The sequence below is a fragment of the Myotis daubentonii genome, chromosome 14 (assembly GCF_963259705.1).
Source record: "Myotis daubentonii chromosome 14, mMyoDau2.1, whole genome shotgun sequence".
Taxonomy (NCBI): Eukaryota; Metazoa; Chordata; class Mammalia; order Chiroptera; family Vespertilionidae; genus Myotis; species Myotis daubentonii.
Window position 1 is genome coordinate 46,273,223 of NC_081853.1, and position 558,157 is coordinate 46,831,379.

General features: G+C 42.5%; 3 protein-coding genes, 1 long non-coding RNA gene, 1 other non-coding gene and 4 pseudogenes across 6 annotated transcripts; 6 read left to right on the forward strand and 3 right to left on the reverse strand.

The window, feature by feature from the left end:
- The first annotated feature begins 21,463 nt into the window (after nucleotides 1-21,463).
- LOC132215164 (ATP synthase subunit gamma, mitochondrial-like) lies at nucleotides 21,464-22,106 on the forward strand (annotated as a pseudogene).
- A 49,021-nt stretch (nucleotides 22,107-71,127) lies between these two features.
- On the forward strand, nucleotides 71,128-71,583 carry LOC132215165 (small ribosomal subunit protein uS19-like; annotated as a pseudogene).
- A 31,263-nt stretch (nucleotides 71,584-102,846) lies between these two features.
- LOC132215166 (large ribosomal subunit protein eL38-like) lies at nucleotides 102,847-103,078 on the reverse strand (annotated as a pseudogene).
- A 23,848-nt stretch (nucleotides 103,079-126,926) lies between these two features.
- Nucleotides 126,927-209,765, forward strand: STT3B (STT3 oligosaccharyltransferase complex catalytic subunit B). Its single transcript, XM_059664142.1, has 16 exons — nucleotides 126,927-127,665; nucleotides 164,040-164,148; nucleotides 167,811-168,098; nucleotides 175,187-175,252; nucleotides 177,761-177,860; nucleotides 187,542-187,640; nucleotides 189,867-190,013; nucleotides 191,605-191,653; nucleotides 192,952-193,106; nucleotides 195,252-195,463; nucleotides 197,017-197,204; nucleotides 198,081-198,252; nucleotides 199,131-199,304; nucleotides 202,093-202,206; nucleotides 204,076-204,288; nucleotides 208,141-209,765. Exons 1-16 carry the CDS (start codon nucleotides 127,352-127,354, stop codon nucleotides 208,219-208,221), a joined length of 2,481 nt encoding a protein of 826 aa, XP_059520125.1. The 5' UTR covers nucleotides 126,927-127,351; the 3' UTR covers nucleotides 208,222-209,765.
- LOC132215635 (uncharacterized) lies at nucleotides 144,224-197,020 on the reverse strand. Its single transcript, XR_009448568.1, has 2 exons — nucleotides 196,034-197,020; nucleotides 144,224-144,320 (listed from the first exon to the last, which is right to left on the reverse strand). It is a non-coding gene; the product is annotated as an uncharacterized LOC132215635 (long non-coding RNA).
- Nucleotides 196,026-196,189, forward strand: LOC132215989 (U1 spliceosomal RNA). The gene has a single exon (XR_009448675.1). It is a non-coding gene; the product is annotated as a U1 spliceosomal RNA (small nuclear RNA).
- Nucleotides 209,766-218,665: 8,900 nt separating the features above from the next.
- OSBPL10 (oxysterol binding protein like 10) lies at nucleotides 218,666-436,784 on the reverse strand. 2 transcript variants are annotated; one of them, XM_059664143.1, is made up of 12 exons: nucleotides 436,130-436,783; nucleotides 361,818-361,993; nucleotides 358,861-358,940; nucleotides 327,065-327,256; nucleotides 278,039-278,249; nucleotides 270,092-270,240; nucleotides 238,603-238,752; nucleotides 232,173-232,650; nucleotides 227,703-227,889; nucleotides 226,050-226,232; nucleotides 222,280-222,433; nucleotides 218,666-219,939 (listed from the first exon to the last, which is right to left on the reverse strand). In XM_059664143.1, the coding sequence occupies exons 1-12, from the start codon at nucleotides 436,408-436,410 to the stop codon at nucleotides 219,895-219,897; spliced, it is 2,286 nt and encodes a 761-aa protein (XP_059520126.1). In that variant the 5' UTR covers nucleotides 436,411-436,783; the 3' UTR covers nucleotides 218,666-219,894. The 2 variants fall into 2 exon arrangements, with proteins under 2 accessions (XP_059520126.1, XP_059520127.1); XM_059664144.1 differs by lacking the exon at nucleotides 327,065-327,256 and having other exon boundaries at nucleotides 436,130-436,784.
- A 23,568-nt stretch (nucleotides 436,785-460,352) lies between these two features.
- On the forward strand, nucleotides 460,353-462,706 carry LOC132215453 (prothymosin alpha-like; annotated as a pseudogene).
- Nucleotides 462,707-489,665: 26,959 nt separating this feature from the next.
- GPD1L (glycerol-3-phosphate dehydrogenase 1 like) lies at nucleotides 489,666-529,120 on the forward strand. Its single transcript, XM_059664146.1, has 8 exons — nucleotides 489,666-489,825; nucleotides 501,130-501,307; nucleotides 505,336-505,476; nucleotides 506,821-506,959; nucleotides 512,958-513,070; nucleotides 520,548-520,781; nucleotides 521,304-521,410; nucleotides 526,290-529,120. Exons 1-8 carry the CDS (start codon nucleotides 489,779-489,781, stop codon nucleotides 526,384-526,386), a joined length of 1,056 nt encoding a protein of 351 aa, XP_059520129.1. The 5' UTR covers nucleotides 489,666-489,778; the 3' UTR covers nucleotides 526,387-529,120.
- Nucleotides 529,121-558,157: the final 29,037 nt, after the last annotated feature.

The window sequence follows — 558,157 nt, forward strand, 5'->3', positions numbered from 1 at the left end:
TTATACGGTTCTGATACACATTATTAAGAAACAACATTATTTTTCTTTCTCTTGGCAAGCAAATATTAGTAAAAAAAAAAAAAAAAAGGCTTTCAAAAATCCAGTTGGAAAAGTTCCTCTTTGTTTCATCTTGGCTTCCTTGGACCACCTGGAAGTTTCTTCTGCTCTTGGGAGGAAAGAGTTACATGACCCTGAGGCTTTAGGAAAGAGTTAAATCTCACAGTCAGAGTTGCCTGCAGGATTCTAAAGTTTCCCCTAACCATTCTTGAGGAGGACTTGTTAGCTTTGCTGACTGGAGTGACCTATGCCTATGGCTTTTCAAAAAAGCAAAAGCTTGGAAGTGGTCCCAGCTATCACCAGTTCCTTTTTCATGAATCCTTCTCAACAGCATCAAGCTGTGTCATTAATGTCTGATCCGGATAGGTCACCCAGAAGAAAGAAATTATATTCTTCTCTAGACAGACACCTTGACATGATTCAAAGGTTTTACGTTTCTGAAATAATGAGGGAAACCAAACCACAAAAGCTTCATCAATCTGGTTTGAAGAAGAAAGGGGACCCATGACCAAGCTGAGAATAACATACCTTAATGATTCCTTTTAAGGACTTAAGATTTTCTTTGGCTTAACAGCCACCTGTGTGAAATGAAGACTGAGTTTATCTTTTTACATATTATTATTTAGTGGTTATCATCTTTATGAGGGCTATACTGGGTTAGCAATGAATGGCAATGGAGTTTTATGGACAAGTAAACTGTTATTACATCTTAGGAACAAGGCACAGTGGGAATATCCACAGGAACACAGAGCAGATGAAGGAAAGACCTGAACTATATACCAGTGCAAGGCAGGTACTGGGGGAGGTGCTCTGAGTTCAAGGATAAGCCCCAGATCTAGATGGAGATGGTAAGTACGTGAAGGGGAATTGGAATGCAGTAGGACCCCAAGCAGACACCCAGTCTTCTATACTAGTCAACATGGAAAATGGATGGAAATGCTGGGTCTCAAGGGAACACATTTCATCCAAGTCTCATCCCTGACGGTCTCAGATCCTAGGACTGGCTGTCAACAATTTATCTTAAAGGAAGCTATGACTGAAACACTAGACTGTACAGTTCTTGAAAGAAGAGTGCTTCTGAAATTCTCTAGTTTTTCAATGACTTTTCATTATACTAAAGAATGTTTGCATGAATAGACAAATCTAGGTAAATGTCTTCATTTTAAACAACCAGATGGAAGCACAGAAGCTACTGGAATATTTCCTTATTGGCTTATCTCTAAACCTATATATGGGATCTTCAGTGTATTTGATTCTGACTTATGGGAAAGACCAAGGGAATTGATCTGATTCTGGGTCTAGTCTTAGTGCTCTATTCAGTATGATCCCATCAAACAAAAACAATCTTTCTGTGGATTCAGGGGCTTCTTTTACTCTTATTATAATACGGTATGATTTTCCTTTAATGTTTTCAGAATTGCTGATAGGGATTTACAGAAGAAAAAAGCAGAGGGAATTCTAAAACCATGGGGAAGATGCCAAACCAACAAGATAATTACTGGGCAGGAGGCGGAGGCAGGGGGATATTAGAATGAACATAGAAAGAAAAGATTCAAGAGTCTGATTTATTTATTTTTTTAATCTTTATTATTGAAAGTATTACATATGTCCCCTTTTTTCCACCTCTGACCCCTTCTAGCCTGCCCTTAACCCACTCCCCAGGCTTTCACCACCCTGTTGTCTGTGTCCATGGGTTATGCATATATGCATACAAGTTATTTGGTTGATCTCTTCCCACCCACCCACCCTCCCCACCTTCCCTCTGAGATTCGACAATCTGTTCCATGCTTCTGTGTCTCTGGATCCATTTTGTTCATCATTTTACTTTATTCATTAGATTCTGCCTATGAATGAGATCATGTGATACTGTCTTTCTCTGACTGGCTTATTTCACTTAGCATAATAGTTTTTCATCTCCATTACAAAAGAAATCTGGCCCTTCTGCCAATCACTTCTGTCTGCCCTTCCTACTAAAGCCACACACAAGTCATCTGACCAAAAATAGCTACAGCCAGAGCTATCTGACTATAACTTCAAAAGGTCTGGTGGTAATCATTTGCTAGTTCCTGCTCTTGATTTTTCTCCACTTTTTTACTTACCTCTGAGTCAGCTCGGCTACATGCCGTTTGCTGAAAAGCCCTCTAACTTCCTGCCTAATTGTCTGTGCCAGTGCAGTGTGATTGCCCCTACCTGATAAGACCTTTTCGCCATCTTCACCTTTTAAAACTTTTGCTGTTCCTGAAAGCTTGCCTCCAACACACCCTACACTTCTGGGATGCCTTTCAGGTGCATGTAGACCTTCCCTTGAACCACAGTGGGCCTTTCCCTTAGGGTCTGATCTTTAAAAACTGCATAGTCTTCAGTAGCTACTAGGAAGTACTTAACCTAAGACTCAACTTTATCTGTGCAATAGGAGTGCCACCTGCATTCCCTCTCTCACAAAATTACGCTGAAATGAGTGATACTTGTGGAAACTATGCAAACCATAAGGTGCTTTGCAATTAAGATGAGTACTATTATAGGAACCCCTGTTTCTCATAACCATGGCCAAATAAAGACTTTTAAATATCCTAAATTCTGAAAAAAATTATAATGTTCTCCCAATGTAAAAAAAAAAACACTATAAAAATATCAGTAATAGTTAAGTATAATAAAAGTTGTGTGAATAAAGTTAAAGCATGACTATTTCACTGCTTGATCTTTCTGAAAAATAAAATTCTGGTTTTTTCATTGCCTTTTTCATTTGTTTTAGATCTTGGCTTTGCTGCTTTGCTAAGGCTAACGATCATTGGATGCTGCATTTTACCCGCTACTAGACTAGGGGTTCCTGGAAGCCTCTGTCATAGCTTGTACATAGCCAGTTCTCAATAAATATTTGCTAAATTAAATTTCTCCTCTTGCCACTGCAGAAATTTGTCTTCTACGTTAGTAGGAAAGCTCCACAAATAGCAAGAAGCATCAATGGCTCTTAGCAGTCAAACCTCAATCACTCAACGGGAAAATTATTAAAAGCAAAATATATGTATAATTCAGAACTTGAAACAATGGGAGATATTTTTTAAAAAGTATATGAGAGGGTGGAGGAGAGGGGAGATAGAAAAAGACAGAGTCGGGGAAGTAGTAATTGAAACCTACCTGGGGGAGGGATGGAGGGTATAAAGAAACTCTTAAGCAAATAGTTGAAAATATCAAGTTACAAAGAAACAAAGCTAAAATTCAAGTTGAATGGACCTTCAATGCTATTTCACCCATCCTCTACCCACATTTAAGCAGAGAGTGAGCATGCAATGTTGAACATTTTCCCTGATGACACGTCACAGGGAACATTTTTCAGGGCTGATCACACTTCTGTCTATGCTGATGTCGGTTCCTAGAAAGAAGGCCCCCTTATGACTCAGCACTTTTTGCAATTACATTCTGTTCTAGAAGTCTAAGGCAGTTTGCCTTCCGTGGGGACCTACATGAATATTCTCAGTGCCCTCGTTTCTCTCTCATTTCTTTCTCTCGCTTTCATTCCATTTCCTTTTGCCTCTGGTCCTCTGCCATCAGCATTTTATCTGCCCAACATGGTCCTTTTTATCATTTTTTCTCTCTCCGCTGTCCAAGCTTTTAGCAAAATGCATTCTCCCGGGGAAGTTACATACTCCAGAGCTCACACTCAGCAGTTACGAGCTTCCCAGAATTCCTGTGAAAAAGCGTACTAAATGCATTTGTTTTGAAAAAACTAAGATTAAATGAAAATCAACTTCCAACCAAACATTAGATTAGAAAAAAGTTTGTTACCCGTACTATAGCTTTTCATTTACGGATGCTTATTGACTTTTTATTAGGGACAGAATTTAGTGAGTGCAGTGGTTATAGAATTATAGAATGGCCTTTGCCATCAGAAAAGGTTCTGCTGTTTACAAGCTGTGGGCCTTGGTTTAGCTCCTTTACCTCCTTCCATTTTAGTTGCCTCTTCTGTAAAATGGGAATAACTGACATGACACAGTGAAACCACTTATCCTGGCGCCTTGCCATTTTCAACTCCCCTCTCCCCTCCTGGTGTTTTAATTCACTTCCCAAATAAACTCCTTGTACTTGAATTCTTGCCTCAAGATCTGCTTCTGGTGTGCAGGCATTAACGAGTCACCTTGGAGTGACATTCTTTGTGCTAGACAGCAGTTACTAGAATGTTCTTCCCTAGTTACCTAGTGTGAGCAAGTAGACATTGAGGGGGTCCAGCTCCAGGTCAAAATCCTATGTGTGATCTTTCAGGCCTGACCACAGGCAATGACAAAGGCTTTCCCTGGCAGGCCTTGAGGGGTAGGTGGTGGGTGGACCATTCTTCGGGCTTGCTGCAGGGCTCAGTTATATTCGTACCAGCATTTCTCACCCAGGCACCTCCACGTGGAAACCTTCTTATTGGGGAGCCCTCAACCATGGCCCTTCTCAGGCACCTCTGCCATGATCACCACATCGGGTGGGCAATGAAGACACTTTTTTGCCTCGATGTTTGATATTTTTCGACTCCTAACCCTTCCCTCTCTTCTCCACCTACCCTTCAGTCCGCTGGTCCATAAAGCAGCAGAAGCCTTTTGTTCAGTATTCTCCCAGTAGTGAGATAATCCCCAAATCTGTGCTAATTCATCCAACTCGCCGGTGACACTGTTCCCAAAAAAATGAAACAAGGGAGATCTGGTGCTTTCTTTCTGCTTAGCCTCTTACTTCTATGGTCACAGTAAGTGATTAAAGGCTAGACCGCTGCTTTCACTTTGGCTTATTTTAATTGATCACCTCAACACTGAGAAGCTCAGCTCTTTCTAGCTCAACTCTTCACAGAGATCATCAACCTGCAAAAGGGCTGTACTGGAGCTTTTTGTGGCCTGACCAATGCAGGCTTCTTTTTATTCAGAACTGGTGCCAGAGATTAATTTGCATGAGCTCTAGGTCTTCTGGAAAGACAAATAAACAGACCCTACTTACTGATTCTAGGGATTTGAAGTTAAGGAAGACTGTCAGGATAGGTTTGGGTCAGGGTGGTCCTGGCCACCAGTACCCCAAAGGAGAACTCAACAGGAGAGCCAGAGGAATCTATAGTCTGGGCTGGTGATCCAAATACAAACAAACAGAAGTAAGAAGGGTCTTGGGAGATGGCTGAATCTGGAATAGCGCAGGGCCAACACTATAGGTCCTTCAGGGTCCAGCCAGTCAGTATGGTGGCCTGCTTTGGAGAGCAATGGCTGAGCATGCACAAACTAGGAAATCTAGAACCCTGAGCCTAAGGAAACGTTAGCTCTGCCACTGGGCAGTTTTACCGAGTATGGGCACCATCCCAGCAACAGGCATGGTATATGTGCATCACATTGTGCAGAAATAAACAACTGAAATGAAGGTGCTGTTGGGCTAACACAACTTTCCAGGTCTGTGGGTGTGTGCATAAGAGCAGGCATGTGCCTATGAATGTGTGTATCTGAGTCTTCTGTCCGTTTTCATAACCAATCCCTGAGTGGCAGAGCAAGCTCGATGATGCCAAAGGCAGTGCCCTCTCCAGTCTGTACACTGTTTCCAGGAAAGGCAACATCTGTCGCTGAGTCTTAGGGGATAGCTAGATTTAACCCAATTAACTACAAGGTCAAAGATTCTAGCCTTTTTTATTTATTATATTATTTATTTATTCTCTTAGCACGAAAGTAGTATATCTTCATCAAATAGATTCGATGAAAACAAGAAAAATAAAAGTCACTGATAATCTTACTATGTACAGATAACCACTATTATTCATTTTTGTGAAATTGTTTTCAGTATTGTCTTTTTTATAAAATTAGGATCAGAGAATACATATCTATCCATATATGTGGTATTATAATCTACTATACTGGTCAGAATTCAAACAGGAGCAGAAGATATCCTTATATTAAGATAAATTAAGGAGAGTTTAATAAAGGGCTCTTTGCACAGGTCTGGACAAAGGTTCAGGAAACCAGGGGGAGGAAACTACAGGGCCCCCAGGCTAATAAGAACAACAAGGTGTCATAACCGAGGCTGAAAGCGGTTGGGTGGGGTAAGATTATCAGAACCCACAACAGAGAAGGCTGACAGGAGAGAGGCCCCTGACAGAACCTGAGATTCTCACTCCAGAAACAGAGCCATCCTGTGGCAATCACATTGGGAGACAGAAATCAAGTCCCCAACTCCCCTCTTCTCCTTCCCTTCAATCTCTTGCTATGCACCCCAGTGACTGCACCCAAAGGAACCAGTGGTATAGACCAGAGATTGGCAAACATTTTCTGCAAAGAGTCAGATAACGAAGAGTTTAGGCTTTGTGAGCCATATGGTCTCTGTCACAAATACGCCTACAGGTGTAGCCTAAAAATAGCTGCAGACAATATTTAAACAAATGGAGGTTACCAGACTTAGCTTGCCGGTCATAGTGTGGCAACCCCTGGTGTAGACCATATGGGTTAGCTTCCCAGGCCACAGAGCAAGGTAGAAAACATGGAGAACAGATCCATAGGGGTGAAGGAAAGATATCTAGAAACTTGCTTTATTGGTTTTAACATATTGTAAACACTTTAGCATGTTCAGATCTTTTTTTGTTAACCTTGTGGTATGATAACTTTATTGGAAACAGGGGCAAAGTAGGCAAATACAGCTCAGCAAATGTAGAAGTGAGAAATTATTATATATGTAATTAGGGACTTACTTTATTGATCCTGTTCTTTTCATTTGTTTTACTTACTTTTTGTAACTCACGATGTTAGAAAAAGGTTAAGGGGACTTATATATCCAACATGGATTGGAATTAAATTAGAAATACATGAATCAACTTGTAGGAAACTACCTTGTAGATATAATTATTTATGTGCACAGGACTTTATATATTCAATGAGCCAAATTAAACTAAAAATGAATGAACTTGTAAGAATTTAACATATAGATATAAGCGAATTTATCATATAGACCTATACAGAGGACATATTTTCAGCATTGTTCTTAATAGCAAAAAAAAAAAATGATCAAAATCAATTGGGAGATGGTTAAATAAGTTAAGGCATCTCTCTTTTCTCTCTCACTTCCTCCCTCTCTAAACCAATTTAAAAAAAGAAAATGCAGGTCTGGTTTATAGATGGTCTATACGATATTGTGCCACAAGCCAAAAGAAAATATTACTGATTCACTCTGAAATGTCTTTAAAATAATGAGGAATCATTCCCTGGGCAAAACTTTAAGTAGTACCTCTGATTATCCGTTTTACCTGGACAGAGAGTGATGGAGAAAGTAAAGATCAATGAAGTCCAAGTTGAATAAATTCAAAGAGATCCACATCAAATACATCATAATCAAACTGTCAAAAGACAAAGATAGGAGCAAAAGAGAAACATATTACATCCAGTGGCACCAGTCCCTAAGAACCAGCCAGTTAGCTGAGGCAGGCTGGTTTCACTGGACTATTTCCATCTTCATGGTGGCATCAATGTGTCCATTGTAATAGACATTTATTGTGGGTTTGCCTACTTTGCTCTCAATGTTTATGCCAGCAACACCATCATCCATGTTTTACAGAATACCTTACTCATCATTATAGTGTTCACACACAACTTTAGTTCTCAGCTAGGAATTTATTTTATGGAAAAAATACCACAATAATAATGTCACGCACTTAGAATTTACTGATCTTCACATCTTCCACATTACACAGAAGCAACTAGCATAAAAGAATGCTGAAATAGCCCAATGAAGATTCAAGTACGGCACCAATTGGGAGATAACACACTCTAAAGTTGAATACTGTGACAGATGGAATATTGTGTGTGCAATATATAAAGATGACATACAAAAATCCCTAACAACACACACACACACAAATTTCTTTTGATATTTCTTATCAACTTATAACAGTCTGCAGACCAGCATTTGCAAATCATGGTGTTACCAGGTTTCCTGAGCCCATAAAAATAATTTTAAGTGACTTCAAAGAACCACAACTATTCCTGAAAAAAAAAATGAGACAAGTATTTCTCCTTTAGATTTTTATAAAAGGGAAGCTAATGCGATCAACATCTTCAGCCACATTCTTAGTAGAAATATAGCAATGAGCTTCTTCGATATGTACATTTTGCTGACCCTCAGTATAAATAGGTCATTACTTTCTACCTTACCTGGTATGCATTTTTATGCCAATTTGTCTATACATTCGTTACTTCTTTTTAGTATATATATCTTGGTTTCTTGATTAAACTATAAGCTCATACTGGACAAAGGGTGTTTCTAATATCTATTTCCACCCTTTCCCTGGCCCCACAATACCTTACACAGTATTCTACTTTTATCAAGCAGAACTTGACACATTATATTAATCGACTTCTCTTTATGGCAAAATGGTTACCAGGATAAGAGCAATGACAAAATAAATGATAAATGGCAACTGGGTTACATTTAAGACAATATTGAATGAATGAATGAATATATTTGAAATCATTAGAGCAAAGCTTTCCAAACAAGGATATCACTGTTGGATGAGTATGAAATGCTTTGTTTTTTGTCTTAGAGCAGAGCAATGGTCTAAGGGGGAAAGAGAACTATCATTTATAGAGCAGTCATAATGTTCCAAAAAGTGTGGGTGCTCTATATATGTTATCTCATTTAATTCTCATGCCCTTCCTGGTTTGGCTCAGTGGATAGAGCATAAGCCCACGGACTGAAGGGTTCGATTCCGATCAAGGGCACATATCTTGGTTGCAGGCTCTCCGGCCCTGATCGGGGTGCATGCAGGAGGCAACCAATCAATGTGTCTCACCATCCCAGCAACAGGCATGGTATATATGCATCACATTGTGCATTCTCTTTCCCTGCCCCCCTCCACTCTCTCTAAAAATCAATGGGAAAATATCCTCAGTGAGGATTAACAACCACCACCACAACAAAAAATAATAATAATTCTCACAACAACCCTGTGAGGTCGATGATAGTTCTGTCATTATAAAAATAACAGTCCCAGAGAATTTCAGTATTAATTTAAAAGCACAGAAATAAGTCCATGGCAAAACTAGTGTTAGAATCTAGGTCTGCATGTCACTCCACTACATTAAGCATGAATCTCCTCAAAATAAATAAGATATCAAGAAATATGTTAAACTAATTAAAATATGCTAAATTTTGAATATTCCTGGAGCTCCTCTCTTTCTTCTGCTTTTGTGAGTTTCAGGCCATTAATATCGCCTTCTGCGGCATCTGCTTTCTGCACGGGTGTGATGGCCCTCCAGTGTTCCACATCCCCTGTTCCCCTCAATAGCCTCAGCTGAAATGTCAGCAGTTTTACCTGCTTCTTAAAGAGACTGCTAGCCTTCCCCATTGAGAGGATGAAACTGCTTGCTTGGCTTGGTCCTTTCGTTCTGTTCGCTTTCATATTGTTTTTCTGGCCCAGACATTTGTCTTTTGAAAGTACTCCTCTAGAGTTTGCTTTCTGGGGTCCCCCAGAGTACCCTATACTGAGTCAAGGAGTAAACAACTTTCCAAAACGCACAATTTTCAAACAGATCTGTCTATCTTCACTTTCCTGAGCTGTTCAATCCCACTCAGGAGGCATGACCTCATCAGATCACTAGCCAACTCAGGACTGACCTCGTTTAGTTTTCTGTTGCTGGCTCCCTTGGAGTAGGTCTTATTTCCTCTGGGCCTTCCCTCGAGAGGATCCTAATTCCATACATTTTTTGGCAGGTTCCCTCGAGACACAGGCAATTCCTGCTTCCCCATCTATGGTGACTGTACCACCTGCCAATTCATGACTCAATGCCTTGAGAATTTTATCCTGGTTTCTTAGGCTTCCTACTCTGTCCAAATATTATGCATGGGGCTGTCTCAGTCCTTGAAGGGGACATACCCAATTGTCCTGATTAGGGAATTTAGCTGCAGTTTATAGAGCTATCCCTCAATCATATCCTACACCCAGGAACTCTGGGAGGATTATGCATATCTCTTCCTTGAGATCAGTTACCTTTTCTGATCTTAGAGCAGTTTTATTAAGGAGCAGATAGATGGATCTGCATCTCCCTTCTACTCTTAGATGTGTCTAACCTGGTCTCTGAGATCTCATTTCCCATTTCATATCTGCCTAGATTATGCACTAAGATCTCAATCATGATGTTAAAGAAACTTCTCCCTTTTCCACCTTAGCCAGTTGTCTTCCTTTTTCCCCTTTTATTCTCCTGCTTGCTCCTATTTTGATAGTAAAACCAATGACTGATTTAAATAATTTCCTTCATTTCTTGAGCAAATTTGATCCCTAAAAACAATGTGTTATGGACATAGACCTTGTGATTGTCTTCTTTTCTTTGGATATACAATAATGTAGTCATTTCTCTTCTTGAACCAAAAATAAAGATGTCCCGTTCCTATTCAGTAAGTCCCCCATTCAAGTTTATGGTATCTTGGGTTCTGCTTTGAGGGATCCCCAACCTAAGACACCTACCAGCAAATTCCCAATTTTCAGAGTAGCCTTTCCTGAAAGGAGAAGCAAATGTGCCAATACCAACACCACAATCTGGACTCTTAAGCCATTCTTCGCGCTGTAAGATCTCCCGCAGTCCCACTTCAATGCCTCTGTCTTCCTGCATGTTATTGCTGTATATCAATTCAAAGCTTCAGTGAGACCCATGGTCTGGTAGCGCTAACAGAAACCTCGGAGGCAGAAATTGATTAATTTCTCACTCCATCAAAGCTTAAGTCACTAGGGATCTCATAACATGGCTAAGGGATTCTGAGATAAGGATCCGTTCTGTGAGCAAATGTAGTAAGAAAATACTTATTTGCCTAATGTACAAGAAAAGCCATCTCTTTTGTCCCCAAATTCTGCCTGTGCAGAACTGAATTACCAAAGAATATGGAAAACTCCAGATTACTCCAGGAAGTGTGAATTTGGAGAGAATTCAGTGCAAACCTTCAGATCTCAATGCTTTAAAAGAGGCCAAGTTTCTGTTATAAATAAATGTCCCACCAGGAGTTGGTAATTGGCCTTGGCCACATGTCTTAGTTCGTTGGAGCATCGTCCTGTACACCAAAAGTTTGTGGGTTCGATTCCCAATCAGGGCACATACCTAGGTTGTGGGTTCGATCTCTGGCAGGGGTGAATATGGAAGGCAATGGATCAATGTTTCTCTCTTTCCTTCCCTCTCTCTCTCTAAAATCAATAAAAACATATGCTCAGGTGAGTATTTTTTTAAAAAAGAGTCAGTATTTGTAGAAAAAATAAAACCTTGGTTAGCAGTATGTGACAAATAGCCCATTTCTTCAAGTGTGCATGACAAGGGTCATTTAATATAAATTAGACATAGATATTAGTGTAAATATTAATGATCAAAACATCAGAAACTACCTGACAGAAAACAGGAAAATAAGGAAGCCAGATAGTACAGGAAAGGTTATGAATAAAATTAAACAAGATACAAAATAATACCTGTATTTTAGCTCATCCAAATAAGAACTAGAAAAAGCAGTCTGTGGAATTTACCAGGGCTGGAGACCCCGGAAGAGAAATTAGAAAAGAAAAAAAATTCAAGTGCAGGAACCTGAAAGAAGAGTGGAACAGTCCTTAGAAATGAGGGTATGGACTGAGAGGATACCACCAAATAGGTTGATTACATCAACACCCATGAAACAGGTAATTAAATGCTAAACTCTGTGAGGCTGACTGAATATAAGAGTCCAAGAAAGTGTGTGATCAATGTCATCCGAAATATTCAAGAAAATTTATTTTTGTTGTTGTTCTTGTGTCTTATAGCATGTGACCTGGAATTATTAGTGGAATTTAGGTAGGACAAGGGGAGAAAGAAAGACATTCTATGTGGCACAATGACGTTGGCAAGAAGGAAATGAGCAGGGCCCATAGAGGAGATAGTGAGACCTGGCTGTAAAGGGTCATGATGAGCAAGTACCTAACATGACTCCTGACAATTTTTGATAAATGCAGTACCACCTCCTCCTTGAAGTCTCGTGGCATTAAAGTATAGATTTTAAGAAGGTAGGATCTTTGATTTCTGGAGCGTAAGTCCTCCGGTGTTGTTCTTAATTTGCCTTTGGCATTGTATTCGTTTTCTATGGCTGCCATAACAATTCACCACTCAAATTGATTCTCACAGTTCTGTAGACCAGAGGTCTGGATGAGCTCAGCTAGTTCCTCTGGTCTGGGTCTCACAAGGCCAAAACCAAGACATCAGCCAGCTTGGAATTTCATTTGGAGCCTCTTAGGGAGAATCTGCTTTCAAGCTTATTCAGGTGGTGGGCTGAATTCAGGTCTTTATAGCCATGAGACTGAGGTCTCTGTGTCCTTGTGGCTGTCGGCTGGGAGCCTCTGTCTGTTCTTGAAAGCTACGTGTCACATTTCCCCTTCCACCTTCAACCAGCAATGGCATGTTGAATCTTTATGGTACTTCAAATCCTCTAATTTCCTTGCTGCCTCTCTTCTGCTTTCAGCCAAAGAAAGTTATCTGCTTTCCAGGGCTCATATGATTTGAATGGGCCCATTCAGATAAACCAGGACAACCTCCTTATTTAAAATCCATGGCCTTAATTACATCTACAAAGTCCTTTTACCATATCACGCAACATAGTCACAGGTTCTGTCATGCCCAGATTTCAAGATCCCCAAAAGACCACCACCAGGGAGCCAGCCGAGTCCAGTGCAAAAGCAAAGAGTCTTTATTCAAACCCGGGTTTGGCTCCCTGACCCTCCTTACTGACGCATCAGCAAGTGGCAGAGAGAGAGCCAGCTTTGTGGGGAGAGGGATTTTATAGTAAGGGGAGGAGAGAGGACTGTGGGCCCTGCCAATTGGCCAGGCGTAAGTTGGTGTCTTGTTACACAGGATGTGGTCATATCTATGGCGCGTACTTCCCTTGATTATCATTGGTTAGTTTAAAGAAATCCTAGGTGTGGCTAGCAGAGGCTTGGGCTTCTTCCGGGAAGAAGCTCTTTGCTGAGCACATGGCTCTGCCCAAAAATGGAGGATTCAGGGTAAGATGGAGGGCGTAGCCCTTGCCCTTTCAGTTCCAGAGATTAGGTGTGGACATCTTTGGGGCTCAATCTGCTTACTGCAGCTCTCCTAAATCTCTTACATTTCCATACAATTTTCACAAAAAGTTTCTAATGCAATTGTTTTTTACATACAAAGAGCTGTAGATCAAGCATGGGCACTTAAATAAAATATTTGTCAAATTAGTTAATGAATGCATTGCACTTTGTCTAGACTCTTTTTATGGCCCTTGATATTTGGTGTCTTGCAGCTATTTGTATACAAATCTTGGCTCCTTTTATGAATGACTGTGAGCATTGTGGGTAGGAATGTATCAAACCCACACTCTACACCAGTTTCTAGCATCATGTTTGACACACTGCAGAGCCTATTATCCATATTTGCCATAAATTAGAGACATGGAATATTTACCACTCATCATGAAATATACTCTCTAATTCCCTGTCCCTTGTTCTTATTGAAAGTTCAATTCACAAGATATTAATAGAGGATTCCAGGAAACAAATGTGGTCCATGTATTCTTCTAGTGTCTGGAGCCTAGATTCCAGACCAAGCATGTCAAACTCGCGGCCCACAGACCACATGCCTCATTTAAACACATGTGACCTGCCTGTCGCAAGTTTGACATGCTTGGTCCAGACCCTCTAAATTATGTCATTGAATTAAGTCAGAAAGCTGTATGCCTAGTCTACAAGCTTTGTACTCCTTAGAAAACTTATTTTTCTGAATTACATTTGCCATTAGCTCATTGACCTATATTTTAAAACATAATGGAAAACAGTGCTGTAACATTCAGTTTGTGCTAATGAGATAATATTAAGAACAGAGTTCTCTACTAGTACATCATAAGGTACCTTTTCAATGAAAATCAGGAAAAATTCTCTCCATCCCCAGAACTCTGAATAACTATTCATTTCTTCAGCAACTATAACGTAAGTATCTGATTAAATTTCCCACTTTGCCTTAGCTACTAGAAAGAACACTTTTAGTGGCCAAACTTCTAGCAAGCAATATAAGATGATGTGTATTTTGGGCTTAAATATTAAGCTTACCCTTAAAAGGCAAAGTAGAAAGAGAAAAACAACTCCACTGGGTGCAAACTCCAGAGGGCAGATGCTATGTTTGTTTTATTCATGCCAAATAATGCACAATACAGGATGCAATAATAAAGAGAGGGACCCTAGAGGGAGGAAGGAAAAAAGACTACAGTGTCTGTAAAATCAATCAATCAATTCATTAATTGAGAAATTTAATGTGATTTTTGACTAAAGTTGACTTCTACTGTATGCTATTGATTCTGTTAAAAGACATTGAGACAGCCTGGCTGGTGTGGCTCAGTGCTTGAGTGTCCACCTATGAACCAAGAGGTCACGGGTTCAATTCCCAGTTGGGGCACCCGCCCGGGTTACTTGCAGGCTCAATCCCCAGTAGGGGGCATGTAAGAGGCAGCCAGTCAGTGACTCTCTCTCATCATTAATATTTCTATCCCTTTCTCCCTCTCCCTTCCTCTCTCTGAAATCAATAAAAACATATTTTTTTTAAAAAGAAAATAAATTGGAACATCCATTAGCAGAGTAAGGTAGAAATTTTCATACTGATGTGGAAAAAGACAACACTGTGAATATAAATATGTACTATATAATCACCATTTTGTTTTTGAGAAAAAAAAGTCTGTGTGCATATTTGCATATTTTTCCCTAAAGACATAGTCATAGGTGCAGAGAGAAAACAAGGTGCTCTGAGTACTGTTCTACATTCCACACTTGGGACATCTTCTCACAAGAGTGACTATGAGAAGGAACTTTTACCATTTGCAACAGCATGGATGGAACTAGAGAACATTATACTAAGCAAAATAAGCCAGTCAGAGAAAGATAAGTATCACATGATCTCACTCATATGTGGGATATAATGATCAACATAATTTGATGGTGGGGGGGGGTGTAGAGAGCAACCAAAGGAGTTGTATGCATGCATATTAGCATACCAATGGACACAGACACTGGGGCGGTGGGGGCTTGCCCAGGGTGGGAATGGCTGGGGGGGGGGGAGGGTCAATTGGGGGAAAAGGAGACATGTAAAACTTTAGACAATAAAATAAATAAATAAATAAAGCGACTATGGTACAATGAAATCTGGCATAAAATTGATTTTTTTCTATGTTGCTAGTGGCAGCTTATGTTGGTAAACATATGGGTTGTCAGTTTAGCATTGCTTATCGGAAGCCATAAAGATGTTCATAACCTTTGATCAATTATTCCACACATGGCCTGTTATCTTAAGGAAATTGCTCCAATGAAGAACAAAGGTCCAGGCCCAAAGATATTCATCATTATAACAATCCAAACCAAGTGGGAGTAAAATATTGAAATATCTTCTTTTTTCTTAACTTTTCTGTCAGTTGGATGATATTTGAAGCAGATCCTAGAGCTTGTTAATCACTTTAAAGTATTAAAAATAAATAGTCTTATTTGGGTTATTAAAATGTTTAATAAAATCTAAATCAAAACTTTAACCTCATTTAACTAAAACTCTTGATCTTATCTGAGCTTAGAAACCTGTAATGAAGACTGAGAAGCAGCAGAGAGCTGGGGATAAGGAGATAGCTTTTCCTATATTTTGTTTTACTTTCTTCCCTACTTCCCTGCTCAGCACGGGGCCGGGAGAAGAGAGGAGAGGTAAAGCCGGTGAAAAGTCTTACTTGACCAATGTAAATGTGGGGTCAGAGCCCTCTGTGTGTTACAGATACCTGAATACTAGTAGCCCTTTCTCCTTAGTCCCTTTTGTGGAGGAAACGCCTCACTTGGGGGCCTCCCTACTCTGTTCCAGTTAAGCACAGACTCTTAGTTTTCGGTAGACCTCTTGGCAGGATCTTTTATTTTTTTTTTTTTTTAATTGCTTAAAGTATTACAAAGGGTATTACATATGTATCCATTTTATCCCCCCGCCCTAGACAGTCCCCTAGCCTCCCCTATCACCCAGTGTCTTATGTCCATTGGTTATGCTTATATGCATGCATACAAGTCCTTTAGTTGATCTCTTACCCCCCTACCTCCTGCCCCCCAACCCTCCCCGGCCTTCCCGCTGCAGCTCGACAATCTGTTTGAGGCAGCTCTGCCTCTGTATCTATTATTGTTCAAAAGTTTATAATGGTCTCTATTGTCCACGAATGAGTGAGATCATGTGGTATTTTTCCTTTATTGACTGGCTTATTTCACTTAGCATAATTGGCAGGATCTTTTAAATTCAACGCAAGGCCAGTTACCTTCCGAGGACCAACACTGTCCCACCCACAGCTGAAAGCACTCTTAATGCTCTGACTTCAAAGGAAGGTATAACTAGCCTCTCACCTTTATCTATTTCTGGGTGTGAACCAGACACCAGCCTCTGTGTTCTCCAACACAAGACACGCCTGCAGGAGTTCTACCGTGGACCCCCTCACATCACTTGAGTTGGGGGGCGGGGGATGAGCAAAACCAAAGCACTCTTTCAGTTCTCCCCAAAGAGAATCTCACTAGTAATATCCCCTAATTCCTCTGCCTTCCAATACATATAGAATAGGGGTGGGCCATAGGCTAGGTAGGGAGAGTTAGTTTTTTGGATCTCCCTTTAGGAAGGACCATGTGGGTGATCAGGCAACCCCTCTGTAGATGCATGGACACTTAACAACACTCTTTTACCCCAGCTGCAGCTCTGAAAAAGGCATTCTGTGACACCACTCTATTCGCTTATTTACTACTTGTTAAAAACCAATAAAATTTATTTCAGTAAACTTCAAAACTACTTTCACCATTTTCTCAATACTGTAATAGAAAACCTAGTTCTTTGCAGAAAAAAATCAGCCTTCCAAGTTTTAAATGTGTGTAGTTGCTCACGCAAAATGCCTCTGATGGCTTATGTTATGGTAGACTGGTTAGTCAAATCAAAATACAAATCTTCTACGACGTAGAGAGTATAATAGAATGGAAATAATTCATTCATAAGATTCTAATTTATAAACCAAATTCACTACTTTTAAAATACTACCCTAAGAATTATAATTCTATCAATCTTTAATTTGAACAAATGTACACTTAGACAACAGCTGTTACACTAAAAAAAAAATTCAAAATGTCTTTAGAAGAGTGACAGGAACATTATTAACATGATTGCCCTAGTTCAGCCCTTCAGAAGGAGGCTCTCCGAAGGCTGGCTCAGCCCTAGGAAATACACACTTTGGCTATAGCTTTTTTTTTAAAAATATATTTTATTGATTTTTTACAGAGAGGAAGGGAGACAGACAGAGAGTTAGAAACATCGATGAGAGAGAAACATCAATCAGCTGCCTCCTGCACATCTCCTACTGGGGATATGCCCGCAACCCAGGCACATGCCCCCGACCGGAACCGAACCCGGGACCCCTCAGTCCGCAGGCCGACGCTCCATCCACTGAGCCAAACCGGTTTCGGCTGGCTATAGCTCTTGAACAAGAATCACATAGAAACCCCCTTGGTGGGCAGATGTTACTCGGCACTAATGGAGATTGAAGGGCCAGGAAAATCCCCTGTGAGAAGTAATATCAAGAATTCGTACAGGTTTCCTGGAGAAGATGACAGATGAGGTTCTCCTCTTGTAACATACCCTATGGATCCATTCCCAGCATGCAACCTTCAACTGGATGAGGTGGACAAGAATAAAAAGCCTACACCAACCTCACTTTCAAGTAGTAGAGATGGATCAGGAGGACCTAAATTACCAAAAGCATCTTCAGGATGAGTCCCACCAGATCCCATTTTTTTAAAGATATGGACCAATTTCTCCTTCTAAAGAAGGCCCATTAAAACTTGTAAATCTTGCCCTGGCCAGGTTTGCTCAGTGGATAGAGCATCGGCCTGCAGACTGAAAGGTCCCGGGTTTGATTCCAGTCAAGGGCATGTACCTTGGTTATGGGCACATCCCCAGTAGGAGGTGTACAGGAGGCGGCTGATCGATGTTTCTCTCTCATCGATGTTTCTAACTCTCTATCCCTCTCCCTTCCTCTCTGTATGAAAATCAATAAAATACATTTTTAAAAAAAAAACTTATAAATCTTGCTAGTGTAGAAAAGATAGCCAGTGTCTGAAGCAGAAATGAAAACTGTGTCTTGTGCTTGTTAAGGAAGAGGTGGACCAGGATGTAGATGGCCTGGTAGACACTATGTTTTCCTGGACACTAGGTCCTAGGGAGATGACATCTGGTGATGCAGGGAAACACTGAACCCTGAATCTCTGAACCATCTAGCTGGACATACCTCCTGCCTTGATGCACTGATCCAGAAGATTCCCTGGTTCTCATGGGCCTTAAATCATTGAGTCCTTGAGGATCCTTTTCTAAAATCTCAAAGTTTATACATCTGTGGTTAATTTTGGCCTTCCACATGAATTTACTATAATCAAGAGCAATAAGCTGGCTTGTCAGAGGACAAGTAAGTTCTTCCATTTCTTCTCCTAGAGCTTTGGCTTGATTTTTGGTTTGTCTGGTTTCGTATGTGTGTTTTGTCTTGGTAACCAGCTCTTCATGGCCTGGCTCATGTTTTTATCTGCTTTGAAATTCGGCTAAATTATTCTTCTTCCTCTGCAGGAAAATTTCCTGGGAGATTTCTTATTCTTGTCTTGACACAGTTTGGTCTTTAAGTATAGGCTAAAGCTTTGGAACCCCACTTAATCTTTGCATTTTCTGATTCCAACAATGCATTTTTGTTTTCTTGTTTGTTTATTTGTAGAATTGTGCTGTCTAACCTGTTAGTGATTGTTTTTTTCTCCTCCAACTACTTAAATATATATTTGGTTACTTTCTTCTGCAAGGGTTTAGAAGGAAACATTTAGTTTGATGGCATCAATCAGTCTTCTCAAAGCTCATACTGACTGGTCATCTAGGTGGTGTACAATTTTATTAAAAGTTGACCTTTGATCTCTATATCATTCTTGAACAACAAAATGGAAAGTACACATAAAACACTTCTGCTTCATTCGGAGGTATATGCTTATCTAACGTGAAAGCTTGTGTACAATTTGTTAAGTTACAAGCAGAACTAGCTACTTTTTCCATTGAACACTATATTCACTTGAAATAAAAATTAATAAACTGTACAGACTTAGGTATTTAGTTGACAATTTTTTGAAAATAAAAAAGTACGCCTGTCATTTCAAGGAAAAATAACTGACAGCATATATTTTGCCAATTCAAGGTGTCAAGTGAATATTGGAATTTGAGAAAAATTGTATCTATCACCATGAGCTTGACAGCTTCCCAATATTTAAAACCTTTTCTGATTAAATCAATGGTCTTATTAACAGACATGATATTTTTATATTTAATAATGAAATATGTCAACATTTGGAAGGCGTGAATAAGTCAGTAAACCAAAAATTTTCAAGTGACCATATATGATATTACAAAATCATGCATAGGTAAAAGATCTATATAAAGTGCAAGATAGATCAATGAATTTTAATGTAACAGAGTATGACAATTTCATTGATATGATGTCAGATTCCACATTGCAACTACCCTTTAATAAACAATTGTCAAGTTTTAGTATAGTAACAAAGAATACCCACATGTATCTAAAAAGGCTGTTAACATATTTCTCCCTTTTCCAACTACATCTTTGCACAAAACAGAATTTTCTTCATATATCTGAATTATAGCATTATACTGCAACATATTGAATGCAGCAGATATAAGAATCCAGCTATTTTCTATTAAGTTAGATCTTTTAAAAATTTACAAATCTATAAAATAATGTCAGTCTTCTCACTAATTTATAGGGGGGAGTTGGAGAAATTTGGCAATTTTTCATTAACATTTGTTATTTATTTTTAATGATAGGAGTTTATAATGAGTAGTTGTATTATTATAACAAATGCAATAATGAATAAATACTATTCTTAACATTTCTCCATTTTAATTTCTGATACAGTAAATATCAATAGATATAACCTACATAAACAACGGCCATTTGGGGTCCTCAATAATTTTTATGACAGGACCCTGTCACCAAAACTGAGAACTGTTGCTTTAGAATTTTCAACCATTTTTTTTATTTTAACTGTGCTTTTCACTCTATACTTCATTGTCTTATGAAAGTAGTTTTGTGCTTTCCTGAAAATGGGCATGTTCATCCACACCTTTGATGTCATCATTGGTTGTTTCTCATTCTTCTAGTACCACTTGGGATTGAATGGCTTCTGATCCATCTGTTAGTCACTAAGCATCCTTGTGATGCTCATCCTGGACATTTAGATTTCTCTTTCCTCCATCCTTTTACTGACAAGTCTATCTTAACCTCGAGAAGAAACCATTAAAGCTTTTTTATTATTTGCCTCCAGGCCCAGCATTTCTGATCCTTTGGTCTCAAGATTGAATTCCTTCAAAAAGGACTCCATTGCTTCATAATCTCTCTTAATATACCCAAACTCAAAAAATTTTGCTTTTTAAAAATCTGGGGCAGAGTAAGTTATGCCAAGCTCTTTCTCCCAACATTTAAAAGCCTAGGTCACCATCTCCCAGGTAGCAGGTGCATCACCAAGAGCTGGACCAGGACTCACACCTCCAAGTGGAGCCCTCAGCCCACCCAGCATCTCCAGGAGCCATCACCAGGCCCTCTGTGGCACCAGTGGTTACTAGAACAGCCTCAGATTGTCAGGGCCCTACTGACCTCAAGAGACTACAGGGCACTACAGAATGCTCCACTGAGAACATAAGCCAACATGCGCAGTGAGGCCTGTCTGACCGACCTTCAGCAGGGCCAGGACCTCCAAGTTTTCTCAGGTAGGCGTCGTTGAGGGTTTTGGGCCTGGGCTGTGCAACTAGATCCAAATTTGAAATATGGCAACTTTGAAAGACATTCCCGGGTGACTGAAGTCAATTAAAACCATCCTGAAAATTAGCAAGTCTATGAAAATGGCAGCGGCAGCAAAATATGCCCGAGCTGAAAGGGAGCTGCAATCAGCTCGAATGTGTGGAACTGGATCTTCGGCTTTGTATGAACAGGCTTGTGATAAGGTGCCTGCAAACAAGAAGAAAAATTGGTGCCTGCCAATTTTACACACCTCCTTATCAGTGTGTCCTCAGATAGAGTGCTTTGCAGTGCTACCCATTTCTTGGTTGCTAAACAGATGAAAAGTGAGCTCAGAAGGTATGGCTCAGTGATTGAGCATCAACCCATGAACCAAAAGGTCACTGGTTCAGTTCCTCGTGAGGGCACTTGCCCTGGTTGAGGGCTCTATCCCCAGTAGGGGGCATGTGGGAGGCAATCAATAGATGTTTCTCTCATTGATGTTTCTATCTTTCTCCCTTCCTCTCTCTCTAAAAAAATCAATAAAATAAAATAAAATGAAAAAGGGAGGTGGGTATGCTCACAGCAGCTGGGAAAGTTAAGATGGTTGGAATCGGTGATAAAATTAGGGTTATATTTCATAAGACTCATTCTGACCAGTTTCTGGTCACCTTCAAAGAAGTGGGAAGAAAACCCCCTACTTTTGGAGATGTGTCAGTCATTGCCCTGGAATTACTAAATTCTGGATATGAACTTGATGAAGGATCTATTATCTTTAATCGATTCAGGTCTGTCATCTCCTACAAGACAAAAGAAAAGCCCATCTTTTCTCTTCTCTTAATACCATTGTAAGTGCTGAGTGCACGAGTACCTATGACGACATTGATGCTGACATGCTGGAGAATTACCAGAAATACATCTGGCCAATATCACCTACTATTCTCTGAAGGACTACACCACTAGTGAGCAAAATGCCAGCATGACGGCCATGGACAACGCAAGCAAGAATGCTTCTAAGGTGATCGACAAATTGACTTTGACCTTCAACCGCATAGGCCAAGCTGTCAGCACAAAGGAGTTGATTGAAATCATCTCCAGTGCTGCAGCTCTGGATTAATGAAAATCAAGTTTCATCCTCAGACAAAGAGGTAAAGGAGGAAAACTCAGCCAGCTGATTTTGTTTTTACCTTGCTGCTGTGCTGGTCAGAAGAAATTATTGGCCCGTTGTTTAAATTACTGAAGACAGCAAGGTATTTATAAATTATATTACAATAAACAATCTACACTAAGAATAAAAAAATATAAGCCAGTGCCTGGCAACCAGAACAGACCAGCAGTGGGAGGGAGATAAGGAAGGGAAGGGAAGAATATGACAGAACAGAGTTTTCCCACATTTTCTACATCATGGCACACCGATAAATCTGGTCACTGGGGGAAATGGTAGCCTCTTCATGGCTGAGGGACAGACTCCTCCTGGCAGCTGGGAGGGCTGAGTGTCTACATCTTCCCACACGTTATTCCTCCTGGGATTGCTGAGCAACAGGAAGCTCTGCTGTACTAGTAAAGGGCTCTCCTGCTCATGTCATGAACCAACACTCCTACACCTTTCTCATAGTCCTGGAGGCATGATCCTGCCTGCAGAAGTGCCAGAGCTTTTGGTCAGTATGAGAATGTCCACATGTGTATGTGTGAGTTGGGAATAAAAAAGGCCGTACAAGTATTTTCTTTAGCTATCAACAGTAAAAGAATGTTCAACTACCTTATTAATAATTTAGAAAACTTGCAGTCTAATTGCATTTAGCCTTCTCCTAATCTTTGTGCTCTTGTCATCATATAAGTTGCTTCTACATGTTGCCCCACAACACATTTTATTGCTGTTTTAAAGAGCAAATAATCTTTTAAAGGACATGTGTGTGTGTAGATATGTATATTATATACATTATTTCTGGTGACAAATCTGCCATTTTTCTGTAAGTAATGTATCTTTTTCTTCAGGCTAATTTTACAAAATCCTTTTATTGCTGCTGTTCAGAAGTTGACTATGTTTGCCTATGATTTACTTTGAATTTATTCAGCTTGAGGTTCATTGAGATTCTTGGAGCTGTGGGTTGTTATATTTTATCAATTTGGGGAAATCCAAGGTCATTATCTCTTCAAATATTTCTTCCATTCCATTATCACTCTCCCCTCTTTCTAAGACTTCTACAATACTTATATTAGATCACTGAATATTCTCCCAAAGGTCTCAGCTGTTATTTTTGGTTTCCTATTCTTATTTTCCCTTTGTTTTCAGCTTGTATAATCTCTATTAACCTGTCTCCATATTCACTGATCCTTTCCTGCCTTTAAATCTAGCAATTCAACTATTAAAATCAATTCTGATAGATATTTTCAGTTCTAGGATTTCCATTCGATTCCTTTTAACATTTTCCTTTTACTTTTTGGCTAAGATTCTAGACTTGTCCACTAGATTCTTAAGCTTTTCCACTAGATTCTTTAACAGATTTATAATAGCTATTTATAAGTTCCTGACTGCTAATTCCAACCTCTGTGTCATAGGTGGGTCAATTCCTTAGACTGTTTTTCCTCTGGCTTATATGTCATATTTTCCTACTTTGTCTCATGGTTTATTTTTATTACTGTATGCAAAAGAACAGTAGAGACAGAAGTCAATAATATTTACCCTTGAAAAGAGCATGCCCATTCCTCCGTCAGGCTGCCAGTGCATGGTGGTGGGAGAGGGGCACAGGAGTGAGTCAATTTAATTTATGCTTGAGCTGAATTGGAGCCTCATTGGCAGCTCATTTAGTGAGATTTTGCTCAAATGCTTTGAGGGAAGGATCCGGGCTTTGCCTGCATCATGTCTTAGAATGTGAACATCAGGGACACTCCAGAGACCTCTCTTTGCTTTTCACCTCTCCGTTCGGCTGCCTATTTGGGGGGGGGGGGGGGTTACTGAAGAGTTCTATTTGCTCTGACACCAATTTTTTCATGTTGTTTTTAAAAACTGGAAATTATTTAAATGCCCACCAAGAAGAATGGCTATGTAAGTTATGGGGAAACCAATGCTGTACTATACTTGTACGCACTGATTTATAAAATCATCCTGAGGAAGAGGTGAATGCTTAACCTATAATATTACATTTTTAAAAAAAAAAACACAAAATCTTAAGGTATAGCTAATAAAAATTATGCAAAAAACACTAAATTTATATATGGACATGTACTAGAAAGAAGCCCCTAAAAATGAAACGTTTGAACCATGGATGTGGCAAAATTGTGAGCGGCTTTGTCTTAATTTTTTGTTGTGCTTCCCATTAATAATTCCAATCAGATTGAGTATGTAGCAAAGAATAAAATTCAGACAGATGTGAAATAACAATTCCTTAGGCTGCGAAAGATAGCCCAGAGCAGGAAGGGGCAGGCCAGCAGCCTCTTCTCCCCCAAGGCCCAAACAAAAAGAAACTTGTTTAAAATACAGCAAGAGGACTGGTGAGGAGCGGGAAGAAAGAGCCTTTGGACTGTCAAGGTTGTAAAATGAAGACTAAAATGAGAGAGCTAGAAAAGGGACTAAACTTAGAGAAACTCACACGTGGCGCAGTCCAGTCCTACCCATCGTTTCTTCGTTAACTGACAGTGATGTGGTCCGACATCTCAGAGTAAACCATTCTCGTTGCTATCACTATTATTATAGACTGGAATTCGTTACTAAGAAAAGCTGTGAAATTTTTCCCCCAGAGGCCATTTAGAATCAGATGTAGACAACCACCTGTCTAAAATAATTCCCATTCCATCCTGCCTAGAGGCAGGGGATTGAACTAAATGACCCCTGAAGGTCCTTCTAAACCCTATGACTTTGGATTCCTGTGCTGATAATACTGAGAAAGCCTCATTATCCAACTTCTTCCTAATCCTTGACTGTGTACTCTCTGCTTAAATATTTTTTCAGATTGGAAAGGGAAACTTCCTGCAAGCAGTCCTTCGCTTCTCCCCGTGACACTAGGCTGAAACTTCAGTCTTGCAAGTATCACTGGGGAACATTTCTTAGTGGCAGTTGATTATTTTTTCTTGTACTGCCAGATGTCACTGTGCCTGGAGAATTCACTTAGCCCGGAAGGGGCAAAAGCTGCCAAGGGCAGAAACAACATGCTAGGGGTGCTGGGGATTAGGGGGCAGGGGAGGGGGTGTGTTGGAAGGGCAGAATTTATGAAAAGTCAGCAGATACAAAGCATTTTTTAATTAAAAATAAAAAACCTAGCCCTGGCCAGTGTGTGCAATGGTTAGAGCATCGGCCCATGGAACAAAGGGTCAGGGGTTGGATTCCCAGGTGGGAGCCCATATCTGGGTTGTAGGTTTAATCCTCAGCCCTGACACACTTACTTGCCGGAGGCAACCAATCAATATGTCTCTCTCACATCAATGTTTCCCTCTCTCCCCCCCACCCCTTCCTTGCTTCTACTCTCTCTTTAAGAAAAAAAAAAGTCTAGTAAGCTGTAGTTGTATGTGCATGTGTTTAAATTGCTTTAGGATACACAAAAATTCACCGAACCAAAGCTATTATTCGAGCACAGCAACCAAAAATGTTAATGATGCCCCCACGAAACGCTTCATGAGAGATCACCCCCAGCTGCCAGAAAGGAGGGGGACGTGTCAGGAAAGGATGGTGGGGGAGATGTGTACACATCCACTCAGAATGGAAAGTTAGTGGCCTAAAAAGGAACCAGACGAACTTGTATTTTGCCCCTGAGTTTCTGAGCTCTCTAATTTGTCAGTGATCACTTCTGGGGCTGCTCTGTGAGGACTGCCTCTTGCCCTCCTTTGGAATGTGAGCTTCAGCCAGAGAAGAGATGAGGGCAGGAATTATTGAAAGCCCTGTTTCGGATCAGCATTAACAATTCATGGAACTCATTTCTGGTTCCACCTCAGGCATTGGGAAGGACACCTGCGTGCAGCAAGGGCTTGTTCAAAGTGTCTCCTAATCTGCTTTGAAATGCACAGCGGATGGGGGCCAACTCCAGGTCAACACCCTGTCCTCCTTTAGTGAGCCGCACCGCTCTTCCCCGTAGAGGAAGTGAAAAACCAAGACTGACTGCTCACCCATCCAAGGCCTAGGGCAGCCCCTGAAGGGTGTTTTGAAGTGCAAACTTCCAGAGCTGAGGGTTTGGAAACTTTGTTTTCTATTCAGGGCCAGTGGCTCACAAAAGGGGGGGGGGGGACGGGACCGGGGGGGGGGGGGGGGGGGGCGGGGGGGGGGGAATGATCACCAAAAGTAATTTAGGTCGAGATTCATCAGAGGTTAAACTCACACCACTTAAATGTTCAGAATAGGGAATTTTAAACATTCATTAGGTATAGCCAATTTGGGAGAATGTATTTCAATTTCAGATGAGGGGCAGGTAAAGAGGCCTTTTAGTCCACCAGACGTCATGCATGTGAAGCCTGCATTCTACAGTCTGCCCATTCCTGTTCAATACCATTCTTCTGGCTTCTTCGATGCCAAACTCTCCTGGTTTCCTCCTCCCTCCCATCATCCCACTCCTCAGGGTCATTAGCCAGATCTTCCTCCTCAACTCATATTCGAATGTTGCCTCTAAAAGCTTGGTCCCAGGCCAGCATTTTTTCTCTCTGATGTGCTTTCTACCTCAACAATCTCACCCACACCCTCATTCCTCACCATCTCTACTCAGATGGCCACACATTTGATCTCCATCCAGACCTTTCTTCAAAGCCACAGGCCCATCAGTACAGCTACCAGTGGACAGAGCCCCTCGGATGTCTCACAGGCACCTCCAACTCAGTGTGTCCCTAACTGACCTCCATCCCTTCTTCCAATGTCCTTTCTCAGCGAATGTAGATCTATTTGCTCAATTTCAAAAGTAGAAACACTGGGAATCAGTCTGGAAACCTCCCCTCTGCCTCATCCCACAGCTACTCCATCTCCAAATTCTAAGTATCTCTCTTTCTCTTTCCTTCCACCGACCAGCCTGCCAGCATCTCTATGTCTTATTGACCAGTGTCTGCATCCATTCTGCCCCCTCCAGTTCATTCTGTACACATCAGCCAGGGGGATCTTCCTACAGGGCAAAGCAATGCATTCTAATGCTTTTAGAGTAAAGATCGACAACCTTATCGTGGCCCATAAAGCTGTGAAGTTGTGTCTTTGCACAATTCTACAGCCTCACCTCTACTTACCTTCCCATCTCCCACGCCCCCTCCCAGTTCCACTTTGCAAACCACACAGGGCTTTCATCTCCTCAAGCTCACCCTGCTCTTCTCCACATCAGCACCTTCAAAAGCGTGGGGTTTTTTCTGCCTGTACCTGCTTCCCCCATGAATCTGCCTAGCCAGTTTCTTTACATCCTTGCAGTCTCAGCAGAATTACCACTTCCTCAGAGAAATCTTCTGCAAGTCCAAACCTCCTCTCGTCCAGTTTCATAGTTCCCATAACTTTTTATTTTTGTAGAATTTATCATGCTTGCTGATTACTCTACTACTTAGTTGTTTTCTAACTTTTGCATTGGTGTTTCTCCAGTGCCTGTACCATACCACTGTGTCCTGCACATTGGATATACTCGATGAAGGTATATGAATGGATGAATGAATGAATAATAGAATAGAGATATAATCACACACAAAAAGATTAAGACTATCTGTAGCTAAGTTACAATCTGTGTATTTCTATTTCTGTGAATTCAGTCACATACTCTCAGTTACTCATATTGGAATTAGTGATTAATTTCAATCTCCATGGCTTTTTCACATAACTGATGTCAAGCCAGGTATGCCTCTGTGCTCAGGGAATTTGTGTTTCATCTATATGTAAGGATATTATCTTTGAGAAAAAATATAATTTTTGAAACTAAATTCTGTCATCCAAGATATTAACTGTCCTCAACAGGTGTCATTAAAAAATACTATCATCATGACTGGTTCGTCTTTTTTCAAGTTGTTAATAAATGATCTCCTTATGTTCATACCACAAAACCCTCTTTCTTAGTGTGACAGGCACAACTGGTCAACTTATCCAATAGCCATTTCTCCCAACTTGCTTATTCCTTGCTCTCTCTTTACAGAGGCTGTGAAAAACCAGAAACCCAATTTGTCAGCTTCCCTTGTGGCTAGTAGTGGCTAGTGAGCCACAAAGTGACATCTACAAAGAGGAAAGAATGCGGGGAGATATTTTGCTCCCATCTTAAAAGAAAAAGCAAGGTCAACATAAGATGTGCTCTCTTAACACTGATTAGAACATTGCTTCAACCTTTGAATGTGATGGTGATGCCTGGACCCACAGTAGCCAAATTGTGACCAAGAGGTGACAAGCATGAACACAGAGTTGATATGACGCATATTTAAGTTTGAGAAGCACCACACTGTAAAATATAGCATTTCATGGATCCACAGTGAGCATTTATACAATCCTACAATAGGACATGGTACATGGATAGTTCTTGTGCTCGTGTGAGCAATAAACTATTCAGTTAAGGAAATGTTCTGATCATAAAATGGTTTCCAAGTAAAATATATTTTTTAATATCAAGGAGTCTTTAATTACTCTTTTTAAAAGATCCTATTAGATTTGTCTTTAACCTTTTCAAAAGCAGTGAATTTGAAATCGAGAGAAGATTAACTCCTTCCTTACCATATCATTATCAGAAAGGCATGGTCCAGCTCAGCTCTCTTTCCGAGGCAGTCAGCATTATGAACATCACATCCAAGGGGGACATCTAACCTCAAAGGAAGAAGTGCAATAACTGGTTCACTAGATGGGGGAGGTAGGGTGTCTCTGGGGCATCTTTCCATATAAAACTTCCTTTTCTGGCTAATAGATGGAAATAATTGCTTATTTGTACCATTTTTCCTTTCTCTTACAGCAGCGGTTCTCAACCTGTGGGTCGAGACCCCTTTGGCGGTTGAAAAACCCTTTCACAGGGGTCGCCTAAGACTATACTGCATATCAGATATTTACATTACGATTCATAACAGTAGCAACATTACAGTTATGAAGTAGCAACGAAAATAATTTTATGGTTGGGTCACAACAGCCGTGGGCAAACTACGGCCCACGGGCCGGATCCGGCCCGTTTGAAATGAATAAAACTAAAAAACAAAAAAGACCGTACCATTTTATGTAATGATGTTTACTTTGAATTTATATTAGTTCACACAAACACTCCATCCATGCTTTTGTTCCGGCCCTCCGGTCCAGTTTAAGAACCCATTGTGGCCCTCGAGTCAAAAAGTTTGCCCACCCCTGGGTCACAACATGAGGAACTGTATTTAAAGGGCCAGAAGGTTGAGAACCACTGTCTTACAGTCTTATTACTTATAAGAGGTCATTGTCACTATAATCATTTACAGCAGTTTCTCTCAATTTTTCATTTGCATGAATCACACCTGGGAATCTTGATAAAACACAGATACTGATTCAATGGGTGAGAGTCTGCATTTCTTTTTTTTTTCTTCAATATATTTTTATTGATTTCAGAGAGGAAGGTAGAGGGATAGAAAGATAGAAACATCAGTGATGAGAGAGAATCATTGATCGGCTGCCTCCTTCATGCCCCACACTGGGGATTGAGCCTGCAACCTGAGCATATGCCCTGATCGGGAATTGAACCGTGACCTCCTGGTTCATAGGTTGACACTCAACCACTGAACTACACCAGCCAGACAAAATTCTGCATTTCTAACAAGCTCTCAGGTGAGGCTGATTCTACTAGTCTACAGATCGCTATTTGAGTAGCAAGGATTTGTAGAATAACAGGACAAAGAATACAGGAATTGTTTCAGAAGAACTCCTACATTTAGCTAATGAAGTCGCCACCCAGGGGGACAGTTCAAACTAAGCATTCAGGTTAAAAAAGAAAAGATGCCTATTTACTGGGAGCAGTGGATAAAGTGAGGAAAAAAAGAAAGGGGCACAGGATGTCCATCCCCCATTACTGCTCTACCCTTGTGTCCAGGACAGGACATCCTCTCAATCTAACTGCTCTCCCTGGGAATCTTTATGGTTGATGACAGGCATTTCCTCATGTGTGCATTCATTTAATAAATATTTACTGAGCAATGATTATATGCCAAGGGGGTCAACTCGAGTCTCAAAGCATCATCTGAACAAGCAGAAGGTCACCATCATGGTCCCACACTTTGGCTAGGTGTTAGCGTCTTACAGTGTTCCCTTCCATCCCTTCTGTCCATCAGAGCTCTGGCTCACTTCCAGGGCATTACCCTGGAGGTAGGATCTTACTTCTCATTGGTTTGTTTAACAGTTTTGAGATACAGGGGCTCATTTATATTAGCCTCACATGCTTAGTCCCGCAGGAGACGATGTTCTCCAGTTGGGGAGATATTTTGTCACAGACATCTGCCTCCTCTATTTACTTACAGAGCTAGTGTTCAGCATTTCATCTCTCAACTCAAAATCACTCTATTAACCAGGTATCAGTGACAGGAAAACTATCTTTGATTTACTATACCCTCTAAGCCCAAACATTCTCAATCTCGTAAGTGAAAGATTAAATGTGCATCTTCCTTTATTATACCTCAAGGCAAAATAAACTTTTGGAAAATCCACATGCATAAGCTGACCGTGGCTCTTCTTTCTATAGCCCCCACAAAAGAACATTAAGAAAATGTTAGGAACACTTCTATTCAAGAGAAGTCAAGAGACCATCAAGGCCCTGGGTAAACTGAACATAATTTTCCAAGTCACAAATCAAGGATATGCCTGGGGCCCTGGCCTGGTGACTCAGTTGGTGTACACCAAAAAGGTTACAGGTTCAATTCCCAGTCAGGGCACATACCCAGGCTGCAGGTTAGATCCCCTGTAGGAGCGCATATGGGAGGCAATCGATGAACGTTTCTCTCTCTCATCTATCTCTCTCTTTCTGTCTCTGGCTCTCTCTGGCTCTCTCTGCCTGTATCTCTATCTAAAAAAAAACAATAAAAACAAATCTTCTGGTGAGGATTTTTTTTAAAAGAAAAATTTAAAACACTTATGGGGACAAAGGAATAGAAAATTTAAGAATAGGCTTGTCTTAAAATGTCTCAAGCATATATTCATCTTGGCTCTGGTAGCAAAAGTGTTCTAGCAGTGACACAGAAAGGGGAAAAAAGACAAAGGGACAGAAAAAAAAACAGATATGATATGCTTCATAACTATATCATTTGAGATAAGCTAGATCAGCTTTCTCAATCTATTTTGCATTATCACCTTCCCCAGAAGTCTTTTTAGATAGTTGGTTCTTAATCCCCCATGAAACTTTAATGCCACAGACTTATGTGAGTTCTTGCCAGAATTAACCAACAGAGACACTTCCCCTTTCCCACCACCCTGTCCAATGTCCAGTCCATTCATCCCCCACTGCATACACTGTCACCACAAACACCACATCCCCTCTTCTCTAACTACCTCTTCAGCTCCCCAACTGGAGATCAAAACCAGCAAAAGGAAGTCAGAAGGGTAAGGTGCTGTCTCCTAGAGAAACCTTTTAGATTGCAAATTAGTTCAACTGCCAGTACCTTTGGGGAACCCAGGTGAACTAGTTACAAATATTAACACATAAACCAGGGTCCTCTTCTAGATGAAACAAAGTAAGTGCTTAATACATACCTTATTGATAAGGAAATGCATGGTTGGATAGATGAGTAAACAAAAAGAAGCATGTGTAACCCATTTTCCAAAGTCCTCAATAACCCGTTTTCACCTTTATTGTTGTTTTCCTTATCTGGATGAGGACCAGTGGCGCTTGCCTTCCTCTTGTATCATGTTCCAGTCTTAGCTTAACAACAAGCTCTGTTTCCTTGTGGTCCCATCATTGCCTGGACAACGGGTTTGGAGTACCTGTGTTTATTACTCCACTTCCTCTTTCCTTCCTCTCTTAATTGCAGGCAAAGTCTTGTCACTTGGCCCCTTCTCTGGATTGTCCTGTACCCTGTTTGACCTGTAACTACGTAGGTTTCATGCTAACCCTCCCCAAATTCTTCAGATGAAAGGACCTTGTGACATAAACACATTGACTGTGAAACAATGACATTGAAAAACAGAAAGTACCTGGATATGGCCATAACATGCCAGAAACATGTGCACACAGAATTGTACAGATTCAGCCAGGAATTGGTATGGGTTTGCTGGTTTCTCATTTGAAAATACACTAACGAAGCAGGTGTTTGGTGGTAGATACTATTCACCTTTCCACATAGAGTTACGTGATGGGGCACTCCCGATGCAAGTGTCACAAATGCTCTTGAAAACTATAAACTATGAACAAGAAAAATCAACCAGTGGTTCATATGTAGGCAGTTCAAGTGTCCCAGTGGAAGCTTGTCACTTTCTAACCAAAATATCTACTTGAAAATAAGAAAATGTCATTGAACCCCTCTAGGGACAGGATCAAGGGCTAGGGTGAAGATGTGGGAATGGGAGCTAGTTCTACAAAGGGATGGAGTGAATGAAAAGTACCTTTGGGGGTAGGAGAGAAAGATGTTCCCTTTGTTCCCAGGAAAGTTTTAGTCAGAAATTCTAGAACCAAGCTTCAGAAAGGGCAACATGGACTTACTTTGGACACAAATCAGATATCATGAATGCACCCAATGTCCACCTCGGTTGTCTATATCCTGGACCATGTTATTCCTTGCTATGTGCTTCAGATAGATATAGCATAGATTTCTATTCCCACCTCTATTAAATCAATATTCTATTTTTTAAAAAAAACATTTTTATTTATTTCAGAGAGGAAGGTTGATAAATAGAAACATCAATGATTGAGAGAGAATCATCCACTGCCTATCGAGCCTGCAACACCCGGCACGTGCCCTGACCGGGAATCAAACCATGACCTCCAGGTTCATAGGTCAACACTCAACCACTGACCCACACAGGCCAGGCTAAACTTATATTCTTGACAAACAACATAATGGGGAGGAGAAAGTGCAAAAGACATAGAATGAAGAAGAGCTTACTTTGCCTTTTCAGTGGAGGCAGCATATCCACTGCTCTTCACCTATTCACTGAGCATGATGTGAGACAGGCACTAACCTCGGCACTAGGGCTATGACTGTGGACAACACAGTCATGATCCCTCTTCTCATGGGGGTAACATTCTAATGGAGAAATAGAGGCAATGAGCAAGGAAGTGAACAGATGAATGAAGCAACTTCATGTGGTAATAAATGCTGGAAAGAAAATATGACAGAATAAGGTAATTTTTGTTTTAATTAAATGAGCTTTGGAGGTTACTTTAGATAGAGTGGTCAGGTGAGATTTTTCTAGGGTAGTGTCATTTGAAGTGAGACCTAAATAATGAGAAAGTGAATAATAAGTATAGATACCCTGGAGCCGTAAAAACCTTAGGGCATTCAAGGAACAGAAGGCTATGTGCATGGGAAAGGGAAGAGTGTTATGACAGCGGATTAAGTTGGAACAGTAAGTTGACTCTAGATCATGTGGGCCCTTAAGACCAAGGTTAAAAGTTTGAATTTCTGAATATATGTATAGTGTGGTTGTCCCAAGTCAGACTGAGGAGAGCCAACCAGGAAAAGTGGGTTCCAGTATCCTGAGTGCAGTCCTCCGGAAAAAGAGCTGCAGTTGGTAACTATTGGAAGCAAAAGCACACTGAAGCACACACACATGCACACACATACACACATACACACACACCAATAAAATCAGATCCTAGAGGACTGGACAGAATACCTATATTACCCATTACACAGACTAACTGAAATACCTAGTTTCAAAATAAATACTCCCTATGTGATCTCAGTGTTATCTATAGAATGTACACAAGTACTGACCTTATGAAGTTATTCCAAAGATTTAAATCGTGACAATGCACTTAAAATTCTAACACAATGCCTAGCATATAAAAGGCACTCAATAAAATTTTTTCACTTAGGCATTCCAAAATTGCTGCACTAATCTGATGGAATATTTTCCCACTTACTGCCTTCTCCATACTCTTATGAGATCATGAAAGCTTCACCAATTTCTATAAGTATAATAGCTTTATAATAAGGTCAGTTGGCAAGCTAGAGGATTATCCTCAGAACTTTCAAAGAGAAATATAACTGCATTCCCACCTAATTACACATCAAGGCATTCTTAAGAATCTCTCTTCCCTCTGGGGAGGACTAGGAAGTTTCTTAATAACAACCAAGGAATGTCATTAGCTATCATAAATAGATTTAGCAATCACAGATGTCCAAAAGACTTCAATCAACTTTTTTATATTCAGATCCATTATGGGTGATAATAGCCTTGTGGCGGCTTCATGGATTCTTGGATTTATTTCACTGCTTGACAATTGTACTTCAAATGCTATCCTACTTCCTAATAATGAAGGCATAGGTTCACTTCAGCAGAGTTTTATTTGAACTTGATTGCAGTACCCAATGTCAAAGAATCTCTATTTAGCACTCAATGCAACTTTGAACATTTAATCGTGCTCACATGTCTTTCATCATCCCACTTCCCAGAACCTACATTTTGAGCCATTTCTAAGTTGGCCTATTTCTTTCTATCCATTACAATGAGCTTACAACAAGCAAAGGATGACCTGAAATATTAGAATTATTAGTCAAACTCAATAATATAGAGAGAGCAAGATAACAGCTCAGAGTCTGGTTGAAAAGGAAAGTAATATATCCCACTCCTTAAAATCAACACAATCTATTTAGATGGAAATTAAGGGGTCTGGCCTGATAGATTGCTTGTGAAAAGTAGTTGTCTCAAACTTCAAATAAAGATGGATTATCCTCCTAGGTCTTCTCCCCTTCCTTGCCACACCCCCCTGAAATTCCAGTAAAGAAATAAAAGATTGTGTTAACCCAAAAGGACAAATAGAGTGGAAGAAGGGAATGCAAAGGGATGGAACTACAGATGGGACTGAAAACAGAGCAATTATAAACCACATAATGAACTGCAAGAAGTTCCTCTTTCTTCTTCTACTGGTCCCAGAAATGACCATAGCCAGGTAACTTATTATTCTTTCATTCCACTTCAGGCTGAAAGCTGAACTATATAGAGATAAAAATGTTTTGAGACATATGAAGTTCCCCAATAAAAAATACCCCCTCGTGACCTCATTGCCACCAGTGGGAAGGCTTCCTCCCCGCAAAGCACAGCTTCCAGACTCCTTCCTAATGCTTTACTCTCAATTATATATGGAAAGCCAAAGATCATAGCATGAAAGACACCAAAAAAAGAAAGAAAAGTAGAATCTAAAGTCAATAGAGACAACAAATAGAGAAATATCTATAGCACATATCTTAGAAAGCTAAGAGAAGATATTTCCATTTATGAGATCACAATAAGATGCTAGCAAAAAGTATCAATCAAAGCACAATAAAGAGCTATCATTTTAAATTTAACTGAAATTTAAAATATGATGGAAAAAGCTAGAGGATAAACTTAAGAAACTTACCTAGAAAGTAGGAAATAGAACTTACCCAGAAAGTAGAACAATTTTCCAGGCATGGTGAATGGGAAGGATAATAAAACAAAATTAGATAATCATTCCAAGAAGCCCAATATCTGATTAATATGAATTCCAGAAAGAAATAACAGGGGAAAGGAATGGGTAAAATTATCACAGTATAGGAAAGTAGCCCATAACTGAAGACATGAGTCTCTAGTTCTCTAAGTGCCAAATACAATGGATAATAATGAGACTCACCCGCAAACATGTCATGATGAAAAGTCAGAACATCTGGAATAAATGAAGACTAATTTTCTCAGAGAGAGAAAATAATGTCACATACAAATATGGGGAAAAAGAATGGCAATAGTAGATACCTCCCAATTCCAAGAGTCATCATTCTTAATCTAAAATTCTATGTTAAGTTAATCAAGTACAAGGAGGAAATAGACATTTGCAAACATGAAAATGTTGAAATAAACAACCCCCCACATGCATCTTTTTGATGGGAGGCTACTAAATTATATGCTTCAATAAAAGAAAGAGGGGGCTGTGGGCTCTAGAAAGATCAACAGAAGGAAAATGTGAAGGGATTTCACAAGCAGATGGTGACAGGAAGATTCACGATGATAGCAGTTGAAGGTCTAGAGGTGAACCATTTCAGATGGAATAGGAAGACAGAAGTCTGTAGAGAGATCTCCAGAGTGAAAAGGAAAAAAAATGGAACAGAGATTATTTGATGTGTTTGATCATTTGGAAAAAAAAATAGAGAGAAGTATATGCAGTGGTACTGCACTCCTAGAGGCAGAAAGTAGGTTGAATGGGAGAAGGGAGTCAAAAGGTATAAACTTCTAGTTGTAAAATGAGTAAGTCATGGGTGTAAAATATGCAGCATTGTGACCATAGCTAATAATCATGTAATGCATATTTGAAAGTTGCTTGGAGAGTAAATGTTAAAAGTTCTCATCACAAGAAAAAAAAATGTGTGGCTATGTATAGTGACGGATGTTAACTAGACTTATTCTAGTTATGAGAATTTTGAGAATTTTGCAAATTAGTTTCAAGTTATGTTGTACACTTTAAACTAATATGTCATATGTCAATTATACCTTAATAAAAAAATTAATTCAAAAAACAGAGGCGCCCTAACCGGTTTGGCTCGGTGGATAGCGCGTCAGCCTGCGGACTGAAAGGTTCCAGGTTTGATTCCAGTCAAGGGCATGTACCTTGGTTGTGGGCACATCCCCAGTAGGAGGTGTGCAGGAGGCGGCTGATCGATGTTTCTCTCTCATCGATGTTTCTAACTCTCTATCCCTTTCCCTTCCTCTCTGTAAAAAATCAATAAAATATATATTTTTTTAAAAAAAGCAAAACAAAAAAAAAACAGAGGCAACTGTTATCTCCAAGAAAAACAAAAAAAAAAAGTGTATAAAATGCATCCACAATGTACTACATTTTGAACAGTGAATTACATTTGTAAATTGAAATTATGTAAACACCAACTGTTGTTTGAACCAAAATCTGCAATCAATTGGGCAGAGAGGAGAAGTGAAAAGAGAATTGTGGAGAGGCATATAAGACAGTGAAATTCTCAACAGCCTAGCAAGAAATAAAAAAATAATGTTAACAGATAGCAACATAAGAATATCATTTGACATGTTGAAGTATATATCAGAAATAATTTATACAAGTGATTGAAAGTGGTCAATTCTAGGGATTAGAGGTAGAAAATAAAAAAGGGTTTTTAAAAAGAGCCTTTTTTGTAATAAGTGTTTTAGCATGACTTGAATTATTTTTATACCTTTAAAACTTTCATAGAATGTTCTTTTATCTATGAGGAAGGAATAAGAAAGATTACTGTCTTCTGTGATCCACTCTCTATCAACAAATGCTCACAGGTACAAAATCGTTCTTGTTGAGATGGTGCCCAGTTCAAGAGTCTCCAAGGAAACCATTATCCACTCAAACAGACTTTTAAAGATTAAACCAGTTTGAAACTAAAAAGCAAAAACATAGTTTCCTAGAAAACAGATTCAAATCAAATAAATATCAAGTTCATTTTGTGTTCAAGTCAATACACACACACACACACACACATACACACCATTCTTTAATCAAACCTCCCCAAAATATAGGTTCTTATTTGTCATATTTCACTTATAATCACTTTGATTAAATGACTAGCATTGCACTCCAATTGTTGGTCTTTCTTTCTTTTAAAGTAGGACTGTTAGGTAAAATACAGATCCTCAGTTAAATTTGAATTTTAGATAAACAACAAAATTTTTCAGAATATGCATTTTCCAAATATGGCATGGGACATACTTATTAAAATTATTCATTGTTTATCTGAAATTCAAATTTAACTGGACATGCTGTGTTTTTATTTGCTTAATCTGAATCATTGCAAGGGTTACCTCTGCCGAACTTATCTCAAATCTGCTTCTGCGTCAGTCTAAAATGCAGCTGCTATTCTTCATCACACACTCCCTTCTCCACCATTCTAAGCTCCATCCTGAGCCATCACTGTTTGTGCCTGGTCATTCCAGGGCCTCCAAGGCTCTTGTTAGTCCTGAATAGCTCTGCCTTGCTGGCCTCGGCCAAGAGGTGATGCACAGCTAGTGACATTTCCCTTTGCTGCCTGCCTCTGGACACCTGTCAACACCGCTAATATAGAGTCTGTGCCTTTGTGAAAGAGTTGGCAACATGTAACACCAAATACTAAATATGACTTAAAGTAAAATAGAAAGAAGAAAAAAAAAAACAGAAAAGCCTTCACTTGGAACCTTCTCATGGAAATCTTTACTTCCTAGCTCATTCCCTTCTCCTGTGGTCCACTACCATCCTCTCCATTAGTCCTTCCGAATGACTCCCCTTGCCCCTTTGAGGACAGTCCAATTCCCACCCACAGGGGTGGGGCTCAGCCTTCCCCCAGCAGAGGAATTTATCAGGATTAAGGATCCCCCGCAGTGACAAAAATGCTTTATATCTTGACTATAGTGGTGATTACATGAGTGCGCACATTTGTCAAGATTCATGAATTGTACACATAGAATGCTTGCATTTAATGATATATTAATGAAACCTCTGTGAAATGGATTTTTGAAAAATATCCCCTAGCAGTACTTTTACTAAACCACGGGTTAATCATTCTGGAATCTAAAATAACACTACAGGGATTTCCGTCGCACAGCCCAGGATTTGGCTTTCTGCATTGGATTTCCTCATGTTCTGGCCACCAGTGTGGAGCAGAGTAAGTTGGCTTTTGTTTCTTGGGTGGTCTAGCTTCTCATGGGTATTTTTTAATTAAACACACACACACCATAGAGTTAGTACAATATAGTCCACCTAAATATATTATAGAAAGCAGAAGTATTTAATAATCAACTCTTTATTTGTTCTTATTGTTGTTAATCCTCACCTGAGGATATTTTTCCATTGATTTTTAGAGACAGTGGAAGGGAAGAGGAGAGACAGAGAGAGAGATAAACATCCATGTAAGAGAGACACATACCCTTGACCAGAATCAAACCCAGGACCCTTTAGTCCACAGGCTGATGCTCTACCCACTGAGCCAAATTGTCTAGAGCAATAATCAACTCTTTATGTGACCTAGAGACATCTTGGTAGAACAATTCAAATCAAGACAAAAGCATTAGCCTCTCTATTCAAATGCATTTTCCTGCGAGGCAATATTAAAAATGGAATTATTAAACAGGAATATCCTTTGAACTGTTACAGGTGGGGTAGTGGGGCGGAGCTGGGAGATGTTTAATGTTGTTTTACAGGAATCGTCTTGGCTTCCAGGATTTTGCTACTCAACAAAGGGAAAATTCCATTTTCAGCTCCAACCCTGATCAGGAAATCATTCTTCAAAAAAAAAGAGGGGAACATCTGAAAAACTCCTCACTGCGCCAAAGTCCAGAAAACACAAACAGGACCGGGAGGCTGGAAGCCCAAGCTCCACCCAGAGAAAAGCCATTTCTGGGGAAGGGACGGTTTAGGGCCAGGCATTTTGCAGACAATGTGCAAGGAAAGCAAACCTCTTAAGCCAAGAGTGGGTACTTAGAGTAAACCTTTGAAAAGCATGTAAGCAGACTCTAACAGCTTTCTATAAACCTTAATGAATAAATGCCTTGATCTTAAAGAGAGAGGAGGAAGAAAGAAGAAATCAAATAATCCAATACCGAACGAAGACAGAGCAAAGGGTCCCAGCAAGCAGAGTACCAAAGGGAACAAAGAGAAGAGGATTGCGATCAGCATCGGAATACTGAGTAATGTTGACAACTACCCTGAGCACTCACTGTGTGCCAGGACTATTCCTAAGTGATGGATATGCATTTAACCCTCAAACATTAAACCCTAGTACCATAATTAGTCCCACTTTGCACATGATGAAACTGAGGCATTGCAACCTCAATCAATTTGCACAAATCACACTGCAGGTGAGTAACAGAGTCCAGACTGGAATCCATCACCATCTGTTTGCAAATTCTTAACCCTTAACCACTATGCTCTAGTTTATGGGGCCCCACCCTATAACAAAGAAAGAATTTCCGGAGGAGGAGGCCCAGAAATCAGGATTTTAAAAAGATTCCCCAGGTGGTTCTAATGTGCAGCCAAGGTTGAGAACCACTGCTCTAGCCCTCTGCTACTCAAAGTGTGTTTCATGGACCAAGAACAACAGCATGAGTATCACTCTGGGGCCTGTTAAAATGGGGAGTCTCAGGTAGCACCCTCCTCCCCCAGACCTACTTAATCAGAATCTGCATTTTAACAAGACCACCATATTAAAGTTTCAAAAGCACTGCTGTAGCCCCTTTCGGGAGACAGATAATTCTCTTAGTCTTATCTGATTTATTTATCACTGGTGCCTTTGTGAGAATGCACTGGAAATGGACATCAGAATCTATTGTGTAGAACTCATAATTATTTTAAATAAAGTATGCTCTTTTTTGCAGTAAGCAAAATACATATTGCTTAGCTAGGTTCTTTCAGGTTGCAGGACTAGACACCTCCAAGTTACTTCACAGCTACGCTCTTAAAACTTTTCCTTTGAGCACCCCAACAGCTGAGCACACATACCCAGAGGTCCTGGGAGCCATAGCCTTTTATCTCTCTCTTCCTTACCTACTTTTTTTTATGTAAACAACATTGCTGAGGTGTAATTTTTATACCAGAAGATTCAAATGTTAAACTTACAATTCAATACTTTTTAAGAAATTTATTGACTTCTACAACCATCACGATAATCCAGATTTAGAACATTTTCATCACCACAATAGGATTTCTCATGCCTGTTCACAGCTAATCCCCATGCCCACCACCAGCCCTCTCTCTATGGATTTGCCTTCTCTGGACATTTTGTATAATTGGAATGATACAATATGTGGTCCTTTTCATCTGAAATTTTTCACTGAGTATAATCTTTTTAAGGTTTATCCATACTGTAGCCCATAGCAGTATTTAATTCCTTTTACTGCTGAACTGTCCATTGTATGGAGCCATAGCCCTTTTTATTGTTTGGGAATTTTGAAAAAAATATTTGAGGCTTCAATATTTATCTTTAAAATTCATTCAAGTCTTGCACATGTCTGTATTGGCCTTAATAGAGAAATATTTTAAATGATGTATACGTTTTCTCTAAATTTTTTAAAACTAAACTGTTGCTCCAGCTCAACTTAGACTCCATCTGTATAAGATGTACAACTTTGGATGACAGGAGTTCGTTGTAGGGAAGAACATCTTCAAGAGAGGCCATGTAAGTCTGTAATCACATCAGCCTTTAGTCAGTCCCAAACTAATCCTTCTGTAATTCCCTTCAGTCCCAAGATAACAATGTCCACTGGTATAAAGAGAGCAGAATGAAAGGGGCCGTCATGGTGATTGCAATCAAGATTTTGAGAACCAGAACATTAAAAATATAGTGGCATCACTCTTTAAAAAAAATATATTGCTTTAATAAAGGACTCTTCCTATTACACAGAACAGATGGTTACTCTCCACCCTAATATCCCAAAAGCTTATTTTTAAAGGGAAGCACTGACTTGTACGTTCTAAATTTGTTGTTGTTTTTATTTTGTCAAATCTTAGAACAGCCCCATGATACTATTCATTAATTGCACAGATGATCAACTTGTTCCCTAGCTGAGGTTCTATTAAAAGTACCATCATGTCATCCAGTGTGAAGAACTTGTTTCTAAGACCACTTTCCAATAAAAGAAACCAGCGCTTCTTGGAGATATAGTTCATTTTGAGACTAGGTCAAGAAATATAGAAGATGATCCTGAAGCATCTTGTAGTACCAGAAAGTAAGAAAGTGCTCCAAAAAGTAATAATAATGAGGACACGGCAAAGGGACACAAGAGCCAACCTAAAGGAGCTCCCAATGGCCAAAGCTGAAAGAATTTAAAAAACAAAATAATGCAACATTGAATTAAAATCCAAAGTGTAAAAAAAAAATCCATGAGACCATACTGATATAAATTATTGAATCAAAAAACAAATGGGGGGTAAAAGGCAATCTTCTATACAGAAGAATTCCAAATATTTTGTGGATATACTCTTCTCTTCAGAAAGTAGAACTAGTCCTAGCCGGTTTGGCTCCATGGATAGACCATTGGCCTGCGGACTAAAGGGTCCTGGGTTCAATTCCAGCCAATGCCATGTACCTCGATTACAGGCTCATTCCCAGCACAGCCCTGGTCAGGCAGGGCTCATGCAGGAGGCAACCAATCAATGTATTTCTCTCATGTCGATATTTCTCTCTGTCTTTCCCTCTCTCTTCCACTCTCTCTAAAAATCAATGGAAACATATGCTCAGGTGAGGATTTTTTTTTTTTTTAAAGAACTTAATTCCCCACTTGTTGAGCATGGCTGCATTTACTGGCTTGCTGCACATGAGTACAGCAGGTAAAAGGAGAAAAAAGTTACTTCACAAAGGAGAAACCTGGTGAGCACTGCCTTGGCCACGTGGTCAAGGTTGACATCGTCAATGATAAGTCATCTTGACTGACAATATGTACCCTTTAAATAATATTATGAGAAGGGCAGTTTATCTCTGTGGTCTTCCTTCCCCCCAAATAATATAACCCCAGTCCAACCTGAGAAAAACACCAGTCAAACCCAGACCGAGAAGCATTTCATCTAGGATATCACACTACACTTAGTTATGTTTCCTTAGTCCCCTCCTGGCTGTGACAGTTCTCCAACATCAGACATTGCTAGTTTTGAGGAGTGCTGGTTGGGTATTTAGATTACTATGACATTGTTCTTGTATATTCCATGTCTATCTTAACCAGATCAAAACATCCTTAATATACACTGAATGATGATTTGTGAACAAATCTCTAAAAGCAGAGTAACCTACATGATGTTTTGGGGGAAAGCACAAAATTAAGAATAAAAAGAAGAGTATTCTGGCACCAGTTGTGCCTTTTAGCTGTAGAGGTATTATCTTCTTTTAACATAGCACTTCAATGAACAAAGAATAAGAAAAAAAAATTCATTATTTTACTTAAAAATATTGTCCATGACCTTTTTTTTCCCCCTGTTTTCTTTTTTCTTTTTTTTCAGGCTAAGTAAGGTATCTTTCAGATATATCTCTGAGTTTCCAAAGTGCTAGCCAGGGATTTAGCAGCAGGACACCAATTAGAACCCACAGGTGAGATCCAGCAGGAGTCGCTAACCAATGGGTTGACATCTTTACCTCTGGCGGAAGGCCTCGCCTTCTCAGACACAAAATCTGATGTTCTGAAAGGGGTGGAAAGTGTCCGACAATTCTCTTATTTCTCTTTAGACTCAACACTGTTGATTCGGTGACTTTTATCTGAGGGGCACACCAGAGTGTCAGCTTACTTTCTTAAAAATACAATCTCTAGGCTGATATTCAAATTGCCAAGCCAATGGTATCGCGGGAGACCATTATAAAATCCTTTCCGAGTTAAGTCAGCATGCCTCAAAGAGCAAAAAATTAATATACTGTCATTACACAGTTGAGAGGGAAAATTAATTTATACAGAAACCTTTTCTAAGGCGGGTTCAGACTGCCCAGATGCCACGCCAAATGGGAGCATTATCTGCCTTCCCAAAATAATACACCATATGCCCGAATCTGGCAGACACAAAGATAATTACATGACTCTGGCAGAGCCAATATGCCTGCTAATAAATGGAAAAATGAGGACAATGCAAATCAAAGTTAAGTTCAATGGCCATTCAGAATTGTGGTAAGGAAGCTACCTGCTACAATTAAACACAATGACAAGTAGAGAATGGCTCTCTTGCAGAGATTAAAAGAGCCAACGCTTCTGTGAGGAAACCCATTTATATAAAGAAATATTATCAGGGGAAAAGGAGTTGTTTGTAGGAATGCATGGTAGTTTCCTATAATTCCAAGCTGGAGGGTAAATACCTTTGTAATAATGCACTCTTACAGGAAGTTCTTAATAAAACCAAAGCACAAAATGCCCAATTCCACACAATTATCTGCAATGTTTAATTATATTGCTTTTCAGAGAGAGGAAGGGAGAGAGAGGGAGAGAGAGAGAGAGAGAGAAACATCATATCAATCAGTTGCCTCCTGCTTGCACCCCAACCAGAGATCAAACCTACAACCTGGGTAAGTGCCCTCACCCAGAATCGAACCTGCTGCCTTTTGGTGTACAGAACGACAATCCAACCAACTGAGCCACACTGGCCAGGGCTACCTGCAATTTTAAAGCAAAGAACAACTAAATGCAAAATGCATCCTAAAGGTTAATTTGCATCAGCACAAATCTACTTCTGATGTTGTGGCCCCAAATCATGCAAGACTCCACCCCTTAGTAAAAGATCATCTACTGGCATCATCATACTCTTCAGAGCTCTCTCATTTTCAGGCAAATGCTCTTTTTTATCTTAATTATTTTATCACAAAGCTACTTGGAATTCTCGTGTCTGAGCTCCTTGGCCCTGGCATGCACTAAAAAGTGCTAAGTAGCTGGAATGATCAAGCCTAACTCCACATGACTATGGATAAAAGATGTGGACACCAAAAAAAAATGGTGTTTCTTTTACCTTGAGAAATGCCCAATTTGGGAGGAGGTGGATTCCTTTTTTGCAATTTTTCTCTTGATCTTCCCCACCAATAAGCCCTCTGTCTCAGCCCCAGCAAGCCTTCCTCTCTTTAGAACAGAAGAAAGACTTGGTGATGAAAGAAACATTGGTGTGAGGGACCTAGATGGAAAGCAGCCAGCCTCTCCTACAGTGTATCAAGAACCAACCAGAATCCTTACACACCACTGGGATGAGATGTGGAGGCATGGCAAGCCCTGTGTGAGGGGCTACAGATTAAAAGCCCCTCCTGTCAATCACAGGGCAGAATCAGACATGGGGAACATGAACCCTTGAAGAAAGAGTCCCTCCTAGAATGCTGACAAATTAGGTCCCATGAGTCTCTCCTGCCAATTAAATTCCAGGAGAAAGACAGTGACAGATGTGGGGGTGCCAGTGGATTTGAGGTCTGTCAGTACAAATGCCTTCACAAGGAAGCCTGCATTGTACAGAGGAGAGCAGCAGAGGTGAAATATTTACATATTTATAAATACCTAGACATTAACAAGCTTGCCAGATCTGTTCCATACGTTCTAAAGAGTAGCCCCAGGAAAGACACGGCCCTTGATCAAGGGATGACCACAGGTGTAGGAAACCAGGCAGAGGCTGACCAGGATCTCCGTTCCAGAGGGTACCACCCACCCAGGGATAACCTTTGAAAATCACAGAAAAGGTTATAATGAGCCCGCACATTTATCTAATACAGCATCTCCTAATAAAGCATTTTCCACACTACTCCCAAGAGACGATTGGGGGAGGGGCTTTATGTTCAACTTAATTTGGGAAATGTTTTCATCTTAGAGACTCAATGTCCACTGGCTTAGCAAAGGCTCTGAAAAGTCATGCAGTAAAGAAAGCTGTTAAATGTTGCTTAACCCAACATTCCCTGACTTCTTTCATCATAATCCTTTTATTCTTAATACTTACATCTTGGGTCGTCCCAATTAGCTTTCATCACACTGTATATTATAGTAGAATTTAATTAGGAAAAAACGTATTTGCTTATTCAGTATTTTAATGTTGAATTAAACAACAGTGAACTTCTTTTTCAATAGTCTGGACTAAGACAAGTTCCTTTAAGAAAAACTGGATTGAAGTGCCAACGAGGTTCTGTTTGATGTAAATCTTTTTTTATTTATTGTTCTTGTGCCAGAGGCCAAGGTCAGACTTGCTTTTCTATAAAGACAAACATAAAAAGCACAAACACACTGAGGTCATTCTCTGACACTCTAAAACAACAGAAACACTGAGCACTGCTCAGGGGGAATATTTCTGAAAAGTGACTGATTTTGATTGATTTCTGGTCTAGCTTGTCTGCTCCCTATTGTTTGGGACAAGCTACTCTTATGAAAAGGAGCTGCTGGGTTGCTTACCCAGATTCATGTCCATTTCAAACAAGTTCTGAGTGTGAAACTGTCATAATTAATTCTCTTCTCTATTCCTCCCATCTCCATCAAGGGCTAACTTACATCTTAGCAACTCAGTGTGGCTCACCTCCTTTTACCTGACAGCTTTAGGCTACTTCTACCCTAGAACTGGCCCTAAGTCCAGACTGAAAAGCAGAGAGACTTCCAATGACCTTTCAATACTCCCCTCATTTCTCTCAGTATTAATCAGCTATTGCCATGATGATGCCACATAACAAAGCACCCCAAAACTCAGTGGCTACAACAACACACATATACTTTTCTCACTCAAGTTGTCTGGGGTGGTTCACTTTCTGCTTCTGGTTGGCCGGCTTGACTCTGAGCTATGGGTTGGGCTCAGGTCTGCTCCATGTTTCTCTTCTTTCCAGACCCCAGGCTGAAGAGGCAGCAGATATCTAGCCCTTAGGGTGCCAATAACGCAAGCATATTTAAGGTCTCTGTTCATTTATATCTGCTAACATTCTACTGGCCAAAGAAAGTCACACAGCCAAGGCCAACAGCAACAGGGGGGCCCCATATGGGAGAGCAAAGTGAATTATTTGCTGAACAATTGTTAAAAGATATCACACCTCTCTTCCCTTGCTTCTCCTTGCACTACATAGCTTGAGGTTTCCTCACCCTAGCTGCTGGTCTGACACTCGGCAACCTGGATAATTTTGACCATTTGTACACTGCCTGCTTTCTAACCTTTAAGGGGGCTTCTGGGATGCCAGCCAAATGGAGACCTAGGAGCCAAAATCAGATCAAATGGGATGAGTAAGATGGGAAAGAAGCAAGTTTTCCTCTACCCTCAAGATTCTTTTGGCTGGACTGATAATCAAATAAACATGAGACATACTATAGCAAGAGAAAATAACCTAATTTAATACATATATGTGTATGGGAACCCCACATACATGAGAGGGTCAGAGACCCCCACATGCTAGAAAGGTTCAGAGACAGAAAGGGAACATGGGTATATAAGCCATCCTGAGCTAAGGGTGAGGTAAGGTGCTTTGGGACTTCAAAGGGTCATTGCAGAGTGATTGGAAGAGCAGGTTCTCCTGGCTGGTTCCCACTTGGCCATCCATCTTACTTAAGACTGTCCCAGGCCAAAGTTGTTACTGTGACCCACTGTCTCACCACAGAGCCCAGGCACTCTGCCCCAGGACAGCAGGTTGGTGATGGCAAAAACCCAACTCCTCCTTCACCTCCAGACTGCAGGGCAGATGCAAGAGGGGGTTTTTTAGTTTCTTGTTCCAGCCTCAGATTAGCCCCCTCCCTGTAATTCAGAGACTTGCCCCAGCATCCTTCCAAGTGATTTCCCCTTTTCACCAAAAACAGAGGTTCCTAGACTTTGCTTCACATTGGAATCACCTAGAAATTGTTTAAAAGTGGCTCTCACCCCCCACTCCCCTGCTTTCTGATTTCATTGGTCTGGGGTGCAACCTGGGCACCCGAATTTTTTTTAAGCTCCTCAGGTGATTCTATTGAGCAGCAAAGTTAGGGGCCCACCAGTCTGAAAATCTAACCTAGCCAATCAAACTGTAGCGGGAGTTCATTTGAAATCTAGAGCAAGGTTTTGAATGGGCAGAAGAATACCCTGAACTGAGTTTGTGCACAGGAACTGGAGAGACCCCAATGGTTCTGCATAAGGAAATACAGGTCCAGAATCCCTTACTCTCAAATCCAAAAGAATCTGAAAGTTTTTTCAAAACTCAATGGCAACAAAACCTGACCTGACTTGAACTCACTTGGTGACAAGACTCAACTATTTAAAGTCTTTATTCATCCCACTTAGTGTGAAAAATCATGAGTTTTGCCAGGAAAATATTAATGTGTTTAATTACAGAGTGCTTTCCCAGGCCCTGCTGAAGTGGTTACATAATCCAAAGAATGTGTACCTTTCTACATTCTGAAAATTTCTGAATCCAGAAAACAAATGTATGGTGCCAGGGCTGTAGGATAAAGGAATGTGGATTTATAGAGGAATGTCTTTTATTGCTCCTTAGATAGAAAGAGCAGAGGGAAGAGAGTAAAATGAGCAAATGACCTGGCCTTTGGGTAACATATGGAAATGTCCTCCATCTGAGTGGGTTAATTAGAGAAAAGGACCACCTCTGAGTACACAGCCCTTTAGTAGGGCTCACAGTTTGAAGCAGATCACAGGCTGTATTTACCCTCACTCACCTCCCTTGCCAGATACTTTTTCGCAGTGCACACGCTACACATCACACGCCTGGCCTCGCCACCCAATTTGGATAGCAGCTGAAACCCAAAGCACCGAAATGGGCAAAGCTTTTTCTAAGTATAAGGATGTGTAATGTTCAATTTTTAGTTGTCTCTATTAATGAAATAAAAATGTCTCTGGCCCTGGCCAGTGTGTTCAGTCGTTAGAGCGTCAGCCAGTGCACCAAAGGATAGCAGGTTTGATTTGGGTCAAGGGCATGTGCCTAGGTTGTGTGTGTATTCTGCATGCTTGTGTATGTGTATTTTAAGTTTATGGTTCCATGATCTGCAGAAATGCTTTTAACACTTTTATTTGGATGTTATTGACATATAATACACTGCAAATGCTTAAAATGTACAGTTTGGTGAGATTTGTACATACAATTGAAACCATCACCACCATCAAAATAAATATGACTATTACACTAAAAGAAAGAGGAGGAGGAGGAGGAGGAGGAGGAGGAGGAGGAGGAGGAGGAGGAGGAGGAGGGGAGGAGGAGGGGAGGAGGAGGAGGAGGGGGAGGAGGAGGAGGAAGAAGAGAAATAAAAAACTGCCACTATCCCAGAAATCCCTCATGTGTCCTTTCCTGATCACAACTCCTTTTCTCCCCCCAGAAGTAGTCACTATCCTTCTTAGTCTCTCTCATTTATGGCATTCCCCCACCCACATACATACACATCAACACTCACATATATAAACATTATTTTTTATGACGTGTGGGTATAAGGAGGAGACTCAAGTGTCCTCACAGCAATGACACAGTGGCGTCCTCAGACCTACAGTCTCCTTCATGGTGTACCTCATATTTATGAAAGAAAATATCAAGACCTGCTTGTCCTACAAGCTCCCTTTTCTATCTTGGTGTCTTTTTCTATGTCTGCCTCCTCTTCGCCCTTAAAACATCTCACCAGAAGGGACAGGCTTTCTTCTATGTCATGTTCCCCTTCTTTCCAACTCCAGCCCCAAGGACAAGCCCTAATGGATATAAGTATTTCTTTCTTTACTAAAAAAGAAAAACTCTAGGGAAACTAGCTTTTGCTATACTAAAAAAGAACTAAAGGAATTTAGAAATATCCCCCTTCTCAATGCCCAATGCTTGAGCCTATCTCTTGCCAATGAAGTCAAGCATATAACCATTCCTCCTGAATCACAAGCCTCCAGGTTGGTAGTTCAAGGAGAAATTAGTCGCTTAAAATAAACATCTATTCTGCTCATGAGTCTGCAGGTCATCGGGGCAGATTCTTCTGATCTCAGCTAAGCTCCCTCATGCATCTGCAGTCCAGCTGTGGATTGGCTCATTGCTCTGCTGATCTTAGCTGGGATCTCTCTTATATGCCCCGGGTCATCTGACTATCAGCTTTTCCACAAAGACCTTGCCTGCTCCATATGTCTTCCTGACAGGTTAGCCTGGCCACATACTCATGGGGATCCCAGAAGAATAGGGGAGAAAGTAGAAATGCACAAAGTCTTTCTCTGTAGCAAATGTGCTAACAACCTACAGACGATGAACACACGGGAAACCCAGATTCAAGTGATGGGGAAATAGATGCCATCTCTTTAGTGAGAGAAACTGCAGAGTCATGGGGCCAGGGGCATGGATTCAGAAAGGATCAGAGAATTGGTACCATTAATGCAAACAACCTGACATATCTGCCAGTTCCCGTCCGCCATTGATGTAGGACAATTCCTCAGCACTGCCAAACTGCCCATACGCTGGGGTCAAGAGAGAGCCCTTCGGCAGAGAATTACAGCTACTTAGAGTAGCACAAGGCTGGCAATTACTGGAATGGTAAGCACAGAGGAAACATGAGTAGACTCAGCAGTCAATCTACAGCTTGGGGGGTGATCCATGATGGAAGTGACTCATCAGATTCTCACTCAGATATTAGTACCAGAGATAGAAAAAGAAAGACACACCAGGCTAGGTCCAAGATGGCACCAGCATAGGAGGATGCTGAACTCCCTCACTCCCATGAGCAAAATCAAATATGCATGGATGTAGGTAGCAATTACTCCTGCGAGACAACGGAGTGCTGAAAGACAGCTTCTGACAACAAACCAGAGAAAGAGACCAACAGAGAAGGTTGGGAGCCCAGGAGCCCTCTGGGAGCTGCAGGAACTCTCTGCAGTGGGTGATGCCATTGTTCACTTTTCCCTTCACTCTGATGGGGTGAGTGAGAGCTCGATGGGGGTTTCTGGCTGCCTGCAAGGTCACCATAGCACAGTCACAACTACATCGCCTGGAGCAGTGATGGTGAACTTTTTGAGCTCGGCGTGTCAGCATTTTGAAAAACCCTAACTTAACTCTGGTGCCGTGTCACATAGAGAAATTTTTTTATATTTGCAACCATAGTAAAACAAAGATTTATATCTTTGATATTTATTTTATATATTTTATATATTTATTATATATATATTTATTAAATATATTTTATATATTTAAATGCCATTTAACAAAGAAAAATCAACCAAAAAATGAGTTCGCGTGTCATAGGTTCGCCATCACTGGCCTGGAGCCTCCAAACCAAGGGAGCAGGCAGGAACAATAGGACATCAGCACAGCCACCTGACCTCCCTGACTGAGAGCCTACCCACCACCACGGGCTAGTGTGTCAGGCGCCCTAAGTGCCTGCCTGGTTCCCATGGGCTTTCCAAACCTTCCTGGCAAATAAAGTCTACACAGAGGTCTCTTCTAGGCGGTTCCACTTTCTGTACAACTAATAAGAGAGAGACTGCTTAGAGGTGCGTAGGGAGCCATGGGTGCTCTCCGGGACTATGGGAATTCTCCAGGGTTGGAGGTGCTGGTAAAAACTGTGGACCAAAAACAAAATGTGGGGGGCGGAGGTACCTATGGAACTGAACCTCACAGGGTGATCTAATCATAAATTCAGGTCATGGTGGATAGTCACACACAGGCATATAACTTCTTTAGAAAAGGCTTGTCTTTGCTTCAAGCAAGTCCTATCCATTGTTTCTGTGCATCTAAATTAGCACACCTTTGAAAGGCCTCTCTCCAGACTCCTCCTTCTAATTCAGCCTTTCAGACCCCTCAAAAGAGCACATAATCTTAACCTGTCATCCCACCCTGCCTTGCTTTCTCTCACCTCCATGCAATCTTCCTTATATCCCCTCCTTAATTTTAAATGCGTAAAAGAAACTGTGAAACTGTTATTCTTCAGAGAATTTGGGATCACGCTACTCGGCATGTCCTCAATTTGGCTCAAATAAACTGTTATAAAAATTCTTTACAGGTTTGAATGTTTTGGATGTTTTTTAATGTCACAGAACTATTGTCTACGTCTCCCTCTGCCTCCATAGGTGGAGGGAGCTCTGTCCAGATCTGTTTATTTCTCCTTGCAGTTCTGTCCTGTATAGTCTTATTTTGACACTCTGTTCTTAGGTACATATACATCAAGGATTGTTTCTTCTTCTTGGAGAACTGACCCTTTATCGTCGTGTAACACTCCTGTTTTTCCCTGATAATTTTCCTTGTTCTGAAGTCTGCTTTGTCTAAAATTAATACAGCTACTCCAACTCTCTTAAGCATTAACATGGCATACCTTTCTTTATCTCTATTTTTCATCTGTCTGGGTCTGTATATTTAAAGTGATTTCTTGTAGATAACATAGAGCTGGGTCTTGTGTTTATTTTTTAATCCACTCTGACAGTCTCTTTTAATTGGTGTCTTTAGACCATTCACATTTACCCCTAGTAAAGTGATTATTGATAGAACTGGATTAATAGCCACCATATTTGTAACTTCATTTCTTACGCATTAATTTGTTGCCTTGTTTCTTTTTTTCATTGCCTCTTTTTCTCTGCCTAATCTGGTTTTAATTGAGCATTTAAATAAATTTATGTGACATTCTCACTTCTCATAGGATATCAATTATACTTCTTTTTTAAATTGTTAGTGCTGGCCCTCAAGTTTGCAATTTACATTTACAAGTAATCCAAATCCACTTTCAAGTAACACTGTCCTGCTTCACAGGTAATGCAACCATCTTAAGATACAGCATTTTCCGTTTCTCACTCTCATCCCTGATAACACTGTTACCATTAATTTAGCTTATCTATGACTATCATTATCCAATGTATGGTTGCTATTATTATTATTTTAGACAAACTATGATCTGTTGGATCAATCAAGAATAAGAAAAGTCGGGGATTTTATTGTACTTTTATAATTTCTTCTGTAACACTCTTCCTATATGTGGAGCCAAGTTTCTTTTAATTTTTCTTACAAGGCAGGTCTACTGGCAATTAGTTTTGTCAATTTCTGTTTATCTGAAAAGTCTTTATTTCTCCTTTACTTTTCAAAAATAATTTCATTGGATACAAAAATGCAGATGGGTGGCTTTTTTTCTTTCAATACTTTCAATATTTTATTTCACTCGCTTCTTGCTTGTGTTTAAAGAGAAGTCTGATGCAATTCTTATCCTTATTTCTATGTAGGTAAGGTGGGTTTCTTCCTCTGGCTTCTTTCAAGATTTTCTCTTTGGCCCTAGCCAGATTGGCTCAGTGGATAGAGCGTTGGCCTGTGGACTGACGGGTCCCAGGTTCGATTCCAATCAAGGGCACATGCCTGGGTTGCAGGCTCGATCCTCAGTAGGAGGTGTGCAGGTGGCAGCCAATCAACGATTCTCTCTTATCATTGATGTTTCTTTCTCTCTCTCCCTCTTCCTCCCTCTCTGAAATCAATAAAAATATATTTTTTAGACAAAGATTTTCTCTTTGTCTTTAATTTTCTGCAGTGTCTCAATGATATGCTTAGGTAGACTGTCTTAGTATTCACCCTGGTTGATGTTCTCTAAGCTTCCTGAACCTGTGGTTCATGTTTGTCATTAATTTTAAAACATTCTCAATATTTATCTTGATTTTTTGTAGTCTGAAAATGATATGCCTGGGTGTAGTTTTTCTGGAATTTATCCTGCTTCTTGTTCTCTAAGCTTTGTGGATTTGTGACTTGGAGTCTGATATTAATTTGGGGGAGTTCGCAGTCATTGTTGTTTCAAATATTTCTTCTGTCCCTTTCCTTCTTTTCTTCTGGTATTCCCATTTCATATATGTTACACCTTTTATACTTGTCCCACAGTTTACGGATATTCTGTTCCTTTTTTTTTCTTCTTTTTTCTCTTTCCAGTTTGGGAAGTTTCTATTGACACATCTCCAAGCTCACTGATGTTTTTTCCTTAGCCATATCCAGTCTACTGATGAACCCACACAAGGCATTTTTCATTTCTGTTACCATGTTTTTTCATTTCTAGCATTTTGTTTTAATGCTTCCTTAGTGTTTCTGTCTCTCTGCTTACATTATCCATCTGTTCTTGGCATGTTGTCCACTTTTTTCCATTAGTGTCCTAAGCATATTTATTGCTGTTCTTTTAAATTTCTGGTGTGATAACCCCAAAATTTCTGCTATCTCTGAATCTGTCTCTGATGTTTGCTCCATATCTCCAGACTGGTTTTTTGTTGTTGTTGTTTTGTCAGGTATTTTTTGCTGGGAGCAGCTTCTTAAATTCTAGGCAACACCATCTTCCTTCTATTGTTTATCCAGCCATTCCAAGACTTTTACAACCAACTTTTTCTATTAAATCTCTCTGTTTATAATATCTAGAAAGATCCCTATTTTCCTATTAGATATTGACTAGGAAAATAGATGGAGTAGAGCCCTCATATGTGGCCCTCTGGGGTGCCATGCCTGGGCAGGCAAGAGTTCTTAATACAATTGGAGCAGGATATATTCAGAAATATGTGCCTTGGGAGCAACAAAGACATAAAGGTTGTCATGCAGTACAAATGAGAAAAGGAAACCGAAGTTTTAATCAGGAAGATGCTTATGTTCTTATTCTACTCCTTCCTGCTATTTAGCCTTCACCTGATTTACACAGCTGCTAAAATTAAATGTGAACTCTGTGCCATCTCCTTAAAAATTATTTTAAATTGTATCTTTTAGTAGGTAATGGATAAATAAACTGTGGTACATCTGTACAGTGCAGTGTTATTCAGCACCAAAAATAAATGAGCTATCTTGCCATGAAAAGACATGGAATAAACTTAAAGGCATATCACCGAGTGAAAGAAACTAATCTAAGAAGTCAATATACTATATGATTCCAACTATATTACATTTTGGATAAGGCTAAACTGTGGAGACAGGATAAAGATCAGTGGTTGCCGGGGCCTTGTGGGGAGGGAGGAATGAATAGGAAGAGAACATGATTTTTAGGGCAGTGAAATTATTCTGTATGATACTGTAATTATAGGTACATGTCATCATACATTTCTCAAAACCATAGAACATCCAACACAAAGAGTAAACCCTAATATAAACTAGTCTTTGGTAATAATGATGTGTCAATCCAGGTACATTAATTGTAACAAATGCACCACTCTGGTGGAAGATATTGGCAGTGTGTAGGCTGGCCTGTGTGGGGCAGAGGGTACATGGGAAGTCTCTGTACTTTCCACTCACTTTTGCTATAGACCTAAAACAGCTCCCTTCTGTTACCAGCTATTGTGTCAAAATCTGGCAAAGACATGTTTGAGGGGCACAGTGAGTCATGTTTGGGTGTCCAGGCAGGAAAGATATTGCACACACAGAATGCTAATTGCAGAGTGCTTATTAAGAGGACTGTTTACCATCATGTGGTAATGGATGGTCACACACCCAAGGACGAACAACAGGAGAAATCATTACTGCCCCAAGTGGAAGGAGCTGTTCCTGGAATAGTCAGTAGAGAGAGTACATAGTTTTTTTGTTTGTTTTCTTTGGTTCTGTTTCAGAGCTTTGGGGGAATTTATTGAGAGCAGCTTTCATGTACCAAAGGGATGCTGAGCTTTTCTCCATCATTAGCAGGTGTCACAGCTGGTGGTCCTTTTATTAGCACTAGTTGGTAAGCCAGACTCCAAGGACCACAATAGCCACAAGCAGAAATAAAATCGCTGCTATCATCCCACAAGATGCAGACTTTCTGTCCCCCATATCCACACACCTGGTTTCAGTGTGAAGCATCTCATCTGTATTGTCTACCAGGTTGGCAAGGTCATCAGTTATCTCTATGACTGTCTACTATCTCTACTCTTTATTCCTGGAACAGTGACAACACTCAGAACTTCAAGACATAGGTGGAGTTGGGGGAAATAGGGTCTCAATGCTCTCTCTTTTCACTCTCCAATCTCCTCCTGCTCTTGCCTCCCATTGGCTAAACCCAAGTAGACGTCAGAGGCAAGGAAATCTTGGTGATATAATCCATAAGTGTCAGCCTCCTGGGGGACAGGGCAGGTAGAGAAGGGTGGGGAGAGGATCTGGAGGGACAAACAGAAGAAACCCATCACCCAGAGCCTAGGTCACTGGCCTGAACACCAGTTGTGAGACACACAAGGAAAGTGAGGGCCAGGAACATGACACCTGCCTTCGATCTTCAAAGGGTGAGATTAAAATGAGGGAAATTTCCAAATTAGAAGAAAGGTATTTCAGTGATGCTGGGTAAATACAAATAAGACAATTGTCATCTGAACTCCATCAATTGGGCACATCCTAAAGATCATGGACATCTTCAAGCAGTAGCCACTGCTGTGGCACACCCCTTTTAGAAAGCCTGAAAACAACAGGGACATTCCTCATACACAGGCTTTTCTCTCCTCTTCTAGAATGTTCCTTGTCCTGAGATCCTAAGCCCTTGGCATTTTAATCCAGACCTACAAGTTTTCTCTTGGAGGGCATTGGACATTTTCTAATGTTATCTGAGAAAAACAAACAAGAAACAAGCATGCTTGCACACAAATAGAACATTTCATTTTGGCAAAGATACTCTGAATAGGTAGTTTAGTACCCAACTCTCCAGTTTCATCTTAGAAATAGTCAAGGTCAAAGGACGTTGGCCAGAATCAAGGAGAGACTCAGAAAGGATGCACAGCAGCCTCCTGCACTCTCGTGTCAGCTCAGGTAATGAGTCACCGACCTGTGGTTTAGGGACAGTGGAAACTCAGCAGCCCTTCCTCCAGGTGTTTTCTAAGAAACAACACACGGATGCAAATATAATCTTAATGTTCAGAGCTTTCATCCCAGAAGCCCTACTTGTAAAAAGACCAAGGTCAGACATTGCAACTGGTGGCCTCAAGTCCACTCGGCCCCCCAGAGTATATTATCCCTCACTGAACTTAGTGTTGTTTTTTTAGTTGCCAATATTTAAAGTTGGGAAATTCACAACCAAAAGCCAGCTTGCCAGCTTCTCCTAAAATTTAGGATGCTCTGAGAAACCTGAGCCCATGTTCCAATGTGGCAGCACCAGCAAGAGCTGAGAAATACCTGACTCCTTTTGCTAGGACATGTGCTCTTCACGTCAACATTGCCTTTGTCCCCTAGCAGCTGAGGTTAACCATGAGTGACTGTCATCATAATTGTGGTTTCGTTTTTTCATAGTCAAGTTAGGAGACAAATGCTTCTCACGCATGTCTCTATCAAAATGTGAAGAAATCAAAGAAAAACTAAAAGAAACACATGTTTCCAAAAAAAAGGTGGGGAGCCTGTTTTTGTGCTGACGTGATGCAGCCTGCTTCACTCATGATGTTTCTGGTATAGGCCCAAGTGGCTGTGGGATTGTGATACCTGGTGTAGGCCCCGGACTCCTTTAGACCCACATTAGCCTCTTGGTTTCTCATTTGATTTAACTTGCTTTTCAAACTCTAGACATAAATTTTTTTCATTAAAAATGCTACATGCCACCTGTAAGAATGGGGTGCCCAATTTCTTGCTTATTCATTCAGTATCCACTGAATAATGGAGCACTTATGGGCAAGATACTTTGTTAAGCACCAGAAATATAGTGATGCCCTGGCCGGTGTGGCTCAGTTGGTTGGGCATCATCTCATGCACCAAGAGGTTGCTGGTTCAATTCCTGGTCAGGGCACATACCTGGGTTGCAGGCTCCATGCCAGTATGGGGGCAGGGGGGTGGAGGGGGTAAGAAACATTATTCTCTCACATCAATGTTTCTCTCCCTCTTCTTTCCTCTCTCTCTAAGAACCAATGAAAATATTTAAAAAGAAAGGAAGGAAGAGAGAAAGAAAGAAAGAAAGAAAGAAAGAAAGAAAGAAAGAAAGAAAGAAAGAAAGAAAGAAAGAAAGAAAGAAAGAAAGAAGACAAAGACTGACATGATATTGGCCCTCATGGAGGAACCATTCTCTTGTCTAACACTTCCCCAGAAATTAATTGGAGGACATGACTATGTAGAAGCCTTGTTCTTCCGTGAGTGATTTTATAGCTTTTCCCTAAGCCTTCACAATGACCTTGAAAAGTATCCTTGCATATGGTGATAAGGGTTGCTTTCTGTGAAAAGAAATAAGGTAAAAAGGGAGAGAGGCAATAATTATTTCACTGACAAGATCCCAAAGGTTTTCACTACTGTATCAGTCAAGATAGGCTATTGTGCTGTGGTAACAAATAACCCCAACTTCAGTGACTTATTTCCTATTCATGCCACATGTCCATCACAGATCAGCCATGATGCTTCTCCAGGTCAGCTTCACCCCAGGACTCGGCTGATGGAGTAGTCTCCGTCTGTGACCTGGCCATTTTGTAGCAGGAGGAAAGAGCTATGGTGGAACCACACAGTAGCCCTCAGATCTTCTGCTCGGAAGTCTCACACCTCACTTTTATCCCCATTGCTTTAGACAAAGCAAACCTCAAAGGGGCGGAGACATATACCACCACCCCACCCCACTCACACCCCCCCAGCAGGGTGGGCACTACAGGGAGGGCCCTTCAGGGAAGGCCAATTGACATTTTGAACAGCGACACAATTTACCACAAAGGGCAATACAATCAACTTCATCTGGTCCCTAGAGACCAAAATAAAAAGAGAGTTTGGGCATAAAAATCATATCTGCAAGAAATTGATAGTCTCCAGCTAAAAAGTCAAATAAGCAAAGGAAGAAAACCGGAAAGCTCAGAATCAATTTTGTTCCCATGTCCTCGCTGCAACAGCCCCGTCACATATTTTCCTCGCAAAGCAGATGGACGTTCACACTGTGTATCACGACCTGTGTCCCAAGGTCAAGTTTCCCCTGCCTGCTCGTCATGGCAAAGTGACTGAAACAGGAAGCTTAGAAAATTGTTTTTCGGGGGCTATTAAATAACTTCCCGACTCAATTGATTGATGAATAATAACTTCTAAAATTAGCTCTGCATTTCATTACGTAGCTGAAAGGAAATTCACTCAGCTTACCTGAAATCCTGGGAAATGGAAATGATGAACAAATGTCCTTTAAGCTCCTAAAATTATCTTCCTCTCAAGTTGTCTTCCAGGCATTATGTGTAGGGGGTAGGAGGGGGACTTGTTTCCTTTTGTAGAGCCTCCCTTTCTCCCACAGCCTCCAAGAGCACCTACAAGTTTACACCATCTTAAACATCAGGAAGGTTTTTGTTCTTTCTTCACTCCCTTAGAAGGAGATAAAGACTAGCAATTGAAAACTAGAATTACTTTCCACCCATGCTAACCTTTACTTTATCTCTCCCAAAATTCACCAGTAGAAATTGTAAAACACACAGATGGGAGAAGGCAGCTATGTGTCTGGTAAAGATCTGGGGCAGGAACCAGAGGACTGTGGATACACAAATGCTTGCGGGCAGGGAAGGAATCCTCTTGTCCCCAGAGAGGGAGGCACTTAGCCCCATTTGGGGTGAGGAGGGTGGAGGAATCCTGAGGCTTTTAAAGCAATTAGCCAGATCGGCAGACTATCTGAGTCACGGTTTATTTTCACTAGTTTGTTTTCAGCCCCAAAGAGACATAAATTGAAATTCCCCAAATCATTTTACTAGAAGACCACTACACATGAATTCCATGGGAAAACATGATTAAAAATAGAGAGTCATTACGGATCTGAGGACCTTTTGTCAGGATCTGAAAGTGGGCGGCCAAATGTGCTTTCCCAAACTTAAGCTTCTTAGCCCACATTACCACTTCCTTTCCCACTAATTTCTAAACTCAGCAAGTATTTACCAAGCATCCGTAGGCTGCAAAATGACTTTAGATGAAGAATTTACTTACCCACCAGGCAATGAGGTACTTGCCTCATGCCTACCTCCGAGCAGGTGTACATACAGACAAACCAGTCAAATAAACAAGCTCCCATGCAGTCTTAGGTAAATCCCTCCCATAAGACATTTGCCCTTTCATTAGCTTAAGTTTATTACCAAGGAAACCTAGAAGAACCTGATAGAAAGCGTAAGGGTAAAGTGGAAATTTTTCTTAAAGCCATACTCTAAAGATGGCCTTATACAATGCAAAAATGGATACTTTCTAAGATGCAAATGCTACAGTCATAAAGGAAAGAATGATGGGCATAAAGTCAGTCCACACACGATGAAGAGATTAAGGGCTAGAGATGTAGACATGAACGAGATGGACACAATTCCCATCCATCATGGGGCCTAAAGTCTATGGGGAAAGATAGACAAATATTTGGATGAGCATTGTGAATGGAGAGCTACACAGAGCTGTGGAACAGAGAACAAAGACACTTAATATTGGGGAGTCAGAAAAGACTTCCTTGAGGAAGTGGCTTGGAAGTGAAACCTAAAAGATTTGTAGAATACTAATTAAAACACATGGCAGCTCATATTACTGTCCATGGAGATTCTCACTGTCATCAGCTCCCCACTTTCCCACCCAAGAAGCCCCTGAAGGCATGGTGCATCCCAATCATCAAAGCTCAGCAGCAAACCACCCACCTGACTCTATTAGGCAGATGTAGGGGAGGAAAATTTTTCCCTTCTTCCCTTAGGTTCTTTGGCTGGTCTAATAATGAAATTGACATAAGACAGATTAACAGGAGAAAAAAAAACAAATTTAATTTCGTACATATGGGAGCCCCATGAAAACATGAGACCCAAAGGCAAGTCAGGCAATGGAGGCTTATATGCCATCATGAGCTAAAAAATGGGATAGGGGCCTGGGGCTTCAAAGGAGAGGGGGGTAATTATAGAACAATAAGAAGAGCAGATGTTCGGTAATTAGAATTATTTGCCCTGCCACATAGATCGGTCATTCAGATAAGAAGTTACCTCTGCTAATAGCTGCTCTCTCTCTGTTTCTTTCAGGTCATTAAAGAAGAGATAAATTTTTCTTGAGCCCTGGCCAGGTAGCTCGGTTGATTAGGGTATCAACCCCCATATGCCAAGATTGTGGGTTTGATCCCTGGTCAGGGCACATACAAGAAGCAACCCATGAATGCATAAATAAGTGGAACAACAAATCAATCTTTCTCTCTCTCTCTTTAAAATCAAAAATTTTTTAAAAAAATTGTTTTTCTTGAGTCTGCTGGGTCTGGATTGCCTTCAGCTCAAAACAATCCATTTGCCAAATGGCATATTTTGGGGTCACATATCCTGCCCCCCTTCACAAATAATAAGACAAATGGAGAAACAAGTTGAGGACTATTTTCAGTCCAAAAAAGTATAAATGGAAAATTCCAAAGTTTACTAGATGGGTCATCACAGAAGTGAGCTAATTTGGAGTCTATAAAATAGTCACTAACTTCTGCCAAGATCACAGGTAACTAACTACACTTCCCCACAATCAAGGATACTGCTTCACTTTTTTTGAAACAGTCTTTTAAAAATAATGAGATACGAAACTGTAGCTTTATAAGTGGAACAAAAAGGAGGAACTTCTTGTCAATTGTTTGACAAGTGTATTTCAAAATTTTCCTTTAAGACTGGTAAAAAGAAAAAACTAACAGTGGGTGTTGTCAACAGTCAATACATTTAAAAATAAAATTGTACATTGCTTTTCTAAAATGTCATGATTTAGTTGGAATGGGTGTATTCAATCCCATATTTCTCAGGAATGAGCAATTACCCAGTTTCACCAGCAGTACTCCAGTTGGCAACCAGATGTATGCAGTTTGATCCAATGGACAAAGCTGGGTATGGAAAAATTCAGCAAATTAAAAGCAATGTACACACTGCATTAGTGTTAAAAATGTGTCTTCTGAAGATGTGTGGTCATAATAAATAAAAGTGTTCTTTGATATAATTCTCATTAGTAGGATGCCTGTTTCTTCTGGGGGTTATTTTAAGCACATGGAGTGTCTTCCTCATTAACCACACGAAAGAACTTGGGATGAACCCAAGAAGGCCTCAAGAAATCCTAACTCGATGACCATAGCGTACTCGCCCACAGTGTTGGTATCTCAAGGACATCTGGCCACCTTTTCCTTTTACCTATGATAGGTGCCACTTGCTCCCATTGTTCTGCCAAAGTAAATTAAACCACCCTCTCTCCGCTAACTTTGAAGGCATTCTATTGGTCAAAGTCACCTTCCTTAGCTGAGTCACCTTTCTTATTCAGCCAAGAGCAAACCCTCTCAGGAATTTTGTCTGTTGAAAGCACTTACTCAACTCCCAGAGATTCTTTTGTTGGGTATATCATGCCTGGTGCTCTGTGGTGTGTGTGTGTAAATAGGCAGAAAGACTTCAGGGGAAATGGTTTCTGGCCTTTCTTTGAAGTAAATGTAACTATAGCTTCAAGTTTGGAGATCTACAAGTCTAGAAGCGAACTCCTAGGTAATCTCCCAGGTTGTAATACATTTATTGGGTGGAACTAGAAGTCTGTGGTTCCTGTCTTACTCTTCTGGGGAAGATATCTCTTGAGAAAATTATAGCAAAGCAGTAAGATTTTTTCTTTTTGTTTTCTGTTTAAAAATAAACTGTTCAGACAGTAGCATGGTATACTCTGATGTTTTTGTCCTGAAATAACTGCATTTTACCTTATATGTAATGTGACTTGAACAATTATTATTTCTACCATCTATCTGATATAGGGATGGTAACATTTCCACTGGGGCTACTATTCCTCCAACTAGTCAATATACTTTATTGCCTCCAAATATTCATAAGGCATCTTAAAAATTGATTTCTCAAGTATAAGTCCGTTGGATCCAGTGAAACACAGTGAGTTTTCAACATGTAAGTCAGTTTTCAGCATTCTCTGGTTTTTGTTAGGTTCAGTCATTCTTCCAAAGAATATGCTAGCACATCCACTGGATGGCTTATTGCATTTCTTTCTTGACCTTCTCCCAACCAGCACCAGAAAAATAAAATCCCCAGAAAACCAGGTTTAAAATATAAATATTAGCTGACAGATTGTCAACTTTCCAAATGTCAGTAGGAGAAATAAAAGGCTGAAGACTGATTATTGGTAAAAGCAGAGACATATGAAATGACCCCAATCTATCCAAAGGACCGTCTTCTGTCTTCCTTGTCCCAGGCCTGTTTGAAATGATTCCAGCTCAGGTTCTACTTTGGATATTTACAATTCTTTTCTGTTTATGTAATGCTCTTCTTCAAATAGACTAATGGTCTCTTTCTTTTTCTCCTTTCCACGATCTCTCTCACAGTTCTCTAGAGGTTTTGGCTTCTAGGAGAAACATGACTGAACAAGTCAGAAGCTTTTTCATGGCTCTAACAAAACAAAAAATTTCCATCTTACATTTCCACACAGGAATTTTTCCTTCATGATACTTTCAAATCTTTTCAGTTCACTGTTATGTTCATAATTACCCACATTTTCTAAGTAGTTGAGATTTTCTTTTCCATAAAGATTCATAAATATCTCAAGTGTTCTTACTGTTTTGTTGATCATTTTCAGGTGGATAGTATTACACTGGACACAATGCAGCATTAAAGATTCCCCTAAGAAAACATACAAGAAATATCATTCTTTCTAATCTTTGATCATCCCAAACAAAATCTTTTGGTTTAAAATGTTCCAAATTGTTCTGATTTCCCCTCTAAACATAGGGAAGTTGTCTCCAGGAAAAAGAAATGAAGACCGGGAAGCAACAGTGGGAGTGAAATTTGCATTTTCACTTGGCTTGGTTTTCTATTGATCATGAAAAGCTTCACAGCTTGAAACAATGGGAATTAATCATTTCATAGACCGAAGTCTGGTTTGGATTGACTGGTTTCTCTGCTCTGGATTTCATGGGGCTCAAATCAAGGTGGCAGCAGGGTTTTCAGCTCATGCAGGTGGTTGGCTGAATTCAGTTCCTTGTGGTTGTAGAACTGAAGCCCCAGCTTCCCTGCTGGCTGTCAGCCAGGGGCTGGTTTTGGAGCTCCAGGGGCTGCCCACATTCCAGATGGTACGCTCTCACCATGGCTGCTCCAATCTCGCTCACACTGGAATCTCTCTGCCTTCCTCTTCTGTAATCCCTCTCCAACTCAAGAAATTCTCTGCTTGTAAGGGCTCATCTAATTAGATGGGCTACATAATGCATATCTTTTTAAAAAATATATATTTTTATTCATTTCAGAGAGGAAGGGAGAGGAAGAGAGAGATAGAAACATCAATGATGAGAGAGAATCATTGATCAGTTGCCTCCTGGAGATCGAGCCCACAACCTGGGCAGGTATGTGCCTCCTGGTTCATGGGTCAACGCTCAACCACTGAGCCACACTGGTCGGGCATAACCTCCCTATCTTATGGTTCATAACCTTAATGACCTGTGAAAGTCTTTTTTGCCATGTAACATATGCACAGGATCAAAAGATTAGGGAGAAGACATCTTTGGGAGGGGGCATTATTTGAACTATAACATCACTGCATAATTTTCTTTATATTTTGAATTTGTACCATTTGTATGTATTCTCTATTCAAAAAGTAATTAAAATCATAGAAAAGGACATATGGAACACAAAGATGACAACATTTGTGGAAGTTGTAGCTGAGTGCTTGCCAAGTGACAGGCTCTGTTCAAAGAGCTATACAGGTATCACCTAATTTAATCATCACATTATCATCTCGAATTTACAAATGAGAAAACCCACGTCCAGAGAAGTTAAATGTTTGCCCAAGGTCCTGCCAAGTCCCCAACTATGGGAAGCTCTGCTCTATTACCTCCTCCGTCTCTCCCTCTTAGAGATTTGTCCAGGGGAATAAATGATAGAGGGCAGCGACTAGATTTGTCTGGGGGAATAAATGGCGGAGGGAAGTGACTTTAAGTGCAGTATGTTTTATGAGAGCCCAGGGAAAGTTTTCTTTTTCTAATAGATCAACACCCCTGTACAAGCCATTTTCCTCCTGCCGAGCCCAGGTGGGAGAGAGCTGGAGGCCACCACCAGGACCAGTGGGCTGGGCTGGATTAGGCAGAAAAAGGCACTGGGTGCAATCTTTACAGGAGGCAGGCTACAAATCACCTTCCTGACTATCTATACCTGCTTATATATTATCCCAAAGGCTACCAAGTAGCTGCCTGGTGGCCCTCAGAGGCTCTCTGACCCCCAGAGTACCCCTCAGCTAATGGAAAGTCGCATTTTACCTGATAAGAAGAGAGTCCCATGCCTACATCAGCATGCCATAGGGAAGGGGGTGACGGGCAGAGAGAACAGAGTCACCCAACATTCCCCTCCATACATACACTTCCGGCATCCTGTCTAATGCATGTGAAATTAAGCTCTAGTTTTTCTAATTATATAAGTATTTAATGTTCATTGAAGAAAATTATAAATTATACCATGAGCAAAGAGAACAAATTAAGTTACCGTATCTCTCTACCAACACAAACCCACTGCAATATATTGGTGTATGTGCCTCCAGACATGTGTGTGTGTCATGAGGGAGAGAGAGAAAAAGAGGCCAAGAGAGAACAAATTTCATTCTTTTTTGAAAAAGTAGAATCATCACACCCTTTCATTTATCTTTATTACTAGAGGCCCGGTGCATGAAATTCGTGCACAGAGGAGGGGGGGTGGTGTCCCTCAGCCCAGCCTGCACCCTCTCCAATCTGGGACCCCTCGAGGGATGTCCGACTGCCCTCTCACAATCCAAGACTGCTGGCTCCCAACCACTCGCCTGTCTGCCTGCCTGATTGCCCCTAACCACTCCCCTGCCTGCCTGATCAATGCCTAACTGCTCCCCTGCCAGCCCGATTGCCCCTAACTGTCCTCCTCTGCCGGCCTGGTCACCCATAACTGCCCTCCACTGCCGGCCTGGTCACCCCTAACTGTCCTCCCCTGTAGGCCTGGTCGCCCTTAACTGTCCTCCCCTGCTGGCCCAGTCACCCCTAATTGTCCTCTCCTGCAGGCCTGGTCACCCCAACTGCCCTCCCCTGCAGGCCTGGTTGCCCCCAACTGCCCTCCCCTGCCAGCCCAGTCACCCCTAACTGCCCTCCCTGCTGGCCTGGTTGCCCCCAACTACCCTCCCCTGCAGGCCTGGTTCCCCCCAACTGCCCTCCTTTTCAGGCCTGGTCCCTCACTACTGCCCTCCCCTGCAAGCCTGATCGCCCACAACTGCCCTCCCCTGCTGGCCATCTGTGGCAGCCATCTTTGACCACATGGGGGCAGCCATCTTGTGTGTTGGAGTGATGGACAATTTGCATATTACCTCTTTATTATGTAGGATTTTTGTGAATATATTTTTCATATCAGTAGTCGAACTTCTACAATGATCCTCTTTTACAGCTCAAATGAAATTTTTGAAAACATTTAAAAATGAGTAACACAGCCTTGGCTGGTGTTAGTCAGTGGTTAGAGCATCAGCCTATGCACCAAAGGGTTGCAGGTTTGATTCCTGGTCAAGGGCATATACCTGGATTGCAAGTTCCATCCCCAGCCTGGTTAGGGTGCATGAGGGAGGCAACCAATCAATGTGTCTTTCTCACAGTGATGTTCTCTCTCTCTCTCTCTCTCTCTCTCTCTCTCTCTCTCTCTCTCTCACCTTCCTCCCTCTCTCTCTGACCTCCCTCCCTGTCTCCCTTCCACTCTCTCTAAAAGCAATGGGGGGGGGGGGGGCGGGGGGCGGGCAGAATATCCTCGGGTGAGGATTAACAACAGCAACAACAAAAAAGGAGTAACATATTCATTGAGGAAAAATTAGAAAATACGAATAAGCAATATAAAATTGTAATTCCACCATATGGAGACGACCACTGGTAGCATTACTACCTTCACTGTTACTGAATATACACTCTTCTGGCCCTCCAAAGTTGAACACTGTCGCCAAGATCTGCTAGACAAGATTTTGCTAGACACACATTTGCTAGACAGGCAGCCGCAAACAGAAGGGAACCTAAATCTTTGCTCACATCCTTGATTATTTCCTAAAGACTAAGTTGAGAAGTGTTAAATCAAAGTACATGTACATTTTTTAGGCCATTGATCAATATTGCTAAATGGCTTTCAGGGGGAAGTTACAAGGTATGCGGGTACTTTTTTCCAGGCCCTCTCACCAATCTTGGGTGGTATAATTTTTTTTTAAGTCTTCCAAGCATCCCACTTAAAATATTTTCAACTTTGGCACAATCCAAAGCTGTTTTGTGTCTTGCTTTGGGAATACAGATCTAATAGCTTTTCTGGCATAGTGTTTTAATTAGATCCTGGTCCACTGTGAGGGGCAGATATATTCTTATACCAGAGAAATCATGAAAGACACATACATTTACAAGGAGAAAACGATGTGATTACAAAAGAAAATATTCTGGCGGAAAAAGAAATAGGATGCCCTTTGAAATTGTTTTCAGAAGAAAATAGACTCACCTTCAGTTTGATTTCGTTTTCTTTAGCGCCCATTCCCAAGGAGTCCATTTGTAACTTTAAGGCTTTGGGGTCAAATATCAATTTAAAAACCTGAACGGGCCTGACACTCTTTTGGTGACTACCTGAGCACAAAGACAGGGAAACACAGGAACACCCCACGCTCTTCTCTCTTGCTCTGCTCCTCAAAAGACGAAGCACCTCTTCAGAAGGTTCATCTCTAAGAAGCTCTTGTCTTTTGTGGATCTGGTTTGCCAGAGCATGTAATCTGCCACATGGAGCTCAGGCCAGCAAAGGCACTGGCCCATTTCCAGCAATTATCTGACAAATTATATTTCAACCACTAAATCTCCAGTTTTAATCAACTTGCAAATTCCAATCACCCCCAGCAGTGAGCAATCACAGTTAGGTCTGACGGGAGCAGTGATTGTGTCTGCAACCCTAGAAGACCTCTCTCCATCAGCTATCCCTTGGAAATCTCTGGGGGTTTCACTGTCTCCCATTAAATTTCACTCTTTTCATATAAGAAATCTGAATGAAGAAGGAAATGACACCCAGGTACTGGAGGGCTGCTAACTTGGGGCCAACAGATCTTGTGCCCCTCCGGCTGGAGCTTGTCGAAGGGAAATAAGTACCCAGAAAACAGGCATATATTTTGTTCTTTAGCATCATCTCCTGCCTGTCTTGACCAGGTCTTTTTCTCCCAGCACTCCAGCAGTGATACTACTGTGCCAGCCATCTGAGGGTAAGTGGTTCCTTTGGGAATTTGGATTTGGTGCCAGCAACTATTTCAGGGTGACATGTACCCAGAGTTCCTAGTTTAACCCCAGCAGGTCAGCCTTTTGGGCACTGCCCAAAGCTGCCAATTCACCCAGCAAAAAAACCCAATGGCAGAGCCTTGGGTGCCCGGCAGAGGTCCAGGTTGTATATTGCAATAAGTGGAGTAGATCAGCTCTTAACATGGTATGTAAAGCTCATTCATTCTGGACATCTGCATGTTCAAAAGCACATACCAGGAATTGTTTTCCTTTGTAGATGAATCTAGGAAAGAATGCCACAGAACTTACCACTTTATATTATGAGTTAAAAATAAATAACCTATTTCTGCTTTTTTTAAAAGTGTTGAGATAGAAGGGAGAGGATAGAGGTAGCCAAAATTTGCCTTTAAAAAATGAGACCTACCTCCTAAAACTGCCAGCAGAGTTATTCCAAAACACTGTGTTGAAAATTAATTCTCTCTGTAGAAATAGTAATCAAATGCTAACCAATTTACACTTTCAAAGATAGCTAATATTATGTCCTAATTGAACACAACAAAAAAAGACCACAGGCATTTTTTCAGTTGGGTCAGAAATTAGGAAGTTAGTTGTGCCAACACTACTGTCAAGCACACCTGTCAACAATTTAGCGTCTCCCGCTTCATGCTTCTCTGAACAGCAGGAAATGTTCAGCATTGTCACAAAGCTGCTTTCCTGTGCTCTGCTACGCAAGCATCTTGCACCTGCATTATTTTTCAGGGCTTTTCCCCCCCATCTTGCAAAAAAGAAAGAAATTGCCCCTACCTGTTCCTCTATCTACAAAGATTCCTTCCATAGTTTGTTATTGTTAAATAAAGTCCTGATTCCTCTTAATCAAACTTAAGCTTTATGCCTGAGAACACATGCATGGTGTTTTTGCGTGAGTTGCATAGTCTTCAACATTGAGAAATAGTATCAGGCAACAGTTATTACTACATGCTTTGATATTGGTGAAATGCATGCCACAGGCCAGGGGAAACTGGCCCTGCCCATGCTCCCTAGTAAGCCAGAAGAGTCTCTGCCCACCAGAGTGGTCCTTATCCAATAACCAGGAATATGGAATTCTAAGGTCAAGATAACTCTGAGACAAAATTTTTAAGGGCGGGGGGGGGGGGAAGGACACATATATAATACCCTTTGTAATACTTTAAGCAATAAATAAATAAATAAATAAATAAATAAATAAATTCAGATTTCCCCAATGGGATCGGGCTAGAGATACCCATAGGGTTTTGCTTGAAATCTTACCCCTACTGAGTTTCTTCTTATTTCCATTATCTATTGCTGCTTAACACACTACCCTAAAACCAGTTATCTATTGTGTAAAAAACTACTGCAAACTTCAATTATCTATTGCTGCATAACAAACTACCCCAATGCTTAAAACAGTGATTGTGGGGTGGGGGTGGGGGAGTGTTTTTGTTTGTTTGTTTTGGTTTTTTCCCTGGCCAGTGTGAGTTAGTTGGTTGGAGCATCATCCTGTATACCAAAAGGTGGTGTGTTCAATTCCCGGTTAGGAAAACAGCAAAAACAAAACCAATGACTCTTTTATTTGCTCATCGTTTTCCTGGTCAGGAATTCAGACAAGGCCTGATAGGGATGTCTGTCCGTGATGTTTAGGGACCTCAGCTGGGATTGCTCAAGTGATTGGGGAACTGGCTGGGATGGCTTGACTGGTGTCATATGACGCTGTCCTCTGGGTTCCTCAGTTCTCCCTGTGACCTCTCCAAGTCACTAACTTGGCTTTCTTCATAGCTTGGTAATCTCAGGGTGGCTGAGTTTCTTACATGACAGCCAGCTACCCTTAAGGACAAGAAGAAGCTGCTAGAGACCCCATAAAAGATATGCTTGGCATTGTCTCAGCACCATTTCCACCATGTCTATTGTCCGAGGCAGGTTAGAAGGCCAATTCTGACAAGGGGGGGATGGATCGCATCTTGGCCAGTGGAGTGTCATGTGCAAACAGAAAGGGAAGGAATGGAAAGCAGCCACTTTGGGAGACCAGCTATCATACCCACCCCCACAACCACTTCCGTACCCCATACTCACCCCCACTCCGCCTACTCCCTCACAGGTTTCTCCTGCGAGAACTAATTGAAACCACTTGTACCTGAACACTCATTCACCATCTGCCTCAGGGGAACCTGACCTAAGACACAGGTAATCCCAATCCAAAGGTTCCAGCCTCTTCTTCCAAGGATGGTTACTACCACAGGCCAAACCCAAGTCTCCATCCTGACACTTGCAAAACCCTCAGGGAAAGCAGTGTAGCTCTAAGTCAGGGGACCTCAATTTTGCCTGCTCATCATAAATACCTAGGAACTTTAAAAAAAAAAAAAATTGTCCAGGTCTCTTACAAAACCCAGAGATTCTGAATTAATTGGATGGATGGGACCTACACGTGGGTATTTTGGGTTGTTTGCTTTTTTAATTTCCCCTAGAATTTCTAATGTGCAGCTCAGGCAGAGAACCACTGTTCTAAGTAGTTCAAGCTACGTATGTTCACACTGAGTGTGTGTGGAGAGAGGTGTCCTGTGAAGAAGAGAAAAAAAATAATAACCCTTGATCAAATCACCTCTTGCCTTGGAAACAAAAATCTTATCACTGCCATCAAATAATGTTGGTTGCTAATCTGCTTTCCAAATCCAGTTGCTCTGTGTTCCAGTCTAGGAGTGGCGTGGGCCGCTGTACATGTCTTCCAATGCTATTTATTAAGCTTCTAGGGTGATATCTGCCTATTAAATTTTCATAGTCTAAAAGATATTGCAGAGTATAAAGTATCAGCAGGCACTTTTCCTGGCTAATTCCACAATAAATAGGACAGTTCTCTTTTTTCTTTTCTTGCTGAACCTGTTGCTCCTTAAATGATACAGAGGAGACACTGTCCTTCCTGTGGTTATATTTTCTTCTTAAACTTTTACCCTTATTCCTAATTCTCAATTTGGTTACTATCATCAGTGGCTTTTATCCGAGAAAACGTTGCTTTTTTAATCAGCAAGATAGAGATCAATGCAATACAAAATATGTGCTAACACAGAACTGGATTCTGCTGTTCCACGCATGGGTGCCAAGTGTAACAATCACCTGCTAACATTGTCGGGAAGAAACTTGAACTCATCCCAGAACTTGAGCTTCCTCTTTCATGGGAAGCAGCAATCTTGAAATAATCGCACTTCAACATGGCACTTCCCCTTTTCCCCAGGAATTTTAACATCTATGAAATGAGATGGCGTATCATTGTTAAACTTTAATTGGCTTTTTTTTTCTTTCATAGTCGTACAAAAAGTAATAGTGCACCTTAAAACTGATAAAGTCTTAGTTTAGATGAAATATAGCAATCCATATTTCATGTAGCCCATTATGGACCCTTCCTGGAATGAACAGCTATCCCCAAAGCGTGGAGTGCTACTTGCAGGCATGTGTAGACGCATACAAGGTGCCCCCACAAAAATGTATACACACGCTTGGAATAATTATAAAGGCAGTGTTAATTAAACTACATTTCCTTCTCAAAGTTGAGCTATCAGCTGTTAAAGTGTGTCATCGTAAGAGGGATGCAGAAGGCTCAGAGTCAGAGAGGATGGAGGTGTAGGCCAGGGAGGAGAGAATGTGGTGCCGCCGGCCTTAATTAAGGAAGGAAGAAGGGGCTGTGAGTCACAGAACAGACAGGCTCTATTCTAGACTCGAAAAAAGGCAAACAAGCAACTTCTCCCCCTAAAGCCTCCAGAAGAAACGCAAGCCGCTGGTCTAAAATCACACCTTGAGGCCCTTTCCCAAGAACCCACGGGATGGCGGAAGTGGAGCAAAAGAAAACGCGGCCCTTCCGCAGGTTCACCTACCTCGGCGTGGATCTCGTGGATCTCGATCAACTGCTTGACATGTCAGACGAGCAGCCGATGCAGCGGTACAGTGCCTGATGGCGGCAGCAGCAGCTGAACCGGGGTCTGCAAAGGAAGCAGCACTCGCTGCTGAAGCGCCTGCGCAAAGCCAAGAAGGAGGCTCCGCCCATAGGGAAGCCCGAGGTGATTAAGACACACCTGCAGGACATGATCATCCTGCCGGAGATGATGGGCAGCATGGTGGGCGTGTACCACGGCAACACCTTCAACCAGGTGGAAATCAAGCCCAAGATGATGGGCCACTACCTGGGTGAGTTCTCCATCACCTACAAGCCAGGGGAGCACTGCAGACCTGGCATCGGAGCCACCCACTCCTCCCGCTTCATCCCTCTCAAGTAGTTAATAAAAGCACAGACTTACCTAAAATAATAACAATAATAATACCACACCTTGATTTTAGACCAATGGTACCCATCCAGAATTGCAAGATAGTGATTTGTGTGATTCTAAACCACTGATGTCATGATCACATGTTATAGCAGCAATAGAAAATTCATACAGTGGGGTTTTAAATTATCCCTCTTACTATAGAGCCAAAATTCTCAGAGCAGTGACCTATGCGAGACCCAGGGGAGCAGGCCTTGCTGGAGCCTGAGAACCAGCACACAGGTTTTCCTGTTTCCCTAAAGCAGCTGGGGTTGACCGACTGTGACCCTGATTCTTAAACAGCACATGCTGAGGTCTCTGGGCCCATTCCAGGAGATGTGCTACATTTTGCAACCAAATGAGAGGACTCACCAACTCTGCACATCTCCTCTTAAAACTTGCTTGTGTTTGAAAGCGTGCTTGCTTGCTCCTGGGATGTGGATAAGGGTCTGTGAGAGTTTACAGGAAAGCTTATTCACAAAAAAAGCTTAGTCACTTCACAAAAGTGTCCCCCCAAAAAAAGATAAAAGAAGGTGTGGCTCTTGCCCTGGCCCATGTGGCTCAGTTGGTTGGAGTGTCATCCAGTGCCCCGACAGGTGGCAGGTTTGATTCCTGGTCAGGGCACATGCTCGGGTTTTGGGTTCAGTCCCCATTTGGGGCATGTAAGGGAGGCATCTGATCAATATTTCTCTCTCCTTTCCTCTCTCTAATGTCAATAAAAAAACATATCCTCACATTAAGATTAAAAAAAAAAAACTTAAGGATAATCTGTCCTACATGCGATGGTGAAAGGGACTAACCTGTCCATGCCTGGAAGTCTCCTGTGTTCTTAGACTGTGTTCTTAGACCAGTGGTTCTCAACCTTGGCTGCACATCAGAATCACCTGGGAATCTTTTTAAAATCCTGATTTCTGGGCCTCATCCTCCGGAAATTCTGTTTCTTTGTTTTGGGGTGAGGCCACAATATTAGTAACAAAGAAACAGAATTTCCAGAGGATGAGGCCCAGAAATCAGGATTTTAAAAAGATTCCCAGGTGATTCTGATGTGCAGCCAAGGTTGAGAACCACTGTCTTAGGCTGTAGGCACTGCCTTTCGCTGTCCCATTCATTGTCCGGTCTCTTGCCCCACCCCCACCCGGGTCAATCATCCCTGAAAGGTCATCCTGTGCCAGTTCTTAAGCTTTGGGAGTCTTTGGTTGATTTTCACCATCAGGAAGAGGGTGGAAGCTTGGGGGGTGAGATGCCTGACAGCATCTGATAAGTCTCAGCCCTATACTCCCCTTCTCCAGCCCGTTCTCTCCTCCCAGGACAGAAAGCTGCAGACTACACTTCCCAGACCTGCCTTCCCCCTGGCTTCCAGTCAGGTGCTAGCGATGGAGGCCGGGCAGGCGCCGGGAAGATGAGAGAAAGGAGGTAGCCTTTTCTCTGTCACTTTGGCTGTGCTCTTGCCGAGGGGGCCACCGCAATGAAGGAGCGGCCATGGAGGCGGCAGTAGCTGTGGGCTGGTGCTGGCTTCTGGGTTTCTGCCAAGTCTGCCAACGCGGTTCTGACAACAGCACATTGTGCACTCTGAGTAACATTATTTTCTCCTCGTTCTCTCCCATCCGGAGGTGGCAGACGCTTCCGGCAGTTAATGATCTTTGAGAAATCTTACCTTTCCGATTTTTCTCCTCGACTTCTAACGCCTTTGCAACCCGCTCCCTCTTTGAACACCTACGGCAGTTTCTGTTTTCCTGACTAAGATGCAGACTGATAAAACCTGAACTTTTCGCGTTTATTAGCAGGGAGTAAGTGAAACCCTTTATCTACTTCACTATCCTGGGTTTAATGGATCTTATTTCATTGGGATTAAAGGAATCAAAGTAGGATCCTGCCCCAGAAAGGGGAGGTGGCTAGAATTTGGCAACACACGTCTAACCAGACTGGAAGCCACTGTTCCTTCTTAGATACTCATGGTCCTTCAGTTGCTTTGCGGAGGCATAGCCCCCGAGGTGAGGTTTCAAGCATTAGTGGCTTTCTATAGGAGTGCTACTAGGAGAGCCTATAAAAGAGGAGGTGCCCTAACAGGTTTGGCTTACTGGTTACAGTGTCAGCCTGCAGACTGAAGGGTCCCAGGTTCGATTCCGGTCAAGGGAATGTACCTTGGTTGCGGGGACATCCCCAGTAGGGGGTGTGCAGGAGGCAGCTGATCGATGTTTCTCTCTATCCCTCTCCTTTCCTCTCTGTAAAAAATCAATAAAACATTTTTTAAAAAAAAAAAAAAGAGAGAGAGAGAGGAGGTAAGCAGGAGCTGCAGGTAAAGTCTCAGAGGCCACTCCAGCCTGATCCCCCGGGGCGCTCTGCAGTGTAATCTATGCCTTAGGGCTTTCATAATGATTGCACCCATTAGTCATTTCCTAAGTGCTGCAGGAAGAGGCCTTAACTCCCAGCAATTTGACTGTCTCTGTAGCCTAAGAACAGGCCCCTAAGGAAGACTTGCAGGTGTGAACCTTTGGGAACAAAAATACCCTGAAGCTGGGGGAAAGCACCCAGAAAAAAAAGGTCAAAGGAGCCCGAGGGGATGTCACCAGAGCACTGACTGGGCCCCTCTGATTGTGACTCTTCTTGTATCTGACTATGAAAAGACCTCAGAGAGGGATGGGCCCTCTGCCTCCCAAATTTCCTGCTAGGTCCTCCCTTGGCCAACTCTAAGCAACAACCAGAGAGAGAAGGGGATTCTGGGAAATATAGTTCCCAGCTTAACCAAGCTAATCATAGAACAATCCAGTTATGGTATTAGGCCTGGCTCTTTCAATAAAGTGTCACAAAATCCCAGGCTTCCTTTTGCTACAAGGTCCACAGTCACTGCCAGTGAAAGGCCCAGCAGTACCAGGAAGAACTGTCAACACAACTCCTCTGTGTGGCCCTATAGTGTGTTCACTGAAATGGAAGGAGATGTTCTTCAGGTGGAGGATAGGGTTCCATGCAGCAGCCCAGCCCAGGTCCTAGCCCCAGCCCTGGAAGGGATTCGGCCAATTGTACAGCTCTCCACGTGGCAACCCAGTTCTGGTCCTCTCACCTGAGCATCCCCATCCTCAGCTTCCCGGAACCTTTCATCTCAGTTTTTATGTGCTTATTTGGGAAATCAAAACTACTGCTCACAGATGATTTTTATTTGCTTTCATGCAAATTTAGAGGCCTTGTGGTGTTGCAGCTGAAGACATGATCTCTGCAGCCAGATTTTCTGGGTTCAAGTATTGGGTCCATCACTTACTAGCTATATATCCTTAACCTAGTTACTTAACCTCTCTGCCTCAATTTCCTCATTTGTAAAATAGTAATAGTGTCACCTCCTTTCTTATAGATTTTTTGAGAGGACTAAAGAAGTTTATAGGTGTCAGTCACTTAGAATTTGTATGAATAACAAACTCATTGAACTTCAATGATGATAAGTCACCTTTATTTAATGATAATATCTTTTTCTTATCTAGTCTACTAACACATTACCCAGTAGGATTTGCTTTGAGACAAATTAGCATCATCATGTGCAAGAAAACATTAAAAGTGCACAATATTTTCAAAACATTCTTATTTCTACTTGTCACTATTTCAGAATGGCCTCCCCCAAATTGGGAAGTTTTTATCATACATAGAATATTGTCTTACAATACAATCTTTAGGGAAATTTTTCTAATAAAAAAGTGTGATTATAGAAAGGTTAAAGGCTGAATATGAGGCATTTGAAGTCTTATTCTATTAATAGCTGGCACATTTCACCAACTATTTGCATAAGGAGTGAGAGTATAGACCCATAAGGATTGTTTGCAAGTATTGGGTTTCATCTGAAAATCTCAGCCAGAATATAAATGTATCCTCTCTGAGACATATAAATAACCTAGAGTTCCTTGTGCTCAATCTCAAATAAGTACGAGGCATTCTCTAATGATCCGGTATGATGAATCATCACTGGTCAAAATTCTCCCTCTGAAACACTCAGTGCTGGTGGGATTATATACTTGGTACAACCCCTTTAGAGGACAATTTGGAAATGTCTGTCAACACTTTCGGTGCTTAAACCCAGTAGTCTGCTGTTAAGTGTTCATCCTACATAATAAAAGGGTAATGTGCAAATTGACCCTAACGGCAGAACGACCAGAATGATCGCTCAATCAGTCACTATTAGGTGCACTGACCATCTCTCTGTCCCTTTCCTTGGCCGGCAGGCTCCCATTGCCCAGTGGCGAATGGGGAACAAGGGGTGGGTGGTGGGGAATGTGGGTGGCACCAGGCCAAGGCCCCTGCCCTGCCGTTTGCCCCACACACAGAGGGTGGCCCACGGCTGGGGCAGGGCTGGTGAGAGGGCAGGAATGGCCAACCTCTCGGTTCATCCCCCCCACCGGCAGGCTCTGATTGCCTGATGTCAAACAGGGAACTGGGGGTGGGTGGCAGCGTGGAGTGTTGGGCCAGCTGCCAGCAGCAGGAGAAGATGACCCTCATCGCAGGCCAGGCCTAGGGACTGTATCCACACAAGATTTTGTGCGCTGGGCCTCTACTAGTAAACACTTAGAATTTCCTGAATGATAGAAGTCCTTTGTTTTCCATGGTGGGCTCCTGGGATCACACCTGAGTTTCTTAATGAAGTAACTCATGATGGACTCCTAGAAAGTTTTAAAATGGGGGCTGGCCAAGCCAGAAAGACCAACCTTATGATTAGAGGGTTGGGGCTCTGGCCACCTGATACCAGCCCAACCTCCTGACCTCCAGGGAAGGTATAGAGCTGGAGATTGAGTTCAATTACATGGCCAGTGATTCAATCAACCATGCCTACAGAATGTCTACACTTGAGGCTCCAATGGGCTTCCTGGTTGGTGAACACATTGGTATGCCATAAAGGTGATGTGTCCTGAAACCACAGGGAGGAGACACCGAAACTCCACATTCAGGACCCTGCCAGACCTTACATATTTGCATTTTTCATAATAAAACTGTAATAACTGTAGTGCTTTCCTGAATTCTGTGAATCATTCTAGTGAATTATCGAACCTGAAGAGGTCATGGGAATGCCTAAGTTTGTAGTGAATCAGTCAGAAGCGTGGGTAGTCTGGAACTCTTGGACTTGAGGCTGGCATCTGACATGAGGGCATCTGTGCCTTTAACTTATGGAATTTTGCACTAACTCTAGGTAGTGTCAGTATTGCTGTGTTTAACAATCAGCTCTCCAGGAGATAGAGAGAAAGTCCTAGTTTGTAATGTTTGCAGATTTCCATGATGGCGATACTCTCACTACGTCAAGTTTCAAGTTACAACATGATGTCATTGATCGTGGAGTTGAGAAGAGATGCACTTGATCTGCTCCTCATGGGCCTATGTAAGTTGACTCCAGCACACTATTGCTTACATCTTGTGACTAAGCAGTTCCATTTCTCAAAATTTATTCCACAGAGAGGCTGCCACATTTTTTTCTTTCTCAAATAAGTACAGAAATGTACATTGATGCATTGTTTATATTCAGAAAAGATGAAAAACAAGCTACAGGCCCACCAATAAGCTTAAACAAATCAGAGTGCATGAATAAAATGAAATGCTAGCCAGGCTTTAGAAAGCATGAGGCCAATCTATACTGATGTGAAATAATTTGCAAGATATATTAAGTGAAGAAAGGAAGAGGCAGAGCAGTCTGCAGTTTGCTACCATTTGGTATTACATGAAGGGGGATGTGTTTTGACTTGTGTACATGTATAGACTTTCTTGGGAAGGAATACACACAGAAAACTAGTAAGAGAGGTAGCCTCCAGGAAGGATGATTAGGAGATTTGAGTAAGAGACTCCACTTTTACATAATCCTTTTTGTATTGTTTGCATTTTTTCTAGTATCTAAGAATTAAAGCAATAGGCAATGATAGAAAGTAGGGTAATAGAAATGAATGACTGAATGAATAGATGAGTGAGCCCTCTGAACAAAGTGACTTTTGCTCTTTTATCATAATCAATGCACTTCTCACCAATTTCTGTGCACAACTCTATCCTAAAGTCTGATTCAGGAAGAAGGTGGCTGCAGGGCATTTTCTCTAACAGTGAGGTCAGATGGTGAAAGGCCTGTAGGAGCCAGGTAAGCGCCATGAATGCAGGAAGTTGTCCAGGTGAGATCATGCTGACCTGAAGGGCTCCCATCAAACATGAATGGAGAGAAGCCATGACTCATCTGCAGCAGCCACTGGCCTGCAGAAATGTGGGCCTGGCGTTGCCAGATCTTTTGATTTTCAAGAAAATTCAGAAATCCAAAATAGTATGTAAAATTTCTTCACCTGATTAAAGTAAGTAACTAATAGAAATCTTCCGACAACATAACGTGGGCAAAAACAACAATAATATAACTTTATAATTTTTTAAGAGGATGGCTGTTTTTAATCAATGAAATTCAGAAACTTACTTTAAGCTGAGCTTAGATGAGTAGCAAATATTTGGATTTGGTGTTCTAAGGAAAAGGATTTTATCATCTTCACCCAAAGTCCAAGACAATTAAATGTGATAGTATTTGTAAAGACAGTGTTTTAGTTTGTTGATGCTGCCATAACAAAATTCCACAGACTGGGTAGCTTATAAATAACAGAAATTTAATTCTTAAATTCTGAAAGTTGGGAAGTCCAAGATCATGGTCACATCCTGTGGTGAAGGCACCCCTTCCAATTCATAGCCTGATTCATGCCTTCTCTTTGTGTCCTCACACAGTGAAAGGGGCTAGGGATTTCTCCATAGCCTATTTGAAAAGGGCATTAATCCCAGTCATGAGGGCTCCACCTTCATGGGCTAAGCACTTCCCAAAGGCCCCACCTCCTAATACTACCATCTTTGGGGTTAGGATTTCAACATGTGAATTGGAAGAGGGGAGACACAAACATTCAGACTACAACAGTCAATTAAAAAAAAAAAACTAATTCTCTTGACAGTATGTGTTGATTAATAGATTTTAAATGCTATGAGAAGTCTGTCACACCCACTCAAAAGTGTGGGGCGGGAGTGTGCAAAAAAAAAAGTCAAGGTGGGAGAAAGAGATATAAAGGTGGTATCCAGGTAAACACGGGGAGGAACCCAGCGAGGGGAACCCAGCAGGGGGAAGGTGAAAGCAGAGGACTGCAGTACTGATGGACCTCAGGAGGACAGCAAAGAGGCCAAAGATGGGAAGTCCAACCATTATAAGGTAGTTTTTTTTCTTATTTATTGATCCGTCTTTCTGAATACCCTGTGTTCCCATCCTATTGATTAGAATCTTCTGAGTCCATCAGTATCCAAATTATGACTGATTTATCCCCACTGACTTAGGTTCTCCCATCACCCTGTTGCTGAATATATGCTGATTTCCTGTTGCTCTAGCTTTTTAAAAATCTCAGCAGTAAGCATGACCATGTTTCTATGCAATCTTGGACCCATAAGTATAAGCAAGTCCAAATGAAGTGAGAGTAACGGTGGTGCAGAGGGCGAGAAAATAGTGGCAGTAATAATAATGATGACAATGGCAGCATTTGTTTGGGCCAAAGGGCTGTATGAGAGACAACCAGAAATTTCACCCTATTTCTACATATAGCTTTAAGCCCAACATCTCTTAAATGTACCCTCCTCTGAGTAGGTCCATGTATAACTTCTCAGAGTCCAGCCATGATAAATTTAAATATTTCCAATCCACCATACTCAATAGAATAATATAGAAAGGAAATAAGGTAACTACAGTAGACTCCTTTGGGATAAAAGCAAATAGAACAACCAGAACAACTAGTCCTTGGCATATTCTATATCCAGCCAGAGAGGCCTGGCAGGAACTCCTGTCCTTGGCAATGAAGTAATGTCCTTGGTCAGTCAATCTGGCTGACCCTGGTTTTGCGAACAGAAAGAACTTTGCATAGCAAGGTTATATCCTGTTTCTTCTCATAAGAGCCAGCTTAGGTTACACTTGGTCCCATTGTTTCAAGACTTGACTGAAAGCTGTAAGAATGAGCCAACAGTATGACATTTTTCTACTTAAGTCAAGGCTAAAGTTCCATATTATTGTCTCCTCTCTACAGAGAAGAAACCTAAGACTCAGAAAAACTAAATAAACTAGAGGCAGAGCACAGATATGCATGAGTTTATCCTACTTCAAAATTATTCTTCTTTCACTTTATTTCGTCTTTTAAAACTTTTTTTCTATTTACAGAAATAAGTAGTACATAAGGATGGTGGAAAAATTGGAATATACAAAAATGTGCTTTGTATTTCTTTCCAGTCTCACTCTCTTTTATGATTACATGCACACAAAAACACACACAGTATTTCATCAGGATTAGTCATTATATATTCTTTCCACTTCTCTACAAAGGTACAGAATTCTCACCATGTGGCAAGAAAAACAGCCCCAAGAACTCCAGGTTTCCAAGAGTTTATTGCTTAGGCAAGAGCATCCTAAAATTACCTCAAATGGGCTTATATTTCACCATGTTAATTTTCATATAGCCCATTACAATGAATAATACAAACACTAGACTGAGATTTTTCAAAATATTTCTCTTCCATGCCTGATTTCAGAATTGGTGCTTGGGAATAACGAATATCAAGTTTAACTAAAGTAAGAACAATCCTAGCCACCAAGGAGATGATGAAGAAAACTAAATTAAGAACCGATATTCATCTATTCATTTATCATTCAACATATAATTTTGAGCACCTTTTATGTGCCACACATTGTTTTGGATACAATACTATGTCAAATAATAAATTCCTCTGCTCTCAGGGAATTTACACTCAAGGAAGGAGAAACAGACAATACACAAATAAATGGAGAAAATGTCAGGTGGTGGTAAGTACTATGGAGAAAATAAAGCAGAATTAGGGGAATGGGAAATGTTGAGGAATGAAGTGCTGCTCTTTTCTAAAGTATATTAGTCTGTCATACCATAGACAGGTTGGCTTAATCAACAGAAATTTATTTTCTCACAGTTCTGGAAGCTGAAAGTCCAGATCAAGATACCAGCCCATTCCGTTTCTAATGAGAGCCCTCTTCCTGGCTTGCATACAGCCACCTTTTCTCTGTCCTCACATGATCTTCTTGGTGTCTCTTTGTATATGGACACTAATCCTACTGGATCAGAAGCCCACTTTTATGACCTCACTTAACTGTAATCATTCTTTACTCCAAATACAGCCACAATGGGGGTTAGGGCTTCAACATATGAATTGGGGGGCCTCCTGGGGAACACACATGTGCATACATTTAGCCCACAGGATAGTCAGAAAAGGCATATTTTATAAGATGTGGTAGCTAGCTTTTAAGATGGCCTTCAGTGGCCCTCATCCTAACATTGATACCCTTCTGTAGTCTTCTCCCACAATAAGTCAGGGCTGGTCTCTGTACAGTAGCACAAAACAGACAGTAAGGTCTGTGACTTCTGAGGCTGGGTCGTAGAAGGCCCTGAAGCTTCCACTTTGCTTTCTTGGATCACTCACCCTGAGGCAAGCCAGCCATCATGTCATGAGGACACTCGAGCAGCCTTGAGAGAGGCCAATGTGGAGAGGAAGTCAGACTACCCACCAACACTAATCTGTCAGATATATGAGTGAACCACCTTGAAAGTGGAATCTCCAGCCTTCAGATGACTTTCACTCCAGCTTATTCCAACCCCATGTGGAACACTTAGCTGGAACCACTCAGCTAAGCTTGTTTCAAATTTCTGGCCTATTCAAAAGGTCAGGTAATAAATGTTTGTTGTTTTAAGCTACTACATTTTAGAGTAATGTTTTATGCAGCAAGAGATAAGTTAGTACATAAGGTAATATCAACAGATCTAAAGGAAGTAATCAAGAAAAAGCCTTTCAGCCAGAAAGAAAAACAAGTGCCAAAGACATTAAATTACAACATGTGTGGCATGTTCGAGGAGCAACCAGGAAGGCAATGTGCCAGGAAGAGAATAAGCAAGGGCAAGAAGAGTAAGAGGTTGGTCAGAGAAGAAATATGGGTCAGGTATGGAGGGTCGTATGTGTCTTCAGCCTTACCAGGGTAACACGTAGACAGACATCCGCTCAGGAGGAGCATCTCATTTGTTTAGATGACATATTCTGGTAGCTTTTGAATCACCAGCTTTTGAACCTGGGTGATCTCAACAATTCTCATGCTTTTAACTATCACTTAGATGTTTACAATTCCCATATTTATACTTCCAGTCTAGATCTTTCCCTTGAAATTCAGCATCTTATACCCAAAGGCCTAGTCAACATCTCCCCTTATCTAGTGGGTATCTCGAATTTACGGTGTCCAAAATAAGATTCCTGGTCTTCTCCAGCTTCACCCCTGCTCCCCCACACACAGTCTTTCCCATCCTGGAGAGTGAAAAACCCATTCCTTCAGGTACTTAAGCCAAAAATCTTAGCATCATCCTTTACCCTCCTCTTCCCCCCGCCCCCTCCCCCATATACCCATCCAAATTATCAGCAAAGTCTAATAACACTCCTTTTAACATGTACCCAGAATCTAACACTTCTCACCACTGTTCTCCATCTCATTCACTGTTCTCCAAGCCACTGTCATTTTTTAGTCTGGTTATGGTATAAGCCTGCTAACCAGTTTCTCTTTACCTTCTGTAGTCTATTGTCAGCTCATTAGCCACAGGGACATTTGTCAGATCATGTCATTTACCAGTATCTGCCTTAAATCCCCCGGTGTCTCTCCATCTTGCTCAACATGAAAACCAAAATCTGCATGGGATAAGACCCTTCAGGATCTTGCCCAATTATATTTCCAGCCCCATCTCCAATGACTCTTCTTTTACTCAGCTTCAACCACAATGGCCTTCCTGCTGTCCCAGAAACAAGCCAGGTACACTTCTGCCTGAGAGCCCATGCTCTATTCTTTGAGCCAAGATTCACTCCATTACCTCCTTCAGTAATGTGCTTAAATCTTACTTTGTCAGAAAAATCGTCCCTGACCACCCTGTACAAATTGCAAGCCCCCTCCAGAATCCCTTAGCTCTTCCTTGCCTTATTTTTGTGCAGAGTTCTTATCAATGTTGGACATTATATTTTTTCATTATTTATTTGTTCTATTTATTTGTTTCTGTCTGTCTCGTTCCACTAGAATATAAGCTCCTTGATAGTAAGGATTTTTGTCTGTTTTGCTCAATGCTGGATGCCCAGATTCTTTTCTTTTTTTAATATATTTTTATTGATTTCACAGAGGAAGGGAGAGGAAAAGAGGGAGAGAAACATCAATGATGAGAGAGATCGTTGATTGGCTGCCTCCTGCACACCCCACACTGGGGATCAAACTCACAACCCAGGCATGTGCCCTGACCAGGAATCGAACTGTGACCTGGTTCATAGGTCAATGCTCAACCACTGAACCACACTAGCTGGGCTGCCCAGATTCTTAGAATAGTGCTTGGCACATGGGAAAGCACCCAATAAACCCTTGTTGAATGATGAATAAGCCCCTTAGGGTGGATATAAGAGTCTCCACAACATGACCGAATGATAAAGCATGGTGGCTCACATGCTATGCAGAAGATAATGAGAACTTGAGATGCTCTAAAGAATGAGGGGGAAAAAAATAAAGGCAGGTTATAGAGAGAAGAGTCCAGCATGTCTAGGGGTACCTGGAAGGAGCCTGAGAGAAAGGTCTTCCTTTGGGGTGGGCCCAAAACATTGGGCAAATCAGAATATTTAAGGAGACTTTTAAACTAGTTTGCAGTGGGATATGAAGATGTAAACCTCAATCCTCCACCTTCTCTACAAAATGTCTGTACAATTCTTTCCTTGGTACTGCTTATGGGTGGAGGGATTCAGGTTGGGGAAATAGAAGAGGATTGATGTCTGCATCCAAGCTGGTTAAGAGTCAGCATGTTCAGATGCAGAAGTCAAAGGCCAAGAGCACAGCTGACATCTGAGCTGCACATGCAATCTTTAGCCTTGATGTCTGTTCCCTTGGCTGGCTTCTGTTCAATGGCATGGTGATTTTAACAAGGACCAGTGTTTTTAATTAGTCAGACTCTGTTCACTGTGGTTCTGGTCCAACTCATCTTAGGACAGCTGCTTGTCTACACATTCCTCAATTCATGCTTATAATTATTATCAATAACCACCACATACACACACACACACACACACACACACACACACAGCATGCCAGACAGTATAGCCTGAAAAGACGTCTGAGCTAAACAACTTAGTTTCTATTTTAATCATGTAGTCCTAAAAGCTTACTCTCCCACTTTTTTCCTAATAGGGTTAGCTTTTTAAAAGCAGGTACTAGCCCTTTAAAAATGCCTCTCCCTGGAATTCCTCTCAAGCTGTTCTTTGGGAGTGCTGCAGGCAAAGAAATTTTCTCCAGGAACAACAAAGGTGGTCATTGCAAGTGGGGAAGAGCCAGAAAATTAAAGTATGGAGATGAAAATCATGCTATTTTGTCCTGTTAATATAAAATCATATTGAGTCAGCACATACAGTGATAGTTAAACCTGTTCACACAGACAGAAAAATATTTTGCAGGCTAAATTACCATATTCACAAAAATTATATATATTTTCTTATCTACATCCTGTCTAGCTAACTTTTATCTTCCTTTTATTTTATTCCCATTATATTACATTGAGTGGTTAAAGTGTTCCATGGGCTAACTGAGCCATAATATTCCTTTTCCTCCTGGGTTTTTTTGGGAGGGTCCGTTTGTCCTGAAACCCCAGCTTGTGAGCAGCCCTTTCTCACTTCTGCTTCTCGCCCGGCTTTCCCGATCACTGAACCCTCCACTTTGAAACTGTTATCTTTTCAGTTCCCCTCTCCAGAGGTATTTCTCACTCTCTAGGTTCCCTGCAGGTAAAAGACATACAGAACCTTTTCCAAATCTCTCTGATTTGGAAACGCAATGTCATTTAATTCAAATACAAGTGATAAAAACAGCGAACAATCCCATTGTTACAAATGAGTGAACAAGAATAGGGATTAGGAATGATACCTATTAGGTAGAATTTAATAAAACTTTTTGAAACCAGATCAGAAAATCCCTGTTGGGATATATGATGAGACGTGGGAAGGGCCTTCGTGGGTGCAACACTGATTTTCTAGGTCACACTCTATTCATACCCCATGGGTAGTACCTCTAAGTCCTGTGTTTAAGAAAACAAACAAACATTTATTGATGCAGGGATGGACAAATGGGCCAAAGGAATAGGACAGATAGCTTAAAACAGACACATGCCTATAAGGACAATCGATAATAATAAAAGCCTAAAATGCTAATAAGACCAGACAGCCGAATGACCTTCCGGATGTCCTTCCAGATGAACGCGGGGCTGTGAGGGCCAAGGCAAGCCACCACACCTGCCAGGACCGAGCCCCTTGCACAAATTTTGTGCACCAGGCCTCTAGTTGATGTATAACAGAGGTGGCTCTTCACAGCAGTAGAGAAAGACAGTCATTGAATAAATGGTGCCAGTTGGTTTTCCAGGTGGGAAACTTAAAGTTGAATACCTCTCTTACAACATATAGAATACATTTAGAAAAGAATATCTTTATGACCCAAAGTCTTAAGGGGCAGAAAGATTTCTTAAGCAAAGCACAAAAAGTACAAACCTTATAGGAGGAGATTGACAGGTAAATGTACTATTAAAACCATGAGCATGTTTTCATCAAATTACACCATTAAAAAGATGAAAAGGCAAGCCACAAACTTATTGCAGATTATCTTATCTGCAATAAGATAATCAACAAAATATTAGTATCCTGGAAATACAAAGAGCCCCATGAATGGTTGAGAAAGCAAACAAACAGCCCAGTGCTTGAAGTGGACAAAATATATGAACAACTACATCACCAAATATAACCAGTAACTATGACATAGTCAACAAATGTAAAAGAGAAAATAACAAAAAGGTGTAATACCAAGTGTTTGTAAAACAACAGGAACTCTCATTCACTGCTAATGGGAGAAAACAACTTGGCATTCCTGGGAAGGTTACATTGATGTCTATAGTCTAACTCAATTTTACTCCTAGATATAAATCCCAGAGAAACTTCTAAAAATAATAATACGAAATCAGATAGCACTGTATAGTTTATGAAGCACTAATATTCATATATGTAGTCTATAATGTGAACCCATTTTTTAGTAGGCATTATTAATTCTATTTTTCGCTGAGGTTTGGTTATCCTCCCAGGGTCTCACAATTGGTGAGTGGCACTGACACCCCCTGGTGTAAATTCCTTCTTTTCCTTGTAACATCCCCAGTGTCTGCCAGGGGATCGCCCCTCCCCACTTTTATGGGGTTTAGATGAGGCTCCATCCAGACACAGTCTATCGAAGCACCTCAGTAATTGGTTCATGGATCTAGGTCTATCCCATCAGAGTGAAACTTATACCCACTGGGAAAAATTCTTGCCCTTTCACGGTGGTCAAGAGCCTGGGAGGAGACGAGACTAGAACTGCTTTAAGCTGCCATTTGGAGTCTGAGAATGAGCCAGACAAGCAGAAGGGGGAGTTGAGAGATGAAAAGAAATTGTTTTGATGACATAGTTTACAGCGCTAAGGTAACTAAGGCCAGATCTACCTCTGAATATCTAGGTTACATAAACAATAAACTTCCTTATGCGTAAGGGATTTTGAGTTGCCCTTTCTGCAACTTAAAACCCAAGGATTCTGGCTTTTAAGTAGAGCCCAATGTTCACTGCTCAATATCTAGCAACATGTGGCTGGTGGTCTCCAATCCCAACATGAAAACAGTATTTTGCTTTAACTACGACAAAAATCTCTGGATTTTTTTCCCCAAGCCTATTTATACAGAACGATATTGCTCTCTTTTATTTCTAGGAGTATGTGTCTACTTTGTATCTTATCTAATTCAAGGTCAACAACTTCATAATTGAAGTAGTTTCTTTGTCAAAAATTCTCCTTAACATCCTCAAGGACAACATTCTATAATTATAGATAAATTCATCCAAACCACCAATAGTGTTTAAAGGTGATCAGTGTAAGGGTATATATTTTAATGAAAGGGATTTAGACTATTTAGTTAAACCACATGACTGAAGCATGAGGGCACTGCCAATAAAATAACCAACAGTACAGAGTCCTAAGCAACATTCCCTCCCCACCCAGGAGAGTGGGAGATTGTCAGAACTGTCACTAGGATGTCCTTGTCTTCGGACAGAGGCTGGCAACACTCAGAGAGAGGACCCACCTTGCCAGCTGGAGTCAACAGACTAGAACTGAGGAGCTCTGGAAACCGTGCCCAAAATTGCAAGACCATGATTCCCAGGCTTAGTCTGACAAGTGTAAGTGTCCTGACGAGGACAGTGAAACAGGGTATTTGAAAGCAGGACTACCCAGGAGTTCCAGAGTGGTGATCACAAAGGTAGATCATAAAAGCCCTTCTTTCTCAGTCAGAACAAAGACCGCTGGATATCAAAGCCTGAGCGTGAGCTGTCAACACTGCTGCCAAAATCGCAAAGCATTCAAAGCTGGTCTTCAAAGCCTTCCATCGCCTGTTTGCCTTCCCCCTCAAACCTTGTCCCTCTTCCCGCAGCCCAGTTGCTCTGTCTGTGGAAAGCCCCATAACGAGGCACTCAATTCAGACATACCCTCTGGGAAAGGGCTGAACGCCCTAAAATTAAGTTTTCTCTTCCCCATTTCATTCATCAAAATGTCCCTGTCCTCATACGATCATGAGCATTGGAGCCAGGCAGTGCTAGGTTACAAGCCAAGCCATGCCACCTACAAACCAGTGAAACTGGGCAAGTTAGTTAACATTCCTCAGCATCCGTGTCCTCATCTGAAAAATGGGAATATAGATGTTAAAAGTCCTAAACAATATCAACCTCCCCAAACTTTTCAAAAGTTCACTTTATGCCACTTCACTTTTTTTTTTTTTCCGAAACACCTACATTAGTACCTATTTTCGGTAACCGAAAGAAATCTGAAAAGGATTTTCACTTTTATGAAAAGAGGCGAAAAGTGAAAATACTGTGTAGTGTCTGCTTCGCGGCAAGTTGTTAAAGAGCCAGCGTACATCCTGTGCAGCAAGTGGCCCTGTTAGGCTCCTTCTCTGGGAACGACAATCAGCCACTCAGCATCAAGCTCCACATCTTTGAACTGTGTGAGTGTCTGTGCTTTATCTCAGTTTATTTTGTGCATCGGTTAGCAAGATGGGTCCTCGGGTCATTGTTTCTTCACTTTGCACCATTTTGACTTATGAAAGATTTCATAGGCATGTTCACCTTTTGGATAGCGGGGCGGAAACCTGTAATAATATCCCCTAACTCAGTGTCATTGAGAGAATTCAGTGAGATAAAGCCTGTAACGCAGTTTACCCAATGAATGGCCCCCAGGGAAAAGCCCAATAAACATCAGTAATTATTATTATTGCCACTACTAGAAATAATAGTAATAAAGATAAGGCTAATCAATAGGATCAACCATACTGTGAAAATGTATCTATTTTTGAAAAGGAGCTTAATTGTTGGTTGACACCTTTTTGGAAGTACCCAGCCCCCATTTGCATATTGTATCCACTGGTTTTGCCTGTGGGGCTTTCTGTAGAACAGGTCGTATATCTTTTACGGAAGTAAATTTCAATATTCCTTTTTCACAGGACCCATTAACTCTGACATAAGAAACTCTTCATACACAGCGCACAAGCAATGCAAAACCATGCACCAGCCCAAAGACGCGACACTAGCAATAGCCGAGAAGACCTTTTCACTCTTTTCTTTGGTAATTTACTTTATGAATAAATTGTTTTTCTTTAAAGGTCACTTTGTTGTTTTAGAACACTTCACACCCAACACTATCCTTTCACTAAAGGGACTTGCACACAGGATAATTTAAGCAGTATTTCTAAGATTTCATCTATTACATTATAACAATTCTCCCAGAGAAAAAAAAATACTGTGACTAAATAAGGTGGTTTGCCTGAAAAGACAAGTTTGACCAAAACCCAAGACAATAAAAAACCTATTATATATATATATCACATATATATATATATATCTTCCACCAGGGTAAGACATAATAGGTAATTACAAGTAATGTTTATGGAATAATTACTATATATGAGAGGCAATTTACACTAAGGGTTGAGTCCTGACAACTATTTTATGAGATAAGTTATTATTATTCCCATTCTTAAAATAAGAATATTAATGTTTAGGGATGGTAAGTAACTGAGCCAAAGTCACACAACTAACAAGAAGATGAGTAAGGACAAATTTAATTATCTTTCTCTCTCATCTAAGCTTGTTGCTCAAACCAGCTAGACCCAAACTCTTGATCACACCTCCAAAAGGAAATTTTGGAAAATTTAAATTAGGACAGCTTTAAAGACCTGCATCAGAACAGCCAATTCCAGCAAATCTTGTAGATTCTATCTTCTTAGTGTTCTTTGGAATATCTATCCTGAACTTCCTACCTTCTAGAATGGGATCTGAGAATTTCCTAATTCTAAGGCAGATTCATCATGGGGGAAAAAAATCAGTCTGATAATGATTATCTGCCCTGAAGATACACTATTTTCTTCCATTCTTCCTACAGCCCTTTTCGGTGAGTATCACTCTTGCTTTACAAATGAAGAAATAAGGTTCTGAGAGTTCAAGTCAGAGACCAGAGACCCAGCTCACAGGGATGTTCTTTTGAACCCACAGAATGGCATTAAAATATTTGAACCAACATTTAAAAATTAGCTTACATGCTTAAAACCTGGATTTCTGTATTTTATTGAGAACTTCCAATTCCTAGAAACCCTAGTCAAATTCCCTCATGGAAATCAATGGCTAACGCTGAGGAATAGTGGCCCAGGGCACATTCTTTCCAACCTTGACTGTCCCCATCAGCCAGCATCACTCATTTCCTTTTAACATGAAACTATTAGTTCCCACCTCTCATGAGCACTGGCAGAATATTACGACCAATTGTTGACTGATCTGCAAAAGGCCCTGGCTATGAGAGATACTGCCACCATCTTCAAAAGATGCTAAAATACTAGGAGAGCCACAGAGGATACAGATACAAGGACACTGAGTGTATTCTGTAAGTCTATTAGAAATACCATTTGCCACAGGACACATTTTAAAAACTATTGCAGAATATTGTTTTCATTAGTTGTTTTGTTTTAAGTGTCTATTACGTGGGCAGACTTTGTTTTGCCACATGACTTCCCTAGGAGCAATTCTAACAAAAGACTTAGAAAGATCACACTGAATCCATTTTCCCCTTCTTTTCCATAATAGAGTCCCCGAGTATTATTTAGCTAGGCATATTATCACCCAAGAAGAAACTACATTCCCCAGCTTCCCTTGTAACTAAGCATGGCCATGTGACTTACTTTAGACCAGGGGTCCTCAAACTACAGCCCGCGGGCCACATGCAATTACAAATATTGTATTTGTTCCCGTTTTGCTTTTTTACTTCAAAATAAGATATGTGCAGTGTGCATAGGAATTTGTTCATAGTTTTTTTTAAACTATAGTCCGGCCCTCCAACGGTCTGAGGGACAGTGAACTGGCCCCCTGTTTAAAAAGTTTGAGGACCCCTGCTTTAGACCAATGGGGTGTGGACAAACATGGAGCAACTTCTGGGTGTTCTCCTAAAAGACTGACCTGCACACTTCTTTCTTGCCCCAGGCTAGACCACCAGTGTGGACGTGAGCCAGGATCAGCCACGTGGACATTCAAGGAGATTACAGAGTAAGAAGATGAAAGGCACCAGAGCCTCTGAATGTCTCTTTAGAGCAGAGCTCCCTACCAGCCTAAGATAGCTCATCTAGACTGTTTCTTGGGAGATAAACTTTTATTTACTAAAGCCACTATAGTTGTAACTGTTTTGTTACCACAGCCTTCCTCCCCGTATCACTCCCACTCCTTCCACTTTCTGTCATCCTTTGCTCTTCCTAGGATTTCAGAGGATGCGGTATCCTTCCTCCACTGCATTAAGTATAGCCTTAAATCCTAACAGTTTCTTGGGAGCAGTGTGACCTTGGGCAAGTTACTTAACTTCTCTGAACCTGATCTGCAGGATAATAGATACAATGATTTGTCAAAAGGAGATGGTACAGGTACCTCTACCTCAAACATAAAACTACCCTCCATCCTATTTTTCTCTAATGCAGGCTTGAGCCCGTTCCTCCACACTAAAATCTATCAATGGTATCTCTATTGCTTCCCGGAAAGAATATAAGTTTCAAAAAAAAAATTTTAAGATGATTGGGCTTTAGTGTCATCCCCAGACACACTCTCCAGGCAGCTAGGGATACTGTCATTGAGTTGGGAAAAGGCCCTTAGCCAACCAGGCCCGTAATTCTTATTTTAAAACGATGTACTCTGAGTGTCCTACAGCTTGGCAAGCCAGAAGGCTGTACAATGTAGGGGGTAAGACAGAGGAATCAGACAGACCTGAGTTCAGATATTGGCTCCACCACTTCCTGGTATGATCTCTGGCAAAGAACCTAACTTCCCTGTAAAATACGAGTAGGTATCATTCTATTACACACTTCAGGGTTGCTCTGATTAAATCAAGGCCAGTACACAGTGAACATTGCATCCCAGATTATATCTCCCTAGTGGCAATCTCCAAGTGACACAAATGTAGCCCGAGCCTTCTCCCACACACCTGTTCGTCCAGTGCATTCTAGGAGAGGTTAATGAGTGAACATGACTTCCTGGTTGATGAGCGGCCAAATTCCAGCATTCTTGTGCCCAATCATCAGATCCAAATCCCTCTATCCATTTGCCCCCTTGAGCCATACGCAAGTTGACTCTGGCTTTTGGAATATTCTCATGAAACCCTCAATAATAACCCCAGCTGTATCACAGTCCAGTCACGCATTAATTAAAACAATGAGGCAGCATCCAAAACTTGTAATTAGCATTTTACTGCAGTTTCTCTCAAAGAACACCGAAGAGAGAACACAGAACTGTTAGAAATTCTCTCTTGCCTCTCACTCATTTTCAATTATTCTCAACCACTGCAGCTGCTCCAAAATCTCTCAGCCTTCTCTCTAAAGCTAGACACAGGCGTGCGCGCGCACACACACACACACACTCACGTTCACACTCACACACACACACTCACACTCACACATGCACAGATCACCAGAGATATGCCAGAGCCAGCTTGCACCACCTTGAAAGAGCCGTTTGTTAAATTTACAGAAATTTTCCCAGCTGATTGTTAAACAACATCCATTATTAAAAATTAAGTAACATGAACTTACAAAAAAGCAAACTATAAACAAAAGTGATAAATATACAATACTCAGGGGGAAAAAGGAATAGACATGAATCAACATGAATGACTCTCAGAATAATTATGCTGAAGCCAGACAAAAGAAGAGTATACACTAAGTGATTCCATTTATAGAAAACTCATGTATAATTATAAGAAGCAGGTCAGTAGTTGTCTGAGGGAGAGGGTAAGAAGCGGTGGAAGAGAGAGATTACAAAGGGGCGTGTGGACATCTTGGGGAGTGTGGAAATGATATGCTCAGCATCTTGATGGTGGTGACGGTTTCACAGATGTATAGGTATGGTGAAATTTATCAAATCATTCAATTCAAGTATGTTCAATTTATTGTATGCCAATTCTACCTCAATGAAACTGTCAAATAAACACTCAAAATCCATCACTTTCTAATTATCTCACTCCTATCTATACTCTTGGGGTTTCTTACTTCTTTGTACCTGTTTACCTTGTAAATACTACATAATGGTGCTTCTTGGGATCTCTTCCCAATCCCATATCCAGCGATGTCACGTTGGTAGCTTGAAATTGACCATGGTGGGAGTGTTCACACCATGAAAGTCAGCAAACACTATAAACCAGGGCTTGGTTCTTTATTTTGTTGGTGTTCTAGATTTAAGAAAGTCAAGGAAAAAATGCTAATGATACAAATTAAACTTTAAACTATGTTGTGCTTATAGCCATTACACTGTGAATAGTATAAAGAATTTAGAAAATACTCTTTCAGTATTCAAAGTCTAATGTCTGATTTAGCAAAAAAAAGTCACTCACATCATTGATGAATGTATAAAGTTAAACATATTTTTTCTTGTTTCACTTTCTTATGTCTAGCTTGTTAACATAAATGAAAATATTAACCAGTGTTTATGTCGGAACTATGTTCATTTGTCAATTGCCATGGATGCAAGAGTTCTGCAAAAGTTAATGAAAGCATTCTGTGAGAATCAATTGTTTATATAGAATTTATAACACAGAGTATTAAATATCTTATTATCACTTATAAATTGTGTGCTACACAATAAAACACTATATAATAAAAGGCTAATATGCAAATTGACCAAACTGCGAATAACTGGTTGCTCTGATGCGCACTGACCACCAGGGGGCAGACACTCAATGCAGGAGCTGCCCCCTTAGTGGTCAGTGCACTCCCACCGGGGGAGCGCCACTCAGCCAGAAGCTGGGCACACAGTTGGCAAGCACAGCAGCAGTGGTGGGAGCCTCTCCCGCCTCCATGGCAGCGCTAAGGATATCTGACTGCCGGCTGAGTGGACATCCCCCGAAGGCTTCCAGACTACGAGAGGGCACAGGCCAGGCTGAGGATTCCTCTCCCCAACCCCCACCCCCAGTGCAGAATTTCGTGCACCAGGCCTCTCGTCTATAATAAAATTATATATGTATGTGAGCACACACACACACACATACACACCCACACAGAATTTATTTTAGTTTTGTTTTTTATCAGAGAGCCTGTCTTAAACATTTGCCAGCACTATGTCATCTTCATGTCAGTATGATGTTGTCCATGAAGTAAACATTCCATTTCCTGGTGCCCACAGCCCTTTCTTCACCTCAGTTCTTTACTATGTGGATTTATGATATAGTTTTATTCATTATGTAGATTGAATTTTTTTGTTGTTTTTGTTTCTCTGTTTTATTTTGTCTATTCATTTTTTCCAACTCCAGAAAATTAGAAAGGACGACAGGACTGACCAAATAAGCAAGAACCCTTCCTCCTTAGTGAAAGAAGATGGCAACCACTTCCATTTAATTAGCTCTCTTTTCCTGTATTTCCGCCACGGGCACATTTTTTGCCATCGTGCTTCAGAGCTGATGAGGTGCTTGCACACACCTATGCTTGCTTCCACACTCACTTCCCCATCTCCCTGTAGGCTGCCTCACCGGGGTCCCGTTGTAAAAGTCAGCAGGCATTTGCTGAAGGCGTTGCGCAAGAGAAGTAAAGGTGTTCATCGCATAACATTGACTGAACTCAGAGGTGACACCAAGATTGCCAGACCATAAAATCGTACCAACACTCTGATTATGGATGTAGAAACACTTCAGAGGCTTTGCTGCAAGGCCTGGAAAGATACAGAAAAGAAAGTACTCCTGTGTTGGGATGGTTAAAACCTGAATGAACATTTTCCTTATGTTTTTAATTCTATTGTCACTAGGATATTGTTAGCATAACTCTAGAAATCATTAGAGGGATTTATTTATGTATAGCATATCACATTAGAGAAAACGCTTTCTGGTTTTTTAAATATATTTTTATTGATTTCAGAGAGGGGGGTAAGAGAAAGAGAGAGATAGAAACATCAATAATGAGAGAGAATCATTGATCGCTGCCTCCTGCACGCCCCCCCCCTCCCCCAACTGGGGATCTAGCACACACAACCCAGGCATGTTCCCTGACTGGGAATTAAACCCTGATCTCCAGGTTCATAGGTCAACCACTGAGCCACACCAGCTGGGCAGAGAAATAGCTTTCTTATTAGCTTTGTTCCTATTCACCCGAAAGCACAAAATGTTGTACAGACTTCCTCATATTCATCCCTAGGCCACACCCCTAACTACTCCAACTCCCACTGTCTGCTGTTCTCTCCCCATACTTGCTTCCTCACCTCCCCACCCCCAATCACAGCTGCTCTCCTCCCACCAGCCAGCCAGGGCAGCTGCTTCCTGACCCCTCATGCTCTCAATGAACATTCATTCCCTCCTCCTGCCCTGGACAGAGCCAAAGACCACCACTTCCCCAGGGTTGTGGCCATGTGGCCCACTGTAACCTCCTAAACATGCTCCATGTCCCTGGAAAGGCAAGCATTGCCGTCCCTTCCCACCTCATTCAAACTGTTTGCTCCATCTGGAATGTTCTTCTTTGCCATTAACCAAGGAAACCCTACCTCTCTTTCTAAACTCTACAAAGCCATACTTCCTCAGGTAAGCCAAGCTTCCTCTGCGGCCCCAAGGGAACGATTAACCCCCATTTCTTGGACTTCTCTAGTCCCTACCTAACCCTCTATTGCCACGCTCCTCTCGTGCTGCTGTCCCCAAGCCCCCTCTGCCAGTCTGTGAGCTTCTCAAAAGATTAACGCATATTAAACTCCGTCGTCTTGATCCTGGAACAATGCCCGGCTGATTCGCAGAACAAATGAGTGTTTTGTTCTACAATTAGTAATTTACATTAATTCAAGGAAGAGTTACTATGAACTTAAAAAATGTGCCAGATACTAGGGTAAGTGCTATGGATCATATAAAACAATTAGGCCCAGTCCAAGTCCTCAAGAAGCTTACAGATGTAGGGGGAGAGGGGTGGGGAGGAAGATACAGAGCTGGGACTAGGGTGAGGCAAGCGGTAAAGCACTTGCCTGGGGCACAGAACTCATTATATTAGGCAGCTGTCTCCAGAGAAACAGACCAAGTAAGATATATGGATAGATAGGAAATTGGCTCACATTATTGTGGAGGCTGAGAGTCCCAAGATCCTTACAGACACACCCAGAATAATGTTTGCCCAAGTATCTGGGCACCCTGTGGCACAGTCAAGATGACACATAACATTAACCAACCATCTCAGTAATCAAGAGATAATATTTGAATGCAATATTTCTTATATCAGAATGAATATAAAAAGTCCATGATGATCAAAATTAAGCCAGGATCCTTTGCCTTTTGCCTCAGACTCCAGTTGGGCTCAGCACAGCGCTATAGGATATATGTGTGTTGGGATGAGAGAAGGAAGGGAAGACAACAACCACTAAAATATGACACACAGGATGGAGATCTGAACCGCCTTCCAGAGTCAGCAGGATGGTGCTCCTCACCTGCTCACCCACCCTGACCCCATCCTGCACTCCCCCCTGTTTGTCTTATCTCAGTAAATGATGCAGCCACGTGACAGGGGTCCAGCCAGAAACCAGCAAATTACCTTGCCTGTGATGTCTCTTTCCCCTCAGGTCACTGTGCAAGCTTCCTAGGCCTTCCGTCCAGTTCAGTGTCCACCTTTGCTACCGGGGCTCTTATAAATTCCAGTCTGATGATCCTAAGGGTTTACTCCTCAGAGAAGCCTGTATGACTGGGCCACGCGGTCCCATGAAGCTCTGCTGCTGCCAGACTGAACTCCACCCCTTGCAGTCTTCTGCCTCCAGGCTTAGCCCTTGCTGCTCTCCCTGCCCTCACACCCTTTCCTCTTGATGCCTGCAAAACTTCTACTCAGCCCACCGCTGAGAAGCAAAGCCAATCAATCTACTACATAGCCCCCTATAATTAGAGAGATACAAACAGGCGCTGCTTAGAAAACTTGCTCAAATCTCCTCCAACTCCCAAGACAGGATTGGAAGGCCCTTCTGTGTCCTCTCACGGAAGTCCACTTGTATACTTAACATCTGTGCTGTATTTGCCTGTTGGTCTCCCTACTGTACGCAACCGACAGTCAGGGACATTGTTGGGATCACACTTGTATCCCAGCTTCTGGCACTTTTCGTATATGTAGTAAATGCTCAATAAATATTTGTTGAATGAAGGAATCCATGCAAGCCCTGTGGCCTCTGGATTGTTAGGAAGTGCCAGTTAGCTGCAGGGAAAAGAAATGTTGGCTCCCAGCATTGTTCTGAACAGTTGGACAGGTTGTACACTTCATAGCTTTAAGAAAACATGATTCAAGCCCTAGCCGGTTTGGCTCAATGGATAGAGCATCAGCCTGCGGACTCAAGGGTCCCAGGTTCGATTCCGGTCAAGGGCATGTACCGGGGTTGTGGGCACATCCCCAGTAGGAGATGTGCAGGAGGCCGCTGATCGATGTTTCTCTCTCATCGATGTTTCTGACTCTCTATCCCTCTCCCTTCCTCTCTGTAAAAAATCAATAAAATATATTTAAAAAATAAAGAAAACATGATTCAAGTGAATGGCACCCCCAGGGACCAGGTGGAGCGACCCTTCTCCACCTCCAGATAATCTTTCCTTGAGGGAAGGAACCCTTCCTTATTCCATTCAGTTCTGCATACAGCACCTAGCACAGTACTCCAGCCCAGTAGGTCCAACTGGCTATTAAAAGAATGGATGCATATATTCAAGTGAACTTTTCATAAGGTTGTGGTAACTAAAGGATTGATCTTCTTCACATTACGGATATTTTCATCTTTACAACTATGAGGAATGGTAAAAAAAATGCTGTCCTTTCTTCCCTACAGGCATTCATTCACTTAACAAAATTTGCTGAAATAGCTACTATGTGCCAGGCACAGGCACTGCGTTGGACACTGAGGATACAGCAGTGATCAAAACAAAGACCCTGCCCTCGTGGAGCTTCCATTCTAGTGAAGAACAAACAATAAACAAATGAGCAAAATAACTGTATAATATACGTCAGATAGTGGGAAATATGAAGAAAATGAATTCCATATTAGGGGACAGAGGGAAATTGGGAGCAGGTGTAGACAAGATGGGTAGGGTAAGCCTCTATGAGGCAGTGATATTGAAACGGCCCTAAATGAATGAAGCGAGGAAGTGAGCATGCACATATCCAGGCAGGGAAATGCACACCAGGCTGCAGGCAAGGTGAGTGGAAAGGCCTGACCTTAGGAATGAGCTCCATGTGCTTGGGGAAGAACAAAGAGGCCAGAAGTGAATGGAGAGTGGCAGACAAAGAAATACCGGAAAAGTCTTGCACTCTGGTCTCCTTTTTCTAGGGTCCAAGGAGATGATAAGCCCTTCAGTTAAAAATCAGTTGTTAAGCCGCAGCAATCTTGAGGAAGAACAAAGTTGGAGGGATCACAATACTAGATATCAAGCTATACTACATAACCACTGTAATCAAAACAGCCTGGTACTGGCACAAGAACAGGCATATAGATCAATGGTACAGAACAGACAACCCAGAAACTGACCCAAACCATTACACTCAATTAATCTTTGATAAAAGAGGCAAGAGCATACAATAGAGTCAAGACAGTCTCTTCAATAAATGATGTTGGGAAAATTGGACAGCTACATGTAGAAAAATGAAACTAGACCACCAACTTACACCATACACAAGAATAAACTCAAAATGGATAAAGATTTAAATGTTAAGTCGTGAAACCATAAAAATCCTTTAAGAAAACATAGGCAGCAAAATATCAGATATCTCACGTAGCAAAATTTTTACTGATACAATGCCTGGAGCAAGATAAACATGGAAAATAAACAAATGAAACTACATCAAAATAAAAAAGCTTACGCACAGCCAAAGAAATCCGCACCAAAATGAAAAGGGAACCCACTGTATGGGAGAACGTATTTGCCAATGATACATCTGATAAGGGGTTAATATCCAAAATATATAAAGTACTCATACAAATCAACAAAAGGAAAACAAACAACCCAATCAAAAAATGGGCAGAAGACCTAAATAAACACTTCTCCAAAACGGACATACAAATGGCCAAGAGACATATGGAAAATTGCTCAGTGTCACAAATCATCAGAGATGCAAATTAAAATGATAATAAGGTACCACCTCATACCTGCCAGAATAGCTACCATCAATAAATCAACAAACAACAAGTACTGGTGAGGATGTGGAGAAAAAGGAACTCTAATACACTGCTGGTGGGAATGCAGACTGGTATAGCCACTATGAAAAACAGTGTGGCGTTTCCTCAAAAAAGTAAAAATGGAACTAGGAATATACCCTAGGAAACCTGAAACACCAATCAGAAAGAACATATGTACCCCTATGTTCATAGCAGCACTATTTACAATAGCTAAGATGTGGAAATAGCACAAGTGCCCATCAGTAGATGAGTGGATAAAAAAATAAATAAAACAGTGGTACATTTACACCATGGAATACTATGCAACTGTAAAAAAAGAAGGATCTCTTACCCTATGAGGCAGCATGGAGGAACCTAGAAAGTATTATGCTAAGTGAAATAAGCCAGTCAGAGAAAGACAAGTATCACATGATCTCACTCATATGTGGAATCTAATGAACAAAATAAACTGACAAACAAATAGATCCAGAGTCATAGAAGCATCAACAGCCTGAGAATCCTCAGAGGGAAGAGGGTTGGGGAGGGAAGAGATCTACCAAAGAATTTATATGCTTTATATTCATAAGTCATGGACACAGACAATAGTGGGGTAAAGGTCTGGGGAGGAGAAGGGAGTGGGGAGGAGGGGTGTCAATGGGGGAAAAAGGGGGGACATCTGTAATACTTAAAACAATAAAGATAAATATATAAAAAAATCAGTTGACTATTTTTCAGTCATTCCTTACCTCAAGCTAACCAGTTTAAAGCATTATTCAAGAGATACCTTTAAAAAAAAAATTTATATTCCAGGCCTATATCTTTTTGAAAACCCCAGAAAAATATTTTTAGGAAAAACAAAACAAAACAAGAAAACACACCTCTCATTTCTCCAAAGCAGTTCAAACTTTTTTTTTTTTTTTTTTTTAAGGAATGTGAGTTTGGAGGGAATTGCTTCTCCATATACCCACTCCTATCCACAACTAATTACAAATTGAAAAATGGCCATTTCCTGACCTTGCCCCAATTTGTGAGTATCTCCTCTGTGTTAGCTATTGGCAGTCTGACTGAAAAGCAAGATGGCTCGGACAAGAAGCAAACAAGAGTTTCAATATAAAAAACAAAGAAGGCTGAATTTTTATCTTTGCTTCTCTAAGCATGTGATATAACAAGACAAGGTACCATTGCTCTTCACAAGGAGAACCTGGTTCAATATTAATACTTTTCATCTTAATAGGGGTTCTATTTGTTTCTTGTTAACCAAGTCAAATTTCATCAAAGCATTTCTTCTCTTATTCTCAAAGATACTTGTGGGCAGAGTATTATATTTAAGGCTCTACTGTCTTATAGACAATATTTCTGCACAATTTTTCCAACCATAGAATACTGAGCAATCTGGTCATGTGAAATAATTTATGATGAAATGGCTTCTGCTGGAAAAAAAAAAAGAAATGGCTTCTGCTGGGAATATTTTTTATTCGTATGCACCAAGTTATAATAGTGGAAAAACCCAAGTTAATTTCATTGTTCCCTATGATATCACCACAATCCCAGAAAATGATTGCTCATTTGGTAGGTTGAAATAATAGCCACATTAAGCTTAGAGCTGCGGAAGTATCAAAGATAAAGAGTATAGTGACCTTGTAAACTGTGGTAAAAACATTGACTAGTCTGTCATAAAACCTTGACAAGAGGTGATAAAACTATAGTAAACATGACTCTCCTTTTCCTACCCTATTCCAAGAAGAAATGTGTAGTTCAGAATTTTAAAGACAGGGAAGAGAAAAAGTTCACCTGATATCGTGGCAAATCTCTTATTAAGTCATTTTCTTCTCCTCCTTCTTTTTATTGGCTCTCTGTTCTGTGGCAATATTTCTATTTACTTGGTTTTTTCATTTATAAATATATCACTTTTCTCCCCTTGCCTTACCACCTCAAAATTTGAGAAGGTATTGTTTCTTTCTCCCTTTTTTCTTCTATTTTATTATTCTCCTCAAAAATCTCTTCTCCTAAAAAAAAAAATCTTCTCTTTCCTTTTATTCCTTCTTTCACAACTGATCAGAATACAGAATTCAAGTTTACTTTAAACTAGTGATTGCATCTCTGCAATTAGTTTATGTTCCAGATTCTTCTTTGTAAAATCAGATTTTGGAGGAGGAGAAGGTAATTAAACACTTTAGGGCCAGACATTATGCAAGGTGCTTTGCAGACATAAATTCATTTAATAATTTTAACTGCCTATGGTAGATTCGATTATTGTTCAGAAATATTCACTCCCTCTCCCTCATTTTCTTGAGAAATGGATACTTCCTGCTCCAGTGATGTTGGATTTGCTCAAGTGACTTGCTTTGGCTGAAATTGGGCAGGGTCTACTCCCCCCCCCCCCACCCCCCTTGGCTTTGTTTTCAGTCATGTGACAGCTTTGGCCAATAGAGTGTTAGCAAAATGTGATACAAGCAGAGACTTGAAATACAGGGGAAAACATTCTCAGAGAGCCCTCTGATCCCAGGAGGAGGAGGAGGCTCTCAGAGAACAAAACCACTCCAACTTGGATTAGACAACGCCCAGTTGATGCCAGCACCTCACAGATGCATGACCTAAAGAAAGATTTATTGCTTTATGCCACTGAGATTTTGTGGCTTTTATCACAGAGCAATAGCTAACATTGCTATGAGGCAAATAGCATTATACCTTTTGAACCAAAAGTAAACAAAGTAAAAATCACGCCCATAGTTACACAGCTAGTATGCCGCAGAGCCAGGACTCATACCAAGTCTGTCTGATCTAAAATCCAATACTCTTTTACATGCATCACAACATGCTTCTGCTTTAAACTTTATATTCCTCTATCCATCAAATAAACGAAATCAATTTGAGTTTTACTTTCATCTATCTCTTGGTTGATTTTTGCTGAGGTCAATAGCCCTCCCTACAAAGTGTCTTCATCCCACTGCCCAGAAATTTGACTTCCTAGAATCACATTTCTCCTTCATTCTGAGAATTCTCAGTGTGGCCCACTGATGCAGGAATAACCACCTAATAACTGGTTATTCAAAAAAAAATGTCGTTTTTATATATGGAACTTGTGTTTTTAAGCTCAGAATTCATCAGATTTGAAAAGCAAGTGCTGGATACAAGTGCGTGATGGGTAATCATTCCCTCCCCTCCTCTAGCCTAGAGGGGAGCCCGCGATAAAGCGAAAGTGTTCCGAGTAGTGGGCCCTGATAACAGTTCCCAGCACTTGGCAGGAATTGGCATAAACTGCTGAGTCACGTCATTATTTGTCAGACTTGATCATGCTGAAGAGAAATACCTGAAATAGGAGAAAACAGGACAAACACAGTGCCCATTGTTTTTAAAGGCCATTCAAGAGTGGTTATTCAAGAAAGACCAGTTTAACTTCAATATCTACAAATGCACTAGAAAAAAAAAACAGCCAATTTGAAATGATGATATAGTCAATCCCATTGCCAGTTAAATGGGTACCCACTTTGCTAGCTTAACCCTCTATTGTAAGTCTCTAAATATCACTAACGGGGGCTATGGAGTTGATAGGGAATAGTGTTTGGGGTTTGTTTGTTTGTTTGTTTGTTTGTTTGTTTGTTTTGGAAATCCATCTTTGAAATACAATTTAGAGTTTCTCAACTTGGGCACTATTGACATTTTGGCCCAAATAATCCTTAGTTACAGGAGCTGCCCTAGGCACTGTAGATGTTTAGCAGTATACCCTGGCCTCCATGAACCAGATGTCAAGTCCCCAAACATTGCCAAATGCCCCATGGGGGTCCAAAAGTTGTCTCTTGTTGAGAATCACTACTTTTAATTATACTCATTTGGTGTAACGAACTATAAGGTAACCTGCTTTCTTCCAGCCTTACCAGCCTTTGTGTATGTTCTCAGTAGGCCTTGCTCACACTGATATATAGACTGTCAGGCCTCCTCAAAGCCCCAGAGTCTCACGCTGTTCCTTTTGGGAATCAGAAGGACTGTCCCAAATACATTCTTAAGGAGTCTTCAGCTTATTAACACATGGTGATTGCGATTCTTCCCTGGTGTGCCTCAGCCTTCTCCCCATGCCCTGCCCCCTCCTGGTACCTGCAACCTGGTAAGCCATTTGAGGATACCTCCCCAAGATGGTACTGCCTCCAGGAGTGGTGGAAGATATCGGCCATGATACCCTTGTGCACCTCCTGGGGTCCTCAGTGCACCAGAACCATTCTGGTCTTTCTGCAGGAGGAACTCTGTGTGCCATGCTCCCTCACCTGGGCATCAAAGAATACTATTTGTGCCTTACCTCCCCACTCCCATCACACAGAAACAGCCTGGAAAAACTTCCTCTGGGCTCAATGGTTCTCAAACCATCAGATGCACCCAGGTAAGTTCAAGCCCCCAGCAACTAGCCTAGGCTAGATGCCCGCTGGGCCCCCAGCAGACTGGAAGGGGAAAAGTTTGGATCTCCTTCCAGGTTAGGGCACAGGGAGAGTCTTAATGGAGAATTTTTAATATTTTAATACAGATCAGCGTGTCTGATTCATTTTGTCTCCTTCACGGACAAATCTGGGGGCAGGGACTGCTTCAGTTTCTCGCCCTTCTCTTTGTCTGTGATAACCAAGGTATAAAAGTATCTGCTGCATCGGACTTTAAACCTCACATCATCCTTATTTGTCTTGGTCTTGACAGACTTGGCATCCTTTCTCCTGGCTGTGAGTAGGGAGACCTTGATTTCCTCAATTTTTCAGGGCATGGTTATGAGGTGCAGAGACCTCACTGCGGGCACCTCCGATTATCCCCCTATTCTCTGTGTACAGCCCAAGAGGCAGCCAGTCGCTTGTGAGTTTAAAAGGTGAATGCTGACTGCTTTGACCTCTGGTGATTCTCTAAGCTCACCTCCACCCCCACTGCCCTCCTAACAGCAATGGCCATCTATCACATGACTCTGTTCAATGAGTACAGTATACGGTTCACCATCCTGGCAGATTTGGTGGGATCAGACTAAATCTACCCAGGAAGAAAATGTCATTTTCTACTTTCATAATAGACTTTTGAAGAAAAGTATAATATTACTATCCTTCTTTATGAAAACCTATATTGCGAAGGACGAACTGCTAAGCCAAAGCAGATCAATAAGTATGACAGCATGGTTCATCTGAATTCTAGTTTTAGCCAGTTCTATCTTCAAAATAGAGATATTCATCTCATTGCACACTGTTTTTCTACAAAGAAATACTCAAGAGTTTACATTTTAGATTATGATCCAATCCCATAATCTCTTTTTAAAATATGGCTACAAGAACTAAACGTGGCTGCAGATCTTCCAGAGTCAACCTGATTTCAAATGTTTTTCAATTGTCATCCTTGGATCCTGGCCTATGGTTCACCTCTGTGTTCAAGAATACATTCTTACTTTTCCCATTTAAAATAATGAAATATAGATTCCCCCAATCTGAAAATTTGAAGTCTCACACTTTTTCTGGAATAAATTTGATTCAGATGACCTGAACCCTTCCCAAATCTTTCCTCCCTCCCAATCCTCTAATTCCCAAAGGCGTTAATCAATTTCCATCATGTCACATTTCTAGTATTTGCCTAAGCATTATTATAATAGCTGGTTGTTCCTGCTTTTGTCCATATGAACATTTGTGTGCATCTATCTCCTTCCTAGACTGTAAACTCTCTGAAAACAGGAATCCATGTTTTTCATGGCATTTGCTTGTGTATTCATATAACTAACAAATAGGCTAGAACATGATATATGTTCAACAATCATAGGCTTTCAGTTAACAAAATAAATGTGGGTTTGCTCATAGGTAAGTACAGATGTAGATTTCTGAGCAGAACAGAGAACGTCAGGTCTATATAAGACGGCTCACCCAAGTCACTGGGGGGTAAGAGAGGCCAGGGAATTGTCAAGGGCGGGGGGAAAAAAAGGACACATATGTAATACCCTTTGTAATAATTTAAGCAATAAAACAATTTAAAAAAATAAATTAATTAATACTTAATAATTAAAAAAAAAAAAAGATGGCTCACCCAAGCAACATCAGTGGCTTTGTGATGGTGGGGGAGGAAAGGGAACCATGCTACTGCAGACGATGAGAAGGAGCCAATGACAAATGTCATCTTCATCCAATTTTTGTCTGGAGCTTTTCTTGTCCACAGCAATCACAGGAAGCTAAGTGCAACAGCTAGGAGTGAGGTCAAGGGCGAAGAGTAGACTTGGTGGAATTAGAAATTAAATGAATTCTGAAGTTAAAGAATTAGTGCTCAACTGCTACACTAAAAACGTCCTCAAGAAAAATAAGTTCCATTGATTTAAAGAACCAGAAATATGGTTCAAAAGAGAAATTTTTTCTTCCCACTCTCTATAAAAAGCTAATTGCTTGACACTGTTGTTGGTCAGTAATGTAAGATGTGATCATGGCATGCAGTTATTTTTAGGGCAAGCATTTTCTTGGGGCTTACACCAGAAAACTTGGGCCTTTAAATGGAATACTTAACAAATTAAATTAGGCAACATTTCCAGGGTACTCAAATAGACTCATTTTTTATTTTTATCCCTTAACAGGGGGGAGGCAGGGGAGAGAGAGCTTGGACCTGGGCCTTCAAACCATAGTCACTTCCTATAGCATCCACATCCAGCTGATTGAGTTCATCTTCTACCAAGCAAACAAAACTCACCCACAAAAGTTAAATTTTTCGTCATCAAAAGAGGTCTACAGTTTGCATATTTCTTGACTTATTTAAGCAATCTGGATGCTTCTTCCCCAAAGTTGTGATTTTTATTTTTGCCTTGGTTGACAAAAGATAGTACATCCTTTCTTGGCATTCTGCACCCCCAACTTAGTCACCAGAAGCAGATTGCCATGAACATGTGATCAAACTTATTTTTTTAATGATTTTTTTTACGAAGTCAATATATCAATACATGAAAGCAGGCAGCCTGGTTTAAATAGTCTAAGATAATAAGCCCTGCAAAAACCTTCTATGTAGGAAGCGAAAACTTTGCTCTTGTGCACACCTGCCACCTCTACAGGCTCAGCTGCTCCACGCAGGCTGCACAAGTCCTCCCTCCTTTGTTCACAACGCTCATTAACTGGGGGCATCACTATTTCTGAGTCTGCCCTCATCAACAGCCAGCACTTCACACTGGTGGATTGAGGTGCACAGATGATGAATTGGGGCTTTGCGACTCAATGTGTAGCCCCCACTCTGTTCTCTTTTCCTTTCACTACTATCAGCTACGTTAGTCAGTCGTAGTGTTCCAAGTTCTTCTTGATGCTGTTACCCACTTAGCTTAATTAAGTCCTTTGTTGATATAAATAAGGTTTGGGTTTAACTGAGCTCAGCAAAAGGAAACGTGTGTTTGTTAAAGTTCTTTTGTTGCAAACAAAAGAAATACAATGAGATGAGCTCAAGCTCTCCTCGGAGGGGGCTTCGTTGTGAGAAGTGCAGTCTCAAAGGCCTGGAGGACAGGAGGTAGCAAGACCTCCATGGCCTCAGGAAGACAAAGAGCCTGGGGATTACAAAAGTAGGAAGACTTGTCCAGCAAATGCATTTTCTGCGTTCTCTCTCCACAAGCCAGCTTCTACTTCTCAGGACCTGCAGGTTCAGCCAAGAGACAGACCCTCCTTTCAGTCTCAATTCCAAATGCCCAGGAGATTGGCCAGTGCAGAGGCTGATATCCAGAATAACCATGTGGCCAGAATAACTGTATACCTAACAGATAGGCTAGTACATGGTCTATGTTTAATACCATGAACATATACTGGCTGAAAAACCAGGGAATCATTCCTGGGAAAATGGGGAGTCACCATCTCATTGGCTGATCACACAGCTCCAAAAGAGTCCACCACAGAATACCATCATAAAAAAAAAAAAAAAAAAAACAACACAACAACACCCGGAACCGGTTTGGCTCAGTGGATAGAGCATCAGCCTGTGGACTGAAAGGTCCCAGGTTCGATTCCGGTCAAGGGCATGTACCTGGGTTGCAGGCACATCCCCAGTAGGATGTGCAAGAGGCAGCTGATCGATGTTTCTCTCTCATCAATGTTTCTAACTCTCTATCTCTCTCCCTTCCTCTCTGTAAAAAATCAATAAAATATATTTAAAAAAAAAAAACAACCTCCAGAATATCGAAACACTCTCTGATCCCAGAGAAGGGATCAGAGATCCCCAAATTTGGGGATTGGGGTGAAAACTGAGGAATGCTTTAAGTCAGTGTTTTGCATCACCCTGAAAGGAATGGCCTTCCCTATGCTTGTCACAGGGAAAATAATGGGGATTTTGGACAGCTTTCTAGTTCCTCTTGAAACTTATTTTAATAATGTAAATGACTTGCCATTTAGTTTGAAACATTATCATTTTCCACAGTGTCAACCAAATCCCTATTTTAATAGAAGTTCCCAAATTCATTTAAAACCTAACAGATATGACTTATGAAAGTGTGTTGTTGGATTTTTATTTCCTTCACATTTTAAAGAACTGAAGCATAATGAGTATATCTCAGTTTGTAAATGTACTAAAGATAATGTTTTTGAGATTATTTTCCTCCAGCAGTTCATTTTTTTCCTACGTCCTTTTCTCTCTAGGCAGTTAGGCAGTTCTAAGCTCATTGCCTCAGAGAAAGGATGAGTCCTGGCGGAAAGATAAAACAATGAACTTTTCTGGCTTAGGCTTCCAAAATCCTAGGCCCTGTTTTGAGGGATGAGAGGACAGATGGGAGCCCATCTTCAGCATAGACAGGAAAATTCCATGATTGAAAATAGGGGAGAAGTTGGGGGGAGGTTGTTGAATAAACTAAGGCTTCTCACAGAGTTAGAAAATTATTTTTGGCTGGGTAAAAGGGAGAAATCTAGGGGACAACTTAAATATTTGGAAAACAGAAAGCTCTCAAGATTGTGGCCTTGTACCCTTTTGACCTGGTCAGAACCCCCAGTAGGCAGCAGAACTTAAGATAGATTTGCAGGACCAGGGGAGGTTACCTGCTCTCTGTTGCCTATGTGAGTAGAACTGCTTAGAGTTGTAGCACAACCTGCAGAAGAATCTTCAGCATAACCACAGGCAGAGACTTGAGGAGAGCCATATGCATCTAGGCAGGCGGAAATTTGGTCATCTCTGGCCTTGGAGAGCCAACCATAGCACACAAGCTGCAGAATGATTCTCATGCTCCAAAACATAGTGCATTAGCAGTAAAGCAAGCCACAGAAGTGGCATCTCAGCCGTCATTTGCATGGGCTGACTTCTGAGACAGAAGAACGATGAACATTTCAGTTCCTGTCTGTGCAGAAAGGAAATGTGGACAGTACAGGCACTCTGAGACTAATAAGAACAAAAACAAAAAACAATTCAACCAACCAGTCAGTATCTTTCTTGGACTGTCTTCTTGTTGTTGCCCTTGTTGATCCTTATTATGGCTCCGTGTCTGCTGTACAGGCAATGGAGGGTGAACTGGAAATGAAAGCAGAAACAGTTTCCTATTTAGAGGATAATATGGGATGGGGAACTTTGGGGGAAAATAATTAGTTGCTGGTTCTAATGATACAACAGAGAAGCTTCTTTATACCTTCCAACTTTCCCATTTTCTAAGATCTTCCTGATACCATTTACCTCTCTGATGTAATCGAATTCTCCATCTGATGGTTCTCAGTTCTAATATTTTTCCCAAATAAAAGGTGAGAGATCAGATCTTTCATTCACTTATTCAACCAACATTGCTTAATTAATTTAGTATTTGAAGCGCACAATTCACTTTGTTTCTTTAACTATTTCCAAATTTTGTTAGTGATTATTTAACTAATCGTTTCTTTCCCCCTCCAACTTGTTATATAGAAAAATGCCAGACACAGAAAAGTTGTAAGAATATTCAAATGAACACTTAGGTTCATCTTCCTTGAGGTTCACCAATTAACTTTTATTGATTGGAATATTGCTTACATTGTATTAGTAAGTGGGGTCATAATAATGAAAGAGACAAAGCAAATGCCCCAGAGAAACCCAAGGACTAGTCCAGCAGTTCCAAATAAGAAGCAGACTGCATCCATCATCTCTGATTCCTTTGACCTGTGGTAGAGCCCAGGAAACTGAATTGATAATGAACTCAGCAGGTGACTCTGCTATGAAGCCAGGTCTGAGGCTGCTGGTCTAGCAGGAGAGAGAGAGAGAACAAAGAACGAGGAGCCATGTGTGAAGCTGAATTAAGGACATGAAAGGGTTCTGTGGAAATAGAGGATCTAGCAGGATTGGAAGGTTCAAGTGGGGCTAATTGAATTTCTCAAATGGAGCTGGATATGAGGGTCTGACAGCCGTCCTCAGCCCTGGTTCTAGAAACCTCCGTTTAACCACTCTCATAACCTCCTCCTGTGGTAAGTGGAATAATGGCTGTGTATTGGCCACTTAAATTCTCATAGCTCTTGGTAATTTCTAGACAATTCATCGAGAGACTTTCTCATTTGTAGAAAAGGGGTTAATGTTTCCCTATTCATTTCACAGGATTGTGGTATGAGTCAAAGACAAGAAAGCTTATGAACGTCCTTTGTTGTCTGGCAAGTGATTTATATACACAATAATTATTATCACCCTCAGTCAGCGGATCCATTTTCACATTCACACCATCCACATATGTCTGAGTGCTACTTCCCCCCACCTCCCGCAGCTCTGTCACAGAATGCGTTGAAAAGCACAGAGTACATGCAAGGTTTTTATTAACCTCAGTTTCTTTGGACGGAGCTGGCAACCAAGAGTCATGCAATAAACTTTTATTGACTAATTAATTGATAGGCCTTTTCCAATTACATTAATCTCCCCTAGAGATGAAATGGAGTTGTTTGACATATTTCTGGTCTTAGACCATTTCCCCCACTCAATATAGGATCTCACAGTAACAAGGAGGTATTGATTCTTTTCCAAAGAAGATATAAAATTGCCCTGAGTGACACAACCCAAGGGGAATTGCCTGAAATTTCCTTATTTCGTATGGAGGGGGCTAGAGCGCCTTGTAAACCACTGATTTGCGGACGGGATTGCCTCCATTGCTTTGTTCCCTGGTTCTTCACATCCCTCAGGGTGGATAGAATAATTAGATTTGGTCCGATTATTTTCTTGAGCTGGGCAAGCTCTTCCTGGTGACAGCTGCTGCTACTGTATCTTGCCCCACAGCGTTTCAGAGTAAACCTGTCATCAAAAACCCTGCGTGGAATCTCCAACTGGTTTACTCGACTTTCTTTGTTTCTTGTTAAGTTTCCTCAGAAGGGGGGACACACATTGGAAGCCCGCTGTGTGTAATTAAGAGATAATTGTAGTTGTCTGGGCATTTTGCGCTGCTATACCATTAGCTTATTTGCAAGTGATGCCTAAATGTGGTCCAGATGACGATTGCGAAAATGAATGAAGAATACATTTTTGAAGGATGAAAAGTGTGTTCATTTGAAAGAGCACTTTACCTTGTTTTGCTAAGATAGGCTACATTTCAGGCTGATGTTTTTAAATTAAGCTTGAAGTTTTAAAATTAAGCTGACTTGCTTTGGTTTCCAGGAGTGATCATCACATATTTTGTCCTGCTGTGAACAGCCTTGGAGATTCTATTTATACCATAACTTTCCTTCTTCGTGGATGTGTAGTACAATCTTTAGACAAGTGAATATGATTAAATGCATTCAAGGACAGTGAATAATGATTCTCAATGAATTTTGGAGCAAGCCTATTCAATTTCATTAACATTAGTTAGATGAAGAAATTGTCTGGTATTATCCTGGGTGTGATGTTTCTCTATTCTTCTATATGATGAATGCTTGTGAGTTATTTATGGGAAAGAAATTAATAAAACAATATACTGAAAACATTATTCATCTCACTGAGTAGCAGATGAATAAGTCAAAGAACAAAAGTCAAAATTTGGAAAGTTGCTTCAAGTTGAATAATGCACACGATTCCTGTTTCATTATTGTTTTCTCCATTGAATTTTCTGCCATTTATCTTTCGATTGGGCTCTTCCTAATAAGGTTTATAAAGGTCTGGAAGGGACCAAAATTTTGCCACTCTGAAGCTGCTTTCTGGGATTAACGATTTTAAGTTACTTATTAAGAAACCAACAGAATGAACCTTTGACCCTCTCCCCTTTCCTGCCCAGAAGATTCAGACAGAGAAACTGCTTCAGGATGGAGAGTTTAGGATGTTCTCTTTAGCCTAGTTTGAATTAAGTATGGTAATAGAGAGCTTCGGGCTGGGGTCTGTTAGCTGGATACCACTAGCAAGGATTTTCCTCCCTTATGTTAAGCTTCTCCTCAACCACTGGTAAATCACCCATTCTCACTTCTGAAATCTAATACCCCATTCCCCACCTTTTCTCCTTTGTCTAAAAAGTCTTGTATTTCCAATGTTGCCTTACTGTCTTGAGAACTTGCATGGATTTATCATGTCTATGTGAATTCCCCATGCACATGTATTAAACTTTGAGTTTCTCCTGTTAATCTGTTAATTTGGTTATCATCCCAGCCAGAAGAACTTAGAAGGTGGGAGGAAAAGTATTATTTTTTAGCCCCCACCCCCACCCCCCCCCATTCTCTAGCCAATTCTACATAGTAAGTCTGAGCTGTGCATGCAGCTATATACGCCCCCAGGTGCATTTGGTGAAATTGTGTTGTTGTCTGATGGAATCATGCACATTTGTTACGATCATTTCACTTAGGCTTTTTATTTTTTCTAATAGAACTTAACTGTCACTTAGGCTCTTAACGTTGGTATGTTGGCGGTGACGAAAAGGTTCAGCAACCTCAGTTCTTGAATTACGGTTAAGAAAGCATTCAGAGCCAAGACTGAAACTATCAGAGAAAGTTTATTTAGAGAGGTAGAAGGTGTGATCCATAGAAGAAATGGGCTCGGGAAAGAGGTTACAGGGGCAGAAGAAGGGCCCTTGGAGCTTAGAAGAGGGAAGAGTAAAAGTAACCTACCTGGGAAGGAAGAAATGCAGGACCCGAGAGGCTCCCCAAAAGGCTTCTGTCTTAAGGGCTTTTAAGGGCCTGGCATTTTAGGAGAGGATCTCAATAGAATATTCATCAGCTTCCCAGGTGTGTCCCTTCAGGGTCATGGTCTCCACTGATAGGCTGGCACCAGGGCAGGGGTCATTAGTCAACGCAGCTGGTTCAGCCATGTTGTTGTCTGGTTCTAGGGCTTTTCTGGGCCTGGAGCTGAAACACAACTGAGGCCTTGATGTATTTGATGCAGGTCAGAACCTCACTGCCCCGGGGGCTTAATGCTTAAGGGCTATTGGGGGGGGGGGGGAGAGGAGGGTCTAACCTGCATGACCAGCAACATGCCAGGGGAGGAAAGGTCAGGGGAGGGTCCGAACCACATGACCAACGATATGAAAGGTCAAGGGGTCTAAACTGCATGACCAATGATAGGCTGTGGGCGAAAAGGTTCTCCTGGGGGTTGAGGGTCCCTGTTTTCCCTGTTTTGCCCGTTGGTAGGTACCCGGGGCCTCCGGTCTGGTGAACTTCTATACCAGGCCCATCGTCCTTGCTCTGCTCATGTGTGTCTAACATCCCACATGCTAGTGGAGGAAGGTGAAAAATAGACAAGATACCTAGGAAGAAACTTAGTTGGCATTGAACACAATTGTATAAACTTAACAGTGCTCATCTGAGTAAGATATTGTATATTTTTCTAATTTTCAGTGATGACTGAAAGTGAGTTAGCACTTACCTTTTTTTTTTAAAAAAGGCACAGCTTTATTTGCTCTTTTGCAGTAACTGTACCCTTCACTATGATAATGGGCTACCATAAATAGCATAATCTTAGAATTGTCATTATTATCAAATATTTATCAAGTCCTTCTTCGTTGCATGCATAGGTTATAGAGATTTATAGAGTTGATTAAACAGCCAGTGTTCTCAGTAGTTTATAATCTAAAGCCCGAGATGATTCAGAAGAACATAAAAGGTACTATTTTCTTGATGCATAATATAGCACATTACTTGGCATTTCATATCTCTTGTTGTCCTTCCAGACGAGTCTCCTGTCCTAAATGGGCTCTCCCAGAAGTCAGTCCCTGAGACAAGAATTTGGGTGCAAATTGTTTATTTGGGAGGCGATTGCAGAAAACACTGAGGAAGGGAGATGAGCCTATAAAGGGCGTGTTCATCAGCATTTACTGTTGTGGGCCACAGGGCTCACTCCTGCTGGGGACCCACTGAGCACCTGCAAGGAACACATCTCAGAATTGTCCCTTCTCCCAAAGGGATGAGGAAATATGGATATTTACCCTTCAACTCCTGTCCCTACAGGATTGAGGGCTGCTATTGGGGCATTAAATCCCAGGCCCTGTAGGCATTCGCCTCACACAGGCCCAGCACAATCCCACTGACAGAGAGGAGCTGGAGGAAGCTTTTTGTCAGTATAGGAATTCTCCCCTGAAGCGGGCAGGTGACCTCTGTGGGGGCCAAGGGGAGATGACTGGGGTATTTATAACATCTGCTCCACCCCCTTTTTCCATTTGGATAAAAAGTTAGTCCTTTTCTTGGCCCAAAGCCATCATCAAAATACCTAGGATTTAAACATTTTTACCACTATTTTGAGGCACTATATACTACCCTTGTACTAAAAATTACGTAGTGTTTAATTTAGTCTTGAATAACCTATCCTGATTTTGAATAGCCTAGAAATTAGCACCCATACATGGATCGTTTTTTATCACCAGTGTGGTACACTGGTATTTTTTTTCTTGTCACTTTTTTTTTCTTATAGGACAATGTGTACCTAAGAAAAGAAATTACCCATCTTATATAAGAAGACAATTATCTCAAAAGAATCAAAGTGAAACTATGCTAACCAAAATAGTAGATACTTCGGTGTCACTAAGCGATTGCATATTGTATTTCTGAGGTTATACTCATGCCAAACAGGTTCAATCAAATTCAATTTTAAAAGACTGAGTTCAATAAAATCTATTTTTAGAGATTGTCTTCATGACAGGGAACAGCCAGTTTGAAGGTTTCTCCCAGTTTCTTAAAAGGTTGTGTGGGTGACCTAAAGATTATAACGCATATTTTAAAACGTATCTTTATTGTTGAAAGTATTACAGACGTTCCCTCTTTTCCTCAATGACCCTCTCCACCCTGCACCCAAGTCCCCACCCCCACCCCAAGCCTTTACTGCACTATTGTCTGTGTCCATGGGTTATGCATATATGCAAATTCTTTGGTTAGTGTCTTCCTCCCCACCTGCTGCATTTTAAATGGGCAGAGGCAAGTCAGGAGTGGGGGCAACACCAGCCAACAGGGGTCATCATCACGCCCTTCTGGGAACGAGGCGGAGCAAAAGTGCAGAGCGTAAATAAATACAAGCAAGCATATTTGGTGGCCTTTTCCAGGCCCTTAAACAGAAAGACTACTTTTCATTAGAGTCAGCGCATGTGAAAGAGATAGAAATGGGCAAATCAGGGACAAGGCTGTTTTACCACCTTGGGTTCCAGCAAGAAACACAGGCACCTTGAAACTGAGGAATTTGAGAATTTAAGAAATGGGTTATTTATAAAAAGCGTGGGCAGAATTCGGGAAACCACAATAGAGAGTGTAATATTCAGGGCCGAAAGGGCAGGGAGTAAGAGAAGTTGCCAGATAATCAGAGAGGGAACTGTGAGGACAGGGCCACCTGGCAGGATATGTGTCAGTGTGTCAGCACTGGTGACCCCACAAAGAGGATGCCAGGGCAAGAAATATCCCAACCTCGCCTGCCAATCCTTGACATGGAACAACCCCAACCAGAAGCCAGAGGGTAGGGACAATCTGGATGTCACCCATCGAGGTCAGCCACCAGGAGCAGAGAGGGCCTGGTAGACAGGGAATCTGAGAGCAAAGGAGACGTCCAGTGCCTTGCTAATTCATATGCAAGCTGGGAAGCTAGCCACGAGAGATCTCTCAACCCCGCTCTTTCCGAATTGTCCTGACACCGACCAGAGAGAAAGCAAGTAGAAGTTCACCATCTCATTAGGCAGTAAGGTGTCCCCTAATACCGGGTGTGAGAAACAGGATACTCAGTCACTACCATGGCACAGACTCTAAAATGTCAGGATCTCATTTACAATCCTAACGAGGACGGGTAGCTCTCCGAGTTCCATTAATCTGTGACAGACGCGGAGAGACCAGTCCCCGTAATCATAAATTAGCGGCATCCCCCCTGCATACCTGGACGTTTGTAGAATTTGACCTTGTGCTTCTGAAGCTTTAGGGGTCCCCGTGGTACGGCCAGGCATAATTGCATTAGGCTGGTAGCAACTGCGTATTATGCCCTGGGGGAAATGAATGATGTTCTGTAACATGGCGCTGCCTCCAGTTAAATACATTTTTTAAAAATGCATGTAAGTGAAGCACACCCAGAGTTCTCCCATTTCTGAAACTTGGTACTCACTCATGGCTTCCTCAGCATCCAGTTGTGGGGAGATGGGCAGTAGTTGACTCAGAAGGTTTCTCCCTCATCTTGGATGGTTTTGTGGCAACATTTCTCACAGTGGCTTAAGAAAATCTTGGATGTGTGTGCTTGGAGGCAGCAGGTATTGCTAAGCCTCAGAGAGCCGGTGAAACTTGGACTGTGAAGGCAATTTCCCTTGCTTGAGAGGAACTCTCTGTGAGATAAGAAATTGAGCACTCCTTTCTCTCCTGCCATATGGTGCTGCAGCATAATTTAAATTCAAAAAGCCAAATTTCATAGCCTGAGAATTGCAGTTGGTAACACTCCTAATCACTTTACTGATATAAGTAGGTACAGAGAAGCATAATAATTTAAGTGAAAACCATGCTTTTTGAATCTGATAGGGAAACCTCCAAACTTAATGTTTATCTTCTTTTTTAAAAAAATATATTTTTATCCATTTCAGAGAGGAAGAGAGAGGGAGAGAGAGATAAAAATGTCCATGAAGAGAGAGAATCATTGATTGGCTGCCTCCTTCACGCCCCCTTTTGGGGATCCAGCCCGCAACCCGGACATGTGCCCGGACTGCGAATCGAACCATGACCTCCTGGTTCATAGGTCGATGCTCAACCATTGAGCCACACTGGCTGGGATGTTTTTTTTACCTTCTGATTCTAAGGAAAGACCCAGAAGAAAGTTGCCAAGGGAACGGCTAGCAAATTGATACTATTAGCAAAGTTACATTTTTAAAAAGCTGTGCTGCTAACTGACTGTTTGGAACCCTTTAAAATGAGACCTTTTATGACAGGATTCTTAGAACAACAGAAAGAAATCCAGGAAGCTCTAATTCCCACAGACACTGTTAACATTAATAAAAGTCATAATTGAGAAAAAGGAGGTGGGTATGCAGCCAAGTTATTTGACAGGGGAGTCTTTACTGAATATCAAAATAATTCTAAGAAGCATTTGCTAAAGATAAATCCATATACCTAGAATAGGTAGGCCAGAGAATTCCAGCTATGAGTCGTAGTAGAGATTTATAAGCCAACATATTTTTAAATTTTTAATCAAATCTAAGAAGGCAAGTTTTAAGAACACACAGCCGTTCGCCCCTCCTTTAAGCTGAAAGGAAATAAGGAAATGGAGCGTGGAGATGCATAATTTGGCCCTTAGGAGATTTAAAGGGAAGTTCAGTTGCCATTCTGAGCAACTGTGAGAGGAATGGAGATCCTGAGAGGACAAAGAAATCATGATGACCTTACACGTTCTTTAGGAGAATCCTCCCTTCTGTACCAACAGATGTAAGGAAGGGAGGGAGGGAGGGAGGGAGGGAGGGAGGGAGGGAGGAAGGAAGGAAGGAAGGAAGGGAGGGAGGGAGGGAGGGAGGGAGGGAGGAGGGAAGGAGGGAGGGAAGGAAGGAAGGAAGGAAGGAAGGAAGGAAGGAAGGAAGGAAGGAAGGGAGGGAGGGAGGGAGGGAGGGAGGGAGGGAGGAAGGGAGGAAGGGAGGAAGGAAGGAAGGAAGGAAGGAAGGAAGGAAGGAAGGAAGGAAGGAAGGGAGGGAGGGAGGGAGGGAGGGAGGGAGGGAGGAAGGGAGGAAGGGAGGAAGGAAGGAAGGAAGGAAGGAAGGAAGGAAGGAAGGAAGGAAGGAAGGAAGGAAGGAAGGAAAGTTATTGCCTTCAGTAGAGGGGTAGTTTGGCTTCAGGTACAGCTTGATCCAGCAGTTCAAAGACATCACTGGGGCAGGATTGATTTCTTTTCATCTTGTAACACTGCTCCTAGACAGGCTCTCCTCTTGTGGAGATACAGCAGTGAAAGCTCACTGTCCTCCGATAGCTGTTTTCCCCCTACTCTTTTATATGAAACCTCTGACTCATGGCTAGGCATGTAGCTTTCTGAGATAAAGACTATATTCCCACGCCTCTGTTTCAGTTAAGCATAGGAAGTGTGTGTGACTATTCTGGCCAATGAGATACAAGTAGAAGTGTCATGAGCAATTTCCAGAAAGTGTCCTTGAAGGATCCCCCTTCACCCCTTCCTCCTCCCTACAGCCTGGAAACTCACACAGCCATCGGGGACCATCAGGTAGAGCCATGTTATCAAGGATTATGGAGCAAGAGAGACAGAAACCACCCCCTGGTGGCCTTGGGGCCACCACACAGCCCTGAATTGCTTACCTCCAGACTTCTATTCACATAAGGAAAAAAATACATTTCAATCTTGTTTAAATGATGGTAAATTTGGGTTTTCTGTCTCTTAGCAAAATCTAATATTAATGAATACATATAGCAGAATGCTTGCCACATTTCCTGGCTTATATCCTATGAGGTAAAATCCTTTAGCATACCATGCCTACCTCCTTCTCCATAGCCATAGAAAGACTTTCATTCGAGCATCTCCGTGGCTCTGATTGGATCACCGGCCAATCCCTGAACTGTGGCCTGGGGCTCTGACAGGTTTAACAGATGTGCTCACTGCTGGAGCTGAGAATGGAGTTCTCTCCATCCAAATTGCACAAACTGAGAGTCAGGGAGGTTTCCCAGAGGGGAAAGAAGAAATGTTCACCATGCTTCCCAAGCCAGATTTCCCCCCCTAATTTTATGATTCTTATCAAAGAGGTGACCATTCTTTTAGGCTCATAACATTTTAGATATAATCCATTACTTCTGGATACGGTTGCTTGTGCTCGGTGTGGTGGCCTCTTCTCCAACATCTCTCAGGAAATAAAAACAAAGAGACAGAGAGAAGAGGCATTACTGTTCGGTAGTGTAATGTTTGGGAAGAGGGCAGTAACTGTTAGAGCCACAACGGTTACAAGTTCACAAAGCAATAGAATAACTGATCAGTATTCTTCAAAAGTGTCAAGGTTATGAAGGACAAGAAGACTGTGTAAATGTCACAGATTAGAGGGGTCTTAAGGAGACATGACAACGATAGAGGACAGAGCCTGTAGCAGCCTTCAGGATTCTGGTGGTTACACCCTTGTGTCATCCCTTCTCCTTGACGTGTTTCTAATCCATGAAATATGGCAAAGGTGATGGGATGGCATTCTGCCATTGTTACATTTCACAGACTCCACAGCTGGCAGGCTCACTCAAGGGATCTTTCTTCCTACCTGTCTTCAAAGAAGTTAGTAGCCATTTGGGGAGGTCCACTGGGCAAGGCGCTGGGGGCAGCTCCGCAGCAGTAGCCAGCAAGAAGCCAGGGCCCTCAGTCCTATGTAGACGTACCTCATTTTATTGTGCTTTGCTTTATGGCACTTCACAGATGTTGAGTTTTTTCTAGATTGAAGGCAAGACTCTCGGCCAGCAAAAAGATTACCACTTGATTTATGGCGGTGGTCTGGAACCAAACCCTCAGCTTCTCTGAGGTATGCCCATAGTCTCAAGGGAATGAATTCTGCCAACACCTGAGCATGGAAGTGGATTCTTCACCATCTGGCCTCCAAATGAAACCAGCCCCACTGACACCTTGATTACAGCCTTGGGAGACCCCACGCAGAGGTTCCAGTGAGGCTGTGCCCAAATGTCTAACCTACAGAAACTATGAGATAATTAAGGTGTTGTTTCATAAGCTGCTAAGTGTGTGGCAATGTGTTACGGGGTAATAGAGAACTGTCTTAATCAGCTCGAGCAGCTATAACAAAAGACCATAAACTGGCAGTTTATCAGCAGAAATTTATCTCATGGTGCTGAGAGCTAGAAGTCCCAGACTGTGGTGCCAGCACGCTTGGGTTCTGGTTGGACCCCTCTTCTAGGTTGTAGGAGGCTAACTTCTGGTTGTTTCCTCACGTGGTGGAAAGGGAACACGCTAGCTCTTTGGTCTCTTTTATAACCACATTCATAAGGGCTCCATCCTCCTGATTGAATCACCTCCCCAAAGCCCCGCCCCCAAATACCATCACTTTGGGCTGATATTTCAACATATGAATGTGGGGAGGGACACAGACATTCAGTCCACAATACTTGATCTGTCAACTAAATGTAGCATGCTGTCCTGAAACAGAAAAAAAAGAGACATTAGTGGGCAAAATGGTGAAATCCAAATAAAGTCTGTAGTTTAGTTAATACTCGAGTACCAACATTAATTCCTTAGTTTTAATCCTTGTACTGTGATTATGAGAGATGGTAACGTCAGGGGAGCTGAGTAAAGCATATATGAGAACTCTCTGATACACAGCCAGAATCTCTAAATAAAAAATATAAAAAATAAACTTAAAAGTACACAGATCAGCCATAACACTGGTGGAAAATAAGCCTTGATTCTGATGGCTAGCAATAGTGTGAAAATAACCAACTGTTCATCAAGGTGGAAAAGAAAACGATGGACAATTTGACCCCACATTTGGTTGTCTCCCTCTTGCCCAAGCTGGCCCGTTCATGTCAACACCTGAGCAGCATTTCTCCCCTTGAAAATTTTTCATTTTTCAGTCATTTGGTATCACACAGCTGTAGTTGTTTATAGTTTTATTCTGAGTTATTATGATTATTTGAAAATAATTTTATATAAGAGATCTTTCCCCTCACTCTTCTTACTCCCTAGAAATCTTGCTTCTGTCTCTCCAAGAGTTTCTCCCATAACTATAGCACCTTCTTTCCTTTCCATAATTCTTATCTCCCTTTACCATCTCTTCCTTAGATGATTTGGCCTCATATGATTTGGACTCATATGATTTGGAATTTCTAAGGAAGGTAGAACAGAAACTACCAATGTTAGAGAAACAACAGGGCCTGGTGTGTTACTGTTTTTTATACTCTAGACAGCAACACACAAAAAACAGCCCCCACCACTTCAAAATTTTAGTTGGGCTGTGCTTAGACTCCATCCAGAATTCATCACTTCTCTCCACCCAAGTCTTTACAACAGTATCTCAGCTCAGGGTAAAATGTGCCCCAACTATTGTTCTTGATCTCAAGCAGGTTTTATAATGTTAAAGGAAGTTTATCACCAAACTTAAAATGTAGAACAGGTAGATATACAACTTGGTAAAGGAATGAATGCAGAGAGCCAGAGAGTTATTAAAAAACAGAGCTCATTTGTATAGGCTATCCTTTGGAAAAGAAATAACTCAACCTGGATCCCAAACAAAATAAAATAATAAAGGTGTCATTGACTTGATGAAAATGTCCTGTATCTGGTTGAAAGGAGCATAATGATTAACTGAATAAATTCCTTACTTTCATTTTAGTCTGTAAAATTAAAAAACCTCTTAAACTTATTGGGAGCTTTTGAGGCTAGTTCTTGCTCACCCTGAGAATTATGAATTACTGTGTAGATCTTCATATCAGTTGATATTTAAGTTAGTATCTACTATATAATCTGTACTTACATGCTCTGCCTCCAAGATGCCTAACTATCCCTCTGAAATTATAAAACCTTCTTTTGAAGTGGAGATGGAACAAGACATCCCCTGGTACTAAAGCAGAGGCACGAAACCATAATTATGTGTAGAGTATAAAATAAATCTCTTTTATTTAAGGGACACAAAGATACATAGGGAAAAGAGAGAACTAAATTAAGGCCCTTATATTCACAGAAGTTACTATTAACCGTTCATTTTTTGTTAAATAATATACATAGAAAGAGATTTGAGTTTCTTATTTCCAAATTACCTTTTTAAAGTAAATTTTAAAGTGCACTCAAAGTCTTGAGGGTTTTACTTATCTGTGACATAGTAAGATGTGGATACATGGACTTAATGAGCACTCTCGATTTAAAGAAACAGAAACTTGAATGCAAGCAGAAATAAATTTAATTTTAAAGTGAATGCTGCAGGTTTGCTGGCATGCCTGTCAAGATTTTATTCTCACAAATGTTTCGTTGGCTTCTCAGTCTTGAAATGAAAGGGAGTTGTGCATGTCCAGTAGATGCTGGCAAACAGGAGAAGCTGCCCTGGCAGGTTGGGCAAACTGCTGGTAGGTGGTTTTCAGTTCCACACCCCCTAGGAGAGGGAGGGAAGAGGCAATGGTGCTCATGAATCCTGTGCAGAGCCACTGAGAAATCACATCCCCCAAAGACTGTCTAGAAAAGAAGGACTAAAAGTTCAAGAAGTCTTGGGCTTCTTTGGAAAGTTTTCAGGCCTCAGCAGCCAAGGAGAGATTGAATATATTTCGTGTGTGTGTGCGTGTGTGTGTGTGTGTGTGTGTGTGTGTGTGAGAGAGAGAGAGAGAGAGAGAGAGAGAGAGAGAGAGAGAGAGAGAGAGAGAGAGAGATAACAGTAGGTTAAGCAAAATCTACATTTTCAGTTTAGGTTTTACTTTGAAAAAAACAAAACAACAGAATAAGGTCAAGTTTATTCAAATGATAACATGGCTCTGGGTGCCAGCACCCCACTGTTAGAAACAGGTGAGAAGCACAAACCAAATGGGTGCATCTTGGGGTGCTTACAAGGAAACTGATCTAACACAGATGTACAAAGATTTCCTGAGCAGCAGAGAGATGTTCAAGAGAGAGCAGTAAGCAGAAGCCCAAAGCAGTAGGAGTCAGAAGGAAGCAAGTATAAGGGTATTTGAGAACAAGAACAGTGAGTGAGTTAAAGGGAGGCAGTCACGTTGGGACCCAAGACAGAACAGTGGAGTCAGCATATGAAGAGGGCACAGCATCTGTAGGGAGCTGCTGAGCACATGGAAGGTGACAGGTCATGCTACTGGCCTAGCAGAGTTTTGTTAAGCTACCAGAATTGCTGTGTGTCCCAAAATAACTTCTTGTTTTCTATGAGGCCTGGCTCTGCAGCTGCAGAGATGTCTTCTGGTCTCTCATATTCCTCTGCATCTTTTCAATAACAACTACCCAGTAACCCAAATATATCTCTGCTCTTTAACAACTGAAAGACCCTAAGAAACCCACACTATCAGAAGTAAATTAACTCCTAAATTGTACATCCTTTACCATACTTTAGATGTTGAAGATAGTTTTATAATTATATATTCCTTCAGCACCTCTTAATTTTGTTTTCCTTATTTTGCTTTTTTAGAAATTTATTTTCTTCCTTTAAACATGTTTTGTTTAATTTTGGTTTTATTATCAAAATTATAATGTAGTTTTCGATTTCATAACTTCCAGCTAATGTGCTCTTCATTCTTCATTGTGGGCACTGTTACAATTCAAGTAACTAATTTAATAAACATTAAAATCTCCTCTAATTCCTTATAAATGATTGCTTTGTATGATTATGTGGAATACACTTCCTCAGCATAATATTTATTGTACCTAACTTTAAAATTAAACATTTGAGATAGCAATAATTTATAATAAAAAATGTACACACAAATACTGAAGCTCAGTATATATTAAATTCTCTTACTAGGAAAGAGAAAAGCTGTATATCAAGTTTCCTGCTTTCCTGGTACCTATAGGGTGAAATAATAGCATCTTCATCTTTTATAAACTTCACTCTGACTTTATAAGAACATAATTTAATAATTCTCTTACAAATATGATGCAGTTATTGATTCTATGATTGCTTGGGTTAATATACAAACAAAACCCCAAATGTATAGGGATAGGTCAGAGTACTTCATCAGAATCGCTGTTAATTGTAATTGAAATACATTGAAAGAAAATATTATTTGTAATTAAAAACAACAGCACCAGAAAAGAACAAAGAGCCCTGGCAGTGTGGCTCAGTTGATTGAGCATCATCCCATGCCCTGAAAGGTCCCAGGTTTGATTCCCGTCAGGGCACGTGCCCAGGTTGCAGATTAGATGCCCAGTCAGCAGTGTGTGTTAGAAGCAACTAATTGTTGTTTTTCTCTCACATCAATGTTTCTCTGTGTGTGTGTGTGTGTGTCTCTGTCTCTGCCTCCCTTTCTCTCTCTAAAATCAAATTTTTTAAAATATAAAAAAATAGTGGTTCATGAAGCTTCCCTTAAAAAAAAATAGTACAAAGAAACACACACACACATACACACACACACACACACACACACACACACACACACACACATATATAAAATTTGCTAGTAACCTATTTACTCATCTGCTCCTATAAGGCTCACAGGAAGAGATGGATAGTATAGCTACATATCAGGAAGGCACAAAACTTCATGACATTAAAGCAAAGTGAAACAACCACCTTTCTGTCAGGGGAAGCATTTACTAATAGTTACTTTATCTTTAGGAAATTTCCACTTGAAATTTTTTTTTATATCCTCACCCGAAAATATGTTTTTATTTATTTGAGAGAGAGGAACATCGGTGTGAGAAACACTGATTAGTTGCCTCTCACCCACCAAGGACAGGGAATCAAACCTGCAACCTGGGCATGTGCCCTGACCGGAATCAAACCAGAAACCTTTTCATGTACAGAATAACATTGCAACCAACTGAGCCACCAGCCAGGCCTCTACTTGAATTTCTCTTCTTTTCTGTTTAAAATATATTTTTATTGATTTTACACCAGGGATCCAACCCACAACATGGACATGTGCCCTGACCAGGAATCAAATTATGACCTTCTGGTTCATAGGTTGATGCTCAACCACTTAGCCATGCCAGCTGGGCTTTACTTGAATTTCTTAATGCACCATAAAAAAAAAAAATCCTGTCATTACTTTACAGGTACTTTCATGAAGTACATGAGCTGGAATACATAATCTAGGGGATATGCTAAATTGAACAGTAGAAGAGTTTTGTTTTTAAGAACAGATTCATATAAATTCAATATAGATGACCTTGTTTGCTGAGCATCTTGCAAATAAAACTATACATGTTAATTGTTTCCATAACATTGGACTACTCCAATCATTATAGTTAAAGATAATCAGCGATGGCAATTCTGCCTCATTGAGGATGTAAAAAGATTGCCTTAAATATAAAATCAAGTACCTCAGTCTTACTCATAAAAGAAATGCAAATTAAAACTATCAGTTTGCACCCCAGTTGTTAGGAAAAAGCAAACAGTTTCTTAACACACTCTGCTGGTGAGCCCTGGGAAATGGGCCTCTCACACATTGTGGGTTAGGAATCTGGGTGCAGTTTAGCTGAGTCCTCTGGCTCAGGGTGTCTCACTAGGCTGCGATCAAGGTGTCATGTGGGTCTACAGTCATCTCAAGGCTGGACTGTGGATGTATCTACTCCTAAGCTCACTCTTGTGGCTGTTGGCAGGCATCAGGTCCTTGCAGGCTGCTGGCCAAAGACAATAGTTTCAAGTCACGTGGGGCTTCTTTATTAGGGCTACTCACAATAATTGTTTGCTTTTCTCAGAGTGAGAGCTGTAAAAGACAGAGAAGAATGGGAGAGCAGAAAGAGAAGAGTACAGGAGATAAGAGACAGGTTTTTATTACCTATCTAGAGGCCCGATGCATGAAATTCGTGCAAGAGTAGGCCTTCCTTCCCCTGGCTGCTGGCACCAGCTTCCCTCCTGCACCCGGGCTTCCCTCACAGCCCGGGCTTTGTCCAGAAGGACGTTCAGTCTAATTAGCATATTATGCTTTTATTATTATAGATTTTGGAAGTGACATTCCATCACGTTTGCTGTATTCTATTTGTTTGAAATAAATCACTAGATTCAGCCCACACTCAAGTGGAGGGGATTCACAGGGTATGAAGACCAGAAATCATTTGACCCAGTGATCCCACTTCTAGGAATATATCCCAAGAAAACTGAAACACCAATCATAGGGATATATGCACACCTATGTTCACAGCAGCACAGTTTACAATAGCTAAGATTTGGAAACAGCCCAAGTGCTCATCAGCAGATGAATGGACTAGAAAACTGTGGTACATCTACACAATGGAATACTATGCTGCTGTAAAAAAGAAGGAATTCTTACCATTTGCAACATGGAGAGCATTATGCTAAGTAAAATAAGCCAGTCAGAGAAAGATAAATATCACATGATCTCACTCACTTATGGAATATAATGAACAACATAAACTGATAAACAAAAATAGAACCAGAGTCATAGAAGCATCAAACAGACTGTCCAACCTATGAGGGAAGGCGGGGGAGTGGGTAGGGGGGGTGAGAACAACCAAAGGACTTGTATGCATGCATCTGAGCATAACCAATAGACACAGAAGGGTGTGTGTCTGTGTGTGCGTGTGTGCATGTGCTGTGGGTTGGGGGAAGCCAGGGAGAGGTCAATGGGGGGGGGAAAAAGGAGACTTATGTAATACATTAAACAATAAAGAATTTTTTAAAAAAGACTAGGATCAAAGATCATTAGGAGCCATTTAGAAGCTGCCTACCACACCCTCTCCCTGAGATTTTCTTCCCACCTTACCTGCTAGTTTATCCAGCGGATATTTGACTGAAACAGCATTCTGAGTATTGGTTGATTTGAGGCAGGCACTTCCAAGTTTAAAGAAACAGAGAAGCATTCAATGGGCTCAGATCATGGAAGGTTGTCTTAAAATATCCAGGGAGGTAAGTCTCATAGCCCTTCTGCCATTGTTCTAGATACAGAAGTAGTCCTAGTAATATTGGCAAAAGCCAACATGTATTGCACACTTCCTTTGTGCCAGGCACTGCCCTAAGTTCTTTTCATGTACGATACATTTACTCCTTATTACAACCCTAAGAAGGTGCAACCCTCACCCACACTTTAGAGGCGAGGATACCAAGGGGCAGAGAAGTGAAGGAATGTGCCAAAGGCCATATGACTCAGAATGAGCAGAGTCAGGATTTGCTCTTTGGTGGTCAGTCTCCTGAGACTGTGCTCTACACCACCACACAACACTGCTTCTAATCAGCGTGCCCGGGATTTCCCAAGCTCATAGCTCAGTTTCTCCCTCTCTGCTTCCCTTTCCTCTGCTGGGGCTACAGGGCACGAGGCAGGTACTCTGATGGATGCTGTCAGAAGGGGATAAGGTAAGAGTTAAGCAGTTCCTCAGTTACCTAATATTTATAAACTAGAGGCCCTATGCATGAAATTCCTGCAAGGGACTTGGCGCTCAGAGACCTGGATTTAACCCTAAGGTCCTCCAACAGTCATCCTGCTGCTGGGTCTAATTAGCATATTAGCTCTTTATTGCATAGGATGCCAATTATATGCCAGACTCTGGCAGCTCCCTATTGTGGTCAAGTTACTTAGCTAATAAATGGACAATTAACTGTTAATTTACATGAAAAGTTATTTACTGAGTGTTAATTACCCTGAAAGTTCTGTGCCTCCCCTTCATGGAAGGGGCTTCCATCAGAGCAATTCTAGAGTCCCTGTACAACTCCACTTTCCTTTAACACTTATTTTGAGTTTAGTCTTCTGGGCCAAGCTTTCTTTTTGGAAAGCATAAAAATGCAACCTAGGCGTGCAAAAATTCCTGCAGAGGAATCTTAGGTTATTTACTAAAGAGAGAATTGGCTAAGAGCTGAAAAGTCCAGTTTCACTCGTTTGATATAATGTATGCAGCCGCTAACACACATTCCTGCATTTACCCGTATTTCCAGTGAACAAACTTTATTTTTGCAATTAGAAAAAAATACAAGAAGTGGGACAAAAGCGAGACGAAGTCGCACTTCTCCAGCTCCCAGAGGTCTTCCCAGAGCTAGAGGCTGTCTGCGGGCTCCCAAGAGTTTTCCGCACCCGCCAACTGGTCTTGGATGACAATCTGGTAGGCAGGACGCCGGGCACACCCCGCAGGGCGGACGGCGGCGTCATCACGGGTAGCTCACTCGCCGCATCGGCTGCGGGCGCCCCGGGCGGCCAAGCCCTGCCGGCCAAACACGCGCGGCGAGGACTAGTGTTGCGCGCCTGCGCGCTCGGTCACGTGGTGGGGGCTCCGCGCTGAGCGGGTTAAAAGTCGCGTCCACGGCGGGCCCGCGAGCTCCCGGCCCGTCCCCGGGGCGCTCTCCGCGTCCTTTAAGCCGATTTGGACGGAGGCCACTCAGCTGTGGTTGACCCTCTCCCGACCCCTCGGCTCGGGCTCCATACAACGAGCGGAGCCGCCCAGCGCCCTTCCTCGCCGAGTCCACTGGCGCGCGAAACCGCGTCTTTCAACTGACAATGAAACCTTCACCTCACAGCACGGCCGCTCCGGGCGAATGCGCGCGAGGCTGGGGGGGAGGGGGGGAGTAAACGGTTGGGCTAAGCCCCGCCCCAGCTCGCGCCCCTATTGGCAGGCTCCACGGTTCTGGGCCCGCCCCCTAACGGACCTGTCGCATTGTGACAGGTGGAAAAGCCAGTTCCTGTTGGGTAGGGGGCGGAGCCAGAGGCTGGCTGAGCTCCGCCCGGGCCCCAGGGCGCTCCTCCTCCTGCTCCTCACGCCGGGGCGGGCGGCGGGTGTAAGGAGGAATGTCATTGCTGTTACGAGCCGAGGTGCTGCCTCCGTCCGCTCCTGCTCCTTCTCTGGCGCCCTCGTCCCGTCGGCTCTCGCCGCTGCCGCAGCTGCACTGGGGACACGTATGGCTAGTGGGGCGCTAGGGCCATCCGAGTTGAGAGAGCGACGGTCGCGGCCGCTGCGGAGGCGTAGACTCTCCGCCGCCGCCTCCACCCCCCGTTTCCCGGCCTCGCGGCGCTGAGGGCGGGAGCGCGCGGAGTGCTTCCCTCCTCCTCCTTTTTATTCTTCCTCCTCCTCCTCCTCCTCCTCCTCCGGGTCCCCGCCCAGCACCCCTCGCACCGGGCGGCGGCGGCGGCGGCGGCGGCGAGGAGCGAACCCGCCGCCGGGGCACAACATGGCGGAGCCCTCGGCCCCGGAGAGCAAGCACAAGTCGTCCCTCAACTCGTCCCCGTGGAGCGGCCTCATGGCCCTGGGGAACAGCCGGCACGGCCACCACGGGCCCGGGGCCCAGTGCGCGCACAAGGCGGCGGGCGGCGTGGCGCCGCCGAAGCCGGCCCCCGCGGGGCTGTCCGGGGGGCTGTCGCAGCCGGCCGGGTGGCAGTCGCTGCTCTCCTTCACCATCCTGTTCCTGGCCTGGCTGGCCGGCTTCAGCTCGCGCCTCTTCGCCGTCATTCGCTTCGAAAGCATCATCCACGAGTTCGACCCGTGGTAAGTGCGCCGCTGCCCCTCCCCCCCGCCCGCCCGCGGCCGGTGGGGACCCCGCCGCCGCCCCCCAGCGGAGGTGGGCGCGGGTCCCCGAGTTCCGGGCGCGCCCCCTGCCCGTGGGCGAAGTTTCCCCCAGAGCAGCCCCAGGCGAGGCGTCCGGGTCCCGGAGTGGGACCTTGACCCCCCGGCGGGGTAAGGGTGACTACTCTGGGGAGCGTGCACAGAGCCCCCCGGCAGCCGGCTCGGGTCCCGGAATCCGGACGGGCCACGGCGGGAGCCGGCCGACTGGTGGCGGACGCCCTGCCTGCCCGCCCGTGGCTATCGCGTTCTTTCATTTTTTTTTGCGGGCGCGTGTTTGCGGGTTGGGATGGGATCGGCCCGGGGTTGCCCTGTTGCGGCTCGTGATGAGTCCAGATGTGCAGGATCCCTGCCTGCTCCTCGCCGTCTTAACGCTTCTACCGTTTCTCATTATGCAGGAAGAGGGGGAAAAGAGTGAGCGAGGTGTTGTCGGAAAAGAGATAATATCCCTGAAAGTGATCTGAAAGCGAGGGACTCTTATTTATTTAACATTAGATATTTTTTCCAAGAGTGGCTTTTTTTTCAAGGCCCTTGAGTGCACTCAGCACCGCACTGTTCCACAATTACCTTGGGTTGCTTTTTAGAGCAAAATCGTTCCTCTGTTATAGCCAAACTGTCACCCTCGGTATGTTGTGCACAATATCCCAAAGCGTTGCCTTCGTTCCTTTATTGGTCTCTGCAGGAAGGTTGATGGGGAGCCCCAGCGTAATACCGGAGTTGCACATGGTATCGGGGCTGACCTGCATACCCCATTAAGAGCGCCAGCTGATTGAGTCACTATACTGGTCTGTGAATTATCTCGAAGAAGGTTGCTTTAATTTTTTTTTTTCCCCCTAACTTGCCAACCTGAGTTGTTTTTTTAACCTGAGCCTAACTTAATTTTTTTCGGCCTATCAGCCTTGAGTTAATCTTACTTGCTAGACCTAACTAAACTTGAGAACATTTATCATTTGAAATGCAGAGAAAATCTTGAGAGTTACTAAATACATAGTTAATAAATGTTTTGTGGAGTAAGTTACCCATATATCAAGGTACTGTGATTGGAGTTGTGTTATGGATAGAAAAATTGATAGTACATCATGTATTGAACACCAGAGGGGCCCACTTATGGAGAACTCAATTGAGGATAACAGTTAATTACTGACATTCTGTGGTGAAACATTTTAATTCCATTTTAGAAGTTTTGTGTTTTTTCCCCTAACACTTTTTAGAAAATAACTTTTTGTTTTAAAGCTGTGGAAAGACTTTATTATATATTTATTACAGAATTAGAAGATAACATGTTACTTGGAACCACAGGAGAAAATAAATTATTGTAAAGCTTTGTGCTAGACACAGTATTCTTATTCTTCCCTTTGAAACACCAAATTAGATAAAAATGAAATTGGAACTAGAAAATGAAAACTGCTAGTATTGTACTAAACAGTGTGAAAAGAGAAAGTTCTGTTTCTTCAGATTACAACAGAAGTTCATGGCTGACCAAACATTACTGGTAACAGAAATTGTGTATTTTCAGAGTATAATTTTTACAGACTGGAAGGCCAAATACTGTTCAGTAGTAATAATGAGGCCAAAATTAAGGTTTGTAGAAAAATTCACAGCTGAATGATGAAATAATTTTGAATATTAGAAATCTGCATTAAGTTATTCAAAGATTGCTAATGAAATTGAGTATCATGAAAAGTCTTAAATGGGTTGCTTCACAGATAATGTTCTTTTTTTTAAGTATGGCAAAGAAAAGTTGTTTTCTTTTTCTGGTTTCTAGAAAATATTTGAAGATCATAACCCTTTTTAATCCACAATAAAATTTAACTTCTATTTTTCTTTGTATAAAACACATTTTAGAAACATTTTTTTTTTCAGAAACATTATTCTTTAGCTAAATGCATGACATCTGAATTCTATAATACACGAATTTAAAGGTATACACACCTTTTCAGTCTTAAAGATCTACTTAATTTAGGTGTTCTGCTTATTGATAGTTTCAGTATTTACGTTTTATATTTCTGATTAAATGTTTATAATGTTAGATAATTCTGATTACTAGTAACAGCCCTTTGTAATAAATTGTTTCTGTTTTTAAATGGGGACAGATAAACCTAATGTCTAAGTATAATTCAGGTGACTTTAATGAGAGCATTAGGCTTAAGACAAAAAGAAAACCTGTTTGCTCTCTCTTCATATCTTTTAAAGATTTCCAGTAGTTAGGCTTCTCATTCTTATATTGTTGTTTGAAAACTTTAAAGAGGCGGTTAGGTGTCGATTGCCTGTCATTCATTATAACTTTGGATTTTTAATGCAGTTGTCATTAGAAGCTACTAATAGCACCAGTACTTTGACTGATCTACTGTCTAACATCCTAGGGTTATGTATTAGCTTGGGAGTCTCTCAGATTACCATTTAACATTTAGCAATGGATATGAACCTTTAATAATATTTAAATGTTTTTCTCAGGTTCTGTATCTACAAACCAGTTTATTTTGGCCTTCCCTAATCCCTTTTTCCATGTCTCTGTTACTGGCTTCATTTCTGAAGTATTTTTAGTGAAAAGTTTACTTTCTCTGATTGTTGTTTCTATAAATTTTACTGTTCTTAAATTGTGTAAGACTCTAGTTAGCTTTTGGAGGTTACTCATTGTCACAGTTATACTTTTTTTTTTTAAATTGTCCTGGTTTTGTTTATAAATCTTACTGGTTATAAGGGATGGTATATGATGTTGAATATTATCTATTTATTGAGTTTTAAAGTACAATGCACATTTTTAGAATTTAGCAACATTTTTGGTAATGATTTTCTTGCCACTTCACTTCAGTGATTTCCTCCCTTATCAGTTGAGTTCATCAGACACAAGGAAGCAGTTTGAAAATATGTTCTCAACTTGGCCAAATATTTGGTTGACCAACTAGTTTACAAGCACCTAATTTTATCTTATTTTTATTTGGAGCAAATTGTAGTTTCTACTTACTTTTGTTGTAATTATTATACTTTTACATTATATTAACCAAGTACATTTTCCATAGCTAGTATCTTGGTCAATTAAGGTAACTTTTCCCACAGAAGCAATGTAAAATCACCCTATGTAAGGAGAGCTGCCCTTTTCCCTGCCTGCACAGGGATTATAGTGGATTCTCCCTAGAGCTGTAGAGAGAATTCTCTGAGCTTTGAGTTTGGCCACAGTTAGCTATAAAAGGACACCAGATGACTTTTTGCAGGGCAGAAAACAGTTTAGAGTTGAAACTTGGAATGCAATGCTTCATAGATACTATGGTATACATAGGTTAATTAGTACAAAACATGTTTTAAAAGGAGTGATAAACCTTTGGAACATAAGCTATTTGTAAATTGGGGGATACTTCCTGTGTTTTGAGATCCCCATGTTTTTTTTTTTCACTTTGCAGATGACAAAAAGAGGCTATTGACCTCAGTTCTGAAGAAGACAAAATGGGTAATAAAACCAGTTTTAGAACAAAATGTCCCCAAATCTTAAACAGTGTGGAATTATTAGCAACTGCAGTTCAGCTGCACTTTTTTCTACTCGAGCTCTTGAGACCATTTTGAGTTATAAGAACATTTAGGGAGGAGGTGCAAGGGAGTGCCTTGAGATGCTGGATTGGATGATGGGATTGGACCTCCTCCCATTTGGGGTAAAGTGTGGTGGCTCCTGTAGGTAGTAATCATTGGGTTTCATGAGTCATATGATAGGTTTTGGGACAGTTAGGATCTGTCAGCAAAGACTTTGGAATTTTTTCTTTCCCTTTAGGGTTTTCTTAAGGGCTAACTTGGGTAAGACTGAAAGCTCCTTACTGCCTGCCATATGTAGTTTGCATAAAGACAACTTTGTAGACCAAGCATTAAAAACTCAGAATGAAAGTTTACATTTAAGGCTCTAACCCTGTAAGTTTTGAGTGCTTTGGATTATGACAGAAAAGATAAAAGAGTTCTATAGTGAACATTCATACTCAACAGCTAGATTCTACAGTTAGTATTTTACTTTATCATCTATCTGTCCATTACTGCTTTAATAGCTTGTACTGATCGTGTACTGTTCATTATAATAAAAGAATGTTATCATTGTTCCCCAACTCCACGATAAAGAGCATCTCATTTTTGGAAGCATTTATTTTCTGTAGTACTTGAACATAATTGGCATAAATTACTCTTTCTGTATGATCCTCAATTGGATGCAGATTAGAATAAGATTCAATTATTCAGGGTTTTGGTTAGTAACTTACTTGAGAACATAAGTCAGTACATTAGCCCATGTGTGTTAAATAACTTTGCTGATTCTGGTCGATATTTTTTGTTTTTAAGCCACTTTTTTCTAAAGGTTTCTTTCTGTGTCCTCACTTTATCTACTTCTGACCATGTATAATTTCCAGGGAGTTAAGAAGTTATTTAGAAAGTGGCAATAACTGTAGAATTTGGGGGGGTGGGGGGGTGGGAGGGGGCTTGTTAGGTGAGGGTAAGGGTAAGAAGAGACTCCTATATTTTAGGTAAATATTGGTTAACTGACTGGTAGACTCGCTAGGAAACCTAACCACTATTTGGAATGTTATATCTTGGGAAAAATGCTTTCATTGTTTAAAATAAAAGACAGCTTAACATAATTTGGAATATAACCTGTATATGTTGGTGAATGCCTTTATGTTGGTTAAGTTTGTACTATTTTTAAATAAGTGAATTTCTAATGAATTGTGACTGGTACCCTAATTAAATTGACCATATCATCTGTGACCATTTTTCTTTTCTTTCTGTAGAACTTAGTGTTGTAGGATAACTTTAATATATGGTTTAAATGGTAGTAAACACTCAGTTTTTAGTGTCTTCCAACTTGATTTTAGATCTCAGAATTGAGATTAGGTAACATCTTTCATTTTTATAAACAAAAGATATTTCACTTTAGTATTCCCCACAAGGATTGAATAATACAGGTTTGCCTGTCTCCAAAATCTATGCCCCCCTCCCCTTTTTTTTCATACTCTGCTCCTAGGCCAGCTTAAATGAACGTGTTCTTCATTTAATTTGTTTTTTAATCAGCTGCCCTGATTTAAATCTTAACATATTGGCCTATCAAAATACCTGGGACACAATCTGTGCTTTAGCTGAACTCACTAGTTGGTTGATGGCTAAATTGCTTGGTTTTGATGTAGGAAAGAGAGAAGAGTTGATGATGCCTTGATGAATACAGAATTTTCAGAGATGGGAATTTTAAGAGAATAGCTGAATGAAAAGGAAATTGAATCCAAGTGGATGTTGTTTTCATTTAGATTTTCTTTCGTTGTTAGTAAGAAGTTCATATTAATGAAGTTAGAAATATTAAGCCATTCCAGCTAAGGGTTGGAAGCTAAAATTTCAGAGTAGACCCAGAATTCTATAGTCTAAGCCAGCTGTGGGCAAACTACGGCCCGCGGGCCAGATCCGGCCGGTTTGAAATGAATAAAACTATTGAAAAAAAAGACCGTACCCTTTTATGTAATGATGTTTACTTTGAATTTATATTAGTTCACACAAACACTCCATCCATGCTTTTGTTCAGGCCCTCCAGTCCAGTTTAAGAACCCATTGTGGCCCTCGAGTCAAAAAGTTTGCCCACCCCTGGCTAAGCCGTGGTCGGCAAACTGCGGCTCGTGAGCCACATGCGGCTCTTTGGCCCCTTGTCGGTGGCTCTTCCTAAGCCTTAGGAGTACCCTAATTAAGTTAATAACAATGTACCTACCTATATAGTTTCTGTTTAAAAAATTTGGCTCTCAAAAGAAATTTCAGTCGTTGTACTATTGATATTTGGTTCTGTTGACTAATGAGTTTGCCGACCACTGGTAAAGGACTTTTAGAGTACCTCCACATTGGCTTGTTTTGTTTTCTAGGCAAAGAAGCTGACTATGAGAGGGGCGAAGTACTTTTTCTAAGGTGGTACAGTTATAGCTTGGCTAGATTCTTCTTTGTTTTCTTTGCACCTATTTTTGCATTAGAGGCAGTTTTTTGAGAAGTTGTTTGAAATTTATTTCAGAAGATGAGGGGAAGTTAGTTTGTACCACAATATCGGAACTGTTGGCAATTCAAGTTTAGCTATAGAAACCGCTTTTGTGTGAAGTTTCACTTCTTTTAGAATTAGTGATTTTAAAAATTGTGTGCATCAGTTATCTGTAATTTCTATAAGTTAATAGTTTATATATTTTTTCTCAAACTTTATTTTTTTTACTTTTTTTCCTTCATTTTTATCCAAAGGGAATAAATTTTGCATGAAAACATAAAGAAATTTCATGCTTGTGTTAATAAAGTGTTAATGACTTGTTGATAATGTTTCTTTTGGGATTTCCTTTTAATTCGTGCCTTCCAGGTTTATTAGCTATTCTCAGGTAGTTAAATATTTTTCTTTACAGTACCATGTTCTTTTCTTTAGGGATATCGAGCAATTCCTCCAACCTACAAATGACTTTAAATGAATTTGTGTGGTAATTTTTTTTAATGTATTTTTATTGATTTCAGAGAGTAAGGGGGAGGGAGAAAAAGAAACATCAGTGATGAGAGAGAATCATTGATCAGCTGCCTCCTGCACACCCTCTACTGGGAACCAGACCCCCATGCCCTGACCGGGAGTTGAACAGTGATCTCCTGGTTCAGAGGTGGGCCTCATCCACTGAGCCACGCCCACTGGCTTGGTTGAATTTGGTTTTTAAACTTAAATTATTAGATCCCTCTCTTGCTCTCCACAGGTAGATAATATTGCAATATAAACTCTTTTCCATACTATTAAAAAATTAAAATGTAGTAATTTATAATTAATTTCTAAAGTTTTAATATGTGCACAGCTTAAGCTATTGTTTGTTCCTGGCCAAATGGATAGAATAGAGTTGGTGAAAAGAATTTTGACTAGGAACTCACTTTTTTTTGTTGTTGTTGCTTAAAGTATTACAAAGGGTATTACATATGTGTCCATTTTTCTCCCCGCCCTAGACAGTCCCCTAGCCTCCCCTGTCCCCCGGTGTCTTATGTCCATTGGTTATGCTTATATGCATGCATACAAGTCCTTTGGTTGATCTCTTACCCCCCCTACCTCCTGCACCCCCACCCTCCCCGGCCTTCCCGCTGCAGTTTGACAATCTGTTTGAGGCAGCTCTGCCTCTGTATCTATTATTGTTCAAAAGTTTATAATGGTCTCTATTATCCATGAATGAGTGAGATCATGTGGTATTTTTCCTTCATTGGCTTATTTCACTTAGCATAATGCTCTCCAGTTCCATCCATGCCGTTGCAAATGGTAAGAGTTCCTTCCTTTTTAGAGCAGCATAGTATTCCATCGTGTAGATGTACCACAGTTTTCTAATCCATTCATCTACTGATGGGCACTTAGGCTGTTTCCAGATCTTAGCTATGGTGAATTGTGCTGCTATGAACATAGGGGTGCATATATCCTTTCTGATTGTTGTTTCTGGTTTCTTGGGATATATTCCTAGAAGTGGGATCACAGGGTCAAATGGGAGTTCCATTTGTAGTTTTTTGAGGAAACTCCATACTGTCTTCCATAGTGGCTGCACCAGTCTGCATTCCCACCAGCAGTGCACAAGTGTTCCTTTTTCTCCACATCCTCTCCAGCACTTGTCGTTTGTTGATTTGTTGATGATAGCCAGTCTGACAGGTGTGAGATGGTACCTCATTGTTGTTTTGATTTGCATCTCTCGGATGATTAGTGACTTTGAGCATGTTTTCATATGTCTCTTGGCTTTCTGAATGTCCTCTTTTGAAAGGTGTCTATTTAGGTCCTTTGCCCATTTTTTGATTGGATTGTTTATCTTCCTTTTGTTAAGTTGTATGAGTTAGGAACTCACTTTTGACTGCCATGTTTGCTACATGCCTTTTCTTTTTAAATTGAAGTATACTCAACATATAACATTATTTAGTTTCTGGTATGACATAATGATTCAATATTTGTGTATATTTCAAAATGACTATCACAATAAGTCTAGTTAACATTCATCACCATACATAGTTACAGATTTTTCGAGTGAGAACTTTTAAGATCTACTCTTAGCACTTCATGCCTGTTCTTAAAACAGTAAATCCTGTAAAGTGCAATATACCCTATTTGAGAAGGTTTGATTACTGAAATAAACTATTATACCATATTGTATAATCCACATGAGAAACAATGAAGTACAGAATTATTGGAAGATAACACTCTTGTAGTTTTGAGATACTCTTTGAAAATGTCTTAAATGTTTACTTACATAAACAAGGGTTGTGTTCTACAAAGGTGTTCAGCTTCAGTCTTTAAATTTGTTTTCTTTCATGGTGAAATAACACATTCTGAAATATATATAAACCTAATTTACAGTGTAGTGACCAGTTATAAAATAAACATGCATGTGACCATTACCCAGATTAAGAAATAGAATATTGCCGGCGCCTCAGAATCGTTGGTGTGTGTTTTCTCATCCCCACCTCTCCTTTTATAGTAATTTCATCCTTTTTTCCTCATAGGTGGTATTAACTCTTTATTGTTGCCTATTTTAAAGCTAGATACATATACTTGGGGCTTCTTTGTCTTGCTTATTTTATTTAGCGTTTATTTAAATGTTTGTCTTCATTGATAAAAGGGTTGTTTAAAGTGTGTAGGAAATAAAGTTTAGTAATAATTTGATTAACCAGGTTTCTTGCCCACCTGAGAAGTTTTCATGCTCTTTTGCAGCAGTAAGTATCTAAAAAAGGGAAGGCATTTCATCTCTTTGCTGGAGATCAAAAATTATTTTGTGATTGAACTCTTGATCTGGAGTCAGCAGCTTTGTCTCCAGATAATCTTGACTAACTGGCCAGACAAATTCAGTCTTACAGTTGACACAGACTACAGGAAAATTGAGGGGGGGAAGGAGACATCACTGTCTTTCAAGAGACAAAAGATAATCAAATAACCAGATAAATGAAAAAATATTAGTATTTAAACTAGTATTTATATTACAGACCCTAACTGTGTTTTTTGCCAACTGTTGTTCAATTTAAAGTATAGTAAAATTTACATAAGGAAAGGAGTGGTTGTAGTTAGTTCTTGGAAGAGAGAGAAAGAAAATGGTGGAAGGGGATGTAAACTGAAGAAATTCAGGAGAACCCTAAGAATGGACTGTTTAATGTATTGATATTCTTGTAGAGGATTTTTGACCCTGGATTGTGTGTAATGTTATTTGTGTAGCTATCATGGGATGTGAATAGCTTATATTTCTGCCACATTGTTTTCTTCTTCCAATCTTCCATGGCTACCACTTTTATTTTCCCCACAAATCTTTGTTTTCATTATTGATTTAGTACTATTTTGGTCTTTAGGAAGAATAGGAAAGGTATGATAGGATCCTTTCAGAAATAGCTTTTGGGGAATACTAAGTTTTATTCAAAGAAAGGTTAAAGCAAAGGTCATGGATCTTTATATAGGAACTTGAAATCTGTTGGTTGTGCAAATTTGGCACTGTGTGTTAGCAAGTGATTAAGTATATGAAACGTGATTCCAGCTTATCAGCTTTTTAAACATTAGAAAGTAGTTCTGAAGATAAACTTGAATGCTCTCTAATGCATTTCTATTTATTGGTCAGAATGATTTTGATCAAATTCAATGTTTTTGTTTTGTTTTTTGCTGTGTATTAATATGGAACCCATGCTGCTTAAATGGGTAATAATTTAACTCTAGGACTGCCTTTCTTCAAACTTTCAATTTTGTCAGTCAGTATTCAAACTTAGAATTTAAACCAAGTATCACAAGAATGGTATACATACTTATTACCCATTCTCCCCCAAATTCCATGTAATACTAGTATATGCCAGGGAGAAATATAAATGACTTTGAATTAGGCTGTATTTGGATAATGGTTCAATTTAATGATTTAAGTTATTTTAATCCCTCTGGTATTCCTCTTATATGAATTCCCCAAGGAAGTGGATATTCTTACCTGAAATGTATTAACTGTTAGAAAACATGCCAGGCATATTTCTTTCAGAAATAGCAATCTAGTGTAGCCTAGTTGTCTTACAGTTGGGATGTATTGTTACAGGTTTTATTAATCCCAATATACTAGTAAAGCAAATTTACTTAAATTTTGTTCAGGACTGTTCACTTAACAATTACTAAATAGGCCAGAGCCATTTTGAAGAAGATAAACTTGAATGTTACTTGTTCTTTGACTAAATGAATAAGATATTATTATGGTGAAATGGGGCTTATTTCCCCCTCTAATGATAATAATAATATTTAATAACTTACTGTTCTCATTATAGGTAGACTAACAGAAGACCTTTTCTAATCTTACTAGAATATATTTATTCCTACACTGTATTGGGAACAGAGTGAATGTTTATTTTATATTAACACAAATCCTTTATCCTTAATGATGATAACCACACTTTGTTTTTGGTGGTGATGATAGGAGAGGCATTCTCTATTGTGTAATACCTTGATTAACCTTGGATTTGACAGTGATGTCAGTAAAATCATATGTGTAGTTGTTTGATCTTCATCCCTGTTTCTGGTACAGAGCTCTTAAAACTCTTAACATTTTCTGAATGGGGGGAGGGCTGTCTTTTGGAATGTTAATGAGGTGACTTTTGGAAAGCCCCTAGGTCAGGGGTCCTTAAAACTACGGCCCTGCGGGCCACATGCAAATACAAATATTGTATTTGTTCCTGTTTTGTTTTTTTACTTCAAAATAAAATATGTGCAGTGTGCATAGGAATTTGTTCATAATTTTTTTTTAAACTATAGTCCGGCCCTCCAACGGTCTGAGGGACGGTGAACTGGCCCCCTGTTTAAAAAGTTTGAGGACCCCTGCCCTAGGTAATCTAAGGATAGGGGCTGGTTGCCAGAGGAGCCCGCCTTGATGCAGTGGTTCTCAACCTTCTGGCCCTTTAAATACAGTTCCTCATGTTGTGACCCAACCATAAAATTATTTTCGTTGCTACTTCATAATTGTAATGTTGCTACTGTTATGAATCGTAATGTAAATATCTGATATGCGGGATGGTCTTAGGCGACCCCTGTGAAAGGGTCGTTTGACCGCCAAAGGGTCTCGACCCACAGGTTGAGAACCACTGTTAGAGGGTTGGAACTGTAAGCCTCACCCCCAGACCTTCTGGGAGGGGAGTGGACTGGGGGTTGAATCACCAGAGGTCAATAATTTAATCAGCCATGCCTGTGTAAGGGAGCCTCCACAAAAACCCCAAAGTTCGGAGTTCAGAGAGCTTCCAGGTTGGTGAACATGTGGAGATTTGGGGGGAGTGGTGTGCTCCGAGAGGGCACGGAATCCTTACACCCTTTCCCAGATACCTTGTCCTATGCATCTCTTCCTTCTGCCTGTTCCCGAGTTCTATGCTTTTATGATAAACGGGTGATCTAGTAAGTAAAATGTTTTTCTGAGTTCTAATAGCCATTCTAGCAAAAGAGTTGAACCCAAAGGAGTAGGGTTGTTGGAATCTACCTACTATTGGTTGGAAGCACAGGTGACAACTTGTACTTCAAATTGGCATCTGAAGTTGGTGTGGATGGGTGTTAGTATTGTAGGACTGAGCCCTTAACCTGTGGGATCTGATGTTATCTCTAGGTAGATAGTGTCAGAATTGAGTTGAATTGTAGAATACTCAGCTGGTGTCAGAGAAGTGCTTGGTGGTGTGAATCACCCCCCCCCCCCCGCCACACACACACACACACACACACACACGGATTGTTTAATAGTGAACAGAATAATCTTTTTCAATTAAGGTGTCTTTAATTTTATAGAAGGAAAGAATTGATTAAGATGATTACAGAAGTAATTTATATCATTGATTACCATCAGCAATTGGGAGATGGTTGATTGGCTGGATAATTTAGGAAGAACCTTAAAAGAGGGAGATTTTTGGTTGCATGAGTATTTCTCCAAGTACAATGAACTCTTAGGGAGTTCTGTCTCAAGTTTTAACTCACTAGTTGAAGAACACTGAATAAGAAAAGACAGACTAGTTAATATCTAAAAAACATGAATGATAAGTTTCATGTTGTTAACTTTTAAAATAGATGAAATAAGACAGATGTCAGCAATAGAAGTAAAATTTCCAAACTGAATAATCTATCTTGATGTGGAGGAAGAGTAAGAATAGATATTATCATTGTATATACAGGCATTGGAATATACTAAAGTCATGCTAATGATGAGTTTGGGTGGGGTTAGATTAATCATCCACTTGGTTTCTTGGCTCTTGACTTAACTTTATGAATATAGGTAATTAACATGGAAATTAAGTAACTCTTAAGGAAGGCACCACAGCTTTGATCTCATTTAAACTTGCTCATAAGAAATTCAAGTACGTATACTAAACAAAAATACTCATTACAGAAATAAGTTTCTTGTCTCCATTAAATTGTTTCTGCAATGGAAATATCTTTGTCCATGTCAGTTACGGGGGGGGGGGGGGGGGGGTCATTGAATATTGTAGATCTTGAGAGTTAAATAAGCCAAGACATAAAGTCTTTATCTTCTTTTACTATGGATTGAACTCTTGACAAAATGACTGGTCAGCTCTTTAATTATACTATTATTCCACATAATAACATTATTCCTGTGAGTCCTAAACCTGATATGCTATAATGATCAGTTTTAGATGTTCCGCTTAAAAATATGTGCTTTAAAAACAAAATATTTATCAATGGGCCTTTAAAAAAATCTGTTACAGTGAGCTGATGGAGTTTGTTGAATATATTGAGAATCATAACATTGCATATGTTCATAATTTTAAAATTTTAACACATTTGATTCATGGAAGTTTAATTTCAATACTAAAATTATTTCTACTCTGCCCTAGCTGGTTTGGCTCAGTGGATAGAGCGTCGGCCTGCAGACTGAAAGGTCCTGGGTTGGATTCTGGCCAAGGGCACATGCCTGGGTTGCGGGCTCGATCCCCACTAGGGGGTGGGCAGGGTGCAGCTGATCAGTTATTCTATCTCATCATTGATGTTTCTATCTAGCTCTCTCTCTTCCTCTCTAAAATCAATAAAAAATATATTTTAAAAAAATTATTTCTACTCTAGACCTTCGCTAAAGAAGACTTTTATTTTAACATGCTAACCAGCTTTTTGGCATTTGAAGGAATAAGATAATGAAAAAATGTGGCCCTAACCGGTTTGGCTCAGTGGATAGAGCGTCGGCCTGCGGACTCAAGGGTCCCAGGTTTGATTCCAGTCAAGGGCACGTGCCTTGGTTGCGGGCACATCCCCAGTTGGGGATGTGCAGGAGGCAGCTGATCGATGTTTCTCTCTCATCGATGTTTCTAACTATCCCTCTACCTTCCTCTCTGTAAAAAATCAAAATATATATCTTTTAAAAAATGTGGTTGACGAAATAAATCTAATCTTAAAATTGTGTAAAGGCCAGTCATTTTTTCAAAGTAGAAAAATGAGCTTGAGGAGCAACTAATATCTTTCTTTTTTTTTAAGCCTCATCCAAGGACATACTTAGAGAGAGGGAGGGAGAGAGAGAAACATTGATGTGAGAAAAACACCCATTGTTGCCTTTCCTATGTGCCTCACTGGGGATTGAACCTGAAACCCAGGAATGTGCCCTTACTGGGCATTGAACCTATAACCTTTTGGTGCACAGGACACCGCTCAATAAACTGAGCCACTCCAACCCCACACAACTAATACCTTTTTTAAGATATATTTTTTGAAGGTTGTTAAAATGAGTTGGTCACTTCATTAGAAAGGGAAATCTTTTCTCCTGTTTAAGATACTTTAATTTTGGTTATTATAATAGTTTACCACTTTAAAATAGTGTCTAATATAAACAGCATTTAAAATGAAAGAAAAGATTTTCCATTTACTAGTAAAGTAAAAATCATTCTGGACTTCTCAAAGTGTAGTAAATAGTTGTAACTGTTGGGTGTAAATTGCAACATAATATAAAGTTATATTAACTTCTATAAGTAAAGCTATATTGAAACTCCTACTTGTATATAAGAACATAGATACCCATATATGTAACTGAACACAATGATAAAACACCTGAGAAACCCCTACCCAACTATAGAACTAAAACATTACCAATTTCACATCTCTTTAAGCTCCTTCTCTAGCCTATCATCTTGGTTTTCTTCTTGGCACTAGGAAACCATTGTCCTGAGTTTTGTTTAACATTCCCTTTGCCATATTATAAAACAAAAATAAAAACTCATGTATCTCTAGAGAACATACTGCTAAGTTTTGCTTTGGAGCTTTAAAAAAATAGTAATATCTTCTATGTAATCTTTGACTTGCAATTATATATTTGGGAGTGTTGGAGACTTGGGCTTCCAGTTTTTAAAAATGATACTATGATGCATATATGTGCATGCTTGCTAGGGTATATACCTGGCAATTTTGTCATAATATGTTTCAATTATTTATAAAACTAAAGTATACCACTAGTGACAAAACAGTATTTTCTTCACAATTCAGTGGATTCAGTGGGAGGTTCTTCTGCTTCAAGGTGTCAGCTGTGGTGCTGGGATGATTGCAGTCATCTATAGTCAGCTGGGGCTGGAATGACTAAAATGTTAGACAGTTCAGAGTAATCTGGAATCTTGATTGGGAGCTCAGCTGGGGTTTTTGGCTCCTTGTGGATACTTGGGCTGCCTCACAGCAGGATGGCTGGGTTGTAAGAAAGAGCATTCCACAAGAGAGGAAGCTGCCAGACCAGTTATAGGCCTGGAATCATCAGGATCACTTACACTGTTTTACTGTTCAACATAGACTCAGTCCTATCTCACAGTCAAAGGAGAAGATGCATATACAGGTAGGGGCAGAATTGTTTTGGGCTAGTCTTTAAAGACCAGTAATCACAGTATGTTTATCATTTTTATTTCCTCTTTTGTGAAATACCTTTTCATTTCTTTTGTTAGTGTTTTTATTGGGTTGTTTTGGATTTTTTGAGGGAGGAGAGACTAAGTCTGGAGTAAATTTGTTGCAAATCTTAATGCATTTTGTGGTTTATTGGTCCTTACGCAGTCTTCTGAGGTAGATATTTTATTACTCTCATTTTACATGTTTTATTACCCCCATTTTACAAATGAGAGAAGCACTGTTTAGTATGTTAAGAGAATAGGCTTTGAAGTCAGACAGCCTTGGGTGATATTTTTTGGTATAAAGAATAGAATGTGTAAACATGTACAGTTATGAAATAGCATGATGCTTCCATCAGCCTACTTGTTACACCCATGACCCTCCAAAAGATTGAGACTCAGACAACTTTACAAGTAATTCTTAATTCATTTATGGTCAATTATAATGTTTGAGATAAGTGTGACTTGTTATGAGGTGACTCAGGCCAGGTGACACTTGCCCAGAGTGACAGTCTAGAACTGGTATTCAGCTTCAAGTTCTTTCTAGTCCTACCTGCCTTCCCCATTCCTCAATATTTTTTCCTCTAAATTATTCAGTTGGAACAGTCCGTCAGGATCTGCTAATCCATATCAAATACTTATGTTTTGGTAGCCAGACTAGTTTTGCTATCACTTCTCCACTTTGAGGGTATGATGAATTTCAGAAGAGAATGGAAAGGAATTGGCTGATTTTTTTCACTTGACCCTATTGCCGTACTTTATAGTGGAAATTAAGATTCTTACGAATTATAGTTAAAATAGTTTTAGAAAATTATAATAGAAGCCAGAGAGACTCACAATTAATACTCAAATGTTTGCCTTAAGTATTTTAAAAAGAATACTGTAGGCATGCAGCTGAATTGCCATAAAACTGAAAATGCCACAGAGCAATTCTGAGTTAGTTCCACAATGCAGGCCTTTCAGTAAAATGTACACTTTGCCTGAACAAATATAAAATATGCAGAAATAAACTTGTAGACTCTTCTTCTTAACCCTCAAATTTAGGAAGATCGTTCTGTGTATATAAGTATAGTTTCTGATCATTACAATTCTGTGTGTTGAAGACAGACAACATCTCAGTACATCTCTCCAGTGTAGATAGAAGCGTTGCTTCAGGCAGCATGATGTATTTTCATGTCACCACATTTCTTGGATCTAAGATTCAGAGGCAGAAATGAAAATGGTAATAGTACTTCTACTTATTGGAGGGATTCTTTGACATGTAGTAGAATACAGAGCATCTTTAGACTTTGACTAGGAATATTTTCTACCAGTGATACCAGCCATTGCATGACTGAGCTTCTCATTCATTTTTACTCTTTCCTGTCCCAGATTCTTACACATAATGCCAGTTCCACCAGGTTGAGTGTAGTATAACACCATTTGTAAAAAAGAGGGGGGAAATTAAGTTCATTTAAAATTCAGTAAATGCATTTGTGACATAATTTTCAGAATAACATATTTTTAAATAAAGTGTACCAAAAACATGTTACTGTCTTAAGTTTAATGCATGTTATTTTATAGACATACAATTACTTTCATGTAATTTAATATTTCTATCACCTTGCTTTCAACCCCTTTCAGAATTAGGGAGGAAACTGATTCACTCTCCTTTTCATTCTTGTTTTTTTGAACTTTTCTGTTTGAAAATGGGGTGATAAAAACTTGGTAAATTGGGTCACTTTTGGTTTCTCGGGAATATAAAATGAACTTCATGCCTAGAAGAGAACACAGAAGTTATTTGTTGTGGTGATTGCCAAAGCATGTTCTGCAGAACACATACCCTAGTAATTGTAGTTAAAAAAAAATAACTTTAAATTTGGAAAAAACTATATACCCCATCGTGGGGCGCGGCTACAGTGTTTTGGCCAGGCTCAAGCCTCGGACTAATGAAAGGACAGGGTCCTCTCATTGCCACTTGCGAAGTCCCAGCTGGAAGGGCAGGGCCCTCCCAGCACAGTCATAGCCAACGGCTGTGGTTGTAAGCTTGAACCTGTGGTCCAAACACGTGACCCCATGTGCCTGTGTGCTAGAGTTTAGGTAGGTGCATGTAATTGAGTGAGGTTGGAGCTCACGAGAATGCTGTAAACAACGTGATCACGCCCCTACTTTGCCTCGTGGCATCTTCTATAAAAAAAAAAAGACACGGTTGTGGGCGCCGGCGCTGTCTCCTCATCAGGGAGCAGCGTCCCACCGTCCCACTGAGACCCAGCTTTCATTCTCTTGTCAGTCTTTTCTCAGTCCTTTCACCCCCCCACTCAGGATCACCTTTGGCTGTAACACCCCATCCACTTATATTTTACGTACATTAGTATGTTAAAGGCTGGGAAATTTTTGAATACAGTGTTAATTTTTATTTCACCAAGTGTTTACCATATTTAATTTAGGAATCACTGTAGAATTTTTTTTAGTGTTCCATGCAATGCAGTTTGGGAAAGACTGATTTAGTTTCTTTATTTGGTAGATGAAAAGCCTAAGACAGCCGTGGGCAAACTACGGCCCGCCGGATCCGGCCCGTTTGAAATGAATAAAACTAAAAAAAAAAAAAAAAGACCGTAGCCTTTTATGTAATGATGTTTACTTTGAATTTATATTAGTTCACACAAACACTCCGTCCATGCTTTTGTTCCGGCCCTCGGGTCCAGTTTAAGAACCCATTGTGGCCCTCGAGTCAAAAAGTTTGCCCACCCCTGGCCTAAGACCTAATCATGCTAAGTGATTTTCTCAGAGTCATAGAGGACTGACAGCTTGGCAGGTTTGAAATCTTTTCATATTTTTTTAAAAAAATTATTGCATTGTAAACATCAAGTATATCTACATTATAATGGGAGAATATTTATTTTGATGATTAAGTTGAGTATTTTGACAGCCAGCTCTTCAGCACTTAGTAATATGTCAAATTTTAACATTGCTTTGTAGCTTATTATTGTCTCCCCTTAAGTCTTAAAACTTAAGATGTCTAGAGAAGCTTACATATGTTGATTATTTTGAGTGATTGTTTTATTTTAGTTTATCCCTTGATGTTGCTCCCCCACCCCGAATGTTGTTCATTTCTCTTTTGAGCTTATTAGTTAGCCAAGTAATTCTGGTTCTTTAATCATAGCAAATTATGAGCTATTTTTGCTATATAATTGGATATTATTACTATATACAATGCTTGTTAATTGGAGATCTTATTTCTTTAGTATCTATATATATAAAGAGCCAGAGGCTGTCACATATGAAACACTGAAATGGACGATCAAACAGGCTGAGTGGGGTGACAAGGCTGGCAGGGAGGTTAGTGAGGGACAACCAAATGACTGAGCAGCAGGCCGTGTGGGGCTACCAGGCTGGCAGAGGGGGGCAGTGAGGGGCAACCAGGCCAGTGGGGGCAGGCAGTTGGGGGCAACCAGGTCAGTGTGTGGGGGGGGGGCAGTTAGGGGCGACCAGGCTGGCGGGGGGACAGTTGGGGGCAACCAGGTCAGCAGACAGAGGTGGTTAGGGGTGATCAGGCTGGCATGGGGGCCAGTTCGGGGCGATCAGGCAGGCAGACAGGTAAGCAGTTAGGAGCCAGCAGTCCTGGATTGTGAGAGGGATGTCTGACTGCCAGTTTAGGCCCGATCCTAAACCGGCAGTCGGACATCCCCCAAGGGGTCCCGGATTAGAGAGTGTGCAGGCTGGGCTGAGATGACCCCCCCCCCCCCGCACAAATTTCGTGCACCGGGCTTCTACTATGAATATATGTCCTGACTTAAATATATGTATCATGATCTATGTACACTAATAAAAGAGAAAAATGGTAATTGGCATACGACGATACCCTTTTCATTGGCTAATCAGGGCTATATGCAAATTAACTGCCAACTATGATTGGCAGTTAACTGCCAACTAAGATGGCGGTTAATTTGCATATGTAGGCACAATGCAGGGAGGCGAAAGGGAAAGCAGGAAGAAGCCCCCCGCCACTGACAGTGATCGGAAACCCAGGGGGGAGCTAAGAGCTGGGGGGCAGGACAAAGGCGGCCCTGGGGCCGCCTTTGCCCTCCCCCCCAGCCATGATCGGAGAATCAGGCGCCTTTGCTGCCCTGGCCAGTGATAGCAGGAAGTAGGGGTGGATCCAGCGATGGGAGCTGGGCACAGTCGAAGCTGGCAGTCCCGGGAGCTAGGGGTCCCTTGCCTGGGCCTAAAGCGGAGCCCACGATCGTGGGGCCACTGCAGCTGCGGGTCCCCGCTGCCCGAGCCAGACGCCTCAGCCAGAGGCGTTAGGCCTGGGCAGGGGCGGAGTCTGCAACCGCGGGGAGCTGGAGGTCCCCTGCCCAGGCCTGACACCTCTGCCGGAGGCCTCAGGCCTGGTCAAGGGGCCGATCCGGTGATTGGTGATCGGAGGGTGATGAGGGTCAACTCCTCTGGCCGAGGCATCAGGCCTGGGCGGGGGGCTGAGCCGGGGATTGGGGGGATATGATGGTCCCCTTGCCCAGGCCTGAAGCCTGGGTCAGAGGCATCAGGCCTGGGCTGGGGGCAGAACCAGTGATGGGGGGAAATGAGGGTCCCCTGCCCAGGCCTGACACCTCTGTCAGAGGCGTCAGGCCTGGGCAAGGGGCCGATCCTGCGATTGGAGGGTGATAGGGGTCAACGCCTGAGGGCTCCCAGTATGTGAGAGGGGGCAGGCTGGGCTGAGGGACACTCCCCCCCATGCACACACACACAAATTTCGTGCACCGGGCCCCTAGTCTATATATATAAAAGGCTAAGTGACCCTCTAACCATCCAGCAGGTATGACGTGCACTGACCACCAGGGGGCAGACGCTTAACGCAGGAGCTGTTGAGTTGCAATGACTTGGCAGCGGTGGTTCTCCAGTGATACACCCAAAACCAGAGAGGAGGGGGCCCAATTCCAAGGTGCATCACCGAGAACCGCCCTCTCACAATCTCGGACCTCTCAGAGGATGTCCGAGAGCCGATTTCGGCCCAATCCCCGCAGGTCAGGCCGGGGGACCCCACCTGCTGGAGGGACCCCGCTTAATCCCCAGACAACTTTTGAGCCACAACGCCACCCCTGGTGTGACAGGCTGGGGAGGGACTGCAGGAGGTTGGCTCCAGGGTGTGTCTGGCCCCTCTCGCCTAGTCCCACCCGGCTGCTACCTTCTAATTAATTTCCTTTCAATGTGCACGAATCCATGCACTGGGGCATTAGTACTATATAATGCTTCTTAGTTGAGAACCTTATTTATATAATTATTATATAATGCCCGTAAGTTAGATTATTAATAATAAATAAATGTAAATATAACATATTTACATGTAACATTTGTTGGAGATTTTGTTTTTGTAATACATGAATGTGTGCCTGACTTAAATGTGTATTACACGTGTGTGAGCTATATACAGTGGGGCCTTGACTTACGAGTGTCCCGACTAACGAGTTTTTTGAGATACTAGCTGTCTCTCGGCCAATTTTTTGCATTGAGTTGATAGAGTAATTTGAGTTAACGAGCTCCTTAAGGAGCTCAGTCTCGGAACGAATTAAACTTGTAAGTCACGGCCCCACTGTATAGAGAAAAAATACATGCAGGTCTCTTTAGATTTCAATCTGTATTGGAGCAAATAGTTTTAACTTATCAAATACATTATTTTATATATGATCCTAGAATATTTTTTTTAAGTGGCACTAGGGCACTTACACAAATCTTATTTTGATGTAGTTTTTTAGTACTAGCTTCTCATTATTCTTTCCTTTTCCCCCCGATTAGTTTAAGTGCCCTTCATAAAACAGGAGAGGCCCTCCTTTTTCAAATGGATATTTACGGAAAATTGATGGTTGTTACTGCCAGTCAAGGCAAAAGTTAAGACATAGGACTAAAATAGGGATCTGGTTTTCAATTAATATGTATTTGGAATAAGTTTTTTTCTGTGTGTTCTTAATGAATTTAATATCATTTGACTTGTAATGCACCTTACCTTAAGTGGGAGGGTATAGAAAAGCTCAAGAGGTCTGCAGGATGTTTTCAGCTTTTGAATAATAACCCCCCCCCCCTTTTTTTTCATGTATTGCTCTGAAGTAGAGTGTAAACAAGTAGTTTATCAGTCTGATACATACAGTCTACTCTCTGCTTATGAAAGATCTTGAATCAGAATGACCCATCCATGAGTTGTAAGAGCAGGGAGCTTAACATCCAGTTGGAACTGCTTGTACATAAATGAGTAGTGGTAATTTGGTGGTGTGGCAGTGGTTAATCTATATTTGTAGGTCTTTTCAAACTTCAGAATTGACCTATGTAAAACAGTAAAATGACTTCTTACTCTGCATCATTAGTAATCCTTTGAAATTTTATTGTTTTGCAGTTACTTAAACACTGATATCAATCTCTAATCATACTAGGCTTGAATATATCCTCACATGAGTTTCTATAGTTAAAGTAATAAAATTAGCTTTGTGTTTAATATTATCTAGAGAGTGTTCGTATGTATCACGTGGCAGGATTGGATTTAGATTGTTAGTTTTAGTAGTCTTACTAAACTGTTTTTTTTCTGCCCGTTGTATTTATTTAATCAACATGTCAGCCTGGCATGTTTTTGTTTTTTATCCTGCCACTAGATGGCAGGAATAATAAAAGGTAGTTTGAAATGTCAACTTTAGTTTGTGGTCTTAGCTGCTTTGTACTTTTCTTATATCTTTGTTGTTTTCATTTTCCATTAGTGCTGAATTTTGTGCCAACTAATGGAACTTCTGTAGATCTGGCATCTTGTGTAGTCTAAGAGTACCTAGTGCCAGGGTAAAGGAAAAAAGAAGGAACAGAAGAAAATCTTCATGTAATAATTGATGTTCTAGCCCTGTGCTTTTCATTTCTATTTTTATTTTCTCTTTGTGGAATTCTATTTCTTTTCTTTGTTTCTTAGTGCTCTTATACTTAATATTGACATCCATAACTGGTAATTTCTGTTATGGCATTAGTTGCCTTCTCATTTATTAGGTGAATTAACCTGGCCAATTTTGTAAAATCTTACAACACTGTACTTTGTAAACAAACTCTGAGAGTTATAATTGACTATAAATCTTTTCACAGAATGATTTTTTAAAGAGCCTGTTTATAGCCTTTGAAGAATAGTGGACAGAAGCTGGGTAGTGTGATGTAGCTTCCATGATTATGTTCCATTACATAAGACTGTCTTACTAGTGGACTTGCACCAGTCTCCCATTGCTGGAGTTATGAAGTAAGCAGCCATCCTATATAAAAAAAGGCTAATATGTGCTCTGATCGGTTTGGCTCAGTGGATAGAGCGTCAGCCTGCAGACTGGAGGGTCCCGGATTCAATTCCTGTCAAGGGCATGTACCTTGGTTGCAGGCACATCCCCAGTGGGGAGTGTGCAGGAGGCAGCTGATCGATGTTTCTCTCTCATCGATGTTTATACCTCTCTCTTTCTTTCTCCCTTCCTCTCTGTAAAAAATCAATAAAATATATATATTTTTTAAAAAGGCTAATATGCAAATCGGCGGAACGACCAGCCACTATGAAGTGCACTGACCACCAGGGAGAAGATGCTCAATGCAAGAGCTGCCCCCTGGTGGTCAGTGCGCTCCCACAAGGGGAGTGCCACTTAGAAGCCGGGCTTACAGCTGGCAAGTGCAGCGGCAGTTGGCGGGAGCCTCTCCCGCCTCTGCAGCAGCGTTAAGGATGTCCAACTACCACGGGGAACAGGACATCCCCGAGGGCTCCCGGACTGTGAGAGGGCACAGGCCGAACTGAGGGGCCTGCCCTCCTCCCCCGTGCACAAATTTCATGCACCGGGCCTCTAGTGTTGTAGATAGAAGTCCACGTGGCAGAGAACTGCAGGCAGCCTTTATGAGGCTCCAACAAACAACCAGCATCAAGGAAATGGATTCTACTTAATTTAGCTTGAGATGCTTGGCTTTTGTGAGGTGTGTCTCATTTGGAATTTTGGTTTTCAGATGGTCTCCCTCAAGAAAGAACCAAGTTTTTATATAGCTTAACATAGATTTTCTTATTTTAATAAAGCTGCTTATCATTAGAGGTCTTTAGGAAGCAGTGTGGATGGAACTCTGAAATTAGAAAAATACATCTTTTCCATAAAGCCAATATCTTTTTTAAAAGAATGTGCTTTTTTTTTTCTTGTTTTCTCATACTGCAGTTTTTGCTACTATATTTTGAAAAAAATAAGAAAATCCTTTTTCTTTTATGTAAAATCTAGACTAATGCTAGAGGAAAAAGAAACTAATTGAAATAGTTAAGTATTAGAAGTATGTAAGGAAGAAGGTAAGCTTCCATTGATTTACTGAGGGTGGAGACACTACTTTTAGATAGTGCAATAGAATAATCTAAGTTAAATTCAAAAGGAGCTACAAATTCCCCACCCCTATGGGATTTTTGGCATTTTTTTCTTCAGAGAGAGATGGAGAATGACTTCTTAAGACAGAGAAAATATGTCTCATACAGACTTTTTCATTTATGAAAATAATTTTCTCACTTGTGAGTAACAAGATTGCTTAAAGATGTAAGGAAAATGGGATAGAGTAAAATGTTACTTTTAAAATTGATAAAACAACCATACTTGAAATTCCTGTGTTATTAGAAAAACTTAATAACGGGAAAGAGGAAGAGATGCAGAACTAATTGTTCAACTTTAAATCCATAAGTAATTTGTTCACATCAAAATATTGATAGATTATGGTGATGATTACTAATGAAGACTCTCTTGGAAGGTGTTATAGTCATGGACAGTAGGTACAACAGAAGTAAACTGTCTTGCATTCTTTTTTTCTTATCATAAGAACTGAGATTTTGCTTTCTATCAGATAAATTTTTGAATCATGTATAACATTTGTCTTATGATGTGAACTAGCTTTTTTTAAAGATCAAATTCCTTGTTCCTATAAACAATTCTAAAAGTATGAAGGAAAAATTCTGAGAAAAAATACTTCTGCATTCTTTCTTTCTTTTTTAGTTTATTTACTTTTTTAAAAAAATAAATCTTTATTGTTCAGATTATTACAGTTGTTCCTCTTTCCCCCCAATACCTCCCCTCCACCCAGTTCCCACCCCACCCTCTGCCCTTATCCCCCCACTGTCCTCATCCATAGGTGTACGATTTTTGTCCAGTCTCTTCCCACACCCCCCACACCCCTTTCCCCCCTGAGAATTGTCAGTCCACTCCCTTTCTATGCCCCTGATTCTATTATATTCACCAGTTTACTCTGTTCATCAGATTTTTTTATTCACTTGATTTTTCGATTCACTTGTTGATAGATATGTATTTGTTGTTCATAATTTTTATCTTTACCTTTTTCTTCTTCCTCTTCTTAAAGAATACCTCTCAGCATTTCATATAATACTGGTTTTGGTGGTGATGAACTCCTTTGGCTTTTTCTTATCAGTGAAGCTCTTTATCTGACCTTCAATTCTGAATGATAGCTTTGCTGGATAAAGTAATCTTGGTTGTAGGTTCTTGCTATTCATCACTTTGAATATTTCTTGCCACTCCCTTCTGGCCTGTAAAGTTTCTGTTGAGAAATCAGCTGACAATCGTATGGGCACTCCCTTGTAGGTAACTGACTTTTTTGCTCTTGCTGCTTTTAAGAGTTTCTCTTTGTCTTTTGCCCTTGGCATTTTAATTATGATGTGTCTTGGTATGGTCCTCTTTGGATTCCTTTTGTTTGGGGTTCTCTGTGCTTCCTGGACTTGTAAGTCTATTTCTTTCACCAGATAGGGGAAGTTTTCTGTCATTATTTCTTCAAATAGGTTTTCAATATCTTGCTCTCTCTCATCTTCTGGCACCCCTATAATTCGGATGTTGGTACGCTTGAAGTTGTTCCAGAGGCTCCTTACGCTGTCTTGTTATTTTAGGATTCTTTTTTCTTTTTGCTTTTCCGGTTGGGTGTTTTTTGTTTCTTTTATTTCAAATCTTTGACTTGATTCTTGGGATCCTCTTTTCTGCTGTTGGATCTCTGTATATTATTCTTTATTTCAGTCAGTGTATGCTTAATTTCTAGTTGGTCCTTTTTCATATCCTCGGGTGTCTCACTAAATTGATTGGCGGTTTCTAGAAAATTCTGAAAAACCTTAAAAGTGTGGTTTTGAACTCTATATCCAGTAGTTTGCTTTCCTCCATTTCTGTCATTTGTGATCTGTTTCTTTGTCTCCGCATTTTTTATGCTTCCCTGTGTTGATAGAGTGGCTTTCTATGCTAAGTGTCCTCTAGGGCCCAGTGGTTCAGCCTCCCTAATTACCTGGGGTGGACACTCTTCGTGCACCCCATTGTGGGCTGTGTGCAGTCTTGTTGTAGTTAAACCTTGATTGTTGTAGGTATCACTGGCAGGAATTGACCTCCAGGCCAATTGGCTGTGAGAATCAGCTGTGTCTACAGTGGGAGAACTGTGCTGAAGACACCCTTATGGGGCAAGACTTGCTTCAGTGGGGCTTTGGTGCTCAGTGAGTCTGCCCCCTGAGTGTGTCCCTTATGGATCTGAGGAGTTGTAATCTGGATGGTCCCAATCTGACCACTGGGTACACAGGCTCTTGGATCTCCAACGAGGTGCTAATTTAGCCTCTGCCTGAGGCTACCCAGCAGGAGCTATGGAGAGATCTGCAGGTTCCTCTTCCTTGTTTGGATTTTGGAGGTGCCCAGATGAGGCCCAGCTGTGAAGCAATGCAAGCTGCTGTGAGGCCTTGGGCCTTCTTTTGGATGTTCTGGGTCTTTCTGACCCAGCTGCAGTTTGTTAGGTAATTTTAGATCTCAAAGGGCCAGCCCATTTATATGCAAAAGCCTCTGTGCACAGCTTGGGTGGGGCGGGGTCTCAGGGAATCAACAGGGCGGAGCAAACAGCTATGGCTGATCCTCAGTCCTGCCCTAAGAGGTCCCGGGTCTCAATGTCCTGGTAATCGCTGCAAGCACCTCTGAGAGAAAGCCGCCCTCGAGTTCCGACCGATGCCAGACAGTCCAGTTTCTCCCCGTATGAGTCTGGGTCCCCAGAGACTCGCCCGGAACTGGAGTCAGGGTCGTCGGGAGCTTGTGCCTCCCTCCCGATTGCAAAAGACACTGGCGTCCTCCGTAGCCAGCCCCTTTCCAAGCGCGCTTGAGCCTCCGTACCTCTGCACTTTACTTCCGCACCTCCTCGTGAGTCTCAGTGTGCTTTTCTCTTTCCTTCTAGTTGTAGAATTTCCACTCAGCCAGCCTTCCTGTGGTTCTGGATGATGTCTGTTTTGTCTTTTAGTTGTATTTTTGTAGTGATTGTGTGAGGCAGCAATTTCAGGTGTTTACCTATGCCGCCATCTTGGTTTCTCTAGTTTATTTACTTTTAAAAAAAGCCTTTTTATTATTGAGTATTACAGATGTTCTTTGCCCCGCCCCTCCCTTTCCCCCCCATTGCCCCTTCCACCTAGATCCCGCCTCACCCAGGCCTTCACCACCCTATTATCTGTGTGCATGGGTAATGCACGTATGCATATAAGTTCTTTGGCTATTTCTTCCCGCCCCACCCCACCCCCTTCCTTCTAAGATTTGTAAGTCTGTTCCATGTCCACATGCCTCTGGTTCTATTTTATTCATGTTTATTTTGTTCATTAGATTCCTTGTTCATTTATTTTCATTTTTAGATTCAGTTGTTGATACATATTTATTGCCATTTTAATATATATATATATATTTTTTTCCCCCTTCTTAAGGAAGACCCTTTAAATTTCATGTAATATTGGTTTGGTAGTGATGAACTCTTTTAGCTTTTTCTTGTCTGTGAAGCTCTTTATCTGACCTTCAATTCTAAATGATAGCTTTGTTGGGTAGCATAATCTTTAAGTCCTTGCTTTTCATTACTTTGAATATTTCTTGCCACCTCATTCTGGACTGCAAAGTTTCTGTTTAGAAATTAGGTGACAGCCATATGGGTCCTCCCTTGTAGGTAACTAACTGCTTTTCTCTTGCTGCTTTTAAGATTCTCTCTTTGTCTTTAACCTTTGGCATTTTAATTATGATGTGTCTTGGTGTGGGCTTCTTTGGGTTCATCTTGTTTGGGACTCTGCGTTTTCTGGACTTGTATGTCTATTTCTTTCACCAGGTAAGGGAAGTTTTCTGTCATTATTTTTTCAAATAGGTTTTCAATTTCTTGCTCCCTCTCTTCTCCTTTGAGCACCCCCATTATATGAATGCTAATACACTTGAAGTTGTCCCAGAGGCTCCTTACACTATTTTTATTTTATTTTTATATTTTTATTGACTTCAGAGAGGGGGAGAGAGAAACATCAATGATGAAAGAGAATCATTGATTGGCTGCCTCTTGCACGCCCCCTACTGGGGATTGAGCCTGCAACCCAGGCAAATGCCCTAGACCGGAAACGAAACCAAGACCCTTCAGTCTTCATGACAACGCTCTATCCACTGAGCCAGACAGGCTAGGGCATCTTTATATTTTTGGATTCTTTTTTCTTTTTGCTATTCTGATCTGGTGTTTTTATTCTCATATTTCAAATTGCTGATTTGATTCTCGGTGTCCTCTACTCTACTGTTGATTCCCTGTAAATTATTCATTGCAGTTAGTGTATCTTTTGTTTCTGATTGGTCCTTTTTTATGTTGTTGATCTTCTCACTAAGTTTCTTGAAGTTCTAAGTTCCTTGAGCATCCTTATAACCATTGTTTTGAATTTTGTATCTGGTAGTTTGCTTGCTTCCATTTCATTTATTTTTCTGGAGATTTCTTCTGTCCTTTCATTTGTGACATGTTTCTTTGTCTCTTCATTTTGGCTGTTTCCCTGTGTTTGTTCTATGTATTAAGTAGAGGAGCTGTGTCTCCTGGAGTTGGTAGAATGGCCTTGTGTAGTAGTGTCCTGTAGGGTCCAGTGGCTAAGCCTTCCCAGTCACCTGAGATGGGCACTCACGGTGCGCCCTTGTGTGGGCTATGTTCATTGCCCTGTTGTAGTTGAGACTTGATTGCTGTTGGCATCACTGGGAGGGATTGATCCCCAGGCTCATCAGCTGTGCAGACTACCTGCTACTATAGCAGAAGAGCTGCTGTGCAGGAGACACCCCTACAGAACAGGACTTGCTTCAGTGGGGTTTTGGTGCTCACTGAGTTTGTCCCTTGAGTGTGTTGCCCTTGGATGTGGTAGGGTTATAATATGGGGTGGTCTGAAGCTGACCACTGGGTGCACTGGCTCTAGGGCCTCCTGGGAGGTACAGAGTCAGCTACTACCTGTGCCCTGCCCGGGGCTACCAGGCAGAAGCTACAAAGTGATCTGCAGGCAACTGCTACTTATGTTGGGCTTGGAGGTGCCCAGGTTGGTCATAGCATTAACGCTAACAATATACTGTTCTCTCACTTAATTTATTCTCAGACATTTTTCTGGTTTTGTGTGTGTGGTACACTGCCATATTTTTTTTTTACAGAGAATTGGGAATTAAACATAGAAAACTGTTTTCCACCTCAAAGATTTTTCTTGAAGATAGAAAAACCATAGGTTAATTTTAGGAATGTGGCATAATTTTTTTTATTTTTTATTTAGCCTTTAAGATTAAGGGTATTTTGTGGTATTTTTCTTTAGTACATAATCATGAGATTTCATTGTTGTTTTGAGTATACATTAGATAATTCAGTGTAATATAAGATGAAATAGCAAATCCAAAACCAAATGTATCAAGTGGTTAGGTCTCCAACAAGATCCATAGAAGGGAAATGCAGAGGCAGCCCTAGTGTACAAATGTGTTGGCGCTTTTTGTTTTTCTAAAGAAACAATGTAATTTAATTTTATGTTGAATAAGCCTTAACCACTTTGTAAAGTGCCATTTAAGCTGTAATGTTTTTAATACAGTATTGTACTAGTAATCTCTACTAAAACCTCAGAAGTATAACCATTTTTCCATAAATGGGATTCCATTATTTAATCTTGTCTTGCTTCTTTAGGAGGTGGCCACTTTTCCCTAAATCAAGCGTATAAACTATTCTTGGCTTTTGAAGAGTTTGTTGGGAGGAAGAAAATACAATATCTCCATTAGAACCCAAGAAGTACAACCATTTTTCCATAAATAGGGTTCCATTATTTAATCTTATCTTGCTTCTTTATGAGGTAGTCTCTTTTCCCTAAATAAAGCATATCAACTATTCTTAGCTTTTGAAGAGTTTCTTGGGAGGGAGAAGATACAAACTATGGAATTTACAAGGATTTTTTTTTAAAGGGTGGCTTCCAGAAACAAGTTTTTATAGAGAAAAGGCATTTAAAAATGTAGTGCTTGCCATAACCGGTTTGCCTCAGTGGATGGAACGTCGGCCTGCGGACTGAAAGGTCCCAGGTTCGATTCTGGTCAGGGGCATGTACCTTGGTTGTGGGCACATCCCCAGTGGGGGCTGTGCTGGAGGCAGCTGATCGATGTTTCTCTCTCATCGATGTTTCTAGCTATCTCTCTCCCTTCCCCTCTGTAAAAAATCAAAATACATTTTTTTAAAAATGTAGTGCTTTTGATTGGCCAAAGGACACTTCAGGTCTTGTTAAAATATATTTCATAAGAAAATTATTTATCTTAGTTTCTTACAAAGTTGGATCACCAAGTCCTCTTTAATTTGTAAAATGGCTATTTTTCTTCCTTTATAAATTAAAAACAAAACAAAAGATTTTACTCTTATGTCCCCAGTTTCTTCTTGCATCTTTAAACAATTAATTTGCTTTTCATGTTTATATGCCCCTTTCAGAAATGAAAACTGTCCATATGAGAATTATTTTGTCTGCCTTAATAAGTTCTTCGCACATAATTGAAACTGCAGTGTGGCTTTAGGGATTAAGTCTAGAGAATTTGGGGGAGGCACTTTTTAAAAAATATATTTTTATTGATTTCAGAGAGGGAGAGGGAGAGAGAGATAGAAACATCATTGATGAGAGAGAATCATTGATAGGCTGCCTCTTGCATGCCCCACCCCGGGGATCGAACCCGCAACCCAGGCATGTACCCTGATTGAGAATCAAACTCTAAACTCCTGGTTCATAGGTTGATGCTCAACCACTTAGCCATGCTGGCTGCGCAAGGCACTTATTTTTGAAAAATTACTATGAAAATGTCAAACCAAAAATATAGAAGACCACAATCAATCTCATATCTACCATCTGTATTTAATAATTATCATCTTTTTGCCACACTTGTTTCCATAAAATCTTTTTATTGAAGTTAAAATACTGAAAATTGCTCTGACAATATTAATAAAAGAGATAGGTAAAAATCCTCTAATGTTCTCAAACTATTTTAAGATAGCTGTTATTTTACCACTTGTGTGTTTCTCTTTTATTTTAGTTTTATTGGTGACTCCTAATCTTTAATACATCATTTCTCAGTTTACCTAGTTTTATTTGGGGAAAACTGTAATTTGTATGTACGAGAATTAGTGTGTGTGTGGAATTTTCCATAATGAAAAAAAAAAATATATATATATATATATAATTTATCTATACAATTATTTAATTCGTGTGTATATATGTAAACTACATACATACATATAGTATCATGGAAAATTTCTAGCATACACAGAAGTAGAGCTAATACTATAATGAGCTTCTGTATATACATCATTCAGCTTAAACAAGTATCAATTTATGGTTCATCTTGTTTTGTCTATAATACTCCCCCAGCTATTTATTTATTTATTTATTTATTTATTTATTTATTTATTTATTTTTAAATATATTTTATTGATTTTTTACAGAGAGGAAGGGAGAGAGATAGAGAGAAACATCGATGGGAGAGAAACATCGATCAGCTGCCTCCTGCACATCTCCTACTGGGGATGTGCCCGCAACCCAGGTACATGCCCTTGACCGGAATCGAACCTGGGACCTTTCAGTCCACAGGCCGACGCTCTATCCACTGAGCCAAACCGGTTTCGGCGACTCCCCCAGCTATTTAAATGTTTTTTAATATGTAAATTGGATATGCTAAAATTGAAGACTACTTTGTACACACAGTTGCTTTACTTTAATGAAGAAGGGAAAAGACAAAAAATTAAAGTCAGTGCTACTATTCATTACTAGTGTGCCAAAAAGGAGAATTAAGTAAACATTAATTGAGCCTCATGAATGAAGTGCCAGAAACTATATGATAAATCTCCATGGATACAAAAATCACTATTACATTGTGAGATGAACTCTAACAGAGTAGAGGTTTCAGCATGATGGGAAGGATGAAATATTAGAGAAGGCACCTTCAAGAATTCAAGTTTTAGACCACTGCATAAAGAAGGCAGAATAAAATGAATGGTAATATAGTGGGTTTCCATATAGATGGAATAATGAGCTGAGAAAAAAACAAGCCAGAATTGCTCAATGAGAAGCTAAAACTCAAGATGGAGAGATACATTCATATTTCAGTTGTTTACTGCAGTGATTTTCAACCTTTTTAATCTTGTGGCACACAAACTTAATTACAGTGGGGCCTTGACTTATGAGTTTAATTCGTTCCGTGACGGAGCTCGGAACTCAAATTACTTGTATGTCAAATCAAAAAGTGAACGAGTGAGACACATGATGCTGGGCCAGCCGTGGGCAAACTACGGCCCGCTGGCCGGATCCGGCCCGTTTGAAATGAATAAAACTAAAAAAAAAAAAAAGACCGTACCCTTTTATGTAATGATGTTTACTTTGAATTTATATTAGTTCACACAAACACTCCATCCATGCTTTTGTTCTGGCCCTCCGGTCCAGTTTAAGAACCCATTGTGGCCCTCGAGTCAAAAAGTTTGCCCACCCCTGTGCTGGGCTGATGTTGTAGCGTTCACTGTGACATTTGCTGCGCCAACTAGCAGTGGGGTATCTGAAGCTGACTCGTAACCCGAATTTTAGCTCGCTACTTAAAGCAAAAAATCAGCCGAGAGACGGCTTGTATCTCGAAAAACTTGTTAGTCAGGACACTCGTAAGTCAAGGCCCCACTGTATTAAAATTTTGCGGCACAACACACAAATACATACATACTAGAGACCTGGTGCACGAAATGTGTGCACTTAGGGGGGCCCTCAGCCCAGCCTGGGCCCTCTTGCAGTCCGGGAGCCCTCAGGGGATTTCCAACTGACGGCTTAGGCCTGCTCCCCGGGCCTACATCCTTAGCACTGCTGCGGAAGCGGGAGAGGCTCCCACCACCACCACTGCACTTGCCAGCAGTGAGCCCGGCTTCTGGCTGAGCGGCACTCCCCCTATGGGAGTGCATTGACCACCAGGGGGCAGCTCCTGCATTGAATGTCTAACCCCTGGTGGTCAGTGAGCATCATAGCAACTGGTCGTTCTGCCATTCGGTCGATTTGCATGTTAGCCTTTTATTGTATAGGATATATGTACTAGTATATATTATATATTTTGTCAACCTGACAACAGATAGGTATAATTTTGATTCATTTACATCAGACAGCTATTGTTGTGTTGGCTGTTGTCATTTTTTAATTCAAAAATCTAAAGGAAAGTGGTCAGTGTCCCTAACTAACTAGTCAGGTATTGCATGTTTAAAAAAATTTTTGTGGCACACCAGAGAAAATTGTTGGTTTATCGTAGAGAGAGAGAATAGTTGTGTGGTTAGTCCAACTGCCTTTTTTATTTGTTTCAGATTATTTTCCCCCCAGTTATAAACTTGGGGGTGGGTATCTTTGTTATTGAGATATACTTAACATATACCAATGTGATAGTTTTAGGAGCACACCAGAATGATTTGATATATGTGTATATTGCAAAATGATTACCACAATTTAGTTAACATCCATCACCACACCTTAGTTACAAATTATTTTTTCTTATGATGAGAACCTTAAGATTTCTTAGCAACTTTCAAACATACAGTGCAGTGTTGTTAACTGTAGTCACCATACTGTAAATTACACCCCAAGGACTTATTTATCATATAACTGGAATTTTGTATCTTTTGATTATCTTTACCCATTTTGCACATTGCCTACCCCCACCTCTGGCAACCACCAATCTGTTCTCTGTATGAGTTTGTTTGTTTTGTTAGATTCCACATATACAATATTTGTCATTCTCTAACTTATTTCACTTAGCATAATATCTTCAAGGTTCATCCTTGTCACAAATGACAGGATTTCCTTTTTTTTTTTTATGATGGAATAATATTCCTGTGTGTGTGTGTGTGTGTGTGTGTATACACACCACATTTTCTTTATTCATCTATCAATGGACACTTATGTTGTTTCCATGTCTTGGCTATACTGCAGTGAACATGAGGGAGCATCAATGAACACTGGGGTTCTCTTTTGTGAAAGCTTCAGGGAATCTGTGGCTGTCATGGGGGCTATTTAGGTCCTCAGTATTAAAACCTACCTAGGACCTCCCAGGAAAAAGCCACTGGGGGCTCTGATGGCACCTACCCACATGGCTGGTATTGATAGCCTCCTCTCTTCTTTGTTTCTACCTATCTCCAGATGTCTCAGCTAAGCCTGTTTCCCTAGTAATCGTTTCTGCATGGTTATTCTCCATTTTGTGCTTCATTGTGCTGCTTTAGGATCTTCAATGTATTCTTGAGCTTTCCCAGGGATATTTTCCTTCATGGAGAGCTATCTATTTCCTTTCTTCTTCTTCCTTCTTCCTCCTCCTCCTCCTCCTTCCTCCTCCTCCTTCCTCCTTCTTCCTCCTCCTCCTCCTTCCTCTTCCTCCTCCTCCCTCTTCCTCCTCCTCCTCCTCCTCCTCCTCCTCCTCCTCCTCCTCCTCCTCCTCCTCCTCCTCCTCCTTTCTTCTTCTTTCTTCTTCTTCTTCTCCTTCTTCTCCTTCTTGGTGGGATGAAAACTGGTGTCTCCTATGCCATCTTGCTGATGTCAGTTCTGAAAATACTTGATTTTCCTTTTTGAACTTTTTACTATTTAGCGTGTCTTTCTTTTTGTTTGTCTTGACAATCATTTTTGACACTCGAAAAAACATACAGCTCATTTATCACAGGTCTTTATCCTATATAATAAAAGCCTAATGTGCTAAGTGTCTAGTCGTCCATTCAACCAATCAAAGCATAATATGCTAATGATATGCTAAGGCTGCTCAACTGCTTACTATGAGGTACACTGACCACCAGGGGCAGACGCTCTGGTAGGTTAGTTTGCTGCTGGGGTCCAGCCAATCAGGACTGATTGAGACGAGCCAGACCTGCCCTGGAGCCCTCCAGTGGCCCCTCCCCGGCTGGCCAACTACCTGCGTCCCTCTCCAGCCCCGATCGTGCACCTGTGGGTGTCCCTCGGCTTGGCCTGTGCCCTCTTTGCCATTCAGGACCCCTCGGGGGATGTCAGAGAGCCAATTTTGGCCCGATCCTGCAGGCCAGGCTGAGGGACCCCACTGGTGCATGAATTCATGCACTGGGCCTCTAATCTTATCAAATAAAGGGGGAATGTGCAAATTGACCATCACCCCATAACTGTCAAGATGGCTGCGCCCACAGCAGAGCCAGGGATTCCGTAATACAAGATGGCTGCACCCACAGCAGAGGCGGAGTTCCTGTAATGAGCCTTAACGAGCAATCAGCAGGGACCTGAGGCTGCGTGGCGCTGGGCCGGGGGCAGGGGAACTGAGGCCGTACCTCCTGCCCAGCAGGGCTTGACAGGATCTCAGGCCATGTCCCCCATCCGGCAGGGCTTGACAGGGGACCTCAGGCCCCGTCCTAGCACCTGGCTGGGTGACCTGAGGCCACTATCCCCCCCGCCCCCCCATCCAGCTGGGCTTTATGGGGATGGTACCAGCTGGGTCTGGATCTAGGCCAATGGGCGTGGGGCTGGCCAGGTCTGGGTCTCGTGCGATTTTGAGGCGCACGTGGGTGGGCAGGGACTTGACTCTGGTTCCCATGGCGTGCCCCAGGCTCTTACAGGAGGAAGATTTTTATATACATTTCACTAATTTTCTTTTATCTCTGACACTTCTATTATAAAGGCAAATAGCAATATTAAAATATTTTCTCTAATTCCCTTTTAATATGCACAAATTTTGTGCACTAGTTTTGTAATAATAGTAGCAGTAGCCTTCAAGTGCTTTAAAGACATATTGTTCACTCATCATATCCCTCTTTTACAGATGAAGAAACTAGAACATAGAGAACATAAGTCATTTTGCCCAACCAAGGTCACACAGCTAGAAAAGTGTAGAACTAAAATTCAAGCCCAGGCAGTATGATTCTAACATCTGTACTCTTAACCTCTAGGTCAGGGGTCCTCAAACTTTTTAAACTGTCCTTCAGACCGTTGGAGGGCCGGACTATAGTTTAAAAAAAAACTACAAATTCCTATGCACACTACACATATCTTATTTTGAAGTAAAAAAACAGTTTTCGGTGGGCCGCATGTCGCCCGTGGGCCGTAGTTTGAGGACCCCTGCTCTAGGTTATACTTCCTTTCAGGCCACTGAAAGGAAGCTTCTTAGACCTCTGATGATATTCTTATTTCTGTTTCCTATGGTATTAGTTTTCTTCTAATAGTTGATTTTGATACTTAGCTTTTATGTTGCTCACTTTTCTCAAATGTTTGATTTTTAAGTGTGTACTTTTTTATTATTTCTTTTTATATTTGATCAAGCCAGTCTAAATTATTACATCTAATGATTGTGGGAAAGAGAGTTGTGACTTGATGCTGGGAAGGATATATCATACTAATATTGGATATGAGGATTTCCTGTTCATGTTCTTTCTGTCCAGCACTATTCTGCTTTTTGATTTACTTGTCAACATATGTAGTGCAGATACTTCATTGCTTGGCAGTGGTAGGGGAAGAGGATCCACCAGCTGCCTGGCTGGCGTTCCTAATGCCATCACTCTAAGGATTTCTAAAGGATTCTCTCTTGCCACCCATAACCTGCTTTAAATGAAACATGGTTTGCAGTTTACTTCTGCTGTGGTTATACTGTGGTTTCTTCAATTTCATTTCTTCCCATTAGTCTTATGTCTTCTATTGCTACTATACAGTACTATTATAGTTTATTCTTATGGCTTTAGTGCTGTTGTGATATATTTAGCCTGTAATTTTAGGGTTGTAAGATTGGAGGTGACTATGTCAAGTGTGCTCTGTTCACTTTGATGCTATCTTCTGCCTGTAGTTCTTAATTTTTTGAGAGCCATTGAAATCTCTTTGACCATTTGGTGAATTTTATGTACTCTCACCCTGTTTTTTAAATTCAAGTGCAGCTATGTACCTTTTGTACTGGAAGCAATGGCCAAATGTTAATTTGAGCATTAGTAGTTTTATAGACATTGAGCATAACTAGGTTGGTAGTCATTGGGGCGGGGAGTGGGGGGCACTTTGCTTTTTAGTTAAGTATATTAGAGGAATGAGCTGATTTCTTGGAAATAATTTGTTACTCAAGTTTGAGGAAAATTATTAATAAAGATATTTTTATGTAGCAATGGAATTAACTATAAAGACACTTATATTTAAAGTATAATATAGAGCTGTTTCTTTCTAACAAGCAGTTTTGTAACATTTCTTTTTTTCCTGTTTTCTCTAGGTTTAACTATAGATCAACACATCATCTTGCGTCTCATGGGTTCTATGAATTTTTAAATTGGTTTGATGAAAGAGCATGGTATCCACTAGGAAGAATAGTAGGTGGTACTGTAAGTATATTTGCAGTTATTTTTGTTCATATCATAAAATTTTATAGTTATTTGAGTAAATCATAAGTTGCTAAGATGATGAAGATTCTCGAAAGCTTTGTATAGTTAACTAATATAGTTTTACTAGAGGCCTGGTGCACAAAATTCGTGCACGAGGGGGGGGGGGGATTCCTCAGCCCGGCCTGCATCCTCTTGAAATCCAGGATCCCTGTGGATCGGGCCTAAACCAGCCATCGGACATCCCTCACGTAATCCAGGACCGCTGGCCCCTAACCGCCTCTGCCTGCCTGCCTGCCTGATAGTCCCTAACCACTCTCCTGCTTGCCTGATCGCCCCTAACCCCTCTGCCTGCCTGCCTGATTTCCCCTAACCACTTGCCCACCTGCCTGATCTCCCCTAAGTGCTTCGGCCTGCCTTATTGCCCTAAGTACTTTGCCTGACTGATCGCCCCGAACCGCTCACTAGGGGCAGCCGGCTGGGGTGAGGAGCCGTGGTAGTTCTGGTTTCTGGTTGTTGTGGTCGTTTCGCCATTTTGGTCGCTGGGCTTTTATTATATAGGATTTGGCTGATTGACCAGTGTTTAATTTTTTAAATCTCTTGATAATATCTGCTCCACCCCCCCAACACACACACACACACACACCCATTTTGGGGTTATCTCACACGACCACTATTTCTGACAAATGGTGAAGGCTATGAAGGGGTCTCTTGTTACTGTGCATCCTCAGTTCAGGTTATTTGTATGCTTTTGTTTCAAATCTGTCTTAAATTACTCTAGGTAATTGAGTATCGATCATAGTTTATGGGGAATTATTATATTTAGAAAATGATGTAAGGGAAAATATTTTTAGTATTTGGGCTGTAAGAAGAATATTGAAGCGAAAGTGAAAGACATATATGTTTAGTTTGGGTTTGGTTTTTTTTTTTAATCATTTTTTTGTCAGAAGTTTATCAATTTTATCAGATTTCTTAACCCAAAGAAACTTTGACTTTATTGATTACTAGGGGCCCGATGCATGAAATTCATGCAAGAGTAGGCCTTCCTTCCCTTCGGCTGCTGGCAGGAACCCGGGCTTCCCTCGCAGCCCCGGCTTCATCTGGAATGTCGTCTGGAAGGACGTCTTGTCTTATTGCCATGTTACACTTTTATTATTATGGATTATTATAGATTTCTATTAAATATTTGTCTTGATTATATTAATTTGTATTTATTTTCTTCCTCTCACATTTTTGTTTATTCTGACTTCCTGATAACATTTGGTCAATAATTTCCAAACTTATTTTGTTATTAATAGATTCATGTTAAAGCTATAAACTCCACACTAATCAGTGTTTTAGCTACATTGCATAAGTTTGCCTTTATACTCTTTTTAGTATTTTCATTGTCATTTATTCTACTTCATGGGTTATTTAGAATTGTATTTAACTTTTAAGTGTAAGAGGATTTACTGTTATCTTGTTTTGATTTATATTTCAAATCTATTTCATTAAGAAAAAAATCATATATTTCGTTTAGGGAAAAATTCTGTATTTTCATTCCATTAAAACTTATTGAGACTTGATTCGTGGCTTACAATTTGGCAAATTTTATAAAGGCTCCCTTTGTGTTTGGAAAGAATATATTTTCTGTGATAGCAAGATGTTGTGTTTCCAATTTGAGGCATCTTCTTATTCTGGATGTAAATAGAGATAAAGATACAAGGAGAGTAGTCATGATGGTTTCCAGGGCAAATTAGAAAGATATTGAATGGTAAGAGATATGGTAGATGGTTATTAGCTGCATTTCTTGTCACACACTTTATTATATTAGTATTTGATGCCCCTAGTTTGTTTCCTGTTGTGTTTAAATTTATATCTTAAATTTATCCTCACTGGAGGCTTGTTTTCTGAGACTCTTGGTATCCTGGTATTTGGGACTATTCCTATAATAATCTTTTTATTTTGCCTTTGCTGGAGCCCTTAGGGGTTTTACTTTTTTAAGGGTACTTTTTAAAAGATCATTTGTTAGCTTGAAGTTTCATATACCTAAAGTTGTTATAAATGTGGAACCCATATTCACACGTGATGAATGAGTTTCTTATTTCTCATGTTTCTATTTAGGCTTTGGATATACCATAAGGCAAAACGTTTCTTACTGCTTCCCTTAATGAATGAGAAGAATTTGTCTAGTTTCACCAAATAGGTCTTGGCTTTGTTCTGGGAGTAGGCCTTTTCTCTGATACCAGTATTGAGCAATAATCCCCCAACTTCTAGTCCTTAAGGTATATATTAGACCTGGAGTGTCTTTTCCCCCCATCTTCTTTTGGGCTCACATGACATTAGTACCTACTTTGAACTTTCTCTTTATTTTTTTGCATCTGGAGGGTTCCCTTTTTTAAAAGCTTAAATATGCCCCCTTTTTTGTTGTGGGGTTTTGTTGTTTGGTTAGGGGTGTTTTTTTTGTATTTTTAATCAGAATTTGGTGTGTCAGCTCAGTTTGCCAGATTATCATGAATATATTAACTTACTTTTAGAGGCATTTTCAAATTTATTTTCATGTTCATTGAATACAGCTGACAAAATCATACTCTGGAACCTTATATTTATGAAATGAAGTAAAATTTTAATTTTTAAGAATGGTGATGATGATTGCCACACTTTCCCCCCTCTTCCTTTATTCCATTCTTCTGCGCATTCAGAAGGTATTGAGTATCCATTTTGTGCCAATCATTGTTTTGGGTGTTGGGGAAAATGTTCCTGCTCTTCTGAAGCTTATATTTTTGTGAGGGTGTTTTAGTTAATAGACAATATATAAAATACGTAAAATAAGAAGTATGTGAAATAGTGATAAGTGATGGAGAAAAAGCAAGGGGGTGGGTTAAAGACCTTGGGAATTTGCTATTTTAAATAGTATTAGCTAGGAAAGGAAATTTATGACATTCTTTGTAGCTTTTGTGATAGAGAAAAGACCCTTTTAGGGTTTAGTGAAGGATAGAAATGTAAATACACATTTTAATCACTGATGAATAGCTAAAAAATTGTCCTTTTTACTTTACTTTGAATCTTCTTGATGTTTTATGTTCCATGTTTAGAGTGAGGATGAAGAGTACAGCAGCTATTTTAAGTGGTAGAAAAAATGCTCAACCTTCTAGGAGTCCCAAATATGGTCTTTGAATTCACAAAGTGATTGATTAGTCCTTCATTTCCCAGCTAGAATTGTGTACTTTTCAAATCTTGTCTTTGAAAGAAGGAAAGAATCCTGTACATTACTTCATTTTCTCTCCTTTTCTCATTCCTTTATAACGCACAAATATGGGCAAAATTAGAGCATGTTTAAAACCCTAAACCTCAGGACAAGTTAGACTATGACCCTGTTTTATAATGAAAAAATAGTGGAATTAATAAGTTACCCACAGTTTTCCATTGGAAAACATTTTTAGTGTTAATAATTATTCTATATGATCTTTTTTTATTAATTTAAATATGTATCTCTCCATATATGAGCTTTTTATTTGTATCCAGTACAAAAGTACATTTAGTTTTGAAGTATGTGAGGAAGGAAAACTGTTTTGAGATATTCTCAAACTTACTGTAAACAATATGTAATAATAAAGAACTTATGTTAGTGTTTTCAGCTACCTCATTTTATATGTCATTAAATTTTCTATTTTTTTTCTTCCTAGGTTTACCCAGGGTTGATGATAACAGCTGGCCTTATCCACTGGATTTTAAATACATTGAACATAACAGTTCATATAAGAGATGTATGTGTATTCCTTGCACCAACTTTTAGCGGCCTTACCTCTATATCTACTTTCCTGCTTACCAGAGAACTTTGGAACCAAGGAGCAGGACTTTTAGCTGCTTGTTTCATTGCTATTGTACCAGGTTACATTTCTCGGTCAGTAGCTGGATCTTTTGATAACGAAGGCATTGCTATTTTTGCACTTCAGTTCACATATTACTTATGGGTAAGTAACATGTAATTTATTGTTACCATTAATACATAGAACTTTCTGCTGAAATGCTGTAAGTTGTACACATTTGTCTTTTATCAATTACTAGAGGCCGGTGCATGAAATTCATGCACTGGGGGGGGGGGGGGGTGGGAGTGGAGTCCCTCAGCCCAGACTGCGCCCTTTCACAGTGTGGAAGTCCTTCGGGGAATGTCCAAATGGATGTTGAATTTTGTCAAATGCTTTTTCTGTACCTATTGATACAGATACATGATCTTTTTCCTTTGACCTTTTGATGTCATGAATTTCGTTAATTACTTTCAAATGTTGAACCAGATTTTTATACCTGGGATAAATCTAACTTGATCATGGTATATAATTACTATATACTAGAGGCCCGGTGCACAAATTCATGCACAGGTGGGTTCCCGAGGGGGGTGGGGGGGGGTGTGTGGGACATGATCAGCCCCTCCAGCAGGTGGTGGAACACCCTTGCTGGCCTGGGATCTGGATTCATCCCACTGACATTTGCGCTGGTTGTTGGGAGCCACCTGGTGGCTGCTTTTATATCATTTCTTTCTTGCAGAGTGTCTAGGGAGGGGAAGCAGCACAGTACCCGAGGCCTACTTCCAGGAGGCTGGTGACGCTGGTCCGTCATCTCTGGCCTGTTCTCTGGAGATTGGACCTGTAGAACTAATGAGGGAGTGAGTGGCTGCTGCCAGGCTGGTGGGCCACTGGGACAGTTTGGTCAGCTGAGCAGTGCTTCCACTGTGGGAGCGCACTGACCACCAGGGGCCAGCTCCTGCATTGAATGTCTGCCCCCTGGTGGTCAGTGCGCATCATAGCAACTGGTCGATTGGTCATTCAGTTGTAACGGTCACTTAGGCTTTTATCTACTTATATAAAAATCATGGGTGGTGGTCATCACGACCTGAACTGCCGCGACCAAGTGAAGGAAGTCAGTCTTGCAGGAGTTGTCTTGGCAACTGCTGCGCCCTCCACTGAGCTGTGTTCCGGAGCTGTTTCTGGTGAGGGCGGGGTTTGAGGCAGGAACCACTGAATCCTGGGTCATTTTGCCAAGGGCTGCGCCCTCCCCAGCTGTTTCCCGTGTGGCCGGTGGGAAGAACCCACCCTCAGAGCACCAGGAATGCCCAGCAGCAGTCAGTCCTGGATTGCTGAGGTGGAGGCCACGGCGTGGTGGAACTCTGGGTCTGGCCCAACAGGGGGCATGGCCGACCTTCAAACCAGACCCTGACAGTAGAAAGGAGGGAACCCTATTCTTCACAGAATCCGCTGTTGGATAGCTTGCTGTCAGTGGCCTGCCGGCCAGGAACCCCATTCTCCTGCACCCTGGACCCTGACAGGAGGGAGGAGGGAGCCCCTTTCCTCACAGAATCGACATGTAGCCAGTTTGCTAATTCCCTTTTTAAAGAAAATATATTTTATTGATTTTTTACAGAGAGGAAGGGAGAGGGATAGAGAGTCAGAAACATCGATGAGAGAGAAACATCGATCAGCTGCCTCCTGCACACTCCCCACTGGGGATGTGCCCACAACCAAGGTACATGCCCTTGACCAGAATTGAACCCGGGACCCTTGAGTCCGCAGGCCGATGCCCTATCCACTGAGCCAAACCGGTTACGTCAATTAATTCTCTTTAATTGGGCACGAATTTCGTGCACCGGGCTACTAGTATATATAGAAGATAGATTGTTGGATTTGATTTGCTAATATTTTGTTGAAGATTTTTTATTAACCTTTTCAAAGAACTAGCTGAGTTTCATTGATCTTTTCTATTGTGCTTTTAAATTTCTATTTCATTTATTTTGGCTCTGATCTTGATTATTTACTTCTGTTTACTTTGGGTTTTGTTTGTTGTTTTTCTAGTTTCTTTAGATGTAAAGTTAGATTGTTTATTTCGGATTTTTCTTATTTCTTGTGGTAGGCCTGTAAAACTGATCTTCCCTTTTAGAACATGCTTTTGCTGCATTCCACAATTTTGAAATGTTGTATTTTCATTTTCATTTGTCTCAAGATAATTTTTTATCTCCTCTAATTTCTTCTTTAATCCATTGGTGGTTTTGTGGCATGTTGTTTATTCTCTATGAATTTGTGTTTTTTCCATTTCCCCCCCCTGCAGTTGATTTCTGGTTTCATGCCAATGTGGTTGGAAAAGATACTTGATATGATTTCAGTCTTCTTGAATTTACTGAGGATTGTTTTGTGCCTAATTTTATCCTGGAGAATGTACTGTGTGCATTTAAAAGAATGTGCGTTCTGCTGTTTTGGGATGAAATGTTTTATAAATGTTAAGTGCATCTGGTCTAATGTAACATTTCAGGTCATTATTTCTTTAATAATTTTCTGTGTGGATGGTGTGTTTTTAAACCACTACTTAAACTCTTTTACAAAGTGTATGTTTTTAAAAGATGCACTTTTTGTCATCACATTATTTTCAAAGTACTGTTGGTGGACATTTTTTGGTAAGCCTTTTGTTATGTGTTCTTTAGAGATTCTAACCTTTTTTCCATCAGGTTTAAGAGTATAATCTTTGTAGCCAATCTGCCATGGTTTGGTTCCTTTTTGTTTAAATGCTACCACTGAGGGTGCTTAAATCACCCTAATGTGTATTTTATCAACTATAAAATGGAGTATTAGTACCTATCTGATATGATTTAAATAAGTTAATGCTTGTAAAGGTATAGAATATTGTGGGAACATGGAAAGTGATGAGCACATGTTTGTTCTATTGTTACTATTCACCAAAAACAGCTAATAGAGATAAAATAGTACTTGGAGCAGTGCTTATCATCTTGCCTCGTATAGTTTTTGGTGGTGGTGGTGGTGGTTTCTTAAAATGTTTTGTTCTGTGCCTTTATAATCAGTACTTTTCCTTCACCCATATTCCTTACAACCAGAGATTTGATTTCTGTCTCTCTATATTGTATTTTGAAGTTTCTTTTTCAGAATGCCCCATAATCAAATAGTAAGGGTTAACCCTTTGTGTCTAGCCTACTTTAGTTAGCATAATAAGTTGAGAGTCATCCATGTTATTGCATGTTTTAGTAGTCTGTTACTTTTCATTGCTGAGTAGTATTCTGTTGCATGGATGTACTATATAGAGTTATTTTGTTTTCTAGCTTTTGAAAGTTGTGTGAGTAAAGCAGCTATAATTATTTGCATGCTATTCTTCATATTGACATATATTAGTATTCTTCTTAGATGCCTAGCTGTGGGATTTCCGGTTTACATAAATACATTTTTAATTTTAAAAAAAGCTGCCAGTTTTCCAAAGTGGCTATGGCATTTTGCATCCTCTCTATCAGAGTATGTGGAGTTACATTTACTTGCTTCACCAATGAATGGGATGTTCAAAATGTATTAATTTTTAGCCATTCTAGTAAGTAACAGTATCTCATGGTTATAATATGCTTTTCCCTAATGACTGATATTGAGCATTGTTTCACGTGCTTGTTTTCCATCTGTTCAAACCTTTGGCTATGTTTCAGTTGGGTTATTTGTTTTCTTATTATTGAGTTGTAAAACTTCTTTGTATATTTTAGAAATAAGTCTTTTATCAGATGCGTGTTGTGCAAACATTTTCTCCCAGTCTGTGGCTTGTCTTTTTGTTTTTTTAATGGTATCTTTCTAAGAGCTGAAATGTTTAATTTTGATGTTCAATTCATATATATATATATATATATATATATATATATATATATATATACATACACACATATATATACTATTTTTTAAATGGATCTTGTTTTTGGTGTATTGTTAGAAGTCTGTGTATAATCCAAGATCACAAACACTTTCTCTAGAAATTGAGTATTTTTAGGTTTTACATTAAGATCTGTGATCCATTTTGAGTTGATTATGGCCTGTGGTGCAAGAATAGGGTTAGGGTTCTCTGCTTTTGGATTTGGATATCCATTGATCCAACTCCCATTGTTGAAAAGACAGTTCTTTCTCCATTGAGTTTTTTACCTTGGTAGCCTTGTTAAGATCAGTTGTCGATATACATTGGGTCTGTTTGGCAATTCTTCCCTACTGTTTTCATCTGTTATGTATCTATCCTTATGACACTACACTAGGTTGTGTTTATTAGTTTATAAAAACACTTGAAATCCGGTAGCATGAGTAATTCAACTTCGTTCCTCTTTTTCAGACTTTTTTTTTTTTTTTTTTTTTTTACTCTTCCTAGTCTTTTGCTTTATATAAATTTTTGAATTGGCTTATCAACATCTACCCAAAAAGCCAACTGGAATTTTTATTGGGAGTACATTATCTATAGATGAGTTTGGGGAGAATTGTCATCTTAATATGACAGCCTGGTGGAGGCCCATGAAAAAGAGCTTGTGAGTGCTGACTTCCCTTTTGTCTAGATCCTTAGCTATTCTAGCATTTGCATAATTGTTTGCCTTGTAACTAACTTTATGATAAGCTTAAGAAAGCTTATTGTTTAGACTTTTTTCCTAATTATGGTGAAATTGACCTTTTTAGCTTTCCACATTCAAAGCACAAGCAGAATTTAAGTCTTTTAATACTGTAAACCTGAACACGTTTGTAGATCTTCTAGAGGAATGTTTTTCCAATAGAATTTTGTGTGACAATGGAAATATTCTCTATCTACTCTGTTTAATAGAGGTCCCAGTTATCAACTTATTTTTCATGGATTATACATTTGGTGTTGTATCAAAAAATAACAAACCATCATCAGACCAAGGATACCCAGATTTTCTCCTATGTTGTTTTCTGAAAGTTTTATAGTTTTGTGCTTTACATTTAGGTCTGTGACCCACTTTGCTTTAATTTTTGTGGAATATAATGAAGTCTTTGTTCAGATTCACTTATTTGCATGTACGCGTCTAGTTGTTCTAGAACCATTTTGTTGAAAAGACTATCCTTTCTCTATTGAATTGCCTTTGCACCTTTGTCAAAGGTCAGTTGACTATTTGTGTGGGCCTTCTTGTGGGCTCTCTTTCTGTTTCATTGATCTTTGTTCTTTCACCAATACCATACTGTGTTGATGACAGTAGTCGTCTCCCGCCTTTCCCACAGGGAACATATCTTAAGACTCCCAATGGATGCTTGAAATGGTGGGTGGTAGCAAACCCTGTATTTACTATGCTTTTTACTGTGCATACATATCTATGATAAAGTTTGGTTCGTAAATTAGGCATAGTAAGAGATTAACAACAGCAGTGAGAAAATAGAAGCTATGTGAATGTGGTCTCTCAAAGATTTAATTTTTGAAAAGTCTCCAGAAATTTTCCACATATAAATTTATAACCTTTACTATCTTAACTGAACACTTACGCACTGTGGCTGTGAATTTTGTAGTTTGAGGTTAAACAGCAAAACAAAAATGAATTTCTTTTTCCTTCACAATTCCACAATATAATATTTGTTCTTACTGTAGATCTTAGCAACCTCAGCTTATGTTTTTTTCCCCTCTTTCCTTATTGAATCAAGGACTTCTACCTTTTCCCTTAATAAAAGCATTCCACAGCTTTCCTTTGGCATATAAGAATTGCCAGCATCACTACACTTGTGCTTTGAGGCCATTTTAAAGTAAAATAAGGGTTAAATGAACATGAGCACTGCAGTACAGAGACAGTTGATCTGATAACCAAGATGGCTACTAAGTGACTAATGAGCAGGTAGCATACAGTTGTGGAGACACTGGACAAAGGGATGATTCATATCTAGATAGGACGAAAGGGGACAGCACAAGATTTCATCACGATTCTGAATGACACTAAATTTAAAACTTATGGATTGTTTATTTCTGGAATTTCCCATTTTATATTGTTATACTGTGGTTGACTTAAGGTCATTGAAACCTTAGAAAGCAAAACCATGGATGGGAGGCTCTACTGATTGATTGTACCTGTTCTTTGCTTTAATGTAGTAGTATAGTAGAGGCCCATTTTAAAAGTAAAGAATTCCTTTAAATGAGCTCTCAAAAATAATGTTAAAATTGAACTTCTTATCAGGCATGGCAATGAATCTTTTAATATAGAATTGCTTGTAATGGGACTTCGTTTCTTTAGAACATTCACATGATTCATCTTAAAAAATGACCCCTTGCTCTTGGCATGAGTATTTAGAGCCTTGTGTTTCTGAAATTTTAAAATGTCGTTTTCTGCTTACAAAATATATCCAGAGACATAGAAGCATGGAATAGACTGTGGAATCTCAGAGGGAACGTGGGGGAGGATGGGTGGGATCAACCAAAGAACTTGAATGTATATAGTATGTATAACTCAAGGACACAGACAGTAGGGTGGTGAAAGCCTGGGGCAGGGAGTGGTTGCTAGAAGAGATCAATGGTGGTAAGTCACTAGGTGGAAATTGGTCAAATTTTTGAGCCTTTGTTTACTGCAAGTTATCTTCCCCATTCAGAGTAATTGAGAATTTTACTGTTATATTATTAGGCTGTTTAGAAACTATTTTGGGAATACAGTGGGGCCTTGACTTACCAGTGTCCCCACTAACGAGTTTTTTGAGATACCAGCTGTCTCTCCCCCGATTTTTTGCATTGAGTTGATAGAGTAATTTGAGTTAAGAGCTCCTTAATGAGCTCCTTAACGAGCTCGGTCTCGAAACGAATTAAACTCGTAAGTCAAGGCCCCACTGTATAATAGTTTCTTGAAGATATTGATTATAGTATCTGAAAATTTCTAGATAATGAAAAATTTTCCAAAATGATCACATCCAAATGCAAAGTTACATATTAAGGTTAAGCAAATAAACTATGGAAATGAAGATTTACTGAATACTTTTATTCTTTAGTTAAAATCTCAATTTGATATTAATAACTTTAATATAAAAATGTAACAAATGGAAACATAATTTCCTTTAAGATAATTCTTTTTTACTGAAAACTAAATAGCTAGAAATAAAATCAAAGCAATTTTTAAAATGCCTGACTGCTGCCGAGTGTTATAAATGCATATATTAAGTGGATCTGAATAACCTTAGTACATTTTAAAAATAACTTTGGCTTTTTGTAATACATGTTTACTAAACATTTTTTATTTAGCAGGAGCATTAATTAACATATTTATTACATCAGCTTTTTTGTTTGTTTTTAGGTAAAATCTGTAAAAACTGGTTCTGTTTTTTGGACAGTGTGCTGCTGCTTATCGTATTTCTATATGGTAAGATACTATATTTGAAACTACATGAGGTCTAACAAATCTTTTTAGAAGTTAGACCAGTTTCTCCTCTTCATTTTCTTTTTATCAGGGGCTAGTTCTTCACTTTGTTTCTCCTGAAATCTTTAGGATCTTAATTTTGTTTAATGTATACTCTTTCATTACTCCCATTCTCTTCCCTTACCCGTATCCCCAGGGCCCATATGTGTGGTGTGCCAGCTCAGCCAAGGGTTCGGTGAGCCTGAGAGGGGGCAGCGAAGGATGTAGAAAAGACAAAGAGAATAAGCTGGGTCTAGGTCAGAGGTTCTCAACCTGTGGGTCGTGACCCCAACCCTTTCACAGGGGTCGCATAAGACCATCGGAAAACACATATATAATTACATATTGTTTTTGTGATTAATCACTATGCTTTAATTACGTTCAATTTGTAACAATGAAAATACATCCTGCATATCAGATATTTACATTATGATTCATAACAGTAGCAAAATTACAGTTATAAAGTAGCAACAAAAATAATTTTATGTTTTGGGGTCACCACAACGTGAGGAACTGTATTAAAGGGTCACGGCATTAGGAAGGTTGAGAACCACTGGTCTAGGTGGATCTCCTGTGCCTGGCTAAGGCCACAGAGAGAGATCCGGACAGCAAGCAGAGCCTTTGTTTTATAGCCAGAGGTCAACACTGTAGTGGTCACCATAGTTACAGTGTTCTTTCGAGTTTCACTTGTTTTGACAGCACTTGCTCCATTTCCCTCAGCCCATTGGCTACACAGATAAAATCTAGGGAGCGTCATAAGGTCAAGCCCAATTATGCTAAGAGGGCTATGCCCTCTAAGCTGGGACTTGTTTGGGGCTTTGACAACAGGTCAGTTGGAGGCTTAAACGTATAACCACTCCCTACACATGTGGACTTTTGCTTTAGTGGTGAGGGTTAATACTCAACCTCTCAAATACAATATTTGCAGCAAATGAAACAAAAATCTTTCTTTTTAAATATACAACTCAACTTAAATAATGGTGACATCCTCTAGGCCAGTGGTTCTCAACCTTCTGGCCCTTTAAATACAGTTCCTCATGTTGACCCAACCATAAAATTATTTTCATTGCTACTTCATAACTGTAATGTTGCTACTGTTATGAATCATAATGTAAATATCTGATATGCAGGATGGTCTTAGGCGACCCCTGTGAAAGGGTCATTTGACCGCCAAAGGGGTCGTGACCCATAGGTTGAGAACCGCTGCTCTAGGCTAACCTGTAAACTACATATTTTTTTCAACAAATTACTTAAGATTGAGGTTCAGTATTACCTCTTCATTCTCCTGTCTTTTTCACAGCACAGCATGTTTAGTAGTTTTATGCCTGAAAATTAATGATTAAGTTAGGTACCTTTTTTGTTTTGTTTTTAAACAAATGTCATAGGATTTTTGTATCCAAATTATCTGTACCACTTTTAAAGTGGTTAAAGCCTGTGACACATTCTGTGTAATTATACTCAGTAATAGTAAACCTCTTTCAAGTTAAGACTTAAATTTTGGAAATAATCAGGAATCCTTCAGTTAGGTGCTCAGAGTAACATTCTTTTTGCTGGGGAAAAAAACAGTAGCATATGACTAAAACAATAAACTGATGTTCTTGTTTGCATTATAAACTGAAGACGGTTCCTTATAAGTGGTTCTGAAATATTGTAGACAAGAGCAGCATTGTTAAAATACGTATATGTTAACATATATCTCTCAAGACAATAAGCCATTGCTATACATGGCTTTTTCAAACTTTTAATTATTAGAGCACATCCAAAAACTTTTATCTTGATAAGACCCTGTTTTCTATTATTGAATGTACTTAAAAATTAATTCTATTGATTGAGAATAAACATTATCTTTAGAATCTTTATAAATTTACACTAGAACATACTTAGTTATTCCGATTAAATAGAATTATTCTAATTTTGTGATATAGGCTAAACATTAAAATGGTATCTTGATTTGTATAGGAAATAATTTATACCCTAGGCAGCACCTTTATTTTGAGGATTCAAAGCATATCCAGATCATTTTAGTATTCCCTTTAGTTGAGTTGTTGACTTCTGCTAACAGTCCTGTTTATATTCTCCGTAAAGTTTCTTGAATATATTTATCACGCAAAAATGGGGGAAGTAAATGGGCTTTTTTCCTTTAAATGTTTATGATCTATATATCCTGAAAGTCCTTATTTCATGACAATCCTTTTACTTTCAATTCATAAGTTCTAATGTTCTCAACATTCTCATTAAATTTAATTTGACCATTTCTCAAGTGAATGTAGGAAAGCATTTTGGATTTATAGTATTGTATTATTTAATTATTATCAATAAAAGGAGAAATAAGTTATTTGTGGTTATATAAATCCATTTTTAAGCATCTCTCAAAATTGCTAAGTATATTTGCTTACTGTATGCTTTGATTATCATGACAAAACTTACCTATTTAAAAAAAGCAAACAAATTATTTAACTTATTTACCCATAGGTCTCTGCTTGGGGTGGTTATGTGTTTATTATCAACCTTATTCCACTGCATGTATTTGTGTTATTACTGATGCAGAGATACAGCAAAAGAGTCTACATAGGTAAGTGATTTGACTTTTGAAATCTTTCTGCTTTTAAAAGGTGTTTCATATACAATATTTTCATTACACAGACTTTCTCTTAGGCCACTATTAGCAATGAGAAGGTAAAATAATTTTATATTCATTTTGCTTTTTGTATTTATAATGAGGGCTAGGCATTTTACCTAAGTGTGTTGTTACCAACTTCTTGATGAGCTTTTATAGAAATTAGTCTAGATTTAATATTTGTCAGTCATTTTTCTAAAATTGGGGGAATGAGCATTTCTGTCATGAAAATCATCCACATAAACATATTATTCAAATCCAGCTTACTCACTAGAAAAGATTGAGCATCCTCAAAGTAAACAGTTTAAACTTTTAAAAGCCCTTTCTGTGTAATATTCAGCAGACTTAGTTCATTTGGGCTGCCATAAAAAATACCACAGACTAGGTAGCTTGTAAACAACAAGAATTTACTTTTCACAATCTGGCTGGAGGGTCCAAGATTGAGGCACCAGAGGTCATGTTCTTGGGAGGGCCCTCTTCCTGGTACATAGCTTTCCTTTGCCCTCCCATGGTGAAAGGGATGTGCTAACTCTTGGAGCTTCTATCAAAAGGGCACTAAATCCCTGGAGCCTTCCTGACATAATCATCTCCCACCTTCTAATGCCATCACCTTGGGCATTAGGTTTTCAGTATAAGAATCTGGGGGTTGGGGCATAAACATTCAAACCATGGCATAACTTCATTTAGTCTACAGTTTTTAAAACGTTCTTGAATTAGATGCTTAGAGATTGATGGTGTCTCAAGTCTTAGAGTTCATTTTCTGTAATATAGACAGAAAATTCTTATGGGTTGAATTAATCAGAGAGAAGTTGTGATCAAAAACCAATATCTCAGTAAAATAATACAATTTCATTATAATAATATTTTTGGAAAACAGTAACACAAAGATATAAAAGCTCATTAGCATGATTAAAAACCATAGTAGTTTGGCAGTTCCTCAAAAACTTAATCACAGTTATCATATGATCCAGCAATTCCACTACTAGGTCCAGAATAGGCAAATCCAGAGAGAGAAAGTAGATTTAGTGGTTGCCAGGGGGTTTAGAGAGTGGAGAAATGACTGAATGGGTATGAGATGAGGACATGTTCTGGAAATAGGTAGTGGTGATAGTATACAACTTTGTGAATATATTAAAACCAATGGTATATTTTAAAAGGGTGAATTTTATTGAGTATTCATTATATCAATTATAAACAATTTTAGTATATTTATAGCCATTTCAGTGTACCTTATAACAGTTACCACTAGCATAATTAACACATTTCATACCACTCAGGAGTTTTCTCGTGTTTCGCGTGCCATCTGTTAAGAACCGCTCACGAATGTTCTTGTATTTCATGCCCATGGAAAAAGGAGCGAATCTAGATACTTATGTAAATTTTGTTTGGTCCCTCTTCATAGAGGAAAATGTTTTACACAGTACCATACGTTAAAAAAGTACTAGGAACTTTAATTGTTTAATTGTTTTTGTAAATAAAAATGTTATAATTATTGAAAAACAACACCTAAAGTGCATTATGATGATTTAAATAACGTGCAGTTTGCCCAAAAACATGTGGTCCCTGGCGTATGTCTTAGAGATTTCTATGCGGTACGCAATGTGTTAATATGTCTAGTTCTTATTATTCATCACAACTTTCCTAAGTTCTTTACATGTATTTAACTCATTAATCTTCATAAACACACTGTGTGGGTAGGCATTGTTACTATCTTCATTTTACAGACAAGGAAACAAGACACCATAATTTGCTGAAGATTTTGTAGCTAGTAGTGGAACTTAGAATTTTGTCTCCACAGCCCATAATGCTAAAAATCACTATAACTATGTGCCTAGTATATAAATAAATACCTTACAGTTGAAATACATCGACCTGTTAGGTCTCTCTGCCCTGAAAACATCATAACTAGTTATTGGGATCTAGAAAAGAGAATAGTAGATTAAACTGTACTTTTCAGCTTTTTATTAGAACTACAGAAGGAAAAAAAGTTTTTAGGTTAAATGGTTGGTTATAGGGAGGGTTAAGGTTAGGGTATGTTTAATTAAGAAATTTTGGGGTCCTGAAAATTATAGAGGGAATACAGTGGAGAGAAGATTGAGGGATAGACTTCTGTGAAATGCCAATGAATTAGGAAGAGGGGAAGAGCCAAAGGAGAAGTCAAAGGTAGCCAAATAAGGAACATTGTTAAAGAGGTCAAACGGGAAGGTCTACATAATAAAAGTTTAAAACATGATCAGTGTTCAACTCCCCTGGAGTGTTAGCACTAAGATCTAGCATGAGAATTGAGATGAAACCTTTATATGGTGAGTTAGAAAGCATGCTGTTAATTTTGCTTTGGTTGGCTCTTGAGAGTTTTTCTTCTTTTCAGAGGGAAGAGAAAATGGTTTAGGGATGTTAGATATGTGTATAAAGTTAGGTTAGTAAATGTCTCAGATAATTTCATAGTGTTCAAATTCTCTACCCCAACCTCGTTTCTTCTCTCTCTTACTCCACTCACGTAAATAAGAGTATTTTAGGTTTTTTTTAATGCTCTTCCATAGAGCTTATCTTTAAATGGGTAGAAAGTGATGGCATAGAACAGTGTTGGGCAAACTCATTAGTCAACAGAGCCAAATATCAACAGTACAACGATTGAAATTTCTTTTGAGAGCCAAATTTTTTAAACTTAAACTATATAGGTAGGTACATTGTTATTAACCTACCTATATAGTTTAAGTACTGTTGATATTTGGAGCCTCCCCCGCGGTGTGTCTCCCGTCGCCTGACCGACAGATACCCCCCGCTTCTTCTAATGCCACTTCTTCAAAATAGACTTGCCCAGCCCAAAAACCAACTTCTGCGCATGGGCCACGAAGTTTCAATCACACTGTACTGTGCACCCGCACGTGGTATTTGTGGAAGAGCCACACTGAAGGGGCCAAAGAGCCGCATGTGGCTCGCAAGCCGCGGTTTGCCGACCACTGGCATAGAACAAATGTTTCTCTTCCTTTATCCTGAATATATCAGGATTTAAGTTAAATTTAACCTAACTTGATGGTCCTGAAAAATATGGAAGCATTACCAAGTGTTTCTATATAGTTTGTTCTCTGATTTTTAACACACAACATCCTTTGTCTGTAGTTATTCCTCCTCATGAGCAGAAATGTTTAGATAAAAAAGGATTGCTAGATGGCAAACTCATAATTATATTAACCAAAAGTTTGGGTTCTAAGTATCAAATTAAGTGAAGTAAAAATGAATTATTTGGTATAATAATAGACAAACATGGTAATTGACTGTACCTTTGCTATGCCTCCCATGGGCTAATCAGCGTGATATGCAAATTAACTGCCAACAAAGATGGCAGCTAATTTGCATACTGCAGGCAGGGCGGGACAGCTCCATCCCACCTGCCCTGCCACCATCTGGGCCTGCTATCTGCGACCCGGGGAGGCGGGCATCCCGTGTGCGACCCGACCCAGGGCAGCGGGGCGGGACAGCATGGCTCCTCTGTCACCCCAGCTTCCTCATCACTGCTCCCCTGGGGGCCTAAGCCTTTAGTTGGACATCCCCCAAGGGCTCTGTGACTGCCAGAAGGATGTCTGACTGCAAGCTTAGGCCTGATCCCCCGGGGAGTGGGCCTAAGTTGACAGGTGGACATCCTCCAAGGGGTCCTGGACTGCAAATGGGCGCAGGCCGGGCTGAGGGCCCCCCCTCAAGCGCACAAATTTTTGTGCACCAGGCCTCTATTTTGATTACAGAAAAATATAGTTTCCCTTTGAGTAAGTTTTTTTGCATGTGTCTTTAGATCAGTTATTAAGCCAAGGAAAACTGTTAATTTGTTCATGTGGAAAAGGAGGAGCATGGGAGGTAATGTGAATGTGTAAGGTAGGAGTGGGAAGCCAGGGTGTAAAGAAAGTTGAGATATAAGGCGGTAAGAAGCCTATCTACTTGATGAAATTGGGGTGTGATTATAAAATTAAATTATTTTGTGAAGATATAGTTTGGACTTGTTGAGTTGGGAATAGATTTTACAAAATTATGTTACAAATAGGATTCTGATATTTTCACACAAAGGAAGAATACCCAGGCCTTATTTTGCATTTATAGAAAGACTGGTTTTACAGGTATCACATAACACTGATGGAATGTAAAATGACTTTAACCTTTCAAATTTGATAAAGGTTTATCACACTTTATGTCATAAGAATATATTATTAAAGATACGAAGTCATTTAGGATGATCACTGTGGTGTTATGTATAATTGTGAAAATAGCTTAAATGTCCAATAGGAAAATTATAATTTATAAATTACACTTAAATTGTAGTGTTGTCATATCATGAAATATTATGGTGCCATTAAATACAATCTGTTTTAGTATATAATGATACAGAAAAATGTTAACAAAAAAACATAGCAAGGATTACTAGTGATTTTCTTCACATTTTTCTCTTTCTAAATTTTCTACAATGAGCATGTATTCAGAATGAATTAGACCTTTTTCATTTATCAAAATATGAATTTTTCTTCTTATGGTTAATGTGTCTCATTAACTAAATTAGAATGATAATTTAAGAAGGAAGAAATTAGTTTCTCGTATTGATAAATGGTTTGTAAATGTTACCGAAGCAGTTTGTTTATGTTATTGTCCATGTTTTCTCTAGTGAGTTAATTTGAGTAAGGAGAGTGAAAAAATCACATTTTAGCCCAGGTGTGGTAGCTCAGTGGTTGAGCGTCTACCTATGAATTGGGAGGTCACGGCTCGATTCCCAGTCAGGATGCATGCCTGAGTTGTGGGATTGATCCCCAGTGGGGCTTGTGCAGGAGGCAGGTGATCAAATATTCTCTCTCATCATTGATGTTTCTCTCCCTCTCCTCTCCTCTGAAATCAAATAAAATATATTTTTTTTTAAATCACTTTTCATATTATACCTAAAAGATATTTTTATGGTAACATTTGCTAGGAACCATCATTGAAAGAGTAAAGTGTTAATTTTGCACAAATTAGTCTAAGATTGTATAGCTTGTGAATAAAGAAAATCCTAGTATTGAGTGAATTGGAAGTAAAGCCATAAACTTTAGGGATCATATTTATACTTGGCAGCTATAAGCAAAACATATTTAATGCTAGATTAACTTACACAACAACAAACTTTAAAAATTGCATGTAAAAATTCTAGGATATAAAAATGGGAAGTGCTAGAATTTAGTTTGTCTAATTCTACCATATTATTTTTGAGGAAATTCATGCAAATTGGTTCACTAGAGATTTTATCCCCCAAGTCTTTACCTCTTTCAGCCTCTGGAAGGAACTCTTTCTGTCTTGTCTGGCTATTCCTTCATAACTTTACCATCAACAGAGACAAACACTTAAATAGTGCTTTGTGTTATAAATAATTCTCTGACACGAGCTGGGTGTCATACCATTCAGCTCAATTCTGACACCATCTACCCATAGATATCATTAGGTGCCATGGGTTAAGAGCTCAGCCCCATAGAACTGCCTCACCTTCTGAAGCCAATCTCAAGTTCAAGTTATCACCTGGACTTCTGACAAAATGGCAATAGATTAGAAGTTCTCATAGCCCCCTCCTTGGTTTCGATTAATTTGTTAGAGTGACTCACAACTGGGAGAAATATTTTACTTATTAGGTTATTGATTTGTTGTAAAAGGATGTAATTCAGGAACAGCCAGAAGGGCTGTATTAGCCATCACAAGCTAATGCTTTGTCACAGAGAAGATACATGTTAGTTTGGGGAATATCAGGAGCTTCTTGAAAACTTAAAATTTCAAAGGAATTTGAATTAGGCCTTTCAGTGCCTTTTATCTTATAGAACAACTCAATTGTGTATTTTAAGTCAAGGGCAATGGTTTATTTATTTATTTTTTTTTCTGTATCAATCTGATCTCACCCCATACCCTTGTATTAAAAGAGTACTTTAAGAGCAAAAGATATTTTGGCTCTGTTTAGAAGATTACTATTTGTCCCAAATCAAAGAGGGGTTTTTGGGTTTTGTTTTGTTGTTGTTAAAAATAATAATAGACTGTGTATATAACTTTTTAATGGTATTTTTTTCTGGAATTCCTCTAACATTAGAAGTATGATCTTCAGTAGTGAATGCAAGTGCTTCCACAGGATGGCAGTGTGGTAACATTTTCATGATGTAATAAGTGATTTACAACATTACTGGTGTTGTACTTTTCCATAGAACTCACTACTTTGATGGAAAACTTTATTCTTCTGGTTTAAAGGGTAAGAAAAGTCCGTTAACATGGGTAGATAGAAAGTTATAATATATGGGGATAGTAGCTTGGTTAAGTTTTCTATAGAATTTGTAGGACAGATTGGGTGGGGAGTGATTACTATTGCTATGGGATGTGTTGTTGAGGTCTTCTGAAAACAGTGGCAGAAATGGTGGTGGTGTTGCTGAAAATGTGATATCGCCTTCATTCAAGTTTTTATAGGGCCGGGTTTTTTTTCACCAATCTCACATGTACTTCCTTCACTGTATGTGGTTATTTGTGTACATCTGATTTTCTCAATTAGATATCTCTTAGAGGATGGGATTGATCTTAATAGGATTTTGTCATTCTAGACTGTCTTGACCATAATGGACATAAGGTTAATATTTGAATGAATTATAGAGGCTATTTTTGAACCCACTGTTAAATGCTATTGTACAAAGCCTAGGTAAAAACATGTTTTTGTTTGCAGACATTGAATTCTTTTTCTTGAACTCATCTCCATCACTCTTAGTATTAACTTGAACCCTAGTTCATCTGCTCTATATGAAGTGTTTTCTTCCTTACTAGTAACAATAAATGTCTGCGGAGTTGCATAAAACCACTAATTGAGAATGTTACCAGGCTTATTTTTTTCTTTTTTGAATATGCCTGGAAATGAACTTGAGCAAATCCTTGAGGAAACTTCATCAGTAGTTTCTAAGCAAGTGATTGCTGAAATTTTTACACTGCCAAGTACAGTATACTTCCATTTGAAGAGAGATAATATGAACATGTTTGTGTGCCCACTATACCGTTTAGTGATTATTTCTGGAAAATGTGACTTGGAAGTAAATGAACTAGAGCAGAGGTTCTCAACCTGTGGGTCGCGACCCCTGTGGCGGTCGAACGACCCTTTCACAGGGGTTGCCTAAGACCATCCTGCATATCAGATATTTATATTACGATTCATAACAGTAGCAACACTACAGTTATGAAGTAGCAACCTAAGTAATTTTATGGTTGGGTCTCAACATGAGGAACTGTATTTAAAGTGCCAGAAGGTTGAGAACCACTGGACTAGAGGCTTTCACATTTTAAACAACAATAACAAAAAGCATTATCTTTGCATTTAAGAACAAGCCTTGGGCTGGCCTGGGCTAGGGAGAATGAGGAGCAACTGCCTAATGAATATGAGGTTTTCTTTTTGGGGTGAGGAAATGCTTTGTGACTACAAAGAGGTGGTAGTTGCACAACATTGAGGATGTACTAAATGCACTTGAATTGATCACTTTAAAATGATTATGTATTTCACCTCAACTTTTTAAAAAGTTTTTTTTATTCAACATGTGCCATTTATCATATTTAATCCAAATTTTATGACAGTTATAATATTTAGTGCTCATTTATGTTTATAAAAAAGAGAAATCAAGCCTCAGAGGTGATTGTGGTGTTTGGATATAAGTGGGCTTAAAGTATAATTAAAACACACAAATGGCATAAGGTTTTTCAAGCCTAGCTTTTCTAGTTGTGATTTTGTGTGTTCAGTATTTGTCTAGGGTTTGATTTCTCAGCTCTAGGTTTTTAAAAGGCCTGTTGATCATAGAATCGTAGGTTATTGTTAGGGGTAATCAACAGATTTTCTTGTTAAAACCCCTCATTCTATAGTGAGGAAATTGAAACTTCTGTTGTTAAGTAGTTGTTCAAGAACAAATAATGGCCTTGTGCTCATTTTTTTTTCTTCCTGATTTTGCCTCTGACTCCCTGTCAGGACATCTATAAAAGACTAATTTGTAAAACAAACATTGATATTAGAAAACTCATCAACCAAATAGGCTGAAAGTTCAAATCTTGTGACATAGAAATTCTTGGTTACTTTTATTGCATTTGTGTTCGAGTACCTCATTGAGGGTAATTCCATTCCAACATTAATATATCTGAAAAATATATTATTGGGTGGATTATTTCTACAGTCTCCTAGAAAACCAGTTCTCCATTAGCTTGAGATCATCGGAAACTTTATTCACATCCATTGGTCCTTTCTATTAAATTTACTTGAGCTTCTTATCCTTTTCCTAACACAAGTTGGGAGGCAACTTGACATTTGAATCATGAGCCCATAATTTACTTTCTATAGATGGGGATTTTTTTAAGCAGATAAACTTTAAGTAAGTTGCGTGAAGGAAAGTATGTGTTGTGTGCTGTGCTATATGTGTATAGTATACTGATACGTATGCTATAACAGTTCTCTTCCTAAATATACCCCCAGGTGTTTTTTCCTAGTAGAGTACTGTATTTGCCAACAACTAGGTATTGACTGTACTTCGTAAAATGACATAAGCTTTATAAATGGAATAAATTTCACATTAATTTAATTCAGATGGGTTTCATTTTCATTTCTAAATATTTTATTGCAGTGATTTCAAATAGTAACTTTCTCTGTAATCAACTTACCTAAAAGTGGTCTGTGAACGCCTAAATGCAAAACAAGTCTATTACACAAATTGTATCCCCTCCCAAATTTTTCTATACTTTTAGGTTGATATAAGCCAAGAATATTAAATATACTCAATGCCAAAAGCAAACAAATTTCCTTCATTAGACCCTAATTCAGTTATTAGTCTGTTGGATGGCTGGACTTTCTATGTACAAAGCCCTTTTCTTCTTTAATTACAGAAAACTTGGTGGACAGACTTTTTTTTTTCTTTTACTTTTAAGTACTATACAAAGAGTAATAGGAGACTATAGAAAAGGCCTGATCCCTGGCCAGGTGGATTTCGGTTGGTTGGAGTGTCCTCCCATAAACGAAAAGGTTGTGGGTTTGATTCCCAGTTAGGTTTGATACCTCGGTTGCAGGTTCCATCTCTGGTCAGGGTGCATACGGGAGGCAACTGATACATCTCTTTCACATCCATATTTCTCTCTCTAAAAATTAATTAAAAACATATCGTTGGATGAGGATCTTTTTTAAAAGTTGTGAAATACTTGAGCTTTTTGAGATAATGCCAACAACTATTTATACGACGATGATGATAAGTATTCACTAGGTCATGCATACTTTGGATTAATGACAATAGGAATGTTTTATGTATTAATGTAGCTTCTTGGGTTGTGTCAGTGATTATTAATGATAGATTGAAAAAAGTTTTATTCCATTTGGGGGAGAAGAAAGCAGCACCAGTTATCTCCTAACCTGTTCTAAATTATAGTTTGCAGAAATAAAGTACTTAAAACAATAATTTTTAAATGGCAGAAAGCATTTTTATGATTTATAATGTATGATTAACCATCAGTTAGAAGTCACTTCAAGATTCTGTTCTTAAGATAAGTTCAGTTAAAACTTTGCTAAAAGGAAATGAGTTATTTATCCATTTATGTTTGAAGTACTTATGATAGTGATAAATTATCTTGTTTCCCATTTTGTCTTCTTAGCATATAGCACTTTCTACATTGTGGGTTTAATATTATCCATGCAGATACCCTTTGTGGGATTCCAGCCAATCAGAACAAGTGAACACATGGCAGCTGCAGGTATGAGAAAATACTTATTTTCCTTCTTCTAAAGAATGTGTGAATGTGTGGCTAGCCAACCTTCAAGAGAATAAAGTGGTTTTTTGTTTTTCTTTGTTTTTAATTTTCATTATATTGGTTCTAAAACATCACTGTAAAATGAAAATATCATAGTTTTATTGAAACATTCTGCTATTGTGTTCCCATAAGTGTCTGTCTTCCCTTTCATTGCTGTTTTGAAAAGGCAAACATCTCTTTTTGCACAATTGGTGCTATTTGCAAGCACTAAATGATACTTGTTTTATATAAATAACTAGGGGCCCGGTGCACGAAATTCGTGCACTGGGTGTGTGTGTGGGCGGGGGGGGGGGGGGAGTGTCCTCAACCCAGCCTGCCCCCTCTCACATACTGGGAGCCCTCAGGTGTTGACCCCCATCACCCTCCAATCCCAGGATTAGCCCCTTGCCCAGGCCTGACGCCTCTGGCCTAGGCATCCGGCCCGGGCAGCGGGGACCCACAGCTGCAGCGGCCCCGTGATCGTGGGCTCCGCTTTAGGCCCAGGCAAGGGGCCCCTAGCTCCTGGGACTGCCAGCTTCGACCGTGCTCAGCTCCCATCGCTGGCTCCACCCCTACTTCCTGCTATCACTGGCCAGGGCGGAAAAGGCACCTGATTCTCCGATCATGGCTGGGGGGCAGGGCAAAGGCGGCCCCAGGGCCGCCTTTGCCCTGCCCCCCAGCTCTTAGCTCCCCCCTGGGTTTCCAATCACTGTCAGTGGCAGGGGGCTTCTTCCTGCTTTCCCTTTCGCCTCCTTGCATTGTGCCTACATATGCAAATTAACCGCCATCTTGTTGGCAGTTAACTGCCAATCTTAGTTGGCAGTTAATTTGCATATAGCCCTGATTAGCCAATGAAAAGGGTATCGTCGTACGCCAATTACCATTTTTCTCTTTTATTAGTGTAGATTAGTGTAGATATTAAGCAGTATTTGTACACTGAGTTATTATACCAGAGTTTCCATTTCAGCAAATTTAGATGGAACTTTTCATTTTTATGTTCATTACCTCTTACTAAAGTATTTCATCTGTATCTACTAACTGGAATTAATGGCTTTTATATTGATTAAAAAGTTATATAATTCTCCTCCACATAAGCAGAGTTCTTTGCCATTATTAACCTGGGTCGGTCGTCACAATTAACAAAAATGGAGGATATGTGAATAAAACTTTATCAGAGCTTCTCAATGAGAGGTACATGGTTGAAAGCCCATATGAAGGCTGTGGGTATTTATTTTACTTGTAACATTTTATAAATTCAGTATATTTAACTTTCTGAGGTGATGTTCCATAGCTTTTATCATCACATTCTCTGTGAGAATTGGGGGTGGGAGGACACAAACCCAAAAAGTTAAGAACCCACAACTTATTATTATATAGCACTTTCAAATCTGTGAAATGGTTTCACTTACATTTATAATGCGATGTTATAAAATTACCAAGTAGTAATTTGAGAAATATTCAGTGTTGCATGTACAATCGTGTATAGCAATGTCTATATAGATTCACAATCAATTGACTATGCATATGCATTATTATATTTCTTAAAATCTAAATCATTGATAGTACACATTCACTCATTCTAAAATTAACTTTAAAAAATAACCCCTATGAATAAATTTTTTAAAAGAAAAATAATGTCCCAGAAGGGTTCGGGTTCTCATGTCTTTATTTCGTTTTACACCTGGTGGTTTGTATTGTGTTGTGCACATTTTAGCAATAAATACTTTTCACTGTTACTGCTTTAATTTTATCTTAGCACTCACTCTAATATATACTAATTTAGAATTTTATACAAGTGTGTAATTAAGGTCACATACAATCACTTAGCTATAAATGATAACTATATATCATATCAGGATTTACCCGATCCAAGTAATTTCTTCCTTCAGTAAATCTTAGGAATATTTTAAATGACATTTCTATTTCCCCCCTAGAAAACATGTCACTAAAATAGGGGCAAAAGGAGGAAATTTAATGTGCTAAAATAGGCTCTAGTTGTTGAAATGGGATTTTTCTTTCTTGGTCCATGTATGGGGAGTCTGATTTTTTAAAAAATGTGTAGCAGAATTTTTGGGGTGTATTATTTGGTTGTCATTTGACAAAGAAAATGGTGGTTAGATGAAATGGCTAGTCTTTGTTATGAATGGTACAAGGTGTTCTAAGAATCTTTTATATGACCTTTTTCTTTAGGTGTCTTTGCACTGCTGCAAGCTTATGCTTTCTTGCAATATCTGAGAGACCGGTTAACAAAACAAGAGTTCCAGACCCTTTTCTTTTTGGGTGTGTCAGTAGCTGCAGGTGCTGTGTTCCTTAGTGTCATCTATTTGACTTATACAGGTAGGTGTCATCATCTGTAGGATGTGAAACTTGTCTCTAATTTATTGTAAAAAGTAATTACTTAACAAATTTTGTACATATTCCATTTATCCTAGAGGGTCAAATATTATTATGGTTGCATTCTGAATAAACAATATAAAAATAATATTCAAAGTTTCTAAAATCTGCATAGCACTACAAATTGTGATTGTTTTAGCAGCATCTTAATTTTGCTGCTTCAAGATCTGATAAGTCTACTTTCAAGCATCCTCTTGATACATGAATAGGCCCAAATTGTATAAAATTCAAAGCTTCCAATGTTAACCTACTGCATGCTTGCCCTCTTGTGTGCATATGTTCTCTGTCCTACTTTTAAGCAATCTACTAATCAGTTTCAGTCTGCTTCTGGATTCTGAGTTACTTTGTGACCCTAACTTCACTAGTCCCTAGAACAGTGATGGCGAACCTATGACACACGTGTCAGAGGTAACACGCGAACTCATTTTTTTGGTTGATTTTTCTTTGTTAAATGGCATTTAAATATATAAAATAAATATCAAAAATATAAATCTTCGTTTTACTCTAGTTGCAAGTATCAAAATATTTCTATATGTGACACTGCGCCAGAGTTAAGTTAGGGTTTTTCAAAATGCTGACACGCCGAGCTCAAAAGGTTCGCCATCACTGCCCTAGAACAAGTCAAATTCTTTCTAAAGGTATTCCACCTGTTAAATTAATGTATCAGCCTAGTTCATAAAATCATGAAGAATTAATTGACCACAGGAAAAGGCATGAATGATTAAAATCATTTTCATAATTCGTCTAAATTGGGCATATTATATTAGACTAGAGGCCCGGTGCACGAAAATTGTGCACGAAGTAGGGGAGGGAGGTCCTTCAGCTCAGCCTGCCCCCTCTCCAATCCGGGACCCCTTGGGGGATGTCCACCTGGGATCGGGCCTAAACCAGCAGTCAGACATCCTTCTCGCAATTTGGGACCGCTGGCTCCTCACCGCTCACCTGCCTGGTCACCCCTAACCACTTTGTCTGCCTGCCTCATTGCCCCCTAACTGTTCCCCTGCTGACCTGATCGCCCCTAACCTCTCTGCCTGCCTGCCTGATTGCCCCTAACTGCCCTCCCCTGCCGGCCTGGTCTCCCCTAACCGCCTCTGCCTCGGCCCCTGCCACCGTGGCTTTGTCTGGAAGATGTCTGGTGTAATTAGCATATTACCCTTTTATTAGTATAGATAATTTAGACACCACCACCCACCCTCCTTTTTAAATATTATCCAATGCTTTCTTACTATCTTAGCTTTGTTTTACTAGTCAATTTGAAGTGTATGAGAGAATTGGAAAACTTCCTACAATTTTATCTATCCACTTGTGTTTCTCTGGAAATGTAATCTCCATGGATATTTGTTTTCCTTTGATCACACTAACATTTTATCTGACTGCCAGCCCTGTGAAATATGTTGTCATCTACAAATTAAAACTGAAAAGTTTAAGTATTAGGTTAAATTAAGCCATAATAATCAGTAAATATAAAACCAATAAAACAAACAAAAACAAATTTAAAAGGCAGATTAATTGCCTCTACATTTTTCCTTTTAAGGTTACATTGCACCATGGAGTGGCAGGTTTTACTCCTTGTGGGACACTGGGTAAGTGCAGATAAGTTATTTGCCCTCATTAAAATACCATCCCCCCCCCCCCCCCCCGTTCTTCTATTGTCAGCATCACCATCAGTCTTGGGTGACATTTTAAAAGTATCTAACTTATACTAGTTTAGTAAGTGTTGATTGGAATCCCTTGTATTTTTTCTTTGTTATAATACCTACTTGGAATGCACCTTTAGTATAATATGCATGACATGTATTTTGATTCTGCATGGACAACTCCTTATTTTAGTTTGGTCAAAACATTTCAGATAACATTTGTGCAATTTTAATGATTGATTTTTATTTTTACCAATGTATTCAAAGTTTCCATCTATTAGTATTTACTTTTTAATCATTAAGGCTCATATACTGTATATGTGAAGAAAAAATTTTAATGTTTTTTAATGCCATACTAAGTTTCTTGATATTTTAATTTATTACATATACTACAGAATATTTGTGTGCTTTTAAGAGTGCTATTATAAAATGAAATAGTTTAGAAGTTAATTTTAAATTACACAACTAGTTCAATAAGATGTTTTTGTTTTCCTGAGGATGAGAAAATATCCTTTGATTATAATTTACCTGTCTTCTCTGTTTTCACTGTTCTATCTTCTTTGTTACTCCCTAAATGGCCCAATAAAAAACCTATCACAGTTTATTGAATGGGCCTTCCCATTGATGTGATACCAGAAGGTCTAATTAAAGGGCATAAGCAAATATATACTAATAACTGAAACTAACATTTGGACACATAATTGAAGAGATCAGCCAATGGACCCCAAAGAGTTTGAGGAAAATCTTCAATAATTAGATAAATTTTTGTCAGTAATATTTATTCTTACTTTCTAAACTTTAATGGACTACTTTGAAATCTCAGGGCATTTCAAGAATAATTTGTCCTGTCCTTTCTATTTCTCTCATTGCCTTGCTAAGAAAAGTATTGTAGCAATATGATATCTTATTTTTGCTAGTAATAATAAGTCTAAAAGGTAGTGAGATGTAGGAGGTGCTAAGTTATAATGCAGAATAAATTCCTGTTTGAGCAAAGATTTTTGTATTAAAAGTCAGAGCCAACACTTTTATAATATAACTAGCCTTAGATAATTCTCCTAATTTTAGGGATGACATATTAGTTTGTTTTATCAATGTGGACCAGATTTATAATACAACAGGTTATGTTGGAATATACTTATGAGTGACAAGAGATAGAAGATAGAAATTTTATCTGCAGTGAAAGAAAATTTTTCCATCAAAAAGGATTTTATTTAATATTAAGCATTAACTTTTTTGAATTCCAGGTATGCAAAAATACATATTCCAATTATTGCATCAGTGTCTGAGCATCAACCTACGACTTGGGTGTCTTTCTTCTTTGATCTACATATTCTTGTGTGTACCTTCCCAGCAGGCCTATGGTTCTGCATTAAAAATATCAACGATGAAAGAGTGTTTGGTAAGAAATTTTTAATAAATACTTAGCTTTAGAACAATTATTTTCATTATTGACATCACTTTAAAGTTTTATTCTTTGCATGACTGCATAGTCAGGATAAATTTCTTGCATAAATTTTGAGCACGAAAAACCCAGTGAATTTATTATATGTATTTTATTAACTTTTAATTTAGGACATAACATTTTCATTCAATTTACTACATTTTCTGGGAGGTTATTATAGTCTGTGGCTAAGAATTGGAAATTATAACTTTGCTTACAGTATAGTCTTGATTTAATTTTCTAAGATCTGATTAAGTAGAAAAAAGTTTGCAGGGGTGACCATCATCGAAATTTCAGTGCAAAGTACATTTTGTAATGGAATAAGAATCACCTTTAAGCAAACACCCTCTTCACTGATAGATTTGTGTAAATTTTCAACTAATAAACTGAAAAAAGCAACATACCCAAAAATAATCTGCAGTACCGGGACTTGAATTTATACAAGTATGCGTCTTGGACTATGAGTGATACTCAAGGTACTATTCCAGAATGAAGTAGGAGGAAAATAAAACACCTGCGTGAGTTCTAACCAAAGGATGACACTCATTCTTCTTGTTTATGTAGACCAATCCCTCTGGAAAAGGCCATGATAATATTGCATCATTCAAAAAAGATTTAGCTTAAACATATTGCCCACCTCATGACTCAGCAATCCTAATCCCAAGAGAAGTGAGTGTGTATGTCCAACAAAGGACATGTTTAATAATGCAACTTTATTCAGAATAACCCCTAATTAGAAACATTCCAAAGGTTATTAGCGGTAGAATAGAAAAAGAAATTCCGATGTATTCGTACAATGGAATGCAACAACACAGCTATTAATAAAAGGATAATAGCATGGGTTAACCTAAAAAGCCAATACAAAAAAGAACATTTTTATATAATTTTAAAAATAAAGTTCAAGAATAAGAAAATTAAATTAATGCTTTAAAAGTCCAAATAGTGATTACTTTTTTTTATAGGCAGGGAGCGGGGAGAGCAGTTATTGACTGGGAAGAGGTATGAGGGGATCCTTCTGAGGAAGCTCTATATTTTGATACTAGAGGCCCAGTGCACAATAATTTGTGCAGGGGGGGAAGGCATGCCTCAGCCCAGCCTGCGCCCTCTTGCGATCCAGGAGCCCTTGGGGGATGGCTGACCTATGGCTTAGGCCCATAGCCTTAGCACTGCCGTGGAGGCAGGAGAGGCTCCCCAGCCTTAAGCTCGGCTCTGGGCTTCTGGCTGAGCAGCTCTCCCCCTATGGGAGCGCACTGACTACCAGGGGCAGCTCCTGCATTGGTCGTCTGCCCCCTGTGGTCAATGCGCATCATAGTGACTGGTTGCCAACGTTTGGTCGATTTGCATATTAGCCATTTATTACATAGTATAGGTGATAATTACATAGGTATGCACATATGTAAAATTTATTGAGATATACAGTATGAACATGGTATAATTTTTTAGTGAGAAAATGAAATTTTAATTAACCTTAACTTGAGAATAGGAGCTCAAATCACTCATTGACTTTATGAATTTATATAGCCTTCAGCCTGAAATGCTAGAGCCTTCCTGATGGTTAGCACATTATGTGGAAGGCTTTGGCTTTTGGAAAATACTTTGGAATTTTTTAAAAAGTCTCTTACTAGTAACAAGTTCCTCCTTGGGCTAATAAATTATATTCTCCTCATCCTGTTTTTACTTTAGAGCAAGCTTTATGCCAGATATTGGCACTAGCTTTTCACAGACTTTATTTGATTCTATAAACTTACTCTGCCTAATAATATAATTCCTCAAATATGTTTTCATCCATCAACTATGGATTTTCTAATATGTGATGATATTGACAATGAATTTGTCTCATCTCCCATAACTATAATTACTATAATTAAATTTTAAATCATGATACACTTCTCTAAATTGTTGATATATAGTGTCTAGTTAGCATTAGCTATAATTTCTAAATATGACTATTAAATCATTTGGTTGGTATTATCAATTTAAAAACAACTCTTTTATGAGATGTCTGTTTTTAGATTTGGTTTATAATGTGGTATAAAATACTTAGTTCAGTCTCCTGCGAACATTTTCTTTTCTGAAGTGTTACAAGAGAGCTTGTCTTTCCAGTTGCTCTGTATGCCATCAGCGCTGTCTACTTTGCTGGAGTGATGGTGCGGCTGATGTTGACTTTGACTCCTGTCGTTTGTATGCTGTCTGCAATTGCCTTCTCTAATGTTTTTGAGCACTATTTGGGGGATGACATGAAAAGGGAAAACCCACCTGTGGAGGACAGCAGTGATGAGGATGACAAAAGAAACCCAGGAAATTTGTATGATAAGGTGGGGAATCTAAAGTAAGGCCTTTAAAATTTTCATGTGCTTTATTTTTCTACCACAGTAAGAACTATTAATATTAAGAAATGTGATTAAATAGGATTTAGACAAACTGACATTTCTAGTTGGTCTCTATTGTTTGCCTAAAACTTTGAATCCTGCTTGGTCTTTTAGGTAAGAATAAGAAAGTAGAATGCAACCAGAGTAGGAATTCTCATTTCATTTTGGTCAAGTTTTATCTAAAATCCCTCTATTTTTGAGAGCAAAAACGTAGTGGCCTACTAAGTTACATAACATTGAGCATTATAAACCCCATTGAAACCATGTGCACAAATGCTTATCTTTGAGGTCCATGTTCAGTGTAAACTTGAAACCTTTTTTTTTGTTTTTGTTTTGTTTTGTTTTGTTTTGTTTTGTTTTGTTTTGGTGTACTGGATGATGCTCCAGTGAACTGAGTCACCCAGCAAGGGCATGTAATTTACTTTTACTTTTAACCTGTCGGATTAAGTAAAGAACAAGGTCATATTTGGTGCAAATGTGGAAAAGACTTGTAAGAATTGGAGCACTAATACTTACCTGACAGGGGAGATACCGTGATCAAGAAGGTGGTTTTCCCAGGGCAAGGCTTATCCACTGTACTCTGGATGTGCTGACCCCTGCAATTCCCCCAAATGTGGGAGATTTGACTGCATAATTTGTGGTAATGGCGGACTGCGTTCCCACTCTCCCCTGAAAAAAATAAAAAAAGGGATTAGAGCGCTTGTCTTAGATGACATACTAAACTTCATTTGAATATTAACTAGGTTTTTAAATACCAGTAAGCAATGAAATTTTCCAGGATAAGTATTAACTTTGAAAAGCTTTCCTTACTACATAGGCCATTAGCGGTAGTAAGGAAAAGAAATTCATACAGATTTATTTTAATACAGCACATACCTACTTTTGTGTTTGTGGTTATGTTTTATTTTGTGGTTTCTTAACTAGCCTAGCAATGTAGAACTTATGACTCTGTTCAGTTTTCTGTTCTGGTTTTTTGGTGGTGGTGGTTGTAGTTTTAAAAATGTAATCTTAATTTTAATATGTCTGTTGGTTTTGGGGTTTGGAAATTGGAAGGTTGATTCTGATAACGCTGTGTTTGTCTTATACTAAAGTTCTACATAGTCTGGATTACAGTTGGACAGTTTCGTTTTCAGAATGAGGAATTTGGATTTTGTAAGAAAAGCTTGCTAGAATGAGGCCATTTGGTTATCTCCTTTGTACATACATAAAACATAAGGATACTCGGTTTGACAGCAGCTTCTTACTGGAGATACTTTGGTCTGTGACCAGCTCCTGAATTGGGTATAGTTCCAGGAAACCACTTCATTCACATTTAGTTTGAGAATCTACCTTGCTAATTTTTAGAAAATTTATCACTCGCTCAAGAATACCTGATGGTTATACATTTTTTCCCCTCAGAGGATTAAATTGACAGATTAACATTCTCCCAACTTTTCTTGAATGTCTCAATGAAACCAGTGAAATGATGAATTTGTCTAACCAGTTTTTTGTATCTTCAGGCAGGTAAAGTGAGGAAGCATGTAACTGAACAGGAAAAAACTGAAGAGGGATTAGGTCCTAATATAAAAAGCATTGTCACCATGTTGATGCTGATGCTATTGATGATGTTTGCAGTCCACTGTACCTGGGTCACAAGCAATGCCTATTCTAGTCCAAGTGTGGTCCTGGCCTCTTACAATCATGATGGGTAAGAAAATAACTTGGCTACAAAATGATTTTATACCTATGCCTTTTTTTTCTGTCTTAGTGGTTAAGAATTAAAAAATAGAATGTTTGTGAGGCTCTGCATTTGAATCTACCATGTTTTCCATACAGCCTTTCTTCTCACCCTCCCCTCCCACCACATGTGGGTAGTAATCATTGTATTTCATGCTCTTGTCCAGAATGTCTTTGCATTCATAACATGTATATTAGTTTTTCTCAAAATGTGGTCCTTGGACATACAATAAGTTCTCACTTAACATCATGGATAGGATCTGTGACTAAACAAAACAACATATAATGAAACCAACTTTACCATAGGCTAAATGAACAAGAGTTCTATTCCTATAACATTGATGAGACATAACGTAAGGATTGTTATTCAAGGACTTGCTATACAGCAACATCATTACCAGGAAGCCTGTTAGAAATGCAAATTCTTGACCCCTCGGAAAGCCTATTGAATCAGAAACCTAGAGGTGGAGCTCAGCAATCTCTGATTTAATAAGCCCTCTAGGTGGTTATGATGCAGCTGAAATTGAAGAAGAGATCATTTATATATTGCCACACCAGATTCTGCTTCATTTGGGTGCTCGTTAGACTTGCAAAATATCAGGCCCCACCCCAGAACTACTAAATCAGAATCTGTTTCTTTACAAGATACCCAGGAGATTTGCATGCATATTAAAGTTTAAAAAGCATTAGCTCTTCACTGATCTCTTCCCAACCCCCATTTTTTGAGGCTTTTAAAGACTGCCCTTAGAATGTGAGATTAATTCAATGGTTGAACCCCTCAAGATTTTAAGTTACTCTCTTCACATTTATAAGATCTCATTTAAAAGAATATTGTGATTCTTTTCAGCACCAGGAATATCTTAGATGATTTTAGAGAAGCTTACTTTTGGCTAAGGCAAAATACAGATGAACATGCCCGAGTGATGTCTTGGTGGGATTATGGCTATCAGATAGCCGGAATGGCTAATAGAACTACTTTGGTGGATAATAATACCTGGAATAACAGCCACATAGCACTGGTAAGAATTCAATAAACAATAGATCAAAGTTATAAATTTTTATCACTTAGCAATCAGGCTTTACTTGTAATTAAGAAGGATAAATGGAGGTGAATGTACTCTTTGCTTGCAGAATTCTCAAAATTTCTCTTTATACAATTCATCCCATGAAGTGGGTTCAGGTTGTGCATATTTACTTATTTAAGTATCATTCAGAATTGTAAGCTGATTTCTGGCAGATCTCATATCTTATGAGAATTAGGCAAAATCTGAAACTTTTTTTATTTTTCCAACACCAAAAATCTGAAACTTTTAAAACACTAAATTTGACTTGTATTTTCCATTTTATAAATTAAGATAGTTATTTGCAAATATGTAAAAGAAATGCACTGTGTTCAGGGAATGTTCACTCTGTTAACCAATTTACCTAAATTAAGGTAATCATCTCTCTGTTTTTTAAAGATTTTAAATCAGTAGTGGATATTAACCAAATGAGTTTTACTTGTAATAGTGTTACAGCTAATTATCAAATGTCTGGTAGACTAAGGAGAAGAATATATTTGTGCTGGCTAGATTGGTAGTCATACCTGGCTTTGAGGTAATGAGAAGTTCTATTTCTTTTAAGCTTGCCTGCTTTTATACTAAAATGTTAATTTCATGAAATAATTAGCAAAATATTAAAACATGTATTCTGATTTTGACATTTTTGCTATACCTTATAGGGAGTGAGGTGCTTCTAAATCTCAGTAAATTTGTTGAATTCATAGCAAATCATTTCTTTAAAAAGAATTCCATGTAAATCAGATTCTTGACATTCCTTCGTAAGGTAAAAATGTGCATTTATTTCTTTTTTAGCATATTATGGGGCTAAGTATACACATTCTCATTTTTTTCTGTAGGTGGGAAAAGCTATGTCTTCAAATGAAACAGCAGCCTATAAAATCATGAGGAGTCTGGATGTAGATTATGTTTTGGTTATTTTTGGAGGGGTTATTGGCTATTCTGGTGATGACATCAACAAGTTCCTCTGGATGGTTAGGATAGCTGAAGGGGAACATCCAAAAGACATTCGGGTAAGGAACGGTTAGTTCAGGTGTTTTAAGACAGCTCACAGGTCCAAGTAATTCTCTTATTTTGCTACCTGCATAGTATTTGTTTTCATTATTTTATTCCCAAGTTTAGACTCTCACTCTGAATTTACTATGAAGATACTATAAGCACTTTCCCAATTTTAAACCTTTTGAAATTTGTACTTGATATTTCTGTTCTCCAAAGCAATCTTTTGTCAAGACTTTTGCTTTGACTCCTTCACAGCCTTTGCAGTTCTGCCCTTTCTTTCCATTTCCATTGTTTCCACTCTGTTACTGACCCTTAGGATCATAAACCTGAAATAGAACAGTGACCTTGAAATTGCTATCCACCGCTTGCGTCTGTAGACGCTTGTGGCATACAAATGGTTAAATGATGAAGGCCCCTTAGATTTCCGCTCCCAGCCTAACATGACATCGGTCACGTCACTTTACAGTTTAAAAGCCTTTGATTGATTAAGGAAAAGGGCCTGAAAACCAAAGACAGACATCAGAACGAAAACCCTGCCACTGTCAGCTTGGTGCTATGAGCAAGTTATTTTTCACCTATCAGTATTACATGCTTTGAGCACTAGGTCTTGTTCTAGGTTCTGGTAGTATAATGGTGATTAAGGCAGCCTCGGATTATCACTAATGGGTATGCCAGGAATAATTCATTTGTAATGCTGTTTTGAGACTTTGTAGTAATGTAGGTGAAGCCTCAGCCTAGTGGCTGGTATGTAATAATCTCTGTAATTAGGTCATGGTATAAAATCCAAGCTCCTTAATACACTTTGCTTTGCTGGCCTCTTGTCCCTCTATCATCTTTTCCCCCCACTCTGTCAGTCTACTTCATTCAGTCAATCTTTTCAAGCTGTCTTGAAACTTGCCCTGTGGTTTCTTTCCTTGACTCATCTAACACCTGGTGTTTATACTCTTCTTTCTTCTGGGATAGCTTCCCTATCACAGATTTGTCCCCCCTCTAGAAGCTCTTCTCTAGTATAACCATGTGTACTCACCATCAAAATCACACACAGCTTGTTTTGTAGGTAGATTCTATCATATCTCTCCCACTCAGTTGTGAGCTCTAAGAAGATGGGCACCCAGCAAGTGGTTTAACCAGTTAACTGTCACGATATTTTCAATTTAAAATAAAAAGATCCGCCACTTGCGTCTGTAGACACTGATGGCGTACAAATGGTTAAATGATGAAGGCCCAAAAGATGAGATTGAGATTCACCGCTGGTCCAGAATAAAAGAACCTTTTGGGAGAGCTTATGCATGTGTGTCACGTAAAGTCCCACATTTCCTGTTTAAGTGTAAATGCTGTAACATTTCCCCCAAACTGATTAATAAATATTTCCTTGTATTACACTAATCTTGATTTAATTTTTCAGTATGTGATTTTCATTTGTATTTCCTTTAGCAGTGTTAATATTATGACATGTGATGGATCCAGATATATGCTTTGAACATTTATATAGAAATTCTAAATTTCTGTGCTTTTTATATTCAGTATTTTTTTTTAAATATATTTTATTGATTCTCTACTGAGAGGAAGGAAGAGGGACAGAGAATCAGAAACATTGATGAGAGAGAAACATCGATCAGCCGCCTCCTGCACAACCCCCACTGGGGATGTGCCTGCAACCAAGGTACATGCCCCTGACCGGAATCGAACCTGGGACCCTTCAGTCCGCAGGCCGACGCTCTATCCATTGAGCCAAACCGGTCAGGGCAATTTATTCAGTATTTTTAAAGTTTGTGAGTAGGTAATACAGTAACATGGTTCAAAAGTAAAATGTAAAGGGCTATACAGTATAACTTTACCAACCTCCACCACTCCCCCTGAAAAGAAAAAAAGCCCATGGCAATCACTTATTATTTTCTTACACTTCTTATTCAAGCAGATATAGTAGCAAAATATACACCCTGTTCTTTTTAAAAAAATTTCACTACATATCTTAGTAATTTTTCTATATTAGATTAGAATATGGAGAGCTGTTTTCATTCTTTTTTTTTTTTTACTTTGACACAGTGTATTCCATTGTGTGTGTGCATTCATGATTTATTTAACCTGTGCCTATTGACGGACATTTAGGTTGTTTCCAGTTTTTAGTCTCATAAACAGTGGTACAGTAAGTAACTTTTATACTCATTGCTTTGCCCATGTACAAGTGTCTTTGTAGGGTAAATTCCTAAGCTAGGAATTTCTATTTATAGTGCCAAATTGGCCTTTGTTAAAGGTTAATTTATAAATTTTATAGATCCCAATAAAATTACTATAGGAATTTTTTAAACACTCCCCCCAACTAAAGAACTGACTTTAGAGTTCATATGAAAAAATAAAGACCAATTAAAGAAAACTGAAAATGGGTAATTGTGGTGAGGATGGGGCATTTGGAGAGAGTGAATCTACCTGGCATTAAAACCATGGTGTTGGTACCATTCTTTTGAATTATTGAGGTTTTTATGTCATGGTTATAATCTGGTGGGATTAATTGCCTTTCCTTACTCCAACAAATAGTATTGTTCTTTTTCTGTGTTTTCTTAGATAATCTTGTTTATTTTTTATAAATGGTTTCTAGACTCAGCTTTTTAAAAACACTCAAGATAATTTTGGGCTTTTTTAAGGGATCACATTAAATTTATAAATTAATCCTCTGCTAGAATATTTATTTGATATGTAACTAAATATGGCTTTCTGAATATACCCTAAAAGCTGGTTTATGGGGAAATAGAAGGACCTGTAAATTTAACTGACATGAACTATTGATTTTTTTTTTTTTTGTAGGAAAGTGACTATTTCACCCCACAAGGAGAATTTCGTGTAGACAAAGCAGGATCCCCCACTTTATTGAATTGCCTTATGTATAAAATGTCATATTACCGATTTGGGGAAATGCAGGTTAGTTACATTAGTTTTACTGTAATCTTTTCTTAAGGGAATATTTTAAAAGTGGTCTTGTTTGCCTCTAAAAAAGGATAATGATGTTTGGTTGTGCTATAAAGAAAGAATTGCTTACCTAAAATTCCCCAACATGCACCTCCATTAAATTTAGATATCTGAAACTTAAATGTGAAAAATTAGGAAAAAATTTTAAATCAAAGATTTCCTTCCAGAATATTAACACTAAGGCTCAAATCCAACCTTTGCTTTCCTTTTGACCTCATGTTTTTTGAAGGCATTTTTCTTCCACCTTAGGAAACTGTGTTTTTTGTTTTATTCTCCCTTTCTCCCCGCCCCCTTTTCTCCTCCCTTCTCCTCTCCCACACTCTCTAAAAATCAATGGAAAAAATATCCTAGGTGAGGATTAACAACAACAAAAGTTTATCAGCAGTTTTAAGCCATGCTTCCACCATGTCTTCATTTTGATGCCTTCCCTACTCAAGAATAATATATGTTTAAGACATGAAGTATAACTTTTCTTTTGTATAGATATACATGCACAAATCCCTCATTAGAATAGATTGTTTTTGTTTTAAAGTTGAACTCACTTATGCTCTGTGTCAACATAAATACAGTCTGAGAATTTAAAATCGTCTCTCTTCCCCCAAGTTTTTCCTTTCTTAATTCCTCATAAATCTTCCCTTGGTTTGGCCTTTTTATCTTTATAGTTCCCACTTTTGGGATGTAGTATGCTTGTGCATTTATTTGACAAATAACACTGGGAAATAAAGCTACATTGAATGAGATAAGGTCATCATACAGCTTATATCCTGGTGGAAGACACAGGTAATTTTTAAAATAAAGACAAACTTTTACTGAAGAGTAAAAGATAAGGAAAACAACAGAGGAGACTTTTCTACAACCAATTTCAAGACAATATTTGGAGGTTTTATAAGTCAGTAATAATCCTATATAATAAAAGCCTAATATGCAAATTGACTGAATGGTAGAATGACCAGTCGGTGGGGGTTGGAGCCAGTGAGTGGGCAGCTCCAGGCCAGCCAAGGCGGGTGCCAGTGGACAGAGGGAGGGGACGGAAATGGGGGGGGGCAGTGGTGACCGGCAGAGGGGCAGTGGGGGGCGGGGCCAGCTGCTAGCCTACCAGCACCATTCCCCGATTGGCCTGCCAGTTGCCTCCCACAGAGGGTGGCCAGACTATGGCCTAAGCCATCAGTTGGACATCCCCAGAGGACTTCCAGACTGCAAGAGGGAGGGCATAGGCCAGCTGAGGGGACAACCCCCCCCCCCAGTGCACGAATTTTTGTGCACCAGGCCTCTAGTTGGTAATATAAAGTAAGTTTTTAAAAAAATAAGCTTATACTTTAATGACTGACTTAATTTTATGTCAAAGTGTATCTTTAAGTATAGGAAAAAAGGAAAATTCTTCCTTAAAGAGATGTGTTTGGGCTGAGACCAAAGAATAGAAAGGAGCCAGCCATGCAAAATAGCTAAATGAAGAACTTTCCAGCTGAGAGAATAGATAGTGTAAGACCCTGAAGCAGAAAAGACGTCCCTTCTGTGTGTGCTCTCTATATACCTATAAAAGGGGCTTTGATGGATTTCATTTTGCTTTTTTTTTTAAATGACTGCAGGGTTCTTATCCACTCTAAGGATTCAGTGAAATTCTAATTCTGATGTATTTAGTTTCTCCCTGATTTTTTTCCTATTTAGTTAGCAGCAATGAGAACTGTTGCAATATATTACTCTGATTATGTTCTCCTAGTTTAAAGGGAGAGAGTTTTGCACTGATGATAACATTTACTACCTTCTAACCAAATTCTGAATGCTTTCCAATATGGTTAACATCCAATATGGTCACTTTTGCAGCTGGATTTTCGTACACCCCCAGGTTTTGATCGAACACGTAATGCTGAGATTGGAAACAAGGACATTAAATTCAAACATTTGGAGGAGGCCTTTACATCAGAACACTGGCTTGTAAGGATATATAAAGTGAAAGCACCTGATAACAGGGAAACACTGGACCACAAACCTCGAGTCACCAACATTTTCCCAAAACAGAAGTATTTGTCAAAGAAGGTAGGTGTCAAGTGAAGTCATGGTTGTCTGAAAAATTGCTAATAAATTTCCATTTTCCAGGTTTATAAAGACTATCACTTACTAGTACATACTAAGTAAATACCAAGTTACCAAGGGCATTCCTTTCCAGCTGAGTACTTCAGATATCCCAGCCAGTAGCCTTTTCTGGATAGCATAGTGGTTAACAGTGAACCAAACCATTTTCCAGAGGCATTCTGGCTTTAGTTTACTAATGCCCATTAATAAGACTTAATTTGTAAAGTAAGATGTGTTTGTGACCATCACTTTCTGAACCTTTATGAAAGTTAAGAGTGCCAAACACTCAAGTAATACAGTTACGATCTATTCCTCATCTTTTGGTCAAAGTAAACATATTGCATTTTCATGTTCTGTTTTTAGTATAATATTACTTTATTAATCATTGAATAAAGAATAAGCTTAAGTTGGTTGAATCCAGAATTAAAAAAAATCATTTATCTTAAGATGATAATTATTAAATGTAATGGTCATTCTTGTTGGCAGGAATTACGATGATGAAACTATTACAGTCCTTTTGTAATAAATATTTAATAAGATACAAAGTATATTATTGGAGGTCATTATTGCTCACTTAAGCGAAAGAGATCTAATCTTTGCTACAAAAGACTACTAAAAATGAGTATTTATATAGGTTGCCCTCTGTGAGAAATGAGAAATAATAAGCAGTCATGAAATATGAAGTTAAGCTACTACCCTTATAATACTCAATATTATTAGACCATTTTCAGTGTTAAGTGTTGAAAGGTGCTTGGGTTTACATTGCTCACAAGAGTGAGCTATGCCAAAAGTATGTATGTATGTATGTATGTATGTATTTTGAATTGATTTCAGAGAGAAAAAGAGGGAGAGAGAGAGAGAAACAGTGATGAGAATCATTGATCAGCTGCCTCCCTCCTGCACACACCACACTGGGGATCGAGCCCACAACCTGGTCATGTGCCCTTGACTGCAATCAAAACTGGGACCCTTCAGTTGTCAGGCCAGTGCTCTAGCCAGTGAGCCAAACCAGCAAGGGCCATGCCAAAAATCTTTAATGTAGCCCTGGTACTATCCTTACTCTTGAGGGTTACCTTCCAAGACCCCCAGCGGATGCCTGAAACTGCATATAGTACCTACCACAAACTCTGTATAAACTATGTTTTGTTTTGTTTTCTTATACTTACACTAGAGACCTGGTGCATGAAATTTGTGCACTTGGGCAGGGGTCCCTAAGCCCAGCCTGCGCCCTCTTGCAGTTCAGGAGCCCTTGGGGGATGTCTGACAGCCTCTCCTGCCGCCACTGCCGCTGCACTCGCCAGCTGTGAGCCGGGCTTCTGGCTGAGCAGTGCGCACCGTAGCGACCAATCGTTCCAACATTCGGTTGATTTGCATGTTAGCCTTTCATTATATAGGATACCTCTTCACTTAAGAAAGTGCTTTTCAAGGTTTCTCTGGCACATCCAGATTACTAGCATCACTACTTCAGGACTATAGTTAAGTCAAATGAGGGTTATTTGAATACAAGCATTGTGATACCATGATAGTTCTGTTATCTGGGATGACTACTAAGTGACTAACAAGTGGGGAATGTATATAGCATGGAGGCACTGGACAAAGGGATAATTCATGTACCTGGTGGGACCAAGTGGATAGCACGAGATTTCATCACACAGAATAACATAAAATTTGGAATTTTCCATTTAATATTTTCAGACCAAGGATAATTGAAACCATGGGTGGGGGTGGGGGAGGTCTACTGTATTTTAAGTCATTGAAACAATTATCCTTTTATGTTTAAAATATATTTCAAATATATTCAGAATGCAGATTATTTCAATTTGTACTATAAAAGTGTGATCTGTAAATAAAAACTTTTATATGCTGTATGATATGTAAATGGAAACTTAAAATGAATACTTCTATGCCAGATACAGATTACCAAATCTAGACTGATGTATTTAAATGTCACATACAGCTGACACTCAATGTTAGTCATATCAGATTTACTTACTAGTAGTCTTTACATCAAATGATAAATCAAATGATCTGGTTTCTCACAGGCATGTGGTAAGAGAAACTGGTGAGTCACCTCAGTGCAGAAGTTAAAGCAAATGCTGCTAGTCTCAAGGCAGTTTACTCATTAATCCATTTAAGCCCAGTTAAGGTCTACTTTTTCTGAAGAACAATACCATTGAACTTGTCTGATGATAGTAAATTTTCTTAATCCTGACCTCTTTTGTCTTCTCATCATTCCCCCAAATAAAGAAGTGAATAGATAAATCAAATTTATCTCTTTTTATAGTTTGTCTTGTTTGTCCAAAATATATATTCTAGTAGCCAACACATGGACTTTGAATTTCTAGTTTCCATGGCTTTCTATACCTGTTTTGTACTAGCACTAGAGGAATGCTGGTTGGTTGGTTGGTTGGTTCTTCTCCACCCTGGTTATTACTCTAGGAGTGGGGGTGGGGGGTGTGAGTACAGCAGTCATTCTGGTAGTTTTCCTGCACTGCAAAGCTGACACGGCTGAGGCACTAGTATCAGTAGTACAGGGCTACAGAAAAGACTTTTTGGCATGGCTCACTGCCCACAGAGAAGAAAACACTTTGAGGGCTCAGCCCAGTTTTACATACTTTGCATAGACCTGGGCCATTTGCATGATCTAGCAGAAGAAGTTTGATGTTCGAAATCTGTAAGTAATGATGATAAAGAAACTAGCTCCTTGACCTGGTTTGAATTTTAAAAATTGTGCCCTTTGAAATTTTTTACTTTTTGCCTTAAGTAAGTTAAAATAGAATAACATATATTATGAACCAAGCTAGCAGCAACAAATTTTTGTAACCTTAGTAAGGATTGCATTTTGCCTTATTCTTTTCCCTGTTAGAAAAAATTATAAATTGTTTTAAACTGAACATCATAAATAAATGTACACGATATAGGATGTACCCCAGGTTTCTGAAATCTCCTCCAAGAGTTGTATTTAAATGTGAAAATTGAAAAGAAGGGTCAGTCTCTTGAGTCTTCAGCCTCTGCTAACCCAGTGCTTTGATGGTACATTAAATTGTTTCCAAAAAATACTTGCTTTTATCAATATCTCTGGATACGTCAGATTGGCAGACACTGTCTGATTTATCTTTTAGGATTCTAACATCACAAACATTTTTGCAGTAATCTCTGCCAGCATATTTGTAGTAATTTTTGTTTTTATACCAGAAAACGTGTTGAAAGTATTTTAGTGGGGTCCGAAAGTATTAAGAAAATACTATTTTTAAAAGATCTATGAAACTCAAGGAATGTTATGGGGTGTTTTTTTCCTAGGTGTTAGGTTTCTGTTTTGTTTTTCATTTTTAAATGCTATTTTTCTACCTAAATTGTAGAATGTGTCAAGTAATTTTATTTTTAATTTTTGTAGATAGGTACAAAGTTACTTAATTTGTATTTCTGACACACAGCTCATTCTTGGAGGCTAAACCAGGAGCAGCATTAACATTTTCTGATACCTTGGTTTAGTATTTCTATCATGCCTGGAAATGTAATTATTACAGCTAGGCATTTATAGTAGAGGGGGGATGTGGGGGTTCATTCGTCTGATGATGAGGAGTATGTGATATGCATTAGAGGAATGCTGTAGTACTGCTTTTCTCTTAAAGCTAGAGACCTACTCCAGTTTATCTTGGATCTTTCAGCATACTTGGCATAGACAGTGGTACTCACTGTTTAAGAGCTAAGTGCTTATTAAGAGAATTTTCCTCATGTTGCAGTAAACCGTGTGTGTGTATTTTTTTAATCTGTAGGAAACCTGCACTAACACCATGTGTTCTGTTTTCTTTTTAGACTACGAAAAGGAAGCGTGGCTACATTAAAAATAAGCTCGTTTTTAAGAAAGGCAAGAAAATATCTAAGAAGACTGTTTAAATAACTATTCTGGTTCCTAACTTGAAGCAGTTGTCCTCGTGAGAACCAGTCTTTGCCTTTAGCTCATGTCATGTTTCACAACAACAGAGGGTACAGAACCATCACAGATCCAGGTTAATGTTCAAAATTTCCTGGCAATGCCTGATTTAAAAAATAAAATTGGCTTATTGAGAACAGCTGTTTTCGACTTATAAATGTGAAGCAAGACAGAGCACTGCTGTAAATATCTAACAGCAGATTTTTTTTTTATTGGTACATATTATCCTTCAAATCTGAGAATTTGGACTAACTGCACCAAAGAACCCTCTAATTTGGTCCCTGGCACATGCATACTTATTAATGTTTTTATTCTTTTACAAGACCTGCATTTTATTTGAATTACCCAAATAGCAATATATAAATTACGAATGATAAAATGTGATACAAGCTCCTTGAACCACACTAGTAAACTAGTACAGGTCTGAGAAAGAGGTATTAGAAACGTAATTATACTTCTTTGAATTATATTTATTTTCATGTTTCTCCAGTGCAAAGAATGTTTCATCAAATGCACATTTTCTGTTGCTTACTGTTTGCTCTGAGAAGAAGCTGCTGTCTCAAAGACGAACCTCTGAGTAACTAATTGATTCAAACAGTTTTTTTTCATGTTGGCACATTATTGCTGCTGTTAGCAGTTGTTTTCACCAGGTACTTATAGAGCAGATCTTATACATTGTTCATTCAAGGGCTAAATTTATATCCTTTGGAAATCATGGCAACTGAACAGAATGTTGCTTACCAGGATGGGGTTTATGGGGTTTGTATCTCAGCACTGAGGTTAGCACTATGTTTACATGTAAAAGATTAAGGAAAAAACCCTTAAAGTGGACAAAGTTCATTATCTCTGATTTCAAAATGACAAAGGATTTGTAAACTTTGCCTGGACTTCTCTCATTTTATAACAGTTTCACTTATCACAATGATTTTGTCCTCTGCTCCATGTTGTTTTAATCCCTTAAGCATTTGATGAAACACTCTGTAATGCTATTGGAATTTTCTAACTTAAAGATGTGACAGTTGTCAAAAATGCACTAAAATATAAATGGAGATTGAACATGTTCACTTTCCACCTTATAGGCAACTTTATATAGACTTGAACATTTTCTCCAGTTGTTTAGTAAACGTGAAAGAGAAAGGGTTTTTCCTGCCACAGGATATAACTTTTTTTATACAAACAAGCATAACTTACACCACTGCTTTTGGTGGAGAAGTGCAGAATAGTATGTACCTTTTATGAAGAAAAGTGTAATTTACAATATTCAGTGAGAATGTTACTGCTGATTTTCTTTTCCAAAGTGTAGAATATTCTTTGATTTATAGAATTCATTTTTGACCCAGATGATGGTTCTTTTACAGATGGCTGAACATTTTCACAAATAAAGTGTAACTAAATCTGGATTTCTGATAACTTGTTCATTTGGGGGATTTTAATTTGTTGCTTTAAAATTCAATGCAGAGAAGTTGTTGATGGTAGGGGAAATAAAGTTAATTCAAATTTTGTGTTATGTGTGTTGTCTTTTACAAATCTGTTTTTGAAAGGAGTTAAGAGCACTGAACACACTCTTCCTTCCTTGATCACTTTACAAAGATTTTATTTAGAGAATATGTATAGAAAAGTGCTAGATTCGTTCAACTTTGACCTACCATTTTATTTTGCCTTTTTGCCTCAGAATGACAATCTCTTTATGGGTTAGTAAGGGGGGAAACACCTGAGAATTTTAACAAAAACCTTGCTTCATAAAATTGTGATATTTAATTTGTCAAGTCTTCACTATAAAATTTTCTCTTTAAGAGCAGGAATGGTCTCTCAGTTTTAGGGAACACCACTTTGGTCCAATAGATTGCCTCAATGAAACAGAATAATGTAACAGCATTTGTGATTCTGTTGTATCAGAAAAACAAAATTATAGTAGTTTAAACACATTGGAATATAGGATAATTGGCTCAGAATATTCTTTAGCTCTCTAAATTCATTTCATGTATGATCAGTAACACCAAACATTACAGAGGGATGTATTAAATATCAAGACCTCCAAGGTTTAGACTATACAATAGCTTTTGGTTTTGTTCCAATCTTGGAATTGAACAAAGCTGAGTTCTTCGTAGTATAAATTATAGGCAGTGAGGCAGTAAGTCCAAAGATAATGTGCAGTTTTGAAACTTACATTATTACCTAATTGATTTTGCGTTTGTAGTTTACTTCCTTTGAGTCACTAGGCCATGGCCAAGAGGCCAGCACCTTTTCATAGCTGAAGAGTTATAATAAGAGCATGAAATCTGTAGCTACTGTGCCTTAAAAAATTTTTAATTGTAATATATAACCAAATTTACAATCTTAACCATTTTGAAATGTATAGTTCAGTAGTATTGAGTACATTGACATTGTTGTGTGGCCAATCTCCAGAATTTTCTTGCAGTCGCTATTTCTTGAATGGTGGGTTTTGTCAGACATCTGCCTTGATGTTCATAATATTCCATTGAGATAGGTGGAGTAATGGATAAACATAGAACTTAACAGCAGAGTGCAATTGAGATGTAGGAAATTGAAACTGACAAACCAGTAAGGAAATGTTATGATGTCTACTGTTTCTTTTAAACTTTTTTTGAATTGTGAAGTGTGACAGAGAACACAAAAATGTACACACCTTTGTGTGCACAAATCAAGCAACTCTAACCACAGCCCAAGTCAGGAGAACAGAATGGTGCCAGCATGCCAGAAGCCCCTCCCAGTAGTCATGGGCTTGTCCCACTTCCCCATGCAAGGCTCAACTATCCTTGCTTTTAAGGTAATTACTTTGATTTCTGATTTTAATGCTTAATATATCTCTCTAAACATATTGTTTAATTGCACCTATGCTTTCAACAATACAAATGCAATCAAGTATTTTTTAATCTAGCTTCAGTTTTTGTGAAACTCATCCAGAATATTGCACGCAACTGTAAGTTTATTTTCACGGGTGGAAAGTATTTCCTTATATGTTGTCCACCCCCATCCCACTCTACCATTGATGTATATTTTGCATTGTTTTCAGTTTGAGGATATTACACATAATGTGCAATTGAGGTAGGTGGAGTGATGGATAAATGTAGAAATACATATTTTTACCTCTCTCTTGGATCTTCTGTGCATACATTTTGTGAGTTTTAACCTAATAAAGTAGAACTGCTAATTAGAACATGAAGGTTTTTGTTCATCACATCCTAATCAGCCCTTGTCAATCTTTAATTTTGCCTCTGTTCAGTTGAGCAGTGGTTTTTCATTGTTTTTCCTTTTCTATGTGACCAATGAGGTTGGCCTTTTGAAATCCTCTATAAGGTTTTAGTTCTAGTCCATTTTCTGTTGATTTTTTTATATTAGTACGAGTCGTTTCTTAGAATATGCCTAGGAATTCTTCGTTACTTGAATGTCTTATTCAATCTTGTGTGCCAGCAGATTCCTATCCCCCATTTAAAAGCTCTTTTCCTAAGCTGAGATGTGAAGATAGTCTCTTGTATTCTTTTCCAGATTTGTTTTTATCTTTTATACTTAGCCTAGAAATTCATTTGTTGAGTGCAGTGTGAATTTTTTGTTTAGGATTTTGTTTGGTTTGCATATGTATACCTAATCGTCCCTGCACCATTTATTGAAAAGACCATCCTTTTCCTACAGCTGTGCAGTACTCCTGCAGTAAACCAGGTATCAATATGAGTGTATTCTTGACTCTGTTGTATTCCATAGTGTGTGTTGACTTAACATAACTTGAAGATATAATTAAGATATGGAAAAGCAAGTCCCTCTCCCCTCCCCATTATGTTCTTTAAAATCTTGGTTGTTTATGGCCCTTGGTTCTAAAACTTATATGAAAAAAACAAAAGTTGTCAGTAACAAGAAAAAGAAAGCTTTTCAGGCTTTTGATTGGCATTGAAACTATCCTGGGAAAACTAGCACTTTTAAAATATTGTCTTCTATGAACATGGTATATTCTTTGATTTATAGAGGTCTAGATCATCTTTAATTTCTGTTTTATAGCTGTTAAATGGGTCATGCACACTTTCATAAGTTTTATTACAAGGTATATGCTACTTTTGATAAATACTGCCTTATAAAATTTTATTTTCCAGTTGTCAGTATATAGAAAGTTTAGTTTTATATGTTGAGGTTGTGTTCAATAATTTGTTAAACTCGTCCTAATATATTCATATTATTTTTATTAATGCCATCCTAATTGGGGAATAATTGCAGTTTAATTTCTAATGGTTATATGTTTAATTTTCTTGCCTTTGCTGCACTGGTTAGGACATCCAGTATAGTACCATGTAGAAAAGGTAACATCCTTGTTTTCTTCTCTCACATGGGAAATTTTTGGTATTTCACCTTTAAGTGTGTTTTAATGTAGATTTTTCTGTGGATATCTTTGATTAGATTGAGAACATATTTTTCACAGTTGCCAATAACTTTTTATCATGAAAAAGCTTTATCAAGTAATTTTTAAAATTTATTTAGATGATTTTGGTTTTTCTCCTATATTCTGTTAACATAATGAATTAGAGCCTTTTTGTTCACAGTATAAACTAAATTTGCATTCCTGGACTAATGATCAGTGCTTGATAGAATTTGCTGGTGTAAACCATTTGTGCCTTATTTTTCTTTGTGCAAATGTTTTTAATAATATATTCAATTATTTTAGAGACACAGATTGTTTTGGTTTTTTCTTATGTCAGTTTTGGTAAGAGTTTAAGGAATTTGACCATTCATCTAAATTTTCAAATAGATTAATGTAAAATTACTGCTAATATCACTTAATGATTATTTTAATGTCTGGATAGTTCACATTTGATGTCCTCTTCATTCCTAAAATTGGTTTTCTATTTTTCTTGCATCCGTTTTTGTTTCTTCTCATTACCTTGCTCCTCATTTTCCTTCACAGTTTTTATCAATTTTGTTAGTTTTTCTTTCAAAATACAGTTTATGGTTTCGTTGACATTTTCTATAGTATGATTTATCAATTTGTGTTCATTTCTTTTTATTTCCTTAAAGGAGAAGTGTTCTTTTTACTTAAAATGTGTTGATTTCTTCTTTCCTAATATCTGAATTGAAAGTCATACATTCACTAAAAGATTTAAGTTCCAGTCTAACAAATTTTGTTGTAAACTATCATTTAGTTAATGCCTGTTTTAATTTCATTGTACTTTCTTATTTGAACCATGAGCTCACGTTTTTTGATTTTCAAATATGGTGGTTTTCTAGTTATTCCTTTATTAATGTCTACCTTAAGTACATTGTAGTCAGACACTGATTTTAATCCTTTGAAAATGGTTAAAATTTGCTGTTATCCTCTGTGTGTCCACATCCCTGAAGCTTGTTCTGTTATTTGCTAAAAAGGATGTATTGTAATCATGTAGATTTGCCTATTCTTTCTTGAACTCTCAATTTTTTATGTTTTGAACCCATATCAGGTATATGTACATTTGAACTTTTGGGGGAAATATCAGACTTTATTTTCAGTAGTGCTTTTTGTTAAAGCCTGTTTTCTCTGATTAGTAATAGTGTTCAATTAGCATTCTTAAGATGTTTTCGTGATGTTTCTTTTGTATCCTTTTAAGGTATCCGACTTTGGATTTGTTTCATTTGGGGTTTTTTAAAAATTTTCATCCATCTCTTTAAATATTGCTTCTGCCCCATTCTCTGCTCTCCTCTAAGATCTGATTAAGCATAATTAGACCTCTGTTGGCTGTATCCCTCTCCATTCTGTATACTCTATTGACTCACTTACCCGGTATCGCTAATCCGGTATTAAACGCATCCATTGAGTTTATGTTACTGAATACATTTTTGTCTTCTCCCTCCTCAACTTTTTTTAAGGTTTATAGGAATATAAAAAATAGAGACCTATGTCAGTGGGAGACTTACCATTTCATATCTTTGGACTATATGAGAATGATTTCTAGGCCTTTTAATGTATTCATTGAAATGGGTTTTATTTTATTCCTCACCTGAGGATATGTTTATTGATTTTAGAGAGAGAAACATTGATTGGTTGCCTGTTGTATGTGCTCTGACAGGATTGAACCTGCTACCTAGGTATGTGCCCTCACTAGGAATTAACACCACAACCTTTGAGTGTAAGGGAGGACGCTCCAACCAATTGAGACACCTGGCCAGGGTGAGTTTTATTATTTTATTTAAACTATTTATTGAAAAGACATTTCTCCCATTTAATTGGTACCACTATAGAAAACAATCTGTGTTGATCTACTTCTGAAGAGTCTCTTTCATTCGTGTGTCCTCACACCAGTACCACATTGTCTTGAAGTCAGGTAATGTAGTTCCACAACTTTGTTCAGTGGCCTTTTAATATTTACCCTGGGAATACAGGCATACGTCTTAGGCAAATGAGGATGTATGGTCACCTCACAATCTGTGGTTCATTGCTGCTTGTGTTGGGCTCGGGGCCTCTTGAAGCTAACCACAGTTCCAGGCCAAGACTTGTCATTGCTTTGCCAGACTTGGGGATAGCTTGTTGTTTCAGTGCTAGTTGAGACTGGTTGTCACTTCTGCTTGGCAAGAGGTACAGGACATGCAAGGCCAGCTGTGCTTGTCTGGGGTTGGTAGACCTTGGAGAGATTTTAGGAAAGTCCACAAGCATGAACCTAAGCAGGTTGCTTATGTGGATGGAAAGGTGGCTTGGACCAGGCGCACAAGTAGGATAGGGCCTCAGGGAATTACCAGAGCGAGGTGTACAGTGTTAGCCAGGTTAATGGAGAGCAGCGATTTGGTGCCTGTGACTGCTGGTTGAATGGAGGAAGGGTTCAACAAAAGAACAGTGATACCTGCTAGCATTTCCAACCCTCAACGCTGTATCTAGCCAACTCAGTGCTTTTGTGTATGTCCTTGGTGCCAATATAGGTGCTGTCCCCAGTGCTAGTGAGCAAGCAAGCCTGTTTTCTGGCCCCTTGATTGAGACTCTAGCAGCACTCTGTCTCACTTGGATACAATTGCCGCATGTTTTCACAGCCAGATGTTATGGAGACTCCTCTTCCCAGCACTGATGCCCCAGGTTGGGGAGCCACATGTGGTGCTGGGAGCCCTCGCTCCTCAGGGATGACCTGATTCTTATTTGAGTTGGATTTTGGTTAATAAGGAAAATTATTGCAGTGATTTGATTTTTCCACTGTGCTTGTGTTATAAGGGTTCTAGAAAAAAAATCAGTGGTCTATATCAACTGAACAAATGCCCACTGAAGAAAAAGTCATTCAAAAATAATAGGAAATGTCAGGGTGTAAAGTGTATTCATTTTTGCCCCACTCCCTCCACAGTGTAGCATGGTTGGGAGAAAGCAGCCACCTATCTCCTAGTGACCTATCTCAAATAACGGAGCAGAGCACTTACTTGTAGCATTCTAATGTGTCTAGGGCTGCCTGAAGACCTGATCTCTGTTTCACTTAACTTGGCTCAGATCTCAGGCTTGGAAAAGTTGCAGAGAGACTATGGACCTGGAGATGCTTTAGCAAGAAATGGGGGTAGAGGAACAAGAGAATATCTAAGGTTCTGAGAAGTCAGAGGAAAATCTGGAAAAACCATTAACACCATTTGTTCCACTCTGGTGATTACCTGAGACCCTGACTTACTTATGTGGCCTGAGCCTTTTTCCAGAGTAAAGTTCCCAAAACACCCAGTGGCCTGCAGGAGACCACACTAGAGCACCACCAACCAACTCTACAAATGACACACCGGAAGGGTGAACTCAGCCCCATTAAAGCTCCTGCTGCATGGGGTCATCCCTTCCTTACACAACAGTTCATATGCTGTAGCCAGGGCTGGTCCTCATAGCCAGTGCACCTGAGGATCAACCCCACCCACTGACATGCCAACAGCAAACAAGAGACACCTGGCTTAGGTGATAGGTAGATTGTGCCTCATAGGACACCTTCTACATAAAGCCACTCTGCTGAGACTGGGAAAGGTAGCCGATCTACTTAATATATAAAATCAAACATGGAGTCAGCCAAAATAAAGACACAAACATGTCCCAAATGAAAAAACAGGACAAAACTCCAGAAAAAGGAACTAAATAAAAGCAGTGTGCCAGATACAGAGTTCAAAGTACGGGTTACAAGGATGCTCAATGAACTTCAGAAAAGAATAGATGAACGCACCAAGAACCTCAACAAAGAGAGAGAACCATGAAAAAGGACCTGTGGGAAATGAAGACTACAGCAGAGGATTAAATCAGCAATGCAGAAGACATGGTAGAAAACACCAAATCAGGACAGCAAAATTTTTTTAAGTGATGAGAATTTAAGGGACCTCTGGTACATCATCAAGCATACCAACATTTGTATCATAGTTGCCAAAAGAAGAAATGATGGAAAACATCCCTAACCTGGTGAAGGAAATAGACCATACAAGTCCAGGAAGCAAACAGTTCCAAGGAAAATGAACCCAACGGGGTGCACACCAAAACCCATACTAATTGAAGCACCAAAGATTAAAGGCAAAGAGAATCTCAAAAGTAGTGAGGAGAAAAAGCAATTACGTAATAGGGAGCTCCCATAAGACACTCAGCTCAATTATATTAAAGTTTTTGGGATCAAGAATTCTATACCTGTCAACATAGTCTTTAAAAGATGACCAGAAATTAAGCAATTCCCAAGTAAGTAGAAGCTGATTTCATTACCACTACATTTGCCCTGCAAGAAATGAAATCTTTCAAGTTGAAATGAAAGGCATTAGACAAACTCAAAGCCATAACATTTTTTCTTCTACAGGATTTCAAAGAAAAATAATTATGTCTGTTAATGGGTACACAATATATAAAAATATAATTTGTAATGTCAACAGAGAGGTGGAACTAGAAAACGTTTTATATGTGGTTGAGTGTTGGTATTAATTTTAAATGGGTTGTTATAACGTTAGCATGTTATATGTAATCTCTCTGTTAACCAGAAAGAAAATAACTATTTTCATGCAACACTTAATAAGGAAATGTTCTGCGAAATGCATTGGGCGATTTTATCGAGCAATCGTATAGTGTACTTACACAAACCTAGATGCTATATACACAAGCAATGGAATAGAATAGAGCGCTCAGGAAGAAATCCTTGCATAGGTGGTCTAATAATATTTGATACAGGTGTTCAATGGGGAAAGGAAAGTTTTTCTTCAAGTGGTCCTAAGAAATCAGAATAACCATGTGCAAAGTTGAACTCTTACCTAACGTAGTATAGAAAAGTTAACTTTAATGGATCAAAAACCTAAACATAAGAGCTAAAACTCTTGGAAGAAAACATAGGGGAGAAGCTCCATGAAATTAGATTTCTTGGCTATCACAACAGAAGCACAAGCTACAAAAGAAAAAATAGAGAAATTGGACTTGAACAAAATTTTGTCTATTAAAGCATACTACCAACAGTGAAAGGGCAACCCAAAGAATGGAGAAAATATTTATAAAACAATAAAAGATTGCTCTCCAGAATAAAGGACTCTTACAACTCAACACATAAAACAACCCAATTAGAAAATGAGCAAAGAAGTTAGACAATTCATCTAAAGATATACAAATGGCCAATACATACATGAGATGCTCACCATAACTAATCATTAGGGAAATGCAAATCAAAACGACAGTTAAGATAGTGCTCTACACCCATTGAGAAGATTATTATTAACAAAAAAGCAGAAAAATGTTTGGGAAAATGTAGAGAAATTCAAAGCATGTGCATTGCTGGTGGGATGCAAAATATAGTGTAGTCACTGTGGAAAACAGTATGGTGGGTCCTCAAAAAATTAAACATGGAATTTTCATAAGATACAGCACTTCCACATCTGGGTATATATTCTTAAAAAAACTGAAACAGGGACTCAGATTTACTCCAGAAGTCAGGATAGTGGTGGTGGTGGTACCTGGGGTCAAAAAGGTGGGTACATTTCACAATTTTGTAAAAGGCAATGAGCCCACCGCCAAAAAGTGAACCTTCTCTATATTGTACTTACCAAATAGTTTATACTTTGAAGTAAGGCTGGAAAATCTAAAAACACCACAGTAATTACTTTTGAGAAAAAAAATCCTCAATGAGAAGACTAAAAATTGTATTTATCCTGCTTTTCCTCTCAGAAATAAAATAGTTCCAAATGCTTTATTCTCCCAGGTATTTTAAGACTGTACACCTAAACATGCCTACATTACTACTTTGCCTGGTAGTAACTTTTCACAAAATAAAACATTCACTAGATATGAGTTAAGTGTTCTTACAAACTTGTCATGGAATATCCATAATGTTTGGTAGATTTCTCATGTTTGAAATACTGTTTTGATGTAAATATGAATGCTGTTCACATCAAATTAACAAAATTTGAGCTCATTTAGAGCCATCAATTCCAACAGAACTTTTGAATCCCTAAAAATAAAAGACACACAGATAGGTATAGTATTTAATCGAAATATATTTGTCTAATATCTACAAAGTGTGAACATTTGGTCTTAAGGAAGCAGACAAAAGGCACAAATTAGTATTACTACAGAGAAGCAGTCATGCTACTGGATTTTATAAATATTCTTCAGAGTGGTACAGTAAAAAATAAAATAAGCAGTAAGCAAAAATCAAATGTTATATTTTTCCTTCCTTTATATTCTAGTTGTGTCTTGACCTCATTTGTAAAGGCTGAGGACTGAAATTCAACTGCATCACAGTGGTTTTCTTGCTGCAGAGTTTGGGTCAAATAATAGAGGTGCACTAAAAAAAAAAAAATCCACAGGAAATTCTTTTCCCCCCAAACTAAATACAAGATTGAGGTTGTGGTTGTGCATGTTTATTATATGCATGCGTATATTTAACTTCTAAAGCCCTTTTTTCATCATAAAAGTAGTGAAGTCTCCATATGACTTGTTTTCTACTGTAAAAGCAGCAGCTTCTAAAAAAAGTATGACTAGTGCTTTGAGCAGGAGAAACTGTCAGTTTCTGGGGCAGGTAGATGGGAGGCAAATTCCAAGGTGGGCCTGGAGTTCTCCCAGTGGTGCTCCACCCTAAGAGGCTCTGGCATAAACCTGGAATAGCTTTCTGCCCACTCCCAGTCAGCAGAAAATAGCCATTTATCTTTCTGCAGTATGGACAGGTGAAATGCCATGGGGTGAGAGGTGGGAATCACAATAATTTTGAAATGACAGGAATGAGCCATTTTCTACCAGATGGATTATCAGTTGGGCCATGCCAATCCCCCCTCCCTTTTTTTTTTTTGACAGGAGTTGACTATGTGTGTGAGAATACTTTTGTAAGTGCAAAACATTTTTGGCAGAGTGAAAAATAGAAAAGGCCAATCATTGATAAAAAGGAGCCCATAATTACCCACTTAACTCTTGGTAAGTGCAGTATTTACATGTGTAATAATCAGACATGTATACAATGAATGGCATGTGTGTGAACATACAGTATGCCAAGAGCTCACAACTGTACACACTCATGCCCCAAATGGCTCTTGAATAAACTTAATCCTATAGCAGAGTTTGGAGTACATTTTTCACAGTATAGAATTTTTCAGGTACCATTTCTTGAATGATATCAAGCGGTCTCAGTGAATACCAACAGAACCTTGATACTGTACCACTTTAATTCCTACAAAAACGGGGCTCTTCCTGAAGGCTCTGCACCTCCACCCGGTCAGTGTGCCTTCCACAGGGGATTGAAGTAGACCCAGCCATCACCCTGTAAGAGAAGGGAGGAGACGTTACACAGAGACCTCTCAGCAGGCAAAGGGGAGGAACAAGAGTCCAGGCTCTGTAGGTTGGAAGCTTAGTACCATGCAAAGCACTGTTAGCATCTGTCGGGACCACCACCAGTATGTGCGTCCGCCTTGTTCCTGGCATCTCAGCTGTGCCAGGCTGGTGGTCTCACTACCCCTCCTCAGCTCTTAAAGCCCATATGATCTTCGCATGTTAGCATTTTAGGAGGAAATCCCGCAAAAAATAACAAAAGAGGGGGGGCTTTGTTGGTTTATATCAAGGAAGATTGAGAGGGAGGAGCGCTTTTAAACAGCAGGACAGGGTGGGGGTGGGTACGTGTTGGATGAACAGACAAGAGAAAAGCGGAGACCTGCATGTGAGGAATTTGCCCAAACCAGTGATTTACAGCCCATCAGCCTGGAGGGGAATGTCCAACAAAAGCTCTCACCAGCAGGATAGTCACAAATCAGCGCACATTAGAAATACCACCAACCCAACACCAGTGAGAAATGGCCAGAATCAAGATGGTGCACTCAGCCTGGTGCTAGGCTAGAAGGGCATATACTGAATAGTAACGGTTCTGGTTTTGGGGTGGTTTTTATTCTTTACATATCCTCAAGCCTTCTGTTACAAACACGGGGGCTTTTATTAAACTCAGCAGGGAACAGTATGTTTTCTTTTGTCATTTTGTTTTTGAGTGTGCATCTTTCCACAGAAGCCAGACAAGCTAGTCTGAGAGAGAACAGATTCACCTCACAGAAGGATCCTTAAAGGATTGTGTGATGGTTAATTATGTCAACTTGGCAGGCCATGCGTGGCCAGATTACACAATTTCGGGTGTCTGTGTTTTTGGATGAGATTAGCATTTGATTAGTGAGCTCAGCAAAGGAGATTGCCTTCCCCATTGTGGGTGAGCATCATCCAACCCGTTAACCTAAAAAGAAAATAAGTGGGAGAAGGAGGAATCTGCCTTGTTTTCTGCCTCCTTGAGTTGGGACATCTCATCTGCCCGGACAGGGATTTTATACTATCGGCTCCTGGTCCTCGGCCTTCAGACTTGGACTAAATTACACCATCAGCTTCCCTGGGGTCTCCAGCTTGCAAATGGCAGATCCTGGGGATTTTCAGCTTCCATAATCCATGAGCCAGTTCCTTATAATAAGTCTACATGCAGTTATGTCTCCTATTGGTTCTATTCTGTTTCTCTGGGGAACTCTGACTAACAATACAGATTCATCTCACCTGGGCAAGGTTTCCAGACAAGATTCCCACTCAGAGTCTCATACAGGCAGAGCCTCTATCAGGCCTTCTGCCTGAGCCAGAATCCAACCTTGGAGTCTTGCCGCCACAGCCACAGCCCCTGCCTCCGGGGGCACAGGGGCACTTTCTGCTCCTGACCTGGAGTCTGCCTCACGGTTACTAACTCACCCAAGGCCTTCTACCTACACAGTAATCCTTCCTTGTCGCAGGTCAGGCCTACCAGCACCTGAGCCAAAGAAAGCCCGGACGGGTTTCAGTTGGTTCTCAGTGTTTACATTTTTAAAAATTCCTTCATACCATGTGAAAACTTGTGAAGAATTGGACAGTTTGTGATCACCTGGAGGTAAGTAGCATCAACCCTCTTTAGATACAGACTCACGCCTGCCCCAGTCCTCCCAGCCTGTTTCTCGTGGATGCTGCCGGCTCCTGAGGGCCTGCCTTATACTGGCCTCTGACTCGCTCCCGTTACTCCCACTTCTGTTCGAATGCTTCCCAGTTGGTCCACAAACCATTTCAAGAGCGTAAGAGCCTCCACTGAGCACCCAGTGCCTTGCCCATTGCCCAGGGGCGGGCACTCGTAAGGATTTATTTCTGCCTTCACATGTCACTTCCCTGGGTGGCAGCAGCAGCATTCGGGCACAGGACTCAGGCCGGCCTGTCCAGCATGTCTGTCCCATTTGGCCCACAGGAGGCAGAGCTCTGAAAGCAGTTCTCAGTCATGCAGGTCCCAGCTCACCCGGTGTGGAGCGGGCAGCAGGGCGCTTCACTGCAGCTAATGATAAAGTAGCAGGGGCCTGTTTGTATGACTAGGACAGCATCCAGGTCTGCCATCCCATGCCTCGCCCTCCCTGGCAGGCCGATGGGCTTTTCTGATGGAGGCTGCCAGAGGGACAGGGTGCTCGGTTCTGCCCAGAGGACGCCTTCGCCCCAAGCTGGAGCCAAGCTACCCCACATCTTCCCAGGACCTCTCCTGCCCCATCTTTCTGTCTATCCAAACCACTGCATTAGCCAAACAAATCCATCTGCCCCTCAGGACAAGCACCCAAACAGGCGGTGGAGTTACCTCCTGGATAAAGTACTTGGGCTGCCATGGGGTGCGGAGGTTCTCTCGCTTCCGCTCCTCCATCCGCTGCTTGTCCTCCAGGCGCCGCTTCTGCTCGGTGGCGGCATCGATGTCCCCCAGCCGCAGGTAGCGGGTCACCTCCCGCCAGAGGTTCCTGGGGGTGACAGAGGAGAGGAAGTGGTCAGGCAGGGACAGCAGGCTCAAGGAGGGTCATCCTCCGTAAGGAGGGGCCAGAGCTGGGAAGAGGACATCTGGGCAGGCCATCCGTAGAGGTAGCTCTCTGCAGGTGCCTCAAAGACTGCTAGAACCAAGGATTTGAACCCAGGGCTACCCAGCTATGCTGCTGCTACAATAAAGCAGACGCTTAGATGGTGTTCACCATATTTCCTCATATTTACATATAAACTAATCATCACAGTAACCCAATGACATAGACGCTGTATTAGCATCCCCATTTTAAAGGGAAGGAAAAATAGGTTCACATAATGACTTGCCCAAGGTCAGCGAGCTGATATATATGGACAATGGCTGGTTTCCCACAAGGAAACCCGGTATTAGGAGTTAGAAGGGGGAGGGAAGGAGGAGTTGATTTTGCTGCAGGCTCTGTCATCTCACCCACATCTAAACAGGAAGTTAATTCTCTGCCCCACTCATTCATTGTAAAAGGTGGCCTAGATTGGCTCCTATCTTGTGCAGTTTTTCTCGGATTTCCCAGGACCACCCCTCATTCATACACTCTGTTCCAAGGGGCGAGGACAGGAATTGAGGGAGAGCAGGGCACCATCACCCATGCACTTCGTCACTTAGCCACATCAGGATGAGGCGGGGCTGGGTCATATCACTGTCTTTTTCATCACCCACACCCTTGACACATCTGGTGCCAGGGGAAGGGCTGGGCATAAGGACATCTGGTGGGGTGTTCTCAAGAGTAGGACCTCCCATGAAAAGCCTCGTAAGACAGTGGCCCCAAGTTTAGAAGGCAGAGACGTCCAAGGACTAGAGAGGGGTAGTAGGACAAGAACTGGCCCCAGACAAAGCTCTGGCCAGACACGGGGACCCAACCAATGGCGCTACTAGGATGGGGACAGGTGGGGAGAAGTTGGGGGCTCATCTGGGGAAGTCTCTGAACTTCAAAAGAAAGGGCAGAAAGGTGAGGAGCCTTTAGGTGGGGAGGGTGGGAGCAGGTCAGTGAGAAAAGCAGAAAGTCCAGGAAAGCCTCATGGCAAAGGCCGGCCAGTGGCTGAGGCAGGATTGTGGCTGGCATCACAGGGCCCTGGGGGCTCTGGGCAAGGGGACATCTGCTCAGACCAAACTCAGCATCCTGAACAAATGCATGGGTGTGGGCAGACAAATGCAAGTATCTTCACTCTTCCCTGATGGCTAGTGGTTCCCTCCCCTCCAAGGGGGCTTGCAGAGGCCAGCATCACTGTGAGGGCTGGGAGAACTGGTCTAACCACTGCCCCCACCCAGCCATGCAGGAAAGGCCTGGCAGACCTGCTGCGTAGTAGGCTCAGGTGTTCTGAACAGCAAGGGAACCCCTGGACCAGATACTCTACCACCTTCCAGGGCTGTTTCCTAGGGAACACAAGGTGGGCTGGACTCGGTTTCCCTGCCGTTCAGCTCCATGTTTCAGTAAAGTCTGCATACGTAAGCCAAAAAGACGTGGCACCCCTCTGTCCCACTCCCATACCAGACCCCACCCCCACTCCAGGCTGAATTCTGAGTTCCCCTGGCTAAGAGAGGCAGCAAAGGGACTTGAGGAGGAGTAGCTAAGCTACTCCATATCCCTAGAACAACACAAGGGCTGATTTCTGTTCTCAACTGCCAAACCAGCAACAACAGACACGCCATGGTAGCCACCGCAAGGTTCCTGACCCTGGAAAGGCTCCGTCCGGGGCAAGGGGGGAGCTTTCTTCCCACCCACAGTCTGTCCCTTGTCCTGTGACTAGTGCCCGGTAGGCTGAGCTGAAAAAACCAACGGGTGGGAGTTCACACCCTCCACTTGGACTCAGAGAAGGTTACACGGCCCCCAAACAGAACAGGAAAGAGCGTGCTAATCCTACAACAAAGCAGAGGTTCCAGAGGTACTGAGGCCCTGGTTGTATTAAACTTAGTTACAACGTATGGTTTGTACGCACTATTGCATCCGCCTCAATTTTACAGAATTCACACCTCCCACTGGTTACAAACTTCTGGTAAAGGCAAACCTTTCACCAAATCATCTGTTATTTCAGTTTAATCCTACCTCGTATTTCTAAAGAGCAGCATATGCTTTTAGATAAGGCAAATATTTTCTGTAAAGGGCCAGACAGTAAACATCTTGGCTTGGCAGGCCATATGGTCTCAGTCCCAACTACTTAACTGCCATTGTAGCAGGAAAGCAGCCATAACCAATAAACATGGCTATGTTCCCATAAAATTTTACAGATATTAGCTACAGGCTACATTTGGCTCCGGGCCACCATTTGCTGACCTGGTTGAAAAATCAAATGGGCGTATTCCAAGCAGAGTCTGCCCGTGTGCCTGCATACACACCACTCAAAGGGGTCGCAGCATATTCATGCCGTAGCGCAGACATGCGAACTGGTCAGATACTCTTACTTGGCCGTTTCCTCCTGCTAAACAGGCAGGTGGTTGCTTTTTCTTTTGTTTGTTTAGGTTTTTAAATAGATATATTATACTAGAGGCCTGGTGCACGAAATTTGTGCGGGGGGGGGGGGGTAGAGTGTGTGTGTGTCCCTTAGCCCAGCCTGCACCCTCTCCAATCTGGGACCCCTTGAGGGATGTCCGACTGACTGTTTAGGCCCGATCCCAGTGGGCAGTTGGACATCCCTCTCACAATCCAGGACTGCTGGCTCCCAACCGCTCACCTGCCTGCCTGCCTGATTGCCCCCTAACCACTCCACTGCCAGCCTGATCAATGCCTAACTGCTCCCCTGCTGGCCCGATTGCCCCTAACTGCCCTCCCCTGCCGGCCTGGTCACCCCTAACTGCCCTCCCCTGCTGGCCTGGTCACCCCTAACTGCCCTCCCCTGCTGGCCTGGTTACCCCTAACTGCCCTCCCCTGCTGTCTTGGTAACCCCTAACTGCCCTCCCCTGCTGGCCTGATCGCCCCCAACTGCCCTCCCCTGCTGGCCATCTTGTGGCCACATGGGGGTGGCCATCTTGTGTGTTAGAGTGATGGTCAATTTGCATATTACTGCTTTATTATATAGGATATAAATATATATTTAATTTTATGCTTGAAACTTTTTCTGAATCTAAGAACTGTCCCTTAGAATAGATTCCCAGAAATACAACACTGATTAAACTGAATGGATGATCCATGCAGCCAAACCTCACACATTCCTACTATAAGCACAGGGCATCGAACGTCAATTTCATCACGCCCTTGTCAGCACTGAATTTTTAAAAATTATGTTGCTAATCTGGTAAGAAAGAAAAAAGTGCCTCGTAGCTTCACTGCACGGTTCTTTGATTACTAGCAGCTCCCTGTGTTTAACTTTGTAATGAAGCAACAGGCCAGCTGAGTTGACAAACTCTTTGGGAACAGGCATTAAAAGTCTGCGGCAGACACTCTACACCCTCCACCCCCTACTGAAAGATTCAAAGGCTCTATTGCTCAATGACACACAGTGGGAAATCCAAATATCTCAAGTCAGAGCAGGATTCCCGGCCCGTTCCGTTCGCTGAGCTTTCCAAGGCTTCCTCTCTGTCCCCTGGGTCGAGCGCGGAGGGAAACAGCTGGAGAGAAACAGCCTGATGCCCACCTGGACTCCATGGGCCCCTGCTTCTCCAGAGGTCTGATCTTCTTAGGGCACACTGGCAACGTGGTCGTGTCCACGACTTTGGTTTCTCCGTTGTTGTAGGTGAACTCTAAGGTGCCGTTCCATTCCCCGTGGACTTTACAAACAATGGTGTTGGTTGGGTTGTGCTTCACTTCTGCCGTGACCCTGAATGAAGGAAGGAATCAAAGGAACACGCTTTGCGACATAAAAAAACAGAGACTGGAAAAGGTGGACTCACATGGGGAGATTCTTTTTTTAATGGGGTGGCATGGAGAGGAATCGTTTTTTTAGTGTTTTGCTCCAAGTCTAGCTTATAATATGGGATCTAATGTCCCTGAACACACAACGAAGGCACTGATGGAAAAACTGGTGAGAGATGAATCAAGTCTACAGATCAGTTAATAGGCTAATCTAATGAAAGCTGAGCAACACTATCCTCGTGCTTGGCCTTGCATGGATACCTTCTCCTGCTCACAGCAACCTTCCGCCGGCTCTAAAAGCACTGTGTGCAGGTCTGTGACCTCTCGCTTCACTTGCCTGGCCTGAGGGGGCTCCAGGTTCCAGCTCTGGGTGAAAGCAGATCCCAGCTCCCTCTCTACCTGGGAACTTGCTGCACAGTCAGAGGAACACGCGAGAAATGGGGAGTCCTGCTCCAGGCAGCCAAGCGTAGGAGGCCAGCTCCTCTCTTCCTAACAGCCCAACTCGGGTTGAATTTGAGCTTTCAAACCCAGGCTTGGAAGCTCTCTGCCTGAGCCTGAACACGGCCAAGGTTCCCAGGTGGCCACATCAGGAGACGTCCAGGCCATGCACAGGGGAAAGGCATTAGGGGTGTGCTGGTAAAGGTTTAGCAATGGCTGTCCAGGAGGGAAAACAACGGATCTGTTACGTTTGCCAATTTCTGTGGGGCCCCACCACCGCTGATTTCAAGCTGCCAACTTGATAGGAGGTGGAGCTGGGGAGCAGAGCACGTGGTCACCCTGCGAGCCCGGGCATCTGGGTCCAAAACGGCCACTGAGGGCGCCCACTTCCCCCGCGACAGACACTGTGACATCACACAGAACACTTTCCCCAAAAAAGGGCAGGGACGGGAGCCTGTTTGTATACGGACCTGCCTGAAGGAGGGATTTTTATAACTGGAGCAATAAAAACAACGCTGTGCTTCTGCAAGCAGCAGACCTCGCCTTCCATTTCTTAGGCTTGGGCTTCCCCAGCTCCTAAAGCAAAGATCTCACAGAGGATACGGGTTCTGGAGACCTAAAGAAGCCAATTTAACATGAAAGGGGTGCTCCTGGGCAGAGTCTGGGTTCACAGATCAAATTGCTTCAGATCAGAGAAACAGGCTGCGGCATCAGGAGGGTGAGTTTACTGTAACAAAGGGAAGTGTCTTTTTTCTCTGGTGTGTGTTTGCTAATACATCCCCAAATGATTTCACCATTAAGTTTACTTGAGAAGGGTTTAAAAAAACAAAAAAAAACCTGCCATGGGGGGGGAACAAAGCAGCACCTCTTTTGAAAAAAGATGTTAACTTTATCTTGACTTTCAATGCATCCAATGGCGGGAACCCAACTTCTGGTGGAGAAATGGACGCCTGGGCCTTGTGATAAGACAGAGACTGAGCCTCCCCGCGCCGCCTACCTGTGGACTTTCCCTCCGTAGAAAGGCTTCGTGTGGAATATCACAGTTGCCGAGTACCCGGTCTTGGCACAGTTGATGCTGACCTTTCCTCCGAGCTCCACCCAGGGGATGGTGAGGATGGAGCGGGCGTAGGCACTAGGCAGGGTGAACACGTACTCCTCCCCGTGCTCCAGGAGCCGCAGCACACCTCCGGGGAGAGAGGAGGAGACGGTCAGGCACACAGATGCGAGAGGGGCAGCTGGGGATCGGGAGGCACGGGAGAGGCCAAGCAGCTGCCTGCCAAGGGCACCGGTCTCCCCCCTCTGCCAAGGCTGGCTGCTCATCTGCAGGCATTTTTATGTCTTGTGCGCCCCACTGTGGGCCAGGCACCGAGAATACAACAGTGAATAAGGCAGACCCCTGTCTGTCCTCAAGGACAGACCAGAAAGGTGGGCACTGACCAGTCACCAAGCAAACCCCAAACTGTAACTGATGAAGGTGGGAGGGAGAGGTGCCGGGCCACGGAGGCCTCCCCTGGGAAGTGACCTGGAAGGGAGGTGTCCCCGAGGGAAGGACAGGTGAGCTGGGTAGGAGCTGAGTGGGCGAAGAGGGGGGAGGATTCCAGGCAGCGGGAAGAGCCCGTGCCAAGGCCAGGCGATGGGAAGGAGCTTGGTGAGCGTGAAGGGGCTGAGAAAAGGGCCTGAGCACAAAGGGAGATGGTATGTACAGCGTGGAGGCTGGCCAGGCCAGGAGGGGCCAGACCTTATGTTTTAAACTTCAAAAAAGCATGTTAAAGAGTTCTGCCATTATCCTGAGCGCAAGATCTTAGCTTCTCTGCGCCCCAGTGCCTCCCTGGGCTGTGGTTTAGGATGGGAAGGCGATTCTAAACCTCGGCTCTAAGCACACAGCCTGACACACCACTGGGATCCTGCGGGGGTTACGTCCTAAGCCCGCCTCCCTCTCTAAAGCAGCTCTCAATGGGCGAATTCTTAACAGTGGGCTTTCCATTTGGGAATAAAGAGGGGGATGCATGCGGGGGGCGGGGGGGGGGGGGTTGCGGGGAGTGGTGGGAGGCACCCTCCTGGCGCTCATCTTTAGAAAAACCTCTCCCAAACCAAGTGGCACTTCCCTCAAGTCCCCTGACATCAGTGAGCCCCTGAGCCAAGCTGCACGGAAGGCATTAGCGAGACCACATTCCTTGGGCTCTGTGCTGAAATCCATGAATGTGCGCTCACTTATTAGATAACCTGCATGGATGCCTGCTCAACGCGAACTCATATTTTTAGGGTTGCATTAAAAAGAATACCTGCCCCTAGCAGGAATAAAAGACCATATTAACACCAGGAGTACAGTTGGGATCACAAGGAAAGCACCTCTCTCATTAGCCTGTGAGCCGGGAGAAACTGAAAAATGCCAAAGCATCAATCTGCCCCTGTGGAGGTGAGTCTTAAATCCCACAAACGGATTTATCAATCAACACAAGGCCAGGCATTAAAACTTTAAATAATTTCATTCCCGATCTCAACCCGAGGAACCCAAATATTCTGATAGAACATGTTTCTGGAAAGCACAGAGTCACAGAGGGAAGGGAATTCTGGGGACCTGGGATGCGGCAGCGGCAGCGGCAGCGGCCACACTCAGCACCGGGCCAAGATGCCACTGCGCTTACCGGGACTGACTGCCTTTCCCACAGACTCAAGAGGTTGTGCCATTTACTCAGCGCTTGTCCTGGTGTTTTGGGGGCAGGTGGGTTGCAGGAGCAGCTGAATGGGCCTCTGCTCCCAGAAGCGGGGGGGGGGGGGGGGGGGGGGGGATGAGTAGTGGACAAAGCGCATGGGGTGACTGCACAGTGTCTCAATTAGGGGTCGCAGTGCCAGAGCTGAGGACAATGGGGGTGGGGGACAGACTCTGAGCTGCAACCTAAGCGAATCCAAGGCAGAATGAAGCTCCTTATAATGGCATTTTATTGTAGCTAAATACGCCTCAGCCTAAGGCAAGCAGTTAAGAGATAAGTCCATGTATTTGCACACAAAATTGCAAGGGGATCCATCTGATTTCTAAATTTTAAAATGAGTGGGTTGGTAAAATGGTACTTCAGACTCAGTCAGAAGATTCATGGCATGTGCTGGATCCACGCAGGGGATGAGTGAGGGAGAGAACACACCCGTCCCCCATACCCGGCCCGCAAAGGAGCTGAGCCCAGGATCCAGAACCGCTTGCTTCCGAGTATTTTGTTGCGGGGAAATAAGATCACGTGTTACAAGCTGGCACATTTAATTAACATGCGGGAAGGAGGCAACCAATCCATGTCTGTCTGTCTGTCTGTCTGTCTGTCTGTCTGTCTCTCTCTCTCTCTCCTATTCTCTCCCTCCCACTCTCTGGGGAGAAAAAAGCAATGGGAAAAATATTCTCAGTTGAGGACTAACAACAAAGAAAGGTTATCCTACTATACTAATAAAACTTAATGGCTGGATGTGTTATTCCACATGACATTATAACAGTCATTCAATCAATGAATCGATAAAGCAATCAATCAGCCACAGAAAGGGGGGCGCAGTATCTGTAGAAGGTGCAGGCCATCTCCCACTCCCATGGGCTTCGGTATAAACTGAAGGTGGGAGCTGCCTCAATGCTACTTCTCTAGCACACGAACATCTCTCCTTCACATGGTATAGTATGTGGGAATTTGGGGACACGTCATAAAATTAAACAGAATGAAATGAATCTCCCAGATCCCCAGTTCTGTTCTGAAACAAAGGGGAAGACTTAACCAGTACAGACCCTGGGGTACTGGGTGGGCCTTTGCCAACCGACGGAAACACAGAGCCCCAGAGAAGTCAGCATCGAGATTCACGCCACTCTCAACTCTTATTACAGATGCAAGTGTACAAATCAGTGCGAACATCACCCTCCCCCACGGGGCCCTGAGTGGTCTTCTTCCTGCACTGTCCTCCCTGCGTTCACCAGTAAGAGCGGCCTGAGGTGTTCGAACCCGAGCTCCCTGCTCAGAGCACTGCCGGGGCCCGGCCTGGGCCGACACATGCCGGTTGGGACCTGCCGCGTGGCCCTCACCCAAACGGTGCTGCGCCGGGGCTGCTCCCCGCCGTGGTTCCGAGGAGGAGGCCGAGCTGGGGAACGTGGCACTGGGATCCGAAGAGAGGCCAGAGATGAAAGACCCGGCCTCCGCCCTTCCCCCTCCAGAAACACCTGGAATCAGTTTCTCTTCTCAGCTCCAGGGAAACAGGCCTGCTGTGGCCCTCGAGGGACCCTAACGTCCTCCGGCCGGCCACCCCCTCCCCTGGTCATCACCAGCTGCCCACCGCCCCTTCTACATTCCTGGGCCGCCTGTGACTCCCGGACCTTCTCCAAGTCTGGTTTCTCCTTCTGGCTTGTCCTGTATCACCCCCTGTAGGTCTTGGCCTACATGTCACCTTCCTAGTGAGGCCTTCTCAGCCGCCACCCATGCTAAAGCTCTCTTGCTTTCCCCACACCACTCCCAGCTCCCCTCTCTGCTTCCTTTTTCTCCAAAGCATTTACCTTCCAACACAACGCACATAACTGTGTTTCCCTTGCAGAATAGGACAGAAGCCTCATGAGGACAGAGATGCTTTCTAAGGATTGTTTTGTTCACGCAAGTATCCACAGCTCGGAGGACCAGGTCTGACTTCTGGTAGGTGCTCAGTGAAAATGTGCGAAGTGAATGGAAGGTGTTCTTATCTCACTGGGTTTCAGAAGGGCTTTCAAGGAGCCATATACGCCCTGAACTGAAAGCCAAGTTTTGAGTTTGGGTGTTTGTTTTTTTCTTTCTGGGAAGTGAGTCTACATCCTTCAGTCTCAAAAGTATTTGAGACTCATAAGAAGGTAAAGAGCTGCTAACACAGAGGCTTGAATTTCACACGGATTATTACCGGTTTCTTCAAACAACGCATCGACTTCCTTCACAGCTATTTGTTAAATGAGAAACTCTACCCAGGAGGGGTGCGATTACACTGCATGCTGCTTGCTTCAGAACCCGCAGCTCTGAGGCCAGAGCTTTGACCGGGAATTTTTATGAGCAGATTGTGAATAGGTAGCACTGTCATCCTCATTGTCTGTGAGCCAGAACTCCGGTGAGAATGAATACAAATGTGTTTCACGGATTTGGAGCCAACTCTAATATTCATGCAAAGCTGAAAATAAAGCCTATGTAAGGCCACTACACACATGCATATAGCATGTGAAGATCCAGGGGGGCAGCCGGTTAGGCAAATAGTTACATCCCGTCTAGTCTATCACCTTGGCCCCATTGGGAAATTACCAGGATCTGGTCCCAAAATAACAAACCCCTTCCCTCTTTCCCACCCACACACTCACCCACCTACTCACTCACCCCCAATTCCAAAACAAAACAAAAACAAGGAAGTCCGCAAACAAAATCATCCATCACCTATCAGGTATGCAAACATCACTGTGGAAGAGTCAAAACTGCATCCAACGTGGGACATGGCTTACCTTCTCCTATCATAGAGACCCCCACGGACATGCCCATGAACTTGCTTTTGGTCCATACGTGAGTGTTGATACACAGTCTCTTCTCCTTGCACTCACAGTAGAAGCAGGAGATGGGTGGGTGATGGGATACCTGCTCGGCCACAAACCGTAGCTTGTAGCTTTCCGCAGGCTCCTCGGCAATCAGGTGTTCTTGGCTGGAAGGAGAGTGGGGGGCAGTCCTCTTTGGCTTGACCCTGTCCCTGGGGACCTCCCAGGAGCAGTGAAATGTCTCGCCGATGATAGGGTTGTAAGGCTTCTTGGCCAAGGCCCCCTTGCGGCCCTCGTGGAAGGCGGTGAGATAATACTCCACAAAGCAGATGACTCTCTCCTCCGGCGTGGCTCCCGCAGTGACGGCCAGCAGCAGGTCCGGGTGCGCCATGAAGTCCGCGTACATCTCCAGCAAAGATCGCTTCTCCAGAATGAAGGTGGGGAGCACCACCTGCATTTGGGAGGAGACACAGTCAGACAGGAGTCCCGGCGGTGACGTGGAAGAGCGGAAAGGAAAAACATGCAGGCTGCCACCCATCAAGCAAAGTCACAGGGGCTCAAGCCAGGGGCCAGTGTTTTTCGATTTGTACACAAATGACAAATCAGGAGAAACAGTACGGAAGAAACTGAAGTAGCTGCAGCGGTGAATCAACGCCGACCTAACTCTGATGATCTGAGTGATTTTCTTCTCGGCTCCTCTGGGCTAAAACAATGGCCCCCTGTCTCTCCACTGCCGCCACTCTGACCACACGGCCCCCTTCCACTCATTACCTGGTGTGAAGAAAACAGCTTGGAAGGGCTTTCTCATGTTCTTCCTCAATCAGGCACAGCCAGGAGGATGCCCAGTGTGTTCCCACAAACATGGACATTGGGGTTTGCTGGTGGTCAAAGGGGGTCCAGGTAGACCAGGACCCACCATCAGTGAGAGTGTCTATTTGGGGATCTCTGTTAGAAGAGGAGCCTGTAAACTCCAACAAGACACGGGCAGAGTAGGAGGGTGGAAGCCCCTGGCCTGGGGCTCTAGGAGGCAGGGCCAATACCAGGCAAAGGCCCACAGAGCTGCCACGGAGAAGAGGGGCCACTAGGGCCAGAAGAAACGAGCATAAGTTACAAGCAAGTAGGCTGGCACTCAGAGTCTTCTGGTCAATGGGCCCGCATAGGGGTACCCAGGTTTGCTATTGCCCATGCTGCAGGGAAGTAGAAATCTGAGCGGCTCCGACAGGCATGGGACAAAGAAACTCCTCGTTGTGGTCACTCAGGTGCCATATAACCCAAGTGCCTGTAACCCAGCCATTAGGTCACTTAAAGCAAATGAAGGGTGTTCCGAAACTGGGCTGGAGAGCAGGTAACTCATGACTCCTGCTGATATGCAAAGGAGAGAGAGCCTGTTTCTCATCACTCGACAGTGATGTCGAAATGACTAAGTTACTGGGTATCGCAATTCCTCCCTCGCGGCCGCATGACACAGCTCTTTTAGGCCTGGAGCATCTCACATTGCTTCTCCTCGTGTGAAATCGCAGGGTTTTGAAGCTGGAAGCCTGGCCTTGACCTCTAGGCTCCTCCGTGACATCCTCCGAGTGAGGGCAGAGGAGCCACACGAGTTCAAGTTCAAGCAAGTTGACCAAGGTCATGCATCTGGTGTACGTTCCCACCTTACAGGACCAGGCCTGTCCTTCCTTTACACAGTCCCTAACTCCCATGAGAACGTTTGCCAGGGGGCACATCCCTGATCGTGAATACCATGGCTTACAGGTCTGTAGCCCTGTCTCCACTTCAGCTCACTAAGGCCCCTTAGTATCCCATTGTATCTAGGGGTCTTAGCATCTAGATACAATGGGAGACAGATGTGCTGAGAGAAAGAGACAGACTGACAGGCATGAGATTAGCCAAGCACCGAGATTTCAGAGGAAACTGGGGGAGGCCCGGCCCACTGCAGAGATGAGGTTGGTATCGTTTTTAATGTTGTTCTATCTTTCATTTAAAAACTGTGTCAAGAGGAAAATGTTCCTGTGTTAAGCAAAAAAGCAACCAGATGTAAAATTGAACATGTAACACCATCTAAGAATCATAAAAAGACCCTGAATGCTAGCCTATCTGTCTTAGATGATAGAACTGAATGACTTTTATGCTTTTTCTGAGTATCTTTCTGCTTTGCTTTTATAATGTACTGGAAGAAGAAACATTCTTTAAAATACAACCATCAAATGAAAGGAGATTTCCTAATTTCCCTTCTGCCACAACCTGACAAAATTGAGAATCTCAAGGATCTGAGCCGGAAAAGTACATCCTGGCTCAGAATGGCCTTCAGATGCCACTGTTACCGCTGCCTGGGCCTTTCTGTGGGACAGGTCGTCACTCAGCCCATCGCCATGCTCTCCGCGTCTGCTCTTCCAGGCGGCTGGCCGTTCTCCCGGGGCCTCCCCGCACCGGTGGCTGATGGCAGAGTAAAGAAGAAAGACAAGCCCGGATGGCGTGGCTCAAAGGGTGAGCATTGACCTAGGAACCAGGAGGTCATGGTTTGATTCCTGGTCAGGGCATATGCCCGGGTTGCAGGCTTGGATCCCCAGTATGGAGCATGCAGGAAGCAGCCAATCAGTGATTCTCTCTCATCATTGATGTTTCTATCTCTCTCTCCCTCTCCCTTCCTCTCTGATCAATAAAAATATTTTTTTAAAAAAAAAGCAGAGAGTCATAATAACCCCACACATTCACTATCTCTCCTTCTCCTGCCCCCTCAGGGCCACTCAAGTTCTCCCCTAAGAATTACTCCAGACAGGCTACGCAGGTTAGGGACTCTGGCCTTCAGTAGCCTGGGAAAACCCTTCAATGAGGCTAAATCAATTAGAAAGAAAAGTCACAAATGTCCACATCACCAGACTGTCCCCAAATCATTCCACATCCTGCTCTCTCCCTTCCGGGGCCCAGGGGACCCTCTGATCAGGAGGCAAGCCAGGGAGGGAGCAGGCAGGATTACAGCGAGGTGGTCACCCCTGACACACAGAACTCCAAGTGAAGGTGGCTCTACCACCTTGACTCGTGCATGGCTACCATGAAAACAGTAGGAAGGGTCCTCACATAATTAAAAATGGAACTGCCTTATGACCCAGCGATTCCACTTCTGGAAATATATCTGAAGAAACCCAAAACACGAATTTGAAAGAATATATGCAGTCCTACGCTCATAGACGTATTACCTGTAATAGCCAAGATATGGAAGCAACTGAAGCACCCATCAATAAACGAGTGCATAAAAGAGCTGTGATGATATAGATATAGATATATAGATATATAGATATAGATATAGATATAGATATAGTTATTAGCCATAAAACATCTTACCATTTGCGACAGCATGGAATGACTTAGAGGGTATTATGCTAAGTGAAATAAGTCAGTCAGAGAAAGGCAATTACTGATAATATCAATTATATGTGAAATCTAAAGAACAGACTAAATGAACAAAGTTGAAACAGACTCATAGATACAGAGAACAGACACGTCTGCCAGAGGGGAGGTGGGGGTGGGAGACTGGGTGGAAAAGGTGAGAGGATTAAGAAGTACAGATTGGTAGCTACAAAACAGTCAGGGGGTAGAAAGTACACCATAAGGAATACAGCCAACAATATTGTAACAACTATGGTGTCATGGGTACTGGAAATATCAGGGGAACACTTTGTAAAGTGTGTGACTGCTAACCACTGTGCTGTACACCTGAAGCGAATACAAAATACTGAATGTAAACTGTAGTTGAAAAATAAATTTTTTTTAAATAGAAAGGGCATGCACAGCGACCCCTCTGGAAAAGTACAGCTGCAGCTTCCTAACTGGCCTTCACTTCCTGTCATGCCCACCCTTACTCCTCTCCATACCACAGCCAGTCTTCTGACATCTCTACAAGAGGTAAGGTTGAATCTAGCCCCCCACCTCCCTCTTGTCTCACATGATCCATCACTGCAGCCCCAGCCCTCCCTTACAAGCTCCCCTTCCCCAACACATTCAGCCGTTTCCCTGTTCTGCCCTCTCCTGCCTTGTCTAAATGACACAGCTACTCAGCTCAAGAGTAACCTCTATGAAGCTTTTCCCAGCAGCTCCTGCTGCCAAGGCTAAACCAACAACCTTCTCCTTCGTATCTTCACGGAGCCCCACACTCATCTCCATCACAGCACCCACAATGCTCTTTTTGCTCTTATTAAAGCTATAAAGAGGATTGGGGCAATCTGGGGAACTTTTACGATGGGCCATAGATGAAACAGTTTGGCAGCAATGTTAAATTTCCCAAGTGTGACAAATGTATTGTGTAAGAGAAATGTGCTATTGTTCGAGGATACTCATCACAACACACTCCGAAATGCTTCATCAAAAACACACATACACATAGATATGCACAGAGGGGGAGAGAGGGAAATGGAAGGAGGCAGTGGAGAAGGAGAGAGGAAAGAAGGGAGAAGAAATAAATGCCAAATAGCAAAATGTTAACTGGCCAATAAAGGTGATACATGGAAGATCACTGTACTATTCTTGCAACTCTATTGTAGATTAGAAAATGTACAATAAAAAAAAAGATTGGGAGGAAAAAGAAAAAAAAGGCTCTACTAGAGATGCAATATCTGAGAACTTACCCATTTTCCAAGACAACCCTCCCAAAATTACAGACTCAGGGAGTATGATCTCACAGCCTACGCCAAGCCCAACCCACCAGCTATGCTTCTGCTCTTGACAATGGCGCTGAGGCTTTGTCTGAGATGGGAAAAGCAGAATACCTGGGAAGATGGAGGGGATGGGCTGGGAGTGGGGTGACTGTTTCCCCTTTCATCCCGGTATGTTCTGATGGTGTTTGTGCAGAACACCAGACAGGTGCCTTTCAAAACCAGCACCTTGAACGCGCCGGGCAGATATCACACTTTTCATTAAAGCAGATTTCTCTCTCTCCTATGATCTGCCTTCGCAAATAAGTCACTTAATCATCCGTTTCTTGGGCGGGGGACACCGGAGATCGAGCCAGGAATTGGTGAGTCCTAATTGGGCTGTCTGCCTCCAACAGAGTGGTGAGTGATGGCCCAGCTGTACAGATGATGGCGTCCAAATGGCTAGAATCAGTGCTGCAGATTTATGGAGCCATCAATAAGGGCTGCCTTTTCTCCCATTAACATAATTAAGACAATGAACTACTATGGGGAAAGGGGGGAAAAGAGAAGATCTACACTCGGGACTCAGAGAACGGTTAATTACATTTACAGCTGCATCCATCTAGAAGTAACTTCAGGCAGGGCCCTAAGAAACTTTGACATAACCCATTGCCCACCAAGAAAGTCAAAGTGCCCCCAGAAAGAGGGACAGTCCCTTCCCATCAGGGGGAACCACAGGCCTCTGCCAAGGAAGGCCCAGAGCGGGTGCGATTTTCTCCAAGAAACATGCGTTAACTTCATAACCTTGAGAATTACCTACACAATACAGCACCCTGCCCTCAGCCTGGCAAACCTACCCAGTGCAAATAAGCAAACAGAGAGAGGCCAAGACCACCCTCCCAGATGGACCTATGTAATCCGTTAAGGAAACCAGGGGAAACACACACAAAACCCAACCTGACAAAATAAAGGGTAGGTAACTCACTGCCAGGAAGAGTTAGCTGCACCTGTACCAACCAGCGGGTTTGTTTCTCTGCACGTGGACAATGAAATTGGATCACCAACAAGGTTGCCTTTTGGGGACTAGCTAAGCTGTGAAGGCGAGTGACAGCAGCAGCAGGTCACGCCTCGGTGTGCACAATGGCCTCGCTCTGGCTCCACTGTTTTCCTCCCTCCTGGCTTCTCCCTGTGTTCACTGAGTCGTATCTATCTCCATAGGCCGTCTTTTTTAAAAAATATATTTTATTGACTTTTTACAGAGAGGAAGGGAGAAGGATAGAGAGTTAGAAACATCAATAAGAGAGAAACATCGATCAGCTGCCTCCTGCACACCCCCCACTGGGGATGTGCCCACAACCAAGGTACATGCCCTTGACCAGAATCGAACCTGGGACCCTTCAGTCCACAGGCCGACGCTCTATCCACTGAGCCAAACCGGTCAGGGCATCCATAGGCCGTCTTTAACCTTCTCTAGGACACAGCAGGAAACAAGAGTATCCTCTCCTGAAGTTTCCTTATCATCTCCTCGGCCTTTTCTGGCGCTCCCCTGCCCTGTAAGTCACAGCTCCCGCAAGGAAGCAAATGGCAAGGCGCACGCTCTGAGGATGAGCATGAATCTCCTTTCCAGTTATTCCTGGAATAGCCGGACTTGGCTGCAACTCTGAGCTCGTCCCCTCGGCTTTCCCAGTCTCCCCACAAGGAAAAGATGATGAGCCGGGAAGACTGAGAGATGGCACCCAAACCACCGGCCATGGATCCGGTGGGACACGCCGACCTACCTTGGTCAAATCCATTCCAAGTTTGAGCTGCGAGATGAGATGAAGAATTACACTGCGCTGATCCTCCATGACGCCCAGTTCTGCCTCTTCCTTATCTTCAGTGTCACTTTTTTCATCTTCGGACAAAACCAATTCAGGGCCTGAGTTCGGCTACAAAAAGATCATCAATAAAAATCACCAGCGGTTCCAGTGGAAGGGAGCAGCACAGCACTTGAACCCATATGCTTGGCAATGACCTCCGACCCGGGAAGAGTCTCTCTAAAAGCCAGTCCTATTGGCCATAGGGTGGAGGATGACCCTTTTAGGGATGCAGGCCATCCTTAGCTACTGCCCATGCCCTCTGATCTCCCCATCACCTCCTATGAGTGAGCCTTTGGCTGAAGGACTTCCCCTGACAAGAAAGATCCCTGCCCTTTAAGAAACTATAACGTTCAGGAATGAGCCCCCTTAACCTTGGCCATTCCCAAACAATATTCTCCTATTAACTTGCACAAGCCAGGACACTTTATATCTAATATAATTTTTTCTATGTTTAAGAAAAGGTCTGATACCCCAGGGATGGGCTGAAATTACCTTATTTTATGAGAAAATTTACCCTCAACTGTTTTACATCAATTAATATCACAACAGCAAGTGTGAAAAGTGAGTTGGCATTCATCTAGGGAGGGAGGCAAAAATGAAAATGTCAAGACCAACTCTGAGGCTTTCTAAGAATGCTGAGATACATGCTGGCCACCAAATCCTGCTTTCCTCATGCAAGTTTATTAATTCAATTGCTCGGTTCCATTTTTCCAAGAACATAAAAAAAAAAAAAAACACAACAACAGGCAAGTTAATAAACAAAATGTGCAAAAGGGAATGACTGAGCACAAAGTTTTCAATACCCAAGAACCAAGCACTCTGGCGACCATGTCAAGCTGTCTGCAGAATTCTGTTGAATAAAAGTAACCATTGCACACTTATCTATGTTCTTATGATACTTGTTTTCATGTAAATAAAAACACTGCATACAACATTATACAATCGTTCCTAATGAATGTAATGAATGGTCAGACACAGTGAAGTCAGCATACAGCAATGCAGGGCGCAAAGGCATTACATACAAAAGCATACAGACTTGCCCAAATGTCCATGCAAAAACGAACGATTTATAAACCTCACTGGACAGAACGATCTCATTTTATTTAATGGCACTTCCAATCCGCAAAGGTGGTCTCAGTGATCGAGGTGGTTGCAATTGTCTGGCCGAACAGACGCGTGCTGGCCCTTCCTTACCAGCACTCCAGAGGAAGCACGGTACTCCCCCTGCCCCGGGGCAGGCATTTTTAAAATTTGAAATTAAAATTTTCCGAGTCTTCTCTGAGTAAGCCCACTCCTGGGATGACAGGGGGGCAGCCTCAGTGATGCCCAGGGGGCTTTCCCCAGCCAAGAGTTGGGCTTCCTCCATCGAGTGCCTGGTTCTCTGGCCTCATCGCAATGTGTGACATCATCGGCAAGTGCCTTTGCCAGAATATACTGAGGGCTCCGGGCTCCATCCTGGTTCAGAGGAGACTAACCGGAGGGATATCTGGGGGCTCCGGGCTGCCCTGATTCCATGCTGGGAAGTCAGAGAACTCAGACACAATCCTTTCAGTGGCAAACGTGCTGCTGATGCTACTTTTTTTAAAAAATATATTTTTTGTTGATTTCAGAGAGGAAAGGGGAGGGGGAGGGGGAGGGGAGGGAGAGACATCAATGATGAGAGAGAATTATCAATCGGCTGCCTCCTGCTCGCCCCACACACAGGGGATGAGCCTGCAACCCGGGCATGTACCCTGACCGGGAATCAAACTGTGATCTCCTGGTTCATAGTCCATGCTCAACCACTGCGCTATGCCAGCCAGGCAGCTGCTACCTCTTTGTGGTGACCTGGTAGGCGGTAATTTGTACCAACAGACCTCCCCTCAACCCAGGGCAGCTGGGGGAGGAGAGGGCGCTGCCTGGGCATCTTGCTTTGGGAGGAAAGCGGACAATCACAAACAAATCAAGGCACCGTCATGCACCCAAGGGGGTGGGGGTGGCGTGCAAAGTCCTTAAACATCTCGACAACAAAGGTAGCTACATTTTGAGAGCAATTATTCCTGCTTGAAAATTAGTTGTTTTCACAAAGTACTGATTGCAAGCTAAACAAATCTATAGCTCAAGTGAGGCAGCCGTAAGGTTTCTGAAGCAAAGAATGATCCTTTCTTCTGAAAATGTGATTTCCCGTTTGCCCACAAGCCAGTACACAGAGAACTCGCCATCCTGCCCACTCCCTGCCCCACTCAGTGCTACGTGCTCACCTCCTCCTGCTGTCTGCCTGACTTGAAAATTAAACCCAGCTCGTCCCCCATTCCAGTAACCAAGGAAGCCTTTAGCAAGACCCGTGATACTAAGAACATGCATGAACGTGCACACGAGCCTCTCCAGCTCTTCCCACCACACGCAACAACACGTTTCCTCTGTGTCTGATGATGACTCTCAGAGACACTGGCTCCCGCAGAGAGGATGAAGGCTGGAACACGGGCCCCAGAAACTGGCTCACGCCAAGTGACTTGGGGCCAGAGCTCCTGGGGCCCTGAAGTCCTGCCAAGGAAGAAAGGCCGAGGGGAGCCCGACACACATCTGTGTCCTTGGCTCAGATCCTCAGCAAGCAGTGCCCTACGCGGAAACACAGACCCAGCAATCGTTCTGTCTCCCACCGCTTCTGAGAGCTTGCCCTGTCTCTTACAGGATGGTTTGCAAAAAATTCCCCTGCCCAACCTCAAGTAAACAATCGGGGGCTTAAAAAAAAAAGAAGCTGGTTTCAGTCACCACATTGTTAGTGAACATCTTAGATCAGTGGTCGCCAACCGGTGGTCCATGGACCACTGGTGGTCCGTGAGGTCTGAAAGGCTGGCGACCGCTGTCTTAGATGATACCCACAATCCCACCCTCACTGGAACTCAGTCCTTTGCAGGAAGGTGAGACCACCCTCTGTTTTGGGTCTAAATTGAGGGCATTGCGTAGGCATAGATAGAACTGTGGGACTCATTTAGAAGGGTGTCTATTGGCAACGTAAATATGTCAACACCCACAAAGCACCTGAGAGCAAGGACTGCAAGAAACGGAAGGCTTGGCCCAGCCCATGTGGCTCAGTGGTTGAGTGTCAACTTATGAACTAGGAGGTCACAGTTTGATTTCCAGTCAAGGCACATGCCTGGGTTGCAGGCTCGGTCCCCAGTAGGGGGCGTGCAGGAGGCAGCTGATCAGTGATTCTCATCATTGATGTTTCTATCCCTCTCTCCCTCTCCCCTCCTCTCTCTGAAATTAATAATAATAATAATAATAATAATAATAATAATAATGATGGAAATGGACAGTTTAGAGCCAGGCTTGGAAGGAGTTTTAAAGACAGAAAGCCTTCTTCCCTTTTGGGGTCAAGGTTTGTTGATTCTGCTACTCTGATGTGAAATCCAAAACAGCGCTAATGGGCACTGGCTCGCAGTCTGTTCTCCATAATCAGGCCCACGTTCTCACCCTCCCTCTCCCAGAGCTCTGCTTCTGTCTGGGGCCCCCCGCATGCCCACACCCTGTGGTCCCTATGGATTTCTGCTTGTCAAGTGATGACAGAACAGTGTTTCTCCATCTCAGAAGAAACTGAAAATGAGAAATGGTTTTCTAATGCTGAGAAACTTCATAAGACTTAAGAAGAATCTTTAAATACCCCATCCCCCAGAGATCTTGGCAAATGAGCCAGCTCAGCCATAAAAACGTAGCCAAACTTGAAGATAAAATGAAATTAAAATGTGTTTGAAAGAGAAGCAGGCTTTGGAATAATGAGGTTCTTAATAAAAACAAAAATTATGACTCAGTATTTCTACCACGTGAATAACTCTGGGCTACAAAAATCAAGTGACTCATCGTGCCTATTAGCAAACGTGGGTAAGGACAAGAAATGTGACGAAGAGCAAAAGGCCACGCGGCAGGCTGGGGTTTGGGGACCACTCCTTGGTAGCTTAGCATGACCTGTGCCCCTGAACAAGGGTTCTTAATCTGGGCCCTACGGACACTCCTTAAGATATCTATCACAGCCCCTGATGTGTTATATAAAAATTGTATGTCTGGGCATTTTTCTGGAGAGAAGGGATCCCTGCTGATCTTGGATTCTTCGAAGCGTGTCTGGCCCTGGGCTGACCTCTGGGCCTCTCAAGAACCAAAGGGTCTGAGATCATGTAAGAGGGAGAGGCTCTGATGGTAGGAAGCGGTCCAATCAGACAGTCTCAGCATCTGCAGATGCACCACCCCTGCCCTTAACCACAGCTCCACTTCTCATCCAGTAGGGGGCAGCACACCCATGAGACTATGGTGAGGCCCAAACCAGAAGCAAAAGTGTGACGTGTGTTCCACAATAGTCTTCTCCAAGGGGACACCAGTGTAGGGGACACACTGCTCTCATCTCTTTAACAAAAACCTGATTTTTTCAATACAAATGTAAATTCCAAGCAAGACTGGCATTCCAATCTATTCTATTCAACACACGTATGTAATTTAACTACAGTTTGGGTCCGTTCCAAGAAAAACCAGGAGACAGACATTTATCTTCAGAGTCCATTCATTTCCTTACCGCAGGCCTCACTCCACTCCCCAACCCCCCGCTCCTCAAATCTACTCCCCCTTCCTGAGCCTCACTCCTATTTTGCTTTTCTCAGACAGCGCACATCCAACCCATTCTTCTTTCTCCACAATGACCTTCTCTTCTTTCTTAACTAAAACCTGGTGCTCAGAGAAGTGGAGCCAATATAAGCAGTTTGACCTACTAATGTCCTCTTGATTTAGAAATGCCTATTAACCTAGGGTCTTCACTCCAAGGGCTGAATCCTCAGATTTGAACCATTTTGGGAGAGGCCTGTGTGGTGGCATAACCAACTTTTGAAGAAGCCCTTTTCCTGTTGAACAGGGAGCAAGTCCGTGCCAGAGCCATCACATCACAGACATACAGGTGCCAGGGGTCTACACGGATTAAGTTGGCTCCTACAGCGTGGTCTTCTGCCCAAGTCAATAAGCGTCATCAGAAAAACGAAACTCACGGAATTCAACTGATCTGTCACTATCCTGAAAGTCCACCTGAGCCAGGACAGAAAACACAGCCGGCGAGGGCAAGAACATCCAACTCTCCCCTGGCAGCGAGCGCACTGCAGCACCATCGTTTTAAAGCCTGGCATCTCTCCCCGCATACTGTTTGCTACCTTGGCCCGGAGGCATGGGGCGAACTGAGTCACACCAAAGAGCCTGGATATTGAAGGACAAAAAGCAAAAATGGTGCAGATAATGTCTTCATGGGAAAACGGGGAAACCCAGCCATGTCAAGGAGGAAATCTAGTATTCTGAGGACCACAGAAAGGTGGGGATGGAGAAGACCCAAAGCACCACCCTCGATGTATTCAAATGAGAGAAACATCATGACATACAGCAGCCCAGGCAAAGGAGTAACCAGGGAATGTGTGTCCTCCTATGTAACTTACTTCTCATCCCACAACTACACAGAACATGCAATCACATGCAGGAATGGCCACCAGGGCAAGTCTGCTTCTGTTTCCTGGGGGATAAGAGTCAATAGAAGTTGGTTTGCCAGAAAATGAAAGGTTCTAGAAAAAGAGAAATGTGAAGTTGAAACATGGATACGGGTTAGGGGGCCGGAGAGATGGGAAGAATGGGTAAGTGACAGACCAAGGAGAAGAATAAAGAAACACGGTGACTATTGGAGGAGAAGCAAGGCATCCGAGTGTCTCGGACAGGGATGGGGAACCTTGTGTCTGCCAAGGGCATTTGGGTATCTATAACATCATTCGCGGGCCATACAAAGTTATCAACTTAAAAATGAGCCTGCTATATTTGGTCACACATTTAACTAACTCGCTCCTAATGCCTTGGCAGGGCCAGACCAAATGATTTCACGGACCTTATACAGGCCACAGGGTGGATGTTCCCCACCTCTGGTCTAAGAGGGACAGGTGGCCAGGGACCAACTACTGAACCAATTTTTTTTTTTTGGGGGGGGGGGGTCTAACGAAAATGGTATTACTATCGTTGATGACATTTATGGAATCCATAAAACCAAGGATTTAGTCCCTTTTTCCTCTAGTCATTTTCTTTTTCATTTCAATATTCACAGCATATTTAAGCCAAGTATCACAATCATTCCTTGATCCTCATAGTGTATCTTCATATTAGTAATATTTTACATCCTAAGAAGTCCCCTCTCACAGCCCAAGGTCACGAACACTGGTGTAGCTGCACTTGAAGACCCAGTCCAGCTTTGTACCCAAGTCAATGACATCCGCCCAGCTTGGAGTGCAGAAAAATGGCCCGCAGTCCGGTGAATTCCACTTGGCATTTTGTCCCTCATCCCCCAGGAAGAAATGGTTATCGCATGACTATCAAGTGCAGGGCCCTCTCTCTCACGTGCTGGGGAAAACCATTTCCCCTGAGGACACACGCAGACATAATGTTTTGTTATAGGAATGGAAAAGTGGCTGCTCCTTATGACCTACTGTCCTTCCCACGTTAGCACAGGGGGGTTGTCCTCAGGAACAGTCTCTTTAGCGCCTGCCTCTAATTCCCCCAGAGGAGGGCCTCTCAGTTGACTGGATGATGCTCTCTTCTGGTCAGAAATTCTACCACAGAGCTTGTGGTCGGACACACGTCTTCGGATGGTGTGTCTAGTCCAGCAGATGCGCCCTGGCCCTGATGCAGGGCAGCTGTCACGTGTAATATCTTCTGTCTCAAACATCCTTGTATTCTGTGTGGAGCCACATCCAAAGCCGGGTGGCCAACTGTGTGCTGAAGGGCACCACCCTATTTAGGGGACTTTATCTTGGAGGTAGGTACAATGAGGTCACTGTTGGGGGAAGGGGGGACCCGACGGAGCCGTTGACGGTCTCTCATCCTTAAGAGGTTCGAGCACAGGCATGTCCACACAGCATGGTCCCAGCTGCCATTTTGGAGATGTGAGTTGGTGGCCACTGACATCACAATCCTTCGGCTGCCTCCCAGGGGCGGCGCGGCTGTCTTGCTCTAACCACACATACACACACACTTGCCACACTTGGCTCTCATAGACTGGAAGGACAGAGGCTCCTCCTGAGCCAAGGGGCCGACCTGCAGAGAGGGTGAAGTTTCAGTAAAGCACGCCCTGGAAGGCAGAAGGACAGCATCAGCCGAGGCAGTCGGGAATAATCCTACCCGTCGGGGCTCCTTTCAAAACATTCCAGGGGAGCATTCAGAGGAGGCGGCAGCTTCAGCCCTTTTCTCATTTCCACATTATCTGCTTGGAAACCCAATGAAAGCAACAAAGAGAGGAACTGGGAAGGAACAAAGACAATCTAAACAAAGGACCACAAAGTACAAGCAAGCAGCAGATGCAGTGGTGGCTTCAGACGCAGCCCAGCGAGAGTCCCGGCCACCCACATGCAGGAACCGAGAAGCCACAAGCCACACAGCTGAGTCCCTTTGGCACCGAAGTCTAGCACTGGCACACCACATCCGGCACCGAGTTACGGCCTGGCCAGGGCTGGGCGGGACTTCCTGAGAGCGAAGCTGGGCGGGGCTGAGGGGCAGGGTCGCCACAGCCCTGGGGGCCGCACTGCAGCACGGGTCACATTTCCAAACTCGCAGGAAGCTTGTTAGCACAGGGATCAAAGACAAGCTAGGAAAAGAAAGAGGCCACAAAAACAGAAGCACACGATCCCGGAGCCCTGGGAGGCATCGAAGCATAAAGCCGAGCGCCGAGCTTCGGTGCAGAGGCGGCCCTGAGTGTAAATGCTGCATGGACTACCTCCCGCCCATTGGGCCCAGGGTCCTCCTGTGAAACGGAGGCGGAGCCACCCACAGCTCAGAGGAAAGGCCTAGCAAACGCCACTGCTCTGCGGCCTCTGGCTTTTGCACTGGGTACGTGGTGGTACCCGTGGGCCTGTGGATCTAGAAGCCACTGCTAAAGCGCCCGCCACCTCCTCCTGGGCCCCTCCTTCCGGCAGCACTGGAAGCTGTATGATGCAGCCCACGCTCCTTTCCCAGGCCCCCCAGCAGTGAGGACACTCAGGGCTCTGGACCTGCAAAAGGCCATGGCCCTGACCTCCAGGTCCTGGATCTGGGGCTCCCCCAGGAGGGAACTCACAGAAGTGTCCAAGAAAGTCTCACCCACGTGCACAGCAGATCCAGGAACCACAAGAGACAAACACAAGCAGCAAGGACAGTGAATCAGAGAGGCAGGCCATCAACCGGCCCCAGAAGACCAGCTATGGTCTGGAGTGACAGGAGCAGGGGGCCTGCCACCCATGTGGCCACGTTCCCTGGAGCAGCGGTCGCCAACCGGTGGTCCGTGGACCACTGGTGGTCCGTGAGGTCCAAAAGGTTGGTGACCGCTGCTCTAGAAGGCCCGGGAAAGGTAGGGAAAGAACTCATTTAAGACCCATGCTAGCCTTCCTGGCCACTGGTAAGAGGAAAAGCAAAGGGTTAAGACATAGGGTGCGCTCCCATCAGCAGATGAATGGATTAGAAAACTGTGGTACATCTACACAATGGAATTCTATGCTGCTGTAAAAAAGAAGGAATTCTTACCATTTGCAGCAGCATGGATGGAACTGGAGAGCATTATGCTAAGTGAAATAAGCCAGTCAATGAAAGAAAAATACCACATGATCTCACTCATTTATGGATAATAAAGACCATTATAAACTGATGAACAAAAATAGATACAGAGGCAGAGCAGCATTAAACAGACTGTCAAACTACAGTAGGAAGGCCGGGGAGGGTTGGGGGGCGGAAGGGGGGGTGGTTAAGAGATCAACCGAAGGACTTGTATGCATGCATATAAGCATAACCAATGGACACAAGACACTGGGGGGTAGGAGAGGCCGGGGGAATGTCAAGGGGGGGGGGGGGGGGGAAGGAGACATATGTAATACTTTGTAATACTTTAAGCAATAAAAAAAATAAAAAGGCTAAGCTGATAAAAATAAAGACATAGGGTGCGCTGAGTGGAGAGCAGGCCCCAGGTCTGTGAGAGTTCCCATCACCCCAGCCGCCTCGGATGCCCCCAATTAGCAAAGCACCACATTCAGTATTGGAATATATGGATGGCCTAGATGGTTTGGCTCAGTGCATAGAGCATCAGCCTGTGGACTAAAACGTTGCTGGTTCAATTCCAGTCAAGGACACATACCCGGGTTGTGGGCTCAATCCCCAGTAGGGGGTGCTCAGGAGGCGGCCGGTCAATGATTCTCTTTCATCATTGATGATTTTCTCTCTCTCCCTCTCCCTTCCTCTCTGAAATCAATAAAAATACATTAAAAAAAAAAAGAAGAAGAAGAAGAATATAAGGATGTTTGAGACAGGGTTTCTGCATTCAACAACCCTGAGTTGAGTGCCCGGATCTTTCTTTCTCCCAGCCCCGGGTGGAACCGGTGAGTCCCATCTCATCATCTGAGACAGTTCAACCACAGTGGGCAGGGAAGGCACCTCCATCCTCACAAAGAACCCTAAACACTCTGTGCACGCCCAACCTGGCACCTATCGGATTGCACTGATGCGCCCACACGTCTGCTTCCCAATAGGAGCAGGAACATCAGGTCCCTTTGGGAGAGAACACTGGTGATCTGAGCTGGCTACTTGGGGCTCTGGGGAGACTGGACTTAGAAGTCACCTCCAGGGTCCAGAAGAAAGAATGCTGGGGACAGTGGTGGCCCCGGGTTTGTCAGCTTACCCGAATCAGGACTCCTTGGTGACAGGAATCCTGCCTAGTCTGGGTTTTCTAGAATCCCAATACAATTGCTGGTCTTTTCTAATGGGTGCTCAATAAAAAAAATAATAAAAATTGAGGAATGACTGATTAAAGAAAAATGGTGAAAACCAGAGAGTGCAAGGACAAAATCCAGATTTAAAGTTAAAAGGACAGCCAATCACAAAAGACCAATGTATATGATTCCATTTATATGAGACATCCCCAACAGGTAAATCTATAGGGACAGAAAGGAGGTGAGTGGTTGGTAGGGACTGGGAGGATGGGTGGAATAGGGGGTGGCAACTAAAGGTATGCGGTTCCTTTTGGGGGTGATGAAAATAGTCTAAATGGTGGTGGTGGCACGTATCTGTGAATATGCTAAAATCCATGGAATGGTACACTTTAAATGGGTTAATTATATGTCATGTGAATTACATATCAATAAAGCTGATATTTAAAAATTAAAATAAAAACTGAAAGGACACACGATGCAAAGTCAAACAAGGACAAAAGGGAGGTCATGGCCTGGGTGACCCGAGAGGCCTGCACAGAGACAGACTCTGGGCTGGGTCTCCCCACAGAGCAGCACTTAGGGCAGCAGGAGAAGGGGGGACCTCCCGACAGAAGGAGCAACGGGACGTCTGGCTGAGGCCAGACAGTATGTGGTTTGACCTTATGACTAGACGTGTTCCCTTGGGGAGCCCATCTGATGCCAGGGCTTTAAACCACTTACACTCTGATTTATGACTTCTACATTTATAGCTCAGGGTCAGCATTCTCTCTTGAAACCGGCTTTGTGTCTCCGGCCGCCTACTCGTCATCTCCCCCTGAGCTATCTGTGGCGGATGGAGGAACAGAGCTGTCCTAGTCCCTGGAACCTGCGAACATGGTGCTCTGCAGACATGAGAGTCTTTATAGACGTAATTCAGCTCAGGGCCCTGAGGTGGGGAGAGTCTCCTGGGTTACCCAGATGGAGCCGATACAATCACGTGCATCCCTGAAAGGAGAGGGGGCGCTTCCCTGGCAGTGGAAAGCGATGTAATGGAAGTATGGTCAGAGAGATGCAACATTGCTGGCTTTGAAGATGGAGGAAGGGGCCACAAGCCAGAGACAGGGGGAAGCCTCTAGAATCCAGAGAGGGCCAGGAAACAAGTTCTCCCGGAGAGCCTCCAGAAAAGAACACGGCCCTGCCAACTGACTTTAGCCCAGTGAGACTGGCATCAGACATCTGACCAGCAGAACTGTTAGAAAATGTGTTGTTTTAAACCTGTGATCATTTGCTACAAACAGCAATATAAAATTAACTTATCCTATATAATAAAAGGCTAATATGCAAATTGTCCCCTCGACCTGGAGTTCAACTAGGAGTTGGACCGGGGGAGGGGCAGCCCGCCAACCGCCCCAGCCCCTCCCCCTGGCTGGCCCCACCCATCTCCCCCTAATGGGGGTAGGGCATGCTGGCCAACCGCCCACGGTCCCTCCCCCAAGGTGGACCAGACCTAAGGGCCCCGATTGAGGTGGGCTGGCCAGACCCCACCTGTGCACGAATTTGTGCACTGGGCCTCTAGTTATCTAATAAGAATATCAAACTTCATATGTCCAAACCAGACCTTTCAATGCACACCTCCAAAATGTTATCCTCCCCATTTCAGTAAAGGACAACTTCATTTTTCTGGTCACTCAGCCAAAAACAGTGGCACCACCCCTGACTCCACTCTCTTGCTCATGCTCAACCGTACAACACATCCACCAGCAAATCCTGCAAATTACAACTAGATCTGATCGCTTCTCACAACCTCCACCACCCTGGCAGGCACAAGGCACTGTCATCACTCAACTCAGATTGCAACAGCCTCCCAATTACTCTCTCGTGGCCCCTCCTCTACTATATGTCTCCTCACAGCAGCCAGAAAGCATCTGAAGTCATAAAGCAGCTTAGGGAACTGCTATGCTCAAAACCCTCCCCACCTCATCAGAATACATTTCCAAGTCCTCCCTGTGGCCTGTGCGGCCCTATGTGATCTTGCCCCATGACACTCTCATCTTCCTTCCATCACACTCCCTTCCCTTCTCCACTCAGCCCCCACCAGCCACCTCTGGTTCCGTCATGACTACCTCAGGGCCTTTGTACCTGCTGGCATCACTCTTCTTCTTCCAGATCTGTGCATGCCTCACCCTCTCACTTCACTCAGATCTTTACTTCCTTGTCCCTGACCAGGGCCACTTCCTGGCCACCACCACCTCCCTCTGTCACTGTTCGCGCCTCCCTAGTTCTACTTCTCTTGGCACGGATCACTCTCAATGGTACCTATTGCAGACCAATTTACCGTATCTCCCCGTGGTCGAGTGTCAGCTCTCAAGAACCAAGACTGTGTTTTGTTCACTGTTAGTGTCTCCAACAAAAATAGTCCCTGACACTGACGTATTAGTTGAATGAGAAAATGAAGGAAACACTTGGCTTTCCCCTTGGGAAGTGAGAACCACTGATGTTTTCTTATGGGCTGGAGTATGTAACCCAGGCCCCATGGAGATTAAACAATGGTATGGCCATGGGCAGGGGTGATGGGGCACCGAGGACCAATCAGGAGGACTCCTACGCAATGGTCCAGTGTGAGGGAGACCGACAGGCACCGGGGAGGGGGCGGTGAAATGTTCCATGTCCCTCCTATTCCCTGATTCAGCAAATAGACACGCCGGGCTCTGTGTGAGGCACAGTCAGGAACACGGACAGCATAGGGCATGGCCTCGGACCCCCTGGAAGCTGCAACCTTGCTCTGCAGACAGTGGTTTGGTTTGGGTTCCTATTTGTGAGACCCAACAGTGAGCTATCACAGGCGCACCAGAAGCAAAGGGGAAAGAGTAAAGGTTGGTGGCAGGCAGATCAGAGCAGAAAGAAAGTACTAAAAGTGGCAGGGGGAGCCCGCCGCAAAACTGGCCAAAAAATATCTGCAGGTGGGTTTCCCTGAGGCCACCATGGGCAATGGAATACAGCCAGGAAGGCTCGCAGGGGAAGGTAGCGTTCAGCCGGGAGGAAAGCTCTCACCACCCTCCCTCCCCTCCCCTCCCCTCCCCTCCCCTCCCAGACCCACACACACTTTACAAGGGTCCCACCACCAGCCTGACTTCTCTGTTTTGCCCACATCCTTTTAGTCATCCAGGCTCAAGTCCTGAAGGTTGGCTGACACACCTCCCCAGCACCCCAACATCCAGACCCCCACCTGGTCCACACACCCCGGCCTCTCCTCGTCCCCACTATCACACTCTAGGCCTTCGGCAGGGCATTGTATAATCCCAACATTTTGTGGATGGTCTTTCTGCTCTGGACTCCTTGGGTCACACCACTGAACGTCTCTGCTCAAAAGTCTTCAATGCTGTCCCAGTTCCCAGAGGAAACTGGCCACTCACTCAGCCCAACATTCAAGGCTCTCTTCCACCTGACCACTCTCACTTCCCCTCCTGCCCCTTACCTAGCCTCGTCCAGCCTCCACGGACTACAGCACACGCATGCCCCCCTCCAGATGTGTACTGCCCAATGCAGTAGCCACTGGCCACATGGAGCTATTAAGATGAAATAAAGTTTAAAATTCAGTTTCTCAGTGGCACCTGCCACACGTTAAGCACACCACAACCACATGTGGCTAGTGGCTACCCTACTGGTCAGTGTACAAAGAAAACACTTTTATCAACGCAGCAAGTTCTATTGGACAGTACCATGCTACATCTTTAATGTCCTCCCAATTCATTGGTACGCCTTCCAACATGTGTTACTTCTTTGCAAAAAACAGCGCCAGTGCCATAATACATGTTAGGGCAGGAGCAATCCCTTCCTTCTCCCAAAACTCACATGTAAGTTTCACGGGTCCCTCACAGGTTACTGCTGTGCCTCTTAACTTCTTGGTAACATAAAGCTCAGTGAGAACAGATCACTTTGAAAATCTGAAATTCCTAATGAAGCGCCAAAGAATAATTTTACAAGCATCTTCACCCCAGAAACAAAATGATGAAGGAATGATGTATGTGGGGTGTCCAACAGTAATAAAATGATTCTGTGCCTGAAAACTTGAATTCTCCTAGCTATGATTTGCTTCCATTGTAACCACTGATGCACGTCAAGAATAGAATTCTGGCTTTCTATATCCATGGTTTAAATTTATTATTGATTTATGCTTTGTGCTGGGTGATGGATTTCTTCTGATTCTGCAGATGGCAAATGCCTTTCTTTATTCAGAAAGTAAACACAATGGAGCTCAAATTGATGGCACCATATTAGGGCTAATTTCAGACTCTACACTTGATGCCATTAATTGCTGGACTGCCTTGCTTTTCCCCACAAATGATGCACAGTCACGGGCTTAAACGCTAAGGGAGGGACAGGAAGAAAGAAGCAAAGCGATGTGGGTATGCACAGCAGCTCTGAGTCAGGCTGGCTTAAAGGGAGGTCGCAGACCTGCAGCCGCAGGTAGGGAACTTGATAGGAATGCACAGTGAAGGGCTCCAACCTGTGTATGCTTGTTTGGGGGCTTTTTTAAAAAATATATATATATGTTATATATATATATTTTATTTTACAGAGAGGAAGGGAGAGGGATAGAGAGCCAGAAACATCGATGAGAGAGAAACATCGATCAGCTACCTCCTGCACACTCCCTACTGGGGATGTGCCTGCAACTGAAGTACTTGCCCCTGACTGGAATCGAACCTGGGACCCTTCAGTCCACAGGCCGATGCTCTATCCACTGAGCCAAACAGGCTAGGCGACTTTTCTTTTTTAATTGAAGTACAGTTTCTATATGGTGCACTGTACAGACCTTATAGTCCCATGAGTTGTGACAAATGTATCCCTTTAGATCCAATTAAAATTTGTCACCATCTCAACTATTTTTTTAAATATATATTTTATTGATTTCAGAGAGGAAGGGAGAGATAGAAACATCAGTGATGAGAGAGAATCATTGATTGGCTGCCTCCTCCATGTCCCCTACTGGGGATCGATCCACAACCCAGGCATGTGCCCTTGACTGGAATCGAACCCGGGACCCTTTAGTCCGCAGGCCGACGCTCTATCCACTGAGCCAAATCAGTTAGGCCTCAACTATTTTTAAGTGTGCAGTTCAGCAGTGTGAACTATATTCACATTGTTATGCAACAGATTTCTAGAGCTTTTCACCTTGCAAAACAAACTCTGTATCACTGAACAACTCCCTGCAGAGTCTTGTGTTGTTGTTTTTTTACCAAGCCCTCCAGGTGATTCTGATGCCTGCCAGCATTTGAGAAATACTGCTCCAATGATACCAGGCTATGAGGGCTTCTAGGAAAAGCAGAGAAAAGCAGCAGGTGTAAGAGGCCTGGCACCCTGGAAAGACAGTAGCAACTGTTGTTGTTACCTAGCTGTTTTCGAGTCCCCAAAGCCAATCCTGAGTGCCCGGTGTAGCCACAGCCCTGTCTTAGATACTAGGGAGAGCCAAACACGGACAAATGGACAACTTTTCTCCAAAACGTGTGTAGTCACCACAAGTTGAATAAGAAAACTGTATTCTTGCCCTAGCCAGTTTTGCTCAGTGGTTAGAGTGTCCGCCCATGGACCGAAGGGTCTCAGGTTTGATTCCAGTCAAGAGTTACAGGCTCGGTTACAGGCTCAATCCCCAGCCTGGTTGGGGCACATGCAAGAGGCAACCCATCAATGTGTCTCTCCCACTTCAATGTTTCTCTATTTGTCTCTCCTCTCCCCCGCCCTTTCACTCTCTCTAAAAAGCAAAGGAAAAAAATACATACCTTGGGTGAGGACAAACAAAAAAAAAAAGAGAAAACTGTATTTCTCAACATTAGACCAGATTCTGGAAATTCCATTTGATGGCCCTAAAGCAGAATTGGAAAGCTATAAACTCTGAGTGGAAGAGGGTGATTGTATTTTCATCAGTGGCCGCACCGGTCATTTAATTCTGACTCTGAATTTTATCTGTCCATTTTAATCATTTATGCCTCTCGCTTGGCAATTCCCAGCGGACTCTCTGCACTGGAAATGTTGGGAGGGTACGATAACACAAAGGCAATAACCAGGGGCAATGCAAACCACAGAATACTTGTGATTTACAAGTCATTAGAAGCAAGAGGCATTTACTGTTCTTTGCAGGCAAAGGGGGACTGCATCATGAATAATGGAAAAAAGCAAAGTGCATTTAAAACTCTCCTGCAGACCGTGGTCCTCTCCAGGCCACACACAACACATTCACCGTGGCTTCCTGTGTGCCAGACCCCTGACAATACACACTCAGCGCCCCCCAGCCTCTGAAAGACTCAAATCGGGTGGATCTGGGCCATTTCGCTTCAAGAGGTGGGTTTCCGGATCATCGTCTCCTGACTCTCAAAAGTTCCAATGACTTAGACACCTCAGTAGTTCGAGAGCTAGGAATTTCAGCCCGGCCGGTGTGGCTCAGTGGTTGAGTGTTGACCTATGAATCAGGATGTCAGGATTCGGTTCCCAGTCAGGGCACATGCCTGGGTTGTGGGCTCTATCCCCAGTGGGGGGTGTGCAGGAGGCAGCCAATCAACAATTCTCTCTCATCATTGATGTTTCTATCCACCTCGCCCTTCTTTTCTGAAATCAACAATATATATATATATTTTTAAAGAGCTAGGAATTGCAGAAACAACCCAAAGCTTGAGCAATTTTTGACAAACCAAGGAAAAAGCATCTAGGAGAAAACAGGACCTGGTGTTTTTATCAGAGGGAAAAAGAAATCAACCCAAAACTAAACCACCACAGCTCTTCATTTTACGATGACAAAGCCCCAATAAGGTTCTATTAAAGCTACAATCTCCAAATCCCACTCAATAGTTTTTGGCTCCAATAATAGGCATTTCTCTGCTTTTTAATTTGCATTATGTCCATTTTTTTCTAGCCACTGTGACAGAGGATATTAAAGGAAGGTTTCCCTGTACTTTATTAAAATGTGAATTGATGCTCAGTCTTCTAAGAGGGTAATTGCAGCAATTCATATTTTTTTCATATTATCCCAACTGCCATAAAATCCGAACAAGGCTTACTCTGTCTTCGACTTTAAAAACTGTCACATTACCATACTGTGCTTCGCCCGGCTCTGAAATGCTTCATTCAGTGAAACTTCAAGGGGACATCTGCAAGGCAGCTCTAACCATGCTGGGGTAATGTGAGCACCGGGCAGTGAGCACTCTCAGTGATCGCGACGGTGGGGTTATTGTATTCGGCATAAAAAGGAGAGAGGAGATGTGAGGGTGGGAATAGACTCAGATAGGATCTATACTCTTCTAAACACGGAGCTCCTGTTTTTGTTTTTTTAGGTCACTCCGTGCACAGAATTCCCATTTTCCAGCATAACATCGCCTTGTGATGACTCTCGAAGCTCAGTTTTCTGTCACTTGCGCGAGCATTTTGACAAATGCTCTACTCTGGAACAGTAAGTCCTCATCCCATAAAACAGACCATGAAGCCCTCATGAGTTTATAAGTAACCCATGCAATGTAATACTAGGTCTGAAATTAATATTGAACTGGGTACTTTATTATGCCATCCATAATCTAGTGTCTTTAGAACTAAAAAAAACCACTTCTGTCATTTAACGTCTGACATGAAGTGCTTCATTTTTGAGAAATAAAAGTACTGGTTTTTGTTTCGGGTTGGTTTTTCTTGGTCAATCTGATCTAAAAAAACTGCATAAAACTGCCTTAAAAACCAACATCATCACACTCTGGATGGAGACCAAGGGACCAGGACAGAACCGCCATAGAGCGAGTCTCTACACATCTGCTTCAGAGCAAGAACTAAGACGAGGGACGGGGTGAGGGCAGCGGAAACAAGCGCTCCACAGAGCCAAGGCTCGTAATGAGAGGACTGTTTGATTCTCGCAAGATGATGTTTCCAGGAAGGATAAGTATATACCATTCAGCTCATATACATTCCCGTAGCTGCTGTACCTCCCTACAGAACAGCCAGCTTTGGACAAACACAGAGCAACACACGGTGGCTCGCCCCACTGGGTGGTCCTAGACAGCAACAGACAAAATCCTGGAACCTCATTTGAAACTAATGCTAAATTTTGATGAAAGGATGTAAGTGGAATCTGATTCTCAATCCCACTTAAATGAAAAGATCCTTCATGGGAGAAGATTTTGCAGTGGTAACTGTAACTATAATCGTTGTCCAGTACTTCTTCTTACCTCTAAAAGTGCAGCCAAGAAATGGACAAAATAGCGCCCCACATCATGACGAACTAATTGGCTTCATACAAAAAAATTCTTATAAAACAGTAATTTTTAAAAGTCCAAGTGAATTGGAAAATGTGCAAAGGCTATCAACAAGACATTGAAAACAGGAGAAATACAAGTGGTAATAAATATATGAAACATATTCTGACCTTCATTCACAATTTTAAAAATAGAAATTAAAATGAGATGCCATTTTTCTTCTTAAAAAAACAAAAACAAACAAAACCTGGAAAGAAAATAGGAACGCGGTAGCCATTCCTAATGGAAATAGCAGCCCCACACATTGCTGCGGGAGTATAAATTTGGCTCACTCTTGGAGGCAATTTGGCAACACTTAGCAAAATATTCAATTTCCACACCTGTCAACTGAATTCCACTTAAATTCCACTGCTAGGCGGTTTCCCTGTGTGAGATATATTTGCGTAACTGTGCAGAGTACCATTTCTAAAAGAAAACCTGGACAACCTGGTTAAATAAATTATTGGTTAAATTAGTTAAGGTACATGACTCCATGAATTATCATACATTCATAGAGGTGAATGCTTTGTAACTATTAAAAGGAATGCAAACAATCCCTGAAAACTGACATGGAAAGATATCTAAGACACACTTAAATTAAAAATTAAAAAGCCACATTCTAAATACAGTATCTATAGTGTGATTTCATTGCTGTAAAAATTTTTTTTTAAAGAATATAGATATGTTTTCTGTGCAAATAAACTCCCCAGAAGAGACACACTGGCCCCTTGTAGGCAGTAACATCAGAATGAAGAGTTGAAAGAGTGGACTTTCACGTCTGACTTCCTAAAAGCCTATGCTATACTTTTAATGCAACAATTACGTTGTTTCACAATAATTTTTAAAGTCCTTCTCCTCCCATTGCCAAGTTACTAAATCTATGAACTGTCAAAGATGACTTCATGGTTTCACATCTGGTTTAATTCTGAGGCTCTTGGGAGGCAGGGGCAGACTGGGAAAAGCAAGTGTGATGTTTCACTGTGATCAAAAAGCAAAGCCAGTTACGTTGCTCCCAATAACGCATCCAGCTGAGCTGACTGCTTTCCTCAAAGGGAGCAATTAAATGATTTCCTCTATTTTTAAGCCAGAGGTCAAACCCAGTTTTATTTCCATGGTACATCTAATACATTTGGTGACTGCCGACCTACTCACCTGCTGTGGTAGGCTGAACAATGGCCTAAAGATGTCCAAGTCCTCATTCCCAGGACGGTGATGATGTTAGGTTATGTGGCAGTGGAGAATTAAGATTGCTCATCAGCTGATCTTAAAGTAGGGAGATTATCCTAAATTATCTGGGTGTTCCCAATGTAACCACAAGAATCCTTAAAAGAGGGAGGCAGAAGAGGGAAGCCAGAAGGAGATGACTATGGAAAGCAGGGTCAAAGAGATGCAATGTTCCTGAGCCTGAAGACAGAGAAAGGGGCCAAGGAATGCAAGCCGTCTCTAGAAGCTAGAAAAGCCAAGGAAACAGATTTTCTCCGAGAGTCTCCGGAAAGGAATATAGCCCTGCCAACACCTCGACTTTAGTCCATCAAGACTTGCGTCAGACTTCTAACCTCCAGAACTGCAGGATCGTAATTGTGTGTTCTTTTAAGATGTTAAATTTGTGGCAATCTGTTACAGCAGCAATAGAAAACTAATACAGCCTACCTACACTTCCTATATTTCTTTATATAGACTTCCTCTTGTGGACAAACCTGGGGTATGCTGTGAAAATCAGCCCACTTGGGCATCCCACCTTACAGATGCCCAATGGCATGGGGCCGCACTGCCAACTCAGTTGGCTGATTTTTAGGACTTCCTGAGAGAGAACCCAGATAAGACAGCAGCAATAAAACTGCCTTGATGGTTATTTCGCGACATCTGCAGAAACCTAATTTGAGTAAGTTATTAATGAAAGTCCTTTGTAAATTATGCCCCATCATACCAAAAAATATACCTGTCATCGTTTATACCCAACTCTTTTGGAAGGCTAACAAAAAGAGAAATGAATTCATATTAGAAACCCAGAAGAGCATAAAAACAAATGATCTTCAGGATTTTTCAATATACTTCAAGCCTACCAACAGGAACAGGACAGGTAGGTCAACGAACAATTTGAATAAAGACTGACTTACTATTGAGTACTTGCTATGTGCCAGATACTGAGCTGAACACTACAAATATATGATCTAATTCTCGTAACATTTCCAACAGGAAGTTACAATGATCGTTGCCACTGATAACTCACATGTCCACATTCTCACACCAAGTGCAAGAGCTTGGGTTCAACTGCTCTGTCAGCCCCCAGAGCAGGGACTCTACAGAGACATCATGCTAATCCCCTCCCCATCAAGGGACAAGTTACTAGTAAACTGACCTCTGCTCCATACCAAAGGGCTCCAGAGAAGCGAATGCCAGCTTCATCCCATGATCCTAGAAATGCACTCATTTAATTGTACCTCCCCAAAATACCCCTGCGGCTTTGAAAAACATCTCTACTCATCTCCACAGCTCAATTATCTAAAACAAGACCTCTCGCTGACTTTTTTATTTTGTATTTTATGTTCTACCGATGGCCTCCTTCAAGGAATCTGTGTTCTGAAACGATATAAACAAAAAGCACGCTGATGTTTAGAAAGGCTTTCTGATAAGGCGCAGGGGGTGCCCGTGGTGACATCTATCCCTCACTTCTGGGCACGAGGAGCGCCTCTCGCCTGGTTAAGAACCGCTGGAGCCCACAGAGCAGTATCTAAAACAGGCGGGTGTTTAGTCATCCTGGGCATGTCTACATAAGATCCCATTCTAAATAAAGGTTTTTGCTCTAACATGTCACCACAATGGAATTTTTAAAAGGCATGTAAACATAAGCGAAGTCCCTTTCTCTTGCCTCCATTTCTTCCCTCAGTGTATAAAATCGGCATCAGTCTACTATGGGAAACCTTCACAATCCCCAAAGGAGGCATTTTCTCCCTGAATCACAGAATATATTTCTCTTTTAAGCCAGACTACCAGTTGGCTCTGCATTTTAGTACAGGAGCCACTGAAAAGAAGATATTTGAAATATGAAACACATTTTCCAAATAATGTCATTCACGGTGTAGGTCCATTTCCAGAATAACCCACAAAGATCTTCGAAACTTGTAATGCGGGTTAAATACTATCCATTCACTGTAAGGAGTTAAGATTCGATATTCTTGTAATATTAACTTTAAAATAATTACAAAATAGCCACACACAGTTCTTATTCTTCTTAAAGGAAGGAAATTCTGATGGAATCAAGTCAAATGTAAATAACAATTTGGGGCAATGTGAAGACCACTTCTATGATTTTAAGGATTGATACACTATTCTCAATGATGTTTAATTTCATTTCCAAAAAGTTATGGTTTCTCTTTCCTCCATGGAACTGTATTTCCACCATTCTTCTTACACTAATTCATGAGGAGGCCATTTGCTGTGATTATCGTACCTAATAGAGAGAGCCACATGCAACATAAGGAAAATCCAGTGTCCACTTAGCTGGCTGTGAACAATGAATGACAGAGAAAAAGATGGCAGTGATAGGGTATCACATGACACCTGACCACACTTGTCACCTCACAGAGCCCACCCACTTCACTTGGCCCTTGTTGCCCTAAATCTATCTGCAGGGGCAAGGACAGCTATGGTCCAGGAGTGAGGGGGGACAGGACGGACAGCCACATAGCTGCTGGCCAAGTATGTTAGGGTGTTAGAGAAGGGGTTGTCTGAGTCTCATGTGCAGAGGGCCTGAAAATCACTAACAGAACACGGACACTTCTGCAGTGCTCTGTCGTCCTCTGGCTCTGCTTCATCCCCACACACACAGTCTATATGCTGCCTAGTTGCTCACACCTATCATGGTTGACCAAAATTTTTTTAATTTACAATTATGATTTAGTACGTGGTAAGCCCCTGCCCTGCACAGTTCGTAATCCATCTACAACTCAATTCAAATTGCAAAAGGGATACAGGAACTCATCGATTAATTCAGGCAGAGCCCAAAGTGCTGTGTATGTGAGAAAGATTTTCCTCTTTTCTTCAGCAACATTCCTTCCCCAAGACCATAAATCTCTGAGCGTTGACTTTCCATCTTAGGAAAGTGAACGTCATCCAAGGCAGCATATAAATCACCTTGAGAATAGTTATTCATCATGAGCAAATAAAAATATAAGCCAGGCAGATGGTGAAAGGCTCATTTATACTGGGAGAATTTCATGGGAGTAGGCAGGCAAGGCGGGGAAGCGGAGGGGGTTGTAAAATCTGAGGATAGATTTATAGGATGAGAATTAACACCCAAAACAACAGAATACTAAAAAGTATCATACCACATCGCTACCATCTCTTGGACGCTTCACCTCGGGTTCAGATCTGACTTCCTCCCTTGGCGGTAACAGGGATGAGAGGAAGGCAAAGAGAAGAGGAGGAGGAGGGCCAACCCATACTAAACAGTGCAGTGTGTCAAGCCCTTTTCATTCACCAGTTTCAAAGCGCTTAATCCTTTGGGTACGGCTGCAGGAGAGAAGAGATTATAGCACTTGGTGCTGATTTTTTTCATATGGCTCCAGCTCACAAATGGCAACTCTGAGGTGGCTCCCTCCCTAACACTCTGGAGAGTGTTTATGTCACAAAGCCACACTGGCCTGGGGGGAGGGGAGAGAAGGCAGCTGGTGACCCCTCCTAAGGCTACCCCCAAAGTCTTGCTTATTCCAATGCTGAAATCCATTTAGAGCCCCGAGATACCCTACTGGCCCCTGAGAAAATATGATTTGGGACCTTCCACTATATTCCACTTCTCTTACAAAGGCAATGCCCAGCCAAGAAAAATTATCTTATTATCACCCAGGTAAAGGAAAAAAGAGGAAGAGGAAGGGAAAGGGGATGGAGGAAGAACATAAAGTGAAATGAATCCCCCAAGCAGCATAGGAAATTACACTATCACACCTTGTAGTCATGAGTGCTGGCAAAAACTAAGTTCAAGACGCCCTTAACAAATGCACATAGGGCCCTAGCTGGTTTGGCTCAGTGGATAGAGCGTCGGCCTGTGGACTGAAGAGTCCCAGGTTCGATTTCAGTCAAGGGCACATGCTTGGGTTGGGGGCTCGGTCCCCAGTGTGGGGCGTGCAGGGGGCAGCCAATCAATGATTCTCTCTCATCATTGATGTTTCTCTCTCTCTCTCTCTCTCTCTCTCCCCCTCTTCCTTCCTCTCTGAAATCAATCCTATATAATAAAAGGCTAAAATGCAAATCAACCGAACGGCGGAATGACCAGTCGCTATGATGTGCACTGACCACCAGGGGGCACTCAACCCTGGTGGTCAGTGCGCTCCCACAGGAGGAGTGCCACTCAGCCAGAAGCCAGGCTCACAGCTGGCGAGTGGCAGTGGCAGTGGCGAGAGCCTCTCCTGCCTTCGTGGCAGCGCTAAGGATGTCCAACTGTGGGGAGCAGGCCTAAGCCATCAGTCGGACATCCCCCAAGAGCTCCCGGGCTGTGAGAGGGCACAGGCCAGGCTGAGAGATGCCCCCCACCCCACAAGTGCATGAATTTCGTGCACCAGGCCTCTAGTAAAAATATATTTTAAAAAAGAAAGGAAAATGTACAATAGGCTTATGTTTGTGTGAGATGGCTATGTTTGTTGTTGATTTTTTAACAAAGAAAGGAGGGCAGAAAAGTGCTTTTTTGCAAGATAGAAAGGAGCTCTAGTCATGGAAGGCACAACAGTTACAGCCCACTAGAGTACCATAGACACATGTCTTCTAATTCCATGTCATCTCACAGATGGTCATCTAGTGCTACAGGCCTCAGTTAGGCCTGCATCACATACCACCAGGCCCTACATGGTCTTGGCACACTAACCTGGAATTATCCCTTGTCTGAAAGCCATTTCTCCTGCTGCTAATCTCAAGACATATAACATAATTACAGTAAGTCCTCTCTTAACATCCTTGATTGGTTCTGTGACTTTAACATAAAGAATATATCACAAAACCAACTGTACCACAGGCTAATTGTTATAAACAAGACTTAAATTCCTACAGCATCTCATCAACGTTCTAACAAAACAATGTTAAACACGACAACCTTATTTTGAGAACCTGCTGTTTAACTATTGTGAAATATGCATGGAGTTAATAAGCTGAGTGCTTTAGTCAGCTCGGGTTGCCATAACAAAATAACAGAGACTAGGTGGTTTAAACCCAGAGCAGAGAGAGAAGGAACTCTCTCTCTCCTATAAGGCTACTAGAGGCCCAGTGCACAACATGGTGGTGGTGGTGGGGGGGGTCCCTCAGCCCAGCCTGCACCCTCTCGCAATCCAGTACCCCTCGGACATTCCTCTTGCAATCCGGGACTGCTGGCTCCTAACCACTGGCCTGCCTGCCTGATCGCCCCTAACTGCCTCTGCCTCGGTCCCCACGGCTTCATCTGAAAGGCCGTTCAGCTGTCTGGTCTAATTAGCATATTATGCTTTTATTATTATAGATATGCATAAACCATAGACACAGACTATAGAGTGGTGAGGGCCTGAGAGGAGAGGTCCAGGTGGAGGGGGTCAATGGGGAAAAAAAAACATGCAAACAGGCGACATCTGTAATACTTTCACGAATAAACATAATTTTTTTAAATAAAGCTATGCTTCAAAGAGATAAAAAGTCTGTTCTCCAGGATTTGAGAAGGAGGTGCAACCAAACAATCTGACAACAGGGTGGATGGAGAGTAGGGTGGGCAGGGGTAATGATATCAAACTCTAACTTACTTGTAACAAATTCTAAATGTGATCAACATTTCCTGCATAGCAACCATTTGGAATTACACTCTGTGGGGTTATCACAGAATTCAATCAAGTGATTTTCAACCATTACCAGTCAGTGACCGCTATCTCACTTCTTGGTCAAACAGTTGACAACAAATAAATATGTGTCAAATATTTTGAACAAACCTTTAAGATAGAAAATTTGTGTTAATGGAGTTATCCAAAGGATCAAAACAGCATATTACCTTATTTCAAAAATCTATCACCATGCCTCATACCCTTAATCAACATTTTCCTACACATTTATGTATCATGGAGATGAAGAGAGAGATGATAATGGGTCGAGGGGATTACACTGACCAGGCTTCCACTTGCACCTCTGAGGACTTCGCAATGGCAGCTCCACATGTTACATAGGTCATGCTAAGATGACAATTCAACCAAGGACGTGAAAATTCTTCCTGGGGCAAAATTCAGCCAAATCGTATATATCTGTGTCCTTCCTTTATTCACAAAACAATTTCCCTACCTTGGGGAAGGGAGAGATTATGACATGTTTACTTGGAAACTCAACCAAACCCCATTTGTCTAATTTATATGCTGATCTAGTTGTCAGTACTTTAGAATATCTTAAGATGTCTTGCTAACCCTGCTAGATTTGGCAGGGACAGGGGGTTGAGGGTGTAGTTGTGTGTGGTCTCTTGACGGCATTGTTGCTGCTGCAATTCAGATAATTAACCAGAGAAGCTTCTAATGCAATGGTTCTCAACCTTGGCTGCACATTAGAATCACCTGGGAATCTTTTTAAAATCCTGATTTCTGGGCCTCCTCCTCTGGAAATTCTGTTTCTTTGTTATGGGGTGAGGTCACATTAGTAACAAAAAAACAGAATTTCCGGAGGAGGAGGCCCAGAAATCAGGATTTTAAAAAGATTCCCAGGTGATTCTAATGTGCAGCCAAGACTGAGAACCACTGTTCTAATGAAACCACCACCCCAGGGCGCCTAGAGCAGCGGTTCTCAACCTGTGGGTCCAGACCCCTTTGGCGGTCGAACGACCCTTACACAGGGGTCGCCTAAGATCATCCTGCATATCAGATATTTACATAACGATTCATAAGAGTAGCAACATTACAGTTATGAAGTACCAACGAAAATAATTTTATGGTTGGGTCACAACATGAGGAACTGTATTTAAAGGGCCAGAAGGTTGAGAACCACTGGGGCCCTAGAGCAGTGGTCGGCAAACTGCGGCCCCTTGAGTGTGGCTCTTCCACAAAATATCACGTGCGGGCGCGCACGTACAGTGCGATTGAAACTTTGTGGCTACACTCAAGGGGCCAAAGAGCCGCATGTGGCTCTCGAGCTGCAGTTTGCCGACCACTGCCCTAGAGCAACCTCTAGGCAAGAGCTTAAAACCCATGTGCCGCTCAGGGGCTCCAGTGGAGGGATTAACGGTACTGATTACCCGTCTCCCCTTCGGGCCAGCGGTGAGGCATCTAGGCACCAAATAATTGCCTCAAATGATTAACACCACGTTATTTTTAAATGCTCCTCTTTTTCTATTTCATCGCTGGGGGATTTGAGGCAGTTTTTAAAGTTTAACAAATGTTCTTTAACTGGTGAGTGGATAAACCAACTCTGGACTCAATGGATACTACTCAGCAATATGAAAGCATGGACTACGGATTAGCATAACAACGTGGATGCGTCTCAAAGGCGTGATGCTAAATGAAATGAGCCAGACGCAAAAGACGAGATACTGAATGGTTTCCTTTATATGGCGTCCTGGAAAAGGCAAAACTGTACAGATATAAAACATGAGCGATTTCCAAGGGCTAGGCGGAGAGGTTAACGATAAAGGAACACAAGGGAATTTGGCAAAGTGATAGAACTGTTCTAGACTTTGATTTGTTAAAAGTGGTAAAGTTGCATTTTCCAAGGGCAAATTTCCCAGTAGGGGGCGTGTACGTATTTCTATGTCTCTATCCCTCTTCCTTCTGCTCTCTAAAATCAATTTCAAAATATTTAAAAAAATAAAAGGGTGAATTTTATTATTCATGAATTACACCTCAATAAACCTGAACTTTAAGAAAAATTGAGGTTTTGTCCCTCAGATTCGTCCTCCGGAAGGCTGGGTCTACATGGCCACATGCGAGCACTGTCATTCAGGATTGTCTCCCTGTGGCCAGTCCTCTGTTTTCCTAATCCAACAGCCCAACAATCAGTTATGGTCCAGTACAGGGAACAGAAACCACTTCAGGTATTTCTATCCAAAAGGGACTTGATATGGGAATTAGGTGCTTACAGAATCACTAACAGATCTGGAGGAGGAGAAGTCCCCCTTAGACTCTTTGATTCAAGGACACACCTTTGTAGGAGCCATGAGCCAAAGGTCAGGAAGCAGCTGCCACTACAGCAGCTTCCCCTGCCAATGCAGGTGGGACCAAGATCCTAGTGAGTCTGGCCACTGCCACGGCCTCTAAACACTCACATCTCCACGACCTTGCCTGCCAGCGTCACTGGCAGAAGAACTGGGTGGGTTTTCATCTCAGGCTTCCTAACCTCACACTGATGCTCTTATGAAACCTGCCATGCATCTAGTAACCTAGCTGTAAGCAAGTTTGAGGCCTGGAGGTGTTAGGTTTCCAATCAGGAGGGTGGAATGAGGTTCCAATACTAGAAGAGACCCCATCCTCAGTGTCTCCCCAGTCACAGCCCTTCCTGTCCTGAAACAAGGCATTCTTCAACAAAGAAAGCAAACAAAAACCTTTTTTTCTGTCTAAACAAATTTCAAATGGTGTCAAAAGAGTTGAAAAATTTTCTACTAAGATTCTGACTCATTTCATTATGGAAGAATATTGCATTTTCACATGGAGTTAGCTCTAGCCCCAGGAGAATGAAATTTTAAGATCACGGCATTTGATAACAGAGCCAACCACAGTTTTAACTCATGCATTAAATACACGCTGGTCTTTGAGTTTTATTCTGCTGGGAAGTAAAAACAGACTAATCTTGAAAATGCAGTAATTTTCCAGACACCTGTAAGTTATTTTATGGTAAGCCAGACACAGAGGAGGGGAGTGCGACACTGATTTATAATTTATATGTGTGTGTGTGTGTGTGTGTGTGTGTGTGTGTGTGTGTGTATTTGGTCTTTGTTTCTCCAAAAACCAATGGAATTTCCTAAAAGATGAGAGAGATAAAGGTATCTTTTGTTATGGTCTTGAGGTAACTTTTGGAAAGCCCCTGGGTGACCTAAGGATGAAAACGACTGACTTCCAGAGAAGGGAGAAAGGCTGGAGATTGAGCTCAGACACTAACGGCCAATAACTTAATCAACCATCTTTAAGCAAAGAACAGGAGCTTCTGGGCTGGTGAACACATGGAATCCTTGGTGAGTGGTGCAAGTGGAGGGCAGGGAAGCCCCGCACCCTTCCCCCAAACCTTGCTCTATGCATCTCTTCCATCATTTCCTGAGTTATATCCTTTCTTTTTTAAAAAATATCTTTATTGATTTCAGAGAGGAAGGGAAAGGGAGAGAGAGCTAGCAACATCAATGATGAGAGAGAATCATTGATTGGCTGCCTCCTGCACACCCCCTACGAGGGATTGAGCCTGCAACATAGGCATGTGCCCTTGACCGGAATCGAACATGTGACTCTTCAGTCCGCAGGCTGGTGCTCTATCCACTGAGCCAAACCGGCTAGGGCTATCTTTCCTTAATAAACCAGTAAATGCTTCTCTGAGTTCTGTGAGCCAATCCAGCAAATTAATCAAACTGGAGGAGGGGGTCATGGGAACCTCTGATCTATAGTTGGCGGGTCAGAAGCACAGGTGACAATGAAGTTATGATTGGCATCTGAAGTATGTCTGTGGGAGGGGCAGCCTTGTAGGACTGAGCCCTTACACTTTGTGGGATCTGACACTGTCTCCAGAGAGGACACCCAGTCTGTGTCCAATGAGAATTGGATTGAGTTTATTGCTTGGTGGTACACATTCTGGTACACATACACACCAGGGAGATATCTCTTAATCTCTATTATTCCTAATGACCTACCATGACCAAAACAATAAACAAAAAAAGAGTAATTACCATAATAACCACAATCTTAGTTTCCCAGTGGTCACTCACATAGTAACTATATTCTCAATGCCAAAAGGGTTAAGGAACCTTCTCACAAAGACGTTTTAGCCTTTAGGAATTTCACTTCCTTCTTGGGTTATTTCTCCAAATTGCACAAAAGGGAGGCAACGGAAATACTTTTCTTTTTCTGACAGGAAAACTATTGGGTGGATATTACCAGCTTCTTTAACTCTTAAAAAAATATATAACAAAGCACAATCCCCTAAAATAAAAATATCGTCCAGGCAGCACGAGCTGTTTGGGTTGCGAGAATCATCTCCCAGAATTGTCACTGGAAAAAATGAGGGGAGTCTGCAAAAGAACTCTAATTCTCTTTCCTCAGAAAACCATCAAAACCCCATTCCAGCCCATCAAATCCTAATAAACAATATCTTATTTTGCTTTCACAACAGAAGTAAGGGCAAAAATGACAACCAGAAATTAATGCTTGGCCCTAACTTAAGGGGAAAATGCTCTCCCTAGTTCTTGTTCAGGGTATTTTTTTTTTTAAGTTGATGTTGGGAGCTAGTTACTTCTCGTGGACAATTAATTATATACTATCTCCTGCCAAAGGTACCGAACGGTGGGCCATAATTTTATGTAAAAAGAACAGACCTGGCCTCTCATACTTCAGGGTTAGAGGAAGAACCATCAGGGAAAAGAAAGGAAACACTAAGGAGGAGTCACAAAATAAGAAGACCCTCCAGTAGGAATACGTAAGCTTAGTAGGTTTTGCCTGAGAATGCTGCGAGAGGGAGGATCTAAAAAAGTACTGCTTGCCTGGCCCGTGTGGCTCAATGATTGAGCATCTACCTATCATCCAGGACAGTGGTCAGCAAACTCATTAGTCAACAGAGCCAAATACCAACAGTACAACGATTGAAATTTCTTTTGAGAGCCAAATTTTTTAAACTTAAAACTATATAGGTAGGTACATTGTTATTAACTTAATTAGGGTACTCCTAAGGCTTAGGAAGAGCCACACTCAAGGGGCCAAAGAGCCGAATGTGGCTCGCGAGCCGCAGTTTGCCGCCCACTGACTGACCAGGAGATCACAGTTCAATTTCTGGTCAGGGCAAATGCCCGGGTTGCGGGCTCAATCCCCAGGAGGGGGCATGAAGGAGGCAGCCAATCAATGATTCTTTCTCATCATTGAAATTTCTATCTCTCTCTCCATCTCCTTTCCTCTCTTAACAATAAAAAAATAAATACATAATAATGATTACTTAAGATCTAATAATTTACTTCTCTATAAATTTCTATCTAGAGCAAGAGTTTACATATGTTTATTATGGTGTGAATCCCCAAAGGTTCTTTTCCAAGAAAATAAAGGGAATTGTATTTTTTAAACTCTTTAGCAGCAAAGCACCCCATCCTCAAAGGCCACCCCACCCAAGTATCTCCAAATAGCAATACAACAGTAGGGCTCCTAAAAGTTACTCAGTTGCCAACTTACCTTCCAGTTTGCCTACACATCAGTAAGTGTTTTCAACCTGAAACTCATTATCCAGGTAGAGGTCCATGCCTTTCAATATCCCACAATCCCTATCCATTTCTTACCCTGCAAAGGCACCACATCGACAGCGATGAAATATCTGTAGGCAGGCTGATCCCGCCTCCGTAAGAGCTAAGCTACCAAGACACTGTCGGAATACAATCATGTGAAGCTTGGCAAACAATTTCAATTGATCACCAAGGCCATTTGATTGAAGAAACTGCCTTGGGCCTTTCAACCTTACAAAAGAGTGAGTGTTCTAGAATTTTCAGGCTAAAGCAATTTCAAATTAAAATGAAGAATAACCTTTAACACATGGTGAACGTGGGCCTCGGCCCAGGTCACGGGGTCATGTCAACAGGACACGAGCATCCAAAGAGAAAGGAAAAAAGCAAAATTTCCCCCTGATACAAAGTGAAACTGACAAAAGGAACCACGGCACCTGGCTTCCAGCTGCCACCGAGAGGCACAGGCAGTCAGGAGAGTCGTGTGGGCGGATGACTGGGTCCATGATGCCTGTCAGAGCCTCGCTGGTCGTTCAGATCTGCAGGGGCTGCTCCTCCTGACCAGGCAGGGCAGGGTCCCCCGCAGCCTGGACCTGGGCTGCAGTGCCACGCCGGGAAGGAGGCTCGGCCGCTGCCCCATGGACCCTGGCCTGGGTCTGTAGCATGCGGGAGTCGAGCATGTGAGGCAGGATCTTCAGCACGAACCACACAAAGAAGCCATTATCCGGGGGAGTGACAGAATATATTGTAACTGCTCCCATCATGTCACCAGGCATCATTTTAATGGGCGTGTGAGAAGTTCTCCCACTTGAAGTTAAAATGACTCCCGTTTCAATGAAAAGGGGAGATGCCTCATTGGTAGGCTCACTATTCACCCACGGCAGCTGCCAGACACGAGAACAGACGTGCCAGGCGTGCGTGCACAGGGCTGGTTTTTGTCTCTCCAGGCAACATTTCGCTTTATAATTTGTCTCCTCTTAAAACGGAGAGATGAGCAAGTTACAAATATAATTACTATATTTCTGAACAAGCGATAACACAGGCCACGGAGTGCTGAGAGAGGGCGGCTCGCTTACCTCTGGCTGTAAGGCTTGTTCATCTTCAGCAGTGTTGGGTACAATTGCCCAGGTTATGTTGGCACTGGCGGATGGCAAAGAGCCAAATGTCCCATTTTTCAGCTGCTCTGTGGAATGTGACTTGGGCCCGGGCCATCCCAGGATGTTTTCTGAAATAAAGACCTAGATTGATGCCGAGTATTTTCCAAATTAAACATTTACAGCTCAAGAAATATTTCTACCTGGTTGTACACAGAGACTGCCTTGAAATGGGCCCACTCCTGAATGGCCTGTGGTGGATTTAAGTGAAGCTTGTTTTGAATGAGTACCAAGCGTAGATTCAGATTGTCTATGGATAAGCTCGCTTCTGTATGACGACAGTCTCAGAATCACCACAGGCTGTTTCTCTCCCCAGCCTTGAACACAAACAATTGACATTTTACCAAAGTTATGTTTTCTTTTTTTAAAAACCTTGCCCAAGGATATGTTTATTGACTTTAGAGCGAGAGGAAAGGAATGGGGGGAGAGAGAAACATCAATGTGAGAGAGAAACATCGATCATTTGCCTCCCATGTGTGCCCCAGCCAGGGATCAAAGTCACAACTTAAGTATGTGCCCTGTCTGGGAATCAAACCCGCCACCTCTTGGTGTACAGGATGATGCTCCAACCACTGAACACCCAGCCAAGGCAGAAGCCATATTTTCTTAAAGGTGTTTCTCTTCTTTTTGTAACAACAACAAAAAAATTTTAATGTTTACAATCAAAAATCAAATTTTATCAAAATTGGGCTGCTCAAAATGTGGTGTGAATGTCCGTTGATATGATGGCCACAGCTTAGTCGTTCCAGTCTGTCAAAAAACACTTTATAAGCATCACTCTGGTAAACAGAGAGCATTTTCTAATCCTCTCCCAATCCTTGACAAAACAGGCTTTCTAACTCGAACGTCTTTTTAAGAGTCACGTGTTATTACAGAATATTTGTACATGCTTACAATTGGGGACAGGCATAACCAGAGGTGGTTTTGTTTCTGTTTGTTTGTTTTTTACCCCTTTAATAGCAATTCTGCCATTAGAATGAGAGTAGGTCTCAAACTCAGCTGGCCTACCCTCCGAAGATTCCGTTTTCAGAGTAAACGTAGGGGTAAGTGAGGAAGAAAACTGTTGGCTGAAGCGGAGACCGCCTCATGTGGACAAGAACTCAACCTTTCAGCATCGTAGATGTTCTATCCATAAAGCAATCAGATGCCTCAGCCTTTTCATTAGAGTGACTCAAAGGAAAATCTACAAATATCCCAAACTTTTAATACCAGGAGGGAGGTCCGGCTGATGAAAACACAGGAACAGAGGCCATTGCAAGGGCTACACACGTGCTGATGCCTGTATCTGAGGGTGTTCAAGATCATCCAAGCCAACATATTTTTATGCAGAAATCTTGCCTTCATGTCAAGCCTTGTATCATATAAGTCCGCTGCTTAAAAGCCTCAAGTGGCTTCGCCCTGCAACTGAAACACAATCTAAACCGCCTGCCTTGCGAGACTGCCCAGCCTCATTTCATTCCCTCTGCGTTGCTCTCTATCCTCAAGCCACGCTGATAATTGTTCCACTCCTCAGTGAGCCAAGTTCATTCTAGTCGAGAGCCTTTGTGTGTGCTGTTCCTTCTGCTCGGAGTGCCACCCCTCCAGGCCTCTGTGCGGGAGAGAGGTGTCCTGCATAAATCCAAGGGCTGCCTAAATGTCATCTGCTCAGCGAAGCCCCCTGTGACCTTTCTGGCCACAGCAGCACTTAAAGGCACTCCCTGTCACATCAGTGAGTTTACTGTTTTCAAAGCACTTAGCACCATCTGAACTCACCCTGCTCTTTTATTTAACTAGCGTTGTTCTCTCCTCCCTGGAAGGTCAGTTCCTTGAAGGCAGGGACGTATTGCCTTGGTTATGGCTGTGGCCCTAGAACAGGGGTAGGGACCGTATAAGGCCCTGGAAATCATTTGGTCTGGCCTGCGAAAGCATTAGGGGTGAGTTCCTAGAACCTACAACATGATCTAGCAAAGGGTGTGTACTTAATAAATATAGGGTGCCCCCCCCCAAATGTATACACATAGTTTGCCTAATTATAAAGGCAGGGTTTATTAAAATACATTTCATTTTCAAAACTGAGCTACCAGCTGTTAAAGTGTGCATACATTTTTTGGGACACCCTGTATGTGCAGAGTGAATGAATAACTATTAAGATTTTCAGAGGTAGTAAATTCCAAAAAAAGAAAAAAAGGTGTGTTTTACAACCTCCTGAAAGTTAAAAATAAATAAGAAATGGCAATAAGAAAGACAAAGTAGAATGGTGGTTGCAAGGGGCTGAGAATGAGGGTGAATGGAAAGTCATAATTTAATGGATATAGAGTTTCATTTTGCAAGATGGAGAGTTCTGGCGATTGCTCACACAACTATATGAATGTTTTAAACACTACTGAGCTAGGTACTTAAAAATGGCGAAGATAGAAAAATTTTTGATATGTGTGTTTTACCACAATTTTTTAAAGGCAAAAGGCAGTCCTTGATGTAATTTAAAATAGGTGAAAACTCATTAACACTAAAGTCAACTCCTGCAGGATGACCTAAGACCAGACTTGGGTGCAAGACAGAATTTGCCAAAAGAAAGGTGAAAAGATGCTTCCTAGCAGTCCTGCTGACCAACTCCTGCCCAGAATCCTGGAGTTGCATTCAGATCATCAATACGGAGGCGCCACTTTTTTAATGTTTTATTGTATTACACAAGTAGTATCCTCTAGATCAGTGGTTCTCAACCTTCCTAATGCTGCGACCCTTTAATCCAGTTCCTCATGTTGTGGTGACCCCCAACCTTAAAATTATTTTCGTTGCTGCTTCATAACTGTAATTTTGCTACTGTTACGAATTGTAATGTAAATATCTGATACGCAGGGTGTATTTTCATTGTTACAAATTGAACATAATTAAAGCATAGTGATTAATCACAAAACAATATGTAATTATATATGTGTTTTTCAATGGTCTTAGGTGACCCCTGTGAAAGGGTCGTTTGACCCCCAAAGGGGTCGCGACCTACATGTTGAGAACCGCTGCTCTAGATTAATTAGGAAAGCTTAAAAAGCATGGGGGAAAGAATGAGATCTGCTTGTCTAGGCAGACAGGAGAATGTTCCCTCCATTACCGCCACCCCTCAATTTTGTCCCTCCCTCCCCTTCATCCCACCATCATCAGAGATAATAACCAGGAGACAGCAGAGCAAGAAATAGAGGCAGTGATACCCTGCATCCTGGGACAGACAAAGGCCAGGACAGGAGGATGGAAGGTAGCAATGCATGCTGGGGAATGTAGTTTTTTTATATACTCTGTGGATTCAGAGTACCAAGGAACCAGCGAGTGAGGACAGGAGAGAAGCCCTTCTCAGACCATTACAGCTCCTCTGATAAATGAGCACTGGGTGGGGAGTCTGGATAGACCAGTGTCATATGAGGATGAAGGAGGAAAACTCTAACAGAGCGAATGGAAAGGATTGTGAAGAGTAACAGTATCCTCAGAAGGCTTCCAGGAAGTATCTCTCTCTGAAATTTCTAACAGGTGTCAGAGAAGACATCAGGAAAAGTGTATCCACAGCACAAGACAGGATGAAATTGCCTCTATGAATCAAGAACAGGAAGTAAGAAGAAAGCTGGCTGAGGTGGAAAAGGAGATGAATGCACTGTGGAATTATTACAAGGAAATGAAATTAATACAATTAAAAGGAACCCTGAAACTAGAAAAAAGTCGACTTGACGCTGTAGAAAGTCAAATAAGGTAGTTCTACTGGTGTGCAGTTGCAAAGGGCATAAAGACAGCGATCAGACCGGGGACAACAGAGACGTGCACAACAGAGATCTAAGAGACCCTGAAGGGTAGACATCAGATGGATGGAGCAGAAACAATAAGCGACGAGAGGAGTAGGGAAACGGAGCCTGAGCCAGAGAGAGAGCTGTGGGTGCTGCTGAAACAGTCCACCGCATTCCAGCCAGAGCTTGGCAATACTTTCTTAGGCTTTTAGGGACTGAAATTTCAAACACATGCAAAAGCAGACAGAGAGAACAGTTTAATGAATGCCTAGCTCATGAAGCTTGGCCACATTTAAGTAACAAAAATCAAGAGAAAAAAATTTTTCAATCATTTAGGCAGAAAAATTAGACTTGTCTTAAAGGGGAGGGAAAAAAAATCAAACTAGTCTTGAATTTTGCTATAACACTAAACACCAGAAAATGAATAGATGAAGAGAAAACTGCGAGTAAATCTACAGATTGGGGGTGGGGTGAAGGGCTTGGGGGATAATGCTTCTCCTCGGCCAAATGATCTTCCCTCTGCTAAAAAAGAGTCTACATTTCCTGAGCTCTCGCTAGCTGCCAAGAGCTTCACAATTTACATGTGTTAACTCACCTAATTCTAAGGCAACCCATAAGGCAGGTCCTACTATTATGCCCAAAAGACAGGTAAGAAGCAGAGGCACAGAGCCAGGTAAGTGGTAGAAGAGCCCAGTTAAGATCAGAGCCCAGACCCTTTAACTCCACACTTTTTGGCAGCACTGAAGAGGCTCAGAAAACATTCACCGTTCTCGTGGGTAAGACACTCCTGGAGGGCATATACCAATACATAGCGAAAAGTGGCAGAATTAGGAACTCAAGGCTGGAGAAGTCACATATAAAAGGACTAGTGGTGAGCAATGAACCCAGTTAAACAGAGCTGAGCAGGGCTGGTACTAGGCTAAAGTAAAGACACATTCCCATCAGATGTAAAATGTAAAAGGCCCCCAAGACACTCAGTAATCAGATCAATGATATTTTCACATAATATTTTTAAAATAAAAATTAATGTCCCCCCAAATAGTACAGGACTTTATCTCACTTGCCTCAACCTAATCCTCACCAAGTTGAATCCTGTTATGTAAAATTTTAATATTCTCATTCCCTCTCCCTCTCCCCCCCCCAACCCCTGTCTCAAGAATTAATAAAAGGCCACACTCCCAAGTAGCCCAGCCTTTTCCAGTTCTGATGCAGTCCTGCGTGCCTTTCTGCATAGAATCGGAGGCTTGCATCTCAGCTGGGAAGAGAGATGGCCGCTTGCCCTACATTCATTAATCATTTGCCTCCATCAAGCTGCTGAAATAGATTTAGAAATCACCAGGAGCACAAGAAAGCCACATAACATAAGCCTTGACCAAAAAGCCGGGCAGCTTTATTCATTTTAATTGCAAGCCGCTCCACAAACAGAAGTTCAATGAGGCATTTCAGCTCACTGTGTCTTAGAGACAACATCAGAGACAGGTCTAGGAGCCCCAAACGCGTAGGTGGGAGGCAGATGAATACGAACGTATTTTTGGATTTCAGCTCAGTGTGCTTGAAATGAAATGAGCATCAGGAAGCAACGTTTGCAGATCAAGGCTCCAAAGACTACGCATTTCCCAGAAGATACAATGAAATGCTACAGGAGATGAAATACTACAAGACCACAAATTAATTTTTGATTTGGAGAAGGGACAGAAGAAAAAAAAAAAACAGTGCAGGGGTCAGAAGGCAGAAAGACTTGAAGCAAGAACGAAGCGCTTGGATATTCGATATGCGGGGGACGATCTGGGCCTCCCTGCCTGCTGAATATGTAAAGGAAACCCTGGCAGAGTTGAGCTTTAATGAGATTTTGATTTCCATCAGCCCAGCCTAGCCCAGCCCGGCACGCCTTACATAGAACCATTATGTTTTTATCAGTGGGAGTCGGGCTGCTAGAGCTGCCATCCACCCCAAGAACCCTGAGGTTCCAAACAAATGTATTTTGGGATGACACCCCCAGGGTTATCATAGTCTCTTCTTCCACTAGTCTGAGATTGTGGAATTCAGTTTTAACTGCAGGCAACTATGATGTTTTGGATGCAGGGAGTTAATTCATTTTTCCCCCCTCAATGTGTGGCACAGATTTTAAAATTTTATTTATTGATTTTATTGTTTTGATTTTTTTAGAGAGGGAGAGAGGGAGGGAGAGAGGGAGAGAGGGAGGGAGGGAGGGAGGGAGGGAGGGAGGGAGGGAGGGAGGGAGGGAGGGAAACATCATATGTGAAAGAGAAACATCGATCAGCTGCCTCTCACACATGCCCCGACCGGGGATCGAAACCACAACCTGGGCATGTGTCCTGACCAGGAATCAGACCCACCACCTTTTGGTGTACGGGACGACGCTCCAACCGACTGAGCCACACGGGCCAGGGCAGTGTGGCACAGATTTAAAGGACACGTGCAGAATGCTTTAAACCTTAAGGGGCTGTGTTATATGGAACCGAATTAAAAGAGTTAAGAAAACAAACACAATAACCACTGTGATGCCATGCTCCCTGTGTTCCCCAATCTCCATCCAAGTTCCTCAACAAAAATGGCTAAAAGGAAGGGAGGCTGGACCAAGGGGGCAGGGAAGAATTGTGACACCATAGGTGGCATAATTGCTCCTTCTCTCAAACAGTTTCCATTTCAACCTGTCAGCATATCTGAAATTCCACCTTGAGCTTTGTCCCTCCAGGTCCTTAAAAACACGAAATACCCAATGAAAACCAGGGTTTAAAACAAAAGAAAAGATAGAAATGAGCTAGAAACCATCCCTGAGGAACGAAGTAAGGGATGAAGTTTAGGAAGAAGAAAAGGTTCAAGCTCACATTTCCAGTGAAAGACTCCTGGAAGGCGCCTCCTGGGCTGCAGAGGCTACAGTCACGCTACAGTGTGAGAGGGACGGTAGGGACCTGGGACGCTCCAGTCTCACTCTGAACTTGTGCCCAAGCCCCCGCCCTTCTCTCACCTCTTAGCAGGGGGACCTTGGACAAGTAATTTCATTGCATCTCATCCATAGGATGGGCATAATAATATCCACTCTGTGAAGATTTCAGAAAATATGTGGCAAAGGCCAAACACTGGTGGAATCAAACCTCAGTAAATGATAGTGGGTGCAACAGAAAGAACCCAAATGACCCATATACCATCTATTCTGGAAAACCAACATCCCTTTTAATTGTAGTAAAACGGAGAGCAAACGGGACTTGAGAGAAGTATGAAATATAGACCATTATCATAGCACAGCTTCACTTTTCATCTCTCAATTGGCCTCGTTTCCTCATTAAGGAAGTTAATCCCAGTCAACAAAGCTCAGTGAAGCTTCTGTGAGTCTCTTAATTCTAATGCTTTACTAGTATAAGTTAAAAACGGCATGACCTACCTCAAGCAAGTTTCACCTTTATCTTTGAACTTAATCTTCACCAATATATTTATATCTGCTTATTGGTTAAACCCTCCTCCAATAAGGACTGAGGCTTCTTAAGGGAGTGGATTATTATCTCTGGCTTCTAGATAAAGAACTAGAAATGCTTCTGGTATGTATTCCAGAGAAATTCTCACACAGGTCCATAAGGGGACATGCAGGAGGCTGCTCAGTGCAGCGAGGAGAGCGGGGCCGAGAGCAGGAGGCCATGTGCCTGTCCATCATCAGAGAGTGTTGGGTAAAACGTGGTGGACAGACACCATAGACATCGTTAGAAATAATGGACCAGAACACACCATAGGCCTCGTTGGAAATAATGGACCAGATGCTGCCTAATGATGGATTTTAAACACATGACACTAAGTGCAACATCACAAGTGGAATGAGATTTAGAAATGTGACACCAGCAAGTCTAAAAGGAGTTCTTGTAAACATGTTAGTTAGATGTTTCATAGGATGTTATAATTCTAATTGGTAAGAGAACAGAATATCCCATACTGGGTAGGGAAGGGGGGGGAGGGGTAAATGGAGAAACACTTGGATGAAAAGACGGATGGATGGATGGATGGATAGTGGATAAGAGATGAGTATAAAGGAGGAAGGCAATGGGGTGCGCACCCACACACACTCTCTCGATAGGACTCATTTGCAAGCACAGAACTGCCCTCTGGGAGGTCTCACCTGAGGCCACTGGCTTGTGGCTGGACTGGCCCACCTGGTGCACACTCTGCTGCAGCAAGTTGAAGCACTCCCCGAGGCAGCTGAGGGTGGCGGCGGAGGTAGCTTTCAGGAGCAGAAGATCCTGGTCCAAGGCAGTGAGGGGGCCGGAACCCGGCAGAGACTCGATGGCGTGCACAAGGTTCTTCTGCTGGCCTTCCACCTGGTTCATCATCTACAAAATGGGAAGATAGTAAAGGAGGGGAGAGTTAGCGCTTAAACTACAGGACCGGAGAAAAGTCGGAGGAAAGTGGAGAGAGAAACCATCATCACCCAGATGGCCGCTGTCAGGGTCAGCTCAGATGGTACTCAGTACATGAGTCCTTTTTTAAAAAAACATAGATTTTTATTGATTTCAGAGAGGAAGAGGGAGAAAGAGAGCGAAACATCAATGATGAGAGAAAACCATTGATTGGCTGCTTCCTGCATGCCCCACACTGGTGATCGAGCCTGCAACCTGGGCATGTGCCCTGACTGGGAATCAAATCGTGACCTCTTGGTTCATAGTTCGACGTTCCACTACTGAGCCACGACGGCTGGGCAGTACACAAGTCCTTTGACAATGTAGGCCCAGGTGAAACCTGTCTATTGAAAAGCACACATCTTCAGCTCTGATCACAAGAGCATTTTAGAACTTTAGAGCTGAAAGGGACCATTAGGGCCATCAGTCAATAATAAATCCATTACAGATAGAAGTCCCTGTGACCATCTTGGAGGTTCTTTCACTATGGAAGGCTATCTGAGAGAGTGGAAGAACTGGGCTTTGCCTAGAGCAAGGTCAATACCTTGCTTTTCCTCTAGCTCTTATTACTAACTCTTTGGCAGTCTCTTTGGAGTTCAAGAAACAGAAGTGAAATCGAGGGCTGGCGATTTGTATGAGTGAGATCGGAGGAAAGCCAGCACTGAACCGTGCCAGCCCCCAAAATGCCAAATAGGATGTGACTTTCTTAACATCACTCAAGATGCCATGAGGAAGGAACACCCAGGGATTCCAAAGCCAGCCCTATTACACGGCTGAAGCTGAGAACCCCTAAATAACCATCTTTTCTGGCCTGGCTTCAATTCCTAAGCTACTGGTCTAATTGTATCTTCAACTGACAAATCAAGGCGAAGAACTCAAGAACTAGAAAAGGACTTTACTGGTTATCTTGTGAAGTTCATCTCACTCCTCCTGTCTTACAACTTATCTCACTAAACAAGATGGTGTACAGAAATTACACATTAACAGTCATTCTGAAAAGCTAGGAGCTACACCAACCTGCCCAAGACCCAGGGCTGGTCAGCATCAGCAGCAGGGACCAACTCCTGACCCCACTCCACTGTTCTTTAAGCTTCCCCCACAAAAACCATCCTTAATCTGAGCCACACCTCCTGCTTTGTCACTGTCATCCCCACAGGATGCCGGTCACCATCCTGATGTCACCATCTGGGGAGAAGCAACCATTCTGTCTGGACCACTGGACTTGGACACAAAATGCATTCCATGCTCAGCCTTATTTTTCTATTCCCTTTTGAAAACAAAGACTTGCGGTTTTCTAGCAGTCTGTGTACTTGTCTGCTTAAAAAAAGGAAAAGTTCATCCACTGCAATCCTACTTCCCAAAATAGGTGCCATTTTCAAAGATATTTTTTAAAAAATCAATGCTGAACATATTGCTCTGACAAGGTTTGCCGCAATCTCCCCTTAATGTGGCGTCCACCCTTTGGGCAGGCATATTATTTTTTTGCAGATTACAGAGGTTACACCTAGCCATTCGGGCTCCTGAAACAGTACCTGAGGCATAACAGAGGCTCAATAAGTATTCACTTCTCCTTCAAGTCTCTGCTTTAAAGCCACCTTCTGAAGAAAGCTTCTGGAACCACATAATTTAAAATTGCACCTCCAGTCCAACCCTTGGCATGCCTATCCTCCTTATCAACTAATTTTTCTCCATAGCACTTACCCCTTCCAACCCAACTTGTAATTTCTTCCTTATGTTCATTTGTGCTAGGGTAAAAGCAGGGATTATATCTGTGCTCTTCACTAATATCTCCCAAGTTCAGTAAATATCTGTTGGATGAATGGATGCATGCGTGCATGATTCCCCAGTCTCACTCTTCTGTCACTCAAATGCAAGAGACATTTCAAAGGTGCATTTATGACACCTTTAAGTCTACAGAAGTCATTATGCTCCATTGGCATTATACAGCTAAGACTTAGCAAAGAATAATACCTCCATTATCTGCTTAGGTTTGCCAAGAAATACTACCAACTGGTTTAATTTCACTTCAAAAAAGATGAAATGTTTATGTATTCTTTGACAGCCAGCCATATGTAGAGATGCTAACAGTGAGGGAGAAGTGGACTTCAAGCTGTTTGTTGTAATCAGCATTTCTGTAAATTCCTACCATAAAATCTTGTCTTAGAAAAACAGTGTGTTGAAAGTAAAGAAGAAAATGGAATGAGGAAATGCACATATGTTCTTGACTATTATACATGATGAAATAATGCGTAAGAGGAAAAGGTAAGTAAAATTAAGCCATCACCTCTATGGGATACACATGTTTTTAATCAACGAAAAGAACTAACTTTATTCCAATGCTATTGAATAGGATAAATACTTGTTACTTCACACACATTAAATATTATGTAAACCTCAGCTAATAAAAACACAAAACTGACTTACAGAATCGTCTAGTCTACTACAACAGAGGCACATGCCCAGAGATGGAACCCACATATCTGCTCTCTGAAAAGTATACGAACAGTATTTATTGAGAGCCTATTGCCAGTGCCAGCAACAGGACTGCCCTGCTAGAGGGGGCATTTGAACCAGCAGTGGGTACATTTGACAGTTACAATGTCTGAGAACTACTGGCACTGAGAGGGCAGGGGGTCAGGAGTGCTAAATACCCCACAAGTCAGGGCACAGTCCCATACAAGAACTTTCCTGCTCAAAACGCCCAGAGTGCCTCCTGGAGTTATCCTGTGCTAGAGACATGTAAGAACCAGGCATTGGCCCAACCGGCATGGCTCAGTGGTTGAGCATCAACCTATGAACCAGGAGGTCATGGTTCGATTCCCCGGTCAGGGCACATGCCCGGGTTGTGGGCTCAATCCCCAGTGGAGGGTGGTGGTGGGGGCATGCAGGAGGCAGCTAATCAATGATTCCCTTTCATCATTGATGTTTCTATCTCTCCCTCCCTCTTCCTTTCTCTCTGATATATACACTGCATGGCCAGATTATTATAACCACCTGATGTTTGTAGGCAAATTAGCTATAATTTTGCACTGAAGTTGCTAGAGGGCCAGACCATTATAAATAGGGAAGCAGGTTGTTTACCACGACAGTAGAAGTGATTTTTTTCTGAAGATATGGGTAAACAACGCGATTTAACAGCCTTTGAACGTGGGATATAATATATATATATGCATACATATACATATATACATATATATATATACACACACATATATATACATACTATACACACACACACACACACACACACACACACACACACTGAGTTGCCAGATTATTATGACCACCCCATCAGTACCACCTTTTGTCTTCAATACTGCAGTAATTCTCCTTGGCAGTGACTCCATGAGATGTTGAAAGGTGATGCGAGGAATCTGACACCATGCCTGATGAATAGCACTGTCCAGTTCTGTGAGATTTGATGGTTGTGGAACCAGCTGCCTGATGGCTCTTTTAACTTTGTCCCACAAATGCTCAATTGGATTGAGATGTGGTGATTGTGGGAGCCACCTAAGCAAGGTAAAGTCTCCCTCATGTTCTTGAAACCACTCCTGCACAATACGAGCACCATGGCATGGCGCATTGTCTTGTTGGAAGAAGCCATCTCCATTGGCATATGCCATCAACATGATAGAATGAACTTGATCAGCAAGGATACTTAGGTATGTTGTGCTATTCAGATGTTGTTCCATATGAATTAAAGGGCCCAAATCATGCCAGGAAAACATGCCCTAAACCATAGCACTGCCCCCACCAGCTTGAGGGGTTGTACTCCTGCATGTGGGGTGCATGCTTTCATGCTGTTTCTGCCAAATTCTCACTCTGCCATCTGCATGATGCAACTGGAAATGTGATTCATCGGACCACGTGACTTTTTTCCAATGCTCGACTGTCCAATCCTTGTGTTCCTATGCGAATTAGAGACGTTTTTATCTTGGTAACTGCAGACAGCAAAGGTGTTCGAACAGGCCTTCAGCTTCCATATACCATACGATGCAGTGTACAGCTAATTTGCCTATAAACGTCAGGTGGTCATAATAATCTGGCCACTCAGAGTGTGTGTGTGTGTGTGTGTGTGTGTGTGTGTGTGTGTAAAATTTATATTTATATATTTTTTAAAAAGATCGAGGCACTTAATGGATTCCGATCTTTCTTGGTAACCTGAGCCCTGAAACTGAAACAAGCCTAGCACAAGGCTGCACACACAGCAGACTCCTCCTCGAGATTCATTTTCTCTCCTTTTTCCACATGATGCAAAATAGAACTTTAGTTTTGAATGACACAATCGATACCAATCTTCACTTTATTTTAGCCTCATCCAGCTCCAAAAGAAGAGAGATAAACCCTCAAAGGAACGTCGCATGCCCAGCCTCAGAGCTGTGCATCAGAGTTATTACTGTGCTAACGTTTCCAAGACTGGGAGGCACCAATGAAGAATCTTCATCCGCCTTTGGAAGAACACGTTTTAGCTATTTCCATATCTACATTTAATTAAGGGCACATAGGAAAAGATGGACGTGACACTGAAAAGCTGTAAGCAGCAAGAACAGCAATAGCCAATGCTTAAAGCGGCTCCATCTCCCCTTCCAGCTTCCCACAGGCCCATCAAGAGAAGAACAAAGCACAACCATTGACAAGCAGCCTTTCCTGCGGCTCCCAGGCTTCGGAAACGCTGAGTCACTTTAATTACATAAATTTCACATCCGAGCTCCCAACACCTCTTCTAAGCACATCCACATTAATCATTTGTAGTGCTGAAAAACCAACAAAGGGATGCCTAAGCTTCATTTCTTCCTGGCATTTGGCATCCACAAACAGGGACATCACCATCTTGGGATACAGGTGCACATTTCAGAGATCCACCCTCTGGGAATGTCAACTCCGAGGTTGTAAAATCATCTACTTCTAAGTCAAACTGAACTTCACAGTTAAGCAAACTTCACAGGGAGGGAAACATTCTATGGCCCATTTATCTAGCACAAACAATGGCATATGCACCAGAAAATCAAATCCAAGCAATTAATGCTAATAAAATCAGTGGTGGCAGCTTTTATTTTTATTACCTGATTTCAGTAAAGCTGAAACCGAGATGCACAGCCGCAAACCCAATGTCATCCAGCTCAACTAGCTGGGGTCTGGATACAGAGAGAACTGACAGAGACAGAAGGGGGGAGGGGCTTCGTTTGCCTTGATTGCTTCAGACTGTGCTGAGCTGCAAACCTCAGAGCAGGTTTGAGAGGCGCCTGAAAGGCCCAGTCTTGACAGGCCAGATGTCAGTGAACACCAGCTTAGTCGCTCATTCATTGGGAATCAACAGATGAGCATCAAACACCTCTGAACACAGATCCCTTGTCCTAAAGTAACCAGGACTGCTTGCCTTGGTTGGCAGAGCCTCCTGGGCTCACAGATTCCTGGTACCATCAGTAACTCAGATTCTTGCTTGGAAGTAGACTAAAGAATCTGATGCCAGCTTCAAGGTGGCCCTGGTTTGGCATTTCTCCTTAACCTGGTGTAATTCCAGAGCCCCTTTTACGTTTCTCCTCTAGTCAGAGATTATCGTTGGCTAAATTAGGCACTTTTTCATTTGGCTAAAGTCCTCAACTAAGCGTGAAAGCTATGCTTCAAGGAGCTTTAGAACCAACACACACACACAGTTTACTGTCTCCATTATTATAGATTTACTATTCCCCTACCCTCATTAGCATTATTTTAATATACCAGAAATGCTTTGATACTCATTATAGAAACCTCCTGAAATGCCCATCAACTCTATAATCGAAACCATCACGTAGTTTATAACCTATAAAATTCCTTGCCTCACTGTTTCACCAATCCTGAATTGCTCTATCTTGATCTTTACCTAATCCCTGTATTGTACACCAAACTTCAAATTCTCTAATCCTGACCTTGCCCTTCCCTCTCCGAGACACTCCCAATGCCCCACAGAGGGGTGTGCTCCCTTACAGGGATGAAGGGTCAAGTCCCTTTGTCTTACAAACAACAAAATTTGTCGAGAGCAAAAGGCAAAGGCAAAATTCTGAACTACACACACACACACACACACACACACACGCTTCAAAAAACACTTTCTGAAGATGTGGGGGTGAGTCTATTCCATTCTTAGAGACTCCTAGAAACCAAACCTATACTGATGCTCAAAATTATGAGATAATAGCATTTATAGCCAAATGAATCTGATGACCCTGTCAGGTCTGTCCTCTTTACTTTGCAGGCAGGAAATCTCAGTTCAGATGCCCTTGCTAAGGTCACACAGTTCACCACTTCAGTGTCCTCTACACTATGAGTCATGATCTGTGTGCTTCTTATATTCTGGCAGCAAAATGCTATCTCCTGCCTCAGAAAACAACTATGGTGAAGTTTCTTCCATTGTTCTTTACCCGACCCTTTCTCACCACCTGGGAACAACTTGTATTTGTTTTTTTGGATTACAAAAGGCTGGCTTATTCCATCAACCAACATCCCAACAAAATCAGACAATAAAAACAGCTATAAAGAAACGAAAATTGAGAGAACCAAGATGGCGGCATAGGTTAACGCTGGAGTTTGCTGCTTTGAACAACTACTTCAAAAGTGAAACCAAAAAACGGAAGGGACATCACCCAGAACCACAGCAACGCTGGCTGAGTGGAAGTCCTACAACTAGGAGGAAAGAGAAACGCATACGGACACTCAGAGGGGGCGCAGTGCTGAAGTCAAATTCTGAGGTGCGGAGTGCGCGGAGCAGGCTGGCGGCGGAGGACGCGGTTGTTGTTTTCAATCGGGAGGGAGTCGCAGACTCTGAGCACCAGATCCGGGCGAGTCTTTAGGGACCCAGACTCAAACGGGAGAAGGGGGACTGTCTGGCTTCGGTCAGAGCCAGTGCAGCTTTCTCTCCGAGCTTTGCAGCGGGTGCTGGGACTCAGAGAGGCAGAGCCCCTTGGGACAGGACTGAGAACCACCATAACTGCTCTCTCTGGCCCACCCTGTTGATCCTGTGCGACCCGCCCCGCCCAAGCCCTGCACAGAGGCATTTGCCGGATAGCCTCAGGCAAAGGCTAGATTAGCACCTCCCTAGAGGACAGAAGTTCTCTCACTGCTGACACAGCTGATTCTCATAGCCACTTGGCCTGGAGGTCAAACCCTCCCTGGAATTAGCTACAACAATCAAGATTTATCTATAAGACTGCGAACAAAGACCACTAGGGGGTGCACCAAGGAAGCATAACAAAATGCGGAGACAAAGAAACAGGACAAAATTGTCAATGGAAGAAATAGAGTTCAGAACCACACTTTTAAGGTCTCTCAAGAACTGTTTAGAAGCTGCCGATAAACTTAATGAGATCTACACGAAAACTAATAAGACCCTCGATCTTATATTGGGGAACCAACTAGAAATTAAGCACACACGGACTGAAATAACGAATATTATACAGACGCCCGACAGCAGACCAGAGGAGCGCAAGAATCAAGTCAATGATTTGAAATGCGAGGAAGCAAAAAACATCCAACCGGAAAAGCAAAATGAAAAAAGAATCCAAAAATGCGAGGATAGTGTAAGGAGCCTCTGGGACAGCTTCAAGCGTACCAACATCAGAATTATAGGGGTGCCAGAAGATGAGAGAGAGCAAGATATTGAAAACCTATTTGAAGAAATAATGACAGAAAACTTCCCCCACCTGGTGAAAGAAATGGACTTACAGGTCCAAGAAGCGCAGAGAACCCCAAACAAAAGGAATCCAAAGAGGACCACACCAAGACACATCATAATTAAAATGCCAAGAGCAAAAGATAAAGAGAGAATCTTAAAAACAGCAAGAGAAAGAAACTCAGTTACCTACAAGGGAATACCCATACGACTGTCAGCTGATTTCTCAACAGAAACTTTGCAGGCCAGAAGGGAGTGGCAAGAAATATTCAAAGTGATGAATACCAAGAACCTACAACCAAGATTACTTTATCCAGCAAAGCTATCATTCAGAATTGAAGGTCAGATAAAGAGCTTCACAGATAAGGAAAAGCTAAAGGAGTTCATCACCACCAAACCAGAATTATATGAAATGCTGAAAGGTATCCTTTAAGAAGAGGAAGAGGAAGAAAAAGGTAAAGATACAAATTATGAACAACAAATATGCATCTATCAACAAGTGAATCTAAGAATCAAGTGAATAAATAATCTGATGAACAGAATGAACTGGTGATTATAATAGAATCAGGGACATAGAAAGGGAATGGACTGACTATTCTTGGGGGGGAAAGGGGTGTGGGAGATGTGGGAAGAGACTGGACAAAAATCGTGCACCTATGGATGAGGACAGTGGGTGGGGAGTGAGGGCGGAGGGTGGGGCGGGAACTGGGAGGAGGGGAGTAATGGGGGGGAAAAAAGGAACAAATGTAATAATCTGAACAACAAAGATTTAATTTAAAAAAAAATAAAATAAAAAAAAAAAAAGAAACGAAAATTACCTGTAACCCCACTTTCTAAAAATAAGCACTTGTTAACCTTCTGGTATTAGTCTGACTCTTATTTATATGCACGTACACACAGGTGATATTATTTTATTTTAAAAGGCTCAGCCCTTATATATAATTTTGTCACCTATTATCATCTTGTATCACTGAGAACGCGTAGTCTCTGATGCCTGGGACTGACTTCAAAAACAATCCAGTGGGTGTGGGGAGTAAGAATGAAACAATATTGGCTTTGAGGGGGGGAGGGTGCTAAAGCTGTTGATGGCGACATGGAGGTTCAATATTATCTTCTCTAGTGTTTTTATGTTTGAAATATTTATAATAGCAATACTTTTTCAATTAGGAGAAAATACATTGTTATGAATTATGTCCCCCCACCCCCATTCTTGTGTTGATCCCAACCCCCCAGTACCTCAAATGTTTAAAGACAGGCTCTTTACAGAGGTAATCAAGTTTAAATGAGGTCATTAGATTGGGCCTTAATCCAATATGACTGGTGTCTGTATACAAATGGGAAATTCGGACACAGACACACACAGAGGGCAGAGGAGGGAAGCCACAGGGGAAGATGACCTAGAACAAGGAGAGACCTGGAACAGATCCTTCCCTCCCAGCGCTCAGAAGGAACCAATCCTGCCGATGCCTTGACCTTGGACGGCCAGCCTCCAGAACTGTGAGGCAAGACATTGGTGCTGTTTAAGACACCTGGTGTGTGGTACTTTGTTACTGCAGCCCCGGACATCTTTCTACAGCTATGAACACATCACAGATATCTTTTTACATCTATGAACACAGACCTCATTTTAATGGCTGCGTTGTACAAGAGCTTTTAGCTCCAGGCAGAGTAGACCCTGCCTTCAGAGCCAAAGCTTCTTCCAGGCCACCTTGCCATCACTTCTTCTCAGGAAATGTTTGTAAAGGCAACGCTGGGGTAGAGAATGCATTTTCAGAATTATGGAACAGAAGAAGCCCATACAAAGGTTAAAAATTATTATTCTTTTAATCCTATGTGTCAGTACTGAATGTTAACATGTTGGTAAGAAAGGACACAACAGACAAAAGGAATAATCTCTTGTTCTCGAAGAAAACACCACAGGTCAACAGAAGGATTTGAGTAGAAGGTCAGGGATCAGTAAATAATCACCTTACTCATTCATTACTCACTTAACTGCACCCCATGCCTCCCACACACGAAGACTCTAGCTGTACACAGAGAGAGGCGCACTCTACCTGGACACAAGGTTGGCATCCTAGGCACAATGCTGGTGGCCAGGGCTCTACAGCAGCTACTCTGCTTTGTTTTCATTAAAAATATCTGTCATCCCTTTCTCTTTTTTTCCTTTGTGCAAAAGTAATACTGCTCACAGGAGAAATTAATCAAATAGAAGAAAAAAAACCACATTCATTCAAAACCAGAGAAAATAAATGTTAAAATCTTGGTGTGTATATACTTCCATTTCTGTGCATATAAATGTACTCTTACTTTTTATGAAAATGGTTGCACATCATGCTTGTAACCTCTTTTATTCCATATACCATGTCAATAAATTTCAGTCTGTGAATACATTTTGACAATACTGTGTAAAATACTGCAGATCACTCCATCACATAAATGTGCCACGATTTATCGCCCAATTCCCGACCGCTGGACAGTATGATGAGTTTTAACTTTCTTCTCTGTGACAAATTACAATTCAACAAACTTTGCTGGAGCTAAATCTCATCATAAATGTGTAATGATTTTCTTAAAATAAACTCCTAGAAGAGGAATTGCTTTAACATTAATTTTAAGGCTTTTGATAAATACTGCCAACTCACCATCAAAATAATTGTACCAATTTGTAGTCCTTTAGCAGTGTGTGAGCTGTCCTCTTATCGCTCTCTAATATCATCTTTTTTTCCTACCCAATTTCATAGATAAAACAACAAAACAAAAACAAAACCAGTAATTCATTGTTTTAATTCACTGGGCATGTCCCTGTATAATGTGGGGTAAAGATAGTGATGAAGTTTCCATATCCAGCAACACCTAGTAAATAAGCCCTAGAGATCTAATGCACAGAATAATGATTATAGGCAACAATATTGTACTATAATCAGCAAGCTTGCTAATTATTCCAACCACTAAAAAGAAAAGATAATTATGCAATGTGATAGGGGTGCTAAATATAGGATTGCTACAATGGGAATCGTATGACAATATATAAACACCAGAGGCCTGATGCATGAAATTCGTGCAAGGGTAGGCCCTCGCGGCCCCGGCTGCCTCCCGGCCCCGCCCCCGCCCACTGGTTGTTCCAGAAGGTCGTTCCAGAAGGTCATCCCGCTGTCCAGTCTAATTAGCATATTAGCTCTTTATTATATAGGATATCGCATTAACAAGTTGTACACCTTAAATTTACACAATGTTCTATGTTAACTACATTCAATTTTTAAAAAGCAGTTTCCATATCTGGTAAAGAAAACATAAGCAAATAAAATGAAAGAGAGACCAGAGAGAGTGTTCCCTTCACTAGGGTGGAAGCAGCAATGTGGAAGGCCAGGTGTGGAAATGGGGGCAGGGGTCCGCAGCAACGGAAGAGAAAAAGTCCTGGAAAAAGAGAGGGGAAGTACGATTGGGAGAACCACGAGGATCCAGAAAGGTCTCAAAGAAGCCATGGTTTTTTCATAAAAGGTCCAAGGACAAGGGAACAATGGGAAACAGTCCCCAAAATCCCCCGCCCTCACAGTGCCAGAGAGAACAGTTCTACCTTGACCTCATCCAACTGTCTAGTTATTCTTTCCCCAGAACCCACCAGATAAGGGAAGGGCATTTGTCCACCTTTGCCAAGCCTGCCCAAGCCCCGCCCCTGACTTAACCCAGCATTTCAGCTTGGAAGAAACCTGCAAAGCAGCCCTTTGCTCTCCCACATTTCCCTGTCTCGTCTCACTGTCCTCATTTATCTCTGGTTTAAAAGCCATTTACAGTAACAGCCATTTACATGAATAATAGAAGCACGGCCACTTCACATCTCGGGAAGGGGAGCTCTACAGTTTACACAAGTGCTTTCACATCATCATCTCTTATCCTCCCAGCTCCGCCCTGGCCATGAGGCAGGGCTAGTTACTGATTCTCCTTTTATACAACCCTGGGGCCCAAATCATGGTCCATGAAAGTGGAGAAGTTGGGATTAAAGTCCAGTGTTCTGAATCCAAACTTCTCTGCCCCTTTTCTCAGGAGGCACACAGAACACTGCTCTACAGACGATTCAAGATCACAGCATGTACACACACACACACACACACACGGCTGGATGCTCCCCTAGATGGCCTTCCACCTAAAAAGTGGAATATTGGAAGCAAGCTGCTTACCCATTGTGCCAATTCACCCCCAAATGAATGAGAACAGGTCAGACCACAAATCCTTCCTGGGTCAAATCTCCAGAAAAGAACACGTGATTCATACACAAACACTGAATGCTAACCGGTGAGGACCTGTCCTGCAGACCGTGTGGAAGTTTTGCTCAGGTGTTTAAGTCTCTCTCAGAAGTCCGCTAATCAGAAACTGCTAGACATACATCATGTAAAAAACAAAGACTAAAGTGCTGTCTACTGATCCATTTCAGATGTCTTCTGGTTGATCTGCCATCTCTCAGCAAACAATGGCCGGCAATCAGTTTCCCTTGCAGAGTGGGACCTCACAAACCACAGATCGGAGAGGATGAAAGGCAACCATTTCCCTGAGCCTGCTTTACATCTGGTCACTCATATCCCTCAGACATGCGCAGTCTATGGCAAAGAACCCTAAGCTTCTTGGATATTTACTCTGCACTTTGGGAAATTCTTTTATTTTGCAGGGAGAATTCTTGAAGAAAACATGCCACTAGACATCTATAGTCTAACCTCAGTTTGGTAGCACACATAGGGTGAAAAAGTAGGTTGACAGTTGTTCATATGGAAAAAAATACAATAATCCTATATAATAAAAGGGTAATATGCAAATTGACCCTAACAGCGGAATGACTTCCTGGTTGCTATGACATGCACTGACCACCTAGGGCAGATGCTCAATGCAGGAGCTGATCCCTGGTGGTCAGTGCACTCCCACAGGGAGCGGGCCTGAGCCATCAGTCAGACATCCCCCAAGGGCTCCCGGGCTGCCAGAGGGATGTCTCACTGCCAGTTTAGGCCTGATCCCCCGGGGAGTGGGTCTAAGCTGCAGGTGGACATCCCCTGAGGGGTCCCGGACTGCAAGAGGGTGCAGGCCGGGCTGAGGGACACCCCCTCCCCCCTGAGTGCACAAATTTTCATGCACCAGGCCTCTAGTTAATCTATACTAATCAAAGGGTAAAATGCTAATTAGACCGGATAGACTGGACGTCTTCCAGATGTCCTTCTGGATGTCCTTCTGGACATCCTTCCAGACAAAGCCACAGTAGCTGCAAGGGCTGACAGTGGCGGCAGCAGCAGGATGATGGGGGTGGTGCCTTCCTCTGATGGGCCCAGTTACCTCCCACGGAGGGAGGCCAGATTGCAGCTTAGGTCTATTCCTTGCAGGCCGAGGGACTTCCCCCACCCCCACACCAGTGCATGAATTTTCATGCACCCGGCCTCTAGTAAATAATAATACAAGAATAAACTATGTTTCACGTACTCACAACTGTAAACCTACTTTTGCCCTGCCCTGTATTTACCTTAAACTAGGCTCTACCAGGTAAATGCTTGATGATCTCTTTTAAAATGTATTGTTTTCAGTTCAAATATCTACCCAAAGTAGCAGACAAGAACAGAAAAACATAGTTCACTTTTCCAGCTAACGTTAATCTCACTAGTGCCAATTGTTTGCAAGAAAAAAATGCATCTGCAAAGGGCATTTTAAAGGGGGGAAAAATTGGACAAGAACGTCATGACTCCAGGCGAATCCTTTACAGCGTTGGAATCTTGGCAAATGAAACTTGAGAGAGAGAAATGCATTTATCAGGAATCTGTTCCATTCATCTGAAAGTGAAAATTATGTTAAGGGATAAGCCAGCACTAATTAATATTTATTGTATCCCCACTGGGTAAATGACACTGCACTCACCGTTTTACAGACGAGAAAACACAATTCCAAAACACAAACTGCTTAAAATGTCATCCTCAAGGTGCTCGAATGTGAGACAGAACCATAATATGTAATAGACTGTGCTTTGCAAAAAGAACTAACCACCCTTCGCAGATGCCTGCATTTGAAACTGCTTTCCAGCAATGGGAATGAGCCGGCCTGAATCCACTCCCACTCCTCCACACTTCATGACTTCGGCATAGGCTTTTTTAAGAAAGTGCAAGCATGTGTATAGCCTGTGATCACTATTCATAGAACTATACACGCAAAAGGAACTCATAATTAGTTCCATACGTATCTACACCAGGACTCAACATACTGACTGAATCAATCAGTTTAATCCTCTGCCACACAGGGAACTCTTTATGGGAGGAGTCTACAGAAACTTACTCACAGAAGATGTAGGACAGATGTTAGTTGGGTGTATGGGTGGATGGATGGACTGTTCTTATATCTAACCCAATTTAGGATTCTGATATGCATGAGTTATAAGGATGCACACTATTTACAAATGCTTTCAAAAATGCACTTTGCAAGAAGGCTTGTGTGTTAACTGGAACATCAGTCAACACTTTCATCTGAAATAGCCCAATAATGAGGTACTTCCCTAAACTTAAGGCTAGTGAGGCATGAATGCCAGAGCTGCACAGCTTCCTGTCAGAGGGTTCTGCAAGTATACTAACTTCTTATAAATGTTTATGATAAACACCCAACTCCATCCACACCCAGACCACCGGACCTCTTTTTCCTTTCATTTGTAGGCCCACCGCATGATGCAAAATCTGGAGTCCACCAGAGTTAGATGCTTAAGAAGAGGCAAAGGGTCAGCCCACAGTCCTTTCCCAGCTTATTTGTTTCATGATGAGTTCCAACGTCTAGTAAACCCATTTAGATGTGTTTCCTATTTTCTTGTATCAGTTCAGGGGTCTAACACGTCCACTAACTCTGTGGAGTTTTGCTACAGCGTTAGCGAACTCTCACTCAAGAGCCCTTTGGAGTTTTCCCCATGTAGCTGTGAAGCAAACAGTCCTCGTTTTCATAAGAATGAATTCTTCTCTTCCCATGACTATCACCAAACTGCGAGGGAAAAAGGCAATGTCGAGCCCTAGCAATGACCTTGGAAAATACAGGATCTGAAACAGAATCATGTGCAATTCTCACAAACAGTGGCTTCTCTTGTCCCTGACTTCTCATGAATACCCTACCTATTTGGGAAACTTTGCACCTCTTGATTTCTTTTTCTCGTTACATCTTGCCTACAAATCCTTCCCTCTTCACCCCTCACGGCTGAAGTCCTACTAGGCTTCCAACGCCCAGCTCGGGGCAGTGCTCCTCCATGAAGCTCTCCTCATCTCCCCAGTCACAAGTAAACCAGTCCCCCATGCCCCAGGCTCTCTGAGCCTTGCCTGGAGCACTCACCTCTCTTCCTTTGAGGTCTTGAGGTCTAGGGAGCAGCTCCAAGCCCATGTTCCCTTAGCACCTGGCTAGTGCTGGGTGACACTAATTAAGGTTTTTAAAAATATATTTTTATTGATTTCAGAGAAGAAGGGAGAAGGAGAGATAGAAATATCAATGATGAGAGAGAATCATTGATCAGCTGCCTCCTGCATGCCCCCCACTGAGGATTGAGCCTGCACCCAGGCATGTACCTTGTCTGGGAATCGAACCGTGACCTCCTGGTTCATAGGTCAATGCTCAACCACTAAGCCAGTCCGGCCAGACTGACACGAATTAAGTTTTTAATGAACCACTAAATGCAACCTTCAGGCTTTGGGTCACCGCTTCAGTCTTCAGGTTTAGTCTTTCCGGGTGAAAATGCTCTGCTTTAGAAATATCGATGTCAGTAGCCTAATTTTTGGCTAATCTGGGCATATACAGAGAAAATACATTTTCTCGTTCAGTTCAGAAAATAGGTAGAAATGACTATCTCCCTTTAGACTTATCTCTGTACTGTTATTCACCATGTTTAAATAAACCATTTAGAAAATGTGAAATATTAGCTATTCTTCCAGATATTTTGTCATGCTTCCCACTGCAAAATAAATACATGCTGTAATTCTTTCCACAATTACAATATAAATACACATTTCACTCCAGGCATTCAATTGGTTTTAGCATCATGTACATTTAGTAGCAATAAAAGGTAACACTCAGTGTGAGAAAATGCTCACTGGCTCCCTTCCAAGGTTTCTAACTATTTATATGACCCTCCACCCCACCCCACCCTAAAGCATCAAAAAAAACCCCAAACAAACCAAAATTACATCTAAGAAATGTAATGCCTCTAGTTAAAAAAATTTTTTTGAACTAATACTTCAAACTGAAATATATGCTGGATTTTAATAAAGCTAAGTTTATTTCAAGGATACTTTTCTCAGGTTTCCCATTGGGTAGGCATTCTTTTCAGGGGCCCAAAGCTCTGAGAAGCCTGGTAAATCTGAAAGACAAGGTCTGCTTTTCCCCACTCCCTTGCTGACCCCTCCTGACAAAAGGGTGGGGACCTGTGCCAGCTGGAGATAAGAGAAGCCCCCTGGCCTGCTGGGTGCCAAGCCCCGGGGAGAGTAAGAAAGAAATGGGCATGGTTCCTTAATGCCTTTAAGAATGAATGGATGAAACAAACATGTACATATGAAACCATCAAAAAAACAGTATAAAATGACACTGTTAAGTTACAGAATGAGGCTGTCAGACTAAAAGGATTCTGGGAAGGGTGAGACTGATGAACACAAAGGCCCTCTAAAGGCTGGTGGTTCTCAACCTTTCCACCATTAAGGAACCCCAAGTCCTGGGCAAGGACCTCTTGTTTTCAGTAATTTGTCCACATAAGGAAACCTGAGTTCCCAGCAAACAGTCATCTAATTCCAGGCAACAGCAAAAACAAACAAACAATTGCTTGGCTTCAGTCAGATATTTTTATATGGTGCAAATAGCTCATGACCGTGTAAGAGAGAAGGTTCTGGAATCCATGAACCCTAAGATGCTTTCTCAATGGGCTTCTTAGGTCTGGGAACACCCACAAAATGGGTTCAATGGCAGGATTATGTGCCTGGAGAATTTTCCTCCTGAGAATTTGGAGGTAAATTCGCTTTCGTTAGATTCTCAAAGGGACTTGTCCCAACAATAAATCAATCAATAAACAAAATTAAAATCTGCTGGCCTAGCAGGCTAGGAGCTCCTGGCACAAATGAGAAGCCAGGGTTCGGAGAGCACTTCTGGGGGAGATGTCAGCTCTCCCATTCCATCCTGAGAGGCTACTGTTCAGGTTTAAATTGAAGAAAAAATGTCTGCTCTTCCATTCCATCTAACTCCACATACTTTAATACCCATATTACTTCTCTTCAATAATTTTTAAAAAAATTAAAGGCAACTACAATAGGCCATTATTCTTTTTTTAATTTATTGATTGATTTGAAAGAGAAAAAGGGAGAGGGAGAGAGAAAGGATCACTGAATTGTTATTTATTTATGTACTCATTGCTTGCTTCTTGTATGTGCCCTGACCTGGGATTGAACCTGCAACCTTGACATATCAGGACCAACTGTGCTACCTGGCCAGAGCCCAGGCCATAGTCCTTAGTTTATCCTGTGTGGTCAGTAATCCTTGGCAAAGAGGTCAGTCTGTGTTTACAGGAATTCATCATCTCATGCTGGTTTTATTACAAGCTATAGAAACTGTTCAGCTAAAGTACCTACAGATACTTACCTGAGCTCAACTTCATGGAAAACTAATAGTGCATAAGTAAAAAGTGGAGAGCACCTACATGTTCACACCTAGCGAATCTGCTTATTCACGGGGGAAGTACCTTCTCCCCCTCCGCGCCCCCCCCAACCCCGGCCGAATTCCAGAAGCAGCAGAGTTTGGGGTGTGAGTGTACAGGCTCAGGACCACTCACTAAGTGCAACCTGGGGCATGTTGTGTAATCTTTCTGGACCACATTGTTCTTACCTGTAAAATGGGGCTCGTAATAGTTCTTCTCACTCAGGCATGTTTGAGGAATGAATTAGTCAGTAATTGTGAACCACCCAGAAATCCTCCTAACGCACAGCAAGTGTCATGCTGCTGTTCTCATTACTGCTACTGCTGCCCTGATTATTACTCTGAGGAGCAAATGAGATTATGTGTAAATGGCTAAGAACAGCGATGGGCATGTACGAAACGCTCAGTAAATGTTAACAGTGGTGATGAACACCAGCGGAAAAGTAAACACAGATAAGGAATTTCTATCGTCTTATTTTAGCTGAACGTCATAAAACCTGCTTATTTAAGAAGCAATATATCCCACATAAAACATATTACACTTCCCTTGCAGAATCATTTGCCTTCTCTATTGTAAAAGGTAAGTGGTTACCTTATTTATTTTTGAAAATAACTTTACTAAGTCAATTGCAATCAATTCTCCTTATTTGCAGGAGTTCTGCTCCATAAAGTCACCACAAACACCAAATTAGCAAACACTGAACTCTCTCTCTTCATTTTCATCAACTGAAATGCCATTTGCATTATATAGGTTTGTTTGCCAATGCCCTGGTAAAATAATTAGTTTCATTGGCATAAACACCAAAGAACTCACATACTTATATGCACAGGCCCTGGACGCAGACAATAGTGTAGTGAAGGCCTGGGTGGGGTAGGGGCTCACCACTACACTTTTTAAATCATCATCTATCTTATGAAATCCACAGATTTAGCTGCTTTTTCATAGTTTCATCACACACTACAGATGTTAGTTTAGCATTTTCCAGAGTGGCCTCGCATACAAATGAGTGAATTTCTGCCTTTTTTTTTTCTTTTTTAGATGTAACCTTATTTTTGCTTCATTACCATTGAACTCGTGGCCAACGGCACTCTGACTCACACCTGAAGAAAGCTCATTGAACACACACATTTTCTCCACCAGGCACATCACAGCCTTCCTGCACTTGAAATGCTTGACAGCACTTCTGCACTACACTTGGGGACCACTTAGGCAACAAAATCACCAACAAAAACCACAAACGTGTGGCACTAAATATATCACAACAAGGACATGTGTCCGTGAACGACCAGCTAAGCATCTCGAGCACCGTTTCTAGGCTTCCAGGTAAACTGCAGCAAGTAGGCAAATTTGCAAATGCAGAATCCATGACAAGTGGGGATCAACTATATACTACAGATATTTTTCAAGCCTAGAATTATCAAATTAACACAAATAAACTCAAAGTCAAAAGGGAAATATATAATGTCTTATTGTGTGTGCACATATGCCTGTGTGTATGTGGTTATCGGAAACCATTCCACACGCAATTATAGGCCACTGGGCGAAGAAACACTTCTAATTCACCATTATCTTCACTTCAAAAAGGAAGCTTAACTTGACTTAATGATGTTAAAGCTCTGTGATGAATAGTAAATTGGAACAATCTTCACCACTGCCGTTATCCGAGTTCAGAAAAATGTACTCAAAGACATGCTCCTAAAGCTTTAAAGGTATTGATTTTGATGTAGAATAAAGCTTCTCAAGTACCTCTTTTGGGGGGTAAATCATTCTCTGGGCAGCCTTTAGACAACAGATTTTACTGGATTTCACAATACAAACTCATTCCAGTTGCTAAATGATGTTCGCCTATGGATTCCGTTGTGCTACCTTTAAGTAGCGTTATTTTTTTCACAGCTCACAGAGGCTGTGTGTGTGTGTGTGTGTGTGTGTGTGTGTGTGTGTGTGTGTGTGTGTGTTTTAAGGCTTAAGTTTCTGGGAAGAAACTGAGAAGGTGTCTTCAGCCTTGGCAGGTTTAAACTGCAGACTCTTCTCAGCAAGGTTGTGCAGCAATGACTGAACCAATGAAAAGCCCTGCCCACATGAGCTGATGTTCTAATGGAGGAAGATGGACCCTCAGTAAGCAAGAAAAGGTGATGAGTACAGGATGTCCTTAAAAATGTGGACACACTTGAACAGCTGACAGCTCAACTTTGAAAACAGAATGTATTTTAATTAGCACTGTCTTTATCATTACTCAAAGGGCACACTAGGAAGGTGTCACTAAGACAACTGGTGAGTAAACACCTTAAGGAAATAGTAGGAAGCCATGCAGAGAGCCAAAGGAAAGATGTTCCAGAAAGGAAGGGGGTGACTGGAATTGCAAAGGCCCTAGGGTGACAGCAAGCCTGGTGTGGCCAACAAACCTCAAGGACAATTGGATTCCAGTCAGAGAGAGAAAAGAGATGGAGAAGGTGCAGAGAGGGAAGGAGGAGGCAGCATGTGTAGGGCCTTCTGGACTGTTTGTAATGTCTAGACCAGCGGTCGCCAACCTTTCGGACCTCAGACCACCAGTGGTCCGTGGACCACCGGTTGGTGACCGCTGGTCTAGACCACCGCAAGACAGTGAATATTGTGAGAAAATAAATATCACAAGAAAGAAAGTATCACAAGAAAGAGAGTCACACAATTTTTTTGCTTTCCAAACACATAAAGTGATGTTTATAGTATACTGAATCTATTAAGTATGCAATAGCATTATATCTAAAACACAATGTGTATACCTGGATTCAAAAATACTTTATTGCTAAAAAATGCTAACCATCATCTAAGTCTGTTGGGAAAAAAATGGTACCAATAGACTTAATCAACAGGGGGTTGCCACAAACCTCCAATTTGTAAAAAATGGGATTTTCTGTAAAGTGCAATAAAATGAGGTGTGTCTGTATTTGTTTTAGGTGGGCTTATTTATTCTTTTAAAATGTCAACATTCAGAAAAATTTAAAGAATAGAAACCTGACCAGCAAGATTCAATAACTGCTAACATTTTGCCATATTTGTTTTATCTGTGTGTCTATATGTGTTTGTGTGTGTCTCTCACACACTTGTTTTTCCTGAAACATGTGAAATTAAGTCAGAGATATCTTGACACTTCATCCCTGAGTAATTTCAGCATGCCTCCCCTAAAAGCCAGGGCATTCTTCTACGTGCCCACAATTCCATCATCTCACTTCATAAAATTAAAAATAATTCCATTAAATTTTCTAATAATAGGTCATATTCAGATGTCCCTGATTGTCCAAGACATTAAGGGCCATCATGCAGAAAATTTGGTTGAAATGTTGCTGGAGTCTCTCTAAAACTACAAGGTCTCTGTCCATGTTGTTCTGTTTGAAGAGACAACGACTTAGAGGAGGTCCCACAATCTGGAGTTGCCCGATTGTTCCTTCATTGGGGTGTTACCTTGTTTCTCTACCCCCTGTATTTTCTGTAACCCAGAAGGCAGGTCTAACAGTCTGGTTAGATTTGGACTGGGGACTACCTCATTAGTGTTGCTGAGAATGTCACGCTGCATCCTATCGGCAGGCACATCATGTCAAGCTGTCCCACGTATTGATGCTAAGTATGAACACGTGAATAAAACAGGAGCTGCCAGCTACCTTCCTTGAAAGTTATATTTTCTCTCTTGTAATTAGCAAGTAATCTCTGGCATCTTAAATACACACACACACACACACACACACACACAGAAAAAAAACTACAAAATTACCATACGAACATCCCATTGCCCAACAACCTTCACTTAATGATATGGGGGAAGGTCATCAAGAAAATGTTGACCACTGGTTTGACCCGCAAGCCAGACCCTGGACAGTCAGAAACTCCTCCCTCCCTCCCCTGAGCTTTAAAATATGCACCCAGCTTGCCTTCCCTGCTCCCAGAGACGGATATAAGGATACAGCCTTGAGACAAAAATGTGGTGATGAGGATATCTGGACTGGGTATCTGACTGACCCCAGTTAAGGCCCCCTGGGCAAGTGACTGGCCCCAGTTAAGGACTCTATATAAACTTTCAAGATTTGGCAGGTGATTGTAGGAAACTAGTCCCCTAAAGGCCACCCAAGACAAAGCTCTTAAATAAATTTCCTTACTTGTCACCTTGGTCTCTCCCTACTCGCATACTGGGGCCAGGTTCAGATAACATCTGGGAAGCTCCCAGCCAGGGCTGCAACTCAACAAACCATTTGGCATCCCTTAATGGTCTGTGTCTAAACCAGTGGTTCTCAACCTTCTGGCCCTTTAAATACAGTTCCTCATGGTGTGACCCAACCATAAAATTATTTTCATTGCTACTTCATAATTGTAATGTTGCTACTGTTATGAATCATAATGTAAATATCTGATATGCAGGATGGTCTTAGGCGACCCCTGTGAAAGGGTCGTTTGACCGCCAAAGGGGTCGCGACCCACAGGTTGAGAACCGCTGGCAATTATTTCTTTCAGGATTGCAAAATAGGGATTTTCTAATTCTATCATCTATCATTCTTTCTACATTTATTAGTTGACATTCTCCCTCCTACCACCTGCCACTTAGGTTTTAGCTCTTGCTACAGACTCATGGATTACCTTTTTTTATTGCACACATTATAAACTATTACCTCCATTATCTTTTTGACACACACCCAGGAGTCTTTGAGCACTTCCTTTTCAGGTACTACATAATGTCCCAGGCTCATTTTGTACTTTCCGTGTTCCAGACTGAATCAACCCTTTCAGCATTGGCAGGGTTTGAATAAAGGAGGCATTATCTGACTTTTTGAAAGGATCACTCCAGCTGCTGGATTGAGGGCAGGGTAGTGAGTAAGATCAGAAGCAAGGAGACCAGCATTTAGCAGGCTCCTGCAGGCACCCAGGTGAGAGCTGGTAACAGTGGAATCCTCACAGAGGTCTGATTCTTGACATGTTTTGAAGGAAGAAGACAATAAAGATATTCTTAAATTTCGAATGTGGAATATATGAAAAAATGGAATAAATGACAAAGCATGACCTCAATGTTTGGAATTTAAGCAACTGGAAGTATGGAGTTCCTATTCATTTACATGGGAAGATAGAGGAGCAAGTTTGGGGGTGTTTGCAGAACAAGGGGGGATGTGGAAGGGGTGCAAAGATTCAGTTCTGAGTATTTGGATGTACTGACTTTGAGATGTCTATCAAGCATCCAAGTGGAGATATAACGAGGCAGCTGGACACATGAGCAGGGGGTTGGTCAGCATCTAGATCAGTGATGGCGAACCTTTTGAGCTCGACGTGTCAGCATTTTGAAAAACCCTAACTTAACTCTGGTGCCGTGTCACATATAGAAATTTTTTGATATTTGCAACCATAGTAAAACAAAGACTTATATTTTTGATATTTATTTTATATCTTTAAATGCCGTTTAACAAAGAAAAATCAACCAAAAAAATGAGTTTGCGTGTCACCTCTGACACGCGTGTCATAGGTTCGCCATCACTGATCTAGATTGTATTTACAGCCACAACTCTGGGACAGATCACCCAAGGGATAACTAAAGACAGAGGAGAGAGAAATTCCAATATTTTAGGGATTGGAGATATAAGAAGGAACAAGAAGGCAAACAGACTAAGTTGTAAACCTTTTCCCAGCTTAACATTGGCAATGAGAAATTTGTTTTTATTTGTATACAGTCAAATACGTGAATCTCTTTTTCTTGTTTGTTTTTGGCTTAAGATTTTTAAGTCATGTTTTAAAAGGTCTTTTCATTCCAAGGTCAAAAAGAATTCTTATGTGATTTCTTTTTACTTTTCAAGTTTCATTTTTTTCACACCTAAGTTCTTTGCTCTGTTTACAATGCATCAGAGCACACCTCTCGGTAACCCATTACCGCACACCAGAGCAGTCCAGGTGTGAGCACCAACAGCAGCATCTGAGACTGCACAGACACAGGTCTGAGCCAGCTCACTTCCTGACTAGCTGAGACTTGAGGCAAATGGTTTTAACCTCTCCAGTTCTAATTTCCTCCTCCATAAGTAGAGATAGCATTTACCTGTTTAGCAGGTTTTTCTAGGATCAAATGAGACAACTATAAAAAAGCATTTTGCACAATGGCCATCATAGAATAGGTGGTCAAGACGCGGTTGGCTGCCTCCTCCTTAGTTCTCCATTTCCCATAGTCTGTTTGCCTCCTTGAGTAATTTACTGCTTATCAAAGTATATTCAAGTATCACAGGGAACTCAACTTGTCAATTTTCTTTCTTTTAAAGTCATAAAAAAAGGGATACGATCAAGGCTAAAATTAGGCATCAGGGCAATTTGTGGATTGATTTAACTTCATTAAATCTGGTCCCTTGAACCATATATAATAGATTTGAAAGATAATAATATATTAATATGTCATGTCTTTTGGGAAATCAGCCAGGTCAGCCACATCAATCTTGTTGATGGACAAGATAAACAAATCAAAGACAGACCACTCACCCCCAAATCCATTCACACACTACAAAGCTCACATACTACATTGCAAGAAACTTGAGATCTACATGCACAGTGTTAGAATAATTTCGAAAATGAAGATTTTTAAATAGCAAACACACCCAACAATAGAATTGATACTGTTTTGATCACTTACAGAGAATTTTGTATTTTTAAGTAAATGTGTAAGTAGAATATAACTTATTTTAAAATAAAATATAAATGGAAAATCATATTAATCAAAAAATACTGAGTTTTTTGCCCACTACAAGTGTAATACATGTATGAACAATATTTATACAAATTAATAAAGATGAAAAAAATGTTACAAAAACATTAAAAAATTTTTCTTTTAATTTTCTTTCACATTATTACTCCCCCCCCCAAAAAAAAAGATGATTCTGGAATAAATTTTAAAGTTGTCTAGGGATCAACCTGTCTAGATATCAGAGAAATCAGCAATCTAAATAAAATATAAATTAGTTTTTCTAGATCAACATGCATAAAAACATTGAAAGAAGTTCTTGTACCAAGTTTTATCCTACAAAAGGATCACTTGTCCCAATGTTTTTTAGAAGAAGAAAACTTTTATCAATGTGGAATAAACGTCAAAACAGCATCACAGAAGTTACAGAAGAGGGATTTCTCTTCAATTCTTAATTCGACTTAGTCCTTTGCCTAGTTCCACCTGCTGGTGACAGGTAGGCATAGAATTCTTGATCTTGTTTTGCAAATTTGGGCTGAGGAGAGAAGGCAAGCTGGAAGAAAGGGGAACCTAAGAAACTACACATTATAGATAATCCAAAAATCATACTATATTCAATAACTAATTTTGCCTCTTTTTTCTAGCATTTAAGTTTTTTTTAAAAAACACTCCATTTAAAAATGGTTTCGTAAAATTATGAGAACATTATGTAGACATTGTAGGAAATTTGGAAAACACAGAAAAGTATGAAGAAAATAAAACTCTCCTATAGCCCCGTTACTACAGAGAAAAAGTCATCATGTGTATTTCCTCACAGAATTTTTAGATTTTTAACAATGTATTACCAGATATGTTATCATGTTCTGTAAATCATGTGGCCTGAAAGCTCCCATCCACAGACTCAATGGGAGGTTCCCAGGGCAGTAGGGGGTGCTGGACACCACCAAAGGGGTCATTCTTCACGTCTTATTGACTCGACCAAGAGACAGTCGTCTAGTTAGGCTTTTTTGGAAGAGAAACAGATCCTGAAATTCCTTAACACCCAACACAGCTTGAAGACTGACCAGCCCCAAAGGTTCAGGAAAGGACCAAGAACTTAGAGGCTGCCTGTGGGAGGAGGGGTGGAGCCAAGTGGAGAGCAGGAGCACCTCCAAAGGGGAGAGTCTGCTTCAGCAAGGATGCTACCAGGGACAGAGCCCAGTCAGGGTGTGGATCAGGATGTGGCTGAGGGTCAGGGCTGTGCGGCATCACAGGAAACTTGAGACCTGGCCACGACACTGGAGGACCCTTAAGCCCTGGCTGAACCAAGAGAATAGGCAAGAAGAGACTAAAACACTCCTGAACTTTCTCTCTTCCCTCCCAGGGTGGAGGCACATGAGGATGACTGAACCACTCACCAAAAAAGAGTAATTCTTCCTTGCGATCTGAGTTGTAGGGTAAATAAATTTGTAACTCTTAAATATATATGATATGTTTATACACTTCATTGATGTTTTATTAAATTAGAATCAAGGTACACATTTTCATTATTGATTTTCTTTCACTTAATATATTACAAATACTTCACAACATTAAACGTTTTAAAACAACAACAACAACAAAACACCTGATCTTAACGGCTCTCTGATGTCCACCATATAGGGGAGATGTTCCGTATTTCAGCTAAGTGAAAACCGGTGAAATAAAAGTGTAAACAACACGATTTCCAAAATCAAAATGACCAGTACTCACTAAATGTGTGACATTGTCAACCTCACAAGTAATTAAAGAAATGCACATGAGAACAACAAGTAGAGGGCCCCCCCCCTTATTTTTTTTTGGTCTGCTTAGCAAGTTGCAAAAAATCTTCAATATGATAATATTCAGTGTTGGCCAGGGATCAGGGAAGTGAGCAGTCAAACCAACTGCTGGCCGAGGGCGTAAATTAAGATGGCTTTTCTCCAAACCATTTGGCAATATGTTCCCCAAGCCTTTAAAAGACCATTTCTGTGGCGACTCCGAGTATGTGCTCAACAGGAACTGTGTCCTGAATTATCCCCTGAATAGTGAAGAGCTGACTTACATACCACATACATCAAATTCTTATGTCTCTGAACCACAGATGTTAGGGCCCACCATCTGCCAATGGCTACATCCTGATGAAGGATCAAGGTCAAGGGGCCACATGACGGATCTTGTAACATTCCCCTCCTCCCCACTGGCAGGCAGAGGTCACCGAGGTACTTGCCGGGCTGAGCGGTGCCTGAGAACTGGGACAAGCCCAGGGGGTCTGACCCCAAAGCTTCAACGTAAAGACTTGAGAGCCCCAAGCATCCATCGCCACCACGTTCCACACTCACCCACCAGATGTGGCCTACACAGCGGTCACGTTCCACACTCACCCACCAGATGTGGCCTACATAGCGGTCTTTCCTGGATAATAGGCTTACATCATTCAAATCAGATCACTGGGCCCAGATAGGAAAGATCTACTACACACGCGTCTGAAGGCCAGATGGTGCAGCAAACACAGATATGCTTGTTGGAACTCATTTTAATGTTATCCCCCAAACCTAAGCCATATGGCAGAGGCTCCCCTGGCCTGCTGGCATAAGGAACTGGGCATTTGAAACTCATAAACGAGTTATAGAATGGAGGAGGAGAGAAGGATGGAGAGGGCTTGATTCTGGTTCACTTGGACCATGAAAAGAATGTCACGAAAAAGAAAAAATATCTGTGTGATTTTTTTTTTTTTGCAAAACAAAACATTCCTGTTTTAAAATAGAAGTGTCGTTTTTAACGCCGGAACAGCTTGTTCCTCTAAAGATTTGGCTCTTGACGCTAGGTGGAAAATCCTGTCATTTAAAACCATGATGCACCTTTTTCAAACCTCAGAGGCTCGAAGTATGCACACACACCGTGGCTTTTAGAGGAAGAATTGATGTGGAGGGCTCATTCTGGGGCTAAAAACTCTCATTTAGTAAAAGCCACTCAGCTGGTGGAAGTCTCTGGAACAGAGTTATAAAGGATGAATTAACACGTGAGAATACAGATGCACTTCCCTGAGGTGCTAACATCTTCTGATAGCCTCACATTGTTTTTATTAGCATGCGTGGCAGGATGAATTCAGTCTTCCGCTCAGAAAGTAGTTCACTAGACTTATATTCTAACTAGAGGCCCGGTGCATGAAATTCATGCACGGGGCAGGAGGAGGGGGGTCCCTCACCCGGCCTGCACCCTCTCCAATCCAGGACCCCTTGGGGGATGTCCGACTGTGGGATCGGGCCTAAAACAGCAGTCGGACATCCCTCTAGCAGTCCGGGACCGCTGGCTCCTAACTGCTCACCTGCCTGCCTAATTGCCCCTAACCTCTCTGCCTGCCTGCCTGATCTCCCCTAACTGCTCCCCTGCCAGCCTGATTGCCCCTGACCTCTCTGCCTGCCTGCCTGATCACCCCTAACTGCCTCTGCTTCCCTGCCTAATTGCCCCTAACTGTTCCCCTGCCTGCCTGATCACTCCTAACCTCCTCTGCCTGCCGGCCCAGTTGCCCCTAACTGCCTTCCCTTGCCAGCCTGGTTGCCCCTAACCACCTCTACTTTGGCCCCCGCCACCATGGCTTTGTCTGGAAGGATGTCTGGAAGACGTCTGGTCTAATTAGTATATTACCCTTTTATGAGTATAGATAAGCGTTTATCCTAAAGTCTTAGGCCCAGGGAAAACTTGGGTTCTTATTAGCTCATGAGGAGAGTATACTTGTTACTTTTACCATTCTATTTTTCTAATTGAATCTATTGGGGTGATATTGGTTAATAAAATTACACAGGTTTCAGGTATACACTCACAAAACATTGAGTTGAGTGGCATAAGGCCAAAGGAACTAACAATCCATTAAAACCTATCTTTATGCCCTCAAAGGCCAGTTACCACCAACTAAGAAAAACAGATCATGATGTAACTAATTAAGTAATTATGATCTTAAAAGCAATAAGTAGATTTCAAAGGTCACATTTGTAAGGAAGAAAAAAGAGAACACAGGCTACTCCAAGTCCGCCCAACCTTTACTGAGTCACACGCCCACACCATGGAAAGCAAGGGATCCAGGTGCTGTGAGGGATTAAAAGGACAAGGCATTTTAGCATCTGGAAATTCAAAAACATTTCCCTGAGTTTTCAAGCAATCAGACATTATGCATCACTGTCAAGATATCTTCAGGAAGGCAAAACCATTATGAAGTTGTAAGATTGATCATTTCAAGGAAGCTTTTCCAAGCTTTCATTTTACTTAATCTTCATGCGAGGATATTTTTCCATTGATTTTTTTTAGAGAGAGAGGAAGGGAGAGGGAGAGAGAGAGAGACAGGGAGAGAAACATCTATGAGAGAGAGACACATCAATTGGTTGCCTCATGCACCAGAGCTAGGGATCAAACCTGCAACCAAGGTACATGCCCTTGACCAGAATCGAACCCAGGACCCTTCAGTTCTCCGGCCAATGCTCTATCCGCTGAGCCAAACCAGCTAAGGCCTTTTCCAAGCTTTCAAACATCCCATTTTAAACCTGTTGCAAAATGGTTCCCTGCTCCCCCATGCCCCGCCTATGAGACAATTGAAAGGCTCATAATGACCTAAAAATGAGAGACAAACCTCAGCAGCTTCTTTGTTTTGTGTTTGGTGTTTGTGTGGTTGTATGTTTTATACACTCTCAGCTGTCAGGACTGGCTTTGTCCTCAAGACTGGCTTTGTCACACAACACGGATTTCCTGAAAGCTAAGCATGAAACAAGTTTTAGCCTCCCTTTGTTGTAGCCTCTAAGACAGTGATGGCGAACCTGGCACGCATGTCAGAGGTGACACAGAACTCATTTTTTTGGTTGATTTTTCTTTGTTAAATGGCATTTAAATATACAAAATAAATATCAAAAATATAAGTCTTTGTTTTACTATGATTGCAAATATCAAAAAATTTCTATATGTGACACGGCACCAGAGTTAAGGTTTTTAAAAATGCTGACATGCCGAACTCAAAAGGTTCGCCATCACTGCTCTAAGAGAATAGAAAATCTCTCAATTTAACCAATTTCACCAGCTCCACTATTCTCCCCAGCCCTTCCTGTTCACAAGCCAACGGAAGGGGGCAGAAACACCTTCCTAATCCCTCCCTCTCTGCCAGTCCTGCCTCCTTCCAATAGCACCTGTGAACTCCCAGCCAGCCTGTGAAAGTGTCTGTCACTTTCTCTTTGCCTAAAATAGCTACAAACCAGGAAGCAGCCACACACTCCCTAGGCTTTGAAGAGATGAAAACACCACAACCCAGCACTCATTTGTACAACCCCTGGAAAAATTTACGCAGAAAATTAAAACAGAATTAAAAAAACATATTTCTAAACTTAGATATAATCTAATTAGCAGCACATGTCTGAAAATCTAGTTGCTGACTGCTTATTTACCAGGTTGTTAGGCTTGAACACAATGTGGGTTTAAGAAAAGAGAGAAGGGCTCCAGCCGGGTAGCTCAGTTGGTTGGAGTGTCAAAGTTGTGGGTTCAATCCCCGATCGGGGCACACACAAGAATCAACTAATTGAATGTATGGTTGGGTGGAACAACAAATGAATCAATCTTTCTGTCTCTCTCTGTCCCCCTTTCTCTCTCTCTAAAAATCAATTTTTTAAAAAAGAGAAAGAAAGAAAAGGGGGAAGGATCACATGTGGGAATTATGTAAGAAAACCCAAAATTAAGTACCAAATACATGTTTACCTTCTCCAAACAAGACGACCTTATAAATATGACTATTTTTCCTGGGATCTTCTTAAAAATCCACCTCTGGTTTATAAAATAACACAAAATTATGCAAAGTTTCTAAGCTTCCCAAGTGAAAAAGCAACTATTATTAAATTCAGACCCATGAGAAATAATCGTGTGAAGAACACATATGAAAGAAAATCAGCTTTTCACATACGGAAAGTTCAGATGTGTATGTATTTTGCCCCTCTCACCTGTAAGTCAGGGCTTCTCAGCCGGGGCACCACTGCCATTCTAGGCCAGGTCACCGTGGGGCGCTGTCTTGTGTGTCGTGGGGTGTGTACCAGCATCCCTGGCCTCTTCCCATTGGTTACCCATTAGTAAATGTCTCCCAATGTTGCCAAATGCCCCCGGTTGACAACTGTGGCTGAAAGTGATTTATTACAGCTATGCATCCATGCCTATTTGGCCCAAAGCAGGACATACATTTACAAAGATGCCCCCCACCTCCCAGGAAGGGCAAAGGTTAATCCCCTGAAGCAACTGTAGACCCTGGCTAACTGGGGCTGGCACCAGAGGAATCTATACCAAGGGAACCCTGAAACTGCTTCCCCTTGTCCTGCCACCTTTTTACAAATGTGTTGTTCTTTGTAGAAGATGCTATATGAACCAGAATTCTAAGCCACCCCTCTGAGTTCCTCGTTTTTCCCTGGAGAACTCCCATGTGTACATGAGGTATACATGTCAATACACTTCTTTCTTCTCCTGGCAATCTCTCTCATTACAGGGATATCAGCCAAGAACTCAGTAGGGAAGAGGGACAATTTTTCCTCTCTTATTTCATGTATAAAATGCGAGGGAGATGTTAGACAAAATGTTAGGTATGGTTCTTTTTGGCCCTCTGGACCTGGAATCCACATACATGCACAGTCTGTGATGTAAACTGGAATAATGATAATCAGTTCTATAGCTAAAGTGTTCCAGACTGTGGGTCCAGGCCTAAAAGGCTGTCTGCAAGGCTGTTTTAATACATTTATCTACCAATAAAGGCTGTCCAATACATGTAGCCTCTGGCCACATGGAGCCACCAAGCACATGAAATGTGGTCAGTCCCAACTGAGATGTACGCAGTACGTGTAAAATGCACTTTGAATTCCAAAGACTTAATATGAAAAAAAGAATGTAACATAGCATTATAATTTTAAAATATTGATCATTCATTGAAATTATACTGTTTACAAAAGAGAATTATTTTGCCTATTTCATACTCTTTTTAATGTGGCTAATAGAAAACACTTAAGTATATATGTGGCTTGCATTATATTTCTATGGGACCATGTTCATCTAAGCAACCACCCCCTCCCTCCCACCCCAAATGCCACACTCAGTTCCATCGAAGTACACCTTTCAAGTAAATTTTTATGTAAAGGTAGAAAATGGGGTTTTCATATCTTGTGTACAGTTTGAGCCTGAATCGCAGAAATCTGTCACTCTAAGGCAGATGTCAGTGGTTTTTTACACACAAGGCCCTTCCATCACTTGGTCTCATCTGATGCTTCTTGTGGGGTATGTCTGCCAGGCATTTTCACCCTCTGGGTCTGATTTTCAGCTATGCCGAGAGCAGCCATGATCAAGAGTGTGGAAACCACGGATGTTTCTAAAATGGAACATCCTCGCACATGCTCTGCTGCCCCTTAAGACCCTCAGCAACATTTCAGGCCATAAGTGGGCATGCAGGTCCACAAAAAGGAAGCAGCAACATTTCACTTAGCAATTTCTTGACCTGTGCTGTCTCCAATCGCACTCACGTCAACTGAAACAGTCCCCTGCAACTTGTCTCTGGGAGAAGAGAGAAGTCCCAACGGCAGGTCTCGGCCACCTGCTACGCCCGGTGCAGACATGAACCCTGTGACAAAACACAAGAGCACCTCACGTGCCGCAGAACCAGCTAAGTAACCACCTTCCTCCAAACCAGAAGTACTGGCGGGGCAGCAGCCATCAGCGATCTTTACTGAGCACATACTGTGTTGCAGGCACTCTGCTGAGGACTTCACATGCATAATGGATTTTTGAAAACATTTACTTTGAAATGTTCAAGACTGACAGGAAAGGTGCCAAACTGTATAGAGAATTTCTGCCAGCCCTTCACCGAGCTTCCCCTAAGGTTAACACCTTACATAAACGGTGTACAATGATCAAAACCAGGAAATTCACACGGATACAACTCTAGTACCTACACCTACACACCTGGCTTGCATTTTACCAGTTTTCTGACGAAGTTTTGTTGTCCTGGTGTAGGATCCGATCCAGGATCCCTTATTGCATTTAGCTCTCATGTCTTCTTCGTCTGCTCTGATCTGTGATACATTAGAAAAGTCCAGGCCAGTTATTTTCTAAACGTCCCTCTTGTTTTCTAGTGATTCAACTGAGGTCATATGCATTTTCGGCGAGACTACCATAGATGTAACTTGCTTTCTCAATGCGTTATATTTGGGGATATATGATATCGTCATGACTTATTACTGGCAATGTTAACCTTGATCGCTTGGTAATGGTGGCATCTGCTGGGTTTCTCCACTGTAAAGTACTATTTTCTGTTCGTAATTAATAAGTGTCATGTGGGGAGATATTCTTAGATATTTCTTATCATACTTTCACTTACTAATCTGAGTATTCATGGATGGTTGTCTACAATTATTACTCTGCTGTTTGCCCTGTGGCAATCTTCTATTTATTTCTCTCATTCTTTCTCCATTTAGTAATTCGAATTTTACTGCCAAGAAAAGCTGTTCCTTCTCCCATTTATTTATTGGTTCAAGTATTTATTTATATCAGCATGAATCGTGGATATTTTAGTTTAAGGGTTCTATCCATATATTATTGACATAATGGGAATTTTAATCCTGGTGATAATTCTGATATTATGCCCATTTTACAGACTAGGAAAATGAGGCAGGAAGAGATTAAAAACTCGGCATTAAGGTTACTCAGCAAGTTGGCAAAAGAGAAGCAAAGCCAGTCAGACCGACTGACAAGTTCAAGTTCTTAACTACCAAATGACCCAACCTCTAGGGCAGTGATGGCAAACCTATGACACGCGTGTCAGAGGGGACATGCGAACTCATTTTTTTGGTTGATTTTCCTTTGTTAAATGGCATTTAAATATATAAAATAAATATCAAAAATATAAGTCTTTGTTTTACTATGGTTGCAAATATCAAAAAATTTCTATATGTGACACGGCACCAGAGTTAAGTTAGGGTTTTTCAAAATGCTGACACGCCAAGCTCAAAAGGTTCGCCATCACTGCTCTAGGGTAAACAAAGCGATGGCTTCTCGGTGAGCAAAAGGAAGCAGAATGTGGTCCACCAACTAGTAGGCACATATTTGGAAAGAAAAAGAGATAAGATATCTATCTCAAGCTCTTCACCTTAACAAGCAGAATTACCTACTCCCAGATTACTTACCACCTTCCTAGCCAACCACCGCCACACCGCTGTGGACATACCACAACGGTGCCCACCGAAGGTGCTTCGTGGGGACTCGGCAATTCTACCCGCACACAGAGTGCTGACAGCCAACAGCCATAACGAGCAACATTAGTGACCTAAATGAAGCTTTTAAAACTAAGCTGTTTCAGAAGTCATTCAACTTTAATAAGATTTCACTTTCCCAACTACAAAATCTGCTTTGGCCTACAATTTACTTGGGCTGTTGAAATGATCAAGGTTCTCATTATGAGCATCTGCTCAGTAAAAATGATTCAGATTTTAATTCAAACAAGCACCACTACCCCAGAGGAAGCATCTTACTACCTAATGACTTTTTTCTTTCAATCCTCACCTGAGGTTATTTTTTCCATTGAATTTTTATAGCGAGGGAAGGGAGGGAGAAGAGGCGGGGAGAGAGAGAGAGACGCATCAATTGGTTGCCTCCCCAAACATGCCCTGACGGGGCTGGAGACGAACCGAGGCACGTGCTCTTGGCTGGGAATCGAACCTTCGACCCTTCGGTCCATGGGCTGACACTCTAACTGCTGAGCCAAACTGGCCAGGGCCCTAATAACTTTTATGTTCTCATTATCATGCCTAACTTTCCTTCTGGTTTTCCACATTATTCACAAAAATTATTATTATTATTTAATCTAAAAGGTGTTCCGGGTCTGCTGTCTCAGTCCCAGCTGCCTGAGGCATATCTTGTGCTCACACTTTAAATGAATCAGCATGGGTTTCTATTTTCTCTAAAAGTGAATTATGCAAGGTATTTCAGACTCCTCCTTTACAACCTTCCAAGACATCACATATGCTAACTTTCTAGGAATTTGCCACACTCTCTCCTCTCACAAGTTGCTGAACTGCTGGTCTCATGGGCAGATGATGGGCCATGATATAGTGATGCGTTAATAACATTATCTTTTTGTACAAAGACTAACACACAGGGCATTGTGCTACATGAAACAAGTCAGACAGAGAAAGACAAAGACAGCATAATCTCACGTATATGTGGAGTCTAATTTAAAAAGACACTCAAGCTCATAGACACACATAACAATCGTTGATTGCCTTGGGAGTGGGGATGGGGTAGAAATGGGTGAAGGGGTTCAAAAAGTACAAACTTCCAGTTATAAAATAAATGAGTCATGGGGAAGTAATATACAACATGGTGACAATAGTTAGCAATACTGTATTGCATACTGAAAAGTTGCTTAGAGAGTAAATCTTAAAAGTTCCGTCATAAGAAAACAATTTTATAGCTATGTGTGGTGATGGATATTAGACTTATTATGGTGATCATTTTGAGGTATTTACATATATTGAAACATTGTACAAATGAAACTAACAGATTATATGTCAATTAAAACAAAAACACCAGAGGATGGAGGGAGTTACACAGCATGAAAAAGTTGCCATAGTCCACATTTCCCTCCTGATTTTATGAACTGAGCAACCAGCTACGATGACCCTGAGTCTCACCGGAGAGTGGTCACCTGGGACCAGTGGTACCCTGGAAAGAAAAGAGCCAAGATTCCCCACTCGCCCTCAAAGACTAAAGTCATACCCATTTTACTCCTGTCATCCCAGAGGGTTTGACAGGAGAATGGAGGAGGGAGAGGCCCAGAGAGGAGGCAAAGGCAGACACTTCAGCAGCCAGTAGAGAAAGAAAAGGGAGGGACCACAGAAGCTGCCAGGACTGCAGAACACAAGGAGAACTGTTGTCCAGGGGAGCTCGCAGGCACCCCGAGATCTTGTCAGGTGTCGAGTCTGAGATTGTGGCCCCAGGATGTGGCCAGTTGCCTTAGCAACAGTATCTCTATCTATCCAAGGTGATAAATTACCCTGCTCTCTAACAAATTCACTTCATTTCTTAAACAATCAACATCCTGGAAATAATATGAAAACAAGCAAATCCAACCAGTGCAAGGAGGGGGCAAATCAATCACTGGGTTTGCCTTGAAGTCCCTGGGCCTGGGAGAAACGAGAGAGACTAGGGCTGGGGACAGGGGCAGGGGCAGGATACAGCTACCTAGTGTATCCAAAACTTCCAGTTAAATAATAAGAAAACAGAGCTGATAAAAAGACACTTGAAAGAATTCCAAATCCCTTTCTGATCATCCTAAATTCACATTATTCCCTACCCCCTTCTCTCCTCACTTTACTTCATAGGACCTGACAGTTATTAATTCTTTGATTTCTGTTCCTGTCTGTTCCACTAGACTTCAAGCTTCTTGAAAACAAAAGCTTTGCCTCTGTTTCATTTCCCATGGTATCCCTAGAACAAGAGTCCTGCATGGAACACAACAGGCCTGAAATAATGTTTATCAAATGAATGAATTAATAGGTCTCCTAAGTTTCTAAAATCATGGCTCACATATCTCGTAGTACATTATAGAATACTAGAGGCCCAGTGCATGAAATTCGTGCACAGGTAGGGCCCCTAGTGGCTGCTACCTGCTAGCTGGGGCCTTCCTTCATTCCGTGCTGCCCCCTGGTGGTCAGCGCACATCATAGCAAGCGATCAAACTCCCAGTCAGTCAAACTCCAAGGGGGACACTTTGCATATTAGGCACACACACACACACACACACACACACACACACACATATTATATATAATACATATATGTATTTCATGCTTAATGGAAAAACTAGAAGCATTTTTAGCAAAACTGGGACTAACGCAAGAAGGATCACAATAGCGAGTACTATTTAAAATTGTTTTGGATATACTAGCCAATATAATTATTAAAAGAAATTTGATAAAAATCAAGGAGGGGGAGATGAATTATCACTATGTGTGACAGATACGATTTTATACCTGCAAACCCAAGGAAATCAACAGAGAAACTACAATAAACAATAACAGAATGTGTTTAGATTTCTGGGAATAAATTCAACCCACAGGAAGCAATAGCCTCCCTGTTTAAAAGCCATCTAATCAAGTTGCCCAATCAGGTAGAAAATATAACGGGGAGAAATCCTATTTGCAATAACAATAAAAGGGACAAAATACTTAGCAATTAAAGGGAACATGTAGGATCCATATGCTTCAAAATACTCTCAAGAGACACACAGGCACACTGAAGTGCATTGAAAGGTGAATAATTATGCCCCTGTTCTTAAAAAGGATGTCATTCATATGTCAATTCTTAAGCAATGTGCATATATTTAATGCAATCCTTTTTTTAAGCTGATATGGTGGTGGCAGCTACAGTCTTTTTAAGAACTAGACAAGCTGGCTCTAAACTTCTTATGGAAACAACCATATGGGAATGACCCAAAAGAAGCAGAACTGAGGTCAATCAGGGTGCAATGGCCTCACCAAATACTAAGGCATATTCTAAAGTGACAATACATAAAATACCGCAATTCTCAAACATGAATTGGCTGACAAATCAATGAAACAGAAAAGACCGGAGTCAGACCCAAATACTTCACTGAGTGTGAAACTAAGGTGGCATTGCCATAGTGGTAGGGACAATGGACTGGTCAATAAATGGTGTTGGAAAATGAGTAAGAAAATGCAGATGGGCGCTGTTCTCATGCCTTACACCATGTAAATTCCCGGTCAAACAAAAATTCTAATATAAAAATAAAACAGCATAATTGTTGTACATAATTAAAGCAAAAATAAAGCACAGTGAAGGAAGTTTTAAAGCTGAACTATGGCCATATTGCCCAACTACAGGAGTTCACTAAACCTCACTGAACTGTAAACTTTAAATGAGTGAATTTTATAGTATGCAATTTCAATAAAGCTGTTTAAAAAATAAAACCATAACATTATTTGAAAATATGGGTGCTTTTTAAATAATGCTGGAATGGAAAAGAACTCCTCTAAGTATGGATGATAATATAGAGCTCCCAATCTTTAAAGAAAAGATCGGTAACTTGACTACATAAAAATAAAAAATTTCAGCACAGAATAAAACACCCTAAATAACTCAAAGGACAACTGAAAAATTAGCAAAGGTGATTACCCATAATAGACAAACAACTCCTAGAAATCAATATGAAAAGAACCCATACCAAACAAAAATGGAAAGAGCACATAATTTTCAGTAAAGAAAATGCAACTGCTCTTATACATGTGAAATGATGCTCAACCTCACTTAAAATAGGAGAAATTAAAATTACGAGGTACCATTTCCCCCCTACCCAACTGCAAATGCAAAGTTTGATAACACAGTGAATCCTCAAAGGTATAAACTGCCGCTCCCAAACATCACCAGGGGTGGTGTTCACGGATCCACTAAGCCATTTTCCACCCACAAACTTTACTTTTATTGAACAGCACATGGACACAGATATTCCCCACAGCATTGTTTGAAACAGCAAAATATTAGAAACACCCTAAATTGTTCATCAAAAGTGTCAAGAGCTGAGCTGATTGGTGAAGAGGTCAATTAGGGCAAAAGGCCAAACTGAAGGTAATAGTTAAGGCTTGATTCACTTACTGCGATAAAGAGGCAAAACAAGAATAGGGTGCCATTTTCCCCTAAGGAGCAGCACAAGGCGAGGTGAGGTCCATCAGTGTAGTTGGCGGGGAAGGGGTGGAGGGGGTGCGGTGGGGGTGCTAATAATGGAAAAGTCCTGAGCACTGACTCACAGTGGAGGAAAGTGTCTGTAAGCCCTCTCCTCTGACAAGGGGAGCTCAGCAGAGGTGCCTGGGAAGGGCCCTGGCCAGAGCCCCTTGCTAAGGAGGCCTTGGGATGGAGGTGCCTGGACGAGGTGTGCAGACATGTGAAAGGGCATGGTGGCCCCGGGGTCCGTGACTGTGCACAGGGTCTGGGGTGGGGAGGGCAGCTTTCCCCACATGGGGCCTGTGCTCTGGGCTGGAAGACCACACGGGGGATTTGGGCCTGGAGAGGAGTCTTGAAGTGTGCCATGGTTTATCCACACAAAAGAGGACGCTATTGACATCAAAAATAACAAGATAGGTCTTGAATGTATTGATCAAGAGCCATTTCCAAGTGAAAGAAGCAAAGTTAGTAACAGGACACACAAAGGACATAGACACATTGCTACTACAGTGTTGTTTTTAAACAAGACTACTTAAAAATAATATGCATATACATATAGGCACCTATAAACATGGGTGTGCCAACACATGTATAGAACATACAAGAAGCCAGAACAAAGGTTAGCTTTGGTCAGGAGGCTGGCACATGTCAGAAAGACCTTTGTCAATATATGGCCAGCACACATCTCTATGGATACACGTGAACTTTCCAAATCTGATCTCAGGGGTACTTATTAACAATTCAAAACTAGTTTGTTTAAAGAAATAGAGTTAACACAGACGTTACCTCTGAACAAAAGGCAATAAGTTATATAATCTCAAGTGGCAGGTTATTATAACCGACACAATTCAACACCCAGCTAACCTCCCCCGGGGCGGGGCTGGAGGGCACCTGTCCCCACATCCAAATTCTGGTGTTTGGATTATCTCTATCAATATATTCCAAGCACAGAGTTTAATACAGTGGTCGCTTCTCACAAGTTGGTCTATAAATTCCTTTTTAGAATCTCAAATGCGAGGCGCTGTATAATTATGAAGTATTACTGCTATGATTTATGTGCCCAAATGTTAGTCATTTCTAAATAACATGCATCATTGTGATAATTTCTCTGTCGCCTCTCCTCGTCTCCTGAGCGCGGGGCTGGCGGATGTTTATCTGGCGGGATGCTGGAACAGTGATCCAAGTCGGAAAAAAAGGAAACGATTTCCTCAGCAGCATGTCCGAAGGACAGTTATTTTTATGTTGGAGATAAAAATGTGTACTCAAACAATAAAAGTTTTATTTTTTTCTCCCAAAATATAGGACACAAGTTTTTGTTTCCTTTTATGATGCTTAATCCCTCCCTACTGGACAGCCAGTGTAAATCACATATGGTTTACATTGGAAGCTCTCCAATGTAAGGAATAAGGAAGATGTAATATAAGGAATTTCTCGGAAGAAAAAATACAGGCATGTTTCCTCACAGACCTATTTTAAGACTATGTGCTTGCACTGAAGAAAGTAATAATCAAAGAATGAAAGTAAATGGAGGGAAGAATAACCTTCAGAAAGAAATCCTATCATGTCCTTTTCACTGTGACATCAAGTTCTGATTTAAAAGACACCAAAGCATCTTTGAGCTGGTGACAACCAGGAACCTTCATTTTGCGGATGGGGGCAAAGGTCAAATGACGTGCCCAGTCCCTCACACGGGTGTCCACCCAGCCCTGGAGTTATTTATTATCTACACAGGCAGAGGTTTTTCTCTACATAATGACACATGGGACAAAGTGTTTCATATAACTCAAAGCTATGAAAGTTAAAACTTTCTGTCACCTTTAACACCAACTATAACCTGGAAATTACAGTCTATAGTATCTGTGGCCAATACTATGCTATATGCCATAAGCATTCTCCCTGCCCTGTCACTATGCAGAAATGGAAGCAAAATCTCTAGGTGTGGGAGGCAGCAAGGGACAAGCGCGGATGGTTTCACGTGCACCTGGCTGAGAAAGAGGGCTCCAGGGGAGACCTCCGCGGGCACCGCTGCATGTTATCTGTGTCAGCTTGGGCATGTGCCTTGGCCCCTGTGGCCATCAGTGTCCCCATCTGTACAGGGAGCACGAAACCTCCTTCACCGTGTAAGGATTCGGGAAGACGTGTGTTAGCATGCAGTAAGTGTGAGCTCCTTTTAGGTTGGCGTTTACCTACTGAACTCAGCTGTCCAGGTGAAGCAAGAATGCACCGAAGCACACACTGGGCCTCAACACTGTCCAAGGCTTCAATAAGCCAGAGCCAGAACGTCTGCGAGAGCCTGGTTCTGCCAGCCAATCTGCCCTCAAACCCTGCCATGTCACCCTACGCCAAAGGTTGGAGGGCACACGAGAGCACCCCAGAGGCAAGGGGTCTTCCCCTGGACCTGACAAACTCCACCTGGACTGGACCTACTCCCGGAAGCCCAGCAGTGTGGCCAGACCAGCTGCGGCGCTGTGCCAAGCTTCCCACGCTGAAACACAGGCCAAGGACTTGGAGCGCATGTAATGGGTTGAGTGGTGTTCCTCAAAATTCAAATCTACCAGAACTTCAGAAATGTGACCTTATTTGGAGATGGTGTAATTAGTAAGATGAGGTCATACTGGACCAAGGTACGTCCTACATCCAATATCTAAGGCAGGATTCTCAACCTGTGGGTCGCGACCCCTTTGGGGGTCGAACGACCCTTTCACAGGGGTCGCCTAAGACCATCGAATTGGGGGGTCACCATAACATGAGGAACTGTATTAAAGGATCACGGCATTAGGAAGGTTGAGAACCACTGAAGGCTTTATAAGAGAGACAGAGACATAGACACACAGGAAGCAAGCAAACCCGGTGACAAAGGAGCCAGACATTGGAATTACACATCTACAAGCCAAGGAACGCCACAGGTCACCAGCAGAAGGTAGGAAAAGGCATGGAACACCTCCCTCAGAGCCTCCAGCAGGAACCAACCTTGTCAACATCCTGACTTCACCTACCAGCCTCCAGACGGTAGGTGACCTAAACATTTAAGTTGTTTAGGTCATCCAGTCCGTGGGACTTTTTGTGGCAGCCCTAGGAAACGAATACAGGATCCAAACCCACAGATCACACAAATGTTTGTTTCAAATTGCCCAGACAGAGAAGCCGATAAGGGATTGCAATGGTGATCATAAATACTATCTATCCCAAGTCAACTTGCTTCATAATCAATGAATGCCCATTTTACCTTCTAAAGTAAATCCGCACTAATCAATACTACTTTCACCTGTCTTTAAATAGTAAGGATCTGTAATGTTTTTATTAGAAAATAAGACTCTACTGCTTTAAAAAAACACACACACACATTTGGAAATCACTGATATTAACTAACACCACATTATAATTTTTGAAAACTGAAGTCTGGAGCAGACTTATTTTAAGAGATGGAAAATCGTTACCAAAAATACATGCCAGGGTTACTTGTCATCATTTATCCCAAAAGTGCTCAGGAGAATTAATTCAGGACATTTTCAAAAAATCAACATTCTGTCCATACAAAGGAAAAATCCACTTTATACCCTTAACGCAGTTTCCCTGGTGATGGGATGGCCCATATTCAATCCTGCCCGCTACCTTAAAATTGATCAGCTAATAAAACTCAGTACAGTGATATTTTACAGTTACTGATTCCATAGCAAAGGCTGTACATGAATCAAGGTTTCTAAGCAGGCTTTCACTACAGCCATATGCACCAGGATCAAATCAAATCATCCTGAAGGGGGAGAAGATCACTTATAAAGACGGCAACTTCATTAAAGCACTTCCTTTGTATGTGTGTTAAGTAAATAAGACAGTGCAATTACATGAAGGAACACGCATAAATTCACATAGCTGGGGAAGGCGCTTCTCCTCCACATATCATACCGCGTGAAAGATTTAAAACCATATTAAATTATACGGTCCCGATACAGTTGATCAACCCAGAATAAACCAGTGCAGCAAACAGCTCTCTTCAAAAGGGTACGTACCCCAGAAGCAAACTAATAAAAAAAAGTTTAGCAGAAGGACAATTCTTATTGGTCAATAAATTCTAATGGAAAGCTTAATTAAATCTAAACGTACGCCTCACACACACCCACTGCAATTCAACGGCATGACCTTGTCCCTCATCAAGCTTCAGAATCCAGACAAAGTCTCCCTATGAAATTAAGTGTGGGGTTTTTTTTGTTTGTTTGTTTGTAACATTTTTATTTATTTCAGAGAGGAAGGGAGAGAGAGATAGAAACATCAATGATGAGAATCATTGATCGACTGCCTCCTGCATGCCCCCAACTGGGGATCAAGCCTGCAACCCAGGCATGCGCCCTTGACTGGAATCGAGCCCCAGACCTTTCAGTCCCCAGGCCAAAGCTCTATCCACTAAGCCAGTGATGGCGAACCTTTTGAGCTCGGCGTGTCAGCATTTTGAAAAACCCTAACGTAACTCTGGTGCAGTGTCACATTATAGAAATTTTTTGATATTTGCAACCATAGTAGAACAAAGACTTATATTTTTGATATTTATTTTATATATTTAAATGCCATTTAACAAAGAAAAATCAACCAAAAAAATGAGTTCGCGTGTCAGAGGTGTCAGAGGTTCGCCATCACTGCACTAAGCCAAACCAGCTAGGGCGTGTGGGTTTTTTAAAGTCTCAACTGTCACAACTGAAAAACACATTCGGTGAAAGCCACAAGAACCTGGGCTCTACAAAGTTTATCCTGCTTTTCAAATATCTGTTCTGCCCACACCAATGAACATATTTACATTGAAGAAAAACTTTAGTAGGTACTCTCTGTAGAGAATTTTCTTAACTCTAACCCAACGAAAAAAAATAGTTAAAATAAAACCAATTGTAGATCAGAAATAATCCCACACAGACACACAAATCTATACGCAAACATACACATGCTGCCACGCTCTCAAGTGCACAGAACACCTCAGCTGTCACTTCTGGGAGACAGTAATGAGGAATCAGGGAAAGAAGAAGAACCCGACTTTCCTTCCTTCTATTCAATTCTTGTGCGCGTGCAGGTTTGTACACACACATACATTATTCGTATGAAAATGTAGAAGCAGCCCTGGCTGGTTTGCTCAGTGGATAGAGCGTCAGGTCCCCGGTTTGATTCTGGTCAAGGTCACATGCCTGGATTTCAGGTTGGATCCCCAGTAGGGGGCGTGCAGGCAGCAGCCAATCAATGATTCTCTCTCATCATTGATGTTTCTATCTCTCTCTTCCTCTCCCTTCCTCTCTGAAATCAATAAAAATATATTTTAAAAATAATAAAATAAATAAAAGCATCCAGCAAACAAGAATTTCATCAAAATCACACTGTACTTGTACCAACCAATCTTGTGTCCATTTTAATTAATGTGAGCCATGTTAAAACCTGTTATAATGCAATTAAAAGCATAAAAGTTAAAATAAAAGGGAATGCAATACATTTCCACCAGTACATACTTAACAGCTGAGGGGTCAAATTGACTTTTTAGAAATACATTCGATTCTATTTATAAAACGATTCAAAAGCACATTCAGAGGCTCACACTATCATCATTTCCCCTCACACCTCACATACTCATTCAGGTGTCTAACCATCCAGTGCTATCAGTGTCAGAGACCATCTGAATATCTGATTCAACTAATCGTTAGGTTTCCCCTCACTCATACCCACCCCACATAACTCCTAAGAAACCCTGGAATGCCTGTACATTCCATTTTTAAAGCCCTCTAACTGCTAGAAAATGGGTCTTTAAATCATTATGTTCAACCAGCATGCCCAGCAATTGCAGTAGGCCTAGAAGATGCAAACAAGAATGAGACATGGCTTTCAGCATAAAAATCCAGTGGCTGGCACATAGTAGGTGCTCAATTAATACCTGTAGCATGGAATCACTGTGTGAGCAAGTTCACAATCAGAGCAGTGCTATCCAAGAGAAATATAATGCAAGCTACAAATGGAAGGCACATTCATAATGTTAAGTTTTCTATAGGCACATTTAAAAAGATAAAAGAAACATTAAAAAGTGACATTAATTTTACTGTATTTAATTTAACCCAATTTACAGAAAATATTTTCATTTCCACATGCAATGAGTATTATAAAACATTATTAATGAAATATTTTGCCTTTTTTGTACTAAGTCTTTGAAATCGAATGTGCATTTTACATCTACAAGACATCTCAATTCAGACAAGCACATTTTAAAAGCCCATTAGCCCCACTATGATGAACATCATGGCAGAAAGTTCTACTGGGCAATGTACCTCCCAACAGAGGGAGGTGGTCAGTATATGTGGGGACAAGAAGGAATGATGAGGTCAGGAGGCAAAGGCAGTAGAGACAGACAGATGATGGAAGTCCTGCTTTGCCAGGTTGAAGAGTTCAGCCTTTATCCTATGGACAACAGGGAGCAAGGGTGGTATGATAAAGCCTTCATTCAGAAGGGTGCCTTCCTGCAGACCGAGTAAGGCATGATTAGAAAGGAGAAAACCTGGCAGGGGAGAAGATGGGTTGCAATGAAAGTCATCCTGAAGTTAAAAACCAATGGTAATCTATGGTTTAAACAGATTCATAGGCCACGATCAATCCACGAGATGAAGTCTCGTCATGCAAGATAAAATATTAAAACAAGGAAAGTAAGCTAAATTTATTATGCAATAAATGGTTCTTTATTCTGAAATTATATTGCTTTGGTGGGGGAGAGGGGGCATTAAATGTGCGCTGTACTTTGAAAATGTCCTGATTGGACAAAATAAAGTTTTGCAATACTTATGTTGCTCCCCAAATTCTAAATTTTAGTTTGCAAGAAAACTCCAAAAATCTGGAACCACTGTTTTAAATTATTTCTGAAATTCATGAAGATGGGCATAGGTCCAATATGTGCATATTATTCTGTATTCCGATTTTCTTTTCTTTTTTTTTAAAAAAAGAAAAATGCATTTATTCCAAATGTTCACCAGGCTTGGAATTTTTGGGGTTTTTTTGTTTTTGTTTTGTTTTTTTAATTTTGTTTTATTGCTTAAAGTATTACAAAGAGTATCACATGTTTCCTTTTTCTTTTATCCCCCTTTCGATTTTCTTATTTTACTTACACATGCCCATGCACTAATAATACTGACACAACTTTTAACTTAATATAGAGTAATTTAGTAGGTGAAGTATATTATTGTTTAGTCATTCCCATGAGTTTTGTATTGGATCTATTTAGTAGTATGAATAACTTTACCCAAATGAACTTTCTTTCTTCTACCCCCAATTCCATGGGTTATTTCCTCCAGATGTAGTTCCCAATGGAGAATTTATGCGTCAACAGTAATACAGAGCTTTGTTTTGTGTTTAATTCTTATGATTTATCACCAGACTGTAGCAAAAAGACAATGTGCAATGCTGCCAACATTTATCAATACCCCAACCAAAAACAGACTATCATTATGTCTGGTCATCTAAGACAAAGCAGTCTTAATTTCTCTCTCTTGAATTGTTAGTGAGGGTATGTTCCTGTTCTCTTCACAAAGGTACTGAGCCTCTAATTCTGTAAACTCATCCCTCTACCCACTCAAGGGAGGACACTTCTAGAGAGGACTGTGGGTACTGACCTTTGGTATCTGAATTCTTTATATTATAATCATTTAATCTTTGAGAATGTCCCATTAGTTTTACCTATGCTTTGGTATTGAATTTAAAATATATCCCATTGCCTTTGGCTGGGCTATTTTTCTTTTATTCTTTAGGAAGTCAGGCACATCTATCTTGTGTATGATGATTTTCTCCATTGCTTCAGTGGTCCTAAGTTTATCTTCCCTGTACAGCTGGATTAAAAATGGTATTCTATTTTCTTCTAGTTATCCTATATAATAAAAGCCTAATATGCAAATTGACCGAACAGCGGAATGACCAGTCATTATGATGCACACTGACCACCAGGGGGCAAGACGCTCAACGCAGGAGCTGCCCCCAGCCCACAGGGACCAGGCCAGCCAAGGTGGATGCCAGTGAGGGCCTCCAGATCGCCCCACAGATCAGCCCTGATTGCCAGCTAGGCCTAGGGACCCTACCCGTGCATTAATTTCATGCACCAGGCCTCTAGTATTATAGATAAACTAGAGGCCCAATGCATGAAATTCATGCAAGAGTAGGCCTTCGTTCCCCCCGCTGCTGGCACTGGCTTCCCTCTGGCACCCGGGACCCAGGCTTCCCTTGCAGCCCTGGCTTTGTCCGGAAGGCCGCCCAGTCTAATTAGCATTTTACACTTTTATTATTATAGACAAGAGGAATCTAACAGCAGAGGCCTGTGTACACTGAAATTAATATACTTTTTAAACTGCAGAATCATCTGGTATGAATAAAATTGGCTCAGATAGTTCTCAAGGTGGACCGTCCCCATCATAAAATGACAGATGTCACAAAACAGCTACTCTTCTCTCACCAGAGGGAAGCTGGACATGATATCTGAGCATCAAAACTTTCAACTCCTCCTTCAATTCTCTCAATTGGCAATGTTTGTACAGACTTCTCAACAAGCTCATGTAAAATTAATTTTCAGCAAGAAAGGTCATTGATAGACAACAGCAATCACCTAAGAAAAATACTCTTGCTTGGGAGTACCCCCCCAAAAATTAAAATGGCTATGGAAACATTGTGCCTAATTATTTTTCATATATTGAGATTCTCCAGGAAAGTACAATAATCCCCCTGCCCAACAGATGGAAAATGGAGAGAAAAAACAAAAACAAAAAAGCAGCATATATGTCATTGCTTACAAAGTTCAGATTATACCAAATAATCTTTTACATATCGATATATGTAACTAATATAGAAAGAAAAAACCCAGAAGTTAATTCACTGAAGTGGTCATCTGAAGGAAGAGAGGATTATGGGTAATTCTGATTTTCTTCTCTAGAGTTCTTTTGCAATGTATACTTGCATTATATACTTTATATACAAGTAAAGAGCATTTTATACATATATACACAAAGAACATGCTTTTATTACTTTAAAAACTAAACTTTTTAAAAAACAAAGGTAGAAAAGGATTTGGCATTAAATCAAATGCTACTAAAAATCAAGCTAAAGTACCTCAACTTTTATTTAGGCCTCTGCTTACTAAACACAGCACCCCTTTTCATATATAGGAAGTCTCTTATCATCACTATAAGAGTAAATCTTTCAGAGGTTCATTATATTAGGATTAAAAGAATTCTCAAAATACCAGGAACTTTCAAATTTCCTTTTTCCTTTTTTTTTTTTTAAGTCTCTAAAGTACTTTCAAAAAATATCTGCAATGAGGTTTACATAAAAGTGATGAGAGGGTTTTGTGGTTAGTTTTTTTTTTTTTTCTATCTGTTAGATAAATATTGAAGCATTTACTGGCAATGTTAAAATGATAAAATATTTAAGATCTCCTTAAAATACTCTAGCAACAACAAAAGAGTGGTAGGGGAAAATAGATAAAACAAGAACAGAAAGTTGGAAGTATTGAGTTGGGTGATGGGTACCATTATTCTATTCTACTTTGTGTACATTTAAGCTTTTCCATAATACAGTTTATTGAAAAGGCGCTATGAAAAATGAAAAGCAATATATGCATATGCACATCCATTCCTCATATCATCCAAGGTAGCCAAACACTTTTTTTTAAAAAAACCTCAGGGTGACTCATAGTCAAACACTTTTTTTTTAAACCTCAGGGTGACTATTTCAAAGGGAGCTAGTTAATAGTCTCTTAGGTGAGTGAGTGTGAGCAAGTGTGGGAAGGCATGTACCTTTTCTTTATTAGGCAAGAGTATGTGCCCGGGTAAATCTACCAAGAAAAAATAAATGTCTTTTATTTACATCTACAAATTTGTTTCAGAAGATTTCAGGTTTTCTGAACTTGGCCACCATCAGACCATAGGCAAGAGTATGTGCACGGGTAAATCTACCAAGAAAAAATAAATGTCTTTTATTTACATCTACAAATTTGTTTCAGAAGATTTCAGGTTTTCTGAACTTGGCCACCATCAGACCAACAGTCAGCCATCACAACACTACTTGGTTCATGACATTTAAAAAATCAAATACAAAAGAATAAATAAATGAGATACAGACTGGCTCGAGTAGCAGCAAGACCCTATCTGGGCGTCCCATTCTCCTTCTTACACAGAGGACAGGCTACGTCTCTAAGAGGACAGGCCAGTCCACACACAAGTCCACTGCAAGCAAAAAGCCTCAGCACTCAACAGAAGTTAGGCAACCAACACCAACAGCATTTCTTTTGCATAGTCTGTTCTTGATAACAGTTGCAAAGGATGATATGAATCCTGAGGATCTGGGATCCCCACCCTGATGACTTCCCAGTGTATCAGCGTAAAACAAAACACACCCCCCACATGTGTTCACAAGGCACTCCCAGTTAGAGGGATTTCACCTGCATGATCACCAGTGAGCCTCGCATCTCCCAGGAGAGTTGGTATAGACTGGCTCACCCCTATTTTACAGATGCAGAAACTCAGGGTCAAAGCTGTCCAAAGATTTGCTCTCAAACAACGGGAGTCTTCGAAGGACAGTGCCCTTCTCACTACCCAACCCTCCCCTGGAGTGTGTCTGTGACGATAAGGAGGAGGCAAGCATTGCATGAAGAGAAGCAGGGCAGAAAAGAGGGGAAATCAGCTTTAGGCCCAACACTTCCCGGGTTTCGAAACACCCTCAATATGTCCTAACTGCCCATGACTTTGTGCTGTCTGTTCTTTGCCATGAGCATGACACTCTGATTGCACTTCTGCATGTTACTGGGGGCTTGCTTTCTCTGCTTTCTGAGCTCTGACAGAGGCCTCCTAACAACTCACTTGACCTAAGAAACCCAGAAATCCTTTTTTTAAACCAGGAGGGACTGTCATGGCTGTGGGGATGGGACATTAGCTGCTGGTCCTCTCTCTCATTATCAAGATGATACAAAGAAAGAGAAGTTGGCAGAGAAACAGTCACAGCCCGCAACTCCCATGGGCCACTCAAGCTCGTAGGAGAGCAAAGCCTACCTCTCTGACTTCGTGGAGCTGGCCGGAATACTGATTCTTGGCTCTTCGGGCAGCTGCAGGCGACTTGTGATGCGTGACTGTGACAACACCGGGGGCCCCCACACCGAGGTGTCTCTGGCTACAGGGAGACGCAGAATTGGGTGTTCCATGGGGGAGCAAAGTGAGACTTCGGCTTCGGGAGCTTGGAGTAGTCTAGAATAAGCAACAGGTGTCAAAACTCAACAACCAACGCGCAGAACACAGCTAAGTGTTGGCTTCCATTTATTTTGAACCTCTTAATCGTTCCCCTTCATCTGTCTGGAGAAATGAAGGCACGGGGGTGGTATAACAACACTACATGCCTTCCCACACTTGCTCACACTCACTCACCTAAGAGACTAATAACTAGCTTTCTGATCTCACCCCCACTGTGTCTCCTGCCCCACACTATGGCCATGAAGAGCTACTCAGAGTCTCCGCAAACACCGTGGACTCTCCCAGACCTGCGCCTCTGCACATACTGGCCCCTCCTCCTAGAATGTCCTCCCCTCCTGGCCGGCAAACGTCAGATGAACCTTCAAGACTCAGCTCGGTGTTCTCTGGTGCGTGGAGCGCCTCCCTGTCTGTCCCAGTCTCTCCGCTGCTCTTATTTCACTGCATTGAGATTATATTCTTGTCCAGTTACTTTCTTAAGATATTCTGTCAAACTCATCTTTATATCCCCAAGAACTAGCACATGATTTATTAGTTATTAATTTATTGTTTATTAATTTCTTAATACATGTTTGCTGCCTAAATGAGTGTACTGTTATCCACCAAGTAATGCCCATTTGTTAATGCTGTGCTTATATTTTGTCTTATGGTAATAAATAATCCAAATAACAACTTAGTGTATGGTGAAGATGGCATCTCAACTAAGTGGAGATGAATTTTTTTAAAACATGGTACTGAGATAACTGGGAAGCTATCTGAAAAACAAAACTGGGTTCACCTCTCAGATCACAGACCCCCAAATAGATCAAAGAGATTGAAAAAAACACTAGAAGAAAATGTGTAGCCTTGGGGTAGTGAAGGTCTAACACCTCCAAATGCAAAAGCCATAAAAAAAAAAAAAGGTTCAATAAGTTTGAGTACCTAAGAACCTGAAAATTTTTGCATGGGAAACAAACAGATTTTAAAGATTTACTCCCACCATCAACAAAGCTGAACGATAAATTAGGAAAAGTATTTTCAACTTGTTTCCCAGACAAAAGGCTCATCATTCTCATTTATAATTAGGAATATAATTCCTAGGAAGTGATAAGGACTGTAAACTAATTAAACTAGGGCAAGATGTAGACAGGTCACAAAAAAGATAAATGGCCCTTAAACCATATGAAAACATGTTCAACTGTACTCATAAGATAAATGTAAAATTCAAGCCACATTTAGATACCATCTTCTACTCAGAAGATTGGCAAAAATCCTTACCACTGTGGACAGGACCACAGACAAACAGGTTTGTGGGAGCATAAGGTAGCAAAAACCTGTGATGAGGACAATCTGGCAGTACCTGTAGCTGTTATAATTGCATTTCCCTGTGATCCAGGGATGCGCTGATTGGGACTGTACCCTCCAATACTCCTGCACCCAAGTGAAATGGCATATATCCCATGTTTAATGGCAAAGTGTGACAAACAACCCAAATTCCCATCAGTATGGGTCAGGTTAAATAAAATATGGCATACCTACTGAATAGAATACTACCAAGATGTAAGAGAATAATAATAAACATCTCTGAGTTGGTCTGGGGGGGGGGGGCATATCTGAAACTATATAGTTAAGTGAAAAAGCGAGGTGCAAAACTATTCTATAGTATGCCGAGTTGCAGCAAAATGCAGAGACTGAGTGTTTTTATTGACATTTGTTTAAAACACAAAAAATACTCTAAAAGGATAGACACAAAACTAAAAAAGCTGACACTTATTTGTGGAGAAACGGAGAATGACAGAGTAGGATCGGAGGGAAAGGGAGATTTTTCACTGTATAGTTTATTTTTATATTCTTTCATTTTGAACCATGTGAATGTAGTACCTATCTGATTTTTTTAAAAATTCCACATAAAATTTACATTCTAAATGCCCCTGTACCTCATTGCAACTTGAGAAAAGGCAGTTGGAGGATATATTGGATTCATGCCAACATATCAGATATTTACTGAATACCTACTATGTGCCAATGGGAGTATCTACAAAGAGAAATATGAGATGCGTTTCACCATAGATGTTTATGGTATTGCTAGAGATATAAGACACTGAGACAGAAAGGCACACACATACACACACAAAGAGAGTGCATACAAGGTGCTAATTTGGCAATATAGCCAGAAAATGCCTGAGAAGTGAGGAAGAGGAAAATCAACAGGAGTTGACTTCATCATGGGAGGCTATTCTGAGGGTGAAGAAGACAGAGAGACATGACAGCAATGTATGAGGACCTCGGAGAGTCAGGATGTTTGAAGCAGTGTAAGCCTCCTGCCTTGGGTAACAGTCACAGCTCTAAAAACTGTTCGATGTTAATGGCCTATAATTTTAAAAATCACCAAAAGATTGGAGAGAGGATAGAAATCAGAATTTTACATTACCCTGCAATGCCACAGTAGCTTGTAAAGGTTCTCCAGGCCAGAACTTGGACATAGTAAGAATAGAGATAAAGTTGGGAAGCAGCCGAAACCGGTTTGGCTCAGTGGATGGAGCGTAGGCCTGCGGACTGAGGGGTCCCAGGTTCGATTCCGGTCAAGGGCATGTGCCTGGGTTGCGGGCACTTCCCCATTGGGGGATGTGCAGGAGGCAGCTGATCGATGTTTCTCTCTCATCGATGTTTCTAACTCTCTATCCCTGTCCCTTCCTCTCTGTAAAAAATCAATAAAATATATTTTTTTTAAAAAAAAGTTGGGAAGCAGTGTATTGATTTTAAATAACCTTAGGTAACTAGAGAAGTATGTGGTCTCAGAATTACATATGCTGTGATTACAGTCAAATACAGAAATCATCTACTTACAGCCCCAATCTTTTCACTTGAAGTGTGGAGGGGGAAAGACACTATCTCTTTAATCCTTTAATGACAGTGAATTTGCCAAAGCATTAAGAGTTTACTAAAATACATTTTCATTGTTTGGGAGGCTGTTCCAACCCAAGAAAAGGCAGATTTTTCACTGGACTTTGAAGCCAGACAGACAAGTTTCACTCCCCCCAGCTCCACCAGGTTCTAGCTGTGTGACCTCGGGAGAGTTATTTAAGCTGTCTGATTAATCATCAATTTCCTAATCTTTAAAACAGAAATGAGCCGAAACCGGTTTGGCTCAGTGGATAGAGCGTCGGCTTGCGGACTGAAAGGTCCCGGGTTCGATTCCGGTCAAGGGCATGTACCTGGGTTGCGGGCACATCCCCAGTAGGAGATGTGCAGGAGGCAGCTGATCGATGTTTCTCTCTCATCGATGTTTCTAACTCTCTATCTCTCTCCCTTCCTCTCTGTAAAAAATCAATAAAATATATTTTAAAAATAAAAAAAATAAAAATAAAACAGAAATGATAATATTGACCCTTAAAAGGCATCATGAATTTTAAATTCTATCATGGAGCTGCATGGCTAAAGTTTGTTTCTTTCCTTACATCACTTAATACTTGATCGATGAAGGCCTTGCTGATTTTTAAAATGTTAAAACGTCACTTAGCACAAAATCATAAGTAGTCACTGACCTGCTCTTTATTTTCTATCGGATCAAAAGTGCTGAGGAAGCCCAAAATATAATTAAATACTTTCTGGAGAACCTATATGCTCAGCAATTAAATTATAAGACCGTAGAAGGGAAAATACTTCCAGATTCTGAGTAGAGTGAGAACCCATCGGAAATTAAGAGATGAGAACAGCTCTGGCAACAACGGGCACCTCTGCTTGGAACAATATCACCATAAATGGCAATAAATCAAGAAATCCACTCAGAAGCCCAATTATTCCACTGTGGACATCTAGCCCCATGATCATTATTTAATGGCTGTCATTTGAATTCACAAGCAGTAAATTTGAGTCGAAAACCCTTTAATTTCCCATTAACTATGGGATTTTCTCAGTTTAACTCACAGATCCTGGATTGTCTCACAGTTTAACTCACACGCAGACCTCCTCTTAGAGTAAAATGAGCAAGAGTCTCCGTCCTGATAAATCCCATAGGTCATCAGGCACCAGGACAAACAGAGAGCAAAGGCAGCAAACTGCCACCACTATAAACGAGTGGGGTCTTTCCAAAACACAGCCTATATAAAACGCCCAGGTTTTGTGCTTAAATGTCAAACACTTATCCTTGCTACTAATCTAAAATAAAGTTATTGTCAGAGTTTGAGGAACAACATGGTAGGTGTTTGCTCCAAAGAGTTACATCAATATTTCTAGGGGGTGACTAGAAATGCCAAGTGTGCCATCTGCGGAAGATACTGAGTCAAGGGTAACCATTTCTATTCGGGAATAAGGTTCCCCCTTCCCCTCGGAGAGTCACCCCTTGGGTCTGCCTGATAAATGGGGTGGTGCCTAAGCAGAGAATGTGGTAGCAGGGAAGATCAAGTGCTGTCGCTCAGGCATTCAACATGCAAGCAGGTTTTATGATATTTTTTAAAATATATTTTTATTGATTTCAGAGACAAAGGGAGAGGGAGAGATAGAAACATCAATGATGAGAATCACTGATTGGCTGCCACCTGCACACCCCCTACTGGAGATCGAGCCTGCAACCCAGGCATGTGTCCTTGATCCGTATTGAACCTGGAACCATTCAGTCCGCAGGCCAACGCTCTATCCACTGAGCCAAACCGGCTAGGGCAGGTTTTATGATATTTACCAAGCTCTTGGATTGTTCCTACACTCTTCAGTGGATTCATAAATTTCCAAAGATTTTGAGGAAGGGACGCACACGTACTTTTGGTATTCAGTGGCCAAAACTGGTATGAAGAAAAGGTGTGACTGGTAATAGAAAGGATGTACTAGAAAGAGTATGTTCAGCCAGGGAAATCACACCATGAGCTGGAGACAGGAAGTCTGGTCTGGAAAGCTTAGAGCAGAATCAATTGGACTATCCAAGGCTCCCATAGCATCCCACTGTCTAGAAGAGTAACAGGAGGATCTAATCCTACAAGACAGTGTGGGGGAGAGATTAGGAATACCGTTTCTAAAGTCAGTGGCCTGGGTTCAAATCTGGATTCTACCACTCATGAACTGTGTAGCCTAGGAAGGTAATGTGGTATTTTCATTGATAACATTTTACTATTACTACCTCATTGGGTTATTGGAGAATGAAATGAGAAGAGGTAGGTAAACACATGCCACATAGTAAGCATGCAGTGACTGTCATTATCATTCATAAAATTAATAAAAATGAAGCCTTCAGGTGTAGTGGAAGGGGGATGTAGCCCTAGAGTCAAATACTATATGGACTTAAAGGTTGTTTTTTAAATATGTTTTTATTGATTTCAGAGATAGGAAGGGAAAGGGAGATAGAAACATCAATGATGAGATAGAATCATCAATTGACTGCCTCCTGCACGTCCCCTACTAGGGATCAAGCCTGCAACCCAGGCACGTGTCCTGACAGGGTAATCGAACCCTGACCTCCTGATTCATAGGTCTACACTCAACCACTGAGCAACACTGGCCAGGCTTAAAGGTTGTTTTTGTCCACAGTGCCTTAAGACACAGCCTTAAGTACTTCCTTAACTTTTTTTTTAAGATAAATTAAAAGTAATCATTCTAATTAACTAAAAACAGTTTGCTTCAGGGAAAAGGCACATTTAAAATATGAATTCACATTTTCAAAAACCAATCTGTTGCAGAACACAAAGTGCCTGTAGATTATTCCGATGCTACGTGGGTACCAAAAATTAAAAAAAAAAACTACTTTAAATACGTAATGGGCAATTTCCCATTAGTGTTTCAGAATAAAATACAAAACCCCAAATCGAAAAAATAATTAGCTGGTCCTAAAAAATTTCTTAGAACATGTATCAAAAGTTTATAATAGGCTTGCTGAAGCTCAAATTAAAAAGCTGAAAAGAAGGGGGAAATACTTTAGGTATACATTTGTGGCAACCACTTCTACTATACAAAATTGATCTATTGGGAAAAAGTACTGAGGGTCAATTAATTGTCACAGCATCCAAATGATATTTAATTTGGAGCATATTTTCTTCACTTCCTTGAATTTTTTCACAGTGAATGGGGGGGGGGGAAGACTATATTTCAGAATAAAATAGCCCAAGGGAGGCAGGAAAGTCAAGCCAGCCTGGTTATTTATTGTAAAAAACAAATTTAACCAACTAAAAACATTTCATTATATTCCTTCTCTCTTCCTCTAAGAAAAATTAATGTACCATCTCTATATATGTGAAAACTGAGCACAGAAACTAATTTACTCCTTTTCTTCCAAAAGCAAGCATACCTCAAAATCAACAAAAAAGGAAAGGCAAAACAATTTTTTAAATAGTATATTCAGTGCCTTAAAATTATTCAGAATTCCATTTTCCTGGTAGTCAACATCTGAATAAAATGTGGAGTATTATTTTTAATGAGTCCATTCTCCTATTTTGCTTAAATAGCATCATATGGACTTTTCATTTACCCTGGCTTTTTTGTTTGTTTGGTGATGTTCTTTAATATTCCGTTATTTCAAGCTTAAAGTAGATTAAAATTTTAAAACTGGGACCTTTTCCAAGTTCATTTTCATGATTAAGTTTCAAAATTATACTTAGCTCTCTTTTCCAAATTCCTGTTTTCTTGCAGAAATAGGAATTTCCAAGGCTAGAGAATTTTTCCTTTGTCATCTGCAAATCTTCAATATATCCTGAACATTTTCCAATAACTTTATGCAAATCATCTCTTAAAATACACACACAGAAGTGTGAGCAAATGTGTGTGCAAAGAAAAAAGAGTGGTTTTCCCCAGAAAGCAGTCTCTAGCCGGCTTATAAACATACCATCCTGAAACCATGATTATACACACAAATGCCAGATCTTTGGAAGATCGGCACAAGCAAATGCATATATTTCCATTTCTTGCAAATAGAGGAAAAGAAAATGTAACATTTTTGCCTTGTTTTTCCTCGCAACATTTTCAGCCCCCAAATAAAGTATTCTGACTCTTCTCCAGCAGCTTATCCCACCACTCCCGGTCCCTAACCCACACTGCGGCCCGGCCTCTATCTAGGTCAAACTGGAAGGTCCCAAATGGACCGAACGCCTTGGTCTCGTGCACTTGGCCCCCTTACCACACACCACCCCTCCCTCCCCCACTTCCTCCAGCCTTTTCATCTTCCAGATCCACTTGGAAGGAGTCATGTGCAATTTCAAAATCTTCCACACATCCACCTTCAGCTTTTGCACCTTCCACCCACATCCTTTGTTTGGGACCTTGCAGTTCCAAGTACCAAGATTCCTTTTCTATGCTTTATTCTGAAAGTGTGAAGATTGTTACAGACCATAATTCACCCATTTCTCATGCTGTGGAAATAGAGAATTTTAGAGCTAGAAGGAACCTCAAGTCTAACCCTCTCTTTTTACAGACCTAAAAACTACAGGCTCAAAAAGGTAAAATAAAACATACAAAAGTAGGACCCAAATGACAAATTTCACTCAAGATTCAACTAAGAAAGCCTGATTCAAGACTCAGCCCCTCCAGGTGGCACTTCTCAACTGAATAAGGACCTAGTCATTTACAACAGTGTCTGACACAAGGCAGACATTAAAACATTTGATAGAAAGGAGGAAAGCTAATATCTGTCGTACATTTTTTCATTTTTACCTTTCTTCTTACCCAAAACTTCAACCCACTCACCTATCATCACAAAAATATACACACAACACTCTTTTGAATTGCAAACCCTCAAAGAAAATAATTTTATTTCATATATGTTGTTTTTAAATAACATGAAACAAGACTTTTTAATGTTAAACTGCCATTTTAACAGGAAAAAAATCTGAAAACAAGACTAGAAAGAAGTTTCCTTAATTTAGTTACACATCAAAAACCTAGAGTAACCACCATAATTGATATAGAGATTTTAGCTTCATTGCTTTTAATTTTATAAACAAAATAGGACAAGAAAAAAAGAAGCGATAGAAAGACAAAGGGAAGGAATGAAAATGTCATTGAGCATAGATGTGATCATTTTACAAAAAAAGAAAACTAATGAGTCCAGCAAAATTGGAAGATATATGAACTTAGAAAAGTCAATAGCATTCTTCTGTATCACCAATAACCAAACAGGAAATACAGTAGAAAATAAGATATTCACAACAGCAAACAAAAACTATGATGTATAAGTATTGATCCAATAAGAATACATACAAGCTTTGTGAAGTATATTTTTTAATTTATAAAAAGAAATCAATGAGGAATTGAGAAAATTAAAATATACATATCAGATTAATGGGACAGCTTAAAACTATAAAGATGTTAGTTCTTATATAATTATTCTAATAAAAATTGCAACAGGAATTTGAGAACTCAAATTTACTCTAATATATGAATGGAATAATAAAGATTTGTGAAGAGTCAAATTAATTTTGAAAAAGGAGAAGGACTCATCCTATTACCAGATACAAAATATTAACAAAGCCATGGTGATTATATAGTATTCATGCAGGAACAAGTGACTAAAGTAAAAACTAGAATAAAGGGCATAAAAGCATTTATGTATACATGAGAACTTGGTATATTACAGAGGCATTTATGTATACACGAGAACTTGGTATATTACAGAGAACTTGGTATATTACCATAAACTAGTGGAGAAAAATATTAATATTGGGAAAAGCAAAAATAGCTGACTCTATACCTCACAGCATATAAAAAGTGTAAAAAATAAAACTACAAAGTTAACAAAAGAAAATGCAGAATATCTTACGTAATTCTGTATCTAGGAAAGCATTTCTTCAAAAGGCCAATAGCACAAACCACAAGTTGAACATTTGATGGATTCAACCATATTGTAAAGGAGGGTTTCCATTCAACAAGGATACTTTAGACAAAATTAACAAATTATGGGCACTGAGAGAAGACAGATTAATATCTATAATATAAAAGGAGCTCCTATGGAAGTCAGAAAGCACTATCAAATGGGCAAAAGATAAGAACAGGCAATATACAGAAGGAGAAACATGAATGACTATCAAGCATATCACAGAAACACAAATTAAAGTAACTAGGAGATTCTACACCTACCAGATTTGCCAAAATTAAAGTGTAACACCAAGGACACAAAGGAACTGGAACCTTCTGCACTGTTACCGGGAATAGACTGGTACAGCCAGCAGAATTTAGTGAAATATGCATGCATGTTCCTATGATTCTCAAGCTTCCTACTAGGCAGGTACCCAACAAACATGCTCATAGTCACTTGAATATACAAGAATGTTCGCTTTTTATGTACATCAGTAATAAGTTGTATAAATAAAATGTAGATTATTCATACAATAAACAATATACATGCATCCATTAGAAGTAATGGCTTAAGAGGTACTCACGACAAACTGCAAACATACTGTTGAGTTAGACAAGTTTAAAAAATAATAGCCTTAGCCAATTTTTCTCAGTGGTTAGTGTCGGCCCGGGGACCAAAGGGTCATGGATTCTATTCCTGGTCAAGGGCATGAACCTGAGTTGAAGGTTCCCCAACCCTGGTAAGGGCTGTTGGGGAGGCAACCAATCGATGTTTCTCTCTCCCCCTCTTCCCTCCCTTCCACACTCTCTCTAGAAATCAATAGGAAAAGTATCCTTGGGTAAGAACTTAACATTTTTTTGTTAATTTTGTAAATGATTAAGATCTGCAGAACAATACCAGTTATGTAAATTTAAAACACATGCTAGGCAAACAAAACCCATACATCAAGCATGTCAAACTCGCGGCCAGCGGGCTGCTTGCCATACATATTCAGGGAATTGATGCTAACAGAAACAAGAAGAATGGGAGCAGGAGAGAAAGGAAAACAATTATAAAAGTTTTAAGAAACATTCTTTACTTTGTTGAGTTGTACACGTGAAACCTGTATGGTTTTGTGAACCAATGTCACCCCAATAAGTTCAATTAAAAAAAATAAATAAACATTTTTTAAGAGATGGCCTTGTTTGGACTGAAGAATATGCCATGATTCAATGATTATGGTAACAACTTTAATTATAAATATATTTACAATAGCTAACAATTACATGATACTATGTGCCATGAGCTATTTAAGTATTTTATATACACACACACACACACACATATATATATATATATTAGATACACTGGGCCTGGTCTGCCGGGATCAGGCTGAAACCAGCTCTCTGACATCCCCTGAGTGGTCCTGGAGAGTGGTTCTCGGGTGACACACCCCAGAATCGGGCTCCCTCCTCTCTGGTTCCAGGTGCGTCACCCAACCTCAACTGCCAAGTCACCACAGCTCAGCACCTCTTGCGTTGAGCATCTGCTCCCTGGTGGTCAGTGCACATCATAGCTACTGGTCGGACGGTCAGACGGTCACTAAGGCTTTTATATATATATAGATACCTTAAGCCATCTAATCCTCTTTATCATTCCATGTAGTAGGTACTATAACATCCATTTCACAAATGAGGCAAACGTGGCATAGAGAGACTCAATATGTTTCCCCAGGTCTCACAGCTAGTAGATAATGCAGCTGGGATTCAAGTCCATGAGAGCTGGCTCCCGGGTCTATGCTCTTAGCCACTACACTGCACTGCCTTGCTAGAGGTGAGTCACCCACGCTCTTCAACTGAGCTCTAAAAAAGTCACCACAACTCTTTACAGACCACCAAGGCTGATAGCTTAGTTGGAACTGTGGGGGGACAATTACTTTATCATATCAAACAAAGTCCCATACAGCATACCAATTCTCAAATACTTAGTAAGTTCATTAAGGCTAAAATACATGGGACTAAAATACATTTACTTAAATGTTTTCTTCATCAATGATCTATAATTACAAGGGCAAAGTTTGATGGGCAGTATATCTACAGATGTTAAAGATAAAATGCAGGTCACACTCATAACACTTAATGTTTATCCATGAGTCATTTATCTATGCCTTACTGTCTTCCCCTAGACCAGTGGTTCTCAACCTTCCTAATGCCACAGAATACAGTTCCTCATGTTGTGGAGACCCCCGACCATAAAATTATTTTTGTTGCTACTTCATAACTGTAATTTTGCTACTGTTATGAATCGTAATGTAAATATCTGATATGCAGGATGTATTTTCATTGTTACAAATTGAACATAATTAAAGCATAGTGATTAATCACAAAAACAATATGTAATTAAATATGTGTTTTCCGATGGTGTTAGGCGACCCCTGTGAAAGGGTCATTCGACCCCCAAAGGGATCACGACCCACAGGTTGAGAACCACTGCCCTAGACTGTGACTTCCTCAGGCCAGGGACTATGTCTAGCCACAATGTACCCTATGGAACGTAATACAGGGGCTCACCTTGCAAATGCTATGAACATAATAAATACTGAGAGAGCAATAAATCTCCCAACCTCAATTTTAACCACTGGTTAAACTACTGTTCCCTCCCTTGAAACCTAATTTTAAGAACACCAACAATGACTCATTGGTTTCTCCTCTCCTTTTCTAAGAGACAGAAGACTTTGGAAATGATACCACCCACACTTAATTATAAGTAAACAAAATGTCCAAGAGGCAACCAACACACCTTATTCAGAGATCCGAGTATTACTTGAGCATATATTACGTGCCAGGCAATTGAACTATAACAATGAACAAAACAGACAAATATCCCTGCCATCATGGAAGTGGCATTCTGGTGAAGCAAAGAGATAAAAATAAATCAGTAAAATATAAAGTATTTTAGATAATATAAGATGATATAAAGAAGGGATAATATATATAAGCAATATAAAGCAGAGATAGAGAAAGGTGGGAGGGCTTTCCAGTTTTAGACAGGTGGCCAGGGAAGGCCTCGTGAAATGGTGGCAGCTGATTTAAAGACCAGAATGAACCAAAGGAGTGAGCCATGCTGACATCTGGGGGACAGTATTCTCAGAAACTGAACAGGTGCCAAGACCCTGGGGTGTCTAAGCAAGGAAGACAGCACGGCCAGGGTGGACGTGTGCAAGGCATAGAGCATTAGAGCTGAGGTCAAAAAGGTAACAGACTAGAAAGATGAGCTTCTGAATGAGAAATTACAGACAACTGCTAGGCAAGCCAGAGTACCTGGTATCTCCTGGGACTGATTCAGACACTCAGAATGATGAGCCAGTTAGAACAATGGGTTCCAATAAGCTTTTCCCTCAGGGCCATATTCAGGTATTACATTGTCATTTGCATACAATTTACATATGTCTACATAGCATGTATCATCTCTATTGGATCATTTTCACGGTAAAATTGTATTACTACAGCCCTGAAGATGGGCAATTCATGATTTATTCCAGTCTCTATTTCTTCCCACATCTCAATGTGATCAGCCCAGAAGATATTTCATGCCAGCAATGAATTACAGAACAAAAGGAGACTGCATGTCAAGGAATTCTATAAATGATCACTCCTTAATGTGGTAGAAAGGGGGCTCTTGTTTTATGTTTAAACTTCTGTCACCTACTAGGGGGTCAAACCAGCCGTAGGGATGAGATGCCCCAGTGCAATTCTAAGACAGAACATTTCAAGAAGCAAATTTGATTATCTTACAATCAATAACTAATCTCTGACAGAGGAGCCCCTATGTGCTCAGAGATCATTATCTCCTTCCCAAATGCTCAGGCACAAAAGCATGAAGCTCAAAGGACTCTCCCTACTTGTGTTTCGAAAAAGCTTCACATTGAAAAACTAAATCACATCATTGCCAATGTGCCTCGGCTGCACGCAGAATCCTCCAGGATCTGGGGAATAAAGCCCACTAATTACTTATTCCCAGCCTGGCATTACTGATGAGGTTAAGACGGAAATGCAAGATTTGCTAAAAACTCAGGGGATCTGGGTAAATGATACGTGGGGGGTTGATAGCCACAGGAAGCTGCAGACACCTTATAAGCCTACGTGTTGATTAGGAAATTTTCCTGAAAATACTATATGTGACCAGAACCTTTAAGTGATAGATATTTGCCTTCCTCTTCTCTGCTGCACATTTTATATGTATGTCACACACACACACACACACACACACACACACACACAGATGTACTAGTACTCCTATGACCCTCCCTAATTCTCCCTAGGGCACTTCTTACCAAAGCAGAAATAAACTGTAGGTTCACAGGCTTATGCTAGCACTAAGCTAGGCTTATACTTAAAGCTCAAAGGAATTTAGAGTGTGTGTGTCTTGGATTTTTCAGAATCCAGACACAGGACTTGACAAGTATACAGAGCCAACCGATTTTTTTATTTTTTGCTTACAACTAATTTCTGGATCACAAAGGAAAAAAACCTCACTCTCAGATCTCTCAATTTTTACCAAAGAACTTAAGACAGGAAATCAATAGAAGGGTAAGTGGTTTAAGAATTCGGTCCCCTAAAGACAAAACAAAAAAACAAGTAACAGCACAGCCAGAGTGGCTCAGAGGTTGAGCGTTGACGACCTATAAACCAGAAGGTCAAGGTTCGGTTCCTAGTCAGGGCACATGCCTGGGTTGCAGGCTTGAACCCCAGTGTAGGGCATGCAGGAGGCAGCCAATCAATGATTCTCTCTCATCATTGATGTTTCTATCTCTCTCCCTTCCTCTCTGAAATCAATACACATATGTTTTAAAAAAATAAAGAATTTGGTCCCTGTCCTTCCAACCACTGAAATTTTCAGAACCTGGACCATATCAAATGAGTATCTGGCAAAGCTGGAAGCCTGCAGAATTCCCATGGGTGCCAGTAATTTCCATGCAGAAAGGATGTGGGTGGAGTCATTAGAAGCAACCCCAAAGAGGTGTAGACCATTTTATAGGTGAGGATTTTTGCATTGCCCAATCTCGGGGTATCAGGTAACAGAATCTGAAAAGCTACAGATGTTCTCAATGTCCTCAATTTAATGAACTAATTGGATTTCCCACCACTTTTCACTCCTTCCATAACTCCCCTTGACTGCTCATGGCTTGGAGCTTCTCTCTGATTATGCCTACACATTTCTGCTCTCACCAGCTTAGCTAAAGGTTGGCAAAAGCCAACTGTATTTAGTCCCCACTCTGCTTATGCTTGCACACTTATTACTGTAACTGCATAGTTTAAATAAATTGCTAAAATATAAATATGAAAAATAATAATCTTTATGAAACTAAATTGCATGACTTGAAAAATAACAATAAAAGTGAATTGCTAAAAATTGTTGTTGAATTGCATGTGGGCATGATAAGTATAAAAAGCCAGAAACCATTTATTTAAAAAGAAATAAAACTAGGAGGGTTCTGTAATGAGTTTGCCCTGCTCTTTAAAGAAACCAAAACAGGAGATGAGAGGTGATACATTAGAGAGATGCTTTCTATAAGAAAAGATGCAGAATTCCTACCAGCAAACCCACACTTGATGACAGGGCCTTGGAACTACATCTAAAAGTTGGTGAGTGAAGATTTTAAGTTAAAATGGCACACATGGTTAAGGTCTGTATACATCACACTTATGATTCCTTGATTTAGCCAACTGCTTTTGATTAAGGGACCGTGTCTCCAAATCATCAGCTACGAGGACTTCTCCTGGAGTCTCAGTTGTAAGGTTGTAGAACCCTGGAGAGGCCTGATGGCCAGTGTGTGAGCTGCAAGAAAGCAGGTTCTATAAGCTCACTGGCTCAGCACAGGAGAAGTGGTGCTGTCTCACACGTCAGCTCTATGTTCATACTCCGGGCACAGGGAGGAGGGTCTGATCCTCCAGGATGTGGAGATGCGAAGTTGACAGGTGTTATAGAAACACGGACTCAAAATGCTTCTGAGTCAGTGTATTACTGTCCTGTCATCACAGAGGCCAGAGCATATGAAGTAGAAAATTAAAATCTGATTGTTCCCTGCATGAGAGGACAAGAACGATTTCTCCTCATTTCTGTCTCCAGAGACCCTACCACCTGTTGGAGACCAAATTATCCTTAAAAAAAAAAAAAAAAGAGTTTGGTCTGATTACAATCTAATTGGATTCCTACAGCTTTAACAGACTTAATGGTGTTAACTCTAACAGATCAACCTGCCTACTAATTCCATCAAAATGAATAATGAGGAGGGGAAAAAAGAGGTCAAGAGGAGTGGGACAAACACAGGGCCTTTGCACAGAGTGAGGCTGAGAAAAGCCCCATGGCTCCTACGGGTACTATCAATTCTGGATATTCTGAAGCTCTGAGAGAGAAAGAAACAGCGGCCACCAAAAGACAGGAGAGGAATACGGAAATTCCATATGACAGAAACGTGTGTGTCCTGCCTTACATCCTCTCAACTCATTTTTTTTGTTTTATTTTTTGTTGTTGTTGACACAATTACAGATGTCCCCCATTCCTCCACCCTCTACCTGCCCCCACCCTGCATACCAGGCCTCAGTTGCACTATTTACCTCCTGCTTTCTGACCTGGAGCTGTTCTATGGAAACCAATTCAAAAAGTCAATGGGAACTTCAAGAGCAAGTACAAGACAGGTACAAGAGCAAACCTAGAAAAGCAAGAAAGAGATAACTCCCTCATGGGACAACCCTTGACCAATGGGACAGGGGAGCCAGTGGATAATGACATCCTCTTACATGGGTGGAGAATTCTGAAGCACAATCTACATGGTACCTACAAGGGTGACCAATGAGTTCTGCTCTCATTGCCCAAGGCATCACCAGGACAACGGCATACATTTTGGGTACCTTTGTCAATTTCCATTAGTTCACTCTTCCTGGTCTGGTCTCCCCACTCCACTCAACTAGAATCACATTCCTACACCCAGGCTCCACTTTCGGGGGGAACCTAAAATAACAGGTACACACTGTTTCACAGGATGTCAGGCAGCAACCAGAATGGTATGCTTGCTTTCATCTGTCATCTGTGACATTTGCTGGTCCTCCTCTTCTTCCCCACCCTTCTTCTCTATAGACTGAAGGCCTAGTTGGCATACCAATCAAATTTCATTTCCTCCTCAAATCCTTCAAGAACTCTACTGAGGAATATAGAGATAAACTGCCAGGCAAGGCCCAATCTAGACACGGCAAATAGAACATAACTGATAAAAGACTTCATAATGGGGTTATCTTCAGGACATAGGCCCAGTGTCATGGTAGTCATATGGTTAACAACTCCCATATCACTGGCAGCCATCCGTTCTGAACCAAACAAAGACGGCAGCCAAGAGTGCAGATGCGCTATCTGAGCAGACAAGGCGGATGAGGCAATGACAGGGGCTCTGGGATCTGGGGCTGTGGAATTAAGATGGGCTGACAGGCAGAGCAGAAAAAGATTGTTTATCCCATGAGCAGTTGTGACAAGACCGATGAGCTTCTGTCTTATGTTTTACACTATATATGTAAGATGCTGAACTAGGATTCCTGTAACAACGCACCAATCACCCTCTACCAGTGAAAACAGTTCCCATGTATTACTTTTTGGGCTTGTGACCAAAATCAATATAAAGCAGAGAAGTGCTTTGTGGAAGCAAAATGTGTGGATTTCAACCATGAGTTTCCATGACGTATGTGGACTGCCTCAACGTAAATTATTTTACAACCTAGAGAGTGAGGAATAAGATTAACATCTTACCCAAAAGAAGTGAGATCAGGGACTAAAACAAATACATGGACACAAATTCATAGCAGCACCATTCACAAGAGCCCAAAGGTAGAAACAACTCGGATGTCCATCACATGATGAATGGCTATACAAATTGTCATATAGCCATAAGATGGAACATTATTCAGCCATAAAGAGGAATGAAGTCCTCATACATGTAATACTGTGGCTGAAACTCAAAATCATTATGCTGGATGGAAGAAGTCAAACACAAGAAGTCGCATATTGTATGATTCCATTAATATGAAATATCCAAAATAGGTAAAACCAGAAACAGGAAGCAGCTCGGTGGTTGCCAGGAGCTCAGAAGGGGGAAATGAAGAGTAACTGCTTAGCCCTAGCTGGTGTGACTCAGTTGACTGGGTGTTCATCCTGTGCACCCAGAGGTCACCAGTTCAATTCCTGGTCAGGGCACATGCCCAGTTTGCGGGCTCGATCCCCATTAGGGGGGGCGTGCAGGAGGCAGCCGGTAGATGTTTGCTCTCACATCAATATTTCTCTCCCTCGTCCTTCCTTTCTCTCTAAAAAACAATACAAAATGTTCTTCCTTCTCTTCCTGCAAGAACAAAGAGGCCAGAAGCAGAGCACACCCAGATCACTCTCGCACTACCTTCAGCATAGAAAACAAGCAATTATTCTATTTGTCATCAGTATAATTATGATATTAACAGCAACTCCGAGTAAGCCCCTCTAAAAGTATTAATCTGCTTAAGTTGCGGTATCTCTGTGAAACCCAAGAGGGGAAATGTTCCATCTTCTTTACAGACTAAGAAACTGAGGTACAAAAACAACAAATAGCTCAATGTCAAGGCCAATGGTAGAAGCGTCAGAAGACTCTCAATCCTGCACTGCACCCACTAACAATGTGTCTGCATATTATTTGATACTTGAAAGGAGGAAAAGCACTAATGACATGATGAACCAAGCTGGCTTTTCAAAAGCCAGCAAATCAAAGCCACTGGCTGAGGTCAGTATCGAAAGTTGCAGAAAAACTTCCTAAAAGACAGGAATTCTTTTCTTTCTTATTTCAAAGTCAATCGATGCTGGTAATATTCTTTTGTATTTCAAAAATCAGATTCCAAAAGCGCCTCAAGTGTGGCCAGTCTGTACTATATATCCCACTGGGGGAAAGAATATTTATGGCTTCACAATGAGCCGAAATCCAGATGTCCTGGGGGCCTATGGCTAGGGAGAAGCGAGTCTTCCTCAAAGAGACGTGAAGGGGAGCTGAAGAGTAAATGCACCCCTTCCATCGCACTCCCCAGGTCCTGGAACCCCATTTACCTTAGCCGACCAGGGGTGGGAGAGCTGGCAAGAACCTCTGTCCGAGTCCTCCCACAGCGGGCTGAGGCAGGAGGAGGCGCTGCTGTGGGTCCTCACCACGGCCGAGTGCTTGCAGCCCATGAGGAGGCCGGGAGGTCCAGCCGGAGCCCTGCCAGTGCCGCTCGCCCGGCACAGCTCACCGGCTGTCAAGCTTCCTCCTCAAGCGAACATTCTCTCCCGTCTCATCTCCACTCTGCCAGTGGAGCCCAGAGCATGGGGGGAACAGAACTTCAGGAATTTATGATTTGCCTCGTCAGCACGAACACATGCCAGAGGTGCCACGCAGCTCTTCTCAGATTTATACAGAATCTTGGCACAGGCTGCAAATTTGGGGATCCCTTTCATTTCATGGCTGGGCCTGGGGACCCCCCACCCCCACCCCACCACCCGAGCTGGCCCAGTGGAGTGGGACAGTGAGAGCATTCTCGCTTCACTGCTGAAATCTCTCTCACTTCCCAGTTGCCTCCCTTGCTGGGGGAGATGCCCAGGAGTCTCAGAGTCGTGATGGATGGGCTGTCGCACAGCTGGCAAGAGAACAGGATCTTTCCCAAGAGCGAAAGCTCCGCTGCAGCACAACCCCATTGGCCCGGCATCGCCCTATACACTGAAACCATTTCCCAGCAGCCAGGGCACAGAAGAGCCTCAGATGAGGAGCCAACCACATGGGGATGGTTTCAAATCTCACCTCTGCATGTCCTAGCCATGTGGCCACTTAACCTTTCTGAGCCTTGGTTTCTTCATCTATAAAATGGACATAAAGCCTATCAGATAGGATTGTTGTGGGAATTGGATGAGGTGGTAGTTCTCATCTCGGCATGATTTTGTCCCCGCCAGCCAGAATACATTTGACAAAATGAGACGACTTGTTAGGTTGTCACATCTGGGCAGGGGTGCTACTGGCATCTAGTGGGTAGAGGCAGGGATGCTGTTGAACAACGTACAGTGCTCAGAACAGCCTCTCACAGCAAAGACTTCTCTGGTCAAAAATATCAATAATGCCAACACTTAGAAACCTTGGTATTGGGTGATACACATGGAAGAACTTATGAATTATAGTGCACCATTTATCATATTATTAAGAAAGAGGAACATGCTTCTTGGCATTTGAACAAATTACTCCCACGGGATCAAAGTAGTTTTCTGCTGTTGTTCATATTTTTTACATCAATACATGAAAATCTAGGAACTTCAAGTGTTTATGCTAAAAGCTGTAAAGGAGAGAATAACAAGGCCAGTGCACTGCCCATAGTAGGCAGTTTATAAATGCCTGCTGTCCAGTGCACAAGACAAAGAGCTTTTGAATCCAAAGAGGTATGCAGATCTTCCAAGCGACAGGGCTTAAGAGAGATCAAAAGGCGATTCCATTAAGATAAGCTGCCAAGTTAATGAATGAAAAATAAATATCCTAAATACAGGTTCCTGGCATCAGCAATCTTTTCGAGCTGCTGATCTGGCCATGGAAGATTCAGAGGGAAGGGATCCTGAAGTGGATGCCAACCTACTAATGGAACTCAGGGGTGCATTGAAAATGTCCCTGTATCCTCACGCCAAATGGGCTTCTTGATAACTAGGTTGTCAAGGGTAGGTTTAAAGAGGCTAAAGAGCAGAAGATGAAGGGGGTGAAGTTTGCAGTACAGAATAGGATCAACAAATTTGGAGCATGGGCAAGAGCGGTTGGGGATGTTGGTGCCCAAGATCATCATCCTAGGGAGCACAAATACCTAGCAGCCTAACATAAAAATTATGCTTGAGAAGTTACATAAAATTGTTGCACTTTAGCCTGGCTGGTGTTGCTCAGTGGTTAAGCATAGACCTATGAGCCAGAAGGTCACAGCTGGATTCCAAGTCAGGGCACATGCCCGGGTTGCGGGTTTAATCCCTGGTGCGGGGTGTGCAGGAGGCTGCCGATCAATGATTCTCTCTCATCATTGATGTTTCCATTTCTCTCTCCCTCTTCCTTCCTCTCTGAAATCAATAAAAATATATTTAAAAATTAAATTTTTTTAAAAAATGGTTACACTTTATTAAGACAGTAAAAAGTCCCCAAACTTTATTGTTTTAATAAGAGTTGTTCTTAAATTGTGTTTTACTTACTTAATTTGGTGGTGTGCTTAGGAGGAGGATGGTTCCCACTTAGTTTTAAGTACCCAAAAGGTAATTATCTGTGAAAAATCCTAGAGGAAACATGGCACCAAGCTTCCTGTAACATGAAAGGAGAGATGCCTAACCGCAGACAGCAGGAAGACAGAGCCGAGGGGAGAGGAAACCCTCAGATGAGCTTGTCCAACTTTACCTTCTTGGAGCTAATCAAGCTTAAAACCATCGTTTTCTGTTTCCCCCGAAGACTCGCTACACAGAAAACAGAGTCCCCACAAGATGCTCTGCTTTCAACCTGGGGCACTTTATGTCCTCAGGGTCTCAGGGAGAGATGTGACTCATCTTGCTTTTTACCCAACAATTTGGGGAAAGAAAATAAAACCTTCCTAAAATGCGAAATCAGGCTGGTATAGTATGAGGTAGAGGGAGCAGTGAGATGTACACGTTGAATTTTTTGAGACACAGGAATTTCTACAGGTGCATTCAGGTGGGCAGCAGTAACCCCTGCTACGTCCAGAGTCACTCACGGTCACTGCGGTCGCAGATGGAGAAGTTCTGCTCACAAGACACAGGACCCAATGGGCACAAACGCGGCCACCAGCCAGCTACCCCAACACCGAAGGCTTCCGCTATGGATGAGGCCACACGACGAGCATCATCAAACACCGTTTCATTCACACACAAAGGGGGGGAGCGGGGGCGGGAGGAACACTTCCCCCAAAGAGCATTAAACTTTACACACTTCAAACCACATCAACTAAAATCAATTCTGAGTAACAAGAATAGAAGCCTCATCTGAATTGGCAGGAATCTGGAATTATCGAGTATCTTCAAGGACGTTTGGTTTTAAGACTTTCATGTGAAGACTATAATGAGGAGCAGATTAATCAGTGACTGCCTGGTGGGTGAACAGCTTCCGCCTGCAGATCAAGGACCAAACTCAACAGGGGCCTAAGGGAGCCGAGACACAGCCAAGCAACCTCAACGCCACTTCTTTAAATTTACAAATTTAAAATTTAACCATTTGAATAACTAGTTTAATACATAGATATGTCGTGTGTGAGTATAAAATTACATATATAATTATTCAAACAATGCACGATGTGAAATTTCAAATAGTACCAAAGGGTACAATTAATTGCTACTTTCTTTCAACACTTAAGTCCCCAGGCCCCCCTCCCCTCCCAGGGCAAACTGCTGTTACCAGCCCCTTGTGTCCTTCCAAAGACATGTATGTGCTGGTATGTATGAATGTATGCATGTGTATGTGTTGACTTGCTCTGTTTTTTGTTTGTCTTAACAGGTTGGTTAGTTGGTTCCACTATGGTATAGCTTGCCCAGCCTTCTTTTTCCTTACACTTTTCATCAATTTTTTAAATTATTTTTAATTGATTTTTAGAGACAGAGGAAGGGAAAGCGACAGAAAATAGAAACATTGATGAGAGAGAAACATCATCGATCACTTGCCTCCTTGCATGCCCCTTACTGGGGATTAAGCCCTCAACACGGGCACGTGTCCTGACTAGGAATTGAACCAGTGACCTCTTGGTTCCTGGGTCTATGGTTCAACCATTGAGCCATACCAGCTGGGCCAATTTTAATGTTTGATTATTTAAGTAGGTAAATGATTATTTTAGAGACTCAGTTATTTACCAGAAATACTCCACTTTGCAAGCCGTGCACACAGCCTTGGGCAGTCCAATACTGGTCGTTTCCCAGGGAGGTCACCTCGTGAGGCCCAACTTGGCAGGGCACCTCTGTTGGCCCAACACCCCTATAGGAACTGACTCAGTACCTGGCTGCACAGTAAGAGCACAGCAGACGTGCTCTTCACCACAACCCACAATTCAACCTCAGGAAAATAAAGTGATAGTTTGGATATAGTTTTTTTAGGAACCCAAAGCTGACACCATTACTATTGTTGATAAGAAGTGAGGAAGGAAGAAGCAGGGTTGACATTTACTGAGTGATTAAAATGCACTATGTGGTTTATGTCTGCCACTTGTCATGGCAGCGGCAGGTACGGAAGACACAACCATGGTTTCCCTGCAGTCCTGGGTGCTAAGGGCACAGTCAACAAAGAGGGCTGACGCCTGCATACCACCACCACCCGCCCCCAGGAGAAGCGCTGTAATACAGGGAGCCCTGGTATGGATGGGAAAACAGAAGAGAGAAGATCCACTCTGACCGGGCAGGTCAGGAAGGCGTCAAAGATGTATATGAGCCTTGAAGGCCACATGACTATTTGTGACATGAAGAACAGAGGGGGAAAGGCATTCCTAGCAGAGGGAACAGCATGGAAGTGTGAAAGTACACAGTGTGCCTAGGGAACTGCTCACCTAGAACACTGAGTGCATGAAGGTGGAGGTGGAGGAAGACAAACTGGACCTAACATGTGATGGGCACTCAATGCCAAGGTCAAGTCTTGGACTTCGTCTTAGGAAGCGGGGTGCTATGAAAGGTTGTTGGAGCCAGGGAGTCCCACCATCAGCAACCTTCCCTTGCTCCTCTGCTCTTCACAAAAGCTCAAACCAGATGTTTCCTTGGCAAACAGCTGCAGTGGGGTGAGCATGTAGCAGAATCTGACAAGAGAATACCAGTTCCTGCCTTCAGACAAATAAGGTCAACATCCCTGTTGCACAGATGAGGCCATTGGAGAAGTGAGAGTGATCAAGATATTTAATGTCAAGGCCACAGATGAACCAGAACTCCTGATAGGAAGGTAGGGAAGGAGCGGAAGGAGGACAGAAAGGTCGGGGAGCATCAGCCAGCCGTTTTAGATTTAAAGGGGAGGGGACTTGTCCATAGCACCAGAGGAGATAAAGCTAGACACTGGTAAACTCCTCCTCAGAAACCATAAAGCAGTCCCTGCAGCTTTGTCAGCACTGCCCAAGAGAATTTTCTGTGCTGATGGCAATGTTCTACAGCTGAGCTGTCCATTTCTGCAGCCACTGGCCAAATGTGGCTACTGAGCACTTGAACTGTGGCTAAGTGAGATGGAGGAACTGAATTTTAAATGTTCATTTCAGTTCATGTAAATCTAAAGTGCCTCTCTTGTGGCTAGAGGCCTGCATATTGGACCACACAGTGTTAGAACCGACCTCTTGTCCTATTACTTACATCTACTGTCTCTAGACAAGTGGAACAAAGGGAGTTTGGAATGCCTTCCCACTTTTTAATCAACCTATTACTTCTGAGTTCTTCCCAATTGTTCGGAGAGGCCTCAACTCCGTTTAATCATACGAGAGAGGTATTCCGTATCATTTGTCAGATTGCCACCAAAGTTCTCAGCATCCAGTCAATGAGTTACTGGCAGTGCCCTCCCTAGGCGATCAAAATTGGGTATTGTTTTGAGGAGAAGCAACCCATGTTCCTTCATTATTAGCACAGTAAGCATTCTGGTATGCATTTCTGTGTAAACAGTGAGATGCAGTGGGGACAAGACACTGGACTAGATGGAATCTGAAGTCCCTCATAACCAAGTGGTTTCAGGTTCTACGGATGTCGCTGGATTCGGCTCAGTAAGCAGGTGCTTCCTGTTGTAATACATCCGCACCAAGATATCAAAGCACCTCTCCCAGGCCCTCTGGCTCAGACCCCAGCTAGACCCCAGGGCGGCAGAAAGTTAGGGAAGTTATAGACTTTCACTATCAGGGGAGGATGGAGATGGAGGGGGAAGGGGGAGACAATGAAACAGTAGCTTCAAATCTCCTCACTCTTCACGCCTGGCTGTGGATTTAACACACAGAATTCCCCACCTCTTATATCCCCCCCCTCCCACCACCTCCTGCTTTCTAATTCCCCAGAAGTAGTTCACACCTTCCCCAGGCCTCTCCAAATAAAGAAAGTCTGGAATGTCCCAAACAGGGCTGTCTGCACCTGGCGACCCAGCTACCAGGGGTGGGGTCACCAGTTGGGCCTCTGGACCCACCCATTTCTGTGCCCTCAGCCCAGCACACAGCCCTGGGGACAGACAGCACCCACAGAGCACACTCTCTGGGCCAGAGCTAACGCAGGCCAGCCCATCACTCTCCAGCCTCCTTTCTCACTGTGCAATGCCCACCATGTTCTGCTTGGACCCCACATCTCTAGGTTAACAATATTGTGGCAAAAGCAGGGGAAGTGAGTCAGGAACTACCTACATCACTAGTGTCAGCTGCCACAGGAAAGTTATATAAACACTAGAGGCCCAATGCATGAAATTCATGCAAGGGCCTCAGCCCTCGCAGCTCCAGCTTCGTCCAGAAGGACATCTGGAAGGTCATTCGGCTGTCCAGTCTAATTAGCATATTATGCTTTTACTATTATAGATGGGCAGGTCTGCCCGGCCAGTGTGGTTGAGCGTCAACCTATGAACAAGGAGGTCACAGTTCCATTCCCTGTCTGGCCACATGCCCAGCTTGTGGGCTCAATCCCCAGTAGAGAGCATGCAGGAGGTAGCCAATCAATGTTTCTATCTCTCTCTCCCTCTCCTTTTCTGAAATCAATAAAAATATATATTTTTTTTAATGGGAAGGTCCATTCTGGACATTAGCTTCCCCAAGGCTACAGGGAGCAGACAGTGCTCTAATACCATGACGTCTCACATGAATTAGTATGCCATTCTAGGGGACTGGAGGAAAAAGATAAATACCAGTGATGTGGGCAGCTTCAGGCATGAATATTTATGCATACACTCCCTGAAACTCAGCAGCTCTCGCTGCTCATTCAAGACCTCCTAAGACTTATAATGAATTTAAAGTCCTAGATTAGGCAATCATATTTTTCCATGACCAAATCTGCATAAGACTGTACCCTGAAATTTACATATTAATTTAGAATTAGCTGACATGGAGCCCTAACCACACACCTGTGTGATCTAGCCACAGTGTCTTCAAACTCTTTACACCAACAGGTCCCTGGGACCTCCCTCCCGTCTTCCTAAGTGAATGGAGTTAAGTGTTTGCTCTCAGAGAGCACACAGTCAAATGCAGGAGTCAGACAAGGAACCGATCATTGGAGCCCAAAGTAGGAAATGCAAGGATAGAGTCAGGCCCGGGGCCCAAGAACCCAGAGAAAGGATTTCAAGTACAATGAATGTTATAAACTACTTCAAATGCTGCAAATACCTACATTTCCTTCATTTCCCCTTCGATGGGGAAAAAGGCTACATTTTCCATATTATGAGAAGGGAAAGTCAACAGTAAAAATGTCCCTTTGGTTCCTCAACTTCCCATCTGGTTGTAAACAAGGGCAGGACAAGGAATGAGGGATGAGAAAGGGGCTGGAAGACAAAACATAAAGGTGATCCCAGAAATGTTCTAAGAAACAGGCCATACACACTAATTTTAAAGATACAAAAAACTACCCCCCTCCCCCCCAAAAAAAGAAAACACACCCAAATACATAGAATAGACCTGTGCCAAAGCTTGGTCTTATGTCCATCCTCATGGAGAGGTGAGCCACTCATGAAAACAAGCATGTGTGATTTCTGTGCATACGCACATACAGAAAAAAAGACTGGAAGGTCTGGACCTCCGAATGGAGTCATGTGATCTTTTTCTATGTATCCACACAGCTACGTGTCTGGAAGGATGTACACCCCAATGGTATCATCAGAGATTAGGTCTGAGGCTGGAGTTTGGGGTGAGGTTTTCCCTTCTTTATACTTTCCTATCCTCTGAGTGTTTTATATTGTGCATAGGTAACATTCAGAATTTTTAAAAATCTGATCTAATAAAGAGGGAATATGCTAATTGACCCTCATACCGTCGCAAACATGGTGGCGCCCAAAGCTAATAAGGAGGAAATATGCTAATTGACTGTCCCACCCTCAAAGATGGTGGCACCCACAGCCAATAAGGAGGGAATATGCTAATTGACTGCCATGCCCTCAAAGATGGTGGCAGCCACAGCCACAAGATGGCCGGCAGGTGAGGGCAGTTGGGGACGACCAGGCCTCCAGGGGAGGGCAGTTAGGGGTGACCGGGCCGGCAGGGGAGGGGAGTTGGGGGCAACCGGGCCAGCAGTGGTTAGGTGTCAATCAGGCTGGCAGGGGAGTGGTTAGGGGGTGATCAGGCTGGGAGGTAAAAGCAGTTAGGGGCAGGCAGGCAAGCAAGCAGTTGGGAGCCAGCAGTCCCGGATTGTGAGAGGGATGTCCGACTGCCGGTTTAGGCCTGATCCCTGTATCCAACTGCCAGTTTAGGTCCTAAACGGGCAGTCGGACATCCCTCGAGGGGTCCCAGATTGGAGAGGTTTCAGGCTGGGCTGAGGGATACCCCCCTTCAGTGCATGAATTTTGTGCACCGGGCCTTTAGTAATAGATAATATTTACAACTTAAAAAGTAATGCTATTTCCATTATGGCGGGAAAACACATACACATTCACAAGCTGTCACCAGTGAATTCATAATAAGAGTATGTTTGTGGTGGGGATGGGAGGGGCCAGTCAGATAGCTAGCTGAGCCAAAAAGGGAAGTCCTGAGTTCTGTCCCACCCCCACCTGGCCACTGCGTAATGGCTGAAAGTCTCTAATTAAAGGGGAAGTGATCATCATCACCACATGTCACACATTTATCCTTTGGGGCTGAAGGCCCAGGGACACTGTACTAATGCCCAGTTAGCATCAGAGCAGATTCGTGAACTTCCCACTTAGCTTATGAGTCACCCCCACAAGTGAATCCACCTTCCATGTCTAGATGAGAAAAATCAAAGAATAGTGAAAATGCAATAAGTTTCTATCAAGCTTCATCTTTAAAAGTTCTCTTAATTGGTCAGATGAAAGACAATGAAACTAAAATCTGCAAAGTCTGATGTCCTTTAAATGTTTTGTAATCACCTGACCATTGTCCTCGTTATCCCACTTTTCCCACAGGTCAAAAGTAATTCGAAAACAAGAGTATCGGTGAGTTTCTCTGACTCCCCATCCGCCCCCAAATAATGACTTCTGTTGATTTTCAATGACCCCGAGTTCTCTGATGTGGCCATTTGAAAACAATGGAGCCTACCTGAGAACAGATAGATAACCACAAATGGGTCAAAAAGCAGACTTGTTTTCCTTGAGGGGGTTGGTCAAAGCTCCAAGGATGGCCAAGAGGCTGGACTGCCAAGCAGCAGTCTCAGTGAGAATGTGCCACTGAGTCCCTAACTCCTCCATGCGCTTCATGCCAGCAACTGGCTTTCTCCCGAGTTATCTTGCTCGAGAAGACCTGTGACAACTTTTAGAAGAGGGAAGTCATCATTTCAAAGATGAGGACAGAAAGGCAGAAAGAAGAAAGAGGAACTGAGCAGGTCTGTTCAACACATAATTGACAGAGCAGGGATGTCAATATAGGTCTTTTCACTTTGCACAAGACAGTATTTCTTCTAAACCAGAGTGTCGTGAATTAAAACATGAATGAACTCAATTGGAAGATGCTTGAAGCTTATATCACACAAAAATTAGTGCAAAAAGCCAATTAGGTAAATTTACTTTCAAGCAAATTCACTAAAGAAAATTCTGGGATCAGAAGCTACTTAAAAGATTGGAGAAGAGTTCCCTTGATTAGGGTACAGGTACCCTATTATAGAGCTGTGCCCTCAAAGTTATTAAATATGGAGTTCATGGAGGAGCAGTACCATCATGAACCTTCCAACTAGCTCCTGCCAAGAAAATAGGATGGGAGATGAGGGGGAGGAAGCATGTTTAACAAGTTGGGCTTTTGTTCCAGTCCACTCACTTACTGGCTGTGTGACTTTGAGTCCATCACTTAAAAGTTCAAGTAGCTCAGTTTTCTAATTTGTAAAAACAGAGATAATACGACCAACCTCACCGCTGTGAAGAATAATGCAATCATGAGCCCCTCACATATAAGGTATTAATTATCATTACCTCTGTCAACAGGACAGATGGTTTCCCATCCTCAGTGCTTACTGCAGTTTCCAGAACACCGCTGTTTCCTATCCGAGGACTTGCACCATCTACTTGATAAAAACAAGACACCCATCCCTGCTTTTTTGATACTTTCAAAGTCATACACAAGTAAATTCTCATAAGGAGGGTTCCTTACAGTTCTCTTAACACTTTCCCAACCAATGCATCACTTTGCACTGCTTCCATTGTAATACTGCACTAAAAATAGGATGTTCTGTTTTCTTGTTGTTTGTGTTTTCAGAGAAAGTCAGTGTTCTACTCTTCCTAGCACACCCGCCTCGCACCCTCACAGCTACGCCTCAAATAACACCAGAGCCCTGAGATGAACCTATGTGACGTTGAAAAAAGACAATTCTCTGTTGTTTTGTAGTTTCTGTCTATCCAGGAGCAAAAACTGTCCTAAAGGGATCCCATTACCCATGGAGGGATGAAGGCGGCCGCCCTCACTGACCTTGGTGAGGTCAGAGCAGGAAACCAGGAGAGCCAAGGTCAAGTCTTAGCTCCTTACCCTCCTGGTTAGAGCTTCCTCGTGTGTAAACCAACGGGGGCTGGACTAGATAGCCAGCCTTTTAGATTTCAAAGGCCGGTAATTTTTTTAATCTGGAAATTAATTTAGGAATTAAGATTTTTAATCTGAGATTTAATTTGGGGATTAAGAAAGTAAGACTATGTATTAAGAAAGAATATGTATTAAGAACAAGAATAGCAGCCTTGAACTTCAGAATGCCTCTCTGAGATGAATAACAAGGTCTGCTCAGAATTTTGAAAGTATTATTCCCTAATTGATCACAGCAGCTATGCTATAAATGACTGGTGACAGCAACCTTGCCTCCATTTATCAAAGAAGGAATCCTATAGGACCTAACAATTAAATTATTATTTTGGTTCTATTATTAATAGATTAACTGTGTTCTTGAAACTACCCAGAGAAATGTATCAGGAAATCAAATTCTCCTCCAGGGAATAGTCAAATCCTCCTCCTATTTCTTTAAATTCCCTTATTTCTGACTACCATTAGGATGGATGTGGTGTGTGCCCCAAAACACCAATACACTTAAGTTGGTTGTCCCCTACCTGGATTCTGACACTCAAAATAAATTCCAGATGAATCAATGATTTAATGTGATAATTAAACTATAAATTCACTGAAAGTAAACACTGAAGGGACGTTTTCATAATTTTGAGCAGGGAAGTCCCTTTCTACACATGAACCAAAAGCCAAAAATGGAATAAGTTTGACCAGAAAAAAATTAAATATTCTGCATAGCAAAAATATTTATTCAAAGTAGAAATACAAATGAGCTACTAGGAGAAAATATCTACAGTCCACATGAGAGTCAATGGACGAGTATCCTTAATACACATACAGCTACTGCAAATCAAGAAGAAAAATATAAACTCAATAGAAAAAAAATGGGTGAAAAATACAAACTGGCAGTTCACATAAAAGAAATACAGGTGGCCGATAAACATGAAAACATACTCGGCCCCAGTCATGATTTAGAAGTGAAAATGAAAATAACGGGGCATCTATTTTTTACCTGGGACACTATCAAAAAGTAAACGTTAGTAAGAGCCACAGTAAGTGGGGGAGACACAAAATTGATGGGAGTGCAGATCAGAGCAACTTTTTTAAGTAGACAAGTTAGCAATGTCTGAAAATTTAGAAGACACATTTTATGACCCAACAATTCCACGGGTATAAATACATACACACACACACACACACACACACGCACACACACTTAGAGATACAAAAAGATATATGCACAAAGATGTTTATTATAGCACTAGAGGCCCAGCGCACAAAATTGTGCATGGGTAGGGTCGCTAGGCCTAGCCTGCTACCAGGGCCATCTTCCACCCGTTTGCCAGTCCCCAGTCCTGTTCCACCGCCGACACCCACCCCGGTTCCCTGTGGTTCCCCATCGGCCATCCAGCGATCGGAGCCTGTGGGCTGAGGGGAGGGATGAGAGGTGGTCAATGCACCTCATAGCGACTGGTTGATAGGTTGTTCTGGTCGTTGTGCTGTTATGGTCGCTGACCTTTTATTATACAGGATTATGTATAAACAACAACAACAAAAAACCCTAAATGTTTATCAGTAAAATAAAGCACTGACATCCAAAATGAGTGTAGCCTGGCCAGGGTTGCTCAGTGGTTAAGCATCAATCTATGAGCCAAGAGATCAGGATTGATTCCTGGTCAGGGCACATGCCTGGGTTGCAGGCTCCATTCCCAGCGGGGGCTGTGCAAGAGGCAGCCAATCAGTGATTCTCTCTGATCAATTATGTTTCTCTCTCTTTCTCCCTCTCCCTTCCTCTCTGAAATCAATAAAAAATGAGTATAACAGATCCATATGTCTAATAGGGAATCTCCAAAATATATTAAGTAGGGGGAGGGGGAACAACATGCATAATATTATCCCATTTGTCTAAAAATAGGTGTAGATATGGATACGGATATATGTATATGTATGTATACATACACACTAACACATGCCTTAGTTTACTAGAATGACATACAACATCAATTAAGAGCAATTATCTCTAGTGATCATACATGGCAATAGTGGAGATGCATTTCTTATTTTATCCCCTTCTGTTCTATAAAAAGTAAAAAGATACATATAAAAAATTGTAACCACCCTGCCTACATATTGATAATATACTAATGAAATGTCCAGAACTCCTACTATAATTCCTGGAAAATGAAAGAGGCCAGAGGGGAAAAGGCTCTACAATGACCCAGATTCTCTTCAGGGCAAGTCAAAAAGGGCAACTGTAATAAGCAAGACAAGGAAAAGAAGGTGTCTCTAGAAAGAAAAAAAATAAATAAGCAAAATCCTGTAAGGGAATCATTGCAGGTTGTATTTATGGAGGCAGAACAGGGAGTTCTAAGCTAAGCAAGACATTTTCCAGGGCCCTGAGCAAGACACAGGCAGATTATAGTAAATCATCAGAAATTTCAAAAAAAAAAAAAAAAAAAGAAATTTCAAGTGTGGCTCTTTCCAGCTGATGCATAGAACATGGAAAAAGACTGCAATTAGGTAGAGTAACTGCATTGGAACTAATGATATAAAAGGGATCCTTTGAACATTAAAATCAGTATTTGTTGGCCTGAATAAATTTATTTTGCAATGATTTCCTATATTTTAAAGATTGGAAATCCTGAGTAATCCATGAAAATGCCAACCTATCTCCCTCACATCTGGTCCCAGATCTCATACCGAATCCCGGGGAGAAAATAACTCATACCTGGATGCCAAATCACCCGAGAACGTTTTTATGCACTTAGAATGCAGAAGCTCCTGGCTGAGAAATTAATCAATTTGGGAGCCCAGGTTTTATTTAAGGCTCAGGGACAACAACGAGTCTTCATGGACAGTAAAATCTGACTACTCTGCCTCCACACAATGAGATCATCCACGCAAGCTTCTCAACAGACCAATTAACCGCTGCCTAGATTGACAACATAGAAAGCAACACAAGTGTCTTTGCAGGAGCAGTTCCAATAAAGAGCCAGCATGGCTCTTCACTCCACCCACAAGCAAATCCTACGGCTCTTCTCTTGGCTTTAAATGTAAATGTAGCAGGTCAAGTATGAATTCCACTATGGTGGGTCACTTTAAAAAAACAAAAAACAAAAAAACAGCTTCCCCAAAGAAACAGATGCTTGGGCTGAAGAGTAGCCAACCCAAGTCACTGGAAGGCCTCCTTGTTTCCCGGGGTTCCTTACCTTAGAATTCGTTTCCATGTGGTATTTGGCACAAGCGCGCAGCTGAGTCACCCAGAGCTGTTTCTCTTTTGCATCAGCAGCTAAAAGAGAGAAAGAAATGCTCAGAGAGACTGTTCCAAAACACATCCAACCTATTTCTACACCCACCTAAGGAGGTGGGGTGGGGTGGGGCGGCAGGCGAAGGAGTGGGGGGTAGAGGGAACAGCAAATTCAGATCTCAATATTCTCAACTAGCCTGTCCTTAATGCCAGAAATCAAATTACGCTACACTTCAACAGAAAATTCCCTCTTAAACCGCATTAAAAATGTATTCTGAAATATCCATTATAAGAACAATTGTGCCACTTTTTTAACCTGCTCTGAAAAACTCATTTCCGCTCCTTTAAAAAGGCAGCAAGGAAGGAGAAACAAGATTATTTTTTCAATGCCTCAGCCACATGTGGCTAATATGAGGATCAAAGTACAGCTTTTCTCGGGGCCTTTTTGTTATCTACCAGAGCTGTACTGTGGCATTATTAGCATTTACAAAATAAGCATTCAGTTGAATTACCATTTTAATATGTGTTCTCAAGGATTCATATTAGGATCGGACAGAACAAGATACCAAATGCTGCCTTGGAGATCCTCAAATTTCCCCCAAAGAGACATTAAAATGCAAGTCAACTGCTCGTCATAACCTTCCATCTGCACCCCCTTCTCTCAAGTACATAAAATGGTTTCTTTAAAATATTATGGATGCATGACAGGTTCTAATAAAATTTAAATCTTTAATTTAAGTGAACAATTAACCACATAAATATTTTAACATATTAATTGCACAAATGTTGACTATGCAGAAAACAATATTCCCCTAGAAATGATATTTACAAAAATGGGCCTAAGTATTGATTGTCAATAAAACCGAACTTCAGCTTGAACTTGCAGGTGAAGAAACCTAGAGTTGTAGGCCAGAGTAAGACCAGGTGGACCAAACTTTCAAAGACAAAGGATTTTGCAAATCCAGAGCCTTTGTTCCTTAGGAAAGGTGAAGAATTAATTGCCAGTTTGTGGCAATTCCAAAGGCTCAGCACTGAGAACATTCCCAACAGCTATGCATCTAATGACAACAAGATTCAACTCTCTGTGCAGGTGAGGTGTGAAATGAGAACAGACACCCAGATCCTTGTGGGATGGGCCAAAAACCAGCCATAAACATGCAGAAATTTACCCTGTCTTTTCTGGAACTGCCAAGGGTAATAAGTTAACTTAGCCTTCGCAATAATTTCATGTAGATTAAACTTCTATACTTGCTATTAAAACTACCCTTTAAAAAAAAAAAAAACAAGTGAGGTTTAATAATCCAGAGAATAATAACTCAAAGGCAAAGTGATATAGCTCAATTGTCAACACTTGGATTTTTCTCTTTGGTGTGGATTTGCGTCATTTTATAAACCACAGGCAGGGGAAAGTGACATGAAGTCTCCCCCCACCCCCGCTATTGTTTCTGCTCTAACGATTTATTAAGCAATAAACAGCAAAGCAAAACCAAGGACCATATAAATCTAGCCAGCTGGGAAGCACACTGCACGAATCTCAAAAAAAACATGAATCTTAGCCCATTTCCCCAAAACTGAAAAACTTCCTTCAAATACAGCCATTTTTATCCTATAGGATGATTCTGAAATATGATTTCTATATAGATAATAAAGAAACAGTAGCTTATTCCATCTCTTGGCAGTAACGCTTGGAGGTGAACGGTGAAATGGACTGAGAGGTGAGGAATCGAGGCCCTCACTCCGGCTTTGCAGAGGCCAGTTCCTGGGCTCAGGGAGAAATAATGAGGCCTTTCCTTCGTACTTGGCCTTTACTTGGGCTGAGAAAAATGTCATAAGAATGCAGAATTGCCCTAACCGGTTTGGCTCAGCGGATTGAGCGTCGGCCTGCGGACTCAAGGGTCCCAGGTTCGATTCTGGTCAGGGGCATGTACCTGGGTTGCGGGCACATCCCCAGTGGGGGGCGTGCAAGAGGCAGCTGAATCGATGTTTCTAACTCTGTATCCCTCTCCCTTCCTCTCTGTAAAATATCAATAAAATATATTTTTAAAAAAAAGAATGCAGAATTACCAACTCCCTGCTGATACTTAATACATACTACTTTCCTCAGACCTTAATACATAACATTGACTCTGTATGTATGTATATACATTCGGATTGTTTTACTGTTGTTGCATTTTGTTATTTCATTAGAAGAATACTGACCATTTTTCTGGCCATGCAACTGTAACAGAATGCTGGAAGAATGATCTAGCAATCAAATTACACTGCCACAGTCAAACCTGGAGTTCCTGAAAACCTGTGCGATGTGTGTGCCTTGGGGTGGGGGGTTGGGGGGAGGGTGCAGGACCTACAGCGGTGGCCCAATGCTGGACTCTCTCAAGTCACGCTCACTGACCAGGATGCTGAGCACACATCAGTTTTCAAAATGCAACGAGAAGGCGAGAAAGCACACTGCAGGACATTAACTCAGCACCAGTTGGCTTCTCACCGCACTCACGACACATTAAATAAAATATAAGTCAGGGCACAATGCCCTTTAAAAGGCTTGTTTTGTCCGTATTGCCCAAAGTGCCCACCGGGCCCTATTGTGAAGATTGACACCATCAGGTCGGAGAAAACGTAGACTGAGCTAATATGAAAAATATCCCCAAGTCCTAGGCCTCAGCTGGCTTGGCAATCACTCACCTTTCCCTTGTCCTTAATTCCTCAATTAGGACAAGCAATTCCTAATGTCAGGCCATCTCCCCACCCCAGGGGTGAGAGAGGCAGCAACCATCTGTCACCACAAAGTCATCAAACAGAGCAAATTGCTCAAGTTGATTCTTTTTTTTTTTTAATCAGAAGACAAGAGAGCCATCACCATGGTGACTAGGACTGTGGCCCACGAGGCCTGTCTGAAAAGTGAGCAGGAGAAGAGCGTACCTCTCAGCTTATACATCTCTCCGTTGGCAGAGTACACGACCAGCATGTGGGGAGCTTCGTCGCTCAGGGACACTATGGCTCCAGATAAAGACAGGGCTCCTCGGGGCTTCTGGTGCTTGCTTTGCTCATTCACAAAATACTGCAGGAGGCCAGCCTCAAAGTCCAGCACAAAGTACCTGCGCGGAGAAACCACAATGCATCATCACTCTGCTCCCCAGCCCATTCTTCACCACAAAGAAGAAAAAGGAAAGGAACCCTTAAATCGACATCAAGGCTCCAAATCCAAGAAGCTCGGAACCAAAAGTCCCCACCAGGTGCCCTCAAAGTTAGCCCCCCAGTCAAGAGAGAGCATTCGATAAGAGAGAGAATGGAGCTTGTGCCTGGCCGGTGTGGCTCAGTGGTTGAGCATCGACCTATGAACCATGAAGTGACGGTTCAATTCCTGGTCAGGGCACATGCCTGGTTTTCAGGCTCGATCCCAGTAGGGGGCATGCAGGAGGCAGCTGATCAATGATTCTCTCTCATCATTGATGTTTCTATCTCTCCCTCTCTATTCCTCTCTGAAATCAATAAAAATATATTAGGGAAAAGAATGGAGTTTGTGGCAGGCACCACGGGGAAGGGGCAGGTCCATTCGGGATTTGGTGCAATGCCCACCACTTCACCCGGTGCCCACGGATACCACAGTCAACCTCAGAACAGCCACCGAGCAGCAGATGCACCGGGACACAGGCTGTTAGCACGCACCACACGACTTCACAGGAGCAGCAGGAATTCTCCAAGCCTCTGTGAGAGGCCCTTTCACACCTGGTAGCAGCTAGCTGGGCCCTGAGCTTCCTGCTGGCAGCATGGGTACCATGAGGCGCCCAGCTGCCTGGGTCATCTGCCAGGGAACGGGAGGTGCTATACAACCACGTGGGCACATGCCAGTGGGCCTTCCTAGACATCATTTTTCATACAAAGAGGCGAATATTTCCTCCACTCCAGGGGGTGGCAAAGCCATTGGGCTCCACCAAATCCCTGTCCTTGGCTTCCAGGAGACACAGCCAGAATCTACAGGGAGGGACAAAACTAGGTTTACAGTTGTTCGTATATAAAATAGTGCAATAATTGATCAATAATGCCAGAATAAACTCTGTGTTTTGAGTATTCACAATGGTAACCCTACTTCTGCCCCATCCTGTATCTCCAGCTTCCCTTGCAGTTAGGATATGGCCATCTGACTGAGCTTTAACCAACAGAGTAAGAACAGAGGTAATGCAGGCCTGGCCCCTAACACCCAGACACCTACCCAGACTCACACTCTCTCTATCACACACTTTCTCACACACACATTGGAATGGAGACAACCTACAGGGCAGCTTGAGGCCTCCACCATGGGTACGACAAAGGCACAAGAGGGAAGGCGCCTGGGTCCCCGAGTCACCCCCTGGAAGAGCCAGCTGCTGAGGAACACCCACTTCAGAAGGCTACATGAATAAGAACATTCTCTTTCATTAGGCGACTGAGATCAAAGTCTGTTACAGCAGCGAGCCTCACAGATTCACCGAAAATCTCTTTAACTTTCTATTTTCAGATCCTCCCACTTAACGTGTGCTCCCGCTCCTTTACGTGGGGCGAAAACCAAATTCCTTCAAGAGGTGAAGCGGGGGGCTATCTGAGTTGCCGATGGTCAAATTATGTAAGTGCCGGCCCTGCCTTCTCTCTAGGAGTAAATGTCTCCAGCCTGACCTATATTTGATGTCACTGTCCCTGGCAAGTCGGGGCACTCACAGCTGTGATCCTCACCAGTGGAGGGAAGGAAACCTGGCTCCAGAGACCAACCACACTGTGTGTCTCCACCCCCACCCCACAGAGCTGCGGCCTCCCTCCACTGATATAAACACCCCACCTTTACACAGCAGGGAGCAAGGGAAGGGGTCCCTGAATGGGCTTCAAGGGAAAGGCATAGCCAGTTGGTTGGAAGAAAGGAAGGGCTTAATATCTTCCTCCCTACTGCTTCCATCAACTGATTTATTGGGAATCGGTCAGACTTCCTCTCTCCTACAGGCAGCTGCCCCAAGGCATCCTGTTGAACAACGAACCATATATTTGCAAAGGACATCATTCAGAAGCTGGTACAAAGAAATGAATTGAACGCCGTTGGTTTTTTTCCAATAACGATGACAGAATAACCAATGGATGTCACATTATGCAGGATATGGAGACGTGCTAATGATTTTTCACATTACCTATTTCCAACTGACATCTTAATTCTAACCTCCTGCCTCAGATGGGGGGAAAAAATCGTTATTTCCACTACTTCCTAAAATAGTTTAAATGCAAATGCACAGGCTTGAATCATGGGCACGAAGGAAGACTAATAATTTAAGACCAATAAAGACATTTAAAAACTCTATCATATTTGGAGGGGGCAGTGGGAGACTGATTAAAAAACTGCAACAAACTGAACACAGGTTCTTTCAAGATGGTCTTTGAAAGACAAGTTAGCTTGTGTCATAAACAGTTAAGAGCTGTCCATACGGCATTAAGAAGGGCAGTTTTTGTTGGTCAGATCCCCTGGGAGGAAAGAAATTACATTAGGTTTCCTGCAGGGTTATGGCTGTGCCGGGCACTGCTGTTTGGAGCTTGCAGCTATATCTGAAAGTCACAGCTTTCACTCCACATGGGGAAGTTAACCATATTCCTAGATTAGGTTTCATTACACCAAGTGAAATTGCCAGATCAAATCCTGAAACATTCTTCAAAGGCTTTCCTTTTGGAGAAATGAATAGTGTGTTCTTTTTAAATTAATGCTGAGCTTCAGCATGCAACCTGACTGATGTGTAGGTGGGCTTAATTATATACAAAGAGCATATTTTATTTGCTATGTTAACAAACCAAAGAACGTGCTGGAGAGAGAAAGGGAGAGAATGAGGAGCAAAATCCAATCCAGGAAGGGAGCCATCTTAATTCTCATCAGGACAGCTTCCTGGTGGCACCTTGCCCGTTTCCAACCCTGGGAGCCATGGCAAGCCCCTTCCTTGGAAGGGCTGAGGATAACACTGCCCACTACCATCCTTCAGAGAAACCCCATCGCTCTAGAAAGAATATACAAGCGCACTCACAGACATACCTGGATGTACAAACGTATGTATTCATACCAATACCCACAGACACTCACACCTGCACACATGCATTCCAATACACTCATGCTCAGACGTGCTCACATTCATAACATCTCTCTTGAACTAACTCATGCATTCACACTGTAGACACACACTCACATATGTGTACACACATGCACACTCACACATGCTCTTACTTCCACGCATGCAACAGAACAGCCATTACCTACTTCGGCTTTCCAAGTCTTGCATCTCTGAAGGTTATTTGTCTACACCTGTAGCCTTTTTAATCCCCCCTTTCCCAATCTACCTGATATAGTTTCATTAGGTTCAACTTTAGGACCTAAAAGTTGAAAACATACTTTTCACTTTGGGAGCAAAGAGGAATGGGGTCTAGGAGCACACCCACAGTCATGGGCCAAACTCAGCAGGAGCAGAAATACAAAGGGAAAGGATTTGGGGGAGGGAGGGGTGTTCAGGGAAGAAGCTCATTAAAACTGCCAAATTATAACCAAATTACAAGAGAATTACAAAGAGAAAAAATGCAGTGAAATAAATCCTTTGAAGAGGAACTTTTGCTAGACAGGCTGCTCCAGACAAAGAGCTAAATCATTTCATCTAAATGTAAAAGAGAAAATGAAAATGACAAGAGGAAAGGGCCTTCTTACATCTCTCAACTACAACTACCTGCTCCTCAATTAGGTGAGCAGAGATTTCCACCACTGCCACCACCATCCCCCAAACCACCAAGAGACAGAGATTCCAACACTCCAGAAGGTATTAAACTGTCATAGGGCCCGAAGGGCTCATCATCAACCATGAGACAAATATATTCTATTATATAAGAACTTGATCCATTACTAGCCATATGCAGGCATACAATACAACAAGTTTAATCTCAATTACCAGAAAAACTCAATGTGGCCTGTCTATAGCAAAATCATTTGGCTAGCCTGCAGACATCTTACAGATATATAAACTGAACCATTGATGAAAAGAATTGCTGATATTTACAGAGCAGGTTCTATGTGTCACCCATTTAACTCATTGACACCTCCCAGCAGTCCCAGGAAGTAGATGGGATCATAACCCTTTCTACAGATGAAAAAACTCCAAGTACAAAAACACATGCTAGAGACCTTCTAGAGAGGAACCAATGAGACTAGATTTTAATCAGGCTGTCTAACATTACAGCCCATGGCTCTAAACCAGCAAGCTATTGTGTGCTGATTAAAATAAAGTTTTCACTGTGAAGATGCAAGAACAATAGGGTCAAAAACACAGACTGCAAAATGATAGAAATACAAGAAGACAATAAATAAAACAGAGTAAGAGATGTTAGAACCCTACTGCCCAGAATTGACAGATATGCAGAAAACAAGTAAAAAAAACAAAACAGATTCAAAATAATATAATCACGTTTTATTTTAAGTTTTACAAATAATTCTATACCCCAATGTATACCCCAATGAAAAATATGACTTTTTAAATGTACATGGAACATTTGCAAAACAGCCACACACAAAAATCTAACATTTAAAAGTAGAAATTTTACTAATCACATTCTTTAACTATACTTTGAAGCAAATAAGTAGTTGGTACGTTAAAGGCTTAAATTTTAAAATAAATAGTATTAGTTTAAATAATATAACATAATATTATATATCATATATTTTATTTTTATGTTAATTATATGATATAACATCATTGTAATTAGGAGAAATATGGGTGAATATTTTTTAAATGTTAAGGTGGGAAAGCATCAGGAGAGGAGAGTAAAAACATTAAAAATGATTGACTCATATTTCTAAATAAAAAGTAAAAACATCTCTAAAGTAAAAAAAAAATCCATAAATGAAATTAAAAGACAACCAACATAGTTTTTTAATTTTTAAAAATTGCCTTGCCTTTAAAAAAAAAAAAAACCAACAACTATGCCTTACAGTTGGGTCAGCCCTGCTTCTGAATCCATTGGGGAACCTGTTAAAACTATGGATCCCTGATTCCCAACCCACACCTAGAGGATCAGAATCCTTACGGACCAGACGTCAGGAAATCAGGAATGAGAACTTTAAAATTTCCCTAAGTCACCTAACAGTGTGAGCACCAGGACAAAACCAGAGGCAGGATAAGACCTCACAGTGTTATTCCTCGCCCAGCTTTCTTCTGGCCTGCCAAGCTCTTCCCCCGAACCATTCACTCCGAAAACATCTGAGCACCCATGTGCCCATCCAGTGAGTGGAACATATTACTTAGGTACAACCCAACCTCACTTTGTCTTGGTCTGAAAGCTTCTAAGTCACAACTGCCCAAGCAGTGGGTTTCTTGGATCTCACTTTGAAGTGTTTTTGAGAAAGATTTAAAGAAACATTGCAAAATCACCTGCCTTAGAGTTTCTGCATAATCAGATCATTGACTAGCGCAGTGGTGCTCAACCGTGGCTGCACATTAGAATCACCTGGGAATCTTTTTAAAATCCTGATTTCTGGGCCTCATCCTCCGGAAATTCTGTTTCTTTGTTACTGATGTTGTGGCCCCGCCCCATAAGTTGAGAACCACTGGACTATCGTCATGCAGGTGCTAGAGGGGCCCCAGGGACCAGACTGGATGAAGCAACTGAGATTAAGAACTTCCAGCCCAAGCGGCTGCTGCCTCAGGCTCCCCAAACCCCCACCCACCCCCATAAAGCACCTATGCATAAGTCAACGTGAACTTTTAACACAAGGTTTGCAGCACAACACTTGGACTTGACCTACGATGAGATCAGATCTATTTTTAAGGACTAGGTGATTTAATACCAAAAACACTGAGACCTGTCTAACAAATATCAATACAGGCTTGCAGAATATTGCCACCTCACCTTCAGAACTCCTATTAACTTGTGAGTTTCCGGTGCCTTTAGATGAGAATGTCACACTATTGTAAGCAAACTGTAAAATGTCAAGATGTATCTTAATGTTCACAACTCGTATTTCTGTTCTCGCCATCCACAATGCAGGGAACTTCCCTAAGGGTCCCTGTCACAGGCTGAGTCTTGATTCAAGTCCCTGCTTTGCACTATAAGCTTGAACACACACACGAAGAAAGCTTCTGATACTTGCTAAAACCCTGGGGTAAAGATGGGTGGGCATTCCCCACCAAGGTGAAGACAGATGGGATGCTGGCCTACGGTGACCGGGAAAGTAATTCAGATCAGAAGCCGGCCCCTGTGCTAAGCTTCTCCCCCAAATCTCCAACTGAGTCAGGCCCTAAACTCCACTGCCCCTGCATCCAAGTGTCCTTTATTCTTCCCTCGGGGTGACAGCAGGAAGTGTGATTTGGTCGTGAGAGGCCTGACCATGGCCTAGCCCTGTGCCTTCCAATCTCGACCTGCAGCAGAATCAGCTGCAAGCTTGTTAACACACGGGTTCCGGGGCCGCTCCCCCAGAGTCTCCGATTAAGGAGGTCTGGGGAGGAGCACAAGAGCTCGAGCTCTAATAAGGGCCCAGGTGAGGCGGCCGCTGCTGCCGGTAGGACCACGCTTTGAGAACCAGTGGTTCTCATTTCTGTGACGAGGTACTTGACCGACTCTCAGCATGGAGGCCTGCGTCTGAAAGAGCAGAAAGCCGCTGATACCCTTCTGCAAACCACTCCACCATCCCTGTAACTAACGGTCTGCCTGGTTATAAAACGAGAACTTCCAAAGGCGCAGATCACATTTCTCCAAGCAGACAGTGAATCGGGCCTGCGGCTCATATTGCATCCTATCAGCAGTTTAGCTCACTGACTACAAGGCCAACAAGACAGAACTTAAAACAAAGGCCTGTGTTTGTTCTTGTTTGGAGGCGCCATGGAAATACTTGGAACATAACCCACACCTGGTTCTCAGTGTGGTCAGCTGTGCGCAGGGTCTTTGATATGGATAAAGCACTGTGGCTACATTCACTTATTTTGTGGTTAAAGAAAAGAGGAACTTTTTGAAGACGTTAGCTTTGATTCCAAAACTAAGTTTTATTTCCAGGAATTCACTCATTTCTTCTCTTTTTTTATTTATTTATTTATTTATTTATTTATTTATTTATTTAGCTGAGTGCCTACACCAAATGAGGCACTGTGTAGGGACAAAGTCCCTCTGATGGGGGAGGGAGAGTAGAGGAATGGCACCAACAAACAATAAAATATTCACTAAAACAGATACAAAACTACAGCTGTGGAAAGTGTCTGGTGGTAAGAAAAGAGTAGAATGTGACCTAGCTTGGGGATTTCCAAGGACAAAATATAATATATCCACACAATGGAATACTACTTAGCAATAAAAACAAAACACTGATCCATGCCACAATGTGGATGAACCTCAAAAATACTGTGCAAAATAAAAGCCAGATATAAAAGATTACCTGTCGTATAATCTCGCTTATATTGTTGTTTGCTTAATCCCTTCACCTTTTTCACCCAGCCCCACAACCCTCCTCCCCTCTGACAGCTGTCAGTCTGTTGTATCTATAAATAAATGTGTGTTTTTTTAAAAAAAAAAAACACCTCACTGTTCCTGGCAATAGGCCAGAATAGGTGAAAGTGGCAGAATTATTGTGAGGTTTAACTGACAAGGCCTGTTAATGACCTAGGAATTCAGTGTTAGAAATGTTACACTTGCGATGCCTTTAAAACTCCCAGGAGATGTCCATTAGCAATTGGATAAATGGATCTGGAGCCTAGAGATGGTCTGATCTGGAGATATGAAGTTGAAATCATCTGTAAATAAGTAGCCACTGAAGCAAAAGGCATGGACAAATTTGCATAGACAGAGAACACAGGGAGGACAAGGGGAGGGGGGGATGAGGGGCCCTGGGACTAAGACTTGAGGAACTCTTAACATGAACCAGCAGACTAGAGAGAACCCAAGACAGAGAGAGGGAGGAGGAAAACCAGAATCCCGAAAGAGACCATTTAAAAAAGGAGGGAGTGATCAATTGTGTCAAATGCTAACAAAATGCCCGCAAGATAAGAGCTGAAACATGCCATGATACACTGATCTGGATATTTCAAGATTCATGGATTCCCATGACCCTATTTTATTATGAAGCAAATCAGTTCTTGTTGATGTAGCAAGCCTATGAGAGGTGGGAAAAGAATGTCCGTTATCTTCCAACTATGGACTGCCTACATCCACCAACTGTTTCCCAATTACCATGTTCATTTTTACTGGGAACAGTGGGACGATTACGGGGTTGAAACCAGGGTATGTAAACTGAGCTCCGGCACTGATTAACTCGTGGTCTGAAACCAGGTGTGGCAGGGACAGCTGACTACCTACCCAATATCCATTTCTCCTGTCTCTCAATTCAAGAAAACCCCAACTTCTAGCTGGGCCCAATGCACTCTGCCAAAATACATTTCCCAATCTTCCTTTCAGCCAGATGTCGTCATTTGACTAAATTCTAGCTAATGAGGAACAGTGATGGATTCGACTCCTTCCCTCCTCTACCAGCTTTTTTTTTTGGGGGGGGGGGGGGCGGGGGGGAGATGGACATGGTGGCCAGAATTCCAAACTCCCCCTTGGACTTTGAGGACACGGCCAGACCTTAGAAATGGCGAAACGTTCAATTAAAAGGAGCCTGCGCCTTTGAAATTTGTGGATCCCAAATCCACTCTGAAAAGCGTACCTCTAAACTTGTACATGACACAAAAATAAAGCCTGCACATTAGAATTATGAGGTATTGTAGACTGAATTTTGTTCCCTCCAAATTCCTATGTTGAAGCCCTAAGCTTCAGTGTGACTATATGTGGAGATGAGACCTAGATAGAAGGAATTCTGATTAAATGAGGTCAAAAGGATGGAGTTCTTGATATGACAAGTAGCGTCCTTGTAAGAAGAGACGTCAGAGAGCTCACTTTCTCTCTGTGAAAAATGGTAGCCATCTACAAGCCAAGAGAAGAGGCCTCAGAATAAACTTACCCTGCCTGCACCTTCATCTTGAACTTCCCAGCCTCCACAAGTGTGAGAAACAAAGTCCTGTTGTTTAAGCCGCCCAGTCTGTGATATGTTATAGCAGCCCAAGCAGAGTGGTGTACCTGGCGACTTCTTACAACTCCCAATCCGCAGCATGCACTTTGACCACTTACATCAGAATCTCTCGGGCCAAGACTCAGCTTTTAATAGTTTTTCCAAGCTCCCCAGGTGACTGTAGTTGCAGCCGAATTTGAGACAAATGGCGGACTCCACCTTAATGCAGATCTACTGACCACAGCTGAACATAAATCCTACACATCAACCCATTTGACTCATCTTCCTCTACCTGTATGAACATCTTTAAAACAGGATTATAATGCTTATTACTTCCACAAATACTTATCAACCCTCCTATATGCCAGATCCTAAGGATACGCTGGTAAACAGGTCACAATTTCTGCCCTCAAGAAGCATTTAGTTAGATTATCTGAAAAGATACATGAATTTGTTCCATGAGCAAAAGCAAGAAATTATGTAACTACTACAGTTATTTGGGGGTAACCATTATACAGGACCCAGCAAAAAGTAACATGGATGAGTAGAAATCTTATCACCATACTAAATGGAAGTTCATAACCTATTATAAATCTAAATAGTGTCTCAGAAAGCACTCAGTAATTAATTGCTGAGAATAACTCAACATTATTGCTACACTCTCATTTCTTACATGCACACATATACACACACTCAGCATTAGAAGCTATGCTTAGTCAATTAAACTGAATTTAGATCATACTTTTGTGATGATGGGGTGATTCCTCAAAATCTCCACCTCTTCAAACAAACTGATGATTGCCAGATGGAGAGTGTTGGGGGGATATGTGTAAAAAGTGAAGGGATTGAGAAGTAGAAATTGGCAGTTATGAAAAAATCACGGGGATGTAAAGTACACTATAGGGAATATAGTCAATAATATTGTAATCACCATATATCAGATGGGAACTAGACTTATTACGGTAATCACTTCATAATTTATTCAAATGTTTAATCAGTATGTTGTACACCTCAAACCAATATACTACTGTGCGTCAACTGTAATTGAAAAAATAAAGGAATTATTTATTAACTAGTAGCCCTGTGCACAAATCCGTGCGCGAGTAAGTTGCTGCCGCTTACCTCAGCTGGCCACCCCGCCCACCGATGCTGGTAGCTCTCCACCGCTCTTAGCTTGCTGCCCCGCCCTCCTGTAGCTCTCCACACTCCTGTAGCTCTCTGCCGCTTGTGTCCTGGCTAATTTGCCCATTCCTCTATTATTAGATTAGATTATGCTTAGTATAATCTACACTTCATATGTATGATCATCAGGAACAAGGATGCATTCAGGAAACTCAAACTCCAAGAACTGTACAACAGAAGCATAAATGAAGCATTCACCATTGTTCATAAAACTTTCAAAACACAAATCCCTTTAGATCCTCATATGATTGATCACCATCACACTGTATAGAGGATAAAGGACTATTTCATCATTTTTCAGACTTCACATAAGAACAATAATTACTCCCCCCCCCCAAAGACTATTTAAGATTATATCCATTTGAGGACCAAATGCTGTGGGTTCTAAGCATAAAGACCACACATTCCAGAGGATCTAATCAAATGGAAACTTCTCACATGTTTTGCAAAGAATAGCATTATTTCTTTACAAATCTATGAATTTTTTATCTCTGCTTCCAGTTCTCATCAATCTTTGTGAAAACCAGCACATCTGAAGCCTCCCTCTTTGGAATCCAAGCCTGGAGATAATGACTTTTTAAAAACATTAAATAAGAACACCATGTACTCCTGATTAAAATCCTTGAATGGCTTCCCATTGTATTCAAAATAAAATCCAAAACCCTTTATAAGCCTAAAGATTTTGCATGTCCCAGCTCGGTTCACATCTGTTTCCTCAGCAAATCTCCTCATTCCTTCTGCTCCTGCCACACTGGCCATCTTCCTGATTCTTTCTTTCATGCCTCAGAGCTCTCATCTTGTGTTCACCTGTCCCCTACTCTTGGTCTGGCTAGTTCTTACTTGTCCTTTCAGATCTCAGCTTAAAAGTGTCGGTCTTTCAGCAAAGCCTTCCCTTCCCACCAATCTACACCAGATCCCCTGTCACTCTGCCCAAAGCATACTGCCTTGTCTCTCACAAGTTATCAATCTTTATCATTATTTGTGAGATTATTGGCTAAACCACACACTCTCTAGACCGTACCCTTCTTGAGAACAGGAACCAAATCAGGTTTCTTTCCTGTTGACTCCTCAATGCCTATCTAGCACAAAGAAAAGGAATTTAATTATAATACTACATCACCTGGGCAAGTCACCTAACCTCGCAGTGCCTCAGTTTCCTATCTATAAAATGGGACTAAGAAGACCACCTCACAGAGCTATGCTAACGCTTAAATAAGCTAATATACATAAATCACTTTAAGCAGTGCCTGATGCATTGATAACGCTATCTCAGAGGTTGCTCCTTGCCAGTCCTAATACAGCACCGCAAATCAGTCATCAGTATCCTGGGCACCCCTCTATGAAGTCTCAGATTCCACAGGGGGCAGTGAGAGAAAACAGCAGTTCAACCATGCAAAAAGCTAAGAGCACATTGAAAGATGGAGGATTTATTAGTTCTTGTACTTTTCTGGCATTTCCAGTCCCATGCCCTTCCTCCTGGATCCTCTTTCTATTCCAAAGATACATCAAATACAAGAGGACATAGCAAAGAGCACTCATACAGCCTTTCCTGCATTTATTCCTTCAGCAGACATGCTGAGCTCCTACTAAGCACCAGGCACTGTACTAGGCGACGAGAATACAGCAATGGGCAGGGCAGACAAAAATCCCTGCCTTCATCTCATGGGCCCTCTATGAAGATAGCAGGGACGGTAGAGAAGATAATAATTGCTAATATCTGCCTAATCCTCTGATGTAAAAACTATTATTACCCCTTTCTAAAGATAAGGAACTGAGTCACAGAGAGGGTCTCTCATTTACCAGAGTCACACAGCCAATTGGCAGCAGAGATTATGTGAGCCTAGGCAATCTGGCCCCTAAACACTCTACTATCCTGCCTCTCTCAAAAAGATAGGAACATGCTAAATCTTCCATCTCAGACCACAGGGCCTCAACTATAAAGAATCTTCTAAAAGCAGGGGCAAAGGGTGGGAGGGAAGACATGTCAGGAGATGTCAAATATGTATGTATTCAGACTGCAAGTCAAAGGTGAGATTTCTGCTAAAACCAGTGAACTAAGCCTGCCCAAGAGAAATTTCTCAAGGATTCTGCAGGCAACTAACACCTAGGAGAAGGGAAGGAGAGGAGATGAAAGGGGAAAATCCAAACACTAGGGTCCAAAGAATTCTCACAAGGGCTGATGAGTTTGTGAGATCAAGCATCCTGCTTCTTCCACCTCTGCGGGCGCTGGTTCACTAGCTCTCCCCCTGGTCCTCCACAAGGCATGGGCTTTAATCCGCTTTATTGCTTGATTACCTTCCCCCAGCATGGGATCCCAAGCCTCCCAAACTGGCAGGAAACCAGACACTCAGCAGGAGCCTAAGAGCTGCCCAGTTAGTCAGCAGATCTCAGAACTGGGAGAAAGGACTGAGCGGGCCCAGCAATTACTGCCAGGCACTCATCTTAAGAAGAAGCCAAAATGTATGTGGGCACTCAGGTCTGGCTGCCCACTAAGAGCCCTAGCAAAATATACATGATTCCAAAATGAAATTCGCTGGCTGGCTCTAACCCGAAGGGGCAAGCACACCAAAAATGCCACCAAAAACAAGATTAAAATCTCAACTCTTCCTCCAACGCATGTCCCAAGGCCTCCAGGCAATATGATCAACCATGACCACAACACCGAATCCAAAAACAAAACTGCCTCAAGGCTGTCAGGGTCCTCTTGGGTGACTGTGGGCACATGTTTGCCCTCTGGGGAACACATAATCCCAAATGGAGGACAGAGTGGGCTGAAATATCCACACACTCTCACTCTCCACTGACTCTGGGAGCACTTCAATCAGAACCATTTCCAATCTGGTCTGACCTTGTTGGAGATCTGACCTCTGGAAAGAGCTGGTGTTTTGCCAATGACCTCAAATAAAGGTGGAACTTCCCTGTTCTGGGGAGTAGGAGGAGGAATCATCTAATAGACAGAATTCTGGGTTTTTAGCTTTCTTTCCAAATAATTTTTCTTGAACTGGAGGCAGCTACAAACATGTCTATATTGCCACCTGAACACAAACCAAACCTATAAGAAACAAAGGAATCAGGTAGGACTTTCGAGAGGATCAAATTAAGTTATTATTTGTAAATTGCTTAGAACAGTAACTGGCACTTAGCAAGCACAAGATGCATATGTAATTACTAGAGGCCCGGTGCACAAATTCGTGCACCAGTGGGGTCTCTCAGCCTGGCCTGCGGGACTGGACCAAAACCGGCTCTCCTACATCCCCCAAGGGGTCCCAGATTGTGAAAGGGCACAGGCCGGGCTGAGGGACCCCACCAGTGCATGATCAGACCCAGGGAGTGACCATGGGAGGGTTCCAGGGCATGTCCAGCCCGTCTCACTCAGTCCCAATCGGCCAGACCCCAGCAACAAGCTAACCTACCGGTCGGAGCATCTGCCCCCTGGTGGTCAGTGCACATCATAGCAAGCAGTTGAGTGGCCTTAGCATATCGTTAGCATATTACGCTTTGATTGGTTGCATGGCTGACCAGTTGACCATACACTTAGCATATTAGGCTTTTATTATATAGGATTTGTCAAATAACAAATTAAAGAAATATTTACCAATTACTCTTAAAGAAAATCCTAGCCCAGTCAGCATGGCTCAATGGGTGAGCATTGGCCTAGGTCCTAGGAGGTCATGGTTTGATTCCCCGTCAGGGAACATGCCTGGGTTGCGGGCTGGATTCCTGGTGTGAGGTGTGTAGGAGGCAGCCAATCAATGGTTCTCTTTCATCACTGATGTTTCTCTTTCTTCCTCTCCCTTCCTCTCTGAAATCAATAAAAATATATAAAAATGAATTCAAAATAAATAAATAAATAAATAAATAAATAAATAAATAAATGACCAGCCACTTAGCAAAATAATCACTTCTCAACCATTCAGGACCAATTCATCCACGGGGGACCACCCTGAACTTCTGGTCCTCCCCGGACTGGCCACGCCTCCTCTCCACCAGAAAATAAAGGGAAGGACCAATCTGCCACACACGGTTGGCCACTACCAGATTTGATTCAAATTTCAGGGATAAAAGAAGCAGCACCTAAAGGTGACAATGATGTTTTTAGACCATCCATGGCAAACAAAGAAATCACTGAGGTAAAACTTGATTTTGAAAAACCATCGCTGAAGTCATGGAAGACAGCTTTGCCTACCAACCCAGCTTCTGCAGAAGGTTTTATGTCCAGAGAACTCTTAGGGCTCTGGGAAGCCAGACATTTCTCCAACCCGCCGGAGAAGCAGTGAAATTACACAGCCTGCCTCTGAATTATTGATGTCATAATTTATTGAAAGGTCTCCATTAGGTCATAGGTCACATCCCAGATGCAATGCCTTGGACCTACCCAAGGGTTTGTGACCAGAGATAAAAGCAATATTGAGCCAATTTGTCATGTGCTGGGTGGGTGCAAGGCCCCTGGCCCTCAGGCTCTGGCCAGCACTCACAGCTTCCAGCGCATCATCTGATTGTCTCAGTTCATCGTCTCATAAACAGGGCAGGTATTCTTTACTCCATGTTACTGACATGAAACGTAGGTCGGTGAATTTAAGTGACTTTCCCATTGTCCCACAGCTAGTTTGTAAAGGGACCAGAACTAGGGGCAAATATTTGATTAAATTATTTCATTAAATTATGAGGTTCCCTATATCGTATGTTTATATTCACAGATATTCCTCTAGATGCTGAGGCTAGAGCAATAAACCAGACAGATAAAAACCCCTACCTCCAGGTAGCTTACATCCTAGTGTGAGAGAGAAATTACAGACATATAAACAGATATGGTAAGAGTCAATGAGTGCTTTAGAAAGAGAGAAAACAGTATAGTGCTAGAAAGATGGGGGGGCGGGGGGGAAGAAGGGGCTGCCATTTGGAGCGTGCTAACTTCACCGGTCAGGGAAGGCCTGTCTATAAGGTGGATCTGAGCAGAGACCAGAAGGAAGAGGGTGAGGTGTGTTGCCTGAAGGAAATAACTGTGTTAGGGCAATAGATATAAAGTCAGAAGTGGGAGTGGGCTGGGAGCACTGGAAACAGCAGAAGAAAGGCGAGGGGGAAGGAGCCAAGCGGGCGAGGGGACAAGTGACGGGAGGTTTACCCTGAGAGGCAGCCAGAAGCCAGATCTCACGAGGCCTTTGCAGACCGTGGTTAAGGACCTCAGATTTTATTCCAGAGACCTGGTGGCCGGGGGGAGGGGGGGGGGGGGTTGGAGAGCTCTGACCCTAAAAGGATCACTCTGGAAGGATGTTCAAGTGGCTGGTGGGAGAAGTGGGGCGGGCTATTAAGAGCTCACTGTCACAGTCCAGGCAGAGATTTACGTCGACGGATAATGGATAACATGGCACAGACAGGTCACATGGAAGGCTGTCCCTACTAGTTCTTCCAGCACAACTGAGAAAGACACCCCCTTCTCTCCCAAGTCTGATAACTTGTTCCTCTACCCGCTGATTTAGAGGCAGGGTGGCCAACCTGGGACGATGGCACCAGGTGCTTTTACTGTGTAAACTGTAAAGGGTCGACTTGGGTCACCTGTTCCCTGGTGAGAATGGGGTTAAGGAAAGGACGGGAAAGGAAACACCAGCCTTGACTTTGGTTTCCTATTAAGTATGTCTGCTTGCCTCTACACCTTCTGAGAGTCTCCTAGATCAGCGGTTCTCAACCTGTGGGTCGCGACCCCTTTGGGGGTCGAACGACCCTTTCACAGGGGTCACCTAAGACCATAGGAAAACACATATATAAATACATATTGTTTTTGTGATTAATCACTATGCTTTAATTATGTTCAATTTGTAACAATGAAATTGGGGGTCACCACAACATGAGGAGGAACTGTATTAAAGGGTCGCGGCATTAGGAAGGTTGAGAACCACTGCTCTAAATGGTGGCAATCAATTCCCTGACAGAATACTCCACTTCCATAGGCCAGGATATTGTGTAGGTACCTGGAGCACATTGATCTATGGATGACGGCAGCACTTTGGGGCAAAGGAGTGGAAAGAGATGAGCAGCTCCCCTGGGGCACTGCAAGTAGCAGGCTCAATCTGGCTTTCACTTCACTGGTGATTAGTAACCAACAGGAACCCTTGAAATCACTTCAACAACATCCATCAGAGAGTGCAGCCGGCCACAGGCCCTCCAAAGACGGAGGGACAGATCGTGACACCTAGAAAAAGATATCGTGCCCAGCTGGCATGGCTCATCGGGTTGGGCACTGACCCATGAACCAAGAGGTCACCGGTTTGATTCCTGGTCAGGGCACATGCCCAGGTTGCAGGAGCGTGCAGGAGGCAGCCGGTGTTTCTAACTCTCTATACTTCTCCTCTCTTCTCTCTCTAAAATCAATAAAAACATATTTTTTTAAAAAAAGGAAAAATATCTTAAAATAATAAAACATTAAAACAAAGTTAGCATTCATCAGAATTCTTCATTCCTTTTCCTTTCTATAGAGTGAGGTACTGGAAACCTACCTAGAGGTTAACAAAGTAACGGGAGAGCTTCCATCACCTTTTCAGAGGGCAGGCCTCGGCCCGCTGGTGGTCTCTCCAAACCACTCTCCTTTCTGCTCAAACTACTGACGTGATAAATCATCTTATCGCCAAGGCCCACAGTCTCTACACAGCGCTCTCCACCAAGAGGAGCACACCGGCACTCAGCCAGACGACCAACTTGATTTGGTTTCTGGTCTTCTGCACTGTGTTCTGTGGAACTGTTTCTAAGGCACCTGGAGATTAGTCCTGGGACAGAGGACGAGCATAATGGAAAATAAAAGATTCTGTTAACTTTATGATGCTCGTGGCTGATGAAAGCTGTCACTGGCGCAGCTCAAGGTTAAAAAAAAATAGATAAAAGGAGAGGGGAAGGGGAAACTCCTCACTGAATCGCCTTCTCTCCGCAGATTATTTCAATGGAAAAAAAAGAAAAAAATTAGCAAATTAGCATGTCCGCAGTGACTCACTGACTCAGCAGAGCCGCTTTGGCATCCTGGCAATTTTGGATCAAATGAGCGTGCCGTGGTTGCCATAGACCCTCAGCATCCATTCTCCCAGCCTCACATCCATCTATTTCAATTGCTCCCATTCTGAGTAGCTGCTTTGAAACCTAACACCTTTAAAAAAAAAAATCTGAGAAGCAGAAGACACTGAAAGGTAAGGTCCAGGGGCACCAGAGGCAGGCTGCCAGGCGATTCGGAAGACAACCACTTAGCACGCTTGCCCTCTGGCTTTTCAACAACAGGGACACTGCCTTCAGGAATGCACAAGGCATCTGCAGAGTTCTGAGGCTAGAGATCCAGAGATCCTCTCCCCTCTGCTCTCCTTCCTGCCAAATGGATATATGACCAATCAAAGGTAGCACTGAAATACTGCTCGGTGTTCCATTGCAAAACATAATGAACAGCCTTCGCTTCATTTGAATCTATGAGTCTCCCAAGCCTTACCCATATTTATAGCATGCCTCAATTACCTCCCTAATAAACCACTCCGTGAATTAAAGAGCCCCTCCTTCCTGTATTCCAATCATCATGTAACCCAGCAGGCTCTCATCTCAAACATGGTGCAAAATAAAATGTTCTTTTTTGTTGTTAATCCTTACCCGAGGATATTTGCCCACTGTTTTTAGAGAGAGTATAAAGGAGGGAGGGGTCAGACACAGAGAAAGAGAGAAACATCGATGTGAGAGAGACACTTCGATTGGTTGCCTCCCACATGAGCCCCGAACAGGGCCAGGGATCAAGCCTGCAACCAAGTACATGCCCTTTTTGACCAGAATCTAACCCGGGACCCTTCAGTCTGAGGGCAGAGGCTCTATTCATTCACAGAGCCAAACCGGCTGGGACATTAAAATGTTCTCAAGCAGAGATCACTGTTTCCAGGTCTGCCACACCAGGGCTGTTCCTTTGATTCTTTTCAGCACAATGGCACCGCTTTCTGCACACCAAAGCAGGGTTCCTATTAACTGCAGCACCCACAGGGAACCCAGATCCGGTCCACTCTGCCTCAGGGGACTCGGGGCCTGGGGCAGAGCACCCGCCCCCCCAACAGTAGTTGGTAAACCATTTTTGGAAAGAGCCAGAAAGTACATATTTTAGACTCAGTGGGCCATACAGTCTCTACCTTAACTACTCTGCTGACATAAGACAGAAGTTCCCAGAGTTAATAGTAAACAAACAGACATGGCTGTGTCCCAATAAAACTTTATTTACAAAAAAAGGCAGTGGCTGGATCTAGCAGATAATCTTGAAGCTACCCCTGCAGGTGACGAGGGGAAGTGTTCTGAGCCTTTTACCACCTTTCCCAGGTCAGTGATTGCAGGCCTTATGCATATACCCTCGTGGGAATCTCCATTCACCCTCGTGGGAATGGCAAACACCATTAGGCTTGGGTGAAACTTCCACCGTTCCTCCAATTACGACTTTCTTTTACCTTGTTCGGGATACAAAGTAGCCTCAAGAGACCAACATGCAAGTGTTAGTCATCCTTCTTCTGTGAATACAGCTATATTATGGAAATAGTTAGCTTTGGTTGGCAGGCCTTGCTTATAAACAACAGTCTCAATTTTTTCATACAGAGCTGGTGCTGGAAGGTCAGGGCCCACTGGGAATTTCTCTATATCCTCCATGCAAACAGACACTGACTGAAAATGTAAGTTTAGTTGCAAAACACTGTGAATATACTTAAATGCCTCAGAACTTTATGCTTAAGAATAAAGCAATAAATTTTATGCATATTTTACCACAATAAAATCAATATTTTGAAAGGCAAAATACTGATAGCCACAGGGGGAGAAAAAAACAACCCAATGATAACTTGGAGGAAGACTTAATTATTGAGGAATTCCAAATGGCAGAAAAAAGCAATGTGTTCTAAACTTTTAAAATGAAATGGAAGCTCTGGGCCTCTTACAGGGTCGAAAACCAAGTTGATCATATATATTTTTGTTACTGAAGCCTTTACGCATTTCGAGCATGTCTCCCCTTTGATGCTAGAGTTCACATTAGCCCTCAATACACTGTTTGACGACAATAAAAACTCTCAATAAAGCTGTCACAGAATGACAGAGTTTCAGCGCTGAAGGGGACCTTGGAAGATCCACTACCCAGCAGTTCTCATCCTTTCCCCTCCGCATCAGGCTCGATAGATGGGTGTTCATGGCCATGATGAATGATGCAACATCCACCCCCATGGCTTGCTCACTCCATTTCCTTCTCTGCTGCTCAAGAAAGTATTTCAGGATGCGAGTAAGAGGGACATTATATGACTACCCTTGAATCCAGTCTAGTTTTCTTCTTAAGTAAGGTTTCAGCAAACTTAGATACCTATTTATGTGGGTGTGCCCCAAACCCCACATATAGTGAGAACTGATGTATAATTCAATCTAATCAGAACTTTTAAAATGCCATATAGGGTTGGTATGTGCCTTTCATTTACACCACATAGACGAGGGGACTCAAATACCAGCCATGGAGTCCATGTAGGTCTTTGTAAACCTAAGTCACAAGGTGGAAGTGGTCACATGAATACTAGTAGTTTTATAAATTCAAATTAAAAAAGCAAAATCAAACAGTTCCACCTCTCTGTGCATGCATTAGTCCAGGTTAGCTTAGACCACAGGCTAGCTTAGAAAAACTTAGAAGACTGGCTAGACAACGTGAACACAACCCAATACATAAAAGCCTAAGCAACTGTTCGACCGTTGGACTGGTAACTATGATGCACACTGACCACCAGGGGGCAGACGCTCAACGCACAGGCATGGAAACATGGAATAGACTGATGAATCTAAAAGGGAAGGGGGAAGGAGGGTGGGAAGAGATTAACCAAAGATCTTATATGCATACTAGAAGCCCAGTGCACGGATTCGTGCACCGGTGGGGTCCCTCGGACTGGCCTGCGGGGACTGGGCTGAAACCAGCAGTCTGACATTCCCCCGAGGGGTCCCGGATTGCAAGAGGATGCAGGCCAGGCCGAGGGACCCCACTGGTGCACGAATCTATGCAAAGGGCCTCTAGTACCAGGTATATACATAAAACTCTCTGAAGACTTTAGTTGTTACTGAAGCAATTATTCAGAACCCAGATGTGTACTATGCGGTACTATGTCTTGTCGTATTTCTACCCACCCAAATCTAGGAGAATGGTGGGAATTCTCATCTTCCTGGAAAATCAAGAATGAAGCAAAGACTTGTCTTAGTCTGTTAGGACTGCTGTAATAGAAGACTACAGACTAGGCTTATACAAAACAAAATTTCATTTCTCACAGTTCTGGAGGCCAGAAGTTCAAGATCTGGTGACACCCCACATCCTGGTTCACAGACAGCTGCCTTTTTGCTGGATCCTCCTATGGTGGAAGGGACAAGGGAGCTCTCTCAGGACTCTTTTATAAGGACACTAATCCCATTCATGAGGGCCCACCCTCATGACCTAATCACCCACCAAAGGACCCCACCTCCTAATACTATCAACATGGCGATTAAGTTTCAACATATGAATTTGGGGCAGGGGGCAGGGAGGAGAGCACATTCATTCAATCTATGGCACAACTATAACCATTCCTTCCTCCTTTTGTTTTCAAGCCAGTCCTAAAGGAAGCTCAGCTGTCTCCCTGGAGTAGCATTTCCCCAAGCGTGTTGAAAGGTGTCAGTGAATAAAAGGGGTGCTCTCATCAGCTGAATCTGAGAAATCCAGCCAAACTGAAACTGAACCAAACATCCGTTTCTCTACTGCATGACTTGTCAGCCTCTATAAATACGGACGCTGTGTTCACTGTGCAGTTCCACGAGGACATGGCAGAAGGCAGTGTTTTCCAAACTTACTAAACATAGGACGTTTCCTTGGCAGTATATCCTGTGGGACTAGTGTTCCATGGAGCTTACTTTGGGAAATGTCACAGCAAAAGTTTATCTAAGGTGGGATTCTCATTTCCCAATAGGTGGGAATATTTGAGCCCAGGATTCTAATTTCCTAGAATGAGGCCGTCTAAATAGGATTATTAGGATCCACTTGACTTGACCTGCTATAATAACTATGCTACCTGAGTGGTCACTAGCCACATGTGGCTATTTCAACTCACATTGATTAAAACTTCATAAAATTTAAAATTTAGTTCTTCTGTCATGCTACCCACACTTCTTCTTTTTTAAAAAAACTATATTTTTATTGATTTCAGAGAGGAAGGGAGAGGGAGAGAGAGAGAAACATCAATGATGAGAGAGAATCACTGATCAGCTGCCTCCTGCGTGCCCCACACTGGGGATCGAGTCCACAACCCAGAATAGAACCGTGGCCTCCTGGTTCATAGGTTGACGCTCAACCACTGAGCCATGCCGGCTGGGCATGATACCCACATTTCAAGTGCTCAGTAGTCACATGTGGCCACTGGTTATTATACTGGACAGTATACCTATAGGTCTTCTCCATCATTGTAGGTCTATCGGCAGGGTTGCACTAGACTGTCAGCTTCCTGTGTTCGAGGGGTGTCTGTTGTGTTCTCTAATGTGTCTACAGCTGCATCCAGCACGATGCTTTGAATGCAGCATTTTTGAGTAAGTAGTTGTTGACTGGTAACAGGAAATATAAATATACAGAACACAAATAAGAGTTGTCCTGTTCTGCAGTTTTTCTAACCCCTCTCTCTCTCTTCTCCTAACTCCTGTCCTCAAATTCTCTGGTGACCAACCATGCAACATCCCTCAATATGGATGGACCTTGAAGGCATTCTGCTAAGTGAAAAAAGTCAGAGAAAGACAAATCTGTATGACCTCATAGAATCTTTAAAAAGCCAAACTCATAGAAACAGAGAGTAGAATGGTGGTTGCCAGGGGCTGGGAGTGGGAGAAATTGGGGATGTTGGTTAAAGGGAGTAAACTTTGAGTTATAAGATGAATACATCTGGGCTGTAATGTATAGCATGGTGACTAATACTTAACAATATAGTATTATATACTTGAAAATTGCTAAGAGAGTAAATCTTAACTGTTCTCACTCCTGCTAAAAATTATTTGAAGCGATGGATATGTTAACTAACCTTATTATGATCATTGTTCAATATATACACATATTAATTCATCACCTTTTACACCTTAAACTTACACAATGTTGTATGTCAATTATATCTCAGTGAAGCTGGGGAGGGGGAGGAACTTCAGCATGGATCCAGTACTATCTCCAGCAAGACAGTAACTAACACTGTTTGAATTCTATCAAAAAGGCTAAAACACACAATCCTGGGTCCACTGAGACTGGGTTGAACTCAGAGGGCCTAGAACAGCCGTGGGCAAACTACGGCCTGCGGGCCAGATCCGGCCCGTTTGAAATGAATAAAACTAAAAAAAAAAAAAAAAAAGACCGTACCCTTTTATGTAATGATGTTTACTTTGAATTTATATTAGTCCACACAAACACCCCATCCATGCTTTTGTTCCGGCCCTCCGGTCCAGTTTAAGAACCCATTGTGGCCCTCGAGTCAAAAAGTTTGCCCACCCCTGGCCTAGAACATTTCATAATTAGTCAACATGTTAAAACCAACGTGCATATTTTATACAGCTTCCTATATACACACTTCCTCATTCTAAAGTAACCATAATGCGTTCCTTCTCCGTTTGTCTTCCTGGGTGGCTGGATTTGGCAGGTTTCAGAGCAGGCGGCCTGACTCCTACCTCTAAAAACAGAGAGGTCAAGTGTAGCAAGAGCTCCAGCAGGAGCGTTATCATGCTTCCAGCACCAGACCTCCCCCGAAAATGACTCTCAGTCCTTTGCCACCATCCCCCCAAATGGATCGTTTTCCATAGTCCACAGCTCCTCCTGAATATGTTCATCGGTGCAATAAAAATGTAAACTCAACACTCTTAAAAAGTGAAGTGGACACTTTCACAATCACCTTTTCCGCTGCCATAAAAGCTTTAGAAATCCGTGACTAATTAATTCTCAGGCACCTGTTAATCTCCCTTGCTCTATCCAAGTAACAAACCAAGACCAGCAGGTTTGGGGGTTCTTGCCAAAGAACCCAATTGTGTTGACTCACCCACCTGGCCCTTTTGCTGAAATGACCTCTTTTGTCTCCTTTCTAATTTTAACTATTTAGTAAAGATTTTTATTGTAACCCTCAACTCCTGTGAGGAAATGCACAGACCAAATATATGTTGTGAAACATTTTGCTCTAATATTGAGATTTTGAGAAATCTAGCTCAAGCCTCTCCAAAAGCATTAATTCTGAGTAATGTGAGGCTTTGTCTCCTTGCATCGCTGTGCACGTCAATAATGTGACTCCAGGAAGGTGACAGGACACTGGAGAATAAGAAAGGACAAAGTCAGAGTCACCGTAGGCACAGCTCAGCACTCCACTGGACCATAATGTCACACGACAGCGCCCCAGTGCCATGGAAGGTGGGAGCAAGGGCCTGGGAACAGGAATTAAAGTTTAGGAACCTGCCTCCCCCAGAGTCCTAACCAGATGAGGAAATCAGTCAGTCTTGATCATGAAAAGCTAGGAATGAGGTGGTTCTTTGCTATCTTGCAGAAGATGAAAAGAATAAATCCTTGTCTCTTGATTGCAGACAAAAACATAAGTCCAAGAGCCCCTGTTAATTTGTGTGATGGTGGCCCCTGGTTGCAGACACGTGTAATGTGTGCAGTTGGATAACTCCTCCCCCTAGTAAACGGTGCTAAGAGCCTTAAGAACTTTATTAAATTTAGAAATTATGTGAATGTTAGTTAATAAATAAGTGAAACCACTTTTAACATAAAAAAATGGTTAGTTTCTAAATATAATATCTACAAGTTGAGCTTAAGATTTAAGCAATGCTAGGTGTTAAAATGCACAATTTTGATAACCTGAATAATAACTGAAAAGAACAACTAACGGTGAATGTTCCTTTCCAAGCATAAAAGCCACCCTCTGTTATTAAAAACATACTGACAATTCACTTAGCTGTTATGCTATTATTTTAAACCTTCTGTTTGAGTTTTTTAAAAACAGTAATTAGGACAAAGTTAAAAAAGACAGCAAGACAAGTCTCCTGGAGAATTAAATAAACCCTCTTAGAAGCCATATGTTCAAGCTGGTTTTCATCTAAAGCGTATGGAATGGAAAATCGCCACAGAAAGGAAAAGGGTTAATGAGATAATAAGGTGGTCACTGTTGGCACATCTGCTGGCTAAACAGAACCAAATAGAAGTGAGCAAGTCACTGGTCCCACTGCTTCCAGCTGAGTGGCCAAACCTGTAAGGATGAGAGATGCAAAGTCAGTGGGTGGAGCAGGTGGGCAAGACCACAGCAAAAGGAGCACATCCACCCCATTTCGGAATGCCTTGTGGGATGCAGGCCCACCGCTGCTCCATCATCTAATTCTCCCAGAAAATTTTAAACAGTGATGTGTATATGTATATATGCAGGTTTTTAACTGAAACATTTGAGTTTTAAATCATGGCATTTCATGCCTGCACACATTTGCAAAACAAAACACATAGATGGGTCCCAAAAGTGTGCCTTCTGATCTGTAGAATGAAGTCAAACTCCACAGTATGAGACTCTCATAGCCTGGAGGGCGCTTGCCTCCTAACCCCACCCAATCACACCCTAGGTCAAACACCTACAATTCCTGAAAACGGTTCCATTCCCCAACTCTGGGCCTTTGCTCACACTGCACCCTCTACCCAGAATGCCTTGCCAGGCCAGCGCACTTGGCAAAATCACCTCTTTCATGGACTCTGTCTTCCAGAACCTGTCTCTGAAACCTCTTGCTGAGTATATGGAGCCCCGTAACCTAGCAGACAGGGCATACTATCCATCATGCCTCGCTGTGCAGGACGCCTGAATGCACCTTTTATGGGAGGATAATGGTACCAACAGCACACTCGGCAATGAATGGAGGTGTTCTCAAGGTAGTGCCTTTTAGCTATCAAAATTATACTCCAGTTTGTTTCAAAGAGATGTCCGACTTCCTGTACCTCCCAGAGGAGCAGAATAATGACTGTGAGAGCTCCGAATGGCCGGCAATCTTCAGTGGATACTCCGTCAAGAGATTCGAATGTAAAAACGTTTTTAAAGTGGAAGGTGGAAAGGTAAAGCTATAGAGAAAGTAAGCAAATCGGTGGTTGCCAATGGTTTGGGAGGGAAAGAGGAGAGATAAACACGTGGGACACAGGATATTTTAGTGAGGTGAAACTATTCTGTATGACATCATAACGAAGGGCATATGATCTGCATTTGTCAAAACCTGTAGAACCATACAACACAGTGAACTCTGATGTATGAAAATTAAGAAAGTTAATAATTGGGGGGTGGGAGGGGCAACGGGGGGAATAGGACACATATTAATACCTTAGTCAATAAAGAAAAAAAAAGAAAGTTAATAATTTACGAGGTCCAAGGGTCCAAGGAAAGAATGCAGACTGTGGTGAGAGAAACTAGCTGTAGCACAAATGTATAAGCAACTCACTGAAGGGGGGTGTGGCGGGGTGGTGCTGATCGAAGTATCTTTGGAAATGCGTGAAGCTTGTATGACTAAAGGCAAAAGAAACTACCCCTAAGAACTGACCAGCACTTCTCAAAACTGTCAGAGACATAAAAACAAGGAAGTCTGAGACACTGTCACCACCAGGAGCCTAGGAGCCGAGGCTCAGAAATGCAATGTGCTATGCAGGATGGAATTCTGGAACAGAAAAAGGCCATTGGGTAAAAACGAAAGAACTCTAGATAAACTATATACCTCTGTAATAATGAAGTGTCGATACTGGCTCATTAGTTGTCACAAATGTACCACATTAATATAAAATGTTCTTAACAGAGAGACTGTGTGGGTACAGTGGAAAGTATCAGGAACTCTCTGTCCTCTCTGCTTAATTGTTTTTTGGGGGGGAGGGCAGGGGGCGGGAATCTAGAATTGTTGTTTTTAAAAAAAAAAAAAGTCTATTAATTTTTAAAAGGTGGGAGGAAAGAGAAGAACGGCAGAGCAAGGATGTGGGGTGTCAGTTTTCAGAGTGTCGGGTAATCTGGTCCCCAGCTGGCTCTGTGCGGCTCTGTCTCGCTGGGGGGAATTCTCCATCTCAGCCCTGCACACCAGTCTGGGCAACACCTCCTCGACTCTGAGATGCAGCTACTGGCTACCAGCGAGGAGAACGTTCTAGGGCACAGAGCAGAAGTTGTTTTAAAGCGATACCAGGAATTTCCAAAAAAAATTCCGGCACTTAGCATGAGGGTTTCACAGGGTGTAAAAGTCACCTGGGGCTTAAAAGGAGCCAATGAAGATGAAGGACACCCTCCTGGGAACACAGAGAAAGAACAAGGTGCAGGATTCAGGACCACAAGGGCTGAAAGGCCTTCTTCCTTCATCTGAACAGGTTTCCTAGGGTAACCACTCTGCTGGTATTGAAGAATCCCTGAAGGCAAGCAGCCAATCCCACAAAAACCTGAGCCACCCAGACTGGTAGAGAAAAGGGGGGGCGAGGCCACCAAGTCTAGTTCATTAACACTGCCGCTGGCTAATGATCTTACTGTCCCTGCCGCTCTCCCCAAAGGTCCAGTTTCTACCCAGCACCAGTGTGCAGCTTGACACTAAGCCTAGTGCAAGTGTCACCTTGAAGGGCAGTAAAGAAATAAACACGGCCATTAAAACGAGGAACGACCAGAGAATGAGGAGGAAATGAACTAGGCCAACCAAAAAAACAACCTCTTTTTCTTCTTGTCTTTTTAAAAACTAAACAGAAATTCATGCTAAACAACACTTTACTTTAAAAAAGAAAATCAAACAAACAAAAAAACTTGAAGTTGAGGAAGAAAAGCTGCCAGGCATGCTCCGCCGGCGGCTGACAGGGCAGCAGCGTGGCGGCAGCCAGAGCGGAGAGGCCCACTCAGCCGGCCTGAGCCTTGGCAGCATCTCCAAGTAACAGCTCCAGTGAGTGGGTTCAAGACCTCCTGTTAGATGGAAAAGCCAAGTTCTAGAATGCCTAGTGCAAGTGTCTAGCAGGCACTTCTCCTTGGCAGGTAGATAACACAATTTCTACGTTAACGTTGAAAACCCAAGCCCCACATGGAACAAATGCATCTACTGAAAACAGCCTACTTTAGTCCATTTGTGTAACTATCTTAATCAGACTGAAGATGTGAAAAGTATTTTAGTGACTTGGTCATTTTATGAGAATTTTATAGAATTCAGTTGGATCAAAAGGCCAGTCATGCCCTACCCGGTTTGGCTCAGTGGATAGAGCGTCGGCCTGCGGACTGAAGGGTCCTGGGTTTGGTTCCAGTCAAGGGCACATGCCAGGGTTGCTGGCTCGACCCCCGGTAGGGGGCGTGCAGGAGGCAGCCAATCAATGATTCTCTCTCATCATTGATGTTTCTCTCTCCCTCTTCCCTTCTCTCTGAAATCAATAAAAAATATTTTTTTAAATAAATAAATAAATAAAAACCCAGCCATTTAGGCACTGCAGGCCACAGGGTACCTGTCACAAATATTCAACTCTGCCTATGTAACACTAAAGCAGCTACAGATGACAGTAAATGAATGACTGTGGCTGTGTTCTAATAAAACTTTATTTACAAAAACAAGCAGCAGGCCAGATTTCACCCACAGGATGTACTTTGCCAACTATTGAATTAGGTAATTCCATATCTCTCTCTCCCCCTCCCCGACAGTTCTTCCCTCCATCTCCTCTCCTCTCCTCTCTCTTTCTTTTTCTCTAACTAAAATAGTTACCATCCATTCAAATTTCAGTAACAAAGCAAAACTTCTTTAATTCATAAGTTAGGAAAGAAATCAATATGAATCCCCTAAAAAGTCTCCTTTATACATTTCTTGAAGAAACTCAGTTGAAAGTCACACAGTTGCGTACAGTACCTGGCTGTAACCTAGCAAAACTTCTCAGGGAACTATTTTCTCTAAGAGGAAGTGTTTAGGAGGAGCACACACCATATGAATCAGACCAAAACTTCTCTAGGGTCCAGAATGCTTATGTTCCCTCTGGCTATCTTCCTAACACACTCCCTTACCTGGGAGCTTTGAGATGGTTTCTAGAATGTCTGTAACAAGTTCAATCTTGGTAATATGGCATACAACCCCCTTCCCACATCTCTTTCCACCCCAAAACTACACTCTGACAACCTAAGAGGACTCACTACACCTCAAATACATCATTCGCCCACTTTCAAGTAGTGAAGCCCTTTACCAGAGTGACCATGTAATTTACTGTTCAAACTAGAGCATTTTTGAGAATGAAAGGAGTGCTATTCATCACTGTGCTGGGACAAGTGTGTAGACCAAGGCAGACCGTAAGATAGAGCCATTTAGCCCTTATTTGTGATGACCTGTCTGTTGTGAAAGCTACTGCAAACTCACTCTGGTGAACTCCTACTCATCCTTCAATGCCCAAGTCAAATATATCCTCTCCCCATTTCCTGTGCTTTTGCAGATCTCTTTCTGGCAGAGGTAGTTAGTCCCTCATCTTTGTATCTATTATAGCCTATATTACATAGTGTTATAGTCACTTGTTCACGTGTATGTTTTCTTTGAGGACAGGCATGCTTCCTCTGTACACTTGGCTTTGAGCTGGAATGGTCTTATAATTAATATTCAACAAGTGTTTGTTCATTTTCTTATAGTAACAACAATTACATATTTAACCTCAAGGCAATTATTTGTATAGCATAAACTAGCAGCTCAACCAGGGGTAATTTTTCCTCCTGGGGGATATTTGCAACATCTGGAAACATTTTTGGTTGTCATAACTAGGGGAGGGTACTTTTTTGCATCTAGTGGGTAGAAGTCAGGATATTGCTAAACATCCTACAACACACAGGAGAGCTCTTCACAACAAAGAATTATCCAGCCCAAAATGCCAGTAGAGATAAGGTTGAGAAACCCTGAAATAAACTGAAAACTTCAACTCACTTCCTCAAGAAGTTACTACAAATTCTGGATTATAGAAATAGAAAGTCAGGAAAATTTCCAGCGCATATGCTATAAACATATTTGGAAAGCCCATATATTCAAGAGTCAAATGTAATGTAAGACAAGTGAAAATGGTGCAGACTTACTGGAAAGATTCATGACTTGGTCTGAGAAGTGGTGTGGATAAGCAATGCTATGCAGAGTACTTTGAAAGTTATTCTCATGCAAAAGTTATTAATCTGGCATCTGAATGATACATAACTGACATTTGGGATCTAAAGTAGATTAAAACTGTATTCGTTACAAAAATTGAATCTGGCCGAAACCGGTTTGGCTCATTGGATAGAGCGTCAGCCTGCGGACTGAAAGGTCCCAGGTTCGATTCCGGTCAAGGGCATGTACCTGGGTTGCGGGCATATCCCCAGTAGGAGATGTGCAGGAGGCAGCTGATCGATGTTTCTCTCTCATCGATGTTTCTAACTCTCTATCTCTCTCCCTTCCTCTCTGTAAAAAATCAATAAAATATATTTTAAAAAAAATTGAATCTGAAACTTTCTCAACTACCATCAGAACTAAATGCCATTATTATATCTAACAGAAATTCCAGGATATTTCCAACCACATAGTCTTATAAAATTAATTTCTAAAGGAAAACTTGGCCACCAACTATTCAACGGCTTTGGGAAGTTGGAAGTTCTTAGAATAAATCTTTGAAACTCCCTTGTTAACAGAAATCTATATTCTTCAATCTTGGTTTGGTAAATGTTCCCAATAACTGAGTCTAAAACTTACTGTACACAACCCTCTGTCTTCATAAACAATACAAACTATGTCAAATTTGCTTTCCTCAGATGCCTAGGTTCATCCTAACTACTATAATATTGTATCACTGGAAGCCTGGTGCATGAAATTCATGCACTCGGGGGGAGGGGGTTCCTCAGGGGATGTCCGACTGCTGACTTAGGCCCACTCCCCGGAGAAGCGGGCCTAAGCCAGCAGTCGGACATTCTTAGTGCTGCTGCAGATGCTGGAGAGGCTCCTGCCACTGCCACTGTGCTCGCCAGCCGTGAGCCCGGCTCACGGCTTCTGGCTGAGAGGCACTCCCCCTGTGGGAGCACACTGACCACCAGGGGGCAACTCCTGCATTGAGCCTCTGCCCTGTGGTGGTCAGTGCGCATCATAGCAATCGGTCATTCTACCGTTTGGTCGATTTGCATATTAGCCTTTTATTATATAGGATATTAATATAACCCTCATGGCCAGTTGAAAAGGGCTTGCCCCTTTGGCCCTTATTCTCGTTACAATTTCAGGGTCACCATTAAGCTGCAACTATCGTTCCTTTTGCAATCATGTACCTGCCTCTGGCCTTTCTCTCCAGCTCCTCTAATTGAGCCCTTCTGGAAATCAGAGATGAAGTAATTAACCAGAAACACCTTATCTAAGCCATGGGTAAAGAGGCAGAGTGAATGAATGAGGAGTTCTGCTCCTACCAGGCAAAGAGCTTAGTAGCCTGTGAATTCTTATACCTGTGTATGTCCATGCCTTGAGTTTCTCTCATCCACCCTAATCTCTAACTAACCCTTGTAGTCAAGAACAGGGAGGATTTACCTAATAGATAAGAAATAAATGTTTTAGCCAAAACCGGTTTGGCTCAGTGGATAGAGCATCGGCTTGCGGACTGAAGGGTCCCAGGTTCGATTCCGGTCAAGGGCATGTACCTGGGTTGCGGGCACATCCCCAGTAGGAGATCTGCAGGAGGCAGCTGATCGATGTTTCTCTCTCATCGATTGTTCTAACTCTCTCTCTCCCTTCCTCTCTGTAAAAAATCAATAAAATATATTTTTTTAAAAAAAAAAGAAAGAAATGTTTTAGCCGAAACCGGTTTGGCTCAGTGGATAGAGCGTCGGCTTGCGGACTGAAAGGTCCCAGGTTCGATTCCGGTCAAGGGCATGTACCTGGGTTGCGGGCACATCCCCAGTAGGAGATGTGCAGGAGGCAGCTGGTCGATGTTTCTCTCTCATCGATGTTTCTAACTCTCTATCTCTCTCCCTTCCTCTCTGTAAAAAAATCAATAAAATATATATTAAAAAAAATTTTTTTAAAAAAAGAAATAAATGTTTTAAATCCCACAAAACAGAGATTGCATGGACAAAATGAAGAACACAAACAGAGAATAACTTAAACATGAGCCACCATCAGTAAAAATAAGGTCATTAAATTCCCAAGGGTTGAGATCAGGTTAGTTAAAATTACAATAATCACCTTCTATTCTTAAAGCACAAATAGCTTTAAAAAGAGAGAGAGAGAGAAAGAGAGACTTGAAGATGTTATTTAAAACTCTACAGAAAGTGAGCACTTAGGTCCTTACAAAACTTTAACTCAGAGGTATTGATTTTTTTAAAAAACAGGCAACACATAACAAAGCATCCTGTCCATTTGGCAGCTACTGTAACCTGCCTGGAAAAAAGAACCACTAATGGAGCGTCTCAGGAATGACTCATGCATCAAGGTGACTTTTAAAAGTTTTCTTCATGCTACCAGGCAGTAATTATGTGAGCCATTCCTCCTCACACCAAATATTCTACTCTGATTCTGATGACCCAGGCCCTGGCATCTGCATCAGACTTACAAGACTAAGAATGCCCAGAATGCTCACTTACACTCATTTAACTTCATCTACACTAGAGGTTTAACTTGAAGCTACCAAAAGGTGTTGACAGAAGAAGATGGAAATATAAAAACTACTCGCAAAGTCAATCTATTAAATATTGGTAGCATTTGATAAGAGATGAGTTTTACAGCCCTGGCCAGTGTGGCTCAGTTGGTTGGGCATCGTCCCATGCATTGAAAGGTCGCTGGTTTGATTCCCAGTCAGGGCACATGCCTGGGTTGCAGGCTTGATCACCAGCAGGGGGCAGCCAATTGAAGTCTCTCACACATTGATGTTTCTCTCTCTTTCCCTCTTCCTTCTGCTCTCTCTAAAAATAAATATATATTTTAAAATAGATGAGTTGTACAGTAGGATCATGGAGACATCCAACCCTGAACAATTTTGTTTACCACCTTCACATCCAACTAGGATTAAAAAAATATTTTCAATGATAGGTCATATATCATTGCCATAGTACTGAAAAGACATCTGATATTGGTCAACATCCATTCCTGGAAGGGCAAAAAAGATAGAGGAGATAAATGCTTTTCTAATATAATAAAATATATCTCTATATGAAATCATCTCACTTAATGGAGAAATTCTAAGCAGGAACAAAATAAGAATATAATTTATCACCATTTTTTTTTTAACAAGGATCCGGAGATTCTAATCAATATAATTATACAAGAAAAAACTTTACTGACACAAAATTAATACAGAAAACATGTAGCTTTAATTGAGACAAAAAATAACCAATTATAAAACACTAGTGACCCAGTGCATGGATTTGTGCACATTGAAAGGAAATTAATTAAAAGGTGGTCGGCAGGGTGGGACTGGGCGACACAGGCCAGACATGCCCTGGAGCCAACCTCCCGCAGCCCCTCCCTGGCATCTGCGGAGTGAGCAGGGTCCCTCCAGTAGGTGGGGTCCCTAGGCCTGGCCTGTGGGTATTGGGCAAAAACCAGCTCTTTGACATCCCCTGAGGGGTCCCGGAGTGTGAGCGAGCACTCTGCAAAGCTGCTGCCATACAGGGTGTGGAATGCAAACACAAGTGTGCAGTAAACCAGATTCGAGGCCGACAGTGCCCCAGTAACAACAGAGAGAGAGAAAGAGAGACTTGAAGATGTCTCTTCAAGACCCATTGCTAAAGGTGGACTCGCACAGCCCCGCGAGGAATTGGGCTCCCTCCTCTCTGGTTTTGGGGTGCGTTACCCAAGAACTGCCAATGCCAAGTCGCTGCAGCTCGGCAGCTCCTGCATTGACTGTCTGCCCCCTGGTGGTCAGTGCACATCATAGCAACCAGTCGGACGGTGGGAGGGACATGTAGGCACGTAGCATGTTAGCCTTTTATCTAATAGATAAAAGGCTAACATGCTACGTGTCCCCTCGGTAGTTCAACCGAGAGACCAGGAGTTTGATTGCTCACTATGACATGCGCTGACCACCAGGGGGCGGCATGGAATGAAGGCAGGCCCCGGCTGGCAACCGGCAGCTGCTAGGGACCCTACCCATGCATGAATTTCATGCACTGGGCCTCTATTCCAAATAATAAAAGCCTAATATGCAAATCGACCGAACGGCAGAACAACCAGGCGCTATGATGCACACTAACCACCAGGGGGCAGGTGCTCAACACAGGATCTCCCCCCAGCCTGCAGGCCCCAGGCCAACCAAGGCGAGTGCCAGCAAGGGCTCCCCCCCCACCCCCCATCTCCCCACCAGTTACCCTACAGATTGGCCCTGATCGCTGGCCAGGCCTAGGGACCCTACCCATGCACAAATTTCGTGCACTGGGCTTCTAGGATATAGATATAGAAGAAAAGACGCCATTCATGATGGCTACTAAATAAAAAGTAAAATATCCAGCAATAAGCTTAACAAGAAATGTACAAGTCTTACATGAAAAAAACCTTAAAACACTACAAGGCATCACTAAAGAAGACTTATTAGGTAGAATAAAAAGATAGGGAATAAGTACCCACACTCATGTATCTGCTTATATAAGCATTAAAATCACTGAAAGCATACCTAAGAAATGACAGCATTGCTGACAATCTTTGGGGAGTTGAGACAATGGGACAGAGGTAAGAGGAAAACAGTATACACCCTTTTGGATGATGACCCATGTGAATGTGATACCAACTAAAAAATGAATTCAAATTAAAAATTTTTAAACATTAGTAATACTGGAAACACTCCTCATCCCTAACTCCCAGTCACTTAATTAGGTTCTGATGATTGCCTCTCCAAAACATCTCCTATTTACCCACCTCCTCCCCAACTCTTGTCATCCAACTTAAACTCCTTATGCAATTGTCAGAGCCTCCCAGCTGGCCTCTGCATTCCTTCTCTCCCTATTAAGAATGCACCCAACTCCACCCCCTCTCTCTTTATGAGACCAGCTTCACCTACATCTGATGAAGTCCTGCCTCTATGCACCAAGGATGCTGACTGCCTACAGAAACCTCCCACTCCTCAACTTGGCTTATTCAGATCCAAGCTACCTTACCTATGAGCAAGAGAGTTTTGTGTGTGTGTGTGTGTTTTATCTTTCCAATTATCCTAAAAGTTTCTTCAAGTTCAATTATTGTCAAATCCATCTTGTTAATTTCAAAAATTCTTGGTACGGCATCTTGCACATATAAGGTGCTCAATAAATATTTTTTTAATAAACACAAGAATAAATATTAGCTATAATTAACAAAATATTAAAACTAAACATTGAATAAAAATGAAAAGCATGGTCTCTCCTTCAAGCAGCTTGAGAAAAAAGAAGTTTAAGATAACTAAATACTGTTATTGCCACAGCCAGTTTGGCTCAGTGGATAGAGAGCATCGGGTCCCGGGCTCAATTCCTGTCATGGGCAAATGCCTGGCTTGTGAGCTAGATCCCCAGCAGGGGGCATGCAGGAGGTAGTCAAGCAATGATTCTCTCTCATCATTGATGTTTCTATCTCCCTCTCCCTTCCTCTCTGAAATCAATAAAAATATATTTTTTAAAAAATAGTTATTTACCAATGATAAAAGTTTATTCTAAAATGGTCCACTCACTATAGTTTTCAGGTCCAAACATGTTCTCATTCCCACCTTCCTCCTTATCTCCCCATCTCCCACTTAGCCTACTTCCCTTACTTCAAGATGACAATATCCTCAAATTCCATATCCTAAGTGATATTTGTTCATTTCAAATGACATGCAAATGGCTTAAGTATCTTGATGCTGCTTCTTCTGATAATGGCCTTAACAATGTCAGGAAAAAATAACAATGTATGAAGTTATATGTACAATATATCTCATTGATCTGGGCTTCGGCTTTCCCATAATTTAAACTTAATAAACACTTCATCTTTCCAAAATCCACAGGAAAATCCATTATGTGTTCCAAATCCCTTATAATAAAAGCAACTCCAGCCTTTAGAGTTCTTACTTATCACTTTTTCTTCTACCTGAATCCCATTAAAGGACATTACATGCTCCCAACATCATAAAAAGGCTATTTAACATCTGAGGTCAGACCAATGAAGCAAATCACATAACTTCCTACATTGTCATTGTCGGGCCATCATTAGAGTGACCCAGACTCATTAGGATGGAGACCCAGTTCTGCCATCATTTGACTCCACATTGAGTTAGTTAAGGTCTCAGTGCACAGAATAAGGTTGTTAGACTCACTTGCTGAGATCCCCTTCAACTTTAACAATCTGATTTTATATTCTACTAGGGGCCCGGTACACGAAATTCGTGCACTAGGTGTGTGTTGGGGGGAGTGTCCCTCAGCCCAGCCTGCCCCCTCTCACATACTGGGAGCCCTCAGGCGTTGACCCCCATCACCCTCCAATTGCAGGATCGGCCCCTTGCCCAGGCCTGACGCCTCTGGCTGAGGCATCCGGCCCGGGCAGCGGGGACCCACAGCTGCAGCGGCCCCGCGATCGTGGGCTTCGCTTTAGGCCCAGGCAAGGGACCCCTAGCTCCTGGGACTGCCAGCTTCGACCATGCCCAGCTCCCATTGCTGGCTCCACCCCTACTTCCTGCTATCACTGGCCAGGGTGGCAAAGGCGCCTGATTCTCCGATCATGGCTGGGGGGCAGGGCAAAGGCGGCCCCAGGGCCGCCTTTGCCCTGCCCCCCAGCTCTTAGCTCCCCCCTGGGTTTCCGATCACTGTCAGTGGCAGGGGGCTTCTTCCTGCTTTCCCTTTCGCCTCCCTGCATTGTGCCTACATATGCAAATTAACCGCCATCTTATTGGCAGTTAACTGCCAATCTTAGTTGGCAGTTAATTTGCATATAGCCCTGATTAGCCAATGAAAAGGGTAGCTCGTACGCCAATTACCATTTTTCTCTTTTATTAGTGTTGACTAGAGGCCCAGTACATGAATTTGTGTATGTGTGAGGTCCAGCCGGTCCAGCCCCAATCGGCGGATCGGGGCCGGGCCTGTTGGGAGGAGGAGACAGCAGCAGGTTGGCTGGCCAGCCCGCCCCGATCAGGGCCAGGCCGGCTGTGGGGAGGGGCACAGGAGGTTGGCCCACTGGCCCCACCCTCCAATCTGGCCGGTTCGCTGGCCACGATGGGAGTCATAGCAACCAGCCATTACGGCATTCTGGTCGCTGGCTTTTTATATATATAGATAGATTAGAGATCTGAAAAATAATTTAAATGACCTTAAAAAAAAAAACCCACTAGATTTGAAAATGCTTTTGTCAGAGAATTTAGCCTAACACTTAAAAAAAAAATGAAAATCCAATTTACAGGAGAGAAGGAAAGCAATCATGGGAGGTTCAAATTACAAGAGCTTTAACTTTACCAAAATCATTCACGGGAAGAGCTTCCCTAGGACACTGAGAAGTGGGTTTACACAACATTAAGTTTGTGAAGACAGAAAAAGTGTTAAGTGCCATAGTCAAGAATAAAATCATTCAAAAGAAACTAAACAATCTCTAATGTTATGATGGAAATAAATGTACATTTGAGTCAATTTGCCTTCAAATTTTGAGAACAATTCTGTGTAAAGAAGGCATGAATAATAAAAAGTGCTTTGGTAAGAGGCATAAAAATTACAAAGTTTAAGAAAAGAAAAGAAAAAACTTCTCATATGAGGGGGAGACAGAATAGAAGAAACAGAGGAAAATTCAAAATCCTAATTCCACAAAGAATATCAGAAAATTCATACTTGTAGAAAAAGGGCTGAATACATACATATATGAGCATCTTTCTATTCACATTATTTTTTTAAATATATATTTTTGTTGCTTTCAGAGAGGAAGGGGGGGAAAATATAAATATCAATGATGAGAATCATTGATTGGCTGCCTCCTGCACACCCCCTACAGAGGATCAAGCCCACAATCCAGTGACCTGACAGGAATCGAACTGCGACCTCCTCGTTCATAGGTCAACACTCAACCACTGAGCTACATGGGCTGGGCTCTATTCATATTCTTTAAGACAGCATTACACAAAGGGTCTTCTACACAGTTTCAAAAACAAAACAAGCTTCCATGGTTAAAATAAGTTCAATTACTGCTTATTACATCACCCTGGTATGCGTTCGGATTGCATTCAGCATGTAACAGAAATTCAACTACAATAGTTTAACCAAATAGGGCTTTATTTTCCTTCTAGAACAATCAGGCTGGTAGAATAGCTGCATGAAGCCATCATGAGCTCCTTGAGTCTTTCTGATTTGCTGCTCTTAGCATGTGGCTTTTGTTTTCCTGGTACAAGTTGTCCACAGATCTTTCAGGCAGGAAAGGGCAACACAAAGGTGTGTGCATTCCTCCTTAGACCCCATTTCTGAAGAAACCAATAGCTTCCTGGAAGCCCGCACCCTGCAGAGATTTTGACTTCTATCTCATTGGCCAGTGCTGGGTCACTTCTAGTGACAAAGGAGCATGGGGTGGTGAGAATTTTTAACTAGATACACGCCACCTACAGCAAAATCAGAGTTCTGAAAAGAAGAGCGACTGGATGTTTAGCAATTAAAGGGTCAAAAATGCACGTTTGATATTAAAGGCTCTGAGAAACGGTGCAGTCAATAAACCTGTTTATCTTCTTTAAACACAGTACTTTTTTAAAATTTATTTTTATTGTTGAGGGTATTACAGATGTCCCCCATTTCTCCCCACCCTTTACGCCTCCACCTCCCCCCCCCCCCCACACACACACACACCTGCACCTGTTTTTAAACTGATTTGAACACAAATTTCTTATTTCCTTTGAACAGCCCCATGAAACCGCATCCGCTGCAGCACATATTGGGAAATACTGCTTGGGAAAGTAAACGAAGATAAAACGTCTACTCTTATGAAAGAATCTGTTTTCATACTCAGAAAGGGAAAGGTTATACATTGCCTTTTAACAAAGGGCCCTGGAAATTCCTGAAATAACAGGATCTGGTGTGTTTTCGCTTTTATGTCAAGGCCCAATTCCAGTGAGCAAAATCTTATCTCCTCCTGCTTTATGCCTAAGTTGGGTCATGCCTCATTTCCTCTTTATCATCCTGTCTCAACTCCAGTCATTTCTTTCTGGAACTTCCCTCCATCCTAACATTTTAGTCTGGCCCTTAAATGTCCATTCCAGAGTTTCTCCAAGATTTCACTCATCCTTTAGTTCAGCTTCTTAGGCTTAACTTTCCTTCTTCTCTCATTTTCTTACTACACCTCCTGAACAATTTGGGCTTAGCATTTATGTATTGAGTTAGCCCTTCCTTATATTTTTTACTCAGTCTTTTCAACCATTCTTTGATACCTCATGGAGGCTGCTGCTAATTCAATGCTATTACAGATCCCAATATTACTTTCAAAAAGAAATGTTCATATTTTTTAGGGGGAAAAATAGGAAAAACAATCAAAATATAACTTTTCATTCGGCTACTAAAGCGTTCAAAAGAAAGCCATTCATGGCCTGGCTGGTTTGGCTCAGTGGATAGAGCATTGGCCTGAGGATTGAAGGGTCCCCGGGTAGGATTCTGATCGGGGCACATGCCCGGGTTGTGGGCTCAATCCCCAGTGCGGGGCGTGCAGGAGGCTGCCGATCGATGATTCTCATCATGGATATTTCTCTCTCTCTCTCTCTCTCTCTCTCTCTCTCTCTCTCTCTCTCTCTCTCTCTCTCCATTCCTCTCTGAAATCAATTAAAAACATATTTTTTTAAAAGCCATTCATCATATCCAGTTCCATTAAAATATTCATTTCTTCATAGAATTGTACACCTGAAACCTATGTAATTTTCTTAACCAATGTCAACCAACAAATTCAATCAAAAAGTAAAAAAAATAAAAATTAAATATTCAGAAAACAGATTAGGAGAGAACCAAGATGGCGGCATAGGTTAACGCCGGAGTTTGCTGCTTTGAACAACTACTTCAAAAGTGAAACCAAAAAACGGAAGGGACATCACCCAGAACCACAGCAACGCTGGCTGAGTGGAAGTCCTACAACTAGGAGGAAAGAGAAACGCACACGGACACTCAGAGGAGGCGCAGTGCTGAAGTCAAATTCTGAGGTGCGGAGTGCACGGAGCGGGCTGACGGTGGAGGGCGCGGTTGTTGTTTTCAATCGGGAGGGAGTCGCAGACTCTGAGCACCAGATCCGGGCGAGTCTTTAGGGACCCAGACTCAAACGGGAGAAGCGGGACTGTCTGGCTTCGGTCAGAGCGAGTGCAGCTTTCTCTCTGAGCTTTGCAGCGGGTGCTGGGACTCAGAGAGGCAGAGCCCCTGGGGACAGGACTGAGAGTCGCCATAACTGCTCTCTCTGGCCCACCCTGTTGATCCTGTGCGACCCGCCCCGCCCAAGCCCTGCACAGAGGCATTTGCCGGATAGCCTCAGGCAAAGGCTAGATTAGCACCTCCCTAGAGGACAGAAGTTCTCTCACTGCTGACACAGCTGATTCTCATAGCCACTTGGCCTGGAGGTCAAACCCTCCCTGGGATTAGCTACAACAATCAAGATTTAACTATAAGACTGCGAACAAAGACCACTAGGGGGTGCACCAAGGAAGCATAACAAAATGCGGAGACAAAGAAACAGGACAAAATTGTCAAAGGAAGATATAGAGTTCAGAACCACACTTTTAAGGTCTCTCAAGAACTGTTTATTGGCAACTATTTCAGAGCTATGTTCTTGTCTGTGGAATGTCATAGAAAATAAGGGATACCCTCCTTCTTGTCCTTAAAAAGATTGATATGTGCCCTTTTTTTTACCTTCCTCCTTTTCATTTATGGAAAATGGTTAAAATGAGAACAAATGCCTTTGAGTTGGAAATAAAAGCCACATGTCAAAGGAAAAAAAAAAAGAACTGTTTAGAAGCTGCCGGTAAACTTAATGAGATCTACACGAAAACTAATAAGACCCTCGATCTTATATTGGGGAACCAACTAGAAATTAAGCATACACGGACTGAAATAACGAATATTATACAGACTCCCGACAGCAGACCAGAGGAGCGCAAGAATCAAGTCAATGATTTGAAATGCGAGGAAGCAAAAAACACCCAACGGGAAAAGCAAAACGAAAAAAGAATCCAAAAATGCGAGGATAGTGTAAGGAGCCTCTGGGACAGCTTCAAGCGTACCAACATCAGAATTATAGGGGTGCCAGAAGATGAGAGAGAGCAAGATATTGAAAACCTATTTGAAGAAATAATGACAGAAAACTTCCCCCACCTGGTGAAAGAAATGGACTTACAGGTCCAAGAAGCGCGGAGAACCCCAAACAAAAGGAATCCAAAGAGGACCACACCAAGACACATCATAATTAAAATGCCAAGAGCAAAAGACAAAGAGAGAATCTTAAAAGCAGCAAGAGAAAGAAACCGAGTTACCTACAAGGGAATACCCATACGATTGTCAGCTGATTTCTCAACAGAAACTTTGCAGGCCAGAAGGGAATGGCAAGAAATATTCAAAGTGATGAATACCAAGAACCTACAACCAAGATTACTTTATCCAGCAAAGCTATCATTCAGAATTGAAGGTCAGATAAAGAGCTTCACAGATAAGGAAAAGCTAAAGGAGTTCATCACCACCAAACCAGGATTATATGAAATGCTGAAAGGTATCCTTTAAGAAGAGGAAGAGGAAGAAAAAGCTAAAGATACAAATTATGAACAACAAATATGCATCTATCAACAAGTGAATCTAAGAATCAAGTGAATAAATAATCTGATGAACAGAATGAACTGGTGATTATAATAGAATCAGGGACATAGAAAGGGAATGGACTGACTATTCTTGGGGGGGAAAAGGGTGTGGGAGATTCGGGAAGAGACTGGACAAAAATCGTGCACCTATGGATGAGGACAGTGGGTGGGGAGTGAGGGCAGAGGGTGGGGCGGGAACTGGGAGGAGGGGAGTTATGGGGGGGGGGGGGAAAGAGGAACAAATGTAATAATCTGAACAATAAAGATTTAATAAAAAAGAAAAAAAAATTAAATATTCATTTCTTTTCATTCACTTTGATAAAGTGTGTGGGGGGGGGGAGGTCTAAGGTTTTTCAAGAATTTTCTAGAAACCGCCGGAGATAGAGTACATTTTTCACATTCCCAAACACCAGCCTTTTCCACAGCACACATGTGTATTTCCTTGCCGAAATAACCAAGGCTCATCTTTTCTGGAAGGGAACTAAGAAAATGCCATCTTTTATTTCCTAAGGAAAAATATTAAATAGGTCAAATATATAACAAAAACAAAAACAAAAGGCAGCACCTTCATTTAAGCCATTAAAGGAAATGTATTTAAATTCCCCAATGGAATTCCATGCTCTGTAACAGGAAAGGTTTATTCACTGACTTCAAAGAAACAGACTTGGCTTATCACCCCATTTTATGAAGGTGATGAATGGAACTGAACCCCAGAGGATAGCTTACCCTTCTGTTTTCTAGAAACCAGAAAGGAGAAAAAAACAAAGGTCATTAAGAAAATTCACTTCTCCAGGAGACAGGCCTCTAGAAAATCAAAGGATCATAAAATATTCAGATGCCATAAAAGGCCTTTCAGTGCGGACTCCTGGCTCTATGGACTCTCCATCCTCTGTCATCACTCACGAAAGGGAAGGCAGAGCCAACTCGCTCCAAGTTAGATAGACATCTGGACATCACCACTCAGGTCCAGCAGAACACTTCCCAAGTTGCTTCCAGAGAAAAGAGTGGAACCTCCCAACCACCAGGGGAACTAAGAGAAACAGAACCAACCTCATCATCACACCTCTCAGCCCTATTTCAAGTTTAGTCCTTCCTGCTGCGCAGCCATCCTTCCCTATAATCTTACACCCACATCCCCATCCTGATCCCCATCCTCGTACACCCCCTTTCTACTGTACCTCTTGGAACCACTTCACACCGCACCCTCTCTCCCTGTCTATGCTGAAACTAAAACTTTTGTTGGAAATGCAGCCCCTTCTTATTCCCCAAAGCCAAAATGAAAGTCCTCCACCTGTGGGTGAAGCTTCCACCTACCTCGACCAGTCGTTTTCTCCCATTCACTGAAGACCTTGTCATCTGACTCCGTCTTCTTTGAGACACCAAGTCCAGCTGTCATTCTGAATCACCTTAGAATTCACTGAGCACACTGCCTAGTCAGTTCCTTGTGCTCACTCTGTAACCTCCTTTTCTGTGTTACTGCCTTCCTCTCCAAGGTCCATCCTGGACTCAATCAGAACTGCTCCACCTCTGACAGGACCTCCAAGCACCTCACTCCTCTTCCTTTTATCCTCTGTAAACGCCTTCCCCTTCAGATCTTTCTCCCAGCTTCTCCCACTACACCAACGTTCCCATTTTACATGATGCTCCAATTTTCCAATCCCTCTATTTTCCACTTCTCTGATAGTCCTCTATCTTCACCTCCTTACTCCTCCATCCATCAACAGTCTGTGGCCAATGATCTCAACTCCCTTGCACTCTCTTATACACCCACCCAACCAAATCCCAAACCCAGATCCTTCTACCTATGACTTTCCAAATGCCTTTGTCATGAAGTCCGGGGGCTCTCAGAAAAAAAATTAAGCAGGGAAATAACTTGATCTACCTCTGTTTCTCTCTCCAGGATATTCAACACCAAGGAGAAGACCACCTGTCCACTAAAGCTGATGTCATAACAGACTCATGGTCTCCATTCTCAAGAAGCCCTCAGAGCTGCCCAGCAAACCTCTTGGCTCTTTACCCAGTCTTCTCAAAGGCTATTTCAAACCTCTTCTACTTTACCCAATCCTCAGCCCATCACCTCCCCTTTCTCTCCCTTTATTCTCAAAAAATGACCTCACCTCCTACTTCACAAAGAATAAAGCAACAATGCCTTCAACTTCCTGCTCACCCCCAAACTCACTTTTCTTGGTTTCCTTCCTCCTCCCCTCAAAGCCGGCATACATTCCTCCTTGGGATTCCACCCAATCCTGACTTCCCAGACAGTGGCTCTACCCAGTTAACTCGCTCTCACATCCTCAAACTTTCCTCTCTGCCAGCTCCATTCCATCAACATTTTAATGTGCAAGACTCCATCATTCACATGAAATCCAAGAAAGACATAACTGAAAATGAAAGTCAGAAAGTGACTGCAGGGAGGTGACTGAATGGACAAGGACACAGAAGAACTTCCTGGGGTGACAGCGATGTTCTGTATCTGGTTTCTGGTGGTGGTAACATGAGTGCATACAATTATCAACACTCATCAACCAAATTGGCCTTAAGATCTGGCCATTTTACTGTTTATGTAATTACACCTCCAATAGATTGGTTGGTTGGTTGGTTGACTGACTGATTGTTAAAGCCAACTAGAGTAAGCTTTGTAAAAGTAAAGTCTGATCAAGTTATTTCCCTGCTTAAATTTTTTTGTGAGAGCCCCCTGACTTCATGACAAAGGCATTTAGAAAGACCTACCTACCTACCTCTTCATTGTCCCCTCTCACCCCTTCTTCCCTCGCCTTCCCATATAAACTACACTGCTCTCACACTGAGGTTATTATATTTTCCCAAACAGATGATGTCCTCTCTCTCCTCTGGCCACCTCTCCATGGACAGCCTCATGCCCCTTGTTGTGGCCAACTTCTATCTTTGAAGACCCAAGGAAGTCTTCCCAATCTCCCAACACAGGTCCTTTGGGCTCCCTATGTTCACTGATACCACAACCCCTTTTACCCTGAAATTTTCATGTCCATCTGCCTCAGCAGAACGTAAACTCCCCGAGGACAGGGCCTGTGAGCTATTCCCTACTGGACGTTCTAGGAGTTTAGCAGGGCAAGTATTCAATTAACGTTTGTCCAATGAGTGACTGAAATACTGAGAATGTTTTCTCCTCGATTTAGACACAGAGAAATGGAATCTGCAATATCAATGTTTAAGGAGGAAAAGGTAAATAGGCAAATATTTTATATTTAACTAGGGGCCCGGTACACGAAATTCGTGCACTGGGTGTGTGTGTCGGGGGGGGAGTGTCCCTCAGCCCAGCCTGCCCCCTCTCACATACTGGGAGCCCTCAGGCATTGACCCCCATCACCCTCCAATCACAGGATCGGCCCCTTGCCCAGGCCTGACGCCTCCGCCAGAGGTGTCAGGCTTGGACAGGGGACCCCTATCTCCCCCTGATCACTGGCTCTGGCCCCCGCCCAGGCCTGAGGCCTCTGGCCCAGGAATCATGCCTGGGCAGGGGACCCCATCTCCCTCTGATCGCTTGCTCCACCCCCCGCCCAAGCCTGACGCCTCTGACCCAGGCTTCAGGCCTGGGCAAGGGGACCATCATATCCCCCCAATCCCCGGCTCCGCCCCCCACCCAGGCCTGATGCCTCGGCCAGAGGAGTTGACCCTCATCACCCTCTGATCACCAATCACCGGATCGGCCCCTTGACCAGGCCTGAGGCCTCTGGCAGAGATGTCAGGCCTGGGCAGGGGACCCCCAGCTCCCCGTGGTTGCAGGCTCCGCCCCTGCCCAGGCCTAACGCCTCTGGCCTAGGCGTCCGGCCCGGGCAGCGGGGACCCGCAGTGGCAGCGGGGGGGAGGGGGTGGGGGGGGCCACGATCGCGTGGGCTCCGCCCCTGCCTCTGCAGGATGCCTCTGGCTGAGGCGTCCGGCCCAGGCAGCGGGGACCCACAGCTGCAACGGCCCTGCGATCGTGGGCTTCGCTTTAGGCCCAGGCAAGGGGCCCCTAGCTCCTGGGACTGCCAGCTTCGACCATGCCCAGCTCCCATCGCTGGCTCCACCCCTACTTCCTGCTATCACTGGCCAGGGCAGCAAAGGCGCCTGATTCTCCCCCCTGGGTTTCCGATCACTGTCAGTGGCAGGGGGCTTCTTCCTGCTTTCCCTTTCGCCTCCCTGCATTGTGCCTACATATGCAAATTAACCTCCATCTTGTTGGCAGTTAACTGCCAATCTTAGTTGGCAGTTAATTTGCATATAGCCCTGATTAGCCAATGAAAAGGGTATCGTCGTACGCCAATTACCATTTTTCTCTTTTACTAGTGTAGATACTTCAATAACAACATATACACAGGATACTGTATTGTGTCAGGATCTGCTGCAAACATAAAAAACAAACAAACATAAGACAAGCATACGGGGTTACCTATATTACTTCGAAAGTCAGGATAAAAGGAAAATGGAAGTTGTCTTGGGTAAATAAGTAAATCTCAGGGAAGGCAGGCTAAGCGAATGAATAAATATAAAAGTGGTCACTTTTTCAGTTGATTTAAGGGGAGCTGAGAATTGGTTCAAAAAACCTCTCTGAACTGTGTAAATGCCAGCAAAAGCAGCTAGGAACCAAACAATGATCTGGAAGCATACCAGGAATTCAAAGGCATCAAAGTCTAGACACTTCTCACTCCCCTTGAAGGGATCTGGCTGCTCGCCTACTGCCAGGATCCCTGCTGACCCCAATTTCTTCCTTTCTACGGTCACTGTTAGAAGGATTGCTCAGAAGTTAACTTTCAGAGAAGCAGTTTCAGCTGCCCACCACCTTTCACATCTCAGAGGGGCACTGCCTGTCCTTTGAAAGGGAAAGAAAATGGATTTCTGTTAAATTGCAAGTGAAATGAATTCCTTAAATATCAGGAAGCAGAGAATATAAGTAAAGCTCTTCCTTAGCACTTCCCGCTGCCAAATGAGTTCCCAAAGCAAAAGGTATTGGCTGCATTTCTTCAAGTTACTGTCTGATTTGCATGGATACCTTTGAATATTCCGGAACTATTGCCGGCTGCTGGTTATCACCAAGGCTTCTTTTCTTTCTTCCTTCTCTTTCCAGTCAAGAACTCCGTGTATGGCCCAGTATTAAAAGTATCACATTTCCCTTTACAAATTCTTTTAAACCAGCGGTTCTCAACCTGTGGGTCGCAACCCCTTTGGGGGTCAAACAACCCTTTCACAAGGGTCACCTAAGACCATCGGAAAACACATATATAATTACATATTGTTTTTGTGATTAATCACTATGCTTTAATTATGTTCAATTTGTAACAATGAAAATACATCCTGCATATCAGATATTTACATTACTATTCATAACAGTAGCAAAATTACAGTTATGAAGTAGCAACGAAAATAATTTTATGGTTGGGGGTCACCACAACATGAGGAACTTTATTAAAGGGTCGTGGCATTAGGGAGGTTGAGAACCACTGTTTTAAACCCTCCTAGGTGCCTCATGAATCCACTACCAATGTCTGAGCCTCGCATCTGAAACCTTCAAAACAACACACTTAGGCAAATTTGCAGGAGAAAAGCAAAAATTGAGATAAAACGAACCAAAAGGGACAGCCCTGCCATTCAAAGCAAACATTTACATACTTTGTGTTAAACTGGCGTGTAGAAAAGCAAACACAGTACCACTGGTTAACACAGAGTTCTATCTTACTTTGAATATTTTATTGTGGGCAAGCAAAAATTGAGGGGCGAGGGTGAATGAGCTGAGATACGGACACCAGAACCCCATCGCCAGGGTGTGGCAGTTAGGGATCTGGACAGGGCCACAGCCCACCTTCCCACTTCCCCTGGGGATCAAGCTGTCCCTGAGCCTAGGGCACAGCACCAAAGGCTGAGGCACCTTCCTCCACCCATGGCAGCTTCAAGGACACCACTGAGAGTGAGAAATGCAAATGCTGTCTTCCTCACAATGGCAAAGCCATGTTCTGCTTACTGCCTGCTTGTGGGTAGCTGTCCAAGCTACTAACATCAGATCCCACACCAACATCAGAAGTCACCTGTCAGCCCTCTGAGCCTCTGCAAATGCCCCTTCCCTCATTCAGTTATCCTTAAAAAAAAAAAAAAAAAAAAAAAATTTCATTGATTGCAGAGAGGAAGGGAGAAGGAGAGAGATATAGAAATATCAATGATAAGAGAAAAATCACTGATTGGCTGCCTCCTGCATGCCCCCCACTGGGAATCAAGCCTACAACCCGGGCAGGTGCCCTGACCGGGAATCAAACCATGGCCTCCTGGTTCATAGGTCGATGCTCAACCACTGAGCCATGCCAGCCAGGGCTGTTGTCCTTTTGACCAGCACTGAACATGTTCTAAGAGCAAGCACGGTGGTGGAGGAACTGGTGGAAGTCTAAACATGAACACTACACTACATACAACCAGCCCTCAAAGAACCTAGCGGGGCAAGAAAGACTCCACACACTGAGCAAAGCACAACAGGCCAGAGAAGAGAAGCAGAGAAGAGACTTCTTGGGTCATGCTCCTTAGAAGAGTCTCATGTGGGGATTCCTGTGCAAGTAACTGAGGACGTGCTCTCATGAGAAACTTGTAAGAAAGTGAGGGAAGCCCTAGCCAGTTTGGCTCAGTGGATAGAGCGTCAGCCTGTGGGCGAAAGGGTCTGGGGTTCGATTCCTGTCAAGGACATATATCTTCATTGCAGGTTTCTCCCTGGCCCTGGTGGGGGCTCGTGCAGGAGACAACCAATCAATGTGTTTCTCTTGCATCAATGTTTCTCTCTGTCTTTCCCTCTCTCTTCTACTCTCCCTAAAAATCAATGGAAAAATATCCTCAGGTGAGGATTAACACACACACACACAGTGAGGGAAGCCACTTGGGAAAGGAAAAGATGAGGGTTGACACAAGCCCCGCCTCAGTCTGACCCACAGAGAGCTCCAGAGTGACATGCACTGTAGACTTTGTGCTGCCGTGAGGCAAAGGGCTGGGTTTTATAACCCCATCATGGACATCAGTCAATGATGTCAGTCACGGGGTCCAGGCCACCCCAGGGTGGAGGAGGAGGTGTTGCCTCCCAGTCTTCTCCAGGCTAGAGGGCTCCTCTCTGGAAGGCAGAAGCTTCCAGTGAATGATACAAATATAAGGTGTTAGCAAATAACCGTGCAATAGCAAAGCTTCACATGCACCAGCCCAGTAAAGGAGGCCTGGGCAGGCCACCAACATCATCTGTTACAGAGTCCAGAAATCCGTAAGACAACACAGGTAGAGGAAAGAGAGGGGGGTCATTCATTATGAATTTTCTATCTTCCCACCTCCCTGGAAACTGTCCAGGAGGTTCACAACCTCATCTCCACATGGTAGTTGAGCACATCTGAAAAGCCTCCAGCAAGCGCTGTGATTTCACAGCCTGGGCTGAAGGCTCACCTCCCAGGCACTGGGCTCATGGTTCCCAGTTCCATCTGCTGCCCAGGAGCCCCCTGGCCTCACAGTGAGTCTCCAAGACCATGCTTGAGTAATAAACGGCAGCCATCCTCAGCCATGTAACTGACAACATTCTTCCGATTTTATGGTGTCTTTTATGCTCACTTTATAAAGTTTCATGTTTTACTTCCCAGATTTCATTGTGTGCACTCAATGGGCCCCGGGAGTGTGGCTAAGTGGTTTTCATTTTCCAAGAATTATTTTTCTGCCTTTCCCTTCCACTACAGCATGGCTAAGAAATTGGGAAAAGCCCCCAAAGCAAGTTATCTGCGCAGCATATACAATCCGGTCCAGGATGTTCAAGCGGAAATGAACTTAAAGAGAACTTCTCACATCCTTGGCTGAAGCCCTCACCCATCTGGATGTATTTAGAGGGCACGTCTATGGTAATATAGAGCTAAAAAAGCAAATTCCAAAGTAACAAGATTAACCTTTTAATTAAAGATGATCTGATTATTCAGAGCAGAGGGAGCAGGTATCTGTAAGATGCCAGGGAAATTCTGGATCACCAGGCAGCTCCAAAAGGAAATAAATGCTCAAATCAATTAATTCATTCATGATGAGTTACTCTTTGATTTAACTCACAGATCAAGCTCCTGACAATACTAGAGGAGAGTCTGGGGGAGGAAGGAGGTTTCAGGTTGGTCTCTTAACCAATGCAAAGCTGCCTCAACTACCTTTCATAAAATGTACACGCTGATGAATTCATGAAGAACCACAGCAATCAAGTGGGGGGGGGGCGGGGGGAAGGTTACTAAAGGTTAAAATAGCAACAACTTTTACAGAGCAATTTCCATGTTCCCAGAACTGTGCGAGGAGCTGGATGCTTACATTCCTCAAAATTCTCATGAAAACACTGTCAGTGCGGGAAATGTAAAAGGATGCAGGATCCCTGCTGTTAGACATTAGCAGAGCAAGGAGGATGGGCCAGGTACAGGAACTCCCCAGGGTAGAACTCGCCAGGGTAGAACGCCCCAGATAACAAAGGGGCAAAACTGGGAACACAAGAAGCTCGCCCCCAGGGTAACCTATCCTTCTCCCCTAGCATATCACTGGTCATTCAGTTTGGGCTCCTGATCTCTCATATCACTGGTCTGACAGTTTAGCTCCCTGACCTTTTCCTCCCTAAAGATGACATCTAGGCCTCAGCTGTATTTCAGTTCCAGGCCCAGAAAAGCAGCAAAACCAGACAAGTGACCCCCTGGCTGCCTCAGGACCACCTGCTTTGACCAATGACCCCCAGCCCTGGCACTGAGCAATCAGTGGAGACCTCAACCCTGAAAAAGCACAGCTGGAAAGCTGATGAATATTCTACTGAGACCCTCCCCTGAGAACTCCCCTAAGATTCCCACCGGCAAGAGAAAGATAAACATGCTCAGGACAAAGGGCCTCGTGTGCACTCTCCCTCCAAGGAGCACACCCAAGGCATTCCCTTCCCTCTCTGCTTCCCCCAAGGCACGGACCCCTAACCTCTAAGGGACCCCATGAGACTTGCAACCAGGGGAGCAATGGACAGTGGCAGCTCATCCGGAGCTAACCCCCTGAACCTGTCTCCAAGGCTCCCTTTTCTCTGACTTCTCAGTGAGCCAAAGCAGCCCAGCCTAGGCTCTCCTGTTGCTTCTTCTATGCCCTTCCTTGTTTCACTGTCCTAAGTACGTTTTTGCTGCCATCATGGACCCAATACCTATTGGCTCAGTGCTATGTAGCCCTTCCCTTTGGATAACCCCATCCCCTAACCCCTTTTCCTTAAATAAATTCAATTTAATCACCGCCTGAGATGGCTATTTAGCCTGCCCGCGCACCAGTGATGTTAACCTTTCACCTACCTCACGCCACAGACACTGAAGTCCAGATGAATTAAGGGCTTAATGGAGAAAGGTAACTTATGAAACATTCATTAAAAAATATGAAATATATTTCTAGCTAACTTCAAATGAAAATGTTGCAATCCTGCCACATTAAAATTAAGAACTTCCTGACCTGAGTTGCTATCTATGGACGAACTCGGTTTTGGATCAGAGATAGAAGCTGCTCTCAGTGAAAAATCTGAGCTGTCAGTGGTGCTGTGGGTTGAAGCAGCGACCTGAGAGTCAGCAATATTTTGAAAGCAGGTCTCTGGGTAAATCCTACTTATGTTGGCTTCCCAGGCATCTGAGATGGGCCTGTCAAGAGTGATGGCTGTTTCAATCAGTGAATGGAACAGCTGTCAGCAGTGGGTAGCATAATAAAGATAAAGAAAAATAAATATATGTGTATATGTATAAAATCCTTAATGGCATATATTTTGTATAAGCCAAATATATTTTTTAAAGAAAAAAATAATTAGTTCCTCTATTAATTCTATGACAGTATCAATTTTCAAAAATGGAAACAAACAATAAATAAATGTTTTTAGGTGATATGAGGTATTTTTTATTATTCCCATTTTATTACTAATGAGGAAACTGAAGTTTAGAAAGAGAGGGTAACTTTCACACATCCAGTTAAGTGAAAGTGACAATACCATGATTTTAATTAACTTTAAAACCCATGCTTTTAGCCCTGGCCAGTGTTTCCCAGTGGTTGGAGTATCAGCCCACACACCAAAGGGTCACTGGCTTGATTTCCGATCAAGGGCACGTACCTGGGTTGAGGGTTCATTCCTGGGGCCCTGGTTGGGGCATGTGGAGGATGTCTCTCTCACATCAATGTTTTCCCTCTCTCTCCCCCCACTGCCTTCTACTCTCTCTAAAAATCAATACAAAAAATATATCCTCCGGTAATATTAACAAAACAAAAACAACAACCACAAAACATGCTTATAATACTATGCTATTCTGTTAAGGTTAACACCAAGGGGGCAAAAAATAGAAATAATTCACAAGATTCTGGAATCCACCCGAGCCCCCTCCGGTATGCAGCTCTTCTCACAGGACCCTTTCTGGTACCTGTGCCTTCCGTGGGGGGGTGGAAAATGAGCACTGTTTATTCAGAATTTCTTAGCTGTAAAGCCTTAACTTTATTTACACATTCTTAACATAATCACAGTAAACAAAAAATAACAAAATTATACAGGTTTCTGACGTACAATGCCATAACACATTATCTGTACACTGTATTGTATGTTCACTACCCAAAGTCAAGTCTCCTTCCATCACCATTACCGCCCCCCCCCATATCAACTTCCTTGAATTTTTCATAATAAAATAATCATGGGACAGTAGGAAAAGTTAAACATACAGAGAGTGTGAAAGGTAAGCTTATTGCTAAGAAAAAGCATAGAAGCTACTGTATCCACTGGGTGCTTTAGGCACTGCTGAGACAAATGGAAAAGAGAAAGTTGAGCATATAGTAGTAATTTATTGGGCAACTACTATACATCAGAGTTATATGTTAGACAGTCACATTATCTGACTTTACCATCGCAATCTCCCTGCAAGGCAGGCATATCACCTTTTTATATTTTTTTTTATTGATTTCAGAGAGGAAGGGAGAGGGAGAAAGATAGAAACATAAATGATGAGAGAGAATCAATGACTGTCTTCCTCCTGCACGCCCTGCACAACCTGGGCATGTGCCCTTGACCAGAATTGAGCCCAGGACCCTTCAATCCACTGGCTGACGCTCTATCCACTGAGCCAAACCAGCTAGGGCCATATCACCTTTTTTTAGATAAGCACACTGAAATTCAGAATGGTGTATAACTTACCTGTGGTTGTATAGGATGGAAATTGAAACTTGAAATTAAGGTTCTGCCAGCCTCAAAACTCCAACACTAGAAAAAAAAGCATCATGAGCCCAGCACTTCTTCTAAGTAAGATAAAACCATGACAAGGGCAGGAACATGGCACAGCAGTCACTCGTACACAGCAATGCCCCCCGTCACACAGAGGTCAGCCACCCTCCTGGTAATAGCACTGATAGCTACAATGAATGCCAGTCACTTAGTTATTGCAATAGCCCGCATGAGTCTCCTACACTCAGTGCTCTATCCTGTGTTCTTTTCGCTGCAAGAATGAGTCCACCAGAGGTTTAGCCATCACCTCTATGCACCTACCCTTGGTCACAAATATTGCAAAGTGGCTCATTCAGCACCATCCAACAGATTTCAAGCCCACCCACCTTTCTGGTCTATAGAGGCTAGAAAGCTATACACTCCTTCACTGACTCCCTTGAAGCTAGATTCTTCTAAGCACACACACCCATGGAAGATTTGAAAGACGGGAGGCAGTAGTGGCCATATGCTGGGAGGTCAGAACTTCTGGCAAGGCAGTGGAAGATGTGTTTGATTCCTTGGAGCAGTTGTGGTAGAGGTTTTAGTTTCTGCCTCTACTGTCACAGGTACTGGAGCAGAAACGAATTAAAACCACATTATGGTTGGAAATTGGTGGGAGACAAGCTGTGTTATTACTGAACATGTAGCATTGAAGCTCTGTTCTCCCAGAAATACTATCGAACTCTCTAATAAATCCCCTGCTACTTAGCTTAGAAGGAATCTACTGTCTGCAACTAAGATCTTAAGCAGCATGCCTTCTAAACAACTCTGAGCCCACCTCTAAGTTATGAGCCTACATAACTTCCTGCTAGACAATAAAACTCCCTAGTACAGGACATAAGCCTCCCACTGTCCACACTGGAGGGAGAACATGGAAGGACAAGAGGAGTAAGAAGAACATATTGCAGTCTGTCAGCTTCTATCATATACACAGTCTCCCAGAAAAGCAGGCCTAGAACAGCCTTTCAAATGTCCCAGGTAACAAGGACAAGAGAGCACATAAAAGTGAGGGCCGCCCAGCTGGCCTGGCTCAGTGATTGCGCATTGACGTATGAATGAGGAGGTCACGGTTCAATTCCTCGTTCATATATCCAGATGGATATATTTTTATTTTATTTTATTTTATTTTATTTAAAGTAAGGGCCTTTCAAGGACCCTTGCCTCACACCCTAGAGTGGGAACTGGAATAAAGCAGGCCAACTTTGGAGGCCAACTTCATGTCAGGATGTTCTCATTCAAAAGCCATGCTGGCTTGGTGGGCTGAGGACAGGCTAATGATATACAAAGGCATGACTGCTTTCTTTAACTATCATCACTTCACACATAAAAATAAACACTTGTGTTTCCTGCAAAGAAATACCCTCAGAGGTTCCTGGCTTATTTTTATTACCCACAACCTTTAGCTCAGTTGAGACAAATCCATCTGCTCTGAGCGTGATTATGAAATATGGAAACAGCTGAAAGCAGCTCAGAGTCACGGGCAGCAGCCAAGGTGAGGGAGTTGGCCTAATACCCGTTTTAGCAAAAAATGAAGTAAGACTACAAAGTGGGCAGACTTCTTTTCTGCTGCAGCTTGTAACTTATTCTGAAGGCAATTCCAAAAATGGAACTTCATGCTGAAACCGGTTTGGCTCAGTGGATAGAGCGTCAGCCTGCGGACTGAAAGGTCCCAGGTTCGATTCCGGTCAAGGGCATGTACCTGGGTTGCGGGCATATCCCCAGTAGGAGATGTGCAGGAGGCAGCTGATCGATGTTCCTCTCTCATCGATGTTTCTAACTCTCTATCTCTCTCCCTTCCTCTCTGTAAAAAATCAATAAAATAAAATAAAAAATGGAACTTCAAAATAATTTGAGCAATAATAGAACAATTGTAAATAAATAAATATCTTGCTGTTCTTGAATATACATATTTGGAAATTCCTGTTTAGAAAAATACATCTTTAGAGTCACCTCATATAGAATGAGACTGAAGTGTGGTCATTTGTTTCTTGGTTTATTGTGTGTGTACCAACCATGCAAGGAGAAAAATATTTAAATCTGTTATGGTCTAGCATTTGTGGCCATTGGCAAAGGTATAGGAACCGTCACCCCACCATGAAACCCTGGGGACCACAAAATTAACTTAGAGCCAAAGTGTAGACTTTGGCACTTGATAGCCATTGCCTAGTTTACTTTAGCCCTGGCCTGGTTTCTCCCAATAGTTAGTCCAATAGGTATTGCTACTTTAAGAGCTTAAGAGTGAATTATAGCTCTTTCACTAAAAAACTCAAAAATACAGAATATGACAGTGCTCCTCACCAACCAGTCCTTTAAAATACCCTCTCTGGCCCTGCTGGGTGGCTCAACTCTGGCCCGGCTGGGTGGCTCAATGGTTGAGCATCGACCTATGAATCGGGAGGTCAAGGTTCAATTCCTGCACATGCCCAGGTTACAGGCTAGATCCCTAGTAGGGGGCGTGCAGGAGGCAGCCAATCAATGATTCTCTCTCATCACTGATGTTTCTCTCTCTCTCCCTCTCCCTTCCTCTCTGAAACCAATAAAAAACAACTAAATAAATATAAAAAGAGTGTACCAACCCCTGAACTAAACCAAAAAGTGAGGGCTCATTAACCCACGATGGGAAATGTCCCCCAAAGGTCAAATACCATCTCTAGAGGGCTAGGGTCCTAAAAGACACTTTCAGGAATTGTGGTCCAAAATGGCAGTCCCTCGAGAGTGGAGGAGTGTGCAAGGGAAACAAACATGCCACACTGGCCAACAAGCCCAGGTCCAGGCTAGAACTCTCCCCAAGCAATTGAATGCTGTGCCCTGAAGAAACATCAGCCCACAGAGAGAAGTCTCAAATGTTTAATGCAGTCTGGTCCAATTTAGTTAGGTGCCTTCCTGAACTCAGAGCTTAGCTGCTATGTAAGCAGCACCATAGACAGCGTGTTCTCCACCGATAGGTTAGATCAGTCCTTACAGCTGGTCCTTTATTCATAATCTGGAAAATAATTTTTTAAAAAGCAACTCTGGCTACAGAAAGCTGCTATTAAACCCAGTCCTCTTTGCTATGTATTAGAGGAAATTCGCATCAGACTCAGAGATAAGATCGCCCAAACTCGCTCTGTTAACAGGTCCACAGGATGCAAGAAAGCTCTCTGTTCATTTTGAAGGTTGTCTCATTCACTCAAAACAGCTAATAAATAAACCAGAACACCAAATGAGTCTCAGGGCAGCGGCCAGATAATGAGGAGCCAGTGGGTATTCTTTGCAATATACCGAAACCACAGGGCAGGGAGACCGCATTTAGCATCACTTCTCTGGAGTTTTTCCAGAACTGAAGATCAGAGATTGGTTTCTTGTTCTAACTCGGCCGCAAACTCGGAGTAGGACTTTGAGTTAAACAGCATCTCTTTGGGGCTGTTTCCTCACCTGGGAAATGGGATGGGGCCAGTTCATCTGACGGCCTTTCATTTATTTTGGAAAATGCTTCCAGAAAAGGGATATAGGCCCAGCCAGTGTGCTCAGTGGTTGAGTGTCTACCTATGAACCAGGAGGTCACAGTTTGATTCCCCGTCAGGGCACATGCCTGGGTTGTGGGCTCGATCCCCAGTTGGGGGCGTGCAGGAGGCAGCCAATCAATGATTCTCTCATCATTGATGTTTCTCTCTCTCTTTCCCTCTCCCTTCCTCTCTGAAATCAATAAAAAATATATTTTTAAAATAAAATAAAAAGGGATAAAGAATGTCAGGATGATTCCTGAGTTGTGATATGTCTTCACAGGATTACTATTTAAAACCAGGTGCTCTCCAATGCAGAGCATGAAAGTTGCCCATCAGGTAAGAAAAATAAAACCCTCCCTCCTGAGGCTTGATGTATTCCACTAGAAAACTGCTTTTTAAACTTCACTAGCTCTGTGCTGAATGTTAGAGAAACTACATACAGCCCTAGCTAGTTTAGCTTAGTGGCTAGAGTATCCGGCCCACGGACTGAAGGGTCAAGGGTTCAATTCGAGCCAGGGGCACGTACCTCGGTTGCCCCTGGCTGGAACTGAAATTAGGATTCTGATTTGTTTAGTAGGGTTAAACAAATCAGAATCCTAAATCAGTTGACCTATGAGAGAGCAAGGCTACCACAAACAGCATAAAGTTGTGTATGTAGCGGGTTTACATAACACAGGTCCTTCCCAGCTTAACACCATCTATTCCCACGTAAGGATGGGAGTTACTCTTGCCCCTTCTGTCTTCCTTTCCATGGCTCAGAAACCAAATGGGCATCTCTGAGCCTTCCCGATTCCTGGAACCTGTCACAAGAGACTGTGTGACCCACTGCTTCCGCTAAGGGCACATGTCATCTTTGCCCACCCCCCACCCCCGGTATCCCTCACCACCTGCTCTCTTTTGCAGGAACCATCCTCTACAATCCTCATTCCTCCTTTCAAAAAGACAACACATCCCCAGGTCCGAGAGTCTCGCCCACGAAGAATTGCAACACAACCTGCTTATGCACGTAGCTGCCTGAAAGTTGGTGTAAACCACCTCCCGGTTCATAAATGCCCTGAGCATCTCCCTCTGTTAATGTTGCCAGAGCTGTTTTACATATATGTGGTGCTCACCCCCAAAAGAATGCAGATCTGTAATAAAGCAAAATTCTGACTCTGGACAAATCCATTCCTTGGTTCAACCAGCAAATACTGAGCACCTGCTAGGCAAACACGCCCCCATGCCTGCCTTCCTGGCACAACTGTGCTGTGGCCCCCAAATGAGATGGTGTGTGGAGGGGGAGGGGACCTAAATGCCAGGATCCGCACTGGCAGGGAGCCAGGGAAGGAAAAAAGTGACCCTGAGTGCTCGAAGGCCAGCATCTCTGACTTTTATTTGAGCAGGCAGGTGCTATTTTAGAATGTAATAAAAGAGGCTGGGGGGAGGGAAGGGGTTATGTGGGAACTCTATAGTTCTGCTCATTGTGCTGTGAGCCTAAACTGCTCTAAAAAATAGTCTATTTTTAAAGAGAGAGAAAACTAACAATGTTTTGGGGGAACTCAGCAGTTTTGGATGTCTTTTGTTTTCTCTTTAGTGTTCTCTGAATTTTCCAACTTTTCTATAAGGAACATGAAATGACATCTTTATAACTAGAAAAAAATAAGTCAATTAAATAGAGAATAACACCCTCCCCCCAAAAAAAGCCAATGGTGTTGGTATTTAATAAAAAAAGACACAAAAGTCATCACACTCTACACTGAAAACAGGTACATTTGACTGTTCATTATGCCTCCACAAAGTTAATTTTAAGAAGTTTCTAGAAAGCCTTAAGAGCTCTTACATTTCATTTTAAATAGCACATATTGCCCGGCTGGCATGGCTCAGTGGTTGAGCGTTGGCCTATGAACCAGGAGGTTACTGGTTCAGTTCCCAGTCAGGGCACATGCCCAGGTTGCGGGCTTGGTCCCCAGTAGGGGGCATGCAGGAGGCAGCTGATCAATGATTCTCTCCCTTCCTCTCTGAAATCAAAATATTTAAAAATAAATAAATAAATAGCACATATTACAGTGTATAAGTTAATCTTCAGGAAAAGTTAGCTTGTATAAACTAACAGTAGGTGTTCCTGTTAAGTTTCTAAGTGTTCCCTTTCAAGATAATTAAAGTTCTCTAATTTGGGTGCCAGCAATTTGAGATTCGAGGTCCTGGAGCCTACTATTACTAAAGATGATGACTATAATTTCTGTAGAATAAATGGTTTTCTAAGCAAATAATAATAGAAGTTATTCTTTAATGGGGATGCCCAGTGGGAGGTGTATGAGGGAGGCGGCCGATCAATGAGTCTCTTTCATCATTGATGTTTCTATCTCTCCCTCTCCCTTCCTCTCTGAAATCAATTTTTTTAAAAATATATTTTATTGATTTTTACAGAGAGGAAGGGAGAGGGATAGAGAGTTAGAAACATCAATGATAGAGAAACATCGATCAGCTGCCTCCTAAACACTCCCTACTGGGTATGTGCCCACAACCAAGGTACATGCCCTTGACCGGAATCGAACCTGGGACCCTTGAGTCCGCAGGCCAACGCTCTATCCACTGAGCCAAACCAGCCAGGGCTCAATTTTTTTTTAAAGAAAAAAAAAAAAGAGTTATTCCTTAATGGGTAAAGCATTTCAGCTTGGGATGCTGACAAAGTTCTGGAGATGGATGGTGGTGATGGTTTCCCAAGAATGGGAATGTACTCGATGCCCCTGAACTGTACACTTGAAAATGGTTAAAAGAGTAAATTTTATGTTATGTACCCTTTACCATAATAAAAGTAACTTTCGCTTCTTTCTACCTAAACTCTTTTTTGAGGGGAGATTTCTTAGTTTTTAAATAAGAATCAATACAGGAGAAATGTCACAAATGCTCTGCCTGTTCCCTCACGGTGTCTTTACCAGCAAGAAGTCTAAAATTAGGGTGTCAATCTCTTCCATCACACACACACACACACACACACACACACACACACACACACGGTAATGCGAGGTCCCGGGACAAAGCTTTTCCACCAGGTGGCTTTCAGGGCATCCACAGAGCACAGAAAGGCGTGTCTGGGAAACGCGTCCAGATCCGCCAGGTGCAAGGCACTCATGCGGTGGGAAAAGCTGACGCCAACGTTACTGCTGCTCTGATTTCATTCCTTCAAATATTTACTGAGTGTCTACTATGTGCCAGGAACTGTGCCAGGCTTAGGTCTAACACCTGCTTTCCTGGATCTTGCAACATAATGGCCTGCTTTCAGTCACACCACTTGCAAGTTCAAATAACATTACAGGACACGATGTGACCTATTTCTCAAGGGAGCTGGGTGTTTTCTCATTTCCCTCTTCTTGTTGTTTTTTTCCTTGCACTCTGAAATGATTCGAACGTACCGAAGCGTTGCAAGAACATCACAAAGGACTCCTGTATATCCCTTCACTCAGATGCAACAATTACTGCTGCTTTGGCACATCTACTTTATCATGTGCTGGGCTATCTCTCCTTCCTTTATCCTCCCCTCCATCCACATCCATCCAGCTCCCTCCTCCTCCGCTTCCCACTCCCTCTCCCTCTCACTTTATATTGAGGTTTTCTGGAACCATCTGTGAGTCGCAGACATCTTTGATCCCTAAATATGTCATGATGCATTTTCCAAGAACAAGGTCATCCTCTTATATAACCACAGTCCAATCATCCATTTCTGGCCATTTAACATTGAGTCAGTAGTATTACCCAATATGCACTCCATACTCAAATGTTGCCGATTGGCCAAATGATGGGAGAAGAGGTGTTGCCCAGGTTCTAAAACACCGATTTAAAGGTTCCCCCCTCAACCACCACGTGGACTGACAGGACCCGAGGAGACCCGTCTTATGGGACTTTTCCTGGAAACTCTCATTATTTTAAAACTCCTTCCAACATTATTTAAGGAAGCTCTCGGACAGGAGTGACAGCCTCACATTTAACCTGTCTTCTGTATGATGTGACTTAGTTCTATTTCCTTTTGTTGCCGTCACTAAAAATTCTGGATAAAAATATTTTCCTGTAGTAAAATTCAGTGGCATCACTTTCCACCCCCTCTCAATTAGAAATTGTTCAAATCCTAGCAGTCCTTCTGCTCAGCACCTCTCTCAGTCCCCTAAGGGGCATTTTTAGACAATTCTTTCCCTAATCAATCCCCTCCCAATTGAAATTAAAAAAGAGATAGACTGTGCATCCATTCAAACCTCTACTCTATCTGTGCTTTATACATAAAAAGAGTAAGATTTTCACCACCACCCCAGGAACCAATTTTTTATTACCCCATTTAGAATGCATGGTGTAAGGTCATTCACAATGTGGTGGTGGTGGGAGGGGGGGGGGACAGGACGGGGGAGCAAGGTGTTACCTGCATGAGAGGAGACCAGACCCCAGTTCAGTCCAGGACCCTGAGCTAGGTTAGGTCCTGATTTTGAGACATATTACAAAGCTACAATAATCAAAACAGTGTGGTACTGGCAAAAAGGCAGACAAGTAGACCAATGAAATAGAATACAAAGCCAATATGGTATATGGTCATGTATATGGTCAAATGATCTTTGACAAGGGTGCCAAAAACACTCAGTGAGAAAAGGAAAGTTTCTTCCATAAATGGTGTTGGGAAAACTGGGTGTCCATATGGGAAAAAAAATGAAGCTGAGCCCTGATCTTACACCATATTCAAAAATTAACTCCAAATAGATTAAATATCTAATGTAAGACCTAAAACTATAAAACTCCTAGAAGAAAATATAGGAGAAAAGCTTCATGACATTGAACTTGTCCATTTCTTGGATATGAGACCAAAAAGCATAGGCAGCAAGAGCAAAAACAGACAAATGAAACTGCATCAAATTTTAAAACTTTTGTGCATCAAAGACACAAGCAACATATTTCCCACTAAATCCCATTCACAGATGAAAAAAAAGACAGTCAACACTTATATAAAATGAAACAACTAAACAGGGAAGGGATAAACACACAAATCTCCCAAGCCTTTGGTTTAATGATCTTTGTTTTTCATAAGCTGCAAATATGCCGGCTTTACCCAGTTTAATGAACAGGTGCTCACAGGCACTAACAAATTCAGTCAATTTCATCACAGTTAGTATCTAGAATTGTCTAAGGATCATTTTTCCACACATTCAGCCAGGAAGTATATATTGCATGCCCCATAGCCATTTTTTAAAATAAGTCAATTTTTTTAACTGTTTAATATAATTTCAAATTTACAGAGAACTTACAAGAATACTACACAGAAGTGTTTATCACTAAAGAACTATTAACATTTTACCACAGTTGCTTTATCATTTTCTCTTCTCTCTATAAATATTTTTGTTGAACCATTTTAGAGTAAGTTGCCCATCCCCCCCTAAATACTTCAGTACACAATATTAAAATCAAATTAATTAGCATGAATACAGTACTATTATCTATAGATCTTATACAAATTTTCCAATGGTCGTAATAATGTCATTTATAGGAAAAGAAAATATCAGATCACGAGTTGCATTTAGTTTTTATAAAATGCACATTGTGTATGTGATGCTACAAAGGAATTTAGAGTTTCAAACTAAGAAACAAAGCAAAAATAAATAAGGAAACAAACAAAACAAAAAACACTAAAAATACCAGTAACTGCTACAATTCTGGAAAGGAAAAGGAAGCAAGCCTTAGATAAACAGAAATTCAGACAATTCCATGACGTGAATAATTGCAATTTAGTCTCTTCCAGGTTAGGTCACGCTTTGCTTTTGTTCAAAATCACTACTTCTTCTGGACTTAAACTTTACTACACAAACAAAGATTTTCTGAACTATCTTTTTTAAACAAATTTTTATTCATTTCAGAGAGGGAGGAAGAGGGAGAGAGATATAGAAACATCAATGATGAGAGAATCATCGATGGGCTGCCTCCTGCATGCCCCACACCGGGGATCGAGCCCGCAACCTGGACATGTGCCCTGACTGGGAATCAAACTGTGACCTCCTGGTTCATAGGTCAATGCTCAACCACTGAGCCACGCAGGCCAGGCTCACAAACAAATATCCCAAGTCTATCTCATTAAAAAAAAAATGTGTATACATATATATATATATGTATATATATATATATATATATATATATATATATATATATACACACACACACACACACACACACACACATATATACACACACACTGTATATACACACACATATATATAGTTATTCAAAATGATAAAAAAGGTGTGGAATTTTGGCTTTTAATACTATTTTCCTGAGTTCCAAATGACTCCAAAATAATCATGAAAACTGATATTTGACAGAAAATTTTCAATAACAAAAACTCCGAATTCACTAAGTGACTATAGTAGTGTTACCAACACACTTTGGGCCAAGCTATCATCTGCAGACTTCTCATAAAAAGAAAAAGGCACACGTTAGCCAGGCTAATAAAAATTACCACAAAGGATTTTGCTAGTACAAAGAGTAACATAAACGTGAAATGCTATAAAATAAAATGAACAACAATACTCTCTCAACAGCACTTACCAGCACAAACTGGCTTTTGTCCTATTCACCTTTTCAGGGGCCAATCCACTACATGAGTCAGTTGGAATATGCACACGGAAAAGTTCTATGCTGTGCAGCTAGCCAACAGGGCCGGGGAGCCTGTTTTTATGGTATGAGTAATAGGGTGCAACTCAGATACACGAGAATCCCCAAAGCAAAGGGCATTCAAGACATGTGGCCCGATTTTAGCCAAAGTCCACACACTGAGCTTAATGAGTTAGGAGGCCTCTTTGTAGATCAAGATTCATCTGCTGTCAGTGCTCACAGCCCTCTCTTCCAGCCCTAAAAGCCCAAGTGAAAAAAGGACTGTACAGGCAAGGAAAGTCATTGCTAAGGACCAGCTCCAGGTGGAAAAAAGCAAGGCTGTCCATGCTCTAAACACAGTCCTAAAACAACCATGGCTTCTGACCAGGAAATAAAACACCAGACAACTACTCACAGAAAGATTTTTCCCATCTGCAAAGTCACTAATTAAAACACAGGGCCTTTCTTTGAGAAGGCCACAGGGAAGAGGGAGTGAGAGATAAACAGAATAATGATTATCTCGCCCTGCAATGAGCTGCTACAGCCTTACCCTGAGGCCAAACCCTCCATGATCTCTTCTATAAAATGAGGGGATAGAAAATCTCCATGTTCTGTCCAGAGTAGTGGGAAGAAAACATGCTTTAAAGTCAGACCAACCCTGGCTATGCCACTTACTAACTGTGCAGCTTATGTGACTCTATGCCTGCTTCTTCATCTGTAAAATCAAGATTCTGCCTGCATCACAATTATGGTTATGAATATGTGGCTTTAAAAAGAGGCCTACTACCCGCATCATGGGAAATGCCAGAGGCTGGCAGCCCAGAATTTGTGAGGTGGCTCTGATCAACTAAGTCCTTAGACACCAGGCTTCTTGTGTCTCGGTGGCCTTTATCCCAGTCACCTCATGGCTCAGAGTGGCTGCTGGAATTCCAGCCATCGTGTCTGTATTCCAATTTGGGCCATATGTCTAGTATTCCAAGAGGAAAGACAAAAGACGAATGGGTACAAAGAAGGTCCCAGGAAACTACCATGTGACAAATCTGTTTATGTCCAGAATATAATCACACGGCAATCCCTAGCTGTGAGAGGGAGGAGTGCACACATAGTTTTGTCTAGGGCAACCCTGTGTTCCCCTAAAAAACTGGGTCCTGTGATTCTATTAGAAGGGGAAGTAGATAGGTCTGCAACACCTCCCATCTCATTTTAAGGATTAAATTGGATAACATATGTAAAGTGCCTGCTGCTTCCTGGACCTGCAAATGTATTTCTTCCCCTTCTGGTAACACTGACATCTTATGATCTGTGGTCTCAGTGTCTTAAGGGGGCCTTCCTAAAGTTGACTTTTACAGCCTGGTCTACCTTTTACAGTGTCATCTCTGGTCACACTCCACAAACCACCTGCATTCCAGCCATACCAAACTAACCTCCTCCTTTCCCTGCCCCCACGTAGAGTTAGTGTTCTCACTCCCAGGTGCTTCCTCTACCGTAGCACTCACTCTCCCCTCCCCCTTATCATAACAGCAGCTTGCATCTAATAAATGCTTTCTATATGCCAGTTGCTGTCCTAAGCCCTTAGGACATCTTAGTTGATCCCAACAATCCTATGACACAGACACTACGTTACCCCCATTTTACAGATAAAGAAACTGAGGTTCAGAGAGGTTGACTAGCTGTGCAAGGTCACACAGGTAGTAAATTGCAGAGCCACTGGACTGCAGAATCTGTATTCTTAGCAACCACTCTAGGCTGCCTTGACTGTTGGTTGAGACGTTTGGGTGTCATTTTAGACCAGGGATGGCCAAACTACAGCCCACAGTCGAAATCCAGCCCACCACCTGTTTTTGTAAATGAAGTTTTCGTGGAACACAGACCCACCCGCTTGTTTACCTCGGGAGAGCTGAGTCGTTCCTACAGAGACTATAACCCACAAAGCCTATAATATTAACTCTCTGGCCCGTTCCAGAAAAAGTTTGCTCACCCTGTTTTAGACTGGCAGCCCCTCACAGCGGAGCCCGCGCTTTTTCTCCATGTGATGTGCCTCCTGCATCTCACATGGCATTTGCCGGGTACACAAAAGGAGCTCACAAATAGGTGGGGTACGAGCATTCCACCAGACCTAGCTGCATGCAAAGAGGAGTGTGTCTGGGGCTGAGGCTGCCAGCTCACGCAGGACCCGGAAAGTTCCCCAGTTCTGCCAAGAATCTGTCAGCAACCAAACGACCCAGGAAAACTGTTGTGGTGGTTTCCACTGCATTGTGAGCAGCCCCCATGTCTCTGATGGGGTGACCCCTGCAGAGCTGAGTGGAGGGTCATTTGTATCTGTCACATAATATACTCAACTCCCCTGAACAAGGGGCCCGGGCAGAGCCCCCCGCCCCGGCCTCGGCTTCCCAATCTCCCACACCAGCCTCTTATCATTGACCACTGGTCACATGACCTGCATTGCAGAGAAACACCTAGCCACTTAGCACATCCCGGAAAAGGGTTATTACCAACTGATGGGGCCCGGCCAGTGTGGCTCAGTGGTTGAGTATCAACCTAAAAACCAGGAAGTCATGGTTTGATTCCAGGTTAAGGCACATGCCCGGATTTCTTCGGGCTCTATCCTCTGAGGGGCATGTAGGAGGCAGTCGATTAATGATTCTGTCTCATCATTGATGTTTGGTTTTTTTTTTTCTCTCTCTCCCTTCATCTCTGCAATCAATAAAAATGTATTTTTAAAAAACTGATGGAGGGCACCTTGCCCCCTGGCTGGGTGGCTTGGTTGGTTGGGTCTTTGTCCGGATACCAAAAGGCTGTGGGTCCGATCCTCGAGGGATTGATGTTTCTCTCTCTTCTCTCTCTCCCCCTTCCTCTTTCTCTAAAATCAATAAATATATCCTTGGGCGAGGATAAAAATTTAAAAAAAAAAAAAACTGATGTTGGGCGCCTTTCAACTTGTTACATTCTCATCAAAATATTTATGGAAAGGGACCAAACCACATAAAAACATAAATAGTCCTCTGAAAACTGCAACACAACATGAAAAAGTTATTCATGGCTCAAATGCCTTCTCTGACCTTCTAAGAAGAGGCTTGCAACAAGACTGTATACGGTTTCCTAATTTTATCATTATTGCTATCATTGCATGAGAGACAATTAAAGCACTTTCTTTCTGGGCTGTGACCATATTTGATCCAGTCCGAGTAATCAAAAATCAAATTCTGGATGGTTTTCTTTTTAATTCTGTCTTGGCCTGGCCCCAAATCGCATCAGTCAGGAGCCGGGCAGAGCTGAGAATGCCTCCCACATTTCCGTCGAGATCATTCCAATCCTCCTCTCAGGACACAAAGGCCAGTGTCTCTTCTTTCTCCCCAGAGTTCTCAAACGACTGACCACTTGAGCAGACAGAACCACAGGCTAAGCAGCAAATGGAGACAGTCATCCACTATGCAAATCAAATAACTAGACACCTGGGTCCCCGTGCAGTGGGAGGAAAGACCGAGCAACACCTGCATATTTGCTAAGGCTGGATCTCAAATGACCACCGACTCGTGCCCTAGGTTCCACGGAGTCACCCATTGGTCTAAGATACCAGACTACCAGCTTCTGCTGAGGACCTACTGTGCATCAAGCACTGTGCTGGGCCTGGTTCCTGTAGTAGCCTCACAACACTGCAAGGTTAGTGTCATTTTACAGAGGAAGAAACGGGCCCAAAGAGTTAAGTGACTTGCCCAAGGTTATGCAGCAAACAAGAGGCAAAGCTGGAGCCTGTGCCCCCACAGACTGCCCCTCTCGGAAGCAACGGTGCCTCCCATGAGAAAGAGGCAGGCCCTGCTGTCCAGAAGCTCTCCCGGTAGCAGCACTGAGGTTGGCAGGGATGGGGAGCAACCCATTTGCTTATACACTGCTGGTGGACTGTGAAATGGTTCCCACCACTCTGGAAACACTTTGGGAGTTTCTACGTGCACCTATCCTATGACCCCGAGATTCCAATCCTAGGTGTTTACCCAAGAGAAATGAAAGCATATATCCACCTAAAGACTCGTACACAAACAGCGGCTTTATTAGTAATAGCAAAAACTAGAAACATCCCAAATAGTCACAGATAAACAAACTGATAATAATACAGATCAACAAACTGGTATATCCACAGAATATAATACTACTCAACAGCAAAAAGAAACAATTTATAAACTACTGGTAGGTGCAGCAACAGGGACAATTCTCAGACATTATCTAGGCTAAACAAACCAGATTCCAAAAAGGATACCCTATATGGGTCCATCTATGAAACCCAAGAACACACCAAATTAATTCACAGTGATAAAATCAGAAACAGACTGCAGAAGGGGATTTCACTGGAAGAAACTTTGGGGCAAAGGAGGTAGAAATGTTCTGTACCTTTGGAGCAGTGGTTACATGGTATAAACGACTGTCCAAAATCAGCAAAGAGTGCCTAAGCCCAGCCAGTGTGGCTCAATGGTTAAGCATCAACCTATGAACCTGGAGGTCATGGTTCGATTCCCAGTCGGGGCACAAGCCCGGGTTGCGGCTCAAGCCCTGGTGCAGGAGGCAGCTGATCAATGATTCTCTCTCTCATCACTGATGTTTCCATCTCTCTCTCCCTCTCCTTTCCTCTCTGAAATCAATAAAAATATTTTTTTTAAAAAGAGTGCCTAAGACCTGTGTATTTTATTGTATGCTAATTATACCTTTTTAAAAAAGTCTTCAGGCTAATGATGATAAAATGGAAAACATGCCGAAACCAGTTTGGCTCGGTGGATAGAGCATCGGCCTGCGGACTGAAAGGTCCCAGGTTCGATTCCGGTCAAGAGCATGTACCTGGGTTGCGGGCACATCCCCAGTGGGAGATGTGCAGGAGGCAGCTGATCAATGTTTCTCTCTCATCGATGTTTCTAACTCTCTATCTCTCTCCCTTCCTCTCTGTAAAAAATCAATAAAATATATTTAAAAAATAAAATAAAATAAAATGGAAAACAGATTAAAACATGTATAGTTCCAAAGTTGATTCCTCTACAGTAGCGGTTCTCAACCTGTGGGTCGCGACCCCTTTGGGGGTCGAACGACCCTTTCACAAGGGGTCGCCTAAGACCATCGGAAAACACATATATAATTACATATTGTTTTTGTGATTAATCACTATGCTTTAATTATGTTCAATTTGTAACAATGTTCATCCTGTATATTAGATATTTACATTACTATTCATAACAGTAGCAAAATTACAGTTATGAAGTAGCAACGAAAATAATTTTATGGTTGGGAGTCACCACAACATGAGGAACTGTATTAAAGGGTCGCGGCATTAGGAAGGTTGAGAACCACTGCTCTACAGTCTTTAATGAGATGCCAAAGAAACTCTGATTTGCCCGTTAAGGGAAATTAGATTTCCTTACTGGCATTAGAAACAAGTTCCCTCACAATATTACCTACCTTACATTTGCCCAAGGGGTCCGTCTAGTGGACAGAGATGAATGACTCCACCAACCCTTCCTAACAAGCCCAGTCAGTTGCAGTCATGACAGCAACCTGAGCCCTTCCACAACAGAGATGGCTGTCACCATGGCAACCAGAGAATGGTGGGAAAGGTGATGGGGAAGGGAGACAGAGAGCTTAAACTATGACTTAGAACTATGACTGAGTGGCAGGCTGTGAATGGCATATCCCTACCCCCCAAATGTCCATGTCCTAATCTCTGGGACATGTGAACGTTACCTTATGTGGCAAAGATGTTAGCATGTGGCAGGTGAGATTACTGAGCTGGGAGATTATCCTGGATGATCGGGGAGTCCACCACAGGAGTCCTTCCAAGAGGGAGAAAGAGGGAAATTCCACACAGAGAGGAGAAAGCAATGTGAAGACAGAGGCAGAACCTAAAGTGATGCAGTCACCAGCCAAGGAATACCAGCAGCCACCAGACTGGAAGAAGCAAGAAACCGATTTCCCCTTAGGGCAGTGGTTCTCAACCTTCTGGCCCTTTAAATACAGTTCTTCATGTTGTGACCCAACCATAAAATTATTTTCGTTGCTACTTCATAACTGTAATGTTGCTACTGTTATGAATCGTAATGTAAATATCTGATACGCAGGATGGTCTTAGGCGACCCCTGTGAAAGGGTCGTTCGACTGCCAAAGGGGTCGGGACCCACAGGTTGAGAACCGCTGCCTTAGAGTATCAGGTGGGAGAGCGGTCCTGCCAACACCTTGATTTCGGGCCAGTGAATCTGATTCCAGATTTCTGGTCTCCAAAACCATGAGAAAACAAATGTCTATCTTAGTAAGCAATCAAATTTGTGGCCATTTGTTATAAAAGCCATAGGAAACTGCCTGGCTGGCGTGGCTCAGTGGTTGAGCATCGATCGACCTATGAAATAGGTTCGATTCCTGGTCGGGACACATGCTGGGTTGCGGGCTTGATCCCCAGTGTGGGGCATGCAGGAGGCAGTCAATCAATGATTCTCTCTCATCATTGATATTTCTATCTCTCTCTCCCTCTCCCTTCTTCTCTGAAATCAACAAAAATATATTTTTTAATTGGCTATAGGAAACTAATACAGACTGCAAGCCTTAAATCCAGTACTGCTTCTGCCAACAGTTTACATTCCCCCAAGATCAAATCAAACGTCTAAGAAATATTCAAATCAGTAGAAGGGTGTTTGTTTTTTTCTTAAAAGAAAATATCCTGATTACCATGGGGTAGGCAAAGATTTCCTAAACAGGACTCAAAAAGAACCAATCATCAAGGGGGAAAAATGAAAAATGTGACTCCATTAAAGTTAAGAATTTGTGTTTAGTAAGACACTTGGTAAGAGGTGACGTGGCAAACTATAGAGTGAGTGAAGATACCTGCTTTCTCTATATATGTAACGTCCGTTGTGCATGTGTCCATATATTCATCAACAGACTCCTATCCAGAACATACACGTAAAGAACTTTTACAAATCAATCAATAACAGCAGATAACCCAACATATAAACGGGCAAAGGATTTAAATAGCACCGCACAGAACAGAACATCTAAATGACCAAGACACACACAAATAGATGTTAAACTTCATTGGTCATCGAGAAAAGCAAATTAAAACCACAATGAGAAACCACCACACACCCACCTCATTGCCTAAAACGAAGCCAAGAGTGGACGCGGATGAGGCGCACCGGGACTCTCAGACACTTCTGGTGGGATTATTAACAGATACAAACACTTGGGAAGTTCTCGGGCAGAATCTAATACGCTGGACATCTGCAAACACTCTAACCCAGCCGTGGGCAAACTACAGCCCGTGGGCCGGATCCAGCCCGTTTGAAATGAATTAAACTAAAAAAAAAAAAAAAAAAAAAAAGACCGCACCCTTTTATGTAATGATGTTTACTATGAATTTATATTAGTTCACACAAACACTCCATCCATGCTTTTGTTCTGGCCCTCCGGTCCAGTTTAAGAACCCATTGTGGCCCTCGAGTCAAAAAGTTTGCCCACCCCTGCTCTAACCCAATATCCCCCCTTCTAAGCATACAGCCACAGAAATGCATACATCTGTGCTCTAAAACACATGGCAGCACTATTCCTAGGGCCAAAAACGCAAAAGAACTCAATCTACAATCGATGTAAATGCATTTAGTATATTCACACAATGAAATAAGGAGCAGCAGTGGAAACAAACAGACCACAACTCTACCCAGCAACACGGGTGGGGCTCACACACATAATATTAAGGGAAAGAAGCCAGATACAAAGGATCACGTACTGTACGTGATGAAATTCAAAAAGAGGCCGGACTAATCTACAGTACAGGAAGTCAGAATAGTGGAAACCCCGTGGGGGAAATGAGGGGTGGGGAGGCGGGTGGCTGCTGTTTCTGGATTTGGTGCGTTCCACTTATGAAAAGTCACTGAACTACGTACAGTGAGGAATTGTGTTCTTTTCCAAATATATGTTAGACTTCAAATTTACCCTCAAAAATTCAGTTACTCAAAGGTTATGTGAAAAGGTATGAGCAGCTTTTCTTTTTCTCGAAAATGTTTTCAAACTTCAAAATGGGTGCAAATTCACCTTGGGTGTGTGTGGGGGGGTTAATAGAAAAAAGAAAAGAAAATATAAATCACCCACAATCCCACCAACCAAGTAAAGCCATGTTAACCATTTCGCATAAGTCTCCTCAGATACACATATATTTTTAAAAGGGGTGGGGAGGAGAGTGGATCTCACAGGAAATGGCTGACACAGGCAGGAGCTCAATAAATATATCCAACCAGAAGTGAATAAATCCTATTATATGCTGTTTTAAAGCCTAGTCAACCACCCCTTTAATATTATTGTCATGAAGATAGCTACACACTTGAAACTAATACAAAGTAATATTGAATGTAAACTGTAATTGAAAAAATTTAAAAATAAAATAAGTCATGTGTCCCTAAAGGGTTTGATTGTGCAGACTCAGAACAATCCAGCAACCTAGAAAGCAAAATATATGAATGTTTCCGAAGTACACATAGGCAAGAACATAAAATCCCAGAGCAGCGATTTGCAACCCTGGTATCACGCATTGCCTCTAAAAATTATTGGAATACTCAAAAAGCATTACTTTTAATTCAGTGGGGTTTTAAAAGTTAGTGTATGCCCCCGATGACTCTCCCATGGGTCAAGTGGTACCAAAACCATGGGAAATCATGTCTAGGGGCTAAACACTGCACCCTCGAAGCATGTGGTTCATGCAGATCAAGTTGGATGGAAGCCCTGGCTATTTGGTCACTAAAAGCCCGCACTGGGTGGTTGGTGGCGGGCTCCAAGTCAGGGAGAGTATGTCACAAGAAAAGTAGACTTTCCGACCCAGAAGACAAAGACGGATGGTTGCAGAGAACAGGGCAAATGATAAACATATTAAGGACAAGGCTATGAGCAGGTAGAGAACCCAGATTTATAACAATAGCTAACACTGGCAAAACTGAACTAAATCCTGGTTTGATTTCTTCTCTGTCATTGATTCGTTTTCTTACTCCTTCAATAATATTTACTGGGCCCTTATTATATGTCAGATCCTGTTCTAGACACTGGGGGTAGAGCAGTGAACAAGACAGACAAAATTATCCTGTCCTCAGAAAGCTTCCTTCTAGGGCAGAAGGACAAAAGAGTGAAATATTGAGCATGCAGGTGACAGTTAAGTGCGATGGAGGAAGGGGGCGTAAGTGTGATTACTTCCCATAGAGGTGTAAGTGTTCGGTCCAAGTTTTAAAGGTATCCCTTCAAAACAGGTCATCATCTCCTCCCTAAAGAATTCTGCAGTAATTACATTAATGAGCCCCAGGGTAATCACAGCGTTCAGAAAAATGAACCAAGAATGCTATGGACCAGAAAGGTCCATTTAAGAAGGGTCAAATTGAAGATCCAATAATAGCTACCATGTCTCCGGATGCTGCTATGCACTATTCTCAGCCCCTGATACACAGTATCGTCATTTCATCTTCACATTGAACTAATGAGAAGGGCAAGGGTAACATCATTTCAACAGATGGAAAAAAAAAAAAAAAAAAAAAGGAAGCTCAGAGCAATTAAGGAATTGGCCCAAGGTGACACATGTGCTAAACGTGCTAATGTTTTCTCTCCTGTGACCTCTCTCTATGTCATTTATTTTGAGTTCTTCCTAAGGGCATGGTGATGGGGCTGAGAGTGCTACAAGTAAATTAAGGCAGAATATGAAACTGAATGTCAAAATGTAAGCTTTACAGCAACTTGAGGACATCAGAGTACAAACTGCTGGTGGGTGATTGGTGTGAAGGGCATTATCAAAGCATGGAAGACTCACCAAGAACTTTGTGGCTAGAGATTGTCAGGAACTACAGGCAATTTGAAAAGAACTATCAAAGGAAGATTCCATGAGGCCCAAAAGTGCAGGAAACCCGCATGTTTGCACCAAGGCTTTCCCCTGCACCAGGAAAGGGTGGGCTCCTTCTGCCTTTTGATTCTGCGTCTCCTCCACCACTTCCTGAGAAGATGCCCGTGTGTTTTGTTCACTGGAGTAGCTCCAGCTCCTAGAACAGTGCCTGGCACAAAGTAGATCCTCGATAAGATAGTCTCTGAACAAATTCATGAACAGAAAAATATGTTTCCTAGGTTTCTCTCTACCCTCCTCTCTTTTCCTTTTCACAGATAAGGCTCTGCCTTTATAAGAACCCTTGAGAAGGCCAAAGTGTGCAATCACAGTGCCATTATTAATCTCCTCCATATCACTAATGGACCCTCGGCCACTGTTCGGATGTGGGAAACATAACCCCAACAGCGAGACATTAACCATTGTAAAGAGACAAGGCTTTGGAGTCTGTGGTAGACTAGAAAACAGTGAGTCTACTGTGGTTAGAACAATGAACATTAGCAGGTAGCTATAAAACAAACTCAAGATGAGACCTCAGTAGTGTACACAGTATATTTCACATAGCCTGCATTCACGTAGGAATTATTATTATTAATTATCATTATTTTTACTGCTTCTCAGCCTTGCCTCTACCTAAATACCCCAGTGGATTTTAAATTATACAAAAGCATGAGTCACTCCAATTTATCCTAAATCCAATCCAAAGAATAAACCCTTTAATATACATTGCAGGTAAAATATAGTCCCCAAGTAAAATAACTGCCATCCAGGATAAAAGTTCTGTTGGCCTCATAAGCTACTTGGAAGAAAAAAAAAAGCATTAAAGTTGATGCTCTGGTCCTACACACGTTACCTATTCTTTACTAACTTTCAAGAATTGAAAGGGGAAAGGGAGAGGCAAGAGCGGTTACTGGCGCTATTTTGTGAAATAAAAAGAATTAAAAGTTAAAGTACAGCTTCCACAACATAGCAGATCTCCAAGGACACCGGGTGACTGGGGAAGTTCTCTTACCAGTTCTCTGTCTATGGTATCAATGTGCCAACAACTCAGTTTCCAAACTTAAGGAGTCATCTTCCTCCTCGTTGCATTACATGTAAATGACTGCCTGATAAATTTCAGCTGGAAGCAATCTTAACATTTACACACCATGGACAGGGAGAGTTGACCAAGCAATCTAATCTAACAGGCAAAGAGCTAGAGCTCCCAGGGTGTGGTTCAAATTTCACAAGCATCCCTAAGGGCCCCAAGTCCTAAGATCCAAGGGCTGTTAAAGGCAGGACGAAAGATCTCATCAACCACCTCTCCGAAAAGCCCCATTCTCTTGGAATGGTCACTTGTATTTGCCTCTGGTCTGTTTTGTAAAACAATGTAAACAGCAGTGTCCCACCTACTCCTTTCAAATCTTAACACCTCAAGTGTGCTGGCAGCCCCTTCCCTCCTCATCCCCATCCAGACACATGTCCCTAGTAGGCTTCCCAACTGCGAGGACAGTCAGCGGGGAACTTCCAAATGAACCTAATGGGGAATATCATTATTAATTAATTAATTAATTAATTAAAATAGCAAACTGCCCCTTCCGAAAGGGAAGAGATTTACTTTTTTAAAAACTAAACTTTCGTTGCAGAGATTGGAGGTCCTAAGCCACCAACTGGGCAGAGGGTAGCACGCGCTGGAAGGCACTGAGGATAAGTAGCAGGTTTTTGTTGGTGGTGGTGGTGTTTTTAAACACTGAAGTTTTAGATGAACTAAGTTATGGAGAGAATTGCAGTGATCGGACCAGACGTACTAATGCCTTTCATTCGGGCATACAGCACGTCCCTTCTGCCTTCTTTTCCCAGTCGTTCTTCAGGGGTGCAGGAAACCGCTAGCGGGCAGGGCCCGGGACCAGCGCGCTCCGCCCGCCGCTCCAGTCCCTGCAGGTGCCAGCGCAGAAGAAAACCAAGGCTCCCCTCTCCCTCCCCGCTGCTGCCGCGGTACAGCCCTAGGGTGGGGTCACGGCGGGCCCAGCCTGGGCACCCCACCTGGAAAGGAGCAGCGACAGCAGGGAGGGCACCCGCGTGGAGACAGCACCCCGCTCGCTGGTGGTACGATCGCGCACGCACACACTTCCACGCACACACACACAGCGGCGCGCGGGGAGGGGCGCGGGCGGCGGGCACGGTACCTGTTCTGCCAGCCCTGGAGGAGGTTGGTGTACTTGCTGAGCACGCCCTCGAGCGCCGGCTCCCGCCGGCGGCCGTCTCCTCCGGACGGGCTAGCAGCCACCGAGCCCGGGCTGCTGCGGCTGCCCCCGCCGCCGAGCCCGGCTACCGCCGACCGGCCGGAGATCCCCCGGCCCGCCAGGGAGCAGGAGGGCGAGGAGCCTGCCGAGGTGGCGCGGCTGCTGCTGCGGCTGCTGCTGTTGCTGCCCCCGCCGCCGTCCGCGCCCTGGGCCGCCCTCTCCATGGCCCGTGCGCGCCCGGAGCCCGGGTGCCCGCCCGCCGCGGTGGTGGCCCCCGCGCTGGGGCTCCGAACGCGGTGACGGCGGCGGCGGCTGCAGCTACAGCTCCGGGCGCCCGGGCCGCGCGTGGCTGCTCCAAATCCCGGGGAAATGCCTGACTCATACAGGAGGAAGAGAAGGAGGCGGCGAAGGAGAGCTGGGAAGGAAGCCAACGGGGCTGGATGCAGCTGTGGCCGCCCCTCCTCCCGCCACGGCCCCGGCCCCTCCCTTCGCACTAGTTTCCCCGGCAAGTTCGGGGCGGGTGGCCCGTTTGGCGAGCCCTCCTCAGGTCCCTCCTGCTCTTCCTTGGAGTCCTAGGGGTCGCTCAGGCCCCGGGCTGGGGGCGCTCCCGGGCGCTGATCCTCGGGGCAGGCACGCCCTGTCACCCCTGCGCTCCTTCTGTCGCCCCCTCCCGGATCCAGAGGGGTGAAAGGGAATCTCTGCGCGTCACTCCCCCACCCCAAACCCACCCCGGGACCTGGAGGGAGTGGCGGCCCCACCCACCCTGTCCTCCCGGATATGGACCTGCCGGGCCTAAGCCAGACTCACACTCCCCTCTTCCGCGCTAAGCCTGGCCCAAACACAGGTACACGGTAACCTAGAAATGAGCATCGCAGGTGGGGCAAAATAACAGGGCCCAAAATCCTCCAGGATCTCCTGCGTGTCCAGTAGGGGAGTGGGAAGGGAGGGGTGGGTGATCCTCACAGGTAAGCTATCCTGGGGCATTTTCAGGCGGTGGAGCTAAATGGAGTCAGGCAAGAAAACTCAGGTTCCTGCAAATGCCCCCCTAAACTGAATGGCCTAGCCACTGTACTTGCACAACCTAATCCCCACCCCAATGGCCACACGTAAGCCTGGAAAATCAGCACCTACACGTTCTATATAATACCAAGCAGCTGCGAACCAGAGATTCTAAAACGGGTAAGACTGCCCCGAAATCAACAGATGTTTACACAGTGAAGCATTCTGTGTTGGCTGTAGTTTCTGTCCCATCCCCACTGCAACTAAATTTCTAAACTTAAAATTGTTACTCTTTGGCAAAGGTAGGTAGGATGTGCTCTCTCCACCCCACTAATAATTTTTGTGAATATAAATATCCAATGCAATCTGGAAGTTTCTCAAAATTACCTAGAAAATCGCTTTGAGGAGCTCAGACACCACACACACAAGATAACAAAAACAAAGGGTGATAGACTGAGTGCTGTTCAAAGGATCTACAAACCCATAAAGTAATACAAATAATTCAACGGTTTAAAAAATTACTACAGGGAATAGAGTCAGCTCTCATGAGGACAATTCCCCAAGCCAGATCCCTTTTTAGCTTCAAGTCCTTCCAGGAAACTTTCAGAGATGGCTTTGCTCCAGAAATGTTTGTGGAGAAACTTCTGGGGCTGATGAGAAGTGGCTGTGCCCCTGAATAAATTACAATTCTAGGTGCCTACACACTATGGAAAAGAAAAGTTTGCCCCCAAAAGATTGCATGGGAGAAAGGACCAACTTCGGAGCCGGGGAGAGCTGAGTTCAAATCTTTGACCTTAGTTTTCTTACCTGCAAAATGAGACCATTGATACTACTGGCTGTGACGAATTATGTGAGAATGTTTATTTGCTCGAAGTATTTACTGCCTCTGCCCTGGCCTGTATGGCTAGGTTGGTTGAGCATCATCCAAAGGTCTCTGGTTCAATTCTGGTCCAGGCACATACCCAGGTTTCAGATTTCCGGTTCCATCCCCAGCTGGGGTGCATATGCATACGGGAGGCAACCCAATCACTGTTTCCCTCTCAATCAATGTTTCTCTCTCTCCCTTTCCCTTCCTCTCTCTCTAAAATTAATAAAAACATATTCCAAAAAAGAAAATGTACCACCTCTTCCTATGGAATTGCTTTGGCCAGTGGGAGGTGAACAGAGGTAGTACTGGCCACTTCCAAACATAAGCTTTAAGAGCCGTCCTGTGGTTCCAGCGTCTTTCTCTTTTCCTTCTGCGAGGTGAGCAGCATGTTCCAGATCATTTGTGTCCTCAGTGAGAAGACACATGGAATACAGCAGGGCCAAAGCCAGTTAGCGTGAGCCATGTCACATGTGCAAAATGTTTGTTGTAAACCACTTGGATTTTAGGAATCATTTTATACCACAGGATAACTTTGTCTAAACCAACTTACACACCAGTCAGCATGTGCATACTCATGAAGTCCTTCACTGACATGAAGACTGAGGAGGACTATACAAGTGAATGTCACTTATAATGTGCCCAAACAGCATGCCTTCTGATGGGAGATTGCCAGTCTCCTGCGAAAAAGGCAGTGACATCATCTGATTTCCTATTATCTAACCTCTGCCACCATTACTCCATCCTACCCAGCCAACCTGTGGCTGGATGAGCTAACACAGCAAATTCTCACTTTGGACTAAAATACTGAAACCCTTGAGACAGTCCCGTCGAAGGGGGGAGGAGCTAAGTTGAAAGGAGTTCTCAAGTCCAGCGTCTTAGTCTATTCAGGCTGCAATAAATAACAAAATACTGGGTAGCTTATAAACAACAGAAATGTGTTACTCACAGTTCTGGAGGCTGGAAGTCGGAGATCAAGGTGCCAGCATGGTCAGGTCCTGGTGAGAGCCCTCTTCAGGGTCCCAGACTTCTCACTGTATCCTCAGATGGCAGAAGGGGCTAGGGAGCTCTGTGGGAACTCTTTTATAAGAGCATGGATCCCTTATTTCCCATACACACACACTGCTGTCTGTGTCCGTGAGCTATGCATATATGCATGTAAGTCCTTTGGTTAATCTCTTCCCGTCCCTCCTGTCTGAGATCTGTCAGTCTGTTCCAGGCATCCATGCATGTCTCTGGATTTAATTTGTTTGTCAGTTTATTTTGTTCATTAGATTCCACATACAAGTGAGATCATGTGATACTTGTCTTTCTCTGACTGGCTTATTTCACTTAGCACAATGGTCTCCAGGTCCATTCATGCTGTTGCAAAGGGTAAGAGATCCTTCTTTTTTACAGCTGCATAGTATTCCAATTGTGTAAATGTACCACAGCTTTTTTTATCCACTCATCTACTGATGGGTACTTGGGCTGTTTCCAGATCTTAGCTATTGTAAATAATGCTGCGCTGAACATAGGGGTGCATATATTCCTTCTAGTTGGTGTTTCAGGCTTCTTAGGTTATAATCATAAAAGCGAGATCTCTGGATCAAATGACATTTCTATTTTTAATTTTTTAAGAAAACTCCAGCCCTAACCGGTTTGGCTCAGTGGATAGAGCATCGGCCTGCGGACTAAAGGGTCCCGGGTTTGATTCCGGTCAAGGGCATGTACCTTGGTTGTGGGCACATCCCCAGTGGGGGGTGTGCAGGAAGCAGCTGATCGATGTTTCTCTCTCATCGATGTTTCCAACTCTCTATCCCTCTCCCTTCTTCTCTGTAAAAAAACAATAAAATATATATTTAAAAAAAAAAAAAAGGAAACTCCATACTGTTTTCCACAGTGGCTGCACCAGTCTGCATTCCCACCAGCAATGCACTAGGGTTTCCTTTTCTCCACATCTTTGTCAGTACTTGTTGTTTGTTGATTTATTGATAGTAGCCATTCTGGTAGGTATGAAGTGAGACCACGTTGTAGTTTTAATTTGCATCTCTCTCATTATTAATGACATTGACCATTCTTTCATATGTCTATTCGCCATCTGTAGGGGACATCTGTAATACTGTCAACAATAAAAATAAATAAATAAATAAATAAACACCATAAAAAAGAAAAGAATACTGATCCCCTTCATTAGGGCTCCACCCTCATGACCTAAGCACTTACCAAAGGCCCTACCTCCTAACACCATCACATTGGGCATTAGGATCTCAACATATGGATTTGGGGCAGGAAAGGGGAACACAAATATTCAGACCATATCAGCCAGAATGGATCACGAATAGGCCATCTGTGTGGGATCAGAAATGGCTGAGGAGGTAAGTCAGGAGCAAGAGGTAGGTAGAGAGAGAAACTCTGCCAGACCCAGCTTGCCCCTCATCTTGTCATATTTCTACCTAACAAAATCTAAGAGAACGGGGGGGATATGCATCTTCCTGGAAAATCAAGAACTAAGCAAAGACTTGTCTTAATCGGTTAGGGCTGCTGTTAACAGAAGACCACAGACTGGATGGCTTACCCAAAACAAAATTTCACCCTAGCCAGTTCTGCTCAGTGGATAGAGCATCAGCCCGAGGACTGAAGGGTCCCAGGTTTGATTCCAGTCAAGGGCACGTACCTCTTACCTCAGCTGCCCGCTTGATTCCTGGCCCTGGTCGGGGCGAGTGCGGGAGGCAACCAATCGATATGCCTGTCTCACACTGATGTTTCTCTTGGTATGTCTCTCCCCTTCCTTTCCACAATCTCTAAAAATAAATGGAAAAATACCCTCGGGTGAAGATTAACAAAACAAAAAAAAGAAACTGTGACAATGTTCAGAGACCTGATGTCCTCAGATCCCTTGCCGCAGGAAACCACTTAAGCAGTGCTTCCACAGGCTCTTAAACAGAAAATGGAAATGACGCTGATGGAAAATAAACAGTTTCTAAAAACGAACAAATAGTGCTGGAACAATTGGATATTTATATGCAAAAAAATTTTTTTAATTTTTAAAAATTTATTTAAGACCTATAGCTTACACTTTACACAAAAATTACCTCCAAAGGGACCAAAAACTAAAATGTGAAATGTAAAGCCATTAGACTTTTAGAAAAAAACATAGGAGAAAGCTTTATGAACTCGGGGTAGGAAAATGGAGCCAACACACATTACCTTTTGTGAAAAGGGAAGGTTCGTGGAGAGGGCAGAGGCAAGGGCTCAGGGCGGGGGGTCCGGAACCACGGAGAGTGATTCCCAGCCTTGGAGTCCTAATCAAGGAACCTGCAGCTGGATTGCAGTTTGCCTGACTGGGTTGCAGAACTGCCATGGAACACTGACTCCACGCTTCCTGTTTCCCCGCTTTCTGAACCGGAATGTCTGGAGCAGTTATCCTGTGTCTCACTCTGTGTGTTGAGCGGGCAGGGGGCAGAGAAGCTGTTCCCTCCGTTTCCCAGGTCACCAGGAGCTGATCTTAAGGACCTGCATCCTAGGAGCCTCTCCTCTCCTGGACCAGACTTGGATGGCAAGATTCCAGACTTGAAGCTGGCCCTGTGATGGAATGAAACTCTTCGGGGCCCTTGGGGAGTCGATGGGTCCACTCTGCATATGGGAATATTATAAATAATTTGTGGCCAGAGAGTGGACCATAGTGGTTTCAAAGATATGTCAACAGCCCAGCCAGCGTGGCTCAGTGGTTAAGCGTTGACCTGTGAACCAGGAGGTCACGGTTCGATTCCCGGTCAGGTCACATGCCTGCGTTGCGAGCTTGATCCCCAGTGGGGGGCGTACAGGAGGCAGCCGATCAACAATTCTCTCTCATCATTGATGTTTCTCTCTCTCTCTCTCTCTCTCTCTCTCCCTCTCCCTTCCTCTCTGAAATCATTAAAAATATATGTAAAAAAACACACAAAGACATGTCAACAAATTTTGTGATATGCCACCCCTCAAGAGGTGCAGCTTAATTCTCTCCCCTTTAGTGTGGAGTGAACTTTGTGAATGACTTCTAATGAACAAAATATGACAAAATTGATGAAATGTCATGTCCAAGATCACATCATAAAAAGACAATGGTTTCGGTCTTGGCTGCGAGTTCTCTCTCTCTCTTTCTCCTCACTCACTCTAGGGAAGCCAGCTGCCATGTCATGGGGCCACTCAAACAGCCAATGGAAAAGCCTGTGTAGGAAGAATTAAGGCATGCCAGCTGCCGGCCCCTATGTGAGTAACCTGGGCAGCAGATTTTTCTGAGGCCAGCTAGCAGCCACATGAGTGACCTTAGAAATAGGTCATTACCTGGTCAGACCTGGAGATGGCTGCATCCCCGACAAACAGCTTGACTTCAACTTCCTGAGAGACCCCGAGTCAGAAGCACATGATTCCTCAGAAACTGGGAGATGATGAGTGTGTTGTTTTAAGCCGCAAAGTTTGGAATAATCTGTTATTCAGCAATAGATAACTAATACAGATGGCTACCTTGAAACTTGTCATTTTGTGATTTTTATCTCTTTAGTGCCCTCTCACTACCACTGACCAACTTTTCGTTTCCTGATGAAGCGAAGCAGGGAAAATAAGAGAGTTCGAGACAGGTTGAAAAATATATATCCGTGTGTTATTGGCAGAAGTACAGACATATAGAAAAGTGAAACAGAATAGAGAGGCTAGATATAGTTCCATGTGAAATAGCCAATTGATTTTTGACAGATGTGGGAAGGCAATTCCATGGAGCTCTCTGTATCAGTTTCCTACGGCTGCTGTAAAATAGTACCGCAAACCTAGTGGCTTAAAGACAAATCAAATTTATTATCTTACAGTCCTGGCAGTCAGAAGTCTGAAAATGGGCCTTCTAGGCCAAAATCGAGGTGTTTTTCTAAAGGATCGAGGGGAGAATCAGTTCTTTGCCTTTTCTAGCTTCTAAAAGCAACCTGCCTTCCTTGGCTCCTTCCTTCTCGTTTTGTGGTTTTTATCCCTTTGGTGCCTTCTCACTACCACTGACCAACTTTTCATACCCTGAAGATCTGAAGCATGAAACAGCCAATGGAGAAGGCCATGCAGGAAGAATGAAGGCATGCCAGCTGCCAGCCACTATGTGAGAAACCCGGGAAGCAGATTTTGACCCCTCACTCCAACCTCTGCTTCTTCCTTTCACCTCCTTACCTGGTTCTGATTCCTGTGTCACTCTTATAAGGATACTTGGAATTACACTGGGCCCTCCTGGAGGATGTTCTCAATAAATGATGGTGGAACAACTGGATGTGTACCTGCCCCACCCCAGCCCCCCCCCCCCCCGCAAAAAAAGAACTTTGATCTGTATCTCACACTTTATGCAAAAAAACCCACAATTGATTCAAATGGATCATAAACCAAAATGTAGAAGGTAAAACTCTTAAACTTTCAAAAGAAAATATAGGAGAAATCTTTGTGAACTTTGGATCAAGAAAATCAGTTTTAGATACTACTTAAAAAGCACAATCCATTGAAATATTAGATTTTATAAAAATTAGAAACTTTTTATCTGCGAAGATACTAAGAATGAAAAGACACACCACATACTGGGGGAAATATACTTGTGAATCTGACACAGGGCTTGTCTCCAGGATATGTAAAGAACTCTCAAAATGCAAAAATAAAAAAATAAACAGTATTACTTTTGAAATAGGAAAAGATTTAAACAATCACTTCACCAAACAAGACATACCAATGGCAAATAAGCATATGAAGAGATGCTCAACACCATTAGTCATTAGGCAAATACAAATTAAAACCACATTAAAATACTGTTAAGAAACAAAATTCAGCCCTGGCCGGTTTGGCTCAGTGGATAGAAGGTCGGCCTGCAGACTCAAGGGTCCCAGGTTCGATTCCGGTCAAGGGCATGTATCTTGGTTGAGGGCACATCCCCAGTGGGGAGTGTGCAGGAGGCGGCTGATCAATGTTTCTCTCTCATCGATGTTTCTAACTCTCTATCCCTCTCCCTTCCTCTCTGTAAAAAATCAATAAAATATATTTTAAAAAAAAAACAAAATTCAACTGAGTAAATATTCAAGACTTACTGGCTTTATTCAACAACTCATGAGTCAGGCAGCATCCCATCTAGCAAATAAATAGATGAGAGCTCCACCAAGCTGCAGAAAAAGGAAGGTTTTTATAGAAAGAAAGGGAAATTTCTAGCAAAGAGTGGATACTTTTAGGTTTTGGAGGAGACTCCTTTGGGGGATGGAAGGAGTCTTTGGGGACTACCTCACTAATGCTGACCAGGAAATTCCCGACTGAACAGTTAAAATTACATTCCTGGAAGAGGCTGAGACTGTGATTGGGTTAGGTAGTAAGTCTTGTTGGCTGACATGGGGCTTAGCATAAGTAATTCCATTTTAGCCTGTTGCTTCTTTTTTTTTTTTTTTTTCTTTGCTTCTTTTTTAACACTACATAGCTATTGGCGTGACAAAACACACAAGAGGTGAGGACTCAGAGTAACTGGAACTCTTACACATTGCTGCTGAGTATCAAATAGGACAGCCACTTTGGAAAACTCTTTGGCAGTTTCTTTTAAAGTTAAACATAAACTTCCACAGGACGTAGTTATCCCACTTTTAGATATTGATCCAGGTGAAACCGTTAATACTGATCACTACCGACAAAAAATAATCAATTTGAACCATGCTTTGATTGTAAAACGACCACAATGGGCCAGAAGACACAGCAAAGTAATTTTGCTTCATGATGACGCACCATCACACACTTCAAAACCAGTTAAAGACACGTTAAAAGATCTTGCCTGGGAAGTATTAACCCACTCGCTGTATTCACCAGACCTTGCTCCTTCAGATGACCACTTGTTCTGATCGATGGCACACGCACTTTCTGAGCAGCACTTCAAAACGTACAAAGAAGTGGAAAATTGGGTTTCTGAATGGTCTGCCTCAAAACAAGAAAAGTTCTATTGGGACAGTATCCACAAATTACCTGAAAGCTGGGGAAAATGTGTAGCTAGCGATGGACATTACTTTGCATAAAGCACTTTTGATGTTTCTCTTGAAATTATCATGTTTTCTTTGATTACAAAATCCGCATTTTTAACCGGTAAAGGGTCAATCCGCATTATTAACCGGTATTCGCATTACTAACCCGTAAATGTGGATACCGGTTAGTAATGTGGATTGGCCATTTACCGCAATTCTGTACTCCCCAGTCTAAACAAAGAGGGGAATTCCAGAAAGAAGCGGCTGCCATGGGTAGATGTTTCTTTCTGGATTAAACCTAACATTCAAGTTCATTTCTGGAGGTTGGCACTACTGAAGAAAGAAAACAAAACTGCCTGAAGCAAAAGCCCAAAAAGCAGTAAATAAAGAGGTACTCCAGAGAGTACAGAATTTAAAAACAAAACAAATTTATATATATATATATTTAAATGTATTTTCCCTTTATTAAGATATTACAAATGTGTCCTTATCCCCCCAATGTCCTCTCATTCCCCCCAATCCTGCCCTCACCCTCACCCTCACCCCCTGTTGTCCACATCAATCGCTTATGCTTATATGCATGCATACAAGTCCTTTGGTTGATCTCTCCCCCTCACCCCCACCCTCCCCTACCTTCCCTCTGAGTTTGAGCATCTGATCGATGCTTCTCTGTCTCTAGATCTGTTTTTTTGTTCATCGGTTTATGTTGTTCATTATAATCCACAAATGAGTGAGAGCATGTGATCTTTATCTTTCTCTGTCTGCCTTATTTCACTTAGCATAATGCTCTCCAGTTCCATCCATGCTGTTGCAAATGGTAAAAGTTCCTTCCTTTTTACAGCAGCGTAATATTCCATTGTGTAGATGTACTAAAGTTTTTTAATCCATTCATCTGCTGATGAGCACTTAGGCTGATTCCAAATCTTAGCTATGGTAAATTGTGCTGCTATGAACATAGGGGTGCATATATCCTTTCTGATTGTTGTTTCTAGTTTCTTGGGATATATTCCTAGAAGTGGGATCACTGGGTCAAATGGAAGTTCCATTTTTAGTTTTTTGAGGAAACTCCAAAATTTATATTATAAAAAAAAAAAACAAACCTGGCAAGTATTCTGGACAGGTAAAAAGCTAATGTTTGTGTGAACTCCATTCCAAATAGCAATGACGTTGCGAATCTTGAGAACTGAAGCAGAGGGGCTTCGACCCTCCTCCCCACTCATATTGGGGCAGAAGCCAGAAGGAAGGGAATGATCATGGAGATTCCTCTTGATGCAAAGGTGGGTGCCTTTATGCATAGAGACTATGCCCTTCTTACAGCCGAATGACTCACTTTCTGACAGAACACATTTAGGATCATCATATGCTCAAATTTACTAGCAGGCATTATGCAGTGCATCATTTCTGGCTCTGAAAGCATGCCCGATTTATGTGCATACCAGGGCCCTATAAGTATGACTATTCCAATGTCAAGAGATGGTGTTTGAGTTCTAATCGTCTCCTTAGGAGCATTTATGAACATCATTTGTTTTTTAAGGAGACAGAGAAGAGTTAGTAAAGTGGCAGATGTCAGGCAGAAGGAGTTTTTATTTTACTCTCCATATCAAACAGCCTGCTTACCGCAAATCTCATCAAACAAACATTTCGGGATAGAAGACAGAAGAGCTGTGGCAGAGTGGCCTTTGGGGTCCAGTGGACTTGAGTAGGCATTTGGCTTTGCCTTCTTTCTTGTCACGTGGGCAACTCTCTCTTGGAGCCCCAGTAGATTTATCTGAAAATATGAATGAGAGTACCCACCTCACAGTGCTTTAGTTAGGCTCAAATAAAATATTTTGGGTTATGCTTTGTAAACAGTAAACTAAAATATGGGAGGGGGAGTTTGGGTTTTTATTTTCCTTCCAGCATTTTTTTTGCCCCCAGTAAAGAGGAATGTCCTCACCATCAAGTACCTCACCTGTAGCAATTATCCTGTCGAATGAAAATCACTCACAAAATAGTCCTCTGAGTCCTGAGTCAGTTGATTTCTTGCTGGCAAGGGAGAATTGCTAAGTCAGAATTTGAGCAGGTGGTTGTCCCCAAGTATTGGGTTACAACTTAGAAAGGTGACTTTGCAACTATGTTAATTTGGGATTGCAATGATTGAGATACTTCATTCTGTCACCAGCAAAACCCATAAGCAAATTTCAACCCCTTTATGTGTCCCTATTAGATATTTTTCAAGTATTTTTATTAACAAATGCAAATGTGGTCCTTAGATCATTTGAATTTTCTGCTTTGTAGCTGTCCTTTCCAACTGGCTCCCAATCAATGGAGTTAGGGCTGTGACATTCACCCTTCCCTATTTGACTCTAGCTTCTTATTCCCGATTGTTCCCACTGGACTGCACCTATTGGATTTTCTAGCCTTACTGAGGCTTTCCTCTTTGGTTACAGTAAATTAATGCAGAGTTTCTATCTCAGTTCTTTTTCAACTATCTTAGATAAACAAAATTTATTTTTCCAAAGGAGTGTAGTCATTTGCATAGTCATTCGCACTTTAATATAATTGGATCCTTAACATCTCTTTAGTTCATTTGCATTCACAAGAGAATGCAAGGTTGAGGAAAATGCATAAAGGAAGAAAGAGGAGGAAGGATATAATTTGCAAATTCAAATCAGCCAGATGTGGATGGCAGTCTCCTGATTTTTAGTTCTTAGTCCTGTGCAGCTGACACCACTGCTCTGAGACTCACAGACTTGATCAACTGTCTCCCCTCAGCTCTCCGCATGGCATTATGCTAAGTCTAGGGACAGGCTACACTGGGGGCTGCAGCAGCCACCTGGGGTGTGGCACCTGGCAAAATCATCCGTCTTCCCTGTCTTGCCAGTCGCTCCCCCACTAGGTCCCACTGTGTCAATGGTGATGAGATGGTCCAGACTTTATTCTTTCTTTTCAAAAAATGTGATTATTTATTATGCTTTAGAATATTTTTTTCAAAAAAAAAAAAATCATTTAAAAAAATCAAAAGCCAGCCCAGCCTGTGTGGCTCAGTGGTTGAGCATCAACTCATGAATCAGGAGGTCCGGTTCAATTCCTAGTCAGGGCACATGCCTGGGTTTCAGGCTTAATCCCCAGGGAGAGGCGTACAGGAGGCAGCCAATCAATGATTCTCTCTCACCACTGATGTTTCTACCTCTCCCTTCCTCTCTGAAATCAATAAAAATATATTTTAAAACAATAGAAAGTAAATAAAAAGCCATTCATATGTCTTGTTTGGGGGTCCAAAAATATGGCTGCCTCAACTATGCCGAGGTGCCAGGAAGAGAATCCCTACCCGACAGCATGGCCCTCCCGGGGCGTGCCCCCTGGCTGGGCAGTGAGAGCGACAGAGCACTCTGGGCTATCACAGAACTCTTCAAACTGATTCAAACGATTTTACTGTGGTCGAGGGACTGGGCCTGAAGTCAGGCCGTTAGGAGGGTCAGTCAATTCCCTCACCTTAGGTCAGTGCCAAAATGTTCAAGAGAGGCCTCTTCAAGACTAATTCCCTTCATCTCAAGAACTTGTGCTGTGGCCTCTGCTGTTTCTAAAGGTCTGAGTCTCATGGTCTAATGATTATCTTTGTGGGAGACATTATCTCCCCGTTAGAAATTTCAGCCTTCATTTCCCCTTCCTTAATCGTAGCAGTCTATTCCATTGGAGGCTTTCTGCCTGCACCCAGTAAGTGAGGGTTCATTTTCCTGGGTCTTAGATAAGCATCAGTCCCACTCTCTTTTTCCATATACTAGGTGTACCGGTTAATAATGCAGATTTTTTTCAATAGATGGAGTTACACATATGTTGATATATATGCGATTCGATATGTATGCTATTTTGTTGTATTGAAAACAAGCTTCAAAACTTCCTATGTCAAATTTGCTGAAGGTATTAACATCATAGATATTTTTACGCTTAAAAATGTCGAATTTTGTGCCCAAAAAAGGGCATTTGCGGGAAGTTTTAATTCATTATTTTGAAGAAAAGTGCTGCTGAAAGTTATCGTATACCTCGGGAAGCTTATGGTGAACATGCTCCATCTCAAGATACTTGTGAATGCTGGTTTAAACGCTTTAAAAGTGATGATTTCGACGTGAAAGACAAAGAACGTCTAGGTCAACCGAAAAAGTTTGAAGACCAACAGTTACAAGCATTATTGGATGAAGTTAACCCCCTGACTTCCCCAAGGCCCCCTTTTCTCTGATTTCTCAGTAAGCCAAAGCAGCCCAGCCTAAGCTCTCCTGTTGCTTCTTCTATGCCCTTCCTTGTTTCACTGTTTTGCTGCCATCACGGACCCAATACCCTTTGGCTCAGTGTTGTGCAGCCCTTCCCTTTGGATATCCCCATGCCCAACCCCTTTTCTTTAAATAAATTCAAGTGTTCTTGATTCACCATCTGAGGCCACTTAGCCTGCCCTCATACCACTGACTTTAACCTTTCAGCCACCACTGAACGATCTGAGATGGACAGCTTCCCAAACCACTGAGAGTCTTTTCTGGAAATCTTTGGATCTGGAATTGAGAAGAGACTGTCTTTCTCTCCTGGTGGCAGCCTTGGGGAGGGATGCTTGGGAGCTTTGGCAGCCAAGTTCCAGACTGTGTGGACAAGGTCAGTGTGCAATGGCAGACGAGAGAGGAAGAGATGGCACCCAGGTAGCACAGGAGTCCTTGAATAAAGGTGTCCTCAGGTCCAGGTACAGGTCTGCTCTTCCTGAAGGCTGGCTATTCAACATGTGCTTCATGGCTTGACCTCCCCTCATGGTTCCACGTGGGGTCTGTGCTTCAAACTAAGAGACGCTAGCCGGTTGGTGTTGCTCAGTGGTTGAGCGTCAACCTATGAACCAGGAGGTCATGGTTCAATTCCTGGTCAGGCAGGATCCCCAGTGGGGGGGGGCATGTAGGAGGGAGCCAATCAATGATTCTCTCCCATCATTGATGTTTCTATCTCTCTCTCCCTTCCTCCCTGGAATCAATAAAAATATATTTTTTTAAAGAAAAAGAAAGAAAGAAAGCTGTGGGAGAAGTGGAACTATTTGGCGGACATCACTTATAACTTCCACAATTAGATCTACCCAGACCCAGAAACATCTTCTCTTCTATGGTCCTTAGACAGAATTTGAATCCAGCTTACGCTAGACTCAAAAGTGAGTCGAGCAGGTTTTCTGCTTTTTCTATTCTCCAAAACAACTTGCACAAAGTAAGGGTTACATATTCCTTGCGAGATTAAAAGAAAACATTTCTAAAACCATCTGGCCTGTGGTTTTTGATGTGGATAGAAGAGCCCTGAGACGCTCTCTCACAAGATACTAATACATCCGTTCAAGTTTCCTAATTCATCTCAAGTAGATTTTTGCTTTTTATATTTTTACATTCTTTTATTGCATTTAAATCTCTAACATATCTAATTTCCTGCTTTTGACTTTGTCATTTGTTTATGTGCATGTTTCCTCTTGCTCAGTCTTTCCAGAAGTTTGTCTATCTAATTGATTATATTGGTGAAACATTGGTTATGTTAAAACACTTCTTGGTTTTGTTGTCATTATTCACTATTTTATTGATTTTGTCTGTTTATTTATTACTTCCTTTTGCTTTATTTTTTCATGTTTCTCTGTACTTCAGATTGACTCTTGAGTTGAGTGATTAGGACACTTGGTTTCAGTCGTTATCGTTTGATCATCAACATATTTAAAGCTATAAATTCTAAGGCACACATTTTGACATATCATCCATTTGGGAAGCATAAAACATTCTCTTTGGGCCTGATGAAATCTTTGTTTTTATGTCTATATCCTTTGCCTGTGAGATACCACTTCTCAGAATTTGTCCTACAGATACAATCGTACAAGTAGATAAAGCTACACATACGGGCTATTTGTTATAACTCTTGTGTCTAGTGGTGGAAGTACCCTAAATGTCTGTCCATCAGTAAGGGAATTATATTCACATCCGGTGGCTGCTGTAACAAATTACCACAAACTTGGTGGCTTAACATAGCACAGGTTTCTTCTTTCACAGTTCTGTTAGCCAGAATTCTGGAATCAATGCACTAGTCCAACATCCAAGTGTCAGCTGGGCCTCGCTTCCTCTGGAGGCTCTAGAATAGAATCGGTCGCTGTACCTTCCAGCTTCCAATGGCGCTGACACTCCTTGGCTTGTATCCACAGACTCTAATCTCTGCCTCTGTCTTCACATCACCTTCTCTTCTGAGTGTATCAAATCTCCACCCAGATCATCCAGGATAATCTCTCCATCAAAAGATCCTTAACTTAGTCGCCTCTGCAAAGGCTATTTTTCAAACAACATTTACAGGTTTCAGGGATTAAAATGTGGACATTGGGGGAGTGCGGGGGTGTATTATTCAGTCTACTATAGAAATAATGAAATAAATCATGATATAGTCCTACAATGAAATATTTTGCTATCATGAAAAATAATGAAATGAAACTCTATATATTAATATGAAAACATGTCAAAGACATACTGTTAAGAGATTAAAAGTACATTGAAGAATAAGTATAGCCCTAGCCAGTTTAGCTCAGTGGATAGAGCACCAGCCTGCAGACTGAAGGGTCCCGGGTTCAATTCTGGTCAAGGGCACATGCCTGGGTTGCGGGCCCGATCCCCAATAGGGGGTGTGAAGGAGGCAGCTGATCAATGATTTTCACTCATTATTGATGTTTCTTTCTCTCTCTCTCTTTGCCCCTCTCCCTTTCTCTCTGAAATCAATAAAAGTATATTTCAAAAAGGTAAGTACAGCATTTCCTACACTAATTTACATAGATGATACATCTGCTTACATGTGTTTAAACTATATATCTTAATACACACACAAAAGTAGCAATAATTACCTCTGGAAAATGCAATTGGGGATGGGTCAGGAAGATGAGAGAATCTACTTTTCCTTTACACTTTTCTATATTGTTTAGATTCGGGGGGGGGGGAGAATAGTGGACAAGTGTGTGTGTGTTTTTTACAATCACTTAAAGTGGTTTTGTTATACAGTAAAATATCCCCTAGCCCTCCTGCCTACAGAGCCCTGGCCCTCCTGCAGGGACTCTTTGCTTCCCAAGCAATCCTATTGTGCACGAGAAGCAGAACAAAACCCTTTTTCCAACACCCTGTGAGGCTCTGTAGGTGTCCTCTTTTGCCACCTGTTGTTGAACCTGCAGTGATAAGTCATAACGAATAGAGAAAGAAGCCGAGTCGGCTTTCATAGTGAGCAAACACAGGAGCTATTCAATTAATAGGCACATAGACCTTCAAATCCATGCCTTCCTCAGGCTGGCCGCTCACTAGCTAGAGAGACTTGAGCAAGTGACTTAACCTCTCAGACTTCCTTACCTATAAAAAGAGGAAATGGTACAGCCTCCCTCAAGGGTTGTGGTGAGGACTAAATGAGACAATGCACTTCCAAGTGAAGTGCCTGGCATGAGCCGAGTTGCAGTCTGCCCAGGTATAAATGAATGTGTTGGTGGAATTCAAGGTGGTGGATAGCAGGGGTGAGGTTATATGTAAAATCAGATTGGAAATAGCCGAGTGCATGGCAATCCCATGAGCCCTGCACCACATGAGGAGTTCCACGTTCCGGTACGGATGCCAGTTAGTCCTGGCTGTGCGACCCTCGCACAAGTCACTTCCCCATTCTGGCTCCAAGTTTCATCAACTGAAAAATTAAGGCACTGAACTATGACCTCTAAGTCTCTTCTGGCTCTCACATTCCATAATTCTGGGGACTTGGACACAAGATTCATGATTGTGATTGTGAATCAATGTGTCTCTTCAAGTATTTATAGAGAAATTCTATGACCTTGAGGATAAAAAGACTGGGTTTTCTATTAATTGAATTGTGTGGGTCCCAAAATTCACATATTGAAGTCCTAACCCCAAATTTGACTGTATTATGAGGTAGGGCCTCTACAGAGGTAATTAAAGTTAAATGAAGCCATAAGGGTGAGGCCCTCACTGGCCTTCCTAAAAAGAAGAGAAGGAGTGGCATTAATAAGATAGTGGATTAGGAAGTCCTGGCCCTCATTCTCCCACAGAAACACCTTTCATGGTTAAAAGCACTCAATACACCAATTACAGAAAGAATTTACCTCCATATAATAAGGGCCATATATAAAATGCCCACAGCTAACATCAGACTCAACAGTGAAAACCGGAAACCTTTCCTCTAATATCAGAAACAAGGAAAGATCCCCACTCTCATCACTCCCATTCAACACAGCTCTGCAAGTGCTTGTCAGAGCAATGAGAGGAGAAAAAGAAATACATGATGTCCAAATCAGAAAGGACGAAGTAAAATTATCTCTGTTCTCAAGTGACGTTATCTTATGTGTTGGAAATCCTAAAGATTCCACACCAAAAACAAACTGTTAGAACTAATAAATGAATTGAATAAATTGGTAGGACACAAAATTACTTGCATTTTTATAAACTATCAATGAACTATTCAAAAGAGAAATTAACAAAACAATCCCATTTAAAATACTTGGGAATATATGTAACCAAGGAGATGAAAGATTGGTCCATGGAAAACTATAAAACACTGATGGAAGAAAATTTTAAAATCACAAATAAATGGAAAGAAATTCCATGCTCATGGCTTGGAAGGCTTAGTATTGTTTAAAATGTTCATGCTTTCCAAAGTGATCTATAGATTCAATGCTAACCCCAACAAAATCCCAATGACATTATTATAACAGAAATAGAAAAAAGAATTCTAAAATCCATATGGAACCCCAAAAGATCCTGAAAGGCAAAGCAATATGAAGAAAGAAGAACAACACGGGAGGCATCAGACTTTCTGATTTCAAAATATGTTACAAAGCTACAGAAATTAAAGCAGTATGGTGCTGGCATAAAAACACATATGGAACAGAATAGAGAGCCCAGATATAAGCCCATTCACATACAGTGAACTGATCATCAACAAGGGTACCATGAATACACTTGGGGAAAAGACAATCTCATAAACAAAGACTGCTGGGAAAACTGGACAGCTACAGGCAAAGGAATGAAATTGGACTTTTACATTACGCCATGCACAAAAACCAACTCAAAACTGATTGATCTTAAACATAAGATCTGAAACTAAAATTCCTAAAAGAAAAAGGGGGAGAACTTCTTGACATTGGTCTTATCAATGATTTTTTGGATATGATAACAAAAGTGCAGGCAGCAAAAGCAAAAATAAACAAGTGGGACCACATCAAACTAACAAGCTTCTGCATGGCATAGAATACAATCAACAGAATGAAAGGCCAACCTACATAATGGGAGAAAATATTTGCAAACCATGATAAGTGGTTAATATCCAAAATATACAAGGAACTCATTAAAACTCAATATCAAAAACACAAATAACCTAATTACCAAATGAGCAAAGGACTTTAGAATAGACATTGCTCTAAAGAAGATATGTAAACGGCCAAGAGGCATATGAAAAGGTGGTGAATATCACCAAGCATCAGAGAAATGCAAATCAAAACCACAATGAGCTATCTCCTTACACCTGGTAGGATGGTTATTACCAAAAATACAAAAGAGAACAAGCGTTGACGAGGACATGGAGAAAAGGGAACCCTGTGTACTATTGGTGAGAATGCAAATTCATGCAGCCATTATGGAAAATAGTATGAAGATTACTCAAAAAATTAAAAATAGAACTACTATATGATCCACGAATCAGACTTCTGGGCATATATCCAAAAGAATTAAAATTGGGACCTCAAGAGATATCTGCACGCTCACATTCAATGAATTCTTATTCATTAATGATAGCCAAGACATGAAAACAACCTAAATGTCTATTGACACATGAGTATAAAAAAAAAAGTATTATATACCCATAATGGAATATTATGCAACCTTAAAAAAGGAAATTCTGCTATATGCAACAACATGGAAGAACCTGGAGGGCATTACGCTAAGTGAAATAAGCCAGTCACAAAAGGACAAATACTACTTGATTCCACTTTACATGAGGTATCTAAAGTAGTCAAACTCATAGAAGCAGAGGAGAAAAGTAGTTTCCAGAGGCTAGGGGGAGGAGGAGGAAATGGGGATTTGTTTAACAGGTATAAATTTCAGTGATGCATGATAAATAAGTTCTAGGGATCTGTGTACAACATCGTGCCTATAGTGAATAATACCATGTTTGCATTTAAAATTTGTTGAGGGTTGAAACTAATACAAAATAATGAATGTAAACAGTAATTGGGAAAAAAAGTTGTTGAGGGCAGATATCATGTTAAGTGCTCTTACCACAAAAATTAATAAATACACATGGAGAGCAAGAGATACCAGGATGTGTGTGCACAGACATAGCGGAAGGGCCGAGTGAGGACACAGCGAGAAGGACGCCCTCTGCAAGCTAAAGAGCGTGGCCTTAGGGAGAACCAAACCTGCTAACACTTTGATGTTGGAGAAAATAAATTTCTGTTGTTTAAGCCACCCGGTCTGTGGTATTTTGTTATGGCAGCCTAACCGGACTAATCCAGAATTTAAAAGCCAATTGTGGTAGAAGCTTAATTTGGGAATGCTTAAGAGGTTTCATGGAATAATTAAAACATTAAAAGGGTTTTTCCTGGCATTATAAGAGTCATATATAGATGTTATCGCTTGTTGTTTTTTGGTAATTAGAATACGTTGCCAAAGCTACTGCAATATTTTATAGTTTCAAGTTTTAATTCTGCCAACAGTTAAGTTTGGGAAGCAGAATTAAACAGTGCAACATTGGGTAAGTCATTTCACTTCTGAGCCTCCATTTCATCATTTGTTAAATAAAGAATTTAGGTTAGATCACCTCTAATTCTCTGTGTTTTAATGTTCTATCATGCCAGGTGAGTTTTGAGCAATTACATTCATCGTATCACTAAACTTAAAGAAATGAGTGATTACAGACTCCTAAAAGAAAACCATAGGCCCAGTGCATCATAAATCAGCTTTGTGCATGGATTGGTGCACTGATAGAAACATCAGACTGAATATCTGTGATCTTAGACACGTGTTCGTTCTCACTCTGCTTTTTGGTTGTGCTCATGACCAGCTGAGATCATTCTAACACCTGGATGTTCACTTTAAGCAGACTCCTTCAAATATTTTTTTTAATGGGAAACAGTCTTGGAAAAGAAGTTAATAAAAATGCAATACACACCCTAGCTGGTTTGGCTCAGTGGATAGAGCATCAGCCTGTGGAATAAAGGGTCCTGGGTTTGACTCCAGTTAAGGGCACATGCTCAGGTTACGTGCTTAATTCCCAGTAGAGGATGTGCAGGAGGCAGCCAATGATTCTCATCAGTGATGTGTCTCTCTCTCTCTCTCTCTCTCTCTCTCTCTCTCTCTCTCTCTCCCTTCCTTTCTGCAATCAATAAAAATATATATATTTTTTTTAATGCAATACACTAACTATCTTTGAAGAGATCTTTTCATCCCTGGAACTGGACATCAGTGGATGAATTTGGAATTGGTCCACTGTGTCCATTAAACACAACAACAACAAAAAGAAAATAATGCTTCCTGTGTGAACACAGTGGAAATAACTGAATAAAAACAAGAGAAATTAATTAAAATTTTTTTCAAAGAACTGAGTAGTGAAAAGTTGAGAACAAGAAATGAAGAAAGAAAAAATTACAATTGGTAGATATTTTTTTTAAAAAGGATTCATGGTGGAGAAAAAGGGAAAGTGCGAGTGAAAAAGGACTGGGGGGAAAATGGATAAAAAAGAGGGAGGTAATTTCCACCAAGAGAGGGCCCCAGCCACTGTTAATATGGGCAGTTGTGAAAAACATTACAATATTCCAACTTTAGAACATCACCCTCCAATTCTCTTGTACTGAATTTCACAAGTTGAGCCTTCCAACATCCACAGTAGTTTGAGGAATTGGAGGACATCCTTTAGCAAAGTCTAAAGTTGTTTTTCTTCTGTCCAGCCACCAGGGGGTGATACATTCCATTCAATTTAATAAACATTTAGAGAAGGTTATCAAGTGCAGTGTATCTAGAGGTGACCCCATGAATAAGGCACTGTTCATTATCTTCAAGATACTTGATAATGTATTTACACAAATAATTATAACTCAAGAAGAAATGAGCTTCGGAGTTAGTTGCATTTGAGCTAAGTCTTTAAGACTGGGTGGAAATTCATAATAAGCAGAGATGTGTGGTAGGAGGAAGGCAAGAAATACATTTGGGAAGAAAGACTGCTGACAAAGATAAATTAAGCTTCAGGCTTCTATTACAGTTGGAATAGAGAGCATTTCCTTAACTCTATGTTTTTTTATGTGGGGGGTATTTTGTTTTTTGTTTTTTTTAAAATATATTTTATTGATATTTTACAGAGAGGAAGGAAGAGGAATAGAGAGAAACATAGATGAGAGAGAAACATCGATCAGCTGCCTCCTACATGCCCCCTATTGGGGATGTGCCCACAACCAAGGTACATGCCCTTGACCAGAATCGAACCTGGGACCCTTCAGTCCGCAGGCCGACGCTCTATCCACTGAGCCAAACCGGTCAGGGCTCTGTGTTTTTTTATACATTCAGCATCCACGCACCACTTAATGGAATTTGGTTCCACATATAAATAACTGAACTTCAGAAGTCCGTTATTAAAAAAAGATTCAACACAATTTTTTAAATGCAATTATAAAAGTTAGTAGCAAGTGTTTCTTTTCAATAGGTGAGGTGAAATTGTTTGCAATCTCTCATCATGTTATCTCTATCTGGCTCCATAATCAATAGCTTGAACTATAGTCTGGTTCTTCATCAAATTAGTTTCCTTTCTTATGCTTTATTTCTATTTAACTACAAAATATAAATCACAATTACGCATCTTTCACTATGGCAGTTAGGACCTCTATTTCTGAAAATTGGGTCTGGATATTTGCATCAAACATGGACGCCAAAGTTTTGGAGCGATTTCTTTCCAAATTCTATGTACAGTGCTCTGTAGAAGCAGAGTGAATCAGCCCATCACACTAAACACCAAAAATCTAGATGCCTGGTCCCCTTCCTTATAGGATACATTTGGCTCCAATAGTAGATTTTCAACTTATTACAGCATTTCAATTGTAACTTTTTTTTAAATATATTTTATTGATTTTTTACAGAGAGGAAGGGAGAGAGATAGAAGAGTTAGAAACATCGATGAGAGAGAAACATCGATCAGCTGCCTCCTGCACATCTCCCACTGGGGATGTGCCCGCAACCAAGGTACATGCCCTTGACCAGAATCGAACCTGGGACCTTTCAGTCCGCAGGCCGACGCTCTATCCACTGAGCCAAACCGGTTTCGGCCAATTGTAACTTTTGTTCCCCTTTTTTTTTTTTTAAAGAATGACACAGGAGGAGAAACTCTCTATCCTTCTTTGACCCTGCTTTCTGCTTTTTCTATTTTTTTTTAATTTTTTTAAATATATTTTATTAATTTTTTTACAGAGAGGAAGGGACAGGGATAGAGAGTTAGAAACATCAATGAGAGAGAAACATCGATAAGAGAGAAACATGGATCAGCTGCCTCCTGCACACTCCCTACTGGGTATGTGCCTGCAACCAAGGTACATGCCCTTGACCGGAATCGAACCTGGGATCCTTGAGTCCGAAGGCTAACGCTCCATCCACTGAGCCAAACCGGTTAAGGCACTTTTGTTCTTTTTTATTTTTTTTACAGTTTTACTGAGGTATAATGTATATACCATCGTACGTATACCTTATAAGCATACAGTTGAACGATTTTTAATAAACCTCCAAAGCTGTACAATTGTGACATTCAAATTTTAGAACATGCCTTCCCTCTATGGGGGGCGGGGGGGGGAATTCCTCCTCTTTTCCCTCTCAGTCCTTCTGGCTGGGCCTAAAAATGAAACTGACATAAAACAGATTAACAGGAGAAAGTAAAGCAAATTTAATTACATATGTACATATAGGCATTCCATAAGAATATGAGATCCAAGGACAAATTGGGCAGTTGAAGCTTGCGTGCCATCTTGAACTAAGGAGAAGGGGTGGGTAGTGGTTTGGGAAGTCAAAGGGCAGGAAGGCAATTCACATGGAGATGAAAAAGCAAATGTTTGGCCCTAGCTGGTTTGGCTCAGTGGATAGAGCGTTGGCCTGCGGACTGGAGGGTCCCCGGTTTGATTCCAGTCAAGGGCACATGCTCGGGTTGCAGGCTCGATCCCCAGTGGGAGGCATGCAGGAGGCAGCCAATCAATGATTCTCTCTCATCATTGATGTTTCTATCTCTCTCCCCCTCTTCCTTCCTCTCTGAAATCAATAAAAATATATTTTTTAAAAAAGCAAATGCTTGGTAAACAAATGTTATCCTGGCCCCTTTGGCCTTCCAGGTTGCCAGCTTCCCTGTTCCCTCTGGTGATATCTGACTTGCTACGTATTCTTTCCTACAAACAACACACTTGCCATAGGGAACATATCTCATCTCCTATTTGTAGCTACCCAAGCATCTGTATTACATTACATTGTTGTGCTGTATTATACTGTGTTATGTTGTACTGTATTACGTTTTTTAGAAATATAAAGTGCTTTATTAAAATAAAGCAGAGAAGAAGAAGTATGGAGCATCTTCAATTCTGTTTTATTTTGTTTTGTAAGTTCTAAGTAGTGCCAGACAAGAGTGCATCATTGCTTCATAATCCAGCAGCCCCATGATTTGCAGGCTGTTTATTTACTACATCAAAAATAGGGTGGATGAGCAGAAAACCCTGTGAATCCTGATTCTTTTTTTTTTAATTTATCTGTAGTGTTGAAAGTATTACTGATAGCCCCTTTTTCTTCCCTCTTCCCCCAGGACTTCACCGAACAATTGTCTGTGTCCATGGGTTATGCATATAAGACTGATGAATCTCAGAGGGAATGGGGGGGGGGGGAGAGATTAAGCAAAGAACTTGTAATACTTTTTAATAAAGTATACCTACAGAAAAGTACCTAAATACAAACTGAACACATGCAAGTAACCATATCGAGATCAAGAAACAGAATGCAACCAGCATTCTGGATGCCACCTTCTTGCCTCTTTAACCACTTACTGCCCCGCTAAAGAAAATGCTATCTTTATTTCCAGCACCATAGCTGAGTTGGCTGGTTTTAGAACTCCATACAGATATTATTATACAGAATGTACTGTTTCTGAGCTTCTTCCAATCAACATTGTTTGCTAGATCCATCCATCCTATTCCAGGGCACAGTGCATTAATGTTGATGGTAATGTCGTTTGCATGGTGTGAATACTCACTTCCAATCATCTCCATTCTACTGTGATGTGCATCTGGGTGGTTTCCAGTTTGGGAACTACAAACGGCGTTACCATGAATACGCTAGTATCTATGTTTTGGTGAACAAATGCATGCATTTCTCTTGGGTGGAATTGCTGGGTCATACATAGGATGTGTATAGTTCAGATGTAGTAGATGCTGCTAAACAATTTTCCAAAGTGGTTGTATCAACTTACACTCTCACCGGCAACAGATGAGAGTTCCGTTGCCTGATGCTGCCGGTCTTTTCCGTTGCAGTCACTCTGGCAGGTATGGAGCAGTGCTATTGTACTGTGGTTTCAGTTTTACTCAGCACTCCTTGGACACTCTTCCTACGTTAGCATCACTTCCTGTGAGTCCTGCCTCCCAGGGTAGAGAGGTCAGACCATCACTTTCCTAGTCTCCCCTGGGACCCAGGCTGCACAGATGAGACACACTCATGTAAGACTTCAACTCCGATGAGAGAAACAGGTGCACAGCCCTGGCAGAAACATCGGCTCTGGAGGGACAACGTGCAGATTCAGCATCAACACCCAGCATCACAGGTGGGGACCGTGGGGTCTGTGGTCAGCAGAGATGACTCTGACGCTTAGGCTGAAGCAGGGTGTCATTTGGGCATTGTTCCTTGCTACATGGCCTTCAAGTCCAACTTCTTGGCCCTCACAGAGATGCTATAAGAACCTTAATATTCTATCACAAATTCCTTTTCTGCTTGATATAGCTGGAAATCTGTTCATTTCTATTTAAAACCAGTCCAGCCAATGTGGCTCAGTGGTTGAGCATTGACCTATGAACCAGGAGTTCACAGTTCTGATTCCCAGTCAAGGCACATGTCTGGGTTGTGGGCTTGATTCCCAGTAGGGGAGGCATGCAAGAGGGCAGCGGGTCAGTGATTCTCTCTCATCATTGATGTTTCTGTCTCTCTCTCCTTCTCCCTTCCTCTCTGAAATCAATAAAAAATATATATATTAAAAAACAAAACAAAACAGGTTGATGTGATTACAGGGATGCCTAAAGGGAGAGCCAAAGGTGCCTCCTACCACACACCAATGGTCATGAAAAAAAAAAGTACAGAAGACCCTCTACCAATTGATAGCTACATTAACTTTTGCCCAGTAAACAAGGTCAGTTCTTGGGAAATGACCAGCCACACCAGTGTTCCCTGCAGGCCACAATGAGAGGCCCACACAGCTGCCTTTGGCAGATGGCGAACAGCTTCCACTATTTTTAGCTGAGACGGCTCTAGGCTGAGGAAACGGGAACAGGACCACATTCCCCGCAGGGTCCGCTTCACTTCCTCAGTGACACCTCCAAGTCCGGCCCAGAGCAGCCGGCACCCACATCCACAAAGAGCTGCGTTGGCCCCTCCGAAAGGCCGCTGTCGTGCTCAGAGGGAACACACCCTTCGAGGACTAGGTCACGGGCTCGACAGAGAACAGCCATGGCCAGCTGAGGAGTCGGTACGGATAAAAATATGTAAATACTGTATATTAGCTATAAACAATTATGTATGAAAATCACAGAATATGAAGGCCCTGGCTGGGTAGCTCAGTTGATTAGAGCATCTTCCGGATACACCAAGGTTGTGGGTTCGATACCCGGTCAGGGCACATACAAGAATCAACCAATGAACTGGCTGTTCTGAAAAGCCACCTTTGCATTGTTCCTGTGGCTCCCTCTCGGCTCGCTGCAAACGCCTCCGCTGTGTGCCTCCTCCACTGCTGGGGACTCCGGCAGCTTCTTCGCCAGAGTCCTCCAACTCTCACTTTAAAAAAAAAAAAAAAAATCCGATGCACAGGATCACTGCCGTGCCCCACCACGTCAGACACAGCCGGCCGTGGACACCAGCTCCAAGATCACCACCAAGGACTAAAGGAGAAGAAGGAAGTTGTGGAGGAGGCAGATAACGGAAGAGATGCACCTGCGAATGGGAACGCTAATGAGGAAAAGGGGGAGCAGGAGGCTGACCATGAGGTAGATGAAGAAGAGCAAGGAGGGGAGGAGGTGGAAGAGGAAGGTGATGGTGAGGAAGAGGATGGGAGGAAGATGAGGAGGCTGAGGCAGCTACAGACAAACGGGCAGCTGAAGATGATGAGGATGAGGATGTTGACACCAAGAAGCAGAAGACCGATGAGGATGACTAGACAGCAAAAAAGGGAAACATTAAAGGCCTCCGTGACCTATTCACCCTCCACTTCCTGTCTCAGAATCTAAACGTGGTCCGCCTGCCTGCCCACCCACCTTGTGCAGCGCCACCTGCAGATGACACGCACTCTCCACCACCCAACCAAAACCACAACGTGAATTTGCAACAGGGGAGGAAAAAAGAACCAAAACTTCCAAGGCCCTGCTTTTTTTCTTAAAAATACTTTTAAAAGGAAAATTTGTTTGTATTTTTTTTAATATGTTTTATTGAATTTTTACAGAGAGGAAGGGAGAGGGATAGAGAGTTGGAAACATCGATGAGAGAGAAACATCGATCAGCTGCCTCCTGCACACTCCCTACTGGGGATATGCCCGCAACCAAGGCACGTGTCCTTAACCTGAATCGAACCTGGGACCCTTGAGTCCGCAGGCTGACGCTCTATCCACTGAGCCAAACTGGTTAGGGCTGTTTGTATTTTTTATTTACACTTTATATTTTTGTACATGTGGTTAGGGGTCAGCCATTTTTAATGATCTTGGGACCACAAACCAGCCTTTGGAGCATTCTCTGTCCTACTTCTGACTTTACTTGTGGTGTGACCATGTTCATTATCTCAAAGGAGAAGAAAACCTTTTTAAAAAAAAAAAAGCAAAAACAACAACAAAAAACAGTCTTATTCTGAGCATTCCAGTATATGTACTTAACTGTACTATAAGTAGTTGGTTTGTATAAGATGGTTTAAAAGGCCAAGATAAAAAGGTTTCTTTTTTTCCCATTTTTTTTGTCTATAAAATTGCTATTTATCTATCTATTTATTTATTTATTTATTTTTGGCCTGGTTAATGTATGTGTGAAACAATGTTGTCCACAATAAACGGAAATTTTATTTTGCTGAGTTGTTCTAACAACAACAACAAAAGAATCAACCAATGAATGCATAAGTAAGTGGAACAACAAATCGGTGTTTTTCTCTCTTTCTCTCTCTCTCACCTTTCCTCTCTCTTTCTCAAGTCAATAATTTTTTAGAAGGTATGAGCAAGCTAAAGAAAACAATACTCACTGGCTCAACGAGCAGAGCTCGTCAAGCGTCCTTGCCAATGTTAGGGAAGAGATCCCTCTATTTCATTCCTTTGGGGATAGTTCTTGTCCAGTGGGTTTTGAATGACCCGAACCTCTCAGGTTATTTCCAACACTTACTTACAGATATGAGCAATGCCAACCTAATGCAGAGGCTGGAGTCATGAATCAACATGATGTGCCTGCACAGGTCATCGGTTTCTTTATGACTCTAACGTTTCTTCTTAGGGAGTTCACCTTGACTGCCAAGAAATCTACTAGTAATACTCATGGGAAGAGGCCCCAAAAAATAAGGTGAAAATACATCACCTGACTCTAGGTCGTGTGTGTCCATTCCCTATAGGAGGGAATATCTGCCTCAGAGCCAGGGAAACCATACAGAGACACCTCGTTTTTATTCGCCAGATAATGGGCCACAGGGCAGTGATTATCGCTTCTCTACGTCTCACACAGCTCCAAGTGCAACCACCAGCAATCAACAAATAATTTCTAATAATAATAACAATGTTATAGCTGAGAGCAATAAATATCTAACACTGCCCATTAAAAGGAGCCTGTAAACCATTTGTTGAGATTGCTTCCCAACCAATTTCAAACATGACTATTAAACTATTAAATAAAACAGAAGAGACTGTGTCGTAAAATGAGAATGAGGAATGTATCCAAGAAGATTAGAGGCTGAATTTATAGCATCTAAATTTTCTTAAAGAAGCAAGAGATAAAATTTTACTAGGCACCACCCTTAAGGTATATAAAATATTCTCTGGATGGAATCACATTTTATCCAACAGTAATTCTATATCTCAAAGGAGTGATAAGATCATATGAAATATTTTAACAAGGGAATTAGAAAGATTAAAAATAATCAAGGAGAATTTAAGTGAAGTGCACCTACTTAGAAAAAAAAAAGTAAAATACAACAACATAACTGATGAACAAAAATAGATCCAGACAGACACAGAAGCATTGAACAGACCATAAAACCTCAGAGGGAAGGCAGAGAAGGGTGGGAGGCGGGGGGAAGAGATCAACCAAAGGACTTGTATGCATGCATATAAGCATAACCAATGGATACTAGGGGGGTGAGGGCCTGTGCTGGGGGGTAGGGGCGGGCTGGGAGAGGTCAATGGGGGGAAAGGGAGACATACGTAATACTTTCAACAGGAAAGAAGTTTTTAAAAAGTAAAATACTTCACAATTTTATCATTTTACGAGGAGCAACTGGACCTGTCCTATTAGAATATATATCTTAAGCTCATAAATGAAGCCAAGGTCACTGTGTGGATAAAAAAGGGGCCACATACTAAACCTGACAAGCTCAGGGGAGGCCTGCATGGTGGGCCTTACAAACTCAGAGGCATAAAGTAACCACATAGGATGGTCTGAAACTAAAACTCCTGACCTAAAAGTGAGTCATGGCGGGCAGTCATGCCTAGGCCTTCCTTGACAAAGGTCAGTCTTCCCTTAACTGAGCGTGTCTGTTGTCACTTTTGCATCTATGATAACTTACCTTTGGAATGTTAGAGTAATCCCCTTTTTTCCAGACCCCCTCAGGGCACAATCTCTCACTAGAACACAAAACCATAGAACCTCTCAGTGATATTTTGCTCTTCCGCATACCATCTCTACGTGCTATAATGTTGTCTACTGTCCTGTATCCACCAATGGAAAAAAAAAAATATGTGTCTATCCATTTTATTTGTTTTGTTTGGGGTTTTTTTGTTAATCCACACCTTAGGATTTTTTTCCCATTGATTTTCAGAGAGTGGAAGGGATGGGGAAAGACAGAGAGAGGGAGAGAAACGTTGATGTGAGAGAGACACATTGATTGGTTGCCTCCCACAGGCAACCAGACTGACCCTGGGAAAGGCAAGTGCGCTTGACCAGAACTGAACCCATGACCCTTCAGTCCTTGGACCAACACTTTAACCACTAAGCAAAACCGGCTAGAGCTATCTGTTTGTTTGTTTTTTTATTTGTTTATTTATTGTTTTACTGATTTCAGAGAGGAAGGGAGAGTGAGAGAGAGAGAGAGAGAGAGAGAGAGAGAGAGAGAGAGATAGAAACATCAATGATGAGAGAGAATCATCATTGTTTGGGTGCCTCCTGCACACCCCACACTGGGGATCAAGCCCTGACAAGTGCCCTGACCAGGAATCGAACCTTGACCTCCTGGTTCATGGGTCGACACTCAACCACTGAATCAACGCCTCCAGCTGGGCTTTGAGGCATATTTGCAAAGAAAGTGTTGGCATATCTTCCTCCATTTCTTGCCACATGTCTTGCCAAATCAGGCTCTTTACATCGCTACTGTCCATTTCCTCAGACATGGAGTTTCTCCTGTACTCAGATTTCATAATTAGTGTATTATTCAACATTTCTCCTATTATTTCCAATACCATAAAATTATTTGAAATGTATAATAAAGCTCAGCAGGGTGTTTCTGGTAGAATCATTTTGGTCCAACTTCTCAGAATTTAAGATCTTAAGAGCTGTCTCAATTATAAGAAGGCTTTCAAATATCTGTCTTAATCTTGTAAGATTAAATTCCATCTTAACAGGAAGTCTTATTTTTTAGTATCTAGAATTAATTAACTTGAACTTTCATGATCCAATAGAATTTAAAACCTGGCAAGCCATGGAACCAGTCCTAAGGTTAGGGGTTTAATTTTAAAGTAGCTGGCACCTAAAAGGCATTCAATGAATACGTGTTGAAGTAAATTGGGTGGAGGAGTACCTCCTTGCTAATAACAGGGTGATATAATTCTGAATTGCAGCCAATGAATGGTATACTGCAAAATAGCTAAAAATATTCAGATTCACATTTTGTTGTGTTATAGGTGACACTGACTTCCACAGATAGTGTCATACAAGAGACAAAATCCCATTAAAACTATTCATACTGTTTGTGATAGGTTTCCTGGGACATTTAGTCCCAGAGTGAGAAGATTAGTTACCCTCCAGACAGTAAGTCATTTAAAGTTATGACTGGATTTTCATCTCTGTCTTTAGTGCAAAGAAAGAGGAGAGGAAAGGTGAGAAATTAAAAATTTCTACAGACATGAACGCCCTTCTCTCCAAAAGTTCTGAGGCTTCCTGAAAGAAAACTAATCAATAATTAAAGAGTCTAATCAATCACAAGCTCAGGACCTGAAGAAAAATCAACACCAACATTTCCCAAACTGAAGTAAATGGTGCTCTTTACTGTGCTTCCTAAGAAAACTGATAACATCACTTCTCTGGGCCCACACAATGGGAGACATTACCCGATATACCGCAACCACTCCGCTAGCCTTGGTCAAGACACTGTATTTGCCAACAGGTAACAATTGCAGGGTCAGTCTGTGAATCCAGCATTGTTGAACTCACATTTATATCTATACTATGTCAGAGAGAGCTGCTATGAGAATGAGGCTTCATCAATGTATGGCAAGTCCATTTAAAACTATAAAAATCTAGCTCTGGCCAGTGTAGTTCAGTGGTTGGAGTGTCAGCCCATACACCAAAGTATCTCCAGTTTGATTCCCTGGTCAAGTGCACATATCTGGGTTGCAGGTTCACACCCTGGCCCCAATCAGGGAATGACTGGGAGGCAACTAATCATTGTGTCTCTCTCACACTGATGTTTCTCTCTCTCTCTCCCCCCCCCCCACTTCCCTCCCTCCCTTCCACTCTCTCTAAAAATCAATGGAAAAAACTATCCTTGGGTGATGATTAACAAAACAAAACAAAAGCCTACAAAAATCTATAGAATACATAAAAGTAAATGTAGGGTATATAGCTATTCCATAGTCTACAAAAAGGAAGTCACTGTCCATATAAATTCACAGAGTGATAATGCTGGTAACCGTGAAGATCTTTAACACGTGACCATCGGGTTTCTCATAACTGTTACTAAAGCTGTCTTATGGAAGCAGCAGCGTCTACACTCAGACATTCTCGTCACATATGCAGCTGGCCCAACCAGAGAGGATTTGGAGACAGAAAACTGGGGAGACAGGACATACCATAAAGGTATTTTATAGAAAAAAAATATGTTAAAACAAAAAAAAACTCACAACTTTAAAGGAATCAGATAAATCATTTGGTAAAATAGGATCAGATACTGATGTTCTTGTTTAATTAAAATATTGAGGAAAATAATGTTTGGAAGAGACATTGAGAGAATAACCATTCATTCTATCCCCCAATCTTCTGCCTGCACAGGAGGAAGCTACCGGACCTGAGGAGAAACCACCAGAAAGGGGTGGGGTGAACATAGCTGAAAATCAGAAGTACAGACACATGGATGGGCTTCAAAAATCCGTACGCTCAGTGAAGGAAGCCAGGCACCAAAGGCCGTATGTGCCAGTTACTAGTACAGGAAACATCCAGAGCAGGCGAATCCACAGAGAGAAAGCAGACTGGAGGTTTCCGGGGTGTGGGGGGAGGGGACAGAAGGGAACTGAATGCTTAATGGATGTGGGTTTCCTTTTGTGGTGACAAAATGTTCTGGAACCAGACAGTGGCAATGGTTGCACAATACGGTGTATGTACTAAGTGTCACTGATGGTAAGTTTTTTGTTTTGTTTTTTTCTAGAGAGGGTGGAAGGCAGGGAGGAGGGGAAGAAAGAAATGCAAAAGAGGGAAGAGAGGAAGAGAGACACGTAGATTGGTTGCCTCCCACACGCGCCCCTTTGGGGCTGGGGGATCTGTCACTGAGGTCCATGCCCTTGACCAGGAATTGAACCCGAGAACCTTCGGTCCAGTGGCCAACGCTCTCATCACTGAATCAAACTGGCCAGAGCGCTGATGGTAAATTTTATGTTATGGTTATTTTACAAAAAAAATAAAAATAAAAATAAAAATAAAGCTAAGGTCAATTCTGAATAAGCTAGAAGCTAGAAGCTCTCAGACAACTGCAGTTGGAGGAGGCCAGCCCTTCCTTGGAGGAAGATGTGAGGTGCATCTCCCAGGTTTGTGAGGATCAGTTTTTCAATATATGAGGTGATCATTCCTCTCCCTGTTTACCCCTACCGCAAGGACCTTCTCCAACCCAAGGGTCTTTCCAAGGGAGATGATTCAGGAGAGTCCAATCTTTATCTTTGAGTCTCTAAAGGGGAGGTCCCCTTGGCATAAATACCAAAGATTTTGGAAGGGTGTGGTCAGATTCACACTCCCAGCCTCCCCGCTTCAATGCTGGGTTAGATCTTAAGGAATCCTGTCCCTGGAGGGGGAAAGGGGTGAGGGGCAGTGATAAAATGATTTACTGAAAGAACTGTTTCTCAACTTTATTTGAAACTAGTGACCTGGTGGGTGAAATCGAGAGGCCACGCCCACCCGTGCACGCCCTGCCCAACCGCCCACTGCCCCGCCTTGACACCCTAACCTCTCCACCCAGAGTTTGAGCACGCCGGGCCCCGCCCTGACCACTCCAGCCTTCTCTGGCCACTTCAAGTCCTGCCCTCAGTCCTGCGAGTGGCCTCGGGCTGGTCCCACCTCCTCTGGGTGCCTCCCCGCTTCCGCCCCATGTCCAGAGCAACACAGCGGCTCCGCCCTACCATGCATGCAGCCTCCTGCTGAACGGTTGTTACGGCGTGAGGGTGTCACGACAATTAGCATATTAGTTCTTTATTATATAGGACTAGAAGCCCAGTGCACGAAATCATGCAGCCCCGCCCACCTGCGTGTGCCTCACCATGCTCGCAGCCCCACCCACCCATGCACGCCCTATCCACCCACCTGCTGCCCCGCCGCACTCGCACCCTGCCCACCCACCCACCACCCCACCACGCTCCCAGCCCTGCCTACCTGTGCGCACCTCACAGCGTCCACCTGCCCACCGTCCTGCCCACCAGCCACCAGCCTTGCTGTGATCAGAGCCTGTGGGCCGCAGGGGAGGGACTGAGAGGTGCTCCATGCACTTCATGGTGACCAGTTGTTTGGTCGTTACGGTGTTACGGCATTACAACCACAGGCTTATAGTATAGATAGTAATTCAATGGAGCCTCAACTTGTCATTTTCAGGGAAAAGAACCTGATTTTCAAGGGCAAAAAAAGAGTGAGAAAGAAAGATGCCAGATAGGAGGTTCTAGAGGGGACTGTCACCTCCCTGTGGAGGCCTCCAAGTTCCCAAGTTCCCGAGCCTTATAAATGTCCCTGCAGCTGGCCTGGCATAGGAGTGAACTGTCGCAGGTAGAAGGAAAAGAATCCCAACAACCTCCCGGAGTTCCCTGCAGCCCCAGAGAGGTACAGGTGGCAGCCTGTTCCCCCATTCCCTGTAAAGGAGGCAGTTTGAGCTGAAACAGGTAACCTCAAGGGGCCCTGCAGCCAGGGACAACACAGCGGCACTCTGCTCCAATCCCCATCCCAGACAGACATCAATTAGACAGAAATCAGCCCAGAGCCAGCTCCCTGGCCACTGCTTACGCCCAGAGGAAGGAGGAGGGAGGACCGAGCTCAGCAACCCAGATTGGCCCACATTACACAGAGTTGAGATTAAGTTTTCACACCCTGATGGACAGTCTCAAAAGGAAAGGTAGACTGACTCATAGAAAAACAAAGTTTTGTATTTTTCCGTGATGTATGGTTTGAAGATACAGTGCCTGCCACAAGGCAGTCAAGATTTTTCACAGTGGCCCAAGCCTACAGTCCCCCTTTCTGCCTCTTTCTACCCCACCCCCTGAAATTCCAGCAGCACCAGAATGCCCAACAGCTGGAAACACCCATGTGCTCTCATGCTTGTCAACACACCTGTGACAATTTCTTTCTTTCTTTTTTTTAAATGTATTTTTTATTGATTTCAGAGAGGAAGGGAGAGGGAGAGAGGTAGAAACATCAGTAATGAGAGAGAATCACTGATTGGCTGCCTGCTGCACGCTCCCCAACGGGGATCGGCCCTCAACCCGGGCATGTGCCCTTGACCAGAATCGAACCCAGGACCTTTCAGTCCACAGGCCAACACTCTATCCACTGAGCCAAACCAACTAGGGCTGTGATAGTTTCTTAAATGGCCATACACTTCCCAGGAAGAGATGAGGGTCTATGCCCCTTCCTATGGAATGGGAGCTAGCTAACCTTAGTGCCTCTTGTCACCAATAGGACGTGGTGGGAATGATACCACGTAACTTCCAACGCTAGGTCAGAAGATGCCATGCGGCTTCTACCTGGTTCTGTGGGAACACTCACTGTGGGGGCCCCGAGCCACCAGGTTAGAAATCGGACCATTCTGAGCCCACCATTCTGTGAGGAAGACCAGGCCACCCCAAGAGGCCTCAATCAGGTATTTCTGCTGACAGCCCCAGCCGTGGTCACACCCAACAGCCAGGGTCAACCGCCAGACATGGGAGTGAAGATGCGTCCAGGTAATTCCAGCTCCCAGTTGTGAGGGGATCCCCCCCGCCACCCCCTATCCTTGTTGTCTTCCTAGTTGAGGGCCCCCAAACCTCATGGAGCAAGGATGAGCTGTCCCCACTGCACTGGTGCTGAATTCCTGATAACAGAGTCTGTAAGCATCCTATATAATATAAGCCTAATGCGCTAAGTGTCCAGTTGTCTGTTCAACCAATCAAAGGGTAATGTGCTAATGATATGCTAAGGCCGTTTAACCACTTGCTATGATGTGCACTGACCACCAGGGGGCAGAGAGTCAACCAGTCAATCAGTCACTATGATATGCACTGACCACCAGGGGGAAGACATTCCTACCAGCAGACGGCTAGACGGGCCGGACACGTCCTGAAGCCCTCCGCAGTCCCTCCCTGGCTGGCCAACCTCCTGAATCCCTCCCTGGACCCAATCATGCACTGGTGGGGTCCCTTGGTCTGGCCTGTGCCCTCTTGCAATTCAGGACCCCTCGGGGGATGTTGGAGAGCCAGTTTCGGCCTGATCTCACAGGCCAGGCAGATGGGCCCCACTGGTGCCTGAATTCGTGCACCAGGCCTCTAGTACTAGTATAAAATGGTTGTTTTTTGCTACTGAATTTTAGGGCAGTTTAGTATGCAATGGTAGTAACTGGAGCATGTCCTTCTCCTCCATTTGGAGGGGTCAAAGACCTACTCATCCTCCACGGCCCAGCACAGTTGTCACCCCCTCTCTGAAGCCCCCGCTGCCCCCTCTCCAGGGTCAGAATCGACGCCCTGGTCAGACGGCTGTGCGACTTAATCATATTTAGTCCCAGGCTGCTCTGCCTGTCCCTTGTCCAAGGCCAGCACCTGGTGGGCGCTGAGTTAGCGGGGAACCCTGCACATAACGGGAACTCAAAATTTATTCGCCAGAAGAATCTTCATCCTCAACTTTATTTGAAATAGTAATTGGATGCAGCCTCCACTTAAAATTTGCAGGGAAGGGAACCTGATTTCAGAGAGCAAACTAGGCCTACCTCTAAATGAACGCAATGCTTTAAACAACTCCAGAGTAACTCAATTGTCTTCTTTTTAAAGTGGATGTGCCATGTGAGACAACATTCAGTATTTATTTTTGCTGCACCCACATTTTGTTTGTTGCAAGTTTGCAAAATAAAAGAGGCCTCGCCTTTAAGATGACACACTGGGCGGGGGCCAGGAGCTAGGGTGAATGAGAACAGTCTGGCCTGAGCAGAGTGGTGTTTTTTAAAGGTTGTTCCAAGTACGGTTCTCAGAGGATGTGGGCATTTCGCCAGAGAACAGTCTGCCTCCCTTTCCGTGTAGTCTCGCCTGGACTCCTCACAGATGCCAGAAAACACTTGCCAGACACCAGGAGCCAGGTTACACCAATGTCTATTGTAAAAGCGCATTTTAATAGCAGCTGTTGGGGTGATTTTGATAAGAGCAAACTGATAACTGAGTTCCAGCTAACAGATCGATCTGCAAAAATAAAAAAGCAAAGACCGTTGGGAAAGAGCCTGAGAGAGGGTGTGAAAGGTGAGCTTTTGTGTACACAGCGATAGCCACCTGGAAATAAAGCCGAGATCGATAATGGAATGACTATGAGCCTGCCCTTCCCACCTGAGGGAGTTCCAAACTGACAGCATTTAGCCTGTAGTCAGAATTCACAGGCATTTTTAAAGGTGGTACCAGCCCCTCCAACTTGAAAACTATGTCAGCCTCTCACATTTTCACACAAAATCTTCCTAAAAGTGAGACGTGTGGCGTGGGGCGGACAGCAGCATTAACAAAAACACAGGAAGGGATTTATTTATATGGGTGTGTACCAGGTGTGAACAGATGCAACCTAAGAATGAAGTTATGTGATTAGTCAACATGTAAAAGGCACACACAGAATTTCAGCCTTACTATTTGTCCTGAACCCACTTTCCTGTGGTTTCTTATTTCTTATTTATAGCACAGACTATATTATTGCATTGCAAAACTGAGGTCCTCCGTAAATAAAAACACTGCTTGCTTTAAAGAAATGGACACTCAGCAAACTCTGTTTTGGTTGAACCCATCTATTCCTTTTGCTTATCCCACACCCCAGTGGCTCTAGTTCTCTCACCATTAGCCTCAGTTCCACCTTTCCTTACAAAATCAAACAAAAAATCAGAGATCAGTATCTGCGTTTTAAATGAAATCCACTTGCACTAATAATAATAACTCTCCCAGCCACCTGCAATTTAAAGCCTCTTTTGCAAAATGAGTGGCCCTATCTCCTATTAAAATAATGTTTCTGCCACAGCAGGCAGATGGGAAAGGGATGAAGATGTGGGCAGCAGAGGGAAAGGAAAGGCCTTCCTTTTTCTAAACTGTAAATGTCTAAGACTGGCCCCAAGGCTAACCCAACCAACAACCCGTCCATGCAGTCAGCAAACATTTACCACCCACCAAACAGTAAAAGGAGTATTTACTCCCATCTACATGATTTTACGTGTTTCTTCCATGAGATCTTAATGGGGTAGGTACTATTATTACCCTCATTTTATAGGTGAGGAAATTGAGGCGGAGAGTTGAGGTACAACAAATGCACAGCTAATAAATGCAGGCACAGGGACATGAACGTCAGCAGTCTGAGCCCAACAGAAAAATGGGTAAAACATATACGAACCGAAATCTCACAGGACAAGGAACATGAGGGGTCCAACCTTGAGGATAAAGCCAGAGGAAAAAATGAGGGGCGGGGACATCGAGCCATTACCTTAACCAGCTCTAGGGCTGCTTACTTCCAGACTTCTAAGCTAGATAACAAACGTCTTTACTGTTTAGGCAGCTTTTTTTATTTGGTTTTTATGTTACTTGCAGCTAAAAAAAACCATCCTTGATATATTGGTACTATTTTGAGTTATTTATGCAGAATTTATTGCAGCATTGTTGGTGATGGCAAATGATGGAATACAACATTTCTAAATACCATCTGGAGGAGACTGGCTAAATAAATCATATGTCCATACAATGGAATAACACATAGTCATTTAAAAGAATGAAGCAACACAATCATACACGCTGTATGATTCCATTTATATAAATTTTAAGCACAGGCAAAATTAATCTAAGGATCTAGAAGTCAGGATAGTGGAGGTAGTGACTAGAAGATGCCTGAGGGAGATTTGTGGGGTTCTGGTAGTGTTCTGTGATCTGGGTGATGGTTATGCAGATGAAAAATTATCTTGGTGAAAATCCAATAAGCTGTATAGTACATTATGTACACTTTTCTGTATGTGCCTCCTTACACAATCTATACAACTTTTTTTAAAAAAAAGAGTGAGAGAGCTTTGTATGTACTAACAAGGGATGATAGCTAAAATATGTATGTCCTACAATAATTCTTAGTTTTTACTAAGACAACTAGACTATATATAATGGTACATTGATAGGTTAATTAAAAAAAAACTGAGTAAAGCCTGGCCAAATTCTTCTGCAGGCGAGACTTGGCCCTTGCGGCTCCCACCTCCCACACATTTGCAGGTTAATTCAATGAGCGCATCATCTCTGTCTCACAATCCATCAGATGCCCGTGCCAGACACCAGCATTCCCAGTTCCTCCCCTTTCTTACCTGCACAGACAAACACACACCCTCATGTTGGTTTTACCACCCCAGCCTCGGGCATCAATATTCTTCTGGGTGAACTCCAGCCCCACTTCTAGTCTCCAATCCTTCCCTTCAATTGTAGCCAGAATTAATGTTCAAAAAGGCAAAGCTGACCATGTCTCTCCCCAGCTTAAAAAACACTTTAGGGGCTTCCCCAGCCCAGACTTTGTGGCATGGGCCCCACGGCCCTCCTTGATCCGATCCTGCTTGCCTCTCCCCCTCACCTGGGAGCCTTCTCCTGCGCCCACTCTGTCCTTCAGACTCACAGACCTTCTTCAGGTCCTCAAATGAGCCCCCCTGGTTCTCCCCTCTCTGACCTCACACCGCACCCTTCTCTCCATGTTACCAACTCCTGCGCCCCCTCCAGGTGCTTCCTCAAGAAGGCCTTTCCTGAGGCCTAGATTGAGTTAGAGCACCCATCTGCCCCTCTCAGAACAGTCACCACACCTTAGTGTAATCGTTAACGTCTCCCTTCCAGACAAACTATAAGTACTGTGCAAGATGACATCTGCCTTAAACTATGTTTCCAGTATCCAGTCCCAGGCCTGGCACATAGTAGGAGTTCAGTAAATATTTATTACATACATGAATCATAAATGAGTGATGGGATGAACACATGCTTTTAAAATTATCCACAGTAAAATCAAAGTTACTTATCTGTCATGATCCAGCGCTTAGTGGACAGCATCCAAGGCGAAGTCCTTGGGGAAAAACCTTGAAGTCCTGTATGGCTTAAAACCCTTTAAAGCAGCGGTTCTCACCCTTCCCAATGCTGCGATCCTTTAATACAGTTCCTCATGTTGTGGTGACCCCCAATTTCATTGTTACAAATTGAACATAATTAAAGCATAGTGATTAATCACAAAAACAATATGTAATTATATATGTGTTTTCCAATGGTCTTAGGTGACCCCTGTGAAAGGGTCGTTCGACCCCCAAAGGGGTCGTGACCCACAGGTTGAGAACCGCTGCTTTAAAGGAATGCATTGTCCAATGTTGCCTCTCCACCCAAAAGGAGGGTGTAGGTCTTACACAAGTTGCTGGATTTAGCAACCTAGACAGCTACTTAGCCTACTTAGAGAGAGGACAGGTGGCTAGTTTTGTTTTTTAAGCATATTTTTATTGATTTCAGAGAGGAAGGGAGAGAGATAGAAACATTAATGACGAGAGAGAATCATTAATCAGCTGCCTCCTGCATGCCTCCCACTGGAGATCGAGCCCACAACCAGGGCATGTATCCTGACTGGAATCAAACCCTGACACCCTGGTTCATAGGTCGACGCTCAACCACTGAGCTGCGCTGGTCGAGCTTGTTTTTTGTTTTGAGAAAAAAGATTGCCGAAACCGGTTTGGCTCAGTGGATAGAGCGTCAGCCTGCGGACTGAAAGGTCCTAGGTTCGATTCCGGTCAAGGGCATGTACCTGGGTTGCGGGCACATCCCCAGTAGGAGATGGCTGATCGATGTTTCTCTCTCATCGATGTTTCTAACTCTATCTCTCTCCCTTCCTCTCTGTAAAAAATCAATAAAATATATTTAAAAAAAAAAAAGATTGATGATTTCTGGTCAGAAGAGACTAGGAAAAAGTAGAGGAAAAGAAGGAATGCAAATCAATTGTGTGCCTAAAACAAGGCTGGCTGGATGGCAATTTGGGATGGCAAAGGGAAGAGCAAGGATAGAATTGGGAGAAGAAAAATGGGAAGTGAGCTGGATTTATAATCTAAGGGAAACCAGGGCAGAAATATAGGGTGCTCCAAATTGGAAACATGGAGAAAGGCAATGCAAACGAAGACCAAATGAGCTATACACAGAGAACACTGGCCTGGATTCTTGGCTCAGCCCTGACACTAACTTGCTGTGTGGCTTCAGTCAAATTGAAGTATGGTAACAACCATCTCAGGTAGAAACTATAGTTTAACTCTAACCCTACTGTTTGGCTTCTATATTTATTTGCTTTGTTTAACAATAGAAAAGTTATTTTGATTTTCTGAATTATATAAATCATCCCATTTGATTAAATACCCTATTGATTGTAATGTGAAATCCCCTTTGTAGTGGTCATACTGGTCTTAGAAAGCACATTTTCCTTTACCTGGGAAGGACAGCACAGTTATCCCAAGGTCAGAGGGCTCCATTTAACATGTCCCTATTGACTCAGTGTTCCAGAGACCCAAAACTGTAATTTAGATCAAACCAGGTTCCTCATTCCAGACCCGAGGGCTCTAGATAATGTGTTTCTGTCAATTCAGTGATCCAGAGACCCAAAACTGTAATTTAGATAACATGCTGCTTCTGCTTCTGTAAACTGCTTTTTTGCAAACCAGGTTCCTCATTCCAAACCTTGAGATGTAATCAATACCTTTGTGATCTTTGCCTATATAAGTCTGGCTTTGCCACCATCTTATTACTATGAGGTTTGGGAAAGCAAGATGCCACCTCATAGTCCCAGATTGCAATAAACGTGACTCTTTAATTCAACTTCTTGAGGTGTCCTTCTGTGATTCTCGGGGTACATTACAACAAAAACACTTAGTCTCCCCAAGTCTCAGTTTCCACCTTGAAATGAAGAGTTAAATGTAGACTAGGTTTCCTATTAGTCCTATTAGTCCAGAACTTTCACAAATGCCATCCCTCAATGACAACACTTTTCTCAAAAGACAAAAATGAAAGAACACTTGGGTAAATAGTTTCCTTCTTATAAGGCTCTCTAACCTTAGGTATTTTTTAAATATATATTTGTATTGGTTTCAGAGAGGTAGGGAGAGGGAGAAAGAGATAGAAACAATGATGAGAAAGAATCGTTGATCAAGCCCAAAACCCAGGCATGTGTCCAGACCAAGAATCGAATTGTAATCTCCTGGTTCATAGGTTGACACTCAACCACTGAGCCACATGGCCAGGATTTAGGTTTTTTGTTTGTTTGTTTTTTACCTAGTACCAATTTCCCTATAAGTTTCAGTTCTGTTTTCATTCACAATAGCTAATGTTTGTATAATATAAATTGTCTTTAGGATTTAGAAGGTTCTTTCACACTGTTCCAGACAAAAAACTCTGAGTGCAGATATGGAAACTTGCCCAGGAACACAGAGCTCAAAAGGGGAGACCAAAGGTTGGGGTGTGAGCTTCTTGCACAGATCTGAACTTGGTGCCACGGTGGCCAAGGGCTTGGCATTATGGCTTCCATATCTCCCTTCCAGCAAAAGACTTGTGGATGTATTATGGGATTCCAGACAGACAGGACAGTAGCATTTGTCAATTCTCAGATCCTTAACTTCCTATTTTTATTCCCCAGTGTGTGTTGCAAATATATGAAATTTAAAAATAAAGATCATCCGTACTATTTTGGCAAGCTGATTCAGAAGCATGTGAGAATATCAATCCTTTCAGATGAAAGGCTTCCTATTTCCAGCATTTATTTTTACCTTGAATGTACGGCCAGAGCACAATTCCTGATATTAGTCATGGGTCTTGGATAACCTCAATTCCCAGCAGTTTATGTGCTAAAAATATTTATACATTGCTTGGACTTGGTGAGTGCAATAGAGATCTTTCAAAAAGATGGATGCCGTGGGATGGAAGAAAAGTTGACTTATAGCCCTGACTCATTTCCAGTTTCAACTCTGCCTCTTGGTTGCTGGATCCATTCTGGCATGTTTCAAGAGTAGAACAGAACACTGCATTCCCTCTGGAGGAAGCTAGAAGTGATACTGATTTACTTCTCAAGAGAAGAGGTGGCTGCAGACTATTTTGAGCCCCAGGAAAGAATGACCACTTTCCAGTGTAAAACTGCCGTGAGCCGGGAGGCAAATGCGGGAGCATGGGGTTTAGAGCCAAGTGCTGAAGACCAGGAAGGCCACTAGGCAGAAGTTCCAGCTCTCGGCAAGCTCCACAGCTCAGGAACTCTGGACCTTAACAGCAGGAAGAGTGAAAGGCCCAGGGTAAACGGACCAAGGCCAGAGGTTGAGGGCGGGGCCTTCCATCTGATTAAGGAGGGTTCCTGCGCCTCAATATGGGGGATGAACCAACGTTCCTCTCCCCTCAAGGTTCTTTTTTGGCTAATCTAACAATCAAATAGACATTGTTAGGGGCAAAAATAAAATACTGGGGACTAGCTGTGGTTATGGGAAATATTAATCATGCTCTGTTAACCGTGATTGCTTTGTTCTGGTTAAAGAAAGGACATTCTAACCCGGTGGGAGTTGTATGCCGCCCCCCCCCCCAACCCCCTCCGTCCCATTCCTGGACCTGGTAGTCAACCTGGGACCTGGGAGTTAAGCTTGGAATGCAGTCTATTCTCATTCAAGAACTGCCTATTATCATGGAAAGATTAACCCTGTTGCCCAAACAATGGAGTCTCACTCCAGCCTGCATGGCCTATGTCCCCATGCCTGTAATCCCTACCTCCCCATGTAATCTCTGTCCTACCCCTGTGGTCGGCAAACTCATTAGTCAACAGTGCCAAATATCAACAGTACAATGATTGAAATTTCTTTTGAGAGCCAAATTTTTTAAACTTAAACTATATAGGTAGGTACATTGTTATTAACTTGTTAACATAAAAAAACATTGAAACCTGTAAAGAATTTTTGTGAGTTTATTTGAGCCAAACTGTCGACATATGCCTGGAAGCAGAACCTCAACGAATTGAGATAGTGCTCTGGAAAATGGCAGGCTCCGTATTTATACATGAAATTCATTGGTGACAGATTTAAGGAGGTGGAATTAAGCGGGGGGGGGGGGGGGGGACCTCTGTGATAGGATAAAAAGTAAAATGATGGACACATTCTTAGGTTGGTGCAGGAACAATTAACATGATAAATGAATCTGCGGCATCTGTCCTGGGCCCAGCACACCTGGCTGTGCCCCAGGGGCCCCAAATACGGGGAAGTCACAAGTGACCCAGACATCCCAAGGACATGTTATCATAAATGCAAAAAGACAGATAGGCTCAATTACAGTAAAGGTTGACCTTATCAGTGAAGATATCGGCTTAGGACGTAACTGCCCACCATAACTGCTTTTAGTTAAGGTTTAATTTCAGACCATCCTTTGTGGTTACTTTAGGTCTCCGCCATGCAGGCCTCTCCTGAGCTTGTCAGGTCAGCATGTGGCCCCTTTCGTCCACAAACTTAATTAGGGTATTCCTAAACTGGCCTTGACTAAAAATGTCCTCAATCTGAGGGGCGACCTCGGCAAACGTACCCCCACTTCTTCTAACGCCACTTCTTCAAAATAGACTCGCCCAGGCCGAAAACCGACTTCTGCACGTGGGCCACGAAGTTTCAATCGCACTGTATGTGCATGCCCGCACGTGGTATTTTGTGGAAGAGCCACACTCAAGGGGCCAAAGAGCCGCATGTGGCTCGCGAGCTGCGGTTTGCCGACCACTGTCCTACCCTATATAAGCAGTTGGCTTATGGGCGGGGGGGGGGGGGGGGGGGGGGCTGCAGAATACACTTTTGTGGATGGCCTTGTTTCCCTGTCTCCAACTTTAATAAACATCCTCTAAAAACCACCTGGACGTGGTGTTGTGAAATGTTTACTGCACAAAGTCAAGAACACGACCAGCTGCCTGTCACTACCAGCGGCCTTAGGCTGGCCCCATCAGGGCCAGGCCCCCTTTTGTGTAACCACCCCCCACCCTCCACTTCCCATGGGACCATTATATCTCTGCCCAGCAATCTCCTTGTGACTTACCCACAGATCATGGTCCCACCTCAAAGAAAAGTGCACCCAAGGGCTGGTTTCTCTTCTAGAGATCAGCTGACAAAGACACCACCAGCCCTGTGTAGTTCACAGCTCTCTCTGAAAACAGCTGCCCACACAGCATGATCTAAAAAGTCAGGGGCCTGCTCGAAAGCTCTTTATCTCCTCCTTCAAAAAGACTCAGGAATTCCCACCATGAACTCCACTCTTTGGGAGCAGTGATTCTGCATCTTCGGCCCCTGTGGGAACAGTGATACTGTAGCTAATGAAACCAGAAGAAAAGATATGTTTGTTTCCTCCTTCCTGTTAGGGTGGTTCTGTATCTTCTGCCCTTTGGGAGTAGTGAAACTATATCTAATAAAACCAGAAAAAAAGATGATGTATTTGTGTCCTCCTCGTCCTAAGGTCTGGGTACTCCTCTTCAAATGCAAATACTTTTTTAAATGATGTTTTTATTGATTTCAGAGAGAGGAAAGGAGAGGGAGAGAGAGAAAAATTAATGATGAGAGAGAATCATTGATCAGCTGCCTCCTGTACACCGTCCACTGGGGATGGAGCCCACAACCCGGACATGTGCCCTGACCAGGAATTCAACTGTGACCTCCTGGCTCATAGGTTGCCGCTCAACCACTGAGGAACACCGGCCGAGCTCGACCATCTCCTGACACTCCAGCCTGCTGAATCCTGTCCTGGGCCCACCAGAACACCTTACAGAACCCCTCCTGGATCTGTTTGAATCCAAGCATCTCGGAATCAGTGATGTGACACCTGGGAGGTCCCAAAGAAGAGTTCAGAGTCCTCCTCGTCCACCACCCAGAGACCTGCACTCAGAGAATTGCCTTGTATCTGTTTGTTCCCTCCCTTCTTGCTCCATATCTAGACCTTTATGCCGAGACTGGTTTGGCTCAGTGGACAGAGCGTCGGCCTGCGGACTGAAGGGTCCCGGGTTCGATTCCGGTCAAGGGCATGTACCTGGGTTGCGGGCACATCCCCAGTGGGAGATGTGCAGGAGGCAGCTGACCGATGTTTCTCTCCCATCGATGTTTCTGACTGTCTATCTCTCTCCCTTCCTCTCTGTAAAAAATCAATAAAATATATTTTTTAAAAAAAAAATAGACCTTTAGCCCTTTCGATTTGTCTCTAAGACACGCAGAACTCAGACTGAATGACGTGGCTCTCCCTTCCCAGGCAAGCAAATGGAGTTAGCTCTTTCTTCAATTGGCATTTAGTGATCTTTTTTTCTTACTATCTAACACCCCATAGCTTAGTTAAGTTTATGTGGTGACCTGGTTAATGTAATTGATACTAAGTATGAATGACTGGGAGTACTGGCATGTCAAAGCTTTTATCAGGGAGTTTCAGAAAGGAACCAAGATGGTGGCATAGGGAAACACGGTACTCGCTGCATCCCACAACCACATCAAAATTACAACTGAAATACAGAACAATTGTCATCCAGACCGCCTGAAATCTGGCTGAATGGAAGTCCTACAACTAGGGAATTAAAGAAGAAAGCACATTGAGACCAGTAGGAGGGTCAGAGGCGGGGAACAGGCTGGGGCCCTGACCAGGAATAGAACCATGACCTCCTGGTTCATAGTCGATGCTCTACCACTGAGCAACACCAGCCAGGCAGTAAGAACTTTTGGAAGCAGAAACCAGCAGGGTCTTAAAATAAAGAACCAAAAGAGTTGAAAGATAAAATATAGAAAGTGGAGGCGGGGGCAGACAAACATTTGGAGGTGAGGAAAGGAAAGATGTCAGGGAAGGAGATAAATGCCCATGACAGGGCTATAATCATGAAATTTCAGGACGGGGGCGGGGGGGGGGGATAAAAGGCGGGTTCTAAAACTTTCAGTGGGGATGAAGGAGAAAAAGAGGTCATATAGAAAGGAACAGTGTATTAGGGAAGAATCTAGTCACTTTAACACAGAGATATAGAAAATGGAGTGGCATACTCAAAATAGAAATTTAATCCTAACTCATTTCATGGCTCAGAGGTAGAATCCAGGGCTGAAGGGGCAGCTCAAGAATCTTTTAAACAATTCTGGGTGTAAAAAAAAAAAAAACAACACAAAAAAACCCAAGGCAATTATTATGGAGGGAGAAAGAATACATGAGAGGAAATCTTACTATAATACACTCCTTGGAGCTATAGCTAAATATATTTAGACATCATAATAAGGCAAAGTAACTGTGGAATTCACCAGAAACTGTGATGCAAGCACAGAGCAGAGAGGATGTGTGTGGGTGGGCGGGGGGTGGAGGGGAGTGCATGTAGGGGTGGAGGGGTCGTGCTGCAGAAGTAAATCCATCCTCACTTGCTGTTTATTAAGAAAAGCAGACGTAGCCGGAAATTGTATTCATACTGAGAGAAATGCAACGTGAAATTAAAATGAGAATATTTTCAACCATCAGATCGGTGAAACCCCAAAAGTTTGGTGATAGACTCCCTTGGCAAGGTTGTGTGGAAGCAGACCCTGCCGTACATTGCTGGGAAGGGAGGAAACTGGCCTAACCCCCGTGGAGGACCATTTGGCTGTACCTATCAAAGTTACAAACGGGTGCACCCTGTGGACCGGCAATGCCACTCAAGGGCAATCTATCCTAGAGATGTAATGCCCATGTTTGCAAAATAACAGGTGAGTATCCACTGCAGCGCTTTTGGTAAAGGAAATATTGAAAAGAATGCAAATGTCCATCTGCTTTAAAAAAAAAAAAATGTAGGGTGGGAGAGCAGGAGGGGGGTGGGTAAGAGATCAACCAAAGGACTTGTATGCATGCATATAAGCATAACCAATGGACATATGACACTGGGGGGAAGGGGAGGCCAGAGGATTGTCAAGGGCGGGGGGGAAAAAAAAGGAGACATATGTAATACTTTTTGTAATACTTTAAGCAATAAAAAAAAAAAAGTAATAAAATGGCGGAGATTTTAAAAAATAAATAAATAAATAATAAGGATGCTCTATTTACTGAAATGGCATGATTAATTAAATGTTTTCTGAGCTAAAAAAAAAAAAAAAAGTAAGGTGCAGAAGGGTGCACATCTGGGGTAATTATCAGTGCTGTTCACCACATCTGGCTCTCCAAGCTCTGGGCGCATGGCGAGTTTGCACTTCCCTGCCCCCTGTAAAGGGTCCACATGGTATGCTTTGGTCACCGAATGGGACAGAAGTGACATATGTCACCTCTAGGATAAAGCCAGTGAGTAGGGGCGGGTGAGTGGTTTGTCATATTCCCTGCCCCTAGCCATTGTTAGCATGACTCTCCAGGTGGTAGAGACTCTGCAGTTTTGCAACCTGTGTGAGGAGAATGTGGAACGACCCGGAATGGACATGAAGCATGAATGAGAAAGAGGCCACTAAGATTGGGGGGGAGGGGGGGGGGCAGAGTTTGCCACCACAAAAAATGCCTTTTGGGGGGGATACTGATTATTTTAAGCTGGTTGTTTTTAAAAATCAAAAGAGCTCGGCTGACGTGGTTGAGCGCTGACCTATGAATCAGGGGGTTATGGTTCCACTCCTGGTCAGGGTATGGTATTTCCAGATTGTGGGCTTGATCCCCAGTAGGAGGCGTGCAGTCAATTAGTGATTCTCTCTCAACACTGATGTTTCTATCTGTCTCTCCCTCTCCTTCCATTCTGTTAAAAAACAAACCAAAACAAAACAAAAGACTCCGGAGGAACCTCTGAACTTCCTAACTGCCTAAAAGGATTTCCACAGAGGACCTACCCCAGGAAGGGAGCTATCATCACAGACACTATAGTTTAATCCAAACCAGGTGTGATATAGACAGGGAGGAACCCAGCAAGGCTTATTTTATCAAAGTCCTCTCTGTGTCCCATTGTTTCAGCGGGCGCAGCAAACATTTGTTTTACCAAATATTGGCACTCTTCATCTTCCTCTAAATTGCCTTCCTCCCCTTTGAAGTTCCAGACCACAATCCCTACCACTTTTCTCCTTAGCATGTAAACCTCAACTGCCCCTTTGTCCTGGGGCCCCATGTTCTTCAAGAAGCCCTGTATGTACATACATAATTAAATTTGGTTCTTTTCTCCTGTGGATCTGGCTCATGTGAATTTGATTATTAGACCAGCCAGGAGACCAAAGGGGAACAGGGGGGGGGAAATTTTCCCTCCCTCACAGATGTTTGGATCGTTATGGCAATTTATCACGGTTGATACAGGATATGATACCATCTTTTTTATATTATTAATTTTTTTTGCGAGAGAGAGAGAGAGAGAGAGAGAGAGAGAGAGAGAGAGAAAGAGAGAGACTCTCCCTCCAGGGAGCATGCAGCGAGGGGAAGAGAGAGAGAAAGAGAGGAAGAAAGAGAGAGAGAAAGATTGATTTGTTGTTCCACTTATTGATGCATTCATTGGTTGATTCTTTTATGTATTCTGACCAAGCATTAAACCAACAACCTTGATGTATTGGGATAATGCTCTAACTAATTGAGCTACTCGGCCAGGGATTATACCACCTTTTCTATACATATATATAAAGAAAAAGGCAGAAGAAGTAAATATATAATGCTATTTTCTTGCATATAGGTATACACAGAAACCTAATAACAATGGTTACCTGAAAAAGGTGGCAACAGGAATAGAAAAGATGCTCTTTACTGTTTGTCTTTTTGTAGTTTTATTTTAGAGCCATATGAATGTATTACTTATTCAAAAATGTTAATTCAAGAAGAAATAGTAGCATAAGAACATTATGTAGAAATAGGGAAGAAAATACCAGATGAAATAACTAAAGCAGCTATTTCCAGGAAGTGAAACCTAGGAAGGGGGATTGTTGCTTTCCATTTAATATTATTCACTACTATACAATTTTAAAACTCTTTTGATTTTTTTTTAATTAAGAGAAAACACCATAGAGAGTGGCCTTTCTATGAAGACATTTCATGAGAGCTAAGCTTTATCTAACTCTGTCTTGCATTAGGAAGTGACATGCTTTTTAAATTCCTCCAACCTGCCAATCTTTCACAAATTGAATCGGATTTCTTAAAGTTATGGAAAACTGCAACCAGTCTTGAATATTGTTTAGCATTAAATTCAACCCAAGGGTTGGTATCTGATTTCACAGTCTAACCAAGAGGAAAACCAGAAAAGCCACAGATATTGTTGTTTTTGCCAAGAAAGGCAAGTTCTGCTTTAAAACACCCTCTGTCCACCACCACCACCACCACCACTACCACCACCACCACCACCACCTACCTACCCACTGTCCAAGTCAGAAATCTGGAAGTCATCCTTAACGCTTCCCTCTCTCTGACCCCTTCAAATGTCAGACCCCACAGGTTCCACCTGGAAGTGGTACCCTTCCCCCCATCCTTGCTGCCGGGATCACTGCAACCAACAGCTTCTCTAACTGTTCTTGTTGCTTCCAGGTTTGTATTTCCCAGGACACTCCCTTTGCTGCAACTCGAGTGATCTTGTAAAAGACAAATAGGACCACACCATTTATCACTTTAAACACATCAAGATTCCCCCCTGCCTTCTACATAAAATCCAAACTGCAATAACAGAACCTCCATCGTCTGGTCCCCGTCCACCTGTCTGCCTCATCCATCTTTACCTCCTGCACTACCCTCCAACGTCCTGAACTTTCAGGCTCTCAGAGGGACCAATGGCTCTTTTTCTTTTGCCTCCAAGCCTTCGTGCATGATGTTCTCTCCGCCTCAAGCACTCTTCCTCCATTTGCTTCCCACTCATCCTTCAGTTCACACATTTTTCTTCCAGAAGGTCTTACCTGACAGCCTGGGTCCAGGTTGGTAGCCCTCCTCTATCTGTTCCTGGAGTCGCCTGTCTCTTATCAGAGCGACACCAGTCTGGGCTCTATGGAAGATATTGTTTCTTTATCTGACCTCCTTTCTCGGCTATAAACTGTGTCTCTTTTCTTCAACATTGTATCGCCAGCTCTAGGCTCACGCAGGAGTTCAGTGAATGCCTGCTGAATAAGCACATGAACAAGACACAAATCTAGAACCAAGTCCAGGTTGACATTTGATTTTCAATCAAGTAGAAACCAAATAAATATCTCTGCCTTTCTCTGGTCAGGAACAATAGTAAGTCTGGTAACTTCATATTTATTTATTTATTTATTTATTTATTTATTTATTTATTTATTTATTAAATATATTTTTATTGATTTCAGAGAGGAAGAGAGATAGAAACATCAATGATGAGAGGGAATCATTGATTGGCTGCCTCCTGCACGTTGGACCGAGCCCGCAACCCAGGCGTGTGCCCTTCACTGGAATCGAATCTGGGACCCTTCAGACTGCAGACTAACGCTCTATCCATTGAGCAAAACCAGCCAGGGCTAACTTCATCTTTAAAACTTCCAAGGTCTCCAACTGACCCAAGTGCTTGGCTAAGAGCTGGCTGCTAGACTAAAGGTAGCATATAGTAGTATGATCTTTAAAAGAAAAAAAAAAACTGATCCTCACACCATCCCAATATAAGGGACTGGTGAAAAGGAACAGCTGGTGGATAAAGCCTGGTACACAAACCCCTTTTATCATTTAATAAGCTTTGATATGAACAGATTACAATTGACACCTGCCTCTGCCAAGTGTCTGGGACTCTACTTGGTTCTTGCAAGCAGCCAAAGCTGCCTTTCATCCATTATGTCTCTAATCCCCAAGGAAGTGAGATGAAATCCCATATATGTTTCCAGAATGAGGCATTGTTTTCTTCAGCCAAAAATCTGTAATTTCTCATTAGACTGTCAATAGCAATATTGAAGATGGGCAATTTCATTTGAAGCCAGTTGTACCAAGAACAAATGTCACCACTGGGGATTGTACGGTGAGTGTGTAATTAGGAAGCAAAGTGGTGACATATGTACTATGACAGAGTAGCTAAAATGTTTCTCTAGGGTGGACCAAGTGCAAGTCTCACCTGGAGTTAGAGGAATGCATTTAACCAACACCAGCCTGTGAAAAAGGTTTCAGTGCCACAGAGAAATGAGAAATACAGTTTGTGGGAGAGTTTTCTGAAAGCTAAATGTATTCTTTCTATTTTTTTAATTTTGAGTTTTCATTACGTGCATTCATTTTTTTTGGCATTGGCTAACATTTTTAACATGAAATAATGTTGAGTGGGAGAAAGTAACAAAACAATGTGTATGCATAAGAAATTAGTAACGAGTTCCTCAAGAAACTGGAGAGCTACTGGAAAAGGGAGGAAGAATTTCACTATGCACCCTTTTGATCCTTTTGGATTTTAAATCATGTGAATGTATTAATTAGTCAAAAAACAAATTAATTAAATTAAAATGAATGAAATAAATTAAAAGAAATAAAACAAGTTGAAATGAAATAGGAATTGTATATGGCAATAGTTTATGTCCTAACATGAAAAAAAAATTGGCAATTCTATGTCAGACTTGAAAACAAGTACAAATATTTTTAATCTATAGAATCCCAAGGTCTGGGAACTACTTCAAAATATTTTTTTCAACAAGCCAATATTAACTAAATGTCTTCTCATTCCTGCTAAAGAACGCCCATGTGTTGGTTTGACCCATCACTGGTGATGTTGACTTTGACCACTTAGTTAAGGTGATGTTAGCCAGTTTTCTCTAAAAACTCTCTTCGTTACTGTTTTAACCTTTGTGTGGAGAGTTTGAGGCTAGGTAAATATCCTTATCAAACTTTCATCACTATTTTGAGCAACCATTGATTGTATAGCACCATCATTCCTTCTATCACCGGCCCCTACAATTTCATCTGGTCTACCTGCACCTCTGACTGAAATTCTCCCCTCTCTTCACCTATTTGGTTTTTGTATTAATCTTTGTTGTTGTTTTCTTTTTTTGTTTGAACGCTCACCTGAGGATATTTTTTCCAATGATTTTTTTAGAGAGAGTGAGCCAGAGGGAGAAGAGGGACAGAGAGAGAGAAATATCTACATAGGACACATCAGCTGGTTGCCTCTGAGTGAGCCCCAACCAGGGCCAGGCATCAAACTCACGACCCTTCGGTCTGTAGGCTGACGCTCTAACCACTGCACAACCCAGCTAGGGCTGTATTACTCTCTGTAACCAGTGTGTACAATAAATGACTACTTACTCTGTGTATAATGTGTTGTGTATAGCAGGTGACGGTACCAGGAGGTCGGGAAACCCCATACAATGATGTATAGGTATGTCCGCGGAATAGTCGCCTGGCGCATTATCATGCATGTGCAGTTGCAACACTGGGGAACAGGACTCTCCACGTGAGGGATATAAATCTTCCAGGCAAAGGCTAAAAAAATGAACCGACCACTTGCGGTACATCTTCACAACGCATGTCTACTCCTCAAGTACGTAAGTTCACTATTCAATGTGCCAATCCCATTTCGTAACACGCATGCAAGGAAAAAAACGAATAAAGCCTGAACAGCCCATTTCCCCCCCATCCCTGCTTAGGTCTCTTCCCATTAGCGCAAATAATTGAGAGCAAATCACCCGAGAGAGTGGACAGGACGATCTCTCTCACCCACTCTACGTGTTTCTTTGAGTACATATCGTAACATTAGATAAATCTTTCAAACGATGTGGAGATGAAAACACAAACGAGCTAGTCCTCTGGGCAGCAAGTGAATGGGCCTCGTCTTTTTCTAGGTAACTGGAGTATTTGTTTCTTCAGCCAGTCTCTACCGGTATTTTAATTCTCTGGTTCTCAATTTTGACAGCTTTTTGCAATTAGCTCTTGGATTTTTAAAAAATTCTGATGCTTGTATCTCATTCTGGGAGATTCTGACGCACTCGGCCTGGGGCGTGTTTAGAAGCTCCAGAGACTCGTAAGCAGCAGAGTTTGAGAACCACCGGTTTAAACCACTTTGTCCTCCTCCCACAGGGTCTAGCACGGCGCCTGGTGGAGAGTGACGCTCGGAATGAATACAGTTTTGTAGGAAGGAAGGGGGAGGGTAGTCTCACAACCGCATAACGAGAAGGCAAGTCCTGCAGAGCAAGTGGGTCTCTCTCTGGGCTCCAGTGGCCACACTGAAGCGCAGGTACCGTCCAGCCAAGTCCCGGAGGCCTCAGAAGTTTTAAATTCATTAAGAAGTTCAGGGGTGCCAGGCGCAGAGGCTGAAAAGACAGGTGTGGAGTCTCTTCCCGCTAGGGCAGACGGCGCTACGGTAGCGAGTCACGCGGCGAACCGAACCGGACCTGCTCTGCCCGGTGGAACGCCGCCTCCGGGGCCGAAAGCTCAAGAACTTGCGCAACTACGCCAGGCGGCACGTGGTGCGGTGGGCGGGGCCGCCCCGCGGAGCTCGCCGCAGACGGCGGTGTGGACTACAAGTCCCGGCATGCCTCGGGCATGGGTGGGGCGGGGCGGAGAGGGTAGCCCGGCCCAGGCGTGCGCAGTGGTTCTCGGGAGTGGCGGGGCGGGGCGGGTCCACCCGGGCTGCCCGCTGTAGCTCGGGGCTCCCGGGTGGGGATGGCCACGGCCATTGGCGGAGAGGCGGGAGGGGCGTGGTCCTCGGGAGCTGCCGCAGGTCAGGCTGAACGGGCGGAGGCCGGCGGCAGACCGGAGAGGCACGCGTTGGGCTGCTGCGTTTCTGGCCGGTCATGGCAACGTCTCCCCTGAAAGTGTGCATCGTGGGCTCGGGGAACTGGTGAGCGGCGGTGGGCTGACGACACGGGATCCGCCTTCAGGAAGCCCCTCTCCGGGGCGTGCGAGGGCCGCGCGTCCCCGCCGCGGCGTGGGCACCGCGCACCGCGCGCAGGCAGGCGGGGCGGGCGGCCTCGGGGCCGGGCTGGGCACCGCGCACCCGGGGAGGCCGAGACGAGGCACTCGCCCCGGAGGCTCTGGGCTCGCGTGTCCGCAGGGAGCAGCGCGAAGAGCGGGGACTGCGCGCCCGCGGGCACCTGTCTGCGCTCTTGTCACCGCGCGGTGGGCGCAAAGAGGCCACCTGCTCTCCAAGCCTGGGCGTTATGCGCAACAGCCTGATAAGGGCGCTCTCCATTCTCGGCGGATCGCCCAGGTGGAGGAGCTGAAGGAGGCTCGAATCATCTTACTGTAGCTTCGGTAATCGGGGAAGAAGGCACCGAGGGCTAACGGGCGCTTGCTACCCTGGTCTCTGGCGGGACCGCCCTGCCCTTCAAAGTGCGTGTCTAGCCTCCATCGCTGTTGCGTCTAGTATCTTAGTAACGATGTGTCAGGAAGAAAACCCAACTTCCAACCGGCCTGGCTCCCAGAATAATCCAGGGGCGTAGAGAATTCTTCTCTGGGGAGATGTTTGCGAAGCATTGCGCCTCTGCGAGGCTTTATTTGGTTTAACATTTATGCAGCGCTTTCTGCCAAACACTCTTCTAAGCATTCTACGAATGTCTGCTCTTTTAATTCCCTTCATCAAACTTACACAATGGGATTCTCTGGTGAGTTGGGGGAGGGGGCGGAGTATGGTATAAAATCTGATCTTTTCGATCTCTCTTCTATTGCCCTGCACTATTTTTCCCACATTTGAGGGACAGGTATAGAATCTTCACAGTGACATTCATTCAGTGTTTTTGTGTTCCTCTGGCCCGACACTCATCACAGTTCAGGCTTCTAGGAGCGTGGCAGCAATTCGTATTACTACCTACTTCTTGGAGGAAACCTGACCTGGTTCTTTACCTTTCCATTCCTTCAAGTCCAGGGGCCTCTCTGACCTATGACTACAAGGAAGTGATTGTTTATCTGTTTCTACTCCTCCCCATCCAGCACTTGAGAACAGCATCTACCCTACTGTCTGGCATATGCTAAGTAAATACTGAGTGCTTGAAAACTAATTTTTTTTAATTTTTTAAAAATATTTTATTGATTTTTTACAGAGAGGAAGGGAGAGAGAGATAGAGACTGAGAAACATCGATCAGCTGCCTCCTGCACACCTCCTATTGGGGATGTGCCCGCAACCAAGGTGCATGCCCTTGACCAGAATCGAACCTGGGACCCTTGAGTCCGCAGGCCGGCACTCTATCCACTGAGCCAAACCGGTTATGGCTGAAAACTAATTTTTTAAAATACATGTTTTTAAAACTAATTTTTAAAATGTAATTATACTTGATTAGGTAATATAGGCACGTGTTTAAAACCCAAAAGATATCCCCCCAAAAACTCAAAAACGAACAAACCATGAACCATCTCCCACCCACCCTTGTGCCCCAAGGACCTAATGGAGGAAAACTGGTGTTGTCAATTTCTTCTGTCCTTTCTGGAGGAATTCCATCACATGCAAATGAATGTTTACGTATATTCCTTTCCCTCTCTGCCCTGCAAACACTAGGATAGCAAAGCACTTTTCTGTAAATAATAGTGTTCCGCACAACATTGAATGGAGTTGGTGCCTATCCACTGCAGAGTTTCATTTGGTCTTTCAGCTCGGCTTTGCCAGTTTTGGATCCCAAGGTCACTAGTGTGAGATGTCAGCTGCCCTGTTGGCCATGGGACTGGAAAAGCACCCACTTAGCGAGTGTTCTTTTAACATTAGGATCCTCTTCTGTAAGAGGACCCAGAGCCACAGGTGGCAGCACCTTTTGCTAATTTACAAGGTGCAGTGGAAGTGGCACCGCTTTGCCCTGCTGGATTTGGGCCTGGATCGGGAGCAGTGAAGTGAACCTCCTACCCCCTCTGCTGGGGATTTGGCTGCCTTCCCCCAGTTGCACTCTGTACTTGAGCACTCTGTACTTGACTTTTCTCGGCCCGCGCCAGCCCAAGGAAATGGAGTAAAGCTTGGCCTGTGACACTGGCACAGAGCAGTTGAGAAATGTGCCATGCTGATGGTTTGGGCTGGCTGCCTGGCCCCAGTAACTATGGGATCAGATGGGAACAGTGGTTGGCTTCCTTGCACCCGCTCTGGGTTCAGAGCCACTCCAGTCCTAGAGAGAGGATCGCAGCCTCGCCAGAGATGCAAGAGCTTAGGAGCTCGTTGTGCATTCAGCCCTCGTCCATAGACATTGGAGTGTTTGGCTTGTGTAGTAGGTAGTGTGGCCTTTCCAGGGATACAGACTCAGCTAGACACGGTCCTTGCCATTAAGAACTTAGCTTCAGCTCTGAGATAGATAGAAACTTGGAAGATAAATTAAAAAGAAATAGTAAGTGGAATGAAATACCTGCCACAAGATTAGGTGTTACAATTTAAATAGTGTTAGTGAAAATGTGATCCAAAACCCACTTGCATCAGAATTGCCAACTGAAACTAGACTTGTCCCAGAGGTTGGGACAGATTACTTCCCTGAGAGACTTCAGCTTTTTGCTAATTTTATTGTATTTTTTTTTAAATATATTTTATTGATTTTTCACAGAGAGGAAGAGAGAGAGATAGAGAGAGTTAGAAACATCGATGAGAGAGAAACATCGATCAGCTGCCTCCTGCACATCCCCCACCAGGGATGTGCCCGCAACCCAGGTACATGCCCCTGACCGGAATCGAACCCGGGACCTCCCAGTCCGCAGGCCGACGCTCTATCCTCTGAGCCAAACCGGTTTCGGCATTTTATTGTATTTTTAAAATTTTATTTTTATTGATTTCAGAGAGGAAGGAAGAGGGAGAGAGAGAGAAACATCAATGATGAGAGAGAATCATTGATTGGTTGCCTCCTGCACGCTCCCCCCCCCCCCCCCCCCCCCGGGATTGAGCCTGAAACCCAGGCAAGTGCCCTTGACCGGAATCAAACCTGGGACCCTTCAATCCACAGGCGGATGCTCTAGCCACCGAGCCAAACCAGCTAGGGTGCTTTTTTTTGCTAATTTTAAAACAGCTCTACCTTTCCAGATATGGGCTTCTCAGGAAAGTGAAGGTGATTGAGCAAATTTTCCACTTGGGCCTTTGAAGTAGCTGAGAATGCTTATGTCAGTAGAAGTGTTTTCACACCTAAGCTCCTACCTCCAAGGTGGCTATAACCCTCACATTGAGTGTAAGTGATCAGTGGCAATACAGATACCAGAAGACTGAATCTAGCTGACTAGCCACGGCGCTTCAGCCAGAATGGACATGTGAGGGGAAGTAGCCCGGTTGTGTAACATGCCCTTGTCCTGCCCTTTGGCACCTCCTTTCCTCTAAGCCAGGGAGGAGGCTGGAGGTTGGCCCTCAGGCACCCAGCCCAGCCCAGCCCAGCCCAGCCCTGCCATGCTGCACGCTACAGGGAATGCTGGAAGCTGCTTCCTTAACCTGTGTGGCCCTTTATGGTTCCGGTGACTCAGAAGAAAAACAACAAGACACACACAGTGACTCAGAAAAAACAACAGAAAGAACATACATGTACACCAAAAAAGCTTCTTAAGTAACTCCAAATATGAAACAAAGTTTCTTCATCAGAACCTTGGGAAGATCACCCAGACACAGTGCAAGATCCAGCTCTAGAACTGAAATGTCAGGGCTATATTTACAGCCAAACCTCTGTGCTAGGGAGTGCATGTCCCAGGCCTGCTTTGGAGGCAGGGGAGAAGAATGGCCCTAGATTTCTGTCTTGGCAGCTCTGAGGCCTGGAGCAAACTGCTTCTCTCCAGGAATCATTGCTTATAAGGTTGGTACTACCTGCTGTCTAAGATTATGGTTAGGATTAAATTAGATGATCTAGGGCTGTGATGGCGAACCTATGACACGCGAACTCATTTTTTTTGGTTGATTTTTCTTTGTTAAATGGCATTTAAATATATAAAATAAGTATCAAAAATATACATCTTTGTTTTACTATGGTTGCAAATATCAAAAAATTTCTATATGTGACACGGCACCAGATAAGTTAGGGTTTTTCAAAATGCTGACACGCCGAGCTCAAAAGGTTCGCCATCACTGATAGGGAGAGTACAAGGTGCGTAGCACTCAATAAATGTCAGCTAGCATTATCGTTATAATTATTGATTTCATCATCGTTTGGCCAGCACCATCTTGGGTCATAAAATGCACCCAGTTGGGGTTTGGCCAACGAGCAGAGGCAGAGAAGGGAGAGAAGACAGAACACCCTGGTATGCAGCTGGAGTTGTTTATCTCTTGCCGCTGTTGTCTTCAGGATCAACCAATAGCCTGAGGCCTGAGACTGAAGGTCAGGGAGAGTTCTGGCCTACTTTGCATTGGTGACTCAAGGGCGCTGTGTGTGACTCATCTGTTGTGGTTTGCTGGAACCTTCTGAGTGCCCTGCTGTGCTCTTTGTCCACCTTTGTCACCTTTTTTTAATTTTCTTTGTCACCTTCTTGTCTGAATTACTGTTTCTGTCCTGATTCTCGCTACACTTCCACATGGAGAGCCCAGAAACCGTCTGAGCGGCTGTACATGAGCTCCTCTAAGGTCAGAAATGATCCCTTCCCTGTGGACAGGTAGCACTGACCCACTAATGCTTTGGAAGCTGGAGTTTAAGGATAGGATGGGTTACAGCTGCACTTGGCAAAGACCCAGAGTCCCCTCTGATCAGGGTGAGAAAGTTTGTACAATTAGAAAACAACAGCAAACTGATACAGGATCACCAGTTTGAATTCTGATGGACAGAAAGGCTCTCTGCATCTCCTGCTCCCCTTCTTTATGCCAGGCTGTCCACATGGGTCCTTTTTCCTCTGTGGTTTCTCCCTTTTATTTTAAGCTTAGGAAGCTTCCCTATCCAGAGATCAAATAGACATGCACCAAGATGAATCTGTTTGAAAAAAACGCTCCATTTTCCACATTTGTGTCGAACACTCGGGCATTTGTACCGAACACTGGAAAAGCCCTTTAACTGCCAAGAATTACACAGAATGTTAGCAGTGGTTCTTCCCCAGGCAGTGCGATTATTCATAATTGCTTCTTCTTTCATGTTATCACTTTTATGAGCAAAAACACGTAATGTTATTTAAGCCAAATCTGACCCCTCTGTGTCCTTAGCTCCACGGTTGGGATCGGCTCTTGGGGAGACCTGGCATGGAGCGGGGAACATCTGGCGGAACCCTTGTTCATTCTCCTCGCGTCTGTTTCCTCCTTGCTAAAAAGAGGGCTGGACTGTTGAGTCTTTTCTGGCCCAGAAAGAGTCTGCACCCTGTGAAGGGGCGTGGGCCACCCGAGTTCTGCCGGGTTTGGGCCTGACTTGACAGGTAGCCATTCCTTGGGTGATGCAGCGCCTCCCTCAGCCTGATTAAAATATTATACCTTTTTATTTTTTTAAATATGTTTTTATTGATTTCAGAAAAGAAGGGAGAGGGAGAGAGAAACAGCAATGATGAGACAGAATCATGGATCGGCCGCCTCCTGCACACCCCACACAGGGGTTTGAGCCCGCAACCTGCGCATATGCCCTGACCGGGAATTGAACTGTGACCTCCTGGTTCATAGGTCAGTGCCCAGCCACCACTGAGCCACGCCAGCCGGGCTAAAATATTACACCTTTCTAGAGGGGTAGGGGTGAGAAGGCTGTGGACAGAGTGAATGCCAAGGAAGGGTGGGGGCATTGCCAAGGGGGAGGTTAGGACCTCCAGCAGGTAGGTATCCACCCAGCCAGGACCCAGGGAGGGAGAGCAGAGTATTTTTTTTTTAATATATTATTTTATTGATTTTTTTACAGAGAGGAAGGGGGAGAGGCACAGAGAGCCAGAGACATAGATGAGAAAGAAACATTGATCAGCTGCCCTCTGCACACACCCCCACTGGGGATGTGCCCTCAACCAAGGTGCATGCCCTTGATCGGAATCGAACCCGGGACCCTTGAGTCCGCGGGCTGACACTCTATCCACTGAACCAAACTGGTTAGGGCGAGAGCGGAGTAAGACAGGGTCTGGGGTGCGACTCTCTGTTCTTCCACTAACCACCTGTGTTCTCCAGGTTTCCGTTTCTTCGTGTAAAAATGGGGATAATAATAGCACCGGCCTCAGAGTGTTGCTGGGGCTTCCCACAGATAACAAGGGCGAGGTATTTAAGACCGTACATGGCTGGTATTGGATCGTTATTTCCCCCATGTCCCTTTTGAATTGCATCTGCACAACATTGTAGAACTTGTGAACTAGTCTATATTTTGAGGCCCAGGACTTAGATAATCCATCATTTCATGAGCAATGTGGTTTTATACATCTGTGTAAAGACCCAGGGCTGGCCATCAGCAGACCGGAGTCCCCCTCCCAGTTCTGCGATGACCTGGCTGTGTGACAGAAGGTCAGAGCTACCCTGACTGAGCCTGTGTGTGCTAATCTGCAAGGTGAAGAGTTCGAATAGGATTAAGCCTCCATCCTGCAGGCTCTTAGAGCTTCAGTTGTCTGCTTCACTTTGTACTATTATTTGCTTATTATACTTTCTTTAAAAGTTTACTTTAGAACAACTTTTGGTTAGAGTGTTGTCCCAATGCGTCAAGATTGTGGGTTCCATCTCCGGTCAGGGCACATACAAGAATCAACCCATGAATGCAAGTGGAACAACAAATTCATTCTCTCTCTCTCTCTCTCTCTCTCTCTCTCTCTCTCTCTCTCTCTCTCCCCCTCTCAAAATTAATCAATAAAAATGTGTTTAGCCCTAGCCAGTTTAGCTCAGGCCTGCGGACCGAAGGGTCCCAGATTCGATTCCGGTCAAGGGCATGTACCTCAGTTGCAGGCTTGATCCCAGGCCCTGGTATGGGAGGCAACCAATTGATGTGTCTCTCTCACATCGATGTTTCTCTCTCTGTCTCTCCCCCTCCCTTCCACTCTCTCTAAAAATCGATGGAAAAATATCTTCAGGTTGAGGATTAACAAAAAATAAAAAAATGTTTGAGGTTGACTTTAAAAGACAACTTTACGTCACTACTGTAAATGTCATATGTACAAGATAACAACAACCAGTAGAATGAAAACAAAGCAGTACGATGGAATTCTTGCCAGGCACCACTCCCTGACAAGGACAAGGCCCAGAGTCTGAGGCCTCCTCATACTTTGTGAAGAAGAGAAATTAGCACATGGAGAGATGGTAACCACAGAGTCACACGCAAATGAGACATTCTACACTCTCTCAGAAGGCCACAGGAGTTGGAAAGGATACGAGCAAGTCGGTGTCCTTCGGTGCTGTGTGTGGGCACCCATTCCTCACTTTGGACAACCTTGGACTCATCATAGACCTGCAGGGGACTTCACAGGTCATCCTCCCCACCTGTCATGTGGTAGATGGACGAGCTGGGTCAGGTGTGGAAGTGGCTGCTCATGCCCTTGCCCCAGCAGCGTGAGGATCCTTGCCTGGCCCTGCTTGTGCAATGGCAGGACAACGCCTGAAACATGGAGAGACCCTTCACTGTGTCTATGGGACCCCAACCATGACCAAGCCACACACACCGCCTTCAGAGGCTGCAGTCAGCACTTTTATTTTAAGCTGAGTTCTAATACATTTGTGCACTTTCTTTAGAACAGGATATGTCACTTAGAAGTAGACCTCAGTCCCTCCCACATACTCAGGTTCCTCCAGAACACTCCCTTTGCTGTGTTTGCTCCTGTTTCTTCATGTTGGTCAGAAGTACTAACACTTAGTGCCATTTCAGAGCCAAAAAGGAATCTTGGGTATGGAATATACTTTTGTATAAATAGCCTGATGGAGGTATAATGCATAAATCAAAACACTGGACATGTTTAATATGTATCATTTGATGGGTTTGGAGATGGGAAACCATCAGCACAGTTGTGGTTCTTGGCTTGGCCGGGCTCACTCATGCGTCTGCGGTTAGTGAGTGTGGGCTGGGAGCCCTGTGTTGCCTGCTCGGCCCATCCCTAATTCATGAAGCCTTTTCTGTTTCCCAGCAGAGGCATGGTCTTCCTCAGCACGATCCCCGTGCCTTCCCCCTGTGCCCCAGCTGGGATCTGTCGGTCAGGGTTCCCCCAACAGAAGGCCCAGCACGGGAGACCTCTCGTGGGTTAACATGAGTTGCAGTTGATGGCGTCCTTTGAGCTGAAGTCCATCACAGGGTTTACCCTTCTAACCACATGTCCCTCCATTTCCCTTCACCTCTTGTCCCACACAGGACTGTGAATTCCTTCTACCTTATTTATCTCTGAGTGAGTTGTAAGCCTTTGAAAGCAAAAGCATTGCCTTTCCTCTGTTGTGGCACCAGTGACTTAGACAGAGGCTACTCAGTAAATATTCGATAACTGAGATAAGTGAGTGAGGGAGGTTATTGAGGCCAGGGAGGAGGCAGCATGAGGTCCCAGTGACCTCACGTGAGTGAATAATATAACTGGAGTTTCCCTGACTTATTTTCGTCCTGACGTTTTATGCCCCATCACACCCCAAAGGATGCACAGACATGGTCTGGTGGGCTTAGTTCTTAAACACTTCTAATGTTCACTTAAATTTTTCCAACTTAGTCATTTCAGCGGTTGCTACAGGTTTGCTTCTGGTTGTAAATAAATGCTTGGCTTCCCCACCAGGGGGCTGAAAAGGGAGTGTACTCCATTAAGATCATGGGGAAGGGTCTTGTGGTTTGGTTTATTTTCCCACTTGATTTATTTGACTTGGATTCCTAGTGTCTTAGAGACGCCCCCCCTCAATTTGCTCAATTCCCCAGAATCATGCTTGCTCTCTTGTTGACCTTGTGTGAGTTACTTAATGTCAGGGAACCCTGAGTCTGAGCTGCTATCTTGCCGTGAGGACGTGAGCAGCTATTTCCAAGATGAGAATAAAGGTGAGAGTGATGGTGGGGAGATTCTTGGCCTCTTTTTTTACAAAGTGTCAGGAGGAGAATTGCATCGATGGGTATTTAACTAATAAACTGTCCTGCTGGCATAGAATAAGGATTTTACAGGTAAAGCCTCGGAGCTTTGCTATTGACAACTCTTCTCTTGTGCGGTAGGAGGCACCAATGTTCTAGATCATTCAGCAGAGCTGCTGTTCTCAGTCCCTGGCTGCTCACATCAGTCCCTGGGGAGCTCTAAAAACTGCCAATGCCTGATCCCACTCCAGAAGAACCGATTTTGTTGGCCTGGGGTGTGGCCTGGGACTCTGGGGATGTCCCAGGTAATTCTAAGGGGCAGCCAAAGTTGAGAACCACTGGCTTAGCTGATCCATTCTATCTCAGGAATGGGAAAATAATTCTAATATAGAGATAATTATTTGATTTTTTTCTGGTTGTTAAAGCACAAAGGTTTATATGCTGGGATGAATTAGAGTTGGGTTAGAATAACTGAGATTTATCGGAGAGTAAGGATAAAGATCTCCAGTATGTGCTCTTGTCAGCTTAGGCCCCGCCGTCTTCTGATATCACCCATTCCTTCATCCCACCAAATTGTCTCCAGAATTGACTGTCATTTAAGATTGCAAAATAGGAATGCAACATTTCCCAGTTTTCAAATTTCTTCTGAGTTCCTCTGACTTGATTCATCGCAGATATTCTCTGTTGTTATTAAATGGGCTCATTACACAGTGTATTGTCGTTGGCGAAGGAATTTTGTTAATACATTTTTTAATGTATCTGTAATGTAAAAACAGTCCTCTGTTTTCAGAAAATACTTGTGAATTAATTTAGCATAGAATTCTCTGCCTAACAAGAACCATGATTTCACTCATCTGTGGGATATGAAAGCAACAAAAAAGTTTTCTTGAGAAAACTAGAGAATTAAACTGTAATTTTATACTCTTAAGCTGCTGCATTTCATCAAATATAGAATTCATCTCAGTTTCTTATTAGAAAAAGCAATGACCACCCTAACACATGAATTTGCAAAGCGCTGTTTACCTTTCTTTCATTTGTTCCTCACACCAGGAAACTTGTCTAAGAAACAAACTTTCTCTGGTTCAAAGTCCTACAGTAGAAGCTTATTGGCCCAGCTGGGATCAGGTGCCCACCCCTAGACCAATCAGTGGCCCAATCAGCAGAGCCTTGGCCCACTGTGCAATGAGTACATTTGTGAGGTGGGCACAGGTGCCTGGACCAACCATGAACTCCTCTGTCATGGTCACTAGCCACAGACCCTTGGCCCTTGTCTGGAGGACTGGCACTAACTAGTCGGAGTGCCTTCTCTTCCCTTATTGGAAAGCCTAAGGGGCAACTGGTTCGTTACCAGAATGTTTGGTCAGTAGAGATGCAGAAGATGGGAGCTTGCTGGGCTGGAGGCTGGCTAGGTGTCTGCTGGGGGGAACCAAACACTCAGGCCCCCCAGAACATGGGCTCTCACTCTGCTTTTTTTCTGGAATCCACTCTGGTTCTTATCTTTCCATTATGACTGCAGTTCCCCCAGAACATAGTTTATAATCTGGGGGTTGGCCGTCCAGAGCTGTCATGGCATCTCTACTCAATGACATCAGTATCCAGGCTCCTTCTCTTGTTACTTTGCTGTGTGTAATCTTTACTCCTACTATAAGATCTCCTCACAGCCCAAGAGGGCTGCTGGAGCCCCAACAATCATGTTCTGTCTTCTAGCCTCAGAAAGAAGGCGGGAATAAAGAAAAGGGAGACATGCCCTGACCGGTTTGGCTCAGTGGATAGAACGTCGGCCTGCGGACTGAAGGGTCCCGGGTTCGATTCCGGTGAAGGGCATGTACCTTGGTTGCGGGCACATCCCCAATGGGGGGTGTGCAGGAGGCAGCTGATCGATGTCTCTCTCATCAATGTTTCTAACTCTCTATCCCTCTCTCTTCCTCTCTGTAAAAAAATCAATAAAATATATTTAAAAAAAAAACAAGAAAAAGGAGAAAAAGGGCACCTCACAATAGCTACATTTGTTATTTTTTTCCCGTCTTTTAGGTGGATTTCTCTTCTGCCTGTGATCCTCTCTTCCAAGATAGGTTGACATTTCTTAGTTTTAAGGGGTGGTGCTTTTTGACCTTGTACCTAATTCTGAGGCTTTCCTGATCACAGGGGTGGTATTTGCAGGTGAAAACCACTAAGTTTCGCATGGCTCATGGCTGCACATCTTGAGTTACAAGTTCAGCGCTTGAATCAGAACCAGAATGCGAGGCTTCTGAATTAGAATCTAATGCATTTTCTCTTCTGCCCAAGTGAGTTTAATTTTGTTCTCCACTGTTTCTTGTAGGGGTTCCGCTGTTGCAAAAATAATTGGTAATAATGTCAAGAAGCTTCAGAAGTTCGCCTCCACGGTCAACATGTGGGTCTTTGAAGAAATGGTTGATGGGAGAAAACTGACAGACATCATAAATAATGACCACGAGAATGTGAAATATCTCCCTGGACACAAGCTGCCTGACAATGTGGTAAGGCCGTAGGATGAAAAGTACATCTGGTTAGGTTGGAAAGCTACGTTTACCTGAGTCAACACCTGGGACTTGAGAAAATACAAAAACTATTTCCCTCTTCCCCTGTTCCTTCCACCTACCAAGTTCTTGGCTTGGTCAGTTTTGGTTTTCTAGACTCTGAAATGGGCTCTGGTTTAGTTTGCTAGGGCTGCCATAACGAAGGACAATAGACCAGATGGCTTAAACCACAGAATTTTATTTGTTCACAATGCCGGAGGCTTCAGGTCTACTAAGATCAAGATGTCAGTAGGGTTGGTTTCTCCTGAAGTTCTCTCCTTGACCTGTAGGTGGCCACCCTCTTCCTGTGTCTCCACGTGGTCTTCCCTCTGTGTTGTCTGTGTCCTAATGGTGTTGTATTAGGGCGTCTCCTAAGGACCTTGTTTTAACCTAATTACCTCTACAAAGACCCTGTCTCCAAACAGTCACATTCCGAGGTACTAGGGTTATGACATAGGAATCTTGGGGAGACACAGTTTGGCTCATGACAGGTTACTGTCTTAGCATTCAAAGTGCAGGTCCCATCAAAGCTGGACTAACAACCTTGCCTTTGGCCGCTCATGTTCCCTGGTAACTCCCAATATACCCTTTTTGGGTACGTGGACTTTGATCCACTCCCTAGGACACTTGACCTTGGTCTGTAATTACAATCAGGGTCAAGGGCTAAATTACAGGAGATCCGAAAAAAAAAAAAATAAGAAAATTGTAAGACTGACCGTTTAAAATTCAAGCTTATTAGGTCTGGGAGGGGACAATAGAGGTTACTGCCTGGCCTCATTCCAGTGACTTGCGGGGGAAGGAAGAAATGAGCATGTGACGCAGAAAGAGGCTACCCCACTGCTTGTCTGAGTGGAGTGTGTGAACTTCTGTTGCCAGCGTCACCCCTGGGTAGCTTTCTGTAATTGCTTGAAAACCAGATCACCGAGGCTGCCTCATTCCTGTGGTTAACCAGCAAAGCTCTCCTTTGTTAAAGAAATACCCGTCCCTGCACATATTCACTCACCACACCTTGCTGAGCAGGCACTGTGCATGCAAAGCCCAGCGTTGGGTGCTGGAAACAGAGGAGTAAGATGACCCTGCTTCCCTCATGAGTCTGGGGGGGGGTTGGGGGGGCAGGTTTGTAACCTGACAAGTGCCGGGAGTTGGGAGCGACAGAGACCTGGCTCACTGAAGACTGTAGCTTGGCTTTTGGTTACAGTGCTCGTTAGTGTTAAGCACTATGCTTAGTTCACGGATATTGTCCCATGCTCTCAATAACCCTCTTAGGTTTGGTAAAGAACAAAATTCAGCCCTAACTGGTTTAGCTCAGTGGATAGAGCGTCAGCCTGCGGACTCAAGGGTCCCGGGTTCGATTCTGGTCAAGGGCATGTACCTTGGTTATGGGCACATTCCCAGTATAGAGTGTGCAGGAGGCAGCTGATTGATGTTTCTCTCTCATCCATGTTTCTAACTCTCCATCCCTCTCCTTTCATCTCTGTAAAAAAAAAAAAAAAATCAATAAAATATATTTAAAAATAAAAAAAAGAACAAAATTCAACCAAGTAAACTTGAGGACCCAGTTGTGTTTGATTAAGCTATTCATGAATTCCATCTAGCATTCCACCCAGCAAGGAGAGAGGTGCTCAGAGGAGTTGTACAAAATGGGGGTTTTTCATGGGCAGAAAGAGAGTTGAAAAGAAAGTTAAACGAGTGGGTTAGCCCAGCGGGCATGGCTCAGTGGTTGAACGTCAATCTATGAACCAGGAGGTCACCGTTCGATTCTCTGTTCAGAGCACATGCCTGGGTTTTGGGCTCAATAAGGGGTGTGCAGGAGGCAGCCGATCAGTGATTCTCTTTCATCATTGATGTTTCTATCTCTCTCTCTCCCTTCCTCTCTGAAATCAATAAAAATATATTTTAAAAAATAAAATAAAAGAAATGGTTGACGGGAGAAAGCTGACAGACATCATCAATAACTGATGTTATCATTATTTCAAGCACAGTCACCCTCCTGCAGGGGAAAGCGGGGGATTTTAGGGCAGGTGACCTCACTGGTGTTGATCAGGAAATTCAGAGTGATTGGTTTAAAAAGTCCACTCCCCAGAGAGACTGAAACTGCAGTCAGGTTAGTTATTAAGTTTTGTTTTGGTGACTTGGCTTAGCAAAAGCGACTCTATTGTGGCCTGTTGTTTCTTCCTTCCTTCCTTTTTATTCTAACGGGTTGTGACAATGAGTTGTCCTATTATGCTGATGATTCTGATTTCGTAGGGAGAGAAACCAAGGCTGAGAGAGGTTAATGAACTTGTCCGAGGCCACATAGTTAGCCCTCGGGTTGGAATTTGATTCCTGGTGGACTCATTCCTGTGCCTGCTGAACCTGTTGCCGTCTAACGATGATGATTCTCTATTCTGTGTCACGGAACTAAGGTCAGGCAGCATTTCCCACGGTTATGCTTTTTTTAAAAAATTTTACCGACAGTTGACATTTAACATTATTTTTTACTCGTTTCAGGCCCACGGTTATTCTTGACGCTGGTGGTGGGGAGAGAAAGGATTCCTAGGGTTCTGACTTGGGAAGTTCAGTTTATCCAAGTATCTGATAGAAAGAATTAGGGGGGAAGCTAGCTATTCCCACGGCAGTGCAAGACCTTCTATGTGCCCATTGGATTGAACAAGGTGAAGGTCACCTGTGGAGCAGGGGAGGGGCCAATTCCACCTAAATTGCAAGGTTAAAGTGGGGAAGCCTTTCCTGGCATTTATGGGCCTAGCCCCGAACTGGGGGTTTTCTTGCTAAGGAAGAAGGTAGAACAGTCACCGGGCACCAGCAGACAGCCTCTGCCGGAGACCACACGCTCCCTCGTCCTCACTAGATGCCCTCACCTCTGTCCTAGTGTCTGTGAGTCTGTGTCTCTCTGCCCATGTTAAAATTTAAAACCTGTTTCTGTATTTAACTGAAGGAAACAAATCATCCTCAAAGCTGACATGTATTAAGTGCATGCCAGGTGTCAGGAATTTTTCTGAATCATTTATTCTTTTATTTTAAAAATACATTTTTATGGATTTCAGAGAGGAAGGGAGAGGAAGAGAGAGATGGAAACATCAATGATGGGAGAGAATCATTGATCAGCTGCCTCTTGCACGCCCCACACTGGGGACCGAGACCGCAACACGGGCATGTGCCCAGACCGGGAATTGAACCATGACCTCCTGGTTCATAGATCTACGCTCAACCACTGAGCCACGCTGGCTGGCTGAATCATTTATTCTTCACAACAGCACTCTCAAAGCGCTTAACCAGGGAGAGTTTACTGTGGGACTGTTCACCGAATGTGGGGAGAATCGAGGGAACCAAAAGGCGTTGGTGCAGTGCCCAGAGATTAGCAACAGCAGGAAGCCATGCCACCCCTGAAAGGACAAGGGGACAGACTGGTGTCACCACACAAGCCTGACAAGAGCTTAGAGACATGGAAGAGGGTCTGCCCATCAGGAGGTATAACTGTAGAATGATGCCATGCCAGCACGCCTGCGAGTCCAGGCAGGAGTGGCCCAGGGACACCATGGCCTGTCTCTTGTCCCAGCTCAGGTCCCCTGACCCAGCTCAGGTCCCCTGACCGTGCCCCCCTTTGGCTAAAGCAACTGGAGGGCAGAGAGCAAGGGGCCCAGAGGAAACAGCCCGTAATAAGCAGCTCCCCAGGGAACAGTGTGGGGCAAAGATGGGCAGAAAATGGGTTGGGGGGCTGGGTGAGCAACAGGGAACAGCCCACGCAGTATCATGATGACTCCTTTTACGGGTAAGGAAACTGAGGCATGGAGAGGCAGGACCCTCCTGGGTTCAGGAGCAAGTCGGGAATGAGGAAGGCAGAGCACAGCCCACTCTTGCCTGGACTGTCTGTCCGTCCGCACAGTGCTTGCTCTGCACATAGTAGGCATCTGATAAAGGGTCCGAGAATGAAATCGCTTGGCCCGGCATGTTTGGGTAGAGGTGTAACCGTTTCCTCCTCGCCGTGGCAGGTTGCCGTCCCAAACCTCCAAGAGGCCGTGCAGGATGCAGACATGCTGGTGTTCGTCATTCCCCACCAGTTCATCCACAGAATCTGCGACGAGATCACCGGGAAAGTGCCCAAGAAAGCGCGGGGAATCACGCTCATCAAGGTGACGCGCCCGAGATGGTGGCTGGGGCAGGAGAACATCGCTAGACATTAGTTCCTGGGAAGTGTCACTTCCTCTCACTTTCATCTGCTGGAGACAAGGAAGTGAAGGGAAGGATATGGCAGGTTTTCGGGGTTTTGTTTTTGTAAAGATGCCTGGAAGGGGGTGGCTCCTCCTGGTGGGCCTCGCTGTCAGAAAGATCCTTCCCGACCAGGTCCTGGGTCTCACCCACATTCTGGAAATCACCAGTGGTTTGTATTAGTTCCCATGCCTGGTATTTTCCCTAAAGAGGGAGTTTTTAACCAGCAGTCCACGAACCACCCCCACAGATCCATGGACAGAGATCAGGAGGTCCATTGTTTTAACTGGGGGAGAAATTGCATTTTTATCAGTCTTAACCTCTAACTAAAATGAGCATTTTCTTCATTTGCAGAGGAAAACCACAAGGTAGAGTTTCAATAACAGTATTAGCAGGATCTGGGACCCTCTTGTCAATAGAAATCGCGGATATGTTCATGTCAGATAGCTCAAGTGTCATTTATGCTCATCACTACTTTGAAATTACAGTAATTGTTAGACCTGCCATGACATCTCTTTCTAATTGCATTAATAAAATGGCACATCTATTACTTTTATAAAAAAAATTTTTTAAATCGTCACCCAAGGATATTTTTAGAGAGAGTGGAAGAGATAGGGAAAGACAGATAGAGCTAGTCAGTTTGGCTCAGTGGGTAGAGTGTCGGCTTGCAGACTGAAGGGTCCTGGGTTCTATTCTGATCAAGGACACATGCCCAGGTTGTGGGCTGGATCCCCAGTGGGGGGCATACAGGAAGCAGCCACTCAATGATTCTCTCTCATCATCGATGTTTTCTATCTCTCTCTCCCTCTCCCTTCCTCTCTGAAATCAATAAAATCATATTTTAAAAAATAGAATCAACTAATGAATATAAATAAGTGGAACAAGAAATCGGTGTTTTTTCTCCCTTCCTCAATCTAATCAATAAACTTTTTTTAAAAGAATTTTTAAAAAAAAAGAAAGAAAGAAAAGCAAGGAAGCGGTGCATATAGAATTCAGGATCGTGGTTTACCCTGGAGGATGGAGAGACACAGGGGATTTCAGTGGTGTTGGTCATGTTCTGTATCTTCACCTGGGCGGTTCCACGTGTTCATTTTCTTGTTATTCTTTAAGCAGTACATTCTCAGCATATGTGTTTTCTCTTGCAAGAGATATTTTTCAAGATGTGCATACTATTGGATGTCTGAACCTAGATAACTTACAAAGCAATGATCCCGTACCTCTTCTCTACGGGTGGTTTGCTTTTCCCTAACTCCTTGACCTCCTTATAGGGCATAGACGAGGGCCCCGAGGGCCTGAAACTCATCTCCGACATCATCCGAGAGAAGATGGGCATTGACATCAGTGTGCTGATGGGAGCCAACATTGCCAACGAGGTGGCGGCGGAGAAGTTCTGTGAGACCACCATCGGTGAGCTTCCGGTCGCGGGGTCTGGGCCTCTGGTGGTATTACATGTACATTCCCCTGTCTGAGATTTCCTGGAGTGGACTCTGCCCTGCCCCTTCACATTCCTGCGGGGGACCTTTAGGGGGTTGGGATTTTATGCAAAGAGGCCCTTCTGAGGAACTGAAGTGTTTCAGCAACTTCCAGAATGAAGGGAAAGCCACGGGGGCCATTTTGACCCGATAACATTATTAAGGTTAAACACAGAAATAACGGTTGCTTGTGCCAACGCACAGGTGATTACGTCCATGGTGGGGCTCCCCTGGCCGTAGAAAACCAGCTTTTCTTTACTCACAGATGCCAGTATCTGGATCATCATTGGGTTCCATTGAGGTCTGAAAGTGGGTGGGAATGACCTGTTTTCAGGTGAATAAGCTGAGGCGCAGGGGATAAGTTACCTGCCCCAAGGTCACACAGCTCATACAGAACCCAGGCATGAACTAGGATCCCCCGTTTCCTGAAAGAGAAAGTCCTTTGTAGTCTTACATACAACCTTGACGTAAAAAAGTTTTGTGTCTCTAGGGCTTTGGAATTCTCAAGTGCTTGTGTATCGTAGTAAAGGGCTCGTAGAAGAGTAATATGTTTGTATTTGCAGTTGTTTTGCAAGAGTTTATTGAAATGTCTCTACCACTTGAGAACTTACTTCCACCCTTGTCAAACACTCCGGCAGTGTGAGTCATCTCGCCCTGGCAGATTTGTAACCGGAAACTCTGAGGGAGGTCAGGCTCGCCTCACTAAGATGGGATGCATGGGGAGATGTAGCTCCTGATTCTCATACATGCCTGATTCTCGTAGGGCATTTATACTTTTTATTTTTTTGCATTTTTCGCTTTATTTTTAATTGCACAGATATTATGTCATTAGTGTGGAAAGTAGAGGTAATCAAAAGAAAACCATTTTTATTATTTCATTTGATTTCCATTATTTTTTCTATTTGTCCACAAAGTTTATGGTTTGTAGTTTAAATCCATATTATTTTATAGTTGCTTTATTAATATATAACAACTTTCAAAGTCCCATCAACATACATCTTCATAGCTGCATAGTATTCCACTGACAATTCCATATGTGTGGGCACTTAAAACTTTTTTTTTTGAGAAATAATATTTTTGGAGAGGAGAGGTATCACAAATAATATAAAGAACAAAACAAAGTGACCTAGAATATCATTTCCCAGGTTGACATTTTCAAAAGTGATATAGCCACCGATAAAGCGTTTCAAACAATATGAAAAGGTACAAAATTAGAATTAAGATGGTGATTTCCCACCTACTCCCTCTTCCCAAAGGGAATCACTGTTAGCAGTTTCTAAGTATCCTTCCAGAAAAAAAATTTACATATGCATATATACCACTGTATATAAAGGTTTTATTTTTTCAGTTAATTCTTTTATCCATCTGTGATTTAATATAGCCTGTGAAATTATGCAATTCAGTTTTTCCCAAAAAATTATTAACCAGTTTTTCCAACACAGTCCTATTTGCCAATAATCGATTGGCAATCAGTTTTGCCAATTAGTTGGTTGGAATCGACTGGTTATCCCAACCATTCCATAAGGCTGAGCCTTGCTCGCCAATCCCTGATTTAAACCTTGTGTCTACCTATAGATTTTGGTGAGGATTTTTACCTGCCTCGAAGCTCTGTTTGCTGTAGGAAGGTTCCCAGTGGGGTGCAATAGGCTCTGCTGGTTTGTAAAGACAGACAAACGCACAGAACACCGCCTCTTTCCCTCTGGCTTCTGTTGACCCAGTGCATCCACTGCCTTCGCTGTGGGTTGGATCATAAATGACAATAAAAGGCTTAAGGGAGTGTCACAGGCTAAAGAAGGTCAGGGGGTGAAGGACAACACTGAAAAGACAGCATCGCCATCGTTGTTAAGATTGGAATATGGTTGTATGCCATCCAGATCATTGCATTGACATTAAATTCCCTGTATTTGATAATTGCACTGTGCTTACCCGGATCCCCTTTCTTGATGACATTAACAACCAACACATTTTTAATTATGGTAGATGCAGGGATTTCAGCCCACTTGAGTCTTCCATAGAAGAAGAGAAAATGGCATTGTTTTTAGTATCTTCTAAAAATATTAACCGTCATGGTGAACGATGGTGCCCCCTTGTGGTAAGAGTTCCCTTCATACTTGGACTGATCTCACAGAATCCAGTACTTTTACTCAGTCGTCCCCCAAATATTTTTCAAAGCTTATTATGTGTCAGGCACGCCCTAACCAAGTGAGCTACCCGGCCAGGACTGACCATTTTTTATTTCATCTGTGTCCCCACACTCTCTCCACTCACCCCCCGGATTGTGTCGAGGATTTCGAAGGAGTCATTAAAGAGGTTGACTCTCTCCCTGACTTGGCCTGAAAGAGAAGGGGATTTTCCTGTCCTTTGGTTCATACTGAGTTTGGAGCGGCCCTTCCACCTGCCGGTTGGGCGTTACCTGTTCCGTACCAGATGGTCTGGGGCCCTGCTTATGACTGGTAATAGTCATAATACAGTTAGGGCTTTCTTAGCCATGATTTAAAACAATCTTCTCAGAGTACACTTGAGAAACAGCCTTGATTGCTGTAAATCAAGCTCACCTCTCTCGTCGACACTGTGAGTGATTTGCTGCCGCAGAAGAACTGACAGATCCCACTTTGTGTCTGCGGCAAATGGAGAGCGCACTTCTCCCGGCCTGTTTCTCAGGTGGCTCACAGCAGACAGCTGGGTGAGCGTCACGTGGTGCTCAGAAGCATCCTTCACGTTGGAGGCACTGAGCTGTGGCCGTGGTGAGGGACAGAGGAGAGAGACAGCAACAATGTCGTGGTGTGGAGGCTGGGGGCTAGTTGACCCAACCCGGGTGATGAAACAGGATTGCACAGAATCACCCAGGTGGTCTGGGGACTGTTTAAAAAAAGGAAGAGGACGGTTTGCTCAAACGGACACAGTTATATTTGGAAAAAGGAGAACTCAGCTAAATAATGGGTAATAGCAATGCATGTAGAATAGAAAACGTGTTTCTAGGTATTGGGTGTAGATACTTCAGACATTTTATTCTGGAAAATTTCCTTGAAAACAAAAGTAGGTAGAACAATATCATGAACCCCATGCGCCCCTTGCCCATCTTTAGTAATGATTAACTTCTGGCCATTTTTTTTTTTTAATTGATGAGAGAGAGAGAAACATTAATTTGTTGTTCCACTTATTTATGCATTCATTGTTTTTTTCTTGTATGTGCCCTGACCAGGGACTGAACCTGCTATAGCCATTCTTATTTCATCTGTGTCCCTACCCTCTCTTCACTCACCCCTGGATTGTTTTGAAATTATGTCACTTGTGAGTGTAATTTTAATGTTGACAATCATCTTTTTTTCTGCATTGGGAAAATAGAGCTCTACCAGTATTGTTTTTTGCTGGTTTATCTTCTCTTTTTTCTTACCCCTGAGAGGTAGCACAGCATAGAGAGTCAGCGCTCTGGAGCCAGGGCCCCTGGGTTAGAATTTGGGCTCTGCCTCCTACTGGCTTTGTGACTCAGGACAAGTTGGTGAACCTCTCTGGGCCTCCTCTCTGTAAATGTGGAAAATCATAGTCACAGCATGAGGATTGTCGCCTCGCTCACCGTTATTACATGAGACCTTGAGTGCTCGTTACGACAGATAGCCTGTTCCACGCCTGATTCTCACAGTAACCTCACAGTAGGCCTAAGAGTGCCCTCGTGCTTTACTCAGGAAGAAACTGAGGCTAGAGGAAGTTAAATCAGAGGTTTGCAAACTTGTCTGCCCATTGGAATCGCCTGGGGAGCTTCAGTAATGACTGATGCCTGCTCTACCCCAGAGACCAATTTCATGGGTCTGGGATGTGACCTGGGCTTTGGTGTTTTTCAAGATCCCCGGGTGACTGTAATGTGCAGACAGGCTTGGGAACAAGCACAGGAGCCTAGAGCAGTGGTCGCCAACCTTTCGGACCTCACGGACCACCGGTTGGCGACCGCTGGCTTAGAGGCCTAGTACTGTAGCCTTCAGTGAGCTTCCTGCCATCTGGTGGAGATGTTGACTTGGGAGCTAGGGCTTGGCTGGTGGGTTTATCGTCTGATTTCTAGAGCTAAGCCCTCCTCTCTGGGCCCCCAACAACGAGAGCACACTTCACATCAGGTTTTATGTGTAACGTTTTACTTTTGTTTGTTTTTAACCTGAAGTCCCTAAACCATAGCAACAAAAAGTCTAAAAACTACTGAGCATCCGTCTCATTCTAGGAACTGTCCTGAGGGAGGGGATCTAGTGGTAGCAAAAACAAGGACTCTGAATGCTGTTCTGTGTGAAAATATTTGTCGGTGTTGCATCCGTTCTCTATTGTCATAGTGATGCCAAGTAATAATCACAGAATCTCAGTGGCGTACAAAATAAGCACAGCTAACACTTCCGTGGGCCTCTGGGAGTCCACAGATCTTGGCCGGGACAGCCAGTTGGCTCTGGTCCATGTGTCTGTCGTCTTCCTGCTGGACTTTGTGGGTGAACCAGGGCATCTTCTTTTTTTTTTATTGTTTAATATATATTTTTATTGACTTCAGAGAGGAAGGGAGAGGGAGAGATAGAAACATCAATGATGAGAGAAAATCATTGATCAGCTGCCCCCTGCACGCCCCCTAGTGGGTATCAAGCCTGCAACCCAGCATGTACCTTGGTTTGGAATTAAGCCGGGACCCTTCAGTCCACAGGCTGACGCTCTATCCACTGAGCCAAACTGGCTACAGTGAGCCAGGGCATCTTCTCACAGCGATGGCAGAGGCACAAGGGAACGACCCTACTGCACAGAGGGCATCACGCTTCTACTGCATCCTGTCTGTTAATGTCCCCTTGACCAAAGCAAATTCCACGGCTGAGCCCAAAGGTGGCAGACGGGGACGTATGCCCACTCGCTGTGAGTCTAAGCATGGTGGATAGTCAAGCCTAAGATCATAGAAAGGGATGCACTCTGCTCCCTCGGAAACAGGGTGGATGATTTTTAACAATAACTGTAATAGATGTAATAGATACAAACACAGAAACCCAGCTTATAAGTGTTCACGGGAGCAAAAAGTTGGCAACAGTTTTAGATTTCAAACACTAAAAAGATACTTAGACATAACATATGGACACAGCAAAATACAAAGCAGCCATTGAAAATGGTGTACAAGCCCTGGTTGGTTTGGCTCAGTGGATAGAGCGTTGGCCTGTGGACTGAAGGGTCCCAGGTTCGATTCTGGTCAAGGGCATATGCCCAGGTTTCGGGCTCGATCCCCAGTGGGGGGTGTGCAGGTGGCAGCCGATCACTGATTCTCATCATTGATGTTTCTATCTCTTTCTCCCTCTCCGTTCCTCTCTAAAATCAATAAAAATATTTTTAAAAAATAAAGAAGAAGAAAGAAAAGAAAACTTTTAAAGAAAGAAAGAGAGAGAGAAAATGATGCAGAAAAGATATGCTGTCGTTAAAAATTAGTCATGCTGAGGCCCTGGCCGGGTAGCTCAGTTGGTTAGAGCATCATCCCGATGCACCAAGGTTTTGGGTTTGATCCCTGATCAGGGCACATAGAGGAGTCAACCAATGAATGAGTAAATAAGTGGACCAACAAATTGATGTTTCTCTCTCTCTCCCTTCCTCTCTTTCTCTAAAATTAATCAATCAATCAATAAAAACAAAGAAAATTAGTTATGCCATAAGATGAGAACCACATGTACATTATGTTCCCAAGTTTGAGAACAGCTATGTATATTCATACTTCAGTCAGTGGAAGATGTATGCCAAATTGTGAGTGATCATCTGTGGTGAAATTCTGGAATATTTTTATCTTCTACTTCTACTCTTACGAATTTTGTAAATGCTCTATAATGACCATATGTTACTGTTATAATAAGGGAAACACATATTTAAAACCGTGTTAGGTGTGAACAGTTAAGATTAGAGATGGTTTTGAGTTTCCTTTTTTCCTAACTTTTCAACAGGCAGCAGAGTAATGGAGAACGGCCTTCTCTTCAAAGAACTTCTGCAGACTCCAAATTTCCGAATCACGGTGGTTCAGGACGCAGATACTGTTGAGCTCTGTGGTGCTCTGAAGGTAAAGTCAGCCTCCTATTCCTGCTCAGGGGGAGGAGTCCACCATGCATGGCCACTGTTAGCGTTGCTGAATCTAATCCGGAAGAATGGGCCCCGTGTTCTGTGCACTTAACTACGGCAAAGAATAGTGAATGGCGAGCCTTGTTTATCACTTCCTGCCCTGCCCTCGCCTTTCCTGGGTGGGCCCAGTTCCTCTCTCACTTCTGGTTTGCTTTTCTAAATCTGGGAGGATTGTGGTGTTTTGTTCTTTGGGCAGTTGGCAGCATTAATATTTGGGAAGCATGGCGAGCACCTCGATTGCAGAGGTCTACCCGGGGGCAAAGTCTCCCAGGAAAAGGAACTGTTGCCTCTGAATTACACACTCTGTTGGTGTGATGGTTCAGTTGGTTGTTCTTGTTAAAGGAAAGGAGTCTACTACTTGGGCTTCTTTTTTCAAGAATCGTTTTATCTCAGGGGAAAGATCAACTTCAAGAAGCAGTTCCTATTGGCCAGGGGCTTGGGAGGGTAAAATAAAGGGAAGTTTTCACACTTGGACTCCTTACTTGCCTCCACTTTAATAATAAATATATATATATGATTGATTTCAGAGAGGGAGAGAGATAGAAATATCAATGATGAGAGAGAATCATTGATCAGCTGCCTCCTGCACACCCCTCACTGGGGATCAAGCCTGCAACCTGGACATGTACCCTACCTGGGAATTGAACCGTGACCTCCAGGTTCATGGGTCAACGCTCAAGCAGCCTCTACTTTTTAAAGACTAGGTCAAGGTCCCTCTCACTATCCTGGCTCTGGGAAGTGGCCTGCAGCTGGGTTGCTGAGTCATTTCTTTTGTCAGCAGAAACTGCTTTCCAGGAATTTGAGCACCTAGGGAAGGAAATTAGGTGATCTGGCATTCACCTCACTTTGTTAGGTAAGACTTGCAACGATGAAAAGAACGTCGAGGAGACCAAAATCCAAAGAATGCCTTCCAACTCTTTCTCTAAATTGTACATCTGGTTTTCTCGTCAGAATTTAAAACCACTTTCTGGCTTTCTAGAATTAATAATGTGTGTGCATGTGTGGTCACATGTCCCTGTACAATGAGAATTTTAAAAAATTAAAGCCAATCAAAGGCCTGGGCTCCCAGGCAGCACGTGCCCATATTTTTCAATGCTTGCGTGGGGCATTCTTCTCATTCTAGGCAGGTCCTGCTATATATTTGAGATGCTGGCTTCGGCTGCTCTGTTTATGTTTGTTGGTTGGGATTTTTATGTGTTTTTAATGATCCTTCGTTAGTTTAATGACCATTCGGCAGCAGGAGCACCGTGAATGCCTAATTGCTCAGTGCTGGTCTGTGTGGCTCCAGAGCTGTTTTTAGGTGACTGGATATTTTGGGTGGTGGATGGGGAAGCAGTGAGATCCTGTGCTGGGGAGAAGACTCTAGAAAGATGGACAGCTCTGGCAAAGCTCTGCAAATGAACGGGACCCATGCTGGTCTTGTGTCTGAGCTTAGAATGGCTTTTCATTTGTGTTGGTACCTGCTACCACTGCAAAGTGGTTCATTGGGGTGAAGGCGGGGGGGGGTGAGAACCGTCTATCTTCCTTCCCCTCGGCCATCCTCTGAAACAGGATCAGTTACCCTCATTTTTGTCAGCTTGCATCGAAGCTGAGGTTCTTGCAGACCGACAAACAGGCATTTTGGCAGTAATTGAGCCTAACCATGCCGTCACACAGATAGGGAGATAGAGATCCACAGACCGTAAGTGACTCAGACAGCAAATATTGGCACCAATGCAGGTTTCAAGAGTCTTGGTCTGGCTCCTTGGTTACTATGTCCAAGCTGACTTTTCTGGTTTGTGTCTGGGCAGTTGAATAAAATGAAGCCCTCCCTTGTCAGAGCCTTCCAAAGCAAGGACAAATGGACATATGTTGGTTTTATTACAAAATTAATCATTGTGTTTTCCTGATTATAAAGTCGTGCACATTTTACACAACAGCAGAGAGGTGTAAAGAAGAAAATCACCAGTAATCCTTACATCCTGAGATAACCACTGTCAGTGTTCGCTGTATCCCCTTCTAATCTTTCAGCAAGTGAGTGTATGTCCCCTTTTTATCTCAGGGAAAGGGAAGGAGAGGGAGAGAGAGAGAGAAACATCAGTGATGAAAGAGAATCATCGATCGGCTGCCTCCTGCACGTCCCCTACTGGGGATGGAGCCCGCAACCCCGGTATGTGCTCTGACTGGGAATTGAACCATGACCTCCTGGCTCATGGATGGATGCTCAACCACTGAGCCACACCAGCCAGGTACTATGTCCCCTTTTAAAACAAAGACTGGATCTTACTGTTCAAATCGTTTGGCATATTTTACTCCTTTTCTCATTAACCTTTAGTAATCTTCTCCATACTCACAAATTTAAAAAATGTACACTCTTTTTTGTGCTCAAAAACACGAGGTCATGTGACTGGGGGGGGGGGGTGGTGCGGAAAACAGCTCCTTACAAGGATAACAATAAAAAGAAAATGCAAACGGATTATGCAAAATCATTTTGTACCAGTGCCTTCAGAATGTCCTGCACCTCCTACCTATGTTCATCTCTGAAGCAGTAACGGAATGTTCTTTTTAAAATGTCAGCTTTCTTTAAGCACAATTCATGTACGCTAAACTGCATCTGTTTAGAGGATGTAATGCACTGGGCCCATTCCCCGCCCCAGTCAGGCAGCCACTGATCTGCTTTTTTTTAAATGTATTTCTTTATTGATTTCAGAGAGAAAGGGAGAGGGAGAGAGGGAGAGAGAGAAACATCAATGGCTGCCTCCAGCATGTCCCCTACTGGCATGTGCCCTTGGCCAGAATTGAACCTGGGGCCCTTCAGTCCATAGGCCAACGCTCTATCCACTGAGTCAGACCAGCTAGGACTGATCTGCTTTTGTATACGAGATACTTGCATTTTCTAGAAAATTTATAATGAAGTTATACAGGTTATCTCCTTCTGTGTCTGGCTTCTTTCACTGGGGAGGTATTTGTGCTTTCATGTAAATTTTAAGAGGTACTTCATACAGAAAAGTAGAAAAATCTTAAGTGTAGAGCTCAACCTATGTTATCATTTTGAAAAATGCTTTATCAGGATTAAGTTTCTTTAATGGAGACCCAACATAATAGTGGCTGTGAACAGGTAAAAGTGTATTTCTTAGGTAAAAATCCTGAATCCCTATGACAACTCAATTGCACAGAATTCTTAGGAACCCAGGCTCCTTCCAGCTCACAAGGGTGTGGCCCTTGTCCTTGTGGGGCAGGAAGAGACGTTCCTCTACCATTCTAGGTCCTTCTGTCTGGTCTAATCATTAAATTGACTATGAGCCAGATTAGCAAGAGAAAATAACAAAATTTAATTGCATACCTATGTACGGGAACCCCATATACCTGACCGAGTCAGAGACCCCACATACATGAGAGGTTCCAAGACAGAAGTATACGTGACTTCCTGGGCTATGGAAGGAGGTGAGGCTCCTGGGGTTTCTGGATTCACATGCCGAAGTGGCACCTGTTGGGGAGGCCTGTGCTGAACCCCTTATCATCCTTACCTTCTAAGATGGTGACCAGAGCTCCAACCTTCACATCTGCCTTCCAGGCAGGGAAAAAAATAGAAACAAAGGACAAAGACCATGTGCAACTGTCTTTTTTTAAAAAAAATATTCATTTCTTTTTTTTTTTAATATATTTTTATTGATTTTAGAGAGGAAGGGAGAGGGAGAGAGAGATAGAAACATCAATGATGAGAGAGGATCATTGATTGGCTGCCTCCTGCTTGCCCCCTACGGGAGATCGAGCCTGCAACCCAGGCATGTGCCCTTGGCCAGAATCGAACCTGGGACCCTTCAGTCCGCAGGCTGACGCTCTATCCATTGAGCCAAACCAGCTAGGGCCGTGTGCAACTGTCTTTTAAGGCAGGATCTGGGAAGTTGCAATGGGGTCCTTTGCCTTCATCTCAGTGGACAATACTTAATTGTGTGACCACACCTCGCTGCAAGGGACGTTGGGAAATGGTCACTCCCCCTCCCCCACTAGCCATATACTTGCATGAAAATCAGGGACTCTGTTACTCTGGAAGACGGGGCGAATAGGTTGGGGGATAAACCCGTAGCCGGTGCCGCAGACTCGGACGTTCCTTCGTAGGGCTGTCTGTAGGGAGGCTAACCGCTCCTCCTCGCTGGGGATGAAGGTTTCCTCCAGGGTTTTGGCTTTGACAAACCTTGCTGTGATGACAGCCTTGCGCCTGTCTCTAGCCGGGCACTTTGGCCATATGTGGCTATTTACATTTACATTCAAGCTAATTAACACTTAAAAATTCAATTCAGGCCGAAACCAGTTTGGCTCAGTGGATAGAGCATCGGCCTGCGGACTGAAAGGTCCCAGGTTCAATTCCGGTCAAGGGCATGTACCTGGGTTGCGGGCACATCCCAGTGGGAGGTGTGCAGGAGGCAGCTGGTCGATGTTTCTAACTCTCTATCTCTTTCCCTTCCTCTCTGTAAAAAATCAATAAAATATATTTTTAAAAAAAAGAAATTCAATTCAGTTTCTGAGCCACAGTAGCCCCATTTCAAAGACTCAGTAGCCATGTGAGTGTCAGTAGCCAGTGGCTGCTGGCTGCTGTAATGGATAAGCAGATATAAAATATTTACGTCGTTGCAGAAACATGTACCGGACTACACTGCTCCAGCTAAGATATCTTTCAGGGTGCCGGGCCTGGCGGACCAAGGGTGGGCTTACTCAGCCCCCTTGACATCATCTCAGCCAGGCTGCCTTCTCCAGGGCCCAGCCTGCAAACCACACGTGCTCTTTCCCCTTATGGTCGGCCCACCCCCTGCAGACAGAGCTTCGTCTTAGGTCACGTGCCCTGGGAGCTGGCCTCCGGACGAGTTTGGGTGGGTTGTGGACTTACAGAAAACAGCAAGCACTGACTTGGTTTCTGTGGAGCCACTCTTCCTAGGTGGTGAGAGTGTCGGCCGGCATGGCCTGCGGGTAGCCTGGGCCGCCTCGCCAGTTTTATGTTCCTTCTGTGGGAGGATAGGATGGGAGCGGGAGGAATTGAGTCCCGCCTAACCTAACCGCCCCAAGTCAGAATTGCAAAGGTGGCGCTGCGGGGTGGATGAGTGCCATCACCCAGGAAATGGAGAAGCGCTTAAGCACATCTGTCTTCTGAAAACCGTGGTGCGTTTAGCTCCACGGCAGCTGAAAGCAGATTTAAGTGCACAGTGGATAGTGGTAACTTTCACAGCTGAGCGGCCTCGGAGGACAGCTGCTCGGATGCTATGCAAACACGATCTGACTGGCTCGTGTGTTTATTTTTCTTTTGACAGTGGTAAGTGCTAGAGGGAGAGAGCGAGGATTTCAAGATCCATCATAGAGTAAACTGGGTTGGGGCCCAAGGTCCCCTCGGAAGGAAGAGTTTACGCTGCAGTAGCCCCTTCCCCCCCCCCCCAGCCCCCATGGGGAGATGGGATATCTAGTGGAGACAGTGAGGTGGTCTGCCCGGGTTCTTGTTTCAGCATCTAGAAGGGTTCAGCCATCTGGAGAAGGGCTGTGTGTAACTTAATAAAGAGTCCAGAGACGAAGCATAGTTTTGAAAGGCATATTGGGGGTCAGAGGAGCCTAGCTAAAGAAACTAAGATCTCCTCTTCTCAGGACCCCATGCTTTTTATTAACACACATTGTCCTGAGGCGAGGCAGAGATATACACATCAAAGGGTCAGGTTTCATTTACAGAGTCCATTGTCAGATTGGAAGAATTTGCCTTCGGTTGTTCAGGTGTTTGGCCAGTAGGAGGCAATAACATGTAGATTAAGATGCCCTGAGCTGTCTGGCAGCCAAGCAATCATCCCTTTTCAGGTTTGGGGAAATGCCCTTGCCACTCCAGACGATTCAGCCCTGCTGTCAGGAATTGGCTTCCGGCAGTGGTCCTGACCTGTGTGTCCTGCAGTGAAGGGGCCAACAGAGTGGCCGGAGCCCGCAGGCCATGGACACCCTCATCTGCCTTTTCTCTGGGTGCAGTGACATGAAAGGTCAGAGGCAGTTCTTTGGAGCTCAGGGCTGGGATGCTTCCAGTGGCTGACAGCTCACCCCTTTATTTGAGTCTCTTCGGTTGGGTGAAGTCAGCTCTTCCTGTTAGAAAGTTCTCATCTTGACTCTGCGGTGGCCCCTCTGTGCCCTGGAGCAGCAAGCTGTGACCTGCTCCCTGGAGAGGACTGGGGAGCCGGCTCCTGGGTTGGAGACCCAGCTCTGCAGGTCCTGGCTGTGTGGCCCTGCAGGCTACTTACCTGTGCCCTTGAGTTTCCTACTTCCCACCCCCCATCTACCAGGACCTGCCTCGTAGGAATGTTGTGAAGATTGAATGCGTTAATAATATATGAAGCATTGAGAACAGTTTGCTAAGGTTAACTTGTGTTGTTACTTTTATTATTTGCTCCCATAAATCTTTTCTCCTCCTAAGCCTCCATGCAGGCAGGCAGGTGGGTGGTCACCCCTCCCCCCTGACATCTAACCGCAGGGTTCAGGCAGGTCTCTGACCCAGGCAGGAGGGGTTGGCCACAGCGTGGAAGCTGGCAGGCACAGGGAAGAGTGGGGCTGTGGAACCAGGCAGTCGGCCCTTAGTGCTGACCCCTGCACTGGATTATCACCTTCTGCAGAGGCAGGTCTAGCACAGGCAATGACTCAGCAATTCCGCTCCTAGGTATGTACCCAAGAGAAATGCCTGTGTGCGGTCGCCGAAGGATATGTACCTGGGTGTCCTTACAGCACCCTGTGAAAGCTACCCCAATGCCAGCTAATAAAAGAGTGGATAAATAGATTGCACTGCGTTCACACAGTGGAATACAATACAGCAATGAAAATAATTGTTCTGTGTGTAAAAACAGGGCTGAATCTCACAAACATGTCAAATTTGAGACAAAGCTAGACAGAAAAGATTACATGCTGTATGATTCTATTTGTACAAAGTTTAAAGACAGATACAGCGAATCTGCTGTTATAAGTCAGGAGAGTGGTTACCTTTGGTGGGAGGGGATGGCCAGGAGGGCACCTGAAGGGTGGCTCTGGGGCCCTGGTTATGTTCTGTTTTTTTTAATCAGGGCGTGTTCAATTTGTGAAAATTATGATGTGTGCTTTTCTATATAAATGTTATATTTAAATAAAGTATTTGATTTGAAAACAAACCCAAAAGGTAAGGCAGTTGATCCAAACAGTATTTCACTGGAGACCACTATCAGCGATCTAGTTTTCTGGCTGATGCTCGTCAATTGCTGCCTCCTGGTGACCCCAGATCTGGGCTCCTGTCCTGAAAATGGGCCCCTTCTTTCATCTCTCTTGCTCACGGTCCCAGAGCAGAACCGAGGGCTGTGCAGGAACCCGCGGTCCTGCCCCGGCCTCCCCCAGCCTGCCCCGCATCCTCACCCGCAGGGATGTGTGACAGCTCCCTGGCCCCCTTGTCTCCCTCGCAGAACATCGTAGCGGTGGGAGCGGGCTTCTGCGACGGCCTCCACTGCGGAGACAACACCAAAGCTGCCGTCATCCGCCTGGGACTCATGGAAATGATCGCCTTCGCCAAGATCTTCTGCAAGGGCCAGGTGTCCACAGCCACCTTCCTGGAGAGCTGCGGCGTGGCCGACCTGATCACCACCTGCTATGGGGGCCGGAACCGCAGGGTGGCCGAGGCCTTTGCCCGGACTGGAAAGGTAGCCCCTGCCCTGCCCTCCCCACCCCCGTCTCCCACTTGTGACTCCTGGGCTGGGTGGGGTGAGCACAGTGCAGCGGAGGTGGAGGCCAGGGTTTGATGGGTGCTGGTTTGTCCTGTTTACCTGTCCGCTTTCACTTAAAGAGCTTCAGCCTTAGTCCTTTATCTTCTACATCTGTTTTTTAACTTATATATTTATATTGATTTCAGAGAGGAAGGGAGAGGGAGAGAGAGAGAAAAACATCAATGATGAGAGAGAATCACTGATTGGCTGCCTCCTGCATGCCCCACACTGGGATCCAGCCTGCAACCTGGGCATGTGCCCTGACTGGGAATCGAACCGTGACCTCCTGGTTCCTAGTCAATGCTCAACCACTGAGCCATGCCGGCCAGGCTGTCTTGTACGTCTTCATCTTTCTTGGGCTTGTAGCAGAGGCGTGCAGCTCTGCTTCCCCGCTCTCCCCCGGAAATGAGTGACTCTCTACTCCTTACCGGAGATTATTTTTCATCCTTTGTTTTTAAGACCATTGAAGAACTGGAGAAGGAGATGCTGAATGGGCAGAAGCTCCAAGGACCTATGACTTCGGCGGAAGTGTACCGCATCCTCAAGCAGAAGGGGCTGCTGGACAAGTAAGTCCCGTGTCTCCCCGAGACCAGAGAAACGCTCATCATCCCTCTCCCCTCGTGACCTGGTCCGTGCACACGCGCACAGCTGTGTCACGAGTGTGCCAGTGCCGGGGTCCAACCCCAGCGGGTCCAGGGGTCCCCAAAGGCGTGGACGGAGTCGGCGAAGAAGGAATGACACAGAGACAGCGTTCAGTTGATCAGCAGCCTAGCCAGGATCTCCAGCCAAGTTCTGGTCTGGATCTCCAGAGAGGTTCTGCTTCAGATCTCCAGCCAGGTTCAGTCACCAGGTTCTAGTCAGGTTCTCTTGCCATGTTCTATAGTCAGGTTCAGTCCAGGATCTATTGCCATGTTCTCTCCAGCGAAGTTCTTCTGTCTCCAGGCTCCGTGTAGGTTCTGTCTTCTGAATTCTGTCTCCTGAGTTCTGTGTTCTGAGTTCTGTCTCTTGCTGTCCTTTTACATCTGTATTTATACCAGTTGATTCAATCCTATCAATCTCTATTACAAAGGTTAGGGCATTTCTTATCTCCATTCCAAGGAGTAAAGATTATGTAGCTTAAGCATGATTGTTCGTAGTTAAAATGATTAATTACCCGCCTGGCACTTAGTTGAGGGGTTTTATTCCCTCCCTAACTTCAGGGGAAAATCCCTACCTGGGGATTCAACCTTTCTCGGAGAGATGACCTTGGTTAAAACACAGCGCCAAGAAGGTGAGCAAACATATTAAGAACCGTATGCTATATATGCCAGGTCCCTTGAAACAGCAAGGATGGACCGGCTCCCAGCATGCCAGGACTTTCTGAGGTTAGCGCCGTCCTTTGTGTGACGTGAACGTCTGTGGCAGGAAACACCCACCTGCCCTGAAAATGGGTGCTGACACAAAACACAGACCCAGCTTAGCTTCAGGAAGAAGAGCTTCATTCTTTGTATTATAAAACAGGAAGTTTAGGACTCTGGGTTGTTTGGTAAGAGCTACATGTTACCAGTTTTAAATTAAAAAAAAAAAAAAAAAAGAATGCTTTGCTGGCTTTGTAAAAAGATAGAATCTTGTTAATAAACTGCCAAGTAATTCAGAAGTGAAGGGACCTGTGTGAAGGATTGGTGAGCAGCCTTGCAGCCTGCCCTCGTGTGGATGGATGGATGGATGGATGGATGGATGGATGTTTGGACGGACAGATGCATGCATGCATCCAGTCTCCGCTGCACCTTTCAGGCTGGTCACATGGTAAAGGTGGGCTCAGGTCAGCTGGATTTGCCACCCGATCGAGGGAGGAAGTCCCACAGCACCACCAGAGCTACCCGGCCACCCTGAGGCTGCCCCTTGCTGATTTGTTGAACCTTCCTCCATAATCACAATGCTTTACATTGGTGTTTCCATCTCTCTCTCCCTCTCCCTTACTCTCTAATGCAGCGGTTCTCAACCTGTGGGTCTCGACCCCTTTGGAGATCGAACGACCCTTTCACAGGGGTCGCCTAAGACCATCCTGCATATCAGATATTTACATGACGATTCATAACAGTAGCAACATTACAGTTATGAAGTAGCAATGAAAATAATTTTATGGTTGGGTCACAACATGAGGAACTGTATTTAAAGGGCCAGAAGGTTGAGAACCACTGCAATGCTTATGCAGAGTATCTGTGTATCCTTAACTCTCCGTAATGCTCTGTGGGAGAGGGGATGTCTGATTGCCCGGCAGAGTAGGGAGCTAGGCAGCTCTGTGGGTGCTGCCAGGAGGTGGGTTACGGGCAGCATCTCTCTAGTTGCGTCTCCTTCATCCTCTCACGTCAGCCCAGGTGTCTGCAGGTCCCAACCTGGCATCCTTACCTTACCCTGCTCTCCTCTTTCTACCCATAGAATTCCCTAAGGAAAATGGAAAATGAGGGAGGACAGGGCATTTGTCTTCCTTCTTTAATTTGCATTTTATATTTCTGAAACGGCTTTCAAAATCGGCCAGGCAGAGATGGAAGTCATAAACAAGCCCTCGGAGGAGGAGAATTGCCTTTAAACCGTGACTTCCAGGAAAACACCTCCGACACGCGTGGCTCTCCTCACATACTTAACAGCAGACAGTGACACGCTGGTGTGCGTGGCTGGCCTCCTCGGTGGCCATTCGGTCTTTGTCAGGGATGTGTTTAAAGTCTTAAAAAATACCTGGGTGTTTGGTGATGGTTAGTATCTCCCAATCACCATTTTAAAGAGGGATCCGCATGACGCGTTTATAAATTCACGAGTTGGCTGGCCATCTGCATTCATTGCTTCACCCGCGAGGACATAGCCTGGAACGGGCATTCTGGGATCGGGCCCTGCCTGCTTTAAAAAGCAGATGTAATCAAGCAGGCGCAACTCGGCTCTGAGCAGACGCCTCTCCTCAGTCATGTCCCATTTTCTCCCTTCTGACTAGAAATCGAACAGGCTGTGCCTGTGCCTAATGAGGTCTCTGGAGGGGGCGCCCCCTTCTCCCGGGCTGGAGTGTAGAGCATGTGGGACTCCCCTCCCCTGCACCTGCTTCCCCAACCTGCACAGGCGGAGTCGAGCTCTAACCTTCTCCTGTGTGCCACCTCTTGCCTTGATTTTTTTTTCTTTTTTCATTCCGGCCCTCACGACTCTGGTCTCCCTCTTATGTCCTTCTCTCCTCTCCTCCGTTGCTACAAAAAGAGCCCAAGCAGGAGGGCAGCATTTAAGGCCATCTGCATCTTACTAGCCACGTAGTCTCAGACAGGTCAGCATTTTAACTGTTCTATGCCCCAGGCTCTTTATCCACAGAACTGAACTGGTAGACCAGATGATCACCGTGGTCCCTTGTCCCTCGAATATTCAGATTCAGAGGCCTCCTGCTCTGACAGAATGAGGTCTGCAGTCCTTGGGCTGACATTTGAGGCTGCCCCTCTCAGTCCAGTATAGGCATACCTCATTTTGTTGTACTTCACCGATGTTGCTTTTTTCATAAGTCAAGACTCACTCCCCCCCGCGCCCGCCCCTGCCAGTAAAAAAAGATTTACCTGCTTTATTGCAATACTTGCTTTGTTGTAGTGGTCTGGAACGGAACCCCCAATATTCTAAGGCAGTGGTTCTCAACCTTGGCTGCACATTAGAATCACCTGGGAATCTTTTGAAAATCCTGATTTCTGGGCCTCATCCTCCAGAAATTCTGTTTCTTTGTTACTAATGTGGAATGTGCAGCCAAGGTTGAGAACCACTGCTCTAAGGTATGCCTGTACCAGCTTACCTCCTGGAGTTTATCCGTGCATACATTCATAAGCTGTTATTTATTGCACATCCCCCATGCACCAAGTGTCGTATGCTTTACGTGTAAGCCATTTCATACAATAAGCCCGAGTGTCCAGCTCATTTTACAGATGAGCAAACGGGGCCAGAGAGATTGTGAAACTTTCCCAGAGTTAATGGGCTATGGAGTCAGATCTGATTAAGTCTATCTGACTCCAAAAAAATAACAAAACATTCTTACCTTAAAAAACCCACAATGATAGACTGTCATTGTAGAGTTCTAACTCGATCATTTTCAGAATGGCCTTTAAGACTGTTGATGCTTCAAGCTCTCTTTGGGCTGTGTGTGTAGGCCTGCGTGTTTGAAAGCTGATTGCCATTAACTTTATGTCCTTAGTGATATCTGCCATAGTACTGGCTGAGCCACTTGTACCCAGGATAATGTTATCTTTTCTTACCATGGATTATTAACCCACACCTTCACACCCTCATCCATTTCAAGCTTTCACTTACATGTTTTCCCATCTTGGAAGAAAAGGCAAAATAAGTCCAGCTTCCGACATGAGATCAGTGCTCTGCTAATTGTGGGTCCCCACGTTGGTTCTCGCAGGAGCAGTCCAGGCTGGGTTATTCGTGGTGATGTGTGGGCTGCTCGTCCTCATCCTTTCTGGGGAAGAGAGAGCAATGCCATGCCTTGCCATTTAAAAATATATTCTCTCCCTGACCGGTTGGCTCCGTGGATAGAGTGACGGCCTGTGGACTGAAGGGTCCCAGGTTCGATTCCGGCCAAGGGCATGTACCTTGGTTGCAGGCACATCCCCAGTCGGGGGTGTGCAGGAGGCAGCTGATCGATGTTTCTCTCTCATCAATGTTTCAAACTCTCTATCCGTCTCTCTTCCTCTCTGTGAAAAAGCAATAAAATATGTATTTAAAAAATCAATCAATCAATAAAAAATTTTTTTAAAATATATTCTCCAGTCTGTTAAAATAGTGACAGAAACGTGGACTCGTTCCAGATTTGACCAAGCGCCTGAGCCACAGGTGTTTACGGGAATGACCACAGATTTCCCCGCAGAGTTACCACATGCTTGTTTGTAGACGGTGCACTCCCTTAAGGCAGGGGATGGTTTAGGTTGTAGCAGGATCGCATGGCCAACAGTGCAGAGGCCCTCTACAGGCCAAATAATAAAGGAATGTGAGCCCGGCCGGTGTGGCCCAGTGGTTGAGCATTGACCTATGAACCAGGAGGTCACGGTTTCATTCCCGGTCAGGACAATACCCAGGTTGCAGGCTCGATCCCCAGTAGGGGGTGTACAGGAGGTAGCCAATCAATGATTCTCTCTTATCACTGACATTTCCTTCTCTCTCTCCCTCTCCCTTCTTCTCTAAAATCAATAATATATATATATATATATATATATATATATATATATATATATATACACACATATATATACAGTGTGTGTATGTGTGTGTATATATATCTATATAGATGTATAGATATATAGATATAGTTTTTTTTTAAGGAATGTAGGAGATGGTCACAGGTAGCACACTAATCTGCCATCTGTTAGGTCAAAAAAACTAATCCGTTGTCTGAGGTAAACCAGATGGCTTAACTTGTCTTTTCCTATTTCCCCCCTCCACCCCAACTAGGTTTCCGTTGTTTACTGCCGTCTATCAGATCTGCTATGAAGGCAAGCCCGTGCAAGAGATGCTGTCTTGTCTCCAAAGCCATCCAGAGCATTTGTAAAGTGGACCATGCAGCATGTCAGGCAGCGTAAATCATGTTTGGGGTTCACGTGGAAACTGGGACTTGGCAACAAGATGTTGGCTTGACTGTAATCCCATCATGGATGTGTATGAATTTTTACAGGCTCGCTTTTGAATTTCAAGAAGGAGATCATTGGCTAAGATGCACTGGGCAACAACTAGACGCACATATGTGAGCGCATGAGTGTGTGTGTGTTCATTTCTCATTCTGTGGATGTTTGCATGCATGAACCAAAATTAAAAGTCCTTTTTAAAGATTACTTTTGAAACTTTCCCACTGTGGTAGCTTATAAGATTGGAACTATCTCAGCTGAGTTTTTTAGATCTAATTTATATCTTTGAGTGAAGGAATTTTTTTCTCTCATTGTCTTGATATAAAATTTAACCAGCATTGATAACGTGGTAGAATGGAAGAGCGAATGCGTTCAAAGATCAACAGACTGTAACTTTTAAACACTATCTCAAAGCCAGCGTAATTAATGACTTTGTGAGTTGATCTCTTTTTTTAACAACTAGATGTTTTTAATTAGGCAATCCACTCTGTAACTCCCTCTCACTGCAGTTTTCTGTGTTTCTAGCCTCTTTTCTCTTCATGAGCTGCCAGGATGTGCAGAACACAGAAAACTCACCTGGGATTTTCCTGCTGTGACTGACACATCTTTCTGATTAACCACACTAGTGCAATGGTTTTTGTTTTGTGCAAACATTTCCTTTAAGCTTCACAGATCCTCTGAGAGGGGCTGCTATTATTCCTTTTGAAGATGCTGTCACTGTGCCTGGTCACCTGATAAGGAGGGGGCAGACCCAGGAGTCAAGTCTAGTGCTCCCCCCAGCCCCACCCCCCAAGGTGCCCTGGGACCTTCCCAGATGTCCCTGGGCTGATTTGACCTCCAGCCATCGGTTGTGTCAGAGGCCCCAGGCAACCTTTCCGGAGCCCATGGGAGGGCTCCCTGCAGCTGAGATTTGTGTGGGGCATTGTTGATGCCCCTCAAAGCATGGCCCTCGCTCCATCAGCTTCACTTGGAGTCTCTTAGAAATGCAGGCTCCCAGGTCCCACCACAGACCTCGGAAGTGGGAACGGTATCTGTGCTTTAACACCCCTCCCACGTGTTTCTGACGTTCACTGCGATTTTAGAAGCACTGCTGTAGAAATTTTACTTTACAATAGCATTTCTCAGCCCGTGTTCCATAGGCCGCTCGTGTCCTGGGACCCAGCAGTGGGGCCTTCTGGGTGTTCCCTGGCAAGGTCAGGTGAGTTTTTTGGGGAGAGCTGAATCTTAAAAGGTGTAGAAGGTATGTTAGCGTGTCAGTGGAACCTGTTTATGTAACCTCGCCAGGCCCAAGCACATTCGATGACGGAGATTTTATTTTGGCAAGGAAACCTGCGAAAGTTTCTAAGGGACACTGTTCTAGGCTGAGGTCACCTTCGATAACTCAAGTCTACCCATCTCTCCCTGCACAAAATTAGGATGAATAACGACCTGTGGTTGTGTTTGTTCTCACCTCTTCCAGCTCAGGCCTGCCATGAAGCTCTGATGAAGCTTTAAGGTGACACTGGCAAGTACAACCAAGTACATAGGTGTCAGCTCCGCTGAAACGCACATTATGGGGAATAAGTGCTTTTAATTCTAGAATTAGAATGGGAATCACTGTATCTTCTTGAATGAGATTGGTTTCAGGATAGCATTACAATGACCTTAGATAGCACTTGAAAAACTATTAAGGGAACATATGAATGTCACTTACATATTTATGGATTTTTCAGTCACTTCGTGAGATTTTTGACCTTTTATATTTCTGTGGGAATTTTAAAAACTCTATCCAAATCATTTTGGGGGGTGTTATAAAACCCCATCTACAGAAGTATGTGAAAGCACACAAAATGCTCCAAGTTTTATTGATTTTAGTGCCACTATTAAGTTGATCAATTTTTGCTTGTCACATGATTCATGTTTTTTAAAAGTTTGTACATAGGTAACAAAGTGTTACTTTTTAAGATACATAAAAGGGCTGTGAGCTAATTGTGGTGTCTATTAAGTAGGATAATCAGAGCTGAGGAATTCTGTCTTTCGTGTGTTCTCATCTGCATTCGCCCTTCCTGCTCTGGGTTTTGTACGTGAGTGTTTTTTCTTTACAAATGCTCTCTTACCGCTCAGAAGTCTGCTGACTGTACCTCTTGAACATACTTATAGTATGCCGCGCATCATGGAAAAATGCAAATTTCATTGTAAGTTTGTGCTCTGCTGTCATGATTTATTACTCTATGAGTTATCTACTAGTATTTTTTGTAATCACCTGTTGTCTACCATCTCTCACTAATTATGGTAACAAAGAGGGAGACATCTAGAAGAGAAGCTTAATTTGTACTATTTCAGCCAATCTGTGAATGTAAAAACTACACTATTGCCTTGTTGTATCCCAACCTACTGTAATGCGGAACAGTTGTCTGTCTTGAAACCCAGCCTAGCCGGTAGGTAGAGTGGAGCTAAACTCCTCCTGGTTTTTCATTAAACTGTTTTAACTGTAACAAGGCGCCGTGGCATCCACCCAAGGAGTGTTGGGGCGCCAGCATGCAAAGGGTTCTGTAGTTTTTCCATTAATTCTAATCAAAGAGCCTTTTACTTACATGTGTACTGTATTTGTTTACAGACTATATAGGTGGATATAATTGATATAATTTAAAAGCTTGGTTTAATAAACATTTAACCCCCAAACCTGTGCTACTGATCTTATCCTTTTTAAAAATCAGTTAATAGCTTTATCTATTTAGGGAAGCTCTTTTTTCCCCCCTAAATTGTACTGCATTAACAATAATAAAAAGGCAATTTTTAAAAGAAAGGCTTCATTTCTAATTCCAGTCTTCAAACACAGCCCTGGTCAGGGCACTTGGGGAAGGCAACCAATCTCTCTCTCTCTCTCTCTCTCTCTCTCTCTCTCTCTCTCTCTCTCTCTCTCTCCCCCCCCTCCCCACCTCCTTCCCTCTCTTCCACTCTCTAAAAATCAATGGAAAAAATATCCTTGAATGAAGATTAACAACAAAGAATTTAGAAGACTACTCTACCAGTCCCACTGTAAGAAGTAAAACTTTGTTATTCAAAACTACAATTTCGTTAAAGCAGCCAACTGACTAATAAGTTGGTGGTGCTCAAAGTTTACAGAGGCACAATATGGGACATGTAAGTGAAATGTTTATAAGCAAGAAAAATTAATATTAAAAACAAGAAAACCCTACAAAATGACCTGTTAGGCAAAAGCCCAGAAGACTCCTATGAAAAACAAGCTAAGCTGACCATGGGGTAAGATGCTGTCTGAGGAAATTCATTTCCAGTGAACCATGACCCCTCTGTCCACTAGGGGTCACTCTTTGGGAATGACTTTTCCTGAGGCGGTTGGCAATCTGGAAAAAAGTTGTATTATTGTCCCTGTGACTTTCTGGTCATGTTTTCAGAATACATTTCTTATGAACAAAGCCGAGTTTTTGCTGGGCGGTTGTCAAGTGTCTGGGTTTCACTTGGACTTTTTAACTCAACACCGACCGCACATGTTGAGGTACAGCAATTTTACTTTCACTCTGCCCTCTATCCACTTACACATCTGGTTGGATTTTTTGTTGTTTCTGTATCTTTTTCCCTTCCCTGATGTTGGACACCCACTTACGTCTGATTTGGCTAAATATCCGTCTTCTCCCCCTCATTCTGACACTGCCATTCGAACAAAAGCAGAAACCCCTGCTGCTTGCTTTTTGCTCTCAAGAAAGACCTGGGAACATACCTGGGAAATACTTTTAAAGGGTGGACCTTTCGTGCTTTAAAGAAGTTTTAGCAAATAGAGTGGTAGACATTGAAAAGAAATCCTGCCCAGCCGGCATGGCTCAGTGGTGAGCGTTGACCTGTGAACCAGGAGGTTATGGTTCGATTCCAGGTCAGGGCACATGCCCAGGTTGTGGGCTCCTCCCAGCAGGAGGCAGCCGATAGATGATTCTCTTTCATCGATGTTTCTCTCTCTCTCTCTTCCTCTCTGAGATATATATATATATATTTAAAGTAAAAATCCTTCCCTCTGGTTTCCCTCTCCATTATCTTTGGAGATAGCTATGTCTATCTCTGAATTTTCACTTGGAGGCCATTTTGTCAAGTCCCTTCTAAGGCCCTGTACCTACCTTTGTTTTCTTCCACTCATATTCTTTTTCTTTGCCCTCCAGTTGCAAAAGCTTCTGGCCCCTTAAAATGAGTTCACACTTCGTTTCAGGATTTTGGAGTCAGATGGGGATTCAAACTTTGAATCTCTGTGAATTTGGGCGAGTTACTTAACCTCCCTGGGCTTCAATTTTCTGACCTATGAGCAGTGTCAGGCTTCATGAGAAGTCAGAAAACAAGTCATTTGCTTTTCACAGTTCCCTGAGCACACCAGGGGACTTCAAGATGGAAAGTACCCAGGGAGAAAAGGACATCCATATTTGGTTTGAATTGCTCGGGGGGCCCTCAAAGCTCCTCAGATGTCCTGGAGGCAAGAGAACATTCTGGTCTCCAGATCAGAAGGGAATGAGGCGCTAAGGAGTTGTCTGGGTGAGGCAGTTATGAGGCCAAAGCAGAGTGGAGGAGGTGTCTGTGAGCCAGGAGGGAAGGGGGAGGTCAGGGCCCAGTAACAGCTTCGTGAGCTAAGACGGGAGTGTCCAGGTAAGGTCTGGACAGAAGCTCACTTTTCATTACACCCATTCCTCAAGGCCCTGTTCTCATGTTCGTTTCAGCTTTATTGAGGCAGAATCGACCGTGATGATTTGATATACGTATACATTGTGAAATGGTTGCCACAAGCTAATTGACATATTCATCACCCGTGTTTACCTTTCTCTTGTGGTAGTGGTGGTAGGAACCCTTAGGATCTATTCTCTTAGCAAATTTCGGGTATAAAATACGGTATTAACTAGAGTTACCACTATGTACATTAGTCAACCAGAGCTTATTTATCTTATACATGAGAATCTGTATCCTTTGGCCAACGTGTTTCCATCTCTCCCCCAAGCTCCTGGCAATCCCCACTCTCCTCTCTGATTCTATCAGTTCAACTTGTTGAGGTTCCACATAAAAGTGAGATCACACAGTATCTGTCTTTCTCTGTCTGGCTTATTTCACTTAGCATTTGTCTTCCAGGTTCATCCATGTTTTCACAAGTGGCAGAATTTCCTTTTTTGTAGCCGAGTAATATTCTTGTGTATAAATATACTGCATTTATTTATGCATCCATTCATTGACGGACACATAGGTTTCCATACCTTGGCTATTGTGAACAATGCTGCAATGAACATGGGGGTGCAGATATCTCTTCAAGATAGTGATTTCATTTCCTTTGGAGATATACCCAGAAGTGGGATTGCTGGTTCATACAGTAGTTCTAGTTTTAATTTTTTGAGGAAATTCCATGCTGGTTTGTATTTGTACTTACATTCCCACTAGCAGTATGCAAGGGTTCCCTTTTCTCCACGTCCTTGCCAATACTTGTTATCTATTGTCATTTTGATAATAGCCATCCCAACAGCTGTGAAGTGATAGTTCACTGTGGTTTTGATCATCTTTTCTCAATGGTTAGTGATATTGGGCACCTTTTCATGCACCTATTGGGCTCCATATTCATGATTCTCCACTCAACAAAGCCATTGACAGACAGTTTAAAATCAATCATTGCAATGCCCAGAGCAACCACTTGAGGGCAGCACTGCACAAGGGTAATGCAACCAACATCATTGATTCAACAGATAGGTATTGAGGGCATATAATGTGCTAAGCTAGTTTGTAACCACAGCATTGACCTAGCCTGAGGAAGTCACCCTTGAACCAGGATGCAGTAGAACTAAGTAGGGGAGAGAGACGTTTTCCCAGTAAAGGGCACAGCGCATGCCAAGGCCATGCAATGGCCACAGGCCTAGTGAGTGAGGGACAAAAGGATGGGTGGTGGGAGCTGAGAGAGAGAGTGCGATATAGAGGCAGCTCAGGGTTAAAGCTAAATTTCTAGGTTCTGTTACCATTTATTGAGAGGCTACTAGGCACCAGACACTTTCCCATGACATTACATTTTTAAGGCAGCCGGCATTAGTCCCATTTTACAGGCACGGAGGCATGGCTACCACACACCTTTCTTTAAGCCGCCTCTTATCAGAGTATCCTTTTCTCTACTGGCCACTAATCCCTACCTTTCTCTCTTCAAAGTGAATGTTACTGACCTTTTTGTGCACGTGTCTTCTCTTCCCAACTAGACTATCTCCCTGAGCCAGATGGTTCTGCGGATACCTGTGTGTCCCTGTGTCCAGCCCAGAGCTGACATCAAGGGCGTGCTCCATCCCAGGTGGTTCCAGAAGCAGTCACGTTGATGAGATGGCACAAAGACATGGCATGTGGGAGAGTTCCATCATGCCCAACTCTTTTTTATTCTTTTATTCTTTTGTTGTTGTTGTTAAGCCTCACCCAAGGATATTTTTTCCACTGATTTTTAAAAATATATATATATACTAGTGGCCCGGTGCATGAAATTCGTGCACTGGGTGTGTGTGGGGGGGGGGGGAGTGTCCCTCAGCCCAGCCTGCCCCCTCTCACATACTGGGAGCCCTCAGGCATTGACCCCCATCACCCTCCAATCGCAGGATCGGCCCCTTGCCCAGGCCTGACGCCTCTGGCCTAGGCATCCGGCCCGGGCAGCGGGGACCCACAGCTGCAGCGGCCCCGCGATCGTGGGCTTCGCTTTAGGCCCAGGCAAGGGACCCCTAGCTCCTGGGACTGCCAGCTTCGACCGTGCCCAGCTCCCATCGCTGGCTCCACCCCTACTTCCTGCTATCACTGGCCAGGGCGGAAAAGGCACCTGATTCTCTGATCATGGCTGGGGGGCAGGGCAAAGGCGGCCCCAGGGCCGCCTTTGCCCTGCCCCCCAGCTCTTAGCTCCCCCCTGGGTTTCCGATCACTGTCAGTGGCAGGGGGCTTCTTCCTGCTTTCCCTTTCGCCTCCCTGCATTGTGCCTACATATGCAAATTAACCGCCATCTTGTTGGCAGTTAACTGCCAATCTTAGTTGGCAGTTAATTTGCATATAGCCCTGATTAGCCAATGAAAAGGGTAGCTCGTACGCCAATTACTATTTTTCTCTTTTATTAGTGTTGATAATTTTATTGATTTCAGAGAGGAAGGGAGAGAGAGAGATGATGATGAAGATGACCAGAGAGAATCATTTTTAGAGAGAGTGGAAGGTAGGAGGAGAGACAGAAAGAGAGAAACATCAATGTGAGCGAGACACATCAATTGGTTGCCTCCTGCACATGCCCAACCAGGTCCGGGCATCGAGTCTGCAACCGAGATACATGCCCTTGACCAGAATCAAACCTGGGACTCTTTAGTTCACAGGCTGACACTCTATCCACTCAGCCAAATTGGCTAGGGCATACCCCAATTCTTCACCTCTTCCCAAATGCATGTGCTTAGCCACGAGGCTTCACAGTCTGTTTACCAGCCCCTGGGATCAGGGCTTGGCCTGTGACTTGCTTTGCCAGTGCAATCTAGCAGAAGTGATGGTGCGACAGGTCCAAGAACTCTTGTTCTCTTTAGTCTCATTTCTAGGAAATAATATGAATCATGTTTAAATATTTCTATTACATTCAGTAGCTCAAATTCATTTATTTTTAACTGCTGTCTAATTTTCCATTATATGGATAAACCTTAATATAGTTACCCATCTCCCTATTGATGGCATATAGGTTGAAGACTTTTACTAATACGGAAAATGGCAAGATAGTCCTATGCATGCCTCCTATATACATGGATGAGACTTCCTTTCATGAACTTACTAGCAAGTCATGGGATATACACACTTCACATTTATTGAAATATTGCTAAATTGCCTCCCAAAGATTTTGGACCAATCTGCTCTCCCACCAGCAATATAGGAAATTTCTCATTTCTCCATATTTGCCATCACTTAGTATCATCATATTAATTTTTATAGCTTTTTCCCCCCAACCTGATGGGTCTAAAATGGTAGTTGGTTGATATCTTAACGTTTATTTTGCTGATTTCCAAAGAGGTTTGGCCTCTTCCCATGTGTACATCGGCCCTTCCGGTTTCCTCTGTAGTTTATTGTCTGTGCATATCCTCTGTTTATTTTTCTGCTGAATTGTTTGCCTTAAAAAAAAAAAAAAAAAGACTTGCTCGTACAAATCTTTAGGTAATCTTTATACTTCATATTATATATTCTATACATAATATATATCATACATGAAGATAGAGTATATAAAGAATATATTGTATATTTATATACAACACATAAAGAATAGTATATTTTCTAAAGCACTTTTGATGTTTCTCTTGAAAAAAAAAAGAATAGTATATTTTCTTTAATATGTTTGTTTGGTTGCAAAAACCTTCTTCCAGTAATTTTTTGTTTTGTTTTGTTAATCCTCATTGATCAAGTCCATTGATTTTCAGAGAGAGTGGAAGGGAGTGGGGAGAGGGAGAGAGACACATTGATGTGAGAGAGACACATCAGTTGGTTGCCTCCTGCACAAGTCCCAACTAGGGCTGGGATCACGCCTGCAACCCAGGTACATGCCCTTGACTGGGAATCGAACCCACAACCCTTTGGTGTGCAGGCTGGCGCTCTAACCACTGAGCACGCTGGCCAGGACTCTCACAGTAATTTTTAACAGCTTTATTGAGATACAGTTCACATATCATACAATTTGCCCATTTAAAAATGTGTACAGTCATTTTCCTAGAACTTTTTCACAATCTCAAAAAGAATCCCTGTACCCACTAGCCATCACCCCTCTATTCCCCCATCCCTCCTAAGCAACACTAATCTACTTTCTGTCTCTAAAAACATGCCTATTCTGGATATTTTATATAAATGAAACTGTATTACATGTGCTCTTTGGTGACTTTTACTTAGCATAATATTTTCAAGGTTCATCCATGTTGTAGTATGCATCAGAACTTTATTCCTTTTTATGGCTGAATAATTGTCCATGGCAGGGATATACCACCTTTTGTTTACTGATTCATCAGTTGAAGTAACTAAACTGTAATTAAACATCGCTTTTCTCATTTCTGCTCATCTGGCCTGCTTGCTTACTCTTCCCACACATAGGAAAGCCTTTTTTTTACCAAAAGGATGAAAAGGCTCACCATTGGCTTTGAATTGTACTTTACTGCTGAGAAGCCTTAGCTCCGATCCCATTACCAAAGAGCTAGCCCCAGCGACCCCTGTCATCCCAAGCGTGGCCCGGGGTGGTCAGCTTCAGCATCCCTGACGCGGCTCTCCAGCCCTCCCAGACCTGCCTGAATCACACGCTGGGCAGGAGATGCCCAGGTGATTCGCGTGCCCATTGAAGTTTGAAAAGCGCTGCTCTGACCGCTACTTCTTCCCCTGCCTCCAAACCGAAACACGTGGGAGGCCTTTGAAGCAGCGCCAGTGACCTGCCCACTTGCGGTCAGCGATTCAGTTCTCACTGGTCTAGACCAGAGTGGGTCGGGCTCCCCAGGTGATCCCGCTGAGCGGCCCAACGGCCTGGAGGAGCAGTCCCACCTTTTTGCTGCAGACACTCTCATCGGGCATTGGAAGCCGAGTTTGCGGTTCTGTTTAGCAAACCTGATTGAGCAGCTTCCCGGGAAGGGTCCTTGTGTCCCTTTCCTCAGGAATTGGAGTGTGACGGCCAGTGACACCGTCTGCCCTCTGCCCTCCCGCTCCGAGTCCCTGCTCAAAGCTCTGCTGACAAAGATGGTCTGTGTTTTTAAGAAAACACAGCGGAAGCCCCTGCCAAGGCTGGGCTGGTTTTCCACGGTTCATTCTCAGTATCCAGTTTGCACACTGGCTCTGCCAGGAACGGCTACCGCTTTAAGCAGTGTTTACCCAAATATGGCTTCTTCCTTGCTCCTGCCGACAGATTAAATACGGTAAGAGCAAACATCTTGGGTAGACACCAGGATCTGTCTCTCTTTAAACAAACCCAGCCTCGATCTTATCTTTGCTGAGGAAGCTGTGGCAACAACAGGCTGTCAAGTCTGTTTCCCTCCCTTCTTCTCCTGGCTCTGCGAGTTTCCTCCCGCGCACTGGCTTCCTCCTGTGCCTGAATGTCATGGGATCTCGGGGCAGCAGCTACAGTCACATCTCATGGGCCAGGTGGGCTAGACGGCCTCTACCTTTCATACCCACAAAAGGTGTTACTGCTTTACCAGGGTTTTGTCTACGCCTCCTTGTCATTTTTTAAAAATATATTTTTATTGATTTCAGAGAGGAAGGGAGAGAGGGAGAGAGAGAGAAACATCAAGGATGAGAACCATTGATCGGCTGCCTTCTGCACGCCCTCCCCCCCCCCCCCTACTGGGGATCGAGTCCGACCCGGGCATTTGCCCTTGACCGGAATTGAACCCAGGACTCTTCAGTCCACAGGCCGACGCTCTATCCAAGGAGCCAAACCCACCAGGGCCTCCTTGTAGTTTATAATCCTGCCCTACATCTGCCTCGGATAGTGTCACAGCAATGCCCTGGCCCTCTGGCTGAGGCCACTGTTGGGAGTTAAGTGAAACAGGAGGGAGGGGGAAGGAAGCTATTTTGTTCTGCGCATCCGGCCATTAACCGACTCACAGATATGTGTGCAAAGTCCTCCGAACCGTCCCGTCTACATTATGTTCAGCCCCCTGAGAACCTGGTCCGCCTGGACTTATTGAAAGGCATGACCGTGCAAGAATCACAAGAATCAAAGGCCCTGAGGTTCGTGAAATCCACACCACACAGGGCGGGCGCTTACAGGTGTCGGGTAGCTTCTTGGGTTCTCTCTGCGGGGAGCTGAGTTGCTAAGCTGTTAACCTGATCTGCTTCTCTCAGGCTGGGCCAAAGAGCCCTGCTTTATTTCCCAGCCACCAAGTGCTAAATTTCCTGTGTTTCTAACACTCTCCTAACTCCACCTCCGGGACATTTCCCTTGGCTAAAGCCGACACCCCAGAGGGCTTTCATCCAGGAAAGGGGTCGCAAACCTGGGCAATTCAAGGTCTGAGTCTCAGTCCGAGAGAGGACAGGACTCATCGGACCCACCGTTTCAAAGCTGTCTCCGCAGGGCCAGCTCCGTACCAACAGGAGCCAGCCACGCTGGCTGGCTCGGTGGTGTGGAACCTGGGGCCTGCCGCCGGCAATTATTCCTGGTTTTGATCTTTGTTAAAGACTTTTGCTTAATTTGCTGCTACACTGCCTCTCTGATCCCATTACAGGCCTGCACCTGCGTGTGTGTGTGTCCTTTGTAAATAACAGCCTGTTCTTTTCTTGCAGCCAGTCCTTGCCTACTCCCGGACCCTGCCCTTCCAAATTTTTCTAAAACTAGTTTCGTTCTTCTAAATTGGAACTCCAATAAATAATTCAGTAACCTGAGCCCGAGGTCCCTGCCTCCGGGAGGTGGGAGAGTATGCACGGTGTGCACCGGTGATTCCCACGCCAGGGCGCTGAGCCGTTGCACAGGGAGATTTTGTTCTCCCTCTAGAACAGCCCACCGCAGCTCGCCCTGTCTCTGATGTCCTTGGCAGACTCCGGCCTGCATGCTCTGGCCCACGCTCCCTGATTTGATGTGAACATCATTTCTTTCACTTTAATGCTTGTATCTGCACAAGAGCCTGTGTTCTTGTTGGTTCTGAGAGCCGCGTTCTTAGTTTGTTTCTTGTATAGAGCCTTCTTGAACCACAGCTGGGAGGGGGGGGCAGTGAAATAGAGAGAGAGAGAGAGAGAGAGAGAGAGAGAGAGAGAGGACACAAAGCAGTGTGCGTGGATTGATTTCATCGGATCATTCTGTCTAAGTTTCTAGGTCTTTCCTCTATCTCTCTGTCTGTCTGCCTCTCCCCTACACTATGCCACTTCTTATTTATTTGTTTATCTATCTTTATTGTGGAAAGTATTACAGATGTCCCCCCTTCCCCCCTCTTTCTTTACCCCTCTTGTTTCTTTCCTTCATTTCTAGCCACTCATTGTAACTGATCTTAATACAGAGCATTCTATGTAATTCCAAATTAATAGAACTTAATAATTTTTAGTGTTCTCTGTTCTTAAATGGCAACAGAATAGAATGGGTTCTCGTTTTTTCTTTTCTTTTATTGTTGACAGTATTACAGATGTTTCCCAATTCCCCCCCTTCTGGACCCCCTCTCCTCTCAGCCCCTACCCAGGTCTTCTCCACCCTATTGTCCGTGTCCATGTGCTCTGCACATAAGTATATAAGTTCTTTGGTTTACCTCTCCTTGTCCCCCCACATGGAGGTATGTCAGTCTGTTCCATGCCTCCAGGCTTCGGGTCTTTTTTTGTTGGTCCATTCGTTTTGTTCATTAGATTCCACAAATAAGTGAGATGCTGTGATATTTGTCTTTCTCAGTTTGGCTTATTTCGCTTAGCATAATCCAAAGGGTAAGAGATCCCTCTTTTCTCTCTCTCTTTTTTTTTTTTCTTAAAGAAAGGGACAGGGTGGTAATTAAAATGCTTCTTTTTCCTCTCATTTTTTTGTTCAATGCCACATATGTGGTTTTATTGCAAAAATTTTGGTCACCCTGTATGATTCCACTCTTTTCATTTTACCTTAAATCAAGCGTATTTTCCACAGTACTAAATATTCTTAGAAAATGTATTTTTTTAAGTCAATGGCATTTCCGTGTTTGTTTTTTTAATGTTAGGCTATGCAACCTAAAATTATATCCATTGGTTGAATTACAGGTAGTAAAATTACAGGATTTAAAAGGCATATTTTTAAAGATGTCAATAAATATAACCAAGTGGCCTACTAGTCATGTAGGTGGGCTCAGCTTGCTGCCCTTCTAGCTGGCATGGAGCAGTAGCTTGAAAAATACAACTTTGCCCACTTACTAGGTAAACATAGCTATTTTAATTTGCATCTCATCAACTACCAATGAATTGGAAAACTCAGAGATAACAACATTTAGAAAAGGAAAGTCGTTTACTTGCAAGAAATGCAAGACTTGGAAGGACCTGCTCATCAAATAAAAAGCACAGCAGGTCATTAAAGCCAAACGCTGAAAAATCACCAAGGTAACTGAACTCATAATTGGTACGTTCATTGCCCAAAACCAGCAATTTCCTTACAGGGTTATCATTTCTGCAAAAGCTGTGGCCAGGCTTCAGACAGCAGCATTGCAAACGTCAGGGATAAAGCTGTTGTCAGCAACTGAGGCAACGCTCAGGAGTCCATTCACTGGGGGTGGGGCAGTAGGCTGGAGTTAGACACCTGAAAAGTGTCAACTGTCCCCTCACCATGGCACTAAATGGAGCCAAGATGTGAGTTGTGCTTCCACAAGGTTTTGTGTGTGTAGGAAGGATCACATATTTCATTTGGAAATACATACAGTGTGGGGCAAAAGTAGATTTACATTTGTGAGTACGCGAAACACCCAATTCATTCTTGTGTTATTTTCTATTAATTATTGTATCATTGTCCATATGCACAACTGTAAACCCACTTTTGCCCCACTCTACAGTTTGTATCTTTCTTTCCTATCTGAATGCCTTTTATTTCACCTGCTTGGGTAACTGCCTTGTCAATTAGCTGAAGGTTGAAGAGAAGGAGTGAGAACAGGCCTTCTTACCTTGTTCCTGATCTTAGGAAGAAAACCTATGTCATGCCCCAATACGTGTGATGTTAGCTGGGGCTTTGTTTTGTTTTGATCAGGTTTAGGAGAGTCCCTCCTGGTCCTAGATTATTGTGTGTCTCTTTCATGAAAGGTTGTTGGATTTGACCAAATGCCTTTTCTCTGTCTATTGATATAATCATGTGGCTGTTTTCCTTTTTCCATTGCATGGATTGATTTTCATAGATTGCCACCTTGCATTCCTGGGATAACTCCCACTTGGCCATGGTGTGTCATTGTGTGCACCTAGTGTTTTGCTGAGGATTTAAACATCTATATTTATAAGAGATATTGGTCTGTAGTTTCCTTATGATGTCTCTGTTTGGTTTTGATATGAAGGTAACACTGGCATCATACAATGAATTGGGCAGTGTTCCCTCCTCGTCTACATTTGGGAAAAGTTTGTGAAGAATTGGTATTCACAGTTCTTCAAATGTTTGGCAGCCTTAACCAGTGAAGCCATCTGCATGTGGGTAGTTTCCCTTATTACTCATTCAATCTCTTTACTTGTTATTGGTCTCTTCATGAGCTTTTTTTTTTTTTAATGGTTACACAATACTGTGTCAGATGGAGTGCCAGTTCTTAGATTTCTTTTGGGAGAATCAAACACGAAGAAGAGGGAGAGTGGCTGGATTCACACTTATGCAGGTGTTCTTTCAAAAGACTTCTAGGGCACCCCTGGTTGGTTCTGTACAAGGCCCTGCGGCTACTGAGACAAACAAAACAGTCAGAGGAATGACCCTGAGGAACACAAAGTAGACGAGTTGATTTTATTTTTTTTAAATATATTTTTATTGATTTTGGAGAGGAAGGGAGAGAGAGAGAGAGATAGAAACATCAATGACAAGAGAGGATCATTAATCGGCTGCCTTCTGCAGGCTCCCTACAACCCGGGCATGTGCCCTGACTGGGAATCAAACCGTGACCTCCTGGTTCATATGTCGAAGCTCAACCACTGAGCCACTCTGGCTGGGCAACAAGTTGATTTTAGACCTGAGTTTGGGCTGCCCCTCCCGTGAGTGAGAGGAGACTCAGGTGTGCTCCACACAGCAATGTCTTGGAGTCCTCTGGCATGTTCCCAGTTACCAAACACTCTCTCTTATAAAATCTCATTACAATAGATCCATAAGGACAACTTGGCCAAGTTCATTATCCCTCTTTCCAAAGATTAAGGAAACCAAGGTACAGAGAAGGCCAGTATGAATTCAGACATTTAGGCAGTGCCTCTCCTGTACCAGCTGCAAGTAAAGTACTAGGAGATAAAGATGAAATCGTGAGCCAAAACCGGTTTGGCTCAGTGGATAGAGCGTCAGCCTGCGGACTGAGAGGTCCCGGGTTTGATTCCGGTCAAGGGCATGTACCTGGGTTGTGGGCACATCCCCGTTGGGGGATGTGCAGGAGGCAACTGATCGATGTTTCTGACTCTATCTCTCTCCCTTCCTCTCTGTGAAAAATCAATAAAATATATTAAAAAAAAAAAAAAAGATGAAATCGTGAGCCCCAGCCAGTTAGGCTCAGTGGATAGAGCATCAGCCCATGGACTGAAGGGTCCTGGGTTCGATTCCAGTCAAGGGCACATACCTCAGTTGCAGGCTCTATCCCAGCCCTGGTTGGGGTGCATGTAGGAGGCAACCAATCGATATGTCTCTCTCACATCGATGTTTCTCTCTCTCTGTCTCTCTCCCTCCCTTCTATTCTCTGTAAAAATCAATGAAAAAATATCCTCAGGTGAGGATTAACAAGAAAAAGATGAAATGGTGAGATCCTTGCCTTCAAGGAGCTCTCAGTCTGAGAGCAACAAGGAATCAGAGGTACTCTTAAGTGTTACAAGTCTTTAATGGACATCTCTACAGGGTGTGAAATGCTGGCAGAGTAGTGGGAGGCTCCGACAAGGTCCCACTGCAAATGTGGCCCATGAGCTGTGGCTGGGAACACCCCGGCCATTATAACAGGAAGTCATAAAAGTCTTTCAGAACTAGGGCAATCGTATATCCCAGTGTTTCCAGAATAATCCTGGTTTCTTTGTGTTACCCCCCGTTACTCTCAAAACATCCATTTGCTATTTACATAGTTTCAAAGTATTTTCCTAAAAGATTATCATAATTATAAAGGGGGGAAAAACAGTAAGTTTATAGTGGAGAAATCTGGCGAAAACTTAACCCAGTGACCAAGGTTAACATCATCACTAATGGGACAAATAAACATCATGCCTCCTGATATGATGTGCTGAGGACACAGCAGTACCTCTGGATACAAAAATACATCATCTGAACCTATTCACCAAGAAACAGCAGACAACCCCAAATTGAGGGACATTCTGCAAAATAACTGGTCTATACTCTTGAGAAATGCCAAGGTGCTGAAAGACGAGAAAGACAAAGGGCCTATTCTAGATTAAAGGAGACTTACAAAATGACAACTAAATATAACACATAGTATGGGATTTGACCTTGAGCAAGGAAAAGGAAAAAAACGTTCGTGAACCACGTAGTGAAATCTGAATAAAGTCGGTGGATTAGACAGTCGTACTGTCATCATGGTAGACTGTCATTGGGCTTAGAGAGGATGGTAAATAATGAGAGCTCCCTCTCCAGAACCCAGTGAGAGCCCAGGTACACACACCCCAACCCCAGGGCATGACCTTCCAAAAACCATTTTTATTTCCCTGTCTCTTGTCAATGAATGTTAGCTCCCCACATGCTGATAGATTGCCCAGTGCCCCTGCTCTGCCTCTGATCTCCACTCTATGAAGCACCTGGAAGCACCGGAAGTTGCTCGAGGGCTGGGAGGAGGCCCCCAGCTCCCTGCAAGCTCAACCAGAACTTTGTGGCAGTGGCCGGACAACCCATTGTCTGGGATTATCTGATCTCTCTCAGTGGGATCGCTTTCCTGTTGATACCTGATGCCCTCAACAATGAGCATAAAAATAGAATTTTCCTGAGTAGTCCAGGGCTTTAACATGACCAACAAAATGGCTTAGCAGATGCCTTGGTTGAACTTAGACACTCATTTTTGTTTTGTTTTATTAATCCTCACTCAAGGATGTTTTTTCAATTGATTTTTTTTTTTCCAGAGAGAGTGGGAGGGAAAGAGAGACAGAGACACATCAGTTGGCTGCCTCCTGGGGCAGGGACCAACTCTGCAACCAAGGTACGTGCCTCTGACTGGGAATCGAACCAGAGATGCTTCGGTCCGAGGGCCGATGCTCTAACCACTGAGAAAACTGGCCAGGACAACCTTAGACATTTTTTAAAGGTTATTCTTTTTGACACTTACAATGAAAGAAATTGGACATTACATTCAAATGACCCAATTTTCCTTTCTAAAGTGGTGAGGCAGGGATTAGTGGAAGGGTGGTAATTTGGGCAACAGATATTTGGGTTGATGTACATACATTACTATAGTTCTTTGTAACGCATTTATGTCATGAATTATGTCCGATATGCTACAATCAGTCTAGTTACACTGAAGTGCCATAACTCTGGAAAAAGTGATCAATTGATTTGGAAAATAGCAAATGAAGGGACTTTTTTAAAATGTCAGAGAGAAGTACACATTCATTCATTCAAGATTTTCTGAAGGGTCTTTGAATTGGTGTGGCATTTCGTAGGGTACTGTTTATTTTATTTATTTAAATATATTTTTATTGATTTCAGAGAGGAAGGGAGAGGGAGAGACAGAAACACCAATGATGAGAGAGATTCATCCATGGGCCATCTCCCGCATGCCCCCCCCCCGCCCCCCACTGGGGACCAAGCCTGAGACCTGGGCATGTGCCCTTGACCAGAATCGAACCCAGAACCTTTCAGTCTACAGGCTGACACTATAGCCACTGAGCCAAACCAGCTAGGGTGGGTGCTGTTTGTTGTCCACATTTTGTAAAATCAACCATTAATTTAAAAACAAAACCCTTAAAAGTCATGCTTATCCATTTTGCAGATGACCCTAAACTTGGAAAATGGCAAATAAAAAAGATGGTGTGATCAAGATTTAAATGATTTTGATAGATCAGAAAGCTGAGCTGCAACCGACAAGACGAAATGGAAACTATTGCTGTACTTAAGTACAAAATACGTGAACCTGCAGATTCAGGATGAAAGGTGCGTGGCATTGTCCCAGTTCGTGTGAAAAAGGTTTGCTGCAGAAACCAGGTAAGAAAATACAGGTTTTTGCTGTACAATCGGAAAAAAAGGTAGTCATGACCTTGAGAGATAATAGCAGCCCGTGGTACTCTGTCCTTATCTCCTTTGAGTCACTGTAAGATCCTTGAGGCATAGATCTGTCCGCCTGACTCTCTGGTCCCAGTGCCTGGCCCACATAGGTGCTCCACGCATAGTTGATGAGAGAATGAAGAAATACTGAACTGAATGCAGGCACCCCACTGTCAGAGGGAACATTTAAAATTAAGTGTCCATCTTGCTCTGGCCAGTGTTTTCCAGGGGTTAGAGCATTGGCCTGCATACCAAAGGGTTGCAGGTTGGATTCCCAGTCAAGGGCACGTACCTGGGTTGTGGGTTCAATCCCTGGCCCTGGTCAGGGTGCATGCAGGAGACAACCAATCAGTGTGTCTCTCTCACATTAATGTTTCTCTCTCTCTCCCTCTCAAAATCAATGCAAAAAAATGTCCTCAGGTGGGGGATTCTGGGTATGATTAACGGGGCCACAGAAAGCTCGGGCTGAATGTGTGGGATGAACCTCATTGTGACCTGAAAATATCCAGAGGGAAGTCACGGGAAGGAGAAGGACTGTGCATCTTGGTCCAGAGCCCAGAACTGCACTTCTGGGTTACAGAGGCAGGTTCAGGCTCCATGTAAGGACCTTCTCACAGCGAGAACCATCTGCGATGCAAGATGGACAGCCACACAGGGCAGTACATCCTCACCCACTGAAGAGCTCCTGCAGCGCTAGACAGGTTTGAGAGGCTCCCTCTACCGAGGAAAGAATTTTATTTCCCCCCACATAATGTTTATTAGGTTTCCTCAAACACAGAAAAGTATGAAGTAAACAAAAATGATCCATAACCCACCGAGGAAACTACCAAAGGTGAAAAAGAAACGTTTTGTTAAGTATTTAAGCCCTGATCGGTGTGGCTTAGTTGGTTGGGTGTGGTCCTGTGCACTGAAAGGTTGCTGGTTCAATTCCCAGTCAGAGCACATGCCTGGGTTCAATCCCCAGTAGGGGGCGTGCAGGAGGCAGCCAATGGATGTTTCACTGTCACATCAATGTTTCTCTCTCCCTCTCCCTTCCTCTCTCTGTAAAAATTAATAAGAAAAAAAAGGAAAGAAGGAAGGAAGGAAGGAAGGAAGGAAGGAAGGAAGGAAGGAAGGAAGGAAGGAAGGAAGGAAGGAAGAGAAAGAAAGAGAGAGAGAGAGAGAGAGAGAGAGAGAGAGAGAGAGAGAGAGAGAGAGAGAGAGAAAGAAAGAAAGAAAGAAAGAAAGAAAGAAAGAAAGAAAGAAAGAAAGAAAGAAAGGGAAAAGTATTTCAAACATTATTTTAAATTCTACCCACTGAAGTTTAAATTGCTGGTGGAAATGGATGCTGTAATTTTTAGCTGGAGCCAGATTATGGAAGGTCTTGACGATCTGGCCCCCAAATCTAGTTTTTATTCGATGTTCTCAAGTAGCGTCTTGTCTTTGGGGCCAACGCTGGCTTTCAAAAGCTGAAATGTTCAACCAAACAAGTTGTTCTGAGGAACATCTGTGGGTAGCTTGCAGCCATCAAGGATCATATAACTTGAAACTTCACACCTTCTCAGAGCAGAGACTTCCGGAAAGAAATGAATCGCATTTATTGCTAAGCCTGCTGGGTTTGTTTCTTTAAACATAAATCTCCACAACATCCACCCAAACCTGCATTAAATTGTCAGAATTGAGTCTATAAAGTAATACAAGTCCTCTCTTGGGGTTGCAGCCACCTTGTCACTTGGTGGAGGAGGGGAGAACAGTTTTTATGAGCAAGTCCTCCAAGACAGCATGCCTTAAAGTCAGGACTTGGTGCCTGTGGTGCATGGCTATTGGTCTGTCAGCTCAGCATGGCATCCCTCCCTTCTTCTGGATGCCATCTTCCTTCAGATCTCACCCCCTAGGCCAGTGATTGGTAGAGTGGTAGGCCCCTGGCCCCAAATAAGCCAATCACATTATTCAATCTGTTACCACTGTAATTGGCACAAAGATCCACCCCAAACTGGGCCAAAGGCAAGAGGGGCATCCCTCTCAGATGATGGAGCTGAAGGTGGGAGCCTGAGAGTCATGGTTGGCCATATCATCCATGCCTAGCAGAAACACACAAAGGGAATGAAGACAATACATGGTATGACATTCTGTGTTTCTAAAAAAATGGCCACAGTATTATTTCTCATCCCACATGCTTTTCCAGAACCTGGCCACTCCCCATCAAGAGGTGGAGTTTATGACTGTCCCCATTCCTTAAACTGGGCGGGCCTTTGTGACTGCCTTCACTGAGAGGGAAGGACCGAATGTTATACTATCTGATGTCTGAGGCTAGCTCATAGGAGGAAAGACAGCTTCCTCCTGGCTCTCTCTCATATGCTTGTCCTTGGAATCGAGCCCTCAGCCCAGCTGATCTCCCAGCTTACAGCACCACTTGCCAGCTTGATGGAGCCACCCTAGAAGCAGATCCTCCAGCCCCTCGTTGAGGACTCCAGCTAATACCACATGGAGCAGAGAGGAGCCTTCCATTCTCTGGTAAACCTGGTCAAGGTTGCAGATTCATGAGCATAATAAATGGCTGTAGTTGCTTTAAGCTACTAAGCTTTAGGTTGGTTTATCATGCAGCAATACCTAATGGGTGTGCATGGGCAGATGGAGAGAGTCACAGTGGCTTTCCAGTGCATAGTTCCATTGTCTGTGATGACCTTCTTGAGGTAATGAGAGCCTTGCAAATTCCCCTTTTGGCTAAGATCATTGGATTTCTGTCACTTGCCATCAAAAGAATCCTGATTAACACCAGTGGTCATGATTAAGGAAGGATTCTGCTCAAATAAGAATGTCGCCTGACACCCATGGGGCCTGGTACGTTCCCTGGGACACTAATTCTAGATTACTGAATTTCAAGATGAATAAAATTGCCCATCTTCCCGCAGCCCCTCGTCTTAAAACACACACACACACACACACACACACACACAAAACAATATAACAACAGAATTGCCAAATTTAATTTTGTCAGATTAGACCAGTGATGGCGAACCTTTTGAGCTCGGCGTGTCAGCATTTTGAAAAACCCTAACTTCACTCTGGTGCCGTGTCACATATAGAAATTTTTTGATATTTGCAACCATAGTAAAACAGAGACTTATATTTTTGATATTTATTTTATATATTTAAATGCCATTTAACAAAGAAAAATCAACCAAAAAAATGAGTTCACATGTCACCTCTGACACGCATGTCATAGGTTCGCCATCACTGGATTAGACCATTTAAAAATATGTCAACTGCTCTCTACTCTTACTACAATCTTATATAAGAAAAGATATTTAAACATTAAAAATGGAGGAAGGACATTATCTCAGAGTGAAGAAGAATCCTTTATATTGAACACATTTGTTTTTATGAAAAATTTACCACATTGACTTTTTTTCCCTTGCCACTATGGCATAGTGAAAAGTTCATCATAGCCAGGTATTGGTTCCCAAAGCTTGGATATTGGAAAGTTGCTGGGTACTATGGGGAGGGGAGTAAAGTCGAATATAGCACAGTCTGCCCTCAAAGAACTAACTTAAAAAAAAAAACCCTAGGGTGGTGGATAAAAGGCAACTGAGTTGGGGTGGCTGCCCTTCCTAGCAGTGTTTTGTCCAGAGCTGTCCTTCTCTGGAGAGACCTAGTTAACTGATGGCCTTGTTTCACAAAGCAGTATTGGGTATAATAGGCAAGTTTGCAGATTTGAGAATCAGAAGTCAGGTTTAAATTTCAGAGTCACTCACTTTTTTTATTTTTTTAAGCTTGAGCAATGGACTTCTTTCCCTGATTGCTAAACAGAAACGTCTTAGATTGACTTTCCCAGAAATAGACCCTGAGGCCAGGATTCAGGTGAAAGTATGTATCCGGAAGTGTTCCCAGGAGAAACCCGTGGGGGAGTCAGATGGTGAGACAGGGAAGGGAAGAGCAATGTGGAGCCAAATCCCCGGGCCATTCTGGCTCACTTCCAAAGAGCTAAGGACACCAGGCATTTACAGAGGCTCCCAGGAGCCTGAGGGACTTTCTGGGACAAGGTAACCAAAGAGACTCCGGTGCTGGCTGGGGAGCTTGTGTGCAGGGAAGGAGTAATGAAAGCCACGGGGATGTAGGGCACAGATAGCACCAAATAGGGGATAGTAACAGTACTTACCACCTCATTTTGTCACTGTGCCTGGCTCTTGGTCACTAGTTAATTTAAAAAGAAGAGAAGGGGAGGAGGTGGAGGAGAAGAAGGAAAAGAAAAAGGAGGAAGGGAAGGAGGAAGGGGAGCACAGGTAGAAGGTCTGCTTGGGAGTCTAACACCCCGTGTGGCTGGCACTCATAAAGGGAACAGGCAGGACTGGGAGGCTCAGACTCATTTCTTCAATCTTCGTGACCAAAGCAGAAGGCGAAACAGCTTGGGTAGCTAGGCCTCCTTTCCTCTCCAGTCATGTTTTGTTTTTGTTTTTTTAAGATGATGGAACCATTTTCTGTAATGCTCTAAAGAATGGCTTTACAAAGCTAAAAACGATGATGTCCAGAGAATGCAAAAGTCCCATGCAAGTTGGTAATGAAGACACACAAGGGTTGAGCTCCAAAGAGAAACTTATTGACAGGTTTTTCCATTTCATACGAGGACAAAGAACACGCTCTAGGAGAGACCTCCTAGGCAAGGCTCAACCCTTTCAGGAAACCCTTAACCCAACTCTGAGTTTGGGTGAATGAGATCAGTCCACTTCTGTCTTTCCCTCCCACCCCCGCCCCCAACAGTACCTGATGAGTTGGACAAAACTGTACTCTTTGAAAAAACGGTGTTGGTTATCAACTTACCACTTCTCAGCTCCAAATACACTCTTCGATATATGGCTCTGTGATCAACAACAGAATTCTTGTAAGCATTCTGTCGAGTTGAGCATGATGTCAACCAGGCTTTCTCTGTAGAGGGCGCAGGAGGAACACCGAGGAGCAAGAGGCCCTCTTGCCTTTTCTGGAGTCAACCTGTAGGTGTACACGCTCGGAGGACCTCCCATAGCGCCTGCCCCAGCCACGGGCCCAGAACTCAGTCCCTCTGTGACGTTACGGCTTCGGCCTGGCAATCATGACCTTCTCGACATGGAATCCAAAGCCCCCGTGTAGCCTGCATGCTCCGAAGCATCCTGCCCTGAATGGACTCTCACTCCCTGCTCACACCACCACAACCTGGGCTGCATATAGGTAAAAGGAAAATATATTTGTTAATATATACATAACGTGTATACTTTATATATAATGTGTATATATGTTATACATATGTTATGTGTGTAAATATAATATGTAATAAAATTCACATTTTTAGTCTTTTTCTTCTGAATCATTTTTCAATCCAGAGTTTTTATGTAAACGTTTTCCATGTATATTGTTAAATATATTTTTTAAATTGATTTCAAATAGGAAGGAAGAGGGAGAGAGAGAGAGAGATAGAAACATCAATGATGAGAGAGAATTAGCAATAGGCCCCACTCTGGTGATCAAGCCTGCAACCTGGGCATGTGCCCTGACCGGGAATCGAGCCACCTGGCCTTGTCTAACGCTTTTCCATATTATTTGTCCCCTAAGACATCAAGAATGTCATGTATTCAGGATCTCTTAGGACAATAGTACTCCACTATTACCTCCAGGATTTCCTTCAATGCCATGACACACTTTTTGTAAGTTTAAATGTTGGTACTTCTAGGTATTACCCAAGGTGTCAATGAAAGATCTCAGACAACAGCTAGGACTCAAATTCTTTCTTCAAATGCTTCTTAAATGATTTGTGAAGAAATGTTTAATCCAGCATTGTGTACCCAGTGCCCAGGCCTGTGACTGCCCACCAGGTGATCTTCAGTAAGTCTTTCTTAAATAAATACGTTTATGTTTTCATCTTCAAGATTTCTTTGCCTTGCTATTTTCCTCTGTCCAGTAGTTCGGGCCTATACAAATATACTGTTATTATGTTTTCCAAGCCCCCAAACCACCTGCTTAATAACAACAAACTGTGTGGTGGGAATAATTTCCATACTATTGGTTTTCTTGGATTTTGCTTAATGCAACTTCAAGAGAGAAGGAGTTGATGTACTAAATAAAGGTGTTTCCAAAATAAATTAAAATACACTGCTCTTGAGGAACTAATGTGTGGCCCTGGGGGCAGGCATTTATATTACAGCTAAAATATTGGTGTCTTAATTCTATTATTGTTTACAGATGCTGCTGATTGCTCTTTGAAGCAATGCTACACAGGGTACATAATGAATTTAAATAGTACTTTAAAGAAAAATTTATTCTCAATCTCATTACCACTAAGTATAACCATGTTTGGTCCATCGATGTCATTTGTTACTCTAAATTCAGCTTATTTAAAGTAGGATGGCCCAGAATTTAAACCAACACATAGTCCATCAAAACCCATTCAATGTTTTGTGAGGCTTCTGGATTCTTGTTGTTGTTAATCTTCACCAGAGGTTATTTTTTTTCCATTGATTTTGAGGGAGGGAGGGAGGGGGGGGGAGAGAGAAAGAGAGAGAGAGAGAGAGAGAGAGAGAGAGAGAGAGAGAGAGAGGTGAGACAGGCACATCTATTGGTTGCCTCTCCCTTGCACCCCCAACTGGGAAGGGGGATCGAGCCTGCAACCCAGGCAGGTGCCCTTGACTAGGAATCGAACCCGAAACTCTTGGGTATGTGGGGTATGTGGGCTGATGCTCTAACCACTGAGTACTCCAGCCAGGGCTAGGCTTCTGGATTTTGACATCTGTCCAGGCCTGTGACTTGATGTCAGGTTACAAATAATAATAAAACTTGCTCTTCAGTCCTGCTACTACATAGATACCTTGTAGAATAATTTTATTTGGGTATAAAGAGTCCAAGGAGCCTCTTGTCATATTTATGTCAGGATATCCCCCAAATACTTGGTATTTCAAAAAGAGATGATCTTGTCAATTTTCTGGTTTGGCTAGTATACTATTCAGATGTGGCCATTAGGGTGAAGGGTCCCTGGAACCTCTCTGAACTATTTTTGCAACTTCTTTTTGACTTGTCTTAGTTTAGGTTGCTATGCCAAAATATCATCAATGAGGTGGCTTATAAACAACACAAATTTATTTCTAACGTTTCTGGAAGCCTGGAGATCTGAGGTCAGGGTGCCAGTACTGGGTTCTGGTGAAATCCATTCTCTGGGTTGTATCTTCACAAGGTAGAAAGAAAGAAAGCTAGGCCAGCCAGCATGGCTCAGTGGTTGAGCGTCGGCCTATGAACCAGGAGGTCACAGTTCAATTCCCAGTCAGGGCACATGCCCAGGTTGTGGGCTTGATTCCCAGTAGCGAGGGTGTAGGACGCATCCTATTGATGACTCTCTCTTTTCATTGATGTTTCTATCTCTTTATCCCTTTCCCTTCCTCTCTGAAATCAATAAAAATATATGAAAGAAAGAAAGAAAGAAAGAAAGAAAGAAAGAAAGAAAGAAAGAAAGAAAGAAAGAAAGAAAGAGATTCTCTGACCTCCTCTTATAAGGCCACTAATCCTACTCAGGAGGAATCCACCCTCATGACCTAACCTACCTCCAAATACCCTCCTAGTGGAAATAAGTTCAATAAGAGAATAAATGTATGCATCAAAATGACTATTTCTACTATCCTGCTAAATAAAAGTAAACTACATAATATTAAAACTGCATCTTAGCATACATTTCCCCAAGGGTTCTGGGTCTTTTCCTAAGGGATCAGACAACTATTATAATTCTTTCTATAAAGTATCATTTTTGTTTTCAAGATCAAAATATATCATTCTTGCCCTGACCGGTTTGGCTCAGTGGATAGAGCGTCAGCCTGCAGACTGAAGGGTCCCAGGTTCAATTCCAGTCAAGGGCATGTACCTTGGTTGCGGGCACATTCCCAGTGGGGGGTGGGGGGGTGGGCGGTGCAAGAGGCAGCTGATCGATGTTTCTCTCTCATTGATGTTTCTAACCCGCTATCCCTCTCCCTTCCTCTCTGTAAAAAATCAATAAAATATGTAATATATATATATATATATATATATATATATATATATATATATATATATATATATTTCTACAGCTATAAGCACGTCGTATACTAGAAACAATTTTACCTTTCCAGGTAAATATTGGAAGATCTTTATAATTTTTGACTGCAGGGTAGATTGCATTTTCCAGACTTTGGTTCTGCAGTAGCAGATCCTGTTAATTAAAAGGATGCTGGGGTCATTTCTGTATTTGGAACACTGCCTGGCTTTGGGTCATGTTCTCCTCCTCCTCTGTTTTCCTTTGCCTAGTATTTTTTTCTTTTGTCACTGTTTCTTTGTCGACCATACTAATGGCCAACTGCTGATTAGCTAATAGGCTCAAGCCCAATTCAGCAAATAGAATGAAATCATTATGGCTGCCCTTACTCAATATATCTCACTAGGAAATATCAGTCCTTTGGTGACTGGCTGGCTGTTAATCTTTAGTAAACACGTTCTGAGTAGCTCTCGTGTGTCAGATCCTGTTCTAGGCACTGAGGACAAAAGGGTAAAAAGAACAAAGACAGGCTCCCCTCCCCAAGGAACTCAGAGTCTCCACAGGGAGACACCAGAACCCGGTGTGGCCTGCACTATCATTAGGGCGACCAGGTAATTTATCCTGAAGGTGGGACAGTTTTGAGGGTCACAGAAGATGCTATTAATATGATACCCAGACATGACGTGTAAATTCAGACAGTCCCTGGTTCTGATGGGAGTTTATACAATGTGTGATGGTAACAAAAAGGAAGAAACTGGCTGGGGAAACAAAACAACTGAAATCAAAATTACCATCCATTTCAGATCCCCTCGTACTTTAAAGCTATTCTTTTAAAAATCATGAGCAATTAAGTTATTTAACTTGTGAAGGGTGTTTATTTAAACAGCCATTGTATGAAAGTCATTTTTAAATTGATTTTTATTTTATTTATTTATTTATTTATTTATTTATTTATTTATTTATTTATTTATTTATTTATTTATTTATTTTTAGAGAAAGAGAAACATCTATGTGAGAGAGAAACTCAATTGGCTGTCTCCCGCATGCACCCCGACTGGGGACCGAACCCACAACCTGGGCATGTGCCTTGACTGGGAATCCAACCCACCACCTTTTGGTGTATGGGACAATGTTCCAACCAGCTGAGCCACACTGGCCAGGGCTGAAAGGCATTTTTAAAAGGTTGCCCAGTGTAATTTTTGAAAGTTGTGTGAGCATTTTGGATACATGGAGAAGGTTAAAGATAATTTGTTCTTAGAATAAGTATTCCATAAATATATTCATTTAATATCAAAAGTTAATAAACCAGCTCTAATAGAGTAATTATTTGAAAGCCCTCATCCAAATCTTTCTTTTTGCACACAATTGCTATTCACAGCACTTAAAAAACAACAACAAAAAAAACAACAACTGCAATCCTAGCTACAGCAGATCATTATATATGCTTGTCTGGCTTAAGGAGTAAATTAATTTTGCATGTAATTCCTCCCAAAGATCTATATGACAGGCAATTCTATTTTATACTTTTTTTTTTCAGAATGGCAAAAAACAGCACAAGATACTGATATAAAACCACACCTTGCTAGGGTTAAAATGTCAAACTATTTAAAAAACCTACTTGCTTAGATATTTCCAATCCAAAAACCAAAAGTTTATTTTATTTTATTTTATTTTTTTTCCCTAGAGGGACTTAGTTAGAACTCTGTCAAGTAAATGTTCTGCATGCGTCTCTAATGGCTGTGCCTATCAACAAATACGTTTGTTTTCCCAAGTCAGCTGCATGGGGTGAGGTGAGGTGTACAGAGGCACTCAGAAGGAGCAAAGTCTTGTTTGCCATCCAAACAGGCCACTCCATCGGGCAGGTTGGAAATTATATTTGCATGTGGGTTGCAGGTGCCCGAGCAGAAGGTGCACTGTGAGAAAATACCTGAACACACACTTCATGACATTTTGACAAATGTAGGTTGTCCCAGTCCGGATGCTGGGTCCAGGCTGCTGTAAGGATAGAAAGGAAGTTCACGCCCCAGATCTGAGCACCCACCCAGCCAGGTTCCCTTTGTATCTATAAATTGAGGGTTTGGGGATCCATGGTCTCAGAACCCCCTTCCTACTAAAAGAATCCTAGCCCAGTCCACAGCCTTAAGACAACTCTTTATTGCAAGCAATTTTCTTTCCAGAAGAGATTTCAGGCTATTAACTAGATGGTGCAATGTGCCAACAGGGACGTGGGAGGTGACAAAGGAGGAGATGCGGTAACCCTGATTTGTATACATAAGGCTCTCTCCCCAGGCTGCCAGTCCACCTTCTTTGAGATACTTAAAAGCACAAAGATTCAGGGTAATGATATAACACCTCGGAAGTCACCTACAGCATTGCCTCATTTTCCAAAAAAATAAAAATAAAATCATAATAATATGCTATTGTTACCTAAATAATAATGATCTTGAAGGCAGACCCAGGCTTTGTGGTGTCAGAAGCTTTTGCAATTTTGAGGGCCCACTTAAGAAAGAGTATACACAAGTATGAATACAAAATCAGGTGAGAAATCGAAGACATTGGTTAGGGACCCTCCTTGAGCCTGTGGAAGGACCTGTACAATTGAGGAGCTTATGGCTTAAGCTCCATTCTCTTCATGGTAAGGTTAACCCTGATGTCTACTATAATAGCATTAAAATGTAAGCTCCAAAAGGGCAGGGGTTTAGTCTATTTTCTTCACTGCTGTTCCCCCATCCCCCCACCCCCAGTATCCAGACCAGGGCTTGGCACACAGTAGCTGCTCACTAAAAACGTGTTGCACAAATGAACAAAGGGTGAGAGTGATACCTAACATCCCATGTCCAGGAACTATGCTGAGTACTTCACATGTATGAACTCATTTGATACTTGCAATGTAATGATGAGATCATAACTGCCAAGGTTACTGTTATCTGGTTGCAGGTGGTAGCTGTTCTCACTGCTTTACAGTGTTAATTAACGTAATTCCAACACTAGCACTAGAAGGTGGGTGCTCTTATGAGGATCCCTGGCTTACAGTTGAAATATTACAGGTAAAATCAGTTGTTAACAGTCACACAGGGAGAAACGGCAGAGCTGGGATTCAAAGCCAGGTCTTCCGGCTTCAGAATCTGTGCTTCTGGCTACACTACTGCCTCCCAGGTCAGGATGAGAGAGATCCAGTGACCAGCACTATTTAAAATAGGCCAGCTTTTGTTCGTGCCTAAAACCAGCACAAGCCTCTTGCATTTGCCTACAGCGTACAGTCCTTAGATACAAAAATATTGACTATTCACTAGCAAATGAGTCTCAGCGTGGTCTTTATTAGAACCCAGATGTGGTTGGAACATAAGAGAAAAGAGAGAATGGAGTTGAAGTCACATGGTAAACCTGTTTGAAAAAGAAAAAGAAAAAAAAAGCTGGGCATGTTTCCATTTAAAAGATGGTAATTTCCAGGGCTCAGGAGAGTTACCTTAATCACTGACTCCCCTCACCATCCCCCCCTGTTAGCCCAGCCCCAGTCCCAGTCTAGGCAGAGACACTTTCTCCCAATGTGGGATCTGGCATAAGATAATTTAATAGAAGATTCAAATATATTTAAATTATGTCCCACTGCCTCCTCCACCACCAAAGAATAAAAAATAGAAACTCTCTTTCCTCAAAAAACTGAAAATGGAACTCCCATTTGACCCTGTGATCCCACTTCTAGGAATATATCCCAAGAAACCAGAAACACCAATCAGAAAGGATATATGCACCCCTATGTTCATAGCAGCACAATTCACCATAGCTAAGATCTGGAAACAGCCTAAGTGCCCATCAGTAGATGAATGGATTAGAAAACTGTGGTACATCTACACGATGGAATACTATGCTGCTCTAAAAAGGAAGGAACTCTTACCATTTGCAACGGCATGGATGGAACTGGAGAGCATTATGCTAAGTGAAATAAGCCAGTCAATGAAGGAAAAATACCACATGATCTCACTCATTCATGGATAATAGAGACCATTATAAACTTTTGAACAATAATAGATACAGAGGCAGAGCTGCCTCAAACAGATTGTCAAACTGCAGCGGGAAGGCCGGGGAGGGTGGGTGCAGGAGGTAGGGGGGTAAGAGATCAACCGAAGGACTTGTATGCATGCATATAAGCATAACAAATGGACATAAGACACCGGGAGATAAGGGAGGCTAGGGGACTGTCTAGGGCGGGGGGAAAAAATGGACACATATGTAATACCCTTTGTAATACTTTAAGCAATAAAAAATAAATAAATAAATAAATAAAAATAAAGTGTACACAGTGGTCATTTGAAAAAAAAAAAATAGAAACTCTTGCTCTGATACCATCAAGGAACTTAGATGCAAAGACATATTTCTTTTTCCCTTAAAAAAAATATATAAATATATATATATAGTTGTTGTTAATCCTCACCTGAGGGTATTTTTCCATTGATTTTTAAAGAGAGTGGAAGGGGGAGGGGGAGAGATAGAGAGACACATCAATTGGTTGCCTCCCGCATGCACCAGGATACAGGCACACCTGGCTTTATTGCACTTCACTTCACAGATGTTGACTTTTTTGCAAAAAAAAAAATTGAAGGCAAGACCCTCCACCAGCAAAAGAAGATCACAACTCACTTCACTAAGATACTCACTTTATTGGAGTGGCCTGGGACCGAGCCCGCAATATCTCTGAGGTATGCCTGTAGACAGTAGGTGCTCAAATCCATGCACTGGGCCTCTAGTTAATCATAAAAACCAATAGCTCTCCCCCAAGTTTCTAGGGCTAGCCTCCAGTAGTCATCGTTGTCTTCAGAAAAGTCTTGTTTGTTTGTTTGTTATTTATACCTCTCTGGGTGCCAGGACGGACAGGAAGCAGCTGGAGAGAGCAAGAGGTTAATTGTCACCAGTGGTGATGTCACGCTGGGGCAGTCTTGACTGACTTCCCATCTCAGTTAATGGCAATTCCATCCTTCCTGATCTTCAGGCCAAAACCCTGGCAGTCATCGTTGGTTCTTCTTTCTCCCCAGTCCCTCAGAAAATCCTGTTGGCTCTATTTTGAAAATATACCCATAACCCACCACTTCCCGCCTCCTCCACAGTTTCAGGACCAGTGGGATCGAGCCACCATTATTGCTTATCTAGGTTTTTGCAGTTTTCTCCTCACCGGTCTCCCTGCTGTCTCAGCTCCGTAGTGTCACAGCAACCCTTCCAAAACCCAGGTCTGAATGGGCCCCTCTGCTTGAAACCCTCCAATGGCTTCCTTCCCTCACTCAGAAGAAATTCCAAGGTCCTTGCCACCATCTAGAAGACCCCGCAGCATCTGTCCCCAAGGCCTCTCTTACCTCCACTCCCACTGCCTCCCTCCTGCTCATTCCCCTTCCGCCACACGGTACCCTTTTTGGCCCGCGGTGCCTCTCCTTGAGGTCCTTGCTCTCGCTGTTCCCTCTGCCCAGAAGGTTCTCTCCCAGATCTTCCCAGGCGAATGCGCTCCATTGTTCCTCTCGGGTCTTCGGGAAGATGCCACCATTCCTGAGAGGTCTTCCCTGGCTAGATAAGCAGCACACACCTCCTTCCCTCTTTCCTCCTTTATCTTTCCACATGGCTCTTCCCCCCATTTACAATCCATTGTCTGTCTCCCCGTCTGGAATGAACGTTCTATGAGGACAGAGATTTTGCCTGTTTTGTTCACGGCTTTATTCTCAGTGCCTAGCTCAGTGTCTGTGTCATCAGCACCCAATAGTTATCTAACGCTGTTGAATGAATTGAGTCACAGATTCTTGAAGCTCTGGTGACAGCAAAGATCTTCTCTTAAGATACATGAACAGTTTTGCAGACACCCCCAATGATGGAGGGTATGATAGATGTGGGGGAGGCAACCTCACTGCCCACC

Bases quoted from the DNA above. Each gene is read 5' to 3' on its own strand.
- STT3B (XM_059664142.1), top strand. From the start codon at position 127,352: ATGGCGGAGCCCTCGGCCCCGGAGAGCAAGCACAAGTCGTCCCTCAAC. The intron at 175,253-177,760 runs GTAAGATACTAT...ATTTACCCATAG, and splicing joins GCTTATCGTATTTCTATATG to GTCTCTGCTTGGGGTGGTTA. The intron at 199,305-202,092 runs GTAAGGAACGGT...TTTTTTTTGTAG, and splicing joins AACATCCAAAAGACATTCGG to GAAAGTGACTATTTCACCCC.
- OSBPL10 (XM_059664143.1), bottom strand. From the start codon at position 436,410: ATGGAGAGGGCGGCCCAGGGCGCGGACGGCGGCGGGGGCAGCAACAGC. The intron at 270,241-278,038 runs GTGAGACCTCCC...TCTTTATTTCAG, and splicing joins CCACAAGCCAGTGGCCTCAG to AAAACATCCTGGGATGGCCC. The intron at 238,753-270,091 runs GTAAGCGAGCCG...ATCTTTTTGTAG, and splicing joins AACAAGCCTTACAGCCAGAG to CCGAACTCAGGCCCTGAATT.
- GPD1L (XM_059664146.1), top strand. From the start codon at position 489,779: ATGGCAACGTCTCCCCTGAAAGTGTGCATCGTGGGCTCGGGGAACTG. The intron at 520,782-521,303 runs GTAGCCCCTGCC...TTTGTTTTTAAG, and splicing joins CCTTTGCCCGGACTGGAAAG to ACCATTGAAGAACTGGAGAA. The intron at 521,411-526,289 runs GTAAGTCCCGTG...CACCCCAACTAG, and splicing joins CAGAAGGGGCTGCTGGACAA to GTTTCCGTTGTTTACTGCCG.